Source organism: Polypterus senegalus, chromosome 12, assembly GCF_016835505.1.
Source record: "Polypterus senegalus isolate Bchr_013 chromosome 12, ASM1683550v1, whole genome shotgun sequence".
Classification (NCBI taxonomy): Eukaryota; Metazoa; Chordata; class Cladistia; order Polypteriformes; family Polypteridae; genus Polypterus; species Polypterus senegalus.
Genome location: NC_053165.1, coordinates 161737589 through 162314304, shown reverse-complemented (window position 1 = coordinate 162314304; position 576716 = coordinate 161737589). Strand labels below are relative to the sequence as shown.

General features: G+C 44.3%; 1 protein-coding gene across 1 annotated transcript; it reads left to right on the top strand.

Moving 5' to 3' along the window:
• Positions 1 to 184845: 184845 nt before the first annotated feature.
• Positions 184846 to 572691, top strand: iglon5 (IgLON family member 5). Its single transcript, XM_039770576.1, has 8 exons — positions 184846 to 185421; positions 484013 to 484091; positions 544695 to 544927; positions 546640 to 546756; positions 562912 to 563043; positions 564524 to 564644; positions 569231 to 569382; positions 570488 to 572691. The coding sequence occupies exons 1-8, from the start codon at positions 185361 to 185363 to the stop codon at positions 570583 to 570585; spliced, it is 993 nt and encodes a 330-aa protein (XP_039626510.1). The 5' UTR covers positions 184846 to 185360; the 3' UTR covers positions 570586 to 572691.
• The last annotated feature ends 4025 nt before the right edge of the window (positions 572692 to 576716 follow it).

Sequence of the window (576716 nt, the reverse complement as noted above, 5' to 3'; positions counted from 1 at the left end):
CAGGATGCCAGTCCATCGCTGGGTAAACACCAAGCCCCCATTAATGTCGCCCAACAGTGTCACCAAACAAACCCTGGACAGGACGCGGGGCAGTCCACCTAACATGCGTGTCGCTTGCACAGACACAGGGAGAACATGCAGACTTCACTCACGGAGGACCCTGCAGTCCTTACCGCAAGATGGCAGCAGCACTACCACTGTGCCACCGTGCCCCCCACAGTGAAGCGGTGCTTTATTTATAGCAGGTGGTCTTTTGCTTTTATGTGTTTAAGCACCGAGTCCTGAAACCAGAGGTGAGCTGCGCCACATCATGTCAACCTCAGAATCAGTGATGGAGTCCTGCGGGCCTGATGGGTGCCCAGTCTAATCAGAGTGTAGGACCCCCCCTTGGTAGAGTCCTGCACCAAGCAGACGGGTTTTCGCTGAAGAGCGGCGCCAGGTTTATTTGTGTGTAATTCTGTTTTTGGAGAACTGGATTAGAAACAATTAGCGGTCAATTTCACCCCCGGACTCTACGGGACTGCGGCACGCCGGGTGCCATTTGTTTTCATTTGGGTCCACCAATGGAGTGATGGGGAGCAGAAGTTGACAGGGACATTGTGTTGTGTTAATCCTGCCAGCTGTAATGAGGCGTGTGGTCTGCTCATATTTGAGGAGCGCCGCTCCGTCACCTGGCGCAGCTCACCAAGGCGGCCCGCCAGCTCATTTAACTGCTTTGCCTCCAAAGCTGCTGAGTGAAGAGCGGGCAACTCCAGAAGGTCAGGCATCACCTGACATTGGACCTCAGTAGAAAAAACTAGGAATGGCATCCAGCCCACTAAAGTGCACCACACAGAAGCACAAAGACCCCTGAATTTAGGTGATTAGTTAATTACGTAATGTGAACAAGTGGGGGCACTCTGGGAGCATCCAACTAGGAGACCAGAGGATTTATTGAGAAATGTCTGGACAACACCGAATATACAAGGGAGGGATGAGCACAGGGAGCCACATAATGAAACAAACACAGAAAAAAAGAAATGAGCAAATCCCACTGCCTCTGTTAGGACCACCAGTACAGGTGATCCCCCCGTCTGCACATTAGGGTTACCTGGCCAGCACACCAGTAAAGTACCTAAAACTCTCTAAACTTTGCCTTCTTCCTTTCAGTTGAACGTTTGACTTCTTGGGTGTCCGCACTCAGTGGTTCAGAGCTACAGCGTGCCCTTTGAGTCCCACCCTAGGACCCCTCCGAAAGTCACTTCCACGGTCAGGAATGAGTCCCCCGGAGCAGTGGCTCTGTCTTCACTGAGGTCCTTTTGGCAGCCCAGACCCTCAGTGTGCCTTTCATGATAACCAGTAGCGCTCCTTGCTGCCATGCTGCTTGCGGGGGTCTTCTAAATACCTGACAAGTCCTTCCTGACCATCCTTTGGGGCCGCAGAGTACTAACTGGAAAGACACAATGCTGGTCCCTGTCTGCAGTATCACCGCCTATAGAACATCATAGTGAACATTTATGGCACCATATAAGATAAATAGAAAAGGCACTATATAGTAGATAGATGGGGGTGAATGGCACCGTTAAAGAGATCCATACAGAAGATAGAAAAGACGCCACACTCCAGAAACGGGCACTCAGACGAGAAGGGCACTGGCAGGGCGGCCATTTTACTGTCAGTCAGTTTAGCCTCATCTGTCTCAGTGAAATCTCTGCTGCCATCTGCTGGCCTCCACCATGGCTACCCTGGGATCCAAACCCGTTAGCATTGAGTTGTGAACCTACTGCCCCCTGGTGGCTCCTGACTGTCAAATGTGAAGTTTTCTTTCTTGTAAATTAAAATATAAACGTTTTGGATAATGACAGATGGGAAAATGCTATATTAGACTTCTTTCTTTTGTTTGTTCTTTCTTTTTCTGTAAATTTAAATGTACAATTCTTTGGATGATGATATATAAGAAAGGAGCTGCCTAAAAGTATGTCTCTTCCCTTTGGAGCCCCCACTGCTGTCCTCCTACAAGTCTTTCTAGAAGCTTAGGATGTCCATTCAGCCTCCCGGTTTGTCTTCTGGGAGCAGCGAGGGGCTACACATACTCTGGAAGAGCTCTCTGCTGCCACCTAATGGCATGTGATTGTTTATTAAAAATAATAGCCACCTTTTATATAGTGCCTCTGTCTATCTCTCATATATAGTGCCTTTCATGCTTTCATCTCCCTATTTGTTACAGTATATAGTGCCTTTCATGCTTATCTATCTATTATTTATCCAGGCTTGGGACTGGCACGAAGAAACACACTGGTTTGTGCATCCCCTGTGGCTGGGTTCCTTTCACATCTATCTATTTTAATATTTAGTGCATTTAATGCCAAGCTATCTATTATATTATAATATATACTGCCGTTCATGCCATCTATTATACTGTAACATATAGTGCCTTTCACACTTATCTATCTATTACAGTGTATAGTGCCTTTCATGTCTATTTATGTATTGTTGTTTCTCACACGGTTGGCAAGTCATGACACGGTGCGTGTTGCTCGCATTTCACTGTACTCTTTATGCCCATCCATCCATCCATTTTCCTAACTCGCATATCCAGGCCAGGCTCGCGGGGTAGCTGCACTTTGCTGTCCCCAACTGGACTGATCCTACTGCCGCTGTCCTCTTGCTCAGCTCCCATGATCCTCTACAGATTCTTGCTTGCGGCTCCATGCACTCTCCACCTGCCTCGTACTCCGCTTGCCAGCACCTTCATCTCGCTCCTCTCGTTTGGTTTAGTGGTCTCCATCTGCGCTCGCTTTGCCCCGACTGGAAAAGTGGACATAAGCCAAGAGGCTCATTGGTGACATGGTCAAACTGCATTCCACAGAACCAATGATGCTGGGTCGCATTATGGCCACAAGTTATGTCACGGAATGCCCTTTGAGTCAGATAGTCCTCACACAACCCTGATTCTAACCATGCGATGGGTGTTTAGTGATGTCCGGGTGTTACGTGGACCTCATGGGTATTGTGGACCACAATTACTCCCTGAATTCATCAGTTGCTACGTACGCCGGCTGCCCAATGGTTTTTAATCAAAGAGAGGCGCTTATTTGGCCACGCCCCTCTGACCACGCCCATACCCGCCCCTCGCCATGCTCTTGTATACACACTGGAGATCAGCGCTGCCAGGTCTGCGGTTTTCTCTCTCAGGTGGGCAAGTTTTGATCATTGCCTGCGGGAGAAAGTGGGCTTTCGCGGGTTTCAGTTTTCTGGACTACTTTTTAAAAATCAACTAACCTAACCTAACCCTAATTTTTAAAAATCAAAGTGGTATTTTAAGCTATTTTTCAACCCCTTTCCCATCAATTTTTAACATGTTTTTCCAACTATCTGACACCCTGTTCCCTACTCAAACCTGTGTCTATTCTTTACCGTTGTAAAATCTCCAAATACCCCCATTCTAGTACCCGGTCTGTCACTCCAGCATACCTGAGAGGGGACCCCCACACTCCCTCAGTCTTTGATGGCTTGTGCTTGCCTCTCGTCCTGACACTCACCCTCCTGCCTTCGGGTTTGTCATTTTGTCTACTTCAGCCATTAGGCTGTTTCTGGGGGCAAATTTGTTATTTTTAAGCCGTCATTGGGTTATTATTTTTTACGAATCTGTCAAAACTGCATGAGATATTTTATGCGCTAATGGCGTTGATTTTGCTGCTCACAAAATGCAGTTTCTTTCTCGAGTTTTATGGCGGAGTGAGATTTTAAGTTTCAAAGTGAAGTCACTTTTGTTTGTCACTCCCAGCGACTCTGACGTGGCTTTATGCGTTATGTGAAATAATGACGTAGTGAAACAAAGTGAAGAACTGGCAGGTCCGGGCCACCCCAGTATGAAACTGGTCCTGTCCATTTATGTCAGCGACATTACGTGAACGTCACCCACATGGGACAGGCCAGCCAAGACATGCGACTCAAATCCCGAAACGTCTGCATTTAGGATGCGCGATTCTGATCTCATTAGAAATGGAGACATGAGCAGATGTGGCAGCAGAGAAGTCGCACAGAGCGGCATCTGGCCAAGTGTCACTTACCGTCAGTGGGATTTGGAGAGCCGCAGATGCACACCGACATGCCGGCTATTTTTAGGGCCAAGTCGCCTCTTTTCCAGAGCCCACCGGAATGGTCAACTTGAGTGCTTTAGACCTTGGAGGGAGTCCGAAAGGAAGTCCGAGTCGGTCAGTTCACAAACCGGCAGGAAATCGAGGATCGGGGCGCAATCGGGCCAAAATGTAAAGGTGACAAAAAATTAAGCATAAAATGTTCAGCGTGAACAGGCAGATAAAGAGCAGAGGGGCTGCTGGCGAACGAACGAAATCTGCTGACCAACCCGTGACCCGCAGATTCTAAAAGAAACATCCGTTAATCCAAGAAGCTCAACACAACACACGACAGTGATAAGGGGGCAACGCGCATGGCGGGGTCTCGACATGCGGAGGCTTCTGGGCTCTTCTTGTTTCCATTATTTATTTTGTCAGGCACGTGAGACCCGCTGTGTCACACCTGATGTCGTTTAACTTGCGTGTGCAGGCGGCTGCAAAATCAAACCACAGTCGGGCCGTTTGCTAAGATGAAGCATCGCTAAAATTGGACGAGTCTGAGCAAAGTGGGAGCATCTGGGGTGAAGACCGAAAGGTCTGATTGTGAATCTACGAGGGGCACGGGGGAGCCGCCGCTATGGAGCCCTAGACCAGGTGAAGTGGGCCGTGTCAAATTAAAGCTGCTGCTTCATCGACCAGGATAGACTTTTCAGGTCCTCTTTGAACCTGTTGGCATGTCAGGGTGGCATCTTCCATGCAGGATTTGGGGGCTGCTTCAAAGTCAGAGTCACGTTATGAAAGCTCAGAGTTGTCCGCCTCTGCTGTACTGCGTGGATTAAAGTCACATCAGGACTTCGCTGCCCGTCCGCCCACCCTGTCTCTCCGGACTTTGACGTGCCACTTTGTCTGGCTACAGAGTGATGAGCGAGGGAACAAATGTGACATGAAGTGAACGGGTGGGCAAGACTGAACCAGATTAGCGGTAATGCCACCCACGTGCCCAGCACAGCTGAGCAGAAGATGCTCCATTGAAAAAAATAAAAATCCCAAAAGAGAAGCCGCGGTCGGCCCCCGTGAATGAAAACTGACCGTCGGTGTCATTTGGCTGCAGTTGTTTCTGGGAGAACAAAGAGAGGCTGGGGCACTGGACCTGAAGGACCCCCTCGTGCCCTCTTCATCTTTCCTCCAGAGATCCTCCTCTTCTTACATCCCCTCAGTCCTTCTTGTCTCCTTTGACCTCCTTGTAATCCACCTTATTGCCCTCCTCCTCCTCTAATTCTTCTCCTCCACCTGTGATTCCTCTAACTCTTCCTCAGCTTACCTCTCCACCTGATCCTCCTCATCCCTGATTTACACAGACATTGATTTGATGCTCTAATTCAAAACAAGAGCTCAACATAATCGAGTAAGCAGCAATCTGGGGGGCTATCTGGGAGCAATTGTGGCACGACAAGGTCACCAAAACTGACAGGCAGAGCACTAAATGCCAGCTCATTGCTAATCCGACGTTACAAGAACCTAACCAAGCCATCCTCAATTAGACAGGTCAGGTCAGGAAGTGGAGCCTGCACTGAAAAAATAGAAATTAGGGTTAGGGCCGTGAAGAAAGAAAACAGCGCCCACTAGCGGAGGAGAGGTGTTATGTAAAGGGGTGTTTAGTTGAGGACAATAGGTATGGAGTATGGACCCAGAAGAGAGGTGTTAAGGTAGTGAAGTTAACAGACGTGAAAGGCACTATATAACACATAGAGGAAAGTGAGAAGGCAGTGCAAGTCCTAAAACATTGGGGTGCCAACCGGGCAAAACCCCCTTTAATGTACGACAACAACACAAAAGAAAAGAAACAGGTGCATGATGGTGCTTTGCAAACAAAAAAAGTCACCCACTAGTGGCACTTTCTGGTAGGGTGAGGCTTTGGAGGAAATGCGGACAGTTGGGCGCTCGGGTGCAAATGTGATGCCACCTTCCAGGGGTATCTGTCTTTATATCAAATGAATTAGAATGGGCAGGGCTTCTTAGGCTCTGTTGCCCTCAGGGGTCGGGGCAGATTCTCAGTGCTGTGAGGGGAAAAAGGAGACAAGACCATTAGTGACAGCACCCCCTCTAGTTCTGGGGTGGTACTGCATACCTTAGATGAGCCTGGAAGGTGACCCTTCAGAGGGCATGTGTGACAATAGAGACATGTGAAAGGCACTATATACTGAGGCATGTATACGACTCACTTAATGTTTGCACAGCAGTGCCATCTGCTGGAAAACAGTGGGCATTGCCCCCTTGTACAAAATGCAGAAATACCAGTGCTTAATAGATAGAAGTGAAAGGTGCTATATAATACATATAATGCTATATAATAAACAGATATGTGTGAAAGGCACTATTTAATATAACTATATACAGTATATATGATATGAATGTATGCTAATTGTTTTTCTGACTGAAGCTAAAGTAAGACCCTCAGGGTCCGTGTGGAGGACTGAACTGGCAGCCTTCCTTAGCCACACTACGACTCTTTGGGTGGACTAATACAATGATCTGGATAGAAGGGTCACTATGAGAGCGCCCCCTACTGTTCACACTCTGAGCTCCTCATCAATTGGGTCACAAAATCGAAACCACCAAAGAGATTCGAATAAAACGCCAGCGAGTGGCCCATCAGCTTCAACAGGTCGCTTGTATAAATCAGCTGACTAAGGCGTAAACCTTACATAACACGGTGAGCCAGGGAATCAGCTTTGTGTTTTTTAAGCCAATTATTATCCTCCCTGGGATTTTGTAATTACCCTACAGAAGTGGTGGGAAGTGAAACACGATTCTCCATGTCCTCTAACACAGACAGAGACGTGCCTGAAATGCTTCTCGTCGTGTTTTTGTTTTGATCGCAGGGCCCCGCGCTGCTAATGCTTTTAAGAGCAGACTTCTGGAAAACAAACAAGCAGCCCTGAAAAACCGGAGAGGATCTCGAGAAATCCGCTTAATGAATTCAAACCCCCCCAGGAGCGAAGAGAGAGAGGCCCACCCTCTGCCTACCATGCCAAGCACGTTGCCCAGGCTGCCTCTAATAGGTTTCAGTGCGGTTAGCCTGAGCCCCGCATCATGGCTCCCTGTGTGCCACTCTGCCATCTATGAAGTACCACAGGGCCCCTCGTCTGGCCGCATGCACTAATCAGCCCAGCACGGCAGGCCCAAAGAGCGGCTCCAAGACATATGGCGGCCTAATAACATGTGGAGAAGACACGAGCAAAATAAACAAGGAGACCCAGCAGGACACTTCAAGGGGCTCTGTGTCCAGCTTCATCTGCAGGGCCAAACGAAGACCCCCATGTCTTTCAATTACAAGTCACGTGTCATCTGATTGTCCATCCATCAGTCTTTGCCCACCCAGCAGCCATAAGCTGTATCGTGTAATGCCCTTCACAGCTACTTACGTATTTTATAGTGCCTTTCCTATCTATCTATCTATCTATCTATCTATCTATCTATCTATCTATCATATCATGCCTTTCATGTCCATCTCTCTATGTATGATATAGCGCCTTTAACATCTACTGTACCTATCTCTCTATGGCCTAACCTTCCATGACCATTTGAAGATGGTGGCCATCCAGTTTTTGGTTGAGTCAACATGCAGTAGCTACTTCTACTTCTTCTTCTTCTGACTGCTCCTGTTAAGGGTTGTCACAGTGGATCATCTTTTTCCATTACCAGGTCAGGTCAGGTGTGGGGGGCATGCACTGGTACAGTGAAACAGTTCAGGATCAGAGTTGGCAACCCCCCAGACAGACACACAGTCCAGTCACACCCTCTGGAAATGACCATCTATGTGCCGTACTAGAAATGTGTTGTTGAAGACTAAAATATCAACTTAAACAAACTAATGGTAGTAGCAGCATCAGAGCTGATCTCAGGTAATTGATATTAAGAATCAATTTACATTAAGTGTTTACTTAATTTGGACAACGTTTCACATTGCTACATCTTTAATGAAAAATTTGTTTATTCCCTAAAGTTAATGCATAGTGGGACATCCTTTCTGCTCCGCTGTTTTTGTAAAGTTGTAACAAAATACTAGTGACTTTGAGAGTTAGGTAGCTAGAAAAATGGCCTGTTTGGAGAGTCTTGTACGGATGCTCTGATTGAAAAAGACTTGTTTGGAGTTCAGTAGACAGATAGATAGAGTGAAAGGCACTATATGATAGATAGATAGATAGATAGATAGATAGATAGATAGATAGATAGATAGATAGATAGATAGATAGATAGAAAGGCACTATATAATAGATAGATAGATAGATACATAGGTAGATACTTTATTAATCCCAAGGAGAAATTCCCATACTCCAGCAGCAGCATACTGATAAACACAATATTAAATTAAAGAGTGATAACAATGCAGGTATAACAGACAATAACTTTGTAGAATGTTAACGTTTACCCCGCCAGTTGGAACTGAAGAGTCACATAGTGTGGGGTCTCCTCAGTCTGTCAGTGGAGCAGGATGGTGACAGCAGTCTGTCCCTGAAGCTGCTCCTCTGTCTGGAGATGATCCCGTTCAGTGGATTCTCCGTGATTGACAGGAGTCTGCTCAGCGCCCGTCGCTCTGCCATGGATGTCAAACTGTCCAGCTCCGTGCCTACAATAGAGCCTGCCTTCCTCACCAGTTTGTCCAGGTGTGAGGCGTCCTTCTTCTTTATGCTGCCTACCCAGCACACCACCGTGTAGAAGAGGGCACTCGCCACAACTGTCTGATAGAACATCTGCAGCATCTTATTGAAGATGTTGAAGGACGCCAGCCTTCTAATGAAGTATAGTCGGCTCCGTCCTCTCTTGCACAGACCATCAGTGTTGGCAGTCCAGTCCAGTTTATCATCCAGCTGCACTCCCAGGTATTTATTGGTCTGCACCCTCTGCACAGTCACCTCTGATGATCACGGGGTCCATGAGGGGCTTGGGTCTCATAAAAAAGGCTGATCACAAAAACAAATCTTTTCAACATCTTCTGCTTTTCTGAGCTTTATGGTAATTTAGTAAGAAATAGTAGTCATCTATTGTTTGTTTGTTTGTTTGTTTGTTTTGGGCCAAACTCCCTGCAGTGTAGACAAAGAGCAGCAAGTCCAGGCTGTATTTTAGCAGAGAGTGAGAGACGATTGGAGTGCTGACCTTTACGTTAAAGAAAGTGGAGTAATAAACTGAGAAGAAGGAACCAAAGAAGACATCCTGTGCAACTAAATAAAAGTCAAGAAAAGCTGCTTTAAAGAATTGGGACCTTTTTAACTTCCCGCTTGAGTTTGGACTGCGTTGTTGTTTAAAATGCGGCAGCTTACACTCTTAAATGAAAAAAGAAAAGATAAAGACGAGTTTGAAATTGCTGCTTAGTAAACAAGAGGCTTTGTGAAAGGTTTGTCCCGTGTTTGTTCTTTGTTGCTCCGTGTCGTACAAGAATGCGCTTTGGTAAGAAACAAGTACTACATAATTAAAATGGTAATTCATATTTATAATTACACCTCAAGAATTATGAATGGCTAACTAATAAAGTGAAGAAGGAAAAACACGCACATACCTGTATAAATGAAGTCAATATGGATTTTATTTTGTTAGAGAAATGGTGAAAACTCCTTTTTTTTTAAATTAGGCCTTGTGTCACATGGGGTGCATTACAGAAAAAATTAAACAATATGACCGCTTGTAATTATAAGAAGCATTTTATTTTCTTTTATCAGCTCCCGACTTTCTACTCCATATGTGTTATGGATAAATATTTTTGTCCATATTTTATTAATATGTACTTTAAGGAAAATTTATTTATTTTAGTAATTTATGGTCACTGAACAATAAGGATACAGAATTTCATGTTGTTAATAAAAAATCAGGAGTGCTCGCCCCTCAGCTCTCTCGTATACTCAGATATGGGGATGGATATTTGAGGAATAAACCACAAGACAAGGATTCTGTTTTTATATTGTGGACATTAAAGAACCATCAACAACAAGTCGAAATAATAATATATTAAATAATTATTATAAAAGTAAAATTGAATAAATCGGACTCTGCAGCGGCATGAATAAAAACTAAAACCGAGTACGTGTTCAGGTGAAGGACCACCTCTGGTTGGTGGGGAGAGCCCAAAAGTTGATCGAAATCCACGTTTTGTACCTGACAGGCAAAAAGTGATTGGCTGAAGTGAAAGTGAACTCAATTTATCATGTTTACACACCCGCAGACACACACAGACATACACAATGAGACACACACACACACACACACGCACACACACACACAACGAGACACACGCAGACACACAGACACACACACGAGACACACACACACACACACAGCGAGACACAGACACACACACACGCACACACAGACACACACACACACAGACACACACACACACAGACACACACGCACACACACACGCACACACAGACACACACAGACATCATTCCAAAAAATGGTATTCAGTACTCAGGGAGGTCTAAAACATCGAGATTCATCAAACGAGTTTTTGGACAATTCCAGTTTTTCCTCCTCTTTCTCTTTCTTTCCCTCTTTCTCTCTCTCTCGCTCTCTCTCCTGGACTGTCACTCATCTTTCTGCTGTCAGTCACAGCCCCTGACTGATTGACCAGCTGTCCATTATTCATCCGACTCTCGGCCTCCAGCGCTTTTTAAATGTGTCTGTCAAGCTTTGCCCTCCGTTTTTTCTTTCTTTAATAAATTGCAGGTCTGATGCCATTCATATCTCTCTCTCTCTCTCTTTCTCTGCCTGTCACTTTTATGGGAGTGTCTGTGTCACTCAGCTGTCAGTCGCCCGTTTCCGTCCCCTTTTAATAATTTGACTGTGTCACTGTGCCTGTCACTCTCGTCATATCACTTTATGTGCCTGACTGCCATTTGTAACAAGTTGGATGTCTGTCTGTCAGTCTGTCTTAGTTTCCACTGTACAGACGTCATTGTCACTCAGAGCTCCATCATCTGTCATGATCTTTTTTATTAGTTTGACTGCCAGTCTCTCTTTCTCTTCTCTTGTGCTGTCACTTTGCACGACTGGCTGTGTCATTCACTTGTCAGTTCCTCTGTCTCGGTCTCTGACTGGCTGGCGCTCTTACGTGTCACCTGTGTGTCTATCGCTCATATTCAGACTGGCGTCCATCTTTTGCCAGCTCTCCTTTTAAATACTTTGACAGCCTGCCTGCCTGTGTTCTCCTGTGCCACATTATCAACGTGACTGTCACTCGCCTTGTCTGTCCGTGTCATTCAGCTGTCGGTCGCCTGCCTCGACCCTCTTTATTAATTTGACTCTCTGACTGTCACCACGTTGCTCTCTCTTGTCCTTGTTAATAATTGTTTGTTTATCAGAGGGATAAACTGCAAAAAAATAACGGAGGACACAAGAACGTCACCACCAGGAGTCACACAGAGATCAAAACTGAACGTCTGTCCTGTCTTTCAAAAGCACTGACACGCTAATCTGAAATCAAAGTCTAAAAATCCGAAAGTGGGGTCAGAACCAACATAGAAACAGAGTAACAGAAGGCTCTTGGGAATTTACTCACAAACTGCAGGTGAACTTTACACGTCTGACCTTGGAAGTGTAAACGTGCGACCCAAGGCTGTGGACGACAGGGGGCGCTCCATCTCCCTAAACACCCGACACAGCACAGGCTCGGACACAAGTGCAGTAAACATGAGGATTTTATTCATGGCAAACTCTTACTGATGAGAGTTTCCCACACCACAGACGCAGTGTTAAAGCACCCGGCCTCTCTTTGTCTTCCTCCTCTCTATGTTTAGATGGTTATTTTTAGATATTTTAAGCCCTTATAAACTCTCCCACTCTCTTATAAACATTTCCCGCACAGTTACTCAGCATAGACCTTTATATTCTCTTAGATATCAGGTAAGATTCGTTACAATTATGTATGTAAACACACTGTTTGTTTACTACGCAGAAACATGCGTATCGTATATCATTTTATTTAATACGTAATACAGTTTTAAACACATTGTAATTGATTAGGTAATATAAAAATAATGAAAAATCTACAACATGTAAATATAAATACAACCTAAACGTTATTTTAAAGATATCGACCGTCTCCGATATCACACATGTTACAGCCATTACGAAAGACAGGCCACCAGCAATAAATACGTACAATGCAAGAAAAATAGTATAAAATGTGTGTACAGCTACACAAAACGTACGTACATGTACTAATTACGTAGAAAATGAGTTATGGGTACTCAGCAACGATGACGCGACAACTTGTCTGATAACGATGACATGCTGTAGATGTTACTGCACAACAAAGGAGAGCGTTACAGCTCTTCTAAAGGAGCCTCTTCAGGCGACTGTGGCGCTTGGGCACGACCCCAGAAGTAGGAGCACAGCACTTTGGAGACATAATGACGGGCTTGACTCCACACAAAACTCTTTACACAGCGAAACACGTTGACGAGATGCTGCCTAACGCAAAGCGGAATCGAATGCTGCTCTCCGTCACTGAGCCAATCAGCACCCAGGAACTTAACCGCGTGCTCTGATTGGGTAGCCTCTCAGCCATCAGCCAATAGCGTCCCTTGTATGAAAGCAACTGGGCAAACCAACTGAGGAAGCGTGTACCAGAACTGAAAAGACTCATTGTCCACAGAAATCCGCAAACCAGCGAAAAATCCACGTTATACAGGGTGACACAGAAAAACGGGAACTTTTGAAAAACCCAATAAAAATAGAAGAAATCCAACAAAAAAATGTTATTGACAGCAATTGAACCGCTACAACTGGCCTTTTAAGAGACAGTAATCCAAATTATCAGTGTCTGAAAATGACGTCCTGTAGATGGCGTCCTCCTGTACGGATGCATTCTTCCAGTCTGCTGTTGAGGTTCTCCATTGATCGCTGCAACATCTCAGCTGGGATACCACGAATTTTATCTTGAATTCTTTGTTTCAATTCATTCAGCGTCCTTGGCCGAGTCGTGTAGACCCGACTGTAAAGGTAGCCCCAGAAGAAAAAATCACAAACGGACAAATCCGGTGATCTTGAGGGGCAGGGAATGTCACCGAATCTTGAGATGACACGGTTACCGAACAAATCTCGCACAGCTGCCATTGATTGCTTTGCAATTGATTACTAAATGGCGAGATTGTTTACAGCTCAAGGTCCCTGTTCCGCAGTTATGCCAACTGTACATGGCTGCCACTACGCATTTCAAAAGTTCCCGTTTTTCTGTGTCACCCTGCGATAGAGTGAATCGCGATATAGCGAGGGATTACTGTAGTTATTCTTTATGATATCGTAAGTTGATGTTTTCATCTTCCGCGCCATCACCACCGACTGGTTCATCATAGTCTATTGATACGCATTTAACCTATTTGACGTGCAACCGATCAACAATTTTCACGTTAATTTGTTTGACTTCATCGTTTCTCAGTGCTAGGATTGCCCGTGTACTCATTTCTTCTGTTGATAACCCTTCAGGACGAAATTCTTCAATAAGATTTAGACATAATAAGTCATCTTTAATTGGGAACTTATATTTATAAGAGCTGAGAGTGCAGGCACTGAGTCTGACCAAAGCATTCACACCAATGAGAGGAGAGAGGACCGTGGGCGTGGCTTGAGAGGAGGGCGGGACTTGAAAAACATCTCATGGGACTTGAAAAATTCCTCCATAAAGTCTCATCTTCCAAAGTTGTGTCTCATCGCAGGATTTTTTTTATTATAATAGAGAGATTTGCAGGAATTCCTAACCTCCCTGGTTTCGCTTTGTCATTCTGGGGCATCGAGTGTTTGAGGAAGGAGAACTGAATTGAAATATTCTGACCAGAAGGCAGCGGAAGTGAAGGGGCCTTTGTGAAGGCTCTGCTTGTTAGGATGCACTCTTTGGTACGTCGGCGTGCGTTCAGCTTTCGGTCACCGCCGCGTTTTCTGGTTATTTGACTATTTTAGTAACCCTTCCGTGTGTTTGCGCCCCATACATTGACACGTAATGCGACCTTTTATTTAATGGATGCTTTGATTTTGTTTGGTTTGCAGTTGGTCACCTTTGACTTGTATCAGGAGCTTTTTGTCTGACTTTGATCGCCATGAAAACACGAGATTAAACGTATGTGTCATCTTTCACTGCAAACTTAAAAAATTACGTTTTTGCGTCGGGTGTTTACTTTAACTGAGCAACCGGTGAAGGCCAACAGTTTAAAGATAACCAGAGGGTTTCACAAAGTCGTCTTTGGTTTGTTTTTTTGTATTATTTTTAGAAGGTTCTGGATTCTGTACGCTCCGGTTTTATCTTCATTTTGGAGTGGGACTTGCTGCCTTCACTTCTATTTTTTTTGTAAGGCACTCACTTGGCTTGGTGTCCATTTTGCTTTTTTGCAGCAGCTTCTACCTGAAGGCCACTTGTGGCAGGACGTCCCAGTGAGTTTCGGTGTTTTGTGTCCGTTCAGAGCCGACAGAGCGCAGTGCGGGACGGGACTCCCGACTGATTTCAGAGATGGTCAGTCTGACATCTCTCTCGTCTGCTGCGCCCCACTTTTTAATTGCATTTCTGGTCCTCCAGCTCTCCCATTCCCCTGAACTTCTCCTGCACAGCTTGAAACAGCACATCCACAAACTCCTGAGTTTAAACGTTTTCCTCGGTCATCACTACAGACTGTATGGGGTAAGTAATATAAAAAAAATCATTTTTGGGTGGCGTATTTCTTTTAATAACCGACAGGTTTAGGACCTTGAAGGCCATGTGATCCAAATCCAGCATTGCTGTCTGCTGTCATGTCTGTGGTCAGGTCATTTAAAGTCCTTACATTTTCAGTTTTCTCGTCTGTGTCTTCAGGGCTCTTGACAGCGTGGATGCTCCTTTGTTTCAGTTTTAATATTGGTGATCCTCATAATGCGGCCAGTTTCTGATACACAGACAGAGACGTCCATAAGGTGCCTGAGCCTCACGTCAACCCTTCACTGATGTTCTAGAGCTCGAGTTCTTGACGTGGCTGTAAATCAGGACACGATACAAAATGATGTCCAGTTAATAAACGTCTGTGCACAACGTGACACAAGGAAATAGGAAGAAGATGTCAATTAAAGAAGGGATGGAAAAGCTTGTGATTTAAGTTGCTGGTCAGAGCAAAGCCTTCCATTCTTCTGAGGACAAGAGCCCTGCTTAAACATCAAGAGCTGAAGCAGAGATGTGAGACATCGAATTACTGGCAACCGCTAAAATAAGGCCATCGATTAGATTGTGCAACAAAAATCAGCCACCAATGCACCCATTCAGGGCCTGGAGCCTGGGCCAGTAAGCCATGTTTTAAAGCCACCTAAGGAGTCCAGGCTTACAACAACGAGAAGCTGAACTATAAAAAGACTTACAGTTAGAAGACACCATGAGCATCCACTCGAAAGCCGGGCAGCAGGAATTAAAAGAAACCAGCAGCCAGTGCAGTCCTCCAGGAGCTCTCGGCGTGAAAGCCTTCATTTACTTCCAGTCAGCATCTTGTGAACTCATCCAGAGTGTGGGATCATGGGGAGCCGGAGACCATGCCAGTGGGAGCCAACCCTGCCGCCATATGGCACACTGAGGCCAAAGCTGGCTGTGGGGCTGGGGCTAAAGAAATTAAACCGGCTGTTATCATCATTGCTATTATTACAAGGTGAGTCAAAATTATGTTAACGCTAATGGCACGGCTGTGGGTAGACTTCTATACGGTTTATGTGCCACACGTGTTGAACAGGATGGCAAACAGGTGGAGACAGTCCAGTAAATCATCTGGCACATACTGTATGAAGTATGTTTGTGAATAAATTATTTCCACCATTCAAATGTTAACCTAATGTTGACTCATCCTGTATTATTATTATTATTATTATTTAATTCCAGCTCTTTGGATTCAATAATGTTATATTTTTAAATGCTAGTTCTAGCTGAATGCATATTTTACATATACTATACCAGATTTTACTCTCTATAGCTATAGTTTACCTCTATATATTATGCCAGATTACACTTTATATTATTTAGCACCTTTCATGTCTGTCTATTGTATAGCGCCTTTCATCTGTCTATATATAGTACCTTTTATATCAATGTCATGTTATAGCACTTTTATATCTGTCATTTTGTAACATTCTGTCTGTCATTTTATAGCGCCTTTCACATCTATTATATACCATCTTTTATATATTTGTGCCTTTCACATAAGGAATAACACTCCAGTTATTGATTGATGTTTGCTTTATTAATACACTTCACTTACAGGCCTACATTTTAGGAACGTATATACAGCAAGAGGGAGGGAGACAGTCCATGACTCTGCCAATAAGTGGAGACTGCAGGTAAGGCCAAACCCTGTATACCCAGTCAGTCCGCGGGCGTTACGTTCCTGAAAAACTACACAGATACGGAAATCGCATGTGGATACTGAAGAAGTCTTCCGGAGTTTTTGGGTGACTTTCTATATTTTTGCTCTGCTTTGTACTTTTCATTGTTTATTGCATTTTTTACATTTTGCTCTTTTTTATTTTTTTAATTCGCTCTATTGGGACTTGTTTGCTCTGGATTGTTTTTTATTTCTCCTGCATTTTCATTTTGCCTTTGTGCTCCACGGGCCTTCATAGCTTTTGGAATACCGTTTTGGTGAAGAGTTACGGCTCTTTATTTTATGAAGATTCTGTATTTGCTGGTTTTTGATGGTTTCACCCCTCTAGTGGGCATTATTGGTAGTGCAGTGTTTTGGGACTAATGCTGCGGTCCATTTCCGTCAGATGTTGACCACATTACTGTACGACGTTCAAAAAGCCAATATGGACACGTCGTTGTGCTCACTGCATCGGAGTACACAGCAGCTGATAACGACGCGTTCTGCGGTATTTTGTGAATCCAAACATCATAGCAACGTGTCCACAGATAGAAGTAGGACAGCACTGGGTGTGTGTGTGTGTGTGTGTGTGCGTGTGATTTAATGAGCCACAAATAGATAGATAGATAGATAGATAGATAGATAGATAGATAGATAGATAGATAGATAGATAGATAGATACTTTATTAATCCTAATGGGAAATTCACATACTCCACCAGCAGCATACTGATAAAGAACAATATTAAATTAAAGAGTGATAACAATGCTGGTATAACAGACAATAACTTTGTAGAATGTTAACGTTTACCCCCCGAGTCTCATAGTGTGGGGTCTCCTCAGTCTAGCAGGATGGTGACAGCAGTCTGTTGCTGAAGCTGCTCCTCTGTCTGGAGATGATCCTGTTCAGTGGACTCTCCATGATTGACAGGAGTCTGCTCAGCGCCCGTCGCTCTGCTACGGATGTCAAACTGTCCAGCTCCATGCCTTCCTTGCTCACCAGTTTGTCCAGGCGTGAGGCGTCCTCCTTTATGCTGCCTCCCAAGCACACCACCGTGTAGAAGAGGGTGCTCATCACAACCGTCTGATAGAACATCTGCAGCATCTTATTGCAGATGTTGAAGGATGCCAGCCTTCTAATGAAGTATAGTCGTCTCTGTCCTCTCTTACACAGACCATCAGTGTTGGCAGTCCAGTCCAGTTTGTCATTCAGCTGCACTCCCAGATATTTATAGGTCTGCACCCTCTGCACAGTCACCTCTGATGATCACGGAGTCCATGAGGGGCCTGGTCCTCCTAAAATCCACCACCAGCTCATTGGTTTTGCTGGTGTTCAGGTGTAGGTGGTTTGAGTCGCACCATTTAACAAAGTCCTTGATTAGCTTCCTATACTCCTCCTCCTGCCCATTCCTGATAGACAGAATAGACAGAAGCGCTAAGAAGCAGGTTCATATGACAGCTTTCACTAAAGTGTTCGGTGTACGTCGCCATGTTGGATTGACGTCATAATCCGAAGTCGAACAAACTTGGGCTTCTCAGACCCTCCCTGACTGTCTGACATAACAGCGGCTCTTCCAGTTGAAAATTCTGACTAGAAACTTGGACTACGACTACAACTTCCCACTTCCAATGAAACGCCTCATTAATGTGCCTAGTTGATGACACCAGAGGTGAATATTTTTTTAAGGCACATAATTTTGCTAATTCTAGACAACATACTGGTGCTTTGGACATTGTGAGCATACAACTGGATCAGTGACAGGTGACACTTTATGTGTTATTTTTTTGCCCCTCATTTTCTTGACCCCATGCCCCCACATTTAATGCCCATCGTCTGATACTTTTATCTCCATTCTCAGATTCCTTTTTTCTCGACGGGGTGCGTAACATAAAGAGGGGCTCATCTTTTGGGCAGAGTGCACCACTAACAGCCCGCCTTTGTCCTGTGAGACGTGACCCCTTCTAATTCAAACCCGCCGTCACTCCACACACGGAGACGCGAGCGACGCTCCGTCTTCAGCCTGACTTGACTTTTATTTTTTTTTTTTTTTGCTCTTTCCTTGTTTTATTTCTCACCCCGTTGGCAGCCTGCAGGAATCCGTCATTCGGCTTTTGCGGCGGTTTTAAGGTCCGCTAAGTTCACCACGGGGTCTCCTGGTGGATAAAGCTGCATGTTTGGGTGGGAGGGAAGGCAATTCTGTGCGTCTGATGAGGCTTGTCAAAATGTCTTCAGACTCCAAGCCAGGAAAAGGTCAGCGGAGAAGGGAGATACGGAAAGCGAGAGGGAGGGAGAGACGCGTGGGAACGGCGGAGAGCAGCAAGACCTGCCGTTTGTCACGAAATCGATGCCGACGAACAGCCTAATCAGAGTCAGCGGGGAGCAATTGTAGTCAGATTTTAAAGTTAATGACTTTGTATCCGCAGTTGATTCAGGGGTGAAATGTTAACAATTAAATTCTTTATTGCACACCTGCAGTTGTAAGAAGATGGCAGGGGAAATGTAATGCGGTGAGGAGCAGACAGTCCATTTATAAACTTGCCAGAACGCCTCTCCGGGAAGTGTAGTGTCCTCCGCAGACGAAGGGGTGAATTAGAAGGCCTGAGGGTTAGGGTTAGGGCTCTGAGGTTAGGGCTCTGAGGCTCTGGGCCTCCGTGACGCTGGTTAGGACACGGCAGGTACGGCTTAGTGGGTCAGGCGAGAGACGGGGGGCTCATTTTGTACTTCAGAGTCACAGTCACTGGTCTTGCTGGTGCTCAGACTGGTGAAAGAAAAATGAAAGGCCAGAAGGACACTAAAGATACAAATGAAACTTATCTGGGGGCATCAAAGAGTGTGACAAGAAAATTCATAGCCACTTTCAGGACACCAGAGACACACAGCGCATGTGGCTGGACGTTTACGCCATCGCCGACTGTAAGACCTCGCCACCCTTCTAGACTTCTACGCAGAGTTTTAGTGCCCTGAAAGACATCCCTTCACGGGAGGAGCGGGCGCTCTGCTTGTCCGTAGCTGACGTGAGAAGAACTCTCCGGAATCTACAGTCGTGGCCAAAGGTGTTGAGAACGATACAAATATTAATTTTCACAAAGCTTGGAGTTGTCAGTCAGCAGTGCCAACCACTGTGCCACCCATCCATGGTAGATGATCGATGATTTGAAGTTGGGGGTTTACTACAACTGGTCTCACATTTTAAAATGAGGAAATATCCCACCTTTTGGTCCCTTTGTACCCGGAGTTTGCTTTGAGGGTCAGTTGTCCCCACTGCCTGACTGCTGCACATCCCAGTCCTGTGAGGTCGTCTCTCTCCACATCAAAGCCCAAATCCAAATTTTAGCGTCCGTCCCTTCCATGTACCGGCACATTCTGCTATTTATTGTTTTTAATGGCTGCAGATTTTCTCCACATTTTCATATTTTGTTTAAAAGGTGAATTCCGAGATCAAAGCACAGCAGTGATAAGATATGAGCCCCCTGCGGCCGTCTGCGAGACTCTTTGGTTGTCTTGAGGCTCCTCCCACAGACCGTCTAGTCCAATTACAGCTCTTTGGGTTTGCCGATTTGAACTCCTCCAGCAGGTTGCAAACCTCAAAGTCCATCTTCACTTCCTCATTCCTGCCTTGTGCTCACTGATTGGACTGCATCACTGCTGGTCACTCTTGTGGGCGGAGCTTGCTTGTTTGGCTCTAAAATCCGTACTGACCCCAACTCTCTCTTCTGTTTCTTTTTCCGGTTTCTTTGTGGTGATGGCCTTTGTAAAGCACTTTGAGCTACATTTTTTTGTATGAATATGTGCTATATAAATAAATGTTGATTGACTGATTGATTGATGAACTCCCAGATTTCCTTCAGCAGGTGTCATGGTGACTTGCTAAGCCCAGGTATGTCCTTTTTCATGTTATTTAGACTTTGCATCTTTGCTTTCAGCATTATTTGTTTTCCAGTCTTGGTGGAATTTATAAAACACGTTGTACATCAACGACAGGCTGAAAACGAAGTAATCGGCGTAGACCCCCTGGTGTTCCTGTTTGCAGTGCAGTGCAGTGCGTCCGTCCGGTTGTGTGTCTCTTGTTATATGCCAAATGGTACAGGAGCAGTAAAAGCAGAGCTAATATTTTTCATGCGCCATCTGTTGGATCACAAAGGCATAGCCACCAGACGGATACACAGACACTTGTCATTTTATTGAGGTGGATTTGCATCTGAACCATTTTAGTACCAGTACTGAGGTTCGAAAGCTGGTATTAAAATGTTAGTACGGACCCAACATTAATCAGCACACACTTTCTAGTTGTAATTGCTGTACTTTTTATGTTCCTGTATATTAATAATGCGAGAAGAAATTACACAAAATAGGTGATTGCAATAAAATGGTAAGTGATAGGGAAATTTAAAGGTCATTTTTGTCACCAGCAGGCCAGATTTCATAAGATACACCCAAAAGTGTTCAGGAAACAAAATCTTCATTGTCTTGTGCAATAATAAGAATATGGAAGTACAGCAGAACCCATATATCCGTGGATTCGGGTTTTAGGTTTCAGTCATCCGCGGTTTACTGTGGCCCGAAAAATATTACACGGAAAGTTCCAGAAATAAGTGATTTATAAGTTTCAAATTGTGCGCCATTCTGAACAATTGTTTTCACCAGTTTGGATACACGGCGCTGCGCCCGCACCGGTTCATTCCACGTGAATTTTGCGAATGGCGAAAACCCAGCATGAGCCAACAACATGTGGGGGCGTGCCGCTGTGTCTGCCGCCATTTTCACCGTGCTGACGTGCTCCTTAAAGACAGAGAGAGCAAGTATAATAATGTACAGTGTGTTTTATTGTTAGTTAATGGTGGTAATGTCTTATCGTGCATAATTTATCAATAAAACTTTATCGTAGAAATGTGAACGAAAAATGGGGTTTGCTACTATACATACCTGTGGATATGGTGGGGGGGCTACTGTTTCAATCTTTACGGCTTCGGTGGTATGGACCCGGCCCAAGAGGCAGAATAAACGGTACCGAAAAAATGTTTGTTGTAACTTAGGGGGCTGTGCCCACCTGCTCGCGTCTCTCGCCAATCCCCGGTCAGTCGATACACACTGGTCACTTCATGGCTCTGCGACTCGCGTATGTACAATTTAAACAGATTGTTCATTTCATGGGAATTATTACATATGCATAATAGAACTATTTTACATTGCAGTGAGTAATTAACCATAGTAAAAAATAATAAAACGTAACAAATTGAAATAAAATTATGTTTCATGAGGTATTCGTTGTGTTATACTTTTTCATTCTGTTTAGCTTTAAAATTAACACGCAAATACTTTTTCAACTTACACTTTTACCGTAAAACTTCAGTAAAAACAATATTTGGAATTAACTTTTCGTTAATATTGCTTGAAATTTTGATTCCGTCTTTGGACTTTCATCGTGACAACGCCACGTATAACTGTCCGCGAGTGAATTTCGTTTCCTTCTCTCTAATAAATAAGACAACTTTTTCAAATGTTTGTCGCTGTGATTTGTTAATTGTCATCGCAAAAGCAATTCTAACGGGAAGCTTTAAACGTTTTAATTCGAATGGCATATCAAGATCTCCTTTGGTGTCTCTTGTTAGATGGACTACATTACCTTTCTTGTCGCCTGTTAAAATTTGTCAGAATTGTTCGACCAAATTTGAACTCAACTTATCTTGTCTTATTGCGCAGCCCATCACTCAGACATTGTAGCAACGCTACTAGTAGTTAGAACTGCATTTCCCAGCAGTCCTTTCATGGGCTGTTGGGGTCAAAGGTGGCCAGAGGGGTTTAAAAGGAAGGCAGTTGTCAGGAAAGAAAAAAGTTGTTTTTGTTGTTGTACGTTGAATTTATCTGTCGGACTGTCTGCCGTTAATTCTGCCATAATTCATCGTTGTGTCCTGGATTGTATTCGTTTGTTGGGGTCTGGATGGTCTGTCTACCTGGGCACTGAGGACGGTGTTTGGATCCATTGGCTTTCCCGTAAGAACAGGGGAGCGCTCTGATCCATCCATCCGTCGTCACCCTTTCAGCAACTACCGGTAGGACTGTGTCTTCCCTTCCCTTTCAACATACAGATAGCTGGACTTAATCTCGTCATTTCTCATTTCATCCAGTTTGTTTTTTCCATGGACTTTGCTGTGTTGTGTCTGTATTTGTATGATAAATGTAATATCGCCGAAATGTTCAGGGGTGGTATTATTGTTTGCACTTAGTTAATTTAATTTCATTATATTACTTTGTGGTCCCCGGCCAGGGCTGGAGCCCGGCCGGGACGCCTTGGAGGACGTGAGGAGGGCTTGTGCCTCTTCCAGACCGCAAGGGGGCGTCCGTCCTGGTTCTGTTGGGAGCCACGGGTCGAGGGCATGGAAGCCCTACCCTGTAGGGGCCCGTGGTCACCGCCAGGCGTCGCCCCGATGCCGGTTTATCCCGTACGGTCCTCGGCTGGGGCTGGAGCCCGGCCGGGACGCCTTGGAGGACCAGAGGAGGGTGAGTGCCTCCTCCAGACAGTGGGGGCATCTGTCCTGGTTAGGCAGGGGGCCTCGGGTACAGGGCATGGAAGCCCAGTCCTGTAGGGACCCGTGGCCACCGCCAGGCGGCGCCCCAGTGCCTAATTATCCCGGGAGCCCGGCACTTCCGCCACACGAGGAAGTGCCGGGGGGAAGACTTTATGTGGCGCCCGGAGAGCTGCCAGGAAGGCAGCCGACACTTCCGCCACGCTGGGGTGTGGCTAAGGGGCAGATGCCGGAAACACCAGGGGCTCATCCGGGGGCATTATATAAGGGGCCGCCTCCCTCCAGTGATTGGTGGAAGTCGGGAGGAAGTGGACTGAGCGAAAGGAAGGACTGGAGGCGGCCAGGAAGGCACAAGAGACTGTGGGCTTGGACATTGGGGAAATCGGTGCAAGAAGGCACTGGGGGTGCACGTGAGAAAACTGTAAATAATAGTGTATATAAATAAATGGTGTGTGGTGAAAATATGATGTCCGTCTGTCTGTGCCGGGGCCAGCGTTCACATACTTATTGTTTAATAAGTTCCCAGTGTGCTTTATTTGGTCTCTGTAGTAGTGTGTGTGTGTGTGTGTGTGTGTGTCGTTCCAAGGCTGGGATAGTCCCTGGTAATCCTCTACTAAAATAAATAAATCACCATCTCATTGACGGTGTGAATCTTAGCGGCACTTGACCGCTACAACATGAATTACACAATTACATTACAATACGTCCTTTCAACAGTAATTCGGCCTGTGGAAGACCTGACGGTGTTAACGTTTGTTGATATTCTTCATGATATTGTAAGTTGATGTTTTCATCTTCCGCACCATCACCGCCAACTGTTTCAGCAGAGTCTATTGATACGCATTTAAGCAATTTGGCGTGTAACCGATCGGCAATTTTCGTGTTAATTCATTTGACGTCATCGTTTCTCAGGGCTAGGATTGCCCGTGTACTCATTTCTTCTGTTGATAACCCTTTGTGATGAAACTCTTCAATAAGATTTGGACATAATAAGTCGTCTTTAATTGTGAACTTATATTTATAAGAGCTGAGAGCGCAGGCACTGAGTCTGACCAAAGCATTCACACCAATGAGAGGAGAGAGGACTGTGGGCGTGGCTTTAGAGGAGGGCGGGACTTGAAAAAAATCTCTTGGCAATAGTCTTGTCTCGTCTCAAGATATAATACTCATAAATATTAAACTATTTGATTTTTGTAACATTTTTCTTTTATTTCAAACTAAGGATTGTTGCATCATTTTGGTTATTTTTTTTAGGGTTGTACATTTAAAGCATTGATAGTAAGGTGACAGAATCTCACGTCTCCAGGCGGTTGATTCCCTCATTGCTTCCGTGGACTTCGACCTTCTCATTTTCCATTCACTTTTTTTAAGCAGTTTCTTCACACGTGTTAATACTGTGCCTGTTTGTTTAAATATGGGGGGGTTCTGGCGTCTGTCCCACCCAGGGTTGTGCGTCTGTTCCCTGGGGTCCCGCTGCGAATGGAGAGATGAGATGTTTTTGGGAGAGTCACACTGGGCTGTGAGGGTTCAGCGATGTCTGCCTGTGACGAATACCCACTGACGGCCCTCCCGGTGAGGCGCGCCGATGGCGCACGAGGAGACTCTGGACTGTGTGATCCAATTTTCACCGAGCCACACAAGTGTATCAGCGTCCCACTGAGTTTAGCAGCTTTCGGGGAAATAAATCAATTGCGTTCACCCTCTGAGTCGGGGGCTCTCTGCAGGATGCCTTTCCAGCTCGGACAGATATGAGAAGTGCATCTCATGGCGGTGTTGTCCTCCCTTTTGTCACTTGCTTTTCTGCCTAATGGGCTGATGAAGATGCCGATTCCAGTTGGTCATCCCTGTGTGACCCCAAGCAAGCCGCCGGCCTGGCTGCACGCGCTCCTCTTATGCGGCATTCGCTAGGTGGCTGTGTAAGCCATGCGTGTAATGTGCTCTGGGAGGGAGTCGGCCAGAAGCGAATTGCTTTGTGATAGCAGGCGCTGTGGCCTGGTGGTTGAGGCATTGGACTGGAAACACGAGGATCATTTCGCAGTAACTCACTCTGCGACCTTGAGGGGGTCACTTAACCAGCAGTGTGGAAACACTTGGACTTGTAACATAACATAGCATCCAGTCCAGCAGCTTATTCTGTCCACGCTGAATACTACGTAGGAACCCACCCTGGATGGGGCCGCCGTAATACATGTAGAGAGTTATAAATTACTGGGGATGATAATCATTACAGCAATACGTAAAATCTCAAACCTGCCGAGTTCAACTCGGAGCTGTGAAGAGTCGTCGCTTCTCACTGTTGTCAATTTGGAGTTCTATAGCAAATACCCTGGGTGGGGGGACACTGTGAAAATCCCTGGCTATACACAAAAATACCTCAGAGTCTTTAGGAATTAAAAGATTTATTCTTTACAGTCAATATTCCATCCTCAGGGAAGCTCCGTGGAGCACAAAGACACGAGGCAGCCCAATACAAGAAGTCTCAGGACAGCAAATGAAAGAATCCTCAAAAGATCCGGAAATCCAAAACTAAGCACAAGTGCACTCACCAGCTCCCTGGCACGTTTGAAATGAACTGCCAGGAATTGTGGGATACCCTCCAGAATTTATAGGACGTAGGGAAGTTGGTGGCGGTGATTGGCAGATGGCCCCGCCTCTGGGGAACCACCCACACAAGACATAATGAAAGAAAGTAACATTAACATAAAACAACGACACAAAAGTGAACCCAAAAAGACTTAAAACACAAATATGAACCTCGGCCAGGAAAGGAACCCGAGCTGAAATACAAAATAGGAGTGACCCTTAGATTGGGTGCCAACGTCACCTGCCAGGAGTTACAAATTACTGTGAACGGCATCATCAGTTCAGTCAGTTAATAAGTTCATCAAACATTTACGGCACCTTTAGACACTCTTCAGACCCCACACTTTGTTCACACTTTATGTTACAGCCTTCTACTAAAGTCATTTACCTTCATTTTTACTTTCGTGTATACGAAGTGTGGGGAACGTTTGGAATCTTCCAGAAATTCCATTTTGAGATTTTGAGGAATCTCGATGTTTTCCTGAGACCTTCCTGAGTCTGAATACGCCATTTTTGAAATTCTGTGTGTGTGTGTCTGTCTGTGTCTGTGTGTCTGTGTGTCTGTCTGTCTGTCTGTCTGTGTCTCTGTGTCTGTCTGTCTCTGTGTGTCTCTGTCTGTCTGTCTGTCTGTGTGTGTGTGTCTGTCTCTATGTGTCTGTCAGTGTATCTCTGTGTGTCTGTCTGTCTGTCTGTGTCTGTTTGTGTAAACATGATAACTTGACTTCACTTTCTCTTCGGTCAACTACATTTTGCATATAAGTATTCAGTGCTAAACGTACATTTCTAGCGGCTTTTGGGTTATTTCCGCTAACCAGAGGTGGTATTTTACCTTTTATTCATTCATCTGCAGAGTCCGATTTATTCAACTTCACTTTTATAATAATTGTTCAATAAATTACTAATGTGATTTGATTTGTTGTTGATGGTTCTTTAATGTCCACAATATAAAAATATAATCCTTGTCTTGTGGTTTACTCCTCAAATATCCATCCCCATATCTGAGTATACGAGACAGGATTTGACCCCGAAGTCTGTGGTGACTGGCGATGATCTCATCAGGCTTTTTAAGGCCGACTTTGTGTTACTTGATTGGCTGATTCTGATACCAGTTTTTTTTTTTTTTCCTTTATCCTTTTCATAAACTTTTAACACTAAGTTCCTGCATAACCAGAGGCATAGAAGCTTCATGTCTAATATTGAAAGTGTATTTTTATAATTAACTTATAGACCGTAGGTGTTAAGTGTTCATTTTTTATTAACAAAATGAAATTCTGTAGGCCTATTGTTTAGTGACCATAAAAGTACTAAAATAAAGTTTCCTTAAAGTACATACTAATAAAACATGGGCAAAATATTTATCCATAATACACATGGCATAAAAGAAAATGAAGTACTCATAATTACAAGTGGTTGGATTATTATTATTCTAATTATTATTTTTATTACCACTCTTATTTTAATTTCACCCGTTTGTTGTTTGGTACAAATCTTGTCATCGATATTTATTCCACTTCCTATTGTCCAAATGACTTGACGTTTTGCACACATACTCACTTCCGATGACAATACATGAGTCAATAATCAGTTTCACTAATTGATCAATGAATCCATGTTAATTAAGAAATTACATTTTCATATGAAGAATAGTGCAAGATTTCACCGCTAGTAATGGATAGAAATATTAAAGGAAGTGTTAAAATATTGATTACAGTTATACTAAAACAAACCCAAGACTAAAAAGTTGAAAATGATATATATATATAAAACAATAATTTTTAAAAGCCACACTTATATTAAGTTAAAAAGTGTACTAAAAAGTAAAAATAAGTCTCTCATACATCACTCGTAAAATTAAAGTGTGGGCGCCTCTCATCAATCAACATTTAAAAAACACTTAATCTTAGCAAAAGCGCCCACGCTTTTATTTTACGAGTGATGTATGAGAGACTTACTTTTACTTTTTAGTACACTTTTTAACTTAATATAAGCGTGGCTTTTAAAAAGTATTTTATTATATTCTGTACTGTCTGAAATAAGGCTTATTAAACAGTTTTCATCATTTCTGTAACAACAACAAAAAAGTGTATTTATATACAGTGGCAGATGGCTGGGACCCTTGCCTGGCCAGGACGCCTCCACACTGGAAGGACCGGGGGAGGGACCTATTCAGCGTGTTGACTCCTCCCCCACCCCACCCCCATATAGTTTTAGATTGCCTAGGACTCCCGCAGGGCTTCATGGGAGTTGGAGTTTGGTTCAGCCCTGTTGGGATCCGTGGGTGCTGCCAGGGGGTGCTGCAGCTGCTGCTGTGCCCTGGAGAGCAGCTCTTCTGCCACACCCGGATAGGTGAAGAAGCAGCTGGAGCACCACCAGGTGTATTTAAAAGGTGCCAGCAAGACACTACTCTGGAAACCAGAGTCGGGAGGAGAGAGACGAAGCTGGAAGAGAAGAAAAGAAGAAAAGGAAGAGAGTTGTGGTGCTAAGTGCCTTTGGGACTTTGTTGTGCCCACAAGGGGAAATGAAAAATAAAAATCATGCGTGCTTTGAACGTGTGTCCTACGCCTGTCTGTGTTGGGTAGGGTGGCTGGTACGCCCCCTGTTGGTTTCACAATATAGTATGCACTCACAATCGGATTACTGGTATTGGCACTTAAACACTACTTAAATGTAAGTATACCTGCTGTCACAGATGGCTGGTGGGGCGACCCAGCCGGGACGCCTCGGAGGACCGGAAGGAGGGCTTGCGCCTCCCTCAGACCACGTGGGGGCGACCACGGGTACAGGGCTTTGAAGCTTAACCCTGTAGGGGCCCGTTGTCACCACCAGGGGGCGCCCCAATGCCTTGGGGACCCTGGACCTCAGCACTTCTGCCACACCCGGAAGTGCTGGGGGGAAGACGAGCAGGGACACCCGGAGTGCTTCCGGGGTTGCAGTCGGCACTTTCGCCACACCGGGGCGTGTCTGTGGAGATTGCCGGAACACACCTGGAGCACATCCGGGTGATTATTAAAGGGGCCGCCTCCCTCCATACGATGGCTAGAGTCAGGTGGAAATGGACGAGGTCTGGAGAAGAGACGAGGCATTGTATTGTGGCCAGGACTTTGGGGACGTGTGGCACTGTACATAGTGGTGAATAAACGTGTTGTGGGTGACATAAACGTGTCCGCCTGTCTGTGTCCGGGCCGGCTACCACACTGCACTTAAAAGTTTGAATAATGGTTAATCATGAACTGCGCTACAGCTTTTTTGACTGTCACATTACACATTTACTACATTTATCCAGGTGTGTGTGTGTTTTTCCTTCAGTGTGTCCGCTAGATTTTCAGAATTCTTGAGGTGTGATTGTAAACGTCGATTACCATTTTAATAATGCAGTACTTGTTTCTTACCAAAACTTACACTGCATGACACACAGCAGCAAAAAATAAACACGTCTCGTACAAACCTTTAAAACAGCGGCTCACGTACCGGATGATCATAAGTTGCTTATCAGGAAGACACCAAACTGACAGGTTTTTGAGTAAAAGACATTTTGCTGTTAAGCTAACAAGATGTTTGTTCACTAAGCAGCATTTTTAAATTCAAAAAGCTGAGGCTCTTTAAACAAACTCGCGGTCCAAACTCTTGTGGTATCCATTTTAATCAAAGGACAAAACACAAAGGTCCATCCATCCATCCATTTTCTAACCCGCTGAATCCAAATACAGGGTCACGGGGGTCTGCTGGAGCCAATCCCAGCCAACACAGGGCACAAGACAGGAACCAATCCCGGGCAAGGTGCCAACCCACCGCAGACACAAAGGTCTGAATTCATTAAAGTAGCTTCTCTTGCCATTTGTTTAACTGCACAGGAAGACGTCTCCGATTCCTTTTTCTCACTTTATTTCTCCACTTTAACTTAAGGACGGCTGCTAGAATCATCTCTGTGCTCTTGACTTGCTTTCTTTACACTACAAGATGTTTGCTGCACAAAGACGAGCGCTGGCACGGTTACCGTAATATCTGGCGTAAAGGAGCACTGCAACTAATTTAGCATACAGCCTAGAAAAGCAGGAGCTGAAAAGAGCAGCTCCTTCTACTCCAGCAGCAATTTGCTGATCGCTGGCTGAGTCTCCTTTAGTGACAATTGGCCAATTGGCAGCCAATCGATCAGAGTGTCTCCAGTGGTACCTGCTGGTGGTCTACTCTCTGTTGCTCTTTCTCTCTCTCTCTAACTCGGCCCCCACCAGCACTTACACTAACTCTCCTTTGCCTCCCACACTGCATATCCTGCCGACTACGCCAAGTGTTATATGGTGGATTTAAACTGACAGCCATCCCAGATCGCATATTTTGCACTGTGATAACTGCTGGTGGCCACCCGCAGGCTTCCAACATCTGAATTACAAAAGCCGCTCACAATCGGCTCCTTCTACTCCACCAGCAATAAGAAAACCTGTTCTCGGACGTTCAGGGGTCTGCCTGTTTGTGCCACAAGTGGGGCCCCTCCTGGTGATGTCGGCTGAGCTTTTTCTCTGTCTCATTCAGCCGCTACACTGCAAGTCCTGCCGACTACGCCAAGAGTGTGAATTATGGCGTGATTCCATGATGGAACCGTCTCTTTTAATCATTGCCTGAATGCTTGTAGCAACAGGATAGCAGGGGTTTTGTTTTTTTGTTTTTTTAATAAATTTACAAAAGATGTTGAGTATTCTGTTTTTGCTTTGTCATTCTGGGGTGTTGCTTGATGTGAGACAAAATGAATTTCAGCGATCTTAGCACAAAGGCTGCCACAGAACACCATGTGAGAAAGGTGAATACTTACTGAGGGTCCTGTATGGTGTCCGTTACTGTGTGACACCTGCTGTCTGAGCCCACCGGCCCACCGCATACACCATGTCTAGTAGGGACTGTGCAGTTCATTCGTTCATACACTGGAGCTGCAGTCTCTCGATATTCAGAATGTGCTCCGCGTCCATAAGTCGATCTGTTTGTCCGCCGTCGTTCTGATTCTGCTTTTTCCAGTTCTTGGCAGGATGGCTTATTTCCTCACAGCGTCTTACCATCCATTAATCAGAATGCCCTTCAGTTGGCACAGGGAGGGGTGAGGGGCCGGGCATCAATTCTGTCTCCATGTGTACCACTGGTGCTCAGGCGTCACCAGAAACCATCAGCAAAACGCTCACCACGAATGCAGATAAGCTGCAGAGCCGGTTCATGCGTGGGCACATCCATCACGTGGCACGTCCTAACCCCCAAGGCCACCAGCGAATTCCTCGTTTATTTAAGAAAGCGTGCGAGTTCAGCAGTCTGCCGTGCCGACATGATTCATGTGTAGATAGAGCACGTCTGAACACGCCGACATGACAAATACCCTACCAAAAAAAATGAGCTGCTGCGAAGTTTTCATAAATATCGGCCGGGTGCAGAAATCCCTACCAGCCTGGCATCTGCCAAGTCCTCCTGGGCAGATGTTAATTACCACTCTCTCTAATTAAAGCGATCTCTTTATAGAGACTAATGCCGGGTTAAGTGTCCCCAATTAAAATCTGCATCCACGCTGCAGCACAAAGGCCGCCTCATTTTTGATGAATGCCAACAACATGCCCTGGTACATTTGGGTGGTTCACTGTACTTAAAGACTGTAGGTGACCCATCAAGTAAAAATATTTTGTTATTTTTAAAAGATTTTAAATATAAAACGCTGTCATTAGAAAACACAAAGCTGGATTTTTTATTTTAGAATGAATCAACAATAAGACAATGGCAGGAAAGTCAATGTAATTTACTGTATGTGTGGTGTAAACCCCTAGTGGCTAATGTGTGTAACTGCAAGGCTAACCTAACCTCTGGGTTTGAAGCCTCTGCTCCACACTGCCAGGATCACTAATGACGTCCAGTGTGATCCCGACTTTAAATGTCCCCAATTAAAAGCAGGCCAATGTAATTTACTGTATGTGTGATGTGAGCCCCTGGTGGCTAATGTGTGTAACTGCAAGGCACAGCGGTGCCTCTTCAATTACATTTCCTTATTTGGCTGACTCCTTTATCCAAAGTGACTTACAACATCTAAGATAAAATTGGTTTACATTTTTTTTTGTATTTGTTTTTCCAACTGGAGCTCTGGCAGGTGAAGAGGCGACTTGCTCAGGGTCACACAGTGGTGTCAGTAGTGGGATTCTAACTCTAACCCAACCTCAGGGTTTGAAGATTTTGCTCCACACTGCCAGCATTACTACCGACTCCCAACTTTAAATATCCCCAATTAAAAGCAGGCCAATGTTATTCACTGTACGTGTGACATAAACAGGCCCCCAGTGGCGAATGGGTGTAATTGCAAGGCACAGTGTTTACAGTTCAGTCCCCTCTGCTGACTTTCTGTGTGACCCCGACTTTGAATATTCCAAATTAAAATCAGCATCCACTCTGCGGCGCAAAGGCAGCCTCATTTCTGATGAATGCCTACAATATGCCCTGCTACATCTGAGTGTTTCACTGTACTTACAGACTGTAGGCGACTCATCAAGTAAGAATATTTAGTTATTTTTAAAAGATTTTATATATAGAAAGCTGTCATTAGAAAACACAACCCTGGATTTTTTTTATTTTAGAATAAATTAACAATAAGACTGCGGCAGGAGAGTCCATATAATTAACTGTATGTGTGGTGTGTGCCCCTAGTGGCTAATGTGTGTAACTGCAAGGCTCAAGCGGTGCCTCTTCAATTACATTTCATTATCCAAAGTGACTTACAATATGAGATAAAGTTGGTTAATTTTTTTTGTTTGTTTGTTTTTACAACTGGAGCTCTGGCAGGTGAAGACGTGACTTGCTCAGGGTCACACAGTGGTGTCAGTAGTGGGATTCTAACCTAACCTCAGGGTCTGAAGCCTCTGCTCCACACTGCCACCATCACTAATGACTTCCAGTATGACCCCGACTTTAAATGTCCCCAATTAAAAGAAGGCCAATGTAATTTACTGTATGTATGATGTGAGCCCGCGGTGGCTAATGTGTGTAGCTGCAAGGCACAGCACTGCCTGTTCAGTTACATTTCCTTCTTTTCCTAACGCCTTTATCCACAGCGACTCCTAACGTTTGTGGTGCCATTTGTTCAATTTCTTTAGTTTTCCAGTTGGAGCACAGACAGGTGAAGAGGTGACTTGCTCATGGTCACACTATATCAATAGCAGAATTTGAACCCACAGCCACAACTGTGCCACATCGTCAGCACTTCCAGTGTGACCCAACCTTAAATATCCCCAATTAAAAGCAGGCCAATGTTATTCACTGTATGTGTGACATAAACAGGCCCCCAGTGGTGAAGGGGTGTAATTGCAAGGCACAGTACTTACAGTTCAGTCCCCTCTGCTGATTTTCTGCGTGACCGTGACTTTATATATCCCTAACTAAAATCAGCATCCACTCTGCAGCACAAAGGTAACCTCATTTTTGTTGAACCAAACTGCCCCAGTGCATTTGGGTGGGTCACTTTAATTACGGCTTCTTTGCGGCCAATCAGAATCGAGTCAGAGTAAATCAACAATGTGATAATGACAGGTGAGCTAATGTTGTCTACTGAATGTGTAATGTCGCCCCCTAATGGTTAATGTGTGTAACACAAGGCACAAGGTTGTCTGTTCAGTGCCCAGTGCTGAGTTCCAGTGTGACCCTGACCTTAAATATCCCCAATTAAAATCAGGCCACCATTGATGACTGAATGTGGATTATAAGCAGACCCCCTAGTGGTTAATGTGTGTCACCGCAAGCATTATGTGGACCGTTCAGTCCCCACTACTTGCTTTGTGTGACCCTGTGTGAGTCACTTTACCTGCCATTGCACTCTTGCTGTTCATTCATTTTTCAAACCTCCCCAATCTGTTGCAGGTTCCTAGAGGGGGTCGAGGCTATCCAGGCATCACTGCCGGCAATCAATCAATCCCAGATGGGACGCCAATCCATTGCAAAGGATGTTTGCCCCTTTTCACACACTTATACGTCTTTACATTTTTATTTTCTAGCAACGTAACTTGTTTGGGATTGTTGGGAGCCGCCGCTCAACTTCATTTTGTTAAACAGAAAACACAAATCGGCTCACCTGATGCTTTCCTTCCCCCCTGCACTGTGCCGGCTGGCACTTTGCCCATAGCAGGGGCAGGTGGCACTCGTCCCAGAAGGCCGCGGGGATTCTGACTTTCATTGCAGTCGGCTCTCTTAAACCCAAATCAAATTCCTAAGCGGTAAGTGACAAAGCCACAGGTTCAGTCACCACTGTGGACTCGCTGGGTGACTCACATTGAAACATTTAACCTGCAAGGGGTCCCCTAATTTATATTGGGGGTCTGACCAGTTCAGTCTACAGATTTCATTTAATGTCAATACAAGTAAAGTGCTAGGAAGTTAAAATGTTAGATTTTAATACACAGTGGTGGGGGATTAGGCATCTGAAACTTGAAAGAAGGACCCGGCGGTCTCAGTTTACTGGTCACTATCTACATCCAGACAGTGAACTAGTTGAAAGCAACATTAACCAGACAAAATGAAAAGGCCGCTTTATCACACACATCCAGTCATCACGAACCTCCACAGCCAAAGACCCCCTTTTTTTTTTTTAATAACAAAGCTAATTTGTTTGGATTGTAAGACCCCTGCTATAACTGAGCTGCTCATTGTCACCCCTGGCAGTGGCGTCCTGAATTTATTAGAATTCATTACCAAGGTGTGATCCTCGATACACTGTGAGCCCCCAGGAGCGGCGTGGATCAGGGCAAGTCTCGCCATTGGATTTTTGTGTAGCCTCGGGTGGGGGGGCTGAGCGTCTCACAATTAACTTGGATTATCGAGGAAGCTTTGTGGGAGCTCGTGTGGCCTCGAGGCACAGTGAAGTGAACGGAGATAACACAAGCGGAGCTCGTCTTCCATGATAAGGCACCCCGAGTGGCTGGCGTTTTGCTCGTTCGCTCTGCTGCTCTCATTTACATGGACGCTGACCCAAAGGGGCTGAGTGGGCTGAGAAAGGAGAACAACCCTGGTGGCACCCAGAATGACACCCGCCGAGGAGGCCAGGAATGAATAGCAATGGCTAGGGCAGAAATGCAGGGTGGCACAGGGAAATGGGAAATTTTCAGTTGATGATGACATGTATTGTCTGCGGTGGGCTGGCGCCCTTCCCGGGGTTTGTTTCCTGCCTTGCGCCCTGTGTTGGCTGGGATTGGCTCCAGCAGACGCCCGTGACCCTGTAATTAGGATATGGCGGGTTGGATAATAGATGGATGGATGAAATGTATTGTACAGGATATGCGATTCATGGTGCTAATCAATATTCATGTTCTGTGTTGAAGAAAACACCGTGAAGGTGACGTCACCTTCTGACAGCCTGTCGTAGAAATGCTGCATTGTTTGACATAACCTGTCAAGAGGAGTGCCAGCGATTTCTCTTCAGACAAAGAAAACGAGATCTGGAGGTCTCAGAGGCCATAGAATGTCACCGTTACGTGAAATGACGCGCCTTCCAAACGATCGTCGAATCGCTGCCATCTATTGTTGGCGGGTATGTGACGTGGCTCCACCTGGGGACTTCTTTTTTTTTTTAAGGCTGAACCCGTTTTCTCGAAATTACTCACCAATTACGTAACAGCATCAGCAGACGGGACACCATCGTGACGTCCAAACTGGTAATGACGCTGAAGTTTCCTTTGCGCAGCGGTCACACTGTCACCATTCTTATAAAAGGCTTTTGCAGAGAACGCCACTCCACTGCTCCACTATAACGAATGGCAAGGAGCTCCAACTGAGGTCACAAAACAACTGTAGACGCCCCAGGGTCACCGACACCTACAGTGCATCTGGAAAGTATTCCTTTGACTTCATGCTTGGTTTGTGCTCTGACATGAACTGTCAACTGTGGGACCTTCTATAGACAGGTGTGTGCCTTTCCAAATCAGGTCACATCAACTGAATTGACCACAGGTGGACTCCAATGAAACATCTCAAGGATGATCAGGGGACACAGGATGCACCGGAGCTCAATTTGGAGCTTCATGGCAAAGGCTGGGAATACTTATGGACATGTGCTTTCTCAGTTTTTTTTATTTTTAACAAATTTGCAAAAACCTCAAGTAAACTTTTTTCACGTTGTCATTATGGGGTGTTGTGTGTAGAATTCTGAGGAACAAAATGAATTTAATCCACAAAATGTGGAAAAAGTGATGAAGCGCTGTGAATACTTTCCGGATGCGCTGTAGTTGTAAAATGTGCAACACAAAAGGTTTAACACTAAAACAACCAAAGCTTACGAAAAAACTCGTAAAGCCGTCCCACCGTAAATCCGTTCGGGAGTCCCGTATCAGTGTAGGTGCCGACTAGAGCCGCAGTTCTCAGCCTGTGTGGTCAACAAGCAGCAGTCAGGTGACAAGTGAAGGAACACAAAACGAACAGATGGATAACGGGAAGGGGGTCTCAGCCTTTTATAGGACCACTGCTTACATGAGGCAAGCCATCAAGCTCCGCTGTGTTTCACTTGCACTGCTCTTTGTCACCATGTCACCATGTCACCGGTTCTGAGACTCCACTGCTCATTGGGGGGGTCGGGTCCTGCTGTGATGGCCCCCTTCTCACTCCCCAGTATCCACGTGCCAAGATTGATGGGTTTTTGTGAAATATCAACAGACCTGTTAAGACGCTCGATCTTTCATATCCTCCTCATTAACGTGACAATATTCTCGCTATTCAGTAAACCCTTTTCGAGTAGCGACATCTCAAGATCAGTTTTAGAAATGCTCACAGTGAAGAACAACGAGGAATATTAACAACCTCCATGTGTACTGTATTAATAAAATGCAACGTCTGCCTGCTTTTCACGAGAGAACTACGTAATGGATTTAGATTTGTTTTGTTCTGTAATTTGTTTAAACATTCCGGTTGATTTTGCGACTTCTCTCATCACGCTGTGTATCAGAGTTCGCTCGTGGTGCCGATTTATTTGTGCGAATCCGAGAGAGAGGCCGAGGGGAGGGGGAGGCGGGACCTCAGGAGTAGGGAGCTGGGCGGGGCCTTCCTCACTAACCGGCCAGCCTCCTCTACCTTGCACCACGTGTTGGAGCGCACCTCGCCTCCGCTTAGCTAGTGATGGCTGTTTGTTCAGCAGACATTATCACCTACAGATCGTTAAGGAGTAACGTTTGATGTTTTTGAGAGAGAGAGATCAGAGCTACGTGTGTTTTAGAGGGTAGCTGCTATCACGGCCACGTGGGGGACACTCTCCTGTCAGAGCTGAACACGATCGGATTCAGTGCCAACGTTAGAGCGCACCAACCTTCTGCTTGGCCAGAGATTCCTGGCCAACTTTTTACATTTTTTGCCAGAGAGATCACAGCTCCATTCTCACCCCTGATAGTAAAACCAAAAATATTGTGTATCAAGACTCCCTCGGATACGAAAGCTATGAATATAAACTCTTCTCAATACAAATTATTACATGTTTTAAACTTTTTTTATTGATATTTTTTAAAGTTTGTCATGTTTCACTATTACACAGATGGAGCCACAGGGCATAGCTTTTGTCACAAATAAACACACCAGACATCATGAAGGTTTGGGCAGCCACCCGTATAATGTGACCTGGCTGCAAATGTGGCAGTTTTTAAAGCGTTGTTGATAAAACCGAGTCCAAAACAGAACTGATCATTATAGTAAAGATACGTAGAATGCCCAGAGGGGACTGGTCAGGGGGTCTCATGGTCTGGAATCCCTACAGATTTTATTTTTTTCTCCAGCCGTCTGGAGTTTTTTTTGTTTTTTCTGTCCCCCCTGGCCATTGAACCTTACTCTTATTCGATGTTAATGTTGATTTATTTTGTTTTATAATTATGTCTTTCATTTTTCTATTCTTTAATATGTAAAGCACTTTGAGCTACTGTTTGTATGAAAATGTGCTATAGAAATAAATGTTGTTGTTGTTGTTGTAAAGATGGCCGATTTGATGTCATCTCTGGGGGCTGAAACTGGAAGTGGTGCCATCGGGACTGGAAGTGACGTCTTCTTGTTGGGGGGAAGGCCCCAGAAATGGTGTCATCGGGACTGGAAGTGACGTCATCTTGGGGGGGGGAAGACCCCAGAAGTGGTGTCGTTGGGACTGGAAGTGACGTCATCTGTGGGGGCCAGAACCGGATATGATGTCCTCTGGACCGGAAGTGATATCATCTTGGGGGGCCAGGCCCCAGAAGTGGTGTAATTGGGGGCCGAAAGTGATGCCATCTTGGGGGGCCAGACCCCGGACGTGGTATCATCGGGGGCCAGAAGTGACGTCATCTTGGGGAGGCCAGGCCCAGGAAGTGGTGTTGTTGGGACTGGAAGTGACATCGTCTGTGGGGGCCAGAACCGGATGTGATGTCCTCTGGACCGGAAGTGACATCAACTTGGGGGGCCAGGCCCTGGAAGTGGCGTCGTCTGGACAAGAAATGATGTGATTTTCGGGGGCCGGACCCCAGAAGTTACGTCATCGAGGGTGTTGGAACCTGGCAGGATTTCCCTGGAATGGTCTGCAAGTAACTGAGAAAGACGGTCAGTACACTCCGCCACCTCCTGGTCGGTGGTGGTATTACAACTACTCAGGCCCTTTAGCTGTCTCCTCCTCGCACGTGTGTGACACTTTCATTTCATTTTAGAGCTCAGTAATCTTAATCAGCAGTGCTTAGTAACCTTCGTTATTCCTTAAAATAAATAAATGAAGGCCCAGGCTGGACGTGCAGCCATTCAGAAGGCTCGGCCTTTTTTGACCTAAAGTCAGATGTCATGTGTCAGTTTTTATTTTTTATTTTTTGTTTGTTCCAAATTCACATTAAACTGTAGTTTTTTATTTTTTTTTATTTTCACAAATTTAAAGTGTGGACATTTAGGTTCTCTACATTTATATTCTGTTTCACACAGCACATTATTCTTATGTTATAAGAATATCCATCCATTGTCCAACCCGCTATATCCTAACACAGGGTCCCAGGGGTCTGCTGGAGGCCAATCCTGCCCAACACAGGGCACAATGCAGGAGCAAATCCCAGGCAGGGCGCCAGCCCACCACAGGTTAAAGAAATAATTCATTAAAAAAAAGCAAGACATACTGTATGTAAGAAAAATTAATAATTCATAATCCCCAAATGCAATATTGAGGAGAGATTAAAGAAACCAAAGCTTTTGTTGTGTCTCTAAAAGCTCAGTACATCAAACTGCTGGCACTGTTTGAGTTCCTAGAGGAGCAGGTATGCCAAGAAGAGAACCCCTGACCCTGACGCCATCGCACAACAGACGAGGCAAAGAGAACGTTTCAGGGCCGATCCCGTATACAGGAATTCTAAAGGTTTAGATAGAAAGAGGACGCGTGTTAACAATACAAAAACGAGCCGTCCCGACTTCCGTATCAGGCAGACTGATTTAAGATGGCGGTTGATTAGGCGTCCTGGGAGGAAGAGGCGGGTCCAGATGGAGGGACCCCAGAAGTAACGATGATATGGCGGTCTTTCTACAGAGGGAGGAGAAGGGAGATCTTAATATGCAGTGCCACCTCATGTCTCGGTGGAGAATTACAATCCTTCAGGTCCCTAACCTGTTTTCCGATGCGCACGCGTGTGACGTCACATGTGAGTCAGTAGCCATCTGCGGGTGAGCATTTGCTTTTATTACTACCGTACATCAGCTGTTTCTGGTTTAATGATTTGCTTGGATCCATTTACTCCTTTTTTTTTTCTTTCCTTGCTTTTTATGACCACGTTTTGGAATCCTCGAGTCAATGGAGGCTCTGATCGGGGATCTCGAGAGGCTGAGTGTCTGGGCTTGCGAGGGTCTGTTTTCCAATAGGAGGCGCTGGCTCCCTGGAAATACATTTGTTTTGTATTTGTGGCTCCTAAATAGATAGAGGACATTATAAAGAGGCGATACCCCTCCCATCGTGATACGCCGGTAAGAAATCACATAAGAGAAAATATCTTTCTTTAATGGGGATTTATGTGGCATAACAGATGAAGGGAGCCACCAGATGGATGGGAGATAACGTCATCCGATCCTGAAAATCCTTCCAGCGCAGTGACAAAAATGGCAGACTGTGTACATTGAGCTCCCACTGCGGTGAAAAGTCTTGCTGTTACTTCCTTCATCATAATGCCACGTAAATCTGGACCACCCCACCCAGGGCTTAAAATGTGATCACTGGGTCACGAGAAACACTGGAATAAGTGACAATAGAGTGTGGTAGATAGTAGGACTTAATGTCAGTTTGGAGAACTTGTGGGGCTAAATCGCTGGGTCTCATCTGGGCATGTGAAGGGCTGGTGGAGATGAGGTAGATGAGTAGCAGGGACCACTAGAGGGAGCTGTCAGAAGTCCACACCTTCAGTGTTTCCCGCGTGGTTCCAGCACTCTGTATTCCAGATGAGCCCTCACTAGTACCACAGAGACCAGCAGGGGGAGCTCTTGAGATGCAACCCTTGATCCCCCCAAAACTCCCAAACCGCACCCCTGTCAAAAAATACAGGATATGAAAGGTGGCATGGAAGGGCTGTGCTCAGCAATGGCACGGTGATCACAGTAAGAGGAGACCATTCAGTCCACAAAGACAAAGATGAGAAGCTCCAGAGACTCGGGTTCAACTTCATCAGCCAGTCCACTAAATATTCTTGGAGTGTGCTGCCCCCTCCCTTATTGGTCGTTTCCTACATGGCACCCCCTCCCCAAAATGCTGCTGGAGAGACTTTGACCCCATGTGGCTCTTTAAAGGTCTGTAAGGTGGACGGGTGCTGGCCACTTTTGATGTCCGTGTTCCCTTTCTTTAACATTTTGCTTTTCAGGTCACCTGTAGTGGGATACTCCCAGGCCCTGGGGAGGGGGGGGGTGCTGTTGTCCGAACCCCGCCATCTTGTACCTGTCACCTTTTAGGCTTTGAGTCCCGTAAGGATGAAAACCCGCAGCTCCTGAAAATGGAAGATGACATTCCATGTGGACGCTTTCCGGCGAGGTGTTTAGTTCTGTGATGAAATGGCGAGACAACGCGTTTGTCTACATTAACAAATCGTCCAAAGACTTTCGGCCGTATTAAAGATCGTATCGGCGCACCTCCTTGTCTCCTGCTAAGACTTATGGGGAGGGAGGCCATCATGTTTCCAGCATTTGTCTTAACAGATCTTAATGCCAAGGGCCGCATCTCATTATGTGCGGAGGCTGAAGGTGACAAACACACACACACACACAACTCAAGTGACATTTAGTTCTTTGTTTTGTTTTGTTTTTTTCCTCAGGAGCCATTCAACGCGATGAGTTAAAATTAAAGTTGGTTTAAAAGAGACAACGTGTTTAATTTGAATGAATAAATAAGGAGAAGCACGGAGATAAATCCTTGTATCCATCCTTTATCGTGGCTGCTGGATTATTTCCAGGCTTCTAAATTCTGGAGCTCATCCAAGGAGAACAAGTCCTGATGGGAGTCCAGTCCTTTACAGGCCACCATTACTTCAGCTCAAGTCATGAATTAACCTGGGGTAGCTGGGGAAGGACCCACAAGGACCTGGGGACAATGTGCAGATGTCACCCAGAGCGCCACCAAAGCCACGCCCACCTCGAGTTTCATGGCTGGTTTTCCTGAAGAGAGTCCGTGGAATTACATGCATAAGGGGTGGGGCTAAGGGCGGGGCCAAGGAGTCCTCGATTTCACTTTATTTTTCACTTAACTGAGAGTGTGAGGGCTTAGTCAGCCTGTGACATTCAAAATAGGGGAGCCACCAAAAACCTGAACATCACAAGAATTTGGGGCACAAGCTTGAATGTATTTTGGATTTTCTAAAATCCAAAATTAAACATACAGGTTCAGATATATACACACACCCCAACTAATATTTAGCAAGTTGCCCCTCAACCAGAGGTATTTGGTGGCCATCACATTTGTGAATTTCCCCTTGGGATTAATAAAGTATCTATCTATCTATCTATCTATCTATCTATCTATCTATCTATCTATCTATCTATCTATCTATTATATAGTGCCTTTTCTATCTATCTATCTATCTATCTATCTATCTATCTATCTATCTATCTATCTATCTATCTATCTATCTATTATATAGTGCCTTTCACTCTATCTATCTATCTATCTATCTATCTATCTATCTATCTATCTATCTATCTATCTATTATATAGTGCCTTTCACTCTATCTATCTATCTATCTATCTATCTATCTATCTATCTATCTATCTATCTATCATATAGTGCCTTTCACATCTATCTATCTATCTATCTATCTATCTATCTATTATATAGTGCCTTTCACATCTATCTATCTATCTATCTATCTATCTATCTTCTTGATAATTCTGTCAGAATTGGCAGTTTGTTTAAATATGATTTTTCCTGTCACGCACCGACCACCCACAGAACACACAGATCAAAAACAATAATAAGGCACAAAACAAACAATAACATAAATAAATGGCACGTGAATGAACAAAACAAACAAGAAATACAACTTTGAGCCCTAGCTAGAAACAAGAAAGGTGTATTGTGTGTGTGTGTGTGTGTATGTATGTGATTGTGTTTGAGTCTCTTCCCTGTGGTGGGCTGGTACCCTGTCTTGGGTGGTGGTGGTGGTGGGGCATGTGGGTGGTTGGGGTTTGTTCCTTCCTTTGTGCCCAGGAAGAGGTGGAAATGGAATTGATGTCACGTTTCTGGTGTAGCGATAAAGGCAAGCGAGATGTGAACAACAGCGCCCCCTCTGGATGAATTTTAGAATTACAGTCCGCACACAAGCCCTTAGAGTGCCTGCCATTCACACATGCGTGACACTCCACGTACATTAGATTTAAACCCTGGAGCTAATCTGACTGCACAATTGACTGGAATCAAAGTATAATGATTAGTGCTAAACATGGGGAGAGGGAGCAGCACCAGCACCGTCACACCTATCCAGGGTTTCTTCCTGCCTGGCACCCTTTGTTATCTGGGATCAGCTCCACCAGCCCCCTGGTTTAAGTGGGCTACACAATGACATGACCTCCTGACTAATATGAATGTGTTAGAATGGCCAAAACACACCTTGCTTCAGCTGGCACTCTGTAGCATGCTGCCACCCTCGGTGCCACGCACAAACCAGTTTCGAGCCTTTAATGGAGCTAACGTGAGTACCTGTGGACTTGTGGGAGGTAAACTGGAGTCTCCGGAGGAGCACTGGGGAGAACACACAGAGGTGGCACAGTCGCAGTAGATGGAATCCAGGAGGTGGCATCATTAACCACTGCCCTCCCATGCCACCCACATCGTCGCGTTGTCTGAATGATTTCCGCTGCCGTATTGTTTGCCTGGGTAAGTCATCTGCACGTTAGCTGTCTACATCTGAATCCGTGTCATTAATATAAATTAGGACGAGTCGCCGCAGTAAATTAGATCTCTGAAGAGCTCCCCGAGGATCTTTGTCTGGAGACCATCCATCGCCCTGCCGTGTCGCAGGACCACATATTCACAGCTCATTTGCATAGCCATGATGTTTATTCGGCATCCGTACTCGAAAAAAAAAAATCAAAGGCGTCCGTCTGTCCAAGTGCCGCCGCTCCTCAGACTGGTAAGGCGTATTCTAGCAGATTGTACTTCAGCAATCAAATTACAGCAAAGTGAGGCTGTATTGGGTGGCGCAGCAGTTAGAGCGTCGGGCACAAGTCACCACCAGCACGTCACACGTGTCGCTTTTCTCCGCTTATTGGCCCGGTGACATCTTTTTGCCTTTATTTTACTATACTTGCTTTTCAAGATTCAGAACCCTTCACAGTTTCAGTTTGCTTAACGGTAATGAGACGTGTCAGATGACCAACTAACTCAGGGGTCTCAAGCTCAGCTCCAGGAGGGGCCGCCGTTTTCCGCTCCAATCACTATAAAGTCGCTTTGTTTGTTTCTCTTAACAAGACATACGATTTCATTTTATGGCCTCTCAGCGCTCCTATTCTTCCTCCCCAGACATTTCTAAAACTGATTTTCTTCTTCTAACTGCGCCATCCAAATGTTTTGAGGATCAGAGCAGATCGATGCTTCACTTCAAAAAAGAAACAATTAAGTTGTCTGAATTGTAAAAAGTGAAATCAATTAAAATGAAGACAAAAGAAGTCTGTGCCATTAGCAGCAGCAGTTGGCTGCAAAATGAACGAAAACCTGCAGCCACAGAGGCCTCTCGGGGGGTCCGCCGTGAACACACTTGAGGGTTCACTTGGTGCAAAAATGGAAAATTAGACCCAGTCGAGTGTGCAGAAGGTGAAGGGGATCCTCTGTATGCGCCATTGGGACGTCCCACACAAAGGGGTCCCGTAGAAAAACGTGCTGTCAGTTCCACATGCTGAGCCCAAACTGTGTCGAAATATCCTTCAATAAAATCAGAGAAGGTTTGTTTGAGCACAAATTTAAAACTGTGAAACAGGAGGGGCAACCAAAGAAAAAAGTGTCATTGGCCCAAACAGTATGGGGGGCCTGTTTAAATGTGACAGAGACACAAGTGTGGGAGTTGAACCTTTAGAAGACTTCATAGCAGCATTAGCTGAAGTTGCAAAACTTTCTGGGTGCCAACATGTCAGTCCACAATGTGACGGGACGTCTCCTCCTTCAGACGTGCAGCAGGATAAAACACTCAAGACCGTCTGCCATTTTCAGATCGTTAGCTCTCTCGTTCCTTGGGCCGTTTCCATATTTTTGGAGGGAAAGTGATGCAGTGCATTTGGAGGAAGGTAATAAAATTAATAATAAATTAAGATGAAATGCAGCCGACTTCCAAACAGATCGCAGAGGGCCTCGCTGAAACGCTTTAATGCAGCATTAGAGCCGGGATTAAATACATTTGCCTGTCACTCTTCGAAGATCCATGGAGGAATGCAAGTGAACATATCCGCAATTATTATTCCACGGGCATACCGTAATGAATATGGATGCCTAATAATACCTGCCATTAGGCGGGACATCGAACAGACATGCAGAAAAATGGCGTGGGGAGGGCAGAGACTTCCTGATCTTAAAGAAGGTCCGAACTGGAGACGGGAATTGGTGGCTGCGTCACAACGTTACATGTCTCGTGTTGATTCAGATCAGGGCTGAGGAGGAGCTGCGGCATATCCTGGCGGCATCGGGTGCAAGGCAGCAGTCAGCACCACACCCAGGAGGAAAGACAAAGGAGCTTCTCCTGGAAAGGCCGGCCTGAAGAAATGTCTGTCTGTCTGTCTGTCTATCTACCTATTATATGGCGCCTTTCACATCTATCTATCTATCTATCTATCTATCTATCTATCATATAGTGCCCTTCACTATCTATCTATCTATCATATAGCGTCTATCACATCTATCTATCTATCTATCTATCTATCTATTGTGAAAGCTGGCCCGGACACACACAGACGGACATCATAAGTTCACCCAACACACTCTTTATTTACAATTATTTACAAGTTTTGCTCACGTGCAACCCCAGTGCCTCTTGCACCGATTCCCCCAAAGTCCAGGGCTCACAGTCCTTGTGCCTTTCCTCTGGCCGCCTCCTGTCCTCTCTCCAGCTCTGCCAACTACCTTCCAACATCCACCAATGACTGGAGGGAGGCGGCCCCTCTTATAGGAACCCGGATGGGCTCCAGCTGCTTCCCGGCAATTAGACTTGGCCACACCCCTGTGTGGTAGAAGTGCCGACTGCGCACCCGGAAGCCGTCTGGGTGTCCCCTGTCGTCTTCCCCCCGGCACTTCCGCCACACCGGGATAAATAGGCACTGGGGCGCCGCCTGGCGGTGGCCACGGGTCCCTACAGGGCTGGGCTTCCAAGCCCCCTACCCGAGGCCCCCAACATAACCAGGACGGACGCCCCCTCGCGGTCTGGAGGAGGCACAAGCCCTCCTCTTGTCCTCCTGGGGACCACACTATCTATTATATAGTACCTTTCTATCTATCTATCTATCTATCTATTTATTATATAGTGCCTTTTTATTTCTATCTATCTATCCATCCATCCAGCAGGGGGCACTAGCTCACTCAAAATTCAGTTTTTTAAAGAATCGTATCCTTTTAGTGTTGCTGGACGGCACATTTTTACAAAACGTTTTTCTTCCTGATGAAGTTATTGGTGATTATGGTTGAATTAAGTTTAACTCCAGATTGACAGAATCACATATATTTAGATATCAGGTAAAAATTGGACTTGGATGAACTGTTTAATCACTTAATGTCGCTGACACATCACATTACCTCAGTTGAGCTCAAAATGTTTGGCTGCTGATCTTTCATTTGCACTCCAATGTAACAACAATATAAAATGTTATTAACAGAAATGTGTAAATTCCAAAGTGCCCACATAAATCCGGTAGGAGAGGTCTGTCGAGTGCCCACTGCTGTATGGTGCAGGTTTAGTGCGCGTCCCTCGTGTGACTTTGTGGTGTAGCGGGTCCGCGGCTCTGATGAAAGCGCAGTTTTTAAATTGATAATCACCGGACTCGCGGCTTATCGAGGGGCCCCCGTGGTCGTGTGGCCGGAGCGGTTCCTGGACGCTACGTGAGGCGAGTGTTTCCTCAGTTAGGTGCGCAGGTGAGGAGTCGTTCACATCTGTAATCGAGGCCGGGAGCTGCTAATCGCCACACCTGAGCCACGTCCACATAATAAATAGGAGAAGCGCGAGGCGGAAGGGTGAAACGATTAAAGAAAGGAAGAGCGAGAGAGCAGCATTGAAGGAAAGAGTGGACGAGCCAGCCAGCTGAGTCAATCAATCAATCAATCAACGTTTATTTATATAGCACATATTCATACAAACAAATGTAGCTCAAAGTGCTTTACAAAATGAACAGAAAAATAGAAGACACAATAAAAGATAAACATAAGTCAACATTAATTAACAAAGAATAAGAGTAAGGTCCGATGGCCAGGGTGGACAGAAAAAACAAAAAAAAACTCCAAAGGCTGGAGAAAAAAATAAAATCTGTAGCGGTTCCAGACCACGAGACCACCCAGTCCCCTCTGGGCAATCTACCTAACATAAATCAAACAGTCCTCTTTGTATTTAGGGTTTTCATGGAAGGACCTGATGATGATGGTCACGTAGACTTCTGGCTTTCAGTCCATCAATGTTGGTGCATCAGGATGCTTTGAGTAGGTGGAGGTGGTGCTGGTCACCACCACAAAGAAACCGGAAAAAGTCAAAAAGAAAAAGAGTCAGAGTAAGGTCAGCGCGGTCAGGGGTCCTGGATGGAGCGAGTGATCGGTGCTCGTGGGACAGGATTGTGCCCACTGAGTTAATAGAAGAGTGGGGTACGATCGGGGACAAGTCTGCCCTAAGGGTCTGAGGGATGGTTTCAGGTACGAGAAGGTAGACAGGAGGACAACCCACCTGAGCGGTCAGGCAGACACCAGCAGAGGCAGCCATGACGGGGGTCGGTAATGTGAGGACCGCGGCGGCTGAAGTCTCACCTGCTGAGCATAACTTGAAGGAGCAGAGCTTGGCTGGTGTGACCCCAATGCCACAGCAGGGTTTGAGGCTCGTTTTATCTTTGCTTTAATGCCTTGGATTTTTACATTTTTAATGGATTATTTATTTCCTATGAACATTTGGACAGCACTGCACTGTTTACTTGCACACGGTTTTCTCGGACTGTTTTGCACCTTTTTGCACTACCCCCTTGTTTCATAATGTCTTCACTGTCCAGCTCATCTGGTGACATTACCGACGGCGTCGGGTTCAAGAGCTCCTAAAAAGGAGCGTGAAGTGGAACCCGCATGTCACAGACAGGTTTTGAAATGGTGACCAGTGCGCAGCCCGATGTCACGAGTGGCACAGTAGACGCGTCTTTCTTTGGCTCTTCTTTCAGTTTCTTTCCTGTTGATGGCCTGTGAGAGGATTGAATGTCAGCACCTGATCTTCACACTCGGCGCTGCCCGTCGTGTTATTGTAGGCTACCACAGCACAAGGCTTAGTGACTTCCACGTGTCTCCCGACATTTGTGAACAGCGTTTAGGGGGCTGACGTTTCTTCTCCTTCACTTGATTGCAGTCAGTTTACCTTTTTCTGCCATGCTGAAGCTTCGTGTGGCTGAACTCAGCGGGCATATCGCGGTGGTTCAGTCGCACACGGCCATGTCGTGCGTCACCATCTGATGACCAAGCCACACTGTTGTCACTATCGCTTGATTCAACTGAAGGTTCAGTGTCAGTTTGTCCTAAAACCGGCTCTACGATTTCCTGTTCACACACCGTTGTGTGTTTGGCTTGAAGGCTCCGCCCCACTCATGAATATTGATGAGTTACCATAGAGATGAAGAACGCTCTTTTAGCAGCATGAAGTCGATTGGGGTGCAACTGTTGGTTTGACAAATGCAGCGCATTTCATTACTACAAACTGGCTTTACTACTCGTTTAAGATGGTTTGAAATCTTCGCACTTAATGTACGCCTCACTGTTATTGGCTGCACTGCACCATCTGTTGGAATAGATTTGTAAGGCAGATCATAAGAAATGCACTGCATTTGTAATTCAAAGAGATGGTGCATCACAAACATTTAATGCATTAGTGCACATGTTTGATGTGCCATCTGTTGGAATGACAAATGCAATTCATATGCCTCTGTTGTATGCCATTTGTTATGGGGATCATTAAAGCAGTGTTAATGTTTGTGATGCGCCATCTGTTGGAATGACAGAGACACAGCAAGCTGATGGATACACAGGTAAACAGACACACATACTTTTATTAAGGTGACGTCTAAAGAAATATTGCAGTACACTGAACATGAGAGCACTTTTACGAATTAGCTGCTTAAATGCCCACACAAGCGCAGTGTCCTCTTTAGGAGATTTCCACGAGAGTTCAAACATTCAAACAGTAAACTGTCTTTTGTTATTGAAGTCCTACTCTTGTTAATTTATGATATCGGGTGTTTGTCTTGGACTTGGCATTTCCACACGTGGCGCACTGCCCTCCTCCACCTTTGTGATCTGGCAGGTCAGACGTCTTCATGTTTGCAGTTATTGCGGGTGTCGGCTTTTCTTTTGCTTCTTTCTGGGTTTTTGATTTTGTTTTCCTTCACTTTTGGGATTTCTAATCACTGGATTATGGATTGGAGTTTGTTGTCCTTTTTAGGCAACTTCATTTTTAAAGATCCTTTATTGCCCTTTTTTTGTATAAAAGCTCGATGTAGACAGCCATAAACATTATAAGACTAGGAAGGAAAGTTGCTGCATTACAGATATACAGATGCAAAAGGCACTATATAATATGAGTAGTACACCATATGACATACAGATAAAGCCATTATATAATAGATTGAGAGGAAAGGAAAGGAAAAGGTGCTAAATTACCACATAGACAGACGTAACATATTGATATAATTGATAGATGTGAAAGGCACTATATGAAATACAGATGGATAGTTAGGTAAAAAGGCACTATATAATATATGAGTAAGTCACCATATGGCCGATAGACATAAAAACACGATATGACAGAGACATAGAAAATGAAAGGTGCTATATAATAGATGGACAGCTGTTAAAGGCACTATATAATAGATGTAATAGGCAGTATAGAATCTATAAAATACCATATAGCAGATAGACACAGAAACACTTTATAGTGCATAAAAAGATGTGAACGGCACTATATGATGGACAGACAGATGTTAAAAGGGATATATACATAGCAAATAAATAATGCTCTGCGGTGGGTTGGCACCCTGCCCAGGATTGGTTCCTGCCTTGTGCCCTGTGTTGGCTGGGATTGGCTCCAGCAGACCCCCGTGACCCTGTGTTCGGATTCAGCGGGTTAGGAAATGGATGGATGGATGGATGGATAAATGATGCTTATTTATAAAAACAGTCGTCGTCTCCCGTTAGGGGTCGCCACAGCGGATCATCTTCTTCCATCTCTTCCTGTCCTCATCATCTTGTTCTGTCACACCCATCACCTGTGTGTCCTCTCACACCACATCCATAAACCTTCTCTTAGGCCTAGTAATAAATGAAAAATGTAAATATAATTTCACATTTTTGCACTTTTTAAAATATTTTTAATGAAATGATTTTTAGTAGTCTTTCTGGACGTATTCTGAAGTAATAGAGATAGATGGGCTAGAAGGGAAATGCCCTATGTGCAGTAACAGATAGATGGTAAAGGCGCTATATAATGGATAGCCTGATAGGTCGCAGGAGGGTGGGCGCGATACTTTGCGTATACACAGACTTCAGTGCTCCGCTTTTAAAGCCCATGCACGTACTCGTACAGCGTACACATTGAAAACGTCATTAACCTCACATGTACACGCACGCGCGCACACCGGCACGCGCACCCTGGACTCCGTTCTGTCGCGTGTCCGCGCAGCGCCTTTTTCAGTCGCGTTGAAGGCGCCGCACTCGAGCCTGTGCTGGGCTCGGACTCGTAATGGCTCCGCATGTTAAACGCCACAGCGGCACGTAGCAAACGGGCTTCGGAAATCCATTTAGATTTGCTATGCCAATAAAGGCCATTTGAATTCAATTAGATTGTGCGCGATTTGAAATGAGGTGGACTAAACGGAACGCGGCACGCTTCATTAAGTAACGTCCACTCCACGAGAGCGCGGCGCCGCCACAGGGCAGCTAATGTGCGTTAACACTTTGTAATTAAGTATCTAAAAAACTGTCGCCCGTGGAGTGGTTTTAAACAAAGCCGGGCTAACCGAGCAGTCAATGACCACGCGTTGCCGCACCAAAAAAACGCCTACCGATTTTGCACGTCCAGACCAAAGTGCAGCATCTAATTCTTTCCAGCCTTGTCTACAGCAAAAAGCGCGTTAAGGCGGCGAAAGACGATCACGTACAATGGAGTCCGGGATCTGATAAATTACAAGCATGGAGCTGTCAGAGACGAATGCCGCCTCCACAGCTCGGGTAATTTTGTTCTGGCGAACAGGCTGTTAAGCGTTGTTTAAACACTGTGAAGTACGGAGCAATTTAGGAACGGGGAAGCTCCGCAATGCTGAGCACAGCTCCACGTAACAGCTGCCGGGGGCGGTGTGAGAGGCGTGCTTATATATATATATACACATACAGGTATATGTACAATGTATATTGCATTCTTCTTTGCCCCGTGCGTTGACTTAATGCGATGGTCACCCCCTCTTCTCCATTTATCCCACCGCTCCCCCCTCCAGAGCAGAAGGACCCCCACCTCCCCCGAGCTGCGCATCACATTACTTGCTCCGCGCAGCTCCTCGCTTCCTTCTCTCCACAATGTCACTCGCTGCCTCGCGGTTTTTAATCTTCAGCTCACCGTCCTCGGAATACTGATGAAGCCGCGTCTGCGGGGCGGCGGGTTTCTAACCCCGTGCGTTCAGATATACGGGGAAGAAATCAAGTGCTATTAATGAACTTATTAGCGCGCCGGCCAAACGCGGCTCAGAGCGGACGGAGGTGTATGCCGGCCGGGACCCGCGACTGTATTACCAACGGACCTCAAAGTCACTGCGTGTAATAAAATAAAATAATCCATCAATGAACGAGCGCATCAATATGCGGGGACGGGCGCCTTTCTGTGTACGCGACCACCGACACAAACAAAGTGCGCAGCGCATCAGCCTTTGCGCTTAATGCATCGGCGTTCTGTGGTTTGGATTTCGAGAACATTCTTTTACATCTTTCATTAAAAGCAGCATTAAGGCTTCTGGTTTGTAATGTATGGGTGGCTCACTAGGCGGGTGTCATGTTAAGCCTTATTTATTAATTACTATCGTTTATTTTAATAGTGTTATTTGTTTATCTAATTATGTGTTCCCCGTCAACTTTACTTTGTAAAAGGTACTATGTAATAAATATGTAATAAATACATAAGAAAGGCACAATATAATACACGAGTAAGACAGCATATCCATCCATCCATCCTTTATTCAACCCGCTATATCCTAACTACAGGGTCATGGGGGTCTGCTGGAGCCAATCCCAGCCAACACAGGGCGCAAGGCAGGAAACAAACCCCGGGCAGGGCGCCAGCCCACCGCAGTAAGACAGCATATGTAAAATAGAAATTAAACACTATATCATTAATAGATATACAGGAAAGAAAAGGTGCCATATTATAGACAAATATGAGGCACTATATAACAGGTAAAAAGATCAGTAAGGCACCATATATATGAGTAAGACGCCATATGTCAGATAGACATAATAGATATGTACATAAAAAGATGTGAAAGGTACTATATAATAGATTGACAGATAGATAAGGAAGGCACCATGTAATATTTAAGTCAAATATCATATGGAAGATAAGACATTAAAATACTATATCATTGATTGATACATCGCAAAGAAAAGGTATTATACTAGAGACAGATGTGAAAGACACTATACTGTATATAATAGATAGATAAGGAAGGCACTATATTGCAAGTAAGAGACCATTCGTCAGATAGACATAAAAGCACTACATAAGTGAAATAATGTGAAATGCACTATATAATAGATGGACAGCTAGATAAAAAAGACACTATATAATATATACTGTATGTGAAAAACCAGTTCTAAGATTTTACAATTGTGCGCCATCTGTTGGACTGAATTACTAAATGCAGGAGAGCAGTTTATGAAGTGTCCAGTTATAAGACTTTAGAAGTAGTGCGCCATCTGTTGGACTGAATTGCCCCAACACCAGTTTCTAAACTTGTCCGTTATAAGATTTTACAATCGTCTGCCACCTGATGGCTTGACATGCTAAATGAAAGAGACAAGTGTATTAACTGCACAGTTACAACAAAAATAGTCTAATGGTTTGAAATATTAAACACAGGAGACCAACTTATGAAGTAGGCAGTTATTAGACATGACAATAGTGCGCCACCTGCTGCCTGAAATATTAAATACAGGAGAACAATTTACAAGCTGTCCATTTATAAGTCTTTGCAATAGTGTGCCATCTGCTGGATTCGGTTACTAAATGCAGGAGACCAGTTCAAAACTGGCCACTTATAAGCCTTTGTAACTGTGTGCCATCTGTTGGAATGAATTGCTACTGTAAATGCCGCAGACCTGTTTATGAAATGGTCAATTGTAAGACTTTGCAGTAGTGCGCCATCTGCTGGATTCGGTTACTAAATGCAGGAAACCAGTTCAAAAGTGTCCTGTTACACGTTGTATGCCCTTTGCTGGCCAGCAGGTCATTATAAGTGCTTGTCAGCCATGTTCGTCTTGTTTCCCAGTTTATTTGTCATTGATGATAAATTGTGCTTTTTCAGTTCTTACAAACTCCACATAAACTGGCTCATAAATATTTGCCGTCTGGCTTCTCATTGTCAGCTTGCTATGAAATTCACAAACTCCTTCATTCCATTTCAGGGGTCAGTGTGTTGGGAGTGAAGTGTCTCCTGGCATCTCAGGGCAGTGATGCTGTGCCCCCCTCTGGTTGGGTCTTCAGTCCTGCTGATGCCACACGTAATGGCAGCACGTTTTGCTTAAACAGAGCTGCTGGAGGACACATTTGAAAACCTTCAGCATGCCTTCAGCCATTTTCAGTTTTGCTTTATCCACTTCAGTGTCATGGCGTGATGCCAGTCATCAAGAGGCAAGCAGAAAATGATTAGAATGCAGAGAGACCAAATCTGAACTTGAGCCTAAAGCCCTGCAGCTGAGAGGAGGTAGCAGTAATGGCTGTGCCACCACACACCATCATGAGAAGGGTTTGTGCCCTGCTGGCCAGCCATGTGAGCACTTATGGCAGTGGGTGGCACAGAGTCTTCCACGGTCCTCACTCAAACAGAGAGGGTATGAGCGCCATGCGCAGCACGGTTTGGATGCAGAGCAGCAGTGCACTGGTTAATTTTTTTCTTTTCCCGCCACGTTCACGCCTGAGCACACAGATGCACACAACAGCTGCGGGCCATCTGATGTGTTTAGCTTCACGCTGCGGGGCGGCACTGGAGAAGGTTGGTATGACCACTTCTATGTGCAGACGTCAGCCCCAAGCTCACACAGTGCTATGTGTATAACTTCTGGTTAAAGGGGCTTAAAGTCGGTCTGGAAAAGTCAGTTGGAAATTCACCAGCCTTGGAATGGCACTCAGTGGTACCCACCAAGATCCATGAGTGGGTAGATGGGCGATGTAGCAAAGGGGGGCAGATTGCGATTAGGATCTGTTGCCATGTTTAATGGGAAGTGTGTTTGCTGAGCTGAGAAGCGTTTGGTAAAGCAGCATTTATGGTCCGTTTGAGGTGGTATAGCGCCCCCTATGGACAAAACCACTGGAGCAAATAATGGAAAACCTGTGCCTTGGAAGTTTTAATATGACATAAAATAACACTTGCCAGTCCAGCTAATCCAGTCATCATCGTAAGGATGACCAAGCACCTCCTGGTGTCATTGGGCACAAGGCAGGAACTAAACCTGCACTGAAGCTCGTCCATCGTAGTGTCCATTCGTGTGCATAAAGAGCCAATATGCCGTCTGCATGTGTTTGGCTGAGACATATTGAATAGCAGAGGATGATATCAAATTATCTCCTATTGTATCACATGATGTCATATTGTATCATATCACATTGTAACATACTGTGCGATGGTTTAATGTATATTGCATCACATCTTGTCATATCGTGTTGTAGCACATCACATCATTTCATATTGCATCATATCACGTCATATATCATCCTGTTATGTCAGATACTGTATCATATTATAACATGTTTTATCATATTGCATCATATCATGCTACAGCATATTGTATTATATTACATCCAATCCCAAAATACATCACATCATATCATATGCAGTATAATGTTACATCCCGTTACATCACATCACATGTGACATTGGATCATATCTTATCATACCATGTCCTGTTGTATCACATATTACATGAAACCACAAAATACAGTATATCATATCTAATAACACATATCACATCATATATCATTCAGTATCACATTATAACATATGATATTAAATCATTTTCCATCTTATTGTATGATATTGCATCGCATTACATATCATGTTCCATCTTATTGTGTCTTACTGTATCATATCACGTCATATATCATCACACTGTGTCAGAACATTAAGTTGCATCATATCTTGCCATAGTGTTTGATGTTGATTTATGTTACATCACATTATATCTTATTGCATCACATTCCACAATATTGTGTCATAGTGCATCAAATGTGAAAATGTATCATACATCATATATTGTTTCATATCATGGTGTATCATATAATATCATGTTGCATTATATGCTGTCAAAATGTATGATGTTGCTTCACATTACGTCAAATCATATATTATAATGCTAGATATCTTATTAAATCGTGCCATATCGTATTGCATCAAACCTGCAAATGTATCTTATCACATCATATTATAACAGCACATTGCATCATATTGTATGATTGTGCATCATATTACCTCAATATCATTTTATTTCATATTTCACCACATCTTAAAATATATCATATGTCATATTGTATTGTATCCGTACTGACCCCTACTCTCTTTTCTGTTTCTTTTTCCGGTTTCTTTGTGGTGGTGGCCTGCGCCACCTCCACCTACTCAAAGCTTCATGATGCTCCAACAATGATGGACGGATTAAAAGGCAGAAGTCTACGTGACCATCTTCATCAAGCCCTTCCATGAGAACCCTAAATCCAAAGAGGACTGTTTCATTTATGTTAGGTAGAATGACCAGAGGGGACTGGTCAGGTGGTCTCATGGTCTGGAATCCCTACAGATTTTATTTTTTCTCCAGCCGTCTGGAGTTTTTTTTGTTTTTTCTGTCCCCCCTGGCCATTGAACCTTACTCTTATTCGATGTTAATGTTGATTTATTTTTTATAATTATGTCTTTCATTTTTCTATTTTTTAATATGTAAAGCACTTTGAGCTACTGTTTGTATGAAAATGTGCTATAGAAATAAATGTTGTTGTTGTTGTTGTTGTATCAAATCATATCTTATACATTCAACAGTAAATGTATTCTATTAAATGTGTGTCATTAAAGGTGACTGCAGAGGTTTGGCATCAAAATGTACCGTACCTGGTTCTAATGGTCAGCCTGGGTGAATCCTGAAATGGCCATCAAGTCAGCAGAGGCACAGAGAGAAGCAAACGAGTGCCTGCCCGGCCATCTGAGCTCCTCTGAGCAAACGACGCTGACTGCCCAGCTCTGTCACCCCTCAAGTGTTTGTCTTGGGTGGCCCTTATGTGATATTTTTTTTTTTCTCGAGTATACAGTTTTGTGGTTTATTGTTTCATTTCCTCCTGTTGTGGTGTTTTCTGTTAAAGTGCACATTAAACTTCTAAATGCCTGCAGTCCCAGGAGCTCCTAAATGGGAAGTGCACTCCATAAAAATGAATACGTTGAGGGGATTTTTTTTCTTAGTGTATTAATCACCAAAAGGCTGCCTGAGTGCTTCATGGCGAGCACAACTGTGTGTCACGTCCTGACCGCTGGCCAGATGGGAATTGTCACCGACATGAACAAACTGGAAAAAGTGAAACAAATGAGAGTGCAAAGTTATTTGTAACGTGTACAAGAATCGACTGCCCCTTCATTTCTCTGAGCTCATTGATTTTCTTTTTTCTTTCTCTCCATTCTGCTGCACATCCTGTGCTTCACCGACCCTTCCTTTGTCTTGCAAGAGGATGTAAATAACATGGCTGTGGTTCAGAGCGGGCCGCTGGCGAAAAGAGTGACATGAGACTTCAACAGGAGGCAAAGAGTGGGTGGTGTGTGTGTGTGTGTGTGGTGGGCACATCGGTCATAGGGGGATCTCACGAGCTGGTGGGGCAGGATAGATAGATAGTGTAGTTGGCAGGATTAGATAGATAGTGCATTTCATATCTATCTATCTATCTATCTATCTATCTATCTATCTATCTATCTATCTATCTATCTATCTATCTATCTATCTATCTATCTATCTATCTATCTATCTATCTATCATATAGTGCCTTTCTTATCTATCTATCTATCTATCTATCTATCTATCTATCTATCTATCTATCTATCATATAGTGCCTTTCTTATCTATCTATCTATCTATCTATCTATCTAATCCTGCCAACTACGCTATCTATCTATCTATCTATCTATCTATCTATCTATCTATCTATCTATCTATCTATCTATCTATCTATCTATCTATCTATCTATCTATCTATCTATCAGCTGGAATGGGCAACAAGACCACCAACAAAAAGCTTCATGAGAAGGTGAAAAATGTCAGTGCGATAATTCAGAAATATAAACTGACCATTAATCGCCATCTATCTGGAGCTCCATGCAAGATCTCGCCTCATAGGCTGAGGATGACCATGAGAAAGGTGAGGAATCAGCCCAGAACTACACAGGAGCTTCTTAATGATCTGAAGGCAGTTGGGACCACCACAGTCACCAAGAACACCAATGGTAACACACTACGCCATCATTGATTGAAATCTTGAAGCTCCCACAAGGTCCCCCAGCTCAAGAAGGCACAGGTACAGGCCCGGCCCGTCCTAAGTTTGCCAGTAAACATCTAATGATTCTGAGAAGGCTTGGGAGAAAGTGCTGTGGTCAGATGAAACCAAAATTGAGCTCTTTGGCATCATCTCCACCCGCCATGTTTGGAGGAAGAGGAATGCTGTGCTGTGTTCTGGGTTGTAGGGGATCACGTCCTTATTTCTCTCAATGACATGCAAATCACTTTCTAACTTTTATGTAATGTGATTTCCTGGATGTCTGGTTGATATTCTGTCTCTCTCTGTTAAAATGAAGCCACCATACAAACGAGAGACTCTTCATTTCTTGAGCAACCTTACAAATTCAGCAGGGGTTCAAGTACTTCTTTCCCCCACTGTATCATTTCCTGCCATCTGTACATAACAGACCCCTGAAGCTCGTTCTCATTGTCAGATGTCGGTTTTTCCAGATTTTCACCCGCGTATCAGTCCTTTACGACTACTCTGATCTCGGAGATTACACGGGGGATTCCCCCAACACTTGATCTTTTGTCTTCCTGTGTTTATTTCATTACAATGGATCGAGAGAGCTTGGTTTGTCCCCAGGGGGCACTTGGCTTTTCACAGAAGCCCTATAAATACATAAAGAGACAGATAAATAAATAAAAGTACACACGCACTACAATGACTACAAAGCCGTCCCAGTCCCGTGAGGCACTATACAGTCGTATTGTCGTCGGTACACCGGACCCCCAGTCACGTTTCTTGACACACTCCTGCTGGCCGATTCGATGCTGGTGGTCCTCAGCATTGGTGTGTCACAGGGAGGGGATGTGCAGCGTTGCTCATAATGCCATTCAGTTTTCTCTTCATTTTCTCCTCCACTTCTGCAGAGTGTGTCCCATAATTGAGCCTGCCATTTTAATCAGCTTGTGGTCCTCTCTTGAAGTGACGTCACCAGCCCAGCACAGAGTTGTAGAAGTTGTGAAGGATGTCACCAGCGTATTAGAGGAATGCCATCTACAAACAGCCTGCTCTGCCCTTTCTTATCTTGTTCTTCTGTGTTGTGAGACCAGGCCAGCCTGTCATCAGTGTGGACCCTCAAGTACTTGTAGGAGTGGGCCAACTCTAAGTAGTGAGTGGTCTTGGAGGGTCTTTGGTGCATCGAAAGTCATTACATAGTTCCTTGGCTTTGCTGATGTTCACCTGCAGACATTTGTCAAGTTCTAACGACTCCTCTCCTCTGTCTCGTCCCCCTTATCAATACACCCCACCTTAGCTGAGAATTTCCACAGGTGGTCTGACCTGCTCTTATATTTGTATAGTCTGAGGTGTGCAGAGTGAAGAGTGATGGAAACCAGCCTGCTGCTTGTGATGCTCCAGTGTTACTCACACACGGTGGTCTGCCCGACTGATAGTCCATCATCCAGGACCCCACAGGCCCATCCGCCTGCACATCTCTGACGTGACCCCTGTGGTGAGTGGCTGGGGGTGGTACCCAGCTGGGATGCCCTGGAGGACCAGAGAAGGGCTTACACCTCCTCCAGACCACGAGGGGGGCGACCTCCCTGGTGGCTTTGGGGACCACGGGAACAGAGCTTAGAAGCTCAACCCTGTAGTGGCCCGTGGTCACCGCCAGGGGGTGCCCTGATGCCTTTGGAGCCCTGGCCCTCAGCACTTCTGCCACACCCAGAAGTGCTAGGGGGAAGAAGACCAGGGACACCCGGAGTGCCAACGGAAGCTAATCGGGAGGCACCTGGAGTTCGTCCGGGTGAGCGTAAAAGGGGCCGCCTCCCTCCATTCGATGGCTTGAGCTCCGGAGGAGAGGAGTGGAGGTGGACCAGAGAAAGAGAGGCATTGTGAAAGGCCTGGACTTTGGGGGAGTATTGGGTTGTGTGCCACTTTGTAAATATGAATAAACGTGTGTTGGTGCTTGAACCATTGGTGCCCGCCTGTCTGTGTCAGGGTCGGCTTCCACACCCCCTTAACTCTGATGGCTGGAGACATCAAATCACAGGAACCTCTCAGTGCAGCCAGCCTTGTGGAGCCGACGGATCATTGCATCCTCCACTGATAGGTGAACTGCAGTGGGCCCGGGGGGCTCTACCACATGACCAGCCTCTCAGGGGTCTTCATGTGAGTTGTAAAATTCCAAAGGAAGCGCAGTCACTACAGACAAACTGAGATGTCTCCGATGAGGAGGGCTCATCACGTTTGTTTCTCCGTGTGGATCCACCTGACATAATTCATCCATCCATCCATTATCCAACCCGCTATATCCTAACTACAGAGCCAATCCCAGCCAACACAGGGTGCACACCTGACATAATCTAAAGACCTAAATAAATACACTAACAGTAATGATGACGATGATGATGATGATGATGATAACGCGGTCAAACTTCTTAGAAACAGTGCTTTCTGAAGGTTCAGTATGGACAGCTGGAATGAAGAGATGTTAGGAACACACGCTGGCCCACTGCCGCACCCACCACATGACAGACCACCTCAGGATCCCCGATTAGGACCCGAGTGCAGCCATGAGGCGGGTGATCATGCAGCACCACACCAGTTCAGATGGAATGGAACAGCGGGAAGTTCTTTATGGTGGCTGGAGGGCCAATTCTGCCACCAACCCCCAGAGAAAAGCCTTTGCTGTGCTTTGCTCCATCAGAATAAATAGCAGTTGATTACAACACATTAACACCGAAGCGACGTGTCCACAGACTGAAGGAGGATAGTGCTGTGCGTGCGACTGATTTAACGAGACACAAACAGGCGGATGTGCTAATAAACGACATAGCAGTAAAGTTCACAGTGGACGTCACCATTTTGGACTGACGTCATGATTAGGAAATCCGACTTTGTGGGGGCATTCCAGTTGAAAATTCCAGTTAGAAACTCAGAAATTAGAGACGAGAACACTTGAGAAGAGAACAGGCCATTCGGCCCAACAAAGCTCTCCAGTCTTATCCACTTGTTTCCTCCAAGAAAACATCAAGTCGAGTTTTGAAAGTCCCTAACGTCTTACTGTCCACCACACTACTTGGTCGCTTATTCCAAGTGTCTATCGTTCTTTGTGTAAAGAAAAACTTCCTGATGTTTGTGTGAAATTTCCCCTTCACAAGTTTCCAACTGTGTCCCCGTGTTCTTGATGAGCTCATTTTAAAATACAAGTCTCGATCCACTGGACTCATTCACTTCATCATTTTAAACACTTCAGTCAGGTCTCCTCTTAATCTTCTTTTATTTAAACTGTAAAGGCTCAGCTCTTTTTATCTTCATAACTCATCCCATGTCACTCTGAGTCAGCCTCATCGCTCTTCTCTGAACCTTCTCTTCTGCTGTGTCTTTATGGAGACCCAAACTGCACCCAGGACTCCAGATGAGGCCTCACCAGTGTGTTATAAAACTTGAGCAGAACCTCCTGTGACTCGTACTCCACACATCAAGGCGCTATATAACCTGACAGTCTGTTAGCCTTCTTAATGGCTTCTCAACACTGTCTGGCAGTTGATAGCTGAGAGTCCACTATGACTCCTAAATCCTTCTCATAAGGTGGACTCTCGATTTTCCGACCGCCCATTGTGTATTCAAACCTCACATTTTCACTTCCTATGTGTAATTCTTTACATTTACTGTCATTAAATTTCATCTGCCCAAGCCTGTCTGCTATCCAAGTCCTTCTGTGATGATATAACGGATTCCAAATTATCTGCTAATCCACCTATCTTGGTATCATCTGCAAACTTAACCAGCTTGTTCCTTATATTCCTATCTAAATCATTTAAATACAGTCAATTCCAGTTAATTGGACCACCAGTTAATCGGACCAGCCGCTTATTTGGACCGAATCCTAAAGAACCGAAACAGATCATATTACATAAGCCTAATATTGTTCGCTTATTCGGACCAAAGAACGTGACAGAGAATAAGAAAAAGAAGCCACAAGTCGCCCGCGGAAAGCGGATGTAAAGCGGGTCAGCGACATCGGGAGGATCCCTGGGCTCCCCAGGAGAATTTATGCTTTTATCAAAGGTCAGGAAGTCGGAAAATTTGTACCAAGTGCAAACCAGTGGGGGTGAACATGCCTGCCGTTTCTTTCCTAAAACGGACCGCCCAGTAGCCGGCGACGTGAAGTCGAGCGTAAACAAGTGCAGTGCATCAACAGAATGCGTCCGATCACACTGGACAAGTTCTTCAGACGTTGACTGGAATTTGGTAATGTAACCTTTTTTATTGTGCTTCGCATGCTGAGTGTCGTGTAGATCGTTTCAAAGAATTTGTAGATTTCTTTTTCAATAAACCAAAGTTGTAAGCAACAGTACATGTACGTAGATGTTGTTTGTACGTTCGCCATACGCGTGTGCAGCACAATAAAAGTCATAATGACATTTCAATATGTTACTTATAGCACGTCCCGTCTTGGTTGCACATGTATAGGGTATGTTTGTGGAATCGGACCAGCCGGTTATTAGGACCAAAATGATCGCATCCCGATGTGGTCCGATTAACAGGAATCGACTGTATATTTAAAATAGCAGCGGCCCCTGCACTGCCCCCTGCTGGTCACCACTCTTAACATCGGCCAGTTCTGATGAGGTTCCTCGCACCATCACCCTCTGCTTCCTGTGTCTGAGCCAATTCTGCACCCACCTAAAAACATCACCCTGAACTGCCACTTCTTTTAATTTGATGCCCAACCTCTCATGTGGCACCTTATCCGACTTTATTCCGACTTCCCACTTGAACTTGGACCATTCAGAAGAGAATTTAAGAAATGGCAGAGACACAAAGAAGAAATCATTGAAAATGATAAGGATGTAGCAAATGAACTAAATAAATACTCAACCCAAATAATTGTAGAGGAAGAAACAGATCGAATATTCAGTACGGAATTAAAAACAAACTCAGAGTTCATAGATGTCAGATTTGCTTCTGATAAAACATCTGAACCTCCTGGGATTTTACCAAATCTATTGAGAGAAACAAAAATGACCAACTATAAACTCTGATGAAGCACATTTGGAGAAGAGAGTGTGGTGTAGCGGGTCCACGGCTCCGAAGAAAAGCCCAATTGATTTAAAGAGTGTGATCCCCGGCCGGGCTCAGGGCTTGTGCCTCCTCCAGACCGTGAGGGGGCGTCCGCCCTAGTTATGTTGGGGGTCTTGGGTAAAGGGCTTGGAAGCCCAGCCCTGTAGGGACCCGTGGCCACCGTCAGGCGGCGCCCCAGTGCCTGAATATCCCGGGAGCCCAGCACTTCCGCCACACCAGGAAGTGCTGGGGGGAAGACGACAGAGGACACCCAGATGGCTTTCGGGTGCGCAGCCGGCACTTCCGCCACACTGGGGCGTGGCTACGGAGGAATGCCGGGAAGCAGCTGGAGCCCATCCGGGTTCCCATTTAAGGGGCCGCCTCCCTCCAGTCATCGGCGGATGTCGGGTGGAAGAGGACGGAGCTGAGAGAGAGGACGGGAGGCGGCCAAGAGAGAGGCACAGAGACTGAGAGGCCTGGACTTTGGGGGATCGGTGCACGAGGCACTGGGGTTTGTGCACTGTAAATATTATTAGAAATAAAAATAGAAATGTTGGGTGAAATATGATATCCGCCTGTCTGTGTCCGTGCCAGCATCCACAAGAGATAATCGCCGCAATCGCGTGGTCGTGTGGCCGGAGTGATTCCCGGGTGCTTTGTGATGCGGGCGTCTCCTCGCTCAAGTGCACAGGTGAGGGGTCATCCACATCCGTGATTGATGCCAGGAGCTGCTAATCACCACACTTGAGTCACGCCTCCATCATAAATAGTAAGAGCGTGAGTGTGGAGGGAGTAGAAAAAGAAGAAAGAAAGTAGACGGAGGTTAGGGTGGAAGAAGGCTGCAGGAAGCCGCTGTGTGCGTGAGAGCGAGCGAGTGAAGGCAGACTCGCTATAATAACAGGCAGCTGGAAGGAGAGCCCCCGGGAAAGGGTGGGCTGAAGGAAGCGGTCACTCCAGCTGAGCGATGAAGGAGCTGGAGTGACCCGGAAGGTGGTAGGCTCTTGGTGGGAGTCGGGAGGCTTAGGAAGTGTAAGCCCCAACGTGAGCACCCTGGCCATTGGGGAACTCAAGTCACGGTCTGGTGGTGCCCACCGAAGTCTGGGTCCAGTGAAGACAAACAGACCAGCAGGAACAGAAGGTCAGCTACAGGTAGGGCAACTTCCCTGGGGCACAGCCTGGATGGGAGAAGCAGGGGAGTCACCAGCAGAAGAAGGCACCGGGCTTTGTTTTTAAAGGAGTGCTTCCAGCCATTGTTTTTATGGATTTATTTATGGGATTTTAATCTCCACCCTTTCACTGGTCTTATTGAATTATTTATTTATTTGAAGCACTGCACTATTTAATTGAACTCTTTTAAAATTGCACTTTTTTTGCACCATCCCCTTGCTTCATTGATGTCTCATCTGGTGACATTACCGACGGCGTCGGGTTCAAGTCGTAGGAGGAGCATGGAGCGAGAACCTGCATGGTCACAGGGAGAAGCACCAGAGGACTGGAAAGTTGCAAATGTGACTCCAACCTTCCGGAAAGGAGACAATATGGACCCTGGTAATTACAGACCAACAAGGCAGACAACCACCAAACCTGCAGAAACTAATTGTCTGAAGTTCCCTAAGTGATCCAACAGAAAATGGCACATCTCCCTGCCTACAGAAAAGATGTAAAACGTGTGCCCACATCTACAATCCAGACTGTATAGTTATACCACACGGCCGACTTGAACATCACATAAAGCGATCGTTTTCCTGCAGATCATCTAATGTGGTCCCCCTAATTCTCTGCATGAAATGTCCTGACACTGCACTCTATGTGGGAGAAACTGGACAAACACTCTGCCAAAGAAGGAATTTCCACAGGTGCCACATTAAACGTGGCCACATAGATGTTCCTGTAGCGGCCCACTTCAACAGTCATGGACACTGTGAGAGGGACTTTAAAGTCACAAGGCTTAGGGACAACACAGCAAGAGAGAAAAGAATGAGAAGTTAAACTTCAATACATTATAACATGGTGTAATTAGAGACATGGGTCTTATGGCCAGGTATGAGGACTGTTTGCATCTCTCAGACTGGCACAGACGACCTGACTACAGACCCACATTGTATGGAAAAACTCATCAGAAACTTCAAAAGACTCTGTTATACAGTTATCTTATCCAGAGATCTTCACCATACATTGTTCTCTCTCTTGTTAAAGGAATCTTAGCCTGAAGAGGTCTATTAATGTTTTACTTTTAAGATTTCTCACTTGCGGTGGGTTGGCGCCCTGCCCGGGGTTTGTTTCCTGCCTTGAGCCCTGTGTTGGTTGAGATTGGCTCCAGCAGACCCCTGTGACCCTGTAGTTGGGATATAGCGGGTTGGATAATGGATGGATGGATTTCTCACTTAAAGATTGTCCAATGTTGTTTCCTGTCCTAGTGTGTATATAAACACAGGGAACTCCAGTTTCTGTATTACATCTCACCTGAAGAAGGGGCCTGTGTTGCCTCAAATGCTTGCATATTGTAATCTTTTTAGTTAGACAATAAAAGGGGAAATTTTGCTTGACATTCCACTACATTCATAATTTCTAACACAGTACAACACCCTAGTACTTCTGTAACATTACAAAATGATGGAAACTATAATAACAAACACCTGAGAAATGTACCTGTAAGAAAACAACAGCCAGACAGATGGTTATGACAAGACAATCCTCTCAAACTAATCTTTTAGATTGTTCTGAACAGGCAGCTGAAGTAGCTGTGACTCGAGACGTCCTCGTCACAGAAGAAGCCACACAGCCTCAGGACAAGCAGCGTGAAGTTCATTAAGCAGAGGAGAATGAAGGTTCGGTTGGATATGCGAGGAAGGGTTTGACTGCAGTGTGCCACGTCGGTCACACAATACTACAAATAAAACCACTGAAACTCGCAACCCCTGCAGATTTTTTTTTTCTTTTTATTCTCCGGCCCCTGGAATTCTTTTGTTTTGTTTTGTTTTGTTTTGTTTTGTTTTTTTCATCCTCCCAGCCATCAGTCCTGACTTTATTCTTTGTTATTTAGTGCTGCCTAATCCCATTTCTGTTTCATATAAACTTTTCTTTCTTCATCTTGTAAAGCACTTTGAGTGACACCAATTGTATGAAAATCTGCTCTAGAAATTACATGCATGTTGCTGTCGAGGAAAAGCTGCGCTCGATGAGGGTAGCGGCCCACTTAGCGCTTGTCAGCTTTAGATGTTGTAAGACAGGAGCTCGTATCCCAGAAGTGAGTCGTATGTTACTGGACGTTTAACAAAGCCATCCCAAGCCACCTTGCCGTCTGCCACCAGAGACAGAGTACCCTATTACTTTAAATAAACGGACCCTTCAAACTGCCATTTTCGTGTTTCCTTCCTTAAAAGAGGGAAATCCAAACCGTGCACTTGATGTAAAAATCGGCATGAATGGAGCTGTCCACCATCGTGGTGCTGAATACATCAGCCTGGGCTAGTCTCTTTCCATCTCTGGCTTCTTCTTCTTCTTCTTCTTCTTCATGTCCCTGGCCCTCCTGTCTGTCCGCACGCTCGATTTATGTGGCGAGAGGACTTTGGATCCTGCCTTGGAGCGAGCTGAGTAGCCGTGTCACATGCCGAGATGATGCATATGCTGGGTATTTTGGCCGCCTCTGATTGTTAGTTTTAGGCTGCCCGCTTTGTTTATTGAAGTGGCTTTTTGACTGGCGGTTTTCTGGCTCTTAAGCACTGCAATCTGGAGCTTGTCACAGCCATAGAAAAGGCTGCTCTGATTAATTTGTACAGCAGAGCGAGAAGTTTCAGGATTCACAGGCACAGCAGGGGCCCTGCAAAGGCTTTATCCGCACCACCATGAAATGGAGAGGTAGCTCTCATCTTTATTACTGCTACCTTCATTAAAGAAAAGCACAAGGGGACACAGTGGGCAACTTGGATTTGTTGCCAGTGGCGTTTTATGTCTGTCTGGATTTAGCACTCAGCACCGAGTTTTGTTGTGTGTCGCTAATCACTGTTGCTGCTTTAGGGACTGAGGGTACGTTTCACACAGGACGCACTTCTATAGCGGGGGCAACTCAATCAGCACCTGGGATGTGGATAAGGAACCGGAGAGGTCATCTAGTGATTAGACTCACAATACGCTGGATAACGCACTGGAAACGCTTCATCTGGAGGGAGTGTGTGTGCCCGTCTGGTCCCCTTTTTACACAAAAAGACCTGGCAGCGGGCAGGAAAAGTCGAGCAATGGGCAGAATGGCTGAGTCAGCACCTTGGAGAGCAGCCGAGGGGGATCATTGGAAGGAGCCGAGACGTTTGAGTTCATGGAAACAGAGATTGTTCAGCACCGTGGACAGCGGCCTCAGTTTAGGCAAATTGAGATGGCGAGGTGACACGACTGAAGTACGCAGAATCAGCAGGGCAGTCAGTCTAGTCGAGCAACAAAAAGAATAAAGTAAATGAAACGACAATGAGACCACGGCCAGAACAGGACGCTTTCTGAATGCAAACAGGGGCTAGAGAAAGAAATGGGGGCTTTGAAGTTGTTGTCTTGTATTTTGTAGTCGAATCCATCAATGGCGGCCTTGTCATCACCTAACACCTGAGGACCACAGACCTCCGACTCCTGCTCCATTAAGCCACACTTACTAGCCCTGTGTGGAGGTGTGTGGTGATTCAGTGGACCTAAAGTAGTGAAATAGTCTGGAAATCCTATAAAACAGGCTGGGGACATCTCTGTCCTGCCTAGATAAGACCCCCAATATATAAGTATGAAAGGCACTATATAACCAACCAGTAAACAGATAAGGAAAAGCACTTTGATAGATAGCTAGATATGAAAATATTTTCTGTTTCTTTTTCCGGTTTCTTTGTGGTGGTGGCCTGCGCCACCTCCACCTACTCAAAGCTTCATGATGCTCCAACAATGATGGACGGATTAAAAGGAAGAAGTCTACGTGACCATCATCATCATCAAGCCCTTCCGTGAGAACCCTAAATCCAAAGAGGACTGTTTCATTTATGTTAGGTAGAATGCCCAGAGGGGACTGGGCCGGTGGTCTCATGGTCTGGAATCCCTACAGATTTTATTTTTCTCCAGCCGTCTGGAGTTTTTTTTGTTTTTTCTGTCCCCCCTGGCCATTGAACCTTACTCTTATTCGATGTTAATGTTGATTTATTTTTATAATTATGTCTTTCATTTTTCTATTCTTTAATATGTAAAGCACTTTGCGCTACTGTTTGTATGAAAATGTGCTATATAAATAAATGTTGTTGTTGTTGTTGTTGTTGTTGAAACATAAATAGATAGACAGATACGTATAAAAGGCACTATAAAATAAATAAGGCACACTACATGATAGATATGAAAGGCACTATAATGTATAATAGATGTGCAAGGCACTAAATGATAGATAGATAGATAGATAGATAGCTTTGAAAGGCACTATATGATTGATTGATTGATTGATTGATTGATTGATTGATTGATTGATTGAGTTTAAGTTTAGTATAACCCTGTATTCGGATTCAGCGGGTTAGAAAATGGATGGATGGATGGAAGTTTAGTATAGTTGGCAGGATTTGATAAATAGATAGATGTGATTGGCACTATATGATAGATATATAGATAGAATGAGTGAAATGCACTATATAATACAGTAGATCATGTTTAGTATAATCGGCAGAAATAGATAAATTTTAGACTTTAATTTTAGTATAGTAATAGGATTAGATAGATAGATAGATAGATAGATAGATAGATAGATAGATAGATAGATAGATAGATAGATAGATAGATAGATTGATTGATGTGAAAGGCACCCCTTTTATTCTGAATCAAAAAGATGGCCATTCAGCCCAAAAACAAGCAAATAAAAAATGGAAGTGGCTTCAGTCTGCCTTGCACAATGACGAAGGTGTCATCTCAGAGGTTTGTCCTTCTCCACTGCCAACTCAGTCTGAAACGCCACCATCTTGGAGCAGCTCAATTTTATGGGCGTCAGTGCTGGAAGGGGCGGGGCCTTTTGGGGCAGCATGGGCGTGGCTAGGCATCATTGAATGGATACCGTTAGCATCAGCACTCCCTCTCATCCAGGGTGGTGAAACTGCTTAGCTCCTCTTCACCCTGAAGGTGGTCCCCAAGTGAATATTTATGACAATAAATAGAAAGGCACTATGTAGGATAGCTAAACAGATAGATAGAGGCAGTTTGATTAATTTTTGGATAAATAGATCTGTGATGTTTGGGGTCTGATTATGACAGTGAGCTGCTCAGGTACACAGTGAGATGAAACAGTATATGATATATCAATATGTAGATTTAAAAGGCACTATATAACAGATAGATGTGTGACTTTTGAAGTCTGATTATGAAAGTGAAGTGTCTGATTATGAAAGAGAGTGGTGAGGCACTGTATAACAGATCAATAGATATACGAAATGCACTTTATGAGATATAGACATGAAAGGCACTATATAATAAGCCGATGGTCTGATTGTGACAGCCAGCTGCTCAGGTACACAGACACACAGGTGAGACCCCATTTAACAGGTCAATAGAGAGAGTCAGAGAGCTCAACATAATGGATCAGTGGGTATAAAACGAGATCAGGTTTGAGGTCCCGAGCCTTGCCCGCCTTGCCCGCCTTGCCCACCTCATCACTCTGCCTGCCTATTTCTTGTGCTGCTCCATTGACGTCGGCCGCCTGCCTGAGTTTCCCAATGACTAAGTGTGTAATGATGGCTGGCATGGGGATGGAGGCTGCCTGTCTGCCTGGCAGGCTGGCTGACTGACTTTGTGCTTCTCTGCGTCTTGATTAGAGCCCCCCAGCCTCCTGTCCCGCTGGGGCCTCAGGTGTCGGGCTGTGGGGGGTCTTGCCGACTGACGGGGTGATTAACGTGATTTCCCAGTGTGTATTCGAGGCATCTCTGCTGTTGATTTTATTTATTTATTTTGGTTTTGAAGGCGGTGCAGGAAAATCATTTCTAGCCTGCTGGGATTCTTATTATTATATAAAAAACGCCGTAAAGTTCATCATCACCGTGCAGATGTGCTGCCATCCCAGGGTGACGAGCGGCTCCTTCACACTTGTCACATGAGCCTTTAAACACGATGAGTGGCAGCTCCATGCACTCCATGGGCCTGCACTGGTGGTGGTGGGGGGGGCAGCAGCTTTGTGGGGGGGTCTGGCGTATTTCCATCTTTCTGCCAATGGTAAAGAGGACACATATGGGAGGGAGGTGCAGACTACACGACTGCTTTCCTGTCTGCCTCTCTCTGTCTCAGTCAGCCAACTTTCAATTATTCTCCAGAAGTCGTGCCAGCAACGGGAGCCACCACTGCCAACCATATGGCACCGCATTTTACAGAAAAGCAGGAGGCGACACGCAGCAGACGCACTGGCCCTCCTGAGCACACATTCGATTTAGTGGCACAAAATCCCAGCACAGCCCACTCTTGGGGATAAAGAGCGGTAAACCACATAGGTGTGGTCCATGTCACTGTGGGCAGCCATTCATGGAGCTGATGTCACATGGCTGTGACGATCTCAGGCTTCATTTAAATATGAGGCTGTGTCGCCTGTCTGAGAAGAGAAAACAGAAGTGGGACTGCAGGGGTCCCGACTGTCACTCTAATGGTGGGGAGGGGGGGGGGCTTAGCAGGTAGCATGGGGTAAGGTCAGTGACAAAGTCATGCCAGTGATTCATCATCTGACTTGAGGGGGCACCAGACCAACCATTGCACAAATATGGAGGCAGCTTGGGGGTGCATTTACCTTAAAAAGGGGCTACAGAGAGTTAAAGGGATGGCGATTGAGTCCTCATCATCCCTGTGTCTTCGGGAGACCTGATTGGGTCACTCAGCCTGTCTGCACTCCCATCTGAAAGGCACTATAAAAAGATAAATAGAAAAGGTTCTATGTAATAAATAGATAGCTATGAAAGGCACTATATAAGAAATATATATGCAAGGCACTATATAAAATAAATAGATAGAAAAGGCAGTATAAGATAGACAGATAGACAGACAGGCAGGCAGACAGACAGACAGACAGACAGACAGACAGACAGACAGATAGATAGATAGATAGATAGATAGATAGATAGATAGATAGATAGATAGATAGATAGATAGGAAAGGCACTATAATTCCAAGTCCCAATTCCTTGACCTTTCTCACCTGAGATCCACCATTTTTTAAAGCTCTTCTCCACCGATCAGCTTCTGACGACTGGTTAGTTTGCCTTTCTGTTTCAACCTTCTTCACTTATTTCCCTCCAGTATTTTCTGATGGCTTTTTGATTTCCTTCCTCTTCTCAGGTCCTGGCGGTTGTCATTTTATCTGTCACATCACAAAATGGGTGTGAGGCCTCCAAAACAGGTCAAGATCCCGGCCCAGATCTTCACTAACCTGCTCACCATAACACAGCCAGACCCCTAAAATAACCTGCTGGCTTCAACCAAAGCAGAGCCCCAACCCCCCAAACCCCCATAAAAATGGGAGCTGGCAAAACAATGTGAAATGCTGGCAAATCTATGAAAATTTCCCATAAGAGGGAGGATAACTGTCAACCTCTGGCTTGTGAACAAAAGGTGCATCAAGATATCTTTATAATCTGATGATTTATTTACGAAAATATTAAGCCCAAAATGCTCATGAAAAAGACAAAAAGGATTTCCCTAACGAGGCACTCCACAGCCACCAAGTCCTAATAAAGTGACCAGAAGAAACCCACCAGAAACTCCTTAGCAAATGAAATGATCTGCTGCTCCTGAGCTTTCTCAGCCAATCTAAATAGCCAGGGGGGTGGGCCCAGGAGTGGTGACATTAGTGAGGCCCCTCCCCCTGGGAGCTCCACCTACAGAGAACAAGGAGCAGAAGCAAACTTAAAGAGACAGTACATAATAATAGACTTAATGGAAAAATACTTACAGAAAATACATAAACATGTTAATGCATAACATTAAAGAAATCTCAACTCCTGCACAAATATTTTTCACAATCTCAAATGTCAGATGTCGTAGGGCGTCGGCTTACAGAGTCACACTGATGATGTCATGGGTTGCCACCTCTGAAGCCACGCCCCTAGCAACTCAGTCCTTCAGTGATTCAATGGGGCCACCAGATGGCGGTGTGATGATGATAAGAATAATGTGAGCAGAGATCAAGGACTGCAAAACAGACCGCAGCCAGCGGAGTCTACTGATGGACCCCCAATACCGCACCCCAAGAATGTGAGTTGTCACAGAAGTCTTGTTTGTTTCCTGCTCCTTTGCTTTCAAGGTTGAGGACACTTTTTGCTTGTTTGGCTCCAGCCTTGTAATTTTTGCCTGAAAAGAGACCCCTTACTGATGCCGACCCCATTTGTAAGTCGCTTTGGGCAAAAGTATCCATAAAATCAGTCAATGTCAATATTAGCTGAGAATGTTCTTTACTGCCGTCTTGTCCAGGTGGTGTTCCTGCCTTGTGCCTTGATGCTGGCTAGGGTGGGCTCCAGCTGCCCCCCGACCTTATTGTTAGTGTGAGCAGGTTTAGATGATGGATGGTGTATATAATGTTCTTTCTTTAAGTTGACCCAACAGCAGATTTAGAGGCTCAACAGACCCTCCATGTCATTCATCAGCTGCTTTCTCCTCCTGCATCTGCTCCACTTGTTGTTGTAGTTTTGTTATAGTTTTGCTCTTCTGTGCCCACCATGGTTTTCACTCCCCTGTGTCATTTGTTCAGAATAACTTCCAGTGTCATTAAATGTCATCGTATGCATAGATGTGTGTGTGTCTGTCACACCGTCCATTGAAACGTTGCCTTTGACCCCCGTGGTGCCATCGTGTGTGACGGCACATTCTGCACGGCTCTCCATGGCCGCTCACACCTGACAGGTACGCCAAAGGGAAGGCGGGCAGGCGGGCAGGCGGGTAGGCGGGTGATGAATTACACAACATCCCAAGGCTGCTGACGCCGGCTCTCCTTACATCATTAAGGAAACAGCAGGGGGCGCCCAAGTGAGCCGTGCGCCGCCATTCTGAACCTGCTGTTGTGCACCCAGCGTGGTGTTGACTGGTGAATGAGCTGAGCTGTCTTAGTGGGCCGCTGCTTTGTGACCGGCGCTTGTAAGGCGCTTTGATGTGCTCCTGCCCTCCGTGTCTCGGCTCCGTGCTTTGAATAGTAAGACATGAGTTGTTTCCTTTCTAAAAAAAAAAATAAAAAATCATGAATTTTCATCTCCCCGCACATTTGTGTGTATTCACCTATGAGACCACCTGTGTGTCTCACCGTCAGAGAGCTGGCTACCTGTCTATATATAGTGCCTAACATAGCTTTCTGTCTAACTATTATATGATGTCTATTGCACATGTCTTTCGACTAATCTCTTATATAGTGCCTTTCATATCTGTCTATCTGTCCATTGTAAATGAAGACGACGTGCAGTGAGAAAGGGCCGGGGATCCATTAGAGAACCTGATTAAGTGCTGTCAGCCACACGGAAACCAGCAAAGAGCACGAGAGGCCGTCGTCACTGCACCGGCTACAGACCTCATGGGGCCGCTGGTGACTTCCTCGGTGGCCTTTGGTTGACTTATAGTCCTCATCTGACCAAAAAAAAAAAAAAAGGTACCTGGAGCCCCTCTGTGTGTGTGTGTGTGTGTCTACGCGTCTCTCTGTGCCCCATTACAGATTTCACAGGACTAAACTGTGACTAATTACCGGTGATATAGTGCCTTTCACTCTATCTATCTCTATATCTATCTATATTAATTATATAGTGCCTTTCACTCTATTTATCTATCTGTTAATTATATAGTGCCTTTTCACATCTATCTGTTTAATATATAGTGCCTTTCACTTTATGTATATATCTATCCATCCATTTTCCAACCCACTGGATCCGAACACAGGGTCACGGGGGTCTGCTGGAGCCAATCCCAGCCAACACAGGGCACAAGGCATAAACCAATCCCGGGCAGGGTGCCAACCCACCGCAGGGCACACACAAACACAACCACACACTAAGCACACACACTAGGGACAATTTAGGATCACCAATCCACCTAACCTGCATGTCTTTGGACTGCGGGAGGAAACCCACGCAGACACGGGGAGAACATGCAAACAACACGCAGGGAGGACCCGGGAAGCGAACCCAGACGGGCCTCCTTACTGCGAGGCAGCAGCGCTACCACTGTGCCACCCACTTTATGTATTGTGGAGCCGACCCAGACACAGACAGGCGGACATGTTGTTCTTCACCACCACACGTTTATTATCTACAATACTATTTACAATTATGGTCACTCAGACCCAGTCCAGTGGTGCGCAAACCAAAACACACAGTCCTTTTTGTATAAATTGCGGATTTTTCAAATGTTAATTTTTTCCTTGTGCTTAAAACTCATTTAAAAAAAAATGTTTTAGCGAGCAGTTCATGAGGCCGTAGCGTGAACTCTTGTGATGTTAGTTTTCTTTGTTCATATTTTTACATTTAGTTTACTATTAGACTGTGCATTCTATGGTGTAATTAACTATTTTTGTGCTTAAAAATCTGTAAAAAATATATATTTACATACAGTTCATACGGTCTGGAACGGATTCATTGTATTTACATACAATCCTATGGGGGAAATGACTTCGGTTCACGACCAAATCGGGTTACAACCAGAGTTTTGGAACGAATTATGATCGTGAAGCGAGGTTCCACTGTATGTATGTATGTATTTATCTATTATATATGGTGGTCCAGATCTAATTATGCAATTGTCATTATGCTATAGCTTATTAAGTTTATTACACAGAAAATCACCCGAAAAATCCCAGACCATCGAGAAGTGTGTGAACTGACGACATGAAGAATCATCTTTGCACCGAACTGGAATCGTCCCCACATAAATCAAAGTCATCCAGACGATCTGGATCTGCATAATTAGATCTGGACCACCCTGTATAGTGCCTTTCACTCTATCTATCCATCTACACATAAGAAGCAGACATTAGTAAACAATCACATTTTCCTCTGTTAATCCACGACTAGGTCATGAGGAGCTGTGAGCCATGCTGGCTGTTCCAGGTGTCAGGTGCCAGTCGTAGAGCCTGTTCACTCACAGGGGGCGCTGTTGAGTTTCTTTGCTGCCATACCTCATAGCTCCCACGGTGGTGTTTTCCTTTTATTTTTTGCTGATATCTCTCCTTGTCCCCTGCTGTACTCTTCCCTGCTTTCCTAATACCCCCAATGACCCTCAAACATCTCCATCTCTGTTAAATGTATTAGACTTCAGAGTTCATCAGGTCCTTTGGTTAAAACTCCAGTTTTGAGGACATTAAACTGCTTGGGAGGATGACTTGTGTGCTGACATCTTGACTATTTTCTTATGGCTTAGCAGACGCCCCTCACTGATTGATTTGCAGATGAAGGCGTACAGCAGGGTGGGACGTCACTGTGAAATCTGGACTTTAGTATTAAGGTGACAAAAATTTAAATACTGTACAGATAGATAGACTGATAGATAGATAGATAGATAGATAGATAGATAGATAGATAGATAGATAGATAGATAGATATGAAAGGCACTATATAATAGATAGATAGACAGATGTGTCAAAACGCACTATATGACAGATAGACAGATGGGTCTGCCGGTTAGGGTTAGGGTTAGGGTTAGGGTTGCCTGTTCTTTCCTCTGTGGTGGTCTGTTCCTTTATTCCCTCACTGACTGCCTCGTTCAGTTCATATGCCGTGTTATTTCATTTACTTCTTACCGTTAACGTTTCGTTTGTTCGTTCATTCCTTCCTCTGCCAATTCGGTGTTCTGTGACTGTCTCTGTACATGTGTTTACTCCCACATTCATTTCTGCACTCTCATATCATCCCTAAAATGAGCCAAAGGGACCAGAGTTTAAACAGTGTGGGTGTACCTAAAATAAATCCAAGTGAAGGGGAGATTAAAGGGTGGGCACTACATACCAAAACAAGCCCTGACTTTGAGCCCCTCCCTGCCCGACAGGCTGTCATATTGGTGCCCGCTCCCCATGTCTTAGTCCGTCTCACAGTCAGCACACCCGCTTCCCCCTCTCTTCTTTACACTGATCAGTTCTTTGTCCACCCCCCTAACCTAACATTTGGCCAAAGGGTGGCTTCATCCCACAATCCAAGGCTACATACAGAAATTCCTGTTGTGGTTCCCAAATGCGGCGTCTGACCCCCATGTTAAACGGATTCAAGCAGATGGGGGGGAGGAGGCGCTCTCATCATACACCCTATAATAACCACATTGATAACCTGCACTGCCACCTGGTGGTGTGTGGGAATGTTTGCCATGTGTTTCCTTAACTTGATCATTTTTCTCACCAGATGTAGGAACTGAATGATTGAATGACTGACATTAATATTTGAATGGTAGTCACATCACCAAAACTCGTACACCGCTGGTGTAGAATCAGTTCACCTGTTCCAGGTGTTTTTTGTTTTTCCTGCTGCAAACTGCTGGGTGGTTAGTGATGCTGCTGGGTGACTGAATGAATGAATGAATGAATGTGTAAAGTGCAGGGTGTGCAGAATGTCTCATCCAGGCTTTGTATCTGATCCTGCCTTTAAGTGGGACAGCGTTATTCAGATGGTAGATTTGGAAGAGGAATCCATGAAGGGGGAAATAAAAACTTTACATGCAGTCCTGACTCATTCAAATTAGTGGATTTGGAAGACAGACAGACAAACGAATGATGGGGTGTTAATGACGACCACCAAGCTCGAATTCTTCACAAGGGCAGTTGTGTCCCCCAGTAAAGGTTTTGTCTCTGCTTTGTCACAGTGTGGAGATCGCTGTGGTCAGCCACCTTATAGGTTCTTGCCTTTGTCCCCTCAATCGAGCCTCCATAAGTGGACGTTGTGTTGGGTGGCGAATCCACCAGGATGAATTTCACAGATTCCTGTTGGTCTTTCCACGGTTTCCCAGTCAGACAGGACTTTCAAAGCACGTGTTGCCGTCCATTTTTTCTCTTCTTCTTATCTTGGAACAGGAGAAGTGGATGAGACCCGCCTGGGTCTTTGGGTTTGTCCTTTCAGTTTCTGTTCACACTTTTAATCCTCCAAGCCGATTTTGGCCCAGCGTCTGCTCGCTCGGAGTTTCTCCTTGAAGGAGGCCAGGGATTGAATTTAAAAAAGACCCGCAGTGTGGAGAGGAGCACCGACACGTAATTGATTGCCACTTTGAAGCCCTCAGCACCGATGTCAGCAATTGTGTTCAATTTGCTCCCTATTGACAAACAGGCGCTTTGAATTAAGAGCAAATCTGTTTAATGAATGGCGTGGCGTGTTTATTCATTAGGCGATTAACAACGCCGAGCCCAACTCGACTTCGTAATCCCCGCTGACTCCGGCGCGGCACATCTGAGTGGAAGGCACACACGCGCCGGATCGGCCCCACTCGCGGCGGGCATGTGCGGCGAGCGTGAAAGAGAGCGGCAGCGCCTCCAGCTGGGAGCCCCTCACCGGCCGGGCAGACGGGGGCCGCGCTGGGCGACTGCACGTTCACGTCTGGCCGGCGGCGCTCGGTGATTTCGATTCGCTTGGCTTCTCGTTCATAACTTATGGACCGAGTGATGCGTTGGCGATAAGAGTCCTGTGCGGGGACGGAGAAGAATGAAAGAAACTGCGACCTGCGGCTCATCGGCTCAAAGAGAATCGGGAGCGCGCTTAACATTTGTGGAGTACTGAAAGCGTCGGCGGGGGCACGCGACAGAGAAGCGCCAAACGAAAGGGGGCGTGTCCTTAGAGCAGACGTATGGGTCGCGGCCGCCCGGACCACGCCCTCATTTATGCGCTCACCATGTCATTCATTGGCTTATTTTGTTCGCTCCTCCTTATTCTTTTATTTTTTTGTTCCTTCATTTATTCATTCTTCTTTACTGTTGATTGTTATTCATTCATATATTCATCTATTCATTGATTTATTGGTTCTCTCATTTGTTCATTTTTTCATTCATACATTCCTACTGTTTGTTCACTCTGTTCAAATAATCATGTGCTTATTCATGCATTCATTAATTAACTATTTTCTTTTTCATTCATACTTAATGTTTGTTCCTTTATTCGTTCATGCATTCATTTGTTCCTTTCTTCCTATTGCTCAGTGTATTCTTCTGTTTGTTAGATTACTCCTTTATTCATTCATTCACTTGTTCATTTTCTTATTCATTGTTTATTCTTTTCGTTGCGTCTTCACTCCTTTATTAATTCATTCTTTTGCCCCTTCTATCATTCATTTGTTCATATTCTCTTGACCTTGCCTGATCTTTAGTCATTCATGTCATCCTTTGCTCATTCGTTTATTTTGTTCACTCTGTCCTCATTCATCTGTCCCGTTTGTTCCATCCTTCTTTCATTTCTTTAGAATGTGGTCAGTGATTTTTGTTGTTCATTTTTTCTCTTAACTATTTTATTCATTCGTTTGTTCATTTGCCGTTGGACTCCAGCGTTCGTTTTCTCATTCATCTGTCCCCTCTGTCATTTATCTGTGTGCTCAGTCCTTCCTTCCTTCATTTCCTCATTCATTCTTTATTTTTTCATCCCTTCACGTGTCAGCTGATTTGTTTATTCCTTCCTAATGTGTTCATTTAATCCTTTTTGTTTGTTTGTCATTCAGGTGTTCATTTGTTCTCCTTTTAATCCTCTGATTTGTTAATTCGTTCATTCTTTTCCCTTTTTGACTTTCTACAGTTTTAATGCCAGTGCTTTCTGTTTCATCGTATATTTGTGCCCCAATCAGCATTGGGAGCACAGAGTGGTGCCAAGTCTTTAAGGGGCTCCAGCCCCTCGGAGGGCCCCGTGCTGTGACCACCAGGCTTTACATTTTAAAGAACTGGACAGCAGGCCATCTCGGCTTGGCCCCCCTGAGAGACCCCATCATGCCGTCCAACTTGGAGAAGGTCCGGCTGGACGTGGCTCTCTTTGCCATCTTTGTTAGTTTGAGTGTGGGGTCCTGCTGAGTTAACCCTTTGGTTGCCCACCCCTACAGAAAAGGGTCCTGAGCAGGCGAGAAGCCCATGGTATCGCAGGAATGGCAAGGGCAAAGCTGAGAGCAATCCAAGCAGCCGGCAGACACCAACACATGAAGGAGTTAATCGAGTTAGGGCGTCTAAAAGAAGAAACAAAGGAATCAAGAAATAAAACAAAAATAATAAAGTGGCCGAGTTTGACAAAAAAACAAAAGTCGACACAAGATGTCATTAGAGTGGCAAGACAGCAAGAAAACACGAGAAAAGAAATCAAAATCACCAAAGTGCAGAGCGAAACACGAGGGGCTTAAAAGATGGCACCCTGTGGGGAGTGGTGGGCTCGTCAGTGAAAGGGTATCTTGGGTATTTTTATCAAGTCCAAGGCCTTTCTTCACAATTTTGAGATTTCATTCTAAAGTGAAGCGTATTTGACGAAATGAAATGAAGTAAAGGGCCAGTGACCGCGGGGCAGATGAAGGTGGCAGTCCTGTCACTTCTCCCCCCCGGTCTCCATGCAGTTCAACGCACTTCTTGTTACATTCAACTTACTGCCTCGTTCGCTCGACTCCACGTCTGCGCCGCCTCCTTAACCTCCTCATCCGAGGCGAAGCCGCGACCGCTTGGAGCTTCGCCAACTGGACCGAAGGTGTGACAGTCGAATGGTGCCAGATCAGGCCTGCGAGGGGGACGTGGGAGACCCTCAGACCGCAGGTTGCATGGGGATGTGGGATGTCCTGGAGTAGCACAGCAATTTTCTTCTTGCTTTGCTGCGACTTGCAGGTTTCACTTTCTCTCTCAGCATAGCACGTGTGGGTGCCACGTGGCATGGACAGGCATCCCTACCAGGAGAGGTGAAAGGTTCTTTACTTGGAAAGCCACAGCTGGATGGACATACGTCCCAACCGCGAGGGCGAAGGGGGACTTACCCGAGCCCAGCAGGTGGACATCCCAGGCAGTAGAGGGGACGATTCCTTACCTGGACAGGGGAAGCCTCAAGTCCATGGACTGGCATCCTGACCAGACGTGGTTTAGAGCTTCTTGGCTGAAATAAAAGAAGAGGACAGGGAAGGGATGGCTCAGTGGGATGTTAAACCCCCTAGGTGCTAAATGGCAGTAGCCCTCCATATCCAGGCTCATTTGGGAAACGGCAGGGAATGCTGGGAGTTGTAGTCCAGTAACACAGCCTTGCTGGGGGCTGTGGGTGCCACAAGGGGGTGCTGCAGGGAGATGAGCACCCCAGAATGTGGGACTTCTGTATGATCTGGCATCAGTACTAGTCCTCTATAAAAGGGTCCGCACTCCTTGATCCAGGTGAGTCGGAGTTGGGAGGACGGAGAGCAACACTCGACTGGAGGAGAGGAGATGAAAGCTGTGTGTCAATTATGGGGGCGTTTTGTTTAATAAACACACTTTTATTTGAACCCGGGACTGCGATTGTGTGATCACACACAGTATGGCACACTGGTGGTCCGTGTTCCTGAAAACACACCACAATAGGACCCTCCGTGTCCCAATGGACAGTCCTCAAGATTTTCTTGGTGGTGGGCTGTCATCTGAATTTCTCCTTTACTGGAGAATGTGGGAGTTTGCAATGCGTGCTTTGCCTTTTGGTGCACAGTGATGAACCCGCATCTCGTCTTCAGTGACAATCCACTCCCAAACACTCAGATCTTCTTCATAAAGTTTCATCGTAGCCCCCATGTGGCTTGTGCAAATCAGTAAGCTGTTTGGGTCCCCATCTGGTGCAAACTTCACAAGTCATCCTGCCCCAAGCCGTGTGCTGATCCAGAGCGGATATTCAGACGGGCCGCGATAGTGGACAGTATAATCGGTGGGCTTTCTAAGATGAAGCTGTCTACTGCGTTGATTTGGGTGATGTGGAGGGTCTACCAGGGGGCACTTCGTCGGTTACCCTTGTTCATGCTCCTTCATAACGTTCTCGTTGAGTCCTCCTGCTCTCCTGTCTGTACTGAGCCCACGTCCTGTGGTGAATTTCAGCAGGTTTCTCTCCCTCTGCCCACAGAAGTCTCATGTTGTTCAATGAGGGTGCAATCCCACGACGGGGCGTCCCTCTTAATTTGAGTTTGGCTTCAAGCAGACTAACGGCGGAGTGCTGCTCTGTGGGTTCAGATTACCCGATACCCCCAGGGACCCCCTGTAGCTTGGTGCCCCCCCAGGACCCCCTGTAGCTTTACATCTGGTGCTATACAACAATAAACCAAACCAAATTGAATTGGATTATAAATGAATGAATGACTTTGAACTTTAACAGAACAAATTTTCAAAATGAATGAATGAATGTATGAAGTATTAATTTGAAGCAACACGTTTATAAATGAGTGCGGTACTTAATGAAATTGGCAGTTTTACAAATGAATCAATGTGGTGGGGGGGGTTAAAGTTGTCACACGTGCGCACCTGAGGGGACCCCCTAGGCTCCTCTGAGGTATGTGGTACCACTCCGGGACAAGAGGGGGCGCTGTGCTCTTCTCTTAACTGTGACTTCTCTTTCTCTCTCCCCACACCTTTGCTTTGAGGAGGATGCCTAGCCCTGCCCTCAATGCCCTCATGTGCCACCCCCCCTTCTGGCCCAGACTCTATTAAAACGGGGTGGTCCCCAGGAGGCGGAGTCACATTTTACTGAGGACTGAGCTCCTGTTCTCGCTTTCGTGTGACTTGTTGGCAGGCCGCGTGAAGTCGACTTTATTTTTGGGCCATCAGCACGTCCATCCCTTTTTGTTAATTGTGTTGTGCTCATTCAACAAGGTGGCCCAGCTGGTACCATAACACCCCCATTTCATCTGGCGTACCGTGGTCTGTTTGACCCGCTCACAAAGTGTTTTCTGCAGATTGGCATAAAGAACGGGGACTTGAGAGGGTCACCGTGCACGAGTGACAGAAGGGCCCGTCCTTGTCCCCATTGACTGTAAGCTTCAGGATGACACCGCCCAGCTTCTCCTTGACTTGCACTTTACTGGTTTTGTGTGCCCCCCCCCACACCACACACCTCACTCTGCTCTGCCTCTCCTCCAGGTGTCCGGGCGACGAGGGCTGACTGGTTAATTAGGCTGCTGTGAATTGATTTGTATTGGGGGGGGTGGCGATCAATGGTAAGGAAAGGCAGCCACCGCAAAGATAAAAGATTGCCGAATCAATTCCAGGCAAAATTAGCTGATTGATTTGGCCTCGGCAACAAAAGAAACAAAACAAACAAAGGCGACAAAGTCGGGCGGTGACGGAGGCCTACGTGATTGTGGCTGGTGGCTCTGGGCAGACAGGGTGACTCCAATGTCAGGTGGGCCGCTCTGAGTGTACAGCGCAGGTTTAACCTGTGAATGGGGGGGCTGCACGCTGCTGTGGAGGAAATGACTAGTGGGCTCCATGGAGAGACGGTGCCCTTTGGAGAGGCGTCCCTGCTGAACTGAAAGCACTTGGCACTTCCTCGCCCTCGCCACCTGCAGACCACGCTGCAGTACACAGGAGCCCCCCTCCCAGCTGACCCAGCCGGCCTTTGTGCCAGTAGCATGAGAGCCCAAACTCCGTGTGGATGAGGAATGTCAGAAAAGGCAGGAATTAGAAAGGAGTTCTTGATGAGGGAAACGAGGGAAGGGGCAGACATTGGCGCACACGGGCACCCCCACCACAGACCTGCTGCACCAAGGCAGTGTGTAGATACAATGCTGCGACCTGTTTATCATCAGCCTCGGGCACTCGTGGGAAGCCTTAGGGGGCACAGTGGTTAGCTCTGGGCACCTAGCCTGGTATATATCTCTCTGTGCAGGACTTTCACCGGGTACACTAAAATCATCAAGTGTCCACAGGTGCCAGATGGGCATGCCCTGAAGTGGCGGTCACTCTTCAATTCAGTTTGTTTTTGAGTGTGCTGTGCCAACTTTTGTGCCCACAGTTACAGGAGCCTCGTCTGAGCTTTCCACATTTTGAAGTCCGTTAGCCCCCTCTTGGTGTGCCCAGGGAAGGATTCCTATGTGTAGACTGTGGTGTTTAAAACAGGTTGGCAATTTAGGGGTGGCGTGTACAGAAGGGGGCACCAGACACACTGGCATTGGTGTATCAGGAATTTCTGCTGAAAATCTACGCTTTGTAAAATGATAAACACACTGCATGGTCTTCTTCGTGCATCTGATGCTTTGTGAAGCAGTTGTTCGTAATTCTGCGGAAGCCTGACATCCCACCTGAGGACCCTAACTGTAAATTACTGAGTGAAGGGAGCGGGCGAAATGACCGACAATCTTCAAAGTGAAACCACAGAACAGACTCTTGGGATTTAGATTGTTATTTACGTCAACAGAGATGTTTTTGTTAAGTTCTCTTCTTTTGTATTTAATTGTCATTTCCTTTTGTCTTTTTGTTATGTCTACTTAGTTTAAACCCCTCCATACATGAGGACCCTGCTGGCCTCCATCTGCGTGCCGAAGCTTTAGGCCCCTCAACCACCTGAGCCGATGGGCTCCCCTCTTTGGATTTCTTAGCTCCTTTGATTTTATTCCCCCATTCTTAGTTTTCGGCTTTGGACCCCCGGCTCTTGGCTGAGGTTTGGCTGTTGGATTTCATGTTGGTTTTCACGATTTGAGCCCCTTATCTTGGTGGTCTTATGTTAACGCACTTTGTAATTTATTGAAAGTCACATTTAGGCCCAGGCCTGCTTCTTGAGTTTGGGGCCTTTGATTTGAGGCCTACTGTTTAAAGTGAAGCCTGCTTTTGAGTTTCATAACATAAACAAGGGAGTTGGGGTGAAATTACAAAATTCAGAAAAAAATGAAAAACCCGACAAGGCACAGTGGTAACAAATGATTTAGATTTTATTTCTGTGATTTCACATTTATGTTTCCCAACCTTTTAAATTTAAAATGCGATTTTTCCTGTCATCTGTGTGCTCTGCTTTGCCGTCTCCCCACTTTAGGCTGTCATAATGGGTGCCAGTAGGGGGCAGGAGTGCCGTCCTCAAGGCTGCCCCACTATGGACTATGGACGGCCCCCTTTAAGTAATTCAGACCTTTTAGATCAAGCAGGGTGCTCAGCTCTGTTTAAGGTTGGACAAAACCACTGCAGCCATTTCTCAACATTAGTCTCAGAAAACACAACTTGTGGAAGCTCAGTTTTCCATTTGGCAGGAGAAATCCCAACCTTAGGGGACACTTTAGGGTAGCCACCATTTACAGATCTGAAAGTCGTCCCCATCGCCGTCACTAGAGCGAGAGGAGCACAGCTGAGAAGTGTCACCGAGCCACCATTACAATGCAGAGCACACCGAGGAGGAGCCGCCGGTCCCAGCGCAGTCACAATCAATCTGTTTGTTCAGAGGAGCCAATGATTTATGACGCGGCTGATCATCCCACAGATTAGATTACTTCTCATTCAAGTAGACGCCTCCCCTGCTCTCCTGCCATTTGAACGTGTGAAGTCCTCCTGCATCCTCGGCCAGTGTGTGCGTATGAGGAGGTGGATGAGGCAGCCACAGTCACAGGGCTTATTGGTGTGAAAAGGTGAAGTTTGCATTTGAGTTTTTCTCCTCTTTTATGGGGTTTTGGCATCACAGCTCAGTAGTGGAGGCTTTAGCTGGCGGGACACATGGAGCAGGTGGGGGGCAAAAGGGACAGTTACTTGAAGAGAGAGACAGTCAGAAGGGACCGACTGAGAGAGAGAGGAAGGTGCTGTCAGTAGGGGCGGAGCCAGTGAAAGAGAGAGAGAAACTTGTAAAAGGGGCGGAGCCTGTGAGAGAGAACGCACCAGTGTTAGAAGGGGGCGAGCTTGTGAGAGACAGACAGCAAGAAACGTTAACAGAATGGGTGGAGCCTCAAATACACAGAGTGAATGAGAGAGAGAGAGAGAGAGATAGGGACACTGTCTGAATGGGTGGAGCCTAAAAGTGAGAGAAAGGGCAGAATGGGCAGCGCTTCAAACAGAATCACACTGTCCGAGGGGGTGGACACTGGGAGAGAGAGAGAGAGAGAGTGAGACTCATAAATAGGGTGGAGCCTGGGAGAGAGAGCGCCAGTGTTGGAAGGGGTGGAGACTGAGAGAGACAGAAAGAGAGAAACAGATTGTCAGAAGGGGTGGAGCTTTAAGGGAGAGTCATACTGTTAGAAAGGGCAAAGATTGAGACAGACAGCAAGAGACATTGACAAAAGGGGTGGAGCCTCACACATACATATATGTAGTTTCTCTCTCTCTCTCTCTATCAGAAGGGGAGGAGTCTAAAGGTGACAGCCACTGTCAGAAAGGGTGGACCCTTTGAGAGAGAGAGAGATGAGAGACAGGAAGAGACACTGACAGAAGGGGTGGAGCCTCACACAACGAGTAATAGAGAAAGAGAGAGAGACACTAAGCATGGAGCCTACAACTGTCAGAACAGGTGGAGATATACAGTATATATATATATACACACAAAGAGAGAGGAAAAAAGATATTGTCAGAAGGGGAGGAGTCTGGGACAGACAGTAGGAGGCACTGACAGAAGTGCTGGAAAATCTTACAGGAAGAGCGTGTGTGTGAGAGAGAGAGAGGGAGAGAGAAACACACACACACACACACAGACGAATAGAAGAGGTGGAGTCTGACAGAGAGTGAGAGAGAGATGCTGTCATTAGGGGTGGATCCTGATAAAGATAGAGAGAGAGACTCACAGAATGAATGAAGCCTGGGAGAGAGAAACTGTGATAGAAGGGTTGGAGCCTAGGAGAGCCAATGTTAGAAGGAGAGGACCCTGAGTGCCTGACAAAAGGGGTGGAGCCTCAGAGAGAGAGACTTGCTGTAAGTAGAGGTGGACCCTTAGAGAGAGAAACAATGTCAGAAGGGGCGGAGCCTGAAACAGAGAGAGAGAGAGAGATGATGTCAGAAGTGTTGTTTAGGAGTATCTTATATTACTATTTTTTTTTTTGTTTTTCCCATATGGGATAAAATTCCTTCTGAGGTCTCTCTGGACGTTTTTGGACCCAAGGAATCCAAGGCTCCACTTTATTTTGTCTGTTTTTCCAATCATTTTAAAATCATTCGACTGAATGAATGAAGGAATGAATGAAGGAATAAATAATAACAAGTAGCCAATGGCTGCTAGGGGGCAGCAAGGGACCACTCTATTGATCTAGCTGTTATATAATGCGTTTCACCTCTGTCTATGTAATATAGTGCCTTTCATCTTTGTAGCATATAATGCATTTTGTATTTTTCAAACATATAGTGTGTCATATTAGGGTGGTCCAAAAAAAGAAAAAACTAATAGTTCTCCACAAGACTTGGTTCATTCTTTATAATATTTATAACAAGCACAAATTTTACTCCACAACATCTACAAAATCAGACCTTATCCTGCTCAGTATCTCTTATATAGTGCCTTTCACATCTGTCTATCTATCTATTATATGGAGCCTTTCACATCTATCTCTTATATAGCGCCTTTCACATATGTCTATTATACTGTAGCTGTCATTTATCCTGAGGAGGGATGCGGAGAGTGCATTATTAACTGCCCCAACACTCGTTCCTTCCCCTGTAGTGCCTTGAATTTATTCCCCCTCCCATTTCTTTTGTAGTGCATGCTTTTGAAATTATATACAGTATGTTTAATTATTTTTATTTATTTATTTTAAAGAAAGAAAAAAGTAAACCCCTGAAAGAGATTTAATGCTTGCATGGTTGACATGTCTTAGAACTGATTTTCCCACTTTGAACTGTAGGTGGCGCAGCTGAGCCACCATTTAAAGTCCATAGGGAGTGCCAAGATGCTGGATATGAAATAAAGAATGATCAGTTTATATATTTATTATAAATGAAGCAAACAAATTGAAAAAGAGCAGAAGGAGTAAAGAAAGACAAATGAAGCTCTGCTCTGGGTGGGCCTGTCTGTCAGGTGGGCTGGCCGGTCCACTGCAGCACCTAATGAAGCTCACCTCTGTGTCGTTGCCACCATCGTCAGGCTTTTCTATCCTTTCCTCAGTCAAGTAAAACTCGCCAACCATAAAACCATGAAAGCCGACAAGTCTTTGGAGCTTCATGTTGAGATCACATTTGGGGGGATTCTCCATTATCACCTCTGGGGCAGGGAATGTCCTCTCAAAGTGAGAAGGGTCTAACTGCAGCCTGCAATACGTATGACATAGGTCAGGTAGCACCCCCAACATCAGTCATTAAAAATGCCCTTTGACTCAGATTACCCCCCCACAACCCTAATCTGAACCAGAGTGTAACGGGATGGGTGTTACGTGACTGACGCTGAGGGCATTTTGTGGTGTTGGGGCATTACATGACTGCGGTCTGCCATGACACTCTAGTACTTAAAGTACTGTAAAACTCCCTCTGGTGGCCGCAGGTATTCCTGCAGCCCAAAGGCTCAGCTGTGACATAAAGGGCCGCGATGACCTCAGCTAGCTTGTCCTCTCTGATTTGCCACAAAATGGAAAACAGCAGTCAATGAAGGCCCTGCCACATTGTACGACTTTTCTGACAATATTCTTTCTTAGCCTTCGTTAAACGAGTCAGGGGGCAGTCAATGGTGTGCCCCCTACCCCACACGTCCCCTCCGCGAGGACAGTCATGTAGTCTGACATCCTCAGTGGTTCGACTCTCAGACCTGTTTGACTTTATCTTTCAGTCTGTAGGGTGGTTCTGTGTGCTTGAGAGCTGACAATCAGTGAACACTCATCTGGAGTAAAATGAATCGAATACGGCGGCGAGGGATTTTTAAAAACACAAGTGTGTTGGAGCTCAAAAAACCAGAAGAGAAGCTCATCTGTCTGATATCTCATGATTTGGCACCGTGATAGAATACAAAAAAGGATTAAAGGGCAGAGATTGTGCCCGTACCTGTTAATTAACCAATCATATGGCGCCTGCTCCTCCAGGCCGCATGCTATTGGCTGTCAGAAAAGAGGGCGATCAGGGCAGTGCTGGGAGGTCATCACACTGTCATTAAATGTGTAGTTGTAATTCAAACTGATACGCTCTGACGATGAGATCAGCAAAAACAGTCGGCGAGTCTGACGTACCCTACGGCTCGAAGTCGAATAACGTGACATTGGCTGAAGAAGGAGGGGAGGATCAGGAGGAGGATCGTGTCCTAAAGTCATACAAGGCCATTTCAGAAACCAAAACTCACCCACACGAGAGAGAAGGATCCGCAGCCTTGGACGCTGTGCAAACTGAAACAACATCACGCCCAGCTTACTAGGCCACACCGCTAGGGCGTCGCGGTGTACCCATTACACAAAATGGTGGCTCCCACTTAAAAACAAGATGCCTTGATGGTAAAATTCCAAACAAACCAAAAGTAGTGAATAATTTACAAAATATTGTTATCAAATAATATGAAATATAAATGTCACCAAAATAACAGCACGGACCTTAAGAATGATTAATAAACGTCCAAACAGATTGAAATGGCCAACAACCTCGGTGGTGGGTCACGACTCAGCCAGGGTCAGTTTTTAATCTTTTTTTTATTTGTTGGGTCCGTGTCTTCATTTTGAGGCCAGGCTGATTTTTATTGTGATTTTTTTTTAATTGCTGCCACCTACTGGTCTGCTCTGTCACCTGCCATTTCCTTTCCTACGTCAGGGCTCTGCCCGGTGAGCTCACCTGTTGTGAATTCTGTACATTCTTTTATTTTCTTTACTGTTATTGTCTGCCATTTTGATGAGGTCAGTTTCCTTTTTGGTGTCCATCTTAGTTGTGGCTTGATCAGCCATTTTGGATCTCTTGACTTCATATAATAGAAGATGGTGGTCCAGCGTCGTGTTGGCATTTCTTTTAAAATGACTTACAGTTGCTTCACGCTGGCTTTTCTATCTTGTGGTATTTTTTTTGGATTTTATTTCATTGTGGCGGCCATCTTGTGCGATTTTTCTCACGTTGCCTGGGTAGCTTTTCCTTTTGTTAGGTGGCATGTGTGCCAAGGTCGTAACCCACCAGTGATGGCGGCGACGTGTTTGAAAGGCCCCTCCCCCCCATTTCTCCATGTCTCCATGGATGAACAACCTTTGTTAAGAACCCTCCTTCAGACTTTTGAGCTGATCTTTTAGGTTCCTGACTTTCGCTTCGTTCTTCTGCCCTCCATTTTTTTTCCTTTGGCTACGCTCTTCTTGCTTTTAACTTTTTTTGTTTCGCGGTTTGCTTGTGTGATGCTTTGAGCACTGTTTTCGTTTTGACTTGGGCCTTTTGCTTTGCATTTTTTCGCTTTTCTCATTTTGTCTCATTTCGCCATTTTACAACCAACTTTCATCGTGTAATTTTTGACCCTCTCCTTTCCTTAACCCCTCATCGCCCGAGTGTCTTCCTTCTCCATCTGTCCTTTTAAGGGCAGGCCTTACACGACCCAACTACGCTCTTCGTATTCTGAATGTGCAAATCCAAAGTTACTTTATTCAGGACTTGACACACGGGCCAATATGGACTCACCCAGCAACTTCACACCTTTGGAATGTCTTGAGAAAATCCACATGGACACGGGGGGGACACTCAGACTCCACACAGGCAGTAAAATGGCTGCCATTTGAACACCGAGGGTCCGGTGCCCCCACAGCACCTTTCTATTGTCTGGAACGTGAATGTGGAGTGGTGGCTCAGTGGCTGACGATCAGCGTTGGTACCTGGCAGGTTGCCAGTTCAAATCCCAGAGGGGATCCTACTCTGTTGGGCCCTTTTAGCAGGGCCCTTTCACCTGAAGATTGCTCCATGGGTGATGCTGTACAATGGCTGACCCCGCACTCAGCCCCCCAAAGGTCATATAGAAAGACAATTTCCCCCTCGAGGATTAACAAGGCACATCAAATCAAAATCAAAGATAGGTAGATGCAGTGAGGACCACGAGGGGGCGCTGCTCGGGGACCACGGGGGGAGGTTCCATGGTGGCCCACAGTGGACAGAGAACTGGACTCGCGTGGTTTGTGGAAGGTTCACCCCAAAAACTTCACGATGACTCATCAACACGGACACACGGCGGATCCTGAACTCCAGTCTGACGTCTTTGGCCGTCTGCCTTTTACCTCGAAGAAGATACAAAGTGTCCCAGAAGAGCCCTTTAAAAGAATAATATCACTAGGCCATTTTATCCAAATGGCTTTGGGGCCAAAGGGCATCCATGGCGAAATTGACAAGACTCCTTGGCGGTCCTGAAAGACCACTGGGGGCAGCCTAAGTGAGGCCAGGCGTGGACTGAGTGCCGTCGTCCTTCACGGTTCACTTGTCCGAAAATGCGTCCATCTGGATAATCAGAACGGCTGTGTGCTCCTGGGACACCGATGCTCACAGAAAGCTCTGGCAGGTAATTTGAGGGGGATGCATCTGAGACGATGAAGGGTCTCCGTTGAGCAAACGAGTTCAGGATGGAGGTGGGTTTGCGTCCCAGAGTCGTTTAGGCCCACTTTGTGCCTATAATTTCTTTATTTTTGGGGGGCTTCTTTCTGCTTCTGCTTTTTGTATTCTTCTTTATTGTGAAGTCCAGCAGTGTGGAGATACTTCATCAGCGCAACCCGCCTCACGGTGTGGGTGTCCTGCCATGGCAAGTTGGCTCCTCAGGGCGACGAGGCACTTGACTGCTGCTGCTGCTGACTACCAGTTGGCTTTCATGAAATCACTTAACATTTCTTATTGATACTGTGGAGCACCGCAGGACATGCCACGTCACAAACGTCAAAGCACGCCACACCAAAACACACCGCAGTACCGTGGGACACGAAATGACACAACGCAACGCAGCTTATAGTGCAACGCAACATAAGACAAGACATGTTTACCAGATTTAAACACACTACGCCATTAGACGACACGACGGTGTAACAGAAAAGAGCGGTATGCTGTATCGAAGATAAAGACATTTCCAATATTATCTCTTTTAATCTCCTTCAAATGCATTCCATAATTCACTCTGATAAGTAAGAAAGGCACTATATAATATATAAATAGGAACAGCTCTACATAACAGACACATATGACAGGCAATATATAGAGTTAGGAGAAGTAGATATGAAAGGCGCTATACAATAGATAAGTATGAATATAGATAGATCAGACAGACAGATAAATAGATATGAAAGGCACTATATAATCCATAAGTTAAACATGGACACATACCAGGTGGGCTGATAGATGGTGGGAGATGTAAAAGGCGCACGACTCCTGAGAATTCTCAGACCTGGGCAGCGTGTTTCTGAACTGATCACAGAGCGGACCACCTCAACCTCTCAGACTGAAATGAAAGCCGTGAGCAGAGCAGGAGTTTGACTGGCAAGGGGTCTGCGTGAAGAGAACTTGAGCTGACTGGTAAACTGGTGGGCTCCCTCCTCACTAATTTGTACTCCAAAGTGCCCCCCTCAAGGTCACCGCTGCACTTGACCCCTGGCAAAACGCTGACACTCACTGCCATAATTCCACATAAAGGGGCTTTTAGAGTGGTCTTTTGGGAAGGGGGGGTGGCCTTCCGCTAAGAATTCCTTTCAGTAGTCTGCCAGATAAACATCCACGGAAATCATTTTGTACCCCCACAGATGTATTTATTTATTTTTATTCTTTGGACAATTCATGATGTATTTGCAATGACACGTTGGGGTTTAAAACAGCAAGTAATTATTTCTGTCATTCCATCGATGTTTACCTTTACTGCTAGAATCAATATTTCAAGATATGTCTCAGGTTCAGCATCTGAAAAGCACCGCTCGGTATTGAATGAATCATCAAAGAGAGTTTAAAAGCACAGCAACATTAAAACCATGGAGCAATGTTTTACAGCATAAATAATTAAACACTAAATTAAAAAATGATCTGCGATTCATAATGATAGACAGATGGCAGTTTGTGCGGAATACACAAGGCCTTCAGCCTGACACAAGCACAACACACGGATAATGGAAAGGGGACGCTGGTGGGCAACAGAAAACAGGGAAAGGAAAAAATGGATGGAATGTTGAGCGACACCAACTGCGCTGATACAAAGACGTCTGTGGGGGCTTTGATAAATAACAGAGGCAGGTATGAAAGGTGCTATATAATTGACAGGTAGATAGATAGATAGATAGATAGATAGATAGATAGATAGATAGATAGATAGATAGATAGTGTAGTTGGCAGGATTAGATAGATGGCGTAGTTGGCAGGATTAGATAGATAGATAGATGGCATAGTTGGCAGGATTAGATAGATAGATAGATAGATGGCATAGTTGGCAGGATTAGATAGATAGATAGATAGATAGATAGATAGATAGATAGATAGATAGATAGATGGTGTAGTTGGCAGGATTAGATAGATGGTGTAGTTGGCAGGATTAGATAGATAGATAGATGGCATAGTTGGCAGGATTAGATAGATAGATAGATAGATAGATAGATAGATAGATAGATAGATGTGAAACTCACTATATAATAAATAGGTATGTGAAAAGCATCTATTTATCAAAAGACACATATAGAAGGGTGTTATATAACTGACAGATGAAGGACTGCAGGAGTGTGTGTCCTGTGAGGGCCACTCCAAGAGTAAACAGATGGCACAAGTGTCCCCCCGAAACGTTCTCAAGCTGCGATAGTCTTTGTTCACCCACTTCTCTGGAGTCTTGATCTTCTTCTTCTTCATTTTAATTGGTAGCTGGCAAACCAGCTGTAAGGATGCGTTACCGCCTCCTATTCAACTGGAGGACGAAGAGGAGTCAGGACAGCGGACCCCAAAGCCCACCATGCGCCATTTAATTCACACGCATCCGTTCTGAATGACATCGCGTTATCATATCAAGGAGACCCCCCAGTGCCACAGCAGCATTCTGTCTTCATATTTTAAGAGGCTCTCTAGAGCCCCCCCAAAGAGATGCAGGTCCCTCCTCACTTTCACTACAATCCTAGGAAACAAGGCTACTCCTGCAACTCTGCTCCGTCTTTAATAATTCATAATCAATTGCTAAAACATTTATAAATGTCACCTTTAGAATGTGAAATCCCCACCGCTGTGGGATCAAAGGCAGTAATTAGAATAAATCCGCTTTTTTAATGATTTTTTTTTCCTCCTCGTGTTTTTCGGCGTGGCCAGCAGTCCGCTCTTGTCTTCATTTAGGCGGCGGCTGCTCGCTTCGATTCCCGCTTCCACAGGACCTTCTCGCGCTGATCTTCTCCCAGAAAACGAGCGTTTGGTGAACTTGTAGTGTATTAAAAAAAAGAAAAATCCATGAATTATTGAGGAGCCGCCTGGTCTCGGCACACCTGACGCCCTCGGGGTTTACTGCCGGTGCGAAGTGGTGGGAAGGTGGGGGGGCATCACGCGAAGAAGCACTGAGACAATTAGGGGGGCTCAGCAGGTAAGACTGCTCAGAGCTTCACGGATGAGAGTGACCAGGCTGGTATTAATTTGAACCCGGGTCTCCATCGCAGGGCCCCTGACGCCTTTTGGGTTTGACGTATAGGTGCGGAGAGATCACACGAAATCAGTGACGAAGCCCTTAATGAATGGGTGGCTCAATGGGTTGTAATGGCGTCTCGAGGCTTCAGGGATCTGGGTTCAATTTTGTGACCAGGTTGGCATGCGAACTCCCGAGCAGGACTCCCATCTCAGCGAACCTGGTGCCTCCGGAGTTCAGTGCAGATGTGGAGAAAACGCACACAACCAAAGTGACGAAGCACTGAATGAATGGGAGGCTCGGCAGGTACTGATAGTATTTTACTGCGTCGGGGATCTGGGTTCAGACTAGTGACCAAAACGGCCCCCTCATCTCAGCGCCCCCGACACCTTCAGAGTCTTCGGCAGCATCAGAGGACTCACAAAATCAAAGAGCACTGAATGAATGGATGGAGGGCTTCTGTCTGAAAGCTTCAGGGATCCGAGTTCAAATTAGTGGCCAGGGTGATATTGGAACTTAGATTACCCGAAGAGCACTCTCGCCTCACTAATTGTATGCCTAACTAAAATGGATAATTAAATAATAATAAAAAAAATACTTTTGATAAAAACCTATAGGCTAAAACCTGAACCTAGGTCCCTAAAGTTGGGAGGCCACCTCTTTATCGACTGTTCCACGAGTAGATAACTGGGTACCAATAGTGAAATGAAGTATTTAGTCACCAGCCTAATGTTTGAACCCGGGTCCTTAAAGCTGTAAGATAGCAGTGGTAATAAATGAACTACCGCCCCAGCGCACCAAGCAGAAGAGCGATACGAGTGGACAGAAAAATAACCAAAATTAATAGATACAAAGCTCTACGTGAGATTTGAACAAGGGTCCCAAAACTATGAAGGCGCTGCAGCCCCAGTAACTGACGTACCGCCATACCGGCCAAACGATCGATAAGTCAACTTATGTAGGAAGGCGACACAATTTGATTCCAAAAACGTCGCATCATAAATGGCGGGACATTAGGGATGAAATGTTCCCAGATTGTGGAGGTCCCTGAATTCCAAGTCCTCGTCAACTCAGCGTCAGACGCTTCTTTAAAATGAATTTCCTGAGCTGCCCGGCCGCGCACTGCGAGATGGGCTCTGTCTTGCCCTTATGGACATGGGTGCCCGCACGGTGCCAGCCCTGAACTACCCCCGGGGCCGAGGCGCGTCTCCGAACGGTTAGACCAAGTCGATCAGAAAACCGGGGTGCAGCTTTGTGGATCCGCTGCATATTTGAGTCCCCTGGCAAAGCGTCGTCCTCTCAGCCGTAAATATTTACCTTCAGTTGCCACGCATGAAGAAAGGGCTGTTAATTACCATTAGCGATTTCCTAATATATTCCGACGAGAAGAAAATAAAAGCTTTATGACTCGCAAGTCTTCAATTTCCGATCATCTGCTCTTCCAGAAACGGAGCTAAAATATGCCGACCCCATTGCCGCACTCCCGGTGATGGCTGCATAATGCGCATTTCACGGAGATAATTTCACATGTCAGAGGAATTCATTGTTTTAATGAAGGGTTGGCTAAATCATTTCTAATCGTTTTTATTATTCTTATGATTTTTATTATCTCCCATAAAAAGAACACGGCCCAGTTTGTGTTTTCGTTCGCATATCCGACTGCCATTTTCATAATTCCAGTTTTTGTGTCACTACAAGGGTGCCGCCGGCGGTTCTCTTAACCCAGCGACCAGGGGACGACCCTGACAGCGCTGAGACAAGGCAGGAATCAGCAGCAGGCAGGTGGGGTGGCTGGGTTTGGGGGTGCGGCGACACGCCCTCCTCAGGGACCCCTCAGCCGAGCAGCCCAGCGGTCACACAACTGACGCGAACTGCACTTGACTCCATGCAGACCGCGAGCAGGCTGGGATTTGAACCCGTGGCGAAGTCGTTGAGAGGCGGCGTAAACAGCGACATCACCGTGGCACCGTAAGTGTCACACGTGGGGTGTGTGGAGGTAGGAGGTTCGTCCGCGAGCCTAATCGTCACATTGTTTTATATAGCGCCTTTCATCTATATGTCTACGGTAAAAAAAAAAAAAAAATTAATTCATACCTGGACTGTGGTCCGACAGAATTAAATTTGACATGAAATGTTCATTTATTTTACTCTGATGCGTTCCCTTTGTGGTCGGAAAACACGGCGAATTAAAGCGAATTTTAAAACGAAAATGAAGGCGAATTAAAATGTTTTTGTGTACAATTAGGGTTAGAGTTAAACGTAAATCGCACGTGTTTATTAAACATTCTTGATTTTTTTTGTTTACTTATTTTATTAAGTCAACTGTGGATGGTGGAGCCATTTAATAAATGCACAGAACACGAAAAGGCTGGTTAACGTTGTGGCGCATGCGCGCCATGGGATTGCTTAAGTGTGTAGAACCAATCTGGGACGAGAGGGGGCGCTGGCGCTAATTCCGTCCACGGTGCTGAGATGACTCCCAGTGAGGGCAATTGACTCCGCCCCCTCCCGTTTCTCGCCTATAAAGCTGAGGGTCGCGGCGTTCTCAGGAGGTACAGGACGGAGTTCGCATTTTGTGACTTTTACGACGGAGCGTACTGCCCAATCCTGCAGCGGCTCTTTAATTCTAACTCTGTTACTTTTTCAGTTCAATCCCACGCCACTGGGCGCTTTTTTTCTTTTCTTAACCTCGATTAAATGGGGGCAGCCGGTTTGACACCCCAACATTTACTATTTCCTCACTCGACCACAGTGTGTAGTGGTCCGCATTTTCCCACATGAAGCAAATGAGTTACACACGGAATGATTACATTTTTCATAAAATCTCAACCTTAATGATGTTGTGACGGAAAAAAGAAAAGGACCCCTTAATGACGTAGTGGCGGTGACGTCTATCAAACATCGGCATCCACAAACCACAAAACCGACGGCACTTAGGAGAAAAAAAGTCATCCATTTATTAAAAGTTTGGAACTTTCTTTCCAACTCAACAAAAGTGTGGGGTGTCCCTAGGAACGTGCTGTGAACAAAAGGGACGGACCTTTATGCAAATCTGGAATAGTCATACGTAAAACTGGAGTATTTACGATAAAATGAACTTAATTTAACTGTGTAGACGGAGATTTGGAACACCACGGTGTTGAGGAAGAGGAATATAAAATAAGTGAGGAATGACGACAGACCCTTTTGACTCTGTTGAAAGAAAATAATCACGTGGCTTTAACATGAATTAATTGGGTAAGTATGAACTCGAACAGATACAAGTCAATGTAATTAAACAAAGTTAACGGCAAACCTAATTATTATTAGTTAAAGTAACTTGAATTGGACAACGTGAACGTCCCCAACAGTTTATGGTTTTGAGTGTATTATTATAGCACCTTTCATGGTACCTATTTTATAGTGTATTAGTATAATAGATGGCTGTATTATATAGTGCCTTTTACAGAGGCGGCTTTGCCCCCCTGCTGGCTTTGCTTGCCAACCCCACCCCTGGCCTGCGCTACATGCCAGCCACTTTGCGTTTCTGTGTCTCACGTATGTGAATTTCAGTTTCACCAAACAACAAATCTTTTAATTCTCGCGGATACGCCTCTTCATTAGTTAGAAACACTACTTTTCCCAGACGGCAACGCGAGTTAGACGATCTACAAGTCTCCAGCTTAAACTTTAAATCTGAACAATATATTCGATCTCTTTTCACTGTTCTGTTATTTCACTGAGTAATAATTTATATTTGTTTTCTCAAATGTGATATTTACTATTATTTTTTTGAGACTTTTGAATTTTCGGACTTCCATTATCTCTAACCTGCTCTGTTTGTGTATCACGCCAGCGTTTTTGAATTCTTTACGACGTTCTACTTTGTCATCTACTCTTTGTCTTTTATTTCCGGCCCCAGGTTTGGTTAAGTCTCTTGGCATAAAGTCTTGTCTCGCGGGATGTGAAAGTGTCTCTCTGAAAAAGTCATGTCTCATCCCAGGCCTTTTGTACAATAAAATATCTCTACTGTATAATTTCTTTTATCTATCTATTATATTGAGCATTTCATATCTATCTATCTATCTATCTATCTATCTATCTATCTATCTATCTATCTATCTATCTATCTATCTATCTATCTATCTAAGTGCCTTTCACAGCTATTGGTTTTCTAATGTATTTATTTTCTATTCCATCATTATAATTTCTCTGTTATATCATTTCTTATATGTATCTCTGTATCTAGGGTATAGTGCCTTCATATTCTTATTTGTCATTTTTTGATTACCTTATTATAATGTAGCTATTACATAATGTCTTTCACCTCTAGCTATCAAATGTAGTGCCTTTCAAATTTGTCTGTCACTTTTAAACTACATTATTATAATCTAGCTATTATATAGTGCCTTTCATGCCTGTCTTTTTAGCATTGCACCATTACAGTTGATTATTTAGCGCCTTTCATGTCTGTTTATCTAACGTAGTGGTTCTTGTATCTACATATCGAGTTCCTCTTGCATCATTCTAATCTGGCTAGTATATGGCGCCTTTGACATTGGTCTCATACAGCGCCATTACAGTGTTTGTATGGAGCATCTCATCACTCAGTCTGTTGTATTGTGTCCTTCACCATTAGCTCACCGTTATACTTATCTATGAATCTATTTTGTGTTTTATCATCCTAGTCTATCTTGTATAGCACCTTTACATCTAGCAGTCTAGATTATCTTATAGTGTCTTTCAGAGTTGTCTTTTTTCCTTTTATTTATTTTATATTAAATAACTACAATCTCTCTATTGCCCCACCTTCATCCTATAAGGGGGGTGAGCTGCAGGCAGCTCTGTCATGGGGGCACACAGGCCTATCCATACATGCAGGCTGAACACATCAGTGAGTCGACGATAGACTCCCGAGCAGACCTGCGGCCCAGTTGGAGGTCCAGGTGAGCACATGAAGGGACATTCAGAATGCACTGATGGGTAACTGAAGGAGATCCAGCGGCTGACACATCAGGAAGGCAAGAGGGCCGCAGGTAAATGACGAATGCAAATGCACTTTTCACAAGAGTCATTTCTCATGCGCACAGAAAGATGAGACCTGTGCTTTAAAAAGTGTGTTTGGATACGAGCGTTGGCTTTGTTTCTGTAAGAGTGATGTTGTCACCTTGTCATATTTTTGAACAGATTGTGATTTTCTTAAACTGCATGGCCAACGATCATAAAGTGTTCTGTGGTATTCCAGCACTCATTTTGAGTCCAAACCGCTCATTTTATTATTATTATTATTATTATTACTACTAAATGTAGGGATCCTGCATCTGATCTCATGTTAGAGTGATTATCAATTGTACCCAACAGCAGCCTCTTTGTAAATTAAAAACAAATACATGAATAAAAGCCACTTGAGACTCGTTACTGTGGTTATAAAACATTACAATCATTTCCAGCCCTAAAAACTTGGCACAATACTTGAGGTTAGCTACAGAGAGCACTTTTGTTGTTGTTTTTTTAAGACGGTTCTGGATTGAGGACATTTTAGGAGAAGTTCAGTGGTGAAACACAACACGCCCCTGCCCCCATCAGCGCCATCAGCGGACAAGACACCACACAAATTCATAGCACAGATACCAATAATAATAATAAATAGGTAATCTGTCAGTCCCTGTGCCAAACTTTAAAGCACTTGTAGCAGTAAAGTCCAGCTTAATAAAAGTATAAGTGTCTGTGGGCCCATCTGGTTGCCATGTCTCTATCATTCCAAAAGATGTGGTATAACAAACATTTTTATGTAATGATATGCATTGCATTTGCCTTTCCAACAGATGGCACTTCACAACATTAACACTGCTTTTACAAATCCTCTACTAAATGGCAGATAACAGACATATGAGTTGCATTTGTCATTCCAACAGATGGTGCATCATAAACAATTTTAGTAATAAAATGCATTGCATTTATTTTTCTAATAGATGGTGTATCACAACATTAGCACTGCTTTTACAAACCCCATACCAAATGACAGATAACAGGCATGTGCATTGCATTTGTCATTCCAACAGATGGTGCATCATAAACAATTTTAGTAATAAAATGCATTGCATTTATTTTTCTAATAGATGGTGCATAACAACATTAACACTGCTTTTACAAACCCATACCAAGTGGCAGATAACAAATATGTGTATTGCATTTGTCATTCCAACAGATGGTGTTTCATAAACAAATTTAAATGGATTGCATTTATCTTTCTAATAGAGGATGCATCACAAACATTACCTCTGCTTTTACAAATTGAATACCAAATGGCAAATAACAGAGACATATGCATTACATTTGTCATTCCAACAGATGGTACATCACAAACATTTGTAATAATACATTTTATTACTACAAATTTTTGTGATGTGTCATCTTTTGGAATAACAAATGCAAAGCATTTTAATACTTCATGTGTTATAAAATACATTCAAGCAGATGGTGTAAACGTTAACACTAAGGTCTACGTTGGTTACTTTGAGTTCAACTTGTCTTAGACGGGTAGTGCTGCTAGTAATAATAATAAATTGGTAAGTCTGTCAATCCTTGTGCCAACCCTAAAATCACTTAAACCAATAAAATCCACCTTAATAAGAGGATAAGTGTCTGTATGCCCATCTGGTTGCCATGTCTCTGTCATTCCAAAAGATGGCACATCACAAACATTTAAGTAATAAAATGCATTGCATTTGTCTTTCCAACAGATGGCACAACCCAAACATTAACACTTACAAATTCCCTACCAAATGACAAATAATAGACATGTGCATTTCATTTGTCATTCCAACAGATGGTGCATCACAAGCATTTGTAGTAATGCATTTAATTTTCTACAAATGTTTCTGATGCACCATCTGTTGGAATGGAAAATGCCATGCTTGTTATTACTACATGCATTACAAGATACATTCCAGTAGATGGAGCACTGTAAAGTTAACTCTGAGGTCTATGTTGATAATTTAGATTTCACCCCTTCCTAGATGGGTAGCACAGCTAGTAATAATAATAAACTGGTAAACATGGTAATCCCTGTGCCAACCTTATAATCACTTGGAGCAATACAATATTTTATATTTGAGTTCCACATTTTTTAAATCTGTCTTGCTGTCTGTCAGATCTAAAACGGAATCCGCTGTGGACGGGGCGCCACGTAGTACCTTAAACCTCCCAGTGGTTGTTTTTCTGTTTCTGCCCGACCTCTAACAGCAGGCAGCAGAACAGGCGCTTAACGGAGCCAAGCAAGAATTCCACACAATGGGACGCTCCACGTGTGATCAGCACAATACATTGAAGGCAGCGAATACACGAAAACAAAAGACGCAGCGCCGACAGACACCTGGAGAAATGTTTAAGAAAAGCTTCTTTGTTGTTCCAACGCGTTTTTGTCACAGTTGCAGCTTTTCATCTTGACAAAAATATCAACTTGACAACAATAAGGCTCTGTAAATCATTCCGCTGTACAAATGACTTGAACATATGCAGCTTTTTTTTTAATTACCGCCGTTTGCTTGCATTTCTTGTCATATAGCGCACCTCCTGTTGGACAGACTCGAGTGCCACATGCACTGTTTAAATACAACACACCACTTGTTGCGCTTGTAAATCTTAACTTTGGGGTTCTCGTGGTCACCCAGTGGTTGTCCAGTTCCGCCAGCACATCATTCCCTAACTGAACACGTTTAAGGTCGAAGGGGACCGATTCAGACATTGACGTTTCACTACCGGCACAGGGCATGAGGTAGTCATGGAGGGGATGGCAGCAGGTCTCCCTCGGCTGACCTCCGGCCCAGTTAAAGTAACCGTGCTGGTTTATGATGGTTTGGAGCACCCGTTCCAAAAAATCACGAATATACGGGAGAACAGCAAAATCCCGTTTAAAACATTTAATTGTCAAAATCAGCAATTAGACTGGGCAGTCCGCAGCGCACTGGACGGCCGTTGTCGCCACGAAGGTGTCCGCTCTCGAACATTCCGAGCCGCCCTTTCGCTTCTCTACCTTCAGCTCACCGCTGTCCTTTCTGTGTACCTTGAACTTAATCCCACTTTAATTAGGAACATTACCGCGACATTTGTCGTCTCCGTGTTACCGCTGCCAGACTGTTTGTCACCCTCTTCTCTCGGCTCCCGTGGTGCCTCCATCCGGTGCCGAGCGAGAGCGCGCAGACTTAACGGGTCTTCAATCTGAACAACCACCACCACACTGCTGTCACATGGAACATGTGCACATGTGCAAAACCCGATGACCCTTCAGAGGCAAGGTGCTATATACGATTGATGTGGAGATGTGAACGGCACAGTATAATGGATAGATGTGAAAGGCACTATATGATACAGTAGAACAAAAGACATTGTACACAGAATATCAAAGGCACTATCTGCTGAGAGATAGAAGGCTAGACAGGAAAGGCACTATAAAAAGGGCATGAAATGCACTACAAGATAGAGATTTACTGAAGACACTAACGTAAGAATATGAAAGGCGCTATATATTGAGAGACAGATATGTAGATCTGAAGGGCTCTATAAAATAGCCATAAAAGTCACTACAGTATATAGGACATGAAAGGGATAACAATAAGAGATTCATAAATTGTCCCAAAAGATAGGTGAAAATCACAAAGTAAGAGTGAAAGCAAAGATCGTCCACTTCATGGATGGACAAAATACACTACATAATAATACACAGATGTGAAAGGCGCTATACAAGTGACAGACCGACTGACACGGGGCTCCATTTAATATTAAAAAGCTGTGAACGGCTTTATGTAGTAGACAGACCAACACACAATCACAATATGATAGATAGATAAATAGATAGATAAAACACACAATATAATGTAGATGCGGTAGGTAGGTGACAGACCAACAGACATGATATTAAAAGAACTTTACACCAAGAAATAGGCATATAGGAAAGGCACTATAAAATACACATGAAAAACACTATGAGATAGAGAGAGTAACTGAAGGCACTATACCCTGAGATTTAGATGAATAGGAAAGGCACTATAAAGTCATCCTGAAATGCATTATAAGACAAAGAGATGTAGATAGATAGATAGATCGATCACAATAAACAGATACAATACACTGTAGAATAATACACAGATGTGGAAGGCACCATATACAGTAAGTTACATTACATGACAGTGGATTTGAATATGAAAAGGACTTTATACTGAAAGACAGACAGGCAGATAGGAAAGGCACTATAAAATATACATAAAGTAGACTATAGGATAGAGTGAGAGATTTAGGTGGATAGGAAAGGCACTATAAAACCATGAAATGCATTTTAAGGCAGTTACTGAAGATACCATACTGTAGATAGGTAGAATATGAAAGGCACTATAAAATCATCATGAAATGCATTTTAAGGTGGTTACTGAAGGTGCGATAGATAGGTAGAATATGAAAGGCACTATCTACTGAGCGATAAATAGGTAGATAGGAAAGGCACTATAAAGCTGATGTGAAGATAGAGAGAGATAATTGGGGACAGGTAGATAGGGCAGGCACTTTAAAATATTCATGGAAGGCACTGTGAAACAGACTGACATGAAAGGCACTATATAGATACAATATACAAGGGATTATATGTTATAATCCATTCAGCAAGAGACAGGAAAGACACTGTAATGTAGATAGAATATGAAAACTGACAAATAATCCGGAAACACAGCAAATTTGATAGACAGAGAGAAGAAAGGCACTATATACTGAGAAACAGATAGGCAGATAGGAAAGGCACCATAAAACCCACAGACAGATGGATACCTAGAATATGAAACCTATTTTATAAGACTGATGAATAGGAATGGTGCTATAAAATAGACATTATATGACAAGCACTAAATAGGACAGGCAGAGTACAGGAAAGGCGCTATATGATTATCATATCGGCAGATGGGTTTCATTATTTATTTTTTGACGCCCGAGGTGAGCGCTCTTTTAAATCCCACCGAGGTGTTGGTCTCCCCTGAGCAGCGTGCGGCTCTTCAGTTTGCTCCTTTGTGATTCGGTGACATGTGAAGGTTATTAAAACGGCTGCCTTTAATGCTCTTGTGCGATGTCGGGAGGCCATGTTAATAAAGTGCAGTTGTTTGTTGAGCGTCCACCCGGTCACCACAGCGTAACCAAAGTCACATCACATACATGAATGTCAAACCACCGTCAGCTGAGGGGCGTATGGCTGAAGTTGTTCATATTTGTATTTTTCTTCTTTTTTTTTATTGATAACACCAGGTATCTGATCAGGCAAGCGCTCACCGTATCGAGGCCCACATTCACCAGTCATCAAAGATGCTCGCTCAGTCTTATAATTGTACGCATGAAAATGGACGTAACGAGTTTCAGAATGCACTTCTCCATTTGATTTCCCTTTCCCAAGAGCTCATGTGGCTGTGCCGTATCACCAAAACACAAGACACAAGCTTCTTCGTCACTTGCCACATCTGTTGTGAAAGTTGTGACATTTTAGTAGAAATAAAGCAATAATGCCGGGCACATGTCACGCATTTCAATACTTAGCGAGGCTCGCCGGGTCCCATCCTTTCACCAGGACGGCGCGTTTAGAATTCCAAGCACACGCGCTGAAGAAACAGCATGCATGTCATTGATTTGCCTCAGCGCTTTATAAATATGATGTGCTTGTCATTCTTCCTGGAGTCGCTGCATATGTAATTAACAGTTACAACGGCTCATTGTTGAGGAACCCTTCACCCTCAGACAAGAGAACAAAAAATATATATGTAGAAAAGAGCATTATACCGAAATCCCAGCCGGCATGCTGCCCGACCGGTTATCAAGTTAAAAAAAAAATAATAAAAAAACGGGCCTTGGCATAAACAAACAAGACATTTACAGAGCGAGGGGCACCGACTCCCCTCATTCCTATGGAATAATCAAGTCCACCACTGGTAACGGACCAGCCCTGACACATTGGCTGGCGTCTGACATCTCCGGGCCTCTGAACTGTTTTTCGAAATCTCTTAAGAAGGGCTTTTCTCATCTGCATGTACCCACCTGGCTAGCTGGTAAAGGTGCCAGGCGGACGGAGTGGCCAAGAGACGGGAAGAACTTGAACTCCGTGGTCAGCATCTCAGGTTGGTGGTGTGCTGTAATGGAGAAATCAGCTGGCATTTTTGGAACAAATACTATAAGACATCTTCTATCTCACCTCACAAGCCCATCTATCTATTATATAGCGCCTTTCAGATCTATCCATAAGTACTAGTGCCCTCCCCCCCTAGAACGTATACGGACTCCTTCACATTTTACACATTTTGTTATTTTCCAGCCTGGTGCTGAAATCATTTCCAGTCATTTTTATTTTCTTATCAAGCATCACATCATACCCTAAGAGTGATAACACGAAAGCAGGGTTTGATATTTGTGCAAATTTATTAAAAATTAAAACTTCAGAATGATGCAAATATTGAGACCCTCTGCTAGGATACATGAAATCTGGCTCAGGTGCATCCCATTCTATCGACCATCAGTGAGATGTTTGGAGTCCACCTGTAGTCAATGCAATGGATTGGACTGAATAGGAAAGCCCCCCACACACCTGTACACAGAAGGTCCCACAGATGAGTGACACCCAAGCCACAAGGCTGAAGAAATGAGCTTAGAGACAGCTTGGTGTCAAAGGCATACATCTGTTGAAATGTCTGCAGTACTGAAGGCTCCGAAAGAGCCCCCATAATCCTTAAGTGGAATACATTTGGGACCACCTTAACTCTGCTTAGAGCTGACCACCTGGCCAAACTGAGCAATCAGGGGAGAAGAGGAAGGAAACTTAAGAACCCAATAGGCACTCTGACTGAGCTCCAGAGAACCTGTGTGGTGACAGGAGGGACTTCCAGAAGGACAACCATCACTGCAACACTCAGCTCTTCTGGGTTTTATGGCAAAGCAGCCAGACAAGACATCAGAGCCAATTTGGAACCAGGCACTGCTCATCACTTGTCCAATACAGTCCCCACAGTGAAGCATGGCGGTGGCAGCATCATGCTGTGGGGGTGTTTTTCAGCTGCAGGGACAGGACGACTGGTTGCAATCGAGGGAAATATGAATGCAGCCAAGTACAGGGATATCCTGGACAAAAACCTTCTCCAGAGTGCTAAGGACCTCAGACTGGGCCGAAGGTTTACCTTCCAACAAGACAATGACCCTAAGCACACAGCTAAAATAACGAAGGAGTGGCTTCACAACAACTCCGTGACTCTTCTTGAATGGCCCAGCCAGAGCCCTGACTTAATTGAGCATCTCTGGAGAGACCTAAAAATGGCTGTACACCAACGTTTACCATCCAACCTGACAGAACTGGAGAGGATCTGCAAGGAGGAATGGCAGAGGATCCCCAAATCCAGGTGTGAAAAACTTGTTGCATCTTTCCCAAGAAGACTCCTGGCTGTATGAGCTCAAAAGGGGGCTTCTACTAAATACTGAGGGTTCAAAGCGTCTGAATACTTAGGACCATGTGATATTTCAGTTTTTCTTTTTTAATAAATCTGCAACAATTTCAACAATTATTTTTTCTGTCTGTCAATATGGGGTGCTGTGTGTACATTAATGAGGGAAAAAAATAATTTAAATGATTTTAGCAAATGGCTGCAATATAACAAAGAGTGAAAAATTGAAGGGGCTCTGAATACTTTCTGTACCCACTGTATATATATACTGGTTCTCGCTAACCTGACAACAAGGAGAAATCCTGCTTACTACGCCATTTGTGGCCAGGTGTCTCAGAACACCAAACCCCAGGCACAGCCATACTAACAACTGTCCCATTTTCAAACAGGCGTTTTATTTTATAACAAATACCTTCCACAGGTATCATCCAGACATATCTCTTTGCCTTTTTTGTGCTCCTCCCAAAACAAGTGTTGCCGACCTACTCTAGCGACTCGGACTCTTTGAGTGAGGTTAGGTGGCTCCTTTTATGCCAGACCACGGAGTACTCCTGGTGTCACAACTTAACACTGAGGAAGCACTTCTGGCTCAGGCAGACACCCCTAGGAAGAGGGAAACACATTCTCAGTGTCTCCACTTGGAGGCACCCATGGGCTCAAAATGATTACAATTCCCAGGTTACCCTGCAGATGTGCTCAATGGGTGATCTATTCAAGGGATGCCACCACATAGCACATGGTGGGAGGTATACAAGGTATCATCCACCCTGTTCGAGACATCCATCTACCGATGCCCTCCATGCACTACATGGGTCATTCAGCCATGAAATCCCAGTTGGGAAGCCAATCCATCCTTTCCTTCCTTTACAATAACTATATAGTGCTTGTCATACCAAAATATCTATTATATAGAACATTTCATGTCTGAGGATCTTGCTAGTATATGATATAATGCCTCTTAGCATGCATACATTAGATAATCTCTTTCATCATCTTTTAAAAATGTTACCTATATACTGACTATATATCTGCCTAACTATTACATATCACTTCTTATATCTATCTATATAATATAGTGACTTTCATATCTATCTATCTATCTATCTATCTATCTATCTATCTATCTATATCTATCTATCACCTTTCATGCCTGTCTGTTATATAAGTTCAGGTACCTCATGCCCACATTTTTGAGGTTCACCTGTCCTTCACATGCCCAGACAAGGCTATTTAGAGCAGGTGCCAACACAGCCACAGTTGGCCAGAATACAGATTTAAGTGACTTCGAGCAGAACCTGGCAGCTGATGCCTAGACACTGGCATAAGTGTATCAAGAGCAGCAAACCCTACCGATTTTTTTTTTTTGCAAAGAACAGAGAGACAGGTTTGTCAAAAATGGGACACCACCCAAAAGACCTGCAGCAGTGTGAGGGTCTGAACAGACCGTTGCTGGCAGGTGCTGACATGGCTAGTGTGGAGAAACAGATGGACGAGAGTCAGTGGGCTAATGGCGGAGGAAAGCGGAGACATGTCCGAATGCACCAGTGGCCGTGCTTTGTTTATCAATGGGGTATGGCTAATGATGACCCTGTCCTATTGGCGTGACACAAGGCTCTGTCATTTGATTTGAAAAGATGTGTGCTGGATGGGTGAATTCTGGTTTATCCTTCTGATGCGAGCCCTTTGTAGGACCCGGCCCACCCAAAAATAATTATTTTTGAATGTTTCTTACCCCATACAATTTGCAGTAATGGCAGAGAAAAAAAAAATGTAATGTCATGTTGTTATCTAGAACGGACATAAGAAAGCTTCTGACAGAATCGGTTTCAATGGTGAGCAGCACTGGACAAGAGCAACAATAAGAAAAATATCCATGAAAAAAAAAAAATCTCATGTCACTCATGTTGCATAATCAACATATCAAGTCATGCAGTCATACTCACAAGTTTTCCAGATGTTCTTGGGGTGTTCCAGGTGTTTACAAGCCGAATGAGACATATTACACCTCCAACGTGTCCTAGGTCTGCCACAGGGTTTTCACCCAAACCACCAGAAGTGTCCCCTCTCCACCCAGAGGAGCAGCACCTCAACTCTGATGCTGCCCCCAATCGATGGGAGTCCCGCCTTATCACAGAATGTCGGCCCAGCGACCCTGCAAAGAGGAAGCCTCATCCTGCCATTTGTACTTTCAGTCTCATTCTTGTGGTCCTTACCCACAGCTCATGATCACAGGTGATGACAGGTATGCAGCATTTTGTCTTTTTTTTGTGGATCATTTATTACAATTTATTACAAGCATATAACATTCCTTGCAATCAAGTCAAACTTAAAAAAAACTAAATTCAAATCAGCATTTTGTCTTTAGATTCAACTTCCGCTTCACTACCACAGACCAGTACAGTGCTCGCTGAACAGCTGCCTCCACTCCATTCCACTTGTCCAGTCAAATAGACCCAGTCCTGCTCACCGTCCCGATCATCATCATCATCGTCATCATCATCTCAGATTTCCAACTAAATGTTTTGACCAGAAGACCAAATTGTCTTCACTCACAACTCACTGATCATCATCTTGTTCTTGTATTTGACTTAAGGTCTCGTCTTGCAGACTGCGGCGTATGGCCGGGGCCTTTGCCTGGTCGGGTCACCTCTACGCTTGAAGGACCAGGGGGAGGGAGCGTATCCAGAGCATTACCTCCCCCAGAGTGCGAGGTGGCAGCGGTGCCTAGGACTCCCGCAGGGCTCCATGGGAGCTGGAGTTCAGTGCTGCCCTGTTGGGTTCCATGGGTGCCACCAGGGGGTGCTGAGCCCTTTTTTGCAGCACTTCCGCCACGCTCAGAAGCATGTCAAGAAGCACCTGAAGCACTTCTGGGTGTCTTATTATAGGAGCCAGCGGCCACTACTCCGGGAGCCAGAGTCAGGTGGGAGAAGATGAACCTTGCCAGGAGGAGTGGAGGGACAGCAGAAGAAAGAGGAAGAAATGACAGAAAGTGTTTGGTGTGCTTGGAGTGTGCTGTACAGGTGGGAAATGGGGGGAGGAAAAAAAAGAGAAAAAAGCGTGTGTGGTGAACTCGTGTCCTGCGTCTGTCTGTGTTGGGTTTGGGTGGCAGGAGCCCCCTCTGCAGGCCGCAAGACCCTGTACCATTCATCTAACTGATTGTCATCTCCTCATATAGAGATTATAGAGTTTTATAGAGTTTTTTTAATGTCTCGTCTCATAGGTCACCTTACCGATCATCATCATCATCTTCTCAGATTTTTGGCCTAACGTTGTAACATCCGGATAACAGTTTAAGATACACACCCCAGTGGCACTGGAGCAGAGTTTGGGCTCTGCCACACCAATCTTTACTTACTCTTTACTCCTTTACCAACCGCCCCACTCAAGCTCCCTGGTCGTCCATACAGCCAAATGAAATAGTCACTGATAAAAAGTTCATCAAGAAAAAGAGGAGTATTAGACGAGAAAAGCCATATTACACAAACAATAATCCCATATCCTCCAATTCCTGATGCTGCAACACATACAGTATGTCTGTATTATGGCGGGTGGCCGGAATCCTTACCTGGGACTGGGGGAGAGAGTATTTGTGGGACAGTGTCTCCCCCAGGCCATTAGAGGGCAGCCCCCTTGGATTCCAGTGGGGTCACTGGTTATGAGCATGGGACGAGACATAGCCTCCGCCAGGGGGCACATACAGCCTTCCAGGGCCTAATTTGGTCACGCTTCCACCACACCCAGAAGGATGGCGGAAAGAAGCTCATTAGGCACCTGGAGTGCCCTATAAAAAGGAGCCACCTCACTGCATAAGTTGGCCAGAGTCAGGAGGAGAGGAAAAAGCCTGCGGAGGAGTGGAGGGAGAAGGACTGAATGGTATTGGTCTGTTGTGTTGACTGGTATTTTGGGCACGTCAAAGCTGTAAAAAAAATGTGTGCAAAAGCTGTCTCCTGCCTATCTGTGTCTGGGTTAGGGTGGCAGTTCGCCCCTTAGTGGCTCACAATATATAGTGTCAAAAAAAGGGAAAAGAAAAAAAAAACCCGAGCAGTCCCGGCCTCCCTTATCTCAACCCCTAAACACATATAAATTACATGACAACAGACAAACATAAATATATACGCTAGGGAAAAAAGTCCAAGGAAATCATGGAAGCTGTGAAGACGAAGAAATGGAAGGTGACTGGCCAAGTCCTAAACCATGAAAATGAAAGAAGAAAAAGATGCCATAAAACACGTCTAGAGTCAGCGCTGTTTCGAAGTATAGACTCCCACCTCACCGATGTCTCCTGGTTTACAGCTGTGAAAAAGGGGATGAATGTCCTGTTTCCTTACTGCCATGTTCACTCAGGTAAACGGTGACGATCTGCGGATTGCTCTTGGTGCAATAATAGCACTGCTTGAGTGGATGAACGTTGGGTGTTTGATGATAATAAAGAAGTCGTTTTTTTTTTCTTCCCTTTTCCCTCCCCTTTTTTTAAAGTATTTGTTATCCTAACAATCAGGAACCGACAGGAAGCTCCACCTCCTCAAGGGTCAAGGGCAGGGCTAAGTGTCGACCTTGTTGTCTTTGCAGCATGAAACTCCTTCTGTGGCACATTTACAGTTTATACACAAAAAAAGGAGAGACCAAACGCAACACTCCGGAACATTCTACAAACACAGTCGACATTCTGTATACAACGTTTTATCCAGGAGACCCGATTGTCTTCATCTTACCGAATCATCATCTTTCTCATATATTTAACAACTCTTCATCTTATTGATCATCGTCCCCCCATACATTTGATTTAATGCCTCATTTTGTAGACCCAGCCCTGTTGACAGTACTGATTGTCATCTTCTCAAACGTTTTCGCTTAATGTTGCAGAACTGATTGTCGTCACCTTACAGATCGTCACTTTCTCATATGTTTGGCTTAATGTCCAGTACTGTTTATCTTGTTGATTGTCATCTCTGTGTATATTTGATTTAGCATCTCATTCCATAGATTAGGGCAGAGTGGTGGCTCCTGAGGCTAAGGATATGCGCTGGCAAACAGAAGGTCACCAGTTTGCACCCCGTAAACATCACAACTGACTCTACTCTGTTGGGCCTTCAAGGCTCTTAACCTGCCATCACCCCATCCTGGATATGACATTTACCCACATCCAGCCCTGCAAGGAGGTCCTCCAACATACTGGGAAAAACTCGGGAGTTGGTGGCCGGATTAGCATTCCAGCCACCGTAAAAAAAAACCTCAAACTGTTTGAGTGTGGGGCTGAGGTGTCACCCGCTGCACTCGGGTCCCATCAGCTGACTCCATCCATTCTTTTAAAAGGAAGGCGTTTAAATTAACTTAACCTGCCATTCTGCCTGCTCTTTCAGTCTTCCTCTCTGTCCAGATGCTCAGGCGTATTTGTATGTGTGTGTGTGTGTGTGTGTGTGTGTGTGTGTGTGTGTGTGTGTGTGTTACGTCACAAATGACGGTATTTGCTAGGTTTCCTTTTAGTTTTGATTCTAGTATTTTCCTCTGGGTTACAACAACATTTATTTCTAGAGCACATTTTCATACAAATGGTGAGCTCAAAGTGCTTTACAGGATGAAGAAAGAGAAAAAAGACAAAATAAGTAAGAAAACAGAATTAGGGAACACTAATTAACAAAGAATAAAAATAAGGTCCGATGGCCAGGGAGAACAGAAAAAAAAACAAAAAAAAAAACTGCAGATGGCTGGAAGAAAAAATAAAATCTTTAGGGGTTCCAAGGCCACGAGACTCCATGAGCACCCTAACTACAAAGAGGACTGTTTCATTTATGTTAGGTAGAATGCCCAGAGGGGACTGGGTGGTCACGTGGCCTGGACCCCCTGCAGATTTTATTTTTTTCCTCCTTCCTTTTTTTTTTTTTGTTTGTTTTTCTGTCCACCCTGACCATCGGACCTTACTCCTTTTCTATGTTAACTAATGTTGTCTTATTTTAATTTCTTATTTTGTCTTTGATTTTTCTTTTCTTCATTATGTAAAGCACTTTGAGGTACTTTTTGTATGAAAATGTGCTATATAAATAAATGTTGTTGTTGTTGAGACCACCCAGCGCCCTCTAGGCATTCTATCTAACATCAGTGATCTCAATCAGTCCTCATGGTATTCAGGGTTCACATGGAAGAACTTGATGATGAAGGGTTTTTGTCTTTTATTCTATTCAATGCCTTTGTATATCCTGTATCTGTCTGTTTTTAATGTTCTATTCAGGAAACATCTGTATCCATTGTCACATAGTACTTGCTGTTTCTTTATGAGGCTCTGTGAAGCACCTTGAGCATGGGAAAGGCACTATATAAATTATTATTATTATTAATTCAGGTAGTTTGTCATGTGGTGGGTGTGGCTCCTAACCTCTCCTCTCTCTCTATAGACCCATCCTTGCTCACCTTACACTGCAAAAAATGCATATGCAAAAACTAGACAAAAAAAACTTTAAATGAGAGTTGTTTTGCTTTTATTTAGCAAAAAAATCTGCCAATGGGGTAAACAAAATTTACTTGACAAGATTTCTCAAAACATGCTAAATAATTGTAAATACAAGTCAATAATTCTTACAATAAGAACAAAAAGATTTAACATCATGATATAAGTACTTTTCACTTGCTTAGATTTCATTTTTTGCAGTGTACTGATATGCCATCTTCTCAAATATTTGGTTGAAAGTCTCGTCCCATAGACCCAGTCCCGTTCACCTGGACTTACCATCTCAGCATGTAGATCCAGCCCCGTTCACCATACTGATTGTCATCTCCTCATATATTTGACTTAATGCCCATTCCTGTCCATCTTGTCGCTCATCATTCCCATGTATATTTAATGTAATTTCTCGTCCCACAGACCCAGCCCTGTTCACTTTACTAATCATCATCTCTTCATATATTTATTTGACATAATCTCCATTCTTGTTCACCTCATCGCTCATCATTTCCATGTATATTTTACGTCTCATCCCGTAGTCCTAACACTGTTCACTTTATTTCACCTCATTTTCTCAAACATTTGATTTTCACATCTTGTTCTGTGGACTCAGCCCTGTCCACATTACTGATCTGACTTAATGTCCAGCATTGTTCACCTTGTTGCTCATCATCTCCTCGCACATTTGATTTAACATTTCGTTACATAGACCCTGTCCTGTTCACCTTATTGAGCATCATCTTCTCAAACATTTGATTTAATGTCTCATCCCAAAGATCCAGCCCTGTTCAACTTACTGATTTTCATCTCCTCATATATTTGACTTAATGTCCATTCTTGTCCACCTCGTTGCTCATCGCTCATCATTTCCACATACATTTGATTTAACGTCTCCTCCCATAGACCCAGTCCTATTCAACTTATCTGTGGTCGTCTATTCAAACATTTCATTTAACACCTTGTTCTGTAGACCCAGCACTGTCACTTTACTTATAATCATCTCCTCATATATATAGCTTAGTGTCCATTCCTGTCCGCCTTGTCGCTCATCATCTCCTCATACTTTTGAATTAAAGTCTCATCCCACAGACCCAACCCAGTTCATCTTACTGATTTTCATCTTGTCATATATTTAACTTAATGTCCATTTCTGTTGATCTTGTCACTCATCATCTCCTCATACCTTTGAATTAAAGTCTCATCCCATACACCCAACCCTGTTCACCTTACTGATTTTCATCTCCTCGCTTATTTAACTTAATGTCCATTCCTGTCCATTAAATATCCATTCTTGTCCACCTTGTCGCTTATCATCTCCTTGTACATTTGATTTAACGTCTCGTCCCATAGATCCAGCCCCATTCACCTTACTGATTTTCATATCCTCGCTTATTTGATTTAATGTCCCATTCCACTGACCCAGCCCTGTTCATCTCATTGTCTGTGGTCTTCTTTGTTTCTAATCTGCTGACCAGGGCAGATGACAGCTGCACTCAGCGTAGTCACAGCCAATAGAGATGGCACTTGTCCAGTCACTGGCCATCCATTTTCTGAACTCAATCAAAAGCACCTTACCATGTAGTCAATAATAAGAGCATCAGCAGACACTACGGGGCCGCCTCATGTCCTGAATTTGGGGTTGGCTTTGTGATTTTTTGGCCTGAAAGTGCGTTATAAAATACTGATTGATTTGATTTGATTTGATTGATTGATTGATTGAAGCTTTTCAATTACCTTTCATACTTAATCTTACAATCTGTCAAAACACATCTGGCAGCCCCGAGACGCTCCAAGGCCGTTCATGAGATAAATGCTCCCATGCAAATTGAGTGGCAGAAATCTGTTAAGAAGTAATAGGATGGAAAAAAAAAATGGAGAAAGAAGAATCAGAATGAGACAGGCGGCTCAGTAAAGTACATTATGGAATTGCCTTCCATCTCCTGACACACTGAAAGTCGCTTAAAGCGAAGATTTATTGATTGAATTTCTTTTGCAACTCAGTCCAAAGGATTTCTTTTTTAGAAGTCGAGAGCTCCCACACTCCTACTACGGGCCTCGTGTGCATTTCAAACTCAGGCAAGAGGCGTCCGCCTTCCCAATATAAATCTGCGCCTTGCAGTCCCGAGTTTTGGGAATGTTTTTGATCTTCCCTCTCTACGGAGAAGGCAGTGGTGGAATTTTAATAAGCTCACATGAATTGCATTTGCGTGTTTCAACGACTCGTCCCCCTCGGGTCTCGCGGGACGCGGCTGGTGTTAGATCACCGAGATGAGCCGAACTCCCCGGAAGCGATCCTCTGAATTATGTGTTGGCTAAGGCTAATCAGAGATTCCAATCTGGGGCTGTGTCTGCGTGGGGGGCCTGCATAAGTGGGCACTGTGATTTACTGCCAACCTGGCCTGGGTGAGTTCTCACCTTGCACTGAATACTCTCGGCCTACAATGCCAGGGATGGGCTTCGGCTCCCTGTGACTCTGAGTTGGATTAAGTGGGTTTGCCAAACGGGAGTCTATTATTAAAGTCATGTGCAAAATTCTTATCTGAATGTGCTAATCCACACTCAACACGACGCCACTCTCTGGCGCCATCATTAGTGAATAGAACTTCCTGACCTCGAAACATCTGTCTTCTTTACCCGAAATACGTTACCTCGATAATATCAGTGAATGGCAGCACCCGTTAAGCTGGGCAACTAATGATAAGATATTTAAATGAATGAATAATTACTTAGATGTCCAATGATTCAGTCCTGGAGCACAGATCTCAAATGAGGTCCTCCAGAGCTCCGGGTAGCTAGAGGAGGTCATCCAATGTAGAGTTGTGATGCCAGCAGCGGGTATTGAATTATGGGGTGTTGAGCTGCTTTTAAAAGATGACTGAGACCTCCCTGAGAGTGTCGGATCACCACTGTCAGCTGCACAGTCTCTTGATGTTTCTGGGCAGCCATTCCAACGACTGCCCAGCTCCATATGTTGTTGGTTCTTGCACTTCTTTGTATCGATGATGGGGTCTACCAGTGGAGACTTCTTCCTCGGGCCTTTTGCGTGCTGCCACTCATCAGGTGACATTCCTCCTGCATGGTGTATAGTTCAGACCCTCTCATACTGTACCTTGATCCCTACTGAGGTCTCACTTGCATAGTAAGCATGAGGAGTATGTTTCCCCCATACCGTGAGGTTGTTCATCATCTTTAGAACATTCTTGATGTTGGTGAAGGATGCTCAAGTAGCCTGTGCACATTTGCTGAGAGTGCTCAACATCACTGGGGCCATGTGAGGTAGATGTTGCTGCCATTGAGTATCACTGGATTAGTATTGGAGAAGTGGTTCTACATTGTTTACACCTTAGTGGGTTGGCTCTTGATGTTGTATTGCAGCCATTTCACAACTTCTTGAATCCATACGTAGACAGTGCTTGGGCTTCTTAGCATAGTTGATTGAGTCCACCAGTAAACACTCCTTCCTCAGGTCTTCTGTGTGCTGCCACCCATCATGAGGCATTCTTCTGCATGGTGGATGGTGCAGAGTCTCTCATACTGTGCCTAGGTCCATACCCAGGCCTTAATCGTGTAGTACGGCATGAGGATTTTGGCGGTGTTGAAGATGTTTTCCCCATAGTATTGGGGGATATTCATGTACTCCAGAACATCCTTGGTGTGGGTGAAGGACGCCCAAGCCGCCTGTGCACTTTTGTTGATCTCCCCGTTGAGGTTGTTGGACATCATGAAGTACCTTCTGAGGCTGATGTATCCCTCGGTGTCCACAGTGTTGTCATCATCTAGCATCACCAGACTGGTATTGGTGAAGTGACTCTTCATCATTTATGCAGAGTCTTCAATTGGAACTTGCCTGGCCTAGCTGAAGGAACATCACTGGGGCTTCTTCAGACGTCAACTCTGAAGCCATCCCGGTCAAGCTCACAGGCATACCGAGAAGAGCTGGGGGCCGATAGTATCCCCAGGCCTACTCCCATTTGAATGGGAACCGTGATGGGCTGGTCAAACAGTTGGGTGGTGCTGGTGGTGTCACTCTGCCAGGACATGAATGTTGGTGACCTTGACTCCTTGCCTTGGGATGAGCACTCAGCGCTCAACAGTTTTGAAAGCCTCCTTGAAGTCAATAAACATGAGTACCACAGGAAGACAGAGCTAATGGTTGGTGTTAACTATGGAGCAAAACATCTTACAAAATAAAATTATTAAAATGATGAAAACAAACAAAAAAAATATTTCCAATAAGTTATGGTGGAGCAGCAAACTTTGCATGACACAAATGAACAGGGAACTTGGGTAACAAATGCTTTAGAGATCTCATTTCCAGATCTACAGGGCTCCATGCTGGCTTTATGGAGACCGGCTAATGTCCACGCTTTGCTTCTGCTGGATTCACGTCAGCACTCCACACTCAGTCCGCTTGTTGTATCACAAGCCCAAGAGGCATTCTTACAATTTTATTAAGTCATGTGAAATTTAAAAATCGCGGTCTGAAATCAAAAGGTCATCTGTGATTGGAAAAGGCTACGTGATCATCAGGGGGTCATCAGGATGACACATAGGGCAGAAGAGTGGAGAGTCAGATGGCGAGGGCATCACCTCTGGAAAATGAGCAACCAGAGATTTTCTTAAAAATAAAAAAAAGTGGGATTTGTGACTATTAGGAATGAGCAGCTGCTCCTCCGTTGCCTTACTCAGTGGCATTTGTACATTAAAGGCCACCAGATGTTGTGCAAAATAAGTCATAATCCTCCCTCGGCCATGTCACTTAATATTTGTGTTTATAACAACCCTCACCTGGGTCCTCTGAAGCACTTTTTTCCCTCCAATTTTCTATCATTTGCTCAGTGACATTACAGACCTAGAAAAATCTTATACCATAACGTAGTCTGTGATGTTGTCTTGGCACTGGGTGCTGCCAGCCTGTTAGCGTCTGAGGTGGTGGACCAGTTAGAACATTAGAACAATTGAGACGAGAACAGGCCATTCAGCCCAACAAAGCCTGTGAGTTTTAAAAGTCCCTAACGTCTTACTGTCTACCACACTACTTGGTCGCTTATTCCAAGTGTCTATCGTTCTCTTTGTGTAAAGAAAAACTTCCTAATGTTTGTGCGAAATTTACCCTTAACAAGTTTTCCAACTGTGTCCCTGTGTTCTTGATGAACTCATTTTAAAGTCACAGTCTCGATCCACTGGACTAATTCACTTCATAATTTTAACACTTCACATATGTCACCTCTTAATCTTCTTTGCTTAAAATGTACAGGCTCAGCTTTTTTAATCTTCCCTCCTAACTCATCTCCTGTAGTCCTGGACTCAGCCTAATCAGTTAATCAGATCACTAGGACAGCATTTTTTCACTTAAGAAACAGCAAAAGGTAGACCTCTTGTAACACTGCAAGATGCTCAACAATTAGTTCACGCTTTTGTTTTCAGTCAGCTAGATTACTGTAACGCACTCCTCTCGAGACCACCCTAAAAAGTCATCAATCAGTTACAACGAGTGCAGAATGGAGCTGCTAGAATCTTAACTAGAAAAGAAAATCCGAGAAACATCACACCAGTCTGAGCGTCACTACACTGGTTACCAGTGCCATTTAGAATTGACTTTAAAATCCTGCTGATGGTTTACAAAGCCTTCACTAATCTGCTCCATCCTGTATCTCAGAATGTCTCTCACTTTACACTCCAAATCATAACCTTAGATCTTCAAATGAGGGTCTGCTTAGAATTCCAATAGCTAAATTTAAAAGAAGTGGTGAGGCGGGCAGCCTTCTGCTGTTATGCACCTCAAATCTGGAATACAAGTTTACTGATAGAAATTCACCAGGCTAACACGGTGGAGCACTTCAGAAAACTGCTAACAACACATTGCTTTAACTTGGCTTTCTCGTAGCTTCTTTTTAGTTTAATCCTGATACTCTGTAAATTCAATTAATTATCATTAATAATAATAATAATAATAATAAATTCTTTTCTCACTACTCAATGCACTCAGCAATTGCAGGTTAAGGGCCTTGCTCAAGGGCCCAACAGAGCAGAATCCCTATTGGCGTTTATGGGATTCAAATCGGCAACCTTCCAATTGCCAGTGCAGATCCCTAACCACAGAGCCACCACTCCACCACCATGGTGGCTCCACAATCCGTACAAACCCCTACTTTCTTTGCTGTTCTTTTTCCAGTTTTCAGTGATCTGTGATCTGCGCCACCACCACGCGATCTAAGCACCGTGATGTCCCTACATTGATGGATTAAAGGCTAGATGTCCACATGACCGTCATCATCAAGTTCTTCCATGTGAATCCTGAATACCATGAGGACTGATTGAGGTCATTGATGTCAGGTAGAATGCCTAGAGGGGGCTGGGTGGTCACGTGGCCTCGGGACCCCTTCGGATTTTATTTTTTTCTCCAGCCGTCTGGAGTTTTTTTTTTTTGTTTTTTTCTGTTCTCCCTGGCCATCGGACCACCTTACTTTTTTTCTATGTTAATTAGTGTTCCCTAATTCTATTTTCTTATATATTTTGTCTTTTTTTTCTCTTTCTTCATCCTGTAAGGCACTTTGAGCTCAGCATTTGTATGAAGACGTGCTACAGAAATAAATGCTGTTGTTGTTGTATTAAAAGATTTAATAAACAGGTGAGTAGCATGAAGCTTTCTGCTTGCAAGTCAGAAACACTCTCACATCCCCATCGTCAGGCTGCTTCTATAGTTTTTTATCTCTCTGTGTCCTTTTTCCAAAATACTTTTAACACTTGCTTCAGTGTTTCCTCTTTTTCGTATGTCATCACATTTTTATTCTTAGCCATAGAACATTCTTTTGCTTTCGGTTGCTTTTAGGAAATTACAAAACATTCTTTTGTTAACAGTTGTCACCCTGCTTTAAATATTCTTGCTTACCCACACACTTATATTAGTCAATTGCTTATATCAGTATATCAATATCAGTACATTAGTAATACATATATTGTAGCACTGTATTGTACACTGTAGCATCCACAATCCTGAAATAGAAGTGTCCTAAATTACGGCAATTAGAATGTCAGAGAGAAACAAAGACAGAAGGAGGGAAGGAGAAAAGCGGATCTCGGTGGAGCGCCGTGGTGAGGCAGATAAATAAGGAGAAGCGAAGGAAGCACATTCGGGCTGTCTGGAAAATTTTAAACAGCAGAATTGGCCTGCTTCATCTAGTCTACAAGGAAAAGCATTGCCCACCCTTTAGCTGCAGTGCAATATGGAGTGGTGTCACCCCAAGCTGGAGGAGCAGCTGGGCTTCAGTTAAGAGAAGTAAGCAAAGGGTGCAGCATTCTGACAGAGACTGGCAAATCATGCAAAGGTTTAGAGGTCATTACTGCCACGCATGAAGAGTCCAGTGAAAGTCTGACTTGCACGTGCTAATCAACATGCAACACATCGCCAGTCTCCAGTGGCATCATTTGTGAGTAGAACTACCTGACCTCGAGACTTCCGTCTTCCTCACCTGAAGAATCTCAGAACACGTTTATAATTGACAGACAAACAGAATATAGAAATATAAAGTCTGGCATCACAGCCAGTCCTTCCATTAGGTGACGAAGGTGGCAGTCTAGGTGCCATCATCTGAGGTGTGCCATTTTTGAAAGTTAAGGGCCGTGCATGCGTTCTTTCGAACACTGATGCCCAAGGTCACGGACTCTTGACGATACTGAGTGGTTACCAGTACCCTGTATGAAAGTGAAAGTCTGAAAGGTGCCTACACATTGGTACAAACACTTCTTAAAGTCTGTGGTATACGTTTGTGCTATTGAAGGGGGCACACACCGAGGGAGACCCTCCCTACACAGGTCATTGAGAGGGACTACCCACTATGGACAACAAGAGGTGATATCGGGCTCCAAACTGGCATTGACTGGCACTTTCTGACATCCAATCCAGTGTTTGACGTGTCCAGCAATGGAATGGCATCACTTTTACTGTATGACTGTAAATGCCCTGCAATAAACCAGCCTTATGAAACACCGTGGGACCCCTGCTGCCCCAGTGCAGCTACCTGGGTTACACTCTCTATAGTTACACCAATGCAAGAGACCCAATTTGAAGGTTTATCATGGCCACACAAAATGTCCTGAGTTATGTAGGTGTCCCTACAAAAAAAAATTCCTTGGTGCCACCAGTTACCATCTGAGGAGATCATTCTTCTACTGGGGAGTTTGTGGTCAGTTCGGGAATCTGACTTTTGTGGCGAAGCTTTGACATGGCATCAGCATATACAGTGGATCCAAAGTCTTGAGACCCCTTCACTTTCTGCACACGTCACTGTGTTGTAGATTTCATTTTAAATGGATACGTTTGCCATTTTGATCATCAATCTACATTCGATAACCCAGAATGGCAAAGTGAAAACACGTTTTCAGAAAGGACTGCAAATGTACTAAAAACTGGGAAATCTCTCCTCCCTAGAAGTATTCAGACCCTTTGCTCTACAGTAGTCTCCCAAATTGTGCTCAGGTCCATCCTGTTTGCTTTAATTCTCCTTGAGATGTTTCTAGACAAGGGGTGTCCAACTCTGGTCCTGGTGGGCCGCAGTGGCTGCAGGTTTTTATTCTGACCCTTTTCATAATCAGTGCCCAGTTTTCGCTGCTAATTAACTCCTTTTTCACTACATTTTCATAGCCCTGTTTTTAAGGATTGATTCGTTTCTTCATTAAATGGCAGCCAAACAGAAATGAGATGTGAAACGAGCCAACAGACGGACAGTTAAACTGGAACTAATATGGCGCACGCTTGGGAGGTGGACTAAGGGCCGGTTTATACTTCACGCTCAGAGCACATAAACGCACGCATCATGGCTGCCACGGATTCCCGGGATTCATTTCACACGTCCTCTCAGCACGTCCTGCGTGATTTGCAGTACCAGCAAAAAGTCAGGGGGCACAGTGCAATAAAGTCATAATGTGACATCAGTGTCCCTGTTTACTGTGTACATGTGACAGAAAGCCGCTTTGTGGATCCTACGGGATCAATATGTGTGCTTCGATGTTTGATGAATGGTTTGAGTATAGACAGTCCAACGCTTAAACAGCAGTAGCGTCCAGAGGCTCATGCGTCACGTGAAGTATAAACCCGGCCTAAGGGCTTAAGCGAGGGTTCGACGCAGAGTCGGGGGTTGATGAGCTGCACTAATGCCTTTTATCCCTTTTTCACAGACCACTAAAGGGAAAATCCAACTAAAGCTCCACCCACTTCTGCTGCCAGACAACACCCTCCTACTTACCTCACTTCCGTCAAGGACCCGCCTCTTCCTGCCCACCTCCTATAAAGATCCAGTCACTTCACCTTCCAACTCAGTCTCAGTTTGACTCAGTCTCGAGTGATCACTTGACAGATTGCTTATCCCTTTACTTTGTTTCAATATGCAGGGTGGATCCCCCAAACCTTTTTCTTCTCTGTTTTGTCTCTTTAACAATGGGCATTGCCGAATTTCAAAATATGAAAACGTGCAATTCCATAGATATGTCACGATAAGCCAGCCAAGTGATCCCCCCAATGAGCACACTCCTCCAACACAGCATCACAACCCTGAGCCCCCGTCCCGTCCTGTCCTATCCCTATTCATCATCAAGTCCTTCTGTGAGAATCCTAAATCCAAAGTGGACTGTTTCATTTATGTTAGGTAGAATTCCCAGAGGGGACTGGGTGCTCTCATGGTCTGGAATCCCTACTGATTTTATTTTTTTTCTCTAGCCGTCTGGAGTTTTTTTTTGTTTTTTCTGTCCACCATGACCATCGACCTTACTCTTATTCGATGTTAATTAATGCTGACTTATTTTCTTTTCTTACTGTGTCTTTTATTTTTCTGTTCTTCATTATGTAAAGCACTTTGAGCTACTTTTTGTATGAAAATGTGCTATAGAAATAAATGTTGTTGTTGTATCCCAGGTCCTGGGGGTTATCTGGAAACGCTAAATTTGGGAATCGAAAAGTGAGGTATTGTTACAGAAAGAAGACATTTACATGAATTTTTTTATTTAAAAGACACTTTGGACCCGTCGCTGTAAGAGAGTGGAATCCATGGAGGAGCCTCCTGTGACAGAGGAATAAAAGACAAAACCAGACAGACTCCCTGAAACGTCCAGTGGAGTACGAGTTGGGCTGAGCTGACACAAAGCGTCCTTAATGCAATGAACGATGTTGCTAAGGTCTACGGTGGAGGTGAGCGCGCTGGGATCCTTCATATCGCCGCCTGATGCTGTCATAGAATCACTGAGTGAAGAGCAAGTTGATGAGCTCAGATGGCTTCAGTGGCCCCTGCTTATCTTTACATTTCATTGTGTTACTCTTGCTTATGAAGCTTGCTTTTTGCCACAGTCAAATCGTGAGTTTATGCGAGCTTCAAGATGCGGTCAAAAGCTTTTATCTTTGTCACAAAAATAATTTAAAAACGCCTCAGCGATACGTCTCATGTTCTTTCTGTCCTTTGTAAATATCAGCTTAAGCCGACTTCTATTATTCATTCAAATATTAACAACGGGTATAATTCAACCTCCAATCTATCAGTCTTCATAATTAATTACTGTGCAAGGAAAACAGAAAAAAAAAAATTAAAAGCCCTAACCAAGATCCACATGTCCATTACAGGAAGATTCGTTTCTGGTTTATTTAAAAATAAGAACACAAGGGGCAAAAAAAAAAAACATCATAAAGGTCTAACATACAGTGAGTTATTATTAGACTTCTCGTCATTTTATTAAAGCTAAACATGAAGCAGCCAGTCAATGGTCACCTGACCTCCGAGAAAATGAAGATTCATTTTACTTGCACTTTGTCCAATTTTTCCAACAGCCGTTTTTTGTTAGTGGACCATCTGAGTCACACACAAGTGGTCCTTTTAGGCTCCAGTATATTTTTTTCTTCCATCTTTATCTGTCTAATAATTGCAGTGCCTTTGGTTGTGTATAGCATCCTCCCTATTTATCATATTCCCATACATTTCTAATAATCCTGCAGTGCCATTCCTACTTTATGTAGTGCTTTGCCTATCTATTATATACCACCTTTCTTATCTGTCTATTAATTCTACACTACCTTTTAATGTACCCATCTAATAATTACACAGTCCATATTGTAATTCCATATATTCTAAATATTGTTCAGTGCCTTTCCTATGTACGTACCTAATAATTATACAGTGCATTTTCATGTACCCATTTCAGAATTAAATCCTGTGTTTCATACAATCCCTTTATTGTATTTTATATATATATATACATACAGTGTCTGTCACATCTAGCTATTTATAGAACTTCTTTCATATTCATGCATTATGTTTCCTCTTTCAAGTCTCAGTGCATTTCCTTGCTATCTAGTAATTGTATACTTCCTTTTAAAGTACCCATCTATAGTGTAATAGTTTCAAATTTTCTTACATTTCGGAGGTTTATATAGTACCTTTCATATCTAAGCCCCCAATAATTATATAGTGCCTTAATATGTACCTACCATATAATCATACCGTGCACTTCATATTAGCCTCTATCATACTGTTTATATAGTACCTTTCATGCCTAACAATTTTATATCCTGTAGCCCCTTTTAAGTCGGTTTATTACACCTTTTTCACAGCCTTGCCTATCTATAGTGCCTGTCCTATCTGTCTAATAATTCTACATGGCCTTTTTTTTTTGTACCCATGACATTATCATATCATACATTTCACATTGTGGAGCTCGGCCCGGACACAGACAGGCGGACACGTTTAAGTCACCCACAACACGTTTATTATACATATTTACAACAAGTGCACAAACCCCAAAGTCTCCAAAAGTCCAGGCCAACAGTCCAATGCCTCACTTTCTCTTCAGGTCGCCTCCTTGCCTCTCCAAGACGTTGTCTTTCTCCTCACCCGACTCCTGCCGTTGAATGGTGGGAGGCTCCAGGTGCCTCCCAACAATCTCCCGCCGGCACTCCCCAGTATGGCGGAAGTGCCGGCTGTGCACCCAGAAGCACTCTGGGTGTCCCCGGTCCTCTTCCCCCCAGGAAGTGCTGAGGTCCTGGGCTCCATAGGCATTGGGGCACCCCCTGGCGGTGACCACGGGCCCCTACAGGGTTGAGCTTCAAAGCCCTGTACCTATGGTCCCCATAGTCACCAGGATGGTCGCCCCCACGTGGTCTGGGGGAAGCGTAAGCTCTTCTCCAGTCCTCCAGGGTGTCCTGGCCAGGTTGCCCCCAAGCCTCCTGTGACAACATGAATCTATGTGTATTACTTATATATCTGTCATACAGTACATAGCCTCTTTCACATCTCTGTTAATTAATGGCATGCCTATCTGTAATTTAGTACCTTGCTTATTTGTATAAAACTGTATACTGCCTGGTAATGTACCCATCTAATAGTTATGCAATCCCTTTTGTATTTCTCTATATTTCTAAAATGTCTTCCACATCTATGTATTCTATAATTATATAGTATCTTTTTAAGATATCACCTCATAATTATATCACGCATTTCATTTTAACATATTGTATGTTATTTATACAGTGTAGTATCTTTCACATAGTAGAGAGAAGTCCAGAAGAAGTTGCATTGCGTCTTTGTGGACCTGGAGAAAGCATATGACAGGGTGACTAAGAGGAGCTGTGGTATTGTATGAGGAAGTCGGGAGTGACAGAGAAGTACGTAAGAGTTGTACAGGATATGAACGAGAGAAGTGTGACTGCGTTGAGGTCTACGGTAGGAGAGATGGAGGTGGGATTACATCAGGGATCGGCTCTGGTGATGGACAGGCTGACAGACGAGATTAGACAGGAGTCCCTGTGGACTGTGATGTTTGTTGATGACATTGTGATCCGTAGCAAGACTAGGGAGCTGGTTGAGAAGACCCTGGAGAGGTGGAGATCTTCTCTTGAGAGGAGAGAAATGAAGGTCAGTAGGACCACCAAAACAGAATACATGTGTGTAAATGAGAAGGAGGTCAGTGGAATGGTGAGGATGAGGGAGTACAGCTGGTGAAGGTGGATGAGTTTAAACACTTGGGATCAACAGTACAGAGTAATGGGGATTGTGGAAGAGAAGTGAAGAAGAGAGTGCAGGCAGGGTGGAGTGGGTGGAGAAGAGTGACAGGAGTGATTTGTGACAGACGGGTATCAGCAAGAGTGAAAGGGAAGGTCTACAGGATGGTAGTGAGACCAGCTATGTTATATGGGTTGGAGACGGTGGCACAGGAGACAGAGCTGGAGGTGGCAGAGTTAAAGATGTTAAGATTTGCATTGGGTGTGACGAGGATGGACAGGATTAGAAATGAGGACATTAGAGGGTCAGCGCAAGTTGGATGGTTGAGAGACGAAGTCAGAGAGGTGAGATTGTGTTGGTCTGGACATGTGCAGAGGAGAGATGCTGGGTATATTGGGAGAAGGGTGTTAAGGATAGAGCTGCCAGGCAAGAGGAGAAGAGGAAGGCCTAAGAGAAGATTTATGGATGTGGTGAGAGAGGACCTGCAGGTGACAGAGCAACATGAGCAATATATTGTTCCTGTCTTATCTACATAATAATTGTATACTACTGGTAATGTTCCCATCTAATAATTTTACAGTCCCATATTGCTGAAATTAATATAGCAGCTTTCATGTCCATCTTTTTAATATAGGAGTAATACTTTTTATAACACTAATAACTTTGATATACTGGCATAACAGTTTTATAATGCATTTCATATTTCCATATATTGCGTCATCATTGGACTGGACTGCCAATACTGATGCTCTGTGCAAGAGAGGACAGAGCCGACTATACTTCCTTAGAAGGCTGGCATCCTTCAACATTTGCAATAAGATGCTGCAGATGTTCTATCAGTCGGTTGTGGCGCCCTCTTCTACGCGGTGGTGTGCTGGGGAGGCAGCATAAAGAAGAGGGACGTCTCATGCCTGGACAAACTGGTGAGGAAGGTAGGCATGGAGCTGGACAGTTTCACATCCATGGCAGAGCGACGGGCGCTGAGCAGGCTCCTGTCAATCATGGAGAATCTACTGCATCTACTGAACAGGATCATCTCCAGACAGAGGAGCAGCTTCAGCGACAGACTGCAGTCAACATCCTGCTCCACTGACAGACTGAGGAGACCCCACACTATGTGACTCTTCAATTCCAACCTGGGGGGTAAACGTTAACATTATACTAAATTATTGTCTGTCTGTTATACCTGCATTGTTATCACTCTTTAATTTAATGTTGTTTTTTTATCAGTATGCTGTTGCTGGAGTATAGGAATTTCCCCTTGGGATTAATAAAGTATCTATCTATCATTTCTATAGAACATTTTACAGTAATACATTTAATTTGGCTTCTTTCACTTCTGTCTTATTTCATTCATTTGACTTTATTTTTGTATAGTGCCTTTCACTGACTGCTGGCACAGAGGGCTCTTCACAGATAAAATGCAAACACGTTAAACTTATTTGGCTGATGCTCTTGTCCCAAGGCAACTTATAACCTCTGAGATACAACTGGATAACAAACTGTTTGTGTTTCCAAGAGGACCTCATGCAGGGTCACACAGGGTCAGTAGCAGGACTTGAACCCACAGCCTCAGGGTCTGAAGTTCAAAGCCTTAACAGCTACGCCAGAGTTCACAAATATATGGAGCAGACATAAAGACACACACGTGTTTAAACAGACATTAGGACAAAGTAGTTTGAAACTGATTAACAAAAATAAACCGGAAGCACATCTGTATATCAATTCTCTGTTAAATTTCTGGCCAGCTAGCAATGTAGGAGGATTTAGTGTCTGCCTCTCTTTTCTACCTCACAATTGTACGCTGCCTGTTTATGTACCCACCTAATAATTGCACAGTCCTTGTAGCCTCTTTCACAGCTACATTATTTTAGCAACTTTCCTCTCTTTCCTGTTATATCTGATAATGACATATGCCTTATAATACACCTATTTAATAAAATTTCATATCTAATCTACAAATTATGCAATACAGTAAATATGTAGTGAAATGCTTAGTCGCTCAACTGCAATGGCTATGACTTTAAGAATATAAAAGCTAACACTCATATAGCATCTTTCATACTGTAGGTACGCATTTGCATCCTTCAGTTTGTTGCAGGCATGCAGAGGTATCCATTGATTCATCTCTGAATAAAGAAAACTGTCTTCAGAATCCGTGCAGCATGGCAAGCAGACTGAAAAGGAGATCTTAAAGACTGAATCTAAATCTGATTTACATTTCTTTATATTCTGTTTTTCCTCTTCTTCTTTCACTTAAGAGATACTGACAGATGTAACATTTCTATTGCAGCACTCAGCCCAAAATTGGATTTCAGTCGTTTTCTGGGTCAATTTAGAAAATCCAGAGTTCAGAAAGGTTTACAATTTGTTGTTGGAATAAATCCCGCCAGTGATTCAGCAATGAAGGGTCACGAAAATGGGCGACAATACCATAAAACCCACCATTGGCACCCCTTGCAAATCCACAGCCTATAATGGATGATTCACAAGCAGTAGGTAGACAGCAATACGCTTTTAAATTTCAAGACACCAATGGGAGGAGGCTCGTGGGCCGTCGAGGAGCCCACCTGGCCAATCAAAATAGCGCATTGACGTCGCTCGCCATTATACGTCAGGTCTCTTCGATGTATACTTTACAATTCGTTTTTAAGCAAGTGTGACCGGCTTACTTTCAAAGACCTTCATTCTAAAACTTTTAATACTTGAGCTCTTAAGTTAGGTAAATATCATCCAGGTCCACGAGAAACGTCTTTATTTGGTGTCAGAAGCCTTTTATTAATCGGTTAGATTTATACAGGAAGGCGCCCTGTCGTGAACTGGTTTGCTAACATGCACCAGAGGCGATTCTGATTGCGCTGCGTTAACAATGTTGTGGGACGTTACGTTACGGTAATGACGCGTCCCGATTTCCAAGTACAAGTCAAAGAATTGGTGGGCTTTGGAGTTCCACTAGGCAAGATGTCCATCCTGTTTGAGCCAGCAGTGACGCTCTTTGTCACGCGGCCCGGTAGTCCTCCGAGCGTAACTTTTCGTCACGTTGATTAGCGTCAAAGGACCAGGCAGGCTGGCTGCTCCGGAGGCTGGGATCCGCGAATTAAGGCAGGAACTTCAGGGCTTTACTGTATGAATAAAGAAGAGGCGGCTCTGCATACATTTCCATGTTAATAGCCTTATCAGGGAAGCGAGGGTAAGACCCAAGCACACGTCGCTGTACGCGCAACTTATTGCTTCATGTCTAAGTCCCCTAATTATAATCAGGCCCCGCAGAAACACGTGTGGGAGAATTCGCGCACTGCCGGCTTCGTGCCTACCAGAACGTTTTGATGGCCGCCTGGATTTTCTTGTTAAGAGTTTCTTTTTAATCGAGTATTTCATTCCTCGGGATTCTATTACCTAAGAGCGACTCTAACCTAAACGTCATTATTCGTTTCACTTTTTATTGTCTTTCCGATAATAAATTTATTACGAGTTACTTGCTGTGCCGTTACGAAGAGGCGGCCCGTCCTGTACCGCGCATCGGGTTTTTACGTCAAGCTTGCTCTTATTGGCGTTAAGTGGAGACAAATAAGTTATGTTTTTTTATGTTTACAGAATATGTATAATGTGGAAAACTAAGTACACCCCATGAAATGTTTTTTTTTTCCTTTTTAACGTATGTGATTTGATCTTGATTTAAACTCTATAGATAAAAGTAATTGGGGAAAATAAACAAAAAAATTGAAAATTTGACTTTGCAATAATTTATTCAACGAAAAAAAAAGATATGACATTTCACTTGGGGAAGGGTGGCGCAGTGCCTCGCAGTTAGGAGACCTGGGTTCGCTTCCCGGGTCCTCCCTGTGTGGAGTTTGCATGTCCTCCCTGTGTCTGCGTGTGTTCCTCCCACAGTCCAAAGACAGGTGCATTGGCGATCCTAAATTGTCCCTAGTATGTGTGCCCTGCAGTGGGCTGGTGCTCTGCCAGGGGTTTGTTTCCTTCCTTGCGCCCTGTGTTGGCTGGGATTGGCTTCAGCAGACCCCCGGGGGTTGGAAAATGGATGGACTTCACTTGGGAAGAAGTTGGTCCCCCTTTGGCTCTAATAGCTGGTATTGCCCACCCCAAGTCGGAGTTTCCCAGAATTGTCAAGAAATCCCACACATGGACTGGCAGAAAGAATTCTTACAGCTGTGTGATATCTGAGGGGTTTCTTACGCCCACAAATTCTCCTGCAACATCTTAACCAAATTCAAATAAAATCTGCTGTCTTTTCTTTATGTAAATTTTTTTGGTGTATATATATTTTGGAGGACTAATATCACAAGAACATCACAGACACACAAAGTGAGTTAATCAATTAAAGCCAGGTATGAAATGCAGAGATGAACACAGTAAAACACAGAAGCAAGCTTAAATAAGGGTCACGCAGTGAGACAGAGTTAATGAATTAACCTCTATCCATCCATCCATTTATCCAAGCCACTATATCCTAACTACAGGGTCACGGGGTCTGCTGGAGCCAATCCTAGCCAACACAGGGTGCAAGGCAGGAAATAAACCCTGGGCAGGGCGCCAGCCCACCTCAGATTAACCTTTATATTACACCTTTCTGTAGTGACCACCATGCAGAGTACAGCAACATATGAGAACAGCTGGTTACAGAGATGTTTTGTTGCAACTGGTGTTTAGGCAGGCTATGCAAGGCAAGGTGATACACATTAAGCAAATGCCCTTTATTTTATATAGTGCCTTTCTAAAGTTAACACTAAACATAATGATACAGGAATTCAATTTTTTGTGTATAGATTTTTTTTAGATCTTGAGCTTTGGCAGGTTAGGGTGAATCAGAGGCAACACTGAACTGGCTTCATTGGAGTCCAAGGGCCAACACCTTAACTTCTAGACTACACTGCCTACAAGGAATAAGGAACACAACTGTAGGGAAAGGGCCGAGTCCATCACAAGCCAAGTCCTCCTTACATTACCATGAAAGCTAATTGGACTGGCCATCCTTAGACCACCAGCATGTTCCACTAGCATCAAATGTAAGAAAAATGAGGCTGGCAGCCTCATAGCCAAACCATCCACTACAGGGACAATGGCATCCACCCTGGAACCATGCAGGAGCCGATAAAATTGTGAGACTGCTCACCCAAAAGAGCCCTCCAGCTTAAATCATGAGACCACTCACCAGACAGACCCCACTAGAATGTAACCCTCACACTCCATTTGCACCCCTTGCTGGCCCACTCTCACATTTCTAGAGAAATATAAAAAGGTGTGCCTGCTTGCCCACCATCTCTCCTCATGACATCTTTTGTGGGAGGGGTATTATTAACCCGTTTGCCCATCTTTTTTGAAAGTTGCAGCCTCTGGGTGCCTGGGTGCTTCTTCTGACCTTTACAGCAGATGAGACTGTCTGTGCCAGCCAGCCACACAAAAGCAACAGACTCTGAAGCAATCAGCTTGCACATCTCCTCTGTCACTCTGCACTGCGGCCTCCTGCTCTGCAGATGCTCCAGTTAAGGGGCACATGATTGAGGGCATGACCTCCAATCAGACAGGACACAGTGTCACCAATGCTGCAGGCATATGGCGTTGTCAGCCGCACGGCGGCCTCCAAATGCGCAGGAGGTGTTTCATAATCCACGTTGGCAAACACCCGGCGACAATTAACCGTAATTATGATTGCTCTGAGATATTAACAAGCCATTTTGTGTTTTTTTTTTTTTTTGCCCCGACACTTGAGATAACCTCAACCCAACCGTAATTAACAATTATTATGGGGGGGATTAGTAAAAATGATTACTTCATCAATTAGTGAACACAGATTTGACTCTCTAATTGACTCCTTGACTTTTGCTAAGAACCTGGGTTTGCCACCTGCCACTTACAGGATGCCACTCACCCAAAGCAGATCTACCAGTCTGTAAAACTGTTGGATGAGGCTGCGGATGTCATCATGCCATAAAAAGTAGAATGAAAGTGAATACAGTGAGTAAAAGTGAATTTGGAAAATAAAAGAAACAATAAAGGCATGCAGTATTGACTGGCATTTCATTCAGGGTTTGTTCTCTCCTTATACTCAGTGCTGCTGCTGCAGTAGCCTGCGGCTTCTTCTAACCTGAAATGGACTAAGTAGACTTGAGAATGTATTAATGCGCGCCCATCTATCTGTCTATATAATAACGACTGGTGTCCCTTCTACAGTTGGCTCCTTCTTTGAGTGGGATGCTGCTGGGATGGGCTCTTGCCACCTGTGACCCTGAATGCAATTAAGTCAGTTTGAGAATGGCTGCATGTCTGTACGCATATAAAGCACATATTCTTGCCTGGTGTCCCATTTTTGTGGCAGCATTAAGTGCAATGCATTAAGTCCAGAACCTTTCTAACCCTGAAGTGAATAAAGTAGATTTGAGATATCTGTCTGTCTCTCTCTATCTAAATGTAAAACACAGAACATCACTGGCGTCCCATCCAGGATTTGTTCCTGCCTTGTACATAATGCTGCTGTAACAGGCCCTGGCTTCTTCTGACCCTGACCTGGATTAAATGCATTTGAGATGAATGTACAATACCAGTCAAAAGTCTGGGTACACCAAGAGACTTTAATGTTTTTATTAGAAATTGATACAGATTTATAAATATAGCCGACACAATACTAGTGTTTCTAATTACTGCTTGAATTAACAGATTTTTAATGTATTATTCACATATGACTGTAAAGCCCAGTTTCCAGCAGCAATTATTACTCAAAGTTATTGTCTGCTTTTTTTTTTTTTTTTCATTTTTATTACTATTTAATTTAATATTGTTTCTTTGTATCAGTATACTGCTGCTGGATTATGTGAATTTCCCCTTGGGATTAATAAAGTATCTATCTATCGATCGATCTATCTATCAATACTTTCAATGTCCTAATGGTCAACTGAATTAGCGTATCCTTAATTACTTATTGGGTGGCACAGTGGTAGCGCTGCTGGCTCGCAGTTAGGAGACCAGTGGGTTCACTTCCTGGGTCCTCCCTGCATGGTGTTTGCATGTTCTCCCTGTGTCTGCGTGGGTTTGCTCCCACAGTCCAAAGACATGCACGTTAGGTGCATTGGCGATTCTAAATTGTCCTTGGAGTGTGGGCTGGCGCCCTGCCCAGGGTTTGTTCCTGTCTTGCGCCCTGTGCTGGCTGGGATTGGCTCTAGCAGAACCCCGTGACCCTGTGTTAGGATATAGCGGGTTGGATAATGACTGACTGAATAAATAATTAGTTATTTGAAATTGTACTTGGTTATTAGAGAAACCTTGGGTTGCAAGGTACTCTTCTGGGTTTAAAAATGGCCAAAATGAAATAGCTTTTCCAAGAAACATGTCAGTCTATTATGTTTTTTTTTTCTGCAGAATTACGGTTACTGCCAAAAACCTGAAGATTTCACACAAAGGTGTCTATTATTGTCTTGATAAAAGTAAATCTGACTTGAGTAAAGTGGATCTGACTATGACAGAAAAGGTAGAGGAAGGCCCACATGGACAACTGTGTAACAGGGTAACAGCATCAGTGTGTGTAGAGTTTGAAACAAAAAAAAATGAACAGATCCTCAATTGTCAGTCATTCAGTCATTTTTCAACCTGCTATATCCTAACTATAGGGTCACGGGGGTCTGCTGGTGCCAATCCCAGTCAACACAGGGTGCAAGGCAGGAATAAATCCCGGGCAGGGCGCCAGCCCACCGCAGATCCTCAATTGTTTTCTTTATCAAACACATACCAAATACCAGCGCCATCTACTTCTTTTTCCAATGTCATCTGCAAAAGATAAAAGATGATTATGAAATGCTGGCCTTAGGTGCAGAGTTTCAAAGAAAGAGCTATATCTGAATCTGGCAAATAAAAAGAAAAGGTTAAAATGGGCAAGAGAACACAGACATTGGATGGAAAATGGCAGGAAAAAGCATATTATTGTCAGCATCCTGGAAGAGAATATTATAGGGTCCAAAGAGGATCATCTACTCACCTGTAATCAACAGATCACCACACAGAAGAGCACCTCTGCTGTACTGTATGACACCTCAGCACTCAGCACTCAGCTGCAGCACCTAACAGTGAAGCACTCAAGATCCCTGCTGACATGCTTCTGTCACTGGCCACACCACCGAGGCAGAAACAAAGACCACACTCCTGTTTCAAAGAGTCGTATGCTGTTTTAGGAAGCTGGAAGTGCTCAATGGGGATAGTGACTTTGAAGGGAGAGCCACATAACTGCAATGACAAGAAACTCATAGTAGAGAGCTGCTGTTCCATCATCGAAATGAGAAGCTTTACAGCTGGCTGCATTGCCACCTATAAAAATGGCAAACCTGTAAGAATTCCATGTGCAACAGTTAGCAGATCTTTTAATGATAACGAGCCATGTAAAGAGCAAAGGACCCATTCTGGCACTCGGCTCAGGTGTTACAATCATGTTACATCACAATCCCTTTGAAAATAATCAAGAACGTAATTTTTAAATAATTATTATATTATCTATCTATCTATCTATCTATCATATAGTGCCTTTATCTATCTATCTATCTATCATATAGTGCCTTTATCTATCTATCTATCTATCTATCTATCTATCTATCTATCTATCTATCTGCACACTATTAAGTACAGTACATAGAATGAAAGAGTCTGAAAGACATCCAGTGTTGAAACATTTTAAAATGAATGTAAAAGTGTACCTACAGACTATTTCAGAATTTAAAAAAAAGTAATATAGACCTTATCTATATTTAAATTTATTTTTTCTTTTATAAATTGTGTTTGTTTTATAATATGTGCTTCTGACAGTCTACTGCTTCAACTTGATTTGTGGGGTGTACTCTTGTATGTACTGTCATATTTTGTTAATACGAAAAAAAATTGCAACAAAACTATTGTGGCATTAGACAGGCACCTCCATATCGGCCTCTGGTGGTGACTGGGGGTAACTTAAGGTATACAATGTCTGCCCAATTTGAATTACAGATTTTACTGTTTTTTAAAATGTAATAGTATATTAACATACTATATAGTAGTATATATTGTTACATTCCTAGTCCTGAATCACAATCTGATCATTTAGGTGGTTACCTACCAGGTAACGCTTGTGGTTGACTGGCCAGTTGGCAAAACATCTGCCATGTCGTCTCAGTTGCGAGGAGCACCTCATAGATATCTGAATTACTATCTGCCAAATAATACAATTTTTTTATTATTATTTGGCAGATACTGTATCACATAGTATATATTTTTACCCACCTTAATAAAATGTGTCCGTTCAGTTGCAATGTCTCTGTCGTTTCAATAGATGGCGCCGCACAAGCATTAGCATTGCTTTTACGAATCCTATACCAAATGGCATACATATAATGGAGACATAAGCATTGCATGGTGCACGGCAAAAGTTAACGCCCTGGTCTACGTTGATTTCTTAGATTTCAACCCGTTTTAGACGGGGAGCACAGATGGTAAGTGTAGTAAAAGCACAAGTGACAGCGGCATTCCCTCTAACATTACGCGCCGGTTTCGCTCCGCCCCTTCTGATTTCCCGCTCGCAGGATACGTCTTCCTAACTTCCCGCCTGCGTACAACGCCGTCACTCAAGTCGGTGTTGTCGGAGCTGCACAAACGTGTGAGTTAACTTTGAGTAAAGAGGACATGGGAAAGTGCACCACAAAGATCCACTTCGGAGGACTGAACGCCATGGAGCACAATTCCATCACAACTGAGAGGATATCGACAGAAGAGGACAAAACTCTTAACAGCAATGCCCGCCGTGCCGTCAGCCCTTGGTAGTTGGTACTTAAATTATACCACAACGTTTGAAAACTGAAAACTCCTCGCTCACTCGGAGATATGGGTGTACCGAGGACAGACGGGGTACAATGCAAACAACCAAAGCGACACGTCTACAGCCTGCTTCTGTAAAAACGTTAGGACACAGAAGGGCACGAAAGAATGGAAGGACACACTTCTTCGTTAGTCCACCCAGTCTTCGTCTTTTGCTGTTTTAATTGTGAGTAAAGTTGAAATATTATCTACTATACAGATCTGGTTTACTCTAAATCAGTAATAACGTAGGGGAATGTGTATTGACTGATGTTAATGGTACGAAAACGTGTGTTCAAGGTTGAGATAAACACTTGTTTATTATAGACATTAAACAAGGCCGCCCTGCTGCTTGTAACGTAGCGGTGTATAAACCCCTTTCTGTTCTATGGTTTGGCTCAGCCAGTGTACGCGTGTTAAATGAGCCTATAGCATTTTCCGTTCCCACAATTGTATTAAAAGTGTTCACTTGTTCAAATTGTGATGTCCGTGTCGTCTGACGATTGTTGTCCGGCGCCGCCTCAGTTGAATCCGCTCAGGATTGGGCGGGAAGCGTTCTGCGAGAACTTCACACATTGGGCGGGTGTCTCGGAGTGGATGGGCGGGGTTAAATATTTGAGTGACGGACGGTGTGGGCGGGGCTAAATCCTTGAATGACTCGGAAGGGAAGCCCGTCCTTTAACAAGCTTCGGGATGGTTCGAGAAAGAAGGCGGAGATTTGAAATACCCGCGCCGGAAGGATTACGTGATAGTTCCAGCAGGTGGTAGTAACGGATCATCATTTATGATCCCAGCCTTTTATTACAAGGAAAGAAGAGTTAAGTAGTAGTGGTGCTAGGTTTTGCGGTTCACATCAGGGTTGCCAGGGGCCTCATGCATAACGCCGTGCGTAGAATTCGCACTATAACATGACGTAAGCCGAAATGTGCTTACGCACAGAAAATTCGAGATGCAGGAATCTGTGCGTACTCCAACTTCCGCGTTCTTCTGCTACATAAATCCCGGTCAGCGTGAAAACTAACGCACGTGCACGTGCCTTCTGTCCCGCCCCGTCTCCTCCCAGAATTACGCCTCTTTGAATATGCAAATCAATATAAATAGACCTTAAGCTCCGTTTTCTGTGAAAAGGCAATGGGAAAAGCAAATGGAAAATAGAAGAATTTCAGCGAATACCAAGTGAAGGCAAAGAAAAACGTACTATTTGTTGGTTTATACAGTGGAATAAACAAGAAAAGGAAGTTGATCGAGTGACACAGTGTCGGGAGAAACAAGCTCAAGTTCACAATGTCGCACTGTGCCCGACATAAAAAAGTTGTCAGATAGCGAAGTCGCAGTGAAAAGGCGAGACGTGGCCCTCCGTCTGAGTTTCATATGGAAGCTTATTAGGGTACAGTGCGAAAAAAGGCACGAAATGTTAACTTCAATCTCGACATATCCACTTTAATCACGTAGTTTATTTTGTCATTAAAGTAGAAAATCATAAACTTTCATCTTAAATTCATTTAATTTACCTGTTTCTCAAATCCCATCGTAATTAAAGTAGCACGTTAAATGCTTTGTTTTGTATTTGATCTTCTATGTGCCCTGTGTGTGAATCACTACGTGCTTCTTAAACGGGCTTTCTCTTTCTCCGACAGGACACATGATCCATTACACTCGTGATATTACAGCTCTCTGAGTAGGCCTAATTAAAAGAGATGTATACGTGATATCATTTTCATGATGATTGGAATGAAAGCATATTATTAAGAACACGGTGGCGCAGTGATTGTTCATGCCTCATACAAGATGTTGCTGCACCATGCGCGACCTTCGATGAAATACTTAATTGTAGCAGTCCTGTCTCTTTCAAACGTACTAACCTCCAGTTCCTGTCCTTACCTTTCTTTCCCCAAATACCCAATCGCCACACAATCAGCTCTGTAATGAACATTAAGCCATCTGTAAGCTTAGAAAGCCGATTCTTCAAAACTTTTAAGGAACATTGAATTATCTTCGTAGTACGTGTTTAATTATTCTATCCATCTATCCTTCCAGTGTCGCGCCAGTCTCAGCAAATATACAGCGCAAGGTAGGAACAATACGTGAACTTGCTAGCGCTACTACACGGTGTCCTCACATGTTTAAGTATTAACAATACAGATTATTTAAATGAAGTTAAAGTTTTATCTGTATAATATAATAAACATTTTGCTGCATTTCATCTTACAAATGATATCGTCATCATATGTAAATACTCGCTTTATAAAGTGGCGCAGGTTGTGCAATATTATAACTGTAGTGCAAGTTTACAGTGAGGTGATTGTACTTATAAGTACAAACAGTTCTACAAGAAGCACTTGGTTGAGTGCGTTTATAGTTCTTGGGATGAAACTGTTTCTGAACCGCGAGATCTGTACAGGAAAGGCTTTGAAACGTTTTGCTGTGGCTTTGGCAGCATGGGCTTGATGCTGTAATACCGATAATTCTCTTTCCGATCAGCTGCTGCTGTGTTTCACACTCAGATACAGTGGTATAAATACTCCGAGTGGTGCGGTGAGAGTAATATGGAAAAAGATGATCCGCTGTGGCAACCCTTAAAGGGAGCAGCTGAAAGAAGAAAAAGAAAAGGTGCAGTGAAAGTAACAACGCTAACGCAGTTATGGTATTTGGGATACTATGGCTATTCCCTGGATCATTATATTGTTACAAGTTAATTCCAATCAGATGCATTGCACTAATCAACAATATGCGGTTAGTTTCAGTGTATTTATAAAGCCGCGACAGGAAAATAAAGAGTAACCACACAGGAACAGTAGCACTGCTTTGACGCTGGGTGCCGCCAGTCTGCAAAACCGAGCGGAGAACTTGCGTACGACAAGATATGAGGTACCGTGGGAAAGTGCGTGGCTTTACGCCAAGTGTAGGTTTTATACATCGCGATTTGAACGTGGAAAAGTTCTTACACAACATTTCTGTGTGTACGCACCGTTTATACATGAGGCCCCAGGTCATTGGGAATGGAGACTTGACATAAGTACATAACGATAGTTTAAATATGGCACAGAAAGAAAAAGCTGCAGACATGACCGCATTTTCTGCAAGCTGCTGGTGAGATTGGAGAGGAGCTAAAGACAAAAACTACACTGCATGCACCATTATTAGGCAAATGGTTTTCCTCGGGGCTAATTTAATTGTTGAACAAAAAGGATATCAACCCAAAATTTTATTTTTCTTCAAACTCCGAATGTTTAACAACAGAAATAAGTCTGAATTAGTGTGAGCTGTCCTAATTTGGAGTGTTCTTAAGAAATGTAACGATTTACGTTGAGGTTGAAGTAGGTAATAAACAATAAGTGTGTCATTTGTTTGAAATATTAAAATGTGATTCAAGTTAAATGTTTAAAGTATAAATATTTTTAATTTTAATAGAAATGTTATTTTTCTCCCATTTGATGGAGCTCTAGATCCCTAGTAAAGGGTCAAAAATAACCTCATTGAAGCGATACCCCACAGGCTTCTGTTTAGAAATTGCCATTGTTAAATTTCTAGGAGTGACTTTTCGAGGGCCACGGGGGGAAAAAATCAAATATCAAAAATCTGGTCATATTCATGATTGGCAACCTCAAAGTAGTATAACATGACTCTCTACATGCCAATAGTACCAATCCACATTTTCTTTTGACGTTTTGAGAAAATGATTAACTTTGAGCCCTCGTATCCCGTTGCAGGGTGGACCCGTTGATGTGGCTGTACAACTCCAAGTCCATCTGATTATCTTTGCTGAAAACACATATTGTTTTACTCTTTACTATATGGGTGTAATTTCCTGCACAAAGTGTAGTCCAAAAATGGCCTAAAAATAAGGGCCTGCAGGTTTAGGAGGGCAAAAACAAGTGGGAGCCTCAAAAAGCTCATCACCTTGCCTGACTAAACATCAAGATGAACTGAACGGTATAGGCTAAGGAGGATTTAGTGGTAGTGCTAAGCATTACGATTTACATCAGGGTTACCAGGTCAAGGGAAATGGGGACATAAATAAAGGACATAATGATAGTTTAAATATGGCACCAAAGGAAAACCTGCTGACATAGTGTGATGTATGATACTGTATGTGTGCCACTAAAAAGAGAAAATTTACAAAGTCTGCACAGTTACTAGACAAGTGATATTCATCGGGATTCATTTTATAACTTAGTCAATCCAAACTGTTATTTTACATCAAGCCAGAATGTTTAAAAAAGGAGAAACGAGATTTGTCTTTATCGGGGAAAATATAAGCCTGCACAATTATTAGGCAACTAAATTACAAATCATTTTCCCCACTCGTGTTTATTCTCAGGTTTTACAGTTAGTGTAACTGATAACTATCATAAAATGACAATTAACAAATAATTTTTGGCCTTTGAAAATTTTTCAGGGACTAATATAGCCACTCTTCTTTTCAATAATTGTCATTAGCCTCCCATCCTTAGTTTGTTAGTTTCTTGCTATGCTTACGTAGAATTTTTGCTGAAGCAGCAACCACAGCCTCCTAAATACTGTTTAAAGATGTTCAGTGTCTTCCCTCACTGTAAATCTCACATTTGAGGAGAGCGCTCAAGGTCTAAATAGGAGTTAAATCAGGTGAGGCAGGGGGCCTGGTCATTATCCGGTCATCTTTGAGGCCTTTGCTGGCTAGCCTAGCACTGTAGTACTTGGATGCATGCGATGGAGTATAGTCCTGCAAAAAGATCATGGCCTTCTTGAATGCTGGTGATTTGTTGCTCTACCAATGCTTGAAGCATTCAGAAACTGGTAGTAGATGTTCAGTTCATCCTCAAACTTTAAAATGTCCAGCTAACTCATCCTTAATGATAGCAGCCCACACCAATAACCATCTCTGATATTGCTGGTGCCCGACTCGAATAGGTGCCCTGTGTCCATTAGTGAAACTGCTAAGAGCCCACCCATCTGGTCCATCAAGTGTCACTCTCATTTCATCTGTTCATGAAACCTTTGAAAAATCTGTCATTTAACACTTGTGAATCTTATTCACTGGTGGCCGTGTTTTGCCCTTCTTTACCGTAAGGAATGTTACTGAGTCCTTGACATGTTGTACTTCTGGACATCCCTAGTAAGTTGCATTTGGAAGCTAATGGGTTCCTGGTTGCTTTATGCTTAATTCTTCTCAAGTCTCTTCAAGTTAATTTATGCCTTTTCTTCTCCACACATCTTTTGTGACCCTTCTGACTGTTTACAACAAACTGTTTGACTGTCCAGTGATCACCCCTCAGTAGTTTAACAATTTCCAGAGTGTTTCATCCATCTGAAAGGCATTGTACAATTTTTGACGCTTTGGTGTCAGTTAAATCACTTTTGGCCTATTGTACCTGAGGTAATGAAACTGCCTAATAATTGTGCTCACTTTAATACAAGGTGTTAACCACTTTAAACCATACACCTCTTCCATTAAAAATCAGGAGTTGTCTTCCCTAGATTTTCTCGTATATTCAGATGTGGGGTTGGATATTTGAGGAGTAAACTGCAAGACAATGATTATGTTTTTTTATTATGTACATTAAAGAAGCATCAAAAACAAATCAAATTAATAATATATTGAACAATTATTATAAAAGTAAAGCTGTATAAATCGGACTCTGCAGCTGCATGAATAAAAGGTAAAGTACCACTTCTGGTTAACAGAAATATCCCAAACATTGATTGAAATCTATTTTTTGTACCTGATACTTGTAAGCAAAATTTGGTTGACATAAGTGAAAGCATACTTTAGTTATCGTGTTTACACACACACACACACACACACACACACACACACACACACACACACACACACAATTCCAAAAATGGTATTTTTGGACTCAAGGGGGTCAGAAACGTCGATATTCGTCAAAATCCTGAAATGGAATTTTTGCAGGATTCCAGTATTTTCCTTATACAGTACTTCATATAGGAGAAAGTCAGGGAGGTCTAAAATGTCAAGATTTATCTTTGGATGACTTCAATACTTTCCCTATACTTCGTATACGAGAAAGTAAAAATGAAAAATCACTTTCAAATGATTACATCCAATAAGCATTCAGGTTTATATGATTTAGAGTTGGGGAATGTGCATATAACCAATGATAGTCAGAATACTGACTGTACTAATTGTGTATGCAGTGTGTATAACCTCTGAAATAACAAACCCATAGGGTTTAAAAAGCCTTGGCACTGCACAGAGGAAATGAATTTCATCACTAAATGAAACATAAAACCAGAGGAAAATGAGTTACGGAACAAATTGGCAAAGTTAAAAAAGAAAAGGAGAAATCTGGATCAGGGAAATCCCAAGAAAACATACAGGAAATACATGGAAAATGGTTCCCAGTAAAGAATTAACAAGCGCCATAAAAGATTTAGCATGGCGATGCATTCATAAGAACCTCCAAATGGACTGTCACCTTTTTAAGAGGTAAGAGATCCAAAATGGTAACTTTTTAAAGGAAGAAATGTAGGACCGAACAGGCAAAGTGCCACGTAATGTGGAATTGTTACTTTGCCCAAGAAATTTAGAAAGAAATAAGCAAAATATTTCCAAAGGTTTCAATAACTGAAGATGTAGGGTTTTTAAAAATGAAAGGGAAGCAAATAAGGTGTGGGTGAAAATAAATTCTGTAAAGGAAGCCTTATGGAAAAGTGAGATGCTTGATGACTAAGCAAAAGAAAATCGTGTCAGTAGAAATGTCAATGCAGAATATTCAAAGCAAATTTGGAAACATATTTTTGACTGAACTAATAATAAAATGCTTTTTATTTTCCTAGATAAAGAAAGGAGATGAATGTGCAAAATGGTGAGTGTTAAGCCTTTCCTCATTGAATCTATAAATTATTAAATCAACTTATGTAATGTCATAGTGACTGACAGTGAAATCAGTATATTAGCATGGGTTTTTTAGAAATGATGGATTTCAAACATGAAATAAAAAGTAAACAATGTATTTGACAAAAAAGGTCAAGAGGAACGGTGAAATCGGGGAACAAAATATACAGTATAACATGAGGTCATTTCTCCCGAATAAGGAGGATTTTTTCATGTGAGTTTTCCATCCTTTCCACATTTTAATCAGACCCCAAATTCTTGATGAATGCCTCATCCAGCAATAGCCAACATGCTGCATATTTCAGTAGCCGCTTGCCATTGCTCCACCCAACTCACCCGTTCGTATAACTGGTTAAGTGTTGGAGTGTTGTGCCTTGATGGGCCATCTGACCGTGGCATTCTTATCCACCCTCAGCCTGTACTCATTATTTTAATTCTTCTAACTTTATTAGTAAGATTCAAAGTTCCAGGTAACCTCATAAGCAAATCTCGAGCCGTTACAAACTTTCAGAATTCTGTGAAGTTGTCGATTTAGCTTCATAAGATTGGAATTCAATCTGTTGTATCTATTTCAATATAACAATTACCCTTTGAAATGACAACTCCCAAAAGCATCATGCTACAAGCAGGGCTTCAGCATTAAATGGAGTAGAGAAGAACAGTGTATAGGTAGAATCTTTATTATTTAAATGATTACCTTTGCTTTTCTAAAATTTTTTGACTTGTAAATTACACTGTGATTGCATATTATATTTCTGGGAAAAATACTACCTTGAATTTTTCCATTTTCAAATGAAACTGGCTGTCCATATCAGTGAGCAGGACACTGTCCTTATCTATCTAGAGTGGTGTTCCCTATGAGAGATTTATATGCAGTGAGCTCATTAAAATGTAATATCAGTAAAGAATACATTCTTTCTCGTGATAAATAATTTAACCTGTTTTGGATAACAAGGTGCACAGTATTTGTGAATATCCTCCATGTAGTCTAAATACATTCCATTATTTGGCAGATTGTGAACAGAAATGCACATTGTAAGTCAGAAAGGATCTTTTATCAGAATAAAATAATATTTTAGTACAGCTGTAACTACAATTTGCACAACTGGCAAGCCCTTTCTTTATAATTGAAAAGTGGTTCTTGAAAGATTTTGTTTTTCAGAATGGGGTAAAAACCTCAATATGCGGGGAAACTGGCTTGCTGATGGTGGGATTTTCACTGTAGTGCTGTTATGGTAAAGTCAGGGTTCCACCCCTGGCACTTGTTGAAAATGCTTGTTTTAACTTATTTTCTATCTATTTGGATAATTGTTCTATTCATTTTATATTTGTGCAATTCTGTATTTTCTGTTAATTGTATTCCATTTAGTTATTATTTCGTTTCTATGTGTGATATCCAATTCTCTCATCTTCCATGCATTTTGTTAGTGGATCCCCAAGACTTGGGGCCACTCATCATTCACAGTTAAAGAAGCCCCAAAACTCCTGGGCTGGGAATTGGTCCAGTGCTGTTCATTTGAATGTGTTCTTGTAGATATTGGTGACTCTTGAGTATTGATTTCTTCTTCAAATTTTTGCTCTGATTCTCAATTTTTTGCTACCGTTCTTGGATTGTAATTGCAGATTTCAAGGCTGTTTGCTTTGGATTGCCTTTTTCGGCAAGTTCTTTGTTTTGATCATTTTTTGCCCTTTTTTATCTTTTGTTGCATTTTTCCTTCTCTTTCAGTAACTTATCGTTATTACTGACTTATTTGGCTGACGCCTTTATTCACGGCAACTTACAACATTTGAGTTACAGTTTGGTTACGTTTTTTTTTTTTTCCGTTTGGAGCACCGGCAGATGAAGTGACTTGCTTGTGGTCACACAGTGTCAGCTGTGGGATTTGAACCCACAGCCTCAGGGTTTGAAGTTTAAATGAATTCTCCTTTTATAAGATTTCTTGTGGCTTTGCTCTATGCAAGCCACGGGTTGATGGTGATCCTCTTTCTTGTCGGGCATTTTGAGTGTGTTTTGGAATATTACATAATATTTTTTGGATATAGAGAGAGTGAAACTGACTTTTGCTTAGTGTTGGCTAAAGCCATCCACTCAACTGCCTGTGTTAGACTTTCCTTTACTACCACTCCTTCGCTTTGCTTGGGTGTTTGAGAAGGCCCTCAGACCACCTTGGTAATTTATGAGATTTAATCACAACAAGTAAATGCCAAACCTGATTCACATTACCGATTTGATTCTTTCCAGTTGTTTCCTTTAAGTGATTCAACATTTGGATTTAGGGCTGTTGACAGGAAGCTGACAGACTGCTGTCACTGTCCTGTTCCACTGACAGACTGAGGAGATCATTCCTCCCACACACTGTGCGACTCTTCAATTCCACCGGGGGTCAAACACTAACATTATTCAAAGTTATTGTCTGTTTTTACCTGCATTTTTATTACTCTTTAATATTGTTTTTTGTATCAGTATGCTGCTACTGGATTATGTGAATTTCCCCTTGGGATTAATAAAGTATCTATCTATCTTTTGTGTCGAACTGGAAAGAATAAGTAAATGGTATTCACATGGTACCAACATCCTACTTTGTGCTAGGTGGAGTATGTGCAATGAAAAGCTGAGAATAATTAGAATATTAGTTTACCTATGATTCAGCTTTGTTGATTAGAAAAAAGGTATAATTATTATAAATAGGCATCCTTAAGTCTTGAGAGACAAAAGAGTGCACTTTGGTTTTATCACTCCGGTGCTGAGCTGTGTCATGCAATTTTTAAAATTGTTTTGCAGAAAGAAGGTTAATCCATTTGATTGCCAAGAAACTGAAAATGAACAAACTTATAATAGGAGAAGGAAATCGGAGTCTGTAGTTTGAGAAACAAATGTCTTACGGCTCTTCATTTGGCTTCTTCACTGAATACACACCCAATAACAGAGTCATCTGCAACAGAGATGCTTAACATATTACACATTTTTCTAGTCCCCTTCTGTCCATTGTCTCTGTTCTTTTGCCCATTTATCCTTTTCTTTTTATTTGTCAGTTTTATATTTGACTTTTTCTTTGAAAATCATCTTTTCTCTCTTGCAAATGGCACTGGTATTTGGCATGTATTTAGAGAAGAAGTCAACTGAGTACCAGTAAGGGGTATGTTTCTCAAATTGCAGATTCCGATACCCTGTTATGCAATCGCCCATCTGGGCCTTCCCCTTCTTTTTCTATCCTGGTCAGATCCAGTTTGCCCTTTTCTCTCACGACAGTAACAACTTCAGTTTGTTGTCAATCAGTCACATAAAGAAATCTTCATTCTGCATAGAAACAACAGACTGACATGGTTCTTAAGAAAGTGGTTTCTTTTTGGCCATTTCTGAACCTAGAGTTGAACTTTAGGAATGGCAGTGCCTTGCATCCCAAGTGAACAGAATAAGGAGTTTCAGTGGTGCTAATGCAATGACAAAGGTTTCTATAATAACCAATTAGCATTTCAAATAACTAATTAGGGAGAAGTTAATTGAGTTGACCATTAGGACACTGAAGGAACGGCTGCTAAAACATGCGGCTTTGCACTTGTATGTGAACAATAAATTAAAAATCAGTCATTTCAAGCAGTAATAGTCATCAGAAACACACCTGCATGGCCTTGGCTATGTTTTTAAAATTTAATGATATCTTGATATCTACAAAAAACATGAACATTTCTGGGTGACCCCAAACTTTGAATGGTATATGTATAATGTAATATCTGTGTCAAATAAGTTTTTAGGAATTCCTTTCCTAGGTAGAGCAACCAAGTAGAACTATCCTCTTCATTAGATGTCTGCAGATCTGCTGTAACAAAAGAAGCTTAACAATTTGAAAATAAATCCATGCCAAAAACGTTTACAACAACAACAACATTTATTTATATAGCACATTTTCATACACACAGTAGCTCAAAGTGCTTTACATAATAAAGAATAGAAAAATAAAAGACACAATAATACAACAAAAGTCAACATTAATTAACATAGAATAAGTAAGGTCCAATGGCCAGGGGGGACAGAAAAAAAAAAACTCCAGATGGCTGGAGAAAAAAATAAAATTTATAGGGATTCCAGACCATGAGACCGCCCAGCCCCTTTGGGCATTCTACCTAACATAAATGTAACAGTCCTCTTTGGATTTAGGGTTCTCACAGAGTCACTTGATGATGATGGTCACGTAGACTTCTGGCTTTTAGTCTATCAATGTAGGAACATCATGATGCTTTGAGTAGGTGGAGGTGGAGCAGGTCGCCACCACAAAGAAACCAGAAAAAGAAACAGAAGAGAGAGTAGGGGTCAGTACGGATTTTAGAGCCACCATGAATAGTTATTATGATGAATTGAACATACAGAGTATCAGGATTAAGTTAAAGTGAAGTTAGGAGAAGGCCATGTTACAGTAATATGTTTTCAGCAGTGTTTTAAAGTGCTCTACTGTATTAGCCTTTTGTTTTGTATATCACCTTTAACAGTACAAGTCACAAAGCACAGCAAGTATTATATCAATTAAGAAATATATGAATTTATTTAAACAACAGATTGTATCAAATAATTTTTCAGTCTCCTTTTTATGTTGTGCTGTTACCACATATCAGTTTTCATATCACCAAACATCGAGCAGGGCGTTTTATTGAAGAATATCAATGACTGCCACAGAGCACGGCCAATCTTTATATTACAGAGTACCTTTCACCACAGTGACACTCACAGAGCACATCAGTTAATGTATTCGTCTTTATATTACATAGTGACGGCAATAACCACAGTGCCCTAAAAAGTAATATAAGACAAAACAACAACCACGTAACAAAGCACTCCATTAAAGTGTAGGCATTCTCGAGTGAAATGCACTAAAAAGAAATAACCAAGACAATCTGCCATCTCCCCGTGCCTCTCATCACTTACAGACTTGTGAGCTTTTGACAGTGTCCTCTTTCAAAAGCACCATATAGCAAATTGGTTCATTCATTAATGGGAGAAAGTAGGAGAGTGATATGAAAAGGAGCAAAGGTTCACCAGGCTTACAAGACGACTGCTCAAACCCCGTAAGACTTTCATCATCCACGGTATGAGTCTTTGAGCAGGCTGTTAAATGCCCTCGGCTACCCAGGCTTTTGAGTGGCAATAGCCACATGGTTTCCAGTCCTGGACACGTCTTACTCAGCTGTTGCTCTACTCATCTGAAGATGCAGCAGTGCCGCCCGGACAATGCAGACTTTTAATTGTTCTAGCAACTGTTAAAGAGTTGTAGTGTGAGAGAGGGGGCTGAGCTGTGCCAGCGATTACCACCCAAGATGAATGGCCTGGCAAACGCCGCAGTGTAACCATTTATTTCAATATGACACTAGGCATTTGCCTTGTGATGCATTAAATGGGAAAAATCAAGAAAAGAGCCATTAAAGCCTGTCCGAAAGCATTCACAAAGAGATAGCTTTAAATTTTTTTTTCCTCCCAAGGCTATAAAGCCTATTCAAAATAAGAATTATTTCAGCAATGGCAACACCTCATTAGTGAGTCGCCCGTTGGCAGCACAGAAGCAGAGGCGCGTGGACCTTGGGAATTTAAGAAGCCTCAATGGTGAGGCGTATTTTAAGGTGTCATTTTTATATGGAACATGGCATAGAGTTGTTTGCCCCCCTCAAGGCAACCCATCCACAGCGCCATCTACTGCATATGTGATGCGTTCTCCAGTTTTTTTTTGCCGGCATTCACAATCTATGATATGTCTTACAGTCTCAGTTGGTATTGACATAGACCTGTTGGGCTTTGTCAAGACGGAGCTGGCAAGCCACAAAGGCAAGAGGGTAAACCGGACTAGGAGATGAAATCTTAAATTAGGCCGGAGGCAGGGATCAAAACTAGAAGGACAGTGTGATGTTACAGCCAAGGTTCATTTCCTTTCTTATGTATATTTATTGTTTGTGAATTATTATTTTTATATGTTTATGCACTTTTTTTTCTTGTTTTATTTAAATAATTCTATAGTCATTTTGCATTGTGTATGTGTGTGTCCTGGCTGTGTTCCCCCCCTTGTCTTTATATTGTAGATTTCCTAAGAGCGTCATTGAGACGAGTACAGATTTGTATTGTAAGTACTCTTTGGCTTCTCCTAGTTTGTTGGATTTTTACCTGTTTTTTTTGGATTACAGGCTGTAGTAGCTTGCCTCTTTAGATAAACCCTTTCTGGGTTGATTTATTTATTTATTGCATGACATTTTTTTTGTTTCTATTTGTTTATACAAATATTTTTTAATTTTTAAGGATTCTTTCTTGCCCTTGTCTCTGAAGCCAGAGTTTTGACAGACATTTTTGAACATTTAAAGCATATTTTGAATTGGATAAGCCAGTTCCCCATTTTGGGCCTATGCAGGTTTAAAGCCTGCCTGTAGTGTTTGGAGTTAGCCTATCTCTAATATGCCCTGGTTTGTGGGTCTTTTTGGAGGCCTGTCACACTTTTTTGATATTTGATATGCACTTAATCACAACAGACAGAAGAACAAACCAAATACCATCCATCCATCTTCCTAACCCAGTTACCCAGTTTGTCAGGGTTGTGGGGAAATAGGTGCTTATGCCAGCAATTATTTGCCGTTAGGCAGGAATAACACCAGGTTGGGGCGCCAGTCTATGGCAGTTTGAAAACACACACATAACAATTTAGCCCTGCCAATCAATGTAACCTACATGTCTGTGGGCTGTGGAGGAAACCCACACAGACACAAGGAGAAACAACATGCAAATTCCATGCAGGGAGATCCCAGGGCATGAATTCCAGCTCCCTTGTGACGCTACTCGGGGGGTTAAGCAGGTTTTGAAAACAGTATGAAAATAGTCATGACTCTAAGTCTCACATTCAATAATTGTTTGACCCGTCTCTTCTGACTCATCCTCCTCCAAACCGTTACACCTGTGTACTTCTAATCACATCAGCTCTGTCTGTTGTGTTTAGTCTTCTCATTGAACTCTGTATCTTGCCATCTCATTCTAAGCGTCCATTTCTAACATTTCGTCTTAAATGCCATGATCGTTTTTTGTCTTCTGCTTTCATTGTCCGTAGCTCAGAGCCATGTAACAAGGTCAAAAATACACATGCTTCTAAAATTCTTTTCTTTGTGTTGTTAATATGTCTGTTTTGATTGCACTAAATGTTTTTTCAGTTTTGAATAGGCAGCTGTATCCAGTGCTATCTTATTCAGTATTTCTATTGAGCATTTGTTATCAAAAGTAAATTTTATATCCAAGGCATTTAAAATTGTCACTGTTGTTCACTTTATTTACTTTCAAGGTTATTTTGAAATTATTACCTTGTTTTTTTCTTTACAAAACACCATTGTCTCTGTCTCCTTCTTAATTGATGATCATTTAATACTTTCCACTGGTTTTTGCAAAAAAAAAAAGCCCACCGAGTTTTGGTAGTTTTTCAACTTTTGTATTAATTAAATCAATATCATTGGTGAATTTTAAGTTGATTGCAAAGGTGCCACTTGTTTTGTTCCCTTCATTATCGACCACTGCTAATTCATTCAGGAATTCATCCATCCGTTCATCCATTATCCAACCTGCTATATCCTAACTACAGGGTCACAGGGGTTGGCTGGAGCCAATCCCAGCCAACAGAGGGTGCAAGGCAGGAAACAAACCCCGGGCAGGGTGCCAGCCCACCGCCGGGCACACACTATGGACAATTTAGAATCACCAATGCACCTAACCTACACGTCTTTGGACTGTGGGAGGAAACCCACGCAGACATGGGGAGAACATGCAAACTCCGCACAGGGAGGACCTGGGAAGTGAACTCGGTCATAATTTTTTTGCAAGTAGAAAAAGTCTGAATTAGCGTAAGCTGCCTTGATGAGAGGTGATGTATGTCATCATGTTGAAGTACATAATAAAAAACAATATTTGCATCATATCTATCTATAATATATAAAATGTGTGCTTCAATTTAGATGTTTAAAGTGTAAATGTTTTTGAATGTAATAGAAATTTGTCATTTTACATCCTCCAATAGAGGTCCATAGGGGGCCAGGCCCCTAGTAAAGGATCAAAGATCAAAAATAACCTAATTTTCACACACCTTGAAATAGTCTAAAATGATACCCCTCATACATATGTCTGGAAGTTGTCAGTTTGAAACTTCTGGGAGTGGCTCTTAGAGGGCTAAGACCACCTGTAAAGATCAAATATAAAACACATGATCGTATTTGTGATCAGCAACATCGAAATAGCATAAAGTCACATTCTGCCTGCCTCTATTACTAATCTACATTTTTTTTTTTTTATTTAATTTTTTTTTTGAAGTGTTGTGAAAAGGACCCTCGTTTCCCCTTAGTGGGCAGTCCTCTGGGGTGGGTTTACATGGCTCGCACAGCTTTTGATTATTTTTGCTGGAGACATCTATTTGGTTTACTCATTTTACCATAAAGGTGTCATTTCCTGCACTAAAAATGTGGGTTTTCTGGGTCCAGGGGTCCAAATATAGGGGAACCCTAAAATGCACAATGGCTTACATAACTAGGCATGAAGATGATTTGATTGACATATATCATCATATGTGTGGGTTTTCTTGTATGTGTTAGTCAGGAGGCACCAGACCAGAAAAAAAAAGGGTGTGATTTTTAAAACTTTCACAACTTATTATTATAAACACAATGAAAACAAACGCTAATGTCTAATGCTGTCTACAACAACAACAACAACAACAACATTTATTTATATAGCACATTTTCATACAAACAGTAGCTCAAAGTGCTTTACATATTAAAGAATAGAAAAATGAAAGACATAATTATAAAACAAAATAAATCAACATTAACATTGAATAAGAGTAAGGTTCAATGGCCAGGGGGGACAGAAAGCTTTTTTAAAATCAATAAAACAGTTATGAAGTTTTTGGTCATGTCCGATTTTTTTCCTTTTTTGGCTGGCATTGTTGGGTTAAATATCTGCTTAATCGTTGCTCTTTAAAACCAGCTTTTTCTTCATTGATGAAACTGACCAACACAGGAACCCAACCTTCTTTCAATGATGTACTTTGCTTGATTCAAGTATTTCATCAAATCTCCTTTCTTTAGGAGTCAAACTAAGAGGCAATTTACCCGTTTTAACAGCATATTGTCTGTCTGCCATATCTTCAAGCAAACATTAAATAAAAAAGTAAGCTTTAAATTAGAAAACGGATTTTAGATTTGTATTCTCGAGGTAAGATAACTCCTAGATTGAGTGCTACAACTCGATAAAAGACTAAAAACAGTACAAAAAATGAAATAATGAATCCACTTATAACAAATAGAGGAGGCAGAGCAAACTGAGTATTATAAGCTAATGACAGGGAGCTGGCCTTGTGATATGTGATGCCACCAACTGAGCCTACAGGGTTACAAGTTGGGTGCCCGCTGGTCGTGCCGCTTTTCTAGCGTGTCGCTCCCCAGACTATTTTCTCTTGAGCAGCTCACATACAGACTTTGAATTTTTGCCTTCCTTTCAAACTATTACTCATAAAAGAGCACTTAGCAATTCTCCTGCGTCCTCACTTTTCCGGCTGCACTTATGTGTGACAAGCAGCCTGCTCCTGCTGTTCTCTGTGTGTCGGCCTTCTGTCTCACATTTGCTGTGCTCTTTCCACCAGAGACTCAAACCAGACAACTTTTTAAAAGCCACAGTGGACAAATGCAGAGTGTGTTTCTACTGAAATTAATAGCATGTTAACTTAGTGGTGGCACGGGGGTTAAGATTCATAACCTCTTCGTTAGGGACATGAGTTCAGGGTCTGTCCTATTGATAGTGTGAACTTTTCATATTTTCCCTGTGTTCATGTGGCTAAACGTGTGCACATTGGATTGTTTGTTGAATTTGATTTGAATTAATTGACATCCCATCCAGGGCAGGCTGCTGTCTGGTGTCCTTAAACTCTGTCATCCACACTCACTGCAATGAACAAAATGGAAACCAGAAGGAATGTTTAAATAGACACTGTGGAATACCAGGGGTGTACAGCTCCCCAAACCCGGACACAGACAGGACAGAGACAAAAGTGCAAGGCAACATACATTTTTATTTAAGTGGCGCAGTGCTTTTCTCTCGCTCCCCACTATAAAGCACAGTGCATCAAGCACACAAGCCATTATGCTCAGTCCCTTCTTTCTTCTCTCGTTCTCTCATTTTCTGCCGCCTCTACTCCTCTCCCAAGAAGCTGTCCTCCACCTCCCAACTCTGGCTCCCAGAATGGAGTGAGGTGGCTCCTTTTATTCAGCACCTGGGAGTGATCCAGGTGGTTCATCAGGATTACCTGGAATCACTCCCAGGTGTGGTGGAAGTCCATGATTGGGCTATGCAACTCCCACTGGTGGCCCCTCAGAATCCAACAGGGCTGCACCAAACTCCAGCTCCCAGTGTGCCCTGTGGGAATCCGTGGTGCCACAGCCACCCAGGATGGCTGCCCTCTAGCGTCCCAGGGGAGGTATTGCCTCAGCTGCCCTCTCTCCCCTGGTTCTTCCATTCCATTGGCGTCCTGGCCAGGTATTGGCTGTGGCTGCCTGTCACAACACATGGTTAAAAGCTTGTGCCATAGAACTGGCATGCCAGATGACCACTAGAAAAGCCACATGAGGCAAATACACATCCATCTTGTCTTATTTCCTTGATGGTTCATTTGTAGCATCTTACTTAGGTAACACATAGCAACATTTTTTTAAATCAAAGTCACGCTCCTTATAACTGGTGATACCATATACCGGGTTTTTTACTTTACTCCAATTAGACGTGGATGTCCAGCTCATGGTCTGTCGATAGAACGCAACCCTTAGACTAGCACAGCCATCTTGTCTCATTTCCTTGATGGTTCACTCACAATATCTTACTTTCTTCTCCGGGTCGCGGCACACTTTTTTTGTTTTACTCTCTTCCTTTATCAAATGATAATAGTTTGACAAATTAAGTAGTCGACAGATGATATGAGGTTTGATTTATGTTCATCAGTTTCATTTTACTTTTTTCTCCTATCTGTTTAAACAATTCTGTGTCTTTATGTGTGCTTGGTATGTAATTAGGAATTTATATTTGTTTCTATCTGTAAACATACACTCACTGAGCAAATACTTAGAAAAACCTGTACATCTGCTTATCCATGCAATTATCTAATCAGCCAATCATGTGGCAGCGGCACAATGCATCGAATCCTGCAGGTACAGGTCAGGAGCTTCAGGTCATGTTCACATTAAATACTAGAATGGGGTAAAAATATAATCTTAGTGTATTTGACTGTGGTATGATTGTTTGTGCCTGGTGGGCTGGTTTGAGTATTTCGGCAACTGCTGATCTCCTGGGATTTTCACACACAGCGATCTACAGATGTTTTTACTTAGGATGGTTTAAAAAACAAAAAACCTTTAATGAGCAGCAGTTCTGTTTGATGAGAGCGGTCAGAGGAGAATAGCCAGACTGGTTTGAGCTGACAGAAAGGCGACAGTATCTGAGCAAAAAAGCATCTCGGAATGCACAATATGTTGAACCATGAGGTAGATGGGCTACAACAGTAGAAGACCACTTCAGGCTCTACTCTTGACAGCCAATAACAGAAAGCTGAGGCTACAACCAAATGCGGGCAACATTTCCTGGTCTGATGAGTCTTGATTTCTGCTGAGGCACACAGATGGTAAGGTCAGAATTTGGTACCAACAGCGTGAATCCATGAACCTGATTTGCCTTGTATCAACAGTCCTGGCTGGTGGTGGTAGTCTAACAGTGTGTGGGATGTTTTCTTGGCCCACAATGAGCCCTTTAATACCAATCAATCATCACTTGAATGCCTCAGGCGATTTGAGCATATTTGACCATGTGGATCTCTTCATCACCCATCTGACAGCTAATTCTAGCACGACAGTACATGTATAACAAAGCCACCTGGTTTAATGAACATAACAAAGTGTTCGGTGTCCTCCTTGGCCTTCCCAGTCACCAGATTTAAATCCAATAGTACACCTTTGGGGTGTCGTAGAATGGAAGGTTTGCAGCATGAACGTGCAGCTGACAAATCTGCAGAAATTGGATTATGCAATCGTTTCAACATGGACCAGAATCTCAAAGGAATTTTTCCAACATCTTGTGGAATCCATGCCTTGAATAACTGAGTCTGTTTCCAGAGCAAACTTACCTAGTATTAGTATAGCGGTCCTAAGAATTTGCTCGATGAGTATAGAAACCCCTTGATGTGTATTTCTTGAAAATCACACACTGGGGAAATTCCTGTGGTCTGAAGACTGAATATTTTCCCATTATAGAAAAAGGATATTGGACTGAACCAAAGAACTATAGGTCAGTGTGCTTAGGATATGTCCTAGGTAAATTAATGGAGGAAATTAGAAAGGAAAAGGTCGAGAAGCATATGTCAAGAACAGGGGTATTTGAGAATACTCAGTCTGAGTTTAAGTGGGGAGACTGTATTTCACTAATACCTGGGAATTCAATGATATATATAATTGATATTGATAGAATATAAATAAGCTGGTTAAATTTGGAAATTATACTAAACAAGGTAGAATGGCAGACAATGTACAATCAGACAGATCATTACAGAGTAATTTGGGCAACATTACAGGCATGGACAGAGTTGTGGGAGATGAAGTATGAAGTATAATGTCAGTAAATGTAAAATAGTAGAAATGTTCTATCTGAATACACAAATGAAGATACCTCTTATGAGAGGGACACGAGTGGACTGTTCATTTTCTTCATCCTCACAATGGACAGAAGACTAAACATATTTAAATGTATATAGAACCCCTGATATGCAGAGTACAAGTTAAAGGAGGTTATCACAAGAACAACAGAAATTTGACAAATGTCAGGAGACCATTCAGTCTGTCTGTCACTTGCTTATTTAACTAATAGCTAAGATATCCCAGTATCTAATTCACATTCTTCTCAAAGGTTGTCTAGGTTTCTGCTTCAACTCCATGTCTCAGTAATGTGTTCCAGAGTCCCACAACTCTTTTCCTAAATAAGTGTTTCCTAGCTAAAGTCTTAAATGCACTTCTCCTACGTTCCACTGGTGCACTTGAGTATGCAATTTTTACAATTTAATCAAAAAAGAATTTGGCTGGATCTAATTTATTGTTGCCTTTAAGAATTTTGAAGACATTGATTAAGTCCCCATGCAGCCTCCTCTGCTTGAGGCTCAACAGGTGTAATTCTTTAAGCTATTTAATCTATATAAAACAGTAATTGAGCCCTTACACTTAAAATATATATATATGAGTTAACTCTTTCTGTACGTGTATGTTAAGAGTTAATTTAACACTATGTGTTGTGAAATAGACTTGCAAACAAGGCAAATGGGATATGAGCCCCCCGTAAAGAGCCACAAAAGCAGACCAAGACCTTTACTGGCCTACTATGAATGGGCTCACCCCAGTTCAGCTAGTCCAGTAACTACTGCCTGCTTGCTTTGGTCAAAGTGGGAAGCTTTCTTTGAAAGTTCAAAAAGACTATAAAAGTCCAAACATTTATAAATATGCCCTACACCATTAAGCTGTGGTGAGCAGAGACAAGTGAAACAAAGTATTATTATAGATGGAGAATATTTATTGATACAATTTAGAAAAATGAGGCAAAATGTTCAAAGGAGCAAAAAACGATTTGCCTAATAAAGGCAATCTAAGGTAAGCATGTGCAACCTACAATATGAAAACAGTTATTCAAGAAGAGAAGCAGTAAAATTTCAGAAAATGCAGAAATATTAAAAGAAAACAATACTTACTAAAATGAGCCTCAAACAACATACAGTGCGCACTATTGTGTTCTTATTATGTCTGACTTATAAAGCCAGAAAGGGGACCAAACAACTGTCAATCAGGGTTGACCCGCCTCCTGGAGCTCCACCCATTAAGTAAATGAAGTGACTGCACATTTAAAGAGACAGTATGTCATTAACAAATTACAAATAAACGTAACAGGAAAATTCTTCTTGCGGCTGCTCCCATTGTGGGTTGCCACAGCAGATCATCTTCTTCCATATCTTCCTGTCCTCTTCATCTTCCTCTGTCACACCCATAACCTGCATGTCCTCTCTCACCACTTCCATAAACCTTCTCTTAGGCCTTCCTCTTTTCTTCTTGCCTGGCACATGAAAATTAACAGTTTCAAAATAAATGAAAACAACCATAAAACGGGGGGGAGGAAGCCCAGGCTGTAGCACAACTATAATAGCTAAATTAACACTGGCTGTTTTACTGGGTGTAATTTTTGAAGTAGTAAACAATATGGCCGAATGTTTGTGCACACCTGACCACCACACCTATTGGAGCCTTTTGGTAATCCATTCAACAACCATGGGCAAGTTGACTCCACCTTCGTGGCTATAACTGCCACTACTCTTCTTTTAGAACAAATCACAGCATAGAAACTGCACTCGTTAAAGTAGTAAATGATTTGCGGGTGAATGCAGACAGAGGCCATTTATCTGTTCTTATCCTCTTAGTTCTGAGTGCTGCATTTGACACCATTGATCATAATATTCTTAGAAATCGCCCTAGTCAATGGGTGGGCCTCTCTGGCAGTGTCTTAAATTGTTTTGAATCCTACCTGGCAGGAAGAAAATTCTTTGTTAGTTGTGGTAATTACAACTCAAAGACCCCTGATATCCTATATGGTGTTCCACAAGGCTTTATCCTGGTCTGCTGTTATTCGCAATCTACATGCTTCCGTTAGGTCAGATTATCTCGGGGCACAACGTGAGCTACCACAGCTATGCTGATGACACACAGCTGTACTTATCAATAGCACCTGATGACCCCGATTCTCTTGTTTCACTAACACGATGTCTGACTTGTATCTCAGAATGGATGAATAGTAACTTTCTCAAGTTAAATAAAGAGAAAACTGAAATCTTAGTGATTGGCAATAATGGATACAATGAGGCTATTAGAAATAAACTGGATACATTAGAATTAAAAGTCAAGATGGAGGTAAAAAGCTTAGGGGTAATTGTTGACTGTAATCTGAATTTTAAATTGCATATTAATCAGATCACTAGGACAGCATTCTTTCACTTAAGAAATATAGCTAAAGTTACAACAGCAACAACAACATTTATTTATATAGCACATTTTCATACAAAAAAATGTAGCTCAAAGTGCTTTACAAAATGAAAGAATAGAAAAATAGAAGACACAACAAAAATAATAAAAATAAGTCAACATTAATTTACATAGAATAAGTAAAGTCTCATGGCCAGGGTGGACAGAAAAAACAAAAAAAAACTCCAGAGGCTGGAGAAAAAAAATAAAATCTGTAGGGATTCCAGACCACGAGACATTAGACCTCTTATATCACTGAAAGATGCTGAGAAATTAGTTCACGTTCGCGTTTATTTTCAGTCGACTAGATTACTGTAACGCACTCCTCTCAGGACTACCCAAAAAAAGACATAAATCATTTGCAACAAGTGCAGAATGCAGCTACTAGAATCCTAACTAGATAAAGAAAATCCGAGCACATCTCTCCAGTTTTGATGTCACTACACTGGTTACCTGTGTCATTCAGGATTGACTTTAAAATTCTGCTTATGGTTTATAAAGCCTTAAATAATCTCGCCCCATCTTGTATATCGGAATGTCTGACACGTTATATTCCAAATCGTAACCTTAGATCTTCAAATGAGGGTCTGCTTAGAATTCCAAGAACAAAACTTAAAAGAAGTGGTGAGGCGGGTGGCCTTCTGCTGCTATGCACCTAAAATCTGGAATAGCCTGCCAATAGGAATTCACCAGGCTGATACAGTAGAGCAGTTTAAAACACTGCTGAAAACACATTATTGTAACATGGCCTTCTCATAACTTCACTTTAACTTAATCCTGATACTCTATATGTTCAATTCATCATAATAACTATTCATGGTGGCTCTAAAATCCGTACTGACCCCTACTCTCTCTTCTGTTTCTTTTTCCGGTTTCTTTGCGCCACCTCCACCTACTCAAAGCTTCATGATGCTTCAACAATGATGGATGGATTAAAAGCCAGAAGTCTATGTGACCATCATCATCAAGTCCTTCCGTGAGAACCCTAAATCCAAAGAGGATTGTTTCATTTATGTTAGGTAGTACGCCCAGAGGGGACTGGGCAGTCTAATGGTCTGGAATCCCAACAGATTTTATTTTTTTCTCCAGCCGTCTGGAGTTTTTTTGTTTTTTTGTTTTTTCTGTCCACACTGGCCATTGGACCTTACTCTTATTCTATGTTAATTAATGTTGACTTATTTTATTTTCTTACTGTGTCTTTTATTTTTCTATTCTTCATTATGTAAAGCACTTTGAGCTACTTTTTGTATGAAAATGTGCTATAGAAATAAATGTTGTTGTTGTTGTTGTTCTTTCCACAAGATTTTGGAGTGTGTCTGTGGGAATTTCTGCCTATTCAGCCAAAAGAGCATTTGTGAGGTCAGGTACTGCTGTTTTACAAGAAGACCTGGCCCACAATTCGGCATTCCAATTCGGCCCAAAGGTGTTTAGTAAAGTTGAGATCTTGGCTCTGTGCAGGCCACTCAAGTGTCTTTATGGACCTGGCTTTGTGCACTGTGGCACAGTCATGCTAGAACAGTAAAGGGCCTTCAACAAAACTGAATCACAAGATTGTCTAAAATGTTTTGGTCTGCCCACCCAACACTCTGCCATTATCCCTCCTTCACCAAAGTTTACAGTGGCATTTTGCAGTCCAGAAGTTAACATTCTCCTGACATCGGCCAAACCCGGATTCGACCTCTAGACCGCCAGAGAATAAAGCGTGATGCATCACTACACAGAGCGTGTCTGCACTGCTCCAGATTGCTCTTCACCACTCCAGCTAATGTTTGGCATTGTGCATAGTGATCTTAGGCACGGCCATGGAAACCCATTTTATGAAGGTCATGGTGTTCAGTTCCTGTACTGATGTTTCTTCCAGTGGCAGTTTGAAACTCAGATATGAGAAATGCAACAGAGAATAGACTATTTTTACACGGTACGTGCTTCAGGACTCGGCAGCCCTGCTCTGTGAGTTTGCATGCTCTACCACTTCATGGCTGAGCTGTTGTTATTCTTGTACGCTTCAGCTTCACAATAAATATACATTCAGTTGATCAGGGCAGATCCAGCAGAGCAGAAATTTCATATATTGACTTGCAGCAAAGGTGGCATCCAATGAAAGTGCCACCTTTAAAGTCACTGAGCTGTTCAGGACAACCCGATGTTAATCAATGGAGATTGCGTGGCTATGTGCTGATTTTATGCACCTGTTCACAATGAAGCTCCTGAACTCTAACAATTAAAAAGTGTCTCCACATACTTTTGACCATATAGTGTATGTACAGTTTTGGTGTTCATGTAAAGACTGCAATGCTAAAGAAAGTCCAGAAGAGAAAAAGTGATGGCAAGGATAGCAGCCAAGGAGGAAAGGCTGAAAGAGCCGACTCGTAAGTTTAAGTAAATGGAGATTAAGAGGTGACATGATTGAAGTGTTCAGTATTATAAAGAGAATTAGTACAGTGGAGCCAAGCTGGTTTTTTAAAATGAATTATTTAACAAGAACACGGGGACTCAGTTGGAGGCTTGTTATGGGCAAATTTCACAGAAACGTTATCAGGTTTTTCTTCACACTGAGATCCACAGACATGTGAAATTAGTGACAAGGGTGTGCAGTAGACACTAGGACTTTAAGGGCCTTCATATCTTGATTTGATTCTGTTATGGATAAATAAAGGGGAATAGGATTACATTATGATCTGTAACGAGAGGAAGGAGCAGGTTGAGGTGACCCTGGAGAGGTGGAGATGCTCTAGAAAAGGAGAGGAATGAAGGTCAGTATGACCACCAAGACAGAATACATGTGTGTGAATGAGAGGGAGGTCAGAGGAATGGTGAGGATGAAAGGAGTAGAGTTGGCAAAAGTGGATGAGTTTAAATACTTGGGATCAACAGTACAGAACAACGGGGAGTGTGAAAGAGAGGTGAAGAAGAGAGTGCAGGCAGGGTGAAATGGGTGGAGAAGAGTGTCAGGAGTGATTTGTGACAGACTGGTATCAGCAAGAGTGAAAGGGAAGGTCTACAGGACGGTAGTGAGACCATCTTTGTTACATGGGATGGTGACAGTGGCACTGACCAGAAACACAGGAGACAGAGCTGGAGGTGGCAGAGGTGAAGATGTTAAGATTTGCATTGGGTGTAACGAGGATGGAAAGGATTAGGATCAAGGACATTAGAGGGTCAGCTCAGGTTAGACAGTTGGGAGACAAAGCCAGAGCGAGATTGCGTTTAGTTTGGAGATGTGCAGAGGAGGGATGCTGGGCATAATGAGAGAAAGGTGCTAAGGATAGAGCTGCCAGGTAAGAGGAAAGAAGGAAGGCCTAAAAATGTTTATAGTTGTGGTGAGAGGGGACATGAAGGCGATGGGTGTAACAGAACAAGATGCAGAAGACAGGAGGATGGAAACCAATGATCTGCAGTGGGAGCAGCTGAAAGAGGAAGAGGATTGGCGAACTTGTTGGGCTGATTGGCCTGCTCTTCTCAGCATTGCTCTACTGTTATCAACCTAGACTTGCTCTGTAAGCTACATTTAAATGAGCAGTGTGTCACACCTCGGTCCCGGGGCTTTTTTTCTGTTCATCAGGAACTGCCACAGAGGTCCTGCAGTAAATGTACCTGCCTCTACAGGCATATCCAATTGCCACTCCCATGGCAAACAGTAAGTGGATGTGCTTCTTAAATGAATTAACAAAAATGTGGCCAGGGCAGTGAGCAGTGCCACTTGTGTTTGATCATCTCAGTGTATGACTGCAGAAAGACTCGCTAGTAACCTGGAGAAATGAAGACATCCTGAGCAGGGGTAAGCAAGCTAGCCATTCCCAAATGAAGAATGGGAGCCCAGAAGGCCATTTATATAGCAGAACAAAGGGGTTTAATTTCTGTCTGTCCGTCTCTACTTATATCTCCATCAGGTATTTCAACTGTAGACACTAATATTTGTTTTCTGCCGAATCAGTAGCTGCCTCATATGCTGCACCTAATGGAGATATGCAAAGATTCTTAGTGATATTTAGCACAGTGTATTAGCACGTGCTTTGGAGTGATTCGCTGGTACAAAAATATCCTTGGACGCTGCAGACGCTTGTATAAAAATGGCAACGTCCTTCTATCCTCGCCAGCCTCATCGGGTCTCACCCTCTTCCATCAGCAGCAGCTTGGTGAATCAAAGTCAGCACTTCTCATGCACATGCTAGATACCCACACACACTCATTCAGCACAGCTCCTTACTGATGTGGGTGCCCTTCGGTGACTGACAACAACATTTAAGCAGGACAGAAATGTCCAGTGCCTTCAGAAAGTATTCAGACCCCTTCACTTTTTTCAAATTTTGCTATGTTGCAGCCTTGTGATAAAATCATTTAGATTCATTTTTCCTAACATCAAACCCTCAACACCCAGAATGACATAGCGAAAACAAATGTATTAAAAATAAAAATCTGTAAAGTATTCAGTCCCTTTGGTATGACCTTTGAAATGTGGGTCAAGTGTATCTCCTTCTTTTTCTAATCATTGAGATGTCTCTACACCCTGCTTGGAGTCCACCTGTGTTCAATTCAGTTGACTGGACTGATTAGAAAAGACACACAACTGTCTATAGAAGGACTCACAGTTGACAAAAACCAAGCCATGAAGTTGAAGGAACTGAGCTTAGAGTTGTGTCAAGACATGCATCTGGGGAAGGTAACCAAAGATGCCTGCAGCATTGAAGGTTCCCAAGAGCACAGTGGCTTGTTTGGAACAACTGCAACTCTTTCTAGAGCTGGCCATTCGGCCAAGCTGAGCAATCATGGGAGATGGGCTTTGGTAAAAGAGGTGACCAAGAACCCAACAGTCACTCTTGTTGAGCTCCGGAAAACCTGTGTGGAGATGAGAGAAACTTCTAGAAGGACAACCATCACTGCAACACTCCACCAATCTGGGCTTTATGGTGGAGTGGCCAGACAATATGTGAAAGCCCTCTTGGAGTTTGTAAAAAGACACCAAAATGATTCTTAGACTGTGAAAAAGAAGATTTTCTAGTCTGATAAAATGAAGATTGAGTTGTTTGACTTCAATTCTAAACGTCAAGTCTGGATGAAATTGAGCACTGCCCATCCCCTGTGCTAAATATACCATGAGAGTGGTGGAAGACTAGCCACAGAGTCAAAGGAATACTGATTGGAACAAACTACAGAGATATCCTCAATGAAAACCTGCTCAGAGCATACTGGAACTCAGAATGGACCAAAAGGTCACTAAGCAAAGGCAACACTTGTGTGGCTTAGGGATAGCTCTGTCCTTGAGTGGCTCAGCCAGAGCCTGGACTTGAACCCAAACAAACATCTCTGCATATGCCTGTAAATAGCTGTCCACTGATGGTCTCCATCCAACTTGACAAAGCTTGAGGAAGCCTGTAGAGGAGAATGACAGAAAATTCAAAAATCCAGGTGTGTGCATCTTGTATTACATACAAGAAGAGTCCAGGCTGGCATTGCTGTCATAGACGCTTCAATATAAGCACTGAGTAAATGGATGAAATACTTGCATCAGTGTAATATTTCAGTTTTGTATTTTTTAATATATTTGCCAAGATTTCTAGAATCTTGTTTTCATTTCTTCATTCTGGGGGTATTTGATGAGCATATAAATGAGTTTAAACGATATTAGCCCAAGGCTGAAGCATAGCGAAATGAGAAAAAGTAACAGGGACTGAAAACTTTCCGAACACACTGTATTTTCCAATTTGAAAAGTCCAATAGAAGAGAGAAAGCCAACCTTCTGACACAATCTTATCTACATGCGCATGTGCGTTGACTAGAGTCGCCCATTCAGCTGCGGCTGCCCAATTTTTGTCACTGGCAGGGCTGGCATTTTCTTTTTTTGCTGTTCTATAGGCAAAAGTGAAAATGTCACACCCAGACCACACAGTCTTAAAGGCAGTTGGCATACTTGTTATTTGCAGAAATAGCCTAGGTGGTTTGGTGTATAGGGGGTTTCCCATTTGGGGTTACAATTGACTTGCACACAGATCTCGAATCGAACTTTGGGCGCAGCGGCAGGCAGCAACAGTGTTAAGGTCACCCTAAGCCACCACGTCCAGACGCCTGCAGCTATTTCAATTATAATTAACAAAATACTGCCCCACAGAAACGTTCCTGACCTAAGCGACTGCTGTATAGTTAGCCTGTCTGGTAGAGCAGACCCTGGGTGCTGGGCCTCTTTCGAAATGAAGGGATTCGACCCCATCTCAAAGTGCAGTGGTACCTGTTCAAACTGTGCTTCACCCCAGCCTATGAAACTAAAACTCCCGCTTCTATTTTGAGCGCACTTGTGTCTTACATAATCGCATCCCTCACCAAGTGAAAGTGCGAAGCCTTCCATGCGATTGCAGTTGAATCACACGCAACATTTTGATGCGATTGCAACAGGTTGCCGCATATCTGGAATCTGCCACCTCATGTGCAAAAGAGTCATCCACTCTGGAATGTGCTCGCACTTGAGTAATACACATCGGAAGCGTCTCAACATTGAATAGATGGGAGACGTCAGTTTAGGGTCGATTGCACGCAAGTCCTGCGAAACTGGAGTTTTTCACACTCTGTTCCCGAAGTTGGAAGAGAGCTGCTCAGATGCAATTCCATCCAAATACTACACAAGGGATATCCTCTGTCTTGTTCTGTAAGACTGGAGTTTGTCTTCGGTTGTGGTCGCTGCTGAATCCTACACATCACATCTCATTTTGTTGACTGAGAGTCGCTCATTTGCAGGCCACAGCATCCACCTGCTGCACACCTGGGCCGCCCTGTTTCCATGAGCACATTACAGTGAAGCCTTCTGCGGATTTAATGAAATCGTTCTGATTACAGCCAAGGTCGTCTCCTGAGCTCAGCTCACCTGTCTGTCACATTTTTGTGTCATGACTTAAGTGAACATAGGGTTATTGTTTGTTACTGCTTTTAAACCTGCATTACAATAGAACTATTTGGCTGACGCCTTTATCCAACTAAACCTACAACATTTGAGATGTACACAGTTCCATTTCTTTTTGTTTTTCCAATTGAAGCAAAGGCAGATGAAGTGACTTGCTCAGAGTCACACGTATAATGGAATTTAAACCCACAACGTCAAGATATGAAGTCTAAAGCCTTAACCACTACGCCACACTTCTTGAATACAATGTCCTATTCCTAGTAAACTCGCATTTAATTTAGACCTTCTGGTGTTTGTGTCTTGAGATAACCTTACACGTGAACTGTGCTGTGTCACAAAAATTAAGAAGAGCCACAGAGAGGTTTTGGACAGCCACCCATATATTATTCCCTAGCTGCAAAATGGTTAAAGATTTGTACTAATGTGTACAGATTGGAGTCCAGAACAGAAATGAGGGGATAGAGGAAAGGTGGCAACTTTAAAGGCCAGTATAGGAAGTGAACTCAAAGGGGCTGGAACCGGAAGGGTCTTCATCCATATGCTCGGGCCCGGAAGTGACATCATAGGGGTCGGAAACCGGAATTGACGTCATCGGGGCCAGGCAGAATTTCCCATGAACGGTCTGCAGAAAAACGAGAAAAAGATTTAGTGCACTCCGCCACCTCGCGGTCTGGCTCAGGATTACTCTCATTCAGGCCCTTTAGCTGCTCCCCATGCACACGTGTGTGACAGCTATTTCAAATAAAGGCTGGCCGATTGTTTGTTTGACTGATTGGTCTTTATCGGTCATCTTCTTGATTTCTATGCTCTTTTAGATACATGTAAAGCATGTGTTGTCTTCTTCGTCCCTCCTTTCTCCAATGGTGCATTTTCGACATTCCCTTGATAAAGGACATCCTAAATGTTGAAAACTGAACACAGACGAGCCCTCCTTGCATTTATCCAGCTGATCAAATAATTATTTCTAATTAAGCACCTGAGCGCGGTTCTCGGACGAGAACCAAGGGCGCATCTCACACAAATTATAACACTTCCCATATTATTTGCAATGTTCCTGGGCTGAATGGGAATGGTTAATTAACGGTTTATATCCCGACAGGGCTTCTAAGAGGCCCAATCACAAAATCTCATCATATCATGTTTGGACTAACGGGGCTTACCGGCATCAGCCAAGAGTACACATCTCAGCAGAATACTAACGAGAGACCTGCTTCCCGTGGAGACAGTCTGCCTTTAGACGTAGTCATTGTTTAAAATATAATAAATATATATGAAAGGCACTTTACTGTAAAATAACTATAGATATATGGGTAAATATGAGAGCCGCCATACAGATACAAAAGGCACTATATTAGCTAAACTGATCTATAAAAGATAAACTGTTTAAGACAGATAAGGTGAGAGTTATAAAAGGTATTACATAGATCAGAAAAGTGCAATAAAATAAATAGCTGAGGCACTATGACGTATATTGATAGGAAGATATTACATTATAGATAAATCGATAGAGAGAGATATGAAATGCATCATATTATAAAGAGATATTTAAAAGAAAAAACTTTATTTTCAGTTATATTAATAGACAAGTTGTATTATCTCCAACACAAATGTTTATCTTCAAAAGAACATAAAACGCCATTCATTTCACAAACATACTGTATGTAAATATTTTAATTGGTTAATCATTTTATCATAAGTAAATCAGTCATTTCAATCTACGATTAATCATATCTTCAGTCATTAATGAAGCATCAATGGTTAATGGATTCCCCATCATATTCTGTCTTGTTTTAAAAATAGCCAGATAAGTTTGTGTAGACCAGTCATCCTACCGACTGGGGTCTTTGGGGACCCCAGAGGTATATATTTTGTCATGTGACGGGTGCTTTTTTATTATTCCAGTTTTTATGACTTTGTCAAGCAGTTTGTTCCTAATAATGTCACATCATTGTTTTCTATTTCTGCTTTGATTATTGCTTTTAAAAATACAAATGTCAAAAGCACCCAATCCCCGCCCATGCAGTTTTAAGGAATAGAACTAATGATTCGGTCACAGTTTCTGATTGGTCCTAAGTTAAGAGTGTCACACATTATCGAGGGGTGTAGGGACACTCTGTTAGTCATTTAGAAGGAGACAGACACAGCTGCAGCTAGAGATTTCCACAGTTCCTCTTTTAACTTGAGATACTGCTGTTCCTAAGGCTCTGAGACCAATTCTGCATGAGGAGAGCTCAGAGAGGAGTAAATATTTAGGCACTGATTATGAGGATCATGTTTCAGTGACACTGAAAATGAAGCTCACCCAGACACACTGCAGGAACCTCGGGACTTAACAGTACCACTGACCCAGTACTGACTGAAGGGAGAAAAGAAAAAGGAAGGAAAAGAACCACGAGTAGGGCTAGTGAGTAGTTATATGCATGCGGCAACTGTCAAAATGTCAATCAAATTTGATGGATGACCAGAAGCCCCGCCCCTTTCCTCTGATGTCATTAATAAAACCTTTCATTGAACTCGCCCCCCTCACCCCTTCCCTTTTTTTCCTCAGGAAACAGAAAAAGATTCGATTGCAGGATGTCTGGTCCTTCCTTGAACCCGCTCCCACCAATTCTGTTTTTTCCGCAGGAAACGGTTAAGATCCGTTTGAAGGATGTCTGTACCCTTATTTGAACCCGCCCCCACCCACCTGTTTGCCCCAGGCCCAGGAAACTGTCAAGAGCAGACTTGATCAATGGGTGCCCCCTCTTTGACCCAGCCCCCCTCTTCTGAAGACAAGTTGAGGCACGTTCGGGCAAGTTTCTATCCAGACCTAGCCGGACCAAGCTACATGTCCCCGGCATCAAGGCCCTGCCTAGGACCCCTCCGTCAGGCAGCCCCTGAGGGTGGGGACACCACATGTTGGTTGCCCCTTCACTTCCAGGCACACTTTTTCCGAGGACAAACACAGACACACATGCTCCTGCCTATATCGCTTTGGGTAAGTCCACACGTATCTATCCGTTATTTAAAATAGCTATCTAACCTTTCATTTATCTAAGTCAAAACACCCTTTTTCCATATCCCTGACAATCCTTTCACAGAAACGTCCAGTTGTTGAATTTTCCAACTCACAGAAAGCAATGTGCAGCTTCTCTCTATACAGCAGAATACATGGGCTCTAAAAAGCTGACCTGCTGTTAGTAACCCCTGCACTCACTCTCTCTACTGTATGTACAGTTGACGCCTGAGAGCTGAGCAGACAGCCTCTGTGCTGAAAAATGCTGGCAGGCACGCGGCTGCGAGATGCCCCAGCGGCCGAAGCTCTAAGCGTACTCGCCGGCAAGGGTTTGTAGTTCGAAATACACGCTGACCAGAAATCTCAGAGGAGCAGACAAATCCCTCCCTCCCTCGCTCGCCCTATTGCCCTGCTCCGCTGCCAGTGGCCGACAAAGGCCAGGAAACGGCCAGACCCAACCACCCTGCTGTGTTCTGCGAGCACATGCTTGTCAAACACCAAAGGAACGTGAGTGTGCAGATCCTGTGTCCGGGAGAACAAGTTATGTGTGTAACTTTTAAAGTTAGGGGTATTAAAAATCACCCACACTGTTAAATAATAGGCAACAGGGACGTTTTAAAGAACTTTGAGACGTCTTAAACTCTAGCCTCGGGTGTATATTTTGTATATCTTTAAAAAAAGCCCTGTTCCATCTATTACCTCCCATTTTAAATAATCAGCTGCCCCTAAGGAAACACATTGTGAAAGCATGGCGAATAGTTTTCTAAAAGTTAGAAGTGTACTCAGATAACCCCAGAGTGAACGGAGCACAAATATTTACCAGAAGCGGGATTCGAACCGACACTGGCATTTGTCCCTTGGATCTTAAAGCCAAAGCCTTAGATCGGACCTCTGGGGATACAGAAATGCGCTTTGGCAAAACCTTTGGGAGCGATTCACAGCTCATTACTTTTGCTGACTTTTAACCTCATGTCGGATCATCCGGTGGACAGTGTGAAAGAGCCCTTACGGAGAGGCATGCAGCTATTTAATGAAATCAGAGGGTTACAGAGGTGACTTTTAAAAAAATATTTAACTTTTCGGCGTCCGGCCAAAGTCACGGACAATACAACGGATGTCCGATTAAAATGATTGTCAAACATCTGCCTATCACAAATCACCGTAAAAACATCCAAAATACGGCTCTTTTCGGAATATAAATAAGTGTTCAGACCGGGCCATTAATACTGAAAGATAACAATCCCGTCGGGAAGATCCGTGATCACGGTAAACCCTATTCATGAATATTATATACGCCAAACGAGTATGTTTTAAAAAACGGATGGCTGAATCCTTATATTTTATCCTTAATATGACTATTTCCAAGTGTGTGCGTATAAAATAAGATGCAGCACATATTTCTATCTGCATGTACGACGATTAAATTACAAATTCATAGGACTGAAGCAAACAATATTAGTTTTTCATACCGAAACGGGCTTTACAATCAAGTAGTTTTTGTCTCGGCGTCTGAAAATTCAAACAGAGCCTCTTCTCTGAGAATATTCAGGCATGGTTTAAAAGCGCAGGCCGGTTATGTATCAGCTCTGGCGTAATAAGAGTATATGTATTCTGAACTACGTACAGAAGAGACCGTTTGTGAAATGCCTACTCTTTCGAATCGGGCTCACTGTAGCAGGGGAATCTCTGCACGGGACCGCCTGTTTTTAAAAGTCAGAGATAACGAAATATTTTTACTTTATAAACTCTCATTTGTTACAACCGGTTGGAGACAGCCTCCAGGATCTTACTGTAACCGTGTTTTCATTCATTTCGCTAAATGTGATTATTTTAATACAGAATAGTAATAGTGCGAGTAACATAATTAAGTTATTTTTAAAAGTAATCCCACAACGCACAAGAGAGACAGATTCCATGTGTGTTTTAGGATTTGCTGCGGCCAGTGATTTAATTTTTTTTTTTTGTTTAACTCATTTCTATAACATAGGAGCCTTTTGACAAAGGAAAACTCTGTAAATACACTTGTGCATTTAAGTGGAGATTTATAAAAAAGCAGTTTTCTACCTTATCCCAGTTTTGTACGTGGATGTAAAAACACTCACTGTTACACTAGCACAAAATTTTGATATTTTCTGTCTACTCAAAAAGCTAAAATTATTTCTATTAACACAGGTGATGATTAGAAAACATTTTACTATTTTTAATTAAAAACAGAAAAGCCCAACTATGATTTTTGTTTTGTCATGGGAGGTTCCTAGGGTGTTACTTTTCCCCCTTTATTCTCTTTCTTATGTAAACCTTAACACATATTCTTACCAAAATAGTTCTTTACTTCCCAATTCCTGTAACATCACGTAATTAGACAGAGATCCATAACAGGCAAGAGAAAAGTATTCTACGTCAAATACACAGTGCCATAAAGCAAAATAAAGTGTGAACACCACACAACCAGGTATTGCTAGATGTTTCGTTTTTTCCCAGGTGTGAGCCATAAGTTAAGATCTTTCTTTTATTCTTTTTTGATCGGCTTTTGTACTGATTTTATAAAGGTAATCTAGGTATGATGTGGGCATCCTGTCTCCAAGACAACCTTTCCTTTCTTACATTTAAATTTCTTGTCTCTGAAAATTCATTCATAGCTCTTGGAGCCAGGAGGTTATAGTGAGGTGTGCTTGTTTAACTAGAGGCAAGTGATGTAAGAAGAGCTCTTCTGCACATCCGAAGTTCATTGAACTAAAATCATGTTTTTAAAAGCAGCAGCTTTAGCTCAACAACACAAATGTACGATTATTTTTTCTGAAATGGCCAAATCTTTGGCATGCTAATCATGAAAAAATAAATAAATAAATGAAAAAATTAAAAAAATCTGATTTTATTCTCATTACACTTTATTTGCATATTTTATTATAACTATTTAACTTTTATCGACATTTATTTTTCTAGTGTCAGAATGTAGTTTAAGTTAATGTGTTCTGCGTTCAATAGATGTATTTTTCATATTTTTCGATTCTTGTTTTCTTTTTTTCTTATCTTCACTTTCCCCTTTTTGTTACTTTGCGCCCCCTAGGAGACCAGCCCCACAGTTTGAGATCCACTGTTGTAGGAGGTTATTTGTAAAACACTCTGTGGCACTTAAAGCTAAATTACATTTCCTCGGTTATTCAGCTGTCTATCGGTGTTCCATTTTTGTTATAAATTGTATTTCGTCTCTCTTTATTTACTAAACATTTTATATGTTGAATAGAAAACAGATATCTTGTTCAGGCTTTAATTTAAAACAGCATTTTCATCAACAGGCTATAACCACTTTGGTACTAAGGGTGCTTTGTATAATACAAAGTTTTAGAAATTCTGTTAACGCTTGGTAAGAGCCTTCCATTTTACATCAGTTATGAGACCCTGAAAAATAAGAGTGGTTATAGAAGCCTACACACTATAGGGCTGAGGATTCGGCTTATTTTGGACACGTTAGGCCAATCAGGATGGAAAATGTTTTAGTGAATAGTTACATCATATCTATTATATATGTTAGCACAAGGATTCAAATTTTACTAAAACTGTGAGGTCTATTCTTTCTTTTACGTAGTCCTGGTGACATTGGACAGCTGTCATTGAAACTGCCTTTTCCCTCTGTTTGTGAAAAAGCACCCTTTGTTTTAGTAGCATTCAGGGTGAAGGGGATGTAAGTTTAAACTGTGATTCCAAGAGTCAACAAGTGTCTGCAAACTTTTTGAATACGAGTCAAAGGACCAGGGTTTGTGCAGGGATCACGGTCAAGGGCAGAGTTAAGCTAGATATTATTATTCCAAAATGAAACATTGACTCACCCCTATCACAAATATAAGATAGTAAAAAGCTGAAATTTACAAAAACAAAGTCACAGAGGAGATTAAAAAACATATTAAGACTGAATCAACAAGGGATCACCCCAAGCTCACCGCACACTGCAACAGAACCTACGTGTTCTGCGGTATATTATCAGCTAAGCTGTCATCTATTTAGCCAGTTCCACGGGATTGGAAAGAGTTGAGGAAAACATTATTGAACATCTGATAGTATAATGCTAATTAACATTAGCTGGTTATTGTTAGAATCTTATCTGGCACTAAAATTGAGGCTTGTGTTCCTCCTGATTCAGGAAGAGCATTAAATATTGGAGTTTAGAATATGAACTAGACTGGTAGTCTTGATGGTAAGGACATTTGTGCCATAATAAGTAAATAAGCACATGAAAAAGTGGAGTTATAAAGGAGTTATTACAATTTGAAAAACTGCTGTGATGTATAAAAAAAACATCGATAGGTGACAAAACCAGCATGAAAGGAAACCTTTTGGAATAAATAAGCTTTTTTGACATACGCAGTCTGGAATAGTCTGAATATGTCTTAAAGAGTTCATCTTTAATTTAAACTTAAAAAGGCAAATTAAAAATATTAAATCTGAATAAAACACAGAAGTATCATTTAATGATATCAATTAGTGTTAAGTATTATCAAGCACTGGGATCTATTTATAAGGTTTATTTGATTTAGTTATAAACAAAATGAATGGTGGCATTTTGCTTTGAAATTAACAATAGTTTGATAGAGCTTTAAGAATTAGGATGCAAGACAAACCTCTACACTTAATAACAAATGTTGTTGCTGTTTCAATAGGAGTCTCTCGGATCTCTGTTTTATTTTAACCTTTTGACAAGAAGCCCCTGGTCAGGGAAATATACCACATACAATCACCTAAAGGATTATTAGGACCATCATACTAATACGGTGTTTGACCCCCTTTCGCCTTCAGAACTGCCTTAATTCTACGTGACATTGATTCAACAAGGTGCTGAAAGCATTCTTTAGAAATGTTGGCCCATATTGATAGGATAGCATCTTGCAGTAGATGGAGATTTGTGGGATGCACATCCAGGGCACGAAGCTCCCGTTCCAACACATCCCAAAGATGCTCTATTGGGTTGAGATCTGGTGACTGTGGGGGCCATTTTAGTACAGTGAACTCATTGTCATGTTCAAGAAACCAATTTGAAATGATTCGAGCTTTGTGACATGGTGCATTATCGTGCTGGAAGTAGCCATCAGAGGATGGGTACATGGTGGTCATGAAGGGATGGACATGGTCAGAAACAATGCTCAGGTAGCCCGTGGCATTTAAACGATGCCCAATTGGCACTAAGGGGCCTAAAGTGTGCCAAGAAAACATCCCCCACACCATTACACCACCACCACCAGCCTGCACAGTGGTAACAAGGCATGATGGATCCATGTTCTCATTCTGTTTACGCCAAATTCTGACTACCATTTGAATGTCTCAGCAGAAATCGAAACTCATCAGACCAGGCAACATTTTTCCAGTCTTCAATTGTCCAATTTTGGTGAGCTTGTGCAAATTGTAGCCTCTTTTTCCTATTTGTAGTGAAGAAGAGTGGTACCCGGTGGGGTCTTCTGCTGTTGTAGCCCATCCGCCTCAAGGTTGTGCGTGTTGTGGCTTCACAAATGCTTTGCTGCATATCTCGGTTGTAACGAGTGGTTATTTCAGTCAAAGTTGCTCTTCTATCAGCTTGAATCAGTCGGCCCATTCTCCTCTGACCTCTAGCATCAACAAGGTATTTTCGCCCACAGGACTGCCGCATACTGGATGTTTTTCCCTTTTCACACCATTCTTTGTAAACCCTAGAAATGGTTGTGCGTGAAAATCCCAGTAACTGAGCAGATTGTGAAATACTCAGACCGGCCTGTCTGGCACCAACAACCATGCCACGCTCCAAATTGCTTAAATCACCTTTCTTTCCCACTCTGACATTCAGCAACTGCCATGTGATTGGTTGATTAGATAATTGCATTAATGAGAAATTGAACAGGTGTTCCTAATAATCCTTTAGGTGAGTGTAGTTTGCCATGCTGAATATGAATGCCACAGCATGATCAAGATAAGATGTGGGTGTGGAAAAAAAATGATATACTGTAGATTTTTAGATTCCTTTATTGGGTAGTGAAGTCTAAAAAATGTTACAGTTGTTTGTTTTTGTGGCTGCAGTGGGGAGGGGGAAGGAGTGATAAAGAGAGTAAATAGTGGTAAGGCGAAGGGGTCTCTCAGAGCTCCAAGATGTGTATGGCTGTAATAAATGTAGAATATAAGTATATAATGTTAAACACCAGTGTTTGTTTTTTTAGGCAAAAATGGCAAGCAGATGAAGCTTTGAGACAAATACTAGATAAGGAGAGCTCTGAGGGAGGGAATAAGAGGACTGAGAATGAGGATCATGTTTCCCAGGCTTCAGCAAACAGAGCAAAATAAAATGTATCTTCCTTATCCCAGTGACACTGATGAGAAAGGTGACAGAGATAAGGAAGGAATTTTGTTTCTTGTGTTTGCTGTTGGCTAATCCTGTCGCATGTCAGCATGAGGCAAACTGTCTGCTTTAGAAAGTATTGAAGTTTGAATGACTGTGTGTTTATTTCAATTATTATATATACAAATATGCAAATTAATTGTAATTTTGCTAAAAAAAATTCTTTATATGACATGATTTACATAACTAATAATGCTTTGATAAGAAATAAGTTTTGCTATTACTATTTTGCTATAATGATTTGCTTTTTATATTATCCTTGGGGGGGTCTCCAGAGACCCCAGTCTGAAGTTTGTGTATGAAACATATGTCAGTAGGATGAGAGTCTAAAGAAGGAAGAAAAACATAATGCACATTTCTTTCTATTTTTCCGTAAAGATGGCTTTCCCCAAAAATAAAAGCAATTTCTGAGAAAAATGTCATACATAGATAGATATGACAGACACTATAAAATGAGAGTGGGGTAGATTATAGATATGGCGGGGATTATAACATGGTAGCGGGCTGGATAGATAAATAGATCAATTGATATAAAAGACAATATTAAATGAAAAATAAATGGATATGTACAGTAGATATAAAAGTCTTATAAAATGGCACATATCTATAATTTTATAATGTCTTTCACATCTATATAAGTGGATAAATAGAAATAAAAGGCACTGTATTATGGTAAATAAATAGGTATATACATACGAAAGGTATTATAAAATTATAGATGAATAGTTAGACATGAAAGGCATTGTAAAATGGTAGACAATGTGGTAGCCGACCTGCACACAAACAGGCAGACATGTTGGCTTCACCCAACACACGTTTATTTGCCATATTTACAAGTAAGTGAAGTGCAGTCCCAAAGTCATGGCCACAACACAATGCCTTTGTTACTTCTTCAGACCGCCTCCACTCCTCTCCACCAAGCTCTCTTCTCTCCCGACTCTAGGTGCATCCCGACAATCTTCCACTGACCCGCCCCAGTGTGGAGGAAGTGCCGGCTGCATCCCCGGAAGCACTCCTGTCGTCCCTGCTCCTCTAAACCACTCCCCAATCGCACTTTCGGGTGTGCCGGAAGTGCTAAGGTACAGGGATCCAAAGGCATAGGGGCGCCCTCTGGCAGTGACCACGGGCCCCTACAGGGTGGAGCTTCAAAGCTCTGTACCCGTGGCCCCAAAAGGTACCAGGGCGGTCGCCCCCACATGGTCTGGGAAAGGTGCAAACCCTCCTCTGGTCCTCCTGGGCATCCCGGCTGGGTCGCCCCCCCAGCCATCTCCAACAACAGATATGAATGGCACTATAAAATGCTAAATAGTTATATAGACATGAAAGGCGTTATAAAATAGGAGATAGATATGAAGGGCACTGTAGCTATCGCAAAATATATACATGTGTGTGAGTGTGTGTGTATGTATATGTATGTATGTATGTGTGTGTGTGTGTGTGTATATATATATATATATATAATGTGTATAATATGTGTATATATTGTGGAGCCGACCCGAACACAGACAGGCGGACACCACAATACCACCACACGTTTATTCACAGATAATATTTACAATAATTGGTCACTAAGACCCAGTCACGTGCACAATACCCCAAAACTCAGTCCTGGCCACAATGCCTCTCTTCGGGCTACCTCCACAGCTCTCCTGAGCTTCGTCCTTCCACCTCCTGACTACAGCCTTGAATGAAGGGAGACGGCCCCTTTAATACAGGACCCGGATGAGCTCCAGGTGTTCTCGGCATTCCTCCTCTAGCCACGCTCCAGCGTGGTGGAAGTGGCGGCTGTCCTCCCGGCAGCTCTCCGGGCGCCGTCTTAATTCTTCCCCCCAGCACTTCCTGGTGTGGCGGAAGTGCTGGGGTAACAGTTCCCCAAGGCATTGGGGCGCCTCCTGGCGGTGACCACGGGCCCCTACAGGGTGGAGCTTCCATGCCTTGTACCCGTGGCCCCCAGAGCAACCAGGAAGGCGACCCCCACGTGATCCAGGGTGGGCGCAGACCCACATCCGGTCCCTCATGGCGTCCCGTCCAGGTCATGGCCCCTGGCATCCCTGACAATATATATATGTGTGTGTGTGTGTGTGTAAATAGGACACTTGAGTTTGTAGATATTTTTATTTATTTTATTTATTTTTGATCTTAATGTATTTGTACATAAGTTTACAAAGTTGGTCTGAATGGAAGGGCGCTGTGGTCACATGATAAGGTTCATTGGTGGAGTGGAAATGCACATAGTGACACACTTAATGGACGCTGAGCCATAGAAAGGTGTTTGTTTTAATAAGATAGACATGAGTGCAGTATCATAGAGACTGTAATAAAGACTCCTGAATTTCTGATCGGAAGGCGCACACGGTATGTTTTATTTTTGTTATCCCTACACCTGTGTAACTCATCTATTGTTTAATTTACTAGCTTTATTTTATTTTAGTTTTTCATGGTGTTTGAGAGCTATAAAAAAAGAGAGCAAATAAATACTCTTCAAACATCAGTCGGAGCGTGGTCTCATCTGTACCAGGAGAAAACTTTCAGGAGCAGCTACAGGCACTATAAAAGTATAGATAAATACATATATGGATATCAAAAGTATTATACAATGGTAGACATGAAAGACACTATGAAATGATAGATAAATAGGTATATAGACATGAAAGGTGTTATAAAATAGGAGATAGATAAGAGCATAATAAAAGTATATATGGGTAGATAGATAAGAAAGGCACTATAAAATGTTAGATAAATAGGCATGAAAGGTATTATAAAAGGGTAGGTAGGATCTATAAAATGATAGATAAATAGGTATATACAGTAGATATGAAAGGTATTATAAAGTGTTAGATATGAAGGGCCCTGTAAAATGATAGATAAATAGGTATGTAGATATGAAAGATATAAAGTTTTACATAGGTATGAAAAAAGCTATAAAATGAGAGATAAGTGGATAGACCGATATGAAAGGCACTATAAAATAACCGATAAATGGGTAGATGCATAGATACCATGAAAGGCATTGTGACATGGTGGCTTGATCCTGTAGCTCTCACACTAGTCCTTTTATTGTATTTTTTGTATTTGCTGAATGTGCGCACAAAGCTGTGCAAGCTTGTAGTTAACTGGAGCTTAGGAAAATATTATTAATGATGTTCACCCAAGTGATTTTACAGTTAATGCAAAAATCATTAGGTAATTTATTTCTAATGAATTGCTGGTTTTAGTCTTTTTTCTTATATGCAGGACATGGGGGTATATCAGGTGAGGACACACAAGTTGTGCTGTTGTCCATAAAGCTGCCTGAATCAGCATGTCAGGATCAATTTACATTCATCATCAACAAATGTCACACTTGCCTGTTTATTACATTCTAAAATAATATGAACATGCCAACCCCCTCCAATCCACCAAATCCGCCCCCCAAAAAAGGCCTTGGCATCTCCATTAAGAGCTCTAAACCCTGCCAGTGTTTTAAATTATATCTCAAGAGCATTGCAGTTTTGAGCGGCACACTCTGCATTTGGTCCTCAGGAGGGCACTTTATAAAATTCTGCTATACAAATGGCAAATAGTGACCTGGCTGCTTGTCAAGAAAATCCACCCAGACACGTCTTGTGTATGAATGAGCGGCTGAGAGTGTTTTCTTTTCTTTTCCTTTCTTGTATTCTATGATAATCTGAGAGAAGAAGAAAACGGCAACTTGATTGCTGAAATAAATGGCAGCATTATCTTGTACTCAACCAGTTGGGTGCCCCAGAGTTAATATGCAGCACTGAAAATGAGTTTTCCCTGCGTCTGCTTGGGTTTTCCTTTGGGTGTCCTGGTTTTCCTCAAGACATACATGACATTTTAACTGTGGATCTCAAACTGGTGCCACGTCAGTGCAGGTGTGTGCGAGTGGGCCGTGTGGTAGAATTCCTTGCTGTCCAGCGGCTTTTTACTTGTCCTCTACATCTCTGAATTGAGTTAAATGGATTTTACAATGTTGTATCGTATCATGTCATGTCATGTGATGTCATGCCATGGTATTAAATGCCAGGTTCTGTTTAGGTCAAATTTATTTGTGTCATGTTATGATCATGCTGTGTCATTATATTATGTCATTATGTTATTTTAGATTAAGTTATGTTATGGCATTTAACTTCACATCATATTATATCATTATCATTGTATGTCATGTTAATTGTGTGCCAGATTTTGTTGTCGTGTTAATGGTATGCTATGTCATTATATCATGTTATGTCATGTCAGTGTTACACTGTGTTGATATATCATGTTGTCTTGTTGTTGTTATTATATGACGTGGTAATTGAATGTCAAATTTTGTTATGTTATATCAGTCAGTCAGTCAGTCATTTTCCAACCCGCTATATTCTAACACTGGGTCATTGGGGTTTGCTGGAGCCAGTCCCAGACAGCACAGGGCACAAGGCAGGAACAGACTCCGGGCAGGGTGCCAGCCCACCGCCGGGCACACACACACTAGAGATTGTGGGAGAAAACCCACGCAGACACGGGGAGAACATGCAAACTCCATGCAGGGAGGACCCGGGAAGTGAACCCAGGTCTCCTTACTGCGAGGCAGCAACACTACCACTACGCCACTGTCATATTATGTCTTGTCATATTATATTACATGATGTTATTAATGCTATGTCATGCAACATCATACCATGCTATACTGTTTTATATCATGGTAATTTTGTTGTTACTTCACGTCATGTTAATGCTATATCATGTTGTGCCATTGTATTATATAATACTGTATCATAGTAATGCTACATCTTGTCATGTTTTGTTATGTCATGTCACATTATATTACATTATTCTGTTATCCCAGTGAAAGTCATGTTATATATTATTCTATGTCATGTTAATTGTGTGTTAGTCTTTGGTGCGTTACATGCTGAGTCATTATATTATGTCATGTCACGTCATGCTATGCTAGGCTATTTCATGTCAATGTTATGTTATGCCAGTCTGTGTTGTCATGTTGTGTTAAGTCATCTTATTATTGTATGTTATGTTAATTGTATGTCATGTTAGTGTTATGTTATACCAGACTCTGTTGTTTTGTTATGTCATGTCATGATATGCCACGTCAGGTCCTATTTTATGTTACATTATGCTATGTTATGCCACGTTATGTTAGTGTATGTCATGCTGTGTTGTAATGTTCTGTTTTGTAATTTCTTGCTATCTTGTTATTTTATGTTAATGTCCTGTCATGTAACATGAGTTGAGATTTGAAGGTCCTCACTACCTTTTTTTCTCCTCCAAAGTCCCCTAACTGGCCTGGTATGATGAAGTGTGACTGTGTCCGCCATTGTGTCCTCTGATGGTCTGCCATCCTGTCCAAGGCTCGCCCTTTCCCAGTACCCTGTGCTGATGGGACGCTCCCTGCCCACTTGTGATCCTACAATGGGGGCTAACATTATAAAAATGGAATTTCATTGTTTCATTGATGGATGGAATTATGGACTTCCTTTTTTATTCAATTGTTGATATTTTCTTCTACTGCTTATTATGATTATTATGATTATTGTTTTTTAATTGTATCTCCTTGTACTCTGAATCATGTTGGCCCAGTGGTTTATTACTGCAGGCACACACCTTTAAGGATCTCTGTTCTGTTTGTAAAGTGCTCCCCATGTCTGTTGTGTGTTTTCCCATTTTCTCATTCCAAATCCCTTAGATGTGTGTTTTTGACTAACTGGTCCCGTACAATTAAATGTGGGTGTGTCGTCGTGTCCTAGTTTCCCATCCAAGGCTAGTTTAGGAAATTAATGGATAAAATGTTGTGAAAATTGATGGATGGGTGCAACCTAAAAACATTCACCTTCTTTTTCTCCTTTGGAGTACGGCAAAGGTGAACATAAGCTTCACACAGATTTCCAAGAATTTGGATCCACTTGACTGAGATCAATACATTTTCTGTGAGTAATGATTCCTCCTTCCTCACTCTGCATTCGCCAAGGCTGGATGGGCATGATATTAGGACTGAGTGTGCCAGGTATTAGACTCCAAGTGACAAGTGACGCCGGCAGTCTGGGACCCCCAGTCGGCAGCTCTGTACTGCCAGTCGGCAGCTCCGTTTCCTTCATCTGACCCTCTAATGTTGGTAATTGCTCTGTAAAGCACTTTGAGATAGCTCTTGGCATGATGAGCTCCGTATAAAATAAAGATTGATTGATGGAGATTGATTGATTCAGTGATATGCAAGCATCACACAGCTCTTAACCTGCTTCTGAAAGGTTAAAAGCATGGCGTAAAAAAACGGCGAGTAATTAATACTGTGATACGTTCACACTTGAAGGACGCAATGAGACTTGACGGGAGTTTAGCGGGGGAGCTGAAGGGCCATGGCACCAACCTGGCTGGTCTGTAGCCCGAGTGCTGCCAACTCCGTCATCCACTGGGCTGAAGATGAAGCTGTGGATGAGGCCCAGGATTATGTGACTGCTCATGACAAAGAAGTCAAAGGAAGTTACACCTGACTTGGTAAATCAGTGAGCATGGGTGGCTCATTTGTCGGGTTTTCATGTTTTCCCCATGTTCATCTAAATGGCTGTCAGATACCCCAGCAGCATTACATTCAGAGTGTGAGTGTCAGAATGTGGAGTCTGTGGGACTGGCAGCATTAAGGAGTGGCCCAGTAGACCTTTGTGGAAAAGAGACATCCAGTCCAAGATTGGTTCCTACCAAGGGGCTCAGTTTTTTATGTTCACCCCATGTTCATGTGAATATACTGTATGCTGTCAGATGGTCTAGCAGCACTAAAAAGTGACTGGTGTATAACACTGTGATGGACTGGCGTCCAGTCCAGGGTTGGGTCCTGCATTTAGCTTCTTAAGCATGATCTTCTTTTGTTGACTGGCCACAATAATAAGTAGGAGAGTTTGAATAAATGTTTACTCTATTGGATTGGTTATGTTTCTGTCTTAAGCACAGTGTTGATGTTCATGAAAGGCCATATATCCTGACGGGGATGAATGGATCCCCTTTGCCTGGCCAGGAGGTACTTATGGTTGAACATCATCCAGTCAGGATGGTCCCATTCACTTTCCCGGTCAAGAGGTTGAAATTATCGAATGGAGAGGGCAATGTGATACCGCAGTCCAATGAGTGGCAATATCAGTCTGGCATAGCTCACACTACTAGGGAGCAGTAGTTCTGGAAGGCAGCCCTGGTGCTAACCTTAGAGGCCCTTAGAGTGTGCCATTGGGAATAAACTCCTCTGTTAGGTAAAAGTTCCTCCTGACATAAAAGTGCAATATAGTGGCACCAGAAGTGGCCTGCCTGGCTCTGGCATAAAGGAAGCTGTTCTGCCTCCTCAAGGTGAGTCAGAGGCAGGAGTGGAGAAGAACAAAGCTCAGCTGGAGGAAGAGGAAGAGAGAGGATAGTAGGGTGGATTGTCCAGGAGAAGATGACAATCTTGAAAAAAGGGATTTTGTTAAATAAAGACATATTTATTTGAACCCAGGACTTGTCCAGTTTGGGGCTCTGAGGCACCCCTAGTGGCCACAGCATGCTGCCATGTCTCGAATATGTAAAAGTGGCATATTCTGTTGACATGGCATCCAGTCTACGGCTGGTCCGTGAATTTTCTTGTCCTCCTTCTGTTTATGTAAACCACTTGTGTGGTCAGGTCAAGTGTCACCATGAAAAAGTGGAAGTGTAGGAGCATCTGGATAACTGTCTGCTCTGATGGACTGTCAGCCAGTCTAGGGCTGACCGCAGTGTTGAACATGTGCTGTGATGGACTGCCATTCAGTCCAGTGGCGGCTTCTGTCCTGACCTCAGTTTTCATGTCCTCTGTGTGCTTATATCAACACATATAGCCAGGTACACATGCAGCATTGTAAAGCAGCCTAGTGTGAATTTCTATAAGTTTGTACTTTAATGGCGTGGCAGCCAGTCCAGCACCAGCACTGAGCACAGTTTATGTTCTCCTCGTGTTTATGTAAACCCATTTTGGCCAGGTTAAGTGTCAGCAGTAAAAAGTGACAGAACAGCAAGTACTTAAACCTGTGAACTGGTGTTTACTCCTTGGCTGATTCCTGACTTCTCCTTGTTGTCAGGTCAACTGGCACCATTAAAACCTTTTTTTTACTCTAATGGATGGGCATTCAGACCAGGGTTAGTGTCTGTGCTGAGTACCATTTTCATGTTCAACTTGTGTTTGTCTAAGCGCATGTTGTCAGGTCAACTGGCAGCCTTAAAACAGAGATCCAGTCTGAGTGTATGTTAAAATATGGGCTGTGATGTTCAGTCTAAGGGAGACTCTTAACTTGAGCTCACTTTTTCATGTAACACATGCTCTCATGTCAACTGGCAGCACTAAAACAGAGACCCGATATAAATGTGGCTAGAAATCTGTTCAGCGAGAGACTGCCATTCAGGCCAGTGGTGGTTTCTGCCCTGAGCTCAGTTTTCATGTTCTCCTTATTCTCATCAGAACAAGTACTGTCAAATCAAATGTCAGCATTAAAAACACAGATCCAGTCTGAGTGTATGTTAAAACATGTGCTGTGATGAACTGGTGTTCAGTCTAAGGGTGACTCCTGAGTTGAGCTCAGTTTTCATGTTCTCCTTGTGTTCATGTAACACATGTAATGGTGGAAATCTATAGAAATGTACACTTGAATGGACTTTGAGACAGTCTAGGTTGGCTACTGCTACATGCTCAGTTTTCATCTTCTCCTCGTGTTAATCTAACGCATGTATCAGGTTGACTGTCAGCTTTAAAAAGTGGTGACAATACTAATGACCTGGCATTCAGTATTAGGCTGGTTCCTTTCTTTTCCTCATTGACTGGCAGCATTAAAACATTGTGCCATACGAGTGTTTACTAGACTGTCATCCAGTCCAAGGTGCATTTCTGTGTTGAGCTCAGTTTCATCAGGTCGATTCACAGAATTAACCAGTGGCCCAGTATGAATGTATGGAAAAGCATGTGCTGTGATGGACTGGTATTCAGTCCAGGGGTTATTTCTGTCCTCAGTGCAGTTTTCATGTTCTCCTCCTGTTCATCTAAACACATGAAGTCAGGACAACTGGCTGCAATATAAAAAGGGACCCAGTGTGAGTTTGACTTGAAGCCTGAGCAGCAAGAGACTGGCATCCAGTCAAGGGTTGGTGCCTGCCATGAGCCCAATGCTGATGGGCATCCATTCTCCATAATCCCTGCTAGAAAAAGAAAATCCAGACAATGGCTGTGTATTCTGAATGGGCCATTCATTTTATTATGCATTCCTCCTCTTCTCTGTACCCATGACAATAAACTGGAACTTGAATTTTCTAGGGTGATACATTTTAAATTAAAGACTGCATTTAAAGAAAAAAAGACACAAATTCAGAATTACACATGCCAGTTGCAATCTTACAGAAAAGCAGAGACTTCATGTGACGGTCATTTCCATTACTTGCTGTATTTGCTTGGAGCTCAATGTCCAGGAGGCAGGTTTGTTCAAAGAGTGGACCTTCATCTTAAGACGTAATCCATAGGGAGGACAACCTTGAAATTACAAAAAAAAAAAAAAAAACAAGCAGAAAGTTCCATAGATTGGAAAGTGCAAGGAAATCGATCTCCAAATACTGCAGATTGAAATCTGGAATGACCACGACATCCTTCTGTAAAGTCGAATGACACAGCTGATGCCTGCCCATTCCATACAGCCTAATGCATGACAGCAGCGTCCAAAGGCAAATGTCTGTTGCTAACTGGATTACTTCCAGAACTTGGGAAACCCAAGTCCAACAACTGGAGTCTTTGAACTTTGGGAATCAGAGTATTTTATTCAAGACATAACTGAAGCCTCTGTGTCTGTAGGGCTAATATAGTGCCATCTGTCCATCACTTTATCCAATTCAGAGTCACAAGAGCTGGAGCGTATCCATGCAGCACTGGGCACAAGGCAGGAACCAACCTTGGAGTGGGTGACAGCCCATTGCACGCCCACTCACTCACACAAGGACAATCAGCATCATCATTCAGCTTGATCTGGATGTCTGCGTTTATGTGGGACACATGGTCTGGGGTTCAAACACTACACTCCGGAGTATTCAATCATATTATCAATCAATATATTTATTGTGGAACAGAGTGACTTGCAGATTCCCAAAAATAGTTGGGTGTGCCAGCCTGACCACCCTATTTAATTGCAAGGCAACAAAAAAAAAAAAAACAACAAACTTAATGAAGAAATAAATGGGCACTCCGGGGCACAGTATCACAAAATAAATGATTAGCCAATCCGGCTCTGTATCAATCGGTCTGACTGGAGAGCTTCATTCTGTCAAAGACTCGGGTTACAAGTGAGACGTCTCCTCCCTGGGGTGGCTGTTTTTATAGGTTCCGGACCGGAAGAGGCGGGACCTTTTGGTGCAGAGGGGGCGTGGTTAGTCAACCTCCTGGGGTGTCTTCTCTCATCTGAGGAGAGAGGAGAGGAGACAGTTAGAGACAGCGCCCCCTCTCATCCCTGGGTGGTATTGCATACCTGATCAGGTGGTCCTCAGAGGCATATGTGTGACATTAGGTTTCATATTTCAGGTGTTTTCAAGCCCTGCTAAGGCTGCAGTTTTTGCCCCAACCAATTTCTTCTTTTAATTTCTCTATTAATCAAAGAAGCAGTCATTTCCCAGTTTATATGTTTTATTGTGTTACTCCAGAAATTACACCCTGGTGATGCTGAAAGATTACCGGGTGAAGCGAGCGTTTAGTGAATGAATTCAGTTTTACTGTCTTAATCCTTTTTTTTTTTCACTTTGACAATATTCAGATTATTTAAGCCACTTTTTGCTTATTTAGTAAGCACACAGGTGGTCAACACTGAAGTAGCTGCTCCACTGAACTTCAATATTCATGTAGAATTAAGGGAGCAAATGCCACAGAAAAAAGGAAATTAAACGTAAATGACAAAACAGAGTTAAGCATTGAAAGCTGTGCTAATAGAAATTTCTAATTTGTTATAAACCTCACACCACTGTACTTTTCTGAAGGCAAAATAAGAGAAAGAAAAAAGATCAGCTAATTAAACAATGACTAATTAAAAGTTAAAAGTGAAATTGTTTTGGGGGGCCCCCACTGTCATATAGCACCTTTTACATCTCTTGTTCATCCTCATACAGCACCTCCAGATCTAATATTACACTTTATTTATATATGAATTATAAAGTGAATCTCTTACCAGTTTGTGTATGGGTTATATAGTGTCTTAAATACAGCATTATAAAGGTTATTTTCTTATTGATCTATCATATAGCGATTTCACATTTATCTTTGTACCTTATATAGTGCCTTCATGTCTAATACAGCACTGTTTTTTTTTTAATCTATATATGAATTAGAAATTTAACTTGTCGCTCTTTGTATGTTTCACATACAGTGTCTTTCACATTATCTGAATGCCATATGTATTATATATCTCTGTATATACACTGTAAAATTATCAATCTTTCTATGTATCATGTGGTGACTTTTCATATTTATCTGTATACTCCATATGGTGCTTTCATGTCCAGTACAGAATTTTCTTATTTATATATCAATTACACACACTGATAAGAAATTCACTTTGTATCAGGTAGCACATTTCACACCTCTGTCTGTATACAAATATTGCACATTCATATCTAATGCAGATTTTTATCTATATATGAATTATAAAGCTGATTTCCTATCATTGGATATATCTGTAATAAAGTGCCTTTAACGTTATCTGTATACCTCATATAGCGCCTACAGGATATTCTTACCTGTATATGAATTGCAAAGGTAATTTCTATCAATATATGCATCTTTTCTATGGCACCTTTCACCTCGATCTATATACCTCATACAGCAGCACGTTTTATTTATATATAAATAATAAAGTCGATTTATCATCAATCAATAATCTATCATACAGCGCCTTTCACATTATCTGTATGCCTCACACAGTGCTTTCGTATCCAATACTGCATTTTCTTATCTATTTTTAAATTATAAACTTTTTTTGCAATCCCACTGTAGCTATCATATAGCGCCTTTCACGTCTACCTACATCCCTGATATAGCGCCTTCTCATCTCGCTGTCTACTGTAGTGCCTTTTCTATCTTATTTATATACCCTTGTGTGTGTTTTGCTATGAAAGCTAAAAAAAATTAAACGGCGACTACAAATGATTCTAATTTATTTTCCAACATTTGTATTTTCGAGGAGAGAAATGCATTCAAGCCGCAGTCAAGCGTTCCCATAGGCGGACAAGACTCGGTTTAATAAGGTTAACGGCGGCATTGTTACGTTGTTTTTGCTCTAATTCCAAGCACGTTAAGTGGCGGGGGCTTCCATTAACACCGTACTGCCTGCTTGTAGAAGCGAAAGAAATCCAACGGCAGAGCAATCCGTTGCAGCACATTTATACCAAATCCGCATCCCTACACAATGCATCCCACTACCGGTACACCGACCCCCTCCCCAAAAAGACACCCCCGTGTCCTTTTCCTTCGTGTAGCCACAGCAAGCAACAGTCCCTTCAGAGCCCGATACTGCAGCAACACTACTGTACGATAAATCAAATTGAATTAATACAGCAGCATTCTCGCCTCCAGTCCACCCCTCCCCCCACGCCATTGGCAGGTTCGTTTTTCTCGGCCCGCCTCCTTGGGGCTCATAGGGGAGAATTCGTTCACGCCGCTTAACTCCTTGGGGCCGCTGATTGGCTGTCACGCCACTCCGGAGCTGTCTGTCACATCATCTTGCGTGTTGCTCCGCTTTTCATTTGTAATGGCATGGCAATGCACTGCTGGAAGCGGACGGAATACTAAGAAATATTTTGGCTACAGCTTACAGCATCAGTGAGGTGCTTTCCATCTCGACTGCTACTCATAAATTAAAAAAATAACAAAACGTTTCTATTCAAGGAGGAGGAAAAAATTTAGCACACAATATTTTACTGCCATAAATCAGTGTTTGCTGTTTTTAAATCCTCTGCGTGTAAAAAAAGCTGCAGAGCGATTATAACTTTGCTGTTGTGTATGACTGTTCAGCAATATTTGAGGCGTCTAGAAGATCCAGAGATTTGATTTTATATGATTTTTTTGTTTTTCTTCTTGCTCCGCTAGAGAGCCGCGGCTTCTTCATTTGTTTATGTTCAAGAATATTAAAGACTGGACGACACCTCTCGTTGAACTGTATTGTATACACGTAGCGGGGAAAGATTGAGTGAGAAAAACAAATTGAAAAAAAGAATTGAAAACGGCCGAGAACCTGGAAGATAGAATGAGTTACAGTGCGCTGCGCAACGTGCTTTGGGGATTTGTGATAGCGGTCTTTACGAAAGGTAAGAGCACGACTTCTTATTTCTGCTTATTTATGAGAGCTGTGCTTTCCGCGGGTAGCGCTGGAGTTGAATACTAATACCGGGCTATTAGCAGCGTGTGGATTTGGAAAAGCTTCTGCCTCGACGCTTTGGGTGATTCATTTTGCTGGAGATGTGTTTCTCATCGGGCTGTTACTGGTACTTATTTGTTGACGCTGCATTGCACGCACATTCTATGTGAACAGGTCTGCAAATCTGACTATCGGTATTAACCGGGGCAGAGAGTATCATGACGCGCGGCTTGTGACTTTCCTCCTGAATGTCGTTGATCTCCCGTGTTTGGGTAGAGCTTTGTGCCCGAGGCGAAACTGGATCGCCTCACTGGGATAACTGCAGAAGCTATAGGATGCGCGATTTTCATGGTTCAGCTGTCTTTCAGGACCGTCTTCTTCTTCGTGGAGGGGGGGGGGGGTGATCATGTAAAGCATTAATGTTCGGTATCTGGGTCTTCCAGCGCGATTGATGTCAAAGCGCCCACTCGTGTGGGACGCTCATCCGACCCTTTTATCATTGCGCGTTCAAATCCTGTTAAATACATCCGACGAAACGCTTACACTTTCATTAGCTCGCTCCGGTCCGCGCTGTTCCGTACAGTTAGATAACCCGTTGACGACGCTCGCTCGTGCATTTCTCGTCTGCTGCGGCGCTGTCTCCAAGTTCGACTATTTTTCAAAGCATCGAAAGTGTTACGACTCCGATTATGCCTTTTTACATGTGCATTAATCTAAAAAAAAAAAATCAAAACTGCGCAGTCGCGGGTGTTATGTATGCACAGGGCAGGTTGTTCATTCTTGTCACAGATCTCTCACCGCACTGATGAAGGTTTCACATTTTGCAAGAATTAGTCGTGTTATTTTTCAAAGACGCTTTGACAAGTGACGGCTAAAAAGTTGAGATCTCTTGCCATTCAGTTGACGTACTTGTAATGCAAAATGTGGGGTTACTTTTATTCTGAAACTGAGGCGATATTTATCTGGATCTATTTCCCCCTGTATTGTCTAATACAAGCCTAAACAAGCGCGGGGGGGGGGATAAAAAAAAGACCATAAGGTTTATAAATGGAGTAGCAGGGATGATACCCAAGTCGTTTATTAATGATATGAGAATTCAGCTCTACAGTAATCCAGGAACTCGGAAAAGTAAATGATCGGTGGCCAAAAGGTGACGCGCATGACGCGCGCAGGTGGGTGCACCGCACAATTCTGCACAAACCGTCGTACTGTGTGGGAGACAAAATGACCCCACCACGTTCGCCTGGAAATTGCGCCTCTGTTTCGTACCCCGTCTACAAACGTTTTGCGCAGTTTAACGATGCTTGAACCGTACGTTCCACTTCCCACTTGGGGTATTTCCGGTGGTGTCTACAGTGTACAGGTTGTCCTCGTTTACCCCTCTGGCTACCACCTGCCAGCGTGATTAGTGATTTATAATTGGTCCGTCGTGAGTGAGTGAGCCTTAATTGCGAAAATCCGGCGTCCCGCACAAGGTGGGGTTCCTGACATTCGCTTATTGCTCCTATGAACTATAATACATAAAACAATTTGGGAAAACGGATGGTGGTTGGAATACATGGGTAGATGATGCTCGTGATGTCAGTGTGTAAAGGTTCTATGTGGATTACTTTTGAGGGCACCACTCTGAAATACCACTTTGGCACCTTATTTTTTTAAGAATGTGGGATACATGGATGGACGTTTATCGAGGTGCAGACTGTCGAGTTTGCTGATCTCTTTGAGCTCGTGTGAATTTCTATCTGTTTTTCGGATTTCATAATCCCCACACAACCACCACTTCTAAAATATCACGGTCTATCATACATTCTGCTGGAAATTGCGCCTTTAATGGATAATAGGATAAACGGTCAAGAAAACCTGAACTGAGCCTGTGATACTGGATAGGAAGAATCCTTTAAAAATCGGGAACCCAATAATATTTTGTTCTTTATATCTGTTATCTATTCGGTTATGTATGTGGGCACGGATATACCATAAGGAATGTTCTTCTGAGGAACCGCAAATGTTTCCCCTGTGACATCACTCTGATGAGTCACTCTGGGATCTTTATTGTTAAGAGTGTGGGATACATGATGCTGGAAGTACTCTGTGAAGTTTACTGTTCTCTTAGAGGTCCTCTGGGTATTCATCTGCAGATTCCGAATTCGAAATCAACTTCGGCTCATGATCGCCTCTAAATGATATAGTCTGTGTGAGTGTACACTATCAATTAAGGTGCCAGAGTGGTTCTTCAGAGGGATGCCATATAGGGTGGCCTTGTTTGGTTCCATGAAGAGCCATCCACGCGAAAGTTCTAGAAAGAAACTTTAATTATTTAGATCTAAGTTCAATAAAATCGTTAATATATTTGTCAAATATTGCTGGACTCCTGTTTTTTTTTTTTCATGTGTCGTATTCTCCAGATGGCCCACCATACATTAAAAAGTTCTGTTTTTTTCATTTTCAAAAGCCAAAGACTAAACTTCATACTGCACAGAACCTTTCATATAATGAAATGGTCCTTTGTCGAGCAAAGGGGTCTACAAGGAGTAGCCAGTAAAGGTAGGGCCGGATTAAGATCTTTAGAGGCCCGAAGCACACAAAGGATGTTGGCGCCCCCATATACACGAGCTACACTCACTGTCAGTGGACGACTGAATGGGAGGTTCGACATGACCAAGGCAAGAACGAACACGTGAGCTTCGGTGGCCCGTGTGGTACTTAACAATTATAATTTTGTTGTATTCATTTGTTATTATTATTATTATTATTATTATGTATTTTTAATTTAATGTGGGTGTCCCTTTTTGTAGAAGTTGGCTCCGCTGCACCAGTTTTGCACCATATAGGTAAATTCGGCAATGACAACTTTCAGTGGTGAGCCCCAACCGCTTCACTTGATGACCTAAGCATGTGCATGTTTTGCTTAATGATTAATCCAGCCTTATAGTAAAGTCCATTAAGAGGGTTGGTGCGGCCTCCCGCCCGGTGGAGGGTTCGTTCACTGCCCTGATCCCTGCATAACAGGCTGTGCGATTTAGCACTGGTACCTCGAATTTTGGAAAAGAACGGACTATTGCTATTTATTTATTAGTATCTTTCAACTCGTGTGTCCGTTTTTCGTCTCAGATTTATCTCCCTAGGTGTTGCGTCGCGGGAGTTTCAGCAGCAAATACACCAAAGAGAGCGCAATACAAATACCCATAGGATTAGGAAAAAATCCGATTTAATCCCAAATACACCGTGGTTCCCTCAGGATGTTAATCTAAGCACAGCAGTGGATTGCACACTCCCGAAAATCGGATTTACGAAATGAAAAGTTTTCGCGTGCTCATCAGCAGAGTTAAGCAATCTATATTTTACAATCATATTGCGTACACCCGTGACGACCACCGCCCGCACACCTCACCTAGCACACAGGCACACATTCCGAGTCTGCTGAATTAAAAACGCTTCCGGCGCCGACTACTTTCCGCAGGTGAAAATGCACGGCTGGCTCACAGTCGTCCTATAACGTAGCATCTAACGCGGTAATATGTCCCTGATCCACTGACAGCGCAGGAACACCGTCTCTGGTGTTGTGTAAGAATATTAGAAGAGCCCCGGGCAGAAGCAACCAGTAGCGTGGCATCTGAGGAGGGAGACTTTAGCATACTAATATCATGGTGAGAAGGGAATATGAGCGGGGCTTGAAGTCGGATGTGCTGCTGCGATCGCCCTCCGCTGCAGAATGCCCCCCACAGTCTAATAAGCCTCGTTTATTCGAAGATAATGTATAACATAAATAAATGTCTTTAACGAACCTTAATAACCCGTGGACAGGTTTGATTTACAGCTCCCCCAACCAGTGCCGCCTGTCTAATATTTTGATTATGATCAGTCTGGAACAGAACGAAACTTCACCAATGTTCCCAAAGGTCACGTTCCGGACGCACAGTCCAGTTTACTAGGATTAAATATCAAAGATTGATCTTTTCATTAAGAAATTCATTGCTCGCCGCGGGCAGGCGCCATTAGCGTGAAATCCAGAATTTCCTGCACATTTTAGTGGCAACTGAAGAACGAGTGGTGGCACTGTGGCGCATTTTGCGCAGCGGCATTACACAAGTACATTCAAATTCAATCTCCAGTAATTGCTGGGTCGTGGCAGTTCGGAGGCTATTCCAGGCACTAGTCGGCGTAAATCGGGAATCAAACCTGAAGGGGGCGCTAGTTCACAAAATCGGCACGGGCTCACGCGCACATCCGCGACTTTTGGTGATGTGAGGGGAAAACCTCACGTGCCTACAAGGAGAACTTCAAACTCCAACCACTGGGCAGGATATACCAGCCCAGCTGAGAGCTACCATGAGGAAGAAATGAAGTTCTTGGAGTTATGTAATCCAGTTGTGTCAACAAGTAAGAAATTCCACAAAATGAACTGCATCATTCAAACCTAATTCATGGGGGTGAATTCATGATTTTTCTTTTGCATTCCAACATCTTGTGTGTTGCACCCCGTCTTGCCTGAATAGGTTCTCTCCCCCTGTATCTCTGAACTGAATAAGCAGGTGATTAAAGTATATAGATATAAAATATTCATTTCAGCCAGACAGAATGTGATGATAATGCTAATAAAATAATAATAATAATAATAATAAATTACATTCGTAAAGTCTTTTCTAACATTTTCTACCACTTTTCAGCCTCCACGTGGATGATGTGACGTCAGCCATTCTTGTGTCGGTCTGTTCACCTTAGCTATTAGTGGTGAAGGGGTAAGATAGACAGTTAGCCAGTTAGAGCTGGGGGATGATTAGGGGACCAGAATGGACAAAGGCATAATGGGCAATTTAGCCAGGACACCAGGAAACACCCAACTCCTTTTGAAAAATGCCCTGTGATCATTTAGGACCACAGAGAGTCAGGACTTCAGTTTTACATCTCATCTAAAGGACAGCACCAATTTATGCAACACAGTGTCCCCATCACTGCACTGAGGCATTGGGATTCACACACACACCGAAGGGTAAGTGCCCCCTTCTGGCTTCATCAGCATTTCTTCCAGCAGCAAACCAAGTTTTTTCCTAGATGGTCTCTCACCAATGTACTGGCCAGGCCCGAATATGCTTAGCTTCAGGTCAGTTACCTGTTCTGCAGTGCAGGTGGGTTGGTTGCTAGTATTTAGACAGATAACATTTTATTTGATCCCAGGGGGAAGTCTGGCTTTTTACAGAAGCCCAATAAATATAAACACACACAATGGTCTGGACACAAACCAGAAAGACTAAAAAGAGATACAATTTTAAAAAAAGGAAAATGTCTGAATCAGAGTTTCTCCACACTTTTGCGCAGAATGATTTGTTGGCTGAAAGTCCTCAGTGTCGGTGTGTCAGAAAGAGGACTTGCAGCATTGTTCATAATGACACACAGTTTTGACTTCATTCTCACCTCCACCAGTACCTTTAGAGGGTCCTGAGTGCGTCTCATAACTGAGCCTGCCCTTTTAATGAGCTTGTTGATTAGCTGGGCCTCTCCTGAAGTGATGTGACCAGCCCAGTCCACTACACTGGCTGTCACAGAGTTGTAGAATACTGTATGTGAAGGATGTCAGTACATACATTAAAGGAATGCAGTCTCTTAAGAAGAAAGAGTCTGCTCTACCCATTCTTCTATGTGTTTCTTATAGTAACACTCTTGTCTCTGTGTACAATTTTAAGGGCTTATTGATCAATGTGAGACTTGATGATCTTGCTGTTAATAAATACATTTTTATTCTGGTTCTTTGTACTTAATAGTTCTGCAATTTGCGGGGTGATCTTGAACTGAATAACTGAGTATAAACAGAAAGTGCAGAGTGATGACAAAGTGTTGGGGTCCCAGGCGGGATAAGCCCCCGTTTATTGCTGAGTCAGAATGTATTGATAGCACACACCAGCAAAAATGCCTGCTATACTTTGGTGTCAGCCCACAAGTGCCACTTCCATCTGTCAGAAGTGAGTGAGCAGTGGGAGATGATCCCTTTATAGCAGGGGTGTGGTGGGTGTGACAGAAGGCAGGGTGAGAGGCGGAGTCCGGGGGCAGTCCTTATACATCAGTGACTTATGAATTGTTGAAGCCTGGAGCAGGAGAAGGACGTATAAAAACAGACAAGGGGTCAAAACCAGAGAAATCACAGAGAGCCATGTGACAAGCCAAAACAAAAATGATAGTATTGGTCGGTACACAAGAGCTTTGATAGACTAAGATTTAATGAGACACGATTCAAAAAGGGTTTAATCAGCAGCTCAGATAAAGGATTGTCCCAGAAGTGGAAACAAAACCAGGGTCATGACCTTCAAGAACATGCCCATGACATCTACAACTGGACCCCAAAATGATGACAAGCCTACTTGATGCTAAATGACGGTCCAAACGGCCTAAAAATAATAAATGATTCTAACAGATTGGAATATCAAAGAATGAATGCCAAAAATGAAATTGGGGACTCCAAAAACCCTCAGAACAGGTGTAAGATCCCAAGGCTTCTCTGGCCTCCTCCGTAATCTCCTTACTGTGTTCCCTGAATGGTCACACTGATGACAGGAGGCATAAACAGGATGCATGGAGAGTAATCGTTATTGAGAGATGTTCAATAATCTATGTGTATAAAATACAAAGTTGACTGACTGACTCACTCACTCACCATTTCCCACTTAGTCAAAAAACTGAGCATTGTACATCTCAGGCAATAGGTATCCACTAAGAAGAGACGTTTTGATATATCAATATTTAGAGATGAAAACAAACTGTACAATAGAAAAATGAAATATCCTAAAAACAAAACAGTTCTTTCACAAATTTGATTGAAATTTGATGATGTTATAGAAAAACAGAAAATGATCTGATCCATGTAGCTGACAATAATATCTAGTGTATAGGTTAATATTGCTGTTATTATTAATTTCTAACAATGTCTGTCTTTAAAATGTATGAAAGCCGCATGAGACAGTTCTTGCTCTTGGACATTTACAACTTAAATAATGAAATGAGGCCTTTTGTTAGGTGGAAGATTGACCCGAGTTACACTGGTAGGACGAGCACCTGGGCCAGTTCACAACTTTCTTACTCATCTGAAACTGCATTTGTGTGTTCTTTTGAAATGGAAGAAAGCATGGAAGCAAGAACTGGTATGAAGTGGGGCGTGCATGGGCTTCTTCTGGGCTGATGCTGATTAAGACGGGTCACTTAATCAGAAGGGTGACTCTGAACCACAGAGCCCCATTGGTCCATGACGATACATGAAAGCAGATAAAGACAGAGGTAACAAAGAAACGTCCTCTCCCCGTCATTGCTGACTCCATTCAAAGGTCAGGCTGGAACAAAGACCAAGCTGGACCAGGGACAGAGCCAGCTGGCAGTAAGCACATGGACAGAAGACAAACTGCTTCTTAGGTGGTAATGGTATTCAGGTCACACTCATTTGAATTTGGCAGATTATTTTGGGCAGATCATCTATGATACACCAATAAAGTTGTACCTTTTCTCCTGCTTGCTGTGATAATCTAACCAGTTACATGGGATTACAGATTTAAAAGGAAGAGGGAGTTACGGTACCTGACAGTGTGGTAAGAGTCTGGGATTTGAAGTGCTCTGTTGAGGTACAAATCCGACAACAGGGTTATCCTAGGACCCTAACATGGCTTTGTTATTTGTCGATCATATTGCTGTAGCGCAGGTTTTCTCGGACTATGGGTTGCCACCTAGAATTACCGCTTTTGGGTCATGAGTTACTGTTGTATTAAATGGGAATGTATTGTGGGTGATTTGCAAATTAGGTCACGGTGGATCACCGCGGGTTGATTAGGCAGTCGACATTGGTTCAACGATCATCCTTGATTACTCCCCCAACAATTGTCCATGATTTTCCAAGAGGGAGGCTCTAACAATTCACTGCGTTCTCTATGGGAGAAATTTCAAACTCCCTCTATATGATGATCGTCTATGATTATCAAATTTAGGCCACTCCCTAAACGGCCAATCGTCTAGGCATTGAAAAAGGAATGGGTCTTGAAGACAGTAAAAAGGGCAAGATTGGGCCACAATAATAGTAAAAAAAAAAATTAAGAAACTCTGCTGCAGCGAGGAGGCTAGTAGGTCTTTTTTGAAGTCCTTATTGAGATGAAGCAGGGAGAGACATAGTGACAGCTGGCTGGCAAGTGAAGGTCACCAACATAAGGGGATGAGCAAGGCACACCAAGAGTGGCCCTGAACAGAGAAGGGGAAGTGTTCTGGACAGGAAATAGAGATGGGATAACGTGTGGCAATGCACAGGGAGCTGTGAAGTGAAAGGAGGAGAATTTGTGGAAATTCAAGGAAAACATGGGTAACAAGTGTACTATAAAGCTCAGGTGTTGGTGTTGCTGTGCCACAAACAAAAAGAAGGGAGAGAAAAGTAGAGGAGGAAGTAGCGCCCACGGGTTCAAGACAAGTCAGGAGCAATGGCATCCCTCGGTCAATTTAAATGCTAGCACATCTCAGTTAAGGGATCTTCTGTGGCCAGACATTGTACATAGTATTATTTCTTTTCACCTCTTCATTTCATTTGCAAGGCCCATAAAAATGTGCAGTCCTTAAACACCATTGCTGTTTAAAATCAGTAAAAGTAACACATGTCTCAGTGCTACATCTGTATTGTGTGGGTATTGCTTTTAGGGTCAATACTCTATATACTCATGTTTAAGTTTTCCCGCAAATAAGTTGGGGCTTGATTTTACCACATAATTTCTGGTATTTTATAATGTCAGTTGTATAAGTCAAATGTGGAAAACTCACACTATTGGTCCAAGAGATTACGATATGCTAACACCCACCTGAGAGAGTCACCACGGAGCACACGGCCTTTTTTTCTATGTGTTGTGCCTACGTGACCACACGGTAATACCTGCACTATTCCGAAGCGGCGTTTGCACTGTTTTGTGTTTTTTGTATCTCACACCCTCACTGAGCAACAGTGCCCAGCTGTGAGCTGGCATCCCATCTAGTACTGGACTGAGCGTTCTTCAAATGTCACAGCCATGATGGTAATCTTACAGTAGGTGTATTTGATTTGGCTTCCTCCATAAATCTGTATGCATGAGTGAACGCAGCCAATGTGGGCTCGCTTTGTACCATCTGCTGGGGTGAGGGACACACACACACACACAGGGATAATTCAACACCCTAAGGCATTCTAGCGGAATCTGATCCAGGATTCAAGAGCTGCGAGGCAGTGTCTCCAGCAGCCCTTCTGTATGCTTTATAAAGTTTAGTTACCAAAATGACAAATATCGATTTTTCAAGCTATAACATTATTAACAACTGTCAAGCATTAGACAGCAAACTGTGGGACACATCTAACAAAAGAGCCTCAGGATGTTTGCTTCTCTTGCGTTTTGCCCGCTGCTGTCAGGTTAGGCTCTGGTTTTATGCTATTTGCACTTGATGTTGCACAGTGGAGAAGTAGTAGTGGTGCTGCTGCCTCACAACAGTGAAACTTGGGTTCATGTCCTGGGTGTTGCCTGATTGGAGTTTGCATGTTCTCCCTCTGTTGATGTGAGTTTCCTCCTGGTTCCAGGGTTACCACCCACAGTCCAAAGATATGCACGTTAAGTGGATTGACATTGCTAAATTGACCCCTAATGTGTGTATCTTTTCCCATAGGCTGGTGCCCTGTCCAAGGGTTTACCCTTCCTTGCTCCAAGTGCTTGCTGGAATAGATTCCAGTTTCCCTGTGACGCTGCTTAGGATAAAGTGGGTTTTGAAAATGAATGGGTGGATGATTGCCAGTAATGTTCCTCCTGAGGAACAAGATGTGGACCACTAGCGCCTGCCTTCATCAAGTTGCTGATATGGTAGGCGCCACACCAAGCTAAGAAAATAGATGGCAACCTATGAAGCCAGACGTGAACTAGTGAGCCATATCTGGCCACCTGAGTGCTCGAGGGCATGCACCTTCTGTAGTTTGGTTCTTTTTGTTTTGTGGTTTGGGGACATGTGGCACTTGAGCACTCAATGGATGGGGAGGTAAGATATATAGAGAGAGATGCCATGTGAGGTGGCCCATAGAAAATAAATAGATGAGGAAAAAGTCCAAAGGTGCCCACCGCGATGGTGAGGCAGACTAGGGGGACTTTGAGGAGGGCCAAAGGGAAATCAATTAACACTTGAAATATGCAGATGTCTGAGGATCAAACTCCAGCGTTCCTCAAGGCGAGTTGGTGGAGAATACATTGAAACTTCCGCGGCTTTCTTAGAAGAGGACACCTTCATTTATTATTACTCATCATATCCAATTCTGAGTTGAAAGAAGCCATGTTGTACTTTCGAATGTAGGTACTGAGGAAATCAAAGATGGTTGCAATATGAGGACTTTGTTTTTTTTTCAGGTGAAAATAATCCTTGTGGAGCAGTTAAATATGTGCATCCTCCACTGTAATCTTTCTACAATAAAGCACCTGCTTTGGGTCCAGGTGGTCTACCACAAGAGGACTTGTATAGTCCAGGATAAGCCTCTCAAAGATCTTCATGATGTGAGACATTAGTGCCACTGGTCTGTGGTCATTAGCTGAAGACATCGCAAAGTGAGGACCATCCCACTGATCAGATAAAATGTGTGGCAAACCCGCCTAACTGAAAGGTTTAACTGCTGTAATGTTCTCAAACCTGCTCAAATGAATTCAGGGTAACGAGGGGCAGAGCCTATCCCGACAGCACTGGGCGCAAGGCAGGACACCGCTCAGGGCCAGTTCATGAACACTCCCATGTTCACAACCACACAAGATCACTTGGGAATTTGATGTTATCAATCAATCATTTTAGGGGATGTGGGCAGATAGCCAGAATATCTAAATCTGCTATTTCTGTGCCTGGAGCTCAAAGTACGTACAGTTGACTTAGTGGACAGTCATTATTGGAGTCGGATAACACTTCTCATAACCCTAGTCTTAACCATACTATAGTGCTCTGGGGGTCTTTTGGAGCCCACTGGAGTTAACCCCACCTAATAATCTCCAGGATGAAGGCCACGGGCTGCAGAGACATACATACTTGGAGTATCCGGAGGTCCTCCATGCGTTCGCGAGATACGTAAGCTATTCGCTGGATTGTTGAAGTGACTGCGCCACTGTGCAAACCAATAGCTTTATACTTGCGTTAGTTTTAGCTGATTTAAGGTAGTAAAATATAAGGTACTGATGACAAGTCTGTCGATTGTAAAAAAAAAACTCGTCAACTTCGAACCTCTTTAGTTAATAGTGACAGCAGTTTAATGTGAATGCAGACTCTTCACATTGGTGCAATGGGGTATCGCTGCAGCAATTTGGGATGAAGCGCACAGTACAAAGTTCGCCTTACCTGATAAATGTCTTCATTTATGATGAAAGATGCTACAGTACAAGTGCCCACACATTGCTACTTTCCCTCACTGTCACATGGTCATATGATCTGCCTAGTGATTTATACCGCACACCGCGTGTTTCCAGACAAGGTGCTTAACTCCTCAAGCTGTCTTTTGATTCTTCTGCGAAGTTCTTGACATATAAGAAATAAACGGATACATGAAAAAGGGCTGAGTAACGGCGGGCAACGCAAAGCTTTGAACACTTTGATCTAATTGCCCTCGATTAGTTTCCTTTGGATGCTGGATGCTCGGGTTACATCTTGATGATGAACACCTTCTTGTTAGGAAATCCATGCGCACCATCAGATGCGTACTGCAACTTCGTAAAAATGGCTGTAATTGGTGAAGATGGAGAGATTGACAGTCGGGCTTTTCTTAGACATAAACTGCTTTCCTTGGACTTTTCCCGTATCATTTCTTGTCTTTTTTCCAGTATCTGAATTACTTTCCTGTGTTTTTAGGCAGGAGAAAAATTGGTAATTTGAGATGAACTTGTGACTCTGCTTCGGTGGGCTTTCATGTCTTGTTACCCCGCTGACTGAGATACGAAAGTTTTCCTTAAGTAGGAAACAAAAGACGTTATTCTTAAAATAAAATAACTGGCATGTAAGGAATTTCAAAAGAAGAGAAAGTAAAGCTGCCAGGGTTTGTCATCTCTGGACACAAGACCAGCGGAAAAACTCGGAGCACACGAGGCGGACATCAACGCAAGGAAAAGGAATAACATACAAATGCATAAATACATCCAATGAATGACCAATGAATGGTCTTCTAGCTATTAAAGATGGACTCTGAAATAATCGAGCTTTGCCCAGTGTTAGCTGAAATCCTCCCTTCTGCTTTATCGTGAATAAATCACTTAACCTTATACAGATAGCAAGATATGAAAGGCACTGTAGAAGAATGAGGAATGTGCCTGCTTTTGATGGAGAGATAGGAAAGCACAATCTATAATAATAACAATAATGATGATAATGACAATAATAATAATTATAATCTTATTATATATATGATTATTATAATTAATAACAATCATTATGTAATTATAATAATATGATTCATAATAATAATTATTTTATTATTATGTAAACATTTAGATATGGAAAAAACACTTTAATGCATGGATGAAAGGCATTATGAGTGAGGGAGAGATGGGTGTGAAAGGCACTATATAATAGAGAGATGGATGACAGGAATAAAATGTGATCTGTGGTTAGAGACATTGACAGATATGAAAGGAATAGTACAGTATACTGTACCTGATATATAGATAAACATGAAAGACACCACATAACAGACAGTTGGATGAATGAAAAACATAAGATACAAAGGTAGAAATAACAGGCACTATATAAAACACAAATAGATGAAAGGCATAATATGAGATATGTGGCTAGACAGATTGACACATAGATATGTCAGGGGCAAAATTCTAATTTCATGGATCAATATGAAAGCCTCCTTACAGCAGACTGATGAATGAAAGGTGTAATGAAAGGCACTATATAAAAATGGACGAGTGGATGAATGTCACAATATGAGATAGGTAGATATTGTGATGAGTATGAAAACAGCAATATAACATATAAAAGTAGTGATAGATACAAAGTGGATATTAAAGGCACTATATAACAAATAGACAGGTGATTGAAAGACATTATATAAGATTCATGAGTAGAAATTAAAGGCACAATGTAACAGACAGATGAGTGAATGGCACAATATATGTAGATACACAGATGGATATGAAAGGTACCATATAACATAAAGATGAATGACTGAAAGGCATAATGTAAGATGCAAAGATAGAAGTGAAAGGCACAATATGAGGTGCATAGATAGAGAGAGAGAGGTATGAAAAGAGCAGTATAAACAAATTTGAACTACTAATGGTACTAATAGATAGAATGATAGATATTAAAGGCACCAGTGAATAAAAGGCACAATGTGAGATACATGGTACTGTAGATATAAAAGGCACTACATAACAAACTGATAGATGAAAGGCGCAGAATAAGATCTGAAAATAGATATGAAAGGAGCAATATACAAGATTTATGGCTGGGTATGACAGAAAGATGGCTAATTGAAAGGCATAATGTAAGAGTAGTATACTGTCAGGTGGCTTCTGTCAAACTGTCAATCAAAATGATTTATGACATTAAGCCCGCCCCTTTTTATTTATGACCAGAAGTCCGGCCACCTGTTCACCCCCCTCCTTGCCCCCGCCCCCAACCACCTGTTTGCCCCCCTCCTTCCTCTCACCCCATCCACCTGTTTGATCCTACTTTCAGTCAAGGGCATTTTGATGGATGTCCCCCCACCCCCAAACAAACCACCTGTTTGGTCCTCCTTCCTGTCAAGGGCATTTTGATGGATAGCCACGCCCTCCTTGAACCCCACCACCACCCCGCCCCCCTGCTTGGACAACGGCCCTGCCCCATCTCACTAGAGCAAGTCCAGACATGCCCAAGGTCTGCCTAGGCCCCCCCCCCCCTTGAACCCATCACCCCCCCCAACCACTTTCCCAGTCCCCCTCTTCCGAAGACAAGTTCAGGCATGTTGCAGCCGGACCCTGGACAAGTTCAGGCATGTTGCAGCCGGACCCTGGACAAGTTCAGGCATGTTCGTATCTATACCCAGACAGCCCCACCTGTTGGCTGGCCCTTCCACTTCCTGGGTCACTTCTTCCGAGGACATACACACACACATGCTCTGGCGGACCGATCTAACTTATCGCCGTTCCTGCCAGTATCGCTTTGGGTAAGAATCCTTGTATCTATGTAACTATTATTTTTAAAATATCTAAACTTTATCATTTGTAAGCCACTTTTTTTTATCTAAGCCCACTTACAGATCCAGCCTTTCCCATCTCACAGAAAGACAAGCAGTCCAGCTTTTAGCAGCCCCCCGCAGGCAACTGCGTGTAGTTCAAAGCAGACTGAAATACAAGCTGTCCGGCTCTCCCTGTCTACACAGAGACTCTCAGAGCAGACAGCCCCCCTGCGCGTGCCCGCGAGCTGCCCAGTGCAGAAGCTCTACGCGTATGTGCAGGCAAGGGCACGTAGTTCGAAGCACACAGAAAGGATCTCTCTCTGTTCACACTGAGCCCGGAGCGTAGCTAGAGCCGTCAGTGCAGGCCATATGCTCGGAGCTGTGTGGAAGTTCCCCCATCCCCTAACCCAGGCACAGGAGCGCGCATGCTTGTCAACAGCTGGGCATAACCCCCTTCCATCCCATGCGTTGGGCACGCAGTTACTTTTCCCATGACGGATTGATCTTTAAAATCGGTGTCGATTCACACTTCAGCTGTTAGGCCAGCTCAGGCTTTTTTATGACCTCATGGCCGAGCAAACTTTGGGAAATGTGAAAACGGTCTTATGGCGAAGCGTGCAGCTGTTTAAAGAAATCTATGGGTTACAATGGATTCTATTAAACAAATTCTGGACTTTTAGATGTCAGCCTTGTGACGGACAACAGACATTACACGGGTGTCCAGTTAAAATGATGGGCAAGCATCTGTTATTACAGATCACCGTGCACATTTCAAAAAATACCGCTTGTTTGGGTATATAAATAAGTGCTCAGACCGGTCCATTACTCAGAAGGCCGTTAATACTGAAAGAGGACACCGAATCTCATTGGAAACATCAAGGATCACGGTATGGCATATTTTTGATTATTATAAGCACCAAACAAGTATTGAAAAGAGACTCCCACCCCACCGGCCTGATTGGGCCTCCTTTGTGTCAAGAGCATTTTGATGGATGTCTCTTATTCGGGTCTGTGAAATGTACTTCTGCATAAAAAAACCCAAGATCTCGGGAGTATGGTCATTGTGAATAGTTAATACAGAAAAGAGAATACAGAACACACGCCGCACTTGTCCTATCTCTTCTGAAAAGCCCTAGTTGAATTTTGAACATCATGTCCTATGTTTGGTTAACACTGTGGACACAGGCGCTAGATCTCCGTCATATTGACCTTTACAGAATAAAGATGATAGAATCTTTGGCACTCTCCATTACAAGATCCATAGGCCCCTCAGGATGTTTGACAATTAAGTGAAGACCAGAATCGGAATCATGGGTTAGCGCACAGGTCCATATTCTAAAATATCTTCGATTATATCTATTTAGTTAGTATGTCGGCGCTGTTCATTTTCAATATATGTGGTATATTTCCCTGACCAGGGGCTTCTTGTCAAAAGGTTAAAATAAAACAGAGATCTGAGATACTCCTATTGAATCAGCAACATTTGTTATTAAGTGTAGAGGTTTGTCTTGCATTCTAATTCTTAAAGCTCTATCAAACTATTGTTAATTTAAAGTAAAATGCACCTAATCATTTTGTTTATAACTAAATTAAATAATCTGTATAAATAGATCCCGGTGCTTGATAATACTTAACACTAACTGATATCATTAAATGATACTTCTGTGTTTTATTCAGGTTTACTATTTAATATTTTTAATTTGCCTTTTAAAGTTTCATTTAAAAATGAACTCTTTAAGACATATTCAGACTATTCCAGACTGTGCATGTCAAAAAAGCTTATTATTTATTTCAAAAGGTTTCTGTTCATGCTGATTTTGTCACCAATCAATGTTTATTATACATCACAGCAGTTTTTCAAATTGTAATAACTCATTTATAACTCCCCTTTTTCATGTAATTATTTACTTCATAATTAACTTTATTTAATTTGGCATAAATGTCCTTACCATCAAGACTACCAGTCTAGTTCATATTCTAAACTGTAAAGGCACTGTACAAAAGACTGATGGATGGATGAAAGGCACAATATGAGATACATGGTTACAATATGAAGGCACTATATAACAGACAGGTAAAAGGCACAGAAAAAAATATACAGATAGACAGATGGATATGAAAGAGCAATATGCAAAACACATGGATGAATGAATGGCACAATACATTTCTACAAAGGTAGAAATGAATGGCACTACATAATATATGAATTGTTGAAAACTTCAGTCAAAGATATGTAGATGGCTACGTTGGAAGAATTATCCAGATGACTCACTGAATGAAACTGAAAGTCGCTATATAACTGAAACTGTATGTACAGTACATGGATGTACTAAGTCTGAAGTGTACCCCACCCTCGGACTTTATTAAGAATATCTTAGTTATCATCTCTTTGTATGTCACATGTAATAATATCACAGTTTCTGCCGTGGGATTGGAAATCTCAAGTGTGCCCCCCTCTCCATTTTGCTCAGAATCTGGTGGGCTTTGTTACTCACACTAAAGTGGCCGTGTTTTGTGCTAAACCTTCCCTCCTTTTGCTCAGATCATCTTTCTGGAAGGTGTTTCTCCAAATCAAAGTCTTTGTTTCTTTAGACAACACCTTCCTTCTCTTTTCTGTGACTTTCAAGCAGCTGGTGTGGCTTATAATTAAAGAGTGGGATGTGTTTGCCAGGATCAGCAGGTGTGGGCGCCGTATGTTTTCAAGCTGTTGCAGGTCAATTTTACATCTGAAACGTTTCCTTTTTTTTCTATGAAATGATGCCATCCTTGGTTTTTAATTGATCATGGCAGGTGAGCAAAGCGGTGACACTGTGGACAGTTGTCTTAGCTCCACACAGTCTGGCATGACCTTTGTCTTGTAGAATTGGGTCATTTAATGCAGACTACTTTCACTTGTCTGGGATTTTGTAAGCATCAATACTGCAAAACAGAAAGAACAAATTTACAGACACTGTATGGACAATCATCTGTGGACGCCTGACCATCACACTTATATGACCTTGTTGGACATTCCATTCACTATCTATGAGCATTAATATGGAGTTGACCCCCCTATATAACCACCTCAATTCTTCTTTCCACAAGAATTTGGAGTGTGTCTGTGGAAATATGTGCCTATTTAGCCAAAATAATAATTGTGAGGTCAGTTATTGAATGAGAAGACCTGTCTGACAATTGACTTTCCAATATGACCCAAAGGTGTTCAGTAGGGTTGTGGTCTAGGATCTGTACAGGCCACTCGAGGTCTTCCAAGTCTTTATGGAGCATAGGAGCACAATCATACTGGGACAGAAAATGACCTTTCCTAATCTGTGTGGGCCACAAAGTTGGAAGTTCATAATTGTTGAACAAGTCTTTGTTATAGCATTAACAATACCTTTCCCTGGAACCAAGGGGCCTATCCTAAATGCTGCCACTATCCCTCCTCCAACAAACTTTACTATCTGGATGGTAGCGTTCTCCTGGCATCTGCTAAACACAGACTGGTACATCAGTCATAATGTTGCTTCCAGAAGCAGTTGGGAATTTTGTGCTTCAGTACTCGGTCCCACTCTGTGAATATGTGTGGTCCACCACTTCATGGCTGAGCTGTTGTTGCTCCCTGACACTTCCACTTCACAATATTAGCAACTATAATTGACCGGAGCAAATCTGGAGGAGCACAATTTTCACATACTGACTCATGACAAAGCTGGCATCCTATGACAGTGCCACATTTAAAGTCACTGAGCTCTTCAGTATGACCCAATGTTTTTTAAAAGAGGTTGCATGGCTGAGTGCTTGATTTGATGCACCTGTTAACATCGAAACACCTGAACTCCACCATTTGGAAAATGTAGCTTGTATACTTTGGGCCATATAGATAGACAGTCATTCAGTCTGTCTGTTTGTCTATCTATATATCTATCTATCTATCTATCTATCTATCTAAGCCTTTCACATCTCTATCTGTCTGTCTGTCTCAGTTTCTAGGCAAAAGTCATGGCAGCCTTTCTGTGTCTAATGGTTCTCAGCATTGCCGTGTTGATTATTTGTACAAAGCACCGAGTGTGGAGAAGCCAGGATTTTACAACAGATGTCAGATTTGCAATGTGGAGAATTTCTTGGAGACTTGAGGATAGAACTGTGTGGTAGTGAATGCTAAATAACTAAACTATTTGCAAGTGCTGTAAGGGATTTTACTTGTGAATTGAAATCTTTAGTACTTTGACATGAAGGGCACTATAGGGTATCATAGGAGGATAGACAGACAGGTAGATGAATGTGAAATGCATTATATAACAGATACGACATGTAAGGCACTATATAATATATAACAACACTACTTTGTGCCACCCCAGGGTGGAATAAAGTGCTGGTGCAGAAGAAGAGAAATTTCAGCCTCCAACCCAAATTTCACTGCCTGAACCCACTGTAAGAGCATCTCTGCACACCTGTGCCACGTACTAAAAATGACCTCTTCATGGGCACCTCCCTGCTAAATCACTAAATAAAGTTTCCAGGATGAAACGTTTTAGAACAGAACCTAGCCTGTGGTCTTCCCACGTACAATTGGGGCATCATTGCAAAATTCCTTTGAAACAGTGAAATGGTGGAAGTCTGCATGCCAAACAAACACATTCAGTCTGATATGTTGGATATAGAAGGCGCTATATGATAGACAGATAGGCAGATATGCTGTACACTCATCTTTCAGAAGAGCTGTATTGTTTTTCCACTTTGGTCAGTTTCTGGTCATTAGTGTTGTTTCCTGACTGCTCCATGGCTGTCGCTTGGTCCTGCAAGTCTTCTGCAGATTTCAGATATGGATTCCTTTAGGTTTGGGGTCTTCTTGAGCCGGAGTCCTGCACATCTGACCCCCTGCTGTCTGATGCTCTTTAAGGCAAACTTGAAGTTTTCAGTAACGTGATGTCCACAGCACACAGCCAGCTAATATGCTAGCACCCACCTCTTCTTCCCTATTCCTGCTCCTCAGTGGGTTCCTTCCCAAAATCACTGCCAGCTTGTCTCGTCTCCCGCATCTCATGTTCACTTTCTGTAATGTCTGAAACATGAATACTCAGGCGGGCTCCCAACACCTTGTCTCTTCCTCCTTAAATCTTCTCCACTGCTCATTCTTTATCTTTCCTTCCTTCGAAGAACTCCAGGAGGTAAAACAGTTTTATGTCTGATAAATGATTCCTTTGAACCAGGCAGGCAGCTTGACTCCTGCTCCTCTTTAAACATGGCTGAAAATGACACGAGGTGAACACAAGACGAAAGTAATCTTCACAGCAGCCCAAGCATGTGCCCGCTGTTAGACCCGACACTAGAGATGTCCTTCCTGCTTGATCAGTGGATTTGTGCTCTCTGAAGTCTCTTGGAACTCCTGATTTATCGCACACACCATAACAGGTGAGCTCTAAAGACTGATGGCATCTGTAGCTTCAAGGAAGGAAGATGCCTGCTGGACTGGCTTGTGCTAGATGAACTCAGAACAACAAACCGGTGCCACCCCAATCTTCAGTCCTCTTCTTCTTTGATTAGTGTCACATAAAACAAAATGCACAGTGCAATGCTCTTTGAGCTCTGACTTTGTAGACTGACAAATGCCAATTTGATAAGCAACAGTGTGTGAAACACAGCAAAGAGGGGCTCCAGCTGACCCACTGTGGGGTCTTTACTGGGATTATAGCGCCTTTCAGGGTGAATGTGTCCCAAAAGAATTTACATAGCATTCTCAAACCTGTTTTATCCAGTTATGAGTAATGAGTTAAAATTAGGAGGATAACTAAAACTGACAGACAGAAAGTGCAATTGGGATATGAAAGGCACTATATAATATATGAATAGTTAGGAACAGCATTATATAATAGATCACTAGATAGGAAGGGCACTATAAAATACAGGGATCTCAGTCTCCCGTCCTGGAGGGCTGCAGTGGCTGCAGGTTTTCATTCTCACCCTTTTCTTACTTAGTGATCTGTTTTTACTGCTAATTAACTTCTTTTGAATTCATTTTAATTGCCTTTTTTTAAGATTTGTTCCCTGGAATGTCTTCATCATTCCTATGAATTGCTTAATTTCTTTCCTTAAACAGAAATGAAATGTGAAGTGAGGGAGCCAACAGAAGACCAACTAAGTCAGGGCCTCAAACTCCAACCAATTTCACTCTAACCAGTTGCTTAATGAGGCGCTGATTCTTGCTAGTAATGAAACCTGTTCTTAAATTCCATGGCTTGTTGCTGCTCTCATTGTGCAATGGCAGACATTTCCGAAATTATGCATTTTCTCTAAGAGCTCTGGTCAAATGTTTAGGGGACCACACCAGATCAACATTCCTTAAAGAAAGATGAAGGTCTATGTTCAGATATTGTATGGTGGTCACCAATTGTTTTGGCTCATTTTGTATCTCATTATTGTTTGGCTGCTAATTAAGGAAAAAGAAACCGTTAAGGGGTCTGAGTCTTCAAGAAAAAGTCACATAAAATGAATTCAAAAGAAGTTAATTTGCATCAAAAACAGGTCATTAAGTAAGAAAAGGGTGAGAATGAAAACCTGCCATCACTGCTGCCATCTGGGACTGGAGTTTGAGATGCCTGGTATAATAGATATATAGATATAAACAGCATTATATAATAGATCAATGTAAAGAGGCACTAAATAACAGATAGATATCAAAGGCACGATATAACACACCAGTGTTAAAGGGCACTATAAAATAGATATATACATATAAAAGAAAGTATATAAAAGACAGAAAAGTCACTATATACTAATAGGTGGATACACAAGTCACAGGAGGTTCTGCTCAACCTTTATAACACACTGGTGAGGCCTCATCTGGAGTCCTGTGTGCAGTTTTGGTCTCCAGGCTACAAAATGGACATAACAGCGCAAGAGAAGGTCCAGAGAAGAGCAACTAGGCTGATTCAGGGCTACAGGGGTTGAGTTATGAGGAAAGATTTAAAGAGCTGAGCCTTTACAGGTTAAGGAAAAGAAGATTAAAAGGGTGACATGACTGAAGTGCTGCGGTGAGCTGGCGCCCTGCCCGGGGTTTGTTTCCTGCCTTGCGCCCTGTGTTGGCTGGAATTGGCTCCAGCAGACCCCCGTGACCCTGTAGTTAGGATATAGCGGGTTGTATAATGGATGGATGGATGGATCAAGACTGTTATTTTAAAAGGAATTCATCAAGAACACAGGGACACAGTTGGAAACTTGTTAAGGGGAAATTTCGCACAAACATTAGGAAGTTTTTCTTTACACAAAGAACGATAGACACTTGGAATAAGCGACCAAGTAGTGTGGTAGACAGTCAGACGTTAGGGACTTTCAAAACTCGACTTGATGTTTTCTTGTAAGGAATAAGTGGATAGGACTGGCAAGCTTTGTTGGGCTGAATGGCCTGTTCTCGTCCAGAGTGTCCTAATGTTCTAACGTTCTAATGTTCATGGAATTGAAGGACATGTCCTACTGTGACTGACTCAGAGAGTTAAACCTGTTTAGTCTCCAGCAGAGGAGGCTGTGAACAGACCTAATTTAGAGCTTGACAATTCTTGAGAAAGACATCGATAAAGTAGATCCGGTCACATTCTGTTATCTTAATGTGACTCATGTGTGGAAGGACACACAGATGGGAATTCAGAGGAAGTGCAATGAAGACTGATGCCAGGAAACACTTCCTTACGTAAAAAGTTGTGGGAATCTGAAACAAACTACTGACTCATGAAGTGGAATGAGAACTGCTGACAATCTGTGAGAAGGATCTGAGTGAGATGTTGGGACAGGTAAGCTGTTAGCTAAACACATGAGCCACAAATGGACTGAATGGTCTTCTCTCGATTGTCAAATTTGTATCCCCTAAGCATTGAGATTTCTGTATTTTAGTATGAATGTGGTGAATCTAAAGATGTCCATACAAAAGACACCATACTGTTTAGTAGATACATACTTTATAGAAAGGCACTGTGTAATAGCTAGTTACATATGAACAGCAGTAAGTAATAGATAGATAGGAAAGACACTTTATATAGATGAATATGAAAGGCACTATATAACAGATAGATACATAAAGGTAGTATTTAATAGAGATATAAGAGTGGGTCTGCATGACTGTAAATCATAACACAAACAAAGATAAAGGTTTGGGGCATCCTGAATGGTTTGATGATTACTTGCCTGAACAGACAGAAGGATGAAGTGATATATAAATGGATGGATGCAAACACAAATTGGGATTCAGCAATGGATATGTGAGTGAACAGATGAAGAAATGGATAACAATAGAAACAAATGAATGGATACATTGATGGATCATCTGATAGAAGGAGAAAGATATTGACCAATAAATGAATGGATGCATGCAAGGAGGGATGGATAAATGAATGAATTGGTGAGTGAACAAAGGAATGAATGGTTACTTAATGGAATAGACAGGTAGGTGACTGAATGAGTAAATAGATGGAGAGGTGAATGCATGGACTGAACAATGGGTATGAGTGGATACATGAAGTGAGTGATGCAAAGAGGAATGAATGAGTGAATGAACAGGCAACCACATTGGTGGCTCAATGAATGCGTGTATGGATGAACTACATGGATTGCAGAACAGATGTGTGGATGGATGAATAGGTAAATGATTGAATGTGGATGGATGGATGAATGGAGCGATAATTAGACAAATGGATGCATAAGTGAATAGATGGATACTTTGATTGGTGGACAGATGGATTGATAAATTGATTGGCTGATAAATGGATGGGTGGGTTAGTGGGATAGATGAATGAATGAATAAACAGAGGCATAGACAAATTAATGTATGCATGTATGAATAAATAGATGGACAGGTGAAAGCATGGATGGTTGAACATATCCATGGACTGAGCAAAGAATAAATGGACAGATGAAGGGATTGATGGAAGGAGAAATGAGTGACTGAATAGACAGGTGCATTGGTGGATGGATGTAGGTATGGATGTAGTGCATGGATTGCAAAGCAGATGTGTGAACGGATGATTGAATAGATAAATGAATGAACATGGATGGATGGATTTATGGATGGAGATGTGCTTTCAGCTGAAAACATCAGCTAAACCAGAAGTCGCTGTGGCCCTGTGTGACCCAGGATGGCCATCTGACTTTGGTCCTTAACCCTGGTCCGGCACGCCTCTTGTTCAGTTAAGATGAGCCGTCCAGTTCAGAGCCGACAGCGGCATGGCTGTCAAGTGCTAATTGGGCTAACTGAGACTTACTAATGAGCTTCATCGGCAGCAGCGGGTGCTCGGCACCTAGAGACGGCGACTGCTGTTCATTCCTTTTATTTATTTGTGTCTCACTTTTCGTTTCTGAGGTGTTTTCATTTTTTTTTCCTTCTCGTTTCTCGACTCCCAGCTCATTTCGGTTGGAGGTTTCTGATCGATGCTTCTGTCAACATTCGCAGGCCTGCTGTTACCGCGACCTGCACAATTAGATTTCTACGCCTCCGTGGCCCGGCTTTTACACGATGAGTAACCGAGCCGGCAGGCTGGAGCCTCACCCCTCGCTGCGTCGGCCCTGCGGATGGCCAGACCTGTAAAATGAGCGAGGCAAATCCTGGCCTCCCGCTTTGTTTAGGGTACAATGTGGCCTCCAAAACAGGAAGCTCTTTTTTTTTAAAAAAAAAAAAAAAGTTCTGTGTAGGAGAAAGGATTTGGCCATCCTCTGACTAGGACGGGAATGTGTCCTGAGATAAGGGTGGAAACAGGAGCCTATTGGGGGAAAAAAAACTTCTAATACCTGGAGTGAACATGCAAACTGCACATGGGTAGTCCACCATTGAAACTGTACACCCCAGTAACATGGGATTGGATTAAGCAGGTTTGAGAATGCCATTCTAAGTTAGGGTGTATTATTACATAGTTCCTTATAAGGATAAGCTCCGCTCTCACAGTTCTTAATCATGTGATTCAGGTTTAACAATGCAAATTTTCATTAGAATAGACTCCACACCCATCATCCAGCCATCTTACAAGCTTGCCTACCCAAAGCAGGGTCATGTGGAAGCTTGAACCTATCCCAGCAAGCACTGGGGGAAAGCAGGAATGACACCTGGAGAGGGCGCTAGTCCCTTGCAGGGTAAGCTCCATCCTCACTGTCTGAATTTTTATTAGGCTGGTTTAGATGTTTGTAGTGCTATAAGTATACTGGCAAAAGAAAGCCCATAGAAATCAGTGGTGCCCGATCATTAGCCTTGTCACATTATATAGCACTTTGCCACAGTGAGCACCTTGTCAAGTCACTTCATAAAGAACAATGGAGTCAACAGCCTTATGGCACTGGATAGTGACTTACCATAATGAACACCATCTCAAGGTACAGGCACTCCATGACACCCTAGAACACCCGTAATCGGATCAAGCAGGTCTGAGACTGTGTTATGTAAACTTTAATAACGTCAATAAGTTTATTGGGTCCTTATGGCCACATGCATGAAGTGCATTGAAATTCTTAATTGCATGTGCCAGTCATCATGCGACACATCAACACTTTCCTGCATCATAATTACTGATATATAAATATGAAAGGCGCTCTATGACAGAGAAGTATCTAGGCTGATTGATAGATAGATGGCAGAGGCACTATATAATATGGTATAATATGGTGTCATTATTGCCTTGTGTTCAGAGTACAATGAATACCTACTTGTGCTAATCAACATGCAGCATGTCACCACTCCCCAGCATCATCATTACTGATATATACATATGTAAGGTGTTATATAATAAGTAGAGAGATGGGAGAGGTACTTTATAACATGTTTATAGTGTCTTGTGTATAGAGTGTAGTGAAAGTCTGTCTTGTCTGTGCCAATCAACATGCAACACGTCTGCCCTGTGCAGCATCATCATTACTGATATATACAGTACATATGAAGTGATATTATATAATAGATAGATACATGGCAGAAGTACCGTATAACACATTTAAGAATTAGTGAAATTCTGACTAGCGTGTGCTAATCAACATGCAGCATGGCACCACTCTCCAGCATCATGATTACTGATGTATAGATATGAAAGGCGCTCTGTGATAGATAGGTAGGTAGTCAGATGTGAGAGGTACTAAATAATATGTTTACTGTGTCATTAAGATAAGATAAGATTCCTTTATTGTCATTGCATAACACGTATACTGCAATGAGATTCAGGTACACTACCAGAAACAGTACTAAAAATATACTTTTAAAAACCACACATCTAACATCCTCACATATACAGCACACACATTATACAATTGTCAACATGTGGAAAAAAAATATATCTTTAAAAGTGTATTACACACGTTAAAACACTAAATAAACAGTAATGGTGAATTTGATACTACACAATTATGTCTGTAAGGAGTAGGATTTCAGTACAGAATTAAGTGTAGTAATCGCTTTGCTTTAAAGACTGTTTTATCAGTCTTGTGGTCTGTGCTCTAATGGACCTTAGGGGAGAAGATCAAACAGTTTGTGTGCTGAGTGATGATACAAGTCCTTATGATGCTTGACGTCTTCTGCAGAATTTAGGAGGTGTGGGTGTCTTCCAAGGTAGGTACCGGTGTGTTGGTCATGTACTCTGCTATTTTTATGATTCTCTGCAGAGCCTATCTAGAGAGTATAGTGAAATTGTGACTTGCATGTGCTAAATGACATATAACACGTCACCACTCTCCATTATCGTGATTAGTGATATGAACACATGAAAGGGAGAGATTGCAAGAGAGAGAGAGATAGATGTGAAAGGCACTATATAATAGATAAGTCAAGTCAAGTTGGGTAGCATGTACTGGTACAGCGCGTTGCCGTACCCACTATACGGTGAAACAACTCTGGATCCCGGTTTGCAACCCCCCAGGCAGACACGCGGTTTAAGAATATGCTAGGTATGTTATATTGATATAACGCGCGGAGGGTCCTACCCTCCGGAAATGACCCCCTATCTGCCGCAGCCAGGTGTTACGTGGGCGACCCCTTGGCCTGGTCCAGCCACTCAGGTCCCCAACAATGAGGATCTTATGAGCCGGATCACCCTCGGGGAAACACGCCACATGGCCGTAGTGCCGTAACTGATGCTCACACACAATGCAGGTCATGTGCCTCATTTGGGACTCCATGAGCAACACAAAGTCAGACCAACGGTACCTAAGGATTTCCAGAGAGACACAGTACCAAAGGAGTCCAGTCTTCGTCTCAGGTCACTGGATAGCGTCCATGTCTCACAACCATAGAGCAAGACTGGAAGCACCAGGACTCTAAAGACTTGGACTTTCGTCCTTCTGCATAGATATCAGGAGCGCCAGACACCCCTTTGCAGCGACCTCATGACCCCCCATGCTCTCCCAATCCATCTACTGACTTCACAGGAAGTCACCAGAGACCTGAATGTCACTGCCAAGGTAAGTAAACCTCTCGATGAGGTTGACACTCTCTCCGCAGACAGACACACTGCTGATGGTCGTGCTGAAGAGGTAATTAAAGGCCGTGATCATTGTTTTTTATCAGGACCCTCACAAGCCCAGACACTCAGACTGGCTGCAAAGAAACTCTGCCAATATTCGCGTTTGCACTCCATGAGACTCCTCTGTGCCAGGATGTGGTCAATGGTGGACTTCTTAGGCGTAAAACCAGAGTGTTCTGGTCACTGGTAGGTGAGAAAGTGATCACAGATCCTATTGAGGACAACCCTAGCAAGGACCTTACCTGGCCCAGAGATCAGTGTTATCCCCCTGAAGTTGCTGCAATTCAGGCGATCACCCTTCCCTTCCCAGATAGGGACAACAAGTCCCATTTTCCAGGCAGTTGGGATGATGCCAGTCTTCCAAATGGAAGCAAAGATTGCTTCCAATGCCAGGAGGACAGCCTTACCACCAGCCTGGAGATGTTCACCCCGAATACCACAGATCCCTGCATCCTTTCCCCCCTATAATAGATGATTAGTAATATATATTGTGACAAAGATAGAGGGGGTAGCAGCCACTCAGCCCGACACAGACAGACACAGGAGTCACACTTATAAAAACGAACGCAAATGGTTTTAATTTTTTTCTTCACCTCTGGGTACCGTCTTCCCCGTTCCCACAAGCCACAACACAGTCCCAAAGCATAAGCACGACACAATTCTCTTTCTCTCTCTCTCTCTCTCTCTCTCTTTCTCCTCCAATCCTACTTGGCAAGCTTTGTCTCCCTCCTCCCTTCTCCCGACTCCAGCTCACCGAGTAGTCTCTGCTGGCCCCTTATATAAGGCACCTGGAAGTGCTCCAGGTGTCCCACTTCCCACTGCACTTCTGGGTGTACCGCAAAAACTGCCCACACAGGCTCAGGAACAACTGCAGCTCCTCCTGGTGGCACCCCCGGGTCCCAACAGGGCTGACATCTAGTATCCTTTGGGTCTGGTGGAGTGGCGAAGAGGCTTCCTGGCCGGGCAAGGACCCTAGCGTCTGTGTCAATATATACACTGTATATGAAATGTCACCGTATAATACTGTAGATAGATGGCAGAGGTGCAATCTGTTTATGGTGTCATTAATGTCCTGTGTACAATACAATTCTTACTTGCATGTCCTAATCAACACGCAACACTTGGCCTACTCGGCAGAGTTTACTTGTACTTGTATTAGGACCTTTGATTAAGCAAGGCAGGATTGAGAATGTTAATTTATAACATATTATTATAAAACATCCTCAAGGCCACCTAATTCAGTTTAGAGTGTTTGTGGATGTTACGCTATGTAAATTCTTAGTAGGACAGGACCCTAATTAGATTAGGTAGATCTGAGAATAGATAGGTAAGGCCCTACATTAAAGAGTGATAGATGTGAATGGACTGGTGGACATGTGATTATCCCAGTGGGCTTTGCCGAATGTTGCAGCCTCCTGCCCTGTTCTTGGGTTACGACTGAGCTGTTATGTAAAGTCTTCTGAGGAGAGGCTCAGTGCTGACCTGGGGGGCTCATGTAGCATGGGGCTTTTGTGCTGTGTTTTATTGCAGTTTTTTAATCTTTTTATTAAATAGATATTGATCTGCACCAGGTGGTCCCGAGTTTAATTCCCATCCAGGGTGCTGCTTGTATGGCTTTTCCAGTTCTCTCACATCCCAGAGACGTGCAGGGTAGTGAAGCTGGTGACTCCTAATCGGTTCAGTGTGCTAGAAAGGTTGGCCTCCCATTCAGGGTATTTTTCCTGCCTTGTACCTAAGTCTACTGTTCTAGGCTCCATCTCCTTGTGACTTTTCAGAAATTACATGAATGGATGGATGGATGAGCTGACATGAATTTAATGAGCTCTCTGGTGCTTATCCACTCGACTGCACTCCCGCTGCCGCGGTGCGGTGCTGTGCTGTAATTCCTTGCATTTTATTCTTCTTTTGATGCCACCGAATCAGAACTATGAAGACCTGCCTGGCGCTCCTCCGTAAACTTTGCTGAAAGTCATAGTCTCACCGCGGGCCGTGCCGGGGCACTGACAGAGTTATTGCTGTGCAGCGAAGGTGGAGCGATGGCAGTGACGGTGGCTGCTCCCTCCAGCCCCCACATTCATCATCTCCAAGCTCTGCCGCTGCAGCTTGTTGCAAAGCGTTCCAAAGTGTTTGCGTTCATTATCTGTGCCTGTGCAGCCTGCGCCGCCATATGGTGCTTGCCTGAGCGAGGAGAATGACAGTTTGCACGCGCAAAGAAAGTTGATTTTCCGGAACCAATTGCTGTAACAGTGGCGCAGGGAGGATGCCCACCGGAGTAGAACGGTGGCCAGGCCCCCTGCTCGGCTCCTATCTGCGCTCCAAGGGTGACTTTCTGGAAACATCCCTCGACTTTGAACAACATTGGAGCCGCTGCCTATTCATTTGTCCATCTTGGCCAAACTGAGTTCAAGCAGAGGGCAGATACCAGGCCGTCATGGTGCCCACACACACACCAGGACAGTCCGAGTTAGTTATAAGGCTCCTTTAAATATGAAACAACCATAACATGGCAGGACAAATGATCTACAAATAGAAGCTTCAACAAGTATAGGACTTGGAGTCGCGCAAAGAGTCAGTGGTTACATTGGAGCCAGCAGCCTAGTGACATTATATAGCACCTTACCATAAAGAACTAAACGCAGTGTAACACACTGCCTTACCATTGTGTGGGGACTGAATAAACAGAATTTCCATAATGCACACCACCTCCGGACACTTCAAAGCAATTCGTCTTGGGGGACAAATCAACAGCTTTGTAGCCATTATATAGCACCTTGCCATACATTTTATATAGTGGCTTACTATCATAAACACCATATCAACAGTGTGAATTGAATGAACGAACAGCCTTGCGTTATTTTATAGCGCCTTGCCCTAATGAACACAATCTCAAGGAACTTCATAGGAATTAGTGAGGGGGATGACGCAACAGCCATATAACATTATATAGTGCCTTACCTTAATGAACAAAATCAGCAGTGGGCACTTGATCAGCAATCTTGAGATGCTATATATGTAGTGCCTTATCGTAATGTTCACCACCATATCAGCAGTGGGGACTGACTGGACAGACTTGTAACAGAATCCTGCCATAATGCACACCATCTCAAGACACCTCATAGAAATTAGCAATGGTGGATTAATCAGCAGCTACACGATATTATATAGTGCCTTGACATAGAAATCAAAAGTGGGCCCTTGATCAACCGCTATAGTTGTGCTTGAAATTTTCTGAACTCTTTATAATTTTCTATATTTCCTCATAAATATGACCTAAAACATCATCAGATTTTCACTCAAGTCCTAAAAGTAGATAAAGAGAAACCAGTTAAACAAATGAGACAAAAATATTATACTTGGTCATTTATTTATTGAGGAAAATGATTGAATATTACATATCTGTGAGCGGCAAAAGTATGTGAACCTCTAGAATTAGCAGTTAGTTTGAAGGTGAAATTCGAGTTGGGTGTTCTCAGTCAATGGGATGCCAATCAGGTGTGAGTGGGCACCCTGTGTCATTTAAAGAACAGGATCTATCAAAGTCTGCTCTTCACAACAAATGTTTGTGGAAGTGTATCATGGCACGAACAAAGGAGACTGAGGACCTCACAAAAAGAGTTGTTGATGCTCATCAGGTTGGAAAAGGTTACAAAACCATCTCTAAAGAGTCTGGACTCCACCAACCCACAGTCAGACAGATTGTGTACAAATGGAGGAAATTCAAGACCATTGTTACCCTCGCCAGGAGTGGTCGACCAACAAAGATCACTCTAAGAGCAAGACACACGTGTAATAGTCAGACCCCAGGGTAACTTCTAAGCAACTGAAGGCCTCTCTCACATTGGCTAATGTTCATGTTCATGAGTCCACCATCAGGAGAACACTGAACACCAATGATGTACATGGCAGGGTTGCAAGGAGAAAGCCACTGCTCTCCAAAAAAAACATTGCTGCTCGTCTGAAAGATCATGTGGAGAAACCAGAAGGCTATTGGAAGAATGTTTTGTGGACGGATGAGACCAAAAGAGAACTTACTGGTTTAAATGAAAAGCGTTATGTTTGGAGAAAGGAAAACACTGCATTCCAGCATAAGAACCTTATCCCATCTGTGACACATGGTGGTGGTAGTATCGTGGTTTGGGCCTGTTTGGCTACATCTGGGCCAGGATGGTTTGCCTTCATTGATGGAACAATGAATTCTGAATTATATCAGAGAATTCTAAAGGAAAATGTCAGGACATCTGTCCATGAACTGAATCTCAAGAGAAGGTGGGTCATGCAGCAAGACAACGACCCTAAGCACACAAGTCGTTCTACCAAAGAATCGTTAAAGAAGAATTAAGTGAATGTTTTGGAATGGCCAAGTCAAAGTCCTGACCTTAATCCAATCGAAATGTTGTGGAAGGACCTGAAGAGAGCAGTTCATGTGAGGGAACCCACCAACATCCCAGAGTTGAAGCTGTTCTGTACGGAGGAATGGGCTAAAATTCCTCCAAGCCGGTGTGCAGGAATGATCAGAAGATACCGGAAACGTTTAGTTGCAGTTATTGCAGCAAATGGGGGTCACAGCAGATACTGAAAGCAAAGGTTCACATACTTTTGCCACTCACAAATATGTAATATTCGATTATTTTCCTTAATAAATAAATGACCAAGTCTAATATTTTTGTCTCATTTGTTTAACTGGTTTCTCTTTATCTACTTTTAGGACTTGAGTGAAATTCTGATGATGTTTTAGGTCATATTTATAAGGAAATATAGAAAATTCTAAAGGCTTCACAAACTTTCAAGAACAACTGCATGTGACGTTTTATAGTGTCTCATATAGCGTAGTGTCATGAACCCACTCCCAAGACACTTCAGAGAAATCAAAGGGGGTGTGGGAGTCCAGAGTCTTGTGACATTATATAGCGCACTGCCATCAATTCAAGACACTTTGTTGGGAATGCATACACAGTCTTTGTGGCATTATATAGCATCTTACTATAACAAGCCCGCTCTATCTATGGTGAAGACCGATTCAATGATGATATATGTGATATTGTATAGTACCATCCCAAGATATTTCACATACATCCTCCATTGGCCAGCAGTCACAATAGTGCAATACAGAGTGCTTAGCAGTGACTCCTTTTGTTTTGGAGTGGCATCTCAGCCACTCTGGCGTGTCACAAGACACTTCAAAGAAATTAGTGATGAGGGATGAATCAGCAGCCTTATGACATTATTTAGCACCTTGCCGTAATGAACAAAATGAATGTGATGTTATATAGTGCCTTAGCATCATGAATGAATAGTGGGGACTCAATGAACAGCCTCGTGTTATTTTGTAGCGAATTGTCACAGTATATGGACACTTGCCAGCCACCCACTTTAGATCGTGATGCCCTCCTTCACTGGCTTATCCTTCCTTTCTCCCTGTTTCTGTGTTTTCAGTTCTCAGCAGCTCCACCTGCTGGTGCCTCTCTGCAGGCTCTTTTAATTTTTTTTTGTTCTTCAGCCCCTTCTTGGGCTGGACTGCATTAAAGTCCTTTGTGTTCCTCACTTGAGCTGCACTTGATGCCTGCTGGTGGACAGCAAAGTTTTTTCGTTTGTTTATTTTGGGATTCTGTGAGGGCCGCTAGAGTATAGAAAAGGCGAAAATAAACAAACGGAAAGGCAAAGCGAGCAGATCGATAAATATTTCAGCACTGCCCTCCCCTCTGCCGCTGCCACTCAGGCAAGTTAATAAAGAGCCAGCGCTCAGCCGAGGCAGGTGACCAGGGAGACGAGAGGGGACTGCAAAGCAGAGTGGCTGCGCCATGATCCCCCCACCCCCGCAGTATAACAAGTGGCTTTCTATTGTCCCCGCTTGTAGAAGCCATGGAGTCTGCCCATGGACCCCCCTTTATTCAGTGCTGCCCGAGATGCCCTCCCATGTGATTTACAGGGACTCACCGAAATGTGCATATGTCACCATCAGTACATTGAGCACAGGTTGACCCTAAACTGGACCCTAAAGTCCCCTACTATCATATTTAGAGCACCTCATCTGTGATGCATTGTCCGGACTGTGAGATGGCCGCCTAAACTCTGTCTCATACAGCGAGGACTGCTGGCACACTGAGTGGCACAATCCACGGTCATATGCCAACGTGGTATATTTATAAAAAAAAAATCGGACCCCAACAACTGAAAGGTAGGTGACAGACTTGTGGCAGACATGACGATGTGGAGGATGAGGTGACGGAGAGCTGTCACAGTCAACGAAATTAGTGATGAGGGATGAATCAGCAGCCTCATAACATTATATAGCACTGTGCCTTAATGAATGAAATGAAGTCTTATATAGTGCCTTCTGTGAAGGGCGCGGACTCAGTGACCATCCTTGTGTTATTTTATAGTGTCCTGTCATAATGCACACCACTATCACATACTTCTTAGAAATTACTAATAGAGGATAAATCAAGAGCCCTGTAACATTATATAGCGCCTTACAGTACAGTAATGCACACCATCTCAAAAATCTCTAAAAATGAATAATGAGAAATTAATGAAGCGCCTTGTAACATCATATAGCACCTTGCCATAATGAGTGAAATCAGAGGTGGACAATCATTCAATAATCTTTCCATTGTATATATCGCCTTACCATGGTGATTATCGCATCATTAGTGAGAACTGAATGAACAGCCTTGTGTTATTTTAAATTGCTTTGCTGTAATGCACACCATCTTATGATACTCCATTGAAATTAGTCACAGGAGATGAATGGATGATTTTGTTGCATTATATAGTGCCTTGCAGTGATGAACATAATCTCAAGACACTTCAGCCTTTTAACATTATGTAGTGCCTTGCCACGATGACAGTTTTCACTCTTTACAGAGACACTCTAGAATGGCTTCAGTCACCCAGGCCTTGTCTTAAAAGACCAAATGAGCCACCAGTATGACACAGAGCACAGACTAAAAATGGCTCCGGTGTTCAATCCCAGAATGCTGGATCAATGAGGCAGCAGTGCCAACCATTGAAGGAACTATATGAGACATAGCTATTAAAGATACCATGTGTTAGGTAGACATGATATGTGCTACAGTGGTGTGAAAAACTATTTGCCCCCTTCCTGATTTCTTATTCTTTTGCATGTTTGTCACACAAAATGTTTCTGATCATCAAACACATTTAACCATTAGTCAAATATAACACAAGTAAACACAAAATGCAGTTTTTAAATGATGGTTTTTATTATTTAGGGAGAAAAAAAAATCCAAACCTACATGGCCCTGTGTGAAAAAGTAATTGCCCCCTGAACCTAATAACTGGTTGGGCCACCCTTAGCAGCAATAACTGCAATCAAGTGTTTGCGATAACTTGCAATGAGTCTTTTACGGCGCTCTGGAGGAATTTTGGCCCACTCATCTTTGCAGAATTGTTGTAATTCAGCTTTATTTGAGGGTTTTCTAGCATGAACCGCCTTTTTAAGGTCATGCCATAGCATCTCAATTGGATTCAGGTCAGGACTTTGACTAGGCCACTCCAGAGTCTTCATTTTGTTTTTCTTCAGCCATTCAGAGGTGGATTTGCTGGTGTGTTTTGGGTCATTGTCCTGTTGCAGCACCCAAGATCGCTTCAGCTTGAGTTGACGAACAGATGGCCGGACATTCTCCTTCAGGATTTTTTGGTAGACAGTAGAATTCATGGTTCCATCTATCACAGCAAGCCTTCCAGGTCCTGAAGCAGCAAAACAACCCCAGACCATCACACTACCAACCACCATATTTTACTGTTGGTATGATGTTCTTTTTCTGAAATGCTGTGTTCCTTTTACGCCAGATGTAACGGACATTTGCCTTCCAAAAAGGTCAACTTTTGTCTCATCAGTCCACAAGGTATTTTCCCAAAAGTCAATCATTGAGATGTTTCTTAGCAAAATTGAGACGAGCCCTAATGTTCTTTTTGCTTAACAGTGGTTTGCGTCTTGGAAATCTGCCATGCAGGCCGTTTTGCCCAGTCTCTTTCTTATGGTGGAGTCGTGAACACTGACCTTAATTGAGGCAAGTGAGGCCTGCAGTTCTTCAGACATTGTCCTGGGGTCTTTTGTGACCTCTCGGATGAGTCGTCTCTGCACTCTTGGGGTAATTTTGGTCGGCCGGCCACTCCTGGGAAGGTTCACCACTGTTCCATGTTTTTGCCATTTGTGGATAATGGCTCTCACTGTGGTTCACTGGAGTCCCATAGCTTTAGAAATGGCTTTATAACCTTTACCAGACTGATAGATCTCAATTTCTTCTGTTCTCATTTGTTCCTGAATTTCTTTGGATCTTGGCATGATGTCTAGCTTTTGAGGTGCTTTTGGTCTACTTCTCTGTGTCAGGCAGCTCCTATTGAAGGGATTTCTTGATTGAAACAGGTGTGGCAGTAATCAGGAAATTGAACTCCGGTGTGATACACCACAGTTAGGTGATTTTTGAACAAGGGGCAATTACTTTTCACACAGGGCCATGTAGGTTTGGATTTTTTCTCCCTAAATAATAAAACCATCATTTAAAAACTGCATTTTGTGTTTACTTGTGTTATATTTGACTAATGGTTAAATGTGTTTGATGATCAGAAACATTTTGTGTGACAAACATGCAAAAGAATAAGAAATCAGGAAGGGGGCAAATAGTTTTTCACACCACTGTATATCTCTCTCTCTCTATATATATATATATATATGTCTATATATATATATATGTGTGTGTGTGTGTGTGTGTGTGTGCGTGTGTGTATATATATATATATATATATATATGTATACAGTATATAAAATCCAACGTCTGTCAGTCTGTATGTCTGTCCGCTTTTCATGAGATAACTACCTAACGGATTTATATCGGGGTTTGTCTAGAATTTGCTTGAACATTCTGGTCGCTTTTTTGTGACTTCTGTCATCGCGCTAAGTATCATAGTTTGCTTGCAGGAGTGATACGTTCGTGTTAATCCGAGACAGAGGCTGTGGGCTGAGGGGAGGGGGAAGCGTGACGTCAGGAGTGGGGAGCCAGGGCAGGGCCCTCCTGACTGTCTTATTTCACTACAACGCGGGCAGAACCATGGGGCACGGCTAGTTATACTATAAATATACTTTAAGGGCAATGAGTTAGATTCATAGATAGACAGATAGGTATCCAATCCTCAGTCCCACGATATCAGCACTGATCTCCATCATATTCCGTGATCCCACCTTCTTCATCTTCTTTCACAGAGCAGCCTCTCTGTGATTAGCAGGTGCAGATGGTCCTGGTGTGACTTCATGGGTATGCCCGGCAGTAGATGCTTGCTTAAATCTAATTCCTGCTTGGCCTCCAAGCCTTCCTTTGAATCTTTAATGACGATAAAAGAAATGAATGGATAGAAGAGCTTTTATTAAACTTTACGACAGTGAGACACTGAATGTTCTCCTGGCAGGCACATGCAGTAAGAGAGATAAGAGGTTATACATGAGCCCAGGCACAATCACACACACTCACACACACGCTAACACCCAGAGGCAGCTGAAGATTCTAAACTGACTGGCATGGTTTCCTGTGGCCTCTATGGGAGGAATCTGCAGAGGAGGCCAATGTGGACATGGCAGACACGGCCATTTCATCATTAAATAAATAAGCCATCAATCCATTCTTCTTTCAAACCCCCCTTATTCTGAGTAGGGCTTTGTCTCAGCCTGCACAGGGCACAAGCCAGGAACAATCCCTGGACCAGGTGCAAGCAAGCCCTTGCGTAAATAAGCTTCCTCCTTATATAGTGCCTTTCTACAGTGCGTGTTGGCCAGGAAGCACAGGAAGGTAGAGTGAGAGGCTTTGATGTTTTATAGCTCTATGCCGTTGTGAGAGCTGGTTATATTTTATGTATCACCTTCCCGTGGAGGGCCTTGCAGTAAGGAGACCTGTCTGGTTCGCTTCCCGGGTCCTCCCTGCGTGGAGTTTGATTGTTCTCCCCGTGTCTGCGTGGGTTTCCTCCGCGTGTTCCACTTTCCTCCCACAGTCCAAAGAGGTGGCAGGTTAGGTGCATTGGTGATCCTAAATTGTCCCGTGTGTGTGCCCTGTGGTGGGCTGGCACCCTGTCCGGGGTTTGTTTCCTGCCTTGTGCGCTGTGTTGGCTGGGATTAGGATATAGCGGGTTGGACACTGACTGACCTTCCCATGGTGAACTCGGCTACAGTGCTTTAGTAAACGTGTATGACACTCGTACAGAGCGACTATAGGCAGCTTAAATGGGGTCTCAATGGTGAGTGAACCAGCAGCCTCGTGGCTTAAATGTATGATGACTCAGCCTCTTACAATTACAAAGCTCCTCGATTTTTCATTGAACAGGTGTATGATGGTGTATATGGGCATACTGATGAGGTGATTTAAAGCTGGCCCTGTGTTGGCACATGTTCCATGATGGACAGACATCCCAGCCAATGGTGGTTACTCCTTATGCCTGGGGCTGCTACAGAAGGTGTTGGACTTCTGTTCTTTTGAACCTGGATAAGTGGGTTTGATGATTGATTGATGAATGGTGTCCCCCTCATGCATTCTCACAGGTGTCATCCTACTTTACTAGTTAAACTGATGGAGTGAGGGACCGAGTAACTGGCTGGTCCACCTATCTGTCACCTCTCCCAATGCTCCTGCTTGGCATTAATTGCCCCAAGGTCACCTCAGATGCTTGGTCTATCAGGGGCTCATTGTCCACCTGAATGGCTTTCTTTCATTTAACATTAACAGCACTCCTTCATGCCATGGTGATCCCCAGGTACATGACCACTTTTAATCTTATTAATGGTACCCTTGTAGATGCCCAGCCTGATTGCGCGCTCCAAAAAGAAACGGGCAGACTCAACAGTGGCGTGGACGCGTTGGCCCGCTGCCCAGGGCTGGAATACTAAATTGCACAGAAGCAGCTTTTCCGGCAATATAATGATTTTGTTTGCCCACTGAAAGCGGAGGGATGGACCCGTTGACCTGCAGAATTTTTACACCTCATTAGAAAGCTCCGTAAAGCTCCTTTTATGAATTAGCCATTATTTTGCTTTGCTAAACCCTCTCTGTTAATGAATATAATTTAGACGTATTGCTTCTGGAAGGAGGCTTACCTCTTCACCTTTGGATTTCACGCTCATTGTGCCGGCTTCCCAATTGAAGAAATTATCATCGGCATGTCGCGTCGAAGGGGACCTTGCAAATGGTGTGCGTTCAAAGCGCAGAGGCTAATGGAGCTTGTTAGTGTTTGTTATGGATGTGATTTGGCAACATGGAATGAATTTTTTTTTTTTTTTAAGCACTCACACTGCCTCTCTCTTCACTTGCATGGGGTCCCAGATTCCTTAAGTGTCTTATGTATGACCCTGGGCCATTTATCCAATTTTGATCCTGCTTTTTTCCAGTGTAAGATCACCGTCATTTGATTTAGAACAAGAACTGGAATGCCCAGATGGACAGGGACCTACACATTCATTCATACGTCATGATTTTGTACTCTTTTTTTGATTTTCTTTGGTATCTATATGACATGCTCTCTTATTTTTTTGTTTCCCAATAGGGGTTCGGGAACACAAGGAATTAGTGTTACATGATAAGCTGGTACTAAAAAAGTGCCGAACTTCCAAAATTTTAATTTGGTGCTGTACCAGCATTAGGGTAAATTTGGTACTAAAAGTTTATGGTTGTTTATTGGCACCTTGCGCTGAGACACCAAAAAGCCATTTCATAGTCATTTTTGTGCACTTGAAACTGTGGGGGACCACTCTCCGCTGCTCTATGATAAAATAAATATATATAAGCACCATCAAAATTCCACGGAGGATCGTGTGCCAGCCGAGTTTTCTTTTACGCAGGCTGAGTGAAGAATGGCGGTGCATGTGCGTTCATAGCCACCACTGGGGGCAATATGGGGAAGCATATTAAGAATGTGATGTGTCATAGCCACCACTGGGAGCAGTATAGGGCAGCATATTAAAAAGTGATTTATCAGAGCCACCACTTTAGAACAGCATATTAAGAATGTGATTTGTCAAAGCGGCCACTAGAAGCAGTATTGAGCATCATATTAAGACTGTGACTTATCAGAGCCACCACTTGAAGCAGCATAGAGCAGCGTATTAAAAAGTAGTTTATCAGAAACATCACTGGAGGCAGTATAGAACAACATATTATTAAGATTGATTCATCAGACACCACTAGAGGCAGTATTGAGCATCATATTAAGACTGTGGTTAACAGAGCCACCAATGGAGGCAGTATAGCCTTTTAAGACTGCATTGCATTTATTGGTGGCTTTCTCACTGAATTATATTGAGAGGAAAGGGTGGGTGAATGTGGGGGTCAGCTAAGGATTGATTATGCTTCAGCTCACCGCTTATCTGAAGGATCTTTCCAGCAGAGGATCCAGAGAAAAGGACAAGCATAGAAAAGAAATGGAGCTTATGATGGACCATGGTCATAGTGGGACCAATACTGGGACTAATTGGAGTTCAAAAGTTGGTGTTTCCTTTCAGGGAAGAGGTTGGGATTCTAAAAAGAAACTAATGCATGATGAATATAATATATGAACTGCCACTTGACCACAATTTGAGAATATACTTTAAACTTAAGAATAACTTAATGGGGGTGGGTAGGTGAGCTAAAATTTGGTGACACTTCCACCCATCAATCAATTTCTTGGAGCCATGTTTTCCATTGTAGGTCCAGAGGGAGATGAATGAGCACAGGGGTGATGCCTGCTCAAGATGGGATTTGGGACAATTCAGTCTCAGATTGCTAATTTAGGAAGATGCCAAAGTTATAAAATAAGAACACAAAAACAACATGTGGATAAAGTGGATCGGATTTCAAGCTTTGTTGGTGTGAATATCCTTTTATCATTAAAAAAACTGTAATATAAACTTTACCTAAATGTACCACTAGGAGCAGTATTGGGCAGCAGTTTGAAAATGTTTATTGTGGCAAAAAATGGCAGGTTTAGCTACAGATTAGCTCTATGTTATATTTCTAACCATCCATCTTCTATGGTATTTGAGTATGGCAGAGAGCCTGCACCAATCGGAATGGAATCATATAAGATGGACTAACGCTGAGTGGGCAGCAGTCCTTCACAAAGGTGAGATATGCTAAAACTGGGCCAACGTGTGCCCATTTTATGAAGCCACATTTTTTACTATAGAGTCATAGTGTGCCAAGTGCTGATCTCAACAGAATTTGGGGCAAGACAGAGAGAAGCCAGTGAGTAAGTGGTGCCAATCTGTAACCGTACACACTAACATTCAGTCAGGGCCAATTAGCTTTCATCTATTTGTCTACTTTCTGAACCCATGTCGTCCTTTGCTTTGAGCAGAGTTGATCCTGGGCACAAGGCAAGAGCCAACCTTGAATGCTGAATGGAATAAATTGCAGGGCACCTTCACTCATAAAATGTCACCAGCCAACTCACAGAGTGCTTGGACCGGGAATTGATCCCAGGAACAAATGCAGTGATCGATCAGTAACCATGGTGACTGCTTTTAGGGAAAACACCAAAGGGGCGGGGTTATGTACCAGCGTACCCTGCCCCTCAGCCCCTCACTCTCTCTCTCTGTCTCTCTCCCCCTCTCTCTATCAGTTGACCTAGGTGGCAGTAAATCAAATGAAGGGACGATCAGTTTATTGAAAGTGCCATGTACAAGTGCACAGCAAACCTAATGTCAGAAAGGATTTCTTTTTGGTTGTTTTCTTTCTTTTCTTTACTGACATTTGTTGGGGTGTGTGTGTGTGGGGGTCCATTCAGGTTTCCCTAAATCATTTTTTTTGTTGTGGAATGGAACTGCCATCCTTACACTTTACAGTTCAGTGCCTAAGCCATTAAGCCACACTGCCTATTAAGTGAAGCAGCTCAAAACATCAAGTGACACTCATTGGGTACCATCTGTTGTCTTAGAGTCCCACCTCCACCCCCTCGGGCGTCCTTGGATGTGATAGACCATCCTGGAGCTGAGAAGACTGGCAGGTTGTTAGGGTGAAGTAGCCAAGATAAAATCAACATCACCAGTCCCGGTCACACCAAAACTTGAATTATGACACAGCAACTTCCAGTGTAAGTACTGGCAGGATGGCCTGTTGGGCTTTGTGACAGAGAATAATGCCAACCTCATCTCATTTGCAGACAGAATCACTAATGTTCAGCATTACAGATGGTATCCTGGCCTTGGATCCAAAGGCAAACCTGTCCTGGTGCACTTTGTAGGCTTTATGCCTGTCTGTGGTGGGACGCCGTTCTCGCACAGCCAGCAGGTGGGGGATTTGGCCCACTGTCCTTTGGATAGAAACTCTAAAGCATTTCATGATTTTCTGTCGGCTTCGGCGTCACGTGTTGTGATATGGAGGAGGTGTCATTAAACACAACAGTTGCTAATTGTGTGTGTATGTGGGAGGGGGGGGGGCGACACACAAAAATATAAAAAGTGATTTTGGGCAGGGGGGACCGATCTAACTGTGCGGGATATCTCAAGGGCCCTTAGGCTGTTTACATAAAGGCTGATTGATTTCCAGTTAAGTGCAGTGCGCCACGTCGAGCCTGCCGGCACCCGCCACTGTTTCAGGCCTCTCAAACGCTCGAATTTAGCTCAAATCTGCTGGCTTGTGCTGTGATGTAAGTGGCCCTTATTATGATATGAAGTGCAAACTCATGTAGCGTAAAAAAAAGGGAACAGGAGCAGTCGATGCTGTCCTGTGGGGTGGCAGGGTGGCACAGTGATTAGCACTGATGACTTTCAGCACCTCACACTCACTGTGTGGAGTCTGCATACTCTCCTTGTGTATTTGTGCATTTTCCACCTTTGTCCTATGAACTTGCTGTTCCACTCTGTGATCTGCCGGGAAAGCAAACTCAGACCCCCCATCTAAACTGATCAGGAAAAAGCCATCTGGGGTACTGGACTGACCCTTGGCTCATGGGAGGTGCTGGCGAAACTGGAGGCCATCAACACTAGTGCTGCATTTTCTTGGAGCATCTTTAGTAAATGGCTTGTTTTACCACAGTAAGCTAGATGATGCAACTGAGGTTGTAAAGCCATCACACTGTATGATACCTCCTCCCACTGTGCCCACCTCACCCTAGTCGGTTGTGACTGGCACTGTGGCATGCAGATACTAGATGTTAAATGGGTGCTCAGGATATTGTGTCTATCAAGGTCTAGCCACTGATGTGATGTCCATCTGTCAAAGTACTGCTTTAAGTTTTCATTTTTATAGTGCTTTTTTGAAAACCTAAAATCTAATAACTATATAATCAGTCAGTCATTGTCCAACCCGCTATATCCTAACACAGGGTCATGGGGGGTCTGCTGGAGCCAATCCCAGCCAACACAGAGTGCAAGGCAGGAAACAAACCCTGGGCAGGGCACCAGCCCACTACAGAATAACTATATAGTTACATTCCTATCTACCTTCTGATTTCAATGCATATTTTTATTTATCTTATGTTGCAATGTTTATGTATTTATCTAATAATATAGTAGCTGTCTTGTACAGTGCCTTTGTATGTATTATTCTGATAATCATAATGTGACTTTCCTATCTGTCTGACATACAGTATAGTGCCTTTCATATCTATCTATCTATATTTGAATTAAATAGCACCTTTAACATCTGTATTTGCAACTCTCTGTTATATAGTGCCTTTCATGTCTTTGGATCTAAATGATGCAATTCGGAATCATTGTCATCACTGGTTTATTGACCATTTTCTGTGTTTACCCATGTCAGGTTATATAGTGCCTTTCCTATCTATCTAGGTATATACAGTAGCTAGACCTTAAATATCTGTATCTGGAGTTCTCTACTATGTTGAATGTTACACATCTATCTATCTATCAATCTATCTATCTATCTATTATATAGTGCCTTTCATATCTATCTATCTATCTATCTATCTATCTATCTATCTATCTATCTATCTATCTATCTATCTATCTATCTTATAGTGTCTTTCATATCTGTTTATTTATCTGTAAATCTTGTATTTGCCATTTTTATCAAATAACCATGAAATCTCATTTTTATCTAATATGGTGTATTTTTACATACTTTTATAATAATCATATGGTGCCTTTCACATATTTCTCTATCATATAGTGCTTTTCCTAGATTTGTATTTTGTATATCATGTAGTATATTTGATTCTATAATAATTAAATGTATAATAAAGAGCCTTTCATGCCTTTATATTGTGCCTTTTATATATTTTTATCTTTTTTTACATAATGCATGTTATGTGCCTATTGTAAATAGAAAGACAATTGGTCAGTTGAAGATTTGAGGCCCCAGCTTCACTGCAACCAGATTTGGGACAAAGTGAGCATACTGATGATTAGATGGATTGATGGATGTGTGAATAATGTAAAGGGTAGCTAGTGACATCGTTGGATAGCGTCACAAAGGTCACACTAACTGGAAATACATTTTCAGGCGTATGGTCTGATCTTCCAGATGCCTGATGGTCAAATGATCTCAGACTAAGGAGGAGGTGACTTTTTATCCCCTTTCCAGTCATTGTGTCCATTTTATGCGTTGCCTTTTTTATGCAGACATCTAATAATCTTATAATGTCTTTTATATCTTTCCAAGTCCTCATTGGTCCAATGTGATTTAGTGCAGTTGCATGAGTGAGTGTGGTCTGTGGTGGACTGGCATCTCATCTCACCTAGGGTTGCTTCCCAGCTTGCACCTAATGCTTCCAGAGCAGGCACTGGCCTCCTGCCACCTTGAATCTTGGGCTTTATCAGCACTCAGGTGTTTTATCTTTCAGTCCCATGGCACATCAGATACTCAAGGACACCTACTGGAGACTAAGGGAGCTTCTTTCCAGTCCTTCTTTACACAGGGTCTTTGGGAAGTTGGAGTACGTCTACTACGGAGTCATGAAGTGGTGACTCTGAGGACTTCTGAGAAGGGTCAGCTTGGCTGTCGTCTGACCAAATGAACATCAACTGCACTCAAATGTTTCCAAACTATTTGTCAAACTTCTATGTCTTCCTTATTTACCGAACCAATTCAGTATCATGGCGAGATGGATGCCTAACCTGCCCCACAGGTGCAATTCCCCAGAACATTCTAGAACATTCAGCTACCACTAGTCATGTGGTGTGTACCTGTTCATGGTTTTTAAGAGTGGGCTAATCCTCTGAAACGGTCTGCCTAAACGTGATATAAGAATCACTTTAGCTGCTGATTCAAGGGACACCTTCTGAGGAGCATGCAATCGATGGTCAGCCATGGTGATGGGGTCATGAGCAGTACAGCCACACAACTCCAGCATTGTGGGTTCAAATCCCTTGCCTGGACATTGCATATGTGGAGTGCATATTCTACCCATGTTTGTGCAGCTTTTCCCTCCTACAGCCCCAAAGACGTGTGTGAGATGATTAGTCAAGTGGCTTCCTGCCTTGCATGTGATGCTGTCAGGACAGGAAGTATCCACCTTAACTCTGAATTGGATTTTGTGGGGTTCGCAAACATTACAGTGCAAATATCATTTTACAGAACAACACTTCCAATGCCTGTTGTCTATGTTTGGCTCCCCGGAGAGCTCATTACTTAGATGAGGGGCTGAAAGACACCCTCACAGGACACCACTTCAGAATCCACAAATGACGTCATTCTGCTTTACATTCTGCTTTCTTTACCCGACCATTGAGTTGTTTCCCCACACCTGCACACTCTGTGGGGCATTGGCATAGTGGCTAGTGCTGCTGGTCCATGGGTCTGGAGATCTGGGCTCAAATCCTGTTTGCAGCCTTCTTGGGCCAGTCTGAATTTCTCAATTCACCAAATGTCCAGGTCTTTGGGATATAAGAGGAAACTCATAGAGACATGTCCTCCCTGTGTACCAGAAGATGTCCTCAGGGAAATCCAAAGATACGTCCTAGAGGTGCTGACAGGTGACTCCACCAGTCCCTTTAGGGCATTGCCCCTGCGTTGGGTTCAGTGCTTCTTTATGTGTAGTACAATACAATACAATACAGTTTATATTTGTATGGTCCAAAATCACACAAGAAGTGCTGCAATGGTCTTTAACAGCCCCCCGCCTTGACTCTCTAAGAAGACAAGGAAAAACACCCCCAAAAAAAAAAAAACGCTAGTAGAGTTTGTAATAAAAAAAGTAGATGGATGATTTCACATGCTGCCATGTCCTGCCACATGAGGGTGCTCTTGGCGGAGCAGGTGTGTGTCTGTCAGATACTATAACTGGTGAGTGGGAACCTGGCAGAGCGGATAATTGGGGGGGTTGGAAAGCCGGCCCTGAGAGTTCGTTATCAGTGTTTATGTCATGGAAGAGCAATGATGAAGGAGCTGCATGGCGCCAGTCTGAGAAGCCAGCAAGGATATAAAGGTAGGACTGGGATGGGCAAGCAGATCTGAAGTTCATTGGGCAAAAGGTTAATGGACCGCAATGTGACTCTGCACTAAAGTGGGCTTAAAATATTCAATTGTGAATTATTTATAAGGACGGCCATCCCAAAGATCTTCAGACTGAAAATACCTCCTCAGCCTGTTAGACTGCTGCTGTTGTACTTTGGTGTCCTCTGAAGGGCTGGCATCGATGCAGAGGACAGTGACACAAGCCAGGAATACTCCTTTCAATTTGATGCCTGACTGCCATCTCCAGATTTCAAGCTCAGGCCCGGTTGTTCTGTACGTAGATCGTGTTTCCCAGTAAGAGACTTCTGTCGGGCGCTGAGGCTTCCCTTTTAATCAAATTTCTTGTTGCCTTTATAAAAAAAAGAGCAGCTGATTGCTGAAATATGATGGTGTGTGGCCATTTATAGTGAGAAACCAGGAGCAGGAACTGGTGAGGCATGCCAATGATGGGTTGCGCTGGGCATTGGAGATTGCAAAGAGCATGGCAGATCCTCATGGCCTTCAAGCAGTGTGCCAGGAAAGTGAACAGTAAAGAAAACATGAAGTAGATTCTGTTCTGTGACTCGTTTGGTAGGTCAGAATACAGACCATTTTGAAGCCTGCTAAGTGATCTTGTAGGCTTGAAGCTGGAGCCAACCCCGGACGGCATGGCAGTCCATCTCAGAACGCACAAATGCTAACACACACACACACACACACACATACACACACAGGGACTGGTCCAGTCTGGAACTGTCTGTCAGCCAAACATACAAGACATAGGGTGAGAAAGGAAAAGCACAAAAAAACTACACAGACACTGGGAGAACAAAAAGACAGAACACTGCAGGTGAACTCAGAGAAATAATGCAGCGTGCAGTGAATTCATAAATCATATAGCTTCTTTTTATGTTTGTCTAATAATTATATACTGCCTGTCATTTCTTTCCAAATAAAAACATAACAGTTAAATAATTATTTAAAAAATATGCCTCCAAAAAGCAGTAAGACAGGAGAGAATCATGACAAGTGGTCCCGTGCACAGCAGTGGTCGTCCTGTCATTTTAGTAAAATCAATCTATTTGTAAAATATAGATAGATAGAGCCTTTCACATTTATCTATCTATCTATTATATAGTGCCATTCACATCTATCTATCTATAATGTGCAGTAGTACTTGTCTTGTCTAGCTCATTTATATAGTGCCTTTCATATCTGTTTCAGTTATGCTCCTATCCATCTCTCTTACTGTACGTAAAGCCTTTAATATTTATATATCTAATGCATTTCCTTTTGTGTCTAGCTGTTTATAGAGTGCCTTTTCTATCAGTCTGTCTGCAAGTCCCAGTTTCTAGGTGACAGTCATGGCAGTCGCGCAGTGTCTAACTGCTCCAAGTGTTTCTGTGTTCTAAAGGTCATTTGACCGTAATATATTTTTTGAATTATTTGAGCCTCCTATCTGTTGTGTTTTGCAGTGGTACAAGAAGGAATGTGTTTTTTTGCCAGTAAAAACCTAACTCTGAACAAGAAACGGGTTTACTGCTGTTAATCACGAGGGCAGAATAGACGAAGGCTTCCATGGCAGTCCATGTCTGCATCTCAGCAGAGGGTTGCTTTACGGGGTGTGGAGTGACCAGTGCTGTGCTGTGCACGCTGCCACTTCCATCTGTCGGGGTGTTGTTCGTCTGTCAGTATGTCAATGCCGGTATCCCGTTTAAGGTTGTCTCTCTTTAACCCTGAATCGGATGAAGCAGGAATGAGAATGTTATATTCTGTTGTTAATACTTAAACCGATTCAGATGAACGGCTTTATTGTGTCAGGAATCTGCACAAATGGTGCCCTCCCTCAAAGAGAAATGATAAATTTTGCTGACTCCGGTTTACCCTTCACGAATATGCAGTTAAGAGTCTTCTTGAAGAGCAAGCAAAGACTATCAATTTCCTTTAAGTAGGCCCATCGAAAGAAAGCATGAAGCAGGGTAAAAAGAGCGGAAGGGAAACGTGTCAGCAGGTCCTAGTGATGAGCCAGCGCCATGTTTAAAAGTTTGGGAGAATCAGCAGATTCCTATCAAGTGCTGCTCGTCCTCATTAATATTGTATTATCTTTTCTAATGTAGAGCAGATTGACTTCAATGCAAGGCCAGAGGGAGGCCAGCACAAAAGCGGGCATAGCTAATTGTGCAAAATGATCTGACTATTTAAAAATGCAGACCGTGTTAAACGCTCCCCGCTCGTGGGCATGCGTAACGTTTACATTGAGGCCATATTAATCAATCCCTGCTAGCGGACACCCTGCAGTTGTTCTGTTTTAACGAACACGCTGTTTACATTTTTCAACGTGGACTGTTAAGGTGGCCGACTGTTCCAATCATGTTAGTTCACCTCGGGCTGCTGTTCCGTCCTGCACCCGAATTTTCTTTTTCACGATTTACATTATTGTAGGAAAACATATGATGAGGGAACTAAGATAAAGTTAATAAGAATAACTGCCGTATACTTAAAAACCAAAAATCCAAGCAGCGTTAACCGTCTCCTTTTTCCTATTAAAAATATTCCATTAGGTGACTGTCCAAATCAATACCTGCTCTTTGATGCCACTTTGTATTCTTCTCCGACAATGCTAATTGATCCCTGCAGCTAGACATCACTAGTTGACCTTGCTGTGTGTCTGCTCAGGCTCCGTTAATCAATCTATGATAATCTGCACAAGTGTTCTTTCAATTCAGGCAGCGCTGTTTGATCCCTGTGATTAGAGTGCGCACATTCATTCAATCTACTTCAATCAATCTCGGCTTGCAGGCGCTACAGTGTATTCTGTTCGGTCTGTTAATTGAGCTTTAAGCTACACTGTAACTATTCAAACTGTGATAATCAATCTCTGCTGTATGAATTTCGCACACATTCATTCAGACTATGCTAATCAGTCTTTGCTCGTAAACACTGCTATACTGCAGTACGTATCTTGGACAGATTTCTGTAATCGATCCCACTGAGAACACATATCTGAGTGTCTATTTAGTCAATAAAGAATCCTTCAGGAAGTATTGCATTCGGATAAGTAAATCAGCCTACGGATTTCACGTGAGTCACCTTCATGGTTCCCTATTTGATGTCAACTGTTAAGTTGCAGACACTTAATATGGCTATGCAATTTTACTTTCGAGTGAAAATTCCTTCCAAAAATACGTAAGAAGACAATAAGAATTGCAGACGCGGAGTTGTCAGCCGCGGTCTCACTGGCAGTGTTTCGGTGCTGACCGTCGTGCTGAAAAGCTGAACTGCGCACATTCATTCAATCTGTTCTGACCAGTCCCGGTTTGGAGGCGCTACAATGTGCTCTGTTCGGTTTGTTAATTGAACTTTGAGCTACCCACTAACTATTCAGACTTTAATAACCAGTCTCTGCTGTTTGAATGTAGCTCATTTTTATTCAAACAGTGCTAGTCAATCCTTGCAAGTAAGCACCGCTACACTACAGGACGTTTTTTTCTTGTACAGACTCCTGTAACTGATACATGGGACAACCCGTCTGAGTGTCTATTTAGTCAATAAGCTGTCCTTCACAACAGATTTCATTCAACTAAGTACTGTACATCAGCCTGGGATTCCATGTTAATTTCATTCAGTCTCCTCTGTTTTATCTCAACTTTTAAGAGTGCACTTTTTAAGATCTGTAATAGTTATTATTACACAACTGACACCTTTACCCAAGGCGACTTACAACATTTGAGATATAACTGGTTACTTTGGTTTGTTTGTTTGTTTTTGTTGTTGTTCCAGTTGGAGCACAGGCAGGTGAAGTGACTTGCTCAGGGTCACGCAGTGTCTGTAGCTGGGTTGGAACCCAGATCCTCAAGTTATGACAATAGGTTCTGGCTTCGCGTATCCACTGTAGGTTTGATTCACTGATGCACGGCACCTTATAGGGTAGTACAAGAATCAGAAATTATGGTTTGAGTCAGATTTGTCTTCCCTTGACATCAGAAGAGAGTAAATAGTGCCGATACAGAGCCGTCAGCCGCATCCTCATTTGCGGCGTTACGGTGCTGACCGTGGTGCTGAAATGGTGAAGCGCGCACATTCATTCAATCCTGAATTACCGGAGCTACAATGTGTTCTGTTCGGTCTGTGTTAATTGAGCTTTATGAGACACTGTAACTATTCAAACGGTAATATTTAGTCTCTACTGTTTGAATTTAGCACACATGCATTCAGACAGCGCTTGTCAATCCGTTCAAGTAAACTCTGCTACACAGCATGTATCCTGTACAGATTTCCGTAATCGATCCCTAGGAAAACACACATCTGAATGTTTATGTAATCAATAAGGAGTCCTTCACAACTTATATCATTCAAGTAAGCAAGTCAGCCTGCGGATTCTACGTGAATTTTGTTCACACTCCTCTATTCAACCTCTTGTTTAAGGTACTCCTTTTCAGGATTGAAGATGTTTGTTGTTTGTCACATGCACAGTTATGTATATATAACGTGCAGTGAAATGTTAACTTGGTGTGCTACTAAGGTTATGCAAAAGAGAGTACGAGATAAGAAATACGAAGAAATGCAAAAAGCAATATAAGACTAAATATAAATAGAACAACTAAAATTTTAAATTTAATATGGCTAAATAGAAGCAACTTAAGTTGCTGTAACATGCAGTGTCAAAATGACATACTATGATGCCATTTATTGTAGCATGACATAACATAATGTAAGTGAGAAAGGGGACCCAGCAGAAATTTGGGGTGCCATCATGTTTAGAGTGAGAGTCCAAAAAACTGAGCAGAAAAGAAGCATAACAAAAGCCTTTTAAGCCAGTAGGGCTTGTTTTAAGAATCGGCTCTTGAGAGCGGATCTTAATTAGGGAGGTCCCGCATGTGGAGGTTACTTTACATAAGTGAGATGTCATCTTCCCGGAGCTCTCAGCTTTATATGATGCTGATAGAAAGAGGCGGGGCTTCCGAAGTAAGCGGGCATTTTCTCGGCAATGCAGGGGAGAAAACAACAGTAAGTGACCCCCCCTCTTGGACTAGCGGGGTATTATATTGGCATCCGAGTGACAATATATTAAACCATTGTGCAGGGCAAAGGCATTCATTGAATTGTCTATATATATAGACGTAAAGACATAACCTAATCTAATATATAATATCTTTATGTCTCTCTCTCTCTCTAATTCAGTTAATGATCAATTAATATCAAAATGATCAATTAATAATCAATTCAATTATATATATATATATATATATATATATATATATATAATATACTAGTTGTGCTACCTTTCTGTGACAGGTTGAAATATAAATAATTAACATAGTCCTCATAGTTAACATTTGCAGCACGCAGTCTTCTGGAATTGCAAATGCAATGTATATGTGTCAGTTATATGCCATTTGGTATGGGATTCATCAAAGCAGTATTAATGTGTGTGGTGTTCCTTCTGTTGGATATACAAATTGAATGCATTTTGTTACTGAAAATGTTTGTGATGTAATAATACATTTTATTTATATAGCGCCTTTCCCATGATCAAGGCACTTACAGAATACAAGAAAGAACAGCAGGGTATACAGTATATAGCATTGTACAAACCAAATAAATAAATAAAGAAGATTAAGACAGTAAATTCAGAGAAAGCCTAACAGACAACATAATTGATGGTCTAGCACACACACACACAGGTTACATGAGCATCTTGACAGAGAGGTAAACTGAGAGAAGGGTAATAAAGTCAAGTAGAGCTAAAAGCCTTCCTGAACAGATGAGTTTTGAGCTAAAAAAATTCATGGAGTCAGCTGATCTAATTAATTTCGGTAGGTCATTCCAGAGTCTGGGCACTCGCTATACAGCTGAAGGCCCTGTCACCCATGGAGTGTAGATTAGTGTGGGGCACAACAAGATTGCCAGAATCAGAGGACCTTAGTGGGTGGGCAGGCACATAGTGATGGAGAAGGTCACTGATGTAGTTTGGCGTGAGGTTATTTAAGGCTTTGTAGGTTATTAGTAGGATTTTATATTCGATTCTGTAAGACACAGGAGCCAGTGAAGGGAGCAGGATGGGTGTGATGTGCTTGCTGCTGCTGGTTCGAGTAAGGACTCTTGCAGCTGAGTTTTGAATAAGCTGGAGCTGTGATATAAGATTAGAAGGGCACCTGCCAGCAGCGAGTTACAACAATTGATGCGGGATGTGATAAAAGCAGGGACAAGTGAAAAGAAGAGGAAGGAGCGAACACGGATATGTTACAGAGGTGAAAGTAAGAAAGTTTCTTAATGTGATTTATGTGGTGGAATAAGAGGGAGGAATCAAAATGACACCAAGATTCTTTGCAGTAGAGGCAGGTCTGATGAGATCACCGCCAAGATGGACTGGGAAGGAGCTCATTTTATTAAGTTGCATTTTAGTCCCAATTTGCAGGAGTTCAGTTTTGTTGCAATTTAATTTTAAAGAGTTCTGCTCCATCCAGGTTTTAATTTCACTAAGGCAGGTTGTGAGCTGAGAAAGCTCTGATGAAGTTCCACTTTTAACATTGAAGTAGAGTTGAGTATCATCTGCATAAAATGATAGCCGAGTCCATAGCTACAATAATATGGCCAAGGGGAAGCATATAAATACAGAAGAGAAGAGGGCCGAGGACAGAGCCCTGAGGAACTCCTTGTGTGACTGGCGCTGAGCTGGATCTGCTGTTGCCAAGACTAACAAACTCTTGCCTATCAGTCAGATAGGACTTGAACCACTGGAGGGCAGTGCCAGAGATACCCAGCATGTTCTCCATTCTGGACAGTAGAATGTCATGTCTGACAGTGTCAAATGCTTCACTGAGGTCTAACAGAATTAATATGCTGGTTTGTCCAGAGTCTGCTGCCATAAGCAAATCATTGGTTACCCGTAGCAGAGCAGTTTCACAGCTGTGCCATGCCCTGAAACCAGACTGAAAGGGTTCCATCAAATTATTAGAGGTTAAGTAATTGGTGAGCTGGGAGGCTACAACACGCTCAAGAGCTTTTGACAGGAAAGGTAAGTGGGAAATAGGCCGAACGTTAAGATTGTCAGCATCAAGACCCGACTTTTATAACATTGGGGTTACAGAAGCGATTTTAAAAGTGAGCGCACAGAGCCAGTGTCAAGGGATGAGTTTATTATTGTTGTAGCAGTCGGAATTATGGCATGAAGGCAGGATTTAAGTAGTGAGCTTGTGGTGGGGTCCAGTACACAAGTAGTCGGCCTCATCTTACAAAGCAGGTTATTAACAAAGCAGATGTGACTGGTGAGAACTTAGAGAAGGAGCTGGATGGAGTGGGAAAACAGGGAGAGATATAAACAGATGATGTATTTATGTTAGTTGAATTATTTAGATCTTTAATTTTGTTACGGAAAAAGTGTAGGAATTCCTCACAGACTTCAGTAGAGGAGGTAGTTGGGCCAGATGTGGGTTCGAGTAGTTTATTAACTACAGAGAACAAAACCTTTGGGCTATCATGGCCACTTTCTATTATTCTGCCATAATGGGCGTTCTTAGCAGCAGTTAGTGCTTCTCTGTAAGCTCTTTGGTGGTCAGAGAAAGCCTGGATGTGCCCGGTGAGGCCAGTCTTACGTGACATTCTCTCAAGGCGTCGGCCAGCTGCTTTCATAGATCGCAATTCTGAGTTATACCAAGGAGCTGAACGCTTAAAGGAAACCTCCTTATGTTTTAAAGGAGCTGTTTTATCTAATGCTGAATGAAGGGCTGAGTTATAGTGGTCAACAAGACTATCTAGTGTTGATGGAATAGGTGAAGATAGAAAAAGATCAGAAATGGATCCAGAAAGGATAGGGGGGCAGATAGTTTTAAGGTTTCTGTAAGAAATTTGTCGTTTACAGGTAAGAGGAGGGAAAGGCAGTGAGACAGACATCTTTTAGAATGACAGAGACGTAGCAACCGGATGGACACAAAGATTCTTATCTGTTTATTAAAGTGGATATGTAGAATAACAAACATGAGGCAGGAGTGTGAGGCCAGTGTGTTTGTAATGCTCAAAAGATGTTGTGGTGCATGTTTGGATTAAGAAGCATAATGAGCTGAGGTTAGAAGCTCCTCCTGAGCTCCTCTGTTTTGGCTGTAAGTTTGCAGAACCTTTTGACCAATTTCAGCTGACAGATGTGAAATTAATAGACTAGATACACAAACAAGGTTTGGGGCAGCCACCCGTATACTTAAATCCTGGCTGCAAACGGCAATTATGTTGCACAGTTGTGTACAGAGTTGAGTCTAAAGCAGCAGTGGATACAAAGTGGAGGAAGTCTTGCTTTTAAGACAGGTTGACGAAAATGCCGTTATTGGGAGCAAAGCCAGAAGTGACACCTTGGTGACCGGAACTGGAAGTGTGGTCATCTGGCTGGGAAACGGAAATGATGTGGTCGGAACCGCAGAGTTTTCCATTTATGATCTGCAGAGATTAAAAAGAAAGGTTTACTTCACCCTGCCACCCCTTGGCCTGGCATGGAATTACCTTTTTTGGTCCTTCTGGCTACCTCCCATGCGCACATGTGTGACACAGAGTAGCCTGTTACTGGGATGGATGGAGCCTTTGATGATTTTGGTAGCTCTGACTACCAAACTGTAACTGTAAAGCTCTGACTTTACTTGCTGTAAATGACCTTCGGTTTGTAAATGGGATTGGGGAGAGCTGATCTTTGCAGGGCCTTGCATTTTTGAGCAGAGCAGTTGCCAAATCAGGATGTGATGTTCAGTGTTAACATGTCTTTCTATAGTGCCTGTGGAGAAAGTTTTTAGGACTGCTGTGGAGACCCCAGGTTTAAACTTTGTTATAGATAGGATAAGCTCAGGCTGCAGGGAGCCCCTGTATGTTTCCAATTGCTTGTGCAAGGCATCTCATATGGCAGTACAAGCAGCAGGGAGTGTACTGTTCCTCCTGTAGACATCAGAAGACAATAAAAAAGCTCCAGCACAGAGCTGTTAGCCGTATGGTGCTTAAAACTGAAGCACACGCATTCATTCAATCAGCTCTGATCAATCCCAGCTTACAGGCTCTGCTGTACAATGTATTCTGTTTGGTGTGCTAATTGAGCTTTGCGTGGCATTGTAACTATTCAGACTGTAATAATCAGTCTCTGCTCTTTGAATTTCACACACATTCATTCAGACTATGCTAATCAATCCCTGCAAGTAAACACTGCTCTACTGGAGTGTGTATCCTGTACAGATTTCTGTAATTGATCCCTGGGACAGCACTGGTCTGAATCTCCATTGAGTCAATGAGGAGTCCTCCTCAGCATATTTCATTCAACTAAGTAAATCAGCTTGCAGATTCCATTTGAATTCATTCACACTTCTCTAATTGATTTCTACTGTACTTTTTAAGCTCTGTAGTAATTCTGTGAGTTTTGGCTGCAGGAAGCCACTGCCTTTTCCATCCTTTGGCGTGAGGCACCTTAATACGGCAGTGCAAGCAAGAGAGATTTTCATTCTGAGTGAAACGTTCCTCCTGTAGACATCAGAAGACAATGAAAGTGCCAGCTCAGACCTGTCAGTTGTGGCCGCATTGCCGGCTTTACAGTGCTGCCTGTGGTGCTGAAAAGATGCAGTGAGCACATTGATTGAGTCGGCTTCAGTCAGTCCCAGAAATGCAGGCACTACAATCTGTTCTGTTCTGTCCACGATAATTGAGCTTTGTGCGACACTGTAACTCGTCAGACGTGATAGTCAGTGTCTGCTCTTTGAATTTGGCATACAGTCATTCAGACTATGGTAATCAATCCTTGCAAGTAAACACTGTTGTATATTACTGTACAGTATGTATCCTGTAGAGAATTCTGTAATCGATTCCTGGGGCAGCACATGTCTGAATGTCTGTTTAGTCAATGAGGGGTCCTTCGCAGCGTATTTCATTCAGTATTCAACCTGTCACCCCCTGACTCAACCCTGGGTTGGACTAAACGGGTTAGAAAATGATGTGACGTGTTAAGTGTCCAATTTTTAAGCTCTGTAATCGTTAAATAAGTTGTGACTGGTAGGTTCCATTCTTTGGTGCAGAGCACTTTATACAGCAGTACAAGCAATTAAGATTTTCACTTCAAGTGAAAGTTTCCTCCCACGGACATCAGAAAACAATAAAAAGGACTGGCACAGATCTGTCAGCTACAGCCACACTGGTGGCATTACACTGTTAACTGTGGTGCTGAAATGCAAAAATGCTCACATTCACTGAGCTTTAATCAATCCGGGCTTGCAAGCGTTACGATATACTCTGTTCGGTTTGTGTTAATTGAGCTTTGTGCTACACTCTAACTATTCACACTGTGAGAATCAATCTGTGCTCTTTGAATTTAGCTCACAGTTATTCCAACTATATTAATCAATCCTTGCTGCTAAGCACTGCTGTACTATATGCTGCATACATCAGAATCTCTGTTAACTCAACAAATAGTCCTTCACAATGTATTTCAATTTGAAGGAGTAAATCAGCCGTTGGACTCGTGTCAATCCCTAGTCAATCTCATCTTTTATGTGTTCTAACTTTTGTGATGTGATCTAAATGGGGGCAACTATGGTGGGTTCCATTCTCTTGTGAAAGCTACCTTATATGGCATTACAAGCATCAGCCATTAGAACTTCGTGTCAAATTTTGCTCCACCAGACATCTCAAGGCAGAAGGAAAAAATGTCCAGCAGAACTGCATGTCACAGCCCTCGCTGCTGGAACTGAAGCTGTGCTGAAACCCAAAAGTGGCATGCCAAGGCTTTGTTCTCTGCCTTGTGCCCTGTGCCAGCTTGCAGGCTGGGATAGACTCCAGCAACTCCCCATGACACCCCAGTCTGGATTAAGTGGGTTAATAAATGATATGACATGACATATATAAACTATATGTGTATGTGTGCGTATATACAGTATATACTATATATGTGTGTGTATGTATATATAATATATATATATACTGTACTATGTCTGTGTATATGCTGTATATATTAGACAGGCAGAGTGGTGGCTCTGAGGCTAGGGATCTATGCTGGCAATCGGAAGGTTGCCAGTTCAAATCCTGTAAATGCCATTAGGGACTCTGCTCTGTTGGGCCCTTGAAAAAGGCCCTTAACTTGCAATTGCTGAGCGCTTTGAGTAGTGAGAAAAGCGCAATATAAATGCAAAGAATTATTAAAAGAATTATGTTGTGTGTGTGTATGTGTGTGTGTATATATATCTATATATATATATATATATATATATATATATTGTGGCATCCGGCTGGGGTGGAACCCAGCCGGGACGCTCAGGAGGACCGGAGGAGGGTTTGTACCTCCTCCAGACCGCGAGGGGACGACCGCCCTGGTTGTATTGGGGACCACGGGTAGAGGGGTTGGAAGCCCAGCCCTGTAGAGGCCCGTGGACACCACCAGGCGGCGCCCCAGTGCCTGAAGAAACTTGGAGCCCAGCATTTCCAACACACCAGGAAGTGCTGGGGGGAAGAAGACAGGGGACACCCGGAGGGCTTCCGGGTGCGCAGCCGGCACTTCCGCCACACTGGGGCGTGTCTGCGGAGGAATGCTCGAAGCAGCTGGAGGCCCATCCGGGTTCCTATATAAGGGGCCGCCTCCCTTCATTCAGGAGCGGAGACGGGTGGAAGAAGGACGGAGCTGGAGAGAGGACTGCAGGCGGCCAGGAGAAAGGCACGAAGAACTGTGTGGCCTGGACATTGGGGGATCGGTGCTGGAGGCACTGGGGGTGCACGTAGAACAGTGTAAATAGTGTACATAATAAATGAGTGTGTTGGGTGCAACTACGATGTCCGTCTGTCTGTGTCCGGGCCATCTTTCACTATATATATATATATACACACACACATATATATGATTTGTGATTTTTCTTTTACTTTGATATTTTTTAGATGTTCAGACCTTTTTAACCTGTAACTGATGTTTACAAGTCATGTAATTAATTTCTGATTTCATCACCTCTCTTCCTTACTTCCATTGACTTTCCCAGCTTTATTTTTTTTCCCTACGTTTATAAATTTTCAGATCCCCGCTGACAATGCTCAGATATACAAGACCACAAATTGCACTGCACACCTGTCATAAAGCAAGTGAGAGATAAAAATAAATCTTTTAAGTGAGCTAAAAGACAGGAAATATGATTGTCTGAAGGTAATGCTTCTTTCCAATGGCATTTAAGCATTAAATAAAAAATACATAAATAAAACAACCAACAACTCTCATTCTGGATGAAAAATGATATGCCACGGAATGTATTTATTCTCTTAATTTTTCATTCAGTCGGCAAGGCTTTTTGCAGGTCATTTTTTTATGTTAAGATGCCATCACAGCGTCTGGTAAATGACAAAATAATCTGAATTTAAGAAGTCTTGGCATATGATAAACAAGCGACGTGAGCTCTGGAGGAGCAGCATCAGGCTGCCGTTCCTCACAGGCTCCTCCATTCTCTAGCCAGGCTACTCTGATTGAGGGAAACAGGAAGTGAAGGCCAATTCCAGGGCACTGGGTACAAGGGGGGAGGGGGCGCGTGCCCATTGTGGGGCACACAGGTCCAGTTTACAGTCACCAGTTAAACCAACATCTCTTAGATATGGTGGGGGGAAGCTACAATATTCAGCTGGGCAGATGGGGATTAAACAGGGTTTGAAACACCAGCTCTTTATTGCTAATATAGTGCCTTACATTCATTCATATGACAGTAAAAAAAAGTGCACATTGTGTAACTTGTTCACATTTATTTTTGTGTATTCATTTGGCTGATCTCTTTATCCAAGACTACTTATTGCATTTCAGAGATGCAATTGATTACATTTCCTTTTGATTTTTTACACTTGTAGCACAGGCTGGTGAAGTGACTTGTTCAGGGTCACACATTGTCAGCAGCAGGATTTGATCCTACAGTCTCGGGATATGAAAGGCACAATATAATAGATACATTTGGAATAAACTTACTAGATAGATAGATAGATAGATATGGAATGTACTATATACTGTTAGACAGATGGATTTACATTTCTGTCTTCTATATACGGTATATTATACAAGAGAGATACATATGAAATGCACTGTAAGATAGATCTGAAAGGCACTATATAATTGATATGTAGGTAGATGTAGTAGATGTAAAAGAATTAGACAGACAGTACTTTATCCCATATAGATAACGCACTATATAACTGACACTTATATATATGATATGCACTATAAATTAGATAGATATATAAATATGAAATGCACTATATAAAATGTAAAAAACTGATAGAAATGAAAGACAGTGTACTAAAGATAGAAGAGAAAGAACTATATGATAGATTTGAAATATTCTATATAACAGAAGGCACTGTATGATACATATGAAAGGCACTCTCGGATACATTGATGTAAAGGGCATTAAATGAGAGATACAAAGATAAAACAGACATTAAAGGCAATAAAGTACATATAGTAATAGATGTGAAGAAAATACATTATAGCTATATATGAAAGGTTCTGTATGATAAATTAACATTTTCTGTAGAACAGACAGATGTGAAATGCACTATTTGATAGATATGAAAGGCACTATGTAATGGAGAGATAGTTGTGAAAGGCACTATATAAACTATAGACTGACATATTGTACTTTCTTTATACCAAGAGGAAATGTAGCTTCCCGTCTCCTCTGTGTGGTGCCTAAGGGGGCAGGACCACCTATCCCTGTAGCCAGTGTGCTTGCCCAGCAAATATTAAAGGAGAGGTGACACTCCCTCTGCAGTTTTGTCATTTTTTGATTTCCTGATTTTGATTTTTTGTGGCTCCCCTGATTTTTTCCCCCTTCTTTGATCGAGGGGCTGTTTTTTTTGGTTGGTGTCATTGCCGTTGTTTGCGTTTTGGTTTTGTTTGTCTTGTTCTCTTTTTTGAATCTTTAAGTAAATTCTTTAAACATATTTGTGACCAGAGATTTTGTGATTTGCCTCTTCTTCTTTTGGTGAACATTTGCCCCGTATTTTGGCCCATGCAGGATGGAAGCCTGCCATTTGATTTTGAGGCTAGGCTGTCTCTGGTGGTGCAGTCTACTTGCCTGGTTGAAGTGCTGGTCTGGCTTGTGGATTTTTGTTTAGACATTTTGGACCATAACATTTGTCACAATTGTTTCAAATAATGTTTGATTAATGTGCACTATGGCCACACTCGAGTCCCTGGCCCACAAGACGTGGATTGGACTTATAAAATAACAAAAGAGACATGAACATAAAAGAAAATGTGCAGTGAGGCAGGCTGGCCTGGTAGATACAGCAGTGGATTGGACCCTGCCAGTTACCTGTAAAAATCACATTGAGACAATCCACCATGAGAAGGTGGACACCATGGAAAAGGCGCTGTTTAACATCAATGAAGGATTTTAAATGAGCAGACAACTCTGATTTCCCTGATTTGAGCCCAGGTCACCCCCTCTGGTCATCCTGTCCATGCGGATGTTTGAAGGGTAAGTTGACCACCTTACCTGAGCCATGCAGGGTCTCGACTGCTGCCATTCTCCTGTCTCCCACCGACGCGCTGTCACGTCTCCTCTTTATCTATGTGACGCCCTCTGAAGGCAGTCCAAGAGTCACGCCGACGTCCCACATTCCGGATTTTTCTTTGGTTAGACTGGCCCAGATGTTTCACGTATTCAGGATTCTGTTTAGTTTAATTATAAGCGGAAGGCGGTCGGATTTAAGAAATCTTCAGACGGGTAGAGACCAAGCGGCGAGGGGGAGGGCTAGTACTTTAAAGGGCATCTGCGTGGGTGCTGATTGAACCCAATGTGTTCAATAGGGATGTGCGCTATGATATCCAGCTTCCCACTGCAGCTGCAACAACTGGGAATAATTATGGAAATACTCTCATCATAAAATGAAAAATAAAAAAATGGGCTCTCACACAGCTGGTTCAACAACTGTGGGGAAAGATAAATGATGCATTTCGACATGATCGCTTTAACAAAATTAGGCAATTCATAGTGGACGTACAGGAAGGTCTTGATTGCTGTAAGTTGCCATTAATTTGTATGCGACATGAAGGGAATTATCCAAAAATGGAGGCTAATGCCATTCATCATATCGTTTTCTTTAGGATATAAGAAAAAGTGAATTGAAGTGTCAATTAGACACCAGTGCAGAACATCTCAATGCATACAAAAAAAAAAAGATGAATAAAGAAGGCAACAATGGCAGACAAAAAGAGCAAAGAAATTTTGGATTATAGGTGAGAGCTGATCAGCGCCACCTACAGACTAAGGCAGTATGGCACAGCAGGACACTTAAACCCAGAGGTGTGACCTACGGGAGAAGGGGGGTTCAATCAACAGCTGGCAACTCTCTGGCTTCTCCACCAATAGAAAATCTCAAGACACAGGAACGTATGCTGTCAGGCAGCTAGGGGGAGCCCTAGTCCATTATAGCCACAAGTGGCTGTTATCTTGATTTTCTTCTTATTATCATATAATATTCTGAAATTGGCTTAATCCAAGTTGGGGTCATGACATGAGGCGGGCTGGAGCCTATGACAGCATATGCACTGGCCATGAGTCAGGATTGGGTGCCAGTCCATCAAATAGCCAACTTACATACACACACCAGAACAGGGCCAATTTGGAATTGCCAGCAAGCCTAACATTCATGTCATTGAGGGTGTCAGAGGAAAACAAAACCAAACATGGGGAGAACAAGCAAACTCCACATGTACAATGCAGGCTGAAGAGTGTAGTGGCTTAAATCGTTAGGTAGGGTTAGGTAGTGTTCTTGAGATCGGGGTTCGACTCCAGCATGAGGTGCCTGTATTTCTCTTAACACAGTGTGGCATAGTGGTTAAGATTTTGGGCTTCACACCCTGAGGTTATGGGTTCACATCTTGCTATTGACACTGTGTGACCATGAGCAAGTCACATGACCTGCCTGCACCCCATATGGGGAAAAAAGAAATGTAATCAATTGTACTCTCGATAATAGTGCAGGATTCATACCCGTCCACTGTGCTGCCTCCTGTATCAGTCAGGTCCTCTGCTTTTCATTTTAAGAAGTGCCAACCTCAATGAGCTCCTCTCATGCTGATTGCCTCCACTGTGTGCCTTCTGCCCCATCCAACCATCTATTTTATAGCACCTTCCACAGCGATCGATCTCTCTGTCTACACAGGGCCTTTCAGATCTATCTGTCATACATAGCCTGTCACCATTATGTATTTTGAGGTGGCTTTGAGAATTACATAGAGCCCTTCACATCTATTTGTCATACAGAATTTTTCACATCGAGTATGTAGAGCCTTTCATCTATCTATCTATCTATCTATCTATCTATCTATCTATCTATCTATCTATCTATCTATCTATCTAATCCTACCTACTATACTAATATCTATCTATCTATCTATCTATCTATCTATCTATCTATCTATCTATCTATCTATCTATCTATCTATCTATCTATCTATCTAGTGTCTTTAATATCTGTCCACCTATTATATTGTGACCTTAAGATTTAAATATCTGGTGATTATGCAAAGCTTTTCATATCTTTTCTGTTATCCTGCCTCTTTCATATCTATATATTTAACAGTTCTGTTTATCTTTAATATATTGTGCATTCTGTCTTTCAGATTATTTTAGTGCCTTTTCTGTCTTTTGTGCAGTACCTTTCATATCTACCTCATTGTGCCTATCCTGCTATCTGCCTATCTATTATATGATGCCTTGCATAATCCTCCTTTATTGCCTTTCACATCTATCAATCATATAATACCTTTCACAGCTTTTTATTTTGTTCTTGTAACTTTGTATCTGTTATATAGAGCCTTTCATATATGACCATCTATTACTTGTCTATCTCTTAGTGTATTTCAATATTTATATTTATTATATAGTGCCTTTCCTGTCTATCATGTGGTGCCTTGCACATCTGTCTGTTATTGTATATAGTGCTGCATGAATCTGTCTTTGAGCAAGTAGCTTAGAAATATGATATGAGTCTTTGAATGAATTAAGAAATTGTGGAACTCTGATTATTATTATTATTATTATTATTATTATTATTATTATTATTATTTGATTTATTTGTTTATTGAGCATCAAATGATGTCAAATTCTGTCAGTTTTTGGCTTTGATATGGAAGCAGCTGCCCCTTCATCAATTTGTTAGCAGAAGAGCCCTCGCCCCCACGTGGAGACATCAAGTACAAGATGCCTCGATGGGGTGGACACTCCCCGCACGATGAGAGGGCACTCTGTGTTTGTGGGGGGCTGGTGAAAGGGTGCCTCGGCGTGCCAGCTGTTCTTTAGAAGCTAAAAGATCATCCAAAGATCTGGCAGCTCCTGTCATCCTGTACTGCGAGTCGAAATGATTCACTTCATCAAGGACTTTAGCACCCGCGCTGTAAGCAGATGGCCTCACCACACTTTAGCACTGAGCTCACTTGCCTTCTAAAAGGTGGCATGCATTCATAATTAAGGCAATGCAGAGGATTTCAGCCGGCATATGGCGCATTTGAAACATTTTGATCAACAGCTAATGGGGAGATTTTGCGTGTTCTGTCCGTCTCTTGTCAAGAACAAGAAATCACAAGCCTGAGGCCAACAGCTCCTCTGATGGAGGGACCAAAAGGCATATTGTCAGGACAGATCAGCCTGACCGGTATGTGTGTGTGTGCCACTTTGATTGTGAGCTGCCCGTGTGTTGTGGGTCACATCGATTATTCATGTAAGCTACAAACGACACCCTCAGGACTTAAGGCTCTTCATTAGCGAGCCTGCCATCATGAGCCAGCTTATCCAAATCCCAATGGGGTCCTCAAAAGACACCAGGCAGTCGGGTTGTGTCACTTGTCAGCAGGACATTTATTCTGTTCATTTTCTAATCTGCTTATATAGTTCAGGGTCATGGGGAGTGGGTGTCTACCCTGGCATGTGTGGGCACAAGGCGGGAAGCAGTTCTGAATGTGCTGCCAGCCATCACAAGGCCCAGAGTCGCCTTTCTCAGTCCTCCATTCAGGAAAATCAGCACTGGTGAGGAACAAAACCAAAAAAAGATTTGAAATGCAGACTTTCATAAAAGAATAAAAATCTGCAGGAACTGCTTGATGCTATCGAGTCTGCTCGGTCCAAAATCCAGCGCCTTGAATTCAGAGGAGTTGGGCATAAAGTAAGGCGGGCACAGAGGGTAGATGGGCACTGGGAGGCACTCGCAAGTAAGTCTCTGCTCAGGATAGACTGAAGGCACTTGCTTTACATTTAAACCCGCCGCCTATTCGGTGTCATTACGCCTTTAATGAGCCAAACTCTTTTCATTTCTCTGGATGTGAGAACAAACCTCATTTACAGGTGCTTAATGGCGAGGGAAACAAAAGCTATTTGGTTCCCAGTTGGGGCGACGAAGACAAATCAAACCAATAACGATTTTCCCTAATTCGGTACATTAACCTGCAAGTTGTATTAATTTTCAATTTCCCGCACCTAGTGTGGTTTAGAACATTGGCATGGCCAAATTATTAGCGTAATATCTGATGGATCTCCAGAAGGGGTTAGTTAGAGTGAGCGGCCTCCTCGGCGTTAGACATCCTGAGAAATTTAATTCTGTGTGGGTAGCCCTGGTGGTCTCGCTATGTTCACGTCTAGTCACACTTGACCGCCGTTTCAAACGGTGGAGACATTTGGAGGGTAACCATCACCAGTTTATAGCCATCCCAGTTTTAGTGACCACCCAGTCTGTAGTCCACCCACTCATCAAGGTCATGCTGACGATTTCAGTTTGCCTGTCGTGTGAGTGGGCCCTCGGACGGCTGTTTCTAGCTTGGCCCTGGATTAAGTGGGTGTTGAGTGTGAAATGAAGAGCCTTGACACACGCAAAAAGATTTGGGGCAGACACCCGTATACTGTCCCTGGCTGCCAAAAGGGTTTTTGTACAGCACTCATGTGCACTGATTTGAGTTCTCACCTGAACTGATTGGAAGGGGAAAGATGGCGGCTTTATAAGCCGAATGGCGGAAGTTATAATAATAATACATTTTATTTGTATAGCGCCTTTCCCATGCTCAAGGCGCTTCTCAGTCTTAGAAAATAAAACAACAGGTTATATGTAACATTGGATACAAATGATTTCCTGAATAGGACAATGAAACAGATAACAAAGCATTAAATAGAATAAAGAACAATAAACCAGAGTAAAATACTAAATTCAAAACTAAAAGAAAGATCTAACAAATAACCTAATTTGTGATATAACAGACACACAAATTATCCTGAGCACCTGGACAGAGAGGTAAACTGAAAGAAAGGGCAGAGTGTTAAGTTAAGTTAAAAGCCTTCCTAAATAGATGAGTTTTAAGGTGTTTTTTTTATAAGAATGCAGTGATGTCATCTGGCTGAAAGCGGAAATGACGCCAGTCTTGGGGCTGGAACTGGAAGTGTTGCTGAATCAGGCAGGTTATCCCATATTTGGCCTGTAGAGACAACAGAGGTAGGTTTAGTGCCACCCCCTGGCCTGGCAGGTAATTACCTCCACTTGATCCACTCAGCTCACTCCTAGTCGCACGTGTGTGACACAAGATTGACGCAAAATGAACAAACAAACCGAAACTAGCAGAACATCCATCCATCCATCCACCTGCATAACTCATTTATCCAGGGCAGGGTAGCAGGGCAGCTGGAGCCAACCCATCAAGCAAAGGGCCCAAGGAAGGAAGAAACAACACCTGGACAGGTTGCCCATCAAGAAAAATCCTTAAATAAATCCAAATTACTATAATAACCCTCCACAAATATTTACAGGAAAGCGGGTACAAAGATATTCAAGCAGTTAGTTAAAGAAAACCAACAAAACACAACACAATCCCTAAAAAAATCCAGTGGGCTGCCCAGTACAGCGCTGCGTTTTGACTCCGTTCACATTGCCAGGCTGAAGCGACTCAAAGCCCGTTTTTCAGAATAAATGTCTGAGGTTGAAATAGGAGGACAGGTTCAGCTGGGGTGCGTCTTAATGCTGCTGTAATCATTCCCACCTGATCTGGTGCCCAGGATTCTAATTTGAGGTGCCACTGTAATGAATCCCCTTTTCAGACTCCTAGGCTGCTTTTTCTTTTGCCTTAATGTGACTCCCTTCTGACACTTTCAGGGCTGTGTGGACCCCCGAAATCCATTCTTTTCAAATCAGATTTGAGTTGCGTTCATATGTGTTCCCAGATTGGGCAAAAAACATGAATGAGAGTGGTAAGAATTCAGGTGCTTTGTTTTGCCTGAGCACAGTCCTCATCAGGCAGCACCAACAGAAAGGCAAAGTAACAATGGAGGAGAACTACAGCCGTGACCAGAGTCACCGTCCCGCCATTGCTGGCTCCTTTCTCGTGCCCACACATTCATTGGTGCAGCATAAACACCAAAAGCTCGACATTTGGCTTTTTTTTTCAGGCCTTTTCGGCCTACTCATATACAGCTGGCAAACTGTGAGACGTTCACAAGGACTAGTGCAGCCATTTTGTGCTGCGTTCCATTTGAAGTGGGAAGTCGGAATTTTCGAGCTCCTAGTCAGAATTTTAAGCTGGAACACCCCCCTTAAGTCAGATTTCCAGCTCAGAAACTCAGGACTCGTCTGTGAAGTGTGAGTTTGTCCGCCCTCAGATTATGACGTCAGTCCCTAAAGGTGTCGTACGCTGTGAACTTTAGTGAGAGCTGTAGTACTATAGTGCTTCAGTAAATCAGTTTCTGTCTGTGGACATGTGGCAGTGGTGTTTGGATATGAAAAATGCCATGTAGCGTATTGTTAGGACCTGCTGTAGATTCCAGTGCACTAGGCACAGCAAAGGTCATTCCCAGACGCATCCATATTTGTTTTCCTGTTGTTTAACTGGAGTGCGGTCTGCTCAGGTGTGATGTCATTCCCAACTCCGACACCTGACTTCCTTTATTAGACCACAAGTTGTTTCTCAAATGTGACGTTTTTTGTGGTCGCCTTGTGCACAGACGTACCGATGTGCTCGTGGGTGATGTTTCGGAGGACAGACACGTTCACATTACAGGTAGACACAACAGGACACATGTACTTATGAATGTGAACCTTCAAGACAGGGAAATTCAATCCGAACAAAAGAACGGAATTAAGCAATGAGGCTTGTAATGTGAATTGATGTGGGGGATGAGCAGAGAGAGGACACCAGTTCAGCCATCACCTGTTAAGAATGTGCGCTCTACTCCACGACACCCCATAATATTCCTGGGTATTTTCTTCTGATGTTTTGGTGGGATGTCAATGCACCTCAATTTCCATTACCGTCTCCCCCCTTGTTTAGTGGGCCTCTGGTTCCACATGTCGCCTCTACCAGGTCATTGTAATGACACACCACTAAAATTAAAAGCGCTACTCCAGTAGTCCCAGATGTTGTGCAGCCCACTGACACTTCCGTCTGTATTCCCACAAGCAGTAAAATGATGACAAGGCGTAGATGCTGGGATGAAAAACAGAGGAGAAACCCAAGGCAGGTGTGCTCCCACTGTGCTGTGCAGCGAGCCGGCAGCCCCTCCAGGGCTCAAGTCAACCATTCACCCACTTTGTGATGTGCTCATCCCAACAGCATTAGGTGCACAGTGTGAGGCAACCCTGCAGGGGGCGTCAGTCCATCACAGGACCCACTCAAGCACACCGACACACTAGGGCTAAGTTAGAGTCGCCCATTAGTGAATGTAATGAGATGTTACATAAACATGAGTGTATTAAATCAATTGTTGATATGATGTAATTAATTATAAACATTTATATAATCAATTAAGTAGCACCCTCATCATTTAGTATTATAAGCTTGACATTTTTGGCCCACTCCCACATTGACAGGTACACTAGGGCTAATTGAGAGCCACCATTAATTAACATAATAAATTCATATATTAACATAATTATTCAACATTTAATATAGTCTGCTTATTTTAGTTACACTCACACACACACTGATTGGCACACTTTAGTTTCCTTAGAGACAACAGCAAATCAACGTACTGTAATTGATTAATATATTAAGATAAAATTTAATACACACACAGACTCACAAGTGATAACATAGAGACACCAATTAAAAAAAAAAAATTTAATATATTAAAATGAATTGACAAATTAACATAATTATTAAACCTAATGAACATTTAACATATCGTACACACTCACAAACAGCCACAGTAGGGCTGTTTCGTTAATTAACATAATGAATTAATATATTAGCATGAATTATGACTAGTCTAACATAATTAATTAGCACTTAATGTTACCTACATGTTTTGGGCCCACTGCCACACTAAAGCTAATTTCGAGTTGCCATTAATTAACATAATTAATATTTTAACATGAAACGTTACTAAATTAGCATAATTAGTGTTTAAGATGACTTACCCTACTCTTACACAGAGCCAAATACTTTAGGATCACTAATGAAGAATTAATATATTATGATAAACACAGCTAATTAACAGAATTTAATTTAACCTTCACCTCACACACACGGCCACTCTGGGGTTAATTGAGAGCTGCCATTAATTAACTTAATGCATTAATGTATTAACATTAACTATTACTATATTAACAGAATTGATTAACACTTAATATGACCAGCATGTTTTGGGCCCTCTGTCACACACAGCCATTCACATTCATTTACAAGTTGTAATAATCTATTAACACAATTACTATTTGACATCACCTACACATTTTGGGCCCACTCATGCACACAGTCATAAAGGGGAACATTTAGTATTTTATATATTTATATAAATCTTTCTATATATATATGTATATATTATATTGCATGTACAGAGTACAGTGAAATTCCTGCTTGCCTGTAGATTCACTAGTTTATAAATGTAATAAACATTTTAACATGATTTAACGTATTAACATTTAATAGCATTTGGGCCCACTTATGGAGACAGGCACAATGGAGCTAATTTAGTGTTTTAATAAATTGTACGCTAGTGTATTAATATATTAACTGTAATTGAAAAATTAACATAATTAACTTATTTATAAAATTTACATTCAACATATACAAAATTGTTTATGCCCAATGACACACAGACACACACACACACAAAACCACTGGACTAATTTACCGACTAATTAACATAATGAGTGAATATATTAACACGGTTAATGAATATTTAAAGTAAACCTACATGTTTTGGGCCCTTTCCAGCACGTGGGCTCATTTAGCAGTGGCTGTGTTATCACATACGTATCCTGGCTACAGAGAATTCTTACATGCACGCAGTTAATTAATATCAATTAACATAATTAACATTTAATATTACCTACACATTTTTTGCCCACTTGTGCACACAGGTACTCTAGGGGTAGTTTACAAAAAATGTATTGACATATCAATCAATCAATCAATCAACATTTATTTCTATAGCACATATTCATACAAAAAAATGTAGCTCAAAGTGCTTTACAAAATGAATAGAGAAATAGAAGACACAATAAAAGATAAACATAAGTCAACATTAATTAACATAGAATAAGTAAGGTCCGATGGCCAGGGTGGACAGAAAAACAAAAAAAACTCCAAAGGCTGGAGAAAAAAATAAAATCTGTAGGGGTTTCAGACCAAGAGACCGCCCAGTCCCCTCTGGGCAATCTACCTAACATAAATCAAACAGTCCTCTTTGGATTTAGGGTTCTCATGGAAGGACCTGATGATGATGGTCACGTAGACTTCTGGCTTTCAGTCCATCAATGTTGGTGCATCATGAAGCTTTGAGTAGGTGGAGGTGGCACAGGAAACCGGAAAAAGAAACAGAAGAGAGAGTAGAGTTCAGTACGGATTTTAGAGCCACCATGAATAGTTATTATGAAGAATTGAACATACAGAGTATCAGGATTAAGTTAAAGTGAAGTTATGAGAAGGCCATGTTACAGTAATGTGTTTTCAGCAGTGTTTTAAACTGCTCTACTGTATCAGCCTGGTGAATTTCTATTGGCAGGCTATTCCAGATTTGAGGTGCATAACAGCAGAAGGCCGCCTCACCACTTCTTTTAAGTTTAGCTTTTGGAATTCTAAGGAGACACTCATTTGAAGATCTAAGGTTACGATTTGGAATATAACGTGTCAGGCATTCCGATATATAAGATGGAGCGAGATTATTGAAGGCTTTATAAACCATAAGCAGTATTTTAATGTCAATCCTGAATGACACAGGCAACCAGTGTAGTGACATCAAAACTGGAGAGATGTGTTCGGATTAACATTAACATATTAAATTCATATGTTAGCAATAATTGAATAATTAACATAATTAATTAACTTATTACCATATTTATATAACATTTAAGATCACCTTTACATTTTGGGCCTGCTCATGCATAACGATAGACTATGACTAATTTACAGTCACCAGTTAATTAATATAATTCATTCATATCTTCATATTAGCATATTAACAAATTTAATTAACACTTCATGTAACCTGCACAATTTTGAAGATGTTGCAAAAAGATCCAAGTACTCCACAAGAAACTGACCGGGGCACAAAGAGGACATGCCACCTGGATATAGGGGTGGTTGAGTGTGTGCTGTGACTGTGCCGCGTGCCTCCGCCTCTTACGCATGTTCTGATTAGAGAAACACCAATGGTGGTAGAAGAAGGTACTAGAAAAACATTGGAAAGTTTTGGGTTAATTCAAGTTCATTTTGTAATTATTCTGTTATAAGATATGCTGAGCTGCTTGGCTTGCTGCACAACTGGACAGAACCGGTAAAGAGGGGGTTTTGAGGTATAAAAGGACGAGGGACATCCTGTGAGACTTTTGTCACGGGTACAACATTGACTAATGAAAGAATGGAAAAGAAAGGTTGGGACCTGGGCAGGATTGGCTGAGGGAGGGGTGTCCTCTCTTCTACTCTTCAATGCCCAAAAAATGCTATAGGGAAGTGCTGTAGGAAACTCCAAAGGAGAAAGGCATAAACACAGGGCAAGTCGAGGGTGTGGGGTCGACCTGTGCCATTACAGACAGAGTGACCAGCTCACTGCGCAAAGCAAGAAGACCTCCCACTTGAGCGACACACACATCTCGTGTCCCCCCTTCAATGAGAAGATCTGCCATCTACCCAGGTTGTACAGTAATTGAGGTAAAGGCCACACCATCGTTTTGCTTCCGCTCAAGGCACATTTTAGGAGATGATTAAAATTTATAACAAGTGAATAAAGAGTTACAGTCATCACCCGGCTTGTTGCACATTCTGTCTCAGAGTAAGGTCATGACAAATGACACGTTCAGTCAGCCCTAGTTTGATCTGTCTGTGGATTGGAGTCAGTGGAAGATCTAATAACATTGGGGATATTATTAGTGAGGTGGGGTCCTTCTGTGACCCTCATGACAAAACACAACTCCGCGCAGATTGTGTCCAAGCTGGGTTTCAGCCGAGAACTCTGGAGCATAGAGGCAGCTCCCCTAAACACTGTGCCATCATGCCATTTGAGCCCGGGACTCTGCTAACCACTGTACCCACCTTTGTTCATTTCATTTGGGCTCCATTAAACTCATTGGAGTTATAACTTAAAGTTCAAGTCAACAGCATTTTCTAAACTGCCTCTGGCACCCCACCACCACCCTGAACTGAACAAGCAGATATGGATGAGAAGTATCACGAGTATCTGATCAAAGATGAAGCATTGCGGTCAGCCTGCCGTTTAGCTGCGAACTTCAGCAAAATGACAACGGAAAGAAACGCCTGACACAGAAGATACCGTCGAGCGAGGCTGACAAGACCTCGGCCGACACGGCGGACAACACTTAATTAATAATGAACTCCAGCCAGAGTTAGCAAATAAATCAGTCATCTAAATTACAATAAAAAAGGTCAAAGGAAAAGGCTGTGTGTCTCTGTGCTGCTCTCCAGTGATTAGAAACGCCACCAGAGAGTGGCGAGGGAGAAGAAGAAAAAAGAAATTGATCTGCTTAGCGGGGCCAAGAAGAGATTGAGATAGAGAGAATGGAGCGTCTGGGTCCATTTTTCAGAATGGCTCTGCTGCTCTCATATTGTGCTGGACGCTTTCTATTCACTCAGGCTGATTATTGTTGAGATTTGCAGGCGACATTAACCCCTCACTGGCCAGCGCAGTCAGAAATTCATTTGCTTTGGCCGTGGGCTTACTTGGCACTTTAGGCCTTAATCCCACCGCTGCTACCATTTGTTAAAATCTCTTATTAGTTAGGGAGAGATGAGAGAATGAAAGTGTGCATATTTAGAAATACACTTTACCAAAATAAAGACTTCTCAGAGGCTTTTGGCTTTAAATCAGCCTTAAATAATCAAAACTTGTCCTGAAATGTAACGTGGACCACGTTGACACCAACCTGGAAAGGTCTAAATGGAGATTTGAATTTCACAGAGCATTGTGTGATTCCTGAAGTCTCTGACCAGCTCCATGGTTTTGCTGACATTAAGGTCAAGCTTGTCTCGACTCCGCTGAGTCTGCAGTTAGACCCCCTTTAATGTAATTCACCTCATCAGGTGGTGTCATCATCCAAATTAATGATGGAGCTGAAGCTGTGTCTGACCACACAGTAACATCAGGGGGCTCGGCACACTAACCTCTGGTGTGCCAAGGGTGAGGGTCAGCTTGAAGGATGTGATGCTGCCAATCTACACATGCTGAGGTCTGTTGGTTAGGCTTGTTGAAATCCGGTGGCAGCTGGTGGCACTGAGTCCTCGTAAATTGAAGGGTTTGGTGGTCAGCTGTTAAAATGCTGGGCTGTAGTCTACCAGCATGACTCAGACATGACAGTTTTTATCACCCAGATGGTATGAAGCACGAGGGATGTGGCATCATCTTCTGTGGACGGATTGTAATAATATGCAAAGTGGAGGTGATCAGGGCTCTCTGGAATATTCTGTTTGATGTGTCCCAGTCACAGCACTTCATTGGGACTGGAGTGAGAGCCACCACTTGGTAGCCATTCAGACATTCACAGGGTTTGTGTGTGTGAGTGAGTGGTGCCCCCATCCAGTGTTGGCATCAGTGCTGAAGGCATAGTCTCTACCCCCCCGTGACTTGGTTTAATGGGCTTGAGATTAATAAGCACATTATGTTCTTCAGTTCAGCACCATAGCGAACTACAGGCTCTCCGTTTGTCTTCTACAGTTGTGGCCATACGTTTTGAGAATGACCCCAGTGTTGGTGTTCACAAAGTTTGCTGCTTCCGTGTTTTTAGATCTTCTTGTCAGATGTTTCTCTGGGATAGTGAAGTCGAATTACAAGCATTTCAGAAGTTTCAAAGGCTTTTATTGACAATGACATGAAGTTTATACACAGAGTTAATATTTGCAGTGTTGGCCCTTCTTTCTTTTTCAAGACCTCTGCAGTTCATCCTGGCAGGCTGTCTGTCAATCAACTTCTGGACCAAACCCTGACTGATGGCAGCTGCTAATTCTTGCAGAATCAATGCTTGGAGTTTGTCAGAATTGGTGGGTTTTTGTTTGTCCACCCGCCTCTGAGCAAATTGTGGCTGTTTGGTGCAGTGTGTTGTGTGTAGAAGAAAAGGAAAATAAACGTGTGAGTTTTTTGGACATCTGCTGCCTGTCTGTCCGTGTTCAGTGGCTGAACTTCCACAGGTGTGGTAGACAGAAGCCACTTCTGAGTGAAAGTCATTTAAATGACTCTGAGAATACAAGGAAAAAAGATTCTCTGGTCAGATGAGACAAAAACTGAGCTCTTTGGGCCAGGAGTCCAAGCACTAGGACTGGTGAATACCAGGCACTGCTCATCACCTCTCTAACACCACACCGGAGGTGGCAGCACTATGCTATGGGGACAAGGTGTCTGGTCTTAACTGAGGGAAGGATGAATGCAGCCAAATACAGAGAGGACGATGAAGAAAACCTTTTCCAGAGTGCACTCCTCCTCAGACTGGGGCAACCATTCACCTTTCATTATGACAACGACCCAAAGCAAACCCCCAGGGCGGGCAGCACTGGAGTGCCTGCTGGGACAAGTCCCCAAGTGTCCTTGAGTGGCCCACACTTATACCCAATACAAGATGTGTGGAGAGACCTAAAGATGGACGTTCACAGACGCTACCCATCCCATCTAACGGAGCTCAAGAGGACGTGCCAGGTGTGGAGAAGAAGGCTCAAAGCTTTAATTGCTGCCACAGGGGTTTCTACAAAGTACTGAATTAAGGGTCTGAGTACTTCTACAAGTGAGAGATTTCAGTTTTTGATTTTGAACACATTTGCAGATCTTTCTGAAAAAAAAAAAAAAAAATTCACTTTGTCATTTTTGGTTATGGAGTGCAGATTGAGGGGCCAAAGTGGCAAATGTACCTCTTTTTAAAATTAACTCAACAACACAACAAAGGGTCAGGAAGTGACGGGGTCTGAAATCTTTCTCAATCCATTGTTGGATCCAAGACTGGTTTGAAGCGGACCCCCCCTTCACTAATCAAGTCAGTTTTTACACTCAAAAGGGGTGATACGGTATCCATTATCCAACCCGCTATATCCTAACTACAGGGTCACGGGGGTCTGCTGGAGCCAATCCCATCCAACACAGGGCGTAAGGCAGGAAACAAACCACCGCAGGGCAGGGCGTACACACACACACACACACACACTAAGGACAATTTAGAAACGCCAATCCACCTAACCTGCATGTCTTTGGACTGTGGGAGGAAACCCACGCAGACACGGGGAGAACATGCAAACTCCACACAGGGGCCGCCCGCGCCGAGATCAATCATGTCAGTTAATAAAAAGCCAAACCAGTAAAGAGTCGATTCCTACAGGATCCTGGATTTCTATGGTCTATGTAGAGCTTGTATGTTCTCACCGTGTCTGAATGGATTTTCCTGCAGAGCTCTGATTTTTTATTTCCTCCCTCCATCATCCCCAAAGATTGAATCCAGAAGCCCCACTTTGCATAAGTGAAGTCAGCGACAGAGCGGAGTGTCACCTTCACTTGAATTGGCATAAACAGCCACATGTCACGTCACTGTCCAGTGATCAAGTCTTTACATTTCCATATGCTTATGGAGAACAAATGGCGCGAGGCCTCATACTTGGCACGGTGCCCCTTCAAAAAAAAAAAAAGAAAAAGAAAGCCCTCCCTGGGTGGCTGACATGTCCGCATACAGTGAGGCATTGTGCGCAGTCAGCTGTTGGAGAGCCGCAGTGCTGCTCGCGGTGTCCGTCTGGCAGAGGTGCCACACTGAAGAGGGAGCGTGTGTGACTTGCATGAATTTAGGAGCGAGCGGTGTCCGGCGCAGAGGCAAAGAAGTGTCACTCGAGCTGTCTGTGGGTGACCCCATTTACTCTTTTTATGTATTTATTTACCCCAGTGGAATGTGCCACACATAATGCTAAATGAAGCACAAGATGGGATTTTTAACAAAGGAATGTGAGAGATGGAGGCAGCAGGGTGACTACGACTTCAGGAGATGAGGACAGAGTCTGTCAAGTTGGAAGGTATGAGGTAACCAAGGATGGAGTGCCAGTCCTGTGCTAGGTACGCTCACACACTATTTGGCAATCTGGTCAGGATTTGAACCCAGATCTGGGCACTGTAGTTGATCTGTGTCCACCAGTGAGCCCCACAACACACACACAAACACATGTATTCATGAGTATATCAAGGCCTCTTCTTGCAGTCACAGTTTCAAGGGCTGATGCCAATCCTAGGAGCATCAGGTGTAGGGCAGGACCCGACCCTGGGTTGGGGTTCCAGTCTATCACAGGGCACACTCACTGCCCCAGGCCACTTTACAAACATCTGTTAATCTTGTATGGATATGTTTGGAGCAAACCAGAGCATCTGGAGAAAGCTCAGGCACCCAGCTGGGCATTGAACCCAGAACTCTACAGCTGTGAAACCACATATTCACCAACTTGCCCATCCCATACACAAACATTCAAAGCCTCTTATTATAGTTACAGTAGCAGCAAGAGGTATAGAGCACAGCCCACACCTGGACTGGATGCCAGTCAATCATAAGGCCCATTTACTGCCACCAGGCCAATTAATCTCACACTGATGTGTTTGAGATGTGGAAGCAAACCAGAGCGGCCACTGGGATGCCCAGACAGCACAAAGGCAGTCACTCGACTGGGCCTTAAACCCACTGTGTTAACTGTTGTACCACCCCATTTACAAATATTCTTTGTTTCATTTCACCGCTGTTTTAAAAACCCTTTATTCCAATCAGAGTCACAGAGACTTGGAGCCTGTCCTAGCAGCATCGGGGGTAAGGGAGGAACCAACCCTGAAAGGGGTGCCAGTCCATCACGGGGCAGGCTGACTCTACCAGACCACCTTAAAAGCACCAAATGATTGCCGTGCATGTCGTCAGAGGTGTGGGAGGAAACCAGAGTGCCCCGAATATGCCCCACATCCTCACAGACAGTCTCCTGACTGTTAATAGAACAAAGGATTTCAATAATGGGAGATGCCAGCCTTGCATGGAGTTGGGCACACACACACAGGGTCAATTTAAACAAACTAGTTAAATTAGTCAACCTTGACTTTATATAGCGGCTTTCACATCGCGAAGAGGCCCTTTACAAATGACACAAGCACATGATTTAAAGTGACAGGATGAATGAGTAAGACGTAAAGTGCACATCTGAAGGCAGGCTGAGGTGAGGGGGCGGGGCTAGACCCCGGGACCCCAGGAGGTGAAGCAGCATCCCTCACCACTGTGCCCCTCTTTCTTTACATGTTTGTGCCATCCTTGTGCTTTTTTCCACAGACAGAGGTAAACACCGAGTGGCTAAAACAGCACTTGCCACCCTGTTGTGCCCACCTTGGACCTCAAGATAGAGGGCAGGGATTCTTCATGGGTCAGGCAGGTGTCCACCCTGCCGTGTAGTTACTGTTTTTTTTTCCTTTTCTTGAATGAAACACTCTATTGTCACAGTGTGCTGCCGTGGGCCGCAGGGCCCCCTTCCTTAAGCATGTACTTAACAAAATCATAGTGGTGACCTTTGCGCGGGTCTGTCAAAAAGTGTCTGCAGAAATCCAGACACAGCGGGGGGGAAAGGCTGCAATTTGCTTGTAATTGTGCCATCTTCACCATTGTCGTCGTGCTGCTGATTTGCAGCTCCTCTCTTTTATTGCCAACTCTTCCCCTGCTCCACATCCCTACAAGATGGGCTTCTGGTTTTCAGCATTAGAGATGACGTGGCTTCTGTGTGTGTGTGTATGTAGAGCCCTCTCATGCCAGCCACTGCAGCACTGACACTGCTGGGTGGCACCAGTCAGTTAAAATGATTAGTTGAATGCTGACTGGACTGCATCTGCTGTATCTACTAGACTTGGGACTTTGGGTTTTATCCTTATTTTTGTCACATTTCTTCCAGTTCATGTGAAGTATGTTGTTCTAAATGACTATAGAAAGTTAACTTGTCTTTTTCCTCCCTATTGTTTGGCACTGGATAACGTTTGAGGGAGCCAAATGTGAAGGTTGCTATATGAAAATCAACTGACTTGTATCAGAGTGGCAGGGTGGCATGGCGACTCTCAAATGAAGATGAGTCAACTGCAGGTGAGCTTGTAGGAGACACAGTGGGTTGTCTACATCCACATGGGGTATAGAAGCCAATTAGGAAGGACTGATAGGATGTTCAGTCACATAGTCAAGCGCTTTGAGCATGGGAAAGGTGCTATATAAATAAAATTTATTATTATTATTATAGTAACCCCAATGTGTGGGCTACAAGTCAAGAGAGGTTATGCGTCAGAGATAAAACACGCCAGTGAGGCCTCACCTGGAGTACCGGGTGCAGTTTTGCTCTCAATATTGCAAAATAAGAAAAGGAAGCAACATGGACAGTCCAGAGAAGAAGAGCAGCTAGGCTAATTTGAGGACCAAGGGCAACAAGCAAAAAGCTGACTTTGTCGAGTTTAAGCAAACTAAGTGAGCAGGATGATTCATAGCAAGGAGAGTGGCCAAAGTGGAACGATTCACGGAGCTGACTTTATTCAGTTTAAGCCAAGGGTGTCCAACTCCAGTCCTGGAGGGCTGCAGTGGCTACAGACTTTCATTCTAACCCTCTTCTTAATTAGTGACCCGTTTTAGCTGATAATTACCTTCTTTTGCCTTAGTTTTAATTAACCTGACTCAGACCCCTTAGTTGTTTCTTTTTTCCCCCTCAATTAGCAGCCAAACAGTAATGAGACACAAAACAAGTCGCCATATGACCAGCTCATCTGTGCCTATGACACAATATCTGAAAATAAAGAAAGGTGAAGGTCTCAGTCATGTTGATCTCTCAGGTCACCAAAACATTTTGGCGGTGTTCTTAGAAAAAAACAGAAAATCAACAGTTTTAGAAATGTTTGCTATGGCAGAATGAGAGCAGCAACAAGTCATGGAATTAAATAACGGGTTTAATCAACAGCAAGCACCGGCTTCTCATTAAGAAACTTGTTGGAGTTTGAAGCCCCCGTTTAACTGGTCATCTGTTGGCTTGTTTCACGTCTCATTTCTGTCTGGCTGTCATTTAATGAAGAAAAGAATAAAATCGGAGGACTGAATCCTTAAAAACAAGGCTATTAAAATCATGGGAAAAGGAGTTAATTAGCAGTGAAAAGTGGAATCTGATTAAGAAAAGGGTTAGAATGACAGCCTGCAGCCACTGTGGCCCACCAGGCCCAGAGTTCAACACCCCTGGTTTAAGCAAACAAACCGACCGGGCTGATTGAGGACCATGGAGAGTGGCCGATGAGAGCAGACTGAAGAACTGGACTCTGTTCTGTTTAATTAAACAGAGTGACAGGACTGATTCAGGACCATGGAGAGTGACCTGCGCGGAAGGCTGGATGGTGCTGACTAAGTAACTTAGGCTGATTCAGGACCACGGAGAGTAACTGATGAGGAAGTATTGAAGGAACTGAATTTATTCCGTTTAAGCATATGGAGTTTAAGATTTGGTATGACTGATCAAAATTATGAATTATGTTTTCCAGGAAGATCATGGGGAAAAGGATGGAAACTTGTTAAGGGAAAATTTCACACAAATGTTAGAAAGTTTTTCTTAATGCAGAGAGCCCCAGACAATCGAATACATGATCCGAGTAGGCAATGGGACTCTTGGGGGCCTTCATATCTCAACTTGATGTCATTTTGGAAACATCAGATGAACATAACCACGCAGGCTTTGTTATTATGAATGAACTGTTTTTGACAAAAGTGTTCTAACGTTCTAAAAGGCTGGATTCAAGTCCAGTGCTGGTCAAAGCCCATGTGGAGGGTGGGACGGTGCCCCTTGGTGTCCTTAGCTGGCAGTCATTATTAGACCTTGACAGCCCTCCCCTCGTCTGTGCCCAGAGTGTGTACCCCTTCTGTTACATAAGTGTCATCCCTCTGTGTAGGTACAGCGGACTTTCGTAAGTGCCATCCCGAATGGTTTGACCAGCTCTGTACTCACCATTCTAAAAGTTTTGATGTGGGCGCCTCATGCTGACCTCAGGAAGATGCCACCCTAGGTTGCTGCCCATATCTAAATCTGACACTGTTTAAATTCAATCTCCCTCCCTGTCCATGTATTCATTCTCCCTGGTTTCGTCACATTTCTCAAGGATGTGTAGGTGAGGGCAGTTGACCACTCCAGATTGGCCCAATGTAAATGGGATTGCACCCTCCTAGACTGGCATCCTGCCCAAGGTTGTTCTTGGCTTCCATTCCATGCTGCTAACTGGGGTCTGTAGTTACAAACAGTGAGGTAATGGAAAAAGCAGGTACAGAAGATGGATGGATCAATCAAATTGCATGTCCAGGCGCAGGCAGGCATTATACATATTTAATAAGATGCTTATTGATGATTTGAGTCCAGTGTTGAAAGATCTGAATTGTAAAGAAGAGAATTCAAAAGAAAAGCAAAATTTGTCAATGCTGCTACAAAGAAGAAATGGAATTTATGAACTGACATGCCGTCCAGAGTGGTACAGTAGGTAATGTGTTACTTATTAGTTGGCTAATGACTTTATTGAAGACTTGTTACAATATTTGAGATTCAGCTGGTTACATTTCTCTTGTTGTCTTCAATTGCAGCACATTGCAGGTAAAGTGGTCTGCTCAGAGTCACACAGTGTCAGGAATGGGATTTGAGCCCACAGCCTTAGGGTTTGAACTCCAAAGACTTGACCCTTATACCACACTGCCCGCCTTACAGGGTCAGACCCCTTTGTTTATCTTGTAGCCTTGTCACAGCCTAGCTGGTCCTGACATGTCTGGGTCGGTTTTGGTCCGGATGCTGCAGTTTTTCTTCCACTTCTCGATAAATGGACTTGTTAGGTTAATTAACACATCAGAGTTGGCCAAGACTGGCATTGTGAGTGAACTGGCACCCCATCCAAGGTTGGATCTCCTGTTGTGCCTAATGCTGTCGCAATAAGCACCTAAACTGGATAAGCAGAAGAGAAAATAAAGTCTTTCTGCTTATACATAGAAGTTGTTGCCTGCTGCATCTGTAACTATAAAATTTCTTGGAATTATGTTGACTATAAAAGGGCAGTATATTGAATAAATAAACGGTGGTTATTCACAAATAGAAACAGTGGTCCAGCATATTTGAAACTGTAAAATTCCTTGAGGTGATGTTTACTGTTGAAATGCGCTATATGAAGTAATGGTGATTTAAATATGGAAACAGTTACCCAAAGTATCTCAAAATGTCAACTTTCTTGAGATTACGTTTACTATGAAAAGGCACTATATGAATTAGTTTCTTCATTTATATATGGAAACAATTGCCCGGCGTTATCTGAAACTGTAACATTTCTTGGAGTGACGTACTCCTTAGAAATAAAGCACAGTATAAATGAACAGCTGGTGAAACTCATTGAAATGGTGCTCACTGTAGAAAGGCGCTATTTGAAGTAAGAGTTGCTTCTTTTAACAGTTGTCCGATGTATCTGAGTTTATGAAGTTCCTGGGGGGGGTGGAGGTGCATAGGAAGGCGCTATATAAATTAGTTCATATATGGAAACAGTTGTCCAGTGTATGTGAATCTGTAACATTTCTATGATGGTGTATTCTATAAAAAGCACATTATCAAATAACGGCAAGTGAAACTCATTGAAATGGTGTTCACAATAGAAAGGCGCTATATGAAGCAAGACTCGCTTGTTTTAACAGTTGTCCAATGTACAGGTATCTGAATTTGAAGTTCCTTGAGAACTGTGTTTGCTGAAGAAACGCGCGGTATAAATTAAATTTTGTTCGTTCATTTATGGAGACACAATGTTTAAAACGTTGTGTAATGGATCATCGTATCTTGTGAAGTTCCTTGCGATGTTCGTTGCTACTGAAAGGCGCTATATAAAGTAAACGTTAGTTTGAATTAAATTCTCAATTTGTAACTCCAGTCTAGGTTTACTTCATCCGAGCTGTGCTCCCTGGAATATCGACTGACGGACCTCTCATAAAATATCAGCCAATGGGGTCATAGGGACCGATGACAATAAACAGCATTAAAGAGGAGCCAAAATCCAGTCGAACACGTGACGCTTTTCCACAGACTGTCTAGAAAGTGAAAACGGGTAAACCGAAAAGTACCGAGCAAGTTTTAAGTGACCCCGGGCGCCAGGCGACTGTAGGATTAGCAGCATACGAGCACCCCCCCTTTATCAAGGGAAGCCCGACATATGCGGCGTCTGATTTTCAGGACACTTTACATATTGCGCTGCTGAAATGGGCACGGGCTGCTGGGCTCGGCGCGGCAAGACGTGGGCACGCGTTCAGGGACCTTCCTGTGTTTTTCCTTGCAAATTGTTAATTAGGCTGCTGAACGATGGCTGTCGATCTGCTTGACAGTTTTGGAGTCCAACTAACATAATTTTTCTGAACGCCATTCAAATCTGCCAAAGAAGTGCGCCATGAGGAAAAAGCGGAATAAACACTGAAAGAAAGGCAGGGAGAAAACAGTATGACCAGCCGACAAATGCCCTGGACTGGGAGCCATGAAACCTCTGGTTCAGTTACCTACACGACTCACTTCATACTGTAAAGACGCAATGACACAGTATCAGTTTAAAACTAGAATAGATTACTGCAGGAGTACTTTGTATGTAAAGTAAGACAGGTGTACGTGTTTTTCTTTGAACAATTTCTGGTTAACGATAAGACCTAGGGATCCGGGGATGTCACGTGGCGCTCGCATCCAAAAAAAATTTGAATGGTGAATACCTGAGTCGGTTTTCCGTTAGGGGCGGGGTTTATGAAAGTGAAGCCTGGTTTATATTTACCGCGTGAATCCGGCGGGCTGACAGCACCACAAAGTGCGCGTGCGCTGAGCGACCGAAACACATTTTACTTGATGCGGCCAGTTCATGTTCTCCGAATCAATAAGTGACAGGGTGTAGTCAATGTCGCATAGCTTATAGTGTCACAGAAGAGGATGTGAGACTCAACTGATGGAAGAAGAGTTGTGACTGTCATTACTTTTTTTAAGAGGACAAAAATGTGAAGGTGGAGTTTTAGACCTATTGACCAAAAGCGCTGAAGGAAGCGTGAGTGTAATATTCTCGTACGTGTGTGACATACATAATGAGCAGATGCAATACAAATATTTTTTCATGTCTCTCTTGCGTTTTAGAACCCCAATAACCAACCACTTTTGGATGCACGGCCCCAGTGTTTGCTGCGCCGCGGGTCTCCATGTCTGACGTAATTTTCTCCGCGCGCACCTTGCTCCCAGACAGGACGCGTCAGGTATAAAGTAGGGCTTAAGTGGCACGCGCTCCGTAAAGTCCGGGTATGGGCACTGAGGGACGCCGTTTGTGTAGCTGAAGGGGCGCGTGCTGCGGACAAATGAGGGGACGGTCGTCGAAATTTAATACTGACTACTCCCAATGGACGCCCAAGAGCTCCGTCCCCACTCCTCGCCTATCCAAATGGATTACTGTCAACTATAAGGTATGAACAATTACACCATTTAATGGATAACTAGAAAGATTACAATATGCAAGCTAACTTTCTAGCTAGCCAATAAAAGGTTTCATTTTGCTTAACTTCTCCCTACATCCATAATGGCTAACACGGTACAACACCCTAGTATACGAGAAATGCACATGTTAAATTACGATCTGCAGATGAACTGAGACCAAAAAGAATACAGAACTCAAGCCCCTGATCTACTACGCCCAGCCCCTGATCTTTTTTCATCATAATACTTTTAATAAATATTAGTAAGCCACTGATCTTTATGTCTATCATATACAGCATTGTCCCCGATCAATGTTACACCATATATGTAAAACGTGCGCTTAATCCCAAGGGGACCCCCGTACTTTGATTTTATCTTCATTGAAGATGTACGCAAAACTCACAACAGTTCTATTTTATATCGCGCGCGGCAATAAAGAGTAGACTTAATACCCTGATAAGTTCAGATCATAGAAACGCCCCTGAGGGGAAGGCGGGGATTTGCGAAGTTATAAGGAGCGGGGGCTGGGGGGTGTCGCGGTTTTACAAATGAGTTTAACCTGTTCATACACACGGGAGGTCTAAAGAACAAGCCATCCAGATCTAGCCTTCGAAGTCACTCAGATATTAAGGCACTTTATTACTTTACACTGCACCTCATGAAATCGCTGTGTTTTATTTTTATGTTCCAGTGCTCATGCTTTCTATACGATCGCTCTGACGTGGCCTGCATACGCAATATGTCAATTAAATTAGAAAGCAACGTACAGCCGCACAGATCGTGTTTTATTTATTCTGCTTTGTTTAAATCTATTTGCTGCAAGTCTTGGTGTCACACTCTTTTAGGCTTCTTACACTTTATTGTGGTGTCGTAATGCTAAGTAATATCTCTGCGTCCTCCACAGCAAATAGAACATCAATGAGTTCTGTTTGAGTTTGTTGTCCTCTGAATCAAATACATCTTTGTTCAAAAATGTAAATTCTCTCAGAAGTTCGTCAAGTACGGACGTGTTGTCATACTGCCGGATTAAGCGCGTGCTCGTTTCATAAGTGCGTGCTCTGATGTCGCACATGCGCAGTTACCAGTAAATCCACTTCGCGCCAAACATACCAGAATGTTATTGTCAGGTTTGAATAGAATTGATCTGAATGGTGATTTTTAATGCATTGAAAGGTGTCTCATGTGCACTTTCTATAATGACTTGTGTACTTCTCTGTACATGAACTAAGAAATGAGACATGTTTACAAATTATCTGTGACAAAGTATGCAGCACAGCTCCTGGTCCACAGGTTCGGACTCTGGAATTATGACGTCAGGGCTACTGTAGCTGTCCGCTGGCAGCTGGTGTTCAACCAACCAAGGTGGGCACATGTCACTCCGCTATTCTGAGCTCTACGTTGGCTCTCTGTAACAGGATGTCTTAAGTTCAAATTCTCTGTGCTTGCCTATAGATTTGTCAACGGGTCAGCACATATGTATGTATATGGAGACACTTCTGAGGTCCTGAGCTCCTTCTTGAGCACTCAGGTGCTCAATGATGATGAACAGCGTCTGGCGATATCAAATCTCAATCCAAATTCATTTGACGTGTAACTCTTTGCTGGTGGAATGAGCTGCCTGCCTCCATTTGAAATGTGGACTTCCTCAGAGTGTTTAAGATGCGTATGAAGTCTTTCCAGTCGAACTGATTTACTGTTTGAGGTTTTGTAGTTAAGGAGGTGGAACTAGCTGAGCTCTTCACCTGTGATGATCAAGTTTGTGACCTTGTCCTGCCACACTTGTTTCTAAACACTTAATCATTAATGTTAGGTAGAATACCTAGTGGGGGCTGGCTGGCTGGTCTCGTGGCCTTGGTACCCCTGCACATTCTTTTTTTTTTTTTTCTTTAGTCGTCTGGAGTTTTTTTTTCTTTTTTTCCTGCCCTCTCTGTCCATTGGACCTTACTGTTATTCAATGTAATTAGTACTGCCTAATTTTAAATTTATATATTTTTTCTCTTTTTCTTTCTTTATCCTGTAAAGCACTTTGAGATACATCCTTTGTGTGAAAACATGCTATAGAAATAAATATTGTTGTTGTAAACCCTCTGTTATGTTCACCTATTTCGGAAGTCACGCTGGATAAAAGCATTTGTTAAACAAATACATGAAATGTAAATATACTTGAATGGGAGACCATGTAGGAAAAGCTTGGGTTGCCGCCGGAGGGGGACGCTCACCCTAAGGTCTGTGTGTGGATCCCAATGCTCCAGTGCAGTGTCATGGCCCAGTGTGATCGGTGGCAGTGATCTTCTGGTGTGGCTCCAGCTTGGACACCAACAGGATTGCATGGAATTCGTAGTTCGGAAGGGCAGCCCTGTCAGGTCTTTTGAACCTGGGATTGGTGTTGGTGCATTTTGTGTCTGAGATTCCCCCAGTAGGTCACATCTCTTATTTAGAGCTTTTCATATCTTATCTTTTTATTATATAGCACTTTCCATGTCTATCTACCTAGCTTGAGTTGCTGTTGGAAGAGGTGTTGGTGATGCCAGCCAGGGTTGTTTACCCAGTGGTCCGTGTGTGGTTCTCAAAGCCTCTTTACAGCGACTGGAACACTTTGATGTAAAAAATGGGCGCCATTTTTCTAAAAGAAGTAAAGTTGAGGTCCTGACTGCCTGTGGTCATAAAAGATCTCTGAGGATCCTTTGAAAAGAATAAGGTGCACCCCAATGATGTGGCTAAACTGCCCACCTTGATCTCATCCATTCAGACCACCTTATTATGCTATGTCCATTGCTGGCTAACCATCTCTCTCACCTTTATCTCACCTAATAGCTCATGTGTGCTGCACCTATTGGCACAACAATGGCTGGCATGGCATCATCCAGGTGGATGCTGCACATGGGTGGTGGTTGAAATGGCTCATCACTGTCTATGTAAAGCCCTTTGAATACATTAATAATAATAATAATAATCTTCTTTCGGCTGCTCCCTTTAGGGGTTGCCACAGCGGATCATCTTCTTCCATATCTTCCTGTCCTCGTCATCTTGCTCTGTCACACCCATCACCTGCAAGTCCTCTCTCACCACATCCATAAACCTCCTCTGAGGCCTTCCTCTTTTCCCTTTTCCTGACAGCTTTGTCTCCCAACCGTCCACCTTGAGCTGACCCTCTAATGTCCTCATTTCTAATCCTGTCCATCCTCGTCACACCCAATGCAAATCTTAGCATCTTTAGTTCTGCCACCTCCAGCTCTGTCTCCTGTGCCACCATCTCCAGCCCATATAACACAGCTGGTCTCAGTACCATCCTTGCAGACCTTCCCTTTCACTCCTGCTGATATTATTAGTACATGATCCATAAAAAGTCAGACATCTAAAAGACACAAATACCCAGGTGCACAAAAACAAGCAAGTAAGCCAATTGGGTTCATGAGAGGAGACCAGGCAGCTACCGAAAATACAGCAGAAAAAGAGTCGGGCATCCGCCAAACCCAAATAGCTCATTATAATAAGCAGGAAGTAGGGTGAGAGTGCAGGTACCTTGGGTGACACAGAATAAGCCAAAAGCATGGGAATGTGAGGTTAGTCAGGGTGGTGGGAGCTGGTGCCCATATCATGTGGTGTGCCTGTCCTCACTTCCAGCACTCCATTTTGGAGCCGTCGATTAGCCGGACAGACAGGTTTGTCGACACTCAGCTCCTACGGAAATTCCATGACTGGTAAGCAGTGGGTCAGGCTTGAGGTTGGTGAGCCTGGCATTGTCTGATTGCTGGACATCGCAGCTCTGAAAACCAAAGCTGGCAGTACAGAACATTGCATGACTGATAGGCACTCCTGGGATGGCTGGGTGACGGAAAATGGCGCCCCACCAGGCCTCAGATCTGCTTTCTTTTCTTGGCCTCCCTGGCGTCTCATTTCATCTGCCACGGTTTATAACCACTTATTTACACCGCATCCCCCGAGTTGCTATTTTGATTTAAATTAGTTAAAGAAAATCTTCTTGAAAGGAATCCACGGGCACTGAGAGCATCTTTCTGCCACTTCAGCACTGCAGGCACATTGTCTGAATGTGGAAATAAAGAACAGTTCAGCGGTTTCTAGCATAAGGTCAGTGGCTTGAAAGACTGCTTATGTCAGTCCAACGGCAAATTATTTCACAGATTTGGAGGATTTTCTTTTTAATTTTTTTTTTTCTTGAAGCAGACTGCGGCAGGCTGTTGAATGGCATCCCAAAAATGAAATGCAGACAAAGCCAAGAGCTGCCTGCCAAGGGAGAATATGTGACACATGGCATTTGAGCTGGACGATATGGCGCCATGGAGCACAGCTTTAATACGCCCATCCATCTATGGTGTGTCAAGGCTGCCGCTCGCCATGTGATGGCGCACCCACTGGAATATGTGTGGTTTATTTTTAACAGGGTGGCGCAGTGGTCCTAGGTTCAAATATCTGCCTGGGCACTGCTTCTATAGAGTATGCTCTTACGCTGCTCTGAGAGAGTATTCTCCCCTTCCTGATTTCCTCTATTTTTGCTTATTCATAACTCTTCATTGTTTCTGATCTAATTTAGTAAAACACAAAAAAAGACACCAATTTTAAATGAGCATTTGAATTATCAACGGAAAAAAAGCTCACCAACACCTAAATCTACTATGTAAAAAAGTACTTGCTCCCCCTAAATTTAATACTTTGTTTTGCTACCTTTATCAGTAACAGATCTCATGTGCAAAGGAAAAACCAATAACTGCCATTTTTTTTTTTCAAAATTGAGTTTCTTGTTTAGTTTTTGGAGTTACTTGGTCTTTTCTGATATTTATAAGGTAGTGATGATGGCCAACTATGTCTTCATTCCAATCATAGCACATTGGAAGCAGTTTGTATGACACAAGTATTTGACATACTGCAAGACAAAAGCCTAACATCTGCACTGACCAATGAGGAAAGACCGCCCACCAATGAAAACACTGGGTTACGATCATGTGATTTAAGTGCTGTGACTGCGCGATGGAAATGGCAGGTGTTGTTGAGTCGTGAAAAAAAAAAAAAAGACAATATTGTGTATGTGAAGCTCAGGAAAAATGAAATCTAGAAATCGTTAATTATAGGGGTGGCGACATTTTCCCAATTTGCCCAAAACTTGAAAGATGTGACTTAGTAGGTTTGTCCATTATTGGTGAGAGTTGTCATCCAGTGCTTCCAGTAACAGGAGATCAGCTTTTGACGTCGCTGTGGAGGGAGTTTTGTCCACTCTTCTTCACAGAATTGTTTTATTTCTGCCACACTGGAGGGTCCTCGACTATGAACTGCCCCTTTAAGGACCTGCAACAACATGTCAATAGGGTTCAAGTCAGCCATTCAGAGGTAGACTTGCTCTTGTGCATCAGATCATTGTCCTGCTGGATAAGCCTCTGACCACAGACTGACGACTGGACAGTCTCCATTTGAACTTTCTGAATTGTTGCCTCCCTCAATTAATTTGTGAAACAAGAAAGTAATCCCCACACCAGTATACTAACACCACCATGTCGGACTGCGGCCATGACGTCTTTAACATGGAAAGCTGCATTTGGTTTACTGTTATTTTCTACAGTATAGTGCCTTTCCTAGTGGTTCCATTGCTTTGGCCACACCAGCCACTCACTTCCTTTTACCCGTGAGTGATGGTGGTAGAAGTGGGATCTTGTCACTTGCCCACAAGCCACTTAGATCATACAGAACCGCATCTTCACAGTGGGTCCTCTAGGCCAGGGCTTACCACTCTATCCCTTTTTTTAATGAATGCCCTGTTTGTGCTGCTAATCAACTTCTTGTAAGTTCATTTTAATTGACTTGTTTTTTAAGATGTGTTCCCCTGAACTTCTTCATTGCTCCTCTAAATGGCTTCATTTCTTTACTTAAATGGCACTCAAATAGAAATGAATTGTGAAGTGAGTGAGCCAACAGAAGACCAACTAAGTCAGGGACTCAAACTCCAACCAATTTCATTCCATCTAGCTACTTAATGAGGTGCCGGTTATTGTCGTTAATTAAACCCGTTCTTTAATTCTGTGGCTTGTTACTGCTCTCGTGGTGCATTAGCAGACATTTGCGAAATTATGGATTTTCTCTTTCTAGGAGCTGCACTTTTAAAATGTTTTGGGGTCCTGAGCAGATAGACATTCCTGAGACCTTCATCTTTCTTTATTTTCAGATATTGTATGATGGACACCAGTTGTTTTGGCTCATTTTGTATCTCATTATTGTTTGGCTGCTAATTACAGAAAAAGAAACAATTGAGGGCTCTGAGTCTTCAAGAGCAAGTCAATTAAAATGAGTTTGTAACAAGTTAATTAGCAGCAAAAACAGGTCACTCATTAAGAAAAGGGTTAGAATGAAAACCTGCAGTCACGGTGGTCCTCCAGGACCAGGATTGGTGACCCCGCTCTAGGCCACACTCATATTTGGCTGAGGTGCATGGACATCCTATTGTCCCACCATTCATTTTTCTATTTCTTTTCTTCATCTTTTTTCTCCAGTTATGGGTTATAGAGGACTAAAGCCTAATGCATCTTTGTCAATAAGGTGTAATGGAGGCCAAGGCCTAATCCAACCATATTTCCAATATGTCTGGGACCCACTTTTCCAATAAGAGCTCACAGCAAACTTCCATTCCATTAAATTAACCCATCTTTTTAAAGAGAGATCATGTAGGACTGAAGCCTAATCCATCTATCTTTCCTTCTATCCATTATTTGTTTATTTTTTAACCCAGTTTTCTCATTACGGGATAACGGAAGTTAAATCCCAGTCCATCCATCATTCCATTCATTTTTTAACCCACTTTCCCAATAGGAGTCATGGAGTAATTCGATCTATCCCTTTATTTTTTAGCTTCATCTATCCATAATTCCACAAAATTTTTATCCCTCACTCCAATCATCATTCCTTTTATTTTTTTATCCCTCTTTTCTAATGAGGTGTCCTGTGGGCCACATTCTAAACATCGTTGCCTCTCAACAGTCAACATTCCATTCGTTTTTCAATAAGAGCTCATGGAGATCCACGCCTAATCCATCCATCCATCCATCCTTTCAATAATGTTTGAAGCCATTTTTCCAATAAGATGTCATGGAGAAGTGATATCTAGCTCCTCCGTACATTTGTTTAACCCACTTTCCCAATCATGGGTCACAGAGGACTGAATTACAATCCATCCATCCATCCATCCATCCATCCAGAACACATGGACAACTCAAGCCTTAAATTCTATTAACCGTCTCTGTCAATAAGGAGGCCAAGGCCTAATCCATTTATCCGTCCACTCCTTCCTCTGCCCATCATTCATTTTTCAACTTACTTTTCTAATTAGATGGTAATGGAAGCCGAAGCCCAGTCTGTCATTCGTTCCATGAATTATTTAACCCACTTATTCAACAAATGGCCGGCTGCACATTTCCTCCCATTCAGTTACTTTCTTTACCCACTTAGGTCTTGGGTAGCAGAGCCCATCCTGTTGGCACTTTGAACAAGGCAGGAGCCAACCCTGGAGAAGGATGCCAGTTGATCACAGATCTCATGTCCTCCGGCTCACGCCATGCTGTGCAAGTCCTTGGTGACGTCATGTAGTTTGGCTCACCCATCGTGTTTTTATGTGGTTTGGCTTAGATTTGAAAACTGGTCCCTAGTTCAGGAGATCTAACCACATCACCCTCATACCAAAGACAGGTGAACGCGGAGCCTGAAATAAGACGAGCCCTGCGTTGAACGCAGATAGTGATCACAGCAGCGAGCGTGCAGCATATTGATGAGCAAAGTCCGCATGGTGTGATTAATGAGGCCGACACGGCAACATCTCTGGAAACTTCGCCGCAAAGGTGCTTAGCACAGAAGACAATGTGAAGTGGGGGCAGCAGGCCTTTGCAATGGTTTTGTCGAACTTCCTGGGTGATGGCACGATAGTCAGAGTGACCCGTCTGTCCAGGTGTGCCTATGTTGGTTGACTCCTGTGATTTCGGTGACATTTGGACACCTCCATAAAAAGGCAGGTGACTTTTACACTTGTCATGCTGTCGGTGAGCCTTATGAACATCGCAGTTTGTGTGAATGGCCAGTCTCACCCCTGGAGCAACTGGGTGCATATTGTTTTGAGCCATTTCAGGGTTACAGAGAAGAAGAAGAGCGAGAGCAGCTGTGTGTTATTAAATGGCGTGCCTTGGCCACAGCAATATCACCCTGCCATCTGGAAGCATCAGAGCGCTCGGCCCTTTATTAAAACTGGCTCCTTCTCAAGCTTTTTTTCCATTTTCCTTCTTTAAATTGGGTAGCAGGTTTACAGTTTGTAAACACACCACTGGAATGCCGAGCCCTGGCACCCAAGGACCAGTGATGGATGGCGGACTTCAAGCACCCGTGTCCCTCTTTGGCCACTCAGTCTGCAGCTTGGGTTGGGGGTGGGAGGGGGAGGAATGGGGAGGTTATGGCTAGCAGAAGGTAACAAAGTGTTGGACTCGGCGAATAAAAATGGCAAACGACATGCGATGAATGACTTGAGCGGGTGACGTACTGGTGATGGGCAAGAACTGCGGGCACAAGAAGGTGGTGATGTGAATTAGAAATGAGGCTGGCATTTTAAATGTTACATATGGTGCACAGATTTATTTATGTAGGCACAGTGGTTAAGGCTTTGGACTTTGAAAACCCTGAGGTTTGGGCTCAAATCTGACTACTGACCCTTGTGAGAGACGGCCCGGCAGCTCAGCCTGGCCCAAGACAGCGCTGAAATGGAAGGATGGGGGAAGGCAGCTACTTGTGAACACTGCCACCCTCAAAACACTAGATGGCAGCTCCCCTGTGGGAATCCGGGACTTGGAGTTCAGTTTCTCAGCCCTGTTGGGTCCTGCCAGGGGGAGCTGTGAAAGGATCTGGGGAGTCATGCATCCCCTGTGGCCCAGAAGTACTAGGAAGTCATGAGGATGGAAGCCAGGAGTACTTCTGGGCTGATTAAAGACTTGGAATTCTCCAGCTGACCCAGAAATGCTGGAAAGTCATGTGGGAGGATGGACAGAAGCACTTCCGGGTCAAGGACTATATAAAGGACTGCTGTGAACCCAGCATGTGAGCCGGAGTCAGGTAGAGGTGGGCAAAGCTTGCTGGGAGGTGTGGAGGAGAAAATTGTGAATATTATTGTGTTTATTTAATTGTCTGTTGGTGGCTGTGGTGCTTGATGGGCACTGTGAAAGGAGAAATCTTTAATAAATATCTTCTTAGTGATTTTACACTGTGTCCTGAGCATCTGTCTGTCGGGTTTAAAGGGGCAACAGTGCCACCTAGCGTTCACACCCTGTAGGACGCTGAGCAAGTCACTTCACCTGCTGGTGCTCCAGCTGGAAAAACAAAAGTATAACCAATTGTTTCTCAAATGTTGTAAGGTACCTTGGATAAAGATGTGAGCCAACTAATATATAATAAAATTACATATGAACACACATGCACTGCTTGGACACATTGTTAAAGTACCCGCCTATTGTTGTGAGGGTCTCTGTGGTCCCACTCCAGTGCTCCTTCTTACAGTTTGGGAGCCTCTTGAACCCGACACCGTCGATAGTCATGACCGAATGAGCCGACAGATGGGGACAAGTCACACATGGAGCAAGGGGACGGCTTTTATTCAGCAAAATCAAAACAGCGTTCAAATAAATAGTACAGTGCTTCAGAAATAGTCCATAAATAAATAATCCATAAAAACAAGGTGAAAAGTGGGGGATAAAAATCACAACTAAATAAATCCTTTAAAAGCAGAGGTTAAAAACACAGTCGCTGGCTGCTTAATGTTCTTGTCATTCACGGATGATCCCAGCCCACTTCCTCCTCTTTCGTTCCCCCCCCGGCTCACCCATAACTCGGCAGCCACGATCTTCATCCCCCGACCTCCATCTTGGCTGCATCACCTGAGGTTGGCTCTCCTCCCGTCACCATTCATGCACCTGCAGTTGTACCTCAGATCCTCAAGGAGGTCACCAGCCATGCTCGCCCACTTCACGCCATTGTTTAGTGGGGCACATCAGCCCCTAGAGCGCCACAACCCACGCTCCTTTGCGGGGCCCCTATTCGTGCTGCCTTTCTTGTCTATGTGGCCTGATTGTCCTGCCCAAGACTTTTCTTTCTTTCTTTCTTTCTTTCTTTCTTTCTTTCTTTCTTTCTTTCTTTCTTTCTTTCTTTCTTTCTTTCTTTCTTCCCTCCACTCGCACCTCTTCTTTTGTCTTTGTTTTTCAGCTCCTGACATCAATTACGGACACGGGCGATTCCTCACCTGTGCACTTAAGTGTAGAAACGCCTGGGCCACATCACGCCCACTAACCGCTCCCACCACACTACGATATCCCCCTCGCCGTGATTGCAGCGATTATTTACGATTATTTGCGGCACAGACTCCACAAAATCTCTTAAGGTGTCCTGTAGCACCAAGACGTTAGCAGCAGATCCTGTAACTCGTGTACGTTGTGAGGTGGGACCTCCATGGATCGGACTGGTATGTCCAACACATCCCACAGGTGCTCGATCAAATTGAGATTTGGGGAATCTGAGGGCCAAGTCAACACCTTGAACTCTTTGTCACGTTCCACAAACCATTCCAGAAGAGTTTTTGCAGTGCTGGGAGAGGATACTACCATCAGGGGAATTCTGTTTCCATGAAGTTGTGAAAGTGGTCTTTGACATGTACCACCTACTTAAAGATTGTCAAAGTAACCTTTACATGAATGCCAGGATGCAAAGTTTCTCACCAGAACATTGCCCAGAGCATCACACTGCCTCTGCTAGCTTGCCTACTTCCCATAGTCTTCCCAGCTAAACTACACACACACACACACACACACACACACACACACACACACACACACACACACACCCGTCCACATCATCTAAAGAAGATGTGATTCATCAGACCAGGCCACTTTGTTCCAGTGCTCCATAGACCAGTTCTGATGCTCACATGCCCAATGTAGGCTCTTTTAGCAGTGGACAGGGGTGAGTGTGGGCACTCTGACCAGTCTGTGTGTTTTGATGCCTTTCTCTCATGACCAGCATTACATTTTTCAGCAGTTTTTTGCTGTTGGATCAGACCAGATGGGCATCATGACCCTGTTGGTGGCTCACCAGCTCTCCTTCCTTGGACCACTTTTAGGAAGCACAACCCACTGTATGAGACTTGGAGATGCTCTGAGCTGGTCGTGTAGCCATCACAAGGTGGTCCTTTGTCAAAGTTGCTGAAATCCGTACGCTTGCCCATTTTTCCTGCTCCCAACACATCATCTTCAAGAACTGAGTGTTCACTTCCTGCCTGATGGATGCCACCTCTTGACGGGCGTCATTTGAATGAGATAATCAGCGTCATTCACTTCACACGTCGGTGGTTTTAATGTTGTGTTGATTGGTGTGTGCACTGTGGTGGTCTGGCACCCCACCCGAAACCCACTTGACTAGAAATGTGAAGAGGCAGCTTGGAGTATGCCATGTATAACATACAGAATAGAGCACTGCTTCCAGTTCAGGACCACCACAGATTTAAGATTCAAAACCCCCCACCTTTAAAATCAGACTCGGCAAATACAAGAATAGCAAGTAAATGTACCATTATGTGTGAACAGTGAGGAATAGTGAAATACCACCATTGTCTGTCGTCTTTACAGCAGATGGCTATTTATTTAACAGACAAAAGCTGTTCGAGGCATATTATAACCAACAATTTATTTTTCCTTTTATGGAAGCACTTTTCTTAGGTAAGCCTGTGAATGTGGAATCACTTTAACTTGACATCACTTTGCTTTTACAAGCTTGCATGTGGGGAATCACAAGTCTGCACATGACAGGAATCGCTTGTTTGTGTTTGGATTTACACGTGATACGTCTTACTGCGAAAAGTGAGATTTCAAGACGATTCAAATACCCTGAACTATATAACAGATAGATAGATAAATAGATAGATAGAGTGAAAGGCATTATGTGATAGATAGATGGAGAGATATGAAAGGCACTATATAATAGGTAGTGCATTTCACTTTAACTATCTATGTGATAGATAGATAGACTGAAAGGCGCTGTATGAGATAGATAAAGTAAAAGGCACTATGTGATAGATAGATATGAAAGGCACTATATGATAGATAGATGGATCGTGGGGTTGGGCGGTAGAAGGACAGACTGGAATCAGTCAGAAGTTTGGGACGCCAACCGGGCTATACCCTTTATTTGTCGCCAGACGAAGTAAACAAAAACAAAAGGAAAAGAAAAAACGCGCATATGCACTGCTCCCTGGTCCAGGGTTCCTCCTTCTCGGGAGTTAAATCCATGCTCCGCAGTATAGCTTACTTGTGTCTCCCAGAAAAAACACGCCTCTCTTTAGGCTGTATGTCCTTTATGGTGAAACGGTCAGAAGGGGCACTTATTGGGTGGTCTCTCAGAGCTTTGAGGGAAGAAGAAAAACAGGACAAAGTCTGCGGTAGCCCCGCCTCTCATCTCCTCGGGTTATTACATACCTTTCTGCAACCCTCAGAAGTGTCCCCTGACACCCATGCCTGACAACAGATAGATGTGAAAGGCACTATATGATAGATAATTAGTTAGATGGTATAAAGTGCTTTAAAATGACTTTTCCATGCATTTGAAGAAGGCCAGTGACACATCACGTTGAAGTCAGGTGCTGCAGTCAGTGAGACTGCTTGGCCACTTTATCATCATCATATTATATTATATCATATTATCATCATCAGGTCCTTCCATGAAAACCCTAAATACAAAGAGGACTGTTTGATTTATGTTAGGTAGATTGCCCAGAGGGGACTGGGCGGTCTCTTGGTCTGGAATCCCTACAGATTTTATTTTTTTTCTCCAGCATTTGGAGTTTTTTTTTTTTTCTGTCCACCATGGCCATCTGACCTTACTTATTCTATGTTAATTAATGTTGACTTATGTTTATTTTTTATTGTGTCTTCTATTTTTCTGTTCATTTTATAAAGCACTTTGAGCTACATTTTTTGTATGTAAATGTGCTATATAAATAAATGTTGATTGATTGATTGATTGATTTATGGCTGCTAATTTGTCTTATTTCTGTGTGCCAGTACTACAGAACCAGAGAACCTTACATCACCACAGGTCTGCACCAGCAGTTATAGGATGGAAGTTAAGGTTAGGGGTTAGTATGGTTGGCATATACGATAAGCGGCTAAGGTTAGGGGTTACTTAATGTCAGGGGTTAGCTTTGTTAAGGTTAAAGTTTGGTGTGGTTGGCGTGTCAATCAATTGGATTTGTGATGATCTATAAGTGTTTATGACTAAACAGCTGATCTAGACATGCAGTGATGTCACTTCAGCCCTGTAACTCCTGGCATAGACTTACAGGGACGTATGGTGCTGTCGCTCTTCAGGTCAATACATCTCATACTTCAGTGTGCATTTACACAGCTGCACCCTGCTTATGTATTCATTATATAGTGCCTTTTATATCCATCTATCTGTTTATTATGGATGATATATGGATGGATTGGCATCCAAACTAGGATGGAGAGTTGACCCTTACCCATCTGGGAGGCAGTCATGGAAGACAGCATGGATGGATGTGCACCCCAACCAGAATGGTTCCTATTCCCTTTCCTAAGTGGAGAGAAGACATAATGGATGGGGTATAGGAGAACACCTTTGAAGAACAGTTTGTCTTCCAGTCTGATAGGTGGCAGTGCTCCTCTGGGATTTCTTCAGATTGGACACCCACAGGGTTTCATGGGACTTGTAGTCCAGAAGGCAGCCCTGTTGTGTCTATTGAACTGGACTGGTGTCTGTTTCTGAGGTATGACTCTCGGAGACACTATATATATATTTTATAGTGCCTTTCATATATATCTATCTATCTATCCAGCTTGGGTTGCTCCTGGAAGAGGTGTTGGTGAGGCCAGCAGGAGGCGCTTACCCTGTGGTCTGTGTGTGGATCCCAATGCACCAGTGTAGTGACAGGGACACTGTGCTGTGCTATAGCATTTGACACAGGAGTGTTTGACTCTTTCCTTTCCCGCCGATGCTCCTAAAAGCTCTTTTCAGCTATTCATCTGTATTAAATGCCCAATGCCGCATTCCTGTGCCGTTAAGTGATCCTCAATTCACATAAATGCTGCCAACTGCCGTATGTAGGCGGGCTCAGCAGAATAATAGAAGCAGCATCTCCATCAACATATCATGTTGGTGTTTTTTTTGGAAAAAGTAACACCTTTCATGGCGAGGTGCGCTGTGAAGGCACTTTATGTAAGAGAAGCAGCAATTCACAAATAGTGAAAGAGGAAATGGGAAACGGATTTGTCTGAAGGGAGGCCAAGCAACGCCACTTCCATCCATCCATCCGTCTGCCAGTCTTCCTGTTCATCCGTGTTCTGAATTTGCTTTTTCCATTAATTGGGAGCCTGAGGTCTGTCCTGGTATCCTTGTGTGCAGGGCTGGAACAAACCCTGGATGAGGCCACCACATCTTTGGGATATGGGAGAGCAATAAAATAATTTACAAAAATGGGGAGAACATGCAAGGCCCAGGCAGAGAACTGAACCCGATTAGTTTTCTTCACTGATATTTTCCCATTTTGCCTCCTCTGACGACAGCCATAAAGTTCTGCACCTTCAGCTCCTCCCCACTTAAATGATGATCCTTTATGAAACCTCGGACTAAGGAGTCCCTTGCCAGGAAGATGGCACCAGACTGGGCGCCCAACATGTTGCTGCCCTCAGTCAGCAGAGTCAAATTATCAATGAACTTTGGTCAATTGTTATTGTGAGCAACTAAGGGGGCCATTTCTTTTTCACTCGGGTAGTACATGTGTTTGACAACTTGTTTACTAAATCTGTTAAGTAGGAATTAAGAAACATGGTTATGTGTTTCCTCTGCTTCCCTTTATCTAATATTACATTTTGTCACAAAAGCTGAAGCCATTCTTTGTGACAGATATTCAAACATACAGAATATCAGAAAGGGGGCCAAATACTTTTTCACAGCACTCTTTGAATCACATGAGCGTGAGGCCAAGTGTGGCAAATTGAAGATCCAGGTAATAATTTCACCAGACAGTCTAAACTGTAGTATGAGATAACCTTCACAAAGCCACTTCACCCAGTTCAGGGACATGGTGACATGGAGGCCATCCCAGCAGCATCAGGTGGAAAGTGTAAATCAGCTGTGGATGTGCCATCCACTGCAGAGCCCATTCCCCACAATGGTCCAGTTTATGGTCACCCTTCAACCTAACCTGCCTGTCTTCAAGGTGTGGGTGAAGAACCAGAGTATCAGGGGGAAATGTCCACAAGTGTACAAAGTGTGCAAAAGCAACCCAGACAAAGCAAACAGGCTGTAAGGTGCTGGCAGAGCACTGCACCACCATGCTGCTCATTTTTAAAGTGGTACACTATGTAAGATGATTTGCATTCTGTACAATAAACATCAATGTTCACCCTGTCTGTTTACAGGGGCAATGTTGTGGCTGCTTTTCTGAGAAAGAACGTGATGGAAGACAAAGTGTCTTCAGCAAAATGTACCACAATCACAGGCACCGGCAGTTGGAAATAAACTGAAGGTCACCCCACTGCAAATCCCAGCTCAGGAGCTCCTGTTGAGCCGCTCACTGTGTGGCGTTCAACGCTGGGACCACCCTGCTTAGTCAGCACAGCCAGAGCTGGTGACCAGCCTGCGGGGATGATGGAGAGGAGAGGAGTCCTCCTCAGTGCAGGGGCATTCCTAACTGGAATATTCTTGAGTCATTAAAAACACGTAGTATGAGATTTAAAGGGAAAGAAAGATGGACGTGTTCACCATGTGAAATAATATCTGGACAAAAGCCTGAAGGATTTGGGGACTCAGATAGAGGAGTGACGAGCAGAGACAGACTTGCACTCAACTTGGAAAATATTCATTATATAGTGCCTTTTATATCTATCAGTGATATAGTGCCTTTCATATCCACCTATTATATAGTAGCCTTTCATTTCTATTATATAGTGCCTTTCAAATCTGTCTTTGTTATCTAGTGCATTTAGTATCTTTCTGTCTATTATATGGTGCCTCCCAAACCCATCTATATCTTTATTATATTGTGCCTTTTATATCTATGTCATTCCTACAGTATCTATCTATTATATAGTGCCTTTCACATCTATCTATCTATCTATCTATCTATCTATCTATCTATCTATCTATCTATCTATCTATCTATCTATCTATAATAGAATGACTTTCACATCAATCTGTTGTCCTAAAATTACCTGATGTCCATATCTCTCTATTAGTGCTCTTAATATCTAACCTCTCTGTATTATTTGAATATTACATAGCGATCTTCAGCTCTAGTATAGTACAGTACAGTACAGTGTTATTCATATCTTTGTCTTCTTAATATTATCTGAATATTTTATAGCATCTCACACATCTATCTATCTAAAATTTAAGGAGACATGCTATCTCAACACTTTCTTACTTTGTGGCCCCATCCTGCGGACTTCTCCATTTCCCTGGGCCTCTCTGAATGGCAGGCTGCTGGCCAGTGTGTAGTCCACTTACTTTTCATGTTAACCTTCAGCAAGTGAAACGGAAAGTTGTTAGCCAGGACTGAACGGACAGCATGGCAGGGTTTCGGCACAATGCCCTGTCTAGTCACCCACATTATCTGAGGACTAAGCGTTTTGGCCCAATGATCAGCAGAGCCGCAGGTCCCGGTTCAGTCCCTCACAGGATTTTCTGTAGTTTCCACCCTCATTCCAAAGTTCTGTGTCTCTGACTGGTTGGCACCTGTAACTTGGGCCATTGTGAATGCATAACAGGTGTGCCTTCTCGGTGGTACCAGGGCGGGCTGTGCCATGCCACTCACTGAAGCACAAATCCTTTATCCAGCATAGGTTGTCCTGGATGCCCATAGAGCCTGACTGTTCTTCTTGGACACGCCACATGCCTTGCTGTATTTTGCATATTACATTTTTAGAGTCCAAGTGCACACATGTATGGAACCTATTCATTATATAGTGCCTTTCATATCCACTTATTATATAGTACCTTTTATTTCTGTTATAGTGCCTTTCAAATCTGTCTGTTTTATAGTGCCTTTATTATAATGTGCCTTATCTATCTATCATATAGCATATTTGATGTTGTTGGACATTTTCCAGTGTTTTCCTGGGAGATGTGGTTAAGAATTCCAGTAAACTGGTTAGGTGTGCTTCTCAGTCTAATTCTACTTGGGTAAGCTCCATGGCCATGTGTTACAGAAAGTGGGCCAGAAGATAAATTGAAGGAAAAAATAAAGAGGGACTGCATTTGATTCTTCAGAGACACCCGAGTGGGGACTGTCACAATGCCAGCTTGAGTAATGAGAAATGTGGGTATTTTATTAAAAGTAGTGTAAGGGTCATAGCTAAATCCCGAGTGGGATTATACTTACCTGGGTGCCTAATGTCCACTCCCTGCAGGTGTCCATTATCTGTAGAGTCACATGGTCACCTGGCAGCGAGGGAGTGCCAGCTGATTGTGGGACCTGGGGGCAGCAAAGTGAATTGATACTACTCCCTGTGATCATCCCTTCTTTGTCTGTTCAAGTCAAATGACTGATTTGTGAGGCCCACTTGGTCTTTGTGTTTAAACAGATATTCCATTAAGGTCATCCAGCATCCAGGGGCAAAATATTCTGACAATAAATAGAAATCCGCACTTATTTTTCTCTTCTTTTCTCCAGGCGCAAAAAGATAGAAGGGACGTGTCACCAATGTGCGATAAATAATATTGTCACCGCTGTCAGAGCTAATGTGCCGCCCGGCTCCTGCCCCCAGCTCTTCTTCTGTCAGGCAGTCTCCGCACGTCACCCACCTCTTATCCCTTCGGCAGTGTGTTAGATCTGCCTCTGGTGCTGCGAAGAAGCTGCCCAAATTACCTGTCATATTCCCTGCGAAGTGTAAATACTTTTTTCCAGAGTGTCTGTTAGAGCTTCCTCTTTTCTTTATTTATTTATTTTTGTGACTCCTTTTCCACTTTTGAGATCTTTCGATTCCTGTCGGCTGCTGTTTTTCAAAACTCGGATGAGAAAATTACTTTTTTTTTTTTTGGTCAGCATGGCACTGCAGAGCTTTATTACCTCAAACATCCCCACTGATCAGCTTTCATTTAAAGATGGCTCATCGCAAATTGGGTAGGATGAACAGAGAGGCTTAGCACAGCAGTGTTCAGGGGTTGCCCTGTCTGTGTTTTACGAAGGTCACTGCACCTCCTAACTCCCAGTCGTCGGTCCCCTCTGATTGGACAGACACAGCTGATTGATAAGGCAGTCCTCCAATCAGTAAGTGAGTTAATTAAGTTGACTATTAGGCAGGTGGCATTCATTAAGTGTACCATGTGAGTATAATCTGATTGATGTGAAGACCCTCCAATCAGTCAGTGAGACTTACTCATCCTTAATAAGTAGAATATTGAAGCGGTGGTACTTATTAATTGCAGTGATTGGCTACACAGTTACTCACATGAAGAAACCTTCACCTAGTATGTGAGGCTGACTCCTCCTTAAGTAAGTAGAAGCTGGGGCTGGTGGCATTGATTTGTTGCAGTGTATGGCTACAAGATTACTCACATGAAGATCATCCAATCAGTAAGTGAGCTCTGACTCCTCCTTAATAAATTAAATACTGGGCTGTTTGGACATAATTTGATTGACATGAAGAGCTTCCAATCAGTAAGTGAGACTTAACGAGCAGAATATTGGACTGGTGGTGGTCATTGAAACCCGAAAAATCAATCATAAAATTAGACTCCAACTTATATGCCCGTTGAAATATATGACACTTAATTTTTTTTTTTTTTTTACATCTTCTTTTTTCCTGCAATCTTGCACCAGTTTCTCAGACATATTGAATTTTGTTGCAGCAGTGCAGTTACCAATTTCTTTCACAACTTCAAACTCTTTTAATTTTAAGCCAGCTTCATATTTTCTTCTGATCGAATGCTCCATCGTAGGTAAGGGATGCTCTTATGATAAAGGTGTAAGAGGGTGTGAGATACATAAAACACTAAACAGTGCAAATGTCACTTCAGAATAGTTCAGGTATTACCGTCTGATCACATACAATACACAGAAAAGAAAAGGCCCTGTGCTCCGTGGTTACTCTCTCAGGTGGGCGTTAGCATATCGTAATCTCTTGGACCAATAGCGTGCATTTTCCGTATTCGACTTATACAACCAACATTATATAATACTGTAAATTATAAGGTAAAATCAAGCCCCTACTTATCTGTGAGAGAACTTAAACACGAGTAGATACAGTACTTGTGCAGTTATTGGCTACAAGATGGATCACATGAAGGTCCACCACTTAGTATGCGTGGCTGACTCCTCCTTAATTAAGTAAAAAATTGGGCTGGTGGCATTCCTTAAATGTACTGTTTGAGATAATGCGATTGACAGGGAGACCCTCCGCTCAATAAGTGAGGCTGACTTGTATTTAGAGAAGTGAAAATTAGGACTGGTCATATTTATTAATTTCAGATTAATTGCAGAGATTGCTTATGAGATTACTCACATAAAGTAAGGCTGGTGTTGTGGAGAAATCTTCAGAAAAAATGAGCAGAGTCTTCAGAAACACAGTCAGAATTTTAAGACTTTACTGCATAGCATTGAAAAGAATTGCAGAGCACATAAAGCCATCTCAGTTCATGAAATGAGCCTGGTGGTTTGGGTGCAGTTCGTTTTCATTTCAGTTCTAATCCCCATTTCATACACAATTCTTGTCATCCACTTTTCAGACGTTATCTTTCATAATAATGACCCCGTGCTGTACCTGTTTTCATAACAATCACCTCGCCTTGTAAACATCTTTCCCCTAATAACAGTCAATCTTTACATAACAATCATTAGGACTCAAAGGTCGTACTTGCTGCCTGGCCTGGAGATGTCCATCATCTCATCATGTTTTACAGTCCTCACAGTCCCAGTCTTGAGCTAATAAAAATTGACTGGCCCTTGTCATTAAGTTGAACCAGGATAACCCACATATGAAAAACTGAACTGTTCAATGAATACTTGCTTGTTGCACCAGCATCCAGTAAGACTAACATCATGGTAGGCAAAGCACGCAGCTTTTCTGAGGAGAGCTAAGCTGCTGCACCTGGAAGCAGGCAAGAGGCCTTGAGTCAGCAAGCACAGTGCTAAAGCCTTTAGCAGTGAACCCTTAAATTTGTATATTGCTCAAAGCCAGCTGATATCGTACGTGTTGTTTTACCTTGATTAATTAAGCTATTGATTCATGAGGAACTTAAATGCTGTCTAGAATGTATGTACAGTATACATGCCAATGTTCAGCCAGTGACGCGCAGCCACATACGATCTGACTTACAGATACAGGGGCTAACCTTGATAATCAATTCTTAAAGCTTCTATATAATTCAACCTAACTATCACAATACAGCTTGCTTATAATCTGATCATCTGAAATATTCATAAGCCTTAATATATAAATTTAAATGCTAAAATGTTTCTATGTTTAAAGTGTTTATGCGCTAGCGTGTCAGTTTACTTGGTTTCCTTTAAGTTTGGGGGCGCTGAAGGATTTTGCACAATGCTTTGTTTAAACTCTGGTGAGTCAAAAGGCCCAGCACAGTCGCCATCTCCCAAACCAAAAAACTTGTTTCTTCAGTTCCCTCAAAAACACAACGTCCTTGGTCCTTAAAAAAACAAGGCGAGTGAAAAGCAAGCAAGCAGGCAACATTATAAACAAAAGCAGCAGCCTGTAATTAATAATGCCTCCCTAAGCCACACATATATATGTTTGGTATCATTCTTTTAAGTGTTTATCGAACTTTATTGTGATGTTGTTAGATTTTCAGTTTCTTATTCCGTTTTTAAATTATAAACTAAAATATCAAGAAAGTCATGGTTTTTAATATCAAGTAAGTCATGTTTTTAATATCAAGTAAGTCATGGTTTTTAATTTCAATAAATCATTATTATTTCAATAATTTATTTTAATAATTTAATTCAACGACCTACCAGGGCCTACCAGGCCGCAACTGGGGCTTAGGCGCCAATGGCACCAGGGGGGCTTGGTCCCCCTAGTATCATAATATAAGGTATTTAATCTTATTGCCTAAGGTGTTGAAGAGCCCTAATTGCTTCTAGATGCCATTTGAGTGCTTACAAGTTTTATGCGCCAGCCTCAGAGCTCACCCTTTACTCACACAGGCAAAGGTCCTACACTTGCATCCTTAAAACAAGCCTGCTTGCTTCCTCAGAGAACATGATGGCCTCGGCTCGCAGCTCGACTCGCAGAAGCTCAAAAACAAAGCAAGCGAGGAGGACAAGCAGCCTGTCTAACAAAGTAAATGGGGTCTTCTTTAAAGCTGTTCCAGGCCTGGCATTTCATAGCTAAAATCACTAAAACTAATAATAAAGCATATTGATCCTTAATCAAAATTCTCAACACTGGCTCCTAATTTAAGAAGTTGATTGTTGAGGGAACAGTGTATTTGTTAACTCTACCAATGGGGAGTAATCTTATTGACATAGAGACCAGAATAGCTGAGGACGGCTCCTCCACAAATAAGTCAGATGTTTGGTTTACCTCACAGTTACTCCAATCGGGCATAAACTGATTGACATGGATGCCTACAAGAAAAGTGTGGAATACTCCTACTGAAATCAATGGAATGTTGGGGGAGGGGCATATTTAAAAGTATACTCTGATTGACGTGAAGGCCCTCCAATCAGTAAGTTTTGCTGACTCCTATTCAAATTAGCTGAATGCAGAGAGAGGGAGTGTATGTGTTAACTGTACCAACTGGATACGATCTGATTGACATGGAGACCATCCCATCAGTAATTTAGGATGATTTATAGGTTCACTAGCTGTGCTACTTCTCTAAAATGGGTTGAAATGTAAATAATGAACGCACACCTCAGCTTTAACTTTTGCAGTGTGCCATCTATTGGAATGTACTTTATAATGCATGTTTGTAATGAAATGCATTGCATCTTTCATTCCAACAGATGGCACACCACAAATATCAGCATGGATTTTAAGAATTCCATCACACATGGCATGTAACCAAGACATAGGAGCCAGACTGAGGCACATACACTTGTCCTTTTATTAAGGTGGATTATTGTCACGTGTACAGATTCCAGTGACACTGGCAGTCTCCTATTTAAGGAAGTTTAATGATGAAAGGTGACGTATGCAATAACTGCACTAACTGGGAATAAGCAAAACAAAGACCCTCCTGGCCAGCTCTTATCATACAGCATACTAGGGTTTTGAATGCATTGAGGGCACTGATTGGGCACTTAGGGAAAAAAATATAAAAGAGAAGGCACTATATAGTAGAGTAATATAAAGGGCACTCTATTGTGGTTACTCCTGGTTTATGAAATCTTATTTAGTGTCCTTGATACTTATGCTAGGTTTGGGAATGACACAAGAGCTCACCCCATTGGCAGTTCTCTCCTTTAAAATCATCATGACAGACGGTGTTGGTAAAATGTCCCATCCCAGCCACCATCTTGAACTTGAATTCGTATTCATTAGCAGAACGGTGTGATGGGTAACAGAGCCTGAAATGTACTGCCATGAATAAATAAAAGCATGGCAAACCTCTCAGGGCAGGCTGTACTGTCAAAAAACCCCCGCCGGCACTTCAGAGAATTCCTGGCTGCCCTCCAGGAAGGCCCCCTTAAAGACGATGTGAGCTCCTGGAGTGAACGGGCCACAACAGCACAAGTCATCCGTAAGAAAGACACCCAGGTGGCACAAGGGCGGTACAACACGTCACCGAGGGCCTCCTAATTGCTCTCTTTGGTTCTAATTATTATTATTTTTTTTTTTGCTTGCCGTGTTTCTTTACATTCGCCGATGGCGTTCATGTGCCATGATGCCAGTGAGACCCCGTTTTACTTCAGGAGTGAATAAGTGAATCCCCACTCGTCTTTCCTTACACCAGGCCCGGAGTCGCTCTCTTTTGATGATTGTGTTGTGGGGCTTAACGCGTATCGTCGGAATGAGGCAGTCACCTGTTAGGGGACCCTGCTGCTTCACTAACTCGACTGCACTCATCTTTGTTTTCTCTGTTCTTAGAATCCCGTGCCCGTGTCATTCCAATGTGTCACAGACGACATTTTGCTTTTGTTTCTTTTCCAGTCCTGTCTGCCTTTGATGTACAGGGACTGTGTCACCACGTGCAGATTTTCTTTCTCATTTTTTTTTCCTTTTAGGTGTTATTTGATCGATTCCCCAGCCCGGCATGTCCTTCTTCTTGTTGTTCTTCTTCTTCTCATTCAGATGATGGCGGCCCTTTTTGATGCGTTGCAGATGCTGGCTTTCAATCACTATTTGCCTGTGACATCTGTCTGAAGATGACAGCCATCCTCCGTAACAGCGACCACCCATTTAGACTCGTCGATAATTCCATATTCTGGTCACATGGTGACATTCTGAATGAACAGCAGTCTAAATGAGAGCACTTGTGGCGGGCCGTGCTTCTTTGTGATTGGCTAATGACTTTGGGGTCCCACTTACAGCTGTCCTTGTCTGATCTTTCAACACTTTCTTTCGTCCTAATCAGACTTACAAAGCTCCAGTGGTGGCTGCTTATAGTAGGGGCTGCCAATAAGTGAGTCACCAAGGCTTTCAATATTATCTGTTAATGCCTCACATCTCAACACTCCTGGCTTCAGATCTGGACCCGTTCACGGTCTGTTTGAAGTTGGCATGTCCTCCACGTAGAGGGTTCGAGGGTCATCATTGTCATGACTGCAGTGAATTCTTACTTGCATGTGCAAATAAACATGCAACACGTATGTCTGAGGTGGTTTTAGTTTGCATGTGGGACCCTTAAAGTCAGGCAGGTTAGGGTGAGTGTCAGGTTAAAACTGGCGTCTGTGTGCCCAACAGTGGACTGGCACCCAGTCTGGGCCTGATTCCTTCATGGTACCCAATACTTACAAAACAAGCTGCAGCCACTGTGGCTCTGACTAGCTGGATAGTTTTAGGATTCAGGTATGCATGCCTAGAAACATTAGGATTTAGTAATAATTGGCTTTATTTACAGTTTTTACTTAAAGCAGGACAATTGGCTGGCACGCTATCTGACTTTGATTGAACAGTGACGTCAATCATTCATTTCAAACGTGTTGTTTTGATTTTTTAAACAGTCGTCTCGTAAGCATTCAGATTTTGAGCATTTTGATTGGTGATTGATCTTGTCCATTTGTTAAACAGTACAGTAGATCTGCTCATTTTCTGGATTTATTAACCCAAAAAGTTTGCTCGACTTTGATTGGCTAATGACTTTATCCAATCATTTCAGTTTGTGTGTTCTTTTTCAATGAATAAACAGTCATCTCTTTATCATTCATATCTTCTGTATTTCGATTGACTATTGATCTTAACAATTGTTATAAATTTGTTGGCTTTTTGGATTTAGTAGCCTGTCAGATTTTCCTTCATTTTGATTGGATAATGACCTCAGCCATTCACTGAATTTGTGTACTTTTTCATTTGGTTAACAATTACTTCTTTACTACTATTTTGTGCATTGTTATTGGCTAATGATCTTCTCTGTTTATTAAGATCTAATTGGTTACTAAATGCAATAGCTGTAATAAGTAACGAATGTTAGTAGCCAATCAATATTACCTCGGCAGTGACATTCATTTTGACTGAATACCATTTGTTGTTTTTTTTTATTTTAGTAAACAATTGGCCTTTTATTGTCCGTATAATTTATAATGTGTCTGTTTAGTGTGTATAAACTGTGTATTCATCTCATTTTTGTATCTGATTTTCCAAGTAAGGGTCACAGTAGTGTAGTGTAGTGTGTAAATATATATGTCATGTCATTCACGATCCTGCTTAAGGTAGGAACAAACCCTGAAACACACACACACACCCAGTAGAGACACGTTAGCGTTGCCAATTCACTTAACCTACATGGCTTTAGGCAGTTGGAGGAAACCCACTTCTTCTCCAGAGGAAACTCATATAATCACAGGGAGAACACGCAAACTTCAGTCCTTTCCTTCCTCCTTACGTTACTCTTCTCTTTACTGCCGCCCTCACTCCTCCACTTGCAAGCTCCATCCTCTGGCTCCCCGAATAGAGTGAGGCGGAACCAATGGTGGAAGACCACGCGCCGGATCTATATGACCTCACTTCCCGTCTCCCCCTTTAAAACCTGCCCCTTTTCCTTTGTATCCTCAGTCTTGTTTTGGACTCAGTTGAATGCACTTCAGTGCTGATTATTTGTTAAAACGACTTTTGCAGCCAGTGTACCACATTATACAGGTGGCTGTCCCAAACCTTTATCTGTCCATGTCTCGTTCTTGTGACAATATATATGTATGTATATATGTGTATATATATATATATATATATATATACTAACAAAATACTCGCTTCGCAGCAGAAGTAGTGTGTTAAAGAAGTAATGAAAAAGAAAAGGAAACATTTTGAAAATAACGTAACATGATTGACAATGTAATTGTTTTGTCGCTGTTATGAGTGTTGTTGTCATATATATATATATATATATATATATATATATATACACAAACACTCACACACACATACATATATACATACACACACACACACACACATACATATATACATACAGTACATACATATACACACACACATATATATATACCCTTTGGGGTACAAGCAGCTGTTGCTGGGGGTGCCAGAATCCATCGAGGAAGAAAAATTAAAAACATGTGTACAAAATCTTAATTTATTTATCCATTCCTAAATAATTACATGGGCAGGCTATTTCGTATCAGTGCAACACGCTGCTTGTTAAAACGGATGACTTCCGCTCTTACCTGCACTTAGTGCTGCGTGGGTATTATGAACTATTGTATCTGTTCAAGTTCTATTTAAATTTTAAATATAAGTAATTTTTATTAAGTCAACAGAAATATGTCTGGTAGGAATGTAAGTTAAATGTAGTCATCATTGCATAAATGTTTCTTCACCATAGAAATTTAAAGACTAAATTCAACTTACATTCCTACCAAAGATATTTCTGTCGACTAAATAGATCCTACTTATATCCAAATAGAACTTGAAAAGATATATTTTTTCGAATCTGATCGCGCATTGTAGAGTGGTTTGACGCGCACCACATCGAGCCTGCGAGCTATTGAGCTGTCGCCTGCCTGCCTGAATAAGTCTCCCTCACTTTTCTCTTACTTTTTTACCGTTCATTTAATCATGGCTAGTCGTGAAAAAATTAGAAAATGGAAGGAGGATTACACTGAGTAAGGCTTTACCAAAACAATTATTGATGGTGAATAAGGTATCGATTATTCATAAAGCTTCAATTGGTGATCTGTTTTTCTGCGTTAACGTCATATTTTTTCATACTTCTTCTCAAACCAAGGGGGTGCAAGGCTAAAATGAATCGGGAAGCGCTGATATATATATATTGAATATATTGAAATAGTTTTACTGTCAAATAATGCAAACAATACGCGGCACGTGTTTCGCCCTAATTCTGGGCTCATCAGGCGTACACACTCACTGCACCCCTGTCGGGAATCGAACCTCGGACGTCAGCGCTGGAGGCGAAGCCTCTCGTGTTGCGCCACGGTGTGTGGTTCATTTATTCGACAGTATGTAGATCAGGAGAACTCCTGTAGCCACAATAAATGCCTTTATTGAATTGAAAAACCGGGAGTGAACAAGTTCCTTTCTACTGAAGTCACAGCTGTGACATCACATAAAAAACATCAATAAAAACTCATAAACTTGCAATATTCTTTAGGAAAATCACAACATTTTACTCACCAAAAATTTAGTTTATTTGTAAATAAAATTCATCCTCCTCTCTTTCCTCAAAAACAGTTCAATTACTCTGTCGTACGGATTATCCGTGCGCTTCAGTTCCATCAAAACCTCACTTTCTATCGCATTCGAAGCTAATGCTGAAAGGCGAACCCACCCTATGGTATTTCTGGCATAAGTTTGAATTCGCTTTAGGGCTGAAAATGTCCGCTCGACAGAAGCAGTGTACACTCAGGGAATGCTCACCGCCAAATAGACCAATGTGAACAGCCGCCCCATGCTCTCATTCAGATTTTTCTGATGAAGGAAGTGAAGGAGATCAGTGGGAGATTTTCCTAAAAAATCATCCATGGCATACATTACAGTCAGTTCTGTTTTTAGCCGAGACAGATCAAAAAGCTCTCCGTGGCTCTTGTGTTAAACTGGAGACGGCTGCATGCGTGAAATTTTTCTTGTATTCTCGAAACTTTTGGGGCTCGAGGAGTGTGACAAACAGCAGGTTTTCATGGTCTTGAAATCTGGTCTGTGTCTGGCAGATAATATTGTCCAGAATCCTGCCATGGAGTTGGCCGTAGTGCACGCGACGATCTTTCGCTCGGAGCGTTTGCGGTGCGTTCAGTGGCCTCGTAGAGTTCCTCATATCGGCTTCTATCCAATCAATGGGTCTGAATACGGTGACGTTGCCACACGCCTGCTAGAGGGCCCGACTGACACCAACTCAAAATCTGATTGATTGAAGGAAAAGGTTAATCGACATTTATTCTGTGTTAGAGTGCCTACACAACAGATTGTGAAAGCCTGTCTGCCTGGTAACAAATGATGGCTGAAAAGTGATTGGATAAATACTTTAATACGAAACTCCGCCTCCCACGGCTATCGAGCTGCAGTCTATTACAGTGCAGTATATGAACGAAAATACGCCCCAGTTATGACCATTACGCGTAGAATTTCAAAATGAAACCTGCCCAGCTTTTGTAAGTAAGCTGTAAGGAATGAGCCTGCGAAATTTCAACCTTCTGCCTACACGGGAAGTTGAAGAATTAATGATGAGTCAGTCAGTGAGTCAGTCAGTGAGGGCTTTGCCTTTTATTAGTATAGATATATATATAAAATGTGTGTGTGTGTATATGTATGTAGGGTAAATGTTTCACCCATTTACTTGAATTGTTATTTTTCTAGTTAAACGACCTGTCATGTTTTCTTCATTCTTATTGGCTAATGACTTCCACCATTCATGTCAATTGTGTATTGTTGTCATTTAGTAAACAATCACCTCTTTAGCACACCTCCTATGTTGTGTATTTTGATTGGCTCTTTATGGTGACTGTTTATTACAACAGAGTTCATTTTTTTTGTTTTTAGTAACCAGTCTTTTTTTTCATTTTGATGATCTAATAATCTCACTCATTAATTTCAGACTTTTTTTAAAATTATTTTTCATACATTCTTTTGTATTTGCTGCTTGTTTCAACCGTCTAGTTTAGATCTGTTTCTTTTCTTTTTTTCGGGTTCAGTCAACAGTTGCCTTCTTATCATTCATTCACGTCTCCATTATTTCTCAGGAGCTTCACCATTCAACTTTCTTTGTATTTATTAAACAATCATCTCTTTATCGTGTCTCTTTTTTCATCTAAACATTCAGAACGTTGACCGCTGCTGAACGGATTGCCCGTCGTGTTCTCACCAAGCTGCTCTGTTTTGTCTTTATCTCTGATTTTACCGTCGGCTTGTCTCCTATTGATCGCTCATTGACGTTCCTAGTTTTTACCCGCCGTTCCAAAAACAAGGACGGCAGCAGGTTTCTGCCTCATCACTGGCAGTTCCCCAACTCTCTTGATTATTATATCCACGCCTCTGCATTAGAAGGGACGGATTTCTTGTCTGCCAAGGCAATCAACGCAGTTGTATGCAGATGCGATTGTTTTAGTACGGGCACAATTAAGCATTTTATGTAATGGCAGGAGCGAGTGACACCCGCAGCGTCAAGGCGGTCACAGCTGCACCAGGCACCACGCAGTTCATCTCCACATTGCGCGTTCTGCAGTCCCGCACGGCAAAAGAAGTTTAGAAGGAAGTGAAGAGCTGTGGGTCAGGCCAATTGTCATTTGCTGTCAATTTGACAGAAAGAACAGTTTGAGGCTGGGGGCACAGTGATGAAAAAGGCACCGTGTCTGCCCTCAGTAGGGCCGGTGCATCTGTCACCCCTTAATTCCGCCTGTATACCTGTTAGCACCCTTTGAAGGCGCCGCTTCTCTTTTTGTTTTATCAGACTAGCATTGTATTCTGTCGACATTTCAGCTGGTGTGGCCTGGAAGCAAATCTTGGTGATGGTAGGGGAAAACAGCACTTGGGGTGGGGGCTTGGCGGGTCCTTCACAGACATCCACTCCTGAATTAGTGCTCTCTACCCAAGGGCACAGCAGCTGCTGTCATATGGAATCAGACGCGAGCTTCACTAAAAGGCCTTGGCACTCGTGTTTCCTGGAGACATGCAGTCAATTCGGAGATGAGGCTGGCACGACTGGCACTGAGGAGAAGTGGCAAAGATGCAGCCAAGCGTCCAGGGAAATAGAAGGAACCTGCTGTCCAACTCTCGAACATACACGCTGGCACTCAAGGCCATCTGTCATATAGCGCCTTTCATTTCGATCTATCTGCTAGTTTTCATATATTTGTCCTTTATATGTACTGCCTTTAATATCCACATTTTGGCTGTTTTATATATTACCTTTTCTAACTATAGTATATATCTGTTAAAGTGTCTGTGTACCTATGAAATGATGCCTTTTGTGACTTTCGTATAGTGCCTTTCATATCTGTTATACAGTATCTTTCTTCTATTATTGAGTACATTTTATATTTGTCTGTGTAATTTGTATGTGAAAAATAAAATTTTGTTTGATTTGTGGCGTATTGTTCTTCTTGTGTGTCTTTCTACTATATTGTCTTATATGTCTGTTTATCTATTATATAGTGCCAACTCATATACCTATCTTTTGCATAGTGTCTTTCATATTTACCTATCATCTTTAATATCTGTTTATGTTATATAGCGTCTTTTCTGTCTGTATATTATGTACTAACCTTTCATCTATCTATCTATTGTGAACGCTGGCCAGACAGACGGACATCATATTGTTTATTACCACACACTATTTATTTACAATAATTATTTACACACGTGCACAAAACCCCAGTGCCTTCTGCACCGATTCCCCAAAGTCCAAGCTCACAGTTCCTGTGCCTTTCTTTCCTGGCCGCCTCCTGTCCTCTCTCCAGCTCTGTCCACTTCCACCCGACATCCGCCAATGACTGGAGGGACGCGGCCCCTCTTATAGGAACCCGGATGGGCTCCAGCTGCTTCCTGGCACTCAGTCTTAGCCACACCCCAGTGTGACGGAAGTGCCGGCTGCGCACCCGGAAGCCGTCCGGATGTCCCCTGTCGTCTTCTCCAGGGTTCCTCAGGCACCTGGGCGCCACCTGGTCCCCAACATAACCAGGATGGACGCCCCCTCGCGGTCTGGAGGAGGCACAAGCCCTCCTTTGGTCCTCCTGGGCCCGGCTGGGGACCACACTATCTATCTATCTATCTATCTATCTATCTATCTATCTATCTATCTATCTATCTATCTATCTATCTATCTATCTATCTATCTATCTATCTATCATATAGTGCCTATATCATCTGTCTGTCTTTTATATGTTGCTTTATCTACTTGGAACAAATAAAGTGCTACTCATCTATCTAATTCCTTTAATATCTATCTATTTTATAGTGCATATCATATACTGTAAATGTGTCAGTTATATAGTGCATTTTCTACATGGAATAAAGTACTATCTGTCTAATTCTTTTACATCTCCTTAATTAATAGTGTCTTTCATATCCATCTGTCTACTAGAATTTCATCACAGAACATGCAGGTAGCCCTTGTCACTGCCGATGTCAAAGTGTGTAAGTCTACCATCAGAAAGAGGTTTCAAAAATGAAATCTATAAGGGAGATATGCCAGGAGGAAACCATGAAGAACTTCAGGGCCGGACTGAAGTGTTCCCATAAGCAGTTAGGCAGAGACCAGGACTTCTGGAGCAACGAGCTTCTAGACAGATGAGGCAAAGATAAAGAGTTTTTTTAGCCACCGTGCCGGTAGACGTGTCTGTTGAAAACCAAAGGCAGCATCAGTCCAGAAGAACCTGATAGTAAGTGTAAAGCAGGGTGGTTGGAATGTTCTGGTTTGGGGCCGTTTTGCTGCATTAGTGCCTGGGCAGCTCATCATCCTAGAATCCATTAGGAATTTTTCATTGATGATAATGTAAGACTATATGTCTGAAGACTGAAGCTAACTAAAAGTGTACCAAGTGGGAGGTTCTGGATAGGCCAAGTCAAAATCCAGATCAGAGATGCATTTTGGGGGTTTGGGGGGGCGGGGGGGCTGTGGACCCACAACACCCCTCAAACATCACACAGCTGAATACATTCTGCATGCAGATGTGAAGAAAACTCTCTCTCAGTCGATATCAAAGACTGCTAGACAACTTGAGGGGCCAATGCCAGCTAGCAGAGCCAAGGGGAGACTTAAATTTTTCCACCCATGGAAATGACATCTCTTTTTGAATATTTTTGGCAAGGTCAAGTTTTCATTGTTTTTTGTTTTTTTTTTTTTCAGTAACATCACCTTTATCTGAAAATGCAGTTTAAATGAAGATGAGATGTCGGAATGTTCACATATGTTAAAAAAAGGAAAACGTTTCATGGGGTGCACTTACCTTTTCACATGGCTATAGATGAATACATGGATGGATGGATGGATGGATGGATGAACAAATGAGTACAAGGATATATAAATGGAAGGGACGAGCTCAAGGATAAGCGGATGACTGGCAAGCACTGGGCAGGGTGGCAGGCCACCACAGCCATAAACACCAATAATCACCAATATGGAGGACAGCAGCGTTGACAGAGTAATTAAACAGAGTGATGGCCGCTTGATGTGACATGCATGGTTTCTTATGGGCTTGCCTTATTTTCCGTTTGAATTAGCAGGATGGGAATCTTTGCCTCATTAAGACACTGTGCCAGTGTCGTTAAAAATTAATGTGGCCTTGCAGCTCTCGAACATGGGGCATTATTAAGAACGGTCCTGCTCTGATCGCTTGGCGCTCTTTCCTGCCGAATCAAAGATCTAAAAGGCTTTTCTGCGTCCCTTACATCTTAACAAATGTGGAGTGCCTTTGATCAGACATGACCTTCATGTGATAAACCCAGAGGCGCAATGTCGGCAGTGCCACCCTTGAGCTTAGTCTCGCTGCTACTAGAAATGACTGCGTTGTCTTACATTTATATAGTGCCTTACAGAAGAGTCACTGCATCTGAGAGTACCATAATAGATTGGGCAGGTGAGGACTTCCTGACCAGTGATGCCCATATTGAAAAGGGACGCACCCACTTGTCACCAGCTTATCTAGTAGGAGATTTGAACTCTGGTCTGTACCTGCAGGATTTCTTTTATGCAGGGTGGTCCTCTTTCTTCCTTTCTTGGTATCTAAACTCCCATTTGCTGTACGTGCTTTCATTGTGCCCACTTGACCATACTAGTCCAGTTTGGAGTCACCAATGGTCCTAACCTGCATGTCATGTTGTAACCTAATTCAGGGAAACGGGGATGTGGAGTTCATCCTGGCAATATCAGGTGCCAAGCATGAACCAGCTGTGGATGGCGTGCCATTCATTTCAGGGACCACATCCCACACTGGTCCAGTTTACAATCATCATTTATCCTAATTTTCACATCTTCAAGATGTAGGAGAAGAAGCAGAGTATGAGAGGGACAGTCCATAATATCCATGAGCATACAAAAAGGACATGAAAGAGCAAGAGAGAGCAAACAGGCTGGGATCTGAAACCCGGGCTGCCAGGCACAAAGCGCAAAACAACTTGGAATGCCATCCTTTATGGGGCTCACTTACCCACACTACGCCAAATTTGGAATTGCGAATGAGTCCAAACTGCATGACACGATGTCACCTTCTCAAAGCCACTTCACCTGGTTCAGGGACATGAGGATGTGAGTCCATCCCAGCACCATCAGGCACAATATTTCTTGTCAGTACTTCAAATGCACAAATCACCACCTGACTGGACTGGCCCTTAACATCTGTGGCCTAGGAGTTCAGGCGCTCGACCACAGATCACCAAGTTTGAACCCTGCACTGACTGTTTGTCCCCGAGGTCTCAGTTTATCTCCTACATTTACGTGTACTTCAACTTTTTAAAAAAGGGAGGAATTCCTTAAAGAAAGGCACTATATATATATTAAAGAGGGCTTCTTTACGAATTAGCAGTATGGTGGCACAATAGTTCTGGCAGCTGTCACAGAGCCCCTGGGTTCAAATTAAGGCTCAGTTAGTCTGTGGAGTTGGCATGTTCTTCTCATGTCCTTGTGGATTTTTCTCCAGGCATTTCAAACACTGGCAACTGGTTGTGTGCATGAAAAGGCCCTACAGTGAAGCAGCAATGGCATTTGTTCCCACTTTATACCCAGTGCTGCTGGCATAAGCATCAGTTCTCCATGACCGTGAACTGGAAACACGAGTTAGAAAATGGATGTGACGCTAACTTATGAGTTCTAACAAAGCAGTGTACTGTAATCTGCATTTCATATAGCGCCCCTCACAGAGCACACAGTCACAGTAACCAGACACTGCATGTCACCCATCCTGGTGTTAGACTAGTAAAGACACCTGTGAGACCCCATTTGTCCAGCGTTCTCAAGCAGTACAGACGCCATCCCACTCTGCAGAATTTGAAATGGGCAAATGTATGTGAAGATGCCAGCCCTCTCGCTTACTCTGCTTGAACCCTTGAACTCGAGTCGCTGCAGGATGGCTGTGAAAATGAAGAAGCAGCCTGGGATGATACTGTATGTCACCCTGACGCCGTTCCTCCGGCTTACATGTAATCTTCTCTAATTAAACGACATGACGCCTCGCTTGCCCGCTTTTCCGTTTTGCTTGACTGATAAGGTTTGGCAGGTGAAACCTGCGACTTGTGTCCATTGCCTCGGGCCCGTGAGGTGGCCTTCAAAACGCTTGGCATTACTGGGCCTTTAAAGCAATTAACTTGGAGTCAGAGATGACAAGATACGGGGCTCTTTTTATGGAGAATGGCGTTCACCTTCAGAGCACAAAAGGCTGGAGATAAGACAGGCTGGCGAAATGGCAGATGCACACGTGCCCGTCCCACTTGGCATGTGATGTCTTTAGAAGTTACAGTAAAAATGCTGACAAGAGGACCCCACGTCATACCTTCTGGGGGTTGGAGGACTGACTGGCCCTGCAATGGGTGGGTTAGTTTGTTGGTTCCTTGAGTCTCTTGGGACACCCGTGGTTTTAAAAATGTGTTGTAATAGAAAAGTATGGCCCTTCATGGACGGGCTCCCCATCTGGGGTTTGTTCTTACAATGCCAGCCATGACTGTGACCTGGATAAGAAGATATAGAAAATGGATAAATGGGCAGAACGGTAATAACTGCCAGCGCCCTGGGTTAGAATCCCACTTCTGCCCACCGTCTGTGTAGAGTTTGCGTGTCCTCACTTTACTCATGTCAGTCTGCTGAATTGGCCCGACTGAGTTAAGCAGATTTGAAAATGCTGTGTGCAATAAAGTGGACCCTGAGGTGAACTGTTTTCATCCAACATGACCCTGAACTGGATCAACAGGTTTCATTATTGCATATGACACAAAGTGGACCCCGTAACAGACTTGAGCTTGCCTAGGATGAGTTCCTGCATTACTCCAGTGCTGGCCATGACTCTGACCTGGATACGAGGATATAGAAAACGGATGAATAAGAATAACAATAATAATAATAGCCTGAGTCCGGTCTGTGTGGGGTTTGCATGTTCTCTGTGTGTCCATATCAGTTTGGCTGTTTGACAACTGTAAGTTGTTCCCAGGTGGGCTGGTGTCCTGTCCAGCACGTGGTCCTGCCTTGGCTCTCATGTTGCCAGGGTAGGCATCAGCCACCGTAACCATGAACTGAAAGAAACACATTTGTTATGTAATACTTGGGGGCTCTGCCCCCAGCTCGCTTCGCTTGCCCACTCCCGGGTTTGGTTTACCGAATTAACAACTTAAAGAGATTGTTATTTTCATGGGAATTGTTACAAATGCATTATTTTCACTTTTACTTTAAAACTTTTGTAAAAACAATACTTGTCCTTTATTTCCGGCCCTGGGCGTGGTTACATCTTTCTCACAGGACGTACAACGCTGCTCGTGTTGTGAATTGCGGCTGAACGCACGTTAAGGACATGCCATCGGATAATCTGCTGGCTTTCTGCTGCTGCTGGTGAACTGCATGTTTAGCTTGTCGCTTGTCGTTGTTTTAAGAGCTGGGAGCACATGATGTTTGTCTGTCAAAGGCATTCCAACAACTGCTTGGTTAGATGAACTTGCGAACTTGTTTTAAATGTGGTCTCACGTGATGTTAAAGTGTCTCTCGCAGGACGTCAAATTGTCTTCCGAGAAGATCACGTCTCGTCTCCCTCCCAGGATTTTTTTTTATAATAGAGAGATAATGCGGGTCTCGTGATGGGCTTGAATGCCATCCAGGGTTGCTTCTTGCTTTGCACCCAAGGCCGTCCATGACTCTGACCTGAATACAAAGATATATAAAAAAATAATCAATGGAGGGATGATAATAATAGTTAAAGTCCTGGGTTAGAATCTCACTCCTACCCGCTGTCTATTTAGAGCTTGCATGGTCTCCCTGGGCAAGTGTGATTTTAGTTCATCGACCCAGTGAGGGAATGATGCTCTTTCAAGTGTTGGGTCCTACCTTGGGCCTAATGTTGCCAGGATAGGCTTCAGCCTCCATATGCTGTATTTGAGTACAAATACAAAGTTGCCCCATGATGGACTTCGATCCCATCCAGGGTTATTCCCAGCATTACACCCAGTACTGCAATGGTTTGGTCCTGCTGTGTTAGACAGGTGTGAGTCCTTGTGATGGACTGGTGCCCCATTCAGCGTTGGTCCCAGCCCCATGCCCAGTTCTGTAATGGATAGATTTGTGGCCCACTTTGGATTATTTGTGTTCACTCTGTGAATTTCTCTGTGGGCTCTCCTGCTTTCCTTACACCTTCATTTAGTTTATACTAGCCATGCCCCGCGGCTCCGCCTGCATAGAAGTGAAACAGGACAGCGAGGAGGGCCCTGCCCGGCTCCCCACTTCTGATGTCACGCTTCCCCCTCCCCTCGGCCCGAAGCCTCAGTCTCAGATTAATGTGAATATGTCGCTCCTGCAAGTGAACTATGATTCTTAGCACAATGAGAGAAGTTGTAAGATCATCCGGAATGTTCATGCAAACTGTAGGAAAAAACCCGCTCTAAATCCATGAAGTAGTTCTCTTATTCGCTAGCTAAGCAGGGTAAGGAACGCTCCAAGGCTGGCGTGTAAGTGAGGAGGGCTCCGCCCCCTCCCCTCGGCCCGCTGCGTGTCTCTCGGATTTGCGCAAATAAATCGGGAGCCACAAGTGAACTATGATACTTAGTGCAATGAGAGAAGTTGCAAAATCAACTGGAATGTTCACGCAAATTATAGAAAAAAACCCAAACTAAATCTGTTAAGTAGTCCTCTCATCAAAAGCGGACAGACATGATGTTGGATTTTACATAGAGAGAGATTAATATAATGAGGTTTGGGATTTATGTTAATGTAGAGAGGTCCGGGGTTCAGGTGCTGGGATTTATGTTAATATAAAGAAATTTGGAGTCCAGATTTAGGGTTTAATATACAGACAGGTCAGGAGTATGGGGTCTGGGGTGTATATGATTAAAAAGAGGTCCAGGGTTTATATTAATGCAGAGAGGTGTGTGTTCCAAGTGCTGCGATTTATGCTACTACATATAAATAGATTTGGGGGTCTGGTTTTAATATAAAGAGATCTGGGGTGCAGACTCTGGTCTTTATAGTAATATAAGGTATCACCCTGTTTCACAAGGTTGGTTTCTGCCTTGATTTTAATCTAGAAAATTCACTGGCGAATGCCAATTTTAAGGTGACCGTGCCCTCTTTTGGCATTGCTTTTTGACCTTTGTAACCCTGGAGATTATTATTAGTATTATTTTTTTGTTTGTTTGCTTAATAATATTTTCTAACACAAAATTTTGTGTTTTACTTTTTTGAAGTAAAAAGAAAATAAATTCGAGGATTGAATTTTTGCCAAATTAAAATGAAGGGGTCTGAATACATTTGCAGTGTGATGAGCGTGTATCATTTCAACAGGCAAATGTTATCATTATTTCAAGAAAACGCACACAGACAGGGAGACGGGCTGGAATTTGAACCTAAAGCTGCAGGGCTGTGAGGCAGTGCGCCACCTGCCGTCTGTGAACCGAATTAATCGAGTCAGCCCGCAGGACACTCAGGCGTGTTTTTCCTTTTTTTTTTTTACTAACACGGTTATATAATGTAAGAGGATACTGCTGGTGGGCTCCTAATTTTGTTCCTCTTTTATTTTTGGCCTGAACCTAATTTCCAGATCCATCTGTTGTGCCGCTCCAGGGCCTGTCAACATCAAAGCCCTGCTGCGGCCAAGGGACGCACTGCGGAGTCCCAGGGCAGCCATCGCAGCAGAACTAATTCACAGTAATAGTGACGGCGAAATGCAGCAGTCGATTCTCCGGCGAGATGCTCTTTGAAATTCCTTGTTACTCGGCCTTGTCATTTCTTTGTCGTCAATTGACCTTTAGTGTTGCCGGGAAAAAAGCGGCGTAGCTTTTAGAAGTGTGGCGCGCACTCGGAGCTCGAAGAACGCGGCTGCCGTTTCTATTAATAACAGTATAAGCCGCAAATCGCCCCGAATGACGGCCTCGGTAATGGACACAATGAGATGAGCCGAGTGCATGCAGATTGATGACAAAGATGTTCAAGATGAAAACGTTCGGCAGTGCCGCCTTTTCAAAGATTTTTATTTTTTAAGAGGAGAGAGAGAGATCGGAATTCTTAACATTTCCCGGTCCTTTCTTTCTTTTTTTGTTTAAATCCGTTTCGTTTCCTAAATGCCGGTGAAATGCTCAAAGTGCTCGCTTCTTCTCCCGAGTTGTTCTACACGCCGTATTTACGGAGCTTTTCAAAGCCCACGGCTGCAAGTGTCAGCTGTTTTCATGGCTCACAATGAAAGACGACGCGTTTCTGTAAATGTCAGCCCGACTACTTCACATTCCGTGTCTTTCGGCTCGATTCAGCTTTTGTCAGATTACATTTACAGATGTGTGCGTTCACAAACACCTGGGCGTACAAGGCGGGGGGGTTAAACCGGTAAGAATGACGGGGCAGGAAGGCGACATCCCCCGGTAACGAGCCGTCCGCGGAGCGCATCGGCCTGTCTGCACTGCCGTCATTTGTGTTCTTGTAGGCTTTGAAAGGCGCTATATGAGCGAATCATTTAACCACTTGGCTGGCTGGCCGATTGATTGACTGATGGATATCTGATATATTATCTGACTGATTGATTGACTGGCCAAGTGAGTGCCAATCTGAATTTTTTTTTAATTGGCAGATTGGCTCCTTGTCCAACTGACTGGCTGACTAATTGATTATCTGACTAGTTGGCTGATTGATTACTCAATTGATTAATTGATGGACTGACTTCCTAGTTGACAGATTGATGGTTGGTTGCCTGAAGGACTAAATAACCAACTGACTGTTTGGCTGATTGACTGACCAACTGACTGGGTGACTAATTCATTTTTCGACTATCATACTGTCTTGATAAGTAATCGATCAATTAATTGACTGACTCAAGTGATATTGACAGATGGGCTGGCTGTCTGATTGATTTTTCAACCATCTGACTGATAGATCAATGGACAAACTGATTGACTGCCCAGCAGTTGACTGCCTGACTCATTGATTGATTGATTGATCGATCAGTTCTTGAATGACTAACAAACTCTCTGACTCGATTGATTGACTGACCAAGCTTATTACCCAACTTGATGACAAATCATTTGACTGGCCACTTGATTGATTGATTAGCTGAACGAGTGGCCGGCTGGCTGACTAATTGATTATCTGACTTGTCGGCCAATTGGTCGACTGACTGACTGACCCACTGATTGATTGGCTGATTTACTAACTGACTAGCCCATTGATGGACCAACGGTTTGGGTGACAAATTTGTTTTATGACTAATTATCTCACTGTCTGGATGAGTAACCAACTGACTGAATGATTGGTCGACTAATCAATTGATGAGCTTATTGATTGGAGCTTTTGCAGCATTTTATGAACTGCTTAGGAAAACAAGGAATTGCTTTAGTGGTACGAGAAATGAAAAGGCACAATATAACAGGGTTATGGTACCTAAGCACATTTGGAACTGGAGAACAAGAAGGTTTTGTCACATTTGCATCAGTTTATTGGGTAGGAAGACACAGAGACAGAATAGAACTGGAACGTGTTGTGCTGCTGAGGTGGCATTGATGGCGTCATGGTGTTAAAAATGGAGGAACAGAGCACCTCATCAACAATGAAGTTATTATTACAGAGATGTTACTGAGCAAAGAGTCAGGCTGTTGCTGTATACGAGTATATGCTGTAGCACTGCAGGGATCGGGACCCCCATAATGCCCCACAATTCTGTAGAATTTAACAGGACATTTTCCATCTGGGTCTTGTTCAAAAACCAGATGCCATCTCCTTCTTGTTGTTTGTTTTACAATGGCACTCCTACTACAAACCCTGAACTTAAGGTTCATGGGGGTAAGGCCAGGGACCCTAATCTTAAAAATTTAGAGTAGGTGCCTAATCTTAAAGTGGCAACTGCTTTTTTAACCAGACATTTTCCACCTTTCTCTTCTGAGTATAAATAGCGGATAAATACAGTCGTCCATATGCTAGCAGTGCTTGTGTTGACATTCTGATCTACTTCTGCTGTAAACGTTTTAAAGGATTCGGGTGCCTACTGTTTTTTAGAGGTTACTGGTGAGCATTTCGATTCACTTTACTATTTTGATTCTTTAAAATGACCTCACTAAGAGAATCCATCCATTATCCAACCCGCTATATCCTAACTACAGTGTCATGGGGTCTGCTGGAGCCAATCCCAGCCAGCACAGGGCGCAAGGCAGGAAACAAACCCCGGGCAGGGCGCCAGCCCACCGCAACTAAGAGAATCAATTTGTGTCTTTATTTGTTTGATTCATTTAGAGCCGGGGTCCCCAATTCCAGTCCTGGAGGACACCAGTGGCTGCAGGTTTTCATTCTCACCCTTTTCTTACTTAGTGTCCCATTTTTGCTGCTAATTAACTTCTTTTGAACTCATTTTACTTGACTTGCTCTTGAAGACTCAGACCCCTTAATTGTTTCTTTTTCCTTAATTAGCAGCCAAACAATAATGAGATATAAAATGAGCCAAAACGACTGGTGACCACCATACAATATCTGAAAATAAAGAAAGATGAAGGTCTGAGGAACGCTGATCTGCTCAGGCTCCCCAGTGCTATTAGAAAAGAGAAGATCAATAATTTCTGAAATGTCTGCTATGACACAATCAGAGCAGCAACAAGCCACGGGATTAAAGAACGAGTTTAATTAACGACAAGAATTGACGCCTCATTAAGCAACTGGTTGGAGTGAAATTGGTTGTAGTTTGAGGCCCTGACTTAGGTGGTCTCCTGTTGGCTCACTCACTTCACATTTCATTTTTGTTTAAGGAAAGAAGTGAAGCAATTCAGAGGAATAATAAAGACTTTAAGGGGAACAAATCTTTAAAAAAAAAAACAAGTTAATTAAAAGGAATTCAAAAGAAGTTAATTAGCAGCAAAAACCGCTCACTAATTAAGAAAAGGGTGAGAACGGAAACCTGCAGCCAATGCGGCCCACCAGGACTGGAGTTTGAGACCCCTGATTTAGTTTGGCACATATGGGAAGTCTGGGGGAGGGGCTCTTTCTGATCGCTTTGCAAATCTAAAATGTCATTTGTATGGTATTTATGAGTATAAATGACATTAAATTATTGTTTATTCATTTACTAATTATATATGTATAAAACTAATTATATATAAAAGAATGATTTTGTACATAAATGTATAATTAAGCTCTCTATTTAACACAATAATGCATATGCTATTGTCCTGTTTTCTTACACAAATAACTCGTAATTAAAACAGATCATCGTTACAGAATCCAGCGACGGAGAGTTTTTTTAATTCTTTATTTCGCCTTACACAATTTTTTATATTAGGAATTTGTTCGTTTTCACATATTCCTTGGGGTGAGAGCGCCATTAAACAGCACGGTTAAGGGCCTTGCTCACGGGCCCACCATAGGACCGCTTTTGGCAGTAACGGGATTCGAATGGGCAACCTTCCAGATATCAGCGCAGATCCTTTGCCTCAGAGCCACCAACTTGTGCAACATGTAATGATTCGGGCTGTGCGACATGAGCGACCCTCGGGTTGTCATTTGTTTGCGAATACAATGAACGAGAATTGTCAGACTGATTCTCAGACGGTGACTTGTTTCGTTTGTCAATCCAATCATTTGAGACTCGCGAGTCCGGCACGTTCCGCCACATGCTCTTTAAATATCGAGCAGTAATATACTAGGGTGTTGCACCATGTTAGCCATTATGGATGTGGTGAGAAGTTAAGCAAAATGAAACCTTTTATTGGCTAACTAGAAAGATTACAATATGCAAGCTATCGAGGAAACTCGAAAACGCGGATGACATCACGCAGCACACGCCTGCGCTTTAGCGTTAAACCCATTGAATGCCACTGAATCAGTTCGTTTGATTCTCTGGAAAGAGCCGTTCGGGAAGAATGAATGATTTGCGAATCTCCCATCACTATTCCAGGTGTGGTGCCTGGGTGACATTGGCTGTAAGGCGTAGATAACTTGTGGGTGCCACCAGATTAGTGTTGCCCTGGAGTGACTGTCGGTGCAAGCGCGCACAGATAACTGCTGTTGATTCTTTAATCGAGTGTGTCTTCCGCTACAGTGCTATTGCAAATGTGTATAACTATGTGAGAATGTTCTAGCAATGAATGTGCATCATAAACCCGACTGTAAAACAGAATTTTGATTCAAGGGGCTTCTGTGGCACCCACCCATCCGTAACCTGTGGTACATTTATGCAGTGCAGCGACGCCAGAAAGACACGCACAGGTGACCTGCATGCGCTTTCCCCAATACACTATCCAGCCACATTTCATTGCTTTGTGTCATATAAGAGTAAGAAATAAGCCCGGCCATCTCAGGTCCTCCACTCAAGCACTCTGCTAACTGATTGCACTCGTCAGCTTTGTCAGACTCTGAAGTTCGGCTGCTTTTCCACTCAGCAGGACACTCCACTTTGAAGGCGAATTATCATGCACGTCTTCATTCACGTTTGATTATAACATGACATTTTATTGTAACGGCGCTGACAACTCACATCCGCAATGAGTCACCAGCAGAATGAGCTGGCATTCCATCGTTCAAACGAGCGGCTTCAGCGCCAGCTGCAGGTCAGCCTAGACAAACGTCAAGCCTGTCAAAGTCGTATGAACTGGTAATGCGGCCGCAGGGAGACATCCTCCTAAAAAGAGCAAATTACATAAAAGGGCGAGAAACCACCAGCAGTCCAATACTGAGAGGTGAGCTCTCCACCATGTTGTAAATGCAGGTAGTCTCCAAATTTGAACTGCCACTTCTTTGCTTGCCCTCACTGAATGATGTGCCAGTTTGTGATATGTCAGTAAAAAAGAAACAGATAAATGAATGAATGATCTAACAAACCGGACTTGAATAAAGAGAGTCGTAAGAGTTCATTGGTAGCTGCCAGCGCCCAGGAGTGGGTAGGAGGGAAGTTTCTGCAAGTACTCTGTGTCAGATATCAGTCTCCTCCAAATTCCTTGCATAAAATATGAGTGGAGTAATGGCAAAAATTGGCCATTTGCGAACCGAAAAACACATTAGCATCGGGAAAAAGACAAAAGGAAGAGGCCTTATATAAGCAACGCTTCCTACTTAAGTAATTTGTCTGTCTTTGTCTGAATAAGTGTTTATTTTACACAGTGGATATAAAGATTTTAGCAAGTAATTATGAATACTGAAATGAGCCATGACTAAAAAATACAATCATTAAATGGAAAAGCCTAAATGGGAACAAAACAATGGAGAGACTGATGTGGTATAATTACAGAAATCCACCGCTGGGTAATTAGACATACTGGACAGCGGCAATGAAAGAAGAGCGGGCGCTCGCCGTAAAAGGGAGAGAAAGTGGCAGTGCTCAGTGTCAGCGTCATTATTAGTTGTATTAAATAGGGACTTGTCATTATTATTATTAATTATCATTATTATTGAGGTTGTTGTTTTGTAATAATACATCACACCTTAAAATAAAAGGATAGAAAATGTTTCTCAGATGACTTTTAATCAATATTTTGATATACAATAGAATGTCTGCCTGTATGTTCCTAATCAATCCTACACCCTTTAACTAACTTGGACCAAATTTGTCACAGTTGGTCTCTATGACAATAAGGACAAGATAGACCCCAAAATTAGACCCTGGGGGTCCCTGTGTTTTTTTTTTTTCTCTGTGTACTACGGTTTGCACACCAGTACCACCTGCTGGCTCAGAGGAAGTGAAACATCCAGACGAGCAAACAAAATGACCCGAGCTTAACGTGACTTCGCCGGGTGACACTGCGTGCTGCTTCTGTCTTCTGGAATGTAAAATGGAGTATCATGTGCTTTTGTTGAGGGTATTGGGTGAGACTCGGTCGACAGCGGAAGTGCAGCGCAACACAAAGGAGGATCACAGGGGTTTGTTGGACTCCTGCTTTGTTGGTTTTTCTTCCTAATATCAGCGGTGCAAACTGTCCACCTTGAACAAAGTGGAAGACATGACAGACTTCATGCTTACAACCCAGCTAGGAGTTACTGCAGTCCTGGAATCCAACTGGACACCAAAAAGAGCAAATTCTCGAATCACAAGAGCAGAGACGTTGATAGAGAGGCATGTGGACGATGGCTGGGACTGGGTCGACATTTACAAAAAAACACAAACGCCTTTGATTAACCCAATCTACAAATCTACCTGGGCAACAGCTGACACTTTGGGTAGTCTTAAATAATAAAAAATAGGGGGCTTCGCTCACCTTCCCCATCCCCCCCCCCGGCCTGCACTACGTGCCGGCCATTTCCCATCTCTGCCGCTGACGTATGTGGATTTCACTTTCACCAAACAACAAATCTTTTAATTCTTGCGGATACGCCTCTTCATTGGGAAGAAACACTACTTATCCCTGATGGCAACATGAATTAGACGATCTACACGTCTCTGACTTAAAGTTTAAATCTGAACAATATATTCGATCTCTTTTCGCTGTTCCGTTATTTCACCGAGTAATAATTTTCATTTGTTTGTGTTAATGCAATCTTTACTATTATTTTTTTGAGATTTTTGAATTTTCGTACTTCCATTATCTCTAACCTGCTCTGTTTGTGTACCGCACCAACGTTTTTGAAAACTTTACGAAGTTCTACTTTGTCATCTACTCTTTGTCTTATATTTCCGTGGTTAAATCTCTTCACACAAAGTCTCACCTCGCAGGACGTGAAAGTGTCTCTCTGAAAAAGTCTCGTCTCGTCCCAGAAGATATGAACACAGCATTATTATTATTATTTTATAATGATACATTTCTCAAAATAAAAGGATACACTATGTTAGTGTTTAGCAGATTCATCACCATCAATATTAAATCATAATCGTATGAATATTTTATTATTATGTTTTTTGATGACACAGTTCTCCTTAAAATAAAAGCATATAATATGTTATAATTTAGCAGATTCATCATGATCGTCAGTGTTAAATTTTATCATTATTATTATTATTATTATTATCATCTTTTTTTACTTTCTCGTATACATAGTATAGAGAAAGTATAGGAATCGTGAAAAAATTTGACCTTGAAGTGGTCAGTGGGTAGCACTGCTGCCTCGCAGTAAGGAGACCCTTAAGAGTTCGCTTCCTGGGTCCTCCCTGTGTGGGGTTTGCATGTTCTCCCCATGTTTGTGTGTGTTTCCTCCCACAGTCCAAAGACATGAAGGTGAGGTTGATTGGCAATCCGAAAGTGTCCCTAGTGTATGCTTGGTGTGTGTGTGTGTGCCCTGCAGCAGGCTGGTGCCATTGCCCGGGGTTTCTTTCCTGCCTTGCACCCTGTGTTGGTTGGGATTGGCTCCAGCAGATCCCCGTGACCCTGTAGTTAGGATATAGCGGGTTGGATAATGGATGGATGTTACACACTTTTAATAAATTTAAGAAAATTTTAAAGATCCCTGGGTATCCTTTGTAAAGAGTATGGTGTTTCCCATTGTCCCAGCATGACTTTGTCCATTGTGGCCCCCTAATCTCCCCTCCTCTCACTGTCTCTTTCACGACTTTGCCACCTAATAGCTAGTGTGTGCTGAGCCTACTGGCATATTAATGGCTGCTTATGCTGGATGCTGTACATTGGTGGCACCAGTGGCCCCCCTCTGCCTGTGTAAAGCACTTTGGGTAGCTGCTAGATGAATACACAGTAAAGAGTATTGACTGAATTGATTGATGAATTAAGTCTGTGTTCTGTTTCAATGTCACACCTCAGTCTTGTTTGCCATCACATGACAGTCAGAGCCGAGCTGCCAGAGCAGAAGACGCATACGACTGACCACAGTGAAGCTGGTGGCAGTGGGTGGTTTGTTATTGAGGTCATTACTGCTGCCACCTTATAAACTCCGTTTTCAGGGTTCAAGTCTCATGATTAGTCACTGTGTGGAGTTTCATTCAGGTAATCCCCTCTTCCACATCCCCACTGCCACATCTTAAGTTAAATGGGGAGCTCTAACCTGCCCCTTTGTCAATGAGTTCCTGCCCTGGGCTGTGATGGACCAGTGGCCCACCCCGAGCTGCCACCTGCCTTGTGACTAACACTGCTGCCGAGGACCCCAATTCTGAATTTGTTTAGGCAAGTTTAAGATTACGTCGTGCTGTTTGGTCATTCTTGATTTCAGCACCTACTGTACCTTTCGCCATCATCACAGCTCAGCGTGTGTTCAAGTGGGAAGCGTACTGATTGTTTAATGGAGTTCCAGTAATAACAGAAAGCGTTTTTTGACCTATGAGATAACAAAAGGTGAAGATGGCATTTCACAAAAGTTCCCTGTGCAGGTTGTAGGGTCCTGTCCCAAAAAGAGGACCATCGACGGCAGTGTCTTTTTTGGCTGTTCTCTGATGTTGAAGAAATCAAGCCAGGCCTGCCAGTTGGAATCTGAAAAGTCAAAAGGGAGGACTTGGCCCTGTGCTCGATAAAGTCACTCCTTTGTCGGTTGTGAGTCAGTGACAAACATCAAAATCCCTCATAGAAAATGAAATAAACGTCTCTTAGATGGGAAAAGAATGATAAGCAACCAATTACTGGTACCACACGTTACTGAGAAGAGAGGCCACAAAGCCTTTGAGTCCATCATGTGCTAAGTGCCTCCCAACGATGGAAGAATTCTGGAATCACAACAGGCGAGTTGTCACCGGTGAACGCTACGTTCTTCAAAGGTGCCAGAATCACAATTCCCACCTCACAGCACACTGTGAGTTTGTTGTAAATCCTAACCTGTCAGCTGTACGCGGAGAAGCGTCAGCAGAGAGACCTCGACATGATGTCTGGGCCCGAGATTTGCAAACAAACTGGGGACATTTTCAACTTGTCTGAAATATCACTCTGCAGACACCGCCGAGCTCTCCTGATCGTCATCGAGATACGAGGCGGGCTGTGAAAGGTCAGTGAAATAACAGACTACAGCGGCATCCATGAGAGGGCTGAAAGGTGGTAGCAGTCATGGTGGTGATGGGGTTAATGTCATCAGGCCAGGGAACGTCTGTCTTGAATGTCTGACCTGACAACACCACGAGGAACAAGAATGGATTAATAGATACATAAGGCTTTATGACACAAAAGTGAAAGAACATCTCTATACACACATAGATAGATAGATAGAAAGGCACTATATAACAGATAGATAGATAGATAGAAAGGCACTATATAACAGATAGATAGATAGATAGATAGATAGATAATCAATGTACGTTTATATCTTACAAAGCCTCCCCAAGAGGTCATCTTAAAACACCAAATAAATGGCAGCTGTTTATAAAGGCCTTTGCTGGAGTCCCCTGTACTGAAGGGTCTTTGCAGGCCCACCAGGGCACCGAGCCCCCCCCCAGCACGAGGCAGTGGCTCACCCTTCTCTCTGCCTCTGCCTACTGCTTAGAACTATGGTGGCTAGCTGCTTGACTTGTGCCTTCTGCTGCTCTTGTGCTGCCCGGACCTTCACATAGAGGCTGGCAGAAATGACCGCCCACACCTAAGGGCCTCAGTCCCCTCTGGCTCTTTGGGGTTGGTCTCCCTCATGGTCCTTGTGTAAGGTGACCCTCTTTGTCCTGGAGCTCAGCTCCATCTCCTTGCACCCCTCAGTGACGTCACTCACAGGCTGGTGTAGAGATCTTGGGGGCCATGAGCTCGTCTGGCCTCAGCATGGATGTCCCAGACAGAGGCTGTGCAGCAGAGGCCATTGCAGAGCGGCAGCGCTGTGCCGACATTTCACACACTCTTGTTTTTTTTCTTCTCTGTTTTGCTCTGCAGTCTCCCGGGTCTGCGCCTTCAAATTTTAACTTGAGGAAGTTTCCAGATCAGCCTGAAAAAGTCACTCCTCTGCTTCTCAGATTCCCCAAACCGGTCTGAGTCTGAGCGTTAATGAAGACGCCTGACGTGATTCACCCGGCAAAGCGAGACAGTCGCAGCAAATCAACCAACTGTTTCAATCACGGCTCAATGCGCACCCCCTGTAGTCGAGAACCTCACTGCCATCATTTCATTAATTCCATATCGTGGCAAAGCCTCACCCTCCAGGACCTTGGGACTCCCATCTTTAAGTGATTTGACCCTTAATGTGTGATGGGGTTCAACTGTTATAACTGGAGATTTGGCGAGATCCCCTTGAGCTGACTGTGAGCCTCCCAGCACATGATCTGGGCCATATACAGGTCCCCTGTGCTGTGTTCCTGTTGTCCTTATGAATCCTAACGTTGTACACGTGAGGCTGAGTTGCCTGCTGGGAATGTGTCTTGAGAGACTGGCATCCCATCCATGGTTGTTGAGTTTGTGACTGTGAGACGTCCCCACTGACCACAATGTAAGTGAGGATCCCTCTCTGGATGGGGTGCCAGTGTGCAGCAAGACACCTTCCTAGTTTTCATGTTCAGATTTGTCTTTGTTTTCCCCAGTTGCTTTCTTCACAATATGGCTGCTCTAATTCATCCTTTCCCTCTCCAGATGAGCTGCTCCACTGCTTCTCTCCCAGCCCTTGCTTACCTGACTGACACAGAAACCCCCAAGACTAAAGATTGCCCTCAAGTGGCTCTGGAGGTCCATGATAAGTCTGCACTGAATGAACTACATTTCCCATAAAGCTTTGTAAGAGTCCAGCCCGGAGCAATGCTGAATTTAGGCTGCCACCTGGTGTACTGGAGGAGCGTCTTGCCCTGGCAGGCAGTCCTCCACTGCCCGTCCTTTATAATGGCTTACCTGCCAGGTAGCTGGTCCTTTCACATTTAAAATGCACTAATTAAATATCGTGAAAAAAAATAATAATAGGTACATGGAATGATAACGAGAAGTGTAGTGGGCATTGGAAATCTCAGCTTTAATGTTATTTTGCAAATGTTTGGATTATTGGATGGAATTAACCTGCCAGTTAAGTCAAACATTGGAAAGATGGAAAAGTGTTTCCATACACCACATGCGATATGATCTCCTGACTGTTTTATCATTTATTATTATTTAAATATGCAAAGCCTTTAACAAGGTGAGCTGGACAGGTGAGTGAGTGAATGAATGAATGAAAGGAAAGAGAATTCCAACATTTTGGAGATTTTAGTCTTGGAATCCTGGCAGGTGTCACACATACCAAAATCATTTAGTCCCATCTGAGGTTTGCAAGGAGACGGGGTTCAAACTAACGGCACTGGGCACAAGGCAGGAGTCAACGTCTGGTCCTTACGTTTTTTTTTTTTTTAAACAACAGACAGACGACCTTTCTTGTGTCTCTTTGTCAAAACACAGAATTTATTTGTGACAGCTATTTCTGGAAGTTGTGTGCTAATTAATACAATCACTTTGCTTCCACCATATGCCTTTTGTTCGTGTGCCGTGTCTGCTCCTCGGTGTTTGTTTTCAGTTCTCCTATTGAACAGACTCTTCACACACTTGGGGGACAACATACTGTGATGGTATAATGAGGTCCTGAAGTGGGTTAGGATTTGGCTGGTGACAAATCTTAAAATTAAACTTTCCTGTTAGGAGGCCACTCAGCATTTTGGACCTTTGAACATCTTGTCACGTTGTCCCCACTCATCTCATAGCCAACCTGATCCTCTGGAACTTTCTGGCATTGTCACACTCTTAGGCCAGGGCAGTGTGGCATAGCGTTTGCAGCTTTGGACTTGTGGGTTCAGGTCGGTTATATCACTTATTCTGTACAGGGATTATGAAAAGCTGTGTGGCGTAGTTGTTAAGGCTTTGGGCTTAAAACTCTGAGATTGAGCTTTCAAATCCCACTAAAAACCAATCATATTTCAAATGCTGTTAGAGGAATTGGATAAAGGTGTCTCCACATAATAATAATAATCTCTATATATAATCTTCATTTGGGTCTTGATCTTTGTTTGTCCGCGAATGAATTAGAAGAAGCAGCACTAGATGGCAGTAGAGAGACAGCTAAAACAGACATTGCGTTAAGAATCTTCTCCAGGCTTATACTACTGAAGACTGCAGTACGCCAGTCACACCTCAAAACACAGACATTCAAACTAAACAAATTGTTGTGCTTTAAATTAACTAAAGAGATCTTCATTTAGATCCTGATCTTTGTTTGTCTGCGAATTCCACGTATGCATAGACCACCTTCCAGTTTAGTACGTTGTTGTTACTCACGGATGTCAACAATGTGCCGGAATAACGAGAGGGGTGGTGGACAGTGTTACGCTGGTTAGCTCCTGAGGCCTGCTTAGAGAATGAGATTGCCAAAGATAAAAGGTACGTGCCTACGTAACATATGAATGAAAGACAGACAGTGCTAAAATGAATGACAACGTAACAGCACGTTCCGGAAATTATTATTGTTACGTTGTAGCCGGCGAGTGCTGCGCGTCTGACAGTTGTACCGTGGCTTGCTCACATGTCAATAAAGTGATCTCTATTTATGCTTTAAAGAGCCTGGATACCTATGTGTCCCCCTTTAATAACCATTGCTCTGTGTATATTGCCTCACTCTTTGGATTGCCACAAAGCAACTTGCGAGATTGGAGAAAGGTTGAGAAGACATCGTGAGAGGAAACAACAGCGTCGTGAAAACGAGACGGACTGTGAACGGACAGAAGCAGAAATGCTCCCACACCACCACATAATTACGATTCGGACAGTGATGCAGAGTAGGCCGCTCCTATTGAATCAATGTCCAAGGGTTTTCTTTTGTAATTTTGTTTCCCTTATAAAAAATCATAATGCTGTGCGACGAAGGGCCCAGTTCACGACTGGCAGCCGCGTTTAAACAGGGAGCCCTTCACAGACAACTTTAACACGCGCAACGTAGTCTGGCGCACATGGCTAGTAATAATGATAATTAATCATGTGTTGAGTAAAACCAAAGACCTTCAAGTTTCAGGAACCACATCAAAAATGTGCTTTAAAATAAAAAAGACATAACAGCACAAGAAACTGAAAAGCAGCCAAATGGGCAGAAGGGTAAACGTAGCCTACTGGTACGGGGTAATGGGGGGCATGTAGCTCTTTAAAATGACCACAAACGGTTATATAAAGTGTAAAGGACATCTGAGTCAGGTGATGTTACAAGTGGCGTGCTGTCCACCAGGGGTCAGTGTTGAGGCCACTGATCCTTTTCATAGATATAAATGATTGCAGTGGAAAATAAATAACAAGCTGGTTAAGATAAGCGCCATGAGCATGGGAAAGACAGTATATAAATAAAATGTATTATTAGTATTAATAAGATGATTATTGTTATTTATATGTTTTGGTCTGCTTTGATAAATTTAGCATACCAAATTAGGCAGCATAATAAAAACACAGATGGGGCATTGTAGTGATCTCTGTTTTAACTGGCAGTTGGAAAAAGTGACAAGGAAATCACCATGAAATCTCCCCTCCAGGTGGCGCTCTGTCTGTCAGAGCACTTTTAGACACAGGCTCATTCCACCATGGTGTGCTAAGAAGGGTCTCTGGGGGTCTTTTCTGCCCAGTGCTGTTCCTCTTGGGGCACTCAATAAGTTTATTTTGAAATATCTTAGCAATATACATTTATTTACTGTATCTACTCACATTTAAGTTCTCCCGCGGATAAGTCAGGGCTTGATTTTACCATATAATTTTCAGTATTTTATAATGTCGGTCGTTTAAGTCGAATGAAGAAGAAGACTGACGCTATTGGTCCAAGAGATTACGCTATGCTAACGCCCACCTGAGAGAGTCAACACGGAGCACATGGCCTCTTTTTTCTATGCATTGTGCCTACGTGACCACACGGTATTTAATACCCAAACTATTCTGAAGTGACGTTTGCAGTTTTGTGTGTTTTGTATCTCACACCCTCTTACACTTTTATCGTAAGAGCATCCCTTATCTACGATGGTGCATTTGATCAGAAGAAAATTAAACTGGTTTTAAATTAAAAGTCATTGAAGTGGTGAATGTAATTTGTAACTGTGCTGCTGCAACAAAATTCGATGTGTCTGAGAAACTGGTGTGAGACTGGAGGAGGCAAGAAGATGTAAAAAAAAATTAGTCGTATTTTTGAACGGGCGTATAAGTCCGGCTCTAATTTTATGATTGTTTTTTTGGGTTTCAAAACCGACTTAATACGCAAGTATATACAGTATTTATTTATTTATTTATTTATTTATTTATTTATTTGTTTGTTTATACCTATTGAGAACAAGAAGAGGCAGGTTCAGGTGCTCAGGAACTACAAGTGTCGTCATTAGGCACACAACTGTCAATGGAAGGAACAGAAAAGGCATTAGGCAACAATGCCGGCCCCTGGTTGGGAGTGCAATTGCAGTTAAAGGAGCCTGGAAGTTGACTCCCAAGTGTGTGACAGTGAAAAGGTAGATGGCGAGAAGGGACAGGACTGACACCCGCCACTGTCGGGCATCTCTACTTGGCAATGCCCGGCGGGGGATTTATGTCATTAGAACGTCTATTATGGCCTCCATAAGAACTAAAAGCAAAGAAAGTTGAAAGCGTCCTTCTGCAAGTTTACTTAAACATCTCAACACACAGCGCGTGAAGATGTAAAGATCACAAATGTCCGATGGCTCGTCTTGTACTTTACATGTAGGCTGTGCACTGTGAAAGCTGAGCACTTAGTAGGAAATATCAATGTGGACTTTGTGTGTTCTCCTTGTGTTTACATGGGTTTCATCTTTACACATTTGACATTTTGTTTTATTAATCCATTTTAAGCTCTGCACTTAAAAATAAATATGTATAATGAATTGTACCATAATGTGTCTTTGATGACTATGGAGAGCTGTTCTATAAAATAAAGGAGGTTTGCTCAGAACTTGCTTCTGACCGCATGCCCTTGAGTGTGTCGCTTTAGTTGTGAAAGGCCAATCATTAACTGCACTTGTTAAGTACTTATGGACAGTGTCAGCTGCTAAAAGGCATCGTATAAAATAAATGTCATTAAGTTAGTGACAAAGTGTTTAACCCTGAAGGAGCCGCTGAATCTGACACAACTCCATATGTGCAGTGCAGAAAAGTCTAATACAGCTCTGCACTTGGTGGCCAACAAAGAAAGGCACTACATATAGTGGATGGGTGGAAGAAATACACTTGGAAAGTGTTGGGGTGCCAACCAGCTCACCCCCTCCATTCTGGTTGCATGCAAAGTAAACAGGCGCTTGATGGCACTGAAATAAATGTAAATTGCCTCAATGGCTTCAGGTATCAATATGGTGAAAAGGTCCTGGGAGCTCCGTCATTCTCAGAGGTTCGGGACCAAATGAGACGCCGACATTCAGGGCGTGGGCAGTGTCCCTCAAGGGGGCATCTTCACTGGGCTGAAGAAGAAGTAGAAAGAGGCAGGCCTGTCAGTGGCGAGGAATTACATACCTAGGGGAAGACGTTGAGGTGTACTGTATATACAGTATATACATTTATAGTTCTCAAAATGGTAATTATAAAAAAAGTGAATAATGATAGATAATGATTGAAAAATGGATAAGAACTCAACAATTGACATGTACTTGTAAAAAGATTTAGGATGGTGGAAGACACAATATGCTTTGCCTTCTTATCTATCTATCTATTATATAGTGCCTTTCATATCTATCTATCTATCTATCTATCTATCTATCTATCTATCTATCTATCTATCTTATAGTGCCTTTCACTTCTATCTATCTATCTATCTATCTATCTATTATATAATGCTTTGCACATCTACAGTTAGGTCCATAAATATTTGGACAGAGACAACTTTTTTCTCATTTTGGTTCTGTACATCACCATAATTAATTTTAAATGAAACAACTCAGATGCAGTTGAAGTGCAGATTTTCAGCTTTAATTCAGTGGGTTGAACAAAACATTTGCATAAAAATGTGAGTCAACTAAAGTATTATTTTAACACAATTCCTTCATTTCAGGGGCTCAAAAGTAATTGGAAAATTGACTCAAAGGCTATTTCATGGGCAGGCGTGTTCAAGTCCGTCGTGATGTCTTATTAATTAAGCAGATAAAAGGCCTGGAGTTGATATGAGGTGTGGTGCTTGCAGGTGGAAGATTTTATTTTATTTTATTTTATTTTTATTAATTTTATTACAATCCATACAAAGCAATCAAGTTTTAAAAACTTGATTGCATGTGGAAGATTTTGCTGTGAACAGACAACATGCGGTCAAAGGAGCTCTCCATGCAGGTGAGAGAAGCCATCCTTAAGCTGCGAAAACAGAAAAAACCCATCCGAGAAATTGCTACAATATTACGAGTGGCAACATCTACAGTTTTGTACATCGTGAGAAAGAAAGCAAGCACTGGTGAACTCAGCAATGCAAAAAGACCTGGACGTCCACGGAAGACAACAGTGGTGGATGATCGCAGAATCATTTCCATGGTGAAGAGAAACCCCTTGACAACAGCCAGCCAAGTGAACAACACTCTCCAGGGCTTGGTTGGCGTATCGATATCCAAGTCTACCATAAAGAGAAGACTGCATGACAGTAAATCCAGAGGGTGCACTGCAAGGTGCAAGCCACTTATAAGCCTCAAGAATAGAAAGGCTAGGTTGGACTTTGCTAAAGAACATCTAAAAAAGCCAGCAGAGTTCTGGACAAACATTCGTTGGACAGATGAGACCAAGATCAACCTCCACCAGAATGATAAAGGCAAGAAAAAAGTATGGAGAAGGTGTGGAACAGCTCATTACCCAAAGCATAGCACATCGTCTGTAAAACACGGTGGAGTCAGTCAGTGTGATGGCTTGGGTGTGCATGGCTGCCAGTGGCACTGGGACACTAGTGTTTATTGATGATGTGACACAGGACAGAAGCAGCCAAATGAATTCTGAGGTGTTCAGAGACATACTGTCTGCTCAAATCCAGCTAAATGACGTCAAATTGATTGGGCGGCGGGCGTTTCATGATACAGATGGACAATGACCCAAAACATAAGCCAAAGCAACCCAGGAGTTTATTAAAGCAAAGAAGTGGCCAAGTCAGTCACCTGATCTTAACCCAACTGAGCGTGCATTTCACTTGTTGAAGACTAAACTTCGGACAGAAAGGCCCACAAACAAACAGCAACTGAAAGTAAAGCCACTGCAGTAAAGGCCTGGCAGAGCATTAAAAAGGAGGACACCCAGCATCTGGTGATGCCCATGAGTTCAAGACTTCAGGCTGGTATTGGTTTTCAACCAAGTATTAGAAATGAACATTTGATTTCCAGTTATTTAATTTGTCCAATTACTTTTGAGCCCCTGAAATGAAGGGATTGTGTTCAAAAAATACTTTAGTTCCCTCACATTTTTATGCAATCATTTTGTTCAGCCCACTGAATTAAAGCTGAAAGTCTGCACTTCAACTGCATCTGAGTTGTTTCATTTAAAATTCATTGTGTTAATGTACAGAACCAAAATGAGAAAAAGGTTGCCTCTGTCCAGATATTTGTAGACCTAACTCACTCTATCTATCTATCTATCTATCTATCTATCTATCTATCTATCTATCTATCTATCTATCTATCTATCTATCACGTCAGTGTTACTGCTCGTCTGCCCATCTCAGTAAAAGGCCCACCTGTCCCCCTTCTCCAGTAACATGCTGAAGATTCTCCTTTTTCTGTGTCTTGTAGTGATGATGCACATACTGTACATTAGATGAGCGGTTGGATGTTCACACGTGTGACGTCTGCCAGTCCTGACCTTACAGTGCCACAGTCATGATGAGGACGTCCTCTAAGTGGCCCTTGTGTTGCTTTGACCACCTGTGTGAAATCCCACCTGCTGGACTTTCAGCCCCCTTATCCAGATAAGGAAGCGTGCCATCCAGTCTGATCAGGGTGAGGGCACTCCATAGATGGGATGGGGGTGACTGTCCACAGTGGACATCTGCCCAGTCTTGACCCATTTTGCTTTCTGCGGTCACCCACAGTCTCAACTTCCGTCATTTTGGGTTACCGGGTGCTTCTGCTCTACCCATTCATGAACATTCGTTAAAATTCTCTGCAGACGCACAGAGCGGCTCGGGTCGCAGCCACAAAGCTTTCCAGACTGGAGTGTGTCGGCGCTCACGGATGTGTCTGTATGCTAATTGGTCCCCGAAAGAGACAAGAGTGGAACCTGGTGTCAAGCCAGCGGTGATTTAGTTTAATTGTATTAGATAATGAGTTACTTCTGAAGCATTCCCAGTTCTGACAATGGGCACAGCAGGACCCTTCCAAGCCCACCCTCCTGGCCGCCTGCTGTTTTAAATACAGTATCAGAGAGAGCAGAGCTGCGGCGCGATGCTCGCACAGTTAATTAGAGGCCGCTCTTCAGAGGCGCGCTGGGAGGCTCCATGTCTGCGGTGTCTCAAGGAGGCGCGACGCAGGGCACCAAAGGGCACCTTGGCACAGTGGAGACCGCGGGGTATTGGAAGCCCATTTACTCAAGTTTTCCACATTTAGGGTCCTGATCTGCCTTTGTTTTCTGAATCTCAGAATCAGAAAAACTTTATTAATTCCAAAGGAACTTAGTTATGTTACAACTTAACAACAAACAAGGGACATGTTACACTAAAAGCAAGTATAAAGTAAACATGTAAATATAAATAAAGTAGAATAAATGTAAGTATCAAACTAAAGTACAGAGTATTGCACCTTAAGTTAATATTGCACATTCTGAGAACAAATAAGATCATTCTCATGTGAAGAGCAGACAGTTTATTGCATAAGAACAGATTGTATGTTGCACATTTCAGGTACTTGAAAAAACAAATCTGGATATCCAATAAAGAAAAAGGGTAACAAGTTAAAGTGTGGGTGAGCGACCGGAACAGGAGTTCTAGAGTCTGATGGCTGTGGTGACGTTCAGTGGAGCACTTGATGCTAGTCAGTCTACTGCTGAAGACGCTCGTCTGTCCAACCACAACACTATGACGTGGCTGACTAGCGCTTTCAACAACAGACCGAAGCCCAGACCACATTCTATGATCTGCCACAGTTCCCAAGCTGTCCAGTTTCTCTCCTACCACAGAAGCAGCCTTTCTGAATTAGTTTGTTTAGTCTCCTGATGTCTGCCACTTTCATGCTGCTCCCCCAGCATGCCACAGTCAAGAAAATGGCACTGGCCACCACGCTGTCATAGAACATCTGCCACATAGTGCTGCTGACACTAAAAGATCTGAGCTTGCGTAGGAATACAGCCTACTTTGACCCTTCTCATATATGGCCAGCGAGCTCCTGGACCAGTCTAGCTTATTGCTCATATGCACCCCTAGATACTTGTGCTCCTCAACGGTCTTCACCTCCATACCTTTGATAGACAGGGGAGTGGCTGGAGATCGCGATCTTCTTAAATCAACTCCCAGTTCTTTAGTTTTACTGGCGTTGATCTGCAGTTGGTTCAGCTCACACCAGTCAACAAACCTGTCCACCACCTTCCTGTATTCCATCTCGTCTCCATATCTGATACTACCAACTATCGCAGAGTCATCAGAGAATTTCTGCAGATGGCAGCCCTCTGTGTTGTTACTAAAATCTGTAGTGTACAGGGTGAAGAGGAATGGTGACAGAACTGCCCCTTGTGGAGCACCAGTGCCACACAGCACGGTGTCAGACACAGAGCCCTGTAGCCGCACAAACTGTGGCCTTCCTGTCAGATAGTCCGTGATCCACAAAACTAAGGGAGCGTCCACCTGCATTTCCGATAGCTTATTCCCAAGTCTGGCTAGCTGGATGGTGTTAAAGGCACATGAGAAATCGAAGAACATAATCCTGAGAGTTCCTCCTGGCTGGTCTAGGTGACCGTAGGCACGGTGCAGCAGGTAGGTGATTACATCTTTGACTCCAGTTCTCACCTGGTAGGCAAACTGGAGAGGGTCCAGTGCTGACTTAACCTGGGGGGGGCGAAGTATTTCCAGGGCTAGTCTCTCAAAGACCTTCACGATGTGTGCGGTGAGCGCCACTGGCCTGTCATCAGAAGGGGCACTAGGATGTGCCTTCTTTGGAGCAGGAACCAGACAAGATGTTTTCCATAGCACTGCCACTTTTTTAACACTCAGGCGTAAGCTGAAAATCCTAAGTAGTACACCACAGACTTTAAGCACCCTTGGGCTGGTGCCATCAGGGCCTGCTGCCTTGTCAGAACGAAGTCTGCGTAATTCTATCACGACTTGGTCTTCTGTAAAGGTGGTGGATGGTCTGGTTGTGTCAGTGTTGTGGAGTGGGGTTCAGCTGGTAAGGAGGGGGTAGGAGGTAGTGATTCACCTGTAATGAGTGGCGGGAGAGGGAAACGTTAGCAGGTGAGGTATTGATGGTGGTGTTCAGAAATGCACTGTCAGCCAAGAAGGTGGAGCTGCAGGACAGGTTGGACTGAGGCTTGCTGTCAAACCTACTAAAAAACTGGTTCCATTCATTTGCCCTCTCTCTGTCACCCTCACCCAGTAATTGCCCTCATGCCCTTCCAGATCTCCCCGGTGTTCTTCTGCTGCAGCTTTTGTTCCAGTTTTATCCTATAGCTGACCCTCCTCTCTTTTATTTTAACAGACAACTGTTTCTGTACCCTCTTCACTGCTACTTTGTCACCTGACCTAAATGCTCTCTTCTTTTCATTCACAAGAGCTTTAATGTCCTTGGTGACCCGTGGTGTGTTGTTAGGGAAACAGCGTACAGATTTTAAAGGTACAGTGTTGTCTACACAGAAGGTAACGTATTCTGTGACACAGTCAGTGAGACGACAACAACAGCATTTATTTCTGTCGCACATTTTCATACAAATAACGTAACTCAAAGTGCTTTACATGATGAAGAAAAGAGAAATAAAAGACAAAGTAAGAGTTAAAATCAGAGAACACTAATTAACATAGAATAAAAAAAGTAAGGTCCGATGGCCAGACAGAAAAAAAAAAAAAACCCAGCAGCTGGAGAAAAAATAAAATCTGCAGGGGTTCCAGGCCATGAGACCACTCAGCCAGCCCCCTCTAGGCATTCTACCTGACATCAATGATCTCAATCAGTCCTCATTGTATTCAGGGTGGAAGGACTTGATGATGACGGTCATGTGGACTTCTGGCCTTTAATCCATCAATGTAGGGACATCACGGTGCTTTGATCAGGTGGTGGTGGTGCAGGTAAACACCACAGAAAACCAGAAAAATAACAGAAGAGAGAGTAGGGGTCAGTACGGATTGTGGAGCCACCATGAATAGTAATGGTAATTAATTGAATATGCAGAGCAGCAGGATTAAAGTAAAATGAAGTTATGAGAAGGCCATGTTACAGTAATGTGTTTTCAGCAGCGTCTTAAAGAGCTCCACCGTATCAACCTGGTGAATTCCTATTGGCAGGCTATTCCAGATTTGAGGTGCATAACAGCAGAAGGCCACCCGCCTGCCTCACCACTTCTTTTAAGTTTAGCTCTTGGAATTCAAAGCAGACCCTCATCTGAGGGGCAATATAAGATGTCAGACACTACGATATATAAGATGGAGCGAGACCATCAATGTTCCCCAAGTGAGGCTCACAGAGAGCATCCCAATCTGTTGCCTCGAAGCAGTCCTGTAAAGCTAGCTGGCTTCCTCTGACCACACCCTGATAGTCCTGACAGTGGCTGACTGCCTCTTCATAAGTGGCACATAAAGAGGAAGAAGGTACACAAGGTTGTGGTCTGATCTCCCAAGAGGTGGGATGGCTGAACAACTGTATGCCTCTTTAACATTAGCATACAATAAATAGATCCAGTGTTGTATCCTCTCTGGTAGGACAATTAACAAACTGGCTGAAACTGCCAAGTGTGCTGTTAAGGGAAACGTGATTGAAGTCTCCAGAGATGAGGATGAAGGCATCTGGGTGTTTTGTCAGGAGTCCCGCAGTGGCCGAGGGGATGACCTCACATGACGTCGCTGCATTTGTCGAAGGAGGAATGTAAACAACAATGGTGATCGCATGTGGGAACTCCCTGGGCATGTAGTATGGGCGTAGTCCTACCGCTGACAGCTCGATGTCCGGGCTGCAGATACGTTCTTTAATCACAATGTGCCCCGGGTGGCACCATCGTTCATTTGCAAGTACAGCAAGCCCGTCACCTCTGCGCTTTCCCCTTTCAGCCCGTGTTCTATCCGCTCGTGCACACTGGAAGCCGGCAATGTCCACGGCAGAGTCAGGAATAAGCTTGTGTAGCCACGTCTCAGTAAAGAACATTAAACTGCACTCGCAAAATTCCCAGTTGTACTTAACCAATGCCATGAGCTCGTCCATCTTATTATCAAGCGATCTAACATTGCCCATGATCACAGAGGGGAGATACGGCTTGTATCTTCCTCTCGTTTCGCTCTTACCCGCCTGTTGCACAATCCCACCTGCTTGTTTCCCCCCCGACGTTTTGCTCCTCCACGGCACCCCCTCTTCATCTTTCTCCTCAACTCCGGAGGTAAATCCAAAAAGATTGTGTTTTGTTCTGCGTCTGGCTTCAGTGCGAGTAACTGATTCCGTGAGTAAACCAGAAGCCGTCCCATGTTGCTTCGCCACGTTAACATTAGTGGTGCTCAGGAAAACCAAACAAGTCATCACAAAAAGTAAAAAAAGGGATTAAAACGCTCTTAGACCTCATGGTGAAAGAGGGCTCCACTTATGAGTACTTAATTGCACTTTAAGCTATCGTTAGGAAAACAAAAAACAGTCTAAAAAACTAAACTACGTAGACAAGACACGGAGCTGTTGTAACAAGCTGCTGCCAGGCTCACGCCTGCGCAGGGCCGGATTAAGGTGGGTGCTATTGATGCTGCAGCATTAGGCCCAGATCAAAACAGACGAGAATTTTCCGGAAGCTGAACGGTTTTCCTTTGCTATATTAACCTCAAAATAATTCTTAGAATGAAATTTGGAGTCCGACTTTCGGACGGCTAGACACAGCGTTACTTATTATACTATTGTTACTATTGTTCTTTGCGCTGTGACGTAACTGTAACGTCGTTGTGTTTATTGTTAAACGAAGATTTCAAGTTAATGCTATCAATTTTACGTTAAACAGTTTACTTAGTAATTTAGCTGCGTTTTTTTACAATATCTTGGGGATTCTTGCCACTTTATTACTGTTCGGTAAGTGCCACGTAGTACATTTTTCACCTTGAAAGTCAGTTGTACAGTAAAAATCGATGGCTATTTAAATGGTTATCTGTAAAGGTAAAACTAAAAGGTGGCCCGCGGGCCCGGCATGGATGTTTAGAATTTTTTAACTCCTCAACACGATTCTGGTCTATTATGAAATTTAAATCGTGGAAAAATTTTTACCCTCAAGAGCAGGAACTGAGTCACTTTGACCCAATGTCTCTGCAAATTCATTTTTTCTTACGTAAGAGAATTGCGAAATTGTGTGTATTTCATTGTTAGGTTTTCTGCATTAAGTGCACTTTTCAGACAATTGCTATTGAATGTTGATGTTAATCTCGAGTTGTTACGATACTACGTCGTTGTTATTATTATTCATGTTCAATAAAGGCTGGTTGGTCGGTCTGAGTGTGCATTTACGGTGAGTGTTGAATCCACATGCGCCAATGCCGAGAAAAAATAGGCCTTTTTTATGCTGCAGCATCAGGCCCAATTTCGTCCTAATCCGGCCCTGCACCTGCGCAACATATGTAGACTCGGCTGTCATGTCCTTTACAGCGTGTATGGAGTGGAGGGTGCAGTGCGATAACCGTGAAGGGCCACCAACTCAGCAGACTTTCATTTTGGGGGGTACTTTAGCTGGTGAAGTGGACTGAATGTTCACCTCTCAGGCATCTGTAGGGCCTTTAACTTCTCACCATCACCATGACGAGGTGAAGCATTGGCCACATAACTCCTGGGGAGGATGAGCAGGGCGGCCAGACACAAGTACAATCCTGGCACAACAATCGCATCAGTTTGGTTGATTTTTTTTCCCTGTCTTTAGTTATCCATAATGTCTTTCTACTGACTCAAGGTGAACAGCTTTGTGTATTTCTGAAAGATGGGGTCTTCATAAAGGAGGTGTGAGAACGGTATGGGGATCTAGGAATACTATTACTAGCCTCGGCATCACAACAGGGCACTAAATAATGTCACTGGAGGACTGTGTGCATTACAGTCTAGTGCCACAAGAGGGCACTGCTTAGTAAAATGCACACTGCGTCACAAGGAGGGGTGACAGGGGAGCCTATGTGTCACAGTCAGGACAGAGTCACTGTGTGGCTGGGTGTGTCACCTTCTAATGTCAGTAGTGAGCGCTACTTACTAAAATGCATGCAGTTTCACTGGGTGGGACTTATGTGTCACAATCGAGGTGGTGTCACTGTGGGGTGAACGGGGATTTTCAGTAGAGGGAGCAGCTTATTGAAGTGTATATGATTTCCTGGGGTGAGCTTATGTCTTGATATTAGGACAGTGTTATAAACGGGGCAAACAAGATAGCGTCATTGTTTAGTTGGATGTGTAATGCCAGTAGAGGGCGCTTTTTATTAAATTGCATTCAGTTTTTTTGGAATGACCAAAGAGTCACGATTAAGACAGTGTCACCATGTGGCTGGATGTGTTACAATGCAATGTTGCTAGATGGTGCTATTTATTAAATGGCATACAGTTTCATGGGGTGGGCTTATGTGGCACATGCTGTTAGAGGGTGTTATTTATTAAAATGTATATGCTTTCATGAGGTGGGCTTATGTCATGATATTAAGACAGAGTTATAAATGAGGCAGACAAGATAGTGCCATTGTGTTGCTGGAGGCATACCACCAGTAGAGGGCACTGTTTATTAAACTGCATTCAGTTTCATGGGATTGGCTGATGTGCCACCATGGGGTTGGATGTATTACAATGCAGCATCAGTAGATGGCGCTGTTTATTAAAATGTTTTCAACTTCATGGGGTGGGCTTATATCTCGAAATCAAGACGGTTTTGTAAAGAGGGCAGAGATAGTCGCATGAATTACAATCCAAAGTCAGTTGCATAAGGTGGGCTTATGTGTCTCAGTCAAGACAATAATGACCAATGTCATTAGAGGGCATCATTAACCAAATTAAATTACACACAGTGTCATTGGATAGGCGTCTGTGTCGCGGTTTGAACACTTTTATAAAGAGGGGTGACAATATGGTGCCACTACGAAGCAGGACTGCCAGTTCACTTCACTCGCTTGAGGATTTGGGAGGACGGACGTGGAGAGAACCGGTGACCAGGCCATGGACTTGAGCCCAGCACAGAGGAGCTGTGAAGTAGCAGCACTAAACGCTGCGCCGCCCTCAAGTCACCTGCTGACGTCAGCTATATGGCCTCTTTCACCTTTATGGCAGATACGAATACAAAATGAGTACCTTATAGAAAGACCAAAAATAAAAAGACCTTCAGCAGCCACTTTTTATAAAGATGCCAAGGAAAGCTGGAAAGCGAGGAGTCCTGTGTCCAAAGTGATTGATTTTCCTTCCTTTCTGATGCTACCTAATAAATAAATGATGAAGGCACTCTCACCTGCCAGCCAGCAGAGGCGAAGGCTTTTAGCAGATTAAAGCATCAGAAATGGCTCTCCTGGCATCTGTCTTTTAAATTACACATGTGCCAGTCAATCACTCAAGGTCTTTTATATAGCGCCTGCCATAGTGAGCGCTAACATTAAAAAAAGCAACATTACAAACCAGAGGTTAAAACAATGCAGTAAGAGAGTGGGTGCAAAGGGTGGGGTGGCTGGCCTTCCCAGAGGGAAGCTTTTAAGCTGGGGGGTGACATGGAGCTGGCGTCCTGAACTTACACGTATACTAGAACACTGAACCAGCTGGTGCCACCAAAGCAACCTGCAACTCCAAGCCACCAAAACAAAGGAGCTGCTAATTAACATTTGATGGAACACTACGCCATAATCTGCTGTACGGCTTGAAGGTCAATCAATTCAATGGCAAATTCTTTCCTTCATATCAGTGGAATCTTGTTGTGGGAATTAAATACACACCTCGTTATATAAAGAAAAGAGTTGTCGGCTGAAAAAGCTTAACGTCTCTGGGCCTTTGCTTTCTGTATCATGGTGAGATGAGCAGGGCTCTCTAGATACGATATGGGCTGGCCTACTCACACACACACACACACAGAGTCACTAAGGTAGACACTCGCCGGCTCACACTTAGATCTTTAGTACAATTGTGACAAGAACAGGCCATTCAGACCAATATGCTCGTCCATCTTATTCACTGAGATTTCCCAAAATGACTTCAAGTTGAGATTTGAAGGTCCCTAAAATCCCACAGTCTACCACATTACTTGAACATTTGTTCCATGTGTCAGTGCTACTGTATGTGAAGAAAAACGTTCTTAGGATGTGTATGAAATCTGCAATTAGAAATTGTCCAACTGTCTGCCAGTGTTCTTGTTGAAGAATTTATTTTAAAATTACAGCCGAGATTCACTGTGCCAGCCCCCTTCATGACGTTAACAAACACTATTACATACTTTGGGTCTTTAGAGACCTGGCATATATATATACTGTATATATATATATATATAGTGGCGAGTGGCCAGGGTGTGCCCCAATGCCTGAGGAGCCCTGGGCCTCAGCACTTTCACCACACCCAGAAGTGCTAAGGGGAAGAAGACCAGGGACACGCGGAGTGCTTCCGGGTGCGCAGCCGGTACTTCCGCCGCACTGGGGAGTGCCGGCAGAAGATTATCGGAAGGCACCTGGAGCATGTCCGGATGGGGACAAAAGGGGCCGCCTCCCTTCATTCGTTAGCTGGAGTCGGGAGAGGAGAAGAGGCGGCCTGAAGAGAGTGAGGCATTGTGTTGAGGCCTGGACTTTGGGGGAGTTTGGGGTTGTGTGCGGCACTTGTAGATATGGACTGTGTTAATAAACGTGTGTTGGGTGAACCATCGCTGTCTGTCTGTCTGTGTCCGGGCCATCTTCCAAAATATATGCATATATATATATATATATATATATATATATATATATATATATACACAGTATATGTGTGTATATATACTGTGTGTATGTGTATATATATATATATTATATATATACAGTGGTGTGAAAAACTATTTGCCCCCTTCCTGAGTTCTTATTCTTTTGCATGTTTGTCACACAAAATGTTTCTGATCATCAAACACATTTAACCATTAGTCAAATATAACACAAGTAAACACAAAATGCAGTTTTTAAATGATGGTTTTATTATTTAGGGAGCAAAAAATCCAAACCTACATGGCCCTGTGTGAAAAAGTAATTGCCCTCTTGTTCAAAAATCACCTAACTGTGGTGTATCACACCTGAGTTCAATTTCCGTAGCCACCCCCAGGCCTGATTACTGCCACACCTTTTCAATCAAGAAATCCCTTAAATAGGAGCTGCCTGACACAGAGAAGTAGACCAAAAGCACCTCAAAAGCTAGACATCATGCCAAGATCCAAAGAAATTCAGGAACAAATGAGAACAAAAGTCATTGAGATCTATCAGTCTGGTAAAGGTTATAAAGCCATTTCTAAAGCTTTGGGACTCCAGCGAACCACAGTGAGAGCCATTATCCACAAATGGCAAAAACATGGAACAGTGGTGAACCTTCCCAGGAATGGCCGGCCGGCCGACCAAAATTACCCCAAGAGCAGAGACGACTCATCCGAGAGGTCACAAAAGACCCCAGGACAACGTCTGAAGAACTGCAGGCCTCACTTGCCTCAATTAAGGTCAGTGTTCACGACTCCACCATAAGAAAGAGACTGGGCAAAAACGGCCTGCATGGCAGATTTCCAAGACGCAAACCACTGTTAAGCAAAAAGAACATTAGGGCTTGTCTCAATTTTGCTAAGAAACATCTCAATGATTGCCAAGACTTTTGGGAAAATACCTTGTGGACTGATGAGCCAAAAGTTGAACTTTTTGGAAGGCAAATGTCCCGTTACATCTGGCGTAAAAGGAACACAGCATTTCAGAAAAAGAACATCATACCAACAGTAAAATATGGTGGTGGTAGTGTGATGGTCTGGGGTTGTTTTGCTGCTTCAGGACCTGGAAGGCTTGCTGTGATAGATGGAACCATGAATTCTACTGTCTACCAAAAATCCTGAAGGAGAATGTCCGCCATCTGTTCGTCAACTCAAGCTGAAGCGATCTTGGGTGCTGCAACAGGACAATGACCCAAAACACACCAGCAAATCCATCTCTGAATGGCTGAAGAAAAACAAAATGAAGACTTTGGAGTGGCCTAGTCAAAGTCCTGACCTGAATCCAATTGAGATGCTATGACCTGCATGACCTTAAAAAGGCGCTTCATGCTAGAAAACCTTCAAATAAAGCTGAATTACAACATATCTGCAAAGATGAGTGGGCCAAAATTCCTCCAGAGCGCCGTAAAAGACTCATTGCAAGTTATCGCAAACGCTTGATTGCAGTTATGGCTGCTAAGGGTGGCCCAACCAGTTATTAGGTTCAGGGGCAATTACTTTTCACACAGGGCCATGTAGGTTTGGATTTTTTCTCCCTAAATAATAAAACCATCATTTAAAAACTGCCTTTTGTGTTTACTTGTGTTATATTTGACTAATGGTTAAATGTGTTCGATGATCAGAAACATTTTGTGTGACAAACATGCAAAAGAATAAGAAATCAGGAAGGGGGCAAATAGTTTTTCACACCACTGTATATATATATATATATATATATATATATATATGTATTGTGACAAAAGCACTCAGTTGGTGCTGACCCGACACAGACTGACACTGGAGTCACAGGTCAAAAGAAACAAAATATTTTTTTCTGTTGTCTTCAGCCATGTGGCACGTCTTCCCCGTGTCCCACAGGCCCTAAACAGTCCCCAAAGCACACAGAAATCAAAAACACCCCTAAAATTACTCCTGTTCTTCCACTCTTCCCAGGCAGCTTTGTCCTCCTCCTCTTGACTCTGGCGCCTCGAGTATTGGCTGTAGGCTCCTCTTATAGCCCACCCAGAAGTGCTTCAGGTGGTAATTGACATAGTAAATTCGTCATTAGATACGGGGGTCTTCCCAGACTGTCTTAAGACTGCTGTAGTTAAACCCCTTCTTAAGAAATATAATCTTGACCCCTCGGCTCTTGACAATTTTAGACCCATCTGTAACCTGCCCTTCTTAAGTAAAGTTCTAGAGAAGGCAGTCATTATGCAGTTAAATGACCACCTCAATAAACCTGCTATTCTTGATAAATTTCAGTCGGGTTTTAGAACAAATCACAGCACAGAAACTGCACTCGTTAAAGTAGTAAATGACTTGCGGGTGAATGCAGACAGAGGCCATTTATCTGTTCTCATCCTCTTAGATCTGAGTGCTGCATTTGACACCATTGATCATAATATTCTTAGAAATCGCCTTAGTCAATGGGTGGGCCTCTCTGGCAGGGTCTTAAATTGGTTTGAATCCTACCTGGCAGGGAAAAAATTCTTTGTGAGTTGTGGTAATCAAATCTCAAAGACCCCTGATATCTGATATGGTGTCCCACAAGGCTCTATCCTGGTCCGCTGCTCTTCTCAATCTACATGCTTCCGTTAGGTCAGATTATCTCAAGTTACAACGTGAGTTACCACAGCTATGCTGATGACACACAGCTGTACTTATCAATAGCACCTGATGACCCCGACTCTTTCGATACACTAACACAATGTCTTACTGGTATTTCTGAATGGATGAATAGTAATTTTCTCAAGTTATATAAAGAGAAAACTGAAATTTTAGTAATTGGCAATAATGGATTCAATGAGGTTATCAGAAGTAAACTTGATGCATTAGGATTAAAAGTTAAGACGGAAGTAAAAAAACTTAGGGGTAACTGTTGACTGTAATCTGAATTTTAAATCGCATATTCATCAGACCACTAGGACAGCATTTTTTCACTTAAGAAACAAAACAAAAGTTAGACATCTTATATCATTGAAAGATGCTGAGAAATTAATTCACGCTTTTGTTTTCAGTCGACTAGATTACTGTAACGCACTCCTCTCAGGACCACCCAAAAAAGACATTAATCACTTGCAACGAGTGCAGAATGCAGCTGCTAGAATCCTAACTAGATAAAGAAAATCCGAACACATCTCTCCAGTTTTGATGTCACTATACTGGTTGCCTGTGTCATTCAGGATTGACTTTAAAATACTGCTTATGGTTTATAAAGCCTTAAATAATCTGCTCCATCTTATATATCGGAATGTCTGACACCTTATATTCCAAATCGTAACCTTAGATCCTCAAATGAGTGTCCTAAAGCTAAACTTAAAAAAAGTGGTGAGGCGGCCTTCTGCTGTTATGCACCTCAAATCTGGAATAGCCTGCCAATAGAAATTCACCAGGCTGATACAGTAGAGCACTTTAAAACACTGCTGAAAACACATTACTGTAACATGGCCTTTCTATAACTTCACTTTAACTTAATCCTGATACTCTGTATGTTCAATTCCTCATAATAACTATTCATAGTGGCTCTAAAATCCGTACTGACCCCTACTCTCTCTTCTGTTTCTTTTTCCGGTTTCTTTGTGGTGGTGACCTGCGCCACCTCCACCTACTTAAAGCATCATGATGCTCCAACATTGATGGACTGAAAGCCAGAAGTCTACGTGACCATCATCATCAGGTCCTTCCATGAAAACCCTAAATACAAAGAGGACTGTTTGATTTATGTTAGGTAGATTGTCCAGAGGGGACTGGGCGGTCTCGTGGTCTGGAATCCCTACAGATTTTATTTTTTTCTCCAGCCTCTGGAGTTTTTTTTTTTGTTTTTTCTGTTCACCCTGGCGATCGGACCTTACTCTTATTCTATGTTAATTAATGTTGACTTATATTTATTATTTATATTGTGTCTTCTATTTTTCTATTCATTTTGTAAAGCACTTTGAGCTACATTTTTTTGTATGAATATGTGCTATATAAATAAATGTTGTTGTTGTTGTAATTAACCTAATTCAAGCTGCACTTCTGGGTGTGTCTGCATTCAGCCCACTCAGACTCGTTGAGCTGCGCAGCTCCTCCTGGCGGTGGCCACAGAGCCTAACAGGGATGAGTGTTCCAGGGGACATAGTTTGCATCCCATGGCTGCTCCCCCAGATCTAGTGTCAAAGGGGCGTCCAGACCCAGAAAGTATGTATGTATGTATTAAGCCGAGTGCCTGGCATTGCAGTGTCCAAAGAAGCATCAGGGTGAAGGAGAGAATGTGAATCTGAGGATGGCTTACCGTAACTCGGAAGTCAAGGTGACACATGGACATTGTCAGTTAGATCCAGCTGGATCAAATCACTCTTATAGAACAAGAGTTTCTTCCTGACCCTCAGGTGGTCTGTCATTTATGCCAGTATCCTCTCATTGGGTTCCAGACTTTCTGGTGTTGTTCATAGATAACTGGTTAACTACTCCAAAGATGGACGGCTTGTTTCAGACCATGACATGACCGAAGAGTTCAGAATTATGACAGGATTAGGACAGTGCATGCCAGCTGATACTTTAAAATGGCATCAACTCTTAGACTGTAAAGCTTTGATGAACAGCACCATTGTGGTAAGGGGGGTGGGCACCATCAGCCCAACCTCTGTACAAATTGAGCTCCTTCATAACTGAAGCTAACCAGTCCTTTTAGTCTGTTAGTTGTCTCATTAAAGTGACCTGAGTGGCCCACATGTCACATTTTTCACCTGAATGAGGTCAAACAAAGGTTCAAATGTGTAGTTCATCCATTAAGCGAGTATCCAGCAGCCACCACATACACTTCAGCAGAGCTCATCCACATGTTCAGGCCCAGCCATTACTTGGTTAGGAGACTATCTACAAAAAGCTGGGGTTGCTGCTGGAAGAGGAGTTGGTGGGGCCAGCAGGAGGCGCTTACCCTGTGGTCTGAATGTGGATCCCAGTACCCCATGGCAGTGACGGGGACACTGCTGTTAAAGTGGCCTGGTCCTTGGGATGAGACATAAACCTGAGGTCTTGACTCTCTGTGGTCATTAAAGATTCCTGGCAGACCCCCGTGACTCTGTGTTCGGATTCAGCGGGTTGGGAAATGGATGGATGGATGGATGGATAGGTGTCCATCATAAAGAGCAGGTTGTATCCCCATGTCCAGGCTGAATTGCCCTCCATGCCCTGGTCATTCTGGCCCCTGAAGTTAATGGACGCTTGGTGGCGCTATGCCCACCTTTCTCCCAACAGACAGATACAGACACTGTTTAAAAGCACCCAGAAGTATTTTAATTTCTTCTATAAAGTGCACAAAGCACCTTCTCCACCACAATACACAATAATCACTAATCGCAATACAATAATCCTCCTCTCCTCCCAGCAGCTCTGTCACACTCCCTCCCAAGTCCGGCTCAGTCTGCTGGGTTTCCCACAGTCCTTTTTATAGCCCTTGACCCGGAAGTGCTTCTGTCCTTCAATCCATGTGCTTCCATAGCACTTCTGGGTCAGATGAAAACTCTTCTTTTTCTTCAGCCCGGTAGTACTTCAGTTCTTCCGTCCCCGTGACTTGAAAGTACCTCCGGGCTATAATAGAAACAGAAGTCTCCGTGTCTCCATGCAGCGTTCCCTGGTGGCACCCACGGTACCCAGCAGGGCTGTGAAGCCAAACTCCATTTTCCATGATGCCCTGCGGGAATCCGGGGCACCTCTAGCCTGCAGGGGGGACGGCATCTAGCGTCCTGGATGTGTCGACCGGGATGAACTGCCGGCCGTCCATCACACCCCCTAATCATCCCCTGTCTCTAATTGGCTCTCTCATCTCTCTCATCACTTCACTACCCAATAGCTTGCGTGTGGGGAGCATGGCTGCCATCGTATCGTTCAGGTGGATGCTACACATTAGTGGTGGTTGAAGTGGCTCCTCATTTACTGAGTAGTGATAAAAAAGCTATTTAAATGTAAAGAATTATTATTATTATTGTCCCAGTTTCTAATACAGGGATTTTGCTCCCGCCAAATGATTCCTTGTCCCTAGAGATTTTGAATCAGCGGTACTTTACTTTCCTACCCTTGAAGCCTTTTCCATTTTATCCCAAATCCAACAGCCCACTTCCTTGTGCTTTGATGCGGGAGGCCATATTGTACTCAGTTGTTCCTGCTGCCACAGATTCACTGATGGTTTGAATTCCTAGTGAGGAAAAATCCAGTTTGCGTCGCAGGCTGTCCAAACTGTTTGAGTGATTAAACGGCAGCCAGGCGGCAACAAAAACGGATAAACTGTTGTGATTTTTTTTTTGGTTTTTCTTGCTTTTTCTTGGATTCTCTGCTGGAGCCTGAGAGGCAACAGACAAACATTCAAGTGTTGGGATTCCAGCTGAAATTTCTCCAGACTCCTCACATTCTTGGCTCTTTAGGATTCGTTCTGGCGTGGCGTCCGCTTCATGAGTTTCCTTTGGTGTTTCTACATGAAGGCGCCTTATGGCTGAGATTTGGGTGGATGGTGTCCAGCAGTCAGGATGGATGGCTCTCATGTGGTTGATGACATGAAGCTGAGGGTTTAGACATGACGACAAGGAAATGGCAGCCTGGGAGTGACTTGTTAGCACACGCACTCAAAGCATTATGGGTATGTAGTGTGGGGCAGAGAGGCCAATAGAGAGAGCGAGAGAGAGAGAGAGGAGTGTGGTGATCTCTTAGGCTACTTGCACCAGAAAAGGCTACCAAGCTTAAAGGGGATGACCAGGAGAGGAAATGTAAAATGAGGAGAGTGTCAAAACCTATCATGTCCATCCATCCATCCATCCCGCTATATCCTAACTATAGGGTCGCGGGGGTCTGCTGGAGCCAATCCCAGCCAACACAGGGCGCAAGGCAGGAAACAGACCCCGGGCAGGGTGCCAGCCCAGTGCAGCCTATCATGTCACCCGGACTCAAATCTAAATCTAAAGTATCATAACGAGGAAGTCAAAAGCAAAGCTCAAGCACATCACAAAGTCTGAATAGCAGAACTAATACATCAGCAGGAAGGCTGTTTTTATTTCTTTGAATATCCAGAAACGTATGTGAGTGACGCATCAGTTTTTAGAGCGGTGCACTGATCGATCACACAACGTCCAGGACTGTACTTCTACTGTATTGGAAGGTTCTGGACATGCCAAAAAGGGTGTACGGCCTCAATAAAGACATCAAAAATATAAACAGGGGCCTTCCTAGTCAACGCAGAATACGTCTCACCCCCAGACAACCTGACCACAATATCTACTGGCCGGCTTTGGCCTACATGGGCCTACAATAGGTTTTGGCTTCAAAAGTTCAATAAGACCCAAAATATCTTTGACTCCTCACATGGGACAGAACCTGTGAGAGAAGATTAGCTTTAGTGAGACAGAATTCACCTAAAGAAGTCTTTATAAAGATGAGTATTTCATCTTAAAAGTATAACAAAAGGGCTCAAAAAGAGCAAAAAGGCATTGCTTAAAAGGCAATCCAAATGGAATTTTCTAAAACACAATCCAATCGCAGACATCCAATACCTGTAGCAGAAGAAGATCACAACACAGTTAATCCAGCAAAAAACAATCCTCACAGGTCCTTAGAAATCATTTGTGTGGTGTCACGATGATGGTGGTGGCTGCAAAATAACTCAAAACAAATTCTGAAAATAAATGCAACCTTCATAAGGCCCTGTCAAGGCCTCCATTACGGCTTCTTTAGCCACACAGTGTTTGTGCTTGCTTGTCCTTTTCTAGCTCAGTTATTATCATCTGGCGACTTCATCTTTTTCTCCTTTCCCTTCCGCCGCTGCCCACTGGGATTGTACGGCTTGCTTGTAGTCGGCTGCCTCTGCTTTGACCTTCATGCCTCAGCCTGCCCTGCTAGGAGGATCGTGGCTCTGTGCCTGGCTGGATAGCACGCTCACGCCATGACCCATGACACGGTAGTGAACTGCCAGGCCTTCTCGTTCTTATGGGCGTCCATGCTAAACAGGCCCTGTGTGATAGAAAGAAGAGGGAGAAAGAAGAGGGTGACAGAGGGCGAGATGTCATGGACGTGGCTTATCGTGCAGCACTCGCTCTTTACAGCTCAGTTCAGTTTATTCAAATATAGCGCACTTCTCTAAGTCCACATGTTGTTAATTATAATACGGTAACACTGAAGCAGACAGTTTAACACAATCATTCCTCTTGAGAGTCAGATGATCCAAAAGAAATGGAAACCGTGAAATTTCAAACAGAGCGGGTCTACGTTACAATGTGTATTGTTTTCGGAAATTCAATAAAGCCAAGAAATATAAAAAGAATCCACAAATTGATAAGGCCAATTTGAGCTCCACCTGTTCTCAAAAGACATTAAAACAACAAAAATGTCAATGTCAATTTATTTATATAGCACATTTAAAAAGATATAAGAGCAAAAATACTCAAAGAGACCAAAGGCCTAAATAACCAAAGAAAAAAAAGGTCAAAGTCCTAAATACTCCAAAAATGCCCAAGTTATAAATATTCCAAAAAGGCCTGAAACATAAATAACCAAAAAGGATAACATCCAAAATAACTCAAAAAGGCCAAAGATCTAAATAACCAAGAAGGCTGAAGATCTAAACATTTCAAAAAGGCCTAAATAGTTACAACGGTCAAAGGCATAAAGAACAGAAAGGCAGAAGAACAAAAATTCTTGATTAGACAAGTGGCCTGAATGTTCTAAAAAGATAGGAGGCCTAAATGCCCCAAAAGGTCTAAATTCTTACAAAGGTTAAAAACTTTTTCAAAATGGCCAAAGCCCCAATAACCAAAAAAGGCAGAAGGCCTAAATAAGCAAAGACCTAAATCCTCATAAAGGCTGAAGCGCAAAATACTCAAAAACCCAAAATTCACAAAAGGAAAACTGTCCTGAAGATACAGAGACGTCATCAGTGCCTCAGCTGTTAGCCTGGTGCCTGTGCGGCCTTTAGAGAGAGCGGCAGGTTCAAATGAGATGGAGCTTTGGAGGTGAAGAGATGCATCTCCCCTCCTTCATTGCTCATTGCAGAAGCTCTGGGTCTTTCAAAGGGAAGTTTGTGGAGCTGCTCTGGAGGGCTGACCTACTGCTTGCTGAAGCCCCTCAGCCCACGCAAACACAAGGCAGACATCCCTCCTGGTCTGGTTTCCACTTGCTTTTCTTTAACTCTCAATCTCAAGTTGTCTGCCTCTCTCAGATGGCACTGCCCATCTTTCCAGTTGTCCCCTTTCTATTTCCACACCTCCACTTGGTGCTAAAGGCTTTCCCAGAAGCAGTGGACACAAGGCCAACACCAGCCGATGGTGGGATGGTGGGATACCCACCCGCCCTAATTTCCTCACCCACCTGAAGTCTGTCAGCCTCAAATCAGTCACTCAGTCCTGCAGCCCAGCAGGATGGCCCTCCATAAATGAACTTGTGGTCGTCTTTTTTCATGTAATTACGCTGGCCATTGTGACGGAGTCCAGGCTGACAACAACAAGCAGGCCCGACTAACAGTTGGCGCTTCACTGTCTGCCATTATTCTTCTGCAGCCTATTGTCATGTATAGTGCTATTAAATTCTGCTCCTATTTATCGTGCGATGCTCGTTTTCCTAGTGTACGGCGTGAAGGAGTTCTTGTAAATTACGTTGTAGCTGTCAGGGAGAGATGCTGAGCTGCCGTTTCAATTACGATTTACCGGCGTGTGGATGAACACCGGGCCCACGATAACAATATTCACATGACCATAATAAGAAGAATAATCAAAACAAGACAAACGTCACGCACACGGCAGTGACGGGGCCGGGAGTCTGACAGGTGGAGGCGTCTGCTCGGCCATGATGGCCGGTCCTCCAGTGTCCAGTTCTTAGCAGCAGGGGAAGAGAAGTCTGGACAGGGATGGAGGACATTGACTCACACATTCAAATGTCAAAGGTCTGTCTGCTACTTGAGGGCAATACAGGGGCACTGCCACCCGACAGCTCTAGAGTACTGGGTGCAAATCCTGAGTCTGAACACTGTCTGTGTGGAGTAAGGGTGTTCTCGCTGTGTCCGTTTGGGGTTTTCCTCCCACATCCCAAAGACTTTCAGGCTACATTAACTGGAAACTGAGCTCATGACATAACAGCGTAACGTAAAGTAACACAACACAGCATGACTGAACATTCCATACCGTACTGTAACACAATTTAACATAAAATAAACTACCCTAACACATCACAACAAAATGGAACAAAGCATTAGCTAATACATCATACCATCTAGTGCCATAGCACACCATACCATAGCATAGCATAACATGGCATGGCACGACATATCATAAAATAAAATAACATTGCCTAAATTAACATACTATACCATGGCATGTGTGGTAAATATTCAGGCCTTGACACAACAAAAAGGTCTGGGGAGCCTCCCATGTACGTGAATGTTGGCTGCGAATGCAAACGTTTGAGAAAATGGTCTTTACAGACAAAGAGTCCAAAACACAACGGAGGTTATAGTACATGCAAGGTGTGGGCAAATGGTGTCATCTGATCTGGGGTTGGAACCGGATGTGACGTTGTAGCGGGGCCACATAGGTATTCTTGTTTATAGTGTTTGCACCCAGTCGCGTCTTGTCACAGCACCCCGTTTAAACTAATATGTGTTTCTGTCGTCCCCATAATGAGAAACGGGGAGACAGCGACCCCTGGACACGTCAGTACCGGAGTTTTGTCAGTTATATCCGGCTCATCATTAATTAAACAATCAGGAAGGAAAGAAAAAAGGGAGGAAGGAGAGAGACGGAAATTTCAAGTACCGACAACAGATCATCGTTTTTCTGCCGTTATTTACATTGCAGTTTGCTTCTCATTCCGCCAGAATCACAACAGCACCATCATCGTCAGAAACCCCGGGGTTGGACATTATTATCCACCATTCGCCGAGGAAGCACGGTGAGGTTGTTCTGTTTTATTCGGAGGATTCAAACACATCCATTTTTGATCAGTCATCTGTATTCTAGACAGTGATTTACCGGGACTCAATTTCACGTTCATTGTCATTCAGTACTCATCCATTGATATTATTTGTGTTTTGTGTTTGTTATACTGTACATTTGCAGGGTCAAGGGAGGTTTCGTTATTGTATATGTGTTGTTTTCACTTTGTTGCTTTGGTGGAGGGATATATGTAGATATATTTAACATTGTGATTTGTATTCTTGTATCTGTCATTGTGTTGTAATCCTTATATATAATTTGATACTATCCGTATGTATGTTGTTCGCATCAATACCTCGACTCAATACAAGTTAGAACCATGCAATGAGACCCTGCCTCTGTAGTTAGAACATAACTTGGCAAACGCAGTATGAATTGTGAATTTCCCCTTGGGATTAATAAAGTATCTATCTATCTATCTATCTATCTATCTATCTATCTATCTATCTATCTATCTATCTATCTATCTATCTATCTATCTATCTATCTATCTATCTATCTATCTATCTATCTATCTATCTATCTATCTATCTATCTATCTATTGTGGAGCCGACCCGGACACAGACAGGCGGACATGTTGTTAAATACCACCACACGTTTATTTACAGAATTATTTACAATTAATTGGTCACTCAGTTCAGTAAGTGCACAAACCCCAACACACACAGTCCTGGCCACTAATGCCTTCTTTTCGGGCCGCCTCCACTCTCCTCTCTTGCCTCGTCCTTCTTCCACCCGACTCTAGCGCTGAATGAATGGAGACGGCCCCTTTTATGCAGTCCCCGGATGAGCCCCAGGTGTTCCCGAATTCCTCCTCTGGCCCCGCCCAGCGTGGCGGAAGTGCCGGCTGTCCTCCCGGCAGCTCTCCGGGTGCCATCCTAAATCTTCCCCCCAGCACTTCCTGGTGTGGCAGAAGTGCTGGGGTAACAGGTCCCCAAAGCATTGGGGCGCCTCCTGGCGGTGACCACGGGCCCCTACAGGGTGGAGCTTCCATGCCCTGTACCCGTGGCCCCCAGAGCAACCAGGAAGGCAGCCCCCACGTGATCCAGGGTGGGCTCTGACCCTCTTCTGGTCCCTCACGGCGTCCCGGCTGGGTCATTGCCCCTGGCATCCCTGACACTATCTATCTATCTATCTATCTATCTATCTATCTATCTATCTATCTATCTATCTATCTATCTATCTATCTATCTATCTATCTATCTATCTATCTATCTATCTATCTATCTATCTATCTATCTATCTATCTGATTGGCTAAGAATGTTCGAATGTTTCAGTCACGCTGCTGGACGGCCGAGTATAGTAAGTCGGTGTTGGTTTGAGCAGATAACAGTAAGTTCAGTTGGCTTTTGGAATGTTGGTTTGGTGGGGCGTACTTTCCAGGACCAACATCGTCCACTGACTTAAACCCTTTGACAGCTCCAGAACCGTAAGTAATTTAGAACGTATCGCCATTTGTTTGGTACGTCGAAATCTATTTTTGGGCAGTTCGGCTTTGGCATTCATCCTTCTGACATCTATTGACAAATTGAGTAATGACAGCTGGGTATTAACAACGGTCATTGTTTAAATTTTAGCCGATCTCAGATAAAAAATGGCCGCGCCAACATAATTATTACTCCGACTCTGATTAGAGTCGTAAAATACGGTTTGTTTTGAAAATTTGTTTGCTGAAAAAATCAAATGAGGTGCGCCGAAGAGCTGAGTTCACGTCTCGCAGCCCCGTTTAAACAGGAAGCTCTTCATTACATCGACCGAAAACGTTTATTTTAAGCACAAATCAGTGCCATGATAACAAAATCATTTCAAGGACTTAAAAAAACAAATCATTCTTTGCAGAGAAAGTATGGATTTCACAAACATAGAATTTGTAGCCTGATTCGATCGGGCTCCCAGTTGCTAGTTTAATATATTCCTACACTTATTTTACATATCTGCTCTTGTTTGCTAGTCTTTGAACCGTTGATTGGGGAGGAGGGAAAAAATTATTTGTCAGAGGTCCAGGCCACAGGTCCTGGTAGTGTGGCAGCCGGCTGGGTAAGAGGTCGGTCGTTACAACGTCATATGGCCCACATTTCATCTGTGGAACAGAAAGAGAAAGAATCAGTGCAGTCTGCCACCCCCTGGTCTGACCAGGAATTATGTCTTTATGAGCCCTTTAGCTGCCTCCCATGTGCACGTGTGTGACACGTGACATCATTTAATATAAACTAGGGTAACATACCATAAGGTGCTAGAACATACCATAGCCTAACATACCATATCATGACATGATAAAATTTAACATAACCTAAATGACCCAATCTTACTATAGCATGACACGACATAACATAATTAATGTGGCACTAGAGAGTGCTGTCGCTCCTCCAAACCCACAGACAACACATGTTCAAGACACCAGGAAAAAGCACTAATAATATTTTTAATTATTTTCTTCAATAAAGATTGTGCCACAGTGCACCAATCACCCCAATAAACCATCATAAATCAATTATAATCAAATAATAATTAAATAGTCTGTGACCCGGAAGTACTCCTGTCCTTTAGTCCACGTGATCCAATAGCACTTCCGGGTTAGATGAAGACTTGTATTTTCTTTAGCCCAGACGTACTTCTGTCCTTTCGTCCTCATGATGTAGGAGTACTTCAGAGTTATAATAGATACAACAATCTTTGTGTCTCCCTGCAGTGTCCCCTGGCGGCACCCACAGTATTCAGCAGTGCTGTGAAGCTGAACTCCATTTTTCATGGTGCCTAGCAGGAATCCGGGGCACTTCCATGTTGCAGGGAGGACTCCATCTAGCGGCCTGGATGTATTGGCCGGGATAAGCTGCTGGCCATCTCTCACATTAAACATACTATAAACTATCCTAACACAACATTACATAATTTAGCATAAACTAATATAAAATTTCATACAGGGCCATACCATGGAATAGCATAACGTAACATAACATATTGTGTAAAATACCATAAGATAACCAAACACAGAATAAAGTAACATTCCATACTGTGACACAACATAGCATAAAATAACAAGACAAAACCTAACATACCATACCATGACGTGACATGGCACGCTCTTAGCTTAACATACATGCTATATAATATAATATACAGTAGCATAGTCTAAACGAATATGCCATACTACAGAGTGGCATACCATGGCATGACATGACATTACATAACATAAACTAGTGTGACATACTGTGACAAGACATTACTTGGCATGATGTCATTCAACAATGTAAACTGTTTTCACATACAATACCCTAATGTAACATATCACAGTGTAAACCGACATGCATAACACAACAGGACATACTGTGGCATGACATCCTTAAATCTGCTTAAACCAATTGAAAGCCGCATGCCCACCTTTCAATCTCTGCCCCCCCCCTGTGTCCTCCAAGGTGGGTTTCCGATTTCTCAATGGACATTTTGTGATTTCAAGACTGCAGCCCAGCTGTTGTCTCGCTTAGCTTAATGGAGGTGGTGGCAGCAACAACAGTGAAAGGAAATGGCAGGAGCACCAACACCCATGCCAGGCTGCATGAGGGCACGCAATCTCAGAATGGGACACTTAAGGTGGGGTGTCCAGTTATCACCAGTCCCAGTTTTTATCTTGTAAAATCCTTTTTTTTCTCCATTTGTGTCTTCTTGTCATTTTAGACTTTGATTTCTTGTCATTGCTGTGACGGTGATGTTAGCATCTGAGTTTCTGTTTTTTCACAGGTGACACCATTTGGCACAGCCAGCTTGTTTACTGTTGCTATGGCTGTTGCCGATCACATGGCATATGTGATGCCAGAGATAAATGTGAGCTGACAAAGGGCAAGTCATGGTTCAAAAAGCCGTTTAAAGAGACCCTCTGTGTGGTTTTGTATTTTCAGATCTCCGCCTCTAGTGGTTCATTTGCTTTAGCTGGATACTAGTGTGGGTTTAGGGACGCCCCCTAGTGGTCACGTTCTGGTTTTATGCAGCAGGCAGACTTTTTCGTTTTCCATTTGAGAAGGTTATGCAACTTTAGGTGAATGTGCAGCTTTGAAAACGCCTGCAGGGGAGTTCAGTCTCACTGGCATTCCTTCAAAATGAGTCTTACAAGCCTGCGCCGTCCCCATCCTGGTGCGGCCCCCGCTTCTGCACGCTGAGCTCTGTCTCTCAGGAGGATGGAATTCACTTTAATAGATTTAAAGAGAGGATTTCGGAGAGCGGGGCAAGTCAAAGATTCAACCCCAAGTGTCCCGAGGGCAGCCAAGAACACAAAGCCACAAAAAGAGGGATGAGACGGCCGGCATCATGCCGAGGCGAGCTGAGCTCTTCAAAGGTGACCTCCTGGCAGCCACCAAAGAGAGAAGCCACACCACTGGTGGATGGAAAGTGGGATGGCATGGCGGCTACCGTCCTCCTCTTGTTATAGCTCCAATGGCTTTTAGACACCGTGGAGACTCCCCCATCACTCAGAATAAAGCGGGTGCCCTTGCCTGACTTGGCGCGGCTCTGTTTGTTTTCGGGTGTTATAATCATCTGCCATAATTAGATTAGAGTGACAAGAAGCAGTCGCATCTGTGCAGGGTGATCATTAAGACTAATAATAAGAGTATAAGATAATGAGGAATGATTAATGAACGCCAATTCGGATTATTATTTTACACACTCTCATGGTATGGCGTAACACGCTGTTCATGTTAGACCCCATAATTTAAAAGCAGTGGAGAAATAAGGAGCTGAAACTGAAACTCCAAAGAGTCCACAAGGCAGATGACTGCAGCGCCTGTGACAGCAGGGGTTCAAATGACAAAAGGCACTCAGGAAGACCACCCAAGGAGAGTTGCTTAGCATTTTAGTAGTAAAGGAAGGGTCAGGTCAGAGGTGAAGTGGCTTGTAACCGGTGAGGGCGAACTGAACTGATACTGTGACAAGTGGCATCAGCCTCAGTTATATAAGCTGGCATCCAAATGAGCTGATAAAATTTGCCACAGACGCACAATCTCCAGTCTGGTTTGGCTAAAGAGACAAAGAATAACCTAAAAGAGCGAGAGTCCATTGGGTCAATGCTGGTTACCACTGCAATGGAGACGGTGAAACAGCAAATGTCTAAAGACTCGAAAAAGAGAAAGTGGGGGAAAGAAGTATTTGATGCCCTGCTGAATTTGGAAGTTTGCTGACCAAAAATATAGTCAGTCAGTCAATTTCCAACCGCTATATCCTAACACAGGGTCACGGGGGTCTGCTGGAGCCAATCCCAGCCAGCACAGGGCGCAAGGCAGGAACAAAACCCCGGGCAGGGCGCCAGCCCACAACAAGACACACACACCAAGCACACACTAGGGACAATTAAGGATGCACCTAACCTGCATGTCTTTAGACTGTGGGAGGAAACCCACACAGACACGGGGAGAACATGCAAACTCCACGCAGGGAGGACCTGGGAAGAGAACCCACAGGTCTCTTTTACTGCGATGCAGCAGCGCAACCCACTGTGCCATCATGCCGCCCAAAACACATTACATTAAAGTTATAAATTGATTTGCATTGTATTTGAGAGAAATAAGAATTTGATCCCCCAAAACCCAGAATTCTGGCTCCCACAGATTGGCTGGGCACACAGATTACAATCAATCAATCAATCAATTGCATCTCAGCTCGTGATGTGTATAAAGCCCACCTGTCCACAGAATCAATATCTTCTATTCTAACCTCCCCACCACCACTGTGGGCAACACCAGAGTGCTGTCAAAGGACGTCAAGGACAAGACTAGAATGGGCGGCAGGACCATCAGCAACAGGCTCTCTCTGGCAAACTTAAGACAGGCCTGCACATGCGCCTTCTTGAGCAAATGGTCAAAACCGGAGATCACTGAGAGAAACGACGTCACCCGTAATGCTAACCCAAAAATCAGAAGTCAACCCCAAACATTCTCAAAGTAAAGCACAGAGTTCACAAATAAGGAATCTAATCTCGGATGACGTGAGGCTATGTGAGGTAAAATGTGTGTGTATGCACTTAGCGCGATGAGAGAAGTCGCAAAATCAACCGAAATGTTCAAGCAAATTCTAGAAAAAAACCCCAAACTAAATCTGTTAATTTTCGCTTGTGAAAAGCGGACAGACAGAGAGACGTTGGATTTTATATATATATATAAAATATATATATGTCGTAGGCTTATTTTAGTGTCGAGAGTGAATCTGATGATTGTAAAGAGTTTAATTTCATCCATCCATCCATTACCCAACCCGCTATATCCTAATACAGGGTCGGGGGGGTCTGCTGGAGCCAGTCCCAGCCAACACAGGGCGCAAGGCAGGAACAAATGCCCGGGCAAGGCGCCAGCCCACCACAGGGCACACACACACACACACACACTAGGGACAATTTAGGATCGCCAATGCACCTAATCTGCATGTCTTTGGGAGGAAACCCACGCAGGGAGGACCCGAGAAGCGAGCCCGAGTCTCATAACTGCGAGGCAGCAGCGCTACCTACTGCGCCACCATGCCGCCCAAGAGTTACATTTATGATTGTAAATGTCGTGTATGAGAAATGCCCATTTTTAGGATGTAAGGATCTCTTTGTAAACGACGTTTGCAGTTCCGCCCTCTGGCTGTAAAATGACCAAGCCGTCTGCTGAGCCTACTCTTGAGCATGCATCATACAGTTGGCCAGGTGAGAAGCCATCCTGTGTCAAGTCAATGGCAAACTTTTTTAGAGTCTGGCCCTGTGACTTATTTATTGTCATAGCGAAGCAGACCCTTACTGGAAATTGGAGGTCAGAGGGTATGAGAGGGTCTCCCCTGAGCCAGTTGCCTCAATGAGGTTCTTGTGCAGAGGTGTGATCTGAAGCCTGGTGCCGTTACAGAGTTTTGGTGGTTGTAAGTTTCATAGTAACATCATTGGTGCACCGACCTTAGTGTATGCAGATGCCTGGCAGGAGGATTAAGAGTGTGAAGAAACTCTACTGGATAGAGCACCGCGTCCTCTATTTCTACAACAGAGTCGACAGACTTATATGTTTTTGCTTCGGAAGTTTGTCCCAGTCATTCAGTCTATAAGACACAAGGCTGAGACTGATATGGCCATGCAATAAGTAAGAGAGAGGATGGAAAAGGCTGGCACACTCTCGGGGCATGGAAACCACTGGGTACGGATCAGTGAAATTGTGATCGACCGTAATCACCGGAATAGAATTGATATTCAGGGTAAACTTGCACCTGTTGAGAAATAAAATACAAAGGAAGGCAAGAAGTGGTGGAGCAAGGAATGAAAAGCAGAAGTCAGCACCAGGAAGACGTACATGAGCAAGTAAAGAAGTCCAACAATGACAGCCTTGAAGCGGTGGAGTAAACGAAAAAGCAGGAGTCGCCAGCAGGAAGGCAAACAATAACAGGCTTGAAGTGGTGGAGTAAAGAAGAAGGGAGCAGTGAGCACAACGAACAGCTGAAGAAAGTAAGGAAGCGAGTGAGGAGGCACATGAGTGCGGGTTGTCGTTAATGTATACAGGCAGGGAGCCAACCACGTGGTAGGTGCACGGAAGGGGGACCGGGGACGGCCCTTGTGCGTCTCTGACGTGAAATAAATCCTCTGTTAATGGAAATAAGGAATGAAACCGCCAAACGGAGAGGTCAGTTCCAAAAGTTCCTTACGGCATAATGGTGAGGACCACCAAAAAGAAGACGTTATTTTCGAAGTTCATTACGGGGCACGGTGCGAACTTGACATTTGTGTGGAAAATTTGGGCTTCCTATGTATATTGGAAGTCGCAGAAATAGTGAGGAGGGGTTTCCCCCATCTATGTACACAGTTTAGGGGGTACACCTGTTTCCCCCCTTGGGTGTTGCAATAGGACATGAAACATACCTAACTTTTATAAATACACTGCAAGGAATGAGCAAGCGAAATTTCAGCTTCTCACCCGAATGGAAAGTGGGAGTTAGTGATGAGTCAGGGAGGGCTTTGCCTTTTCTAGGTATAGAGATTATTTAGCTGGCGTCTTACAACATTTAAGATATTTTTTCCCAGTTGGTACACAGGAAGGTGAAGTGCCTTGCTCAGGGACACAGTGGTGTCAGTAGTGGGATCTGAACCCACAATCTCGTGGTTTGAAATCCATAGCTTCAACCACCACACCACACAACTATAATATAATACAATATCTATTTAATAATGTGTTGTCACTGATTATTTGGCTGTCACCTTTATCCAAGGTGACATGCCTCGGAGATTCTTTTGTTTTTTCCAACTGGAACACAGGCAGGTGAAGTGACTTGCTCAGGGTCACATGTTGGTGTCAGTAGTGGGATTTGGACATGTCGGTTTGCCTTAACCGCTATGCTACACTGCCTGATTTCTTTCCTCACACCTTCTAGAACCTTCAGAGCAGTAAATGAAGTCTGTAAAATGCAGCAGCATCTGCTTCAGTGGAATGTCGCTTTCACGTATCCTCTGGACATTAATCATTGTCATACGAATGAGCGGCTATACATTTTTATTTATTTCAGATTTTAAGATCAGATGCAGCCTGCATATTTATAAGGTGCCCTAGGATAAAATAAAAAAAAAGCCTTTTGGATGGCAACTTTTGCACTGCCCAGGATGGCAACAGTACACGTCAGAGATGGCATGTGGGATGCCAGGGGTTGAACCTGTAGCTCTGCTGGCTGCCAGTTGTCCAGTTTCTCACTCCAAACGCCACACGGTGATTGGGACTGAATGTCTATGCTGTTGTTATGTTCTGTGATAGAGAAATAAAAAGGCAGAGAACAAAAAAACTTTCTTCAAAATGACAAACCGTAGAGGCAGAGCTCACCTGCTGTTTCACAAACTCCAAAAAAGAGATCAGTGCCTGTTTGTATCAAGCGTCTCAGCGCCGGTCCTAACCGGCTTACAAATCTCAGAGTGACGCAAATGTCCTCTTACTCTTAGGAGTAGCAATAATGACATTTTATCAATGTTCGTAATTTAGGAAACGACTCCAAACTTCACCAGGGTTTAGATGAGCTGTCCTGCCTCGACTAGGAGCTGCCAGAAGATGGCATTCAGGCAGAGAATCCGGCACATGCATCCCGGGAAAGGCTAAATGTTTTGGAGATGCTGTACAACGATGATCTTGTAAAAAGAGATGGAATAATATTCAGAACATTTGTAACGCACATGCACATGGGAGGCCTGAATGAGAGCAATTCCATGCTAGACCAGAAGGTGGCGGAGTGCACTGACTCTTTGTCTCACTCCTCTGCAGACCAATTACGGGGAATCCCACCTGGCCCCAATGACGTCACTTCCAGTTCTGCCCCAAACACTGATGATGTCACTTCCGGTTCCAACCACTGATGACGCCACTTACTGTTTAGGCCTCAATGATGTCACTTCTGGTTCTGCCCGACACTGATGATGTCACTTCCAGTTCAGGCCCCACTGACAATGTCATTTCTGGTTCCACCCCCCTGAGGACGTCACTTCCAGTTTCACCCGCCCTGATGACGTCACTTCCAGTTTCACCCCCACTGATGACGTCACTTCCATTTGAAGCCCCACTGATGACGTCACTTCCAGTTCTGCCCCAAACACTGATGATGTCACTTCCGGTTCCAACCACTGATGACGCCACTTACTGTTTAGGCCTCAATGATGTCACTTCTGGTTCTGCCCGACACTGATGATGTCACTTCCAGTTCAGGCCCCACTGACAATGTCATTTCTGGTTCCACCCCTCTGATGACGTCACTTCCAGTTCCACCTGCACTGATGACGTCACTTTAAATTTAGGCCCCACTGATAATGTCACTTCTGGTCCCCAAAAAACACTGATGTTGCCACTCTCCTTTAAAGCCACCATCTTTGTGCTGTTGAGTCAGTTCTGTTTTGGACTCTAACCTGCCCACATCAATAATCTCCATTTTGCTGCCAGGGACAATACACGGCTGGCTGCCCCAGACCTTCTTGTGGCTCCTTTCTTTCTTTGTCTTTGACACATTGTACTTTTCTTATACATTACCTGATGGAGCCATCTACGTGGAGAAGCCTTGCACTATCAGGCAAAATGAAGGTGTTGGTAACGTTATGTTTTTTTTGACCACAGATGAAAATGGAGCTTTGCAATAGCGATGATTTGGGTAAGTCACAGTCAGCCATTTCTCGAATTTTGCTCCAAACTTTAAATGCTCTTGTAAAGTGTGAGGTGAATTTCAGATTTTCACATCTCCACACCCCTCCACGTGAGGTCATGTTGAAGCAAATCGCGCACACATCAAGACCACTGCGCCAAGTGTGGATGGGCACACATACGTGAATCATAAACGATATCACAGGACGCAAGCTGACCTGAAGTTGCCAGTATGTTACCCAATGGATGATTGACAGCGAAATGTCACACCGGTACACTGAGCTTCACATCCAATGAACCCCAGGAACATCCGCATTGCACTTTACCAGCCCAGGAATTTTCAAAAACGCAGTTGGTGACTCCTGGGACACCGGATAAAAAGATAAGGGGGGGGATCACGGAGAGAGACGGACACGTCATGTGATTCTGGAAAACAATCGGGAAGGCAACTTCAGAAACCGTGATGGAATATCGGTGGTTACTGGAGTTTCAGTGGAACTGTTCATTTAGGAGATGTTATCTGTGGCCATAACAGTGGGAAAGTGACTCTGGAAGTAAGAAGTCGGGTCACTCATCATTATCGTGCTAAACTCTCATACAGTGTGTGTGTGTCTGGGTCGTTCCATCTCGGTGCTTATTACGGTTTTATTCTTCTTGTTGTTGTGAAGTGACAGTAATTAGGTGTAGCTTAGTGCAATGTCCTACCTTATTATGATTTTTATCTTCCTATTCTTCTCCTACTCCTTTGAATATTATTATTATTATTGTCTTTTGTGATGAAGCCTTAGCATTAGTATCAAAAAATTACAAAACGTCATCATGATTTCCAAGGACACCACAAACAGCTTCATGAGTGCCACTTTGAGCCTCTGGCTGCCATAAATGGTGACATTGTGACCTTCCTACTTGTAACGGCGAGTCATTGTAGGACGCTTCATAACGAATCATATGTCCTACCCTGGTGTGGGAAAAATTCTTATCCTGTCATTTTAGTGCAATTCCAATCATTCTCTAATGCTTGATAAATTCGGGCCAAGGAGATGAACAAACTTTTAACAGAACAAACAAACAGGAGGTCATGAAAATCGAGAACCAAAACCAAGCAAACTCCCACTGTAAAGGCTCGCTAGAATTCTTAAATTGGACGGACGAGACAAGCGTCCTGAAAATAACCAACAGCAAGTTTTTAAAGTGCTGTGCCAATGATGTCACACTGCGCTACTTCTAAGACACACCCCCTAACAACCAAGCATCTTGTTGAGGCAACGGGATCACAAAATGGTGGCACATCAACATAAACAAAATGGCATCTCTGTTAATCACAAACATAATGATGACAACATATCAAGAGATCATAACTTAAATAAGTAGCCAGTGTAAAATCATAAAGAGAAGGAGTCGTGGCTCCGTCCAAACAGCCCGCTTAATGTCCTGAACTCCAACAAAATTCAAGTAAATGATTAATGCTCTCCTGGTGGTTGTAGTTGCTCCAGAAAGTCATTTGTCCTGAATAAGTAAGACTTCAGAGTTGGAGCCCCCTTCTCATCCACTGCAGGTCCCAAAGGGGTGAGCAGCGACCTCAATACCCAGGTGACAGGAAGAGGCGGGGCTTGTGGCGCGTCCACCTGAAGTGACGTCACTTGTCCGCCAGCTGCTTCTGTTCCACTCTAAATTAGAAATAGAAACTGTGTTAGCGATGGGACTTCACTCTTTCCATTCCCCACCCTGTGACAACTCGGACCAATACCCCTGAAACACTCCCCAGGCCCTCATGTGTGTTTCTCTGATGTCCAAAAATCTTCCAAAATGTCAGATCACCGTGAAACAAAAATGTATGCAGAGCAGAAAAAAAATGTATTTTCATCTGAATCAGGACAGCCATGATGTGCAGGGGGGGATCTGCACCAACAAGGACATGTCAGTGACCTAGCAGCCATATCAAAGTGGCCCCCACTACAAAGGACATCCCACCAGGGTGCAAAAATGGCCGATCTCTACTGAGGCAGCAAACACTGCCTGCTCTCGGCAGCTGAAGAAGGCCCAGAGCCAGCAGCGTGGGGTTGTGAGCTCCTGGAAAAGGTGCAGGTATGACATTTCTTTAGAAAACTGGGAATTCTGCTCTGCTTAAGGTGATTCCAGGGAGAGGTTTGCCGGCAGGCCTGTTACTGTTTCCGGTTTCTAATAACGATCCCAGTAATGATGCAGTGTGAATCCAGTCTGATTCCAGTATAGATCTACAGCCTGATTTCAGCACTGATAGGTTTCTTTAGCAGCACACTAAAGTTTGTGGACACCTGAGCAGCACACCAACTTGACTTTGTTATTCATCCCATTCCAGAACCATGGGCACTAATACAGAGTTAGCCCCCTAATCCTTTCCACAGGATTTGGTTTTGTGTTTGTGGGAATATGCGCTCATTCGGCCACAAGAGCATTTGTGACGTCAGGTACTGATGTTGGGCATGAAGGCCTGGCTTATGACTGACGTTACAATTCATGCCCATATCATTCAGTGAGGTTGAGGTCAGGGCTCCGTGCAGGCCACTCCAGGACCACCAGGGCACAATCAGGCTGGAACAGAAGAGGTGCCTCACAAATTGGAAATTCACACAGGTCTCAGATGTCTTTGTTGGCTGCAGCATTGACTAAAACCTTCACTTGAGCCGTGGGTCTTGCTCTTGGACCCCTGCCGTTATCTTTCCTGCACCAAATCTTTCCAGTTGACACTATTCAGGCCAGAAGGTGGTGTTCTCCTGGGACCCACCAAACCAAGATTGGTCCATCCGAAAGGGAGACAGTGAAACACAATTCATCACTCCAGAAAATGTCTATTGGTGGGCTTCACAGCACGCCAGCTGACATTTGGCATTGGGCATAGTGACCTTATAGGGCAGTTCAGCCATGGAAACCCTCTCTATGAGCAGTTCTTATGCAGAGGCAGTTTGTAACGCTCTAGTGAGTGATGTCACTGAGGAGAGGACATTTTTATGTGTATTAGCACTCGGTGGTCCCGCTCAGTGAGGTTGCCTGGTCTTCCACCTCACAGTACCAGCACATTTGACCCTCATATGGCCAGACCAGAAATTTCACATGCTGAATTGTGGCAATGTTGGCACCCTATGGCAGTGCCAGGTTTAAGGCCACTAAGCTCCTCGGTATGACTTGATGTTTGCCAATGACAACAGTGTGCTAATGGGATGAACCTGTCAACAATGAACTCCACCATTTGGAGGGGTGGCCAGGTACTGTTTGGCCGTATAGTGTCCTCATGATCATGCAGGTGCTGATGTGCTGGCAAAAGTGGGCATCCTGATAAATAAATGGCCCCATTATTTACCTGTGAAGCCCCCAGTCTTATGTCTGCCGCCTCATCAGACACAGCTCTGCGTCTCTGGGGTCGGGCTGACTTAACGTTTTACAGTCCGAGCAGATTGCATTTCGCACCTCTTTGCGCGCCGCCGCTTTATCTGTTCTCATTGCAGTCCCGTGAAGACCTTGTTAGGCTGTTCACCTCAGTATCCGTGCGCTTGCCGAGTGTGTCTGCACGCCTGCTGCAAATGGATTTAATAAATTATCCCTCGTTATCTGGGAGCAGGCATTTTCAAATTCCTGCTGTATTACTGATCAGGCTAATAGAATAGAAGGTGCGTTAGTAAGAATCAGAGGGGGGCCGCTGGTGGAGAATCAGGCTGGAGGGGCGGAAGGGAAATCGAGGAGAAAGGCAAATGGATTTTATGAGACTGGGCATGGCGTTCTGCAAGTCCTCCATGAGTGCCCCAATTAAGTACTTGGCTCTGGCTGCTTGATTAGTTTGCTTTTCACGTTTTTAATACATTAACTGGCTGTTTTTCAAGTTCATTTTTAAAGTAGAGTTTTAGAAATATTTGCAAATTTATTGTCACAAACATGTAGACCCTTTACTCAGTACATAGTTGAGCCTCTTTAGGAGCCATTCCAGCCTGCAGTCTTCCTGGCTTTGACACGACAAGCTTGGAGATTTTTCTCCCATTCTACGTTTCAAGCTCTGTCAGGTTGGACGGCCAGTTTCAGGAGTCTCCAGAGATTTTCAATTAGGTTCAAGGCCAGGCTCTGGCTGGGCCGCTCAGGCACATTCCCAGAGCTGTCCCTTTGATACTCCTGTGTTATGTCTGTGTTGTCCAGTTGGAAGGAGAGCTTTCAGCCAAGTCTGAGGTCCAGGGCACTCTGAGCAGATTTCACTAAGGACATCACTTTACTTTACGCCATTCAGCTTTACAGGACCTCAGCCCTGCCTAGTCTCCCAGTCCCTGACACTGCCACCATCACGCTTCACCATAGGAATGACACTAACCTGGGTTTCATCGACCTCACAGTCAGAGAGGCCTTTAGGTGCCTTTTTGCAAACTCCAAGTGGATATCTTTGAGCCTCTTACTGAGGAGCGGCTCCTGTCTGACTGCTTTGACATAAAGCAAAAATCGGCGGAGTGTTGCAGTTACGCAGTATGGTTGTCTGTCCTTCTGCAAGTTTCTTCTGTCAACAACTTTGATGTCTGGAGCTCAGCCAGAGTGACCATTGGGATCTTGGTCACCTCTGTAACCGAGGCTCTTCAAACCACACTTGCTCAGTTTTGTCGAGGTGGCCAGCTCTGGGAAGAGTCGTTACTGTTCCAAACGTCATTTTTTTAAGAATTATGGAGGCCACTGCTCTCCTGGAAACCTCAAATGCTGCAGGAATTATTTTGTCATTTTACTAAGATATGCCTGAACACAATCCTGTCTGCAAGCTATGCAAACAATTCCTTCAACCTCATTGTTTTATAGAATCATAGATAGATAGACAGGCACGCATTATATAATAGATAGATAGTGTAGTTGGCAGGATTAGATAGATAGAGACACTGTAGAAAGACGTGAAAGGAACTACATATTTTATAGATAGCATAGTTGACAGGATTAGATTGATAGATAGGTAGGTAGGCATTATACAGTAGATAGATAGAATAGTTGGAAGGATTAGATAGATAGATGTGAAAGGCACTACATATTTGATAGATAGCATAGTTGGCAGGATTACATAGATAGTTAGATGGATGTGAAAGGCACCATATGATAGATAGATAGTGTAGTTGGAAGGATTAGATAGATGTGATAGGCAATATATAATAGATAGATAGGCAGGCATTCTAGATAGATAGATAGTGTAGTTGGCAGGATTAGACAGATGTTATAGGCACTATATTATAGATAGATAGATGGATAGATAGAAGTGAAAGGCAGTATAAGGTGTAGAGACATCTCAGTGATGATCAGTAGAATGGGATACACCTGAGTTAAATCAAAGGGTCTCAGTACTCGTGTCAATGGGATATTTTCGCACTTCCCAAAAATTCCTGTTTTTGCTTTGTCATTCCCAGTGTGACCAGCGGACGGATTGTGAAAGCCTGTTGAAATAGTTGGGGCCCCAGCTGGGATACCCCATTTCATTTGCAGACGTCTGATGTCTGAGCATTATTTAACACACATCATAGCTAGTCTGGCAATTATTAAAGCACAAGGGTCTCGTCAGGGGGTTTGGGCTCCATCTCCATCGAAGGAGGTTCCAGAATGAGCTGAGGACCACCAATTTTTTTGCATCTTGAACGGGAGGGGCAGGGCCATCTTGGCCCTGAAGGTGGGCGATGGGTGTCTTCCTTTGGGCACCTCTTGGAACTGTACATTTTAAAGAAGGCAGTGTTAGCAACAGCGCCCCCTCTCATCGTGGGGTGGTACAGCTTACCTCGACAGAGCCAGTAAAGGTCATCCCCAGGTTCTCAGGTGTGACATGGGGTATCGAGTGCTGTTTGTTGAGGGATAAAATGTGTTTAGCCAATTTCAGCACAAGACTGTAACATAACAAAAAGGTGAAGGGGTCTGAATGATTTACGCCTAAAATAAGTTTGCAGTTTGCAGATTCAGTGTGCTGCCCGGGATCTTCAGGTTTGCCAGGCCACATCACTTTTCTTCCTTCTTTTAAAGGCTCATATTACGGAGGAGGCGTCTCTCCCACTGACAGATAGATCATTCCAGAATGTGGACGCTCGGTAGCTAAAGGTCCCCACCCCCTTGCAATTTTATTTATCCCCGGAACTGTAAGAAGCCTCCTCCATGTTGCAGTCACAGAGTAGAGGCGTTAATGGGTTGTGTAACGTAATGGTGTTTGAATTGCGCGGAGGGTGGATCTAAATTTAGGCCTAAGGGAGCTATTCAGAAACACACATAGGGCAGAGGAAGAGAGTAAAAGTAGCATTTCTATCAAAAACCAGCGGGGGGCACCACTCATTTCACCTTTTAACTGTAGAACAGGTACTTGCTGTATGTTAAGACAAGTCCTGATGGTCACCCTTTAGGTTTACTTCAGACTTCTCGTCATATTTTCTTCTCTGAAATACTCAGCAGGCAGGTCATTCTAATGTGTATCACTCCATGTTAGGGGATGTGCTGTCAGCTGCCACCTTATGAGGAATTTTGCTTTTTTTTTGTGTCGGATTATTTGTATTGATGTCCTGCATCTCTCCTGATGGACACACACTACCGTCTCTCACAATATTCACTAAGGGTCACATCATGGTGGTCCAGGGGGTTTGCCTCGGTGATTCTGAATGCTACTGCTGGTCACTGTCTGTGTAGAGTCCGCACCTTCTCCTTATCTGTTTGTGGAGTTTCATCCGGATCAGTGCGTTAAATATCCCATAATACTTGGGTGGTGCCATGTAGTACTAAACCCTGAGATCTTACTGTGGAATGCTGAGCAATAAGAAATAATGTCATCATGTAGGATTGGATTGGATTGGATTGGATTTGCCTGTCTTAAGTAGACAAATCATGTCACAGAAAGCCACAGCACCTTGAAGTTCAGAGCAGCACCACGCAGAGTGGCCACTTTTCATAGCACATGCCCACCTGGACACTACAAGGGCTGATTTACTGTAAAAGATGGAGGGTATTGTGCGCCTGGAGCCCATTTCTAACCAGCCCTGCAGCCTGAACTTGTGAAGAGCACAACAAAAGAAGGTCATTTGATGGCTGAGCGGTGAGCGCTGTTAGCATGAAGGGGTCAAATGTCTCCCTCACTTTCTGCTTTGCACCATCACAATCCTAAGCACCACCGAGACCAAGAAAAGCACTCAAGAGACCATGCAGATGCATAGCCTTGCCCACTCTGCCACCACTCCAGCATCTAACACCACCTGGCCTGCCACCATGCAACTATCTAGCCATGTCATCCTAAATGGCACCACATTATACAGCTCTGCCCAGCCTGCTGCCACTCCAGTGTCTTGGTCCATCTGGCCTACCACCACTCAAGTATCTTGGTCCACCTGGCCTCCACCCAAGCATCCAGCCCTGTCTGACCTGACACCACTCAGCCATTTAGCCCAGCCAGTTACCACTTCTGTGTTTTGCCATGCCCAGTTTACAACAAAGTCCAGCATCTAACCCCACCCAGCCTTCCACCATTCGGGTATCTTGCTCCTTGCATGCCCAACCAGACACCAATCCCTCATCTAGCTCTCCCCAACCTGAAGTCACTCAAGTGTGTAGACCAACCACTCAAATATCTGGCTCCACCCGGCCTCCCCTCCAATGCCTAGCCTTGCCCGGCCTTTCAGCACTCTGCCATCTAGCCCTCCAACCTCTCAAGTGTCTAGTAGCATCCAGACTGACACCACCACCACCCCTCTACAATCGTGTAACTCTACCCTGCCTCATGCTGTTCTACCATTTAGTCCAAACCATCCTGCCAGCACTCCAGCATCTAACCTCGCCCAACTAGATGTCACTAAATGATTTGAATGCTTCCAGCATGGTGCCACTTTTGCATCTAACTCTACCCATCCTGGTGCAGCTCCAGCGCCTACCTCTTCCCAATTTGCTGCCACTCAAGCATCTGGCCGAGCCCAGCCTGCTGCCAGTCCAGTGTCCTGCCTCACCCACTTACTGCCAGTCTAGTATCTAGTTCCACCCATCCTGATGCTGTTCTACCATCTAATCCAACCCATCCTGTTATCGCTCAAGCATCTAGCATTGCCCAGCTAGATGTCACTAAATTATTTGGCCCCACTCTGCCTGGTGCCACTTTTGCATCTAGCCTTGCCCAGCTGACCACCACTATATTGACTAGTTCTGACCAGCATGCTGCCACTCCAGTATAAATCCCTACCCAGTCTCCACTGCCCAACCTGCTGCCACTCCAGTGTCTAGCCCCACCCATTTACTGCCACTCCAGTGTCTGGCCCCACCCACTTACTGCCATTCCAGTGTCTAGCTCCACCCAGGCTGATGGTGTTCTACCATCTAATCTGACCCATCATGTCACCGCTCAAGCATCTAGCTCAGCCTGACTGAACAGCACTACATTGTCTACCTCCACCCAGCCTGCACTGCCCACCTAGATGTCATTAAATCATTTGACCCCACCCAGCATGGTGCCACTCCAGCATCTAGCCTTGACCAGCTGAACAGCCCTACCCAGTCTCTACTGCCCAGCCTGCGGCCACTCCAGTGTCAAGCCCCTCCCACTTACTACCAGCCCAGCAGCCTAGCCCCGCCCTGCCCCGCCCCGCTCTCACTCACTCCCTCACAGCTGCTCTCCAGTCCCATTTCTGTTGAGTCGTCCTGCCAGTGGCTTCAGTGCTGAGTGATTTTTAAACACAGTTAAATGTTCTAACAATGTACTTGTAGGGACACCCTACATTTTGGATTTTCCTTATTGGATACCAGACCTCTACACCCCATATTTCACACCATGCAGGGCCTACAGTTTTGCTCCCATATCCCCAAAGGTGTGCGTCTTAAGTTAACTGGCATCTCTAAATGGGCTCACTATGGATTTGTGCCAGAGAAGTTCCTGTGATGGCCTTGTGCCCAATGCTGTAGGGACCCCCATACTGGATGAAGCAGGCTGGAGAATGTTATCTGATATAATAAATCGCAATTTATAAGACGAGATTCACTTGACAGGCAAAGTAAAACAATCTGCGCGTGGGAGACGTTAATAGATGCTCAGAAAAGCAGAAGCAGAGGGACAGAGAACAACTCGCAATATTATCACACTTTCTGTGTAAAAATGAAAGTGCCAATTCATGAGATAAAAAAGACAGTCAGGCAAACATGAAGAGAAAGACATCTTTAATGAAATGAACAGTACAAGGGGAAAAATACAGTGAACTGTGGGTGCTGTGATCGCCCATGTGCCAGATCAACAGCATTAACCCCCCAACCCGGGCATATGGCAGGATCTGCCTAAGAGGTGGGGCTCAGACCGCCAGAGGGCAGGCCCAGGTCAGCTAGCATGGCATGGAGGATCTGGCAAGTTGACCACGTCAGAGGAGAGAGATCTAGCGGTATGAAGACCGATGACATTGTTGCTGTTGGCAGTGGTAAGCAGAGTGGCCTCGGTGGGGCGGTCCTGACTAGGATCGAACAGTCTGTTCTGTAGAAGAAAACAACGACACCTGGCGAGTGAGGGCATCTTCCTGGGTTTTAGACTGGCACTGGACACAGGGTGCCACTCTGGACACCACTTTGACAGTAAACCCTATGCCCGACAGCATCCCCAGTGTTGCATGCCAACTCCTGTGAAGCAATCAAACATGAAAAAGGTGGGCCACAAGAAAACGAAGATCTTGCGGTGCCCAAGCCTACCTAGCAAGACCCATCGGCAGCCAGCGGGTTTGTCTTTTGCTGCAGGGCTGATGTCACGTGCTGCCGCCTGAATGCCGCTTCGCTCTTTTCACTTTCTCGTTTTCTTTCTCTTCCTCGTTCTCTTTCTCGCTCTTGCCAGTCTGTCACTTGCTGAATTAGCCATGTGCTTTCCTTTCACATGCAAATGTGACCGTGTGGCCGAACACCTGTGGCAGCCTCGTCAAAAGGGCTGTCAGCATTCCAGACTCAAAAGGTGCATTTTGCCTCTGCAAAGAAATGTCATTCACTGGCATTAAATTGCAATTAATTTGGTGTCATTTGAAAAGGGAGAAGAAGAAAAGCGCCTCTTTGGAAGTCACATTGCGCACTTCACATCTGCAGCTCTCTGCCCCGTGTCACGCGCTGCCTACCAGCTGACACCCTCCGTGAACCCCCGAGTGAAGCTGCCTAAGCCTCCCCCTGTCGGCTCCCTCAATGTCTCCATTTCCTCTGCTCAACGACACCTCATTAAGAAGCCGCCGTTCTTTTCTGTTCAAGAAAATTTCACATTTGATGGTTTTTGGCGTGCGTTCATGTCACATGCTCTTCTCACACAGTTGATAGGCAGGTAATGTATACGTTCTATACATATATACATATAAAATAATGATAATAATAACGTCATTTATGTGGTGACCTTCATACATCAAAGCTGTGGCTCAAAGTGCTTTCCACAGATTTCAGAAATGTGTAAAAACTAAAGTAATAAAAAGACAAGATCAAAAAATAATAACATCAAGCATTAATAAAATAATATATACTACAATAGCCATCCATTTTCTGCTTTCACTTACCCCGTGTGGAGTCACGGGGAAGCTGGGGCCAATCCAGCAAGAATTGGGCTAAGGCAGGAACAACACCTGGACTACAATCAATAAAGCCATAAATGTATGTATAAAACATAGAGTATATAATATCACGATTGTATAGGGCAATATTCCATATAACAACTGTAAATACAATAATAAAATACAAGACATGATAAAAATAATACATTCAAACATTGCATTAAATAACATGTGCTGGAACATCCACCCATCCATCGATTTTCTATGTTCACTTATCCAGAGCAGAGTTGTGGGGAAGGCAGGAACAACAGCAGGACGGCAATCAATAAAATCACAAATATACGTATAGAATTCATCTTATGACTATATATAGCAATTTGATATATCAAAATTAATAGAAATAGTAATAAAATATAAGATCTGACAAAAATACTAACATCAAGTACACTAGAATATAACAAATAAAATCCTAAATGTACATATAAAATCTATATCATGACTGTCTATCGCAACTTGTCATAGATTATTAAATATAGTAATAAAATGTAAGACATGATAAAAAATATTAAACTTTATATAAAATAACATCATATACTAAAATATGATCAGTCCACCTTAATAAAAGGATAATTGACTGTGTGACCACCTGTTTGCCATGTCTCTGTCATTCCAACAGATGGCACATCACAAACGTTAACCCTGCTTTTACACATCCCATACCAAATGGCTTCTAACAGAGACATATGCATTGCGTTTGTCACAGAAGGCGCATCACAAACATTTCTAGTAATGCAGTTTATTAACACTATTGTCTATGATACACCATCTGTTAAAATGACAATTACAATGCATTTTATTAATACGTGCATTCCAAAATACATTCAAACGTTGATTACTTAGATTTCAGGCCAGCTAGTCCTCCTTCCTTTAAAGGGACAGTTTCTTTCCTTTTTTTTGGTTGGGGAGTTTTTCCTTGTTTTCTTAGAAAGTCAAGGCTGGGGGTCTGTCAAGAGGCAGAGCTTGTTAAAGCCCATTGTGGCACTTCTTGTGTGATTCTGGGCTAGACAAAGATAAATTGTATTGTATTGATGCTTGATCTTCATCATCCAGGCTCCCCTGTAGGCTCTGAGTTAGGGTTCAGTTCAGTGACCAGGCTCTTCACATACGTCTCTGGGTTAGGGTTAGGCTCAGGGTTTCTCTCTCATGCACCTCCAGACCTCTTGACGTGACACTTTATCATAAACCTTCCCCAAATCAATAAATGTAAATCTTTCTGGTTTTCCTCAATGTTTCTGTATGAGCTTCTCAGTACAAAGCCTGCATCAGTTGTTGCTCTCCCTGGCCTAACAACCAAACTGCTCCTCCTCTATGGTGGTCTCTTCCCTAAGCCTTCTCCCTATAATCCTTTCCCACATTGTCATTGTGTGTGACATCAGCTTTATCCATGTGTAGTTTCCACAGCCTTTCTCCATATACATCGGTACAGTCTCACTCTTCCTGCCCATTGACCCTCTGTATTAGACCCCCTAACACATCTATGTCCTCCTCTCCTAAACTCTTCCACCCTTCTGTTGGTATTTGCATACAGAGGGTATGACAGAGATCTGATGCCAATCAAGATGGACTGGGCACCAGCATCCTTCTATGTAATAGATATTCTGGGCCATGAAAGGTGCGTGAAGTTGCATGTCTCACTAGACGTTAGTAGAAGTGGGGCAGAGATGATTAGTTAGAGAAGTTCATGATCGGTTTGACGGCTAGGTTAGGTAGAAACCAGGCAGGAGCAAGGGCCGAGGTGATGTGGTGGGTGTTGATGTATTGCAGTGGGTTGACAAATTCAGAATGTCAAGGGGGGCATTTGATTACTTGTGTCAACGTCTGCCGAAAAGACTCCCTCATAAAAGCAGTTATTTCTGTCAGAAAAGCCGTCGGAATTGGTGGACAATTGTCACCTCAAATGCCGGTTCAGATTTGTTTCACTTGGTACGCTTGAGTCGGTACAGAAATTCAACTTTTCAAGCTAAGATATGACGCATGCATCCTAAGCACTTTCATAAAGTCTACCGGGGTGTGTAAATTTAGTTATTCTCGTGTAGTTATTTCTCTATAGAGGAAGTGGCCTAAATCCGATATCAAAAGTTCTGCATTTCCTTTTCCGTCTTCTCTAAAAAGATCAGATCGGGGTCATATATGAGTGATAGAAAATCAGAATTGAAGTGCAGTGTGAAGTGTCAGCAGCCTCCCCTTTCAAACGTCTCTGATAAGGAAGTGGATGGGATTTCGCACGTCTGCTTTTTGACGGCTTGTCACACGCTCCTGTTCGGCTCAGACCAGCACTAGACTGAAGGCGCACCATTCGCCTGCGGTGCACAGATGTTCACCAAATATAGCAAACCCCCGCCCCCCCCAACTTGAACACACACACACACACACACACTGACTGGCCAGCCAGCCGCTTGTTGCCAGTGGCGACAGTGTGGACTGCATTCTGGGTAACAGCAGCACCTCATGAGATTTTGGCAGCAGTTGGGGTAAACAGGCAGAGAAAACAGAAAAGTTTCCACTTGTGCTTTGATGGCTCCCGCAGTTGTTTGTTCTTAAAATTCTTTTATGTTTACAGTCATTTAGTAAATGCTAGATTTGAAAGCAACACATTCAAAGCGAGTGAAACAAGCCGGCAGAATACCAAACAGACGGGATCTGCAACTTTTCACTGATCACTCAGGCTGAAGGGTCCTAGGCGATGGGGGTGGGCAGGAGCCACGCCGGACGGGGTTCAAACGAACAGAGGTGGGCGCTTTACAGTCATGGCCCAAAGTTTGGAAAATGGCACAAGTGTTGGTTTGCTGCTTTTCAGTGTTTGTGGATCTTTGTGTCAGATGTATCTCTGGGATGCTGAAGTGGAATGACAAGCAGTTCAGAAGTTTCAAAGGCTTTTATTGACAATGACATGAAGTTTATGTGCAGAGTCCATATCTGCAGTGTTGGCCCTCCTTTTTTTTTTCAAGACCTCTGCGATTCGCCCTGGCAGGCTGTCAATCAACTTCTGGGCCCAATCCCGACTGATGGCCGCCGCCTATTCTTGCATCATCAGAATTGATGGGTTTTGGTTTGTCCACCTGCCTCTTGACCACAAGTTCCCTTGTCCCCCGTCCCAATCTTCCAAAGGCTTCTTCTATGTGCTGTCACTAGCCCAGCCCTTGTCACTGTCTCAAGGGGACACTGGGGTGTCCTCAAGGACAGTGTAAAATGACACTCTCACAGTTAGGCTATGAAGAAATGGATGAAGGAAATTGGTATCTGTTTGTGTTTTTATTATACAAGGAACGTTTAAGAAGTTTCCACGCTTTTTTTTAAACTCTGTTGAGAGTTTCAAAAGCCAGACAGCAATTCTGTAATATATTAAACATTTTACAGTCCCTTCCTTTCAAAGATCCCAGAGTACAGTGGGAAAAGGTTCTTTGACTCAACATTTCAGAATAGAAGTGAAAGGTAGCAATGCACAGAATTCACTTGAGCGCCATATGCGCAAAGCATTCAATTATTCAACTTCAGATCTTTTATCAAACACATCTCTCTCGTTTAAATTTGCCCAAAATGTTTCCAGGATGAGATTCAACCTGCGAACTTTGCATTCGAGTTCCAGCCTCACTGGGCCAAATGTTTTGGGCCTGCACCAAATTAACAACATTCTGGACCAGAATCTTGAAATGCCAACCTTGGTGTCCCAATCCCTCCTAATCCACTACCAGCCATGTGTGTCCGGTGGGCTCACAGAGGGGCTTAAAGTGGAGAAGGACAAACAAACTGTAACTGCCGTCACTTCACTATTGGCACGTAGACTTATCTCGCTCAGCTGGAAGAATCCTAACTCACCTCTGTTAAGTTAGCGGGGAACTGATGTCATATACTGTTTGAAATTGGAAAAAATCAAATTCTCGCTTATAGGATCTGTGCAAAACTTTTTTACAACCTGGCAGGATCTGATAAATAACATTTTAGTAAAAGTGTTTTAATTGAGGAAGCCGATTCTTTTCCCCTTTTTATTCTATTTATTTACTGACCTCGGAAGTCAGTAGACGGACTGGGAGAGCATGGCGGGTCATGAGATCACTGGAAAGGGGTGTGTGGCGCAAAAGGACAAAGGTCCAAGTCTTTAGAGTCCTGGTGCTCCCTGTTTGTGAGACATGGACGCCATCCAGTGACCTGAGATGAAGACTGGACTCACGGAGTCCCGGATTAGGCACATGACCTGCATTGTGAGGGAGCGTCAGTTACGGCACTACGGCCATGTGGCACGATTACCCGAGGGTGATCTGGCTCATTGCTAAGGACCTTGTATCCAGTAGGGGGCGCTAGCTCCCTTGTTGGAATGAGTTTTTTTTTTTTTAATTGCGGCATGTTACATAACCCGAAGCGATATAGATATAATATAAAAAGGCGATCCCGGAACTGGAAGTGACATCATCGGAGGCACCAGGACCGGAAGTAACATCATTGGAGGCACCGGACCTGGAAGTGATGTCATCGGAGGCACCAGAACTGGAAGTGTTGTCATCGGAGGCACTGGACCCATGCAGGATTTCCCAAGAATGGACTGAAGTCACTGTGGATCCCACCTTGGTGTTGTAACGTCTACATTTGTATTGTCTGAGGGGGTGACAGGCGGGGCTTTAGCGGAGCTCATCCTGCGGCTGCTCTTTTGTGTTTTTATCTGAAATGTCTTTCCCTTGACGCACTGTGGTGATAGCGTACACTTGGCGGCATGAAGAAGCAGGCTTCCACGGGATGCCTTTGGGAGTTAGAAGGTAAACGTCTCTTTTGTGGTAGATGCAGGATGTCATTCTGACAGAGCGTGCACATCTATTTGCTGTAAACTGTTACAAAGTGCTCATTTTTTGCGTCACTTTCATCTTGGGCTGCCTCACTGCTTTGTGTTGTTTCCTCTCAAGCCTGAGTCTGCGTTGAGTCGGTTACAGAACAGAGGAAGAAGCAAGCATCCGAGTCCCACTGCTAGATACGGTAGGTGGGCTGAAAGTGTGAACCATGGAGGTGGGAATAAAATCCAAGCAGATAAATGACGTGGACGAGATGGACGAGCACGCCTCGATATGTCCTGCAGGTCAAAGACGAGAAATTCTGCCAATGAGTCCGACCCTGAAGACGTCACTTGACCTGCAGATGGGTGACTTGCAATGCTAAACACTAAGAAGAGGGCAGGCCTTCAGGACTTACTGCGGTAGTCATGGAGCTCGTCTCATGTTTTGTTGGGTTGTTTTTTAAACTCACTACCCCAATATATCAAATGGAATCTTGGGTGGGCTTGATGGGAACACTTTAGGTTATCTGCCTGACTTCAATCAATCAATCAATCAACATTTATTTATATAGCACATGTTCATACAAAAAAATGTAGCTCAAAGTGCTTTACAAAATGAAGTATAGAAAAATAGAAGACACAATAAAAAATAAACATAAGTCAACATTAATTAACATAGAATAAGTAAAGTCCGATGGACTTTATGATCTGGAGGTCATGGTGACCTTACGGTTCAACCCGCAGTTCTCGACCTCAGACTCCTGGGGCCTCCTGTATAAACGGTGCATATGCAGTAAAAGGTTGTGTACGTCCGTTTACAAGCCCACATAGCGATGAGTAAAAAAACTAAACTGGGCGTAAAGCCCCGCACGGCAGAACGACCCATTGCAAATGCACATTTCCACTTTTTTCCTCAGGCCATGTTTCAGTGTGAATTCTGTGCACTGCGTTATACATGAGGCCCCTGGTGATGAGCCACTGTCACAGGCCTGAAGCCCCAATCGTTCTGTCGTTCGTACCCCTAACCGTGTTTAACCCTTCAGTGACAGACCCTAAGATGACAACCCCACCAAGCTGAACCTCCAAGACCAGAAAAGTGCAGGAATCGGGAACACTCGCTTGGGGCTACACGGGACAAAAACGCTTTTTACTTTAAAAATTTTAAAATGTACTTTGAAATGCCCCACAAGGGAGAGGAAAACCAATCAAGCCCTGGCCAGTATTGAGCAAGACAGTAGAAAGGAGAATTTATTAACAGAAAATGTAAAAATATGAATAAAATGTTCAAAAGATTAAAAAAGGCGTGAAAGGAGATGTAGACAAGGCAATCTTAAGCTGACAAGACCCAAGAAACACTTTCCAGAAATCAAAATCCTAAAAACATGCAAAAGCGGAGGGGTGACGGCCTTTAAAGGGGCGGAGCATTCCAAAGTTTAGAATCAGGAAGCGAAAGGATAAAGCGAACTGCGCAGAACATGAACACAAAAATTGGCATTGCTGCCGCTGCTCGTACGTGCGGACAATTCGTGATACGCCATCCATGTGAGCGACATCCTGAAGTAACAGACACGGCTGAGGGGTCCGCTCCATTCTTACTGATTATGTTCTGCTTTCTTTGTTTACTGCTCTTCTTCATTGGAGTTTTTTATGAAGACTTAATCTTAATGAATTATTAAAGATTATCGACTTTAATACGTTCTGCTTGATGTGTTAGCTTAGCCTTCAGTGTTCATTTTAGGTAAACATGTTCATTTCCTACTTTGAGGCCTACTTAGTTTGTTGTCAAATAGAGCTGGAGCAGACAGTACAATAAGAATTAAGAGCTCCTTGTCTAAATAAATGATTGACAGATTCAAAAGTGCTACTGTATTTAAATGTAATTAATTATTATTAATATATTTTGGATAGGCTCCACCCCTACTCACTCATCATGGTGTGGGGGTGTGGTCACATAATGTATTAGGATTGGGTCCACCACTACTCACTCACCATGGTGTGGGGTCTTGGCCACATAATGTATTAGGATCGGCTCCACCCCTACTCACTCATCATGGTGTGAGGTCTTGGTCACGTAATGTATTAGGATAGGCTCCACCCCCTACTCACTCATTATGGTGTGGGGTCTTGGTCACATAATGTATTAGGATAGGCTCCACCCCCTACTCACTCATTATGGTGTGGGGGTGTGGTCACATAATGTATTAGGATAGGCTCCACCCCCTACTCACTCATCATGGTGTGAGGGTGTGGCCATATGTTGCATATTGATTAGCACATGAAAGTAATCATTTCATTGGATTCTGTACGCCTAACAATAAGGACACAACAACTCTCAGTGGGCTCACAGGGTCCTGCCAGGGGACCATGTCAAGAATGAAACAGCTTTGCGTCTGGTGGCTCATTATGGTGTGGCAAATCTAGTTTAATAGAGACGTCACTATGCCTGCAATTTAGCAAACACCAAAGCAGGGTGGGGAGTGCCGCTTTTAGTAATGAAATAGCCATGCCACATCACAGCACAGCCTGGCATGGCTCTGGACTTGTGGCTTTGGCAGCGCGTTGGCCACTGCTTGTTAACAAATGTTTACCGTGTGCTCAGCAGCTGCATGCCAGGACTGCGCATTTGCATGTGAAAGGAGAGGAGAGAAAGGGAGAGCTGACAAGCAAACTTACTGGCAAGTGGGACACGGCGATAAGGATGGCCACCTACACCAGTCACTGCCCGCTTATCAGTCCTAAGGAGGCCAGCCAGGCTGCTTATCAAAACAGGCAGCACAGAACGCAGTGGGGAGGCTCTGAAGGTCACATTAATGGAATTCTCAGTCTTTACCTTTAATGAACACGATACCCACGGACTGGCAAAGTAAGGAGACAAACACAGGTGGGCAGAGTCCAGGCCTGCAGAAGAGACGGAGCAAACAAACATGGGTACAGCTGGTGTGGGCAGACGAGTAGACTAGAGGCATCAGTCATCAAAGATGACCAAATCTTTAAAAGGTCAGTGCCCATTGTGGCACTTCTTGTGTGATCTTGGGCTGTACAATAATAAATTGTATTGTATTGTTATTTGTGCTGCCCCCAGCCTCGGGTCCTATGAATGAATGGATTCACTTAAACGGTTCGTTCAATCGTATAAAATCAGTAAGATGTATCAAAGTGCCCATCACTGATCTTTAGCCCTCATTTTTTTTTGAGTGTTTTTTAAGGTTCAGGACCCGTCTGAGCGACTGCCCTGAACTCTGAGGTCTGTCCTGTGCCTTTCTGGTGGTCTCATCTCCTTCCTCACGTCTGTGCTTGTTTTGAAGGCTCTTTTGATTTCTCGATCACACTGTTAGGTTTGAGAACAGGTGTGAACAAACTGTGGGAGTCAGTCAGGAGTTCTGAGACTAAGAAAGAGGAGGATGACTTTAGAAATCTCACGTTTTGGACATTTATTAAATGGCCTGCAGGTTTTCAGTTTGTTTCTTTGGATTTGCCCTCATGGATGATGTTTTGTAGATCAGCTACTTTGATAAATCCTAAGAGCAGAATCTGAGATAAGAGGATGTGACGACAGTGTCAGGGCTGAATACTTTTTCCAGATGGCGCTCTATGCAGATACCAAGGCTGCGATGCCCTTGCCAATGCCACAAGTGGACGTGGGTTTAACTTGAATTTTCATCTCACAGGCTAATACTCACTTGTTCCTCACAGACAAACAAAAGTCCAGAGATTGCACCTCTTGTGGGTGTGGGAAAGCAGGGAACCAGGATGAAAACCCACCTCAGTGTTCAGCAAGACTGGAAATGTTGACAAGAAATCATAAGATTGGCGGGGTGAGGTGGGGGGCTTCTTTTCAATGTGTTCAGAATTTCAATGCTGGTAATGGCAGCCGTGACATTCAGCAGCCAGCCGGCTTGTATTCAGCCTCGGCTCTTCTTGGCGTTTGACGCAGTCTTTCATCTTCATGCTGTAACCAGCAGCCAGCAATTATCTCGAGCGGCCGGGCTAATCACGGATGTGCGGCTCTGTGTCTTTGCGTTAGCACACGTGGGACGTGTGAATGGAGTGCCTTTCATAAGATCTCGTATTAGGGAATTGTGCCCCCTTCCACAAGTCTCCTCATTCCGTAATAGGGTCCCAGAGAAAAGGCAGCGGGTTTAAAGACCGAGTCAACTTTGGACAATCCCACATTGAGGCCAACACGAGGACTGTTACCGTAACAGGTAATCATTTTTATTTTTTCTGCTCACATATTTTGTTGGACAGCATTCCAGCCGATGACGCCTCTCTTGCATGCCCTCAAAACTCAAAATGGTGATCGGCCTCAAAAAAGGACACTCAGATCTGCACCCAGTAGTTTAACCAGGAGTCCCGAGCATCACAAGCGGTTGTGACGCCTTCAAAGTAGGCCACAAAAGCAGGTCAGGACCATCACTGTCCATCCCAGAAGAGGCTGCCAGTCCTCCAATCGCTACCAGCAGGCGGCGGCCTATACAGGCCTAAAGACGGGGAGCCTGCTTTATTAGTTTTTAAAGTATCCCAGAATTCGTAACGAATTTCTTACAAGGGAGAGGAACCATAAAACCTCTGGTTTGTGTACAAAAGGCTTTATAAACAAAGAGTTTATTATCCAAGATGGAGTACAAGAGCAAAAAGGATTTGCTCAGGGCAAGCCGTCCAAAATGGCACTAATCTAAAGACCAAAGCAAATCCATTCAACAAACTGAGCAATCAAGTAAGAGAAAAACTTACGATACGCTCCATAAACACTCAGTGCTCTTCCTGACCGACTTATAAAACCACAAGCAGGAACAGCAGCCATGATGTCAAGGTGGCCCCGCCTCTTGAGACTCCTCCCACAAGATATACAAAATGGCTCCACATTTAAAGATGCACAACTCCGGTGACAAGTTGTAAACAAAATGAACAGAAGTAATATAAAAACAAAACAACACAAAACAGAAAATAAATACAGAGAATGGAAAAACAGACAGACAAGGCCTGAGCCAAAAGCGTAGGCCTCACCTATGCAGATCAGCCTGGCCCCTAAACTTAAGATGCAGGCTTCAAACAAGCAAAGGCTCAATGGAGGGGCCAAGGCATATAAAGTTGAAATACCTAGAAAAGGGAGAGTGGGAAACCATGAAGCAGCTCTGGTCCACAAAACAAGAGCAGTGATTCTTTAAATAAGTAATCATTTATTTAGTTTATTTTTAGGGACCACCACAATTTTGTGCTTTAGGCTTTTTTGGGGGTACACAGAGTTACTATTTCACACCTTGTCCATGTGACTGGTGGTGCATTTGTAAGTAGCCCCTGTAAGACAAGGGACAGTCAAGTAGTTCTGATATGTAGCCAGAGAGTGAGAGATCAGATTACACACACATTGTTGTGGAGGGGAGCGCCGCATGTCTGTAGACCGGTTACAACAGATCTGGGTTGGTTTTGGTGTCTTTTAATTACCGTTTGAGTTAGACGTGTGCATAGTCATTGTGTTTAATGTTGCATTGGAAGGCAGAAAGCAGCCCTTGGGGTCTCCTCTAAGAACCATCCGTTCTTTTTCCAAACCTGTTTATCCAGAGCAGGGTCTTGAGGAACCTGGAGCCGATCCCAGCAAATGTCCTGTGCAAAGCAGGAACAACACCATGGACAGGACGTCAGTCGATCACAGGGTGGACACACACGTCAGGGGCCCATTTAGCATCTCCAGGCCACCTAACCTGCAAGTCTTTGCACCAGGGCTGCCTTAATTTATGGGCACTGGGCGGTAGCCCCCTGGAGCACAGAGGCCCACCATGTTCCTGATGCAATATGTACTGTATGTTTCTGTTTTGCTATCAAAACAGAGGGAGCCCAGTGCACGACATTGTCTTGTTGCCAGGGCATTATAGGCCCCCGGGCAAAGCAGTGCACTGGGGTCCCTACCTACATGAATCACAACATACATAGATTAGCATGGGGCCCCCGGGCAACTGCCCAGCGTACCCACCCATGCGCTAAGACAGTCCTGCTTTGGACTGGCGGAGAACATGCAGACTCCACACAGGGAGCCCCTGGGACTTGTGCCTCTTGTTGCCTCATCTTGTTGTGAGGCAGCAATGCCACTTCTGTGCCACCATGCCTCGGGTCCTCCAAATATTTTAAGAATATTTGACCCCCTGAACTTATATATGAATTGTTTTAGTTATAACAGCAGATGAGGCATTAAAACCCTTACATAACTCACCGAACAAATGAACAAATGCGTAAAGCCAGGCCAAGACCTGACAGACGGCGGGCTCACCGCTAGCTGAGCCCATGAAACTCGGCACAGCGCCTCTCGTCTTTTTTTTTTTCTGTGTCCTCTTTTCAGTTGACCTAATTTTTTTTTTCCTCTTCCTCTTCTACTACATGGACAGGCTGGCTCTTTTGACGATGGCTGGCGGGCTGGTGGGGTTTTTCTGTGTTGTTTTTCTTAGCTGAGAATTTGCTGCCTTGCAGGTTTTGCCTTAGAAGAGACAAAAAAGGCATAAAGTCAATTAGGAAAAAATGGAATATCAATACAACATAAATGAGAACTCGTAAAGAGGTAGAAATGGTCTGTAAAGGTTCACATGCTGGCAAAGAGGTGAATTCATTAATACAGTAAGTGTGCGGTGTCAGCCATCCTCCTGCCGTCAGCACGTTCAGACCAGCAGGTGAAGATGTGAAGAGGAGAGGGGCAGGTGACACGGACCACCCTGTATGCCACCCACTCCTGAAATTCCACTCTTTAAGATGCAAGGAAAGGATGATCAAAGGGAAATCTGTTGTTTTCACAAGAATGACTTATTGTCCGGTGTCCTCTGGCTCACTGGTACGAGAAGACCCCCACATGTCATACACCATTGGACGCGTCTTGATGTCTAGTAATACAAGGGATCAAACTTTCTGGCATTCCACCCTAATTATGGCCCCATAGACCCCACAAATATCATTTTAAGTCATTTTTTGATCTGATTTTGTACAGGAAATTACAGCTGTAAGGTTAAAAGCAAACTAACAGGTGTCTTCAGCAAAACATGAGCAGAAGGACTTGAAGTTGACTTGCTTGTATGGAATTTATTTGATTTTAATAAATACAATAAAATTAAAAAAAGAAAAAGAAGGGGGGGGGCTGAGTCATTCCTGGAGGGCCGCAGTGGCTACGGGTTTTTTCTTCCCACCCAGTTGCTTAATTAGAAACCAATCCTTGATAATAATTTAATTTCCTGGCTTGCTGATGTTTTAACTCCGCCACGTCAGCTCATTTTTCATATCCTAAATTGTTTTTCTTCCTTTCTAAGGACATCATCCAAATGATCTGAAGTCTAAAACGGACGAGTAACTCTCAGTCCTTCACGTTTTCCTCTTCACTTTTCTCCCAAGTATTTAATTAAAGTAAATGGTGCGCGATAAACACACACACAGAGGTATAAATGGAAGACAAGCGAAATGGAGGACTGTGGGTCTCTTCTGTCCTTTGCATCTTATTGCTAATAAGGAGCCATTGACAACCGAGTGTACAGCTGCTTAAGACTAAAATAAGCCATATGGGTTCAAAATCTTAATGAGCGAGACCACTGAAATGAAGCAATAATGCTTCGTACTAATAAAAAACCTGCAGCCACTGTGGCCCTCCAGGAATAACTTTGCCCACCCTGGGGCTAATGGGACATAAAGGGTCAAAGTTCGTCCTTTGTGTGGAACTTTGAACAAAAAAACAGGGATCAGTAATCTAGGAGTGCGAAGGTTGAGGTTTCATATCACCAATATGAGTAAATTCTTTACTGGTGGTCCTAGCCCCTAGGTTAAAAAAAAGACACATCTTTAAAGATAAGCATGTGGGGTATCGTTTTAGACTACTTCACAGTCCGTGATTCTGAATATGAGGTTATTTGTCATCCTTTACTAACTGTTTTGTCTTGGTAGAGCTCTCTCTATATTCCTCCACTCTCCCCTTTTGTATTATTAATGTGTAGTCTTTGTCAGAACGCCTCAAATCTGGCAGGTAAGGTATTGTTGTATGAAACTTGTCCACACCTTCCCTTCTACATTTATGACCTCAGGCTATTAGTTGTAGTAAAAGACAAGCAGGAGTTAAGTCACACTTCTGAACTGGTGTGGTGCCGAGGTGTCACCTGTCACATGGCTGTACTCGGGTCCTAATCTGGGATCTGGAGGTGGTTTGTCACGTGGTGGGTGCAGCAATGCGCTGTATCAGCGTGCGCTCCTAACCTCTCTCTCTAATGTATTATTGGGAACTAGCTGTGTACGTCCGTGCTGTAAAAAGCCCAGGGTCCTAGAAACTATTGAAATCGTCGGAAAAAAAATTGAAGTGTAGAGATGTCAGGTAATTGAAAGGAACTACTCTGGGCGTCTCTCTCTGAGGAGGATTCGTTTTGGAGACGTGCTGGCCTCACTTGCGTATCCTCGAAGGTGGAGCCCTTACCCCGACTCCACCTCTCAGTTCCAGGATTGGCAGACACACACACTTCCACGTGTAGATGTTTATATGTAACATATTCATAAAATAGAAACAATAAGCAAAGTACGAGTGAATATTGGCAACCATACAACCTGATAAATGGTGATTTGTGGTTTCAGGCAGCACACTGACTTGTTAGTTACTTTAAATGTCTAGAGTTAAGTCTTCATTCTTGGTCAGATTTCTTCAGAACAAGCCGCATGCCTGTCTCAGTATGGCTGCCGAGCTGTGTGCCTCATTGTGTTGTCCTTTTCAGTCCATAGTGTGTGAGATCCTCCTTCATGATGATGGTGTGAGAAAGAGAGGGAGAGAGGGAGGGGTAAAGCAAGCATGTCCAAACCCTACAGCCAATAGGGCGTCGCTGGAACTTAATGGCTTCTGATTTAAAACCAAACAGGCGACTTTAGACCACCAGAGTTCTGGTGAGACACAATGGGTTTGACACCTAGCCCCCCAATAACATTTGTTAAGGTGAAGTTTGCTAGCCCATGGGGTTAATTGAGAGAGTCCTGCAGAGAATCGCTTGGCAGACCCTTAACGATCCTGTCATAAAACTATAAAGACTCAGTCCTAAAGACCCTGGGGGCAGTTGGTTAAACATCAGACCATTGCTGTTCTTATCTCTATTTATATAAAATCCAACATCTGTCTGTCCTTTTTTCATGAGAGAAGTACTTAATGGATTTCAGTTGGGTTCTTTTCTAGAATTTGCTTGAACATTCCAGTTGACTTTGTGACTTGTCTCATTGCGCTAAGAATCAGAGTTCACTTGTAGGAGCGATCCATTCATGCCAATCTGAGACAGAGGCTGTGGGCCAAGGGGACGGGGGGAAGCGTGACGTCAGGAGTGGGAGTCGGTCCACCTCTGTGTTTTGGAGCGTACCTCTCCTCTCCTTAGCTAGCGATGCCTGTTTGTTTATTGATTATTAAAGTTTGTCCTGTTTCACTACTACGCGGGCGGAACTGAGGGGGACTGCTAGTATAAATATAAAATCCAATGTCTTTCTGTCTGTCTGTCTGTCCGCTTTTCACGAGAGAACTACTTAGCAGATTTAGATCAGGTTTTTTTATATTATTTGCTTGAACATTCCGGTTGATTTTGTGACTTCTGTCATCACGCTAAAAATCAGATTTCGCTTGCAGGAGCGATACATTCGCGCTAATCCGAGACAGAGGCTACGGGCCGAAGGGAGGGGGAAACGTGACGTCAGGTTTGGGGAGGCGGGCAGGACCCTCCTCTCTGTTCTGTTTCACTACTACGCGGGCGGAGCCACTGGGGACAGCTGGTTAATAATATAATACTAATATTACATTGCTTTGTCAAAGTTACACGTAAGGCAAAGAAATTTATACGAGAGGCTACCCAAAAATAACCGGAATCTGTACCTGGTGCTCAAACTTGACTTGGTGTGGCACACTTACTGTATTCTGTGCCAGTCTGCCCAGTGGTGTTGTTCGTTCACTATTGCGTGTCAGTTTTTCCCGGTGCTTATTAAACGTTTTCTGCGATTTGTGTGATGGGTGATCATAAAGAACGGCGAGTCTGCATTCGATTTTGTTCTCTCTTAGGTTCAAACGGCTGCTGAAACTGCAGGGAGGCTTCAAGCTGTTGTTAAAGAGGAAGCTTTAAGTTAAACGCAGGTCTACGAGTGGGTTTCATGTTTCAAACGAGGAGAAATGTCAGCTGAAGACCAACCGAGATCTGGCCGACCTTCCACAATTAGGAAAGATGAAAATCTTGAAAACGTTTTCAATGCAATTTACGAAGTTCGTTGTCGGACTGTTGAGATTTCTGAATTGACTTGTGTGTCTCTGAGTTTCTTTGCCACCTTCCCTACTCGCCTGATTTTTGCTCCATGTGACTTTTTCTTGTTCCCGCATATGAAAAAAGAACTCAAAGGGAAGCGTTTTTTTGAACTGCGGAGGAAGTCAAAGACAATATCCCTGCAGGCCTTGGACGACATGTCTCTTCAGCGATTCCAAAACTTTCTCCACCAGTGCGAAAACCGTTGGGCAGGACTTGGAAGGAGACTCAAGTTTCAAAAAGTAAAAATTATTAACACAATTCCATCCATCCATTATCCAACCTGCTATGTCCTAACTACAGGGTCATGGGGTCTGCTGGAGCCAATCCCAGCCAACACAGGGTACAAGGCAGGAAACAAACCCCGGGCAGGGCGCCAACCCACCACAGGGCACACACACACACACACCAAGCACACACTAGGGACAAGTTAGGACTGACAAGTCACCTAACCTGCATGTCTTTGGACTGTGGGAGGAAACCCACGCAGACACGGAGAGAACATGCAAACTCCACGCAGGGAGGACCCGGGAAACGAACCCAGATCTCCTTACTGTGAGGCAGCAGCGCTACCCACTGTGCCACTGTGTCGCCCGTTAAAACTATTTTTTTTTTAATTTTGGTTATTTTTGGGTACCCCTCGTATATAAAATTTCACACCACAACACTAACCCTCTGTAGGGCTCCATCAGAAGGTGACAAATGACAAATTCCTATGACCATCGAGAATATTTAGGCTTTAAGCATTTAATCTGAAGCCGATATCTGATGCCCCCTTGTTCAGTTATGCCCTTCTACCTTGTGAATAACTGATTCCATTATGGAGTCAGTGACCAGGTAGTGTGGAGGCCAGCAGGACTTTCAAGATCTTCAGGACTCCACCTGATGTCATTTTGGGTGAGTGCAGTGGAGGGGACTGGTGGGCTTTGCTGGCCTGTTCTCGTTCTAATGCTGTACATGCCCCCCTGCGTCTTGAGTTTAACATCCTCTTATGTGAATGTCTTGCACTTCCCAAGCACAGTTCGGTGGGACCCCCTGGGGCTGCAGGTTTTCTTCCACCCCGTTTCCCAGTCTGTCATTTTCCCCTCTAATTGATCTCATTGTTTAATTAGTTTGAATTTTTAGCTTTCTTCTCTTGTTCTGCATTCAGGAGAGCATGGCAGGGCCAGATTTACATTTGTTTCAGATAACAAAGACTGAAGTTTTCAGGTCAGGCAGCTCCCCTCACAAATCGGGGTGACGTGTTGCATGTTGATTACCTCACACACTTGGGAGTCAGAAATTCACTGGACGCTGTGCATGGAACAATAAGGACCCTTCCAGGCTAGAACTAATGTGGAAAGAATTGCATTTGTGCCATAGTGTTCAGCTCCTCTGTCACTTTGTATTCGTTCACCTTTTGAGTTCCATTCCCTTTATCCTAATAATGCCGATTGACCACAAGCAGAGCGGATTCGGGTACAGAAAACACTGAATGGTGAAAAGTCGCAGCACCACATACAACAGCTGAGAGGAGGTGAGAGAGTGTAAAGATTCTCACAATGTCAGGCCAGAACCTTCAGTGTTATGACATGGGGTCTTTCATGAAGAATAGGAGTGCAAGACCTCCATACCTCTTAACTTGCCAGGTCTGGGAAGCTCCTCACTCCAATGGGCGTAATCCCAGCTCCACTGGCCTGCAGACCCAAAACATGGGATTAAAGTTTCAAAAATAAACTTAAATGTCCAAAAAATATAACAAGAAAGAGGAGGGATGACCATAAACCCCTGACTTGTTAAAAAAGAGTGAATCAAATTAACAAATTTATTAACCAAAAAAAAAAAATCCACAGCAAACATGTCCAATCCATAAACCAGAAGAAGAATCCAGTAACAGAATGGAAGAAAAAAATAAAAACTAGTACAGTAAATCTAAACAGAACACAATACTGCCATGAAAGTCTACCATAAATGAATGATCTCCAACTCCTGAGCCTTCTCAGCAGATTTATATAGCCAGAGGGTGGAGCTCAGGATGTGAAGGCTGGCTCCACCCACAAGGAGCTGGGAACGCGAGCACATTGAAAGAGATGGATGTGTTTCAGCCAGCTAGGATTCAAGTGTTGTTTTATGTCTATTGTGTTCATTTTTCTATGTTAACTTTGCAGATTATTTTGGTTCTATGTGTCTATAAATATTTTTGGTTATGTTCTGTGTGTTTTGTGGGTGACGAAACCCAAAGAGGGTCAAGAAATGATTAACCAGCTTAATGCGCCTCAGCTCCAGAGGTACTAAAATGGACCCTTGCAACACTCTTCCTGTAGGAAACCATCCTCAGTGGGAAAGTGGCGTGAATCCCATTAATACTCCACGTAAAAAATCCCATCAGCGTAAGTGACTCTGTCCTCCACAGACTTGCAGCAAACACAATCGTGTGGTCCATCATCAGAAATTAATTGGGTGCTTCTGGCTAAAAGGATACAAACAAGTAATCAGACTTTAAATGAAGAGAATGAATGCAACCTTGTAAACCAAGAGGCAGGAAATCTAATAAAAATCTGCTTAATGCTCATGTCACGCTGCACACAAGCACAGGAAAACAATGAAGCTAATTAAGCCCGTATTTCATTTGCAGGCTTGAATTAGCCGCTGATTAAAGGGCCGGCTGTGGCAAAAACACCATGGCAGCCTGCCAGACCACTGGGTCCCCGGCCCTTCTCAGGGGGTCTGCTGACTGTGGCATTCATATGAAATACAACGAACCTGAATTGTGTGTGTGTCTGGGCTAAGGGGCGGGGGGGGGTGCTGGTACAAATGTGCTTATTTATGCACCCACTCAAATGGAAATGGGCCTCATCGCTGATGTCACATGACGATGGCGTCTCCATGAACGGTTTGCCGAATGTTGGCACACAACTCTCTACGGCTCTCCCGGTCTCTCTCAGTGACTTCCTGCACCGCCATCATTGTGTATGGATGGATATGAAGGTCCTCGTGAAAAATCTAAGATGTGTTGGAAATGCCGAAGGCAGAAGCGCGCTGAGCGTCTAGCAGACTGCAAACTGGATGCCCTTACAGCTTGGATGTTTTCAGGTGTTCGCTCGTACAGTCCGAGGACGGCCTGAAGATTTTCTGTCCAATGTTGGACCCGTCTGTCTCAATTTAGAATTGGCGTTCGGAGGGCGCGTCGGGTAGTGAGGGATTTGTTGTTTTTGAAGAACACTTTGACAGGGAAAGAACCAGTCCAAGGCATGTGGCTGACTGAAAACTACAAGGGATCTCCTATCAAAGGACCCCCCAACCCACCTCACACAATGACCTTGAGAAATGGGGTACTTCATTTTGGCACACCGTGTACAATAAAAGTTAATTTGCACAAAATATGATAGAAAGAGTGGTGATAAAACAACCAGAGAGTACTCTACATACGGTCAGCTCTGAATGCATACGGTACACCGGGCGGTCTTAGGTCCAGAATGACTTACGTCTGGCCTGTCGGAGACAAACGTGGTGGTAAATCGACGACTGCCTGTATTAACAAAATCAAGAGCTGAAGCTCAAGCAGGCAGACACGGCGGGGAGCAAACCGTCCATCACTTTAGCCACTAGGGGGCCTGACTGCAAGCGGCAAGTTTCTCAAAGTGACTCTTGACCCTCTTCATCGCTCACATCCCTGAAAGCGACTTCTCCGATCCCTGACCACTTGTTGAAAATCACTCTCACGTATTCTAGACATGACACAACGGAGAGAGGCCTGATTTCTATTAACACCACTAAAAAAAAAAAAAAAATAAAGGAAAGAAAGAAACAAACAAAATAAAAACGAGTCCAACGAAAACGTGTTTCTTCCTAATAGATTTGACAACAGTCGATGTTTATCATGTCAGGCTTGCTGTTCTTATTTAAGGAGCCGCACGCTCAGCCGGCCTCCAGGGATTGCCGTTTTATTCAAGTAAGGAATCAGAGTCTTGTCTCGAGCGCGTCTTTTTGTGAGCTGCAGTGGAAAACTTGGAGTCTTTTAAGCCCCACAGAAAATAATAGTGACTTAAGGGGTCTTTGGGCGGGAAGCGTCTCGACAACAAACGCGGAATCTGCCCAGCGACGCATCGCCTCCTGGATCTTACGTGCCGTGCTGGCAACTGGGCAGCCTCAGCGCTCCTCTGATCATTCGTCTGCGTCGCCTTCCACGGCCCTAATTGCTCACATGTACCGTCATGTGAAGCAGTAAGTACACCCCAAGGAAACTGTTGTCTTTTTTTTTTTGCACATAACATTTACAGCCAGATCTTCACACAAACTGTGCCAACAGATAAACAACACAACAGTCGAACTCTTCAGTCATCGGTTCAACATAAATATCCACAGAAGTCATGGCCTACTGTGGAAAAAGTAAGGCCTCAGACGTTGGCACTGCCTCCTTTAGCAGAAATACTTCATGAGGGCGTTTGCCCAGCAGTCGCTGACATCAAGTCCTCCACTGCAAAGGTGCTTCTGGGTTTTCTTGCATGTCCTGCCCATCTCCCCCCATGACAACCTTTAAATGGGCTTCAGATCAGGGCGTTCATCAGGCCAACCCGTATCCCTGGATAAGTCGAAAGTTTCAATTCACTTACTTTTTTACATGACTGTTTGTTTAGTACTTTCATGGGTCTCAGGAATCTCCTCTGTGATCTTCTTGGCAGGGTCCTGGCAACTCATTAGAAAGATCAGGACGCCTGATATGGTAGATGCTGACTGTTGTCAATGTGTTTTAGATTCTTATATTGCTATGAATGCTTTGCTTAAAGAGATGATAAAGAGGTGCAGTAATCCAAAAGCATTTGATCCTGTAAAGGCAGACACGGCAAATGAAAAAATAAGGAGATCAGCACCTGGGCTCCACCATTCACGAGACATGACATGGCATTTTGATTTTCACCCAGCACTGAGGAAGACCCAGTCTACTCCAACTCAAGCAGTTAGCCCGCTCCCAATCTGCTGCCTCTCAAGCACCTAGCCCCGCCCAGTCTTCTGTCATTCAAGCATTCAGACACGCCCAATTTACTCCATCTCAAGCAACTAACCCCGCCCCATCTCCTGCTACTCAAGCAACTAACCCCACCCAGTCTACGCCAACTCAAGCAGTTAGCCCCCTCCCAATCTGCTGCCTCTCAAGCAACTAACCCCACCCAGTCTCCTGCTACTCAAGCAACTAACCCCACCCAGTCTACACCAACTCAAGCAGTTAGCCCCCTCCCAATCTGCTGCCTCTCAAGCACCTAGCCCCGCCCAGTCTTCTGTCATTCAAGCATTCAGACCCACCCAATTAACTCCAACTCAAGCACCTTGCCTCTTCCATGTTGCTGTCACTCTAGCATGCAGCCTCGCCTAGTCTGCTGCTACTCATACACCTAGTCCCACCCAGTCTTCTGTCAGTCAAGCATTCAGACCCGCCCAGTCTACTCCAACTCAAGCAATTAGCCACTGCCCAGTCTGCTGCTACTCAAGCACCTAGCCCCTCCCACTCTGCTGCCACTCAGGCACCTAGCCCCACCCAGCCTGTGATGCGTTCATCTTCTGCTGCCTTCCCACCCTGCCTGTGAAGAGCCATCTGATGGCTGCTGCAATATTTTCTCACAAGCCCTGTAATGTGAGATTTACAGCACCATATCGTGTTTTTTAAAAGTTTATTTTCAGCAGCCCAACCTGGTTAGGATTTTTTAAACTTTAGGAGTCCTAAAGGCTAATTAAGGAGTCCCAGACCCCCTCAGGACACCCTCTATTATGCACCTTAGTTTTGAGGATGTGGTGGAATACTGAAGTACTTTGGGAGAACCCACACAAACACGGGGAGCCTGTGGAAACTCCACACAGGCAGTGACAGGGCGACTATTTGAACCCGGATTCTTGGACTTTGTAAACCAGTAATAATAATCAATGTGTTATCTTTGCACATATTTGCCCCCAACTCTCAATCCTATTGTCTTTAAATCTCTGTAATGTATGCCAGCAAGCTCACACTCACATGCAGCCCATCCAGCTACAGGCAAGTATCTCAGTGTCATCCTTGACTGTTCAGGCGTGTCCAAGTGTGATATTCTGTGCCAACCTCACCACCCTCTGTGGCGCTTTGTGGTGCTCTGCCAGGCTGGATGTTGTGCCACCAGTCAGAAGTTGGTGGGCTGTCTGCAGATGTCAGACCAGAGTTAGGGGGCCTCCTTGATGACCATTGAGACCTGACAGCTCCCGATGACACTTGCTGTGCCCACTTGAAGTTGTCAGGGGTGGTGAAGATGTCCACCCTGTTCACACTAACAACATGTGAATCCCGGTATCCTCATCTCTTCAAACGGCCCTTTTCCACGTTTTGAATGCACTTTGGTGTAGCTTATCCTACGAAGCAGCGCTGCTCATAAAAGGTGACATTTGCTTAACTTATTTAGATGGGCTCCTTCATTTTCTGTCTCTTTTTGCCACCCCAGGTCTGCCTGTCCATTGTAGCTCGGCTTCTTTAATCTTCTCTCTCCCTCCGACTGCTGCCTCGTTCGCTGCTTTGTGCGGAATTCAAGTTCACAGCCTTCAGCTGCTCATGCGACTTGTTTTATTTTTATTTGTTGGTAAAGCAAAAAAAAAAAAACACTTCCTTAGCCCAGAGATTGCACTTGAGGGCCACAGCAGGTCTGCTGTTTGATCAGCTCCAAGGGCACCATGAATGGCTTATGGCTCCCGCATTCCGCTTGGCTTCCTTCCAGTTCATCCACCCACAGAGCTCAGAGAATCCTACCGAGCTCCCCCATAAGCACTGATTTCCTCACTTAAAATTCTGCCCTCACATAAGTCAGCAGGTAGAGGGACCCTCGGGGACCCCCGGCTCTAGCCTTTCATCTTCTGGCAGTGGTGGGGAGGCACCAGGCGAGTTGCCATGGTAACCAAAGCGCTGCGCTCGAGAAGGAGGAGACCGCCTGGGTTTCTGGAGTACACAGAAAGGCACTTTAATCCCGCATAACAACTTCAGACAGCCGATGAGGTTCTCGGAGTTCCTGGAAAAACAAATCTCCTCTCGCCAGGCCAGTGACCTGGAAGAACTGTGCCTGCTGACTAGACGCGGAGAATGAGGAACACGGGAGGGCCGAGTATCTTCATTCCTGATTTCTAATCCGCTGCTGGGGCTGCCTCAGATGTTCATCACCTTATCCCTAATCCATTAGCAGGAATCCCATTCTGGTCACCTAGTTAGCCGGACCTTCTCTCAGCCCTACAGGTTCACAAACTCACGTCTGTAAGCTCCCATTGGAGTTTGATTTTGAGGATTCCTTCAGGCTTTAAGGCAGACATTGCCCACTGTGCCGCAGCACAGGCTTTGGTCTACAAAGACTTTCAGTATGGGGCTATCAGAAGTTACTTTGACCGTGGGCTCACCGCAGCAGATCACAAGCCTTCACTGATGCCTTACGGATCATTTGATCGTAGCGATGCACAGCAAGAATGTGCCAAGTTTCTTATTCAGATGTGAGTATTTGTCTGTACAGTCTGTCTGGAAGGTAAACCCTCCTGCCATGTGGCTGTTGCACTTTTCATTCCAACAGATGGCGCTCGGCAAACATTTGCACTGCGGTAGAAAATCCCAACGCTAATGCCATATAATTTAGAGAGCAGCTAACTGTCTATCCTAACACAAAAGGGGAGAAGTTATGTTGGAAGAGGGAGGTGGTCCACAAAATGAGACGCAGTCAAAATGCATGGCCACAAACGCAGGCCATGACCTTCACTGGCCAACCCAGAAGAGCCTCATTCCAATCCAGGTTGTCCCCCATATCTCAAACCTCATATGTCACATCTTTCAGGTTTTAGTCAAATTAAGAAAATGGTGGCACACCTGTGATTAACTAACCCTATAATTAATGATCTGTAGATTTCATTTTTCCTGAGCTTCACGTACATGATAGTGACGAATCAACAACACCTGCCATGTCAATCACGCAGCCGCAGCACTTAAATCACATGGCAAGTATCTCCCTCTTCCTCCCGACTCTGGCTCCCCGATTGGAGGGAGTTAAGCTGGTCCTGGGAGTGTTCCAGGTGGCTCGTAAATCAGACCTGGAATCATCTGCCCAAAGTAGGGCTCTGCAGCTCCCTTTGGCGGCCCCCATGGAACCCAACAGGGCTGTGCCAGACTCCAACTCCCAACATGCCCTGTGAGAATCCATGGTGCCACAGCTGCCCAGGAGGGCTGCCATCTTGCAGATGCCCTTTCCCTTGGTCCTTCCACCCAGCTGGCGTCCCAGTCCGGTAATGACTGTTGCAGCCCTCTCACTATGTATATATATACATACATATACAGTATCTCACAAAAGTCAGTACACCCCTCCCATTTGTGTAAATATTTTATTCTATCTTCTCATGGGACAACACTGACTATATGACACTTTGATCAAATGTAAAGTAGTCCGTGTACAGCTTGTATAACCGTGTAAATTTGCTGTCCCCTCAAAAAAACTCAACACTCAGCCATTAATGTCTAAATCACTGGCAACAAAAGTGAGTCCACCCCTAAGTGACAAAATGTCCAAATTGTGCCCAATTAGCCATTTTCCCTCCCCGGTGTCATGTGACTCGTTCGTGTTACAAGGTCTCAGGTCTCAGGTCTCTCTCATACTGGTCACTGGAAGTTCAACATGGCACCTCATGGCAAAGGACTCTCTGAGAATCTGAAAAAAAAGAATCATTGTTCTCCATAAAGATGGCCGAGGCTATAAGAAGATGGCCAACACCCTGAAACTGAGCTGCAGCACGGTGGCCAACACCATACAGCGACAGGTTTAACAGGACAGGCTCCACTCAGAACGGGCCTCGCCATGCTAGAGCACGATAGGGTAGTATGTCAGTGCCTAATCTGCACAAGCAATGTGCCTATTTTGTCATTGTGGGCTACCACAGAGCAAGGCTTAGTGACCTCTACATTTCCCCCTAACACTAACATTGACAGTTGCAGCATCGTCGACCAAAGAAGTTGAGTGCCACGTGCTCAGCGTCACATCCAAAGGTTGTCTTTTGAAAAGAGACGTATGAGTGCTGCCAGCATTGCTGCAGAGGTTGAAGGGGAGGGGGGGCGGGTCATCCTGGCAGTGCCCGCCGCACACTGCATCAAATTGGTCTGCATGGCTGTTGTCCCAGAAGGAAGTCTCTTCTAAAGATGATGCACAGAAAATCTGCAAACGGTTTGCTGAAGAAAAGTAGACTAAGGACATGGATTACTGGAACTGTTGAGACCAAGACAAACTTATTTGGTTCAGATGGTGTCGAGCGTGTGTGGTGGCAACCAGGTGAGAAGTACAAAGACAAGTGTGTCTCGCCTACAGTCAAGCATGGAGGTGGGAGTGTCATGGTTTGGGGCAGCATGAGTGCTGCTGGCACTGGGGAGCTACAGTTCATTGAGGGAACCATGAATGCCAACATGTACTGCGACATACTGAAGCAGAGCGTGATCCCCTCCCTTTGGAAGCAGGGCTACCGGGCAGTATGCCAACATGATAACGACCCCAAAACACACCTCCAAGACGACCACTGAGGGTAAAGGTGCTGGACTGGCCAAGCATGTCTCCAGACCTAAACCCTATTGAGCATCTGTGGGGCATCAGCTCCGTGATGTCGTCATGGAGGAGTGGAAGAGGATTCCAGTGGCAACCTGTGAAGCTCGTGAGAACTCCATGCCCAAGAGAGTTAAGGCAGTGCTGGAAAATAATGGTGGCCACACAAAATATTGACACTTTGGGCACAATTTGGACATTTGTTACTTAGGGGTGGACTCACTTTTGTTGCCAGTGGTTTAGACATTAATGACTGTGTGGGGGGCAGCAAATTTACACTGTGATACAAGCTGGACACGGACTACTTTACATTGGATCAAAGTGTCATATCTTCAGTGTTGTCCTATGAAAAGATGTGAGGAGTGTACTCACTTTTATGAGATACTGTATGTATATATATACGCTACCCTATTTAACTGGCAAACCAAAGATCAGCACTGGGCACATTAAAAGATGGCTTGATTCAGCTTCACAATGCGTTTTACCCAAAGACCCGTCAGTGGGCGCTCCGTCTGTCTTGACATTACGCGTGACTCTGAAGTGTTTGTGAAGAGAACAAGCAGAATGACGGCGTCACCTACCTGAGCAGCCGAGCCGCGATGTGGCACCCACCGCTGGTCACTCTACACACTCAGCCGTCTCTCCCCCTTCCATCTCTTGATATTTAAGATGTTCTCTCATTTGCATAAAATGTAATAAGGTCTTATTGCTTCTCTCGGATCGCCTGCAACTAAATCTTGCCATCCATTCATTTTGTTTTGTCTTGCTTTAATTCTCATTCATATTAAGGAATCTTTAACAAAGTCGACTTTCATTTGTTTATTTAGCAGCGAGAACTAATTACAGCCACTTCAATGATCTAAGTGCTCCTTTCTGGGTAAATTAAATGCCGGCGGAATTAAATTAGCTGGATTAATGGTCACTTTTTTTTGAAAACTTCAATTATTGTATGAACAACATTCTAATAGATTTTCTAAATGCTGCTAATAATTTTAATAACTCAGCGGGTGCGGCCCTTCTCCATATTGTGTGCCTAAGCACCTCTTGACTCTTGGGGAACAAAGCGTGAATGAAGACATCCACACGCATTTGGAATACTGGACCATTTGAACCAAAGGAAAAACAGATTAAGACTCTGGAGAACTGGGGGGCTGCTGAACGCTAGCGGAGGTGAGCGCTCGCCACATCCAGCACTGTCATCCACTTGCACCTCAATACAGTATGATGCCTGAGGAAAAGATCTTTAAAGGCTTATACTGCATAGTCACTATGGTCAAGTCGCTATATAATAGATAAATGGATGGATATACTTGAAAAGCAGTATACACCTTAATAAAAGGAGAAGCATCTGTGTGTCTATCCAGTTTCTATGTTCCTCTCATTCCAACAGATGGCGCACCACAAACATTGACCTTCCTTTTCGAATCGCATTCCAAATGGCATATAAAAGACACATGTGCATTGCATTTGTAATTCCAAAAGGTGCCGCATCACAAACAGTTTTAGTAATAAAATACATTGCATGGGTTATTCCAACAGACATTAACCTAGCTTTTACAAATCCCATTTGAAATATAACCGAGACATTTGCATTGCATTAGTAATCCAACAGATGGTGCGTCACAAACATTTGTAGTAATTCATTTTATTACTACAAGTATTTGTGAAGCACCATGTGTTGGAATGACACATGCATTCTTTTTTATTGCTACATGCATTACAAAATGCATTCCAGTAGTGGGTGCACTGCAAACATTAACACTGGGGTCTACTTTGATTATTTAGATTTTAATAAGCCCCAGATGGGTAGCACAGCCTGTATACAGTAGAATATCATTGTCTCACTCACCCTCCATGTCCATATCTTCATCTGCTGCCCCAGAACCAGCTTTTTTTTTTTTTTTTTAATTATGCTGGTCTGATAATTTTTTCAGTTTGTGCTGTTGTGAGTCCTCATGTATAAAACTTGCTTAAGGGTAGAAACATGCGATAGCCATTTCTTATGCAAAAGTCCTAATTTTAAAAACACGAACTTGGCGTGGAAATTGGCATAAAGTTACATCAAGTTTCAAACACCCGTAAGTCCTCCATTAGTATTTTTGCCATTGGCATTTTAGCGTCTCTAGCCGGTGAATTGTTTAAAATAAAACATTTAACCTGGTAAATCTGAAATGCATTTTTGGAAGGAATGCATTTGAAGCAATATGCTACGTCTTTAAAATGGTTATTTTGTTCTTTATTTCCACAACAAATGGCATTTATTTTTACAGTAATCAATGATCAAGTAAAAAATTAACAGCGACCTGTGTATACTGTATAGTTATACAGTAGTTATATATATATATATATAATATATGGAAGAGAAGGTCTGTGATATGGTTTGCATATTTGCAGCTGAAGATCCGCAAAGGGAGAAAACGAATCACGTATCAAAAGTAGTTTTTTATTCCTGAGCTTTCAACCCCTGCCAGGTGTCTTCATCAGAGGATAATGCTTACACTTACAAGAATCAAAGGCAATATATAGCAAAAAATTACATGGAGGGGTGGCTAAGTCAGTGTGGTCGGGGGTACTATTGGGTGTAACGTCTTGTTTATTATGAATATGTTCTTCTTACGTTTGCATATGCTGGATTTATGTCCAAGTGTCTGTTGATGGCGTTCTCATTTGATAAGCAGGATTCGCCCAGCTCTCTGGCACTTTTAGGACTGGCTTTATATTTTACTTGTACATTGTCTCAGTTAAATGTATGTCCTGTTGATTTAGTGTGCGTATAGATCAATGATAGTGAGTCCTTTCTTCTGACGGCGTTGTGGTGTTCCTGTATACCTGTTGCGATTCTATTTTGAAGTTTGTCCAATGTATACCGCTGAGCAAGAACTGCATGGAATGGAGTTCAATGTACAAGTAAAATATAAAGCCAGTCCTAAAAGTGCCAGAGAGCTGGCCGAATCCTGCTTATCAAATGAGAACGCCATCAACAGACACTTGGACATAAATCCAGCATATGCAAACGTAAGAAGAACATATTCATAATAAACAAGACGTTACACCCAATACCCCATCCCATATATATATAATGTGCTTGAACATTCCTGTTGATTTTGAAACTTCTCTCGTCACGCTAAGGATCACAGTTCACTTACAGAAGCGCTATATTCGCGCTAATCCGAGAGAGACTAAAGGCCGTGGGGAGGGGGAAGTGTGACGTCAGGAGTGAGGAGCGGGCGAGGCCCTCCTCGCCCACGTGGGGCGGCTAATATACATATATGTGTGTGTATTTTTTCATTTAATGTGGAAGTTCCTTTTTGTGGCTCCTGATTCCGCTGCCCCATTTGCAGTTTTATACCATATGGACCAGGGTAAATCTGGCAATGGCAAACTTCAGTGGTGCCCCCCCATCCCTTGATGCCCAGTCCACCTGCTTATTTTGCTTAATCCTGCCCTGGTGGTCAGTAATAGAACGTTCCGTAGATTGTGGTCGGCCTTGAGGTTTTGCACTACTCGGTTTATTGACGGTCGAACTTTTCGCCCATCGATTTCTGTTATATGGTGCCTTTCACGCCTGTCTTTCTATGTGTTGGTCAAGCACGGTGTCGCTCGCGTTGCTGTGGTGATTTTTGCGATGTGACAAGGTCGGGGACATTACCAGTCTGCTCTTTGTGTTTTGGTGATTTGTACGAAAATGGCTGCATTGTTTCAAGTAGTAATTTTATCAAACTACATTTTCGCTATCAACATTTTTAAAAAGTGTTCCTGTTCCCCTTTAAGTAATTACGAATCATTATATTAAATTGTACTTCCTTGTCCTTCCATCACCAACAAGCGCTCCCAGTTGGATTTCCCAGATCTGCTACGCGCTCTTTCAACTCCAGACTGTTCTGAATAATTTAATATGTACAGATGACCCCCCCCCGTCACCCCACCCCTTCACTCCCTATAGTCGAAAATCATCTTGTATTATGAAGCATTAACTTAGAAGATTGTTCTCGGCTCCCAAAAGGGAAATCTTCACACAAATCACGCCGTCTGTACAGACTCTGAGAAGAGGGGCTGGGGACCGCCGTGCGGCGCAACTGACATTCGGCGTACAAAGAAAATCCCTCGCAGCTTGTTCTCCGCCATGGCATTCAGAGCAGCCTGATAGAGAGCCGCGCCGATGAACCGCCGCCGGAGAATGGGCTCGTGCGAGGGGCGGCTTACATCGCCTGATTCGTTTGAAATGGAGGACACTGGAAGGGAGAAGAAGCGCGACGGGGTGTGTGGACGAACAACGGGCAGGTGCCGTGAAAGAGTGTTATAGACAGATAGACGGGTAGATACAGGGAGTTCAGGTGCTATAGCATCGATAGATCGATACAGTAGAATGAGTATAAAGGCACTATATAATAGACAGATGATAGAGCGAGTAAAGGCACTATATGACAGATATAATATAATAAAGGATCTATCTATCTATCTATCTATCTATCTAATAGATAAATAGAATGGATACAGGTACTATATAATAGATGGATAGAGCAACTTAAGGCCCTATATAATAGAAAGATAGAGTGAGCAGAGGAACTATATAATAGATAGATAAGAAAGGGAATATATAATTGATCGATACAGTGAGTAAAGGCATTATGTAGTAGACAGATAAATAAGAAAGGCACTATATAATAGAGTGAGTAAAGGCACTATATAATAGATAAACAGAGTCAGTAAAGGCACTATATTAGAGATAGATAAATATATAGATTGATTGATAGAGTGAGTAAAGGCATATGATAGATAAATACTGTAGATAGGAAAGGGATTATACAGTACATGGATAGAGTGAGGGTGGCACGGTGGCGCAGTGGTAGCGCTGCTGCCTCGCAGTTAGGAGACCCGGGTTCGCTTCCCAGGTCCTCCCTGCGTGGAGTTTGCATGTTCTCCCCGTGTCTGCGTGGGTTTCCTCCCACAATCCAAAGACATGCAGGTTAGGTGGATTGGCAATTCTAAATTGGCCCTAGTGTGTGCTTGGTGTGTGGGTGTGTTTGTGTGTGTCCTGTGGTGGGTTGGCACCCTGCCCAGGATTGGTTCCTGCCTTGTGCCCTGTGTTGGCTGGGATCGGCTCCAGTGAACCCCCGTGACCCTGTATTCGGATTCAGTGGGTTAGACGCTGGATGGATGGATGGATAGTGTGAGTAAAAATACTATGTAGTAGATAAATAAACAGAGTCAGTAAAGGCACTATATAATAGATATAAATAGGAAACTGTATACTAGATAGGTAAATAGAGTGAGGAAAGGCACTATATGATAGATAGATATGAAAGGCACTATATAACATATAGATATGGAAGGTGCTATATAACATATAGATATGGAAGGTGCTATATAAAAGATAGATATATGTATCGATAAAATGAGTGAGTAAAGACCCTATATAATAATGACAACAAGCCCCCATCTTTGGTGGTATTACAGACAGACCAGAGGATTAAAGGAGAAAGTGAGCCGAGTCGTGGAGAGTGTACAGATTGCACAGAGGCAGAGTTGAGGCTCTGGGGTCTGTTAGCCGCCTTTACTTTATATAGTGCCTCACCCAGCTGTCTCTATAAAGGAATTTCTAGCGGCACCAAGAATGAAATTCGACAGCCCAGCGAGTGACGTGGAGGGCACTTCCCGTGACGGTGTCCGTTCAGACGCAGACTGGAGAGCACAGAAATGAGAAGAGCAGGCAGAGGCCCCAAGTGCTCTTCAGGGTCTGTTTAGATGGGACTTCATTCTCTGAAAGGACTCAGGGGGACTTCTGGTGCAGAAGTGGATTAGTCAAAGACATTTTCTGTGCTCTGCTCTGAGTTCTTGTAAAACGTGACAAGTGCCAGATGAGGGCCTTGGATGTTTTGTGAGGATTTACTCAATGGTTGGGACGTGTGCCACATGCAGTGTGGAGGTGGATGGAAGGACAGGACAGCCATGAATTTCTGTTTGTCTGATTAGCCAGCCAGTCATCAGAGGGAAAAAAGATAAGTCGAAAATATCAAGAAGCTGCGTCAGACATCAGTTGGCTGTTAGGAAAAAGCTTCAGATTCTTAATGTCTGGTCTGTTCTGCAGGGATTGAGTTTCAACATGGGAGGGTCCTGTGGCAGACTGGCATTATGTCACTCACTCAGCCAGCTGAGATCAGCACACACCAATAAAGGAGGATGACACACAGAAAGCAGAGCTGCAAGGAGTTCATGGACGTCACAAACACCTTCTGACGGTTTGGCATTTTTATGGCTATTAACAAAAAATCTTTACATAGCACTTTGCTGTGGTGAACACCACTCCAGGACCTACTCACATTCGGGGCACACATAATTTAGATGACGGGCACAGTGGAACTGAACTGGCAGCCTTGTGGTTTATAGATTAGGACTTCATCTGCTATGATTCATGGGCTGCACCATTACTGTTACTGTTATAATTCTTCATTTTGCAAACATGAAACTTAAAGTCTCATATGGGGGTGTTGAGCCAACCCTGGTAACACTTGGCACAAGGCAGGAAAAAAAAATAAAATCAAAGAAGATACAGGGTGCCAGTCCATAGCCAGGCACACACCCTTAGTGAGTCACCAACTGTCTAGACTGGCTGTCTTTGGAACTAAAATTAAATGCCAGCTGGGAAACTCACCAAGGCACAGGAAGAACATGCAAGGTCCAGACAGACAGCCGTGGGGTTCAAATGCAGGACAATTCAATTATGAGGTGGCAGAGCTGGCAGCCATACTGCTCTGGAGAGGATCGGGGCTAATCAGAAGGAATACTGTAGATAGATAGATATATATATAGAGAGAGAGTGAAAGGCACTATATAATAGATAGATAATCTTTTTTATAGTGCCTTTCACTCTATCTATCTATCCATCATATAGTGCTTTTCATATGATATCTGATCATGCCTACTAAACTATTAGATAGATAGATAGATAGACAGATAGATAGATAGATAGATAGATAGATGAAAGGCACTATAAATGAGAGATCTATAAGAAGAGGATATCATTAGACATACGGCTATTAAAGGCGCTGCTTTAGGTAGATATAAAAGGCACAATACAGTAAAAGAGAGGGTTGAAAGTCACCGGATATGAAAGGGTTTAGAGCTGAGCAAGATAGGACAAATGCTAAATTATATACAGAAAGATAAATGAAAAAATAATTATATAAAAGAGATAGGTGTGCAGCACGGTGGCGCAGTGGTAGCGCTGCTGCCTCGCAGTATGGAGACCTGTGGGTTCGCTTCCCGGGTCCTCCCTGCGTGGAGTTTGCATGTCCTCCCCGTGTCTGCGTGGGTTTCCTCCCAAAGTTCAAAGACATGCAGGTTAGGTACATTGGCGATCCTAAATTGTCCCTAGTGTGTGCTTGGTATGTGGGTGAGTGTGTGCCCTTTGGTGGGCTGGCGCCCTGCCCGGGGTTTGTTTCCTGCATTGCGTCCTGTGCTGGCTGGGATTGGCTAATGCAGACCCTGTAGTTAGGAAATAGCAGGTTGGATAATGGATGGGTGAATGGAGATAGGTGTAGGGAAAAGGCCACACTAGATATGGCAGACACTCCTGCACATTAGACTCACAGGTAAAAGAAAAAGGCACCATAAGAATATTAAGACAGATAAAGCTGTGCATTAAAGAAATCAACACAGAAATATAAGGACACAGCTCTAGATAGGCTTAAAGGGCCTGTTTTAGATATTAAAAGGTACTACGTAAGAAAGAGATATCTATATCACTGCAATTGATATGAAAGGCACTGTATAATACAGCTAGAGAGCACAAATACTACATTAGAAAAAGAGTACACTAGTTAGACATGACACATGACAGTAATCGAGAGCTAAACAGGTAGACATGAAAGGCACTACATGATGTGACCTGTATTAGTCATATTTATGTAGTAAAGCCATCAGCAGATAGAGCTCGATGTGAAAATCCTTACTTTAGATGATAAAGGTGCTATATAATCGAGAGAGAGACGGGGAATAGGAAAGAACTCCATTAGTTTGATATGTCAGCCTGTCCTTGAGGTAGATGCGCGTTAAAGATGTCGTATTAGATGACGTAGAGAGGTGGGTTGACACAAAAGGCGCAGTCTTAATGGCACATAAAGAAATCCCCTCATTAGACAGACAGACAGACAGACAGATATGAGTGGCGCTCTATTCCCTTATTTGTCCTCCTTGTTTCTATCTGTTTATTTCCATTATCCTTCTAACGTGGTGCCACTCTCAGTGCCCTGCTAGATGCCCATTTTCCCCTTCATAGTCCTCTTGTGACTGGCTCTGTGTATCAGGGTGTTGGCCCCCTTAAGCTCTCCTCAGACTGGAGGTCTTCCTTTCTCGCTCTTTCTCTCCTAACATGGCTCACAATGAGATCTCGGCTCCTTTCTTTTGTCTTCTTGTGCTCCTTTATTGCAGATGGTCTTACCAGTGGTGCCCCTAATCTTTTTATTTCTTTGTGGCACCCCACTCCCTGCTCACGCCACGCTCTTCTGGTAAAGGTCTGGGTGTCTTCAGCCCTCGGCGTCTGGTGGCGTTAATAACGAGTACTCGGTGCCTTTTAAGATGGCTGTGTCTTGTGCAGCGGAGTCCGACGGTCATTTCCTTTTCTCTGTTCATATAGCGCCTTTCACAGTGAGCTCTGCCCTAAAATGCTTTACAAGTAAGAATGAAAGCAGGCCTCAAGTTAAAGAGAAAGTGCTGTGGAAGCAAGAAAACAGCACATTGAGTGGGCAAAGAGAGATTAGACAAGGATAATAAAACCTCAAATTAAAGTGTCACGGTATAAGCATGAGAATGAAACGAAATAATTAACTCTGTAGGAACGCTGCGTGCCGCTCCATGTCGCATGTTTCGACTTCCTACCATCTGCGTAGGTCCTTTGGAGTAGGAGAATATGGAGTGTCGGGTTCAAGATGTGAACATCCGCGGTCAAAGTGTCCTGCCACTGTGCCTTTTGTTTTAAACTTCAGATTACAATGCACTGAGATTGATCAATTGATTGATTGATTGATTGATTGATGGACTGATCTACAACACTTGATTTAAATTGACAAAATGCTGAAATCTGTCATTCCTAGGAGTACTTGGACCCTTCATTCACTACTTTGTAGAAGCCCCTTTGGCAGCAATCGCAGCTTCAAGTCTTCAGAACGGTTTGCAAAGTAACTAACAATCAACAACTGAGATCTCTCCTTCCTCAAAGTCTTCAGACCCGCACAGTGGGACTTATTTATAACAACAACAACATTTATTTCTAGAGCACGTTATCATACAAATTATGTAACTCAAAGTGCTTTACATGATGAAGAAAAGAGAAATAAAAGACAAAGTAAGAATTAGAATAAGACAACACTAATTAACATAGAATAAGAGTAAGGTGGTCCGATGGCCAAGGAGGACAGAAAAAACAAAAAAAAACTCCAGACGACCGGAGAAAAAATAAAATCTGCAGGGGTACCAGGCCATGAGACCACCCGGCCAGCCCCCCTAGGCTTTCTACCTGACATACATGAAACAGTCCTCTTTGTATTCAGGGTTCTCATGGAAAGACTTGATGATGACGGTCATGTAGACTTCTGGCTTTTAATCCATCAACATCAGGGTGCTTTGATTAGGTGGAGGTGGTGCAGGTCGCCACCACAGAAAACCGGGAAAAGAAACAGAAGAGAGAGCAGGGGTCAGTACGGACTTTAGAGCCACCATGAACAGTTATTATAATGAATTGAGTACACAGAGTATCAGGATTAGATGAAGGTGAAGTTATGAGAAGGCCATGTTACAGTAATGTGTTTTCAGCAGCGTCTTAAAGTGCTCCACCGTATCAGCCTGGTGAAGTCCTATTGGCAGGCTATTCCAGATTTGAGGTGCATAGCAGCAGAAGGCCGCCTGCCCGCCTCACCACTTCTTTTAAGTTTTGTTCTTGGAATTATAAGGAGACACTCATTTGAGGATCTAAGGTTACGATTTGGAATATAAGATGTCAGACATTCTGATATATAAGATGGAGCAGATTATTTAAGGCTTTATAAACCATACGCAGTATTTTAAAGTAGCAGCTCCATTCTGCACTTGTTGTAACTGATTGATGTCTTTTTTGGGTGGTCCTGAGAGGAGTGCGTTACAGTAATCTAGTCGACTGAAAACAAAAGCATGAACTCATTTCTCAGCACCTTTCAATGATATAAGAGGTCTAACTTTACTTATGTTTCTTAAGTTAAAAAATGCTGTCCTAGTGGTCTGATTAACATGTGATTTAAAATTCAGGTCACAGTCAACAGTTACCGCTAAGTTCTTTGCCTCCATCTTGCCTTTTAATCCTAATGTATCCAGTTTATTTCTAATAATCTCATTGTATCTATTATTACCAATCACTAAAATTTCTGTTTTCTCTAGTAGCCCCTTTGGCAGCGATTCCAGTTCCCGGGGAAGCCTCCATGAACTGAAACCTCTCCTCCATAGACTGAAGTCTTCAGAAGAGTTGCCAAGAGGCGCTCCTCACAAACACAAGCCGTCAGAATAGGAGAGCTCCAGAGCGGTGCCCCCTGGGTGAAGCCGTGCACTGGCGCCCCCTACCTACACAACCACTCAGCAAGTCACCACATACAGAGATTGGCATGGAAAACGGGCAACTGGCCATGACAGCTTTGGAGGGGTCTGCTCCAAAAGTAAAGCGGCACTGCTCAGAATCCCCCATTGTGAAGTAGTTCTTAGTGTTATGAACAATCGTAATAATGAATGCCTATATAATACAATTAGAATTAATTAGAATCTTCAAAAGTATTTTGACTGTTGTGCAATTATTGACGGTATAAATTGCATCAATTAATTACTTGCATTCACTCTGACACTGAGCTCATCAGAATTAAGAGACGCAGAACAATTCAGATTCTGGGATGAAGACGAGATGCCGGAGCTCCAAGAAAATAAGCGAGCCGGGACTCGTGACAAGGACTTCGGCGTAGCGTTTCAGTCCTCCGCGTGCGCTCTTCTCACTTTGATAGACAAAGACGCAGGCAGCGGCACACCACATCTGTAAGGACGGCTCGCTGCGATTTGCGGGGCGCCGAGGTTTTTCCTGTTTGTAGGCTGGCAGCTGGCCATCCATCATTTTTACGTGCAGTTTCACGATTCCGTTTTGCTGGCAGACTTTTCGTCTTATCTCGCCATGTTCTAAAATTAATCTATTTGTGTGTGTGTTTTTTTTTTTCTTCTTCTTCTTTATTGTAACGGTGTTGGTAAAATAAGAAAGAGAAGAAAACAAAACAAATAGAAAGCCATTATTCCCTCTTAATGGGCCGTTGAAACGCGTCATTTTCTGTCTATTTCTTTTCGGCAAACATTAAAAAACCATTAAAGTTACTTAATGGCTCTGGGAGTCTGTCACTGACTGAGCGTCGCTTACAACCCGGGGATGGAGAAGATGGCGCTGTGAGCGCACCAGCAGGGGGAACGAAGAAGTAGGATGGACGCCAGAAAGGCCAAACGTGCTGGTGAGGGGCACCCGCTGTGATGAACTGGGATTGGTGGGCTTTGGTGGGCCTAATTGCCTCATCACTGTTCTAATGCCCTGCCATGTGACGTGTGTGACCCGAGTCCTCACCTACATCTCTCCCTAATCTGCGGAGATCAGACACGATGAGGTCTGCTAAGGGCCATGCGTGAATTTCGACGAGTCGCTCCTAGCGGACCTCCATGACCCTCGGCTCCTGGAGAAGGGTCTGCTGTTTTCACTCTTTTCTTAATTAGAATTTAATTTCTGCCTTTCGTTTTGGAGGCTTGTAGTCCTGGCCCCCCGTGGACAGCTGGTCTCGTTTTAATGCTGGTGGCAGGTGCCCGCTTTGAGGAGCACCATAAAAAATGAACTTTGAGTGACTGACTGTGTTCAGTCTTATCGTGAAGATGTGTGTGTGTTTGGTCGACTGGCCCTGAGGTCGTCCCATCCAGAGTTGCTTCCTAACACAACTTTGATTCGTTTGTGTAGGACGGCAACTCACGCAGACACTGAAAGAAGGTGCAGACTCCACGCCAGCGGTGAGCGGATGTGGAAAGCTAAATCCACGAGGCACTTCCAGGTCTTTCTTTTTTATTTAAATCTCTCCCTAAGCAGCAGAGATCAGACACGACGCCTTTTGCTCAGAGCCATGCGTGAATTTTGACAAGTCGCTTAATTTCGGAGTCTCGTTTTCTCAAGGGTTGGTGGATTGCCAACAAACCCCGGGTAGATTTAACAGTAAACGCAGGATCTTTATAAAATAAAAGGTTTAGTCTCTGTAACTCAACAAAGCCCTGTGGAGCACAAATGGAACAAAGGGAATCGCCTGAAAAGACAAACCAATCCAAGTCACAAATCTTAAGCAAAGTCAACAAACCACTCTGAAAATCCAGGAAATCACAAAAAAAAAACACAAGAAAATCACAAAAAGCACAAGAACTCACCACTCCCTAGTGCATTAAAGTGAAACGCCAGGAGCAAAACCCCAAGAAAAGTCCAAATACGAAGCAAAGTCGTCAAAAATCCCATGAATACCTAAAAAGCACCAAACTAAAAACTAGAAAACACCCAACAGAGTAACAAACCAGTGCAAAATGAACCAGCAGGAGCTTTGGGAGACCCTCCGAATTTATAGGATGGATGGCAGGTTCTGGTGGTTATTGGCAGGTGGCCCTGCCTCCTAGGGAACCACCCACAGAACACATGGAGCAACAATACAAAGACAAAATCAAATACAAATAAACAGAAACAAAACTAATGCAAACAAAAGGTTAAAAAACGGGCAGAAATGAACCAAGAGGAGAAACGCCAAAGGCCTGAACCGCAGCCAGAGGAAGAATCTTATCTGAAACGTCAGAGCAGCAGCACCTCGGGAGAGGCACACCCAGAATGCACTGCACTCAGACCCCTCAGGGCTTTCTGTAAGCCACGCCCCAATCACTAGAGCTCCGCCCTACCTGCTGTGTTAGCAGTCATTCTTTAAAACTGTGTGATATTAATTACAGCATTTTAAGATAAACTGCTAACAGCCATAAATTATGACATTTTTGAAATTAATTAGAACTATTTAAGCAAAATGTTCACACCCATTTAGTTATAATAGTTTTCTTATTGATTAGACCAATTAAAAAGAAACACCAACACCCATTAATTGGATATTTCTGATATTAGGACAATTTAAGCAAAGTATTAATAGTCATTAATTGCAAATATTTGGTATTAATTAGAACTATTGAAGTCAAATGTTAACAGTCATTCAGATGTAATAATTTCATATTCATTTGAACTGTTTAAGCCAAATGTTAACAGCCATTCATTACAAACACTTCATATTAATCTGTTAATACCCATGAACAACAAGAATTTGTTATAAATTCAAACTATTTATGCCAACTGTTAGCACCTCGTGATTACACATTTCTTCCATGAATTGGCACCATGTCAGGTGGCACTGCTGCCTCACATTCCGTTCACTGGGGTTGGCATCCTGGGTGCTCCCTGTGTGAAGTTTCCATGTGGGTTTGCAGCTTAGGTGGGCTGGCAAGGCCCCCATCGTGTGTGCCCAGGCACCCCGTCCTGGTTGTCATTCCTGCTCTGTGCCCGCTGTTTGCTCGGATTGGCTCCCCCTTCCCTGTGACTTGCTCAGGATAAATAAATAAATGAATGAATGAAAAGTAGCTTTGAAGAAAACCATCAATTACTATTTCTCGATGTTAATTAGGAATATCGACGTAAACGGTTTCTATTTAACTCACTAAACTGGAGTCTTTCATGTGAATTAGAAACAGAGAGAGGAGCTTTTAGTCCTCTGTGATGAAACGGGAAGGTGTAATATGAATTAGGAATATTTCAGATTCTGCTAATGCTAATTAATTAGTACTATTTAGTATTAATTACAAATATTAATGTCTTACATTCATTACGAAAATTCATTCTGAACATTTAAACAGGTTGTGAATATTTATTCCGGACAACTGTTGATTATTACTTACAGATTTGAATGACTAATTTTTATGAAGCCTGCGCTCACGTTGTTTACTCTCCTAGTTTGCCATTTATTGTCCCTCATTAACTGGATTATTTTGCAGGCCGGGAGTCAAACTGCTCAACTCGACTCAAAGAAATTAGGTGGATGGGATTGGTGTGCTTTGGTGGGCCTAATGGCCTCATCACTATTCTAATGCCCTGCTGTGTGACGCGTATGACCCGAGTCCTCACCTCCGCACTTCTGGGTCTTTTTAATTCTCTCCCTAATCTGCGGAGATCAGACATGACGCGTTTCGCCCAGAGCCATGCGTGAATTTCAACGAGTCGCTCCTAGCGGACCTCCATGACCCTCGGCTCCTGGTGAAGGGTCTGCTGTTTTCGCTCCTTTCTTAATTAGAATTTGATTTCTGCCTTTCGTTTTGGAGACTCATTTCATTTTTAGCGGATTCCAAAATTTGCTTACAGTCCTGTGGGCAGCTGGTCTCGTTGTGATGCTGGTGGCAGGTGCCCGCTTTGAGGGGCACCATAAAAAATTAACTTTGAGAGACTGACTGTGTTCAGTCTTATCGTGAAGTGTTTGGTCGACTTGCCCTGAGGTTGTCTCATCCAGAGTTGTTTCCTAACACACCTTTGATTCGTTTGTGTAGGACGCCAACTCACGCAGACAGAGAAAGAAGGTGCAGACTCAATGCCGGCGGTGGGACGCTAAATCCACGAGTCTGCAGCGTTAGCCACTGTGCCACAGTCGATGGCCACCTACCGAATGATCTGCTTTGCCAGGTTTCTTGGCTCCCACTTTGTCTGAAGTATCCCCCTCTGCCTGTTTATTATCTGTGGACTGTAGCTTTGTAATCTTGCCAGTGATAATCAGACTCAGTCATGTCCTCTGCCGTCAAGAGGGCGGACAGGCAGCCCAGCCGTGGGTGAGGGTCCTGCGCCCATTAAGAGCACTTAGTTGAGTGAAGTGCTTTATAGATTGTCAGCATTTCCTTTATCCAAAGCCCTCCGCTATTAAAGTGGCAGCCATCTTTGACCCTGATTCTCTAACCGTCTCCGATGAGGTCTTTGAGTGCCACGCCGATGATTTACTTCTGCGATGGGGACGGCAGGCTTTGTGTGTCGGTGTGAAGACTTTGAGACGGCCGTCTGAGCTGAAGAGGGCAGAATTAGGGCAGATAATGACAGGAGTGGCAAACGTGGCGCAAGTGCACATCTGTGTGTCTCTGCATACACGTGCATCTGTTCAAGAGGGCCGTGTGTCCATCTGTGCACCTGCTGTGTTATGTGTGTGTGTCCACATGAATGTGGCAGCAGGTGTGTGTGTGTCTGAGTGTTTCTGAGTTCGTGTGTGCGTACGCCGTGTGTGACTGAAATCCTATCTGTGTGTGCGTGTGACATGCATGGGTGAGTGTGAACAGAATCTACACGTATCTCTCTCTACATGTTCGTGTGTGTGTGTGTGTGTGTTGGGGGGACCCTCCTCCCGTTCTTTGATTGAATATCAGTGCAACCCAATGAATGGCGGACCACCCCAGAGTACCGGCACCTTTCTGTAGGTAACCCGAAGCTTTCACAGGGAAGCCCCCCGACTCTTCCATCAAACGTATCTCCTTAAACTGAGTACCGCCGGTGTCAGGTCTAGCTGGGGTCCACCTCCATGCTTTATGTCTCTTTTGGATTCTTTTATTTATGTTAATGCTAGTTGTGTTGATTATGTGCGTTACTCTTTGGTTTTAAGTTTTGTTTTATGTATGTAACCCACCTGCGTTTAGTGTTTGGTAGGTGGTCCCCCAAAGAGGAGGGGCCACCTGCCAATCGCTGCTCTATACATCTGGAGGGTCACCCACAGCTCCTGGTGGTTCATTTGGAGTTGTCTGGGATTTTGGCGAGTGTCTTCTTGTTCAGTTCTATGCTTTTATTTGGGACTCGTTGGGTTTTGGGCTTTGTAGTTCGGCTGTTCTTGGGTTTTCACTTTGGGTTTTGCACACCTGGTGTTGTCTTTGCTGGCATCTCCGTTTTTGCCTTGTGTGCCCCATGGAGCTTCAATGTATTTACAGAGCCTTTTGTGAAACAAACCATTTTATAGTCGACTAGATTACTGTAACACACTCCTCTCAGGACCAGCCAAAAAAGACATAAATCGTTTAAAACGAGTGCAGAATGGAGCTGCTAGAATCCTAACCAGGAAAGCACATCACTCCAGTCTGAGCGTCACTACACTGGTTACCCGTGCCATTTAGAATTAACATTAAAATACCACCTGTGGTTTACAAAGCCTTAAATAATCTTCTCCATCTTGTATATCCGAATGTCTGACACCTTACACTCAAAATCGTTACCTTAGATCTTCAAATGAGCGTCTGCTTAGAATTCCAAGAGCTAAACTTAAAAGAAGTGGTGAGGCGGGCGGGCGGCCGGCCTTCTGCTGTTAGGCACCTCAAATCTGGAATAGCCTGCCAATAGGAATTCACCAGGCTGATACGGTGGAGCAGGTAGAATGCCCAGAGGGGACTGGGCCGGTGGTCTCGTGGTCTGGAATCCCCACAGATTTTATTTTTTTCTCCAGCCGTCTGGAGTTTTTTTTTTTTCTGTCCCCCCTGGCCATTGAACCTTACTCTTATTCAATGTTAATTAATGTTGATTTATTTTGTTTTCTTATTGTGTCTTTTATTTTTCTATTCTTTATTATGTAAAGCACTTTGAGCTACTGTGTGTATGAAAATATGCTATAGAAATAAATGTTGTTGTTGTTGTTGTTGTTGAGCTCTTTAAGACGCTGCTGAAAACTCATTACTTTATCATGGCTTTCTCATAACTTCATTTTAGTTTAATCCTGATGCTCTGCATATTCAATTAATTTCCATTATTATTCATGGTGGCTCCACAATCCGTGCTAACCCCTACTCTCTCTGCTGTTCTTTTTCTGGTTTTCTGTGGTGTTGACCTGCGCCACCACCACCAGATCAAAGCACCGTGATGTCCCCCCATTGATGGATTAAAAGCCAGAAGTCCACGTGACCATCATCATCAAGTCCTTCCATGAGAACCCTGAATACAATGAGGACTGATTGAGATCATTGATGTTAGGTAGAATGCCCAGAGGGGGCTGGGTGGTCTCATGGTGTCTTTTTTTCTCTTTTCTTCATCATGTAAAGCACTTTGAGTGACATTATTTGTATGAAAATGTGCTATAGCAATAAATCTTGTTGTTATTATTTAATAAAATTTCAGTGCTCACCCATATTACTGGCCAGGGTTTGGTGGTGATATCCCCCTCTGCTGGCCATTATTGGAAGTATTTGGGACGGTGGGCTTTTTAACTCTTTAATGCTTGTGACCCCCAGATCATGACAGCCAGTAGTCAGGTGCCACTTGAAGCTCTGGTGCTCTTCAGTGAGGTGTATGTCGTGCTGTTCATTTTGAATTTCTATGAGGTGGTCTGCGCATGGGAAAGGTGCTATAAAAATAAAACTTCTTCTTCTTCTTCTTCTTCTTCTTCTTCTTCTTCTTCTTCTTCTTCTTCTTCTTCTTCTTCTTCCTGTTCATCTTTTTCCACTTCTATGTGTGATCGATGCTCCTGATTGACTTTCTCCAAATAGTTTGGTGCTGCACCACCTCCCCAGTCGGACCATCTTCCTTCAAATCTTCTATTTTATTCATCCACCTCCACTTTGACTTCCCTCACTTTTCTCTTCCCCTCTCCTTCACTGTTTTTCCCACATCTTCATCGTCTCTCGTCATCACACGTCCTTACCACGTCACCCTGCCTTCCCCTACTTTCTTAGGTGTCTCTCCCACTTGTGTTGTCCCTCTGATTTCTTATTCGGTCCTTTTTTTTTGAAACGCCACACATCCACCTCCACCTTCTCATTTCTGTCACATCCAACTTCTTCTCCTGCGCTCCCTTTTGCCACCCGTGTCTCGGCTCCAGACATCATGTCTAATCTTATAGTCCTCACCTTTAACCGTCACCTTAATCCTTTGATCACACAGTTCACTCCTAATAATGACTTTAATTGCCCTCTGTGAGTTTTCTCTGTGTCTAATTCTCCATCTTGGTCTACCGCTGATCCTTTATATTTTAACTTCTCCACTCTTTTCAGTGGCTCCCCCTGCTGGCCAACTTCTGAAGTGTGCTCATCAGTATACCTCTGATATTCTCTCTTTTCCATTCTTCCACCTTCCTCACCTCTTTTCTGAGCCACACAACACAAAGTCATCAGCACTCCGCCTGCACTGGGGGGTCTTTTAATCCTGGGGAGGTCAACACACCCATGACCAGATCAAAAAGGACCCCCAGTGTAGACCCACTTATTATTATCATTATTCAGGCTCAGGGCGCTATGACAAGCTCAGAGAGATGCAGTTTCAACATCATTTATTTCTATTGAAAGTTTTTGTACAAATGATGAGCTCAAAGTGCTTTACAAGCTGAAAAAATATAAAAATAAATTACAAGTCTGCGACTGTGTGACGTTATGAAGTCTCCCATAACACACTGCAGGACGTGTGCAGGCTTTGAAAAACAGAATTAGGGAGCCGAAAATAAAACCCCCCAGAATACGTCCGTGCTCGGCTTCTGGTCTTTGTATTCGGCTCTGCCGCCCTCTCGTCCATTTCTTTGTCCATTTCTTTCTCCTGATCTTTTCCTTTTTTCTTTCTTTTACTTTTTGTTCTCCATATCTTGAGGTGTCTTGTGGGCTCGATGGCTTCTTCTCGTCCCGATTGTTGTAAACACATGAGCGCCACCCCCTTATTAGAATCAGTCCAGGGAATTAAATATGAATAGAAAACAATAAAGTTTAAACTCGTCACCTGTAGATAAATAAAAAAAAAAAAAAAGACTTTTAAGGGTAAAAAATCTGAAAAATGAAAATGTCTAAATTTAAAAAAAAAAAAAAGGACTGGTGCAAGTTCTGACTGGCTCATTATATTATCTTTCTGAGATCACCCGCTACTGCCTAATGCAATTTTTTGTTCATTATGCGCAGGACTTCTTTGTAAGTGAAACCTTATTATTTCCAATTTTTTTAAATATGGGTAATTCATTTTAATCTGTTGTGACTTGTTTATTCCCATTATGTGATCTTCTGTTTCTATCTAGCACATTGAAATTCAGGGATGCCAGCGATGCTGGGTGCCCGGCAGTTGCCTTTTTCTGTTTTTTTTTTATTTAACCACTGACTGACTGACATGTAGGTTTGAAGATACGGGGTTTGGGGTTTTAGTTGACCCAAAAGTCACATGACGTACCCCGTGCTGTTTGTAGAGATGGCAGAGAAAAAATGTGATAATACTGGCAATGAGGCATTTTATTCATATGGCGCCTTTCCTGGGCTCAGAGCTCTTTGTAGAAGATCAGAAAGAACGACAGAGCGGACACGTCATGTGACGTCACCGTCCAATCCGCTTCACAGGCCAGGGTGAGTGGGGCGCATGGCGGGAATAAACACACCAGACAGGACGCCAGGCCACCGTAGGGTGGACACACACACACACACACACACCAAACACACTCACTAAACACACACACACACCATTCAGTCCTGTGCCCTCCTGCACACAGGTATTTGAAGTTGAATGAATTCATTTCGGGACGTCGTTCCACAGTCTGTGCGCTATAAAGCTGGAGTCCCAGTCACTCGTGGACCACCACTTAGTGGAGGGGCACAATCAGTGGACCTCAGTGGCCAAGCAGGAGCAGAGTGATGGAGGAGGTCACTTGAGGTAGTGTGGGGGTCACTCAGTCCTGTAAGGCACAGGCTGCTGGTGAAGGAGCAGCAGGGTGGCTCTGATGTTTCTGTTGCTGAAGCCCATGGCGGACCAACATTTTAGGGGTCTCTGAATCTTGGACTCTTATGGGGGGCTCCTTCACAGTCAGCAATGAGGTCCAGGTGACCACTGCTATCTTCTTCAGTGGGGTTGTTCCTTTAAAAAAAATAAACAGTACATAATAATAATAATAATAATAATAATAATAATAATAATAATACATTTTATTTATATAGCGCCTTTCCATATCAGCAGTTCTCAGATTTTGATTCCAACTGCTGTACTGTCAGAGCCAAAGGTGTGACTTAAGGTTTCCTCCATCTATCCATTACCCAACCAGCTATATCCTAACTACAGGGTCACGGGGGGTCTGCTGGAGCCAATCCCAGCAAACTCAGGGCACAAGGCAGGAAACAAACTCCCGGGCAGGACGCCAGCCCACCACAGTTAAGGTTTTCTTTGCTTGAAAATTAAAGTCTCTTCTGGGGACCCTCCGGGATTAGAACCCCTGAAGCTTAAGCTTTGTTAGTTTTGTGGGAGATCTGCCCCTGGTTATCATGCAGGAGGAGGGCACAGCAGAGTTCAGCACCAACTGGAGCTGCCATATCAGGGAGAAGGGGCACCGGCCACTAGGGCACTGTCATAAGAGCATAGGGATAGTGTGTGTGTATGTGTGTGTGCGTGTGTGTGTTTGTACAAGTGTGTGTGTGAGTGTGTGTGTGTGTATATGTGTGTAGGTGTGTGTGGGTGTGCGTGTGTGTGTTTGTACGAGTGTGTGTGTGTGTGTGTAGGTATGTGGGTGTGCGCGTGTGTGTTTGTACGAGTGTGTGTGTGAGTATGTGTGTGTGTACATGTGTGTAGGTAAGTGTGAGTGTGTGTGGGTGTGCACGTGTGTGTGTTTGTACGTGTGTGTGTGAGTGTGTTTGTGTGTGTGTACATGTGTGTAGGTGAATGTAAGTGTATGTGGGTGTGTGTGTGTGTGTGTTTGTATGAGTGTGTGTGTTTGTACGTGTGTGTGTGTAGGTGTGTTAGTGTGTGTTAGTGTGAGTCCTCCCAGTGATGCGATGCCATCCTCTCCAGGGTTGAGCCAAAGACGTGTGGCTGGCTTTATGGCACCTTTATTCCCCCACCCCACCCCCAGCTCCTCCGCACTTCGCCTGCTCCTTCAGGTTTTTGCTCCACAGAAGGACACTGTAGCCTCGGCACCCCCACCGCGACCCGCAAACAGCCGAGCCCCTCATTAATTTTCAGTTTCTTTCGTATTTCACTCCGCCGCTCTCGACTCACAACATGTTGACCTTCTGCACAGTTGCGTGGTGACAGGCAGGGACAAATACCAAGTCAACATATTGACAAGCAAAATCAAATCTTCTCACCCGCTTGCCGGCGCCCCCTCCACCACTGCAGATATTAAAGTTTGCTGACTCGCCGAAAGAACAAGTGCACTGCGGGAGAATTCATCAGGCACCCCCCGGTTCATCAGTACCTTGTCACACCGGAGGGACGAAGGCCTGGAGAGCGAGGATGTCAGGTGGAGAGCTCCAGTGCTGGCAGGAGTTTCCATGTGAACACCTCCGGCCCCCCTTTTTTTGACCCAGGTGAATGTTGGGGTCTCCTTCTGCACCAGGACAACACCGGCAGCAGCCGTGACAGCCCTTCGTAACGCAGATAATGGCGGAGAGTGGTTTATGAACTGCTGACAGGAGCCACGCGTTGGTACATCCGTGAAGGACGAGTGACTGAGAAACGAGCAAGGACGCCATTAATAATGAAGGGCACTTCAGTACTCGCTCTGGGCACACTTGTTGAGTTATGGAGCAGCTCCTTCTGTTGGCTTTTTAAAAAAAAAATCAGTAATAATTCATCCAACAGGTTGGGTGAAGCGGATCATGGAAAATGACAAGGACGAGGGCATCCAGTGCCACCATTGTGACCTCACAAATCACTTCCCGGTGTGGGGTTATGATTGGCAGAGGCTGAGCAGAAAGTGCTTATAAGGGACAGCAGGGGGCGCCATCTGTTGAAACAGTACGACCCTCCCCTCTCAAATACCTTCCTTTGTTATAAACGGACACTTTAATGTATGATGCTAATTTGATAGATGAGCTCACTGAGAAGCCCTGAAGCAGTTAGGAGAACCGCTTTGATCCAAGTGGGTGTGGCGTGGACGGGTTTTAATTGGTTTATAAAATATGAACCTTGAACCATCCGAGGTACAATGGGTAGCATTTTGTTTGCTTTTCTCCAAGTGAGTGACTTGCTCGGGGTCACACAGTGGTGTCAGCAGTGGGATTAAACCTACAGCCTCAGGGTGGGCCACACCACAGCATCATGTCGGCCCGTGGTCTCTAGCTATTCATCTGTTGTTTTCTAGACACTGGTGCAAGTGTGCTTTATGTTTATTGAATATATATATTGGATTTTTTAAACAATGAATGAATATCCTTATTGGCCTTGTTTTGTTTTCTTATCTTTATAATGAACAGCTTCTTTAAAATGCAACTTATTCTATTTGTTCGTCTTTCTGTGTACCCTGCTGTCAGTAAGGAGGCGGGGCTTACTGACACTACACCTTTGGCCCCGCCCCATCCCTCTTTACGGCACCAGCAGGCCTTAAACTGCCCACCCGGGCATCGGCTCTCGTGTCTCCACCCTTCGGTTCTCCTTCTCATTTTTTTGCGTCTCTCTGCTTCTTCCTTTAACTTTCATTCTTGGCTTTCGATTGTTGGATCGCGTACTTCGCTTGATTGTGATTTGCGGTTTTCCTTGAGGTAAAAATAAACATTTACTTAACCTAAGGATTCTGAATTTGACATCAGCATTTAATTTGTGTCCTTAAAAAGTTGAATTATTCTACTATCTTTGCTGTGATACCATTTTATTTATCGGAGTTGCCGCCATTTTATGTAGTGGTTTTCGCTGTGTTGCTAGGTAACAACCAGGAAGTGAGTGGCTGTGACATTATGGGATCCCAGGTATAAAAGTCATAACACTTCCTGTTTGTCTTGGTTTGTACGAGATTAACGACTGTGTGTTTACTGCCCACCCATCCATCCATCTTCATAAACTGCTTTATCTGGAGCTGGGTGGTCTGGAAGCATCGGGCGCAAGGCGTGAACCACACCTGGGCAGGGCGCCAGTCCATCTCAGGGCAGTGCCTATTTTGTGAGGGTTTCCTTGATTAATGACTACCATTGAGGGTGTTGACGACCATCTCACTGAGCTTCTGGTTACAGATCTCGCCCGTTCTCCAGTTCATTATCCAAAATTGCTGCTGCCCTCCTTTTTCAGGGCAGGACAGGCTTTAGCAGCTGTTTGAATTCTTCTCCATCTTTAGATGATCTTCTGCATCGTGGAATAGCAGATTTTCAATTCATTTGGAGAATTCGTTTGGAGATCTTTATAAAGACTCTTAGGCATCTAGAACATTCTCTGTGAAGGCCTCAGAGAGACCTTACCATTCTTGGGCAGGGTGACAACACACGCCTCAAACCAAACTAAATGTCTGAGGTTTAAACAGGAGGACGGCTCCAGATAAGGTCCTCTGTATGATTTGGGCCTGATTTGAGTTGGAGGTATTTGTGGCAGTGATGAATTGAGGGGTGCATTTACTTTTTCCACGTTTGCTTTTTAGGTTTGTATAAATTATACAATGGAGTACAAAATGTAAATGTGTCCTGATGTTTGTCCACCTAAATAAAAGGATACGTGCCTGTGTGGGGGTCTGGTTACAGTGTCTCTCTGTCCTTTTAGAAGATGAAGAATCACAAACAATTTTAGTAATAAAACGCATTGCATTTATCATTCCAACAGACGGTGCATCACAAACACTAGCACTTATGAGTCCCGTACCAAATAGCATATAAGGGAGACTTAAACATTGCATGATGAAAACATTAACACCAAGGTCTACGTTGATTACTTTGATTTCAGTTCGTCCTCGACAGGCAGCACAACTTGTCAATAATGAAAGCTGCATTAGTAGCACATTGAGCTGGCATTGTCTTTAGCCAGACATGACCTTTATCCACATCTCTGTAAGCCAATGAAGACGTGCTCTTGATGTGCCATTTGTCACTTGTCTCTTGGCATTGCCCCTCGCCCTTTGCGCCTCCCGCACTTTCATATTCATATTCTCCTCAGCTTTCCTAGCACCTCATCTGTCTAAATGGGCCAGCTGCTCATCATCCTGGGGACTGGACTGCATGTCATGTCAAAATGGTGACACGTCTGTCTAAGTGACGGACTGCCCCTGCCTCCCTTGTGACGGCCCCTGGATCAATGAGGCGAGTTGCGATGGATCTGGGCAGCTGTGCTTGACTGGTACGGTGTGGCAGGAGTCCTGCCTAGGGGAAGCTCAGCAAGGTTGGTTTCATTATTCATAAGGCATCTGCTCTGCCACTGGCATTTCTGGTGGGCACCTTACTGATGTGAATAATAACTTGGGCATTGAATTAAGCTGACAAAAGGACAGATTGACATCCTGTCCAGAGTTGGTTCCTGCCTTATGCCAAGTGATGCTGGGAAAAGCACCAGCTATCTGCGACCATGAGCTTCACAAATCCATCCATCCATCCATTTTAAAAGTCACCCATACTGCCTTTTTGATAGCCGCCGACTTATTGCATGAGAGGACGGGGTCTGAGCTCTGACTCCTCAACCTGAACCATTAAGAACAAACGGAACATCATCTGGTGACAAGCCCATCAAAAATGACACCGTTGATGTCCTGGTGGTCTTAATCCCACCCTATGAAAAAGTAAGTGCACCCTATGAAAGATGAAGATTTGACGTTTATTTAAACAATGTCTAAAGATAAAGACGATATACAATAATTAACACACAACAGTGAAAGCCCTGCCCATGCAAGCAAATCTCTGGTTTGAAACATCAAGGAAGCAGACATGAATTCAGAGGGGACCCAATTATCAAATGAAAATTGTTTTTGAGATTCGCTGTCCCCGGGGAGGCCGTCACCTCTCTGTCTTTTATACCCCAGGGAGTATGTCTCCGCCCACACGAGGCTCTGGCCACGCCCCACTCCCAGAGTCACCACCACCACTGAAGCTTTTGAAAAAAAAAATCTTGCCATGGGAGCTTTGTGTTTCTGCAATACAATCACAAAATGGGACGTAACACTGCTGAGCTTCGGACTGGTCAGTTATCAGGGTACTGCCATCTCACTGGGTGTGCTGTTTGGTGCCCAGAGTGCCTGCCTGGTGTTCTGTTGTCACTGAACAGTCAGTGTGGTCTGCGGGCTGAGGCGCTGGACTGGGAAACCAAAAGGATGAGTGTTCAGATACTCGATTTGGGTGACCCTGAATAAGGAGCTTCACACACCTGCAGCCACTGGGGCAAGAGTCCGGAGAAGATTAACAGGTTACAGGTGAGCTGGACATGCAAGGTAGAACTGCGGTGGGCTCTGAGCACGTGACACGACAACGACTACTGCACGACGACTACTACTACTCTGGGGTATATAGTGCCTTTCATGTCTAGCAATTGATCTTTCTATATATACAGTAGCTATGCAGTCATATTGATCTTTGTATTCATGGATCTGCCTAAAATATAGCGCCTTTCTTTCCATATGTATTCATCTTTCTATTACATAGTGCCTTTCTTACCTATCTATTACTGTATGTTATGACTTTCATATCTATCTACTTTGGTCTAATATATACAGCCTTTCTTCTCTAGCTATGCATATATAGTGCCTTTCACATGTATCTATGTAATATAGGGTAATTTTCCTATCTATCTATCTATCTATCTATCTATCTATCTATCTATCTATCTATCTATCTATCTATCTATCTATCTATCTATCTATCTATCAACTATGCACAGTCTGTTGGAATGACAAATGCAATACATTTTATTACTTAAAATGTTTGTGATGCGCCGTCTGTTGAAATGACAAATGCAATGCATTTTATTACTAAACTAGGCTGACCCACCTTTTAAGGCGACCGACTTTTAAGTTGACCACTTCTTAAGGCAATTCAATATGTAGATCAATTTGATATTTTATACAAACTCATTCATTTGGTTATATTGCATTTGAACAGTATTACTTTAATACTCGTAGTTTCTGTTATTTTTGTGATGAAATTTAAACTTAATTTAAACCGTTTTGAACCCCCCTGATATTTACTACGCGACGAGGCATTTGTACTCCATCAACATTAATTATTTCCAGAGACATAATTTTGTCTATTTAAAAGCAAGGGAACGATGGGAGCACAAGAACTCTGCTCACATCATGTCTATCAAGTCTGTGATAAGCGGAATACCGCTACGCTTTTCACTCACGGGATGGAAGGACAATCCCGACCGCTTTTATACAGTAAGAAAGAAGAAGAAGATACCGCACAGTCTGGAGTAGAAAATCATCTTTTACCTAGAAAAACGAAACTACAAATCCCATCATGCATTGCAAAATGGACGGGGCGTGTGTGAAACTCCGCGCCTGCGTAGCACTCACGGGACGGAAGGACAATCCCGACCGCTTTTATATAGAAGGATATGTTTGTGACGCACTGTCTATTACAATGACAAATGCAATGCATTTTATTACTTGAAATGTTTGTGATGTGCCATTTTTTGGTATAACAGAGACAGAAACTTACTGCACACACAGACATGTTTCCTTTTATTAGGGAGGATTTTACTTACATTACTGATTCACAGGCAAAATGAATACTCATTTGTTTGTGTGTGTTTGAAGAACATTGGCATTTTGTTAAATGTCCTCAGATGGAAAGTTGCAAGTAATTCTCAGACATCTGAGGTGGTGGAGGCGCTGGTGAGATGTGTTGTGTCGCCGTCAGTTCATCGACGTTGGTCACTCCAAGACATTTCCCCTCTGAGTGCGATGTCTGTGTGGTTTGCCTTCTGCTTCCTCGAGTCACTTCATTATAAAATGATCTCCCCTTTGCGGTCCTAAACAGGCCAGGCAGTTAGTTGGATTATGAGCGTTCAGAATCGCACAAAGCTGACTTGGGACGAGAAGTTTGTTAAAGTTAACGATTAACAACATCAACATGGGAGATGATGATCTGGCTGTTATCTGAAAAGAGAGTTCTGTCATTCCCACTCTTAACACTACAACGTTTGGTTTTTCTTTTCTTTTGTCAGTCAGAGAAGGTAAAGACAAACCACAAGCCAACTCCCGTGGCTGAAGTGAACGCTCCCATCATCGGCTCTGATTTGAATTTGCGTTCCAGTAATGACTGGTCAGCGGCCAAGTGGCCCCTCTGCTGACCAGCGCTGCTCTGCTCTCCTTCTAATGAACTCAGAAAAAAAAAAAAAGGTCTGCCGATGTGTGGCACATTAGCACCCAAGAGAAGAGGAGCTGCGCTGTGTGTGTGTGTGTGTGTCACGTCAGGACACCTACTGTCATTACAGCTCTGCGCTTCAGCAGTTTTGCTTCGTCACGGTGCTGTCAATGATTTCTAATTAAAATGGACACTTTGGGAACATTCCGGGTGTGTCGTTAAACTGCAGTCTTTTCCCTCATAAGATGCCTTTCTGGAGCTCATGGTGACCCCTTGGGGTGGGATGTGGGGGGTGCAGTCAGCTGGTAACGCTGAACGACACAAAGCACCGAGACCACCTTCACCGTCTGCACTCCTTATTGTGATTTCTGCCTGTCATTCTACACTAATAATGGCAAAATGAAAACCTGCTTTCTTAATTAAAAATCAGGAGTGCTCTATACTCAGATATACTCAGATATCTTCATATTATGTACATTAAAGCACCATCAACAACAAGTCAAATTAATAACACATTGAACAATTATTATAAAAATAAAGTTGAAGAAATCGGAGTCTGCAGCTGCACAAATAAAAGATAAAGTACAACTGACGGTTTACGGAAAGAGTTAGAAAGTTGTGAATTTCCCCTTGGGATTAATAAAGTATCTATCTATCTATCTATCTATCTATCTATCTATCTATCTATCTATCTATCTATCTATCTATCATATAGTGCCTTTCACTCTATCTATCTATCTATCTATCTATCTATCTATCTATCTATCTATCTATCTATCTATCATATAGTGCCTTTCACTCTATCTATCTATCTATCTATCTATCTATCTATCTATCTATCTATCATATAGTGCCTTTCACTCTATCTATCTATCTATCTATCTATCTATCTATCTATCTATCTATCTATCTATCTATCTATCTATCATGTAGGGCCTTTCACTCTATCTATCTATCTATCTATCTATCTATCTATCTATCTATCTATCTATCTATCTATCTATCTATCTATCTATCATGTAGTGCCTTTCACTCTATCTATCTATCTATCTATCTATCATGTAGTGCCTTTCACTCTATCTATCTATCTATCTAACTATCTAAATCCACGTTTTGTACCCAATACTTGAATGCAAAATCTGGCTGACTGAAGCGAAGGCGCACTCACGTACTCAAGGTGAACACTTTGTAACGGCACTTGTAATAAGACTTGGGGTAATAGCTCTGTGTAATGTCCATCAGACTTGAAGAAGATTCTGAGAAAAGTAGGTCAAAAAAAACAAAACATCGACAATTCACAACACTGAGAAGGTGGCATTTATACAAAAACATGGTGAGGGGATGTGAAATGGCAGGATATGACATCACTGCTGTGTGCTGGAGGTGACATCATCCTTTGGAGCCAGAAGTGATGTCATCATGGTGGGACCAGAAAGTGATGTCATCATTTGGAGCCAGAAGTGACGTCAACAACAGCGGGACCGGAAGCGATGTCATCGTTAAGAACCAATAGTGACGTCACCTTTCTGAGTCGGAAGTGGAACTGATGTGGAATGGCCATTTTGGTAACCCAGAAATGGTGGATGTGAGTAGATAAGATTCTTATTTGTCTGATGAATGAAAATCAGCCCTTCATCTTGTGGTATGTCACTCACCTTAAGGCTTGTTGGCTCCCTCCTTAGCGCCCGTGCGTGACGCACTGTAAAGCAGCCAGACAATGTAAGCCACGTTTATAAAAAGTTCAAATGGGCCAAAGAGCACAGACTGGGATGATGGCTTTCCAGGTGATTCCAGTGGTTTCCAGGTGGCTTTCCGGGTGGTCCCAGGCTTTTCCCCGTGCCGTGTTGAGGTTGTTCTCCTTGTCTTTGGTTTTGTGTTTTTATTCTCTGGTTTTCATAGTAAGGTGTTGTTTTTTTTGGATTCTGTTTGCTGTTTTGTTATCTCTTTTCTTTACGTCTTGCCATTTTCTCCTTTGTATACTCGTAATAAATCTTAAAATATTGAAGGACGTTTTTTGTTGTTTGGTGCACCACAGGCTTTGTTTATTTATTTATTTTATTTTTTTTTACAGTTTTCTCCTCTTCATCTCTGGACTTTTATGGATTTTTAAGGCTTTTGGACCCGTGGAGGCCCAGTGCCTGCGCAATGAGTTTGGGTCTGGGCTGTGTGGAGTGGTGTGGCTCACACCGGTGGTGGATTGCAGCTCTGGCTTTTCATCCTTTTTGAGTTCACTTCACAGGCAGAGAGACACAGCTTTGTGAGTGTAGGACCACCACAGTCCCAGAGTGGTCTTCACCCTTCATTGTTGCACCAGTCTGTTGGGCCTGTGCACGCCATAAACCTGCATCTTGAGTTTGAGGCTGGGCTGCTGGGCTCAAACCTGTGACCTCTGGCTTGTCACAGGCAGAATGATGACATTGTAGATGTAGTGCCACCAACTGTCCCAGACTACTTGGCCAGCATGGTCCCCCTTATAGGGGAGATTCTGCCTTAATTGCACCAGTCTTGTGTTCCCAACTGCTGTCAAAATCCCAAAAGGCACCATCATGTCCCAGGACTGGATGTTGGTTCTTGGAAAGTGATGGGCCATCTTTGTTATCCTGTATTATGGGGCAGCATAAAGATGTGATGGAGCCACAACAGAAAGGAAATGGCGCAGGGATGAAGGGCACACGCTCAGAAATGTCTCTCAGTATGCCAACCAGACCAAGGTGGCCGCTCGGCGCTGAGAAGTGAAGGGAATGACTCGAAGCGATGAACATCTCACTTCTGTAACGCCTTGGTGGTCTTAGCCTCGACCTCAGCAGGAGAGCTTTTTAGTATGCGAGCCACAGAGGGACACGGCGTACGCTGATTTTAACAGAAGAGGATACTAAAAAGGTCAGGCCAGTGTTGGCCGTAGGGAGAATGAAGCCGTGAAATGAGATGTGAAAATCACCGGATACCTTCAGCTACAACAACAGAAAAACATAATGGGTGGCACGTGGGTGCCCTGTGGCCTTGCAAATGGCATGAAAGCTTTTACTTTGCAAAGCTGGCCACTGATTTGACCTCCATCAGCCGCACAAAACGACTGGAATAGAAGACGGATTAAAACAAATCAATATGTGACTGGCAAAGCCGCACTCATTAGCACACCAGTGGGCATATGTTTCAAATGGCACTTACCGTCGGTGGGCACCATTCAGAAGTGGCACCTCTGAAGTAAGCTGACAGGAATGAGACCCCTAAATTAATACATCTGATTTCTAAATAGGATCCTGGGGAGCCCAAGGGCATCTGCACAGCACAGGGCGCAAGGCAGGACCCCACCCTGGAAGGGATGCAATGGCATTGTTACTGAATTACCATTTGGGATTTGCCATTTTGTAATTATTTAGTGTTTATATATTGCATATATTGTACATATGTATCCATCCATCCAGTATCCAACCCGCTATATCCTAACTACAGGGTCACGGGGGTCTGCTGGAGCCAATGCCACCCAACTCAGGGTGCAAGGCAGGGAACCAACCCCGGGCAGGGCGCCAGCCCACTGCAGGTACATATATATATATATAAATATATAAACTGCTCAAAAAAATGAAAGGACCACTTTGTAATACGAGTTTAACATCAAGTCAGTGACACTTGTGGGCTGTTGATCTGCTCAGTTCAGTAGCAGAGGGGCTTGTTCATCAGTTTCAGCTGCTTTGGTGCACTGGAGGGGCAACAATGAGACGACCCCCAAAACAGGAATGAATGGGTTAACAGCTGGGAGGAGGCCACTGACATTCTGTCCTCCTCATCTTTTTTGTCACTCGTTTTGCATTTGGCTGCGGTCATTGTCACTGCTGGTAGCATGAGGCCATACCTGAACCCAACAGAGCTGGCACAGGTAGACCAGCTTCTCCAGGATGGCAGGCACATCAATACCACGTGGCATTGCCAGAAGGTTTGCTGTGCCTCCCAGCACAGTCTCAAGGGCATGGGGGAGATTCCCGGAGACAGACAGGCAGTTCATCTAGGAGAGCTGGACCTCGTAGAAGGTCCTTAACCCATCAGCAGGACTTACTGGTATCTGCTCATTTGGGCAATGAGGAACAGGATGAGCATTGGCAGAGCCTACAAAATGATCTCCAGCAGGCAGGCAGGCCACTGGTGTCAATGTCTCTGACCAAACAATCAGAAACAGACTTCAAGAGGGTGGCCTGACGTCCTCTAGTGGGCACCGTGGAATTTGATTGGCATTTGCCATAGAATGGCAGGTCCACCACTGGCGTTTCCACACATGAGAGCAGGTTCACCCTGAGCACATGTGACAGACATGAAAGGGTCTGGAGAAGCCATGGAGAACGTTCTGCTGCCTGTGACATCGTCCAGCATGACCGGTTTGGTGGTGGGTCAGTGATAGTCAGTCTGGGGAGGCATATCCATGGAGGGACAGACCACTACAGGCTAGACAACGGTGGGCACCTTGACTTCCATTAGCTATCGGGATGAAATCCTTGGACCCATTGTCAGACCCTATGCTGGTTCCTCCTGGTGCACGACAATGCCCGGCCTAATGTGGCGAGAGGATGAAGAAATTGATACCATTGACTGCCCCCCCTTTCTACTCCACGCTCAATTGCCTCACCTCAGTCCAATAGAACACCTCTGGGTTGGGACATTATGTTTCAGTCCATCCGACGCCTCAGCCTGTCCAGGAGCTCAGTGATGGCCTGGTCTAGATCAGGGAGGAGACCACCTAGGACACCATCCGTCATCTCATTAGGACGTTGTCAGACTGGGCGGGGGGGCATACAAACTACTGAGTACGATATGGAGTTTCGGCCAAATGGACTCACCTGCCTGCCTGCCTGTCGCATCATTTTTTACCTTTGATTTTCAGGGTGTCTATATATATATATATATATAGAGAGAGAGAGATATTCATGTATATATGTGTTTTTGGGTATCTTCTCTGAGTTCTGTGGGTGAGTCCCCCCCGGGCCCTACACCACCTCGGGACCCCACCAAGAGACAGGGCCACTATGATGTCACTGTTGAGAGTATGTCAAGAGGTGACCACCATATGTCACTAGAAGTGGGGTCACCATGATGTCACTGATGCTGACAGACCACCCTCTGCCTTTCTGTTGAGGTCCCTCAGAGTGTCATCTGGTTGGCGGTTGGTTTCTCATTTCTGGATTATTGGCTGGCTTAGTTAGCCTCGGGTTGTTATTTAAATTTAAAGCACGTTGTTTTCCTAATCCAGCAGTATAACGTCCGTCCTTTTCCTTTAAAGTGTTTTTAAACTCTTAAAGGCCTGAGCCTCATTTTGGGTTTGGGGCCAGGCTGCCTGGCGTGAGGCCTGCTGCCCAGACATTTATGCCCGTTTTGACCATTTTTGACCACAGTGCAGCTCGATCAACTGAGTCGAACACTTTAGGAAAATCGACAAAGACTGCAAAGAAACTCTACTGATATTTGTGTCAGTGCCAGGATGTAGTCGATGGTGGAGTTCTTGGGTGTAAAACCAGACTGCTCCGCTCGCTGAAGGTGAGCAAGTGATCATAGATCCTATTGAGGATAACCCTAGCAAGGACCTTACCTCAAACCAAGAGCAGTGTTATACCCCTGTATTTGCCCCAATCCAAGCGATTCCCCCTTCCCTTTCCATTTACACCTGTGTGTATTCATAATGAACTATTTAGTTGAATAAAATTCTTAGAAGGAAAATGAGGAGAAGAAAAAAATGAAGGACTAAAAATTCTTCATGCACTTTAGGCTTCAAATCATTTGCTTGATGTCTTTAGAGAGGAAAAAAAATCAACAATTTAAAAATGCCCTGTGGTGGGCTGGCGGCCTGCCCAGGGTTTGTTTCCTACCTTGCACCCTGTGTTGGCTGGGATTGGCTCCAGCAGGCCCCGTGACCCTGTAGTTAGGATATAGCGGGTTGGATAATGGAAATGGAAAACGATTTAAGAATGACCTGACATTGCAAAAAAGAAAACACTAACAAGCCATGAAATTAAATAAGATTTGTTACGGGCAAGGATTGTTTTCAAATTAAGCACCTGATTTGGAACACTGCGGCCCTCCAGCTCTGATGTTGCTCAACCCTGACTTAAACTGAATAGAGTCGGTGCTTTCCTGAATCAGCCCACTCTTAATGCGCTCCTTCAATGCTTCCCGTTTCGTTGCTGTCCGTGGTGCTCAATCAGCCCGGGGTTGTTCTGTTTACTTTCTACAGTCCGCTCCTCCAGCCGTTCCGCCTTGGTTGCTGTCCACGGTCCTGAATCAGCCTGGTCGTACTGCACTCGTTCAATTCTCACTGCTTGTTTGCTGTCTATGGTCCTGAATTAGCACGGGGTTCTTCCGCTTTATTTAGTCCGCTCTTCCAGCCGTTCCAATTTGGCTGCTGTTCATCGTCCTGAATAAGCTTGGCCCTAATCCGCTCCTTCAACGCTTCCTGTTTGGTTGCTGTCCATGGTCCTATATCCTCCAGTAGCCCTGTTTGTGAAGGCTGAATATTGCCAGCTCTTTCAGTCTTTACTCCTTGTTCGTTGCTCGTGGTCCTCAGTCAGCCTCATCGCTCTGCTTAAACTGAACAGAGTCCCCTCCTTCAGTGTTTCCTGGTACATCACTGTAGTTGTCAGCTTTAAATTCCTGTGAACACGTCCATGCAATGCGCTATACTCAAATGTCTGTCAGTCCTCTCTGATTAGAGATAGCCCCTTTAATGTTGGTCTCCCGTTTCTTGAAATGTACAGGTGTGTGTGCAGGCTGTTCTCTTAGTTAGAATCAGTGAGCATCGGAAAGGATGCCCTGAGATGAACCAGCATTTTGTCCAGGGTTGGCACTGCTGGGATGGGTTCTGCCTCTCAGTGTCTAGATTGAATGGATGGATAAAAGTGATGCAATATCAGTGCATTTAAGGGGGCTTTAAGTAATGCAGATGAATTCCCATCACTTAATTAGATATTTAAGGCCTTCTTTTCCCAAATCTCTGCACAATTCCCAGCAGGCGCCGTCTGTCTTCAGGCTGCCAGAAGCAGAGAGGCCCCTTGTATGCCGTTTTCCCCTGAGTGCCAGGCTCTCAGTTTGTGCACATAAATCTCTTGTCGCCGCTTTGTTCACAGCTCACGCTCAGGCTCCCCTGGGAAGGCATCAGTGGGACCAGCGTTCGAGAGTTTAGCAGGCTAAGCAGTTCTCCTGCCTCTAAATCTCAGCATTCTTCATCATAAACGGTGGGCATAAATAACGGGGCCGAACGGCTGTTTGTATTTTTGAGCTAAACTGCAGCGAGCAGGTAATTACCGGACAGTCATCTTCAGTTTTATTTACGGACCGTGAAAAATAAAAAGAAATTGTCATAAAGATATGTCAGCGCGGGATTGCCAGCTTGAACCCTGAAATGGATGGCTGTGAGGTCAACCAGGAAAGGAGTTGATGAAACAATCAGCCCAACCCATGAGGGTGCAAGATGGATTGCTGTGTGTGGGGAAAATATGGCGACAAGCGTGGCTAAGCTGTCAAAACACAGCCATCTGTTTTTAAAATAGTTTAAGTGGCAGACCTGGGCAGAAATACTTGCAGCTAGGAAAAACGGACGTATAGTCACTGCCATCCATCCTGGCATATGTTTCTCAGCCCGCTTAATGCAGTTTAGGGTCTTGGAGAGCAGGTGGGAACATTGGAGGACCAAGTCAGGATGGGATGTCGGCCCATCCAGGGGTGCATAACCACACACGTATAGCCAAGCCAGCACAATTTGAGCATCTGCATGAAAATGCAGGAGGACAAGGGAGAACATGGAAAGGTCACTCAGTCTGTGACCGGGCCAGGACTTGTCCTCAGGACTCTGGGACTGTCAGGCGGGCATGTTGACCACTTGACATGAAGATCTCAAAGGGGAACCTGCACTAGTGACATTAGGAGAAAGGCAGGGACCGACCCTGGAAGGTTTACCACACACACACATTTACATACACACACAGACACACACACACTTACACACATACATTCACATTCACACACACATTCACACCCAGACACACACACTCACACATCACACACTCACAAACACACACACACAAAGACTTACACACATACATTCACATTTACACCCAGACACACACACACTCACAAACACAGACACACATATTCACACACACACACACACACATTCACACCCAGCCAGACACACACACACTCACAAACACAGACACACATATTCACACACACACACACACACATTCACACCCAGACACAGACACACATATTCACACATCACACACTCACAAACACAGAGACACATACACACACACACACACTTACACACATACATTCACACACACCCAGACATACACACACTCACAAACACACACACACACACAGACTTACACACATACAGTCGCATTCACACACACATTCACACCCAGACACACACACACTCACACATCACACACTCACAAACACACGCACACACACAGACTTACACACATACATTCACACACAGAAACACACAGAGTGCCAAGTGCTAAGCTAACAGGCACAGCTTTACAATACAATACAATTTATTTTGTATTTTAGCCCACAATCCCACAAGGAGTGCCACAATGGGTTTTAACAGACCCTCCGTCTTGACAGCCCCCCAGCCTTGACTCTCTAAGAAGATAAGGAACAACTCCCAAAAATACCTTTGTAGGGAAAAAATGAAAGAAATCTTGGGAAAGGCAGTTCAAAAAGAGACCCCCCTTTCCAGGTAGGTTGGGTGTGCAGTGGGTGTCAGAAAGAGGGGGTCAATACAACACAATACAACACACAGAACAGAACACAAGTAATCCAAGGAATGAAAAGTGAGGACCTCCAGGGTCAGTGGGGCCAAAGCTTGTACTGGTAGCGCCGGGATCATCCATGCCTGGCGAGCCGCAGACCAAAGGAGATCCTAAGGTTGGTGCCACAAAATGAGGCCTTTGTAAAATAAGTCAAAGAAATCGTCATCCAGTAAAAAGACAGAGGGTCGCCATGTTAGGCTGAGGGTGGACAGATCAATGGCGGTCAGCGGCTGAGTTGAGTGGCCGTTTAACGAAGGCTGACTGACCGCTTCACACAGAAACGTCAAGGAGAAGATGAGGACGTGCGGCTGGGCTGCCGGTGGCTGCTGCCTCATGTTGTGTGAGAAGCTTCCAGCATCTCATCTTGCGGTGACAGCGGTGGGACAGCCGTCATTAATGTTTCAATCTGTGTGTACGCCGGGGGAGTGGAGCTGCTAGAAAATGTCCTCTTGACTGTGTGAAGGTGTGCGATGTGACAGAATGGATTCTGGAGCCTGCAACAAATGCTAATCTGTTCTTCCTGCCGCTCCATGACACGTGTGCCGTACAAAGCCGGAGTCGAGGAGTTTCTTTGGTTTATTAGGAAGGAGCTGCCAGAGTTTGGATCATCTGGGATCAGCAGCTTGGCGGAAAGATGATGAGGGGGGCTGGAAAAGTAGGTTGGAAGAGCCCCCCCCCCTTCCCCAAAGGAGGCCAGAAGAACTCCACCACGTCTTCGGCTCTGACCTCCCTCGCCCATTCCCAGTGCGTTTTGGGGGGCCACTCGATGGTCCGGGAGACGGTGACGTGCAGCAGCGGCGTCTGTGCTGGCTGTGACCGGCAGCCCAAGGGTTTCCCCGGCATCCCACGGTGTTAACGGCAGGGCGCTTTGATTTCTTGACAGACATTAAGTAGGTTTATGAAAGAGACGGAGTGACGGACATTAAAAGGCGATCCTGCAGCGCGCTTGTGTCTTACGGCGTCGAGGTAAAGTGAAGCAGACAGAGACGTCAGTATTGCAGGTGTCACCGAGTGAGGCGTTCGACGGGAGGCCGCTCTGCTGTCACTTTCTCCATTCGCTTCACGGTGAACGTGGCCGTCAAGCACCACGTCGATGCCTCGCCCGCCGCACATCCCGTTCTGAAGTTCACTCGCTTCACAGATGTTGCGTTCTTTGTGTCTTTTCTTTCTTTTTTTTTTTGCCTGACAGAGCTGTCTATAAAATGTGCCTGTTTTTGAAAAACCTGGCGAGTGGCGCTGACAGTCATGTTCAATACGGGCTGGCTTGAATCGAGCGCACTGAAGGCACACGAAATAAATTATGGATCGCAGAGAACGAGACGGAAACAAACGAGACAGACGGCATTGATCCCGCAGACCTCGAGGAAGACAGTGGATGCGTTCAGGACGGGCGTCTGTAACGTCAACTTTGTGGAGAACAGAGAAACTCGCATGAGATAAAGGCTCGCAAACGTCGCGTCTGATTACGGAGCCAAGGACTCGTCGACCTTCACCGGATCGAAAATAACGGGAGCCAATCATGAAGAGGCGGCCGGCCCGAAGCCGCTTCACTCCGTTTCATTTTGGGCTTCTGTTGGGGTAAATCTCACATTGGGCTGGCGTCCAGTCCAGGGGTGGTCCCTGCCCTGCCTGGAGAGGCTCCAGCTGCCCCACAGCCCTACACTGGATAAGAAGCTTAGGAACAGTAATGGCAGGTCACTAGGGTTAAGGCTACGGTGTGGCAATGGACACAGAGCCCCACAGCATGGACATTACACTTGTAATGAAGAGGGACATAAACGTTACATCTCAGTAGAAGGAGGTGGACTTTGTGATGGAAGGGACAGAAGCTTTCACCTAACCAACGTTTGTTTCTATGCGGCTATTTTTATTCCGTTTGTCCTTATTTGGTATCTTTGTGTCTTTTGCTTTTCTTTGATGTTCCTTGTATTTTGTGGGTGGATCTCAAGGAGGCGGGGCCACCTGTCCATCACCGTTAAGGGACCGCCCCTCTCCAAAGGCAGGCTGGGAATTGAAGTGCAGGGCGGTTCATTCGAATGGCCTCTGGTAGGTTTGGGTGGTTTTGTGACTTTTCAGATTTTCTTTGTATTTTTCTGTTTTCTGTTTTCTTTTCTTTTTTAATTCATTCATGTTTTAGTTTTAATGGATTCCATATTCAGTCTCGTTTGCTTTCCTTGTCGGCAACTCCTTTTGCCTCTTTCTTTTGCTCGTATGGAATGTTTGGTTATTTTTCCACATTTGTGTGAATAAATCCTTTATTTATAAAATTTGGCAGTTTTAGCCATGGGCATCCTCTCAGGGTGGCGTCTTTCAGTGCTTGGCATGGGGCACCCAAACAAAATGAAAAAAAAAATTCAAAAAGTGAAATGGTGCACATTCCATAAAGTGTGCAGTATATACACCGGGGTGGTCCTGACACCCCTGTCATCTAAGTCTATTGCTATGGACACCAAGGGGCACAGTTTACCATTCCTAATGTTTTTATGTTGATATTTTGACACTTAACATGTTTCTGTCAGTCAGTCAGTTTCTGTTACATGTAATAACATTTTCTACTATTGGGAAAAAAAATCAACATTTTTGGCTCATTTAAAACAAACTGAAAAAAAATTTCTAGTGTGTAGAAATAAGTGAACCCCTTAATGTCATAAATCATGAGACAACCCCAGCTCCACAGGTGGGCACAGGCCTGACAACTGACACACGCAGTGCTCTTCTCAGGTGTGGATCCACAAATAAGCTTCACCCTGTCAGCCTAACCCAGAACTCAAAGGGCAGGCTTCACACTCGCCTGCATTTCGGTATCTCAGTTGACTCCTGTGTTTCTAGGCCTGTGCCTTTGGAGGTTGGGACCTTTGACCAGACACCCTGTGGGGTCAAAAAAGGCTCCAGAAATGGAGTTTTCTGTCCAAGCTGATGGAATTCAGAAACACTTCCTGTCTATCGTTTTGTGTTTTCTAATCATTTTTCCGGTTTGCTTGTGTTTTTGACTTTGTTTTTTTGTCTCGTGAGTTGTCATTGGTTACATTGTGTCTAACTCTCCCGTTGCCGTCACTTTTTGGCCTTTCTCATGGCCGCTTGTTCAAATAGCTGGCGCTAGTGTCTAGCAGAATGGCCTCCTGACTAGAAATGGCAGTCAGCCCCTAACTACCACAGGCAGGCTGAGGCCTACACGGGCCCAAAAATGGGAGGCAGGCTATAAACTGTGCACAAATGAGAAAGAGAGAGGAACCATAAAACCTCGGGTTCAGTGAGGCTGTTTATAAATCATGATTTTATTGGAATAAAAGTGCAAAAGCAGACAAATAGAGGAGAGGCTGGGCGCCACACCCAACACACGGCAAACCACAGCCAGGGGAAAAATGAGGCAGATGGGATTTGGCTAAAAAGGCAATCGAATGTGATCCCGAAATCAAAAAAACCCGAAGAAAGTAATACTTACAAAAATTTCCACACAACAGTCAATGACACCCTGTGGGACGCTGTCTCATTCATCATAATATAAAGATGGGCGGTCCCTCAAGGGTGACATCATCATGGCCCCGCCTCTGGGGGTGTTCTACCCACAAAAACAAAGGGAACATATTTAAACGCATACTCCATAAGTACTAAATAACAAATCGGCATAACATATGGGCAAAAATCACAGAGAAATGTGGAAAATGCTGCAAAAAAAAACAATAAAATACGTAAAGAATCAGATCTGAGTCCGTGAATCGTTCTGGTGATCTGCCCTCATTAATGTAGCCAAATCAGAGCAGTGATTAGATAACCGATTCCATTAACAGCTATAAAGGGGCCGAGACGGAGACCCCCATGGTCTGACCATCAATGTGACGGCTCCAATGGGAATAGCATTCGCTGTTTCGGCTTTTTTTGCTTTTTCTATCATTTTGTTTCTATTTGGATTTTCCTTTATTAGGTTGTAGAGTTGCTTGTAGACGCCCTCTGTTGGAATGCAAAATGCAGTGCACTTTCTGGTAGCAGTAAGGAGATTGTGGGTTCACTTCCTGGGTCCTCCTTGTGTGGAGAGTGCTGTGAGTAGTGAGAAGAGCACTATATACATGTAAAGAATTGTTATTATTATGATTATTATTATTATTATTACACTTAGCAATGAGCATATCGAGACACAGGTGACACCGAGGTTTTGTGGGCCGCACTTTGTTTCAACGAGCTGACGATTCTTCACTTCACTCTAAGCTCTAAACCAATAGGCCGTACTTTCTGGGCGGGCCCGCTAGTTATTGATGTTGTGGGCCCATGCCTGGTCGGGACGCCCCTTCTGTATATAATCCAGGGGAACAGACACGGACTGTACAATACCTCCCCCGGGTCGCTAGGTGGCAGCCCCTCCTGGGTGACAGTGGTGCCTCAGATTCCTGCAGGGCTCCACGGGAGACGGAGTCCTCCACAGCCCTGTAGGGACCCGGGGTGGCCACCAGAGGTCACTGCAGAGGTTCCTGACCCCATATGGGTGGTTCTTCAGCCAGGTGGACTATAAAAGGTGCCAGCAGCCACCACTCCAGGAGCCAGATTCAGGAGGAGGAGGACAAATCTGCCAGAGAGTAGTGGAGGATTTAGAAGAGAGATTTGTGTTTGTGTGTGCTTAGTATGGGACTGTGTTGTGCCTGAGGGACCCGTGAAGACGAGGCCCCCAGGTGAAGAAAAATAAAAGTTGATATAGCGCCTTTCCACAATGTTTATATCTGCGTTAACTATGGTGACTTACAAGGTCACAACACATGACAAACGTTTAGGTTAAACTCTTAGAAAGGAACACAACCACACTGAGGAGGAAGGGCAGCAGGGTGCGGGGCACAGCTGCAACTGCACCACGCCAGACAGAGGCCTACCCGCACATTGGCTGGCAGAAAGCAGACACGCAGGCCGTCCATCACGATCCTTCTCATCAGACTTGTCTCAGAATCTCCATGTGGTCTCCAAGTCCTGCAAACAGCAGTGCCAGCTTCAGGGTGTCACAGATGACACCATTGGCTTCTTTCTTTTGAAAGTAAAGCAGTTGTTAAATGAACGAGCACCCAGACTGAATCTGAGAGCCCACTGAAGCAATATGAGGTGGGAGAGAAGAAGGTTGGGGTGCACACAGGATTTGTGGAATGACTGCGGCTTGCTGTGTGACAGTTACATGTGTGCAGGACACACCGGGCGATGGCTTATTTATAAGGAAAGGAAAAGCCAGCAAAAGGGTGACTGGTGGAGCGCAAATGTCAAACTCACTGTCACACAGCACGGCCACCAGTTTGACATCGACTAATACCATTACATTTCAAAAATGCCCACTAAAGGGGGAAGTCACCATCAAACCCTGGCTAGTAATAAAGGCAAGCACTGATTTTTTTTATTAAATAAAGCAATTTTTCTATACAATAAGTGAATATAAAGTTCCGTGGAGCAAAAAAGTCAAAATGGAATTGCCTGAAACGTGAAGGGAATCCAAACCACACAAGTCCCAGAACCGATAATCCAAGAATCATCCAAAATACAACACCAGAGCAAAAAGCCAAAATTTGAAAGGCACAAACACCCCGTCCAGGAAACCTGAGAAACTGTGGGAGACCCCCTGGATTTACAGAGTGGAGGGCAACTCTTAGCAGGTGGCGCCCCCTCTTGGAGACCCACCTACCAAACACGTGGAACATCAAAGATCAGACAAACACCATAATAACTAAAGAGAGTCAAATGAATGGAAAATAAAAAGTAACGAGTGACAACGAAAGGACGAAGCGGACCTCCAACTGTGGGCACCGACTCGAGGTTCCTCCCCTTGTCCACTTCTCGTATTTATTTTTGTATTTTTTGCGCGGCCCCATTTATGCGCAGCTTTGGCTCTTCTCTCTTCACCTTGTTCATCTGCAGTTGGGCTTCTTTAATTGTGTTGCGTTTCGGCTGATGAGTAACATACGTATAACAAGCAGCCATGGCATTGTGAATGCCAACTAATTATTAGAATACAATTGGGAAAGAAAATGTGCATTCCGTCATTATGTGAGTTAATGGCGCTGAGCTATTGTTAGACATGTTGTTGTGTGGGCGGGTGGAAACGGATTAATGAATGAGGAGGGATGAAGAAGCAACGAAGGACAGGGGATAGTGGGCCTCTGCCAGCACGGCTCTGTCCCATCGCTGCTACCGCGACTCGCAGTTTCTTGGACCCTTCAAACTTAACTGACCAGTTCCAGGTTGCCATTTTAAAGCCCCCCGGGGCTTCGGCAGTCAGGGTGGTGTACTGCTCAAGTCTTTGGACTTGAGACCCTGAGGCTGTGGGTTCAGATCCTGCTGACTACGCCGTACGACAATGAGCAAGTCACGTCACCGGCCTGTGTGCCAATTGGGACACGAAATGTAAACAACTGTAAGCGGCCTTGGATTACAGTCAGTAAAATGTGAAGTGAAGCTTACTGTCTTAAGATGGCCGCTGATTAGTGGGTGGGAAAAAGTGGCAAGGGGTGCATGAGACAAGAACAGGCCAGTCAGCCCAGCAAAACTCGCCAGTCCAGTCCTCCAGTTTGAAGATCTCTACAGCTCTACTGTCCACCACAACACTCGGTCCCTCATTCCATGTGTCTGCGATTGTCCGCAAGAAGAGAAACCGTCAGCTGTTAAGCCCTGAGGAGTCCCCACATGACGTGTGTGATGGGATCATTCAGACCACATTTGGAGGAGTCGGAGCAGAGGTGCTGGTAAACAGGGTGGCGCACTGGGCACGTGAGCACATTTGCCCAGTTTGTATCTCTTCACGTGGCATATAGTTTTGTGATGCCCGATTCACACCCATGACCCCCTGACACCAGCTCCAGGTTTAAATTAACTTTGCCCTTTAATCGTTGCTCGATGCCACGTCCATGAACGCGCCACCCTGCCTCTCCTCCTTATTTTCATCTTTCTGATTATCCACAGCGTGCTGCAGACCCGGACCAGCAGTGTGATGAGAGACCCCCGCTGTGACTCTGGTGTGCCGCTGAAATCAAACGCGCTCTGCGATTTAGAACACACACGTCTCCATCCGTCCATCCGACCTCAGTCCTTGAGTTCCTGTGACCTTGTTGGTGCATCGGGGAGGCGGAGCCAAAACACAAAGTGGAGTGTCAGCCATCCAATCGCAGCAGCAGCAACAGCCAAACAGCTGAGGAGAATCCAACTGCACACTCCCTCGGCCATGTCAGTCAAGAGCCTGTGGCAGGGGGTGTGACTTGGGGGTCTGGGCACAGGGTCCTTGAAAAATCAGTGGACCCTCAGGAGTAAAATACGAGCTTGGTGGGCATGGGATAGCAGATATGGATATTGAGCAGAAATATAATAATATGATAGATAGATAGATGTGAAAGGCGTTATATAATAGATGTGAAAGGTGCCATGTAATAGATAGATAGATGTGAAAGGCACTATATAACAGATAGATGTGAAAGGCATTATATAATAGATAGATGTGAAAGGTGCTATATTAATAGATAGATAGATTTGAAAGGCACTATATAACAGATAGATAGATAGAAGTGAAAGGCGTTATATAATAGATGTGAAAGGTGCTATATAATAGATAGATAGATTTGAAAGGCACTATATAATAGATGGATAGATAGATGTGAAGGCGTTATATAATAGATAGATGTGAAAGGTGCTAGATAACAGATAGATAGATAGAAGTGAAAGGCACTATATAATAGATAGATAGATAGATAGAAGTGAAAGGCACTATATAACAGATAGATAGATACAATACAATACAATACAATTTATTTTTGTGTAGCACAAAATCACACAAGAAGTGCCACAATGGGCTTTTTAACAAGCCCTGCCTCTTCACAGCCCCCCAAGAAAACAAGGAAAAACTCCCAAAAAAACCCTTGTAGGTTAAAAAAACTGGAAGAATCCTCTGGAAAGGCAGTTCAAACAGAGACCCCTTTCCAGGTAGGTTGGGCGTGCAGTGGGTGTCAAAGGTAGGGGGCCCATACAATACAACACAACACACAGAATAGAACAAATCCTCAATACAATGTTAAAACAATTACATGTACAGTGCAGAATTTAATAGCAAATGATATCCCATAATATGATTTGGATTTGTTTAGAGTCCTGGAGACCTCAGCCATCAAGCTGCCTCCCCCATTTGGCCATTCTCCACCTGAAATAGCGCTAATCCAAAGACTGGACCTCTCTTTCGCATGATTCCTGTGATCCTGCATCAGAGATGACTTTACCTCAGGCAGGCAAAACAACTTGGCAGGTGGGCCGTGGGCACCAAGTGCCACATTTGAGTGTCGAGAAGAGAAACAGAATAGGTGAGGTTTAGTAACAAATTCTAACTGTCATGTTACTTCTGTTTTAGTACTAATGACTAACAGAGATGCAGTCTGCACAGTTAATCAGCAGCTCTAGTCAGGGTGTGCTAAACTGAAGTCGAGAGTCTTCAGCTGGAATTTAAAGGCTGAGACCGAAGGGGCATCTCTTATAGCAGCAGGCAGACCACTCCACAGTTTAGGGGCCCTGATATGAAAGGCACTATATGATAGATAGATGAGCAGTTTCAGAAAAAACAAAATCCACATTGAGTGACACCCCACAGCCCACCCATCCCCAAAGGACACCATGGCTGATAGCCATGCCCACATAAAACTGGCATGCCCTTTCCCAGGAATAGCAGGTTTGCTTAACAAGAGGACGCAATCACAAACCATGCAAAGCCATCAGAAGAAGATCAACATGAACAGCAGGAGCACATCAGCTCAACGGCCTCGGTGGTCTCCTCTGTTCATGTCACTTCAACTTCCATTCACTTTATTTAATGTCACATTTTTCTTTTTCATACGCTGACCTGCTGAAGGTCAGGGCCTGTCACTCCTCATTATCTGTCGAAGTAAAAGTGACAGATGTAATGGAGTCCTGTCTTCACTTCACAGCCCTTTTTTCTGTTCACACCTCTTCAATTGACTTCACTTTTTATCCTCTTGTCCTGGAGAGGGCGCTGTTGGTCTTCCTTCTTTTGCTATTAAAGGAGTCAGATGGACTTAATGTCCCCCTCTCTTCACTTCATTGTAACGTCTCTTTAGTTTCATTCACTTCATTCTTGTTGTGGTGAGGGGCACTGGAGACCCCTGATTAGCAAGCAGTGTCACAAACTTCATGTTCAACTGACTTCACTTTCAGTCCCTTTGCCTTCATTTAATTCACTTTGCTTTAATTTGTGTCTCACTTCAGTTCAACTTCATTGGCTTCACTTCACTTTCCTGTTAATTTGCTTCATTATTTAAATTTTGCTTCACTTCACTTTTTGTTGGTTTGCCTCAGTTTGTTGTAAATTGATTCACTTTCCTTCACATTTGTCTCAGTTCAGTTTTCTTTAATTTGATTCACTTCGTTTTTCTTTTTTAATTCCTTTGAATGCTCTGTCACTTACTCTGTACACCCCCACACCTTTTCCCACCACTTGAACCCGGACTGACACTCGCCTTCCACCTCCACACTCAGTCAGCCTTTCAGCTTGGGAAGTCGTCTTTATTTCCCATTGCATTGTCACTTCCAGCCAAGAGCCAGAACTCATCTTGGGAACAGGAATATCAGGAAAGACCTCCACTTAGTGGCTCCTGGTGGCCTAGCACTCTTGGGCTTTAAATTCCCCAAGCAACACTCCATTTTCAAAGAAGACCCAAAACCAACCAATGCCTGAATCCTGTGTGCTGTCCTACCGGATTGGAGGTCTTTAAAACCTCTTTGCAAGTCTGACTCTAATCTATAAAGAAAGTCAGGCAAGTCTCCTGCCCCCTAATGTCCTGGCGGAATATTACATCCTCTCTAGCTCGCTGATGCCTGGGCCTTCTCAGATGTCTGGTGGTGTTACCACACTGGCATAATGCCACAGCGTGCTTCTCTGCTGTGCCCTGCCAAGTAGCAACCTTTGCTTCTTTCAAAATCCATGATGACCAATCCCAGTATGACAGCTGCGAAGTGACAAGCCCACTGTCTAGGGGTACCCACCTGAAAAGGGCTGCTTTTACATTTCCTTAAAATCCAAATCCCAAGGAGTGTATCATCTTCCATATTCCTGAGGCAGCTGTCTTCACACAGTCAATGAGGTGTTAAGGGCCCGGCGCCAGTGCCATGGGGTTTAAATCCCACCGCTGACTCGCTGTGTGTCCTCAATCAAGTCGCTACAGCGGCCGGAGCTCTGATTAGATGAATTAGGTCCTGATTTCATCTCCTTCTGCCGCTTCTCTGACTACCATAAAGTAACACACCCATCTGTTATTTATTCATTTTGATCTTTGCTGATTCTGACCTTTGAGGAAGAAAGAAAGAATGAAAGAAAGAAAGAGGAATGGGACTGGGTGGGAAAAGTGCTGACAGCAGCAGAGTCTCGCTCGGTCTGAAGCAAAGGCAGCGTCAGTGTAATAAATGGATATTTCACTCTCCTCAACCCCATTACTGGTGCAACTCCTGGGTGAAACACTGATGAGCGGCACCAACCTGCATGTCCGTGAGAAAGCCTAGCCGCTCCGGCCGCCATGACAGAGGGGGGAAGCATCGGCTCATGGGGGGCTACAGTAGAAGGACCGAGAGGTCTGAAAGTCACTTCATTAGACAGGAGGAAGTTAAGGGCAGTGAACAAGAGAGACGGATATGAGCATCACTATGCAAGGCGCTATATTAGACACTTAGCTAGGACAGTAACTACATTAGATAGATAGATAGATAGATAAGACATTATGAAATAGATAGGTAGGTAGATAAATAAGGCATTATATAATAGATAGATTAGGCACTATATGATAGATAGCTAAGACATTATAAAATAGATGTGAAAGGCACTATATAACAGAGCTAGTTAGGGCAGGTACTACATCAGATGAACAGAAACAGAAGGCCCTTCATAGGAGAGAGTTAATAAAAATCCTACACTAGCTGGGTGTGAAAGACACTGTGCTGGATAGATTTGTATATGAGAGGAAGTACATCAGATATTTCAGGCGCTATAAACAAGAAACTGAACATCGTTAGGACGTTTCCAGCTGTTTTCAGTCTTGGCCTTCATTTACATAACCTAAGAGAGTCGAGGTCGGTCGTGTGGCGGCTCCGTCGTGTAAGCTGACATCCTCGCCGACTCAGTCCAACTATTCCACCACAAAATGAAAAACACTGGAAATCTCGCAGTACATGTTAACCCTTTCGTATAGCGCTAAATCCATCAGGCTGCACATTTTTGGCTTTCTGAAAATGGGTGAACAGGAGTGTTCTGGAAAGTCATTTCTGTCGCTAAATGTGACATGTCCTGCGATTTGAAATCGTTTAAACGCTCACTGAGACCTTCAAGTAGGATCATTAAATGTGTTCCTCAGCACATGTAGGAATAAAGTCGCCTGCTCACTTGGTGTCAGTTGATTGTACGTCATGGGCGTGCACGCCATTAGATGTTCCGTCGCTAGATGATGGAAGCTCGCGCGTGCACGATGATACCTGCGTTGCTTCTCTTAATGACACTTTTTTTACGTGTTTCTGTCGATATCATTACGATAAAACGCCAGTCCTAGTCATCTGTAACGCTTTTAGAATCACGGTGAGTAACGCAAAGGCCCGTTTCAACGAAGCGGGTGAGTTTACATGTGTTTCTTTCCGCCGTGCACGTAATGCCAGGTCTGCAGGGCTGTAATTCACGAGTAATTGCGCTCGTCTTAAATGTCTCGTCCTTTGTAATTCCAGTTTCGAGCACCCAGGCTGCAGCTGCATCGTAATCGTCGTCCGGTGACATTCCTTTTTTTTTATTCCTGACCCCGGCCGGCGGACAGGTGGGGACTTTTGAACAGCGCGGAGTGCGCGTGCACGGAGATCGTATCGACAGCTAAGAGTCCCTGGTGGCGCTGAGAAATCCCATCCCCCCATTATTATTATAGAGAGTGAGAGAGAAGAGTGGCACACCATGCCCGATGCCCCGGGTGCCAAGCACTTCTTCAAATATTCATGAGTGGTAACACTGCGGTTAAAGTGAGCGCAGCCCACAGAGCGCACATAAAGCCGGCCGAGGCGGAGGGCCTATGGCGTACCTGTCATTAAAAGAGTCGCCATTCAAAGGCAGCTTTTCACGCTGAGGACTTTGAGAAACGGCCGTTCTTTGAAAACGCCGGCTAGAATGAATTAAACGCTTCTTTTTCTTTGACTCGCATTGCTTTTTCCCCAGCATGGCGTTGTGCTTGATAGATCAATAGCCCAGTTCTGATTTAGCACTAAACAGCAGCCGCAACGATTCCCCAAAGAATTGTTATTGGACAGAGGCGGCTTTTTCATTTACTTATTGATTTTTTTTTATTTATTTATTTTTTTCTCACGGTACTCTTTTTTGTGTGTGTCAGTGTTTATGTCTAATTTTACTGTTCGTTTGAAAGTGTCACGGTGTGCCCTCTGATTCTGATATTGTGGTTTGTAAAGATCACTGAGATTTTGTATCTCCGTAAATGGACTCGCGGGCTCATCATTCAAAAGGACTGGGGTGCCTTTGTGATTTCAGTCAATGAGCTTACCTGAGGACCCTGCCGGACTGCGAGTTAAAGGCCTGCCTTTGACACCCCGTGGAAGTCGCGGTGCAGGACAATGTCCAAGAGGAGAGACATTTAGACGGTTGTAAAGTACTTGAGGTGGTTTTTACTGTGAAAGGTGCTTTATATCAGATCGGAGTACCGAGAACTCGGCGAGTGCAGATCGGTCCTGTGTGACGGGACGGCGCATGCATGTGTGTGTGTTTGGCTCTCTTTACGTGGCTCCTCCCCTTTCACTTAGTGATGCTGATATGGCCGCGTGTTCAATCAGAAAGTTTGAGAAGGCTGTCATGTTATGTAAAGAGCGGTGTTCGCTGTAAAAGGCGCTATATGGGCGATTGTTAGCCGATCGCCTGTTGAGTAACTGTGGAACAATGAGAGTAACCGAAAACACTCAGTGGCATGGAGTTTACTGTAAAAGGTGCTGTATAAACCGTGACGATCACGCTCTAAGGGTGCACTCATTGTACAGTATCAGTCAAGCAAATTGGAATGGCATTCCCTATGAAAGGCACTATATAGATTCACAAGTACCAAACTACACCCCTGAATCACCGGTGATTTGAAGTGAGTCCTTCTACCTGCCTGCCTGTGCACTCTTTATGCTATATCAATAAATCAGAATGGAATTCTGTCCCCAATGAAAGGCGCTATATACATTCACAGTGATCACACTACTCCGTTGTATCTGTGTGACTCGCCTTACCTGCCTGTACATTCATTGTTCTGTTTTAGTAAAACAGGTTGGAAGGGTGTTTCCTGTAAAAGGCGCTATATAAATAAGCTCACAAGGATCAAACTACATCCATACAGTGAGACCTTCTATGTGCCTCTGCACTCATTGTACTGTAAAGCAGTAAAGCAGCAGTGCAATGGTGTCCCCTGTGAAAGGCGCTATATAAGCGCACAAGGCTCAACCTCCACATCTGCTCTGTGTGACTGCGAGTAAGATGGGTTGGAGTGGTATTCCTTATGAAAGGCACTATATAAATTCACAGACGTCAAGCTACATGCCTGAATGTCTGGCCTGTGCACACATTGTGCTGTTTGAGTAAAACAGGTTGGTATGGCATTACCTGTGAAAGGCGCTATATAAGCTCACAAGGATCATTCTCCACATCTGATGTCTTTGTGACTGTGAGTGAGTCTTCTTATCTGCCTCTGCACTTATTGTACTGCATCGGTGGAGAAGGTTGGAATGGTGCCTCCTGTGAAAGGCGCTATATACATTCACAAGGATCAGCCTAACACGCCTAAGTCATTGCTGGCTTGAAGCAAGTCTCCCTACCTGTCTGTGCACTTATTGTAGCGTTTTAGTTAAACAGGTTTGCTTGGTAAAGGCGCTATATACGTTCACAAGGGTCAGCCTCCATATCTGCTCCCTGTGTGACCGCCTGTGCACTAATTATATTAAGGCTAATGTAATTGTATTTATAAAGCACATCAAGGTGGTGATCACTATGAAAGGCGCTATATTAGACGGCATCAATCAGACTACAACTCTGTCTGTCTGTGCGGGATGCCTTACATGTCACTGGCACCATTTCATAAATACTAAAACAGTTCTGTTGTATGCACCTGTAAGGCGCTTTATAGAACGGTGATATGATATTGAACGGTTGAAGACCCCTCAAGTCTTGCATCTGTTAACTGCTCCCCTTGTTAGGTAATCTCAAGGCGTTATATCATAACGATTAAAGTCCTTGAGGGTAGTGTTTAGTGTGAAAGGCGCTATAAAAGAACACACTCCACTTTCACTCTGAGTGAAGCAGGCGTAGGAGTTAACGCTTTGGACCCCCAAACCCTATGAGGATGAGGGTTCAAATCCCAGTATGTGACCTGCATGTGATCCAATTGGAAAAAAACAAAATAAGAAATATAAGTTCGTATATCTCAGGTGTGATAAGTCGAGTTGGTTAAAGACGTCAGCCAAATAATAAGCAACAATACCGTAATGACAGTATGGACGTCCTGACCACGGAAACGTGTCTTTGCTGTCCTAAGCACACTTGTGGCCTCCCGTTCTCAGGGGTCCATCTGTCTGCATTAGCCATCGAGCCACTTGAATCAGTTCCTCGTTTGCTGATCACAGGGAGCTTATTAGAGGACGTGACGGCGCTTATGATGATAAAGTCGAGCCCTTCCAGCTAAGCCCCGCTGCCCGCCCACCGTCCTCTCGTGCATTGCCGTCGTCACGGGACACTCAGCGCGATCGATACCGGTAGGATGAACTGCAGACGAGGATCCGGAGCCGCCGTATTGCTGCGATGTGATGTGATAAGCGGCCGCAGTGGTGTCACCTCCCGTGGACTCGGAGAGCATCGATTTTAAACTTCTGAGGATGGGAGTCACTCCATTAATCCCGATGTCATTAAAATCAAAAGCAGTAAAGAAAGGGAGAAAGGGGAGTTAAAAAAAATCTAAACGGTCACAGCTCGCAGTCGAACAATCTGAATCTCATAAAGCGCCTTAATGAAGTGGCGACAATATAAAGTGAAATGCGCGGTGAAATGACTATACTCGGAGCGCTGATAAGATGAAATGATGGCCACGGTTACCCACAGAATCAGTCATTTAGTCGTTATGTTATATAGCGCCTTTCACAGTGAGCACCACAACACAGAGTTTAAAAAGAACAAACCGAGCGCAATGCAAAGCAGCACACAATAACCTGGATTTCAAGTTTATTCCTGAGGAAAGTAAATGACAGGGAAAAATCCCCAAACTATCCCAGTATCACTTAAGCATGCGCAAAACAAAGAACTGAAGGAGTCGAGATGATTAAGAATGGATGAAAACGTCCAAGACACAAAGAGTCAGGGAATGGCAACTGTAAACTTTAATAAAGAAGGGGAGGAGCTTCGCGCACTTTCTGACCAATCAGAGGTCCGAGCGTCAGGCGGTTATTCTTTAGTTTTTACCGCACCTTTGACGGCGAGCACCGGCTGAACGAAAAAGAACACGCGGTGAAGGCAAAAGACAATGAAGTCAGCTGGAGAAGACGAAGAGAACCGATCAGCGGATTGAAGGTACAGACGGTGACTGCGCTGTAGGTCGCGTGTCCTTAATGGACTCTGGTGCACCTTTGTAATGCCCTGCTGCATTTCTACTCTGCGCTGTTAAGGTCACACGGTGGGACGGTAGGGGACATTGAACCCGTGTGTCTGCGACTTTACACCGCAGCCCCCCCTTAGTGAACGCCACCCACAGACGCTTTAATATCTGCAGCGCAATTGGCTCCACGTGCTCACACCGTCAGGAGACTCAGACAGGACGGACCGAACAAGTCAATGTGCCAGTTAGTAATATACTGCAATTATATAGAGACTTTCACATGCATGCCTTTCAGTTATTTAGTGTCCTTCACATCTATTGGTTTTATGATGACTCATCTGTATATTGTCTTTAATAACGTCGTAGAGCGTTAACGTGACCATATAAAATAAAATACCTGTATACAAATGTCTATTATATTGTGCCTTTCATCATTACTTATATGTCATAAAAAGAGATGGCATCGTATTCAGCTGTCTGTCTTACATGGTGGCTTTCACATGTACCTGTCTATCATATAGTGCCTTTCACATATCTATCTATCTATCTATCTATCTATCTATCTATCTATCTATCTATCTATCTATCTATCTATCATATGGTACCTTTCATATTTATCTGTCTATTAATTTGTATCTTGCCAATCTATCGCTATTATATAGTGCCTTTCTTCTCTCTCTGTCTATTACATGGCGTTTTATTTAGCTGTCTTACCGTACAGTACCTTTCATGTCTTTCTTTTACATTTGGTCTTTTCCTAGATCCTATAACTACAGGGTCACGGTCGTCTGCTGGAGCCAATCCCAGCCAACACAGGGCGCAAGGCAGGAAGCAAACCCTGGGCAGGGCGCCAGTCCACCGCAGGGCACACACTAGGGGCAATTTAGGATCTCCAATGCACATAACCTGCATGTCTGCGGACTGTGGGAGGAAACCGGAGTACCCGGAGGAAACCCTCGCTGACACGGGGAGAACATGCAAACTCTTTTGTATCAGTCTCTATTATATAGTGCCTTTCATATCTGTCTCTCTATTACATATTGCCGTATCTTTCTATCACATAGTCTATTGTTATTATATAGTGCCTTTTTTCTCTCTATATATATATGACGCTGTGTCTTATTTATTTGCCAGTCTTAGTGCCCTTCATATCTATTTGTTACATTATGCTTTTCCTTCTTTATGTTATATACAGCACATCGTTTCTGTTTATCTCTCTATTATATAGTGCCTTTCAGATCCCCCCAATCTGTTTCAGTTCTAAATCTGCGGCTCCCCTCAGCCTCCTTCTATTTGAAGTCGCACTCCGACTCGCTCGTCTTCCCCTAATCCGAGGCTTTCCTTCCTTTCTCTGCACTCCCACTTGCAGTTGGTGCCCCGAGTGCCAAGAAGACGGGAATTCCGGCTGCTCCCACCGAAGGCGAAGGCACAAGGAGCACAGGAGCGCGTGGCAGGCGCAGCCCGGCCTCGGCACAAGTCGTAAAGTCCTGCCATCAGAGTCGCTCGATTTGGCTAATAGGAGGAGCGCCACGTAATGAACATCAGGAGCACATTAGGCAGACATTAAGTGAGGATGATGAGCCTGCCGGGGGTTGCTTATGACCCGATGACAAGGAGGAGGTCGTCAGCGCTGAGGGTTTGGACCCAGTCGTGTAGAAAATCTGCACACGCGTCTTGTAGCTTGTAAATCTGAGCTCAGGTGAAGCAGAAGGAGAGAAGCAGATGAGTCTGGCGGAATAAGGAGCGCGCGGAGCCGACAGCCGCGTCCTCAAATCAACGTGGCTCAGCGGACCGTGAGGGTCACCGACGGGACTAAAGATCGAGGGAGCAGCGCTATGTGCAGGTGAACGGGGGACAAGAGTATGGAGGACTGTTTCAGACAAAATTCGAAACGTAAATAAATGTATTCGCAAATATCACAGTAAACGAGTAACAGCACCGTGATTTGTGAGCATAAACACATCAACGTGCCATGAAATATGTTTTTGTTGCTTATTTGTTTGAATTATTTCTTCGTTTATTTATTTCAATGAGACAACACGCAACGTGAAATACAGCACACCTAGAAACGAAAACTGTCACCTACCCGTCAAAGTGGAGAGGGCGGGCTCTGGCCTGTACCGTTTCTTGATTGGTGATTATTTTTGCACTTTTATTGTTTCAAGGTCATTGTGACATTTCGAAGGTTTTGGCTGTTTTTAAATTTAAATGGCTGTCTCTGGGCATTTATTCGTATTTATTGTCATTGTGTGTTTGTTTCACCGCAGTGCCATTTTGAGTTGTAGACCACGCCCCCGGAAATTACGTCACGTGACGCTCTAAAAGCCTGTTGAATGACATCAGAGACGACAGTCACGGGGAGAGCCTGTAAAGTCCAAAGGGACTGGGACGGGGCGCAGGGTTCAGATTCAGTGAGGCGGCTGGTGGGTCGGCTTGGCTCTCACCGCCGCCGTATCCGCCCATAAATTGCTAACTCTGAGGCTTCCACATCCAATACCTTCTTCTCAGCGTTTGATCGTCCTCCTCGCGCTGGAACCCATGCTGGGAACAGTGGGCGCCACACTCCGCTCTCCCACTGTGGTATTTCAGTTTCCCTTTTGTGGCCGACTGGAGCGGAGTCAACAGTTTGAATTCTTTTGTTATTTCAAAGTGAACATCAGCAGCAGATAATTGAACATTAATAGCTGTAAAATGAAATATGCACTAGCATGAAAACGAATCCTTATTAAAAATTTATCAAGCGGTGTCAGATAAAATACAACGGTATGCGCTTTTTTTATTATTGTTTAAGCACTTGTAATCTAATCGCGATCTAAATAAACTGGGCTGTCATTGCGGTAATCGGACTCTACTGTCGCGTGTCACCGTTTGAGTCGAGCAGTCGGCGGCACATCCAGTCAGCTTCTGCTCTCTGTGGAGGTCTCACGTGCCGCGAAAGTGCTCGCCACGGCCTTCTCGGTGCTTTTGGCCGCAATCGTCAAATCGAATTGGCTCCAGATCTTTATGAAATGTGTGAATGTGTCAGAAACACCTTCATCAGTTCTGTTGGAATTGAGACAACGCAGATCAATAAACTAGAAAAATGACACAATCTGTCGATTAATTGACTTGGAAACTAAAGCAAAAAGGACAGAAAAGAGCAGATAATCAACCAACGCGAGAAAAGGCGGAATTAACGCAATTATCGAGTACAAAAAAAAAAGAAAAAAGTGAAGTGGCGCAAGGGAAACTGCAAAGAAAAAAAAGACAAATTCAAGAAAGAAAGAAAAAGATTGCAGAAAAGTCCAAATCAATAAATCAATGAGAATTGGTAGCAAAAAATCAGTGCGAGGATAAAAAGGGAAAAGCAGTGAAATCACTGAGAGCACAAAATGAAAAGTCAAAAGCAAACGATTAGAGAACGTGAAAAAAGGCCAAAGCAATCGAACAATCGACTAGGAAGAAGGTGAAGACGATGAATGAACTGACTGTTGAAAATGAAGAAACAACTTCAACAAAAAGAAACAGAGCGAATGAGTAAAAAAAAAAGAATACAGATAGAGACGGAGAAGTGCAGAGCTAAAAGAGCAGCGAAAACAGCAAATTAATCGATCATTTGGGGAGAAACGGAAGAGTCGATGAAGTATTCAGTCAGGAAAAAAGGCAGAAATGAGTCAATTCAGCAGTTAGGGAGAAGGCCGAATAAATCAATCAATTTGGAAAACACCAATAACTAATATATTAGGAAAACTGCACAATTAGTATTTGAATATATTAGTAAAGTGGCAGAACGATTAACGATTTAGACTACAAGTGGAATTAAACAATAAATCAATTATCAACAAGGCAGAGTCTTAAGGCAGAATGAATAAATTAATCAATTAGAAAAAAATAGCGAAATGGCAGATTACATCAATTCATCAATTAGGAAAAGAAAAAATAATCATGCATCAAAGGAATAATTAATGTGAAAAAAATAAAATTGATCAATCAGTTGGGAACAGTACAAAGAATCAAGAAATATTTTTAAAAAGGTGGAATTAATCAATAAATCAATTAGGGAAAAATGCAAAATGAATCACTAATGAAAAAAAACCAAATTAATCAATTAAGCATTTAGGAAAAAGGAAGAATTAATCAATTAATGAATTAGAAAACAAGTAGAATTCAATTAGACAAAAGGCAGAATTAATCACCAATAAGTCAAGCAGAATGAGTCAATTGGTAATTTAGGAAAATGCAGAATGAGCCAGCAGTTCAGAAAAGGCAGATGGAATCATTTAATCGATTTGGAAAAAATGAATTGATAAATCAAGGAAGTAGCAAAAGGAACCAATCAATTAGGAAAAAATCCAAAATGAATCAATTAAGTATTCAGGAGAAAGGAGGAATTCAGAAATTGATCAATTAGGGGAAAGTTAAACAAAGAATCAATCAATCATATAGGAAAGATGTGGAAATTACTCAGAAAAAAGGCAAAACCAATCAATTGATGAATTAGAAAACAAGTACAATTTATCTGTTAATAATTTAGAAAATAAGTGGCATAAATCAATTGATCAATGAGGAAAACAGCACAATGAATCGATTAATAAATTAGGGAAAGTAGAATGAATTGTTTAATTAATTATGCAAAAGGAAGAATTAGTCAATTAATCAAATTTAAAGCAAGTAAAACGAATCAGTTCATCATTTAGCAAAGGGCAGAATGAACCCATTCATCAAAAAAAGAAAAGGTGGAATGAATCATTTAATCAGTTAGGAAAACATGAAGAATGGATTCATCAATCAATATGGAAAAAGGCAGAAGTAATCAATCAGCTAAAAAACAAGTAGAATGAATCAATAAAGATTGGGCAGAATGAATCAATTCATTAACTAAGAAAAGGGCAAAAATGAACCAATGGGTTAGGAAAAATAGATGTGAAAGGCACTACATGTAACACCAGCCGACATCTACAGCTCCACGAGAAAGACAAACAGCTCCGGCTACTATGATGGAGATAGAAATGGTCACCTGAAAGGCGCTATATTAGAGAGACAGAGAGAGATTTGAAAGCCATTACATTACATTGACGGTTACTTAAGGTACTGCGTAAGAGAGGCAGATTTGAAAATCACTGAAGTAAATCTGAAAGGCACTATATAATAGAGCTAGTTAGGACAAGCCTACGATAGATAAATAGACAGCGTAGTTGGCAGGATTAGATAGATAGATATGTAGGACTGGCACTATAATAACCATAAGAGCCCCAAATGTCACATGTGAACCTCCTGCTGCCAGTTTGGGATTCTGTGCTGCCATCTGTTGGCCTGGTGGTGTTACTTCAACACTGCCATGGCCACTGTTGCTGGGGTGCCTGCCCTCTGGTGTTCTGTTTCGGCATTACCCTCTTCCTCCCAGTCTGCCCTTCTTTTGCCCTTTCTGGTGCCCAGGACACACACACACACAAACATATATATGGTGTCAGGCTGTATTCAAGCTTATGGGGCAGAGCCTATCCCAGAATCATACAAAAATGAATAACCGCGTGCTATTTTATATAGCGCCTTCACGGAGCCCAGTATCAAAGAGCAAGCTGGAGTACAGCAATGTTTCCTTATTAAAGAGATAAAAGAAGCTCAGGACAAAAGGAGAAGACGTCAAGTGTAAATTGAAATTCTCCACCTCCTAATTCCTGGCGGAGCAGAGCTGCTAAGCGGGGATTTCAATGAATCACTATAGTGCCATTAGATGGATACCCCTGCAGTTTGCTTTCAAATCCACTTTCCCAAGAGGCAGATCAAGTAAATGTTCCAAGCAAAATTGGCTCCTTTGATGGCAGTGTAATATTTCTAAATAAATATGCGCCCACTTCCTCTAAATGGATGGCAGTTTATGGAGAGACGTGGAGCTGACCGGCCACGCCGAGCCTGACCTCATCAGGACAAAGGGACAGCAGCGTGAGTCCAGTGCCCAAGCAGCCTTTCTGAGATTGTCGTCGGACCTGCTGCGTGAGAGTGCCAGGGGCGCGTATGGGCACGGCGGTTTGAGTCGTTTCTGCCTTTAATTGGCACAGCTCTGCCGCTGCATGCCCACCTGGGACTCTGCCAGACTCGACTTCACTTCAAAGCCTCGTCCTTTTGCTTCTCTCCAGGCCCATCCATCTAACGCAGCGCTTGACACATCCAATCTGACACAAGTTTGGGCAGGAAGGCGCACTTTCAGTGGCTGATTCTCCAAATGCCAGTTTTCATCTTGCTACCGGTGTGATGTTTCCACATCCAGCGCTGCCTTTTAGACCCGAGCCTTTGTTCTTATAAATATTCTAAATTCTCTGCATGTTTCTTTATCACTCCCTGAGTGTTTAATCAGCGACTCTGGTGGATGTCATCAGTGATTTCATCTGTCAGAGCCGGGGAGCACTGGAGGATGTTCTGCAGTCGGGTGCTTTCAAATACAAATCATCACCAAAAAAACGTACTGGCACTCAAATGCATTAAGTCACGGTGCCAGTCAGCAGGCTCCATTTTGAAACGGCCAAGGAGAAACCTGGCACTTTGGAGTGAAGAGAGACGGAACATCAGTAACAGACACCCATACTGGTCGTCCATTTGGGGCACTCACTGTACTGAATATGCAAATCACAGCATCAGTGCCCAGGTGCTCATGGGATCAGCGTGTTACCCTCAGGATAGGCGGGGCGAGATGGGTGATTGACAGTGAAATGTCACGCAGGTATCCCACAAACCCTTGGAACATTCAAGTTGCAGTTTACAGAGAAGGTTCAAGAGGGCAGGTGGAGACCCCCTGGGAGCCTCTTGGAAGAAAAAGGGGGTATCACTAAGTGGGACAGACACATCGTGAGAAGACAACAGGGAGCAGCACAAGAGTGACCGCAACCGCAAGAAGAACCGAGTTACAGGCGGTACGGGGTGCTAATGGCGATACGTTAACATTCAGTCAAAGAGTGGGGGGATGCCATACCAGAACTTCTGACAGAAAGAGCTTCAGGCCCTGTGATACATTGGTGCCAGTGCTCTAGGTAGGTCCCTCGTGAAACTTCGAGAGCCGCGATACGATCACGTGTGATGGAAGAACGGGGGTTGTGTGTGCCCTCCATGTAGTTGTGAGCGCCACGGGTGCCAGTAGTCTACATACATCTTCTCGGAGCCTTCCTCACTGCAATACGATAAAATATTGAAGAGTGAGGGGACTGCGATACAATAACATTTGATTAAAGAGCAGGGTAGGGGGTCCCTATGTAATTTAGGGTACCTCAGGTACTCAACTGTATGAAAAGAAAGAGAGTGCCAGTACTCTGGGCAGAAACTGGAAGCTGTGCCACTGTTGCGTACTGGTGCGTACCGGTCCACATCAGGTACAAGTGACAAGAACAGCCACATTCAGTTTCAGTAACGGTTACCTGACAATGTGACAAGGTGTCACCCCCTGCGACGTAACAGCATAAAGGGGGTTCTTCTGGCAATCAGATGGAAAGATTCACTCATCCGATTGGACGGCCAGCACAGACTCCACTCTGGAAAACAAAAGGGAGTGGTGGACGGCCAGTTGGCCGAGGTCTCCATGGCGATGACTGTGTTTGATTGTCTCTTTTACAATTTGAATCTCCGCTGTTGTCAACCAGCCAGAGTTCATCGCTTAATAGCTGGAACGAGATTCTTGGTTTCCAACTCTTCTTCTTTTTTCTTCTTTTTCCATTTCGTCTTTTTCTTTGTCTTCTTCTGCTTCTTCTTCTAAACCTTCTTCTTTTCTACTACATCTATTTCTTGTTCTTCTAGACTCTTCTAACTCTACTTCTTCTAAATCTTCTTCCTCTTTTATTTAATCTTATTTTCTTCTTTCTCTTTATCTTTTCTACCCCTTCTTCTAACTCTTCTCCTCCTCGCTCTTGTTCTTCTTTTTCTACTTGCTCTTTGTCTTCTACTTCTTCTTCTTCTAAATTGTCATCTTCTACTTCTTCTTTTTTACTTCCTCTTCATCTTCTCCTCCTCCTCCTCTTAATGCTACTTTGATATTATTATTTTTTTTATCTTTGTGGTGAAGCCATCAGAAAACTAATAGCATCATCACGAGTGCCAGTTTGAGGCGCGGTGTGCCATCAAGTCGTGACGTCACTCATTCTCATACATGGCCTCCCAGTCCTCACTGGGACGGTGTGTGGGACGCTTCGTAACTTCTTCTCAGGTCCCACTCTGAGGCAGGAGAAGTTTTTTTTTTTTTCCTCTTCAGACTTTCTGTGCAGTTCCTAGGAGTCCTTCTGAGACGCTCTGGTCTTTGCCCGACTTGACGTCTCTCGCTCACACCACATACCAGGCTTTATATTCCTTTGCCGCGCTTACTTTTGAATGTGACTGGCTGTTACAAAAGTGTGCAACAAATTTTGTGTTCTGTACATTTTGGTCACTAGGGCGTGTGGCACTGTTGCTAGGGGCCGCCTTCCAGAAGGCTCTATGAGCCGCGTCACCGATCTTCAGCTCTACGGCCTCTTTGTGATGTCCAGCTCGGGTTCGAAGGCTTGTTCCGGGTCGCTTTCTGTTTATTGTTGCGTTTTGTTCATTTTCATGTTCTCTTTATGCTACTTGTATTCTGTCCCCCAAGAGGCGGGGCCACCTGCCAGTCACCGTCAGGAACCGCCCACCCCTATGAATCTGGAGGGTCTCTCACAATTCCTAGCGGTTCATTTTGAATGCGTTTGGTGGGTTTTTAGTGTTTTTCTGCGCTTGTGTCTGTTGACACCGTGCTCTGTCTTGGGATGTCTGCTTTGGTTCAACGTCGTTATGCCAGCTGACCTGCTTGACCTTTTTATTTTTATAAAGATTTCGTGTCTGCCCTTTGATCTAGCTGGGGTTTGACAGTATATCACCCTCTAGTGGGCAGTTTTGGAAATGCTTTTTTTGGGGGGGACTTACTTGTCTTGGGGGTCTCCAGGTTCACAGCCTGCAGCCCAGGGTCCAAGATTCCGGATTCAACAGGCTAACAACCCTTTGACGTTTTGGTCCACTGCCATTCCCGCTTCGGACTCTCGGATTTTCCGACTGCTCCCCTCTCAGCTCTGGCGGGCTTTACATCTTGAACCCTTTCGGTTGTGCGACGGTTTGACGTTTTTGATTTTGGCACCTGCTCTCCTTTGGGTTGTCGGATGATTCCTTTGTGGCGTTTTGGTTGATCTTTACTTTCACTTTCAAGTCGCCACACACTCACCGTTCTCAGGTTCGGTAAAATCCAACGAGTCCAAACGATTTCTTGGTCCTCGGGACTCCACATTTATAAACGTCACTGCGGGGTGAAGACGTTCGACATGAAACTCTATGACTGAAGTCATTTGGAAGCTCAAGTGTCGTACTGTCCAACCGTCAGTGTATATTATGGGGTGCAGGCTTCTGCTGCCAACTCCTTGCCCTGCTGTGCCCACGTTGATGTTCTACTTGTGCCTTCCTGGATTCTTCTCCATGTCCTTCACTTCTCTTCGCACATCACTCAGAAGCACACATCAGTCAGGCTGGCAGCTTCAGTTCAGTCCGGTGCGCCCATGACAGTTCGTGTGCCCTGTGATGGACTGGCACCCCATCATGGTTTAGGTTAGGCTCCTGTCTCGTGGACTCGCTAAGCGGGCTTTGGGTTGATTGTGCAGCTGACCTGCAGGGCCCGGGCACATGATCACAGACATGGCATTTTCAGAGAGGGGCTGCAGCAGCGGGCGGCTCACACGTGGTGCCCGTCATCCCACCCTCAGACGTCTCTAAATGGACTCCTGTTTGCTCTTTTCCGCTTCTCCAGCTTTACAGTCAGACATAATGGACTTCCCGGAGGGGCCGAGCCGAGTGCCCCCCTTTTCCAGTCATCTCAGCGCCGTCTGCACACTTGGAGTTCGGTTCAATGGTCGGTCACAACTCCCACCCGTCCCATTAGAGGCCCTTTTACTGCTGCCCACCCTGTCCCCGACTTCTTATTGCCTCCTTGAAACGCATCTGATGGAAGTTGAATGAAGAAGTCACCGATCAGATCAGGCCACCGTGTCGAGGTGACATGATCTGAGGACGGTGACATTATTGAGTCACTGCCTTCAGATGTCACACGAGGAGAGCTAATGGCAGCGGGTGACCTTTTGTAAGGGCAGCTTATGGACTTGCTGTCCGCCATGCCAGCGAGCTGCTCCTTATTTATTTAATTACCGGGGTGCGGACTGTGCAGATTAGAATCCATTCAATTAGCAGGTGACCTTTCAGGTGGCGATGGTGACAAGTGTGTGTGTGTCTGGTCCAAAGACAGCTCGCTGGCACGTCAGTGCTGCCAATCCACTGCCTTCAGCTATGGCTGCCCAGTGCCATCACCAGGGTGGGCCACCTTCTGTGTGGAGTCTGCATGTTCTCTCAGGTTCATGGGGGCTTCTCCCAGGCGCCGGTGAGCACGTGTGGCGCTCCCAGTCCTGTGCCCATCAGATGCCAGGTTCGGTGAATTTACACGCAGGTCATGTCCGCCTACGGGCACTGGAGCTGAACAGCTAAGGAGATGGACTTGTAATCCCAAAGTGGCTGGCGAGTTTAAGTCTCATTTCCTATGAAATTAAAAAAAAAAAATCACATAACCAAAAATTTATTGTGAAATAAGAGACGTGAAGCTTCAGAAAAGGTCGGAATGCAAAGAACCTGGAAGGGAATGTCAGAGAAACATGGAGTGCAGCCTAAAAAATTAGACAGCATTGGGCAACCTAATCATAGACCAGGCCGGCACATCGAGGGGTCAGGGTTCAAATGCCAACGCTCCCCCAGAGTTTCTCCCACATCCCATAGACATGCAGGTGCGATTCACACTGAATGATGGACGTGTGCCCTGAACCCGGAGCTTAGAGCAGGAGCAGGTTGGGCACTTGACGCCAAATGGTGGTCTCTACTTGGATTGCTGTGATCCCAGTAAAGATGCACATTCCGTTCTTTCCACAGCCTTAATGGGATGTTTCTGCTCTGCCGTCACTCTAAAGGACCGCTCTGACACCTCGGTTTATTAAGAGTGTATGGGAGCATCTTGGCATCACAACAATTCAGCCCCTCCAAAAGTAGAGACCACCATTGGGTGTGAAGTGTTCAGTCCATTCCTCCTCCAATCCTGATCCAATCCCCCCAGCAGTGTCCAAGCCGGGTTTCAGGGCACACGTCTGTCATTCAAGTGAATCAAATCTGCAGATCTTGGGGGCAACAACAGGAGAACATTCAACCCCCAAATAGACAAGCTGCGCATTACTGACCCTCAGTCGAGCTTGTAATATTATGGAAATGCGAAACTCTGCTGGAGCGTCTGGTAATGTGACATCCCCGTGGATTTCTAGTGGTCTAAAGTGACAGGCTCCTGTGACGAGATGAGCAACCACAGTTGTCACATTTGACACTCCCTCAGACTCGGAGTTGCGTGTCGTGACATCGGCTTAAGACGGCCAGCTTGATTTTGTGGGAGCAAATCGCAGGCAGGCTGGTCAGACGGAGTGGCGGGGATGTCAGACTACATGACTCGGGGTCACGTGACACGACTGCCTCCGACTTGCGACGATTACTGAAATGAAGCCGCTGGAAAAGTCGATGAATATGACATGGCCTTTACATTATTTACACTTTAATATTTTACTTCAGTGCATGTTGATGGGGTAATTGATTGTTCTGAAATCAGTTACAGTCGGTGAATGTTTGTGCGTTTGTGTGCGTTTGTCAGGCCCGGCGCCATCGTGCCATTTAATTTCAGCCGCCCCCTCACCCTACAATACCTTCACTCGTTTTCTAAACCAGTGTATTTAAAATTAAACATTTTCGCAATTTCCTTAATGTCAAAAAAAAAAAAAAAATCTTCATAGGTAGAAGAAAACTTGACTTGCGCATTTAACGAAGTTTAATTAAAGTTTAATTAATTCATCAGTAAAATTCCGATTAACACTACAAAAACTTTTGATTGATGTGCTACTTGAGCTGCCATCATTCACGTGACTTGCCCGTTTCTCTTTGAAGCAAGTTACGGACATTCGACGGGAAAAGACGACCCGGCGCCGAGCCTGCGTTTTGTTCGGCCGCCTTCGCGCATGCACCCTTTGCAAGAGCGGCAGAACGGGGCCTGGTGTGTGTGTACGCGTATGTATGTGTGTGTGTATGTGTGTGTGTGTGTGTGTGTTTGTGTGTTCATTGTGACCTGCAATGGTCCGTCGCCCAGTCCTGGGCTGATTCCCGCCGTGTACCAAATGTTGTCGGTCTTGGACTCCGGTTCAGCTCCGCGGAAATGTAAAACGGAAAGGGGCCTAGAAAAGTGATAAACGACTCGATTCGCGCAAGTGATACTAATGTCGCAACAAGTAACGGTATAAATGATATTAAGATAAAAATGATTAAAAACAACAATGGCGAGGTTACTCACACCGCTGTTTAAAGGAGTAAAGTCCCGTCTCGTAACCTCGCAATCGTCGGGCAGATCTGCAGGACGATAAAATTGGAAGATGCATTTCTGGGAGCGACTGAAGTGACCTCGGGGACCGCCAGTCCGCCGCACGAGCCACCACAAGTCCGTTTTACTGTCCGCGCGGCCGCATCAGCCGTGGTACGCGCACATAAAGCGCGTGTGAGTTACACAAGAATTGATTTCTAAATTCAGTTATCGTCATAATTCGCCCATTTGCGGTAAGAGAGGCATTGAGAAGACCGGCTAATCTGCGCCAATGAAGTAAAACACGCAGCAGGCTTGAGAAATGTCCGCGGCTCGGCGCCCCCTCTAGCAGGTAAATCACGTTCTACTGAGCTGGCAGCCTCTCGCTGAATCTCGAGTGCCTCGCCTAGTCGCCTTGGCACGGATGCTGCAAATTACCGAGCAGATTTCCTAAACACGGGCTAAAGCACGAGCCTTTAATTGTAGGCTTGCCGCTTCCTAGCGCGACGCTCCTTTTCTTTTCAGTCCCGTGCTATAAATAAAATTGACTCTAAGCTGTGACCGGCAGCGAGACGAGCGCATTGTTGCGAGCAAATATTTGTACTCGGGTTGTTGGGGGGTGTATGGCAGCTGCCCTCTGCATCGGTAGGTTTGTGTTGAGCTAAAATAAAAGCAGAGCAGCGAGTCGGACTTTGCACACTCGAAAGTACTTGTTGAGGTGCGCGGGCATGTGTGCGCGCGCATGTCTACGTGAGCGAGCGCCTCGTGTTATTCCCACGGGTCGGTGTGCGCTCACGAGAAGTGTCAACGTCTCAGTCCAGCCTTGCACCGGTCCGTTTTATCGAGCTCGCTCTTTCCATCAAATATTCTCAGATGCCTGAAGTGAGCGTGTAAGAATTTTGTGTTGGCCCCGTAGCGATGTTCCTTAGTTAGTGGGGGGCTTATGGCCATGCCCCTTTGAAAATCCGCAGCGACTGAATGGCTGATCCTCCTCGACGACAGGGTGCTGTGTTTAATTCTGCCGCGACTGGGGGACAGCGAGGCCTTTTATGGGCCCCCATGCAAGACACCGTCCGCAACCCCCTATTTGAGGCCCTGCACAGACGTTACCAGAATTTTATTTTGTTTATTTGTTTACCAGCTGTGCTACCCATCTAAGACGGGTATAAATCTAAGTAATCAGAGTTAATGTTTGCAGTGCACCATCTATTGGAATGTTTTTTGTAATGCGTGTATTAATAAAATACATTGCATTTTTCATTCCAACAGATGGCGCATCATGAACATTTATAGCAATAAAATGCATTACTACAAATGTTGGTGATGTGCCATCTGTTAAAATGCAAATCTCATGCATATGTGTCTGTTATGTGCCATTTTTGTATGTGATTTTTAATAGCAGTGTTAATGTTTGTGATGTGCCATCTGTTGGAATGATAAATCTTGTGCATTTTATTACTACAAATGATTATGCTGCACCATTTGTTGGAATGATTGAGACATAACATCCAGAAGGACACACAGATACGCAGTCGCATGTCCTTTAATTATGGTGGATTTATTTACTTTTTTTAACATCATTCCAACAATGGCACTGCCCAATGATCTTGTTAAGCATTGAGTCAACCAGGCCACACATCTCCACTAAATAACCAAACTTGACCTTTGATGGTACGCTTAATTCAGTTCAGGGGCGAAGTCGCAAGTCCTTCCACTGAGTTGAATGCACGTGAACTGCATGGGGCAAATAACATTTAAACCAAAAGTTATTTTTCTGGGGTGGAGTCGGTGAGTTTAGTGCAACTTTCACTGATATTAGCAGGGCTGCCTTTGGCAAAGCTATAATGGCGACCCCACCACAGCCTTTGCTTTGAGCTCCAGACCCGTACATAGAAACCCGGAGACACGAGAGGGGGAGTCACGACTGGGAAAAGTGAAATATGGAGGGTTTGGGTAGGAAAGAGCGAATCGCCGATTTGAGAATATCAGGGGGGCGTTTGATTTCTGAGAGTAACGCCTGTTTGCAAGACTGACATAGAAAGACACGCGACGGAGGGCTGCCATTTCAAAGGATGTGGCCTGTATTCGTGCGCTTTATTGATTTATTGGCAATTAAAAATTCTCAACAAAGAAGAAGTATTTTTCACCAGTGACTCACTTATGGAAAGCTGTATTTAAACCTTCAGTCTAGCAGGTCGTTTATGATGATGGTGACAATCTAATTAAAGTCTTTCCAAGGCAGCTCAGTGAACATATACTTTACACCCTGGCGTTCTGAAATGAATTGCAAAACTTGATACAATCAGAGAAAGTTCATGAAATCAAAGATTAATCATTACCTTTAAACATTTACCCATGATTCCTATTTACTGTCTCCCCGCCCGCTGATGTATGCAAATAGCGCAGTCTAACTGTCCAATCAGTGCACGTCCTCACAGCGCGGTGTCTGCTTGTTTTCCCAGTGAGTGTTTTTTAGTGTGCTGGGAGCGAATCTCACAGGTGGAGGTGAACGACAGAAGACAACATTTGTCGAGTTCAGCGCACGTCTTAATGGGAGCCCATTTGGAAGATGATCAGAACTTGCATGAAATCCGCCTTTAGCAAAGCCCTCAAGAGCTCTGGTCCAGCTGCCGTTCTGATTGTTTAATTTCATTTTGCTGCCGCTGTGTGTCCTCTGCTTATTATTATTGTTGCTATCTTTATCAGAACTGGATGACTGGATTATTATCTGTGTTGTAGCCCCTCCAAATACGAAGCTCCAACTACAAACCTGCCTACCTGAAGAAAATAAAGAAACAAGAATGTTGTGCATAAAGAGAGCCTCTGAAAAGCTGAGTGAGGTGCATGCTGGGATTTGGAGTCCATCTGTTATTCACACACACGTGTAGGTCATCAGACGTAAAGATTTCACTGCTGCCTCAACTTCTCAAAGGAGGGTGTCGGGGCTTGAAGTGGGCCTTAACTCACTGAACTTGTGGTGGTCAAAGTTTCACGAGAGCCCCCAACTCCCCACTCTTCATTCAGATATTACTGTGTCACGACCAGGGCCAGGACCACAATTAAGGTGAATTAGGCATTTGCCTAGGGAGCAGATCACCCATCCCAACAGTCAGTCGGCACACTAATGAACTTGGCCTGGCGCACAAAATAACGTCCCAACTGGCACTGGTCACGGCCCACCCACATCCGCTGTTTGACTGACTGTAAGAGCACCACCAGTGTGCAGTTAACCTTCAAGCACTGGGCGGAGTAGCCCTAGTCTTCCTCGTTTGGTGGTCTGAGGACATTTCGATGCTCCTCGATTTCCGTTGTTCTCGTGGTATTTGGACCCCCACGTACTTTAAGAATATCTTTTGTTTTTTCTCTTTCCATAATAAATAATTGCTAAGGTCAAATTAAATGGAGAGGATTTCTGCACGACGACACACTACAAACTCTCCAGGCGGTTCTCCCGACGAGAGCGTTCGTCTGCTTTTTGAAGGTGGACCCTCGTTTCATGGGGGGCCAGCTGTGATTCTCACACACGTCTGGTGGGGGCAGCCCATTAAAAGGTGTGCAGTGAATGGCAGCGAAATCCTGCGCGGCAAAGGCTCCGCCCAAAAGTGGTCGTCCTAAAACTGCCTCCCGCCCCTCCAGTTCCTCCAGGCTGCACATTTTTAAAGCACCGCTGGGGTTTCAGGGAGCGATCCAAAGAAACTGAACAGACTCGAGAGAAGATCACAAGCTGACATTTCATGGAGGAGCTCAGCAGCTTACTAATTAATCTGCATGACACACACAGACACAGAGACCACCACAGCCACAGGGGTCCACATGTTAGAGCAGTGTCACGGTCCACTGTGACGTCTTTCTGTCATTTTGACCGTTCCATCGCTCCATGATCTACCAGCAGCAGAGTTTCAAGGAGCGCCTTGGTCTACGGATATGCGACGTGTTTGAGTGCTGGGGACCTTGTGACACGTTTGCAGTTCCAGTCATGTCACGTCGTGTCCAATTTCTTTTAGTTATTCATCACAACGTGCAGCCAGAAGGTCGACATTGTGCAGCCTCATCTGGTGTCGTCTGACAGATTTGTTGATTCGGTTGTGTTGAGCCCTGAAATCTGCGTCTCCTGAGGCTCTTCGTCATCCTCTCTCTCCATTCACCTCAAGTGCATTGTATTTTCACAAGGAGGAGGAAGAGGAGGAGGAGGAGGAGGAGCACACACTTCCGCCCCCCCCCGCCCCACCACATGACGACCTTACCCAGATTTTCACAAGCATCACTGCCAGTTCTTTTAGGCTTACATCAACTCTCAGCGCCAGTGATGCCATGTCAGTCACGTTTACCACTTGTCTGTTGATGCCATCGAGTGCCAGGGTGCAATCTGATGCCACAGGAGGGGTACGTTAATTATGAAGGCGTGCAATACACTCAGTGCACGCTCAACACACCTCTGCTTAATGGGGGGGTCTTTTCAGTTTGCTGTCTGTCAGATCAGGTTAACGAGACCACCTCTGGTCTTTGCTGCTCAAAATTCCCGACCCCCACTTTGAGCTCCGCCTTCAGGAGGCGTTGGCTTAATTTAGAAACTTTACCCTCCGTGAGTCATCGCCTAATCGTCTTTTAAGCACAATTCACTCGACGTTGGGGGGCTTCAGTGAGACTCGGAGGACCCCCAACTTGCCAGTCCAACTGAGGGTCTGCGTTACCAGGCCAACTGAGTGGCTCTTGAGGGCGTGGCCTTTGAAGCAGTCGCCAGTGCTAACCGCTGCGCCGCCCGGCTGACACATAACGTGGATTTCGGGGCTGCGGTCCGCTGGCTTTTTATTGTTTTTGTTCTTTTTCTCTTTCGTTTCTGACTCTTTGACTCGCTCATCAGTTCATGCGCACTTCAGACGAGAGATTTGCAAATCTCGGGATTTAAGAGGTAAGAATAATCTTTGAAGAGGCGCGCAGCTCATCAGTTCCGTTCGCCGAGTGCTTCCTTCTACGGCCGGTTTGGAGCCGATGCTAAACGGCTTTTCTTTTGTTTCCCGTCACATTTTACGGTTATTAAGAGACGGTGCCAGTGAGATATCATCAGACGTGTGTCTTCATTCTACAGCTGAAGAAAAGAGGGGAGGAAAAAAAAAAAACGGCCGCTTTCCTGCTCCATCTGCTATTCATGTATTCATTGCCATGTAAATGACACTCGTGCCCTTGTACTGTGTCCTGTTCAAATTGCTTGGTGCCAAGTAGCAATCATGTTAATGGAGCCGGGGTGAGGGGCATATAAGAGCTAAAAATTATAATGAAAACCTCGGAAATGTCAGGCGCGCTGCGTAATAAATAAATACATATTTAAATGACTGCCTTGTTACCGAACGGCTCTCATCTCCATTTGCTGGGATCTCTGCGTCCAAGTTGGAGAAAGTCGCTGCTGGCCTGCGTGTCTGGGGCTCCGTCAGCAGGGTTGTGCGTCGGGGGGGGCAGTCAAAGCCCCATTTGAAAAGGCAGGGGGTCTGTTTGTATGTATTAATGGAAATGCCGGCTTTCTAAGCCACTTCCAAATCGTCACCACCTACAGCCGGTGACGTGCCAAGTGACGTGAATACTCAATGCAGAACAGAACGGGCACATCAGCGGCTCAGCCGTTACGGGAACCCCCCAAGTCATTCACCGAACCCACTTTATCGAATGTTAGACCTCAGAGTCTGTTCCAGCAACCCTGAGAGGGATGCCAGTCAGTCGCTGGGCACACTCGCTTGCCACAGGACCTTTGGAGATCCATCCATTAGGTGCTGGTGCCCCAATTTTTCATTTCGGTAGACACAGGGGAGTCTCAGTGAAGGGGCTTACTGCAGTTTTAGAATCTGGGAACTGCGCTGGCAGCACCGGGCTCACAAAAGGGACAAGGCCTGCAGGGGGCGCCATCACCGTCCCCTAATTTTAGGGTCACCAGTTAACCTAAAACACATGTCTTTGGGATGGGGGAGGAGAATGGGGTACCCAAGGAAACCAGACAATGACATTGGGAGAGCATGACAGCGTCACACGGAACAAGTCTAAGCTGGCATCTGAGCCCAGATCACAGTGGCATACAAATATGAAACCAAAAAAAAAAAACAATGACATGGGCAGAACATGCAGACTGAGCCCAGACTAAGGTGTAGGTCCACAATGGCATGGGCAGAACAGCCACACTTCACATGGAACAAGTCCAAGCTCTGGTAATAATGGGGTACCCTAGGAAAGGCCCACGTTGACATATGGAGAACATGCCATCAGTTCACAGACCACGTCCAAGATGGGATTAAGCACAGGTCACAATGAGGTAAAATGGGATACCCGAGATAATCTCACGATGACACGGGCAGAGCATGCAGACTAAGTCCATGCCACAGTGATATGTGAACATGGTGCCCAAGAAAAACCCACAATAATATTTGAAGAACATGTAGAATGAGACCAGGCCAAGTTCAAGCTGGCATCTGAGCCCAGCCAACAAATACTGTCGGGTACCCAAGAAAAACCACAATGGCCAGGGCAGAACATGCAAACTTCACACAGACCAAGTCCCAACTGGCATCTGAGCCCAGCAAAGAATGAGGTAAAAATTGGGTACCCAAGGAAAAACCAACCCACAAACAAACTGAATCCAAGCTGGGATTTGAGCCCAGGCCACAATGGGGTGAAAACAGGGTACCCAAGATAAACCAACAATGGCATGGGCAGAACATGCAGACTGAGCCCGGGCCACAGTGACATGTAAATGTGGTACCCAAGGTAAACTCAAAATAACATACAAACTGAGCCCACATCAAGTCCAAGCTGGCATCTGAGCCCAGGCCATAATGAGGTACCCAAGAAAAAGCCAACAATGACATGGGGAGAACATGCAGTCATCTCACAGACTGCGCCCACGTTGAGGTGTGTGCCCAGGCCACAGTGCCCGTGTAAACGTTCCTTCATCTCATTTCACATTTTGTTCATCTGACGCTAATCCCAGTTTCTCCTTTTTGTACGAGTCGAGAGTGAGCTTTGGAAGATCGGCTGTGCTGGTCCATCGGGACACGAGACCATTCAGAAGTCCCTTTTGTATGAGGACGGGGTGACCTGACCTGCCAGCTTTGAGCACAAGATGGCAGCCACGCCTGAACAGAGCAGAGCACCAGGCCACTGCAGGGCCACTGAGCCAGCTCACTCCATATTATTGGGGTGACTCCGTGGTGACTTGTGACCTTTGAGAGGTCCAGTTGATTACATCTCTGGGTCTCAGGTGGGTGAAGTGACTTTCTCAGGGTGTCAGTAGTGGGATTTGAACCCACAGCCTCAGGGCTTGAAGTCCACAACCGTAACCGCTACGCCGTTTACTTCAACACTCAGCTGGAGACAACAGAGACAAGGAAGGACATGCAGGCCACACACGGGCACTTCTGATGCTGGGTACTTGGAGCTTTGGGGCTGGCAGTGCCAACCGGTGTGCCACGCCAGGCATTTCTAAAGCCCGCCTCCATTCCCACAGCTGAGACCAAACTCTAAGACTCCTCTCCCCGCCGTAGCTGCGCTCGACTCGTCTCCCCTATCAGCCCTTCAATCTGACGCTCCTCCGTCCGCCCATCAGCGCTCCCTCGTTTCCATTACGATAACCCAATTAGTGGGCTTCTGAGGCGGCACCCTGTCGCCCTAACCTGTCTGTCATGGTGGATCTTCTCTGGCTGCTTATCGGCTGAGCGAGACGAGTCGCCTTTTGATCCCATGAGGCTGCCTGTTACCTCCGCTGCCTTCACGGTGGGCATCTTTCTACCCTCGGGCTACCTGGCGGTCAATGCCAGGACTCCTGATCATCCAGTCGTATTGATTTCTTGTATGGCTGCTTTTATAATAATTAAGATGATTATATAGCGCCTTCCGGGGGGAGGTGACTCCATGTTGTAGGCACTGTATATATAAATATGAGGCTTCTTTAACGGCTTTCACAGAGAGTGGAATTAAAACGTCTCCATGGACCCTTCCTGTAGCTCCTCTGGTGTTCTGCTAGAAGATAATTCAGAGGTGCCATCCAGGGCCATCTTAACGCATGGGCACGCTGGGCATTTGCCCTGGTGCCCACACGTTTTTTCTGATGCCTATGTATGTTTCTGTTTTGCTATCAATCAGGGGTCCCAGTGCTCTACTTTTGCCCTATGATGCTGTTAAGGTGGCCCTGGTGCCATCCGATCATAAATACACCAATCAGCCTGTCTGGTACTGCGTAGGTCCCCTCCGTATGACCCGTCAAGACCACACAAGACCTCTGAGGTGTCCTGTGGCACCAAAGTGTTAGCCGTAGCTCCTCAAAGTCCTGTGAGCTGCCAGGTGGGACCCCCATGGAGTCAGACTTGTTCGTCCATCCCATCCCATCCCATAGGTGCTCCATCGAACTGAGATCTGGGGGATCTGGGGGTCACGTCAACACCTCGAGCTCTTTGTCACGTGCCTAACACTATTCCTGGACAACTGTGGCAGTGTGGCAGGGCACATTATCCTGCTGAAAGAGGCCACTGCCATCAGGGGAATACTGTTGGGGTGACGGTGTTACAGAACAATCTCTAGGTAGGTGGTACGTGTCGAGGTAACATCCACATGAATGCCAGGCCCCCCCCAAGGTTCTCCTTCAGGACATTGCCCCGAGCATCACATGACCTCTGCCAGCTTGCCTTTTTCTCATTGGACATCCTGCTGCCATGTCTTCCTCATGTAAATGACACACACACACACCCGGCCACCTATATGATGTAAAACGTGACTCAACAGGCCAGGCCACCTTCTTCCTTAAGCCGGTCGAGCCCCCGTTTCTCTGAACGCTCCCCGCAGTCATTGTCCTAAGGGGTAAAGGCGTAGTGCCATTCTCGCAGCTCCGTGTCACCTAGCAATGCCACCACAGCCTCGTCTACTGCATCTTCTCCACCATCGGTGCAACCTTCACCTGTTTGCGGACGTCTTTGTTCGGGGTACGGCTCCACTGGTAGGGTGAGACCCCGGTGACTATCAGGGCATTTGTATCTACCTTTCATGGTGATCTTCCTCGTGCTTTTCTGTCGCTGGCCAACATTCTGATCCATAAAGGACCACCAGGTGAATGGTGGACTTGTAAACCTTCAACCTTCGGTAATCACAAAGGACTCTGGTGACCTGGTGCCACTTATGTCAAGCAGCACTCATTTATGGGTCAACGTTGGGGAGTGAGAAATTGTCCATTCAGACGGTGCCACCTGTCTGGGGGCCGCACTTCCGTATCTCTGCTCTTGCTGATGTCGAGTGGTAGCCTGTGGTTGTCCATCCACATCTTCACTTCTTGAGTTTGTTGTTGCTGTGCCGTTTTGTTCTTCAGCGTAAGAGGAGTGTCCAGGGCAGAGGCAGCTGAGTGCTGACCGTGTCACAGACTGGACAAAAAGACACAAAAAGGTTTGGGGCAGCCACCCGTGGATCATTTTACTGCCTGCAAATTTGGTTGAATAGAGTGGGAGCAACTGAAAGAAGAAGAAGAAAAAGAAGATGATGAGGAGGAGGAGGTACAGGTCAGAGTCCACAACAGAGCTGACTTGCTGGCACAGAGATGGTGGCTTAAAAGGAGAGCGGAGGAAGTGACATCATCAGTAGGTCCTGAACCGGAAGTCATGTCAGTGGGCTCCGGGACCAGAAGTGGTGCCATCCGTGGTGCAAAAACCAGAAGTGGCATCATCGGGGCCAGGTGGAATTTCCCATAACTGGTCTGAAGAGAAGCGAGACCACCCTCTGGTCTGGCATGGAATTGACTCTCAGTCAGGCCCTTTAGCTGCCTCCCATGCACACGTGGGTGTCATAACCCCGATGCCCACCTACACTGATGGTGAAAGGCTGGTCAGGTTCCAACTGTCTTTTCTTCTACATCCTGCCGGGGTTTGACAGGAAACCCCACTGCCACCCCTGGTGTCCGTTTTTGGAAGTGCCTTTAGGCCTTCTACGTATTTCAGGTTTCCCAGAGTTCCTAGCGGTTCGTTTGAATGCACTTGGCACTCGGCGAGTTTTCTTGTGTATTTTCTTTTTTGTTTTGTGGTTTCTTTGGACTTTTTGACCCTCGGTGTTCTCCTTTTTTTGACCATTCCCTGGATTTCTGTATCAGGACTTTGTTTCCATGGGATTGCCTTCTCTTGTGCTCTACAGAGCGTCAGTGTTACTGAAGAGCATTTTCAAAGAATACATTTCTTTATTTTCTGCACGGCCCTCTGTGTTACTAGCCGGGGTTTTTTGCTGGGATTTCCCCCTCTAGTGGACATTTTTGAAACTTTCATGCTTGGGAACTCTCAGGGGCCACAATGGCAGACGGTAAGTGTGGTCTGTCTTCTGCTCTCTCGAGTTTCTGACCAGCTCTGCGGTGTCCGGACATCGAGGATCAGATTGTTGTTCCGAGACCACCGAATCAGGCAGGTGGACATCTCCTCCGTCTCATCATTGTGGGGGGCTTATGATGGCGTTGTCAGCAGCTAATTTAATGATGATGAGCTGGCGCTGTGACTGGAAACACAGTCATAGCAGGGGGCTCCGCACCCCACCTGTGGAGTGCCAGTGTTGGGGGACAACAAGGACAGTGGGACGATGCCAGCCTGAAAATTCGAGGCTTGCCAGTTAGGAAGAAGAAAAAGGAGGAGAAAACGAACAAAGCGAACGTGCGTCTGCCGTGCATGTGGAGGGTCCTCCTTCTAGAAACGGTGGGGTACCCTTATTAGGAGCAGCTGGATCTCCACACAACCAGGAAAATTGGCGCTTGAAGCCCACAAAGTGCCGTCCGGTGCTGTTGAATTGTGCTTACATTTCAGGGATGCAATTACAGGGATGTTTTTTTTCCATAATTAGATTGAAATCAGCTGGATACTTTGAATGAAGCCGGTAATTACATTTTTTTTTTTAAATCCTTTGCAAAAGACATATTTTGAGGCTTTTTAATTTTTTGTAACGGTCTCAAGCTGAAAACTGATTGTTAGTTTAACAAGTCGTGCACAGTGTAGTCTGAGAGCGGATTATTAGCATAACCAAACTATAATTGTAATTACGTGGACGCGGCCTGGAAAAAAAAAAATAAAAAATGACAAAGAAAACGGAGGATCCGCCAAAATTTTTATTTGTGTTGCCATCGCCTCGTTTTCAGGTCCTCAGTGGCGTCAGGCTGACAAATAAAATTAGAAATTCTGAGACGATCGAGGGAGTTGGCATTCAGGGTCTCTGTCAGTAAGAAAGGAGATGACGACGGAAACGAAGGAGCAGGAGGCGAGGGCATCAGAGATCAGCAGCGGGCAGCGCCACCTGAGCCTCTAGTGGTCACGTGGCACGCTGTGGGTGTAACTGGAGGTGCTTGAAGAGAAAGTGAAACTGTGAATATCCCAGCAGACCGCCTCACACTTTTAAAGGTTTGCAGAGTGGGTAACCATCCAGCCGTCCATTCAGAGCAGATGCCGAAATCGGACAAAAATACACAATTCCCACATATTCAAAAACCAACAAAATGCATATCCGGCCCAAAAATACAAAAGGAGACTGACAAAGATTTGAGGATGAGCCGGGAAATAGTGATATAAAACGGAGAAAAGATCTCTGTCATTCCAACAGGTGACAGGCTTTTTCAAATCCCATACCAAATGTCCTATAATAGAGATGACGCTGCATTTGTCATTCCAACAGTTGGTGCGTCACAGATATTAACGCTCCTTTTTCAAATCCCATACTCAATGGCATATAATAGAGACATATGCATTGCATCTCTCATTCCAACAGATGGCACATCACAAACATTTGGAGTAATGCATTTTATTGCTAAATATATTTGTGATACGCCATCTGTTGGAAAGACAGCAGCAACACATTTTATTACTATGAGCATTACAAAATACTTTCCAATAGATGGTGCACTGTAACCGTTAATTATGGGGTCTACATTGATTACTTTGATTTGAACCCTTGGTAGCACAGCTAGGTATAGATGTATCTGTTATATAGCGCCTTTCATACCTGTTAAATGCTTTATATGTACTGCACATATTTGTTGCTCAACACCTTATTAAATAACTTCACCAAAGTACTTAAACAGCCCCCTGTCGTTTTATCTCACATCACCTTTCCAAAGTGATAACACATATGTTTATGAATAATGCGTCAGCAGTTAACCCATCAGAAGTCTCAAAAGGGAGATAAGCATTGAAGGCAGTTAAGAACTGCGCTCATCAGCACATTGGAAACGACGCCCTCGGCTCTTAGTGCCTGCAGATGCTCTGCACCTCCAATTGCCCGTCTGGGACCCCAGTGGCCACCCCAGCGTTGTTGTTCATTCCTCCCACCGATCATTCCTGGTTTTTAGTGGGGTTGGGTTTTCTTGTGATTCCTCCATTACTTCCTCATTTCAGAATGTGAAATTGTACTTTAATTTATTTAAAATGTACTTTTTTATTGGCTGAGGGCTTACATCTCCATTTAGGTCTTCTTGTCCCTGATTGGATAAGGAGTCATAACTTTGGTGACCATTGTGATTTTTTTATATAATTCTTGTTAAAAATATAATTGAATCAAAGATCTGAGGTTTGATAAATGTTACAAAAGCCGAGTCAAATATAACCACAGTAAGAAGGAGACTAATTGTAAAGTAGGAGAAATGAAAACATCCATCCATCCATTATCGAACCCGCTATATCCTAACTACAGTGTCACGGGGGTCTGCTGGAGCCAATCCCAGCCAGCACAGGGCACAAGGCAGGAAACAAACCCCAGGCAGGGTGCCAGCCTACAGCAGGGCACACACAAACACCCAGCACACAATTTAGGATTGCCAAGGCACCTAAACCTGCATATCTTTGGACTGTGGGAGGAAACCCACGCAGACACGGGGAGGACATGCAGACTCCACGCAGGGAGGACCAGGGAAGCGAACCCAGACGGGTCTCCTAACTGTGAGGCAGCAGCGCTACCCACTGCGCCACCGTGCCACCTGAAACGAGAATTCAAAATCTGATATTTTTTGACAAGTAAAGTTTTCACAAACAAAAGGTCTTTCCTTCGTGTCACTGTTTAACATGGTCACCATGATGTCACCTGGCACTTGGGTTATATGCCTGCATCAGAGCTGGGAGAGATGAGCAGCAGGTTAGGGTGATGAAGATGGAGACGTACTCACAAGTGAGGAGAGTGTGTTGAGCAGATGGAAGGAGGACTTTGAGAGGCTGATGAATGAAGAGAACGAGACAGAGAAGAGGTTGGATGATGTGGAGATAGTGAATCAGGAAGTGCAACGGACTAGCAAGGAGGAAGTAAGAACAGCGATGAAGAGGATGAAGAATGGAAAGGCTGCTGGTCCAGATGACATACCTGGTGAAGCATGGAGGTGTCTAGGAGAGATGGCAGTGGAGTTTTTAACCAGATTGTTTAATGGAATCTTGAAAAGTGAGAGGATGATGAGGAGTGGAGAAGAAGTGGACTGGTGGGCCGATATTTAAGAATAAGGGGGATGTGCAGGACTGCAGTAACTACAGGGGGATAAAATTGATGAGGCACAGCATGAAGTTTTGGGAAAGAGTAGTGGAAGATCAGGTAAGAAGTGAGGTGATGATCAGTGAGCAGCAGGATGGTTCATGCCAAGAAAGAGCACCACAGATGAGATGTTTACTCTGAGGATGTTGATGGAGAAGTTCAGAGAAGAACAGAAGGAGTTGCATTGTGTCTTTGTAGACCTGAAGAAAGCAAATGACAGGGTGACTGAGAGGAGCTGTGGTATTGTATGAGGAAGTCGGGAGTGGCAGAGAAGTACATAAGAGTGGCACAGGATATGAACGAGAGGAGTGTGACCGTGGTGAGGTCTGCGGTAGGAGTGACAGAGGTGGGATTACATCAGGGATCGGCTCGGAGTGATGGACAGGCTGACAGACGAGATTAGACAGGAGTCCCTGTGGACTGTGATGTTTGCTGATGACATTGTGATCTGCAGGTCGAGGAGACCCTGGAGAGGTGAAGATATGAGTGGAGAGGAGAGGAATGAAGGTCAGTAGGACCACCAAGACAGTATACATGTGTGTGAATGAGAGGGAGGTCAGTGGAATGGTGAGGATGAGGGGAGTAGAGTTGGAGAAGGTGGATGAGTTTAAATACTTGGGATCAACAGTACAGAGTAATGGAGACTGTGGAAGAGAAGTGAAGAAGAGAGTGCAGGCAGGGTGGAATGGGTGGAGAAGAGTGACAGGAGTGATTTGTGACAGACGGGTATCAACAAGAGTGACATGGAAGGTCTACAGGACGGTAGTGAGACCAGCTATGACCACGAAAGCAAACGCACAAAACGGTGGCACCCATGAACAAAATAAATGCCAATAAATTGACATAAAATGTAAAAGAAAATTAACAAAACAAAGACAGAACAATATTTATGTTATCATTGTGACAGTACCACTAGTTAGGTGTGTTTAAATCTGATTGGTTGATAGCTAATGCCTGGCGTCAGTCAGCTTAAATCTGATTGGCTGACAGCTTATACCTTGTTTCAGTTTGCTTGTGTCTGATTGGTTGATCTTTTTTATTCTCCTATATATTCCTATATATACTGTTTAAAACACAAAATTCATCAACCCACTGTATTCAAATCAACTTTAGGGGTGGAGCTTATCCTATACCTCTACTTTGATGTGCCTTAATCTGAATGGCTAAGAGCTTAGCGCCTACCGCTGTTTAGGTCGGTTTAAATCTGACTTTCTGAGGTCTTAGGTTTGGGTGTAAATGCAAAATGATATTCGTGTAATCACAGTGACAATACTTAGGTGTGTTTAAATCTAATTGGTTGATTTCAGGTGACATAAATCTGATTTTTTATTCCTTTATTTAATGTAACATTCCTCAACCCGCTTAATGCAGTTCAAGGCTGTGTGGGATAGGAGTTCACTTAAGCCTCTCTGTACATCTACTTCAATTTAATTGGCTGAAGACTTGCACCTTGTTTCTGTCTGATTGGCTGATTTTCTTTAACTTTTTTTATACATTTATCCAATTTAAGGTTGCGGTGGAGATAATCATAAACGTCTGTTTTATCTTGGTAGAGTAATATATATATTGCTCTACTTTCCCCTATTGTATTATTAATATGTAGCCTTAGAATGCCTAATCTCACAGACTTACCACTGTATATAACGTATCCCCACCTTCCCTTCTATATCTATAACCTCAGGCAATTAGATGTAGTAAAAAGACAAGCAGGAGTTAAGTTACACATAAAATAATGTATTACTGATAATATTCATAAATAATAACAAAATGCAAAGTACATTTGAATATTGGCAACCATACAACCTGATCAAATGGTGGTGTGTAATTCAGGTGGCACACAGACTTGCAGTTACTTAAAATGTCTCTAGTTAAGGCATCGTTGGTGCTCAGCTTTCAGCCACATGTCTGTTCAATATGGCTGCTGAGCTGTGCTCTTCATTGTGTTGTCTTCATCATCACAGGTTAGAGAGAGAGATGCTTCTTCATCATATGTGAGTCAGTCAGAGAGAGAGAATGTGGTTGAGCAAGTACATTTATAGATGTTCTCTCCAATTCCTAGAACCAATAGGACATCATGGTACTTGAAGGCCTCTGAGACAAGCCAATTCCAAACAGCCATACCTCAGACCAATGGGAGAAATAGTACATTTAACACCTCAACCCCCCCAAGACCATATGTTAAGCTAACCTGGCTTTGTGTGGGAGATCAAACTGGTTTAAGACACATCCCCCCAAATCCTGTCATAAAATTACGAAGAGACAGTCGTAAAAAGGGGGGTTGTGCAAACATGAATACCTCTCACCACTTGGTTTGCCTAAATTATAAATAAAGACATACAAAACATTTATCAAGTTATATGCAAAATCTCACATCACAACAACGTCTGTTTACATCCATTGAACTCTGATTAACTGATGAATTACGCCTTGTTTCACTTTGCCTAAATCTGATTGGCTGCTTCCTGATACCTCTGTTTAATGTATAAGAATATTCTTCAACCCACTGGGGCGGAGCTTATCCTTTATCTGTGCTTACGTCTGCCTAAATCTGATTGGGTGGGAGTCTTCACTTTGAACGCCTTCTTCTATTGGCAGTTTTCTTTAGCCCTTTCACTTTCCGTACTTAATTAACAATGTAAGGAGAGCGACCAATGAGAGGAGGCCATTCATCCCTTCAACTTGGTAGACTTCCTCAGTGTTTCACCAAGACACTTTTTAAACGTTTTCAAGGTGTCCGCTTCATGACTGGGCAGTTCATTAGAGATACACCAGGCAGTGCGGTGTGGAGGTTAAGGGTGTGGCTTCAAATCCCACTTCTGACACCAGTGTGTGACCCTGAGCAAGTCACTTCACCGGACCCCAATGTTGTAAGTTGCCTTGGGTAACGGAGTCAGCTGAAGACCAACATTATGAATCATTTCAGCATGCTGGTTTGAATGCACTTTCTTTAGTCTCCACCAGGTGTCCTCGGCTACATGAGTCTTTATCTAACTCAAAGAGCTGCACTTAATTGGCTGGATTTATTTTTTACATTTCTAATTATGTGATATATCACAATATTCCCAATCCTGTTCAAAGTGATTGAAGCTCAGGGGGGAGCCGGGCTGATCCATTGTAAGGACCACTTTAGGGATGTGTGACAGGAAACCTGAGTAGCTGGAGAGTGTGTGACCTCGACAAACACAGCAAGGGGTTCAAACCTGGCAGATGTGCTGACTGCTGGGTCACTCCTTATGTCTGATCCGCTTATATCTGATTGGCTGGCGGCTTTCATCTCCTTCTGTGCCTGCTATTGTCAGCGCGCTTTGATCTGATTGGGTGGGGAGGAGGGGCTGCTCTTTGTTTAGTTCTGCTTACATTGTTCTTGTTTAGTGTTTATTAATGTTGTTAGTATTAATGCGCCATCTGTTGGAATGACAAATGCAATGCATTTTATTACTATGAATGTGTGTCATGCACCATGTGTTGGAATGACAGAGACATAGCAACAGGACAGACAGCCAGACAGACACCTTATCCTTTTGTTGTAGCGGATTGTCACCTCCTTCAGTCTTTCTTCACAGGTCACTTTCCTAAGGTCCTGAATCAGCCCACTTACTGCCGACCAAAGTTAGATCGGCCCGTCTGGCCTCCTCAATCGTCGTCCTTCCTCATTCTGTCCAGCCGTGTCTAGACAAACCCATGGAATCTATTTATGGGACTGTGAAGGGTATGAGCCTAGAAGGATGCCAGTCCATTGTAGGACATGCCAAACTAATTTTTGCCTGATCCCCTGGAGCTGTGAGCCATCAGCACTAACCACTGTGCCACCCTGCTCCCAATACCCAGCTTCAGTTTTCTTGGCTGTGAGGCCACGACCAGGCGCTGCCAGTTACCCCAGACTTTGCTTCTGATCGGCCCATTCCTGTCACTTGTGTTTAGTGCTGCCCCCAGGCGGTCCTCACACTTTAATGTCTCTTGATGTCACGTCGGCTGCGGAGAGCGCACATTGTCCATCCAGGAAAGCTGCAGGGAGCTATAAAGGCGTAGCTCTGCTCTGATTACATGAATGCCAGCAGGCCGCGGCAGTGAACTTTCATTAGCCCACCGGGAGATGGATGATCATCTTTTCATTCTCTCTCTGTCAAGTTCATTAAAAATGAAGTCTGTTTAAACGCAGCAAGCACCTGCATTGCATCTCCAAGCCCAGGGTGGCGTTTTATGGCTCCTTTATTTATGAATCCTTTTATTAGCGGATTTTATTATTTTGCAAGGCCTGTAATTCCCTTCACTACTGTTGTGCACTCCTCAGAGCTGAAATGGTCGCAGTGTCCCGGGAAGGAGGCCTGCACTCTGATGTTGGGTGCTGCGTCTTCATGGCCGTCCCAGAGACATGCGTGTCACCTTGGCTTGGCCCTCTGCTGGTTTGCGCATCAGCGTGACCTTCAAGGGACTGACATCTTGTCCGGGGTTGGTTTCTGCCTTTAGAACATTAGAAAGGTTTGAATGGACAGGCCATCCCATCTAACGAGCTCACCCATCGTAGTCAACTACTTGTCATAAAATGACAAACAAGTCCCCACCGTCCTCCTGCCCATCGCACTACTTGGTCGCTAATTTCATGTGTCTGTGGTTTACTGTGTGGAGAAGAACGGCTGTGAAATGTGATCTGAATGAGCTTTCATCTGTGACCCCAAGTTCTCACCAAAAACTCATTTTAAAGTGATCGTCTGCACACATTTGACAAATTCAATTCATCATTTTGGACATTTCTATCCTGTTACCTCTTCGTCTCCATTTGCTTAAACTGAACAGAGTCCACTCCTTCCATCGTTCCTGTCCCTTTGCTGTCCTTGGTCCTGAATCAGCTAAGTTGCTCTTTTTTTTTGCTCTTTCAGTCTTTCCTTCTCACTTGCTGTCCATGGTCCTGAATCAACTTGGTTGCTCTTTATCCTTAAAGTTAACTAGCTGTGCTACCCACCTAAGGCAGCTTAGAATCGAAATCATCAGCAAAGACCTCAGTGTTAACTTTTGCAGTGAAAATGAAACACATGTGTCTCTGTTGTATGCCACTTGGTATGGGATTTGTAAAAGCAGCGCTAATGCTTTTTGATGCGCCATCTGTTGGAATGACATCTGCAATGCATACTTCTCTGTTATGTGCCATTTGGCATTTAGATTTATTAAAGCAGTGTTAATTTTTTACCATCCAATATGACATGGATATCCAGAAAAAAACACACAGGAACACTGGCAGAAAGTGCCAAATCCATAAAGTTTATTTGTGGAAACTCCTCTGGAACTGTTAGAGTGCCAACTTCGGGCCTCAGATATCCCTGCAGCCCTGAGTTTCCGACTGTGGTATAAAACACATGGAGCAGAGATACATTGGGGGAGCTTCCTGCTTCAATAGGTTGGGCTGGAGGACTTCTCCTAAATATTTAAGTATAGCCCCCCAATTCACCCTGCCCCTATAGCCCCGCTGGTATGAAACTCTAGGGCTCTTCATGTCAACATGCGCTCTACTGCCCCCCAGTGGCTGCCACCTCCCTGTTGATTTTTAGTTTAACAGGTTACAGGTGATAAAGTGCCGTAACTGGCACTCAGGCACCCTTAAATCCAACAAAAGAGGGCCACTCATCCCCTAAAGTTGGTCGTGATTGGCGCTTTATTCCAAATTCTGACGAAATCCCCTGCGTCTTTTTTCCTGGCTCAACTCAGCCACTGCAGCAGTAAATAATGTGATTAAGGTGTTTAGCCACAGCTACTCACAAACAATTAATCTGAGAAACAATTCAATTTGAAGCGCAGAAGCCGTGACCAAGCAAACATTCAGCAGAGCAAACGGAACCATCTAGTGCCAGGTGCCAAGTTGCACCCATGCCAGCCCCTGAGCCATGTGCTGTGTATGCCCAGTCAGACCCACAGAATGTGATTAAAGAGTCTGTGCCATTACAAAAGTTAGACACACGCGTTTTTGGATGTGTCTGTGTACATGAGTGAGCCCTCTGGTGGGCTGGCAAAGGCACGTGCCCCTCACAAACTGGAACAGCGGATGAGAAAATGGATGCCTGGATGGATGGATGGATTCCTGTTTTAGTTCAGATAATATAACTGCTGAAAGACACACGTCTTGGGGAATTAGTTACACTTCAGCAAGAATATGTATCTGCTGCTGGCATGAGCATCCCCCCTCCTCGACGTGATATTCCCAGGCTGGCACACACTTTGGAGGCGATGTTTCTCCCCATGGGGGCTCTCGTAAGCTGCTTAGACACGACTTAAGGAGGGCGAATTTCTAAGCTGCAGCTGAAGACTGGACCACTCCTGGAAGTTCCCCTTCTAATGATAGTGTAGCCTGGCGGTGTTTGAGGTGGACTGTGACCCATTAAGATGCCAGTTCAGGTCTCAGCACTGACCCTCACTGTAGGCCGCACTTGACACTCAGGCTGCCATTTTTATTGTAGGCCTGTGCTGTGAAGGTGTTGGTCACTCCTGAAAGGCACTATATACAATAAGGATGGCTCATTTATGTTGTATGCCATACCTACTGCACATATATGGATATTGTAACAAAAAGACAAGAGAGGCGAGAAAAGGTTTGGGGGGATCGGCCCCCGTATACGTGAAACAAGAATAAACGGTCTAACAGAGTAGTCAGTGGAGACTGTGTGTAATAATGGGACGGCCTGAGAACTGACGCAGTTGGGGTTTTATAGGTGGGAGAGAGGAAGGGGTGTGTCTTCTGAGTCTGCCGGAAGTGATGTCACAGGAGGGGTGGGCAGAGGAACCGGATGTGCAGTTATTGCGGCTTCCCTTCTGGGGTTCTATTAAGGAAGGAGAAGTGCATTAGTGCAGCCAGTCAGCCCCTGTTTCGGGGTACAACATTCAGTTAAGCCCACTGGCGGCCCCCCATGTGCACGCGTCTGACTATATATATATATATATATATATATATATATATATATATATATATATATATATATATATAGCGTGGCTTGCAGGATGTACTATTGGTGGTGCGATGGCTGGCCTGCTCTCAACCACCAGATCTCCCACCGTTTTGCCACAATCACACAACGTGTCTATCAGCCCCAAAATTCCCAAGTCAAGCAAAGTGCAGGCTTAACAGATTGTGACTCGGCACATCCATGGTGGACACGGGTGCAAGAAGACGTTGGCCTGACTTACTGCCAAAGTGGCTGCTTTAATTCAAGAATTCCAAACTTCATCATCTGAAGTGTCTGCATGAGTAAAGTGCTTGAAGGTCGAAGGTTTTTGGCCGTTCCACCGACGATTCAGCAATCAAAGCATAGAACTCGCCAGACCGTCTGAGGACCACCTGAGGACCACCTTACTGGCTCTGATGAGGGTATGTGGTGCTACCTCGAGGTGACAGGGGGCGCTGTTGCTAACTATCTTGTCTCTTAGCACTGCAGCTCAGACAAGACACCCCATGAGTCTGACTGGCCACGCCCCCATCACTCCAAAATGACCCGCCCACCCCTACCAGTCCGAAGCTCTGAAAAATGCCCACACCTGAAAGGGGGCATCTCACAGCAGGGCGGCGCTCCCAGTTCGGCCCCCCTGCGTCAGGGTATCATTTGGGCCCCAGCACTCCGATGCGCCAGTTTATTTCTTTGAGTTCTATTATTGTTTGTGTTGCCTCGCAGTTAAACTGTGTCATCCAGCTGGCACCCAAGATATTTTTGGAACTCTGCAAGTCACTCTGCTCCGCACTTCCCTCTTAACTTTGACAAGTGAAAGTGACAGTTCTTATTTAATTTGCATATTTCACATTGTGTGTGGGGTCACTGAAATAAATGAATGAGGACATAATCCCCCCTATTAACAGGACAAGTGTCTGTGTATCTGTCTGGTTGCTATGTCTCTCTCATTCCAACATATGGTGCATCGCAATCATTTGTACAGTAGGTAGAAAATGATAAAACGAATGGCACGTTACAAACTATATTTTAATAGGCAGTGCATTGTAAATGTTAACGCTGATGTTGATTACTTCAATTTCAACCTGCCTTACACAGGATTATTAGCTAGCCCAAATTAATAAAAGGAGAAGCGTCTCCGTCTCTTTGTATCTGTACATCATTCCAGTTGTTACGTATGTCTCTGTCATTCCAACTGACAGCACATTAGAAATATTTCTAGTAATAAAATTCTGTGCATTTGTCATTCCAACAGTTGGTGCATCACAAACATTTGTAGTAATGCATTTTATTGTTACAAATGTTTGTGACACACCATCTGTATGTAGTTTTATTACTACATACTTCACAAAATGTGTTTCAATAGATGGTGCACTGTACGTGGTAACACTGAGGTCTATGTTGATTATTTAGATTTCAACCCACCTTAGACGGGTTCCACAGCCATTCCACCTTAATGAAAGGATACCCGTCTCTGATTCTGTGTGTCTGTGTGTCTGTCCAGCTGCTGTTTCTCTATCACTCGAAACAGAAAGCACATCACAAACATTTGTAATAATAAGATGCATTGCGTTTGTCATTCCAACAGATGGCACATCACAAATATATGCAAGTGGTAACACTGAGGTCTATGTTGATTATTTAGATTTCAACCTGCCTTAGACGGGCTTCATACCTTAATAAAAGGATTCATGTCTCTGTCTCTGTGTATCCGTATGTCTTTCTAGTTGTTATGTCTCTGTAATTCCAACTGATGGCACATCACAAACATTTATAGTAATAAAATGCTTTGCGTTTGTCATTTCAACAGTTGCTGCATCACAAACATTTGTAGTAATTCATTTTATTGTTACAAATGTTTCTGATGCGCCATCTGTTGGAATGACAAACAATGCATTTTATTACTAAATACATTAGATGGTGCACTACAGATGTTAACGCTGAACGCCTACATTCGATTTCATCCTGTCTTGGGGATGGGTAGCACAGCTAGTTGAATATATAAAGAAATAAGCAACACAAAGCCTCCCTCACGAAACATTCCATTATTTCTGCTCTCATCTCCTTGTGTTTTTTTTTTATATTTATTTATTTATTTATTTCTGTTCAAAATATCCCTCCATAACCCGGGACCCAGATCTCTGTCTACTAAATAAAGCCGTGCAGGCGTCTCTTTGGGTGTCTTTGTTCCGAAGTGAGCCTGAAACCTGCCGCGTAACTCTGGGCAGCCCGCCTGTGATTGGTGTAAAGAAATTCGGACTTCGTGGCAAACGAGCGGCAGCCGAGCGGAGCTGTCAATCATGTGACTGTCAAAAGGCGCTCAGTAGCGTAGCCTCCGGTGCTGCGTAAATCAGTGAAATTTAGGGACGGGTTAGAGAAAACGCGGCTATTGTGATAAGTTTTTATGACATACAATATTTATACAAACATTCCGTGCTTTAATGTGCTAATACAACAATTAGGCACGAAATGTTCTTGCACATTAAAACAGGTAATTGATCTTGGCAGCTAAAAGACCGCTGATATGTAAACATGCAGTATATGCATTTATGGATTTAATTGACATGTTTAATCACTCATTATATTACAGCTGTTACTGTGAAAATCTGCGGATAATTAATACATTTTTTCGGGAATCTTTTGGTGAATACGGTGGTGGGATACAAGGCGTGGACTGTGGTGTCAGGGGGGCACTTTGCTAAGAGGTCGTCTCTTTAACATTGCGAAATAATACCCCAGTAGTGATCAGGAAAGTCAGGTGGTCCTCATTCAGTTATTTCCAGGTTCACAGGTAAACTTTTACCCCACAGCTCAGTCATGCCGCGTTGGCGCGGGTCGAAGGCGCTCCGTATCCTGAGCTGGAGCAGCAGGCTGTAAATCAGCGCCTGACCAGCTAGTCCAAGACCGGAGTAAGACCCCAAGTGGCAAACCCCTCTACTACCCACTTCAGTACCTTCACCAGGCAGTCTAGGGGCTTGGCAATATATTATTTTTAAATCTGATATTTAATTAAGATCAATATTCAAAAGCCAATATCGCGATGGTCAGAACTCATATTTGATTTTCCACAACTTCGTCCGAAAGTTCAATAAAATCCGCAAAGTCTCCAGCGCTCGTTTTAACTGCGTTTACGGCGTTGATGAGCGTGAAAAGAAAGCGCGACCTGCAGATGAGGAAGAGTTTAGAACTAGTCGAGGGAGCTCAGCTGTTTGCAGTTGGTTTGGTTTTACCCAGGATGACATCTCGAGCAGCCGGGCACCACAAGGCAAAGCACGTTACTGCGTCTGAAGAGGCCACGCAGGCGCGTTCACCACCAGAAGGCAGCGTTGTGCTTAACGCTTCGGCGAAAATGACGTCAGACGTAAAGGCACGCCCCCGCGCACGGAATTTAATGGGGACGCAGCGTCGTGTATCCAAAGCGGTGAATTTTAAGGAGAGGCTTCTTACGAGGATGACAGAGTGGCGAATGGGCGATTGAATATAACGCAGCAGGTCACAAAAAACGTGCACAAATATCTGAGGTACACGTCTTCATCGTGTTGGTCACCCACTCATGAAAACATTATGACCGCACTCCATTCCCCGCTTTTGGACACTCCACCATCTTCTTTTTTATTTCTTAAAAGTCAATAATTCTTCCGTTAGCAGAGGCACACATTCTCTGCGTGTTTACATGCGCCTCAATAACCCGATTTCTACAATGTCATGTAAACCCTTGTTCTGATTAGAGAAATCGGGTAACCTAATTAACAGAGCTACATTTCTTTGTGAATAACCCGATTATGTGGACATGTGAACCCTTTAACCAGGTCACTGTTAAAAGAGTTTTGTCGTTTGCGCATGTCCGTTGCACTCTGTCAGCCTGTGTATGGATTTGCTTCACCACGGGTGTAAACTCCAGGCCTGGAGGGCCGCAGTGGCTGCAGGATTTTGTCCTGACTCTTTTCCTAATCAGTGTCCAGTTTTCACTGCTAATTAACTTCTTTTCACTCTATTTTAATAGCCCTGTTTTTAATAATCCAGTCTTCTGAATTGATTCTGTTCTTCATTAAATGCCAGCAAAACAGAAATGAGACGTGAAACGAGCCGACAGATGACCAGCTATATTGGGGCTTCAAACTCCAGCCAACTTCACTCCAACCAGTTTCTTAATAAGACGCCAATTCTTGCTGTTAATTATTGTTTATTCCATGGCTTGTTGCTGCTCTCCTTCTGCCACAGCAGGCATTTCCAACACTGTCGATATTCTGTTATTTTCTAAGAACAGCGTCACAATGTTTTGGTGACCCGAGAGATCAAACTTACTGAGACCTTCACCTTTCTTTATTTTCAGATATCGTGTGATGGGCACAGGTGAGCTGGTCATGTGGTGGCTTGTTTCGTGTCTCATTACTGTTTGACTGCTAATCATGGAAAAAAAAAACAACAAAGGGGCCTGAGTCAAGGTTATTAAAATTAAGGCTAAAGAAGTTAATTAGCTGCAAAAACTGGTCACTAATTAAGAAGATGGTTAGAATGAAAACCTGCAGCCAGCTCGACACCCCTGGTCTATACAGATACATTTCCAGAGGCAAATGTTGGGGTGATGCAGTGGGCTGGCGCCCTGCCCGGGGTTTGTTTCCTGCCTTGCGCCTTGTGTTGTCTGGGATTGGCTCCAGCAGACCCCCATGACCCTGTGTTGGGATATAGCGGGTTGGAGAATGGATGGATGGATGGATGGATAATCGGGGTGAAGTGACCTTTGAGCGAGTTCTTGGAGGTGTGAACTTACACACCACTGACTAGAAGTCCCCTTAAGGCTGATATATACACCAGTCTCAGGTTTAAGTCGAAGTTCACAGGCTGAGCCTGAGGAGACCAGCGAAGGAGCGGATCAGCCAGGACCTCTCGATGCCGCAGCCGCTCCGACAATGGCAGCGAGGCGGCGGGCAGTTCGAAGAGCAGAGCTGAACCTGGCAGGGTCTCGTCACCCCCGGGGTGGACAGCCGTGAAGACGAAGACGTGCTGTCCGAGGTGTAGTAAAGGGGACACACATGGAAATAAAGAACCCAGACATCAGAATAGATGAACCGAAGCAGGTGGTGCGTTTTAATTACTAAGTTTCATGTAACGTGAAAAGAAAATGTAGTAGAAACAGACACGAAAATATGAGCAGAACTGAGAATAAAATCAAAGGCCTTGGGGCTCATGGACGACGTTAAGCAAAAGTTTACGAGTCGCGTCAAAGAAGAGCTGCTGCAGAATCCGAATGCGGAGCGCGTTGTGGTGGGCTGTTTAAAGACGGACTCCCTGAAGACCCAGACAGTCCTGCGCCTGATTTTTTCCTAAACTAATAAGAGGGGACGTGAAGTCTGACGCTGAGATCCGAGCTGCTTATCGCACACGTGGAGCGACTCCATCAAGGCCTGGACCTTGGACTTCTCTCCCTGTCTTTCTCTCACAGACCCTTTTGTGAACAGGACCCCAGGGTGTGCGCCCAAGTCAATCCCAGCCATGTGTGGCCTGTAGGGGGCGTAACTGAGCCGTAAACGCTTGACAGGACTAACGCACAAGTGCCGCCGGGTGCAAATGAACCTTTTGGTTTGTTTTACAGGAAGTACTTGTGCACAGGCTTTCTCTTCCTCGGGTTCTCCTTCTTTAGCAATTCTTCCTCTTCCTCTTTCTCTTTGTCCTGCACTCCCCCCAGATGCGCTGGGTAACACGGGGGCTCCCTTTTAAACCCCACCTGGAAGTCCTCATGAATCATTACCTCCCAGAAGCCATTCCAGGTCAGGCAGAACCACCCTGGAACAGCAGATTTGCCTTCTGACAAAACTATGTGACACCCTATAGGACCACAATTCCCATGGTGCCCTGCGGGCATCTGGACAGGGGCTCACGAAGAGGGATGCTGCCACCTAGTGTATGAAGAAAAGACACAAGCACTGGAGGTGATCTCCAGTGGTCCATCCTTTCATCCAGCCCCCTGGACGAGTAAGTGGGGGGGGCGGGTACCATTCCTTGATGCCAGTCCTAGTGTACTCTCTGCGCCAGTGGCCTGGCTGAGACAGAGAATGCCATGTCTGTCTTTGTCACCATCCGTTATGCTGGCCTCCTGTCCTGGTGAGGTAATGATGTCCATCTGGCTGGACTGCCAGTCCAACCATGGCACACTCTGCTGCTTGGCACTGCAGGAGGGCTCACTATATAAGTATGGGGGTCTTTATCATATACAGTGGGATGCAAAAGTTTGGGCAACCTTGTTAATAGTCCTTATTCTCCTGTATAAATCGTTGGTTGTTACGATAACAAATGTCAGTTAATTATATCATATAGGAGACACACACAGTGATATTTGAGAAGTGAAATGAAGTTTATTGGATTTACAGAAAGTGTGCAATAATTGTTCAAACAAAATCAGGCAGGTGCATAAATGTGGGCACCGCAAAAAAGAAATGAACTCAATATTTAGTAGATCCGCCTTTTGCAGAAATTCAGCCTCTAAACGCTTCCTGTAGGTTCCAATGAGAGTCTGGATTGTGGTTGAAGGTATTTTGGACCATTCCTCTTTACAAAACATCTCTAGTTCATTCAGGTTTGATGGCTTCCGAGCATGGACAGCTCTCTTTAACTCACACCACAGATTTTCAATTCTATTCAGGTCTGGGGACTGAGATGGCCATTCCAGAACGTTGTACTTGTTCCTCTGCATGAATGCCTTAGTGGATTTTGAGCAGTGTTTCGGGTCGTTGTCTTGTTGAAAGATCCAGCCCGGTGGGCGCAGCTTCAGCTTTGTCACTGATTCCTGGACATTGGTCTCCAGAAGCTGCTGATACTGAGTGGAATCCATGGTCCCTCAACTTTGACAAGATTCCCAGTCCCTGCACTGGCCACACAGCCCCACAGCATGATGGAACCACCACCATATTTTACTGTAGGTAGCAGGTGTTTTTCTTGGAATGCTGTGTTCTTTTCCTCCATGCATAACGCCCTTGTTATGCCCAAATAACTCCATTTTAGTTTCATCAGTCCACAGCACCTTATTCCAAAATGAAGCTGGCTTGTCCAAATGTGCTTGAGCAGACCTCAAGCGGCTCTGTTTGTGCTTCCTCTTCATCACTCTCGCATACAGCATCTCCTTGTGTAAAGTGCGAATGGTTGAACGATGCCCAGTGACTCCATCTGCTGCAAGATGATGTTGTAGGTCTTTGGTGCTGGTCTGTGGGTTGACTCTGACTGTTCTCACCATTCGTCTTCTGTCTATCCAAATCTTTCTTGGTCTGCCACTTGAGCCTTAACTTGAACTGAGCCTGTGGTCTTCCATTTCCTCAATATGTTCCTAACTGTGGAAACAGACAGCTTCAATCTCTGGGACAGCTTTCTGTATCCTTCCCCTAAACCATGATGGTGAACAATCTTTGTCTTCAGGTCATTTGAGAGTTGTTTTGTGACCCCCATGTTGCTACTCTTCAGAGAAAATTAAACTTACAATGGACCCCCTTAAATACTCGGATTCACCTGTGTATGTAGGTCAGGGGTCACTGAGCTTACCAAGCCAATTGGAGTTCCAATAATTAGTTCGAAAAGTTTGGGAATCAATAAAATGACAACGGTGCCCAAATGTATGCACCTGCCTGATTTTGTTTGAACAATTATTGCACACTTTGTGTAAATCCAATAAACTTCATTTCACTTCTCAAATATCACTGAGTGTGTCTCCTATATGATAGATTTAACGGACAAAAACCAACGATTTATACAGGAATATAAGGACTATTAACAAGGTTGCCCACACTTTTGCATCCCACTGTAAGTATGGACTTTATCAGGCATTTCAAGCTCACCGCAGCAGCACATGTCCCTTAAGAAGTGGCGCTAACAGCCGAGGACAATCAGGTGAAACGATTGTGTCCCTTTGAGGACCACTGAAGTTTCTGTCCCAGATGTTATTTAGTGGATTCATTGTTTTAGAAGCAACTGGGACTTGAAAGCAGATTCCAGGCCGGTTATTTCATATCAGTCGTTCTTGCTTATTTATCGCATGACTTTTCAGTGTTTCATAGCAAAAAAAAATTTAAAAATTAAAAAGCCGAGCTGATTGTCCAGGCGTTAACCCGCCTCGCTCAACATGCAGGGGAAGAGCCTCGATGTTGCCTGCGTGTTCCGGCCTGTATCGCGATTTAATTTCACGCCTCGACGGGCATCGGTGGGCTTTTTCAACTGCCCTCAGTATTAATAATACTCAGTGGTGTGCAGAAACCGGAGCGCTGGAAAATCATTATTCAAATCTACTGGGGCTCCGCAGACCCTTTCTCTTTTTTTTTTTTTCTTTCATATAACGTCGCAAAATGAATTGCAGTAACTGGCCAAATGAATGCCGATGAGTGTCCACCGCGTGCTGCTGTTTGTCTCCACCGTCCTCTCTGCTTGGGGTCATTTAAGGGCCGTACCCCCCAAAATGTATTGCGCCCCTCCAGTAAGTGTAGTCTCGAGGTGAGTAGAATGGCTTACTGGCAGTAAGAGGGGCAAACCCGAGAAGGGCGTGAGTGAGGGGTTAGCCCCTCACGGCATCCTCTCTGGGGTTTTCTGGACTGGCACCCTGTCTGAGGTTGGCTGAACTGGCATCCTCCCTGGGGCTAGCTGGACTGGCACCCTCTCTGGGGTTGGTTGGACTGGCATCCTCTCTGGGGTTGGTTGCACTGGCATCTCATCCATCCCATAATATTCATGAAAGGCACTATATATAAAAAAAAAAGATTTTTTTCTGTGTCTCTAGGGTGGAGTTTTTGGCCCGCAGTGCTGATGTAACGTTAAGGTTATAATTAAGATTAGGGCTGGTGTTATTGAGTTTAAGTGTAGGAAGGGGTAGGAATTAAAGAATACAACCGTAGAGCACTGACCAACATCAGGGTCTCCCATTACAGTTGTAGTTTACGGACTTTAAGGTGAGAGTAAAGGTGGGGATCAACCCGCAGCGAGTAACCGAGACCCTCTTCTAAAACCACCTGCAGTCTGTTACCATTAAATACAACAGTGACATGTGACCCAACAGTGACAAGCTGTCACCCGCAGTTTGAGAAAGCTACAGGTAAAGGGAGAGCCCAGCGCCAGCTCTCTGCCATTTTAAAACTGGATTAAGTGGGTTCAGTATACGGCCTGATGACGGGATGATGACAATAATTATGATAATGATAATAATAATAACAACCTCTCTATATAAAAATACAACGTCTGTCTGTCTGTCCACTTTTCACTAGATTAACTGATTCAGATCTGACTTTTTTCTTTAATTTGCTTGAACATTCCAGTTGATTTTGCGTCTTCTCTCATCACATTAAGAATCACAGTTCTCTTGGAGGAGCGATAAATTCTCACTAATCCGAGACAGAGGCTGTGGGCCGAGGGGAAGGGAAAGCGTGACGTCAGCCTCCGATCAACTCGGTCTGCCTCGCGCCACGTGTTGGAGCGTAACTTGCCTCCACTTAGCTAGTGATAACTGTTTGTTTCTTGATCTTTAAAGTTTGTGCTGTTTCAGTACCACGCGGGCGGAGCTGCAGAGGACGGCTAGTGTGCTAATAAAACACTAAGCTCTGTGTGTGTCCAGTCCCTATGAGCAATCTGATTGGTCACTTGGATTTAGTGTAATCTGATTGGGCAGCTGGGCTTTGGTGTGATCTGATTGGGCAGTTGGGCTTTGGTGTGATTGGTCACTTTGGCTTAGGTGATATGATTGAACGAGGAAGTGGGAGTGTGAGGCACATAAGGAGGAGTTAAAGGCATGAGAGGCCCGCTGAGAGCGTTGCCTTCAAAAACCGGGACTGTAAAAGCGGGCAGGAGATGAGCAGGGTGCCTCAAAAGTAACAACAGAGAGCTGAGAAGCAGGCTTTATGGGAAACACACGTGCAACAGAGGGAGTGCCAGCCACAGACTCACGAGGATACCAAGGAAAGGAGCTGGAGGTACACGTAGGGCAAGAGGGCAAATGTTTTAAAATGTCTCCTATTAGCTGTCTTTGAGGGGCTCATCATCAATAGTACACTGAAATGAAATGGCATCCCATGCCAGGTTGGTTCCTGTTTTGCTAACAGGGCTGCCAATATGAACTCCCTTTCCAAGGGACCCTAAATTAGATTACGCAGGTTTGAAAATAATTAGTAATAGTAATGAAGGATGATTATTATTATTATTATTATTATTATTATTATTATTGTCAATATCATCTTCAGTAATGCCCTGTAAGAGACTGGCATCCACTCTGAGGCTGGGCCCTGGTTTACATGTAGCAATACGCTCCGAGTCCCTGTAAGCCATAAATTGAGTTAATTGAGTGCAGTATGTGGTTTAATTGAGGATGATGATAATAATAATCATCATCATCATCATCGTCACTTTAATCCTCATGATTATCAATTTTGCCCTGCCAAGGAAAAGCATCCCATCTACACGTAGCGCTTTTCTTGTAAATGATGGTATCAGGATGACCTTCAACCCTCAGAAATAAGCAAATTTGGGAATGTAATAATAATAATAATAATAATAATAATAATAATAATAATAATAATAATCAAGGTAGTCATCATCATTATTAATAATGCCCTGCGATGGTACGTCATCCAATCTGTGTGAGGCTCCTGCCTCGTGAATGGTGCTGTCAGGGTGGGCTTCAAACCTGAGAAACCCTAAATTAGATGAAGCAGATTTGGGAATGTAATAATAATAATAACAATAATAACACATTAATAATAATAGTAAGAATGATAATATTCATAATAACAACACATTATTATTGTTATTATTACTATTCCTAACTGCCACCTTCATCTTCAGCAGTGCCCTGCAGTGGACTGGCATACTCTCTGGGGTTTGCCTAATAATGGCACCCTGAGTCAGATTACATGAGTTCAGTAGAGGGTTGGATGGAGGATAATCATCATTGTCATCTTCATCATCATCCTCATCATCAATATTGCCCTGCAGTGGAAAGGCCTCCCGTGGTTGGTGGGTACCTGCCCTGCTCCAAACACCACTCAGCTGTGCTTCGTCTCCATAAAACAGTCAGGTTTCAAAATGGAGGAATTTGTGGATAAGCAGTATGATGAAGGACCCTCCACTCACCCCATCCCCCTCATACCCCCAACTGCCTGGTCATTTTATTCTTTTTTTTTTTTTTAATAAGATGAAAATGTCAACACTTTACATGTTGAAAGCTGCTGCTCAGGATCTCTTCCATGTTGGGGTTGAGGGATGTGCTCGTACCGTGCAACCAAAGCTCCTGACACAGTCCCAGAGGGGATGCCATCTGCTTTTGCCAACGAGCTCCACGTTAACCCCTGGGCTGCCTTTGAAAGTCATTATGTGAAGACTTGATAATCGGAACTGAACCTTCCAGTCAAGTGTTCTTGTATATTTAGTGTTATCTTTATGCCACATCATATCACCTGGGCTGGCATGCCTTTCTGGCTGGCCCCATATGAGTGAATGTGTGCCCTGTGATGGGCTGGCACCTCAACTGGCATTGACTCCTGCCTTGCACCTGATGATGCCAGGTTAGGCTCCATCCTTCTGCAGTGCTGAAATGGGATTTATCAGGTTTAAGAGTGTTGAGCGGGGATGATGTTCTGTTTTATAATGTGACTTGATATTATTATTATTATTATTTCACATGGTGCCAGCTGGCATTCCTCTGATTTTCTTCCTTCTCTTCCTCCATCTGCAGGGCTATGCGTTTCCAGTTCAGACTTCATTCCTCCGACGGAGAACATGACGGTCACCCAGGGAGACAGCGCCGTCCTCAGGTAGGTCAAGTGCCACTTTTACCTGCATGATTGTCTGGCTTTGGGGGCATCGAGTTAGAAGGTGCTGGCATGGCATAACATGCAGGTGTGTTCAAGTTTTGCAAGTTTGAACATTCTGAATTTTTGTCCATTTACTTCATCAAAGAGGCAGACTCCCAGCTTTGTTTCTTTAATGTGTTTTAGTAAAGAGTCGCTCAAAAATGAACCGAATCAAACGTCCTTGCAGGTATTAGTCCATGAACTCCATGTTTGTAATGGCATTTCACAAAGTCACACAGCTAAAAACTGAGCCCAGATTGGTTTGTGGGAGCTGTTATGTGTTTATTGGGTCGTCATAGTGATGTAGGCAAACCCATAATGACAAGGACCAAAACCCAAAGGTCACTCGGACACAACCTCAGAGGTCCTCTGCTGAGATGAGAGAGCCTGACAGAAAGACGACCATCTTGTGATCACTCGGTCAGTCGGGCAAGATGGGTGACGGACTCCATCCGGGGGACAAAGATTCTCTGAAACTCTTTGGACCAAATCTAAGCATCATGTCAGGTGAAGACCAGGCACTGCTCATCTCCTGCCCAATGCCATCCCTACAGTTTTGTCTTCCTGGGGTCCTTTGTGACCCTTTGTGATCCCTTTACCATTCAGAGTTGTCCTCTCTTCATGGAGAAATGGCAAGAGAGAAAGGTGGCCTTCACTTCATGGCAAGACAACATGAGAGAGAGAGAGAACAGGCCTTGGCAGGTCCTGAAACGCACACACGCACACACACACACCTGAGCACTCCCTGAGGACACTCACTAATGAAACAGCTCATGCCAGCTCACACCCAAGTCAAGTATTGTCTGTAGTGCCAAGCAAACAAACAAATGTGGAAAAATGATTAGGCCATAAACATGGCACAGATGGCGCCTTCCTTATCAATGAAACTCTGGGGGTAGAAAACTGGTTTGTCCAACTTCGTCTCTCGTAAACACGATAAATAAAGACATACAATATATTTATTAACTTCTGTGCCACATAGCACTCAGTTTACACCCCACCGCACCTACATTGAAGGGTGGTGGTGGCACTATCATGCCAGGGGGGTGCAGAGACAGGGACGGGTCAAAAGTGAGGGAAGGATGAATGCGGCCAAATGCACAGGAATCCTTGAAAAGAATGTGCTTTAGAGTCGGGGTCCCCTACTCCGGTCCTGGTGGGCTGCAATGGCTGCAGGTTTTCATTCTTAATCTGTTGTTTTACTGACTGGGCAGCAAAGTCACTGAGATCAGCAGCCAATCCTGACTGACACAAAGCCTTAGTGGTCCTCAAGGTCCTCTGATCAGGTCCTGAAGGCCCGTGGGGTAACAGCAGCCATGAATGGCCCAAAGTCTCTGGGGTCAACAGCCATCGCACACTCCCTATGACTGGGGACTGTCCTGCCTTGGCTGTCACCCCACTGATCTGGTGACATCTTGACTGGGCTGATGTACCTCACAGACAGAAAGACTGATTGGGAGGAAAGACACTTTAAATGTTTAGATAGATGGGAATGGCACTATACTGTGATAGATAGATAGATAGATAGATAGATAGATAGATAGATAGATAGATAGATAGATAGATAGATAGATGGAGTGAAAGGCACTATATGATAGATAGATAGATAGATAGATATATAGATAGATAGATAGATAGATAGATAGATAGATAGATAGATAGATAGATAGATAGATAGATAGATATGAAAGGCACTATATACAGATAGATAGATAGATAGATAGATAGATAGATAGATAGATAGATAGATAGAGATAGATAGATAGATAGATGAAAGGCACTATATGATAGATAGATAGATAGATAGATAGATAGATACTGGATAGATAGATAGATAGATATGAAAGGCACTATATAATAGATAGATAGATAGATAGATAGATAGATAGATAGATAGATAGATAGATAGATAGATAGATAGATAGATAGATAGATAGATAGATAGATAGATGGAGTGAAAGGCACTATATAATAGATAGATAGATAGATAGATAGATAGATAGATAGATAGATAGATAGGCTGTATATATTGTCACAGATGGCCGGGGTTCTTGTCCGGCCAGGATGCTTCTTCATTCTATGGACTGGGAGAGCAAGCCTGGTCAGGACAGTACCTCCCCCAGAACGCTAGATGGCAGCCCCCATTGGTTGTATCGGGGCCACAGGCATGGGATTTTCGAACTCAAGCCTGTTGAGGTCCGTAGCCACCACCAGGGGGTGCTGCAGTGGTTCCTGAGCCCATGTGGGTGGGTTTTCTGCCACACCCAGAAGTGCTGCTGGAAATGGAGCAGCAAACACCTGGAGCACTTCAGGGTGGGCTATAAAAGGAGCCAGAGTTGAGAGGAGGGGGACAAAGCTTGCCAGAGAGGAGTGGAGGAGAAAAGAAGAAGAAAAAGTATTGTGGTGATTGTGCTTATTGGGACTGTGCTGTTGTGCTGTGCCTGTGGGGACGGGGAAGGCGTTGTGTTTTCTAAGTGTGCCTCTCGTGTCTGTGTGTGTCGGGTCAGGCGCTGGTATAGCGCTATTGTTACAATATTTACACATATACAGTATGTGTGTGTGTATGTGTGTGTGTGTGGGAGGAGTTTGGTCCAGCCTTGTTGGGATCCGTGGGCACCACCAGGCGGGGCCTCAGCTGCTCCTGAGCCCATATGGGCGATTCTTTCATCACCCCTGGAAGTGCTGCCAGAAGTTGATCAGAAAGCACTTCAGGGTGCAGTATAAAGGAGGCCACCTCACTCCACTCGGAGAGCCGGAGTCGGGAGGCTGAGGGCAGAGTTTGCGAGGGGAGGAGAGGAGTGAAGATGGCAAAGAAGAAGAGGAATGAGAGGATTGTGAGCTGCTTGTGGTGCTTTGTGCACAGTGTGTGTTGTAAAGGAAGAGCAGGAAAAGAAATCGTGTGTGTGTGTGTCCTGGGACTTGTGGCCGTGTCAGTGTCTGTCTGTGCCAGGCTTCTTCTACAATGTATATTCTGTATATATAATGTACGTATGTATGTATAAATAATGTTGTAACAAACAGCAGGGTAGGTAGACAAGGTCGAGACACCAAGAGAGGTTGAGGCAGCACCCTGGTAGCCTCGATGAATTGAAAAACTCCAACAGAGCTAATGATGGCTCAAACAAACCATACCTACGATCATTACCAGCTGTGCGATTTGAATTGTAGGAGCTCAGTCCTCTGTGTTTGTCAGGTTGGCATCTGGTGCCACCATGCAGGAATGAGCCAATCGGACCAGAAGGGGAGGAGTTCTTTGGGCAGCCAGCAGGTTCAGTCGTCCCTCTTAGGTGTTTTTTCTTGGCAGCCAGCAAATTATATTAGCAGCAGCGCCCCCTCTCGTCCCAGGGTGGTATTGCTCACCTTGTCAAAGCCAGGGATGGTGGTCCCCAGAGGTACAGGTATGAGACAATATAGTTATATTAATTGGAGTGTCCAATGACCTTTCCAGATGTTTTTTTGTTAAAAGGAAATGTCTGCACAGGACATGGCTGTGTGTTTTCTTCGACTTTTGCCTGCCAACCTGTCAGGTGGGCACTGTAGGGTCCCGTTATAAGCCCACCGCCGTATGCTCTGTGCACTTGCATTGTGCTGAGCGCTCCATGACAATTTATGCAGTTAGCGCTTTTTAAAAGCTGCCATTGTGTTGTACGTTCCTGTCGTGCCCGGAATTCATTGAATGTAAACGTGTGAACAGAACATGGCAGTTCATCTTCTTGGCTTTTGTTTGTTAACATGCCAGCCTGAGTTTTAACAAACTCATTTCTGCAGATTAACATTTCGTATTTGGATAATTGTTTGTGAATTGTCGTTTAAGGCTTAATAGTTACTTAAGAAAGTAAGCCATTATCATCTCCTTCCTCCCTGGTGCCATTACCTTTTATTACAGTAAGCGCTGCTTGGGACGTGTAGCTTATTGCAGGGTGTTCAGGTGGGCCTTGAACTCGTTTGGCCAGGGGGATTCTGTGCAGGGCATTCTAGACTGGAGGGCGGGTGTATAAAGGCAGTCTGTCGGCTGATTGGAGCTCTCGTATTAAACAGGACATCACAGAGATGAGCACCTGACGGGCAGCTAACAGGACCACCCTGGAGTTCCTGGGCCACCCTCTTGGTGTTTCAGTAAATGTTACTGGAATGGAACAGCAACTGGGCGTGTAAACGAGGAGAATACTCGCATTGAAATACGGCCTCTCAAGGTGAACATTCGAAAAGAGTGAATTAATGAGTGATTGTGGCGGCACAGATGTCCTTCTTTAAGACAGACGATTGTCAAGATGAGTTTTTGGAATTCCCAAACTGCGCACAGCACCCTCCATTCCAGTAATTTCCTTTAACGACGACAACAACACCATTTAATTCTGTCGCACGATTTCGTAATGATGATGAGCTCAAACTTTACAAGATGAAGAACAAAAAATACAAAAACAAGATTAGGCAATGCTAAATAACAAAGAATAAAATAAGGTCCGATGGCCATGAAGGAAAGAAAATAAAAAACAAAATCTGCAGGGGTCCCAAGGCCACAAGACCACCCTGCCCCCCCCTAACATCAGTGATCTCAATCAGCCCTCGTGGCTTTCAGACTTCACATGGAAGAATTAGATGATGATGATGATGATGATGGTCATGTGGACCTCTGGCCTTCAATCCATCAATGGAGGGGCAGCACGGTGCCCTGATCAGGCGGTGCGGGCGCAGATCACCACCACAGAAAAACGGAAAAATGATAGCAGGTGAAGTAGGGTTAGTAGGGATTATGGAGCCATGATAAGAAAACGACAATTCAATGCATATCCAGAATATCAGGGTGACACTAAAATGAAGCTCTGAGGAAGCCATGTTACAATAACGGGTTGTTAGCAGTTTTTAAAGTGCTCCACCGTGTCAGCCTGGCGAATTTCTATTGATGAACTCGTATTCCAGATTTCAGGTTCATAACAGCAGAAGGTCGTCCGCCTCACCACTTCTTTTAAGTCACGGATGTCAAACTCCAGTCCTGGAGGGCCGCAGTGGCTGCCGGTTTTCATTCTAACCGTCTTCTTCATTAGTGACCAGTGTTGGCTGCTAATTAACTTCTCTTGCCTTAGTTTTAATGAACTTGACTCAAGCTGCCATCGCTGTTTCCTTCACCTTAATTAGCAGCCAAACAATAATGAGACACAAAACAAGCCACCGCATGACCAGCTCATCTGTGCCCATCGCACAATATCTGACAATAAAGAAAGGTGTTGGTCTCGGTAAGGTTGATCTCTCATTTTGACGATGTTCTTAGAAAAAACAGAAAAATCAACAGTTTTCAAAATGTCTGCTGTAGCAGAATGAGAGCAGCGACAAGCCGTGGAATAAAATAACGGGTTGAATTAACAGCTAGAATCTGCTTCTCATTAAGAGATTGGTTGGAGTGAAATTGGCTGGAGTTTGGTGTTCCAGTTTAGCAGGTCATCTGTTGGCTCGTTTCTGTTTGGCTGTCATTTAATGAAGAACTAAATCAATTCAGAGGACTGAATCCTTTAAAACAGGGCTACTAAAATGAAGGGAAAAGGAATTCATTAGCAGTGAAAACTGGGCACTGATTAGGAAAAGGGTGAGAATGAAAACCTGCAGCCACTGCGGCCCACCAGGCCTGGAGTTTGACACCCCTGTTTTAAAAGCAGATGTAACTGATGAACAACAGACTTGATGCTCTACTCTCATTAATAAGTGTGCCTTTCATTTTTTCAGCAGTATTTATATGCCATCTTTCTAGTGAGCCAATAAAGGCGGCCATTTTGCTCAACTTCTCACTTCATCCATAATGGCTAACAGGGTACAACCCCCCCAGTGCCACATGTAATGGCATAAAAAGGTAAAGGAGCAGCCGCCAGACGTTTTGAAGATAGTGTAGGAACAAAGAAAAGGAGCGTCCTGTGAACTGAAAAAAAGATGCTTGAAAATAATGAAGGTAAATAAAAGGTGAGAAAGTCTTCTCTCTGCAGGGCTTAAGAAAAATGGCGGTGTGCCCGGTTTTCAGTGGTGTTCAGGGGGCTGTGGACCAGTAGTGACGTCAGTGCTGTTCTCTCCACCACTCCTCATTGGCATTAGGCAGCAGCGCCACCCCCTGGCTGGGAGGGGAACAGCCCGCCAACGAGCCCTGAAATGGTCTCCCGTCATTTTAGAAACATTTGTAGTTTTTCTTCTTCTTCTGGCCGCTCCCATTAGGGGTCACCACAGCGGATCATCTTTTTCCGTATCTTCCTGTCCTCTGCTTCTTGCTCTGTCACATTTGTAGTAATGCAGTTTATGTTTGTGATGCGTCATCTGTTGGAATGATAAGCGCAATGCATTTTACTGCTACGTGTATTACCAGATACATCCCAATAGACGGTGCACCGCAAATGCTAAAGCTGAGGTCCCCGTCAATGACTTCAGCCTGGCCTGACATAGACGGGTAAACTGGGTCAAGCGGGCAGGCTAACAGCATACAGCAGGGGGCGCCCCCTTTTCTTTCTGGCCCTGCTGACTAAACACCCAAAAAAACAGCCACACCTGGTGATGCGAGTTCACCGCGGTCTTAATTGTAAATGTGCTGCATGAAAGAAACTGCGTTTCTGCACGGTGAACTAAACAAATAACGTAATAATCCGTAATTACTATGCCTGGCAAACGGTCTATAAGCACTAAGCATGGAGTCACACACACAGTACTGATTAATTATGTAGAGCGAGCGGCCTGAAGATTTGAAATAACTTGAATTTGAGAACAAAGGCACCCTTGTGTGCAGTCATCGCCCCAGATAGGCACCATGAAGTACGTGACGAGGGGTGGCACCGACGGCAGTGGCTGCTGGGCACTCAGTTGGCGTTCATTCATTTGTTCAGGGATGATTTTAGCCATTATGTTGCCCCCCACTCCCCTTCACCCCTCTTTCTTTTGTGGGTTTTGGCCTGCGACTGCCTTGGGGGGGCCCAAGTGGCAGCTTAGCTCATTTATGCCAGGAAACTCAGTTTTTGTCCAGCCATTGTTATGCTAAAGGGTTACGAGGAGCCAGAGTTCAGTGTGGCACAAATCAGGCCAACTTGGAGCCATCAGTCAAAGGGACCTGCACACCTCTGGGACGTCAGAGGCAAATGGGATACACGGACTGTGATGGACGGCGGGCGCCCAAAGAATGAAAGGCAGCTGCTTTGGGACACTGCGCCTCCCCCAGGACGCTAGAGGGCAGCTTCCCTGCAGCATAGCGGTGCCCCGGATTCCCGCAGGGCACCATGGGATATGGAGTTCGGCTTCACAGCCCTGCTGGGTACCGTGGGTGCTACCAGGAGACGCTGCAGGGAGACCTGGGAGTCTCTACTGTCTACATAACCCGGAATTACCCTAAAGTCACCGGGAAGGGAGCTCCGAAGTACTTCCGGGCTGAAGAAAAAGCAAGTTCTCCATCTGACCCGGACGTGCTGGCAAGTCACATGGGAGGAAGACCAGAAGCACTTCCGGGTCAAGGACTACATAAAGGACTGTTGGAGACCCAGCAGGAGAGCCGGAGTCGGGAGGAGGAGGACAGAGGAGAGAATCGCGTGTGCTTATTGTGCGTTTTTACTTGCCTGCATATGGTGGCTGGGGTGCTTAGAGGCACTCTTTATAAGAGAGAAAAAGGAATTGAACTCTTTTATGTTGTCCTTTTGTCCCAGGCCTGAATATTTTTCCAAAAAAACTCCCGTTTTCTAAAAAGCAATGGTTTCACACATAAATCACCATAAAATGCTTACTTATGACAAATGGCACTCTGTTTTATGTTCCACGAGCCCCTACAGTCTGTAAATTCATATCCTTTATCACAAACCTGTTTGTCTCGTCACTCACAAACTGAAAGGAACCTTCTGGAAAAAAAAAAAAACAGCTTGAGGGTGGCACGGTGGCACAGTGGCTCGCAGTAAGGAGACCTGGGTTTGCTTCCCGGGTCCTCCCAATCATGGAGTCTGCATGTTCTCCCCGTGTGTGTCTTCGTGGGTTTCCTCCCACAGTCCAAAGACATGCAGGTTAGGTGGAGCTGTGTTTCTAAATTGAACCTGCTGTGTGGGTGTGTGTGGGTGTGCCCTGCGGTGGGCTGGCGCCCTGCCCGGAGTTTGTTTCCTGCCTTGCGCCCTGTGTTGGCTGGGATTGGCTTCAGCAGACCCCCGTGACCCTGTAGTTAGGATATAGCGGGTTGGAGTCACGGATGTACATCTGGCGAACGTCACCGTTCTGCCGTTAGCTACACCAGCGTGTTCAGCACTACAGTCCACTGGGTGCCGGTCAGCTGATGCAATTCCCTGTCTTTCATTTTCGATTTCCATGTCGTTTGATAAGTCAGAGTCTGATTCAGCAATAATAATATGCAAAAAAATAAATAAATCTACGCTGAGTATTTTGCTTTGCGCATTCTCTTCGCATTATTGCCTGATGTTGCTGCCATTCTAGACAACTTTTACTCTACGGCTACTCACGTACACGCAGGGATCTGACGTCAAGTCAACGAGTCTAACAGTCCTCCAAGCAAAGAGGGTCTACCTGTAACATAACAGTCGGATTTATTGACATTTACAGCTTTTATCGCCGTCTGTACCTGAATGTTGACTTTAGTCGACATCCGCCCTCGACTCCTCGGGTCAACAACAAGAGTGAGAAACCTTTTAGTAATTTGACGTGCTGTCCTGGACGTCTGTCTGTCGGGTTAGAGGAGCGACAGCGCCCTCTAGTGTCACAGGACCCAGGGGAGAACATGCAAGCATCAGACATACCAGCCAGGTTTATACAGATCAACATGATAAATATATAACTGCCATCCACAGCATCCAACAGGGCTGCCAGCTGTCCATCCATCCCATCTCAAGCAGTTCAGGATCGCAGGATGTTGGGACCCCGACAACACCAGGGCTGCCTTTCTGCATCCACCCTTCCTTTGGTAAATGAGCCCCGAGATCTGAAGCCTGTGCCAGTGAGATGCTAACCAGCCCACCACAGGACTCCCCCACTGTGTCCCACACTGCCAGCAGACCTGACAGCAGATTGTGGGTGGAGTCCACGTGTAAATTGGCAAATGCCACCCAGAAGGTGCACCAAGTACCCCGTAAGTAACATAACATGACATTCTCATACCCGCTTAGGAGCAGCGCCTGCCTAGCCATGGGGTTCAAGGTGGGAGTAAACCAGGGGGGAGGCAGATCACACACACACACACACACACACGCGAGGACAGCATGGCAGGCCCACCTGAGACCAGGATACCACTGTGCTGATTGTTGCTGGCACCACCTGGTGGTAGCACTGAGGTAATGTAATCATTTTTTGGTGATATTAACTTCTCCTGCAGCCCGTACTCCCGTGAAGATTAACCCAGCATTTCAATTTTTTTTTAAGAGAAACAAAACCAAAATTTACTTTTCACGAATGTGTGCCACGGTGGCATGTTGGAGTTTTAGCTCACGACGTAAACTGGGGCACAAGTACTGCAGGTCTGAGACTGCGTGAAGCTCTAGAGTGGAGAAGGAGTCCCACCAAAGACAAATGACTGCATTGGAAGCCCCTCAGCCTCCAGTCACTCAACTAGTTAAAGCAACGCAACTGGTTAAAACTGGTGGGCCGGCCCCTGGTGACAAGGTACCACCTCAGCCTGCGTCCTGCAGCGAGGACCACCTTAAGGTCCAAAAGCACACAAAGCCTCAAAATAGGTGCTGCCAAGCTCATTGGTGCAACCTTTGGCATCAGTTGGCACCAGGTCGGATTGTGGGGGGGTTTTTCCGATTCCGTATTTGTAAATAAGAAATTGGGAGCCCGTAGCCTGAGTGCTGGCTGGCATCCTTAAATAAAGAAATCCATAAGACGGGTGCCGCAGAATCCTGCTGTTTGTTTCCTCGTCTAATTGAACAGCAGTCAAGGTGTTAGGAGTAATTAGAGATTTTAATTAAAAGGTGATATACGACGCGCCTGAGTGAGATCGCGTCTCCCAAGGGTGCTGCTGAGGTCGGCCGGGGTGCTGGGTACAGACAGCAGCATCGGTGGGCCGACTCATCTGGGCACCCAGTCCTTCTGCATCTGATGGGGGGCGCTATACTTGTGGCTTAAAGAAAACTTGACAAGATGGGAATAAGAAGGAAGAAATTAGAAATCTGTGTGTCTGCCTGAGGGTCTTAGCATTGAATACTATTAAGGGTTAAACGCACATCTGCCGAGGAGGTGTTATTGTGATGAAGAGCGCGTAGCTTTTATTAGCATCCATGACAACATGAAACAGGCCAGGTGTGTGTGTGTGTGTGGTGATCATCCACTTCACAGTTTGTCACAAGAGGAAGACCCCCCCCACCCCCCAGACTGAAAGGCAGCTGCTTTGGCTGAACTTTCCTTTGTAATGGAAGTGAGTGCCCAACAGGGGGCAGCACTGTTTCATTTCGCCCAGCTGTTTACTGAAGCCCCTTATTCAGTGTATGCTTGTGTGGAAATGCAGGACCACCGCGTACAGGACATAAGTTAAATCTAGAGTGCCCACCCTCTGTTCGTCTCCAACAGGCCAGTGACAGGAGTGCCACACTAGCAAGAAACACAACAATGGACTAAAGTATACCAAAGAAAACACAATCGGCGGCCCAGCCGCTACACACACACACACACACACACCTCTCTGAGGAACCACAGAAAAACCCACCAGGCATAGAAAAGTCCACTCCTGGGGTTCAAAAGCTGGATGTGCACTGAGAGACCACCCATTTAAGTACATCCATCCATCCATCCATTTTCCAACCCTCTGAATCCTAACTACAGGGTCACCGGGGTCTGCTGGAGCCAATCCCAGCCAACACAGGGCACAAGGCAGGAACCAATCCTGGGCAGGGTGCCAACCCACCGCAGGACACACACAAACACACCCACACACCAAGCACACACTAGGGCCAATTTAGAATCGCAAATCCACCCAACCTGCCCATCTTTGAACTGTGGGAGGAAACCCACGCAGACACGGGGAGAACATGCAAACTCCACGCAGGGAGGACCCGGGAAGTGAACCCGGGTCTCCTAACTGCGAGGCAGCAGCGCTACCACTGCGCCACCGTGCCGCCCCATTTAAGTACAGCATGTGAATATTCATATCTGTTATGTGGCGCCTTTCATATCCACGCTTCTTCAGGCTGAACCCCCCAGTCTCACTGAGATGGCACAGGCGGTGAACCAGCGGAGGGGAGGGAAGGCTGCAGGGGTCTGTGGTATCTGAGGGTGAACTTCTCCAGGCTGGTGGTCAGGCTGGCCTCCTGGCATTGCAAGCAATCTCTGCTTGCATTTGAGAGACTGGCATCATCCCAACTGACTGGAAAACGGGACTCGTCGCCCCAATCTGGAAAGGGAAGGAGGATCGCCTGGACTTGGACAACTATAGGGGCATAACACTGATCTCAGTGCTGGGTAAGGTCCTTGATAGGGTGGTCCTCAGTAGGATCTGTGATCAAACGCTCACCTACCGGTCTGGTTTTATGCCTAAGAAGTCCACCATCGACTGCATTCTGGCACTGAGGGTTCTCATGAAGTGCAAACGTGAATATCATCAGAGTTTTTTTGCAGCCTTTGTCGATTTTTGTAAAGCGTTCAACTGCCCTGTGGGACATCCTGAGACCTCGCGGGTCCCCTCAAGTTTCCTGGATGTAATGGCCGGCCTGTACACTGGTACTGGGAGTGCTGTGCAGAGTGGAGGCAGGACCTCTGCGTTTTTCCCAGTTGATTCTGGGGTTTCTCGGGGGGCGTTCTGCTCCTACTCTGTTCAATGTTTCTATGGACTGAGTGTTGGGCAGAGGCATGGGGTCCAGTGGCTGGTGGGCATCTTGTTGGTGAAGAAAGATTCACGGATCTTGACTTTATTGACGATGCTGTGATCTTCGTGGAGTCAATGGAGGCTGTGATCAAGGGTCTCAAGAGACTGAGCGAGGGGTCTGAGTGTCTGGGCTTGCCAGGGTCCCGATAAAAACCAACAACAGGCCTTTAATGACCTCTTGGGCTTGGCCATCAGCAGAGTGTCTGTCTCCAGAGAGAGTGTCGACCTCGTCATCGAGAGGTTTACTGACTTCAGCAGTGACATTCATGTCTCTGGTGACTCTTCCCATGAAGTCAGTAGATGGATTGGGAGAGCATGGGGGGGTCATGAGGTCACTTTAAAGGGGTGTGTGGTGCTCCTGATATCTGCAAAAGGATGAAGGTCCAAGACTTTAGAGTCCTGGTGCTCCCTGTTTCTGAGACATGGACGCCATCCAGTGACCTGAGATGGAGACTCACAAGGTCTCCTTCATGTGTGTCTCTCTGGAGAATCCTCAGGTACTGCTGGTGTGACTTTGTGTTGCTCATGGAGTCCTGATTGAGGCCCATGATCTGCATTGTGAGGAGGCCTCAGTTACGGCATTACGACCGTGAGGCTCCATTACCCGAGGGGAATCCTCATTGTTGAGGACCAAAATGGCTGGACCAGGCCAAGGGAGTGCCCACATAGCACCTGGCTGCGGTAGGTAGATGGGTGGGACTGGACTGTGTGTCTGCCTGGGGGGTTACAAAGCAGGATCCTGAGCTGCTTTGTCGTGTGGTGGGTGCAGAAATGCGCTGTACCACTGCATACTCCCCGACCTGACCTGACCTTTCATTGATAGATAGATAGAGAGATAGATTGATGTGAAAGGCACTATATAATATCTATCTATCTATCTATCTATCTATCTATCTATCTATCTATCTATCTATCTATCTATCCATCCATCAATGATCCTCCCTAACACCTTGAGGATGAGGAGTGATCCCCTGAATACCTGGAGGAAGAACTCCTCTCAGAATCTGACCCTCTGTGGGATTTGAACCTGTCATGATGGATTTGTGAGGGGGCCATGCTAGTCGCTGCCTGCCACACCTGCCCCTCAAACTGATTATTAACTCTGGCACTCTGGCACACTGACACACTGGCGCGGTGTTTAGTTCAGGTTTTGCTTTATGGCTGTGAGGTCGCAGGTTCGATTCCCGAACTGATCACAGCTGTGTGGAGGGTCCTTTCCTTCCCTGTTGTCTGCTGTGGTTTGTGCCCACCCTCCCCACATCAGTCCAGTAGGTCAGGGAGCTGCGCTTTATGTGTGTGACTGTCATCGTGGCTCCCTGTGACCCTCCGGTGACAACTGGCTGAATTCCTACGACTCGGTCACTGAGCTGCAGACTCTTTGGGCTCCTCACCTCCTTTTATGTTCTGCACTTCTGAAGTTCAGCAGACATCGCCATCCCCACTCAGCTCGGCTCATGGAGTCCCACAAGTTGACATTCAGAGTCTCGATGTTTTCCAAAGTCTTCAATGAGATGGGAAGAGCGGGAGTTGGGAATTCTGTGGTTTACTCGGAGTGCAGACCGAGGGACTGAGAGCAAACGTCTTGTATTTGCAGCGAGTCTGCCGAACGGATTAGATGCAGGCAAATATTGGCATATGCAGATCGAGGAAGAAAGTAACAAATGAAATTCAATATTTTATCATCAAACCTGTTTGTTGGGATTAACGGTAAGCTCAAGGACAAAATGGGAGGCTGAAGAAAACAGCGAGTGACAAAGTCCCAGAGTGATGGCCGCCAACAGCTGTGCTGTTTCTAAAATTGTCAAATTAAAGTTGAAACAGACAGATAGATACTGTGAAGTGTGTGTGTGTGTGTGTGAGCCCTCGTCCCTACAGCTCACCCCATATCAGACCCCCCAGCCCTCCCTGAGGGTCTATGGATGTACTGAGGCCAGCAGTGAGAGTCAACCTTTGCCATCACGTCTTGGGAAGCACACAAAGCAGCTCGGTGGTCTCCTCTCAGCGTGGACGAGCTTCACCTCTTCTGTTGGTGTCTTCCCAGATGGTGAAGCTTCTCGCTCTGAAGACTCTTTGTGTTGAGCCACTAGTCCATCATGTCTGTCACTTGACCTTTGCTGTATGTGTCATTGTATAATTCAGCTGTTCTCCATCGTCTCATGGTGGGCCCTCTTTAATCTCCCTGTGGTCCGACTTTAACTTTTGACACTGGCAGAGTGAGGGGCGATAGCCTGCATACTGTATGTCACCCTCTCCTTGGCACTTTCTTGCTACCAGCTGGCCCCCTGACTCTTCACTGGGCACAGGATTGCTTTTTGAGGTGAGGGCAGCTTTATACTTGGCTAGAGCCTGCCATGTGATCTGTGTGTCTGTCATATAGCGCCTTTCACGTCTGTCTGTCTGTCTAGCTACTGTATATGACGCATTTCCAGTCTGTCTGGCTCGCTAGTATTTTTAACATCTGTCATTATGAGTGTCACGCACACCTACAGTGTATAGCTGCTGTCTGTAATGCATTTCAGAACTGTCTACTTGTCATATCGATACCGGCCACATAGTAGGGAAACTTTAAAAATCAATAAAAATATAAAAAGAAATGTAATTCTGGCCAAGCGGAAGGTACGTACCTACTGCTCTGACGTCAAACGTTGGTCCTGTACGATCTGACGGGAGAGCATCCCCTGTGTGGGTAGAAAAGCATGTGGCCAATGAGCAGGTACCCTCTAAAAACACGCGTAGCTGTCATCTCTCTCTGAAAAACGTCAAACGTTACTCCTTAACAATCTGTAGATGGCAATGTCTGCTGAACAAACAGGTATCAGTAGCTAAGTGGGGTCAAGGTGCGCTCCAACACGTGGCGAATGGAGGGTGGCACGGGAGTGAGGAGGGCCTCACCCTCAGCCCGCTGTGTCTCTCTTGGATTTGCACAAATAAATCGGTACCACAAGCGAACTCTGATACTTAGCACGGTGAGAGAAGTCGCAAAATCAACCGCAATGTCCAAGCAAATTAGAGGAAAAAAAAACAAATCTAAATCTGTTAAGTAGTTCGCTCATGAAAAACAGACAGACAGACAGACAGTAGCTTTTATATATAGAGAGAGATACTACGTATAGCTTTAATTTAGTGCTTTCTATATCTATCTATGCACTCTATAGTGCCTTTCATATCTAGGTCTCTATTATTCTGTCTATTATATAACACCATTGTATCTACCTATCTATCAATTGAATTTACAGTGCATTTCATCTCTTTCTTTTACTGTGTATAGAGACTTTCATAACTATTATATAGTGCCTTTCACATCTATCTATCTATCTATCTATCTATCTATCTATCTATCTATCTATCTATCTATATCTATCTATCTATCTATCTATCTATCTATCTATCTATCTATCTATCTATCTATTACACTATACACTCACCTAAAGGATTATTAGGACCACCATACTAATCCGGTGTTTGACCCCCTTTCGCCTTCAGAACTGCCTTAATTCTACGTGGCATTGATTCAACAAGGTGCTGATAGCATTCTTTATTGTTGGCCCATATTGATAGGATAGCATCTTGCAGTTGATGGAGATTTGTGGGATGCACATCCAGGACACGAAGCTCCGTTCCACCACATCCCAAAGATGCTCTATTGGGTTGAGATCTGGTGACTGTGGGGCCATTTTAGTACAGTGAACTCATTGTCATGTTCAAGAAACCAATTTGAAATGATTCGAGCTTTGTGACATGGTGCATTATCCTGCTGGAAGTAGCCATCAGAGAATGGGTACATGGTGGTCATGAAGGGATGGACATGGTCAGAAACAATGCTCAGGTAGCCCGTGGCATTTAAACGATGCCCAATTGGCACTAAGGGGCCTAAAGTGTGCCAAGAAAACATCCCCCACACCATTACACCACCACCAGCAGCCTGCACAGTGGTAACAAGGCATGATGGATCCATGTTCTCATTCTGTTTACTCTACCATTTGAATGTCTCAACAGAAATCGAGACTCATCAGACCAGGCAACATTTTTCCAGTCTTCAACTGTCCAATTTTGGTGAGCTTGTGCAAATTGTAGCCTCTTTTTCCTATTTGTAGTGGAGATGAGTGGTACCCGGTGGGGTCTTCTGCTGTTGTAGCCCATCCGCCTCAAGGTTGTGCGTGTTGTGGCTTCACAAATGCTTTGCTGCATACCTCGGTTGTAACGAGTGGTTATTTCAGTCAAAGTTGCTCTTCTATCAGCTTGAATCAGTCGGCCCATTCATTCTCCTCTGACCTCTAGCATCAACAAGGCATTTTGCCCACAGGACTGCCGCATACTGGATGTTTTTCCCTTTTCACACCATTCTTTGTAAACCCTAGAAATGGTTGTGCGTGAAAATCCCAGTAACTGAGCAGATTGTGAAATACTCAGACCGGCCCGTCTGGCACCAACAACCATGCCACGCTCCAAATTGCTGAAATCACCTTTCTTTGCCATTCTGACATTCAGTTTGGAGTTCAGGAGATTGTCTTGACCAGGACCACAGCCCTAAATGCATTGAAGCAACTGCCATGTGATTGGTTGATTAGATAATTGCATTCATGAGAAATTGAACAGGTGTTCCTAATAATCCTTTAGGTGAGTGTATAGTGCCTTTCACCTCTATCTATCTATCTATCCTGCCAACTATGCTATCTATCTATCTATCTATCTATCTATCTATCTATCTATCTATCTATCTATCTAGTACAGTATATAGTGCCTTTCCCTTCTATCTATCTAAACATTTAAAGTCAGTCATAGGGAGTGTGGGATGGCTGTTGACCCCAGAGACTTTGGACCATTCATGGCTGCTTTTACCCCACGGGCCTTCAGGACCTGATCAATGGACCTTGAGGACCACTAAGGCTTTGTGTCAGTCAGGATTGGCTGCTAATCTGAGTGACTTTGGGACCAGTCAGTTAAACAACAGACCTGAAGACCCCTGTGATGCTCCAGATGGCCCCTGAAGGTTTGGACTGGTCAAGATAATCTCAGCCTGTCAGGACCACCCCTGACATGAGGTGTCTTGAGCTGCTCAGGCTGGTCAGATCACTGGGACTTTTACGGGGGCTTCACTGTTCCTTCACAGTTGACCTTTGCTCTTATGACCCCAGTGAGCAGATGAGCCTCGTGGGTTTATTTTTTTATTTTTGTCCCTCGGTTGCCCACCCTTAGCAGTTCATTGTGATCAGTTTCCTATTTCTTGACATTATGAGGAATTTGTTTTTAAGTAATTATTACTGAAAGCGTTCATGCAGCACAGAATGTTAAAACTCAGTGCATTTATTAAGCTTCCAACGAGCAATCAGAATCGGCTTCTCTAATTTATAAATATATTTTCCCTCATTGAACTTTTAGGTTTTATCTTTGTCCTGCATTACCATATAAATTTAAAATTTCAAATGACTTTTATTTTTTTTTTTTTTGCTTTCAGTTATATTGTGTGGGAGGATTTTATTTTATAATTTCATATTTTACAAAAACAGGTTCCAGGGACCGCATTTCCCAGGGGGCACACGAGTGATTCATGTGGTTGAGAGAGCTGGCATCCACCCTTCATAATCCCAGGCCGTGAGTGCCACCTTATGGCGGGCCGATGCATGAGTGGCGGGTCGGGGGGTCAAGCTGTCCGGCAGCTTTTTTTGTCCTGGCTGTCAAGTTTGGTGTAGGAAGCGTCATGTGGGCTTTGGCCTTGGCCCATCGGTGCCAGTGTGTGGTCCCGTTAATGTTATAATAGACAAAGATCTCGGAGGCAGTTGTGGGCTTCGGTTTGCTGAAGACCCTTTTGATGTTCCAGTATGACTGCGCCCCCTGTGGTCCATGCAGACACGGAGTCTTCACCTCACGCTGAGATTAATTAGAGTGCCGACTGTCAGGCGGGGTCTTCTCATCCAGCTTCAGTACCTGAGCTCACAAATGCAATGCCCCGATGGCTGAGTGGGCACAAATTCCCACAGATACACTCCAGAATCACGTGGAAAGAGAAGATGGAAGGTTGTTATAGGGGGTCCACTCCATATTAGCGTTTTACTCCTCCTTCTCCTTCTTTTTCCTCCTCATCTGTGAGGTAGATGTGCTTCATCGAACTTCTCCAGACAGCTCAGTTCTGCACTTCCTCATCCTCAGTCAGGTTTTCTTTTAATTTATTCATGCACCTCCATTTTGGCCTTCCTCATTTCTCTCTTCCCCTCTACTTCATTTGTTTACCACATCTTCATCATCTCTCCTCATTTCACGTCACCCTACTGTCCTGTCCTTTCTTTGGTGTCTCTGCCACTTCTGTTGTCCTTCTGGTTTCTTATTCTGTCTTTTTCTGTCACTCCACACATCCACCTCCACCTTCTCATTTCTGTCACGTCCAACTTCTTCTCCTGACATCATGGCTGGTCTTAAAAGCCTTAACTTATGTCGTGTTATCTCTACATCTAATTCTCCATATTGGTCGACCACTGACCCTCCATATTTAAACTTCTCTGCTCTCTTCAGTGGCTCCCCCTGCAGGCCAACTTCTGAACCAAGCTCATCATTACACCTCCACTACTCTCTCTTCTCCATTCTTCCACTTTCCTCTCCTCTTTTCTGCTGCTACACAACACAATGGCATCGGCACTCCACCAGCACCGGGGGGTCTGGTCTTTTATCCCACGACTTAACACAGCCATAGTTCTGCATGTAGAGTGGGATGTCCGACAGGCTCTTACTGGTGTGCTGGTCAGGTGTCCACGTACCTTTAGCCATGTGGCACTTCCATAATTCCAGTCCTCTTACTCAGGGACGTGTGGTCAGGGGAGGCAGAGCAGTAAAGCAAAAAAAACAAATAATGATAACATAAAATAAATGTGTCCACTGGTCTGTGCTATACATTTGTTTTCTGTACAATTCCAATAATTTCCAAATTTTTGTATAGTCCACAGCGCTGAATTGCCGCACTTCCTGTTCAAACACTTGGGAGAAACGTGAGGAGCGGCAGCGACGAGCCTCACCTCCCCTCGGGCTGCGCTCTCCTCACACACGGGGCTGATGTGCGTGCCTGTCGCTGTCTCTCTTATGTCGCCAATATCAGGCTTACATTTCATTATACACCCTGACTTTCCACAGTCTGGCTAATCTCTCTATTGGCTCTCTATTATAATATAAAAATCCTGGGAGATGAGGCCTGTTCAGAGAGACACTTTCATGTCCTGCGAGACGAGACTTTGTGCCATGCCCAGGGCCGAAATAAAAGACAAAGAGTAGGTGAAGAGTAGGTGACAAAGTAGAACAGCGTAAAGAATTCAAAAACGTTGGCGCGGTACATGTGCAGAGCAGGTTAGAGATAATGGAAGTGTGAAAATTCGAAAGTCAAAGAAACGGATAGTAAAGATCGCATTAGTGCAAACAAATGGAAATTATTACTTGGTGAAATAACAGAACAGTGAAAAGAGATTAAATATATTGTTCAGATTTAAAGTTTAAGTCGGAGACTTGTAGATCGTATATTTCATGTTGCCATCAGGGAAAAGTCGTGTTTCATCCCAATGAAGAGGCGTATCCGCGAAAATTAAAAGATTTGTGGTTTGGTGAAAGTGACATCCACAAATTTGAGTGGCAGAGCCGCCAAGTGGCCTGCGTGTACCGGAGGCCAGGGGGGTTGGTGAACAAAGCAAGTGGGGGGCAGCGCCCTGGTATATACAGTGGGTAAAGAAAGTATTCAGACCCCCTTCAATTTTTCACTCTTTGTTATATTGCAGCCATTTGCTAAAATCATTTAAATTAATTTTTTCCTTCATTAATGTACACACAGCACCCGATATTGACAGACAAAAAAAGAATTTTTGAAATTGTTGCAGATTTATTAAAAAAGAAAACTGAAATATCACATGGTCCTAAGTATTCAGACGCTTTGAACCCTCAGTATTTAGTAGAAGCCCCCTTTTGAGCTCATACAGCCAGGAGTCTTCTTGGGAAAGATGCAACAAGTTTTTCACACCTGGATTTGGGGATCCTCTGCCATTCCTCCTTGCAGATCCTCTCCAGTTCTGTCAGGTTGGATGGTAAACGTTGGTGGACAGCCATTTTTAGGTCAGGGCTCTGGCTGGGCCATTCAAGAACAGTCACAGAGTTGTTGTGAAGCCACTCCTTCGTTATTTTAGCTGTGTACTTTGGGTCATTGTCTTGTTGGAAGGTAAACCTTCAGCCCAGTCTGAGGTCCTTAGCACTCAGGAGAAGGTTTTCAAAAAGTTCTATCTTGGAGTTTGTTAAAAGACACCTGAAGGACTCTGACATGGTGAGAAATAAGATTCTCTGGTCTGATGAGACCAAGATAGAACTTTTTGGCCTTAATTCTAAGCGGTATGTGTGGAGACAACCAGGCACTGCTCATCACTTGTCCAATACAGTCCCCACAGTGAAGCATGGCGGTGGCAGCATCATGCTGTCAGGGTGTTTTTCAGCTGCAGGGACAGGACGACTGGTTGCAATCGAGGGAAAGATGAATGTGGCCAAGTACAGGGATATCCTGGACAAAAACCTTCTCCAGAGTGCTAAGGACCTCAGACTGGGCCGAAGGTTTACCTTCCAACAAGACAGTGACCCTAAGCACACAGCTAAAATAACGAAGGAGTGGCTTCACAACAACTCTGTGACTCTTCTTGAATGGCCCAGCCAGAGCCCTGACTTAAACCCAATGGAGCATCTCTGGAGAGACCTAAAATGGCCGTCCACCAACGTTTACCATCCAACCTGACAGAACTGGAGAGGATCTGCAAGGAGGAATGGCAGAGGATCCCCAAATCCAGGTGTGAAAAACTTGTTGCATCTTTCCCAAGAAGACTCCTGGCTGTATGAGCTCAAAAGGGGGCTTCTACTAAATACTGAGGGTTCAAAGCGTCTGAATACTTAGGACCATGTGAGATTTCAGTTTTTCTTTTTTAATAAATCTGCAACAACTTCAGAAAATCTTTTTTTTTGTCTGTCAATATGGGGTGCTGTGTGTACATTAATGAGGGGAAAAAATTAATGTAAATGATTTTAGCAAATGGCTGCAATATAACAAAGAGTGAAAAATTGAAGAGGCTCTGAATACTTTCTGTACCCACTGTACGTATATAAAGAAATAAAGAGACAGAAAGCACAGATAAAGGGCTAGGGTGTTCCTCATTTAATGTAGGACGATCTAAGTAGTCTGTTCTGACTGATACCAAGGCCAAAAATTGTAATAAATTGACATTTGACAAACAAACGAGGTTCTACTGGATTTTTATGGATGCATGGCTGGAAATGAGGTAAGCGGAGGAAGATGTTGAGTGTCGGAGATGATGACATAATCAGGAGCCGGGGAATGGAGAGGAAGTGAAGTCATCAGGTTAGGACGGAAGCAACGCCAGTCGAAAAGGACCTGGAAATGGAGTCGTCAAAGAGAGCCAGAATGGACTTTACCCTGGTGGACCCCCCAAAACGGGGGCTCTTTAATGCTCTGTTTTTCTGTTGACGAAGGGAGAAAGGCATTCATACTTCATTCAAAATCCCGATTTTTTGTTCTTTTAAGCTCCGTCAGGCCCTTTGGCAGCCCCCTATTTGCATGGGTATGATAATATGTATATATATATATATATATATATATATATATATATATATATATATATATATATATATTAATAAATAATATAAATGAGTATGTCTTATACAGTATATAAACATCTACGCGTGTCTGTCTGTCTGCCTGTCTGTCTGGCCCGGAAGTACGAGGCTACAGCATGAAGCTGAAAGAAAACGACTCCATTGCCAAAGTAAAACCATCGAGGAAAGACAAACGAGAGAAACTCGCTAAGACGAGGGGGGCGAGGACGTCCACAAAATTCAACCGCCGACTCTGCATTTCAATTTTTTTTCAGACGATTTCAATAGTTTCTAGGAGCCTGGGCTTTTTACAGCAGCTAGTATATACAGGATATAAAACTGTGTGTATATTTATATAACTTTTGAGAGTCTGGGTAAACGGCCACTCTGACAACACTGCAGATTTTAAAGAGAGCTGGCAGGCAGTGACTGAATGGCGGCTATGCAGTTAATGTGTGGCAGGTGCGTCACAACGCCACAGCTGTCCTATAAGGGCTAAGGAATCTTACGCCTCAGTCTTTTGTTGTTCTTCGTTATCACGGCGTCTGCTGAGAAAGGGGACTGCGAGTCAGAAGAAGAGTTTCCCGCTACCAGAAGCCCAGGTGAGGGGCCCTGCAGCTGTCGCTGGTGCTTTGAGAATGGCGGCTTGCACTGGGATTACATCGTGACTGACAAGCAGCACAACTTTGTCAGTGTCTGGTTACATCTGATGACATACAAAGCCAATCAAAAAGAAATAGAATTCAGTTCTGTGGAGTGTTTTAGAAGCTGCATGGTGGCCAAGGACATAATGTAATACCTGTGGGGAGAGCATCATGGGAACCACAACTCGGAAGATGTCGCTCTTGATGGAGCTCGGTGAATATGGAGATGTAATAAGATATTGAGTCACTTCAATTTGCAGTTCATGTTTCAGATATATTGGGCACGGTTTTAAGTTTCCACAATGGTGGCCTCCTGCCAGCTTCACGCCAATGAAATGCAGGGGCCAGACTGACATCCAATCGGATTGCACCTCCACAAGACTGATGGCCCTGCTGAGCACTGAATAGTATGTGGCGTCAGTTATAGCTGCGTTTCTCAACCTTCCTGGTGTCACGATCCACCACCCCATGTAACTAACTATCTTTGTGACCCACCTCGGTGAGTTGACCTCAGTCATCAGATTCCAACTTTAGTGAATTGAGTTTGATTGTTGATGCACAACCCACTTGCAAGGCCCTGCCATTATAAACAATAGCAACTTGCAACCTACTGGTGGCAGCATGTGACACAAAAGAGGGACACCGCCCAGTGGTTGAGAAACACTGGATTACTGGACTGGGGTGGGATTGAGGAGGACATTCATCACATGGTCTGTGGGAGGGGGCATCAGCATTAAGCTGTTAAGTGAACAACAGGCCCACCATACGGTCTTCAGTTCCATAATGATAGCAGTCTACACCCCAATCAGAATCCCACATCAAAACCATTAGCCATTATTGTCAAAAGAAGAAGCCTACAGACGCCTCCTGAGAGTCGGCCGATTGGATGAATGTGGGCAGCTCGTTCCACCAGGATGGCTTGAATTATCGTATTCGTCCATTGCTAACATTTTTACATTACTGTAGCTGATGCTTTTAAAAAAATAAAAACTTGTGAGAATAAAAGTGCCCGCTTTGAGTTTTTTTAGTAACATGCAGTAGTCTGTCCTATGGAGGGACAACTAAGCCCCTCGCCCTTAAGCTCCGCCCATGCCTCAGAGCGGAACTAAAGTTTTACCCGGGTAGTCGCATCAGCTCCGCTTTAACCGAAATGTCGCCGTCTCAGAGCCCGTCAGTCCATTAGGTGACAATGGCGACAGCCTGAGGCGCACTGTTCGAAAGTTAATGGGCGCGCACCCGGGCACCGAGGCTTGCAGATTATGAAAATCGAGCGGTGCGCTCTCCCTACATACCGAGGGCTCCGTATGTCCTTTAAACGGCACTGATCGTCTCAATGCAAGCCACTAAACTGGGCCCTGCTAATGCAGGGGGTCGCCGCCCCGCCCGCTTAATCTCCGTCACTAAACGCAGTTAATGAAGGCGCCTTTTAATGTCATTGATTTGCTCAACTGCGCCTGTTCATTAGGCCCGTACAGGTGGTCTTTTAAATTGGTTCGATTATGATTTAAAAGTTATCAATACCTAATTACGGCGTACATTAATTAAGTCGTTCCCGAGATTTACGAATCTGTCCGTGGGTTTGCAAAGTCCACGGAAATGAAACATCCAAGCCCTTCGTGGTGCGTCTTTTCTGCCGTAATCACCGCTAATCTTACTCGGAAATAACTCGGCACCGCCGCCGCTGCCTCTCGCTCACTCGGCCGCCGTCCTCTAATTCCTGGTTATGAAGTGAAAGGCGTAATCTGTGCTTCCTTTATGCGCCATCTAAGATTTAAAACACCCGTGCTAAATCCCTTCTTAGCTCTCTTTTCCCAGGGCTTTGCAGTCTTAATTCTTTTTATCATGTCTTCCTAGACTTCTAAACCCTGCGCTGAGCTTAATTGGAAGTCTCCGCACCTTTTCTAATATCGCAGGGTCCTCCGTCAGCAGGCGCCCAATCCGGAGTTTAAAAAATAGAAGGAAAAAAAATATATAATAATAACGTCGTGTAAACCGGTTAACGACACCGCGCGTCGACATCTGAGCGTCAGACATCTGAACGACAGAGAAAATCGAAAGTGGACTGGCAGCGCCTTAGTGTTCAGACTGGTAGAGAGGCTCGGCTCCCCTGACCCTCTAATGGTAAAGGGGACAGCAGGAAGTGAAGGCTGGTTAAACAGAAGCCTTAATGATGACAAATGACAGAGAGACGCGTGTGTCTGGCTGGGCCCTGGGGGACCAATGTGGCCGCTGCTTAGCAAGTGCTGTAATGAGACGGCCGAGTCACCTCTCGTGTGATGACTGTATTAGTTGGGCCTGTGCGATTGTCACCAGACAACTTGGAAAAAATCCTGAAATGCACTATATAGTAAAGAGATACGAAGAACTATCACACAGTAGACGAATAACTGATAGAGACGGAGCAGTGAATAGCTGGAAGTAGTGATGGCAAAAATGAAGCCTCATAAAGCTTTGAGACTTCCAAACATCCATTTTCCATCCTGCTGAATCCGAACACAGGGTCACAGGAGTCTGCTGGAGCCAATACAGGGTACAAGGCAGAAACCAATCACGGGCAGGGCACCAGCCCACCCACACACACACATGCACATACCAAGCACACACTAGGGCCAATTTAAAATCGCCAATGCACTTAACCTGCATGAGAGGAAACCCACGGAGACACGGGGAGAACATGCAAACTCCACACAGGGAGGACCTGGGAAGTGGGTCTGAAGTTAATGTGCAAGGCTCAGCTTAGACTGCCCTCAAGCCAGTGTGGCCTCCTTGACTCAAATCAAGGGAATGAAACACAGAAAGGGCAAACAATGGCAGAGCGGTGAGGAGCACATGAAGTGGATGAGCATAGAGCCGAGTGCCAGCTGTCCACAACTATCATGTCTCCCTCCCATAAGGAACCTGACCGTACCGACAGCGGCGAAGAATCCAATTTTCATTTTTCATGCTTTCAAGTTTTATCCCATATAGTGAGCAGCAATCTCTCTTACGCACTTTTTCATATTGCAACAGAGGAGCTCAATGGAAGTAAATAGAAAGAGCCGAGTGATGGACACGAGGCTGGCAGGAGAGAGACATTGAAATGAAAAGCACATCAACACGTAAAGATCTGTCTGTCTGCGATATGGCAGCCTCATGTCTATCTATCTATCTATCTATCTATCTATCTATCTATCTATCTATCTATCTATCTATCTATCTATCTAATCCTGCCAACTACGCTATCTATCTATCTATCTATCTATCTATCTATCTATCTATCTATCTATCACTTCCCTGTTTTTATCCAGTGCCTCCTGACTCCCCAGTACTTGGAGACCCCCACTTGTGATATCCCATTTAACTCATCTTGATGTCTGGTTATGCCAGTCGTTGGGCTTTTTGGGGTTCTCCCCTATGTTTAGCCCTCTAGATCTCATTTTTAGGTCATTGTTGGCCCATATTTTGCCCAGCAAATTACACCAGTATAATAAAGATTAAACCAACTGGTGTCTTTAGGAAAAATGATCAGAAGGACTAGAAGGTGCGCAGGTCACATCCACTGAGCCCAAGTGTCAAAGTTACTCCTTTTAACAAAATGTACAAGAAATTTGGATTGGTAATATTGGCATACACCCTGTGGTGGGCTGGCGCCCTGCCTGGGGCTTGTTTCCTGCCCTGTGCCCTGTGTTGGCTGGGATTGGCTCCAGCAGACCCCCGTGACCCTGTAGTTAGGATATAGCGGGTTGGATAATGGATGGATGGATATTGGGATATGGAGTGTTGTGTTTCGATGTTGCTGACCATGAATATGATCATATGTTTGATGTGTGATTCGTTGCTGGTGGTCCTAGTCTTCTAAGAGCCACCTGAAGAAAGTTAAACTTGACCAGTTTTAATCATAAGCATGATGGGTATCATTTTAGATGAATTCAAGGTCAGTGAGTATGAATGTGAGGTTGTTTTTCCTTTTTGACTCCTTAAAACAGGGACCTCGCCGTCTGTGGACCTCCGTCCGAGGGTGACAATGACACATTTCTATTCCAATCGAGAATATTTTGGCTTTAAACATTCACACTGAAGTGCACATTTTAACTGTTCTTGCTGTTATGTACTTCTATCTCACGAAGTGAATCATTCCGTTTCTTATGAACACCCTGAATTAGGGCAGCTTACGCTAATTCAGACCTTTTTGATTGTAGTTCTCTGTTAGATTTATCATTTTTGATTTTTTTGTTCATTTTAATTATCATGTGCAAGCTTAAAGGATTGCTGAAATCCTTCATTTCTTTATCTCACCCACAAAGGTGTTTTAAATGAGTCTGTTTCTTAATTAAAAAGACAGTTACCTTCTTTGCTTTTTGTGAGTACTGCTATGACTAATATATATGTATATATGTGTGTGTGTATGTGTGTGTGTGTATGTAGTATAGATGTAAGTGTGTGTGTGTGTGTGTAGTATAGATGTAAGTGTGTGTGTGTGTGTGTATTGTAATAGACGGCCGGAGATCCTGCCGGGACAGGACGCCCTTTATATGAGACGACCAGGGGAATGGGCGCACTACCAGGAGTACCTCCACGAGAGGGCAGCCCCTGGGTTTACATCGGGGCCACGGATTTGGAGCTTAGAAGCTCAACCTGCTGGGGGTCCGTGGTCATCACCACGGGGCACCTGGACTGCTCCAGAGTCTGTATATATAGGGGTGCTCTGCCCCTCCTCGCTATGCTCGCCAACCCCTGGGCCACTTTGCGGTTCTGCCGCTCGCGTATCGGGACGCAGTTGTGCAATTTCAACAGATCGTTATTTTCATGGGAATGCATAACAAAACTAACTTTACATTACAGAGAGTATTAACCAGAGTAGAAAATAGTAAAACGTAATCATTTGAAAGTGAATTATGTTTCATGTTGCGTTAGAGTTATTCGTTGCGTAATACGATTTTGTTCTGTTTGGCTTTGACATTAACACACAAATACTTTTTAAACTTCAGTAAAAACAATTTTTTTTATTACATTTTCGTCAATATCGCATTTTGATTCCGTGTTTGGACTTTCATTGTGACAATGCAACGTATAACTGCCCGAGAGTGAATTTCATTTCTTTCTCTCTATTGAATAAAACGACTTTTTCGAATGTTTGTCCCTGCGATTTGTTGATTGTCTTTACAAAAGCGACTCTAACGGGAAACTGTAAACGTTTAATAGGAATGGCATATCAAGATCTCCTTCGGTGTCTCATGTTATCCCTGATCCTTATTCCTTCTTTCAACAGTAATTCGCCCGCTGGAAGATCAAACGGTGTTAACGGTTGTCGATATTCTCCGTGATGTTGTAAGCTGAATCTTCTGCACCATCACCACCAACTCTTTCAGCAGAGCCTCTTCATACGCATTTAACCAATCTGCCATGTAACCGATCGACAATTTTCGCGTTAATTCGTTTGACTTCATCGTTTCTCGGTGCTAGGATTGCCTGTGTGCTCGTTTCTTCTTTGGGATGACATTCTTCGATAAGATTTGGACATAATACGTCTTCTTTAATTGGGAACTTAAAGTGAGGAAAACGTTAAAATTTATAAGAGCTGAGAGTGCAGGGACTGCGTCTGACAAAAGCATTCACATGAATGAGAGGTGAGAGGACCGTGGGCGTGGTTTGAGAGGAAGGCGGGACTTGAAACAAATCTCATGGCCAAAGTCTCATCTCGTCCCAGGATTTTTTTATATAACAGAGAGATATATGAAGTCCAATGTCTGTCTGTCTGTCTGTCTGTCTGTCCGATTTTCACAAGAATTTCTGGAATTTGCTCAAACATTCTGGTTGATTTTGCGACTTCTCTCATTGTGCTAAGAATCAGAGTTTGCTTGCAGGAGTGATGTATTCACGCTAATCTGTAGATGAAGGCTAAGCCGTAAATCATCTGCTCCATCCTGTATCTCACCTTCCACTCCAAATCATAACCTCAGATCTTCAAATGAGGGTCTCCTTAGAATTCCAAGAGCTAAACTTTAAAGAAGTGGTGAGGCGGACGACCTTCTGCTGTTATGCACCTCAAATCTGGAATATGAGTTCACCGATAGAAATTCACCAGACTGACACGGTGGAGCACTTTTCAAAAACTGCTAACAACTCGTTATTGTAACATGGCTTCCTCAGAGCTTCATTTTAGTGTCATCCTGATATTCTGGGTATGCATTGAATTATCGTTTTTCACATTTCTCCACAATCCATACTAACCCCTACTTCCCCTGCTGTTCTTTTTCTGAGGTGGTGATCTGCGTCCCCACCACCTGATCAGGGCGTCATGCAGTCCTCCACTGAAGGCCAGAGGTCCACATGACCACCAGCATCTAATTCGTTCACACTAAGCCTGAAAACTAGGAGGACTCATTAAGATCATTGATGTTTGGTTTCGTGGCCTTGGGACCCCTGCAGATTTTGTTTTTTTTTGTTTTCTTCTGCCCTCCCTGGTCATCAGACCTTACTTTAGTCTTTGTTAATTAGTTTTGCCTGATCTTCTCTTTATATTTTTCTTTCTTCATCTTGTAAAGCACTTTGAGGTCATCATTTGTATGAAAATGCGCAACAGAAAGAAATGGTGGTGTTGCTGTTGTTGTTGTTGTAAGACGCGGCCCACCATGAGGATGTGTTTCAGTTATCTGAGTTCATGAAGAAGCTGCAGTGTGTCCTCATCGACCTCCAGACCAGGTGGTCTTGGTCGTTTACCGTAGGACATCATTAAATTTGCATTAGGGGGTCTTCAGGTGGCAGACGGATGTGCAGCTCTGCTTTAAGAGGTCATCAGTTCTGCACGTTTTGTTTTTTGCTGCTCTTTCTTTTGATTGGTTGACTTCGCTCCTCACTTTAATTTTTCGTTTGGCTCCCCAGACTGCGCCTTATCTGTGCAACTTTGTGTTTTATTATTATTATTTTATTTTATTGTGTTTCATTTTATTTTATTTTATTGTTTGTAGTTTTCTTTACTCCTTGTAAAGCCTTTCAGATGAATGTTTTGTATGTTTACGTGTAATCGAAATAAAAAAGGAAATAAATGAATCAGGTGTTGCAAACTCTCCTCTAATCGTCCCTGTCAACAGAATTTCCTTCTCGTCTTCAGCGTACTGAAAAGAGAAAAAGAAAAGAAAAGGTCAAAAATCCCATCGAGCCAAATCAATCAAAAACCGTTTAAACTTTCCTAAAACTTCAAATTGAAACAATCCCCCTTCTGCTAGAACACAACAATCCATCTTCCCTTTGTTTAGGGAGCAGAGCCGGAGTTTCACTTTTCTCAAATGACTTGCGGTAGGAATTGATCGAGCGCCGCGGTGACAGATTTGCTCGCAACTCAGGTTAAGTGCAGCTCTTTGGGGAAGTTGGAGATGGAAGTAAACTGAAAAATACCCGCCGAGCGCCCGGTCGATCGCCTCTCCAACCTCTGGCGCCTGTTCATGTAGACCTGGGGGGGGTGGTGTCAGGGGCTCCACAGGACGGACGGCGAAGCTCTGCGTGTTCCTTTGACGGGTCACCCTGTGGCACCGCGACGTCTCCCTGATCTCTTGAGCTGCTTTGATAGCCCAACGGTGTGGGATGTTCAAGTGAAAAGACGAGCATCCGGGTTCATGGGGTCTTGATGAACCCACTTTGGTTCTGTAAACCCCCCTGAGTTAGTCTTGGCAGACACCAGTAAGTTCAAATTGAAAGGCAGGCCGGGTGTGTTGGCAGCATTAGGAGTGAGAAAGGAGCCGGGCCTGTGAAACCAGAAAAAAGGAAGCCCATTGAACAGCAGGGCATTGATTGTGAGGCAATGAGGAGATCATATGAGCGCCATTGGGATGATCGTTATATGAGGGGGTACCCCAAAATAACTTCTTCCTCTTCTTTCGGCTGCTCCCGTTAGGGGTCACCACAGCAGATCATCTTCTTCCATATCTTTGTGTCCTCCTTATGTGTTGTTATTTGAGAAAAGCTGACGTCCTGACGAGACAAACCATTTAAGGGCAGCGCCTTTAGTGTCCCTCAGAGGTCCCGCCACTGACTGGGTGTCATTTGTGTCACCAATGTGAGTAACTTTGGGCACCTTTTATGTAGCACGGTCGCTGCTCCGGTCCAGTTTGAGCCAGTTTGATTGGTGACGTGGGCACCAGCAGCTTTTGATTGGCCACCGAGCTGACTTTACAGTCCTGATGAAGAAAAGAAGGAATTGTTCAGACGCAGTCATCGAGATGCATGATGGGAAGCGTTAGATGATGAGTGTCCGTCTCCCACTTGTGCCTGGACCGTGTTCACATTCATCGGACCAAGTGATGGATGGCAGCCTGGCGCGCCTCCCCCTGTGTGACTCGGCGCCATCCATCACAGTTCAGCGAGGCCCGGCCTCTTTGGCTTCGTCAGATTTTGTACAGGGAGGTAGACGGTTAACTGGCGTCCTCGGGAGAAGCCTTTCATACAAGAGGGAAGGAGATAATTGCATCGAGTCACTCTTGAGCAGCAACATAAATAATAGTGCATGTGGAATCAGAGCGCGCCTGTCGGTGATTATCAGCCAACGAAACAATATCTGCTTCTCCTTGGGATCTGCGAGACGGGTTTAATTACACGGCAGCGCTGGAGGGGAGAGCAGCAGACTCCGATCGGGAGGTGCAGGGAAACGGGCAGAGAGCGGAAGACGGAATGAAGAACGAGGGGCCGGGGAAATGAAGGCAAACGAGCAGCCGGAGACTGAAATGGAGAAGGGAAGAGCGAGAACGGGGATTGTGGGAAAGCGGGAATGATAGGACAGGAAGGAATGATGAACATGGTGGTCTTTAAACTGTGTGAGAAGAAGAGACATGAGACATGGCAAAGGGTTGGGCAGCCGCCCTTGTAATTCTGTATCCTGGCTGTAAAAAGTAAACGTTTAAGTTTGAATCAAGTTTACAAGACAAAGTCCAAAACAGAACTGAGTTCCAGGGGAGGGGAGTGAGGCTTTATAGGAAGTCTGGGGGAAGTGATGTCATCCTCGGGGCCGGGACAGGAAGTGGCGTGTCTCGAGTCGAGGCAGTGGCTCCTGGTGGGATTTCCCGGGAAAGGTCTGCAGGGAACTTAGGAAGAGCGTTAGTGCACCCCGCCACCCCCTGGGCAGATGTGCTACCCTCCTTCTCTAAGCCCTTCAGCTGCCTGCTATTCACACGTGTGTGACAAGTGACATCTAAAGAAAGCACAGCCACTAAGATCATTGGGCGCAATCATCTCAGGGTCCCTGAGGGTCACCTAAAGCTCTTATTTGTTCCGATGACTTTGAATTATTTGTGTTTAATAAAAGCAAAAAAGTCCAAACACTCACCCATTTACTCCATGGGCAACAGACCCTCAGGTGTAAGATGCTACTGGACACCATAATTAGGGCAAACCCCCCCCAAAACTCGGACCCAAGTGTTCTGCTTAAGCCCGGCCAGGACAAATAATAGAATTGATAATATTGTGTATGTGAACTGAAGAGGAATGAGAAACTCTGCAGACATTCGGGCCTCTCGGGGGGTCCCCTCGACTCTGGGACCCCAGGGCACAAACTTAATCTGGCTCTGAAATGACGAAATAAAGAAATAAATAGCACTTAGTGTCTGTCATAAATATTATCCAATAAAGTTAAAGAACTGGAGTCTCGCAGCACTTGAAATATGTAAAAATACACCAAGAAAGAAATCACGTGGGGTTAATTAGTTTACATTTAAAGGGAGACTTGCTGGGCACGACAATCTGGGGGTCTCTGCTAATCTGCTCACACCGTTTCCTAAAGCTCTTATTCTTTAAATTATTTCTGATTACTGAAAACAACAAGTCCAAACACTCACTCATTTACTCCACGGCCAACAGACCCCCAAATGTAAGACCACAATTAGGGGCAACAGAGCCACTCGAACTTGGGCCCCTGGGGTTCTGTCTCGGTCCTGTTGAATTTGTTATTTTCTACACATGAACTGAACGCAAAATAAAGAACCCTTTAAAAACCCGAGACCCTCAGAGGTCCCCCTTGAGTCAGGGGGTCCCAGAGCACATTTAAAATAAAGAAAAGAAGAAATGAAGAGCATACAGTGCCACTCATAATCCTGTGTATAATTAAGCATTTACAGTTAAAGAATATGCATATAGCGTCTTTCATATCGTAAAAAGTGCTTAGAAATGGGGAATAAAACACTTTAAAAAGTAGGAAAGAGTGGGAGAGGAAAAGCACTAAATGGCTTTGAAACGGACGACATCAGAATGGAGTTGTGTTTTGTACGATCGGCCAGGTTGGTCTTCTCCTCAGCGCTTTTAGTGATTTTATTAAACCTGCAGATGACAGAAAGCTTCACTCGGAGATGAAGAGAAAGTCAAATCCTGATTAGAGATGAATGGCCCACGACGGCACCCAAAGGGAGAGGAAGAGGAGCGCCTGGAGTGTGAGTGCTGATGGGTGAAGGTGTGTGCAGGCAGAGGGGCGGCGAGAGCGGCGTACGCGGGGGTCTGTTTAGGGTCCCAGGAGGGCTCCCCTTTACAGAGTGACTCGACACGATGGTGACAGAGGAGCCATCTCTACAGGCCGATCGTCTCTTTAATTTGTTCATCGGTTTCTGAATCGTTGAGACCACCGATCCCAGTCTGAGGACACAGAAGAGAGCGAGAAGCGGCAACTGGTGGGCCTGAGACTTTAACACGGCGTTAATGTGAGGTGATTATAATAAAAGTAGGCCTGAAATTAGACAGAAAAAAAGGTGTCTGTGTACAGTGTGAGTGTGTGTGTGTGTGAGTGTGTGTGTGAGTGTGTGTGTGAGTGTGTGTGTGTGTGTGTGTGGGTGAGTGTGTGTGTGTGAGTGTGTGTGTGTGAGTGTGTGTGTGAGTGTGTGTGTGTGTGTGTGTGGTGTGTGAGTGAGTGTGTGTGAGTGTGAGTGTGGGTGTGTCAGTGAGTGTGGGTGTGTATGTGTGTGTGAGTGGGTGTGAGTGAGTGTGTGTGTACAGTGTGAGTGTGTGTGGGTGTGTATGTGTGTGAGTGTGAGTGTGTGTGTGAGTGTGTGGGTGTGTATGTGAGTGTGTGTGTGGTGCAAGTGTGGTTGTGCGAGTGTGTGTGTGTATGTGTGTGTGAGTGAGTGAGTGTATGCGTGTGTGTGTGTGTGGGTGTGACTGTGTGTGAGTGTGTGAGTGTGAGTGCGAGTGTGGGTGTGTTTGTAAATTGGCTGGAATTCTGAAGGAAATTGGCTGGAAATTAGAAAGAAAGAAAGAAAGACTTGCATACAGCACCTTGCTTACCGTTACCTAAAGGGTTTTAGTAGAAATTAAGAGTAAATAAAGGAAAGCCCTTTTATAGAGCACCCATCCTATCTGTCATTCACTAAAGGGAGGCATGGTGGTGCAGTGCAGAGACCTGTTTGGAGTTGGCATGTTTTCCCTGTGTCTGCATCTTATATATGCCAGTTAGGGGGCTTGGTGACCCTAAATGTGCAATCAATGGACTGGCACCCCATCCTGGATTTGTTCCTGCCTTGCGCCCTATGCTAGCTGAGAGGAGCTCCAGCAGAAACTCGTGACCCTGTGACCGAAGGACTTACAGTCAAAGAAAGAAAGTGTCGTATGTAGTGTTGCTGACCATGAATATGATCATATTTTTGATGTGTGATAGATTCTATCTATTATATAGTGCCTTTCCTATCTATCTATCTATCTATCTATCTATCTATCTATCTATCTATCTATCTATCTATCTATCTATCTATCAGTCCCTTTCAGATCTGTCCATCCACTCATTTCTCGACTGCTGACGTGTTGCCCACTTTATGGAGGTGCAGGTAAGAATCTCTCTCGCCTCTGTACTTGTGACAATAGAGCTGCTACCACTAAAACTGATTAATAGATAAATGCCACCAAATTCCCCCCTGGTGACACCGTGTATCCTGCTTGTCTGCCTGTGTGCCAGAAGCCCCTCCAGTGATGGGTTCTTCTTTAGCAGTGGGCACAAATGTGCATTTTTATTAAACACATAAAATTCCAAATGAGAGGAAGTGGGAGTGAGATGGCAGGCACAGATGGGGTGCCAACTTACAAAGCTGCATGAGCGACGCCAATGGGCACTTGCAGTTGTTTCCTATTTCTAATCCTTCAAGTTACAAAACATGTTATTTGGAGAACAACAAACTGGCAAGTCGTGGGGTGCGCATCACTTGACTGCTGGCAAAGTGAACAGTGAGGAGGGTAAAGATGGTGCTGTGTGTCGAGTGCTAATCGTCCTAAAAGGAAGGCGTGAGACCAATGTGGACCCCCTCGAGGTCGTCAGCCGCAGAACCGTTTCAAATTAATTTGTTGTCCATCCGCTCTTAAGTGGGCGAGTGGTTCATCTCCTTAAAAGGGTCACGCCACCTCTCAGCAGCCACATCTATAATCCACTGACACAATGCCAGTGTCAGCACTTCTCGGTTTATCCGGTTGGGTTTTTCTAATTTCTCTCAGCAGAAGTCTCCAGTGAGCATTAAAGGGGACGCCGTCTTTTCACCGTTGCAGACTGCACTGGGATTTGGGGTGTATGTGCAGAGGAAGCCGACTGAGGACCTGTAAACCACACCCTGGTGCCCTTCTCCTTATGCAGTTGTCCACCTGGTCTTCCTCCCTTTCTCTTATTCACATCCTGTGTGTCCTCATCTCTCAGGACCGCAATGTGTGACCCCTTTGTATGAGTTTCTTGGCAGCTGCCTTCATTCTGCACCAGAACAATCAATAAGATGACGTGTTTGCTGACAATGGAGTTTCATGTTACTGAACTTTAGGGATGCCAGGACCTCAGCGGTGCCAGGCAGGGAAAAGGGTTTCTCTAATAACCAAGTTGCATTTATAAAGGACTAATTATCTATTATATAGTGCCTTTCATATCGGTCTATCTAATCCTGCCAGCTATGCTATCTATCTATCCATCTATCTATCTATCTATCTATCTATCTATCTATCTATCTATCTATCTATCTATCTATCTATCTATCTATCTATCTATCTATCTATCTATCTATCAGCGTGTCAGGTGTCAGAGGTGCCAGGCAGGGTTTCTCTAATAACCGAGTTGCATAACTAATTATGGATGCGCTAAGGGGCCGACCATGAGGACACTGCAGCTAAAAGTGAAGACTGTGTGAGAAATAAATGACAGACCAGTCCTGTCAGGCAGTGACAGCCACTAGCAACACTAGGGGGGATTTTAAAATCAGTTTAATGGTATCTTGGTATGAAGGGCGTCCATTTCTATCAAACACATGACCTCTCCTGGGTGTGTGCAGACTTTGCACTGGTAGACCAGCTCAGTGGAGACGGACTGCTGGTTTGATCGCTGATTCTGCGAGGTGGTCTGAGTGTGATGTGTCCCGGTCACCTCACAGACGCGTAGCCGAGGTGCTGGTGACCCGATCAGACGTCGCCGTCCCCCAGTAAAGCCGCCCAGCAGGATTATCTCCTCAAGACGAGTCCCTCTGCTGCAGATAACATCTTGAGCATTCCACCTTGAGGATCGCCACTCGGTTAGCAGCCTGCTGCCTCTCCAGATCGTTATCTCCGACGTGAGGATTTCCTTTTTTTTCCTTTTTATGACTCGTGACTTCCTTTTGTGTGATTCCGGCCTTGAGATTCTCCACCTGAATGCAGTCGGCACGGAGCCCTCGCTGCCTTTCTGACTGTCATGTGTGAGGAGCGCTGATCTTTGGCACATTTTATTTTAACACCAGATCAAGTTTTACGGAGTATAGGGAAAGTATTGGAATCGTCCAATTCAACGGTAATTTGTGAAACGTCGTCCACGGAGTATTCTGCTGTTCACATTTGCTTTGATCTCTCGCCAGATGTCGCGCAGAGAATCTCAGTCAGACCACTGAAGCTAACTTTCCTTCAAGCAAAGAGAGTCCAACTAAACATAATGGTGGGTTTTGTCACCGCTGCCAACCCCTCCTGTTGACAAAAGTCGATGTCTGCCCTGAAAGAGTTAATATCGCCCCAACAAATTCAATACACTTTGGTGGCCATTGAGATCCTTCACTTGTCATTTCAGTTGCACCTTCAACGTTTACAGCGCATGGACTGGCTGAAATTGGGGGGCCGGTTCTTTTTTTAAGCAAAGCCCCCCTGTGGGCGGAGTCTTTTCAGCCACTATGCACTACTAAGATTTTGGCGAGTTGTCCTCAGATGTGTTCCATCATTCAGATCTGGACCTGCGGGACCCCCATTAACCAAACGTGCACACCTTTGCTGATTTACAGTGTCAAAGATGAGCCACAAAAAGAGTGGGGGCAGCCACCCCGTATGCCATTTGTGTCGTGTACAGGCGAGTCCAGATTTGAGTCCAGAACAGAACTGTCTTGATGAGGTAAAGATGGCGGTTTGGAAGGAGAGGACAGTGTGATGGACAGCCGGGACGCCCAAAGAATCGAAGGATGGGGGAGGGCAGCTACTTTGGGACTCCCACCCACTCCCCTCCCACAAGATGCTAGATGGTGATTTCCCTGCAGCATAGTGGTGCCCCAGATTCCCGCAGGGCACCATGGAATCTGGAGTTCAGCTTCACAGCCCTGCTGGGTACCGTGGGTGCCACCAGGAGATGCTGCAGGGGGACCAGGGAGATTTTACTGTCTGCATAGCCCAGAAGTACTCACAAGTCACGAGGACGGAGGCCCCGAAGTACTTCCAGGCTGAAGAAAAAGCCAGCTCTCCATCTTGAGCCAGAAGTGCTAGCAAGTCATGTGGACGGAAGGACAGAAGCACTTCCGGGTCAAGGAGTATATAAAGGACTGTTGGAGACGCAGCAAGAGAGCCGAAGTTGGGTGGTAGTGGACAGAGCTTGCTGGGAGGTGCAGAGGAGAGAATTGTGTTTATTGTTATTGTGATTATTATTGAATGGCCTGTTTATTGTGGCGGAGGTGCTAGAGGGGCACCATTACAGGAAGATCTTCTTGGTGCTTTTAACTTGTGTCTGTTGGGAAAAGAAGGGACAACAGCGAACTGCAACGTCCACAACAGGAAGTGATGTCGTCAGGGCCGGAACTGGAAGTGACATCATCGCGCCTAGAACTGGAAGTGACATCATTAGGGCCGGAACTGGAAGTGATATCATCGTGGTCAGAACTGGAAGTGACGTCATTAGGACCGTAACTGGAAGTGATATCATCGGGGTCAGAACTGGAAGTGACGTCATCACGCCTAGAACCGGAAGTGACCTCATCAGGGCCAGAAACTGGAAATTATGTCATCAGGCTTCCAGGCTTAGGACCAGAACTGGAAGTGACGTCATCGAGGTCGGAACCGGAAGTGACATCATTAGAACCGGAACTAGAAGTGACGTCTTTAGGGCCGGAACTGGAAGTGACGTCATTGTGCCTAGAACTGGAAGTGACATCATTAGGACCGTAACTGGAAGTGATATCATCGGGGTCAGAACTGGAAGTGACGTCATCACGCCTAGAACTGGAAGTGACATCATCGGGGTCAGAACTGGAAGTGACATCATCGGGGTCAGAACTGGAAGTGACGTCATCGCGCCTAAAACTGAAAGTGATATCATAAGGACCGGAACTGGAAGTTGACATCATTAGGACCAGAACTGGAAGTGACATCATCGGGGTCAGAACTGGAAGTGACATCATCGGGGCTGGAGCTGGAAGTGATGTCATCAGAAGCAGGCAGAATTTCCCGTAATCGGTCTGCAGTTGAAAGAGAGAGATTGTTGGTACACTCTGCCCCCCCCAGAGACTGGCGTGGGATTGCCCTCATTCAGGCCTTTTACCTTCCTCCCGTTTGTGTTTGCGTGACAGCAGGTATAAAGGGGTACCAGGATGAAGGCGCCACACAGACACGGGGAGAACACACCAACTCCGGACAGCCTTGAGATTTAAAAACTCTCTCTTAACTCTTAATCTGAGGAGTAAGACGTTGAGCTCAAATCCTTCAAATCTTTTTAAAGGTTTCTTAGCCGCTGCGTTACCCTGAATCATTCTGGCGCTCCAGTTGGTCGTTTTAAGCAGCTTGTGCCAGCGCAGCATGCAGACAGCAGGACCCACTCACGCGGGGTGCTATTCCTGGCAGATGGTGTGAAACTGCGAGTTGGTGTGAGGCCTTCGAAAGTGCATCGCCACCATGGAAAGAATTAAAATGGAGAAAGCCTTGAAAAATATCAAAAGGAAAGTCCAGATCGACTCACAGAGTTGGGGGAAGTTGACAGAGGATGATGTGGCCTCTTGTGGTGTGAATGTGCAGGCTGTGAGTGAGGCAGAGAGACAATCATTGGAGCTGCATGGAATTAGCCATGGGAGATCGGAGCGGCAGTCAAATAAAGCCATGAAAAAGAACGTAGCAAGAAGGTGTGGGAAAACAGTTGAAGTTTACATTCTGCAAAAATGCATCTGCTGCTCATATACTGCTATGTAACAAGACATGAATACGGGCGTTTGTGGTGATAATCACACTTACAAATCACTAAAGTGGCCTACGAAAATAACGTCACTTCGGAACGGTCACAAGTGGCTCAAGTGCGACATTTTTCTCTTGATATTACGTACTTCAGTATGAGATCTGTGAGTCATTTTGATACGCCCTGCCGCACAGAGATGAAGAAGCACATCACTGATGCCGTATTAGCACAACTAACTCCAGAAGAAGCCTTTGTTAACATCTCGTTACGTACGAGAAAAGTACCCAAGTGTTATCGACATGATATTTTGTCATAAAGCACAAGCAAGTGGTCAGCACTGACAGTAGAGACCCTCATGAAGATTCATTCAGTTAACAGCTAATAAGTAAGAGCCAACGCTCGACATGTTCACAATCTAATATTGACGTTCATATCGGCCATTGGTTTGGAGCTGATTCTCAAAGACCGCCAGCGGGTCCAGTGGGTCTCCCTATAACTGAGCCTGCCTTCGTAATCAGCTTCGGTGGCCCCCTCTTGAAGTGATGTGACCGGCCGAGCCCACCACACTGGCCATCACAGAGTTGTAGATGATGTGCCACTATGCACATTAAAGGAGCTCAGCCTGCTAAGCGAAAAAGACCCCACTCTGCCCTTCCTTCTGTAGTACCTCCGAGTTACACAGCCAGTCCAGTACGTCACCGATGTGGACCCCCGAGTACTCGTAGCAGTGAGTGGGTGTAGAGGCTCTTTGGTGCCACTTTTCTTGCCTAATTGCCCTCTTTTCCCCTTGTCTCTATGCCACTGTGCATTTGGCTGTTTTAGGGGGTCTTTGGGGTCAGTAGGGTATGACAGACAGGCAAATAAACAAATGCCTTGTTAAATGTGGCAATAATTAAATAATAATAAAACGAAATATGAGCAGACATGATTAACTAAGTCACAATATATGTTTAAGTATTACGTAAGATTATAATGACATACGTTTATGTAATAACGAGAGAAGAAATTCATTCATTGATTAACTTACCCTAAGGGGCTGCAAGGTGGCGCAGTGCTGGCGCTGCTGCCTCACAATAAGAAGACCAGGGTTCACATCTCTAGCGTGTACGCCCCGTGTCTGGTGGGCTTCCTCCCACAGTCCAAAGGCATGCATGTTAGGTGGACTGGCGACACTAAATTGGCACCTATGTGTGTCTGTGTGTCTTTCTGTATGTTCAGCCTCTAACAGACTGGCGACAGCTCCAGTGCTTGTCCCTGCCTTGTGCCCTTTGCCAGCTAGGATAGGCTGCAGTCGCCCCACTGTCAGCCACCCCTTGCCTGGCTAAGGCGAGGTGATGAAATCAATGTATCCTGTTGTTCATTTCTTTATGCTTTTATTTAATTATTCCTCCATTGATTTATATCAGTGGCACCACATGGACCATGAAATGCGTCTTTAAATGAAGACCCCACGTTCTCCCATCCATCCATTTTGGCAGCCCATGACATTTGTCGTAATATCATTCAAAACTGCCAGCTGCGTTGTTTTGAGGGTCTTGAACTGTTCTCAGTGCTGTGGTCTGTGGGACATCATTTCACAGTCCCTGTGGACTGGTCACCATGTCACCGACCCTAGCATGTCATTAAGGTCACGGAATTTGGTATTGTGGTCAGGTTTCTAAAGGGTCACCCCAAAGACATGCCAGGTATCTTCACACACCTTCTTTTTGTGTTACGTTCCATTTGATCATCTGGCAGCGGCTCTGATCTTTTAGCTCCAGTGCTGTTTGTTCTGCCTCGCTCACTACATGCACATTCACCTCAGGCCAGACATTTAGGCATCGCAGTTAGGAGCATTGAGTCTAAAGTGGTGCCCAGCAGCAGGTCCTCCATCCATTTGTGAAGGGGGGCAAAGGACTGGCATTAATTGTGGTGGCAGTGGGGCTTTGAGCCAGGAAATGTGGACACGTTAAGCTGATTTGTGTGTACGAGTCGTCTTGAAGCTGTGCTTGAGCTGTTGACTCCATAACTGATCTCTTCTAGAAGGGCGGCAGTGGTGAGGAAAGCGGGATACAGAGGGTCCTGTTCAGGGGCATTTGGCACATGCCAGTGCCACACAGACAGTGATCTGGCAGCTGAGCCCAGGACTGTTGATCACGCTGGCCTCACTGCCATTGACACGACACGGCGTGTTTGTGCTACTTAACCGCTAACCCCGACTATCCCTTCAGTTTCTGATGTGCTACTTTAACTTTGGCAAATTTAATTATTTCTCTACTTCAAAGCCTTTTAATTCCGCATCTCACTCAGTGCGCTTTTTTTTTAGCAGTGGAAACGAATTCTGCGTTGGCTGCTGGGCGGCTGAACGACACGTTTCTGCACAGACACTCGTCTTTAGTCCGAGAGTGGCGAGGCTGGAGACGCAGGAGCAGCAACCACGTCATCAGCTTGGGCCACTCGTGTTTACTGAAGCTCATAATAATAGTAATAATAATGATGATGATAATAATAATAGTAATAATAATGATAATAGTAATAATGATAATAGTAATAATAATAATAATGATAATAATAATAGTAATAAATAATAATAATGATAATAGTAATAATAATAATAGTAATAAATAATAATAATGATAATAATAATAGTAATAAATAATAATAATGATAATAGTAATAATAATAATAATGATAATAGTAATAATAATAATAATGATAATATAATAGTAATAAATAATAATAATGGTTATAGTAATAATAATAATAATAATAATAATAATGATAATAATAATAGTAATAAATAATAATAATTATAATAGTAATAATAATAATAGTAATAATAATAATAATGATAATAATAATAGTAATAAATAATAATAATGATAATAATAATAATAACAATAATAGTAATAAATAATAATAATGATAATAGTAATAATAATAATAATGATAATAATAATAGTAATAAATAATAATAATGATAATAATAATAATAACAATAATAGTAATAAATAATAATAATGATAATAGTAATAATAATAATAATAATAGTAATAATAATAATAGCAGGGTCCTCCCTGCGTGGAGTTTGCTTGTCCTCCCTGTGTCTGCGTGGGTTTCCTCCCACAGTCCAAAGACACGCAGGTTAGGTGCATTGGCGGTCCTAAATTGTCCCTAGTGTGTGCTTGGAGTGTGTGTGTGTGTCCCCTGCGGTGGGCTGGCACCCTGCCCGCGGTTTGTTTCCTGCCTTGTGCCCTGTGTTGGCTGGGATTGGCTCCAGCAGACCCCCGTGACCCTGTACTTAGGATATAGCGGGATGGCTAATGGATGGATGGATGACAATAATAGTAATAATAAAAATAATAATTATAGTAATAGTGATAATAAATAATAATAATGATAAAAATAGTAATAATAATAAATAATAATAGTAATAATAATTAACAATAATAGTGATAATAATAATAATAATAATGATAAATAATAATAATGACAATAAATAATAAGATCTCTTTTTCTGTGAGGACGTCTTAAGCGCCAAGTGTGCCGCACACATCCTGTAACTGCTGCTGAACTAAACAGGAGGACTGAAGAGGAAATCGCTGGCACTCCTCGTGACGTCACACAACAGGCCTTCATGGTGTTACCTTCTAACCATCAACTGAATATCGATTACCATCATGAACTGCATATCCTGTATGATACATTTCATCATTAAATGCATTTTCTTACGTGTTTACTGATGAAATTGAAAACTTCTCGTTTCCCCCGCCACCCTGTATAACTGAATCATAAGAAAAGGCAACAAGGAGTGAAGTGTGGTGATGGTGGGAGCATCGTGCTATGAGGGTGCGGGGACAAGGAGACGACTGGTCAGGGTGGTGGGAAGGATGAATGCAGCTTGAAGAAAACCTGCTTGAAAACGCACAGCCCCCTCAGACCTTTCAGCATGGCAGTGACCTGACGCATACAGCCAAGTGAATACCGCGTTGGCATCAGGACAAGTCTTGAAGTGTCCCAGAGGGGACCCAGACCCCAGACAACATAGGTGGAGTGCCCTGAAGATGGCCGCTCACAGAGTCTTCCCATCCAAGCCAAGAAGGACGAGATGAACTGCTCAAACTGCACAAATCCAGGTGTGCAAAGCTTGTGGGGACTCGCCAAGAAACAGCTGGAATTGCTGCCCGAGGGTGTGAACACTTCCAGGATTGAGAGGTCACAGTTTTTGATTTTTAATAAATGTGCAGGTCTTTCTGTAAACAAGTTGCCACTTTGTCACTGGGGGGTTACTGAGTGTTCAGCGGTGGGTAAAAATGGCCAGTGTATCCATTAGATATGAAATGTACAACACAATAAATAAAGTGTGTAGAAAGTGAAGGGGTCTGAATTGTCCTCTGAGCTAATAAAAAAAGTGATGATGATGATGACAGTAATAATTTGCTGGATGCCAGTGAGCCTGCCCGGGTGCTCTGCAGGTCCAGGCCATGGCGGACTCCTGGTCTTTTTCTTGCTGAGCAGCTGCCCTTCCGACACCTTCTGTCTGGCTTGGCCCTCCTGGAGGCAGACGGGTGCGCAGCAGGAGGTCTAACCGCCAACCCCCCCATCACTCGTCTGCCGCTCTACACCTGCTAATTGATTCATTTGTTCAGGTGTAGTGCCAGGGCTCTGCTAAGGAATTTGCATTTAAAGGGGCACCCGCCAGCTGCTGCCATGCCACGGCCGTTTGCCGCTCGACGAGAGGTTACTTGCTAAGCCGAGGACCTTTTCCTCTCCCTTTCTCCGTCTCTCCGATGGTCCTGACCTGCGTACTTTTGGCCAACATCCAGAGGCACAGCTGTAGAGCCGCAGATGGCACCCTGCTGAATGTCACCGACGGCACGTCATGTAGCCGTGTCCCTCAGAGGGCCAGTAAACACGAGGCGGCCCGCCCACTTGTCATATTTCAGCTTGGCTCAGGGGGGTCCGCATCCGTGGCACAGTCTACTGATTGTCGGGGGCTTTGCTGCTCTTTATCTCCAGAGCCTCGGCGGTCTGACTGAGCGGCGCTTTGATGTGCGCAGAATGGGCTCCGTCCGTGACCGAGTGAGTCACGTTAATTGTGTGTGATGCACAATGTGGAGCTGATATCTGGGATGCTTTGTAATTGAGAGGACGAGAATAGAAGATAAAATAAAAAACAATTTGAACCAAAACAGCAGAAAGGGAAGCGCAGAGTAAATGGAGCATCTGACTGCTTTGTCCTTGTTTCTCCATGGTGGACGCTCTCTCTCCGCCAGGCTGTCAGGCCGACTCCCCGCACGCTGGCAGGCAGGGGCTCACTGGTATTATAAGAGGTCTAACTTTTGCACAGTGCATGGGGTGGCGTACCTGTGTATTCGTGCCTTTTATTGTTCACACGAGTACGACGATTTGTGGTCCGACGTCCAGAACCGCCTGTGTCTCCTTCTCTATCTAACTGAAGTCGTGTCACGTATGGAGATGACCACCAGATGATTTCTGGGGGGTGTCATACAAACAGCAGCACCAAGGGGGGTCCTCCCTCCATAATCAATGGCTGCTCTTCTTATTTTAGGCATACTGTAGTGGAGCCCCCTTATTAAAATAGCCTCACCCAGACCCCTCAAATCCAGATAATTTCAGACCCTGGATCTCTTTGGGACAGTATCCCCCCCGAGCCCCTAGAGGGCAGCCCCCCATGGGTTTCTTACTGCATCACAGGTCCCCGCAGGGAATGCTGGGAGTTGTAGTTTGGAGCAGCCCTGTTAGGCTCCGTGGGTGCCACCAGGGGGTGCTGCAGCTACAGCTGAACTCTTTGGGGTAACACTTGGGTCACACCTCACACCCAGAGGTGCAGCCAGAAGAAGGTCAAGAAACTTCTGGGGGCCGCCTCATCATCATCCAGCGATCCAGAGTTTAGAGGAGGAGGAGGAGTGGAGAAAGAAAGAAAGAAAGAAAGAAAGAAAGAAAGAAAGACCTGTGTGTTATTTGGTTCTTTGTGTATTGTGCTGTTTAGTGGGGAGCAAAAAAAAAGGCCTCCCCACCCGAATAAAATGTGTGCTGCTGGGAAAGCCTCAGCCTGTCTGTGCCGGGGTTTGGGCAGCAGTACACCCCCCCAGTGGTCCACAGCCCCTTGTTTTGTCCTGGTAGTTCTCTCTGTGACTCTCCTGTAAGTTTTTGTATTCTGTAATGTGTAGCGTTTGTCAGAATGCCTCCAATCCTATAGATCAGGGGTCTCAAACTCTAGTCCTGGAGGGCCGCAGTGGCTGCAGGTTTTCATTCTAACCCTTCCTTAATTAGTGACCTGTTTTTACTGCTAATTAATTTCTTTTGAACTCCAACCAGTTTCACTCCAACTAGTTGCTTAATCAGGTGCCAAGTCTTGTCGTGAATTAATCTCGTTCTTTAATTCCATGGCTTGGCTTGTTGCTGCTCTCGTGGTGCCTTAGCAGACGTTTACAACGTTGTCGATTTTCTCTTTTCTAAGAGCCCTGGGGACCTGAGCAGATCAGCATTCCTCAGACCTTCATCTTTCTTTATTTTCAGATATTGTATGGTGGTCACCAGTTATTTTGGCTCTTTTTATATCTCATTATTGTTTGGCTGCTAATTAGGGAAAAAGAAACAATTAAGGGGTCTGAGTCTTCAAGAGCAAGTCAAGTAAAATGAGTTCAAAAGAAGTTAATTAGCAGCAAAAACAGGACACTCATTAAGAAAAGGGTGAGAATGAAAACCTGCAGTCACTGCGGCCCCCCAGGACTGGAGGTTGAGACCCCCACCATAGACTCCCCACTGTTTCTAAAATATTCTCCCCACCTTCCTCTCTACATCTACAGGGAGATTCACTCAAAAGAGGCCCCGAATATTCGGCAATAACTCGCTAGGACGAAGCAATCGGAATGAAACAACGTGCAACGCGCTCCTCGCTCTATGGAGCTTCACACAAGCCGGGATGCCCCCGCTTTGGAACGACAGCCGCCACGACCTTTAACCTCCATTTGCAACTTCTGGGTGCATCCCACCCGTACCCCTTGGGAAGAAAATACAGTTTAAGGGTTGGGTGGTCCGTCCCCGTATACTGTAAGCCACAGTAAGGACGTGAGAGCTCTGTAACAACGGTCAGGTTTGTAATAAACAATTGACGGACAATCAATTTATGTGATGGAGAACGGAAGTAGGAATGAAGGGAGTGTGATGTCATCAGGGGGGTTTCGGAATAACACGGACGCTCCTCGGATATCTGGAAGAGGATTTCGACACAAATTCAAGGTGCCGTGGATTTTTGTTGCCCATCCTTCCTAGCGTTAACACACTGCCTTAGTCGCACGGCTCGTTGGGTCCTTTAGCTGCCCCCTAATCGCTCGTCACTCGACTTCTCATCAGGATGGTGGTGTACGCCATTGAGCAGCGTGTCCTCATGGTGGTCACCAATTCGTTTAAGCGATGTCAGAATCGACTGGATGATCATGAGTTAACAGGAGGCGACTTCCAGCAAGACGGAGTAACGTGCCACACATCGGCCAGGAGCCTGGCAGAAACCGAGTCCTTCTTCTGCAGCAGGGTCATTTCAAAGGGGCTTTGGCCACCATGGTCGCCGGATCTGACACCACCAGACCTCTTCCTTTGGGGTCTGCTCAAAGTAAAAGTCAATCGGAACAACACTGTGGAAGATCTGAAGGGAAACATCCAACGTGAGATTACTGCTATCAGGATCACGGAGCGCCGCATCGAAATGTGTCAGGCAGGAAACAGAAACCTCTGCCAGCGTCGCATGGACCGCAAACGTCAAGGTGGAGAGCGGGTTTGGTTCGGATTGTTTCATCCTAACGGGAGTTACGACAGAATATTCGGGGTCTTGTTTGAGTGAATCTCCCTACATACCCTCAGGTAATCAGACAGAGTAAAAGACAAGCGGGTGTTAAGTTACGACTTTAAATGACGTTTATTGATAATATTCCTAAAATAATAACAATAAGCAAAGTACGAGTGAATATCGGCAGCCATACAACCTGATAAATGCTGATGTGGAGTTGCAGGCGGCGCACGCCACGTGTTAAGTCCTCACTTTATGGCCGCACGCCTGTCTCAATATGGCTGCCGAGCTGGGCTTCTCAGGGTGGTCTTCTTTCAGTCCATGTTTGGTATTTCTACATTCTTTGTCCAAATTCCTACACCAATGGGGCGTCGTGCTACAGAATGGCCTCTGATTCAAACCAATCCTAAACAGCCGTACTTCAGACCAATGGGGGGGGCACACAGTCTCAGCGGCCCCCCAAGACCATTTGCCGGAGGGGGTGATCTGCCTTTCCTGTGGTGGTCGATTGAGAGGGTTCTGCCAGACTGGTCCTCAACCCCCATCGGACCCCGTCATAAAATTCCTCACTCGGTCCTAAAGACTGTGTGGGGTGGGGGGGGGCGGTCAGTTAATCATCAAGCCATTGCAGTTCTCATCAGTGATATAAGACTAATATGACATTTGCTTTGTCTAAATTACACATAAAGACATACAAAATATTCATCAGCTTGGATGCAGAATCTCACACCAGAGCGGCCATTTTTATCCAAAACATCGTAAAAAGTTCACCGAATGACGTATTTGTAAGGCTCGTCAATCGATCCATCCTTTATTTATAAAGCACATTCAGACCCAACGACTGTCGGCCAAAGTCACGTCGTGTCGTTTTCTGTCCCGCTTGATCCTGAGCAGGGCGGCGGGTGGCGGCAGGTGGGCGGAGCCAATCCCAGCCAGCATAGCTTCACCCACAATGCCACGCTTGTCCAAGATCGGGATGACTTCGAAACTCGGGGTCTGTGCTTAGTTTCATTTGAATTGCTACAGACGCTGGTTTGCATGTTGGGTTTTGGTGCCGATATTTTAGACTTTAGAGTTTTCGACATTTCAGATCATCGTTGTCTTCCTATTTATCTTTTTTTTTTTTCCATTCCCTGCCCTCCGGCTTTAGAATTTTCAAGCCCACATCCAGTAAGAAGTTACGAAAGATCTGTGAAGTCTCGCCGTGCTGTCCATCTGTGCTCTGACCGTCTGCTCCGTCCCACGCATTCGTCCGTCCGTCCGCACAGAAAGTGTTGAGAGAGCCGTGAGAAAGGAGTGAAGCCAGCGGCAGCGTGAAAAGGCCTGGAGGGAGGAGTGCAAGGAGTTCAGAAGGAAAGGCGATGAAAGGTCGACGTTCCAAAGAAATCTCAGATGGCCGACAGGAGATCTACGGGTGAAAACGGTCAGATTTGTGAGATGTTGGATTTGTGGTTATGCACTGAACAGGCGCATAAATATAAAACAAAAAGAAGGGAGGCCATCACATCAGCCCACCATAGCTCCATTACAGACGCAGACTCTGAATGGTGTGGTGCCCGCCCGGGATACCCCTGCTGCCTATGTTCCAGGGGAGAATCCATGGGCTCCTCAGTACCTCCCCCATGATGCTTGGTGGCAGCCTCCCTGGCAGACGATGGTGGTGTCTCAGTTTCCCGCAGGGCTCCATGGGAGATGGAGTTCTCCACAGCCCTGTTGGGATCTGGGGTGGCCACCAGGGGGTGCTGCATGGGTCCCTGAGCCGGCCTGGACAAATCTACAGCCCCGCCCAGAAGTGTAATCAGGAACAGGTGATCAAGCACCTGGAGCGCTTCCGGGTGGGCTATAAAAAGGACCAGCATCCACCACTCAGGGGCCACAATTGGGAGGAAGAGGGCGAGGTTGCCTTGGAGAAATGGTGGTGCCAGAAGAAGGGTTGTGATTTGTGTTGTGCCTGGGGGGTTCACGGGGAAGAAATAAAGTCTTTGTGTTTTTGCGCGTGCCTCTGTGTAAGTCTGTGCCAGGTCGGGCGCTATATAGCGCCTTTATTCACAATGGTTATCTGCACATCAGGTCACCTAAACATCGACTGAAATGATTACGATATGCTAACGCCCACCTGAGAGAGTCACCACGGGGCACACAGCCTTTTCTTCTGTGTGTTGTGCCCACGTGACCACACGGTGACACCTGAACTATTCCGAAGTGACGTTTGCACTGTTTTGTGTTTTTTGTATCTCGCACCCTCATACCCCTTTATCGTAAGAGCATCGCTTATCTACTATGAAGCTGGTTTTAAATCAAAAGAGGTTGAAGTGGCAAAAGAAATTGGCAACTGCGCTGCTGCAACAAAATTCAATGAAACTGGTGCGTCTCCCACCAGTCTTCCTCGGCGAGCGTCGTCCTCTTCCTCCCGACTCTCAGAGTGACGTGAGAGGCCCCCTTCTTTTATGTTGGACCCTGGAGTGCTTCTGGTGCTACGGTACTGAATGGCAGACAGCACTTTTCTGGGTTCCGTGGATGCCCTCCATACAGTGGCAGGTCTTCACCCAGCAGCACCCTCTGGTGGCACCTGAGGACCCCAACAAGATCGCCTCTCCAAACTACAAGTCCCGTGAAACCCTGCAGGTGCCCATACTGGTCCAGGCCAGAGGAGCTCTGCCACCTCTCGTACTGGTGGCTGTCATTTCTGTGATTGTTTCACACCAACGAGGGTAAGAATTGAAAACCATCCCATGCTGGGGTCCTTATATTTCCATGCCAGTCCACACCAATGGCATTCACAGCCTGACTAAAATAAAAACCTTGAACCGTCTTTGGGGCTGCCAAGTTAACAGACGCCATCTCCCCGTTGGTCAAGTATCTCGTTTGGACGCCTCGTCTTCTGAGTATTAATATCGTGGACGTGCTTGTTGGTCCTGACATTTTAAAGGCTGGGCAACTTTTCCATTTTGTGCCCCCTTTTCCCCGTCTTTCCTCACATTTCTTTTCCCTTTTCCTCCCGTCTTCTGGTATTTACGACCAAATCATTTTTTGGTTTCTTTGAGCTGCTGCAGTCTGCTCATTTCATCTCTCCGGGGACCCCCCATTTTTTTTATCTTCCCTTTTGCGTCTCTCTCTCTCTCTCTCGCTCTCTCTTGTAGTCTAGAAGCCCCCAGGGTTATATTCCGCCTAACACCCCCACCCCAGATTCATGAGGTAATAACACTGCGTCTCCTCTGCCGGGTGTGAAGGCCATCCTGCTAGGTGACAGATGGCACCATTTTTTTTTTTTGTCTCCGTGTGAAGTGAAAGTTTCAGAAGCAGCAGCCGCTAACTGGGGAGGCCAGGCGCCCGGCGACCTCCACCTGCTCTTACCTGAGTGGCATTTTAATCGACGACTCGGACTTTCAAATGCAATTTACATCGAGTTCCTGCATAATGCGCTTTCGGGTCCCAAAGGACGTCATCCCTATTTGCACTTTAATCATTAGACCAAAATCGCGATGCCATCTCCGGGGTAAAGAAATGATTGGCTAATCCCGCACATCCTAAATAGAATCTTCAGGAGCCCCCCGAGCTGAGCTTCTCATATGGAAATTAAATATATGGAAATGATATTGAAAAGAAAATAATCGCAATGTTTACAGGAAAAAGCAGTCAATGTGGAAAATACTCGGTGCTGGGCAGCACGTTGGGGGTGTAAGCTGGGTGCCATCGGGGTCTCCTCGTCTTCATGTGGCATTGTCCCTGTGCTGGGCTGTGAACAGTAACCTGACCCAAGGGGAGCCCCTGTGATGAGCTGGCACCCCCCAACATGTTAGAATAACGGACCACCGAGCCCAACAAGTGCATTTGGGGGGCACGACCCCTGAAAGGCTGAGGATCACTGATTTACGACTCCTGCTTGCACGTCTTAGTGTCTGTGAGACGCAATCCAGCAAGTTGGGGTGGGGGGGGTCAGCACCAACAGTCACAATAGTTGAACTTGGAGAATTGTCACCAATGGCCATCGTGGAGCAATGGTGACTACTTAAATGACACACAACAAGCCATCACGAGAGCCAAAGGCAGAGCTGTCAATGTCCCGGTGGTCTATGTGCCTGCACACCGCATTGCTAAAAGTGGGATCCACTCTCTGTATGAGGGGGGGGGCTTTTGGGGGTCTTATTCTGGGTTCAGCCCCTCCAAGTCTGAGTTCACAATTCTCAACTGGAAGATGGTGGGGAGGAGGTGCTGCCACATGTGGAGTGGAGTTTTAAATATCTTGGGGGTCTTGAGAGGCGAAGGGAGCGGGAGATCGACAGACGGATCAGAGCGGCATCAGCAGTTACGCAGTGCGGTAAGAAAGAAGACGACAGACACCCCGTGTACGGCGAGATATGCAAAAATAAAGAAAAGGGGCGGAGCTCAAAATTGAGGGTGAGAAAAGGAAGAGGTGGAGTCAGGGTGGGCGGAACAGGAACTGACGTGGCGGTCTGATGGATTCTGGGTATGGGAAGTGATGTCATCAAGAGGCCGGGTCTTTGGGTGAACTGCAGAGGAACGAGAGGGCAGAGGATTAAGTGAGAGCGCCAAGCCCTGGACACATCTTGGTAGTTGAACCTGTAAACTGCCCCCCATGGGCACATGTGTGACAGAGGATGTTGTACCTACTTAGTCCTGGTGAAGAGAGGGCAAAGCCAAAAAGCAGAGCCTTCAGTTTACTGGTTGGTCTATGGTGATGACCTAAAAAACTAGAAGATGTGACAGAAGATGTGACAGGGTGTCAGGGTGAGGAGGGCCGAGACTTGAGAGGAGACTCCTGAGCTGAGGGGCTTTAACACTGTGACTCTGCTGAGCTCTCGTCCATCATCACATGTGGTGCCCCCTCTCTGCTGCCACATTCCATATATCCCATCATCTTCGTGTTTAGCCGTAGTCCCCCCTCTGCCAGCCGTGTTGTGCCAGGAGCTCGAGGTTTGGACACGTTTTCATACCTTAGCCCATTGCACAATGTCAACCATGTGCGTCTGAAGATCCCCTTCTAGGCTCTTCTGGGGGTCATCTGCACTAAGGTGGCACCATCACTAATGGTGTCATCTCATTTCTCAAATGCAGTGCTCAGAAAATGCCCAGTGAGGGCAATTGGCTCTGCAACCACCATAGAAATACGGAAGCCCCAGAGAAGGACGTCTCAATCCAGACCTGAACTTCATGGAGGACGGTGCCTCCTGTCAAAGACCCCCCTCAGCTGAGAAGGCTGCCGATAGTTTGGTTATTTTTGCTGTTTTGTGCGGTCAAGTGCCAGTTTAATTTGACGATAATCAAATTAGGATTAAAAGGGGATTCCCGGCTGCCCCCATCCCCCTGACATTTCATTGGAGCCCCTCTTGTGTCTCACCACCCATCGAAAACAAATCTAGCAGAACGGAAAAAGAGAACAGAAGCAGAAACTGAGCCAGAAATCAAAGACTTGATGACAAGCGTAGCAAGAAGTGGGCATCTGTTGGCAAAGAGAGTCACTGATCTTAACTTTACAGACGATGCTGTGATCTTCATGGAGTCAGTGGAGGCTCTGATTGGGGGTCTCGAGAGGCTGAGGGCCTGGGATTGTGAGGGTCCTGATTAAAACCAAGATCAGGCTTTTAATGACCTCTTGGGCACGGCCATCAGCAGAGTGTCTGTCTGTGCAGAGAGTGTCCTGTGACCTGACATTCATGTGACTCTGGTGACTCTTTATATAAGGGGGAGGGGGGGGTCATGAGGTCACCAGAAAGGAGTGTGTGGCAATAGGACGAAGGTCCAAGTCTTTATAGTCCTGGTGCTCCCTGTTTGCGAGATGACCTGAGATGAAGACTCGACTCCTTCATGTGCGTCTCTTCAGAGGGTCCTCGGGTCCCGCTCGTCATGGAGACCCGAATGAGGCACATGACCTGCATTGTGATGGGGTGTCAGTTATGGCACTACGGCCATGTGGCTTGATTACCCGAGGGTCATCCGGCTCATTATTGAGGACCCGAGTGGCTGGGCTAGGCCAAGGGGATGCCCACGTAACACCTGGCTGCGGCACATAGAGGGTCATTTCCTGGGGGTGGGACTGGACTGCCTGTCTTCCCTGAGGGGTTGCCAGTTGGGATCCTGAGCTGTGTTGTTGTGTGGAGGGTGCGTCAATGTGCTGTCCTTGTCCTGGTGCTTCCTGTTTATGATACATGGACGCTGTCCAGTGACCTGAGATGAAGACTCGACTCCTTCATGTGTGTCTCTTCAGAGGGTCCTTGGGTCCCGCTGGTCATGGATCTCGAATGAAGCACATGGCGTCAGTTACGGCACATTGTTGAGGAACTGAGGCCAAGAGGATGGCCACGTAACACTTGGCTGTGGCACATAGAGGGTCATTTCTGGAGGGTAGGACTGGACCACGCTTTTGCCTAGGGGTTTGCCAACCAGAATCCTGAGCTGTTTTGTTGTGCCAGTGCCAACTCCCCGACCTGACCTGACCTGACCAATAGCAAGAAGTGGGCCGACTGCTGTAAAGCAGATTTTTAACAATGGAGTCGGAGTGGGACACCGGGAACAAGGGGGAGATTTCACTGGAGACGCGATCCGCTCTACGCCAGCCTCAGAAATCTCTCTAAGCAGCTCAGAGGAGTCAGACGAGCTGGCAGTGGATCTGCAGCAAGCTGATTAGGAGCTCCGGCCGCAGGCTTTGTTTGTTCCCTGATATTTCTAATCTTCGCCTGAAAAAGACCAAAGGAGTCGTTCACGTTCTTCTGCGGAAAAGGCCACGGGACGTGTCTGGCGGGGCTTAATCAAGTGGTCAATCACACCGAACAGGCGTTTAGGCTTCTCGTTGTCATCGTCACTAAGTGATAAGCGTCTCGGATTTACCCCTAAAAGGTGTACTGAAGAATCTGTCCAACCCCAGAGGAGGACACGGCGAGGATTTAGTGAGCATCCCACACCCAGGGAGGAAGAGGAGGAGGAGGTGACGTTTGACAAAGGATGACATCGCGGCACCCATGGCACTCATCGGGTCATTTTGTAGTTTCCTCAGAACGCACGATGACATTTTGTCAGTTTTTTTACTAACGTTAAGACTTCACCACAAAGATTAGAATGAGAATGATAGTCAAAGTAGAACGAGAAAAAGACGAGTAAGGAGAATATTATGGGGTAGGATGTTGAGCGAAACTCCTCATAATTGTTGCCACTTTTCAACAACATCTCTCTCTTTTTATATGTCTGTCTGTCTGTCTGGCTGTCCTTCTGTCTGTACGCCTTTCACGAGAAAACTACTTCATGGATTTTGATTCTGTAATTTGCTTGAACCTTCTGGTTGATTTTGTGACTCTTATCGCCTAAGTATCAGAGTTCAGTGGCGGTGCCGATTTATTTGCAAGAATTCAAGAGAGAGGCTGCAGGCTGAGGGGACTAGGAGGCGGGGCCTCAGGAGTGGGGAGCAGGGCGGGGGTCTCAGGAGTGGTGGAGTGGGCAGGGCCTCAGGAGTGGGGAATAGGAAGCGGGACCTCTGAAGTGGGCGTGGTCTCAGGAGGGATGGGGCCTGGGGAGTAGGAGGCGGGGCCTCTGAAGTGGGTGTGGTCTCAGGAGGGAAGGGGCCTCAGGAGTGGAGAGTGGGGCAAGGCCTCAGGAATGGGGAGCAGGGCGGGGCCTCAGGAGTGGGGAGCAGGGCGGGGGTCTCAGGAGTGGTGGAGTGGGCAGGGCCTCAGGAGTGGTGAGTAGGAGGCGGGGCCTCTGAAGTGGGCGTGGTCTCAGGAGGGAAGGGGCCTCAGGAGTAGAGAGTGGGGCGGGGCCTCAGGAGTGGAGAGCGGGGCAGGGCCTCAGGAGTGGGGAGCAGCTCACCAGCCTCAGGGCGTACTTTACCTCTGCTTAGCTAGCGAACAAGAGAACTCCGTAACGGAATTAGATTGGGTTTTTTTTCTAGAATTTGCTTGAATATTCCAGTTGATTTTGCGAATCATAGTTCGCTTGCAGTACCGATTTATTTGCACGAATCCGAGAGAGACACAGTAGGTCGAAGGGGGTTGGGGACCCTCCTCACTCATACTCCAGCCTCGGGACGTGTACCTTACCTCCTCTACTTAACAGATTTAGATTGGGTTTCTTTCTAGAATTTTCTTGAACATTCCGGTTCTTTTTGCGTCTTCTCTAATTGTGCTCATAGTTCGCTTGTGGTACTGACTTATTTGCACGAATCCCAAAAACAGGCTGCGGGCCGAGGGCAGGGGAGCCAGCCTCCTCACTCATGCGCCAGCCTCTCACCACATGTTGGAGCGCACCATAGCTAGTGAAACCTGTTTGTTCAGCAGACGTTACCATCTACAGATTGTTAAGAAGTAACGTTTGGCGTTTTTGAGAGAGATCAGAGCTCCGTGTTTTTAGAGGGTACCTGCTATCACGACCACGCAGGGGACACTCTCCCGTCAGAGCTGATCATGATCAGATACAGTGCCAGTGTTTGATGTGGCAGCGTACCCACCCTTCTCTTGGCCACACAGCTCCATTCTCCCTCCTGATAGTAAAACCACAAATATTGTAAATCAAGACCCCCTGGGATATGAAAGAGGAGAGAGAGGTTAGGAGCGGGCGCTGATACAGCACAGTGGCGCACCCACCACATGACAAACCAGCTCAGGATCCCAGATTAGGACCCGAGTGCAGCCATGTAATGGAACCAGTGGGAGGTTTTAATGGCGGCTGGAGTGCCAATTCTGCCACCAACCCCCAAGTTGTTCCCTGCAGGTTGGAGGGTCCACATGCAGGGCTGGGTGCAGATTAACGTCACACCCTGGACCGAGCAATGGCAGGTTAAGGGCCTCGCTCAGAGTCCCATTTGTCGTTTACGGTATTCAAACCGACATCCTTCTGGTTACCAGTGCACATCCGCGTCCACCTGATACAAAAGCTATCAATATAAATTCTTCTCCATACAGTTTTTTTAATTGATTTTTAAAGCTTGTCCTGTTTCACTACGACGCGGGCAAAGCCGCGGGCACAGCTAGCCGAGGATAAAACGAGCACCGAGATGAAAAGGCCGAGATGCACACACACACTCTGGATGAGAGTTAAACCTGTGGTGTGTACACAGTAAGAGTCCTTTAAAAATCAGGAGCCCGCTGCTATGCTACAAACCTGTCATCCTCTGTCCAGCAGGGGGCGCTCCTGAGCCCCAAACCACAGAGCCAGTAATGCCTAACACAAAGTTCTGCCGCCCGCTGCCATGTGAGATGGTGGGCTCCTTTTCAAACAAGACCCGGGACTGTTTCCAGTGTCACTGCCCTGCATGTCGGGAGCACTTCCAGGTCACATGGAACGCAGTATTGTCTTCCCCTGACTGCAGCGCCCTCTGGTGGACCCCTAATGACCCTGACTGGCTCCAATTCCCATGGCGCCCTATGGGTGTCCTGATTGGGGTCTGCCTTGAGGGACGCTGCCCCCTTTCCATGTTGGGAGTATGAAGTGTTAACTGGAATCCACTTTCTCCCAGTCCATTCATTACAGAGCAATCCCAGCCGAGATGAAGATTACAAGGCTCTCTGGCCCGGCTGTGTCTCCAGTCCAGCGGTCCTTCCGTTATGGTGTCGGGATGCCCGTCTGTCCTCCGTGGCACTTACAGTGTTAGGGTTCAAAGTAAATGAACCAAAACTGGCTCTCCTATGGCATCGCTTGGCAGGGCCGCTGTGGCACCTTTGGGTGCGTCTTTTCTTTTCGAGAGGTGGTTTTGGTGTAAAGCGCAGTGAGTGGTGCAAACCTCCTAACTGGTTTGTCTGTTTATTTTTTAGGGCACAATTGCCTCCCTCCTTTCCGTACTTTCTTTTCTCGGGTGGGTTTTTAGCTTCTGTATTATAAGAAGTGGGGGTCCCCCATTCCAGCTTGTGGCGCCAAGGAGCAGCTGGACCTGCTGAGGCCGCCATGTTGTGCCACACAAGCCTGCTTTCATATCTCAAAGGCTCATCGTGAGTTGCTTCGGCGTGTTCCTTGTGGCTTGCCTCTGAGCACCAATGATTTCTTAGATATGAACATCTCCCTGTTGCCCGCTTCCCGGCGGAGCACAAAACGCGCGCATCTATGACGAGAAAAACATCAGGAAAGAAAAAAAAAAAAGGAAAAAAATCAAACCCCCTCCTGCCCTCTTTGGAACTTTTTTCCACCAGCAGCTTGTTAAACAAGTTTGTGAAACGGCAATCAATAAGACACAAAGAACGGCGCGCGGCTCACACGGCATGGACTTCAATTGCGCTCCCTCCATCCTTCTGTGCGCTCGCCTCGCTGTTTTCTGCACTTTCGCTTTGTCTTTTTCGGTCTTAATGAAGGGCCTTTGGCTGCCTCAGCTGATTCAGGATCTGACAGACTGAATGAAAAAGCACACGCAGTCATCTGAGATCATCGCTGCCAGGCTACGAGGGGGCACCCGTTAATTCCCCTTTGTACCGATCCCCACTTGATCCAATGTCATGAACGGTGACTGGCAGGTGCCCCTGCCTCTTGGGGGACCACAACAGAACACAACCAATGAGAGTTACGTGAGCAGATTAAATAAAGAGAATCCAAAATATGACACCCCTGGCACCACCTTTATCTGCGCCAATGCGTTTCCTCCAGAGTGGTCTGCGTGGGTAGCGACATTCATTCATTCTGCAAAGGAGGCTGAGCTGTTGCACTGGCTGTTTGCTCCATCAGGGGGCATCGCTTCTGAGGTGGTCACACAGGCTCAATCGCCTCTAGAAGACCACCAGTTGGTCGAGAGCTTCCTTCAGCAGGGTCCATAGAGTCGGACAGGCGGGACTTGGGCTCCGTGTGTTCACATTTTGAGTTTATTTTCAGGCGGATGCCGCTCACCCAATGCTACGGTGTACATCTCCCGTCGGTGCTGGGACCTCATTGAGACAGATGGCGGGGCGAACCATCAGGGTCAGGACTTGGGGTTTTCAGCACTGATGTTGAGGCCATATGGGTGGGTGACATTCACGATGTCACACAGGATGTCTGTGGCCTCAGCGTCACAGTCTGCGAGAACAGCACAGTCGTCAGCAAGCATTACATCTGCAAATGGAGGCAAATACAGTAGAAGTACGAGTGATTCTTATACAACACTGAATGTCAGTGGATTGGCACGCTGGCACTGAGGACCTTCAGCCAACGGATCAATCTGCAGAAGTGTGGCAAGAAATGTGACGGGGGGCTCCTAAATACCAAGGGGCAATACACCAATATAGCGCCTCACGGGGACTGGGACTGCCAAGGCAGAAGGGATCTGTCATTTAGTCATCAATCTATCTATCTATCTATCTATCTATCTATCTATCTATCTATGATATAGTGCCTTATCTATCTATCTATCTATCTATCTATCTATCTATCTATCTATCTATCTATCTATCTATGATATAATATAGTGCCTTATCTATCTATCTATCTATCTATCTATCTTTTTGTACTCTACTGTACTATTTAACAAATATAAAGGACGTTTGCTTGTCTCAGCCCCGGACCAGAGGTTTACGGTTTTCCTCTCCTTTATTCTCGACTCGGTGAAAAAGTAAACCTTTAAAAAGCGTGTGTCCCTTTCTTTGGGGCCTAGGTAGGCCTGAAGCCTGCTATTTGTATTTGGCACTAGGCTGCCAAGGGTGAAGCTTATCCAGTAAGCCCAGTCTGACTTTTTCTGGTTTTCTGAGGCCTGCAGCCATTTTTGTGTTTTGTTGTGACGTATCATTTTGTTCTCATTTTTTTATTGTCACATTTCACAGTATGTTATTGATTTAGTTTTGTCTGTAATGTTATGTGTATGCACGGTGTAATTAGTAGTTTGTGAAGCTTATTATTGTATGTTATTTGCACTCGTAAACTTGAGTCCGCACTCCGGAGTCAGCACTCAATGAAGGACGCTGTACACAAATAAACAGAACTGAAGTGAAGGTGAAGGCAGGAAGGTGTTTTGTGAGAAATGCCATTAAAACGAACACTGGAGTTACTGTAGGGTCTGATTTACAGTGCAGGTCTAGCTGGCCCAACTCCAGTGACGTTTAGAGGAATGTGCAGCCATCTGCTAAACACTTGAAAGTGGAAAACAGAGTGTAGTCATCTGAATGGCTCATTGCTCAGCACTGACGTAGAGTGGGCAGCGTGTGGGCGAGGCTGTGTGTGCCACTTGTGATTCTACACTCACGTTGTGCCCGTGAAGCAGGCGCTTTAACTCTCGGCCTGTTGTTCTGGGCCAGCGTTCCGCTCTTCCAGCTGTTTGCTTCCCTCTTTCTCAGTTGACCCCCCCATCCCCCTCAACTCTCCAGATGTTCTTAATGAGTAGAATTTGCTTCACTGGAGGGTCCAACCCCCAAACAGCTGTTCATTGTCTATTTCTCCTATTCAACCATTCAGACTTTCAGTTCTGTTTAGACTGACAGGCTTCTTATAGTCTTATAGGCTAAAACGTGACAAGCCCCGCCCTCGTTATCTTACCTGCCAATAGAAATGCTGCTGGAGGCTAAAATGTAACAAGCCCCACCCTCGTTATTTTACCTGCCAATAGAAATGCTGCTAGAGGCTAAAATGTGACAAGCCCCACCCTCTTCATCAAGTCTACCAATAGAAATGCTGCTGCAAACTAAAATGTGACAAGCCCCGCCCTTATTATCTTACCTGCCAATAGAAATGGGCTAAAATGTGATAAGTCCTGCCCTCGTTATCTTACCTGCCAATAGAAATAAGTTAAATTGTGATAAGCCCCGCCCTCGTTATCTTACCTGCCAATAGAAATGCTGCTGGAGGCTAAAATGTAACAAGCCCTTCCCTTGTTTTCTAATCTGCCAATAAAAATGCTGCTCAAGACTAAAATGTAACAAGCCCCACCCTCTTCATCAAGTATACCAAGAGAAATGCTGCTGCAGTCTAAAATGTGTCAAGCCCCGCCCTCATTATCTTACCTGCCAATAGAAATACTGCTGGAGGCCTAAATGTGACAAGCCCCACCCTCATTATCATACCTGCTAATAGAAATGGGCTAAAATGTAAAAAGCCCTTCCCTAGTTTTCTAATCTGCCAATAGAAATGAAAATGTGACAAGCTCCACCCTCTTTGTCTATTAATAAACAAATGTAAAGGAAGTTTGCTTGTCTCAGCCCTGGACCAGAGGTTTATGGTTTTCCCCTCCTTCTCCTTCTTGACACTGTGAAAGAATGCACATTTTTAAAAAGCATTAGTCCCTAGTTTGGGGTCTAGGTGGGCCTGGAGCCTGCTATTTGTGTTCGAGACCCCCTGGCGTTTCAGTTTAGAAGTCAGAAGCCTGGAAATCATTTGAGCGGGTGAAGCTCACTTTAGCTCTACTGGGTATGCTGGTGCCTGCTGGTGCCTGCTGACTCAGAGTGCACGTCTTGTTCATGGGACAACATGAAATGGAGGGGGATTGGACCAATCAAAAGGGCAACACAGTGCCACACCCTCTCCTCGTTATCCCACCTTTAAGATGGTCCAGATCCCACCCATGTGCTGCCCTCTATCTGCCCCTGTAAACTTGTACTCGATAAGAGCTTTAGACATCTGGATGCACACCTGGAGGTCTGGGGTGGTGGCTTCTCTGGCAGGGTGGCCGGCAAGGCCCTTTTGTCTCGACTGAATCTTTGAAAGGACGGAGGCCCAACATTCGTCTCCTACTCTCCTTTCTTATTTCACAGTACAGGCCCTAACATCCAGCAAGTGTCGAAATCCATTAAATTAAGGCCAGCGTTGTTGTTCGTGTGTCCACCGATCGGCCAGAATCCTCCCTGTGACACAAGGAGAACTTCTTCATTTTATTTCAAGCCTAACAGGGATGTCCTCATCAGATATGAAGCCGAGGGGGGGTCGGCCATTTTCAGTCCCCTACTAATTACTCCCTGCAGCTTTAATAATTACAGTTGTAACGTTTCAAGAGCCTTGAGCTGCGCTTTGCTTCCGGGAGGATTTTTGTCAAATGCCACGTTTTAATAACGAGAGCCAAAGGGCTGGTTTAGCAGAGCAGGTCGATGGTCATACTGGTCTCAGTCACATGACCAGCGTCCAATCCCTGGGACAGTGCAGTTGTCCGGCTCAGTGTTACTCCTTTGTCGTCACCTCAGGCCATTCTGTGGTGGGTCAGGGTGACACATGGAGGTGCCACCTTTTCTTATATATGGCTACCTTTATGGTGCAATGTGCTGCCATATTTCATTGATTTCTATATAGCGCCCTTCCATGTTTAAGCCCAGTGTCCTGTATTCCATTATGAAGCCCACTGAGCTCTGAGGCCCAGGCACCGAGTTACTGCTCTTTTACATAAATCCGACACTTGGCTTTCTAACACTTGCTGTGTGATACGCTTTCCATGTGTCACACTTTGCTGTTTTTTGTTTTTACCTTTCAGATGCTTCATTGACAGTGAGGTGGTGCACAAGGCCTGGCTGAACCGCTCCAACATCCTCTTCACGGGCAACGACAAGTGGTCATTGGACCCTCGGGTGACGGTCATCAGCAACAACAAGAGTGAGTTTTCTATTAAGATCAACAACGTCAGCGTGATCGACGAGGGGACTTACACCTGTTCGTATCAGTCACGCAACGAACCGCGGACGGCCCACGTCTACCTCATCGTGCAAGGTAAGTGGCGAGGGGCGTGTGTGCGCACTGGGCCAATCAGAGCCGCGGCTCACGTCGTTGGCGGCCACCAATTAAACCCCAACTGCCATGTGCTGGGACGTCCAGATCTGTCTGCCTATCAAAATGATTTGAGATCTGGATTGGGGGAAAATTCTGAGGGGTCAAGGGTTCTAAATCTGGAGCTTATCTTGAGGATCTGGGGCCTATCTGTGGATTATGGGGCCTGTCCCGAAGATATGGGGTCTGTCTTTTGTCTGAGATATGGGGCCTATCGTTGGAGCCTGGGGCCTACCTCTGTCATGTGAGGCCTATTAGTGAGTTCTGAGGCCTACATCAGTGACCTGGGCCTATCAAGAGGATTTAGGGGCCTGTCCTAAAGATATGGGGTCTGTCTTTTCTTTAGGCCCTAGAGTGTGGGTTCTGGGGTCTATCGTGAGGATTTTGGACTGTCCTGAAGATATGTGGACTGTCTTTTATTTGGGTTCTGGGGCCTATCCTTAGGGTGTGGGCCTACCTCTGTGATGTGGGGCCTATGAGTGAGTTCTGAGGCCTACATCAGTGACCAGGGCCTATCAAGAGGATTTAGGGGCCTGTCCTAAAGATATGGGGTCTGTCTTTTCTTTAGGCCCTGGGGCCTATCCCTAGAGTGTGGGTTCTAGGGTCTATCGTGAGGATTTGGGACCGTCCTGAAGATATGTGGACTGTCTTTTATTTGGGTTCTGGGGCCTATCCTTAGGGTGTGGCGCCTATTAGTAGGTTCTGAGGCCTATTTTAGGATTTGGGGCCTGTGTTTTCACTGAGTTCGGGCCCCTTTTTCAGCTCGGCCCCCTTCTTCTTGATTATATCTTTGCCTGAAGGGTCCTGAGTTCCGTGTAAACTTGCATATTGTAATCTTTGTAGTGTGCCAATAGAAGGGGTCATTTTGCTTGACGTCTCACTACAGGGTATCTTCATATCTTCTTCTGCACCTTTAGCTAAGGTGTAAAGCACCTCCAGGTTATTCTTTCTTTGGCTGACGCCTTTTCCAACATTTGACTGGTTTGACTGGTTACATTCCAAACTGGAGCACAGGCTGGTGATGTGACTTACAGTGGTGGGAGCAGTGGGATCAGAGCCCACAGCCTGAGGGTTTGAAGTCCAGCACCCCTGTGCCACACTGCCTCCTGTGCCACCCTGCCCGCTATACCGATGATTCATTTAATATTGCAGTATCTTATGTGGCATCTTTCCAGCTGCCCCCTTTCACAAAGCACTTGGTAAAACATAAAATAACAACACAATGCAGTGCCGCCATACCGACAGAGCAGGACTTTCTGTAGTAGTCAGTGGCCGAGCAGGAGGCGGCAGCTTCAGCCTTTGAACGTCACAGTTAGACTCTCATGTGAGGCCCGGTGGCACAAACACTGACTGGATTGCCAGTTCTGTTCCTAGCACGGGGGTCCTCTCCACATTCATGTGCGGTTTTCTCAAATTTCCTTAAGACGTTTTTAAGCTTCCGTATATTTCTGTGCCCTCAGGGAGCCTTACGTTGGGACGGTTGCTGCCGACATCAGGGTGCCTCCCTCCTCTTGTAAAAGTGAACTCTAAATAAAGGATGGAGCCGTTTGCCTCTTTGATAAAAGTGGTGGCCACAAAGGGGGTCTCGATCTCCTCCGGTCCTTCCAAGCTGAATAACTGAATGTTTTGTTCCTTTATTTTTCTGTCTTTGTCAGTTCCAGCCAAGATTGTGAACATCTCCTCTGACATCTCTGTAAACGAAGGCAGCAACGTCAATCTGTTTTGTCTGGCCATTGGACGCCCAGAGCCCACCATCAAGTGGAAACACAAAGGTAGGTGAAGCCGACCGCGTTGTTTCCTTCTAGCCAAGCGTGTCATCATCAAAAATAACTCACATCTGCAGGACTGGATGCCATCAGTTTGACCTTAAAACGCAACGGCGTAAGAACAAGAAACTGAAGCCTCAGTAGCGTGGCGGGCACCTCAGGAGTCCTCCTCCTCCTCCTCCTCGCCTGCTTCATCACAGTGGGCTTCACTCCAGTAACGTGAGCTGTCACCTTCCTTCCTCCTGTCTGGGCTCGTCTCTCATTTGTAGACGTTCCCCATGTTGGCATCGTGGGCATCTTGTCTCTTTTTGAATTACTAATTTAACATTCATTATGGCTGTTATGTTCATGTCTGTGCCACCAGTAACCCCTGTGACCTGGCATTCGACAATCGTCACCATCTATTATGCATATCGTTAAAGGAGATCAGACGAGGTTGGTGTCAGCAGTGGCAACCATTCATCTGGCCAACCTGGGTGGCACATAAAGCGGCAGAGTGGCATCTCAGTGGTGTTTTTGACATGACAGTTCTGTTGACTCTCGTAGATTTTGCTTTTTTAATATTTGTTGGGAGTACGTCTGTAATTTGAATTCCTTTATTGAATGAGCAGCACTCGAGCAAATACTTCACTGCGCTGCATGTTCACTTGCCTACTCTGGCAATGTTGGGTGAAACTCAACCGCTGGTATTGTGACACCAAAGAGATTGTCATGGCGAGGAAACATTTGACAATAAAAGACATGAAGATAGCCAGTTATGTAGCAAAGGAAGGAATGTTATGGAAAAGTCGAGAAAGAGAAGGGCAGAGGAGAGGCTTTGTCTTCAGTGGCCTCGCCAACTCTCACTCCGCTCACCAACACTCCAGTGCCACGCCAAGTGCCCCTTCCTGCCGCCTTCTTCTCAGGCTAACGGCCATCCATCAAAGTGACAGTGTGGAGAGAGGGGACTAATGGCTGCTTTTGCCAATGACCAGGGAGGCACTGGAGACGTCAGTTTTCAGCCGGGCACGCCATTAATCAAAAGTGTTGTACCTCAGAGAGGCCCACCAGCTCTATTTGTTAGAGTAACATTTTTATAAATTCACTGGTATTGAGTGCAGTCCCCAGAGCTGGGCGGGCCGCAACTCCAGGAGCATCCTGGTAACAATTGTCATTCATTAAGTCTGTGAAGTCACTCGCTAGAAACATACGAATGGCAGCGGGCATCGTGTCAGGGACACAAGGCCATAAGAAGGGAGAAGTCTGCTGTGGCACTGACCCGGGGTCTGTAGGGCACATGGGATGCCACCTTCACCTTCCTGGCTTCACGCACAGACGCATACTGAACTATGGAGTTTGTACCGATGACAATGACATATTCCTGTGGCCCATTTTAGATAGATAGGCAGAGAGATGTGCAAGGTGCTATATAAGTGATAAATAAATATGAAAGGCACTATATAATCGATAGAAAGGAAAGAATGTGTATAATAGATAAATATGAAAGGGACGATGTAATAGGTTAGGGTTAGGGAAAGGAAAGGACTGCCTCTATATAATAGATAGCAATACAGACAGATGATACGAAAGGCGCTATACAACTGATACAAAGCAAAGGATCTTTATAACTGAGAGATCTAATAATGTAATGGCTGGAGAAAAGGAAATCCTCTGTCTAACTAATAGATAGAATATATGATGGCATTAAATAAAAGATACAAACTAAAAACTGTTTAGAATGGATGGATGGATGTACAAGGCACTACATACAAATGTATCTGTTTATTTATATAACAAATACTAATGGAAGTTTCTAAATAGTAGGCAAGCATGAAATGTGCTATATGATAGATAGATAGATAGATAGATAGATAGATAGATAGATAGATAGATAGATAGGATGATACTGATTAAGTGCCTTTCCTATCTATCAATCTGTGGTAGATAGGAGGCGCTCTCGCTCCCTTGAACCCCTGTCCACGACTCCAGACACCAGGTAAAAGTCCACAATTCGACTTTATTTTGTTGCCACAGTGCACAAAGCACACTCTTATCCACAATACTCATATACTACACAATAATCATTAACAAACCAATCCTCCAGTCCTTTTATAATCCCGGACCCGGAAGTGTTCTCAATCCCCAGTCCATGTGATCCTCAATCACTTCCGGGTCAGGTAAAAGTTCTTTCTTCACCCCGAAGCTCGCTCTTCCTATGACAAGCTTTCGGGTCATAGGGCACAAATGAGTCCTCGGTCCTCCCTGCAGCCCCCTCTTGCGGCCCCTGAGGTATCCAGCAGGGCTGAGAATAAAAACTACACCGTCCATGAGTCCCTGCTGGTCTTCGGGGCACCTCCATACTGCAGGGAGGGCTCCATCTAGTGGCCTGGGGGTATTGGCCGGGATGATAAGCTGGCCAAATATCACACTATCTACACATACAGTATGTATATATTTATATATTTGAGGCTACAGATCCACAAAGGTAGACAATGATATTTATATATATATATATATAATAGATAGACAGATCAATAGGAAAGGCGCTATAGAATTGATATGCAGTCCTTTATTTGGCCCAGTGGGACATGTAGTTTTTTTATAGAAGTTTAACAAATATTGTAATAAACAAACAACAAGCATATGCAAATAATTACAGAAAAAGAAGAACAATGTCTGTTATGGCTAATGAATGGCAGTCCCAGTGAGGCGCTATAAAGGCATATCACTGTAAGTGTGAAGAAGCCCCCGTGTCATTTCTGGACACACTCCTGCTGTATAATCAAAGGTGGTATGTCAGCGAGACGATGTGCAGCGCCATTCAGTTTTTGCCAACTGATGCTGGCAGGCTAGTCTAGTGCAGTGGTTGAATCCCAGAGACAGCGAGGCTGCAGGGGGCGCCAGTGGTCCTGAGCTGGCTGCTCAATGAACGTACGGCGCAGACTGGTCAGCTCCGGCATGCTGGCAAATTGCCCTGGGAAGCGACTAGCGCCGGTTGTGGCGTTCAACGAATGCATGTCGCTGAAAATACTCAGCCCCTGTGCGCTGGCAAATTGCCCTCATCATCATACCTTATCACGCCACTGCCATATAAGGTATCAGGTAAGAGTGGCGTCATTAGCATCCTTAAGGTCTTCATCGGTACAAGTAGGGCCTCGGGAATATTTATGGAGAATGTGGTCCATTGTCTGGGTGGGCTCACCACAGGGACATTCAGCGCTTGTTGTGAGGCCCCATTGCACTGAGACACGAGTATAGGCAGTTCCGGCGGTTTAAGGGTTAATATGGTACTTCTGTGTATGTGTGCTAATGTTGAGGTGCGACCGTAGACCAACTTACCCTTTGTGGCAGCAACAGGTGCGTCTCCCGCAGGCCAACACAGTTCCCAACAAGCTCGACACTCTTGTCTTTCTCTATTCCTTCCTTTTCTTCCTTCATTCCAACTCTGGCCCTCCGAGTCGTGTCTGCTGGCCCCCTATATAAGGCACCCAGAAGTGTTCCTGGTGTTTCATGACCTACTTCCGGCAGCACCTGTGGGTGTGGCAGAAGAGCTGCCCATGAGGGCTCAGCAGCTGCTGGCAGTGCCCACGAGCCCCAACTGGGCTGTACCAAACTCCAACTCCCATGGAGCCCTAAGCACCACTGAAAATCAGGGGGGCTGCCATCTAGTGTTCTGGGGGAGGTAACGCTCTGGTCATGCTTGCTCCCCCAGTCCTCCCAGTGTGGACGCATCCCTGCCAGGAAAGGGCCCACCACACCCTGAAGAAAACAGGTAAAGGAATGGTAAGTAGAGGAGAATATCACGACAACACAAGTGCCATCTGGTTTCTAATTTGTCTGCCCAAAGGACAGTTTGACGTTGAGCCCACCAGGCAGGTAACATTCACCAAATCGAGTGCGATTTTCTTTCTCTCTCTAACTTTGACTTCAAAGATATTTTAAACATTGTCTGCAAAATATGTGAGCCCCTCCGGAATTCCATGAAAGCATTTCATAAAGCAAAAAAAAAAAATAACAATATTAGAGAAAATTGTTTTCGTGTCTGCGTCTTCATCTGGCAGGAATTAGCAGGCCCAGAAGCAGATTGGCGCTGATGAGCAGTAATAATGCGCCTTCGCTGGTCTTCCAGCAGGTTTGGACGACGGCCGTCCCTCCTGGACCCCCTTTGCGCCCCCCCCCTCCATCTTTTCTTGGCTCAACTGAGTTGTGTTTCCGCCAGGCTTTTCTGTTTTATTCAATTTTCTGTGGTCCTTGAAATAATATGCTATAAATATTGTTGATTTTCTCTTTGTTTCCTTCTTTATATTGTTTGATTGAACTCATATTTTGATTATCGAGAGTTTGATATTTTTAAATCATGTTAGTTTTGCACTTCTGGTCCGATTCCTTTTGTCTTGCATGTGGAGCCCGAGGAGGCGGGGCCACCTGCTGATGCTACAAGCCCCGCCCAGTAAGTAATTAAGGACAGGCTGAAGTTGTCTGCCTGTTGGGCCTCCTGATGTTGATTTTGTGAATCTTTCTTTGTCAGAATTCCTGGCTTTGGCCCCCCGCTTTGCTTGTAAAGTGGTGTTTTGGGGGGTGCTGCTCTTTCAGTTTTGGCCCCCTTTCCTGCCTTGTCTTTTGTGATTCTCTTTATGAATTATTAAAATTGTACAAGAACTTTTCTTGTACATTTCTGGTTTCCCTATTGTCTGTTTGGGACATTTTGAAACTTTCACGTTGAGCCTTCGCCCCATTGCCATCTGAGTTTGGTGGCTCTGAGGCTTGTTCTGTAGAGCCAGTCCTACATTTACATTTATTTGCTTTGCCGACACTTTTATCCAAAGTAACTTACAAATGAGGATGACATAATCGAGTAACATCAATTTGGCAGGACAGGTCGCAAATCAGATTAGCATCAGTGAAGAGCTATAGAGTTAGCATAGCAAAAAATGATCAATTAGATAGATAGATAGATAGATAGATAGATAGATAGATAGATAGATAGATAGATAGATAGAGTGAAAGGCACTATACAATAGATAGATAGATAGATAGATAGAGTGAAAGGCACTATACAATAGATAGATAGATAGATAGATAGATAGATAGATAGATAGATACAGTGGTGTGAAAAACTATTTGCCCCCTTCCTGATTTCTTATTCTTTGGCATGTTTGTCACACAAAATGTTTCTGATCATCAAACACATTTAACCATTAGTCAAATATAACACAAGTAAACACAAAATGCAGTTTTTAAATGATGGTTTTATTATTTAGGGAGAAAAATCCAAACCTACATGGCCCTGTGTGAAAAGTAATTGCCCCTGAACCTAATAACTGGTTGGGCCACCCTTAGCAGCAATAACTGCAATCAAGCGTTTGCGATAACTTGCAATGAGTCTTTAGGCGCTCTGGAGGAATTTTGGCCCACTCATCTTTGCAGAATTGTTGTAATTCAGCTTTATTTGAAGGTTTTCTAGCATGAAGCGCCTTTTTAAGGTCATGCCATAGCATCTCAATTGGATTCAGGTCAGGACTTTGACTAGGCCACTCCAAAGTCTTCATTTGGTTTTTCTTCAGCCATTCAGAGGTGGATTTGCTGGTGTGTTTTGGGTCATTGTCCTGTTGCAGCACCCAAGATCGCTTCAGCTTGAGTTGACGAACAGATGGCGGACATTCTCCTTCACGATTTTTGGTAGACAGTAGAATTCATGGTTCCATCTATCACAGCAAGCCTTCCAGGTCCTGAAGCAGCAAAACAACCCCAGACCATCACACTACCACCACCATATTTTACTGTTGGTATGATGTTCTTTTCTGAAATGCTGTGTTCCTTTTACGCCAGATGTAACGGGACATTTGCCTTCCAAAAACTTCAACTTTTGTCTCATCAGTCCACAAGGTATTTTCCCAAAAGTCTTGACAATCATTGAGATGTTTCTTAGCAAAATTGAGACGAGCCCTAATGTTCTTTTGCTTAACAGTGGTTTGCGCCTTGGAAATCTGCCATGCAGGCCGTTTTGCCCAGTCTCTTTCTTATGGTGGAGTCGTGAACACTGACCTTAATTGAGGCAAGTGAGGCCTGCAGTTCTTCAGACGTTGTCCTGGGGTTTTTGTGACCTCTCGGATGAGTCGTCTCTGTGCTCTTGGGGTAATTTTGGTCGGCCGGCCACTCCTGGGAAGGTTCACCACTGTTCCATGTTTTTGCCATTTGTGGATAATGGCTCTCACTGTGGTTTGCTGGAGTCCCAAAGCTTTAGAAATGGCTTTATAACCTTTACCAGACTGATAGATCTCAATGACTTCTGTTCTCATTTGTTCCTGAATTTCTTTGGATCTTGGCATGATGTCTAGCTTTTGAGGTGCTTTTGGTCTACTTCTCTGTGTCAGGCAGCTCCTATTTAAGTGATTTCTTGATTGAAAAGGTGTGGCAGTAATCAGGAAATTGAACTCAGGTGTGATACACCACAGTTAGGTGATTTTTGAACAAGGGGGCAATTACTTTTTCACACAGGGCCATGTAGGTTTGGATTTTTTTCTCCCTAAATAATAAAAACCATAATTTAAAAACTGCATTTTGTGTTTACTTGTGTTATATTTGACTAATGGTTAAATGTGTTTGATGATCAGAAACATTTTGTGTGACAAACATGCAAAAGAATAAGAAATCAGCAAGGGGCAAATAGTTTTCACACCACTGTAGATAGATAGATAGATAGATAGATAGATAGATAGATAGATAGATAGGATGAAAGGCACTATATAACAGATAGATAGATAGATAGATAGATAGATAGATAGATAGATAGATAGATAGATAGATAGATAGATAGATAGATAGATAGATAGATAGATAGAGTGAAAGGCACTATACAATAGATAGATAGATAGATAGATAGATAGATAGATAGATAGATAGATAGATAGATAGATAGATAGATAGATAGATAGATAGATAGATAGATAGATAGATAGATAGATAGATAGATAGTGTGGTGTATGGCCGGCTTGTCACCATGGCCAATACCCCCAGGCCGCCAGATGGAGCTCTTCTTGCAGCATGGAGGTGCCCCGGAGGCCAGCAGGGAATCATAGACCACGGATATTTCCCTTACAAACCTGCTGGATACCCCAGGGGCCAACAGAGGAAGCTGCAGGGAGGACTAGAGAGTCACATGTGCCCTATAACCCGGAAGTGCGTCATAGGCAGAGCGACAGCAGAAGTGACGTACTTCGGATGAAAAAAGGACATCTGACCCGAAGTGGTAAGGATCACATGAAATGGGGATTGGAACAATTCCGGTCATAAAAAGACTGTGACAGCTCCCAGACGGTGAGCTGAGCTGATGGTAGGAGGCCAACACGTCTGGGAGTGGTGGAGAGTTTATTGTTATTGTATTGGTTTATTATATGAGTATTGTGGAGGAGAGGGTGTTTTGTGCACTGTGTGATATAAATAAAGTCAACTTTTGGACTTTTACTTGGTTTCCTACAAGGGTTCATATCTGTCACAATAGATAGATAGAAATGTAGAGTAGTTGGCAAGATAGATAGATAGATAGATAGATAGATAGATAGATAGATAGATAGATAGAATGACAGGCACTTCCAAGGAGCATAAAACATCATTTACAGCCCAAATTCTCTAAATATATCTAATTGATTAATAAGTTTAAAATATTCAAATTCGATTCTCAATCTTCTTTGAAGGAGGACCTTAAACATTAACAGAGCATCAGTAGTTTTCTGATCTTTATCTCTATTTCTTCTCGTTTTTAACGTTGCCATCTTGGCCTGGCCTAACAAAAAATTGCCAAGTAAACATTGTCTTTTACAAAGTTTTGACACAGACATTCCAAAAATATAAATGAGGTTATTAAATATAATTCCCAAATCCTTGAACAATAAATCAAGAAAATGCAGCAGTGGTTGTAATCTGGTACAATACAGAAATAAATGATAAATTGTTTCTTTCTGAAGGCAGAATGGACACTGATCTGTTGTGCTGGCACCAATGGTTTTTAAAAATGAATTGGTGGCTATTGCTCCATGTAGGATCCTCCACTGCAGGTCCCCAACTCTTTTCTCAATTGGCGGTTTATATAAAGTCCTCCATGCTGGAGATGTCGTGTCATGCAGACACAGAGTGTTCCTCCACAGGGTATCAGTCATGTCTTTCAAATACATAAAATGGGACACTTTAAGACACCAGTCATACAATTCTTTTTTTGACAAATTTTGGAACGAAATTCCATTTATGTGATTAATTGTTAAAATGGAGTTATTAGAACTGATAAAATCTTTTACATTTGGTTTAATTGTAATGATACATTCAGGAGGTTCTGCCTCTTTATAAGATCTCCAGAGATATAATCCTCACACAGAGGACCTGCACCCAATTGCACTAAAGAGACTTTAAGTTTGTTGATTATCGACCCCCCAAGACGGACAGACCTAATCCCGAGCTCATGTGCCACAGCTGCCCCAGACTTCCACTGGTTGCTGACGGATCAATAAAGTTGGGTACTTTGGTAAAGCCTTTGTTCATTAGCAGTGAGTTTAAACTAACCGAGTCAAACTCCAAGACTGGATTCCATATTACCGGTTCTTCAAGTAACCAGAAGACTGACTCCACATTAATTCCCACTCTGTTTGTTTTGGTGTGCCAAATCAATAACATGTTGCGTAAAAGGTGGGCAGCACAGATAGCCAATCGCTTGATATCAATGAAAAGGAGTTGCAATCAAAATTGAGATTTCCGACCCTGTGAAAAAAAGCGAATGCTAAACTCCTCCACAGTAAAGGCTGAGGGGCATACAAGAGACGTTGTAAATCTGTCAGCCTAAAAGCTTCAATTCTACTCAGAATGTCCACCAAGCCCTGACCACCTTCATCCACAGGCAGATGTATCACACTGCGTTTAACCCAATGAAGTTTATCCCAAAAAATCTAGTAATATCCCTGAATTTCTTTTAAAAGCCAAAACGGAGGATCTGCACACCTAAATTTATGCCAAAGCATTGAAGCAATTAAATTATTAATAATTAGCACCCTACCCCGAAAAGAGAGCTTGGCGACCACCCATTTCCATTTCTTCAGTCTCCCCTGAATTTGATCAATTAAGCCCTCCCAGTTATCAGCTGTGGCTCCAGACTTCCCAATGTAAATTCCCAGATGTTTAAATACCTTAGAGTTCCATGTTAGACCACTTGGGAGGTTTGGGGGAGGACAGTCCCAGTTGCCCATCAGAAAGGCATTACATTTGGACCAGTTGACCCTGGCAGATGACACCGTTTGAAACACCTGTAAACAGTCCTGCAGCAGGACAACATCATCAGGTTCAGTGATGACAACTGTGACATCGTCAGCATATGCCACCACCTTAAAAGATGCAGTGGGACACACAGGCAATGACAGGCCGTGAAGACATTGGCGAAGTCTGTGGAGCAGGGGCTCTATGGACAGCGAGTATAGCATACCGGAGAGTGCACACCCCTGACGAATGCCCTTGTAACAGAAAATGGGGCTCCCAACCCTCCATTAATTTTTAAAACACTAAACACATTCGTGTACATTAATTTAATATATCCTAGAAAGGTCTCACCAAAACCAAACCTCTTTAGAACTGTAAATAAATACTGGTGGTCTACCCGGTCAAAGGCCTTCTCTTGATCCAGTGAGATGAGACCCGCTTAAAACCAAAAATCTCAGAGGCAGATACCAAATCCCGCACAAAGAAAATGTTATCAAAAATACATCGTTCAGGGACACAGTATGACTGATCAAGGCCACCAAGCAGTTCATGACAGTCCTCAGACGAAGAGCCAGCGCTTTAGAAAAGATTTTATAGTCTGAGCAGAGCAGGCTGACCGGTCGCCAGTTTTTTATGTTGCAGAGATCCCCTTTTTTAGGTAAAAGAGTCAAAACTGCTCTCCGACAACTCACAGGAAGTTCTTTATCCCTGATGCTCTCCACAAACACAGTCAGGAAGTCCTTACCCATGATATCCCAAAAGGACTTGTAGAATTCGACGGGAAGTCCATCGATCCCAGGGGCTTTGTTCTGATTTAAACTCCCAAGAGCTCTAGTGAGCTCCTCCAGTGATAGTGGCAGGTCGAGCTCTTCCTTGGTGGATGGAGTCAGCTGTGGTAGGTCATTAAAGAAAATTTCTGTGTTTGAAGACAAGTCCACTGTTTCTGCAGAGAATAAGTCTTTGTAAAATTTAAGGCAAATTCCGGATCTCCTCGGTCTCCGTCATTTCAGTCCCATCTGCAGTTTTCAGACAGTGAATGATTTTTGCCTGAGCAACCTTCTTCTCCAATGAAAAGAAAAACTGCGTAGGGGCGTCTATTTGGGAAATATTCTGGAATCTCCCCCTGACAATGGCGCTTCACCTGTTCATCCAGCAGGGACCTCAGAGAATCTTTTTTGTCTTTTAGAGACTCAAGCAAATTGGCATTAAAACCGGTTTCCAGTTTGGTTTGAATTATCCCAATGTCCTCTTCCAGTTCTTTAATGGCCATGGTGACCTTTCTAGAAGAATGTTCAGAATAAAACTGGCAAAAGAGTTTAATTTGGACCTTGGAGACGTCCCACCATTGCTTCAGAGATGAGAATTCATTTTGCTGAGTCTCCATTTGTCCCAAAAGAGACGAAAGTGTTGAAGAAATAGAGAGTCTTTAAGAAGTTTAGTATTAAAGTGCCAGAATGATTTAAAATTACGCTCAGACCCCAAAGAGAAACGAGTGAGAGCTAAACTATGGTCTGAAAACCCTGTGGGCAGAAGACAAGAGCCCAAAATGAGGTTCAGATTGTGCCGTAACGTATAAATCCTGTCCAGCCTTGCCATGGATAACATGCCACTGGAGGCCTTGAGCCATGTGTACTGTCTCGCTCGGGTTCGACTCTCTCCACACATCCACAAGTTCTTGCTGATGAAGGACCGACTGCAACACCTTGACTGACCCGGGTGAGGCTCAGCTCCATTCCTGTCCATCTCTGCATTTTCAGTGCAATTAAAATCGCCAGCTAAGAACACGCGTCCTCTGAACTGCACTCAGCTAGCACGTCTTTTAACAAAAGAAAAAAGAAATCTCTCTTTGCCTTCATTTGGAGCGTAGACATTTAAGAAAATAATGTTTTTCCCTGAATACGCATAACGACCTTCATGAGACGACCTTTAATTTGCTCAAAACAGTCAATGGACTCCGGGAGAAACGCCTTACTGAAGAGCACTGCCACCCCTGCGCTGGCACTGGAGCCGTGGCTCAGAATCGATGTCCCACTCCAGTCCCTCTGCCACTCCGACTCATTCATTGGGTCAGTATGAGTTTCTTGAAGAAAAGTAACATCTAGTTTTTTCTGTTCCAAATATTGAAAAGTACGGCTCTCTTTAAGGAGTCTCTGCAGCCGTTAACGTTCAAAGAGCCCAAAGAGAAAACAGGCATTAGAAAGAAAAGAAACGGAGCAGCAATGACAAGAAGAACTTTAACTAATGAAAAGAGAGGAGCTGGTGTGGAGCCATTATGTGCTGGAGGTGAGAGACTTTCTAACTTTACTGATAACATTCTTTAAACGATTAAACTCTTTTCTTTCCATTCCCAAAGGAACAGCATTGCGCATAACTCGCTTGGCTGAAACCAAAAAAAGTTCCAGGTCAGGAAAATGTTCTACAACATTCACCTTCCTTTTGCCTTCAAGAAAATCCAGAAAGCTCAGAATGCTTTCAGTGCTGTACTCGTTTTTCCAAGAGTGCCAGTTAAATTGTCACTTGACATACAAGAGTCACTGTCCTCACCACCCTGCTGACTCCCCTCACACTCTGGGCTAATTGTCACCTCTCTGGTACTTAGAAGACGATTCTTTAAAGACACGTCAGCCCCCTCTGTCAGGTTCATTTTGTTACTTCTCTTGGCTCCTACTCCACCGTCTGAGGTTTCTTTCCTCTTTCTGGGGAGTGTCGTCCATTCTTCTTCACATTCATTTCCTCAACAATTCCAGCTTTTTCTTCCCTAACTGCACTGCCTGAATTAGTGCCTGGTTCAGTTTCTGCCACAGCTTTGACATTTAAGAGAGGGCAAGCAGTTTCACTGTGGACTGTGGACTCAGGACTGGCCTCGGTCTGCTCATCCACCTTAGATGGCTCACAGGTAGCAGCGCAGCATTCAGACCTTCAATGTCATCCACCTCAGTTGGTGTCGTTTCAATGACAGGCTGCATAACCTCGGTCTTAGCTTGGCCCTTTTCTTCATCCTGATTTATATTCACAGTAGAGGACTTCAACTCGGCCTCGGCCGATCCATCCACTTCAGGCATTTTTATCTCAGCTTTCTTTATTTCACTCCTTTCAACTGTGGAGCTACAACTGGGTATCTGATTATCAGAACTTCCTACAGTTGAGCTAAGAGTACCTGTGGATACCTCACAGACAACAATCTGCTGATCTTCAGCATCGGAGTCGGAGTCTCAGACTCATCCTCTATATCTGACTCGCTCACTGCATTTGTGTTTCCACCCATAGCATGACTACAATCAGCTCTTTTACAGTCAACTGCTTTGTGCCCTGCACGGCCACATTTAAAACATTTCATTGAATCAGAAGATATAAACACAATATAATCACATCCATCTACTTTGAATTTCAGAGCAACATCTAACTCATTGTAACCTCTGTTGAGGAGCATAAAAACCTGTCTCCTAAATGAGACCACATGTTTTAATTCTGGCTGTTTACACCCCAAAGGAATCATAGTAATGTCAGAAATAATCTCGCCATACCTTCTCAATTCAGTACGTAGCAGTTCATTCTTCAAGAAAGGAGGAATATTAGAGATTATAATCCTCTTTGCAGGAGTTGAAAGCGGCAAAACAGAAATGAGGGTTCCATTAATGACTAGGCCTTCCTGAACCAGTTGGTGAACTAAGGCCTCTTCATTTAGAAATATCACGACAGCCTTATTCATTCTTGAAGCAGAAATAATGTTTTTACATCCAATTATTTTTCCAATTTCAGTAACACACTTCTCTACTGAAACTACTGGATCAACAATCAATTTGATGCCATTTCTTCTGCTAAGTTTTTCGAAGCCATGTGGCAAAAGGCCTGGCTGTATCCCTCGGGACACAGCCATCCTAGCCACTTCTTTTAAAAAAAAACACTAAATAAACTTGAAATAATGACTATATATAAATAACACAGCAAAGAATTAAGAGAAATGACTAGAAAAAAGAAATAGAAAAAAAAGGAAAAAAGAAAAAGCTAAACTCAACTCACTCTCCTGCTAGCACAAAGGCCATTTCCACTCCAGACCAAAGCAATCGACACACAGAGAAACAGCAAGACAAGAGATAGATAGATAGATAGATAGATAGATAGATAGATAGATAGATAGATAGTGAAAGGCACTATACAATAGATAGATAGATAGATAGATAGATAGATAGATAGATAGATAGATAGATAGATAGATAGAAGAAATATAGAGTAGTAGGCAAGATAGATAGATAGATAGATAGATAGATAGATAGATAGATAGATAGATAGATAGATAGATAGATAGATAGATAGATAGATAGATAGATAGATAGATAGATAGATAGTGTGGTGTATGGCCGGCTTGTCACCATGGCCAATACCCCCAGGCCGCCAGATGGAGCTCTTCTTGCAGCATGGAGGTGCCCCGGAGGCCAGCAGGGAATCATAGACCACGGATATTTCCCTTACAAACCTGCTGGATACCCCAGGGGCCAACAGAGGAAGCTGCAGGGAGGACTAGAGAGTCACATGTGCCCTATAACCCGGAAGTGCGTCATAGGCAGAGCGACAGCAGAAGTGACGTACTTCCGGGATGAAGAAAAGGACTTTTTATCTGACCCGGAAGTGGTAAGGATCACATGAAATGGGGATTGGAACACTTCCGGGTCAGGGACTATGAAAAGACTGTGACAGCTCCCAGACGGTGAGCTGAGCTGGATGGTAGGAGGCCAACACGTCTGGGAGTGGTGGAGAGTTTATTGTTATTGTATTGGTTTATTATATGAGTATTGTGGAGGAGAGGGTGCTTTGTGCACTGTGGATAATAAATAAAGTCAACTTTTGGACTTTTACTTGGTTTCTGGTGTCTTGGACAAGGGTTCGAGGGAGCAAGAGCGCCCCCTATCTGTCACAATAGATAGATAGAAATGTAGAGTAGTTGGCAAGATAGATAGATAGATAGATAGATAGATAGAATGACAGGCACTATATGATAGATAGATAGATAGATAGATACTTTATTAATCCCAAGGGGAAATTCCCATACTCCAGCATCGGTATACTGATACAAACAATATTAAATATCAGAGTGATAACAATGCAGGTATAACAGACAATAACTTTGTATAATATTAACGTTTACCCCCCAAGTCTCATAGTGTGGGGTCTCCTCAGTCTGTCAGTGGAGCAGGATGGTGACAGCAGTCTGTCTCTGAAGCTGCTCCTCTGTCTGGAGATGATCCTGTTCAGTGGATTCTCCATGATTGACAGGAGTCTGCTCAGCGCCCGTTGCTCTGCCACGGATATCAAACTGCCCAGCTCCGTGCCTACCATAGAGCCTGCCTTCCTCACCAGTTTGTCCCTCTTCTTTATGCTGCCTCCCCAGCACACCACCGTGTAGAAGAGGGCGCTCTCCACAACCGTCTGATAGAACATCGTATATCATACACACATATTCCCAACACGTTCCCCCGTCACATTTATAATAACTTTGGTTTAAGTCTATAATCCAAACGGCCTGGGAAGTCCGCCGATAACACCAACGAACAAGTCAAAAGAGGTTCCGCTGACTCGTTATACTGAATATCTATCTGTAAACGAAGCGATCTCACCGGCCTGGCGACGACTCTTTTGTTGAAAGTTGAAGCCCGTCACACCCGGGTGTATTGGCGTTAACGATCGTCCATTACAGACGCCCGTATCAAAAATGCAAGGGAAAGCCGTGTGCCCCGAAGATCCTTGTTGTTTAGTCTGCACTCCTTTTCCGTGCGCCCAGCCGTCCTTATTACGGTGTCTTATTTGCTGTACCGCTTAGCTTCCTGATTACATTCGCCTTCCCAGCTCTTTTCTTTAAACAAACTTTCTTCTCTCTTTTCAACTACGCACCTCCTTGCCTTTTTAAAATCGGCCCCCCTTACATCTCATCAAAGCTCGTTTTGGCAAGGACCCGCTGGCGTGGTTTGGCCCCCTGCTCCCATTAAAGAGATAATCACTTAAGAGGATATTCCTTACTAAAGGGAGCAAGCGGCACAAACAGTTAAAAGCACACAAAACATGTGACAACCGTTACACTTATATAATACCAGCTGAGGTAGGGTACTTGGTAGACAGTGACTCTTGTTACGGTCCAGGGGCAGGGGCAAGGGGTGTTAGTGGACAGTCCAGCATCCTGACAGCTTGGTGGATGAAGCTGTTTGACAGTCTTGTGGAGCGGAGGGGAGGAGGGAGTGAAAGGGGTGGGAGGAGTCAGTCTACGGGTGAGGCGGGTGAGGAAGACGTCCTTGAGGGCGGGCAGTGGGGCACCAATGATCTTACTGGGCGCATCCACTATGCATTGCAGGCACTTCCATACCACACAGGGATGCAGCTGGTGAGGATGCTCTCGATGGTGCCCCCCGGTAGAAAGAGCACATGATGGTGGGGGGGACTTGTGCTCTCCTCAGTTTGTGTAGAAAGTAGGGGCGGGTTTGAGCTTTCTTGGCCGTTCATGTGGTGTTATCTGACCAGGTGAGGTCCTCTGAGATGAACTTGGTGCTTCTCACCCTTTCCACAGCTACACCATCGATGGTCAGTGGGGGGTGCTGTGGATGACCTCTCCTGAAATCCCACGTTCAGAAAGAGATTGTTGTCTTTCCACCACTGGGCCAGTTGGCTCACCTCGTCATTGTTGGTGATGAGGCCACCCACGGTTGTATCGTCCGCAAACTTGATGTGATTGGACCTGTCGATTGGTACACAGTCGTGGGTCAGTTTCCTAATATCCGTAGAAAACTGCTGGTTTGCTTTGGCATCATTTACTATAAGAATTCTTTAAAACACGCAGAGACATTGAGCGCCCCTGAAACGCAGGCATGAATACTAAAATACAAACCTGTTCATCATCCAGGGTGCTGACCAAAGCTCTCCGGTGGGCTACAGTGCTGATCCATTTTACTTTTTCCTCAGATGGTGAAATGAGCGAAGGAGAGTTTCTGGAAATCACGGGCATCACCAGATACCAGGCGGACGAATACGAATGTGTCACAGAAAACGGACCCTCCAACATAGACGTGCGCAAAGTCCAAGTCACCGTCAACTGTGAGTAGATGGACGTCTCCGTCTCCCCCGGTATGACTGCGGCATTTATAGAACATTTGGGGTTTGGATTTATTTTTTATTTAATGGACAATCTTTTTTTTTTTTTTTTTAAATATTGTGATAGAAACCGGGGGGTCAGCCTGCCCAACCCCAACACGAACACACAAAGAGTCCCGGGTTCAAATAAAGGATTTTGTTTTTAACCAGATTTCCTGAAAACTAACAAAAAGCACAGATTTCTCTCTGTCTCCCCACAATTCCTCTCTTCTTCTCAGCACCGCACTGCCCTCCTCCAGGTGAGTGTTACTTCACGTCCTCCCAGCTCCGGGTGACCTGGGCGAGGGAGTGCAGTCCCTTTTATTAAGGACCCGGGAGCACTTCTGGTGCCAGAGCCACGCACTGCCCGATGGCACAACTCCCATTTTGGGGAGCGCATCTCCCAACAGCTCCCCCTTGTGGCACCCATGGGCCCCAGCAGGGCTGTATTGCCGGACTTCATCTCCCAGCATTCCCTACTGGGTACAGATACAGAGGGCTGCTGCTCTCCACGGGCTGTCACTTCTGGGTCTGGCTTCTTCCTTTCTCTTGGTCGGGTTGCCCATCTGCCTGTTCGGAGTCTCCCGTCCGGGTAAGGAACCATCCACGTCTCTGGTTGGGATGCCCGTCCAACCCGAGGGGCATTTACAATATTTACAGTTGCAAGAAAATGTAAACCTTTGGAACTCCCCAGATTGCTGCACTCATAATTAAAAAAATGGGGTCCGATGTTCATCTTGTGGGAATGACAGCAAACAAACAGCCAATGAAAGTTTGGGATGCCAACAGGGGTGTCTCTTTTATTGTCCGCGGACAAATGGGTAAGGAACCATCCCCGTCTCTGGTCGGGAAGCCCATCCAACCCGTGGGGCATTGACAGTTTTTAAACAAAATCGTAGCAATGTGGACTTAACCTTAGGCCCCCAGGCCTTAACTCGGGCCCAGCCGTCTGCCTTTGGCTCACACCGCATGACACTCTTTCATGTGATCACAGTGGGGTGGGCACTACACAGTCAAGTGAAGGAGGGGTTCACACACAAAAGGTTCTCGCCACCCCAGAAAACATCTGATTCCAATCTGCTCCCACTTAAGAAGCTCCACTGACAGATGCACGCAACAATCTGGGGATTTTGTCACTGATGCCAAAATTCTGTCTGCAATTTAGGACGAGCCTGGCACAAGTGACATTCTGTGTGGTTAAAAGAAGTGACTTGACGTCAGTCAATAGGTTTGCACATTCAAACTGTGCCATGGGCCCCTAATTAAACAGAAGAAGACAATAAGAGTAGATGTTTGTGCAGCACAGGCGACACAGGGGGCAGTGGCCCAGTGGCACAGCAGTTCGTGTGCTGCCAAGGGTTCAAATCTTGCAGCCCTCTAAAGTTCAACTCAAACATTTAAGAGGTTGTCTAAGAGCTGTCGTTTTGTGCCCTTTTTTCTTCAGATCCTCCAGTGATCACAGATGGGAAGAACATGCCCGCCCAAGTGGGTAAGACCGCCTTGTTGCGCTGTGAGGCAATGTCAGTGCCAGCTGCCAGCTTTGAGTGGTACAAAGATGACAAAAGGTAATAGACACAGTTGGGTTGTTTTTGGTGGGATAGTGGGGGGGGGTAGGGGCGGGGATGGCGCATATCACCCAAAAGTCAGCCCATCCAAGGAACTTCAGACATGCGCTCATTTCATGGCCGGCTTGATCCTTAACTCCCAGACCGATGGGGTGGCATTCAGGGGGCAGAGCCAAGGTATTAAAAATGCAAGCCCTGCCGTTGTGCCTCATAATATTACAGGAATGAAAAACTCACTCGGCCTTTCGTTAATAATGTTATTGTCAAGAGTGGCATTTGGAGCCATGAGCTGAAGTTGTAAATTTACTAAGAGCCCCCCCCCAGATGTTATTTTATTATCTTCTACCATCTTTACCCACCTGATAAGGTTTCCAAGGCCACAGTCATGAATTACCATTCAAATGTCAGCTCAGGCGAGTCCAGCATTGCACTGAATATGAAAAGCGCGGCTGGCCCATCGGGTAGCACTGCTGGCTCCCGGCTGGCAGCCTAAAATGGGGGGACTTGCATGTGGCCGTCATATAAATGGCCGGTGGGAGTCTATAGATGTGGAGGCCGTCTGTGTCTGGGTTTGCACCAACGTCTCCAGCTTTGACTCACAGGTCACATCACACTCAATGCCCACGGCATCACATTCAGATTCGGGCCTCCCCTGCTGCCATTGTCATGTGAAAGGATTACATGGGCATGAAAGCGGGTGGGTCGATGACCCTTATGAAGGAATACATACTGCTGAATAAGTCACAGGTCTTTATGTATTTTTCACAAGTCCGTTGTTTGTTTACTGCGATGGAGTAGCGCCCTGTGTTAACGCTGCTGGGTTCAGTCCCTGGCGTGGTCACTGTCCTTGGGGGGTCTGCATGTTCACCCCGTGTCTGTTATTCTCTTCCTACTCCTCCTCTCCAAGCTGGTACACCGTGAATGTGCCCTGTGATAGACTGGCACTGTCTTAAGGGCTGGTTCTTGCCTTTTGCCATATGCTCCAGAGATGGGTACTCCTCCATATGACCCCTTAGTGTAGGGGTGTCCAACTCCGGTCCTGGTGGGCTGCAGTGGCTGCAGGTTTCATTCTCACCATCTTCTTAATCAGTGAGCTGTCTTTGCTGCTGATTCACTTGTTTTGCCTTTGTTTTAATTGACGTCACACGGACCCCCTTAGTTGTTTCTTTTTCCTTAATGAGCAGCCAAGCCAAAATGATACACAAGACGAGCCGCCACATGACCAGCTCACCTGAAAATTAAGAAAGGTGAAGGTCTCAGTCATGTGGGGCTTCTCAGGTCACCCAAACAGCTTGACGGTGGTCTTAGAAAAAACAGAAAATCGACAGTCAGATGTGGCAGAACGAGAGCAGCGACAAGTCCTGATATTCAATAACGGCTTTAATTAACAGCAAGAATCGGCTTCTCATTAAGGAATTGGTTGGAGTGAAACTGGCTGGAGTTTGACGTTCATCTGTCAGCTTGTTTCACGTCTCATTTCTGTTTGGCTGCCATTTATTGAAGAAATGAATCGATTGAGAGGACTGGATCCTTAAAAACAGGGCTATGAAAATGAAGGGAAAAGAATTAATTAGCAGTGAAAACTGATTAGGAGAAGGGTGAGAATGAAAACCTGCAGCCACTGCAGTCCACCATGACCAGATTTGGACACCCCTGCTTTAGTGGAAAAAGCAGTTTTACAAAATAAATGGCTGGATGGATACACACAGTTCACGTCCTTAGAAGTAGGCTTGGCATCCGGGGTCGGTTTGCCTTTGACTGCCACCCAAACCACAAGGCATGAGACCCTTCCAGCTCATCTTGAAGGCGGTGGTAGTCTCATGTGGATCACTCAGGTGGGCTCAAAAGCAGCCAGTCAAGGTGGCTTAGGCCTATGATTAGGGTGCCACCTGCAGGCCTACCAGTGGAGATGTTTCAGGCATGTCCAAAAGAGAAGAGTCCTCAGGGTGAGGGCCCAGGGCATGCTGGAGAGGTTGTATCTCCCATCTTTCCTGGGAATGCCTCGGTATCCCATGCAGGAGTTGGAGAGTAAAGGGGCATCTGGGCATCTTTACTTAGACTGCTGCCCGTGTGACCACAGCCAAGTAAGCAGCTGAACATGGAATGGATGGATTTAGAGTAACAACCTACAGTCGTGCCAGAAGTTTCGAGAATGGCACCAGTGCTGGTTTGCTGCCTCAGTGCTTTTAGATCTTCTTGTCAGATGTTTCTCTGGGATACTGAAGTGGAATGACAAGCAGTTCAGAAGTTTCAAAGGCTTTTACTGACAATGACATGAAGTTTATGTGGCGCAGAGTCCATATCTGCAGTGTTGGCCCTTCTTTCTTTTTCAAGACCTCTGCGATTTGCCCTGACAGGCTGGCAATCAACTTCTGGGCCCAATCCCGACTGATGGCAGAATCAATGCTTGGAGTTTGTCAGAATTGGTGGGTTTTCGTTTGACCACAAGTTCTCAATGGAGAGTTTCCTGGCCATGGACCCCAAATGTCGATGTTTTGTTCCCTGAGCCACTCAGTTGTCACTTTGGCCTTCGGGCCCGGTGCTCCATCATGTTGGTCACCAAACTGTTGTTGTATGGTTGGCAGAGGTTGCTCTCCGAGGGTGTTTTGGTGCCATTCTCTATTCATGGCTGTGTGAGTGAGTGAGCCCTGCACTCCCTTGGCTGACATGAATGGTCTCAGGATGCTTTACTGTTGGCCTGGCACAGGACTGATGGTAGTGCCGCTCACCTTTTCTTTTTTTCCCAGATGCCCCAAACAGTCGTAAAGGGGATTCATCAGAGAAAATGACTTTACCCAGCAGTCCTCAGCAGTCCAATCCCAGAATATCAGTCTGTCCCTGATGGCTACTTTGCTTCCCTCCTTGACCCCCACCAGGCCATCCTCCAAAGGTCTTCACCTCACTCCCACCCGCCTGCCCAATTCATTCCTGACCAAGCGCTGCACTGGTGGTGCCCCCTGACCCCGAGCAACAAATAAAGAATGGTGTGACGATGCGGGTTCGACTCCATGCTCCCATTGCTGTTCGGGAGCCCTTGAACCCAACACCGTCGATAGCTATAACCGAGGTGAGCTAGACAGTGGAGGCAACAACTGAGCAAGGGGATGGTTCAAATGTGCAAAAGTGCTTTTATTTAAAAAGCAATCAAAAAACAATGTGTTCAATAAATAGTGCAGTAATTCAAAGTCTTTCAATCATTAAATAAATTATCCATTAAAAGAAAAACGTGGAGGTTAAAAATGCTACAAAAAAAACAATCCTTTAAAAGCGAGGTTAAAACATCAAACAGGAAGCAGTTTTTAAAACCAACAACAATGCCAAGCTCGGTGCTTTTTTCGGTTAGCGTCTCACCTGCTTATCCCGCTTGGGCTTAGCAGCAGGCGAGACGCACTCCGCAGCTGCCCTTTTCTCCTTCACACGAGACTGGAGACCTCCCGATCCCTGGCTTCGGTCTGGCACTCATCCCAGTCCCGAGACTTGGTTTACATCCAACGGCCAGGACGCTCACGTTGGGTAATCCACAACCAAGCCTCCCGACTCCCGCTGCCTTTCCGGCCTACCACTGCCAGTCGCCTTGCCCTGGTCACTCCCGCTACCTGCTCGCTCAGCAGGGTCAACTTCCAACTCCAACTCCTGGGTGTAGGCCCAACACCCAGGCATCCTCGCAGCTGCCCGCGAGCGCTCGTTCGCTCGCTCACCCATACGCTCTTTGTCTCTCTCTCGCACCGACTTGCTTCCTCGCTTCCTATAACCTCCGTCCTCTTTTCTTTTTTCTCTCGTTCTTTGTGATCTTTCTTTTTCTCTCCGTCCTGCCAACCGACTCGCGCGTCTTCTATATTGCGAGGGGCCATAGCAGCTGCAGCACATTAGCCACGGGAACAATCACGGATGTGGGCAGCCCCTCACCTGTGCACTTGGTGAGAAACGCCCACACCGCAGGTCGCCCCGTGGCTTGCTACGACTACTACGCCCCCTCTTGAAGCCGCGAGCGCGGTGATTATTTATTTAAATGGCCTTTGCTCAGCGAGCTGTGGACCCATAACACCACAAATGGGCCCAAAATATCCTCCGAAAGCAACTCCTGCCAACCATCCAAGAACAGTTTGGTGACCAACATGATGGAGCACCGGGCCACCGAGTGGCTCAGAGAACAAAACATCGACATTTGGGGTCCATGGCCAGGAAACTCCCCATTGAGAACTTGTGGTCAGGAGGCGGGCGGACAAACACAAACCCACCAATTCTGTTCCTGCAATAATGGGCAGCTGCCATCAGTCGGGATTTGACCCAAAAGTTGATTGACCAGCCTGCCAGGGTGAATGGCAGAGGTCTTGAAAAAGAAAGAAGGGCATCACTGCAGATATGGACTCTGCGCCACATAAACTTCATGTCATTGTCAGTAAAAGCCTTTGAAACATCTGAACTGCTTGTCATTCCACGTCAGTCTACCAGAGAAACATCTGACAAGAAGATCTAAAGACACTGAAGCAGCCATCCAGCACTGGTGCCATTCTCCAAACTTCTGGCCACGACTGCAGATTCCGAGTCGTGCCATTGTAAGCTGTTTGTGTTTTTCTGGCTCTTAGGCTTGCTGAACATACCAGCGGTATCAGGATCCAAAACGAGAAGACCCGCTCACTCCTCATGTTCAACAACGTGACATCCCAACACTTTGGAAACTACACCTGCTTTGCCTCCAACAAACTGGGCTCCTACAACTACAGCATGCTTCTCTTCAGTAAGTCTGCACCCGCCTTGTTTAAAATGTTAAGATTTCTTTGTAGGAGATGTGCCATCCCACCATTCAGATGCAGCCGAGAGTGTTGTGCCAACTCCGACTGGACCTGCGGATGAGGTGAGGTTAGACTCGGTGGCAGACTGGCACTGGCATCCCACCCAGAATTGGCTCCAGCACTTAATACCCGCTGGTGCCCCTTGTTCTATCAGCCTCCATTGTAAAGCGCCAATGAGAGCACAATATACAGTATATATATATTTTTTTTTCCAAGTTATTTGACGACACTTAACTTTAGGGCACAATTTCAGGTGGTAAATTCATATCTACCGTGGTTTGTGAAGAAATAACTGATTTGAAAAATAAAAGACGTCCCCTTCAAACAGAGGAAACGTTGTGTTACGGTAAGAGGACCTTCTGAATTAGACGTCAGGCAGGGGTCTGCTGCTCTTCTTCATCGATGAAAACGATCGCAATAAGAACATCAATAAAGAAGGGTTCTGTTTGTCTCTGACCAAGGACTCCTCCATAATCGTAAAGACCCGGTCCTGCCCAGATAGGCACGTTATGAAATTTGGCAAATGACGGCCCGTCAAGCTCGTAATGTCTGTACGTGGTGTTTACTGTATATTGACCCTCGTGTTTCCACAGCCTAGACACCGTTTGGGGGTCCTCATTCCAGTCCCACCCGACATCTTCTTCTTCTTCGCATGGCTAACCCAACTTGATCCTCGGGAGCTTTTTGTTTCACGTGTGTCCTGCTCTTCGTCGGGGCTTTGGGTTCAAAGGTGATTTGTGTAAACTGCAGCTCTCTGCTCCTGCGGGCAAAGCCAAAGAGGGCCTGTTGATTAATACGGAGCGGATCATTCGGTATTCATGTCATGGATCATGAAGAATACAAACTTGATATTCATCAAGGGGAAGCGTCTGATTAATCGTGAATGTGACTTTCACTCTGCCTGCCTGCCTGCCTGCCTGCCTGCGCGTGTCTCCTTTGTCTGATTTGACCAGAAGAGCTCACCCTCTGGCGCACTTCACGGCTCGCTCTCTCGCTCAAAGCCATCTTTCTAAACTCCCTTTCTCTGTCCCTTTGTGTCTCCCTCCCCAGGACCTGGAGCATTAAAGGACGGAGCCACCTTTTCAGTGTCCAGCACCCTCATGATGCCATTGTGGACGGCAATCTTCATCCTGCTCTTGAAGATCTAAGCAGCATCGTTTCAGAAGGCGATCTTAACTACAGAACCCATCACTGTGAACAAAAGATTATGCATTACTTCCAAGAGCCATCACCCATTTCCATTTCTCATTTTCAGCTCTTTCTCTCTTTGCCCTCCAAATTATCAAAAAGAAGATGCTTCCTTCTCCCTCCTCTGTCTGTTACCGTAACAGCACAGTGCAGCCTGCCAGCTTAGCAGTGCCAGTGGTGCGATTAGGCTGCATGGGCATCTCAATCAAGTAGCTGCACATTACCAACCTGCTCGACACGCCGCTAAACTCTCTGGGCACTGACAAAGCAAAAATGACACAAAAACACACAAAGTCCTGTTCATTTGGTCAACTGCACCGCCATTTGTTCAATTCTACTCCGCCCCCATCTCATGCCCCGCCCACTGCTTATGTTGGAACGTGTAGAGCAGCCATGGCAAGAGGGAAACAGCGCGAGAACACCGGGCACCACGAAGGAGGTCGAACAAAGGAACTGGCAACAGCACGGGGACAGTGGGGGGGGGACGGGGGGACGTTCTTCATTCACAGAGCTAAGAACCCATTGAAGCACATAATGTGACATAATGGACGATACGCAAACTCTGCATATGGAGATGTGAGTGTGTGGAAATGCAATATACTCTTACGTATCATAGCTACACTCACAGACACACACACACGTTTATATACTGTACACCTACAGGTCGTGAGTGTGTATATAAAGATAGTATGTCGAAATATTTACTGTACACACACCTTATATATACATACATACTGTACATACATACAGGCATATACAACGTGAGAGCCATCGGACCTGCCATGACATTAATGAGCCATAACCCATGTGACCTGCTGAGCGAGTGACCTCAACAGGTGACAAATTCCAAGAATGCTTCCAGGGGTGGGAGGGCAAACGAGTAAAATAACACGATACGTTAAAGAATACACTTCACTTTAATATGAGCACTACTGATAGACCTTGTGTGTGTGCGTGTGTGTGTGTGTGTGTGTACATTTATATATATTCTGTACAGAGATACGTGTGCAAATTATATATGTGTGTGTACATACATTACAAGTGTATATACAGAATGTATAAATATACACACACACACATACATATATTTTAAATCATCCTAGCTCAGTAGATACAGAACAACATCACAGGAAAGCAAATGTGAAAATAAGTTTTGAGTTTTTTAGTTTTTTATTTTATGTAAATTACTTTAGTCTGCAGCACACATGCCCAGTGAGTCAGCGTGGCACATACACCTGGCAGCAGACCATGGCAGAGGCAGCTGTGCACGAGTGCAGACGTAACACCACTGGAGTATCTGTGAACACACCACACTGAAACAACCGCGACATGAAGCTGGTGTGTCTGCAGACGTGACGGACGGGGCGTGGAGTCAAACACACATTTATCTGAGGTCACCTCAAAGGCTAACTAAGGTATGGACAACATTTTACAGCATCTTGTTTTCCTCTTTACCGAGTTATGATGTTCTGAAATTGTTGCATAGACAGCAGTTGTTGCAAACATATATAATTGTCTATACATGCACTACATATATATATATATATATATGATACATAGATATTGATATTTTAATAAAATATACCCATCCATTTATAAATGATCTTTACCCATTGTTGTACAATTCAAAGTTTAATTGTGTGAAGCCTATCCTGGCAGCATTGGGCACAAGGTAGAAGCCACTGTTGGACTGGGTGACAGTTCATCCCAGGGCTCACACACACACACACACACACACGCTGTATATACAGTAGTTCCTACCAGAGCACTCTACTAATTTCCAGGACACCCAGCCATTTACCAGCTGCCTTCCTACCTTGTGAGTTCCCATGACTACATTTCTCTGAGTTTAGCAGCCCACTACAGACAGGCACCCCACCTTAGAATTATTGTGGATCCATTTTAATACGGTTTGGACCGCGGTGACCTGTGTCATCGATTCTTAGCCTTGGCACAGCCTTGTCAGCTTAACACCCTGTAACATCCAGAAATTCACACACACATATAATATGAATAGTAAATATATGTGTGTGTGTATAGATAGATAGATAATGAAAGGCACTATATAATGATAGATAGATAGATAGATAATGAAAGGCACTATATAATGATAGATAGATAGATAGATAATGAAAGGCACTATATGATAGATAGATAGATAATGAAAGGCGCTATATAATTGATAGATAGATAATGAAAGGCGCTATATAATTGATAGATAGATAATGTTTTATATCAGGGTTAACTTTTTTTATTTGAAACCACACAAAGAAGTCCTCAAAGAACAAAATTCCATCCCATGCCCCATTATGTGCAAAAATAAACCAGAACAAACAAAAATAAATAAGAATAACAACTAGAATATCAAGATTAAACAATAGAAAATCACTAATGTATTGCACAGATAAGTTATTTATTGCACTGCATTGTCTAACTGATCATTGTTTAAGACTGAGATGGCTTATGGGAGAAAACATTTATGAAATCATAGATTTCAGCACTATATCTCATTTATATATAATGTTGTGTTGTGTACCTTGTGCCCACTGCTGCTGTGGCATAACATGGAACATGCGACCCTCACTTGAATTAAGCGGGTGTGAGACTGTTACGCAGTGTTTAATGTCTGATACATATACAAACACATTTTGAACAATATATACTGTATGATCCAAGTCCCCATAACGCCACAATTAGATTGAGTGTGTTCTGTAAATGGATGGTTGGATGGATATACGCAATATGTATGTGCTTGACATATTTTTGTTTAATTTGCAATTTGCTTAATTTTTTTCCATATGTATAACTCTACCTATCTATATACATACTGTATACTGTATATATATATATGTGCATGTGTATGTGTGATCTATCTATCTATCTATCTGTCTGTCTATCTACAGTAGATATATTATATATAGATATAGATAGATTGACAGACAGACAGATAGATAGAGCTATAAAATGAACTGGTATATTAAATACACAAACTAGATGTGTACATACAGTAAATACATATACAGTATATGCCCACAGGTGTGTTTAAGTATATAACTATGTGCCAACAATGATCTGAGTGAGTGAAGGAGGTCCGCAGCAGGCGTATGTACAGATGTGCGCCCGCCACTTCCTCGTGTGCTCTTTGCCTCGTATTCCATTTGCGTTTTATCCCGTCGTCCTCATTCTGAATATCCGTGTAGACGTGACCACACTCAATCTGTCCATAGCTGTCCACACCTTGATTCGGGTTCTGTACGTTAGTGTGGGATTCGGTTCAAACACAAGCGCACATGTTACGCCGCTCTTGCTCATGTTCTGTCCAGGGGAATGCTGATCCTGTGTAATTCCTGAAGAGTTCTGTTGTGAGGATTTTAAAATGAAAATAAAAAGACCCGTGTTTCAAGGGGCAAGAGTTTAAGCATATTGTATTACTTCAGAATGAATACTTACCAGCTCAGTGTGTGTGTGTGTGTGTGTGTGTGTGTGTGTGCGCTCACTTTGTGATCCACCAGAACTGCACCTCCACGCCTATCTGCAGATGGTCCATTCTTTACGAAAAATGAGCCACGACACAGAAGAAGGGATAAAATGGTTTAGAATCGTAAATCCTCTTAATTCCTCCCGTTTCATTGTCTCGGCCCACCTGGCAGCGCCATATTATTATTTAGGCCGTCACTGAGAATGTTGCTGTGTTCTGAATAACGGCATCGTGCAACATCCTTTGAGATGTCGGCTGGCATCACGGATGCTTCCGGATGTTTTCGTTCTGATTATTTCACTGCACGTGTTGCTCTATTCGCTCATCTTTGGCACTGAAGTGCCACCCATTTTCCATCTGCCAGGAACCGGACATTGTGCTTCAGTTCTCCCCCCCAGCAAAAAGAGGCTGGCTAGGAAGACGGTGCCCGCCACTCTGTTACTCTGGGTGTGTTTTTAGGGTCCTTTGGCTTCAGTGCTGATAGAAGAGGTGACAGAGAGACCCTCTGTACATCCGGAGGAGGTGGGGGGCTACTGGCATATCCGAGCATTTACTGTTCCCCTGGTCTCAGACTGGTGTTGTGTTCAGGGTGGGCTCAGTTATAATCCATTACACAATCACTGAGCTGGTGACCCTCCTCTCATGAAAGGTTTGTTCCAATGTAACCGAACTGAAAGGAGTTTTCTTGGCTGGCGGCGCAGAGGTTAGTGCTGACACCCCAAGGACCCAGTGATTTGAGTTTAAAACCTGCCTTTTCCGTATCCGTGTGGCGTGGGCATGTTCTCCCTGTGTCCGTGTGTGTTTTCCTCCAGGTGCTGTGGTTTACGTGAATGGCAGCTGACTGGCAGTGAGTGGCGGAGCGGCTGGTTCCTGTCTGGTGGCTGATGACGTTGGATAGGTATGTACGTTACCGAGCCGTCCTGTGCTAGCTACAAGAACAATCTGAGTGGCTTGTAACCAAGTAGGGCAGGTTCATATTGTCTTTGTAGTAAAACCAAAAAGGGCAACATTTCAAAGAATCAAAACGCTTCATAGACTCCAACTTCAGTGCATCCTAGCCGTCCTTCAGACTTCGATTTTAACTCTTTGTAAAACGAATCTACAGAAAGAAACGTACTGTGCTACTCACTTTGGTACCGACGCCAGCTTTTGCACCTCAGTAACAGCGCCAAGACGATACAATGATGGGTAACTCGGACCCCCACACTATCCCCCAGTCCCGCCAGCGTCTGTCCAGGACTCGCCATTGGCCTCACTCACCAGTCAACAGGCCTCAGCAGCAGGGTGACGCATAATAAAAGTGCAACCCCGTCTGCAGTCCGTGACTTTGTGCAGAACACGTCCCTGTCCGGGCCCCCTCGTAGTTCTGAGCGCACCGCTATTGGTCAACTGTATTATAATGTGGCAGCGTTCAGCCTGGGGCGGGGGTCATGTTTGGTGGTAGTGGTGGTCTCCCTTGGAGTTTGAAGGACACTCATGTGTTCATATTTTGGCAATGTCCCCTGCTATACATTTAGTGTTTTGATGAGTGGGGTGAGCCCCCCTTGGGAGTCAGAGCAGAACGTGAAGTCCCCACGTGATACAAAACACTGATATGGTACCATTTCAGAAATTGGGGAGTTCAATACTTTTCTAATAGTGGTATACCGCGCAACACTAAGATCTAGACCGGGGGGGTCCAACTCCGGTCCTGGTGGGCCGCTGCGGCTGCAGGTTTTCATTCCAACCATCTTCTTAATCAGTGACCCATTTTTGCTGCTGATTCACTTGTTTTGCCTTCATTTTTAATTGACGTGACTCGGACCCCCTTAGTTGTTGCTTTTTCCTTAAAGTGCAGCCAAACAGTAACGAGACATAAAACGAGCCCCCACATGACCAGCATGTTCAAGCAACTTATAGAAAAAACCCGATCTAAACCCGTGAAGTAGTTCTCTCGTTCGCTAGCTAAGCAGGGTAATGTACACGCCCCTCGGCAGGCCCCGCCCCCTCCCCTCGGATGTCTCTCAGATTCGCGCAAATAAATCAGCACCGCCAGAGAACTATGATACTTAACGCAATGAGAGAAATCGCAAAATCAACTGGAAATGTTGAAGCAAATTATAGAAGAAAACCCAAATTAAATCCGTGAAGTAGTTCTCTCATGAAAAGCGGACAGACAGAGAGACATTGGATTTTATAAATATACTTTTAAGTTGACCACTTCTTAAGGCAATCCAATATGTTGATCAATTTGGTATTTTATACAAACTCATTAATTTAGTTATATTGCATTTGAGCGGGATTACTTTAATACTCGTAGTTTCTGTTATTTTTGTGATGAAATTGAAACTTTTTTTCTATATTAAGGTCGCCCTTTTGAACCCCCCTGATATTTTCTATGCGGTGAGGCATTTTTACTCCATCAACATGAATTATTTCCAGAGACATCATTTTGTCTATTTAAAAGCAAGGGAACGATGGGAGCACCAGAACTCTGCTCATATCATGTCGCAAGCTGCAAGTAGTAAGTCTGTGATAAGCGGAATACCGCTACGCTTTCCACTCACGGGACGGAAGGACAATCCCGACCACTTTTATATAGTAAGAAAGAAGAAGAAGATATCACACAGTCTG

Bases quoted from the DNA above. Each gene is read 5' to 3' on its own strand.
- iglon5 (XM_039770576.1), top strand. From the start codon at position 185,361: ATGAGTTACAGTGCGCTGCGCAACGTGCTTTGGGGATTTGTGATAGCG. The intron at 563,044-564,523 runs GTGAGTAGATGG...TTTTTTCTTCAG, and splicing joins AGTCCAAGTCACCGTCAACT to ATCCTCCAGTGATCACAGAT. The intron at 564,645-569,230 runs GTAATAGACACA...TCTGGCTCTTAG, and splicing joins TGGTACAAAGATGACAAAAG to GCTTGCTGAACATACCAGCG.